At 42.2% G+C, this 576,716-nt stretch overlaps 1 protein-coding gene and 2 long non-coding RNA genes across 8 annotated transcripts in view; 2 read left to right on the top strand and 1 right to left on the bottom strand.

Annotated features, from left to right (window-relative positions):
* The first annotated feature begins 150,153 nt into the window (after window positions 1-150,153).
* Window positions 150,154-518,951, top strand: LOC118970236 (uncharacterized). 2 transcript variants are annotated; one of them, XR_012131924.1, is made up of 6 exons: window positions 150,154-150,293; window positions 154,065-154,226; window positions 252,359-252,449; window positions 431,559-431,635; window positions 503,607-503,861; window positions 518,847-518,951. It is a non-coding gene; the product is annotated as an uncharacterized lncRNA (long non-coding RNA). The 2 variants fall into 2 exon arrangements; XR_012131923.1 differs by lacking the exons at window positions 503,607-503,861; window positions 518,847-518,951 and having other exon boundaries at window positions 431,559-432,147.
* On the bottom strand, window positions 485,053-518,380 carry LOC118970237 (uncharacterized). The gene is made up of 3 exons (XR_012131925.1): window positions 518,268-518,380; window positions 503,234-503,463; window positions 485,053-485,224 (listed from the first exon to the last, which is right to left on the bottom strand). It is a non-coding gene; the product is annotated as an uncharacterized lncRNA (long non-coding RNA).
* Window positions 518,952-558,695: 39,744 nt separating the features above from the next.
* TSHZ2 (teashirt zinc finger homeobox 2) overlaps window positions 558,696-576,716 on the top strand; it is a 414,422-nt gene continuing 396,401 nt past the window's right edge. For all 5 annotated transcript variants that reach the window (XM_073236427.1, XM_073236424.1, XM_073236425.1 and 2 more), the window contains exon 1: window positions 558,696-559,673. In XM_073236427.1, the coding sequence (XP_073092528.1) occupies window positions 559,634-559,673 (40 nt within the window). In that variant the 5' untranslated portion in view covers window positions 558,696-559,633. The remainder of the gene's footprint in view (window positions 559,674-576,716) is intronic.

Genomic DNA, 576,716 nt, shown 5'->3' with positions numbered 1-576,716 from the left:
AAGTGGGCCCTTCAAATTATCTAGCCATAATTGCCTTAGCTTCGCTAACTTTTTCTCCCCCTGTAACAGGTTATGTGAGTAGTTATCAACACATATGCCTCAGAAATATTCAATAAAAGGCTGCATTTCTTTCCCACATGCCATGACAGAAAAAAAAAAGATATGATTTATAGAGGTGACTGTTAAGATCTGCATGTATGGTTGTCCCAGTGGACCAAGAAAGCAGTCCAGGAGTTGAAAAAAAAGAATATTTGCATTAGCGCTGGATAAACTGGGCTTAAAGATGAGCCACAAAGCTAACGTTTATAAAGCACTGGGTTCGTTATATACCAGGCACATGCTAACCGGGCCCAGGATTAGGGTAGGGAGAATGAGGCACTCACCATGGGTACAAAATTTGGGCAGAGGCACATTAAAAAACTCAGTAATGAAGATCAATTACATTTTACTGCAATATTAAAAAAAATCAAAATGAAAGGAAAACTCCATTATGAACAAAATGTCCAAATTTTAAATAAAGACAGAATCAGTACCAGTGCCATGTGGAACCATATTGGAACCTGAGGCAAAAGGGAAAACGCACATTCCCATATGTGAACTCCTACGGGTTTTCTTAATGGTTAGTTTTTCTCCAGAACATTGAAGAAGTTGAAACAAATTACTGAAAAATTGGCAAATAGGTCACCAAAACACATAATATCAAGTTTAAATATTGTTACCCCAAACAAAATTCATTATAATTTCACTCTTCTGGTTTTCATGGAAGCAATATCATCAATAATATTTTCAAAATCTAATTCTGAAAAAAATTAACCATTACAAAATATATAAAAGCATGCATATGGGAATGCACACTTTTTGTTTTGCCTCAGGCTTCAATATGGATTCACGCAGCACTGTTACTGGTCCTATTTTTGTGTAAAATGTTCATATTTTGTTGATCATGGAGTTTTTCCATTAATTTTGATTTCTAAAAAGTTTTGTATCCAAAGATGATTTATTTCGATCACTGAGTTTTTTTGGCATCCCCTTAAATTCTTTGCCCAAGTCAAGCACTTCAGCCACTTTACTTAGTCCCAGCCATAAAGCACTTTCCATATTATTCATTTAATCTTTCAGTGACAGTTATTACGCCTATTTTGCAGGTACGGAAGCTGAGTGGTAGCAGAGCCTCTGGCGTCCCACCCCATTCTCTGGGCATCCACGGTTCCTTGGTAGGACTAAGGTTTGTTGCAGGCCCCTGTGACCCTGTGACTAGCCAGGAGCTGTTCTGGCCCCCAGAGGGGTGAAATGCTGTTGTGTTAAGAACTGAGGTCCCTTGTCTTTAGCAGGAACCTGCTCATGGGCTCCTTCCATATGGGGCCATCCCTCCCCTGTCTTGCTTCCTACATCCCAACCAGTGTTTCTTGGGATCACCTCCCCAGTAAACTACTTGCTCTCAAAGACTATCTCAGGGTCTGTTTTTTGGGGGAGTCTAACCTGAGACACTGCAGCACAGACATGTTGGTTAAGTACCTTGTTGAGTTTACACATTGAAGCTATGTGGGAAAGCAGAAGACCACCCCAAGGGAGTCAGCCTCCAGGGCCCCTATGCTTACCCACACTCTGCAGCACGCTTTAAACTATGGCCTGTAGGCTTACTGCTTGTTTTTGTCTGGCCCTGAGTGACAGATGGTTTTTAACCTCTTCAAATGGCCAAATAACAACAACAACAACAATAATAATAATGATAGTAATAATAATGATATATTTTGACATATTAAAGTGATTTGAAATTGAAATGTCAGCATCTATAAATAAAGTTTTATTGGCACATAGCCATGCCCATTCGTTTGCATATAATTCTCGGTGGCTGATTTCCATCTACAAGGGTGGAACTGAGTAATTGCAGAGACTGAAGGCCTGCAAAGCCAGAAATATTTACAGACCTTTACAGGAAAAGTTTTATGAGCTCTACTCCACTGCTTTTCTAGTCCAGCTCCGTAGCCTGTTGGGTAAGTAGCTTTAAATAAGTTCATTTACTAACGTCTCTGAGTCAGATTTTGGAAATGTAAAATGGGGATAAATAATTGCTTCCTTAGGGTACTTGTGAAGATTTAACATTTGAGGGAATACTTGTAAAGCTCCTACCACACAGTTCACCTCCCGTGATCATTATTTCCATTTCTACAAAAATGAATTTTATGAAAATATTGTTATCTTAGTCATCCCTTTGCCTGTGAAAGCCCTACTTAGTAACCACCAGATTTTTCTGGTGGTTTGGTCTGGGATTGTACATTCTCTAGGTAATGGTGGGCCTAATTGCCTGTTAGCTGCAGATCCCTTTAAAGTTGGGTAGGACGTGGGAAAGCAGAGAAAACAAATGCATGAAAACAGAGCGGCATGGAAAACGTCAGGGATAGCATGTGAGAAGCTGGAATCAATATTCAAAATGCATGCATGTCTCGATTTTTCTTTGTTACTGTGTCACTGTTTCGAAAAGTCTAAATTATGCTTGCAAAAACTTAACATATGCATACATATGTATGAAAGTATACCACACAGCAAGGATGAGACAGACAAGCACAAGGGTAGATTTTGCTTAGAATAAGAGGCAGAAGCAAGCCGTCGATTTCATTTCCTTATACATATTGAGGTCATTCAAGCAGACCCTTCTCAGGGACGAATTAGCAGACCCATGAGAACCTTAAAGGGTGCTTCCGCATTTCTCCCGAATGCCTCTCCTTTTCTCCCCTCCTACAGCCCAGGCTGCCTTTATTGCTCTCCTGGCTTATGGCTTTTCCACCTGGTCTCCTTCCCTCCAGTGGTTTTCAGCTGGGGTGATTTTGCTCCCCAGAGGATGGGTATATTTTTGTGGTTGGTATCATAACCAGGAGGATGCTACTGACATCCAATGGGTACAGGTCAGGGATGGTGATAAACTCCTACAATGTACAAGACAGACTCCCTTCCCAACAAAGAAGGGACATTTTCCAGCCCCAAATGTCGAGAGTGCCAAGGCTGGAAATCTCTGCACTAGTGGTTCCCTCTTCTGGGTTCTAGATTCAGTAAACAGAGAGAATTTTTTGCTTCCATGCTTTTAAGATAGTTTATTGCATCCTCATTGCTTCTAAGGTAGGATCTGAATGCTTGTTCATGGTTATAAACCTCCCTCACCTGTTTCTGTCTATCTTTCTGTTTGTCTCTTTCCTCTTGCCACTCCTACTTTATAAATGGACAGTGTTGTTGTTCACCTATAGGACTTTGCATAAACTGTTTCCAAAAATGGAGCCACTTCTCCGCGATTCTTTTCACCTTTTCCTGGTCAACTTCAATGCATGAGTGATATCAAATACCAGCTTAGAGCTTAGTTTCCCTTGATGCCAGTTACCATCTCTCCAACATGGAATGTTTAATCCCTTTTGTTGTAATTGCTTGATCAGTTATCTGCATTCCTACTGAGACTCGAAGCTCTCTGAGGACAGGGACTGTGCCGCTCTTTTTCAATATTGCATGTGCAGTCTGGCACATGAAAGCTTGCCAGTAAATATTTATTGATGAATGGAGTGTTTATGCTAGTTTATATGGCACAGTCTATTTGGAATGTCCTTAGGACATTTATAAATATAGATAGATGTGGTAGTCAATACTGTTGGGTTGGGATAATATTGATTTGCCATGTAATTATACCAACTGAAAAATGAGGAAAGGAACTAGAAACCCAAAAATGCTGGAATTTGAGCCAGGTAAATTAATGGGCTGCTCTACATCCTTTGGAGAGGATGGAGGAGTGTTGGTTAATTTAATAATAATAATTTTTAAATAAAAGTTAATTAAAAAATTACTAGACAATGGGCAATGTCACTGTCAAGAACTGCCAAAGATTTTATGTCACTCTCAAGGGTCTAAAATGTTACTTTGCTTGCAAACTAACAAGTGAGCCCACCCTATTTCATGGATGCTGGCAGAAGACACAAGATCCCTGGGTCAGAGACAAAAGATGTGATTGCTCACAGCACAGCAGCTGTGTAAACTTCTTATTTGTGTCTGTTCTTCTTGCCACCAAATCCCATGTGGGCCATGTGGAGTGGCCTGGGTAGATTCTGCACGTATAGTTAATTTATGTTACAGCTGAGGACCCTTGAGTTTAAGAAACCTCCAGTATCATAAGGGGGCTACCGGCAAATCTACAACCCTTTGTTTTTGAGGGAGTCATTACCTTTGTTACTCTGATCAGGGGAGAAATCTGCTTTCTGCCCTAGAGGGAGACACTATCTCTATTTTTCAAGGCTATCTATGCAATACAAACTTTCCCGAGTAGATATTCTAGGACAAATGCAGTCACAGGGATGTAGAAATGCTATGGAGAGTCACCAGGATGCATTGAATTGTTAATGCTTTTAGAATGAGTTTAAAACTCAACCTCCTTTCCATCCCTTGAAGTTTGAGGTAACATTTTCTTGTATACTCATTTACATGCAAGATGATGAAGAGAAAATGTTGAATTATGTCTGGGTTTTTCCTCTATTAAATTGTTCTCATGCATGCCTAGAATGCGCTAGCACACACCCAAGCATGCATTTCTCTGGGAATGGCACAAGCCATTCCATCAAGTCCAGGGACTCCATCTTCCAAATATTCTTTGAATTCATCTATTCATCTTCACCTCCATTGCAGCCCCCCTATTTCAGGCTGCCATTTTCTCTCTTGGGGATTATAGCAATGGCTTCCCAAATGATCCACCCTTTCTCCTCCAGTCTCTGCTTATGTTTTGAAGCCCAGTTTCATACTGAAGCCCAGTATGCCTTTGAAATGGACATAGTAACATTCCTGCCCCCACGGCATTTGGGTGGGACCTTCACGCAATGCTGCAAGTCAGCCTGACAAGTAGGAAAGCTCAGCTAAAGTTAGCTCTCGTGATTCATCACGTCAATAGGCACAGGCCCTGGGTTCATATCTGAGTTTGATTTCTTATAACCAACATGCACTTTGAGGCAAAAATCTTCAAAGTGAACTCACTCCTTATGAATGGAATCAAGTGAGGCCAAAGCATTTCCAGCTGAAAGCTGCTCTGCAGAGCAGAAGGGGTTTGAAATCGGGAGAAAGGATAAAATAGATCCACTGATGCTGACCCTTCAAGGAAATATAATTTGAACTATTTTCCTATTGCAAACCGATGCCATTTCACAGGGAATGTACATTTGCTAAGTACACCAGAAATTTAAAAAAAAAAGATTAGGAAGTTCTTTATTCTGTGATTAATTGAACATGTTTGGGCCAGTACAGGAGGAATAAAATTACCATATCATTATATGTATGTGAGATAAAATATATGATTAAAAATATTTATTATACTGATGTAGAAAAGAATAATATGTTAAACAGATAAGCATGTAATAATGCATATTTTCCCCATAAAATTTAATTTATCCCTTGGGTCAGGCATAAACTTTCCTCTTGAACAACTTGCTTTCCAACTATAGATTGCTGAGCTAAACTGCTTAGTTTTACAGCAAATTGATCACTACTGTAATATTTCAGGAGCAAAATGATCCTCACCAGTCAGTTTGATTTCAAAGGCCAAAATTTATAGTTTTGGTCCTGATTTAGTGATAAGATTTTTTAACATATTGAGCATTTTATCACCTTCTATCAGGACATAAGGTTGAACTTACAAATGGAAAAAAAAAAAGCCAACAAAAAAGGAATCATAAATAATATACTACAGAATGACAGAAGAGTTTAATATTCCCTTTGGACCAGTAGGAAATTACTCAGATTTCTGTCCTTGTAAACATATATCCTGGTCTCTATGGAAGATGTGTTTTACAATCTTTATGCTCCTGGTAAAGGAGTCAAAGACAAAGCTGGAACTCCAAACCCCAAGGACTTTGCTAAAGCATAAAGGAAACTTTATTATATGTATGCTCCCCAGTGTGTCAACTCAACTTTATTCAAGGCAGATAAAATGTAGTTATTGGACACTTCTGATATGTTGAAAATAGGTGCAGACATTTAATGATAGGAAAGTTCATGGCTCAGGAAAGATTACTCCCTAGCTGGTAGCTTAGGACAGAAAACTATAAAATCAAATTATGATAATCATAGGAGTCAGGAGGAAAAAGTAGGCCCACTGAGCTCTATTTACTGAATTTTCGAGTTCATTATATACCACCTACTTTGGAAGCACAGGGAATAAATTAAAAAAAAATAATCTCAGTAGATTTGCAGTGTAAAACTATTTTGTGATTACTACAGCGATTTTTGGAGAAAACTTTAAGTTTGCAAGGGAAAGGATGGGGGCTAGATGAGATATAATAACAGAGAATAAAAGCAATCTGCTTGCATCACAATACACTCATATGCATCCAGAATTTACTTTTTGAAGAGTTAGTTTGACATTAAACCAGTGAAAACAGATGTGGTTTTCTTGGTTCTTACCACTCAAAATCTTCTTTTCCCAAACAACATTTCTATCACACAGTGGCATCTACCTGTCCTGACATAAGAGTTAAATCATTGATCTGAGGCTTAAATAGGACTTTGAGCTGCAATGCTCTACTTTATCACATGTAACTTATGTGTTGAGTCAGCAAGGCCAAATTTGCTTCTAGTAGACATCAAATCTAGACAGCTGGGGTCTGCAAGTTCTTTATTTCTTAACCTTCACTCAGATCTGTGTTTTAGGGAGAGGGTGACATTTTCTACCTGTGACATTAAGAATATCTATGCCCAGACAGTGCCCTTGGCTGACAAATCTCGTCGATAATTTTATGTGGAGTTTCAGCACTTGCCCTGTCAAATGGCACAACTGCTAGCGTTTTGTAAGATGCCTTCTTTTTGGTATGCTTGTTAACATTTATGGAGCTCTTATTGTGTGCCTCATGTTTTTGTTTGCTAAACATTTTTTAATAAAACTGTCTTGTAGTGTTAAGTTATTGCTGCATAGCATGCAGCTTCAGAAGCTCAGTGACACTGTACATAAGCAGGTACTGCTCTCACTCGAGGGTGGCCAGCTGGGTGGCCTTTGTCTGGGTTGCTTATGTATCTGGGATCAGCTGGGCCACTGGGGGATGGGTGTATTGTCTTTGCTCCACATGTCTCGCATCCTCTGATAGGCTGGGCTTGTTCTCAGGATGGTGGCAGAAGGCCATGCAGGACACAGAAGCTGAGGCCCAGACTCATTCACTGCCACACCATCATTTCCATTGCATCCTGTCAGTCAACACAAGTCACAGGATCAACCCAGATAAAAAGGACTCTACTGCTTTAGCAAGAAAATCTGTATAGTGGTCTAGCAAACAGTGTTGCCAGGGACAGAAAGAATCAGGGGCCTTAATTCAGTCCACCATATAGCTCATTAATCCTGACCATAATGCTATGAGTTAGGTACTGATAGTATCCCCTCCCATTTTGCAATGGATGAAATTAATGCAGAGGGTGCTTAGTGCAATAACAAAGGTCCCCAGTTAGTAAGTGGCAGAGCTGGGAATTGAGAGTCTGGGCCTTTTATTGATGTACTAAATAATCTGATTATAATGAACATGAAGTCATTAGCTCACTAACACACCATCGTGGTGGAGGGAGAATAAATTTTAGTTCGCAAACTAAGATGCACCATAGAACCTGATTCTCTGTATCTCAACCCAGTTGCTAACTTGGAACTCCCATTTGGCTGGGTTGGCAGAAAGATTAAATTCTGTCTGGAGATTCCTTCCTGTGGTTGGTATTTGTCATTGTTTTTGGATGCTGAGCATTGAATTCCACTCCCAACGCTGAGGGACCCTCGTTTCCAAGGCTGAGCTTGCGTCCCTTTGCTGAAGAGGAAAACAGCACGGAGGTGCTTTCCTAGCCTCCGGAGATGTTCCAGATTCCCATGAGATGCTAGTGACAGGCAAAAGCAGGCATCACCCAGAATGCGTCTGGCAGCAGAGGATGGCAGTAGCAATGGTCATATCGGGTAGACGTAGACATTGCTCTGACTTCAGCGTCCTGTGTCCTGCACTGCCTCGCACCGTCTTGGTCTATCTACTCTTTTGACCTCATCTCCTGACACCCATTCCTCCTGCTCCACAGAACCTATGTTCCAGCTGACCCAAACCAGCGAACATGTCTTGAGTGTCTCCTTGCGTCCCCATCTGTTCGCACAATCATTTTCTCTGTCTAAAATGCCTCTTGTTTCCTACTTTTAGAGACCAGATCTTATCCTTGAAGATGTGATAGAAGGAGGACATCCCCATTGGGAGGCATACATACTGTTTGGGAAACTGTTTCAACAGATAGTTTGGCCATTTGGGGAAACTTACAAAGTCCTTATTTTCTGGAGGCTTGTGTTTTGGTTGTGGCATAGCTAGTTGAAAATCTGAACTAGTTGAAATTCTGGGACTCTGGGTTATTAGCAGGCTTCTCTTCTTCAAGGAGAAGACACATTTCCCAGGCCCTTTCCACCCTGGAATCCTGGGTTCTTGTCAACTCATTTGTTCACTGATTTAATATAAAGAAGTGGGTATGGGGGAGAAATTTTCAAGTGTTCAGGAATAAATGGAATAATAGTTTTAATGTCATGTTAAATTTAAATGGACTAGAAATTACCTGTGGAGGTTTTGTCTTCTTGCTCTGTCTCTTTTTTACCTTGAAAGGGTAATTTTCAAGGATGTCTTCATTCTTTTAAGGACATTTATTGAGAATTTACTATGTGTAAGGCATTATACTAAGCAGTGGCTTTAGGTATGTAATAGAACGTTAAGCAAGTTAGGAATAATGGGGTGTAAACATAAAGTAATTTTATTTTCTCTCTCTCAGTTAAAACTTTATTAAACTAGGAGGCTCTTTCCTCTGCCCACGCATGATTTTTTTGATCATTCAGTTTCATAGAAACTTCTACAGCTATTTTAAGCTACTAAACCCAATCTTAGTTCAGAAATTGGAATGTTTTGTCCCCTATCATAAGCCAACCACTGAATCTGAACTTAAAATGAAATCTATGTCGGCTCTCCAGAAAAGCCTACGTCCAGTAAACAGGGGTGTCCCCACCCTCATTCTTCCCACACTGGGTGAATGTGAGTTCGTTCGAGGGGGTTCCTGGCCTTTTTCCTTCAGAGAATGGAGATGAGGAGAGGACGGAAGAGCGGGGAAATTTCCGCTTTACTGATATTGCTGTGAAATGTCTTTATAGCCTCTGGGCCTGGCAGAGGCTGGTCCCACTAGGCTGACTCTTTTCTTTGTGGGCATTGTTAAGGCCAGATTTAGAGCTTCCTCTCCCATTGTTGGGAAACGTGCATAAGAGCGTTTCTGCTTTTCTTCCATTCTGTCTTGCTCAGGGCCCAAGGGTTTCTCTGGATATCTCTTCCTAATCAAGATGCCCGGGTCCCCACTCCTTGCTCAGAGGGTTTGTAGCTGTCTTGGTCATTGCACGGATCCTGTAGGGGCACATTGACTCTGTGTCTCTTATATTTGCTCTGTGGTCCTACTGGGAATGGATTCTTCTTGCAGTTTTGGGGCTGTAGGTTCCCCTCCTCTCCCCGGGTCTGATCACTTATCTGCCCTCTCCTCTTCCTTTCCTATAGTCCAAGTCTGACTCCCAGGTATTGGGGGCTAAAAACTCCATCTTTAAATATGCATCCGAATCTTTCCTTCTCAGAGTGAGTCTTGCGGTGTCTTCGAGTCTCTGTTCTTGGTTTGGGAGAAAACGTTCCTTGGAATGCCACTGAGAACAGAGGGTGAGGGGGTGGGGCTGAAGTAACACAGGTAATATAAATATTCCCGTCTTGGACCTTGATGAAAGGGTCATCCAAGGTTCTTCTACGAGGGGTTATTTTAGCTAGTCTTGGAGAATAAGTTTGTCTCTGAGGTAAGTAAAGAAAAAGGATGTTCTTCACAGAAGGATTAGGGCACCACAGGGAAGGTGTCTGAAAGTACATAAAATATTTGTGAAAATGGCTGTGGCTCTGGAAAGCATGGTGGGGAAGACCCTTAATGAAGGAGAACTGGGCATGTTGAGGTACAGAGCTTGGCCTTTACCAAGCCGTCCACAGGGACGCTTTGGAATGTTTTAAACAGGGAAAAGATGTGTTCTAGAAAGACAGTGACCCCTAGGGGAAAGACTAACAGGAGACGTGTGATGTATCTATGGAGAAAAAGACAAAGCTTTAGTGAAGGAAATAAAGCAGGCACTTCAAAACTAGAGCGATTTGTCCTCCAAATGCCCTTGGCTGCCCGTTCCAGTATCTGGGCTATTCTTGGTCTGATTTTCTTGTCTGTTTTTTCCCTTGGTTATTTTTCTGCTACATGTGGAAAGGTGAGGAACTTAAATAAATACTTATTTAAATATTTCTTCCCTGTTTCCTTTTGCTGATCTTTGGTGAGTAGCTGGAAAACTTAAAAACAGAACAAGACCAAACCATTTGGACTGATGAAGTAGATGGGCGGGAAAGGAAGTTGCCAAAACGTTTATGTATTTGTATATTTGCTTGTAATGAAGGGATGAATAAATACATAGTACATATGGCAGTGTTAGGGTTTGAACACTTACTATATGCAGGAATATAAAGCAAACTGTAAATATTAGTGTTTTCATGTATTTTCAGGTAGTATCGTATCTGCAGTGTTCCATATTTTTAAAAACAATAAATATTTACTACTTTTGGAACCAGAAAAAACATATATATGTGTATGAAGCTATGGAGATTTCACACTTCAAATAGCATCCGAAGTCCCGAGTGAGGTTCTCATGGCCCCGCCAGATTCAGCCCCTTGCTGTCTCTAAGCCAGGCTCCTTCCTGGCTTCCTCCTGTTCACGTCCCTGTCACTCCAGGGCCTCCTTGCACCTCCCTGCTCATGCCCAGCACATTTCCAAGTCACAGTCTTTGCATCTGCTCCTCTTCATGCCCCGGGTATTTGCAAGGGCCCCTTCTCCACTTGAAATAGGCCTTGCTCAATGTAATGACTTCAGAAAGGCCCTTCTGAAGGTCCCCGTTTCCCGTACCTGCTTTATTATATCACGTCAATTTATTACCTACATACTTATGTATCTATCTCCATCTGTCAATGTAACCTTTGTGAAGACTTGACCTAGAATAGTCTCTGACATGAAGTAAAAACTCATCAAGTATCTGTTAAATATATGAGTAAATACATATAAATATACAGAAATTGTTTGCTTGTAAAGAGGTGGTGATTTTACTTTTGTGTAGTGAGGGTTGAGTTACAGAAAACAGTTGAGATTCTATCGTCCCAACTAATTGCAGCTCAAAAATTTTCAGCCATTCTTCTTTTGAGACGTTTATTCCTATAGGGCAGGGTTTCTCAACTTCAGAACCATTGACATTTTGAGGGTGAACAATTCTTTGCTTTGAAGGGTCATTGAAGGTGTCTAATAACATCCCTGGCCTCCACCAATTAGCTGCCAGGGACATCCTCCCTCCCCAAGCCTCACCAGCTGTGACAACCAAAAATACTTCCAGATGTTGACAAATGTCCCCTGGGGGTCAAAGTCCTTCCCTTTTCCCTCAGTGAGAACCACTTCTATAGGAGAAACCCAGAGCTGAATACCTCTCCATCTTTCTAAAAATACATATGGTGTCATGTTGAAGTAGACAGGGTAAATTTTGATCTACTGCAATGCTACCAGAAGGGAATGAGCTGAAAATTCCATCACGGAGTCTTATACTTTAATGAGAGTTAGTCAGGTCCCAGCACCTCCCTATATTTTGGTTTTCTTGTTTAGTATAAATGCAATCCAATTTAATCTGCATATAAACACATCCATTGCATATGAAAATCAACGTATTATAAATATCAGGCTGAATGCTTTCTTGAAGAAGCAAACTAAAAAAGTTCATGCATATTAATATCACAGATAAGCCAATTATTATATGGAGTAGTAAATAAAAAAACAATATGATTAATCTGAACCTGGGAGCTTCATAAAGCAAAATATATGATACTAAGATTAGACTGCTTTAGAAACAATATCATGAATCCTTGCATTTTACATGTAATTTGTTTAAAATTAATTTCCCAGTGTGCTATCTTATTTTTGTTTCACCTAGACCTACACTAATAAGTTTTATGAAACATTGGTATTACTTAAAATCACAACACAGTGAAGAAACTATTTTTCTGCTCTTAATTGAGGCAAACCACCCTGGTTAGCTTCAGTCCTGAGACCCCCAAGGATTTCCAAGAATGCTGGAATTCTTGACTATATGTTGGAAGATAGCAGTGATGTGGATGACCTAGTTTATTAAACAAGTAACATTTTTGACTACTTAATAACAATAAGGACATTTATAGTAAAAACATTATGTTTTTGAACACTTATTATATGCCCTTAGCATTATGACTGTTTAATTCAATCCTTAAAACTACCTGGAAATTTGGCATGATTATTATGCCCCAGTTTATACAAGGGGGAACTGAGAACTTTGAACTCAGTCCTGTTGGACCCTCAAAACTCAACTTACCCAAAGTACCACGAGCTGTAGAGATCATTAGTGGCCTATTCTGTCATCTGAATTGCTATTGTTTGTATTAAAAAGATCTTCTACATTGATAACTTGTCAGTGTATAATCCTCATTCATAATATATCTATTCACAAGATCAAGTGGACTCGAGCAGAGAAAAATATGCCATGGATAAATTAAAACACATATAGTAAGTGTAGGGAAAGTGGAGAGACCGTGGACAGGGAGAAGGCCGTTGGAATGGTCCAGATACGTGTAGATGGCAGCCTGGACTAAGGGAGTGGTAGAAGGCGAGAAGAGAAGAGGATGGATTTTGGAGACTTTAAAGAAGTAGGATTGATTGGCAGCTCTCGACAACCGGATGTTGGGAGTGAAGAAGAGAAAAATAGGTACCCAATTGCGTGAGTTGTCTCCTCAGGAGGAGGGCCCCTTGCACCGAGCTGGGTGGAGGAGGTATGGCTGAAATGGGGCTTCTTATTGTCCTATGACAGGTGTACTGCTTGCAGGACAATGAGGTGAAGATGCTCCCCAGGCAGTTAGATAAGGGACCACTAGTTAAGGGAATCAAGCAAGCTGGCATTGAGACAATTTTTTTCCTTGAAGTACATGAATGGCTTGGTCTGACTTGAGTTTTCCCACTTTTGCTAGAGATATGGGTACAGGAATATCATGCGGGTTTCTTAAATTCTCTATAAGGAAAACAATAGCATAAATCCTCTGCTGTGCTGCAGTGTGAGGATCAAATAAAACACCTGTAGCACAGCTTGGCACCCCCCCACCCCCTGCCCACCAGGTCACCAGTTTGCAGCCTCTCCTTTATCTTACAACTTCCTCTAGGGCTTGAACTGCGGCCTGCCCATGGTAGGTAGGCAAAAAGATGTGAACTGAATTGAACTTTGGCCAAGGAACTCTGGAGTGCTTTCTGTGCATAAAACTGGGCTTGTGTCTTTGGAAAAAAAATAAATAAAAGAAATCTGGAGGATATTTCTTGTTGCTATATATTGTTTTGTCTTGTGTGCACATTGGTAACATACCCTGACTGCAGAGGAGCCATAAACTAGGTCATTTCCTTGGACAGGGAAATTCTCTGAAACAAAAGCAGCAAAGAATTGATCAAACTCCTGCAGAAGAAGTACATGCTTATCCCCCAAAACATACACACAGTTTGATGGAATAAAACCGAGCCTGACTGCTAAAAAAATGCTAAATTCATGCAATTAAAAAATTTTAATCACATCAATTTAGGCAGAAATCCTAAACCGGTTTTCCTGCAAGAGTCCGATTGTCTGTCTTAGTTTCCCTTAAGACAACATTGGCCTCTCCTAGGGATGCATTATTGTGATTATTTTTTCCTCTTCCTTTCAGACATTTGTATGTGTGTGTGTGGTTTTAATTATTTTTTCCCTTTTATAGAATTTAATAATGGGTGAGGTAACAAACGGGAAGATAAAAATATTCCTGACCAGCCTGGGGCATCCGTGGGTATATAGACGGATATTGTAGCCATCCCTTCAAGCTGCGTCACCATTTGGCTTTATAATTTGAGCTGTTTATCACTAAATTTAACTTGTATGTGCAAGTGTGTGTCTCCCTCTGAATTCTAGCAAATGGCAGGCTCAGAGTATAAAATGCCAAATTATCTTTTTCATGTGCATTTCGGTTAGTTTACGTATCTGTCCATGCACTGATGTATTTTAACATGATCTATCAAGGAAGCATTCCTACGTCTTTGTTTCTTACTCCTTTCTGTTTATGGGGAGCAGGTCCTCCCCTCTATTTCAAATTGCCCTCTCTTCTTATCTGCAAATGTTCATGGTATAGATATTTCCTTTATTATTCCCTCTAAACTTTCTTTGTTCCCATCTCTGTCTTTTATTATTTCTACTGTGTCATCAGAAACTGACGCTGGAGACTGCCAATTAGCCTTTGTCTGTCAGTGCCAGCCTCATCCTCCCAAAGTGTGAGCGTGCACACCGAGGCCGACAGGCCCTATTTCGTATGCAGCGCTGTGTCCCCACATAGAGATATGCCATTACTGACAAAAGAGCAGTAGATGGGCTCAGATTAGCCGCCGACAAACTTCCTGTGTGTGTGTGGTGGCAGCCGAGCGGAGGGTGGGCAGGCCAGGGCAGGAAAGGAAACCAGGTCCTGAACACCGAAAAGCAAATCTAACTCGCAAAATCACTCTTCGACTCTTTACCAAAATATCGATGGTTCTGAAATGGAATCCAGCATGAATGTTGTCCACCTGCATTGGTGAGCAAATGAAGGGGGTCATGGTGACAGAATAACCCACATTTTCTGCCACTTGATTCCATCTGCTCAGCTCTCCACCATCCAGTCCCCCTCCCCGGCAAATGGATATTCCTGAGTACCCTCCAGGGTGGGACAAGGGAGGCAACTGGCTCGGGCACAGCACTCAAGAGGGCTCCCCAAAACTGTAATGGAGATAAATATTTTACTAGGACATTTAAAAAAATCAAAATGACTGCAAAAAAAAAATCCACCATATTCAAAATATCAAAATTTTAAATGAAGACCAGGTTAGTTCAACTGATGTTTCCTTATGCCTCAGGCTCCAGGACTGATATTGTCTTTATTTAAAATTTTGATGTTCTGTTCATTGTGGTTTTTTTTGGCATTTATTTTGATTTTTAACAAAATTTGGCATTACACTGTCATCACTGTGGATTGCGGAGCACCCTGGCTGTCCCTCAAATTCGGCACATGAGGCGAGTGCCCTAGACCAGGGTCTCAGAGTTTTTCACGTGTCATTCTGCTCCTGTCAGTGGCCTCCTTGTGGCTCACACCAGTGACCCCCATGCACTCAGAAAGTGGCATGGAGCCGCTGGGCAGACACTGGGTACACGTCCTTCTCACTGGGCGAGTCCATCTTGTGGAGGGGAAGACTGAGACCCTGGGACCTCATGCTGCCAAGGTGCGCTGTACTATCAGACTCTCTGATAGAGGGGCCCCAGTCTGCTGTAGCCCCCCTCCCCCATCTTACAGACTTCTTGTGGCTACAGCTTTTATGTGCATTTCCCCAATTCTCCATCAGACTTTGGAACAAAAGTCCAGTAGGGTCTTGGCCAAGAGATAAATCCAAGAGCCCCAAATCCTATTATTTCAGAATCAGGCCTTCTTTTAGGTGATGAGGTTTCTGAACTAGGTCAGTGTCAGCACGTTTGGGTGCCCATTCTTTTGGGATAAGTTCTCTTTCAGGATTCACTGCAGAGTTGCAGGAGAACAGGTACCCTGCAGGCTTTGCCCCCTGTGCATGAGGCAGACTCATTACTCATATCATCGTCATCACTATTGGTCCGCATTTATTGGCTGCCATGTGTATCAGGCTCTGTGTAATCCTCACAATAACCCTGTCCAGAGGACCAATGATTATCTGCGTTTTGCCAGTGAGGAAGCTGATAACCAGAGTAGTAAATTACCCAGCACCCTCTTGCTCATAGGCAGTGGGACTTGAATTTGAACCCATCATCTGTCTCATTCTAGATATTGAGCTCTTAACCTTTCCCCAGTCTTGTATTTTTCCTGTAGGCTTCTACGGAGTCTGAAGAGGCAGGAAGCTTTGTAGAGCTTTATTTTCTCTACTTTGCATGATGAAAAAATTATTTTTATTCTATAAATGCAAAGTTATATTATGAAAGTTTGAAGTGAACTTGAAATGTTTGTTTCAGACTCGTTTATCTATCTTCTCCACCTCAACACTTGTATGCACACATATACCACAAACATATTGTCAAAGTTCTTGTTCTCAGCCTCTGGTTAAAGTTCAGTCGTTAGTCATACAGCTGATGAAAGCAGAGAAACTTCAGCCTGGTAAAAGAATGAAACAACTTATCAGTTAGGGTTGTTAGCTATAAGCAATAGAAACTAACTGGTTACTTAGGTAAAACTGGATTTATTTAGAGTATATTGGCTTCTCACAGAATATCAGGAGAGGTAGAGATTCAGGCCCAGGGGCCACATAATGTCTGGTTCCAAAGCCTTTAGCCCTATCTATTTAACTATTGGCCTCTCTGTAGGTGTACATTTGTGGAATATGTGCCCTAAAAGACAAGGGCACTGGGGAAATCCAGTAAGAGGTGCTAAATCCCTCCAATGAGCATCTTGACTTGGAATCTCAGCCCTTCTTCAAATAGCAAAATCTAATGACTCAGAGAGGCTCAGGGAGTTGTCTAAGGTCACAGCTACTCTTTTGGAGAAATAGTCCTATAATAATTCCCATTATACAGATGGAGAAATTGAGACCTAGTGAGGTTAAATAAATTGCTGAAGGTTTCAGAGCCAATAAGTAGTAGAACCAGGATTTGAATCTAGCCTTCTTACTTCCAGAGACCAGGCTATCTGAAAAACAGAAATTTTCAAACAGCATCTCTAAAAATATATTTAAAAACTTTAGAAAATTTAAAAATACGACATTTAAAATTGTGTCAAAATACATACCCTAGATTGACTGAGGGTTAAATTGTTTTGTCCTTGATATTGACCTCTTCGTTGAATTCTTACAGTGTTGCTTAAAAAAATGCTCCCCATGTATAATATCATCCAAGAGCATTTAAAAAAATGTTCATCACTACTTATATTTACAAGCAGTATTACCTTTTGGGACTTGATTTCTAGAAGTTTACCATCTGTTATGGGAAAGGATTGAGAACTTTAAAAACGTTGCCTAGAATATGGCAATTTAAGCGTATCTGTGGGTTTAGGACAATGATCAGCCGTTGGTCTCTCAGCCTCCCTGAAATCCTCGCCGCCCAGGCCTTGGCAGCCAGGGGTGGTGATGGAATGCTGATCTCTCACCCGCATTGTGACTTAGCCCCGCCCTTCCTGCCATCTACCCTCTCCCTCAAGCATTTTTAGGGGTGCCCAGGTGGTGTCTCCTACGTACACACAAGCTGTAAGATCACTGTTTATCCAGCTTCTGTTTGTGGGAACTACTCCCACGAAAGGGTTAAGACAAGCGGATGTGGGGTGAGAAACAGACTGTGCTTTCTCTGCCTCATCTCCTTTTATCTCCCCATCAGGGGCCTGAACAAAACCAGGTCCTTTCAAGTTTCTTCCCCCTCAGCATGTGCATAGGTCCTGTTTTATTTAGGGTTCTCCTAGAAGCAGAACGTGAGGTAAAGGTTTGAGGGCACATCGTTTATTTGGGGGTGGTACCAGGAAATACTGAGAAAGGGGTCAGGGGTGAGACAGGGAAGAAAGGTTGCATCATTAAGACAGCTACCACTATGGCAACTGGAGTTTAATGTTTCCCAGAAAACTCTGGAAGCTAGCGTAGAGAAGTGCCTCTCACTCGTTCCCCCCGAGGAGGGAGAGAGTTGGGCTCTTATACACCAATACTGTCAGATGTTGGTTGAGGGCTTTCTTCTGAAAGAGCATCACTTGCTGGTACTGGTCTACCATGCCGATGGCCAGCTGGTCTCCAGGGGCCAGGGACATCCCTCAGGCAAAGCAATCAAGTTCTGCTGGCCCTGAATGTCCATTCAGTCAGGTAATACAGGCTGGCCACGCCAGTGACAGGTACAGAGGCCACTGGGCTACCCACTCCACTTCCTTTCAGAGAGAGCTTTGCATGTTTCTGTCCAACAAATGCCTCGCCTCCAGAAACCCCATATCACCCATCTTCCTGTTTCAATGTCGAGAAAAAACTGGCAGAAAATATTAATGCAAATCTATGCTTTGCCAAGAGTAGTGTTTGGTTGTTTTCTTGCGCTATCTTGGGACAAATACTCCAAATTAAAGGACATTTTCTCGTCTGTCCCCTCCCCTCCTCTCCCTCCTTCAGTAGCTATTGCTCATTCGTGGTTTCCCTGTTTCCATGGGGTGATAAGAAGATTAAATCACTCAGCTTTGGATTTTTTTATCCAATTTTCTCTCTTGCCTCTGCTATTCCTTGCTTTGCTATTTATTTTAATTAGAATTTGGTCTTTTATTGAGCCTATTTTCTTTCCATAGGATTTTTAATAAGCTGTGTTCAGGAACTCATAGAGTTTCTAATAAACTAGAAATAATTCTTTTTTTTCAGTGGAGATGCTGTGTGCCGTCCAGCCTTGGATCTGGTGGGCGAGCGTTCATTTCAAAGATCAGGTAAATGAACCATCACAGCAAACGGAGCTCAATTTTACTCCTCGGTATAATTCCGGTTCTAGTAGCTGAACACTGAATGTTTAAAAAATTTGTTTACTAGTATATTCATTATATGTAGTATTGGGGTTTCCTTCGTACACACCGGCTGTTGGCACTGCCACACCAGCAGTAGCTGGTATCAGATAGGGCTGCTCTCTTTCCAAGCTTTGGATCCCCTTCTCTGCTTCTTCTAGCTGTGTTTTCTGGGTGTGCTGCTTACCTCCCATCATTTCTTCCTGTGTGAAGTGCATGTGATAGTAAAACCCAGCTCACAGGTCCTTAGAGCTACTAAACAGACAGCATATATCAATGCTTTGTCCAATGCCTGTACCATAGCAAAGCACTTGATCAATGTCAGCTTTTCTTACTAAACTCCAACACACACATTTTATTTAAATAGATACTGTTGACTTGGGAGTCTGTATGTGCAACTAATCTTGAATTGCTGAGTGACTGATTCATGGCTTGTGTGCATATATGTATCACGGGGTCGGTAAACTAATATATACGTACACAGAGGATCTGTGAGCCATGCCCTCCTCCCTATGCCCAGTCTTAGTTTTGAAATGTCAACTGTATCACTATTTAATGGGTGAGCATGGCAGAGTGTCTGAGCATCCTTTGGTCTTCTCAATCGATAATGACCTAATTTTATCTCGAGTAGCTCTGTTTCTCCACTATGGTGTTTGAACTTCTGTGAAGTTATAATGACATCTAGAGAATGCAGTGGGGCAATTACTAGAAGTGAATCTCTTTCACTCTGGGCTCTTTCACCTATGTTAGTGGCTGTGGTTCCCCTCTGGCACGATGGGGAATGGCCCTTCTGTTCAACTCTCCAGTGGTAGGAGGAAAAAAAACAATAGGAATACTAACAGTTACTGAGAATTCCCCATGTGTGGGCCCTTCATTGCAAATCTGAGCCTTTATTCCTGCCCCCAGGTTGATAGAGGAGGAGACGGGTGTGAGTGAATGATGCTGAATAAATACATGGCATGGCCAAGACTGCAGTCCTGATGCCAGCTCTAGAACTTGCCATTAAAAAAAAAAACACTTTCATTTTTGGAATAATGTCAGATTTACAGAGGAGTCACAGAGATGGTATGAGCCTACTGATTAACCATTGCATCTTGCCGCCTTCTAAGGTTGCTAAGATTTTACCAAATCATGTCAATTTTATCACCAGCTCAACTAGCTTCAGTGTAGATCTGACCTCTAGGTAATTAGAGGCTCCAATTATGTACATTTAAGGTCCCATCAGAGAATATAAAGCAAAGTGTATTCTTTCATTCAACAAATAATGGAGTGCTTTCCATGAGCCTTACGTGGAGTTATATACCAGGGTTACTGTGGTGAGTGGTGTAGTCCGGCCTTAGGGGAAATGGACCTTGTACACTCAGAGTCAGCTGAGAATAATTTTACAAGAGACAAATTCTAAGGAGCCTCCAGTAGTGGGGGCTGAACTGGTCTGCAAGGCGGCGGCAGGGAGAGGCAGGCAGGCAAACATCACCTCCTTTCCCTTGGGGTGTTTGAGCTGATATTGGAAGGAAGAGTGGGAACTAAAGGTAAATGGGCAGCAGGGGAAGGCTGGCATGAGAAAAGACAGAACACCTACACAGACTCTGGCATCTGCCAACAGCTTTCCTTTAATGAATTTCTGGCCCAGAAGGCAGAAAAAAAATCTTTACTTCTTAGATACCTATATAGGTCACTTTTAATTCTCCAACCCCCTTTTAGGTTTCACCTGTTCTGTGGTTTCCTCCTCGGCCTGCTTTCTCCTCCCCGGAATTAACCACCCTACACTGTCTCTGGTCTCTGGACACACTTCTTTATCTTCATGCAAACCCGATTTTAATTACTTTCCTGGAAATATCTCTCTTCTCTACTGCATTGGCTGCTCCCTGAGGAATGTATTTAAATTTTGTATCTCCAAATAGTGAGTACACGGCATTTATTAAGCACTTACTTACTATGTGTCAGGCACTTTGCTGAGTCTTTTCATGCAATACTTTATTCATTCCTGTGAAAAATCCCTTCATGAGAATACCGACCTGGGAGAGGACACAAAACAGTTTATTTATCAGCTTGTACTGTGTTTAAATGTATGCAAATTTGAAATTTAGAATCTGAATTAAAAAATTTAAATTTAAATTTACTCAATTTTGATGTATGGTGGTAAGTCTTTTAATTAAAAGGATTGCTTCTAAGAGTGCTTGAAAAACAAATCGGTGTGACAGAAGAAACAGAAGTCTCTCTTCATTCCAGCTCATCTCCCCGTTGCCCAAATAATTAATTCCCCTAGAGCAGGACTTGGCCAACTATGATCCATGGACCAACTCTAGCTGCTCCCCACCCTACCTGTTTTTGTAAATATATTTTATGGGACCCAGCCACAACCTTTCACTTCATACTGTCTATGGCCATTTTTGTGCTGTAAGGGTGGAGTTGAATAGTTGTGCTGGAGACTGTACGGCCCCCACAATTGGAAATATTTACTATCTTCTTTTATATAAAATGTTTGCCAACTCCTGCTCTAGAGCTAATCCATGTTTACATTTTAAGTCTGTTAATTCAGACTCTTTTTCATGTGTTTGAATATGTCTGAGTATGTATGTATGCAATTACATAAACACATCTCTCCACACACATACATATGCATGCACATGTATTTGCACACACGTACATATTTTTAGCTAACTGGAGTCATGCTATGTATTTGGTATACATAATATATCTTGGAGATTTTTCCACGTCAGTGCCCACAAGTCTACTTTGTTATTGTCAGCAAGCATATATTCCCTGGTATGGGTGTACCATAATTTATTTGATCCTTCCCCACTCCATTGATGAACATAAAGCTTGTTTCCCGTTTCTGTCAGCCCTCTTGAATGAGTCGTCAAAACGTCTTTGAAAAACCAATCGTAGCCATCATTTCATTTAATTTGTAAAATACTTAAGTCTTTGCAGCAAGGAGGCTAACATCAGTCCATGCCAGAATTTCTTACACACAGTAAACAGGACCAAAAATATATTCTGCGTTTCATATCTTAATTATGCACTATGCACTTAATTAAAATTCACATTGTCAGTAAAAGGTAAGGACTATATTAGATTATGGTTGGCATCATGATCAATATACATTTAAACTTTAAAATCTGTTGTTACATTATGGTGGATTTTCTAGAAAGAAACATGAAACTTTAAAACGCATTTTTAAAGAGACAGAAGGAGATATGAACTCAGTGGAAGAAATCCAACTTATTCCGGAGCAGATGATAGCTATATATAATGAAAAACGGAGCTGAAAGTCACACCTTAATGTGCATGTTGTTTAAAGCAGGCAGGTTTTTCTTTCTCTTTCTGACAATTAGAACCGTGTAAAACCAGAGGATGAGAAATGCAAAGTATTAAACTCCTGGAAAAAGCTTGCATTGCAATTTTCTATTTTACAAAGACAAATATCCAAGTTTTACTAGTTCGTGGGTCAGTTTTAGGTGGGAGTGCCTGCCTGGTTTCTTCCCAAATCTTACCTTCCTCCATGGGGTCACATTTTCCTATGTGAGAGCCTCATTTTTGCTTTTTGTGACACTAAAAAATTCCCCTTTGTTCTGAGATGTATCTGTGGGCTTGATGTGAATTTTCCACTTTGTTTGGTGCGTTTCCATTTATAAGCTGTGTTTTTCTCACCTTCTCTGCTTCACGCTCAGTTTATTTCCCTTAAAGATCAAGAAGATGACTGTGAAAAGTTTGGTCACGTTTTGAGGTGGCCTCAATTCTTATACTTCTGTTCCCTGGCATCTGCCCACCTCTCCCCAGTTATTGACTCTGCTTTCTCCTTCCTGTTTTAGCATTTGGCCACAGTCAATGTAGAAAGTGTAACTTTCTGATTGCTAATGTTAACTTTGCTCTTAGTTTTCTCCTCTTCTTTTACTCCTTTGGTTCTTTGTTTTCAGTATATCTGACCTATTGCTTCTCTGTGATTGTCTTTATACCTTGAACAGTTTTGGGAATATATAGTAAATACCTGAGGCAGTGCTAGGTTTCTTCCTCCCCTTCTTTCTTAGGAATTGGACCCCCAAAGGTTATCCAAGTGTGTGTCCCTGAGAATAACATGACACATCTGAGCTGCTTTTGCGACCGCTTGACCAATTTCTGGTCCATGGAATGTACATACAAGTGCTCTTTGCCACTACTTGGGAGCATCTTTGCCCAGAGAAGCCGTAGCTGCTTTCTTGCTGGTATGTGGTTGTGGGGCTTGGCATTGGCGTGGCTGTCTTGGATCTGGACGTGGAGGCTGTGTGTTGGCTGTTGGTCTTGGTAGATCTGATAACCAGAGACACAGGGTAACGTGGGGCATCTCAGTACATACTGGGAGATACATGCCAACATCACCAAAGACCAGAATACAGACACTAGCAGACAGCAGAGTACAGACGCAAACCAGACTCTGATTCCTGATGTGGTTATACTCCAAAATGTCCAAGTCCTTGGAGGCTGACAAGGAGGGAAGCAGATGTGTATGGGAAGAAAGGTGTGTGTGTGTGTGTGTGTGTGTATATGTGTGTGTGTGTGCACACATAAAATCCTGAATTGACCATGTTTAACTCAACATGCTGGCATTTACCTGCAAGTGACTAAGTTTTCTTCTTTTAGGTAGACTTGGGACTTGAGAAAAAAAGAAATTGAGTTAGAGAGAAATAAAAAAAAATTATATGTCTTGCACACTCAAGTTTGTGTTCTGTGAAAATCATATCCACTGTGGGAGTTGGGGCTCAAGTAGGCAACTGGGAATCATTGCTGAGCTTGAAGTACAGCAGGAACACTGTCAGATTTGTGTTTTCTTCCAAGTCTCTTTTTCTAAGAGGTTGTGGCCACGTGATGGTCACGGATGGCTTTCATCCTCCCACGGAGACTCTCAGCTGTCCTACATATGTCACTGTATTTCTGCAGAGAAAGATGGTCTTTCCTGAATTATTTTCTATTGTTATCATTTGTGATCTTCACTATAGCCCTGTCTTTATATATTTACTTCAAAACAGGCTTCCAGTCAATTTTTGGAGAGACTACTTAGATTCTCTTGGTCAAATTTAAGCAACTGCCTGTCACTCAATGGACAAGGAAAACTGAAAAAATAGAGCCTGACTTTCATTTGAGAAATGAATTTATAAAATATGTTCTCTTTTCATCCGTCTTCTTCCAACTTTATTTATTGCTGAAATGATAGTACAAAGATATTAAAGGACTCACGATAAGAATAAAACCCATTAACATGACCTCATTCAGGATTTTTGATTGACAGTAACAAAAACTGAATTGAAACGAGCTGAGATGGAGAAAGAACACATGGGTGTAAGTCATGGGAAAATCAAGGAATTGGGCGAAAGTCAGATAAGGTTCGATCCAGGGACTCAAATAATGTCCACTTGGTGTGAGCATTTCTTCATTTCTTAGTTCTGTTTTCCAACGTGTGGGCATCATTTTTGATGATGCAGGACCAATCCTTGTAGTGGCAAGATGGTCACAAGCAATTCCAGCCTCCTAAACTTTGAGTCCAGCAACCTCAGCTGTAGGTGTCTTCTCTTTCTTACTATTAAAAGAGTAAAACATCCAAGGAAGTGATCCTCACTGGTCAGCTTGGGCCATGCTGCTCTCTGAATGTATTACCATGGCCAACACAACGAAATGACCTACGGAGGCCACGTCTGTGACATGGACCTTACTTTGGACTTGGGGGGTGGATTAATCCCTGGGATCACATGGATTCAGGATGATAGGAAGGCAGTTCTTGCTCCCCCTCCCATCTCCAAGTCTGGGTGCTGTTCCCAGAAGAGTAAATAAGAACCAAATAGGCAAAAACAAGAGGGCCACCAAACTTACAAATTCCATTCCCCAAACACAGTGAGAGCTCCCATTCTTCTGAGTTCCCTTTTGTCTATGTTCATAAACATTATACCTTTATTTGATTATAATAATAATGTAGAATAGATCAGGCATCAATAGACTTTAGCTCGAGGGTCAAATATGGCCCATCGCCTGTTGTTATAAATAAAGTTTTATTGGCACGCAGCCATGTCCATTCACTCACATATTGTCTGTGGCTGTTTTCATGCTGCAAAAGACAGTTCAGTAATTGTGACAGAGACCATATGGTCGGTGAAACCTAAAATATTTACTATCTGGCTCTTTTCAGAAAGATTTTGCCATCCCCTGGTATATATTAGAATTGGAATTCTGTTTTATCACTTAGTGGTTTCTTGTGAACAATTTCATGTTTTCAGAGTCTTTGTAATTATTATTCTGTATTTTGGCTATAGAATGCTTTTATTGGGTTGAGTAACTCTCCTCTACTAGTCTGCCCTTAGTAAATAGCAGTACTAAAGGTTTCCTGTAAGAACCCACTCCTTTCATGCACCTGAGCAAAATGTAAAGGCTCCGTCTAGGTGTTTGCCCCGTGGCCACTGTAAGCTCAACTCTTTTGAATCTCTTATCAAACTGTATTTATGAAATATCTCCAGGGAAGGGACAATGATTTGTTAAGCATCTTACTCCTAATATCTTACACAAGGTGTAGGCACTCCATTAGGTATGTTACTCACTGCCTGTGAATTCACAACTTCTGCTGCAGCTTTAGCAGGCAAAGAGGAGGGACACGTATGCTGGGTTGAGGCGGAAGCACCAGGTGAAGTCAGGTCCTCCTTCCCTTCATTTCCTGGAGCCTCATGGACCCATATTGTGGTTTCCTTTGCTCTTCTTATTTTTTTCTGTTTTCACTATAATCTGATTTTTGGGTTATGCAGCAGGATTAGCGTTGGAATTGATGTCAGTATGCTTTTTTCCTATAAACAGTGACTGAGATCAGGGGTGGGCTGACTCTTTCTGTAAAGGACCAGAGAGGAAATAGTTTGAGCTTCGCAGGCCACACAAGTCTCTGTAAGTCACATACTCAACTCTGCCATTAGAAAGCAGCCCTGGAGAGTAAGGAGAGGAGTGGGTGTGGCCGTGCTCCATTAAAACTTTATTTACAAAAAAAAGGTGGGGCTGGATTGGGCCCAAGGACCAGAATTTGCTAACCTCTGATTTAGATGATTAGTGCTGTCTTTCTATAAATCTTGACTTGGCATTTTGGGGAAAAAGTCTTTTATAGCAGGGTTTTTAAAATTGTGCTCTGTAATTCCCAGGGAGTCGCACTAAGAATCTGATGGAAGGATGAGAAGCCAGGAAAAGGGAGGACTAACCCCGGGGCAAAGGGCACGTACGGGACCTGACGTTCTGAGAGACCAGACTTTGGAATCAGACCTTCTTCATATGTGCATATATATGAAAGCCTATGTATGGTAAAGAAATGGTGATTTGTTTTCTCATGTGGTAAAGCGAGTTTTTGTGAACGACCATTTATTATTTCTGTAAGGATAAGTTCCCAAAGGAGTGGTCTCCTCGTCTGAAGAAGCAGGAAGATCAGAATTTAGTTAGTTTGGCTGTGACTTCTTGTTTGTTTCAAGAGAAAATGATGGCTCTCGTAATGATTCGATTTATTTTTCAAATCAAATCAACCCAGGGATAAGGTTTTGGGTGAGGGTCAAATTCTTACTTGCCTTTCCCATGAAAGATATTGTTTGAATGACTTCTTATTGGGACCTTTTTAATGCGTTATCTGAGAGGGCTTCTTCCCCATTTAGGTGAGGCTTAGGGGCAGCCGTTCTTTCTTCACATCTGGCTGTCTCCCGCTCACCCCTGCAGTCTCCGCATCATGAACCTTCCCTGACTTCACATTCTAAATGGGTGGCACTCTCTCATTATCCCCTCACTTTTTCTTCAGAGTTAGTTTTCTTCGCTTGCCACCGCTTGTCATGTTCTGCGTCCATCTCCCCCACCAGAGAGTAAGCCCAACACGGTCAGGGCTCGTGTCTGTTTGGTTCTCCACTGCACTGCTGATGACGGACGCGGAGCCAGCATTCAATAAGAATCTGCAAATGAATCAGCATCTGTGCTGTTTCACTGGCATGGACTTGTAGAGAAATTTGAGGGGTACGAATGACTTCAGAGGAACAGTGCCACAGCGATGTCAGTTAGGAACAACTTCTGCTACCAATAATGGATGATTGACAATTAGTGACTCCAAATATAAGACCTTTATGGTCTACTGCAGATGAAGCTATAAGCTACTGGAATCCTGCCTAATATCATCCCTCCCCTACCAACCTCCCACATACGCAATGTTCTCATGCAGGTCACTGGCTTATTACTCCAACAGGATTCTCTGCCCCAGGGCTTTCTCTCAACTGGGTCCCAGATGTCCACAGGGGTAACCTACTCATTAACACACGCTGCAATGGTTTCTTTCCCTTCCCTGCCGCACTTCCCACTCTCCTACTGGTGCTTCCTGGAATCACCTCCGTGTAAATTACTTGCACCCAAATACTTGTCTCAGGCTCTGCTGAGACAGCAGACATTAGAGGAACTAATATCAAATATTTACTTAACAAGAATCCTGGAGGTGGACAGTGCGGGGGCTGCTTAACTCTGCAGCTCAGCAAGGCCATCAAACACCCAGACCTTTTTATCCTTCCATTCTTCCCTCTTCAGCAGGTGGCTTTTCACCTTTAGGTCCTGCAAGGTGGCTGCTGCTGCTTCCGACTATGCATCCTCACCAGAGCACCCAAAGTTGGAAGGGTGGGGTGGGGGTGAGAGCGGAGGGGCAGCTGGTGGAAAGGGTCTTTCCTCACATGAATCTCTCTTTGAAACAAGGAAAATACCCTTCCCAGAAGGCACCCCTTTTTATTTCATTGGCCAAAATTGGATCACATGGCCAGCATTTGTTGCAAAGGAGGTTGGGCAGCTGAATCACAGGTCTTTTCAGTCTTTGGAGCAGGAGGTATGTCAGGGCATTGGGTACAAGCATGCATAGCTTCCACATTCATGATAGCAGGGTACATTTTCCTCTTTTTGAATCATTTTGCAGCCATGGGAGGTGAGACCACTCATCTCTTTGTCAGTTAAAAGAGGGAATACAAAACCAAATGTACCTCCAGAAAGGAATTTTAATCTGTTCATGGCTGGAAAGTTTAAATTTTACAGCCAAACTTTGAAATCTCTGCAAACGACAGAGATGAAAAGGTCGGCATTTAAATCTGTTTCCTTAACAGATGGCTCCCAGAGTGAGCTGAGATGGGAATTCACTTTCTGGGCTCAGCCACTCTCCATAAAGCTGGTCGTGCGGTTTATGACATCAGCAGAGTCCCAGAGTGAATTACAGCTTATCCTTGTATTCACTGTGGTGCCATCTATTATGCTACTGTGTGTAATGTTGATTAGGAAGGTGTCTTTGATAGCTCAGTGGAGGAAAAAGCGCTCATGTTAGAGGGCTGAATTACAGTAACGGTTAACGCAAAGGTACATGAAGAGAGGTTGGACGTAAGAGGCTTTTGCATTTTTGTGTGTCTGTGTGTGAAAAGCAAGAAAAAGGTTAGATCAAGTCATTAAAAAAGGACACACTCCCCATTTATGAACAAAGGCTTTTGTTCCCAATGCCTTCAACCCACCTTAAACAATTCCCAATTGAGATGCATGTATCTCCTTAAAAAAATCCTGCCAGTTATGTAATGTTAGGTGTTATGTACACATTTAACCAATAATTTTTGAGCCCTGATAAAAAAGCTATTTCTTTGCTCCTGGCTTTTGAAAGTCAAGATAATAGGTCAAAGTTCATCACAACAAAACCAAAGTGATGGCCAAAATCTATTTTTCCCAGTGGAATTTTACTGGGTTAGATATTGCTTGAAACAACCATTGGTTAGAGCTGGGGCATTTTTTTGATAATACAATTCTTTTGGAAATGATGCTTGTGTTAACATTTGACTGGAAGAGTCAGAGATTTAAAAAATTGTTGTAAAGATAAGCTTCTTCCCATAAAGTAGACATAGTGCTTCTCAAAGTTTGGGGTATACCAGATGCCTGGAACTTTGATAAACTTTCATCAGTCATGGAGGGTGGAGCAGGGATATCTGTATTTTTAACAAGCTTCTAAGGAAAATTTGATGCATTCTACCAAAGTGCCACATTACTGCTATGCAGCTTTAAAAAACCCTAATAATATTCTAGATACATCTACCACTTGCTGTGCTGGGCCTCAGGGGTTGACCTGCCCAGTATAATAGCCATCAGACACATGAGGTTATTTCAGCTTTAATTTATATTAAAGTTAAATAAAATAAAAACTTCTCAGTTGCACCACCACCACATTTTAAGAGGTCAACAGCCACATGTGACTGGTAGCTAATATATTGGACGGCAAAGATGTAGAGTATTTTCATCATTGAAGAAAGTTCTATTGGACAGCACTGGATTAGACAATAAACAAAACAGACACCTTTCTGCCCTAATGGAGAAAACAGATCAGCTTCTCTCTGCCCCTCCCAATAAACTGTTTTATGAAGAAAATGAAGGCCCGTGATCAGGATTGGTTACATGATTTGTGGGCCCCAGTGAACAATGAAAACACAGGGCCCTCCCTCGTTCAAAAGCAGAGCTTTAAACCAAATATGGGCCCTTCTCAGAAGTTACGCACTTAGCCTGACTCCAGTAGACTAAACCAAGGAGCGGTTTTAAGGATGTCACAAATGCTTCCACTGGAAAGTGACAATCTGAGGTAGAAACAATGAGAAAGGGCTAGAATGCAAAGCAGGCCGCACCCGAGGGTTTCGGGCAAAAGAGAACAGCCTGTGCAAAGGACCCAACGTAAAAAACAAATTCGAGTGGCTGAAAGCATCTCCGAACAGCTGACGAGGGAAGAACAGCAGGAGTCCGGGCGGGTCATCTTGTGTCGGCGCGGCTGGTGGTCGTAGAGTCAACCCTGAATCCCAGCAGAAGGTCACTTGGACGGATCAGCCCACGGTTCCATTTTTTGGTTTCCTTTGTGAGTTTGCGAGCATCCCTAACTAGTAAGGATTCCTACGAATGAAATTCTACTTTTTATTTTCAAATAGGAGAAGAGAGGCACAGGAAATTATTTTCTTGGATTCACAATCTGGTGCGGTAGCAGGTTATGGAAACTGGTGAGAATGTGCTGGGTTCTGTGCACCAAACGGCGTCTGGGAGCCCCTCCGGGAGGGAGGGCTTGGCGGAAGATGAGTAACTCTCCCATGTGTCAGAGAGAAGCGTTGCCTTGCACATGCTACCTCCCAAAAAGGTGTTTCATCAACTGAAATGCTGATTCTCTGGCTCCCTACTGCTATATTTAGAAATGACATTTCCATTTCCACAGATCAACAGCTCCATTTGGATACAGTTCCAAGAGCTTTACTGCAACAGTGAATATACTGGCTTTTATTTTTCCCTGTTCCCCTTTCTTAGCTTTTGGGAATTAGCAAAACTAGGAGGCATATATAATTTGGTAGATGCAAATAGTTGAATATGAGAAGTTTGTACATTTTTGAAGAGGTCACAATGCAGTATCTTGACTTTCAAAAGGGCTTGATGAAATTTGACCCTGTGCTGTATTTTCTGTCTCATTCATGTAAAAAATACCTTTATAGACTCCAGCCAGAGCCTCCCCCAGACCCCAAATCCTTTCACTTTTTTGTGGGGGAGGGTTAATTTTGAATCTGAGTTTCTGCTACTTCAGGTGGCTTGTTTATTGGTAGTTCAAACTCAGGAACTTCTTTTATTCAGCAGTAAAGCATCTCATCGAGCCTTTATGCATGCCTTTTGATGTGTGTGCATAGCATTTTGTGTCTGATGGCATTCAAATATTCTAAGTATTACTTTTTGACATACTTCCATCTGGCAAGATACTTGTCACAGCTGTTGATAACAAAGGCAAGGATCAAAGATCTTCTTTGTCTGGAGGGTGGAAAAAAATGGAAAAGTAAAGATAACCATTGGCGTCCATTAATCTATAGGATTATTGATCTACCTTTGGTAGTAACTTTCTACAGGCTTCTGGAACCTGATCAAGGGACCCCATAGAATTATGAGCATGTGTTACCATCAGAGGGCAGTGTGCACTCTCTCCAAGAGCCCATAAAAATTGTGTTTTCCTGCCATAGCTAAAAGGATTTGTCTGGCAAAGGGCAAACCCATTAGGTGTAAACATTCAGCCTTTTTTGCTATTGCCTGTCATAATGGAAACAATGATTTGAAAGTTTGGATTAAACCTGCGAGATTTCCTAGTGCCTATCTTCAAGCATATTTTTTGCAAAGTTGTTTCTTCTGATTTCAAACTATACTAGAGAGACATGAGTTAGACCTGGGAAAACCTTTTCAGGACACTGGCAGGGAAAGCTCATTTTAATCTAAGTGTTGAAGCTCTCCTTGGAATATAGATGCTCATTAAGCAATTGCTAAGTATCAAAACAATGTCCAAAGTTAAAAAACAAAATTTTTTAAAGGAAAAAATATATGTTTTGACTGGCTCCAAAACATTCTCTCACCCACCCAAACCTAATGCAAACATGAAGAATTAGTGAATTATTTTTTCAGGCCTGGTTTTCCTGAGACTCATAAAAAAGAAATCCCTGTATACGTGACTGTTGGTAGGCCAGTAAACAAAGGCCGGAGAACACATTTGTACAAAGCTGAGTATTTGCATTTAAAAAAACGGTCTGCTGTTACTTTGCAGAATCTCAGAACTTGATTCACCTGTGGCCGTAAAATCATTGTGTAGGAGAGTGGATCTGGAATTGGCAAAATTATGATTGCATCAACGCACGAGCTAACGTTGGCCCCTGGTTCAGGTGTGAGATGGGAAGGAAGGGTCTGGTAGACTCGTCTTTCAAGAAACTGAGCAAATAAATTGTTTGCTTTACAACTGCCAGGCGCAGTAGTGTCTGGCAGTGTTGTTACACTGCTGACTGCGACAGATTGAGCTCTTCTGCCAGAATTTCTCTAGAGGGCAGTAAGGATTCGAGGCTCTTTCCGTATTTTTCTGAAATGATGGATCATCTTGGTGCAGCTGCGGTGGCTGGGGAGCACAGTCTGTGCCCCGGGGCTTGGGGAGAGCTGCCTGACACCCCAGAAGGGAGCTCTTCCTGCTTCCTGTTAAGCCCTCCAAGAGGATATTCTGTGATAATCGGCCCCTCTTAAAAAAGAAATGCCTGGATTTATTAGTAGACGAGAGGTATACATACACCACATACGTATATTAATGGTTGACAGAGGACTTAAAAATTAAATGGCTCTGAGATGGTGCCTTGATGGCCAGGTAAAGCCAAGAATGGTTAATCCAGACAGATGAGCTAGGAAAGAGAAATCCATGTAACCCAGTGGGCCTCATCCAGGGGAGGTTTTGCTTGCAAGGGACATTTGGACACATTTTTAGTTGTCATAAGTGGGGGTGCTACTGGCTTCTAGTGAGTAGGGCCAGGGGTGCTGCTAAACACCCAGCAGTGTACAGGATGGCCCCTCAGCAGGGACTTATTTGCCCCCAAACGTCAACATTGCAGAGGTTAAGAAGCTCTGATATAAACAATCCAGTAGCCAAAAGGGAGTGTGAAAATGGATTATAAGAAGCTAAAGAAAACCTATTTTTTATTTTCAGTGTGGTAGACTCTGAAGATGAAACACCAGAGAGTCTGTGATGTTCAGGATTGTTTTTCTTGTGTTTCCTAGTAAAAGCATGAAGTTCTAAGACCCAAGCAACTCTGCACACACTTGGCAAGAGGAGATGTCAGGTGGATTTGCCAGGGGTGGAGAGAGCCCGTTTGTGTGCTGTTGTGCGTCTGAGGCTGGTCTCTGCTGCAGCTCCCCAGATGCAGAGCCTGCAGGTGCTAATGCTTTTCTCAAGCTGTGGTTTCCGCACAGAAATGCTGATAATGTCAGTGCAGAAACATACTCTCAAGATGGATCTTTTGCAAATGGCAGACTTCGGATGGGTGTTTCCATGACCGTAGTTCTCAATCAGGGGTGATTTTATCCCCAAGGGGACAAGTGACAATGTCTGGAGACACTTTCATTGTTACAAGTGGGGATTGTGCCCCTGGCATTTCTGGGGTAGAGGCCACGGATGCCGCTAAAGAGCCTGTAATGCCTATGGCAGTCCTGTCTCCGTCCCCCAGTACAGAATTAGGGGGCCTGCATGTCAACAGTGCCTAAGTGGAGAGCGCTTGCTCTGAGGTTTCTAGCTTTGCATAACGTATCATATAATACGGTTCCCTTTCCGACCTACCCAAGACTCAAGCGTCACAGTTGTGAACATTTCCTATCCTCCAACATTTCACAGACAGTTTGTTTATAGGGGCAAAGAGTGGGAATTGCATCCACTGTGTTTATCACATATTGCCAGGCATTTAAAGCTCTGTGCCCAGTAGTAGGCATTTAGAAAGAGAAAGTGGGTCAAGGGCATGCAGTCTGGGAAGCTCAGTTCATGTTTAGAAGATCCAGGCACAGGGCCAGTGTTTGCAAGAACAGGAAGGTGACATGGCTTGACAGAAGTACCCAGCGAAAGAGTGGCCTGGTCACCTGTCAGGAGACCATGTGAGGTAGGGGCAAAGAGTTTGCAGTTAGGGGTTAGATGGAAGGGGCTTGGAATCCCACCTCTGCTATTACTAGCTCTGTGATTTTGTTTTTTGCTTTTTTATTAAGGTATTATTGATACAATCTTCTGAAGGTTTCACATGAGCAATTGTGGTTGCTACATTCACCCATATTATCAAGTCCACCACACACACCCCATTGCAGTCATTGTCCCTCAATGTAGTAAGGTGCTATGGAGTCACTACTTGCCATCTCTGTGCTATACTGCCTTCCCCATGACGCCCCTACAGTATGTGTGCTAATCAAATGCTCCTTCATCCCTCCCTTCCCACTCCCCCATCTCAGCCCCTTCCCTTTGGTAACTGCTAGTCCCTTCTTGGAGTCTGTTAGCTCTGTGATTTTGGGCAAGCCACTTCCATTTTCTCAACTGTAGTTTCTGCATCTGTGAAATGGGACTAATAATACTCTTTCACTTAATTTTAATTAAATTAGGGCTTTACATGTAATAGTATATTAAAGCACTTTGCAGAGTGCGTGGTTTCTAGTGTTGAATAAATGCTAGCTAACTTAATATCATTGTCACTGTCAGCATCATTATTTTCAATGTTTCAGAATCTTCATTGGTGCAGAATTAAGATTCTGTGTGTCCAAAGCATTACTTATTCCCCTTTTTAAAACTCTTGGATGCTAGAATTTTCATTTATGATATTTTGGGTGTCTCATATAGCTTTTCTTTTATTTGAAGTATAACATGTATAATGGAAATATTTTAAACCATTCAGCAAAATATGATTGTTTTGGTTGTTTGCTTATTCAAATAAAAAGAGATATAGTTCTTTTTTTTTCTGTTTGGGCTTAAACAATCAGGAATTAAGAAATAATGTAGCAAGGTGGAAAATTCTCCTGACAGGTAGCATTGGAATTTCTCTAAGATAGGACAATAGTCTTTGTTTGGGTAAATTTTGAGATGTCCTTGGGGTGGAACTTGAGACCCTGAACATCTTAAAATTGTTGAGAAATGAGGTTCAGAGGAAAGGGCAGAAGTTCTCTGCATGAGAAAAAGAGAAGAATGTGCTTGTTTGGCTTGGGGAGGGAGGGTGGCTGGTGAGAGAGAGGGAAGTGGGAGTGAAAGGGGGCCGCACCGGGGATAGACTCATGATCCAGGCCTGGTCGGTCGGGAGAGAGCATCTCTCAGTTCTGGAGAATGGCCCTGGGATGAATGTGCACAGTCAATAGTGTGAATCCTGGGACAGTCACTGGAGCAGAAGGGGGCATGATATTCTCTCTCTCTCTGGGCTTGAGCTTTATGGGTATCAGTGCGGGGCTGCCCCTCAGCAATTTCGTCACCATGAGGCACAAGCTTGAATTAGAATGGAGCGCTCGCAGGGAGAGGTAGAACCCAGAGCAGGGAAAAGGCTGAGTCTTGGTGACACTGGCTGAATTGACAAGTTTTCTTTTGTGCTCAAGCCATTTTGAGCTGATGTTTCTGTCGCTTGAAACCAAACGAGTGTGTGTTAATACAAAGAGGCTTCTAGCTAATGCATAATGTAAGCACGTCTGACTCTGACGTCTGCGTCCGTCTTACCACAAAGCAATTACTCTATTGCACCAGGAGATAAGAACACTGAAGCTCAATTTTCTCATCTGTAAAATGGGAAGGTTGGGAGTAAATTAATCGTTCTCAGTCTGAGGTATTCAGATCCTCAGTCTCCTTGAAGTTAAAAACAAGGAAGCCAAGACAATTAAAATTTTCCAAGTTCCAGAGTTGAAATCCTAGCTTTCTGTAGCTTAGGGACCCATAAATTAAGTGGGATATCACATTTCTTCTCTTTTCACTTTGAATTTACAACTCAGTGAGGCGATCCGCTCAGCTAGTGCTAATCAGAAGATCCAATGTGCGATGCTGTTAATTAATTTTTAAAATGGGAATATAAATAATTATTTTAGAACTGCATCTTAGTAGATACAAACTTTCGAGAACAATGGGATCATTTAAAAAAGGAGCTACAGGGTGAGCATATTGGGAGACAAGGGGTGCCTTCCTGCAGCCATCCTGGACCCGTACCAGCTTGGGCCTGGCTGCCTGTCAGCCTGATTGATTCTGAGCTGCTTTATATTTTTTGTCATGGACCAGTCCTGAGGTGGCAAAGGAGGCCACTTACATTTGAATCCGATAATAGACAGCAAAGTCTCATGTGGGTAAGTCTACATTCCTAGGCTGATACATGTAGCTGGTGTGTAGGACAGAAATTCTACACGCTGTAAAGCAGCTGAGTAGCAAGGCAGAGGGATCTTTCCCACAGGCACACAAGGGGAATTTCTTTGCTAGAAAAGCCACACAAGATTATCGCAAGCTCATGATGTCCAATGGATAGATAGGGTCTAGCCTCCTATTCAGTCATTCAGCCAGTCAACAAACATTTAGTGAGGACCTCTTATGAATAAGGTGAGGATCTTCTGAGGGTTGGAAGTTAATCACACAGGAATTTTGTCTGCAAGAAGAAGGCAGATGTGGTGGGGATGGGGGTGGGGGTGCAGAGGAGTGCCCCAGAATTGTCATGTGACAAGCAGGTCTCCCTGTTTTTACCGATACAACTCCCCACCCCAGCCTTTAAACCACATGCCTTGTCATGTTGTGGTTTTGCACAAAACCGTCCTGGGTCCTTATCTCATTCAGAATAAATGCCATGGTCCATACAATGTCCTACCCAGAGGTTGGCAACCTTTCTCTGTGAGGGGCCAGGGAGTAAGGATTTTCTACTTGGGGGGCCATATGGTCTCTTTTGCTGCTATCCAACTCTGCCGTTTTAGTTTGTAAGCAGCTATGGACAATATGGAAGCAAATAGGTGTGACCGTGTTCCAATTAAATTTTACTTATGGATGGTGAAATTTGAATTTCATGTAATTTTCATATAACAAACAATTACTCTTTAAATTTGTTTTTCAGCCTTTTAAAAACGTAAAAACCATTTTTAAGCTCCTGGGCCATATAAGAACAGGCAGTGGGGTAGACTTGACCTTTTCACTCCTTATGTAGAACATGACAAAATAACCCTCTTCAAAAAAAAAAACTGCGTAAGTTGCCACTTGCCTGTCTTAAAGATGAAAGACAACACCCTGGAGATCTGAGAACTTGGTTTGATTAACCCCACGGGATTTCGTCTGCCGATACTTGACTCCTTGGCCGCACCATCTTTTTGCTACTATTGGCCCTGCCTCTCGAGAGTAGCCATGGGCAGTACCTAAACAGTCATGGCTGTGTTCCAACAACACTTTGTTTATAAAACCAGGCCCAAATGGCATGCTGGTCCTAGTTTGCTGGCCCCTGTCCTACATGATCTAAACACGTCCATCTCCCTCCTTCTGACGTCATCTATCTCTCAGTCCTTCTCTCCATTTGTTCTGCCCCGTAGGACTTTTGTGCCCCCCCAGGGAATGCCAAGCAGGTTCCTACCTCGCGGATTTTGCTCTTACTCCTGCATTGACTTGAAATGCTCTTCCCCTGGCATCCTCATGTTTCACCCCTCCCTGCATTAAAGGTCATCCGTTCCTCCTCAAAGATGTCTTCTCTTACTATTCTATAAGAGAGCAAGACCCTGTGTCCTGCTTTGCACCATTCCCTGACCCTGCTTTATCACCCTTTACAGCACATCTTGTCATATGTATTTACTGTTTATGATGTGACTTGCGTGAGGGAAGGGACTTAATTTTTTTCCATTGCTATCTTATCCTCAGTGCTTAGAAAAGTGTCTGGTATAGACTAGGTGCTCAGCAAATGCTTTTTGAAGGTATAAGTAAAAATATTTAAAGTTTTGCTTTTTGGAATCAGACTGCAATCTCTTGTCTGCACCCACAAAAGAAATTTAAAGGTTTCTTTTATTTAAAAATTTCAGTCATTTATGGAGGCAGTGGGTGTTCTGTAGTAACACAAACAATAGAAATATAATGCAAGTCACAAATGTAATTTAAGATTTCCTAGCAGCCATATTAAAAGAGTAAGAAGAAAAAATATGAATTTAATTTTAGTAATATATTTTATTTAACCTAATATGTCCAAAATATAATACCAATATGTAATCAATATAAAAACTTGTTAATGAGATGTTATGCTTTTTTGGTACTAAACCTTCAAAATCCAGTGTGTATTCTATACTCGTGGTGCTTCTCAATTTGAATTAGTCGCATGTCACTCATACTGATTAGTGGCTACTGTCTTGGACAGCACAGGGCTACAGTGTCTGAGTTCAGGACATGAGATAGAATAGTGCCCTGTGACTCATAAGCAGCTCTTAGAAGCAGCTCAATGCCCGACTTTGGCCAACCTTCACTGCATTTTTGTCTGCCAAAGTTTTGGGATAAACCATCACTGTCAAAATTTACTGTTACTCAGGGGGAAATCAAACTTTCTGTGGAATAATGCAGCCCCGTAAATTAAAACAAATGCTTTTAAAAAATTATGATGTTATATCATGCTTGATGTAATGTGACAGGTTGTAGTTTTTACTTTTGTAAGATTTCCTTAACGTAAAGCAGGAAGCTAATTTGAGAAGGTTTTCACTGCCCAGGACCTCAGAAAAGGGGCCCCATTTCAGTTGGCCTCAGTGGCACCACTGCTCCTATATTGGAACAATGGTTTCCAGCTGAGCCCTTAGTCCTGTCTGGTGTGGCCCTTACATGGTCCATGTGGATTCTCGGTTCATTCTAAGACTCTTTCAGGGATTAAGAGGGAAATGAAGAGACGTGTTTGCAACTTAATCCACACTGTAGGGTTGTATGATTTTAGAACTGGAATCCTCATTGGTTCATGACTGACAAATAAATTTCAGCTCAAATATAAACTGAGATTGTTTATTAATGCTTGTTGGGGGTCCTGTGTTAAGAAAACTTCTGAGCATGACTCTGGATTCTTAGAAAGAGTATGTTATTCAACCAGTAATGTCTGCTATGGGTATGGGAAAAGGTAGTTGCAGTTTCTATGCGATGTATTTGACCTTCCTGACCTAAGGTGTCTATTTCTTGCTTCTGAGGTGGACCCAAAACAGGATTTTCTTTTTTGGGGGCAAAGATAGTGCCAAAATAGGGACAAGAGTCCTACAAGTGGGTTGAACTGAGAGGCCAGCTTACATGAGGCAGCTCAGTGGGCTGAAAAGCTAGAAGTATGGTCAATGCCTTGCTTGCTGTGTGGGAAACAGTGCCCAGTGCCCAGTGTCCATTCCAGAAGCTGAGCCTGGGATGAGCATAAGTCTGGAAGCCAGGAGAATCAAGAGAAGAATGGACTGTGTTACAATAATATAATAATAAAAAATTGGAGTAAGCAAGTCTGACTGGAAAAGGAGAACTGGTAGGGCAAAGGGTTTCATCTTGTGGTAATCCAACTTGATTAGTAGTGTCTGCCTGGAGCTCTGTGTTGGAGGTGTGCTGGGGTTGTGCCAGGGCTTGGGAAAAGGAGGGTCATGATTGATTGGCAATGCCTACTATGACTGTGCAAGTTGTACAAGTCAGCAAACATGCTACATATTTGCAGTAAGATTTAGAGGCATGGTTGTGTTGGGGCTCAGAGAGTCATGATTGATTGTTAATGTCTGTATGGGTGTAGGAGTTATGCAAGACCACACACATGTCAGATATCGGCAATGTCTGATTTGGAAGCATGGTGTAGCAATGGCAGAAATACATTCCCTGGTTGCCTTTGACTGGTACATGCTTTGTTTTCCCTCTTTACATTTACATATATATTATTTTTCCATTTAACAGATGCCCATTAGCTGTCTAGGTCTGTGCTGGGGTTAAGCCATACGCATTCAGTAATAATAAAATGAGTGTCAAAATCCCCCACAAGAGGTAGGCAGTGGTTAAGTGCCATTATATAGATAGAGGACAAGAGTTGTGGGGGTTTAAGAATGGCTTCATGGAGGAGGTGATTGTCAACATGTGGAAATGAGGGAAGGAGCATTTGGTGGAGGGGACAGCATGGGCCTAGAGTGGGTGGCGGGGAAGCACAGTGTGTATGAGAAACGGAGAGGAGGTGAATTTTGCAGGTATAACTGTGTGTAGAAAGGACGCTGAGAGAGGAGACTGATGAGGTTGAGCAGGGTAGATTCCGATGGGCCACAAATGCCCACCTGCAGAGCTGGGACGCACCGAACCGCCCATCGTGAGTGCTGTGGAGCGTTCAGTAGCTTCGGTAGTGTAGCTTGAAGATGCTAGGAAGCATGTTGCTAGCCTGCTAAAGGAGACCCCAGCATGGTTCGCTTCAACCTCCTCCCCTTCTCTGCCCTTCAAAGAGGGTCTTGTGTCACCTGAGTCTTTATGGTGGAGAATAAAGAGGCAAACAAGGGAAGATAAGAATAGGTGTTCAGGAGACCTAAGTTAGATGAGAATTTCAGAGTGGTTGAAGGTGAGAAGCTGGGCTGTGCCAGGCAGTGGTGGAGATGGGAAAAATATTTAAAAGGTTATTTCTTGAAGTCAGGAAATCTCTCGAAGTCAAGGAATATAGATAAAGGACTGGCATCATTCTGAGATCACTTTTGCTAGTGTGTAATGTGTTCCTTGAATGGTGACACAGACTGGGGACTCAGAGGACAGGCCCTGGGTCCTGACGTCACAAGTGTTACCCAAGGAGGTCACCTTAGGTCACACTTTAAGTTCTCATCTACTCCTGGAAGACTCTCATCCTATACTGGAGATGACTTCTAAAGTCATCACTGAAGGGAATATTCTCACAGTCAAAACTACCCCCCCTACCTCCAAATCCTCAAACTCTACTATAAAAACAGCACCTGTCAGTAATCCGAGAGAGCTAGGCTTTCTTCCAGGGCTAAGACAGATCACAGCTTCTTTGATGGGACTCCAGAGGAACTCCTTGCATTTAAGGACCATGTTGTATGAAAAATTTGAACAAAATCTATGCTCAGCAGGTGAGATGCTCACCTGCGGGAGGGGTGCGTAGGGATGGAGATTGACAGAGGGGGGCTCCCATTTACACCTCATTCTCACACCTACTCTGGGCGCAGGCTTCCTGGGAAGCAGGAGCAGGCTCCCCAGCATGCAGGGTTTTCTTCCTCTCTGCCTCTCTCTCTCCTGGCCTGGCACATACTGTTGATTTGGCAGAAGTTTTCCTGCACATGGGATGTGACTCCATGGTGTGACATTATCATGAGCACCCCAGGGTGGCTTCACAGGACTGTGATATGGGGACAGGTCAGGAAATTTTCAGGCTGCCCACAGCCCATCCGGTTAGCACAAGGCCATGCAGGATGACCTTGGTGGATGGGGAGAAAAGTTGACTAGAATTTAAATGTATTCTTTACTTTTGGTGCTTGTACCTAGATTCTAAATAAATGCAGCTCTGGGACACAGACAGCACGACAGATGCAGAAACGTCACGTGTGGTGCCCTCCTTCTGGAAGCCAGCTAATAATTTCTCATTAGCAAGAACAAGTGAAAAAGACTGCTGTTTCACCAGAAGCCTACTGAATATGGTAATGGAGCACCGTCTCCCCCCAGTGAGGCTGAAGGCCAAACCGCCCCAGCCCAGGGAGGTGACATTCTGGAAACTGTGCAAACTCTGTGATCACAGGAAAAGGAGGAACCTGTCTGCCCCTCAGAACGTGGGAAATGAGTGCGTGCAGCGCACCCCTCACAGCACCAGCCTCTGAGGCGATGGCCCCATTGTTTTCCTGCCAAATTTGATGTGACCAGTTGAGAGGTGTCTGGCCAATTTTTCCTACATTCTACCTTTTTCTGTTTTCTCTCCTTCCACTCCAGCCTTGTCTTTCGCTTTTTGAGTTCCCTTCTAACTTTTTCCTCCTTTGCTGCCTTTGTGTGGCTGCCAGAGGAGAGGCCTGCTCTTTTCCTGGCAGAGAGGCTGATGGACCCCCTTGCTGACGTGTGCTCTGTGAGCTCCCTGATGGAGGGGCTGTTAGAGGCCTGCAACAAGCACCTCCCTGCCTCCAGAGGCGGTGCCCACTGTGGCCCTTCGTCAGGCCAAGGCACAAGGCCTGCAGAAGCTGCTCGTGAGGAGCAGTGGGCGTCCTTAGACACTGGCTTCTTTTGGGGGTGTGGAGAGCTGGGAAAAGGGGTCCTTTGGCCACCCCTTAGTCAGAGAGGGCAGAGAATTCTCTGTTTAGATGTCCTGACTTCTTTATGTTTCAGTAGTTTATACACTGTTAGGATGGAACATATCTAGCATTTGCCTGCAATTCTGTCAACGGTTTCATTTTTTGTATCTTTGGATTTTAGGGAATTGTATCTGGTAGTGATATTAAAACTACTGTATCATAGGTTCTAACCAACCAGAAGTCAAACAGAATGAATGCTGGAAATGATCAATTGGCCCTCCCAGGCCAGGGTGTGCCAGTGAAAGCAGCCTCCCGCTTGCTCTGCGTGGCTGGCGCATTTTTTGGTGCCTTTTAATCACATAGCTGTCTTAGATGGGGACCAGTGGAGTGTCATAGATGCTTTTCACAAAGATCATTTAAAACGATACAAATGTGAACAAGAGAAAAACAATCTAAATAAAGCTGGTGCACACACTCACCCATCTTCTTACCACCTGATACTCCAGATGGAGCATGAGGACGGAAATGAGAGCTTGCTGTTCTTTCAGCTGGTCTCAGTACCTGCACTTCCCTCAGAGTGGGCAGTTCACCCTCTTTGCTGTGGTTCTAGCCTTTAACGAGGCATATTGGTCATATAACATGGCTTTTAAATGTAAGTGAGCGATAGAACCAGAAAAGCAACCATCTGTTTCAGTTCTCTAGGAAAAGGTCTGTGGTGGGCTTAGGAGATAGTTGTATAGGTGTAGATGGTGTGTCGGTGTAGACTTGACACCCTCATAAGGATCATTTTTAGGATAATTTGTGCGTAATTGGCACCTTCTGCGCCGCCTTAAGACGGCGCAAGTTGTCACTTTGCTGTGTTTGCGTCTTGTACCTGCTCCTCGGCACAGCTTCCCAATAGTTCGAGCGTATTGCCAAGCTGCCTTCTGAAAGCAAAATGAGAGTCAACCTAGAACCATGTGAAAGGATTCTTTTTTTAAAGTCACTGTTAATTTCTTGGGGTTTCTAGATTAAATAATCCCCACATTTCATCAGTCCACCTCTTCCCACTACAGTAAACCAAGATAATTCCAAATTTTTGGTGGTTTCTAGCATTGTGTCCGTAGAGTAGAAATAATATGCATTGTGTGTTCAACATCTGGATCACCCATTTCATGTCTCCCAGATGAATCTCTCGGTTCCTGAACATCTGGGTCTCCCACTCACAAACAAATCCAACATTACATAGGAGTTTAAATTGGCCTTTCATCCAGATAAGTTGTCTCGTAACCCTGGAAGGAGAAGACTGATCTTAAATTTAGTTGCAGAACAAGGGCTATTACAGAGATATCTAGTCAATTATTTATTTATTTACATGTGGCTTGAATATTTTGGACAGATTTGATTTTAAACCTAGGACCCTACCTAAAGCTTTGGCCCTACGTAGATTCCAAACAGAACATGTTCAGTAACAAAAATCATGTATATGATCTGTTTGCTGAACAACACAGGGCCTTTCAGAATTAAAACTTTCATTTATTATTTACTTACTTTAAATCATAAGCAATTAGGTAGAATCCCTTTTTTGATCCCCAAGTGGATTTCGTAGCTAAAAATGTAGTAGTAAATAGAAAAATACAGGAAGAAATTTCAGTTTTTCAGTATTAAATGCTTTACTAGTAACCAGCGTTCAGTAAGGCTTGTTGATTTGATTTAAATTAAAAAGAGAAATGAATAATTGGCATTTTCTATATTGGTGGCCACTGTGAAGACCAAAAGGAAGTTTCTGATGAAGTTGAATGAAAGTCAAACTTTAAAAGACAATTGTGTGTGTGTTGAAATAAGGAGTCTAGCAATATTCCAAATATGATATAAGGAGCATACATCCTTATACAGAAATTGTCACTGAATCTGTTTAATAATAACAAATACTTAAACATGCACCAGAATTAAATATGATTCCAGCTAGAGTTCAAGTATTTCTTTTCTTGAAGACTGATACCATCTTTACGAACACTTCTGTATTTCTAATGAGGATGGTTTCTATTTGTGAAGTAATTGACACTCTGGGAGGATAACTTTGAAATCCACACCTTTAAACATTGATTTTCCATAAAAATATATTAGTATAAGACCCTTTCTTTAGAAACATCACATGCACATGTGCACACAGAACTTTACTCCACTTCTGATGAATGGGACCCATTAGTTCAGCTGCCTTTTTGCTCGCATGGGTAATCAGAAGCAGTCTTTAGTATTGGATAATTTTGTTCTAAGAGGGACAGCAAGCCGCAGCCTTGATCTTTTCTCTGAAATTCCTCCCTCCCTCTTTCTTTCCTCTAACTTCTGGAAAAAGGAAGCCATGGTGGTATTTGTCTACCATGGATGGATTCAGAGCCCCCTGGGAGTTTCTGCATATTCCCACTCACTTCTCTGGTCACACCCTGAATTCTCACAACTTCCTGCACCTCTCTGACTTTGGACGTATCATTCCCGCTTCTTGGGATACATCTCCGCACTCTTTCGGGCTAAATCCTACCTGAGCTTCAAGACCCAGCTTAAGCAACCGCAATGAGGTGCTCCCAGGCTGATTTAGGTGCACCCCTTAGTGTTTTCATTGCCCCCTGGGAGATAGATATCTTTGTGGCAACATGCTGGTAATTATTATTCTACCAGGGCCTCTCCCCATCTGATCTGTGTTCTTTTGAAGGGCAGGGAATATGTCTTTCATCTCATTATCCCCAGCACCCAGCAGAGTCTAGAACGTGGTGAGGCTCAATTAGGTATTCCAGTCAGTGTAATAAATTATGTTTCAAATGCTTCTATTTTTCGGTGGGGGAAAGAGTCTAGAGGTAGGCACGTCTGTGCTCTGTGGGGGACCTGGCTGTGCCTGCTTTGCTAACAGTGTAGTGCTTTATTTCATTGCCCTTTATTTTCCACAGTGATACTTAATTGCTTTTGAATATCCAATAACATTTTTTAGAGGGCACAGGAAGTTTTTGCTAAAGGGAGGAGCCCCATATTTTAAACATAAGAAAATATTTGGAAATATTCCTTTTAACCATATTAAGAGCGAACATTTGCTGAGCAGTTACTGTCACCCAGACCACTTGGCCCAAACAGATTCCTGCTACTGTGTGCAGGAAGGTCACTACTTGAATCTGGCTTGACTGCTTTCAAGTGGCTTGAGATGGGTCACATGCCTGCACTCTAGCTACAAGGGAGACTGGGAATGTGAACGGATGGATTTTAGACTTCATAGTTGTGGGTGGTCACTACTTATCATCCAGGTCAGTAGGAAGTCACCCAGGTATATGAGAGTTCGTATCCGGGACAGGCAAAGAAACGTGGCAAAGGGTCACCAAGCGTATGAGCTGGTGCCATCAGTGTCCCACCCGGCCCATAGTCCTCATTAGCTCATCGCACACTGGCCTAAATTCCAATAGCCAGGGCCTGCATTTCTTTGCCAAAAGTCTTTCTCTTGCTGCTGGAGCAAACCCTGTATTGGGCACCTCCCCTTTCCTGTCTCATGTCCCCACTCCCCTACTGGTGTTTCCTGGGATAACATACAGAATAAACTACTGTCACATACTCGTCCTTGAACCACTCATGGCCAGGGGACTGCAAAGCTCTGATTGGCTCTGCCAGGGTCTTGTGCCACCTCTGTAACCTGGACTTAGGGGAAATTCTCCTTTAAACACATGGACCATAGGTGGTGGAGGCACTGTTTTCCAAAGGTGGTCTTGTAGGCAATTACCAAAATAAGAGAGACTAGATTCTGAGCAGAACAAAAGTATAATCCACCACACATACATTGTTTAGCAGAATGGATGATGCCATTAGGGGAAAAATATCCCTAAAACTTGAAGATGCAAATGAGAGAAGGACAATAGAGAGTCAGGAACAGGTTTGGTGTAAATTTAGATGTCCCACAAATTCCTCAAAACCAAGTTTGGGGGACAACCAGGAGATAGGTGGAAGGTTCTGGAAAAAAAGGAGGGAAAAGAAATAGCCAGAATGTTAAGAGAACTGGGAGAGTAAGGAGTCACAGAGGCCAGAGCCATGAAGAGTTGCAAGGAAGGACTAGAGAGAACCAGAGGGGCTTAGCAAGGACACTAAGGGGGGATGGGGAGCTGGGGGAGGGACACAGCCTAACAAAAGGGCCACAGTCTGCACCTGACACAATTGTACTTTTCCAATTCAGCGGTTACACATTTCTCACGCTTTGAATAATCTAGACCGAAGTGTAAGTTTTTGCCAGCCACTGTTCTGTAGAACAAGAATTGCTAAGAATAATAAAACTTTTACATGAAGAGCTGTGAACCTGAAGGAAATTATAGAGATGTGCTTAACTCTTGATCCTCACAACCAAGAATTGTTAAAATGCTCAAACCATTTAATCATAATTTTACTTCTCAACAAAGTATTTTGAGCTAATTTTTATGAAGGATGCCATATAAAAATAAATTGGTTTCAAATGGCAGAGGCTTTAAAAGATCACAATAGATTGATAAAGTGGGTCACCTCCTCACGTGTTTGGAATGATGCCCAGAGAGAGAAAGTAAAAAAGGAAGAAAGAGGGAAAAGTTGGGAGAGGGTGGGAAATAGTTTTTCCTAGCACACCAGCTAGCATTCGATGCGAACAGTGACCTTTCAACTTTCAAAAGTGACCTTTTGTCCTTATGCTGAAAACATATTCCGGTGGAAAAGACTCCAAGAACTTTAAGGCTTATGAGAGCTAAAAATAGTGTGCGGGGGCGCATGTGTGAGTGTGTGTGTGTGTACACTGATGTAGAAATAAAGAGCACCTTATGAGTGTAGACCATCTCCACTTAATATTCCAGGAAAGATGAGAAATATAACAAGAATAAGAACCTTTGCCCTTGGGCAGTTGGTACCAGTCTAGCAAACTGCTGGTTGTCAATATATTGATGCTTCCCTTTGCACACCTGGTGAAATCTTTGGACACCTGTAAATGCGCCTTCTCCCAGCATGAACTCTTTTTTAAAAAAAATATTGACTTAAAAATACAATATTAATTTGGGCTCAGTGCACAGATCTGGACAGTAAGGAGCAGCGCACTGCACAAACCTCTTCTGTTTCCTGAGACTGTAGACGGGGGCTTCAGAAGCATGCCCTGGTGTCAGAGGCACCTGAGCTATTTGCTAAAAATGCTGCGTTTTTAGCCTCTTAGACCAAATGTGTAAGGGTCTTGGAGTCTGTCTTTCTCTTCTTCAGATTATTGAGTTTATTTATACATTTAAATTTAAATTTTTTGCATAGATGATACCTGTTCATAAGTGCAAACTCAAAAAAGATTTAAAAGGATATATAGGAAAATATGAGACTTGGTCCCATACCTGATTTTCAGGATTCTTGCTCCCTTCCAATATGCAAACCATATTATCAGACCCTTCTATTAACAGTGTAATGCTTGTGTAAGCATATAGGCTCTCTCTCTCTCTCTCTCTCTCTCTCTCTCTAATACACAATATTATACATGCACACATATAATATATACACATGTATTTATATGTACATATACTTAAAATGGAAAGGGTAACATACCATAAACATGGTTTTGATTTCTAAAACTTAATCCTGGAATAATTCCATAGACATACATGCAGAGCTTTCATGTTAGGTTTTAGCCACTGACTTGAAACTTCATCCCTAGTCGGTCTCCTACTGATAGATATTAGTTGCCTCCAATATTGCCTCTGACAATGTCGAAATGAATATCCTTTTTACTTTTCTATGTAAAAAGATAACCCACATCAGCTGGTCTTTCCAGTTTCAAGCCACAGAAAATGAACTCTGGCTTATTGAAGCAGAAGAGGAATTTATTGGAGGATCTGCAGAGGGCCAGAGAGGCCAGGAAAAGGGCCAACATCAGTCTGTGGGAGGAACTGGTGTCACAAGGACACTGCTGCCCACGTGGCGGGGCCCGGATGCTGCTGCCTGAACCACAGATCGTCTTCTGTCTACAAAGGGGAACTTGAGCTGGAATCGTGGCCACTGGCTCTTATGGAAGATGGATGTAGCTCTGTCACTGTCTGGTACCTAAGTCACAGTGGATGATGCCAAAGCCCTGCCTCTTTGTATCATACATTCCCAATCCTGGATCCTATGGTATGTATCCTAACTACAAAGGAGTCCAGGAGAGTGGGAATAAAGCTTCTCTCTGTCTCTGACCCCTACTAACTTTCATAGGAAGGTCAATCCTTAAATAAAATGGCTGGGTTTCTCTGCAAAGCCGACCCCTTTCCAAGGGCTCGGAGGCAGGCGTTGTATGTGGAAGGTGCTCCCAGAAGCCCACGTGAAGGAGTGGGGAAAGTAAGACAGGGAAGGAGGGAAGTCCATAAAAGTTGCATCAGCTCGTGGCTTCCCACTGTGGGCATCTGGGCCTCGGTCCCACTGGGCACCCTCAGAGGAACTGTGCAGAGCAAACTTCAGAACCGACCTACAAGTGGTGGGAAAACTGAAGTATTTCCCCAACTTCCGTTCTTCATTGGTTGAGCGTTGTCCTTAGACCCCCAGCTGAGTGAACTCTCCTGATACCAGGGAGAAAAAGAGTCAGAAATGCTCAAGGTGGGAAACTGTCGCTGTGTGCAGAAATGTCCGCCTCGGCTCCTGGTAACCGCGGAGGTGGGCCACAGTTATGGGGGCTGGTATCAGTGGTCTGCCACCGTGGGTTCATACGCTCCTACCTGAAACTGGGGGACTGAGAGCTCCAAAGAAGAAAGAAAAGAAAGAACCTTGCAAATGAAAGAGTGAACACAGGTATGAATTGCTGCCTGATTGCTGAACCAATGCCCCCCTGATACACTTGATCGCTGATGAAGAACATAAAAATACTGGAAGTAGCAGATCAATGTGGTTAGAATCTTCTAATTTGTTTACTATTGATAGATATTAGCTCATATGAGGACCTTAGACATAATGTTTATTTTATAATTATTAGCTTATGGGAATGTATTTCTATATGCCAATTTTTTTTTCTCCCCCTGAGCAGTGTTGCTGAGTACCCATGAAATTGTGACGGCACCATTAGGTTTGATGAATCCACATAATTGCTGCACAAATATTTTGAATTTAATTGCATGTAATGTAGTTAACACTCAGTTATCAGAGCCAATAAGGGGAGTAGTGGCGGGGATAATTCAAAACAGTGGAAAACCCGAAGTCATTTATGTGAATTTTGGAGGTCCATATTTGACTTAAGGCTGCAGATTCACCTTTTAATTACATTTTGTTTTAGGCTAGCAGGAAAATTTATTTTCATTTGATAAAACATCTTACTGATGGGAGAGGAAAGTTGTTGAAACGTATTCTGGGTGTTGGTAGAAGCTGGCATTAGATGTTTTCCACCGAGAGCCACAATTCTGTGATTTAGAGTTCACTGGCTCAAATTTCATTAAAGTGAGTCAAATGATTTCTCCTCATTGTTCATGTATGTTAAGCAGGCATGGTATTAAGTCCATTACAAAGATGATCTCATTCCATCCTTAAACTATCTGTAATGAGGGGATGTTGTGTGATGCAGAAAAATGAAACTTTGAGAATGAAACTATAGAAGTTTCACATCTTAGTTTCTGCCAAGTTATTAGTTATGTGAAATTGGGTCAGGTTGCTAAATAAGTTTCCTCATCTGCCAATAATAATAGTGGTTAACCCACAGCATGGTTGATGGCCCACGGTGGCTAAATGAAATAATCTATGTAAAGCACAGCGACTGGCTTACTCACTATTATGTTCAGTACATTTTCTAGAGAGTTATTTTAAAAGTCAGCCTTCAGAGCTTGTTCTGCTTACGCCCCAGGCCGAGCTCTCAATGAAACCTCTAGAACAATGCTCCTCAAATTGTTAAGTGCATGCAGTTCACCTGGGGATCTTGTTGAATTGCAAATTCTAACTCAGTGATCCGGGACAGGCCGTGAGATTACGTATTCCTAATAAGCCCCTGGGTAAAGCTTAGGCTGCTGACTTGTGGACCACACATTGAGTAGCAAGGCACTAGATGGGTTGGGTCAAACATTTTAATTTCAGCCTGATTTTCTCCTTTGCACCCATAAGCAGGTTCAGAGAAGAAGCGTTTCTTTCTGTCCACTCTTCTTTGCCATATACACTTCAACCTATGTCCCAGACTTCCATGAAGTCTTAGTCCTTCAAGTCCCTTCGATATGTCTCTTCCACTTTTCTAGTATAACTACACATGTGGTCACATGCTGGGAAGGAATGACTGTGAATACAGGCTTAGGTTTGAGTTCAAGCTCTGCTATTTACTAATTGAGTAACCCTGGACCTATAATTTCTCTGAACTTCAGTTTCCTCAGCTGATGAAAGGGCATTGATAAAAAAAAAAACCTTACTTAATAGGGTCATTATGAGACTTGGATGAGATGCTTAATGTAAAAAGTCTTAGCTCAATGATTGGCACTGAGCAAGTGGCCCAGGAGAGCACCACAAGGCTGTAAGTGAGGCGAGGTGGGCACTGTGTGCGTGTTTTGTCATTTTCCTAGTGGGTCTAATACAAACATGGTGGACTCTCTCCTTTGCCAGAAACTCACTTTCCCATCTCCCTTTCAGCTAAGGACAGCCATGTAACCTAGTTCTGGACAATGAGAGGTAAGATGTAGTTTTCCAGGGACTTTTGGGAAAAAAAATATGGGATCTGGGAAAGAAAAAAACCACCTGAGGAAGAGGCCTCTGTCCCTTCTGTTTTACATCCCCATTTTCCTGCCTTTGCATGTGGTTGTGATGGCTGGCACTGTGGCAGCCCCCTTGGTACCCCAATGCTATATATCCTGCATCAAGTCTGCATTGCAGCCCAGCCTGTTCCCTTGTCCAATCCTCCTTCCCTTCCCTTGCCTCACAGATTGATCCTAAGCACACATCCTAATGAAAGCCCTGGATGCTAATTTCTGTTTCAGCGTCAGCTTCTCTGGAAGCCCCATCTCTGAAAGATACTTGTAAATATATAAATAAAAGTGATTTGGATTTTGGCTACTCCCAAGAACCTCTATGCCTATACAAAATAGATACCATTTCTCTTTTTGTCTGCCCGTCTGTGTCTGGTATCTGAATTGCCTTCTAATGTTTGGAAGGAATGTTCCCACCGTATAAATCTTGGTTAGAAACAGATTCTTTAATTCAAAACTGAACATGTCAAATGCTCACTTTCCCAGACTCCCTTGCAGCCAGGACATCCAGGACTTCTCTGTGGGAAGACTCCTTCTGAACTTTGCCTCAATGGCCCGTGATGCTCAAGAAACAGTGGCAGAGAAGTGTCTTTCTGGTGGAGCAGCTGCGTTCCGGTTTCTGGGTAGCCGTGCCAGTTCCCTGGGGTGGCCTCTCTCAAAGCTCAGAATCAGCAGGGACTGGGGCGTTGGCTGAGAAGCTGCAGTCTCTGGTATGTGTGTCCACGCGTGTCCTCACCAGACCATGCTGAAAGCTGCAAGGTGCATTTCCTGTAATTCTGAGTGAAATGCCACCTTTTGTATTGCCATCTTTCCAAGTCCTGTCCTCTGGCCTTCGTGGATGTTTCTGTGCACTTCTCAATGTCCTTCTCTGTATAAATAAATCAGAGTCCATTTTTTCTTAATTGCGCCACAGAACCACGGCTGGGGCATATTACTGAATAATATTTAATTTGTACATATTTAATGTCTTAATGCATGTTCAGATCATTACTGGTAACAACAGTAACTATCATTTAAATATGTATAGTTCACAGAGTGCCTACACGTGCATTAGTTCATCTGCTCCTCAAATAACACTGGGGGAGGTTTATATGTTTATTTTAATTCTTGTTTTCTAAGTTACCATTTGAGAGGTATAATGACTTACCTAACTAGAAAATATCAGAACTAGACTAGAACCTAAGAATCCTATTTAATTCTTTTAAAGTTTGAAATCTTTTGGTAGCAAATACTATGCTAACCAAAAATCTCAACCTCTGATCATGTTGGATAATGGAGATATTTAATTAAAACATTGTAAGTCATAAGAGAAAAATATTTTTCTTAATTCAAACAATACAGAAGAATAGAAGATGAAAAGGTAAGCAGAGAAGACAAATGCTAACAATTTTTGTGTTTCTAGTACTTTTCTAAAAGTATGTTTGTGCTCTAGTCCTTAAGCATATTGAGGTATATTATTCTTTTAGTTTGTACAAATCAGAGCAGATTATACATAATGTTCTTCAACTTACTTTTTTCTTGCATTTGACAGAAAAATATCAGACATCTTGTCAATATCACTGTATATGGTTTTGCTTAATTCAAACTGGCATTCACTATTATATGCTTATACCTGAATCTAAATTGTAGTCTTCTATTGATATATGCTGTCTTAGCCGAGGGTTCCTAGAAGCCCTGCCTAAACTAGGCATTTGTATACATATGATTTAACAGTGCAGGAGAACCCAGAAAATCCTCCGGAGAAGACTCGGGTTTGAGCTGTTAGCCGCCAACCTTTACTGCTCTTTGTGGGAAGGGACACCAGTCCATTCAAGGGAACTGGGTGGGATCTCAACAGCATCAGCTATGTGTATTTCTGTGGTTGCCAGTTTTCTTTTTCCTATATTAAGATGGTTGTAATGAACAATCTCATATTTATGTCTTGTGTGCTGTGGAAATTCTTACATGTGAAAATTCTAAACCAAAGAGAGAAATGTGGTAGAGAATGCTAGATACCCACACAATGCCCATCATCTTTTCTCCTTACTGCCAGAACAATTTGTTGGCTGCCTCAACATTCCTAATTTGAAAAAAAGACATACTTCTCAGCTTTCCTTGAAGACAGAGACACAGTTCTGATCAATAAAATGTAAGTGGCAGTCATTGGACGTAGTTATCAGAAGAGCTCCTTGGAGGTGGGAGACGCCGGCAGCCACATTCACCTGGAATGTGTCCTTTGCTCCCCTTCTCCCCTATTCTCCCAGAACAGGGATGTGATGCTGGAAATAGTGCAGCCATCTTGTGACTGTGAGGTGACAGGTCCTCAGTGGTCTGAGCAGGTGACATTATGTAAGATGCTTAGCAGCCCTGGACTCCAGAACACTGGCTTCTATTTATGGGAAGGAAAAAATGCCTTCTTTGTTTAAGCATCTAATGGATATGAAGTAAGTACATTTAAATATTGGTCCATAGAGTGACGTTGGATTTTATAGGTTTCTGAAGCAGGTTTCTTAACTGCAATACTCTGGCATTTGGGGCAGGATAATACTGTTGAGGGGGCCTATCCTGTGCACTAGGATATTTAGAGGCATTCCTGGCCTCAATCCACTAACTGCCTAGCAAAGTCCTCTCTCAGTGTGACAGAAATGTCTCCAAATATTGCCAAATGTCTATTGGTTGAGAACCAGTTCTCACATCAGAGCGAAAGGTGAAAGTCACACAGAGTCAAAAAATACCCTTGAAAAATCCATTCAATCATGGAAAAAATATAGGATTCATTCATTCCTTCAGAAATATTTCCTGAAGGGCTACCACGTGTCATGGGCTATTCTTGGTGGTAGTAATGAGGCAGTTCCCAAAGCACACAAGAACAGGAAAAGGTCCTTGCTCATCCTGGAGCTGACATTCTACCAGAAAAAAACAAACAAGCAACAAACAAGGAAATGTAGTGTGTTTTGTATCCCTGGGCATTTAACATCTTGATGTATCTTCTTTATCATTACGTAATAACAGCTAGCAATGGTTTAGAACAGGATCTGCACACTGCGGCCCACAGGCCAGGTATGGCCAAGGTTTGTTTTCGTAAATAAAGATGTATTGGTACACAGTCACACCCATTACGTGGGATTGTCCATGGCTGCTTTTATACTACAATGACACAATTGTGTCCTTGCAGCAGACCCTGTGTCCCACAAAAATCTCAAGTATTTACTCGCTGGCCCTTTGCAGAAAACATTCGCCAGCTCCTGGCTTAGAGGTTTGTAGTTCACAGAATGTCTACGCATCCATTATCTCGTTTATTCCTCCAAGTAAGCCTGAGATATAGTTGTGTTGTCATTTTGTAGAGAACTTGAGAGATTGGATGACTTGCTCATGTTCACTCAGCAGTCCAAGGGGATGGGCTTGTGGGGGCATCTGCTGCTGGAAGGAGGGACCTCATGGACAAACTCCAGGAGAAGATGAGGGGGACGTGAGGGCAGTGACAAAAGGAGCCATGCAGATGCCTGAGGGACAGGTGTTGTTGGCAGGAGGAAGGTGCCTCGTGTGTTTGGGGAAGGATGCATGGCCAGGAGGGTGAGGTGGGGGAGATTAGCTGGATCTGGTGGCAGAGAAAGGCATAGATGGGGCAGATGATAAGGGTGTGGCTTTTTACTTTGAGGGTGACATGAGTCCTGTGGGAAATATCGAGGAGACGAGGGGCATGATCTGACTTTTGGTTCACAGAAAACACTGGCTTCCTGTTAAGAACAGACTGAGAGGGTCAAGTATGGAAGCAGGGAGGTAGCAGTGGCTGTGTGGGAACAGGTGTAATGCTAGACTGACTTGGGAGGCTGCATTGCAGGTGGATTGGCTGGGGTAGAGTAGGTGGAGAGAGGAAGAAGAGGCCGGGAAGACACCAAGGATTTTGGCTTGAGAGCTGCAAAGACGAAGCAGTTGACTGAGATCGGAGAGCAGGTTTCAGGTGGGCTGGGAACCAGGAGCTCAATTCTGGACATGTTCTATTTCCTGTTCTCACCCAATTTTTAGAATTGCTGTGAACTAAAGACAGAAGCTAAAGGAAACTGCGTAAGCGTGTACTTGGGCCTTCAAATCAAACCATCCTCCTTTAAGAGAACTACGGGTTTCCCTACAGTGAACAGATAGTGGGTGTAGAGTCCTCAAGGGATTTTTGCCTTACTTGGAAGGTTTCCAGAGATCTGCAAACCTTTTCTGCAAAGGGCTGGATTGTAAATATTCTAGGTTTCATGGACTGTATTATCTTGGGCTGCCATGACAAAATACTATAGACCTGGGGGCTTAAGCAATAGAAATTAATTTTCTCACAGTTCTGGAGGCTGGAAGTCTGAGATCAGGGTGCCGGCATGGTCACATTCTGGTGAGGGCCTTCTTTCTGACTCGCAGAGGCTGTCTTCTCACTGTGTCCTCACATGGTGAGCACAGAGGTAGGGAGAGAGGAGGAGAAACAAAGAAAGATCTCTTTCTGTTCTTATAGGGCCACAGTCCTATCAGACTAGCGCCCCACCCTTAGGACCTCAATTAACCTTAATTACCCCCTAGAGACCCTGTCTCCCAGTATAGTCGTACTGGGGGTTAGGGCTTCAACATAAGAATTTTGGAGGGACACAATTCAGGTCATAGCATGGACCACAGAGTCTCTGTTGCAACTACAGCTCTGTTGTTGTGGTGTGAAAAAACAGCCACAGTGTGTAAACAAATAGGTGGGGCTTTATTCCAATATAATTTATTTTTAAAACAGGCAGCAGGCTGAATTTGCCCCCACCCCACTCGCCCACTGTGCCCCCCAGCCCTAGTTTTCTCACCCCTGGTTTATGCCATTCTGCAGAAGTAACATGAGCTAATAGATTGGTTTGCTCTGAGGACTGAGGAAGATAGTAATAAAGGCAAAAGCAACCTGGCATAGAGCCTGGCACGTAGTAGGTACTCAACATATAATTGGTTTGTTTGATGCTGGACTTGACGAACGTTCTTTAACAAAGCATGTGGCTGCTTGCTCCCCTACATTGGCACTACCTGCGCCACTCATCATTCTTCTGCCCCCGATTCACTCTCATGACCCCTCACTTTACAGTGAGATTGCATCTGACATATGCATTAGGGTCTCAAGTCAGTGTTAAATTAGTGCTTGGTGCAAAGTTGCGTCACTAAATCATCTTGGAACATGGCTGTACCCAGTTACATTCCCATCAATAGTGTATGCTGTAGAGACGGTCTAGGTACCAGAATTTTTACCACTTCTTCATATCGTATCCCTGCATTTAGGAGTGGATAGGAGAGAAGTCGATCCATTCATCACTAGAACCTGGGGAAAAAGCTAAGGACTTCTCTGTATTTCTGAAACTTTTTCTGGAACAATAGATGAGGAGTTTTGTGCAGGGCGACAGAACCTGGAGTGTTTGGGTGTGTTGATAAGATGGTGATTTATTTTGATGTGACTGCATGGGCTGCCGAGGGATGTTACTACTATGAGTCTTGTTAATACAAAAATATTAAGCCCATTCCTGCTCCTTGCGTGCCTCCGATGGGAAAGATACACCATATAGGAAAACAAGATTCTTTACTAGAAATATTGCTTTGCATGCTTCTCTTTCATTGTTTTGTGTTGCTGGGAGAAATCGGAATAAATGAAACAAGGCAGTGAATGGCAGGAATCATGGGGAAAGATGGCATATCTGGGGTCTGCAAATGGATATTGAAAATGCAAAACAGCCTATTGATTTGTGGTTGTATTAGGGCAGGTGCCCCAGCTCTGGTGGTGTTAGTAATGGAATTTGGAACTTCTCAGTGGATACCATCCTCTGCATATGAATAAGGCATGTGGTCACCTGAATAGCACCACCCAAAGACCCCATCCCTAAAAAAAAATAATCCATTCCTTCCTTGCATCTTCTACGCTGTGCTGGAGGACTTTAAATGCACTGCAAACACTGTCCTTCCTTTATGGAAGGAGGTTACTTGAAGAAGCAGAGTGCACTTGGACTTTGGCTTCTGCTAAGGTCACTGGGGCATCCTGGAGGCCAGTTACCATAAGGGCCTACTATGCATCAGACATGCCTGTGTGTGCTCTGCTCATTTGATCTTTAGAGGAACAGCAGAACACTGACCGGGTCTGCTACTATGAGAAACTGTAACAAACGAGCTGCATTCATTAGTCTAAGTCTAAGGCCACACAGCTGGAGAGGTGTGACTCTGGGACTGTCATCTATACAGCTGAATTCAGAGCCTGGAGGTGAACACTGCCTCCCTACCTGTCTCAGAGGGACCTGAACTCAAATCCTAGCTCTGCTCATCGCTTGCACTTGTTCTTAGCAATGCAGCCTGAATGGGGCTTGTGCAGGCCAAATGTTGCAAAGCACAAATGCAGAGCTTGAAGTGTGGAGGCATCTGGCAAAAAAATTTCTTGTTTTCTTTTCCTCCTTGAATTTTCTAAACTGGGATATGTATGTAACGGGCAGATGAGAAAGGACTTTTGCATAGTACATGAATAAATATATATATATTTAATTGTAAGAGTTGTTGACCTTAAAAAAAAAACTAACAGTTATTTAGCAGCAAAAATGAGTTTACTCAGAAATAGCAGAGAATTGCAATTCACGATAAAACCATAGGCAACTAGGTATAACAAAGGAGAAGAGCGCTCCGTTATATACACGGCAAAGGGACGTGTGGGGAAGGCTGTTCTAAAGAACAAGTCCATTGGAGAAACTGGAGAGTTCCATGTATCATGACTCCTCATTGGCTGAGTTGTGACACTCTCTCATTGGCTGGGCTGATTGGCTGGGCTATTGCGGAGACAGAAGGCAGAAACCTCCTTGCTTCTTCTAGGCAGTGAGATAGCCAATCCCTAAGGTTAGTAAAGATACCAGTGCAATTCAAATTAGTAAAGATATAGCAAAGACACTAGAACAGTATCAATTTGCACCGTGTCCGTCTCTTCCAGCAGGGTCTGCAATTGACGAGGAAAGGTGGGACGTGGGAGCTTCCCTTGCTGGCCTTCCAAGGCCATGTCAGTGAGGTTTCCCTTTATTCGTTTTTGTAGTTATGTATTTTAATGTATATTTGAAAAAAAATTAATGACAGATTACCTAATTGACTCAGTTTTGATATCTATAAAATGAGCATAAAAAGGCTTACCTCTTAGAGTTGTTATGGATTAAAAAAGATAATGTATATCCAGGGCCTAGCAAGTTGAAGTTCATAACAGGCACTCAATAATATTTACTACTGTTACCCGTGATAAATGTAATGTATTCTGGGAAACATAGAAGTGGTATTCGAGGTTAAGAACTGGAGCCATCATCACTGCCACCTATTTATGTACTTTCTATATTTTAAGGTAGAATCTCTTAGCGATTTGAGTTCCGTTTAAGATTATGACCCAGTGGTAGGAAGCTCAGAAGGAAATGAGATTTTCTTCTTAGTTACGTTAATAGCATCAGTGGAATTAACTTTTTACACTCACAATCTTGATAGAGTAAGTTGTTTAAAAAGCAGATGTTTTTATATTTAAGAAAACTGGTTGGCTTCACTAGGTATATAAACGTGCTTTTGAAAATCTTTTCTTTCCCTGTCTGAGGTTGCCTATTTGCCGCAGATGAGGATGCTCTGGTTGTGTGCTCCTTTGGGAATGGATTCACACCACTCTGGTTTACCTGAACTGGAGGGACTTACTGTACTACGATTTAATTTCCAAGCTCTAATGCAAAGCAGGCTTATTTGCTTTGACAGGCAACTACAGGACAAACAGAAGGGGGCACATTTGTATAGTCAGCTAGCACTCGGCTATCATGAGTAATATGGTTCAACAGGAATGGAAATGAAGAAAAAAAAAAATTCCAGACACCACGAGATTTCTTCTAAAGAACTCATTTCCAATGAACCCTAGAAAATAGAATTGGGAAAGGCTCTTAGATGACCAGGAGAAACAAATATTGATGGATTGATTAATAATTGGTATCCCATCTTTTGCAAATAATGTGATGATATAGGTTGGGGAAGTCATTGAATCTTTTTTCTTATCCTTACCTCCCCCCTTAAGATACTATTGCCAGAGGCATTCAATAACCTTGGAATAGATGGTCAGATTTCAGGATGCCAAGCTTTCTCTGAAGTTGAGACTTTTTTTCTTTTTTTTTACTTAGACTGTAAGCTTAGTGATGAAAACAAATGATGCCGGAAGAGGGTAATGTGGTTTAAAATACAGTATTTTTTGCTTTTATATGATATCAAAGGCACTGTGTTTTTGAAACATTTAAACAATTATAAAGTAAAAATAAAATACAGAACTAAGAAGTTCTCCTTCGTCTCTATTAACATGGTTAATAGTTTTGAGGGTAGATTGGCATTCAGAATTTCTGGTGGCCCCAGGCCACTCCCCTTTTTAAAAACACCACTTTCCTCTTGTGGGTTGTTTTCCACCTAACTTGAGCCCCGTTTGAGGAGCTGGGGTCATCCTAAAGCTCCATGAGCCCCATAGGCAAATGGGGAGGGGACACAGGAGGCCGGCTGACATCACTCAACACACTCCGCAAGGAGGTTGGGCGTTGCCACTAACACTTTCAGGCCCGTCCTTTTACTTGACCTGTTTCTTTGATAGGAGGCTGGAGGTGGATCAGTAAAGGAGTCCCTGCCCTCAGGGCGTGAGGTTGAGCAGACCTCAGTGTTACTCAATAAATATTTGTTCAAGGAATAAATGAACCATTGTCTGCTCCTCACCCTTTCAGTTGACGTGTCATAACTCTCAGTCTGCATGCGCCGCAAAAGACTACGAAAAGCTGCTGGAAAAACAGTTCCAAAGTCAGGTTTATGAAATGATGAGCCGTTTCACCTTTCATTTAGTTTTCCTTGCTTCTCATTTTCCTTTTGATGTCCTCTTGTTTCCTTAGAAATACGGTTCCTCAATTTCTGAACTGAAAGACATTGCTTTCCTTTGCCCTTTACTCTTGGTTTCTTAACTCCTTTGGTGGAAATGACTTGCTAATGTGTTAATGACTGTTCATTAGTTAAGTATTTACTTGGTATTTTGCTTCAGTAAGATTCTTTCTCAGCAACGCTTTAGCTTAAAGATGTGTCAGTGATAGGACCGCTATTTGGGATCAGGTATTTCACCTCAGGTCCGTATTTTCTACTCCCTACTTGCCTTAACTAGCAAATTTCTTCTCCCCAAAGTGAAGATACAAAAGGGTAGGTGTATCAGTCCCAAAAGACTTCAAATCCAGGATCTCATTGGCCTAAACAGAACTGTCTTGCTCACATGAGGTCCGCCATGGTGTGCACAACTTTTCAAGGCAGCATTCAGTGGCTTGGCTCTGCACCTGCAGATCAGTAGAAGTCTCCTCCCTTTGTGCAGGTAGGAGAAGAGGACATGGTAGAATTGAGCATCGATTTTTAAATGCATTTGCTTTTTAAAATCACATTTCATTGGTTAGAGTAGCCACAGGGGCTCATCCAGCTTCCAGGTGGCAGGAAAGGATATAAATTCCAATGCCTGGAGGGAGAATTGGAAATACTGGTGAAAAGCGCCAGTGACTGCCCTTAGTCTCTTGGTTTATAGTGGGTTGAAATGGGATGTGAGCATTAGTGTCTTAGGTACTTTTAAATCCCAGTAGTTGACCTCCACGTAGGATTGACGTGGGGCCCACTCAGAGTCACATTTCTGAAGACTGCCTCCCTTTCCTTTTTAAGCAGCTGCCTGCGAAGTAGGAGTGTTAAACAGGGCATCTGCTTACATTTTCTCAGCAGAAAAGATTTATTCTCCCCAAGTAATTTCAGTTTTAGTCAGCATTCCCCTGCCAGCGTTCTGCTGTAGCAGTTTGGAGGATTTTTAGATCTTTGAGGGAATGAATCATGAAGGGGAAGCTGTTGCATAAGCCCAAATTTTAACTGTTTGATCTTTTGAGAAATGTTGATCGCTGTGTAGGAAAAAGTTGGACTCCTGTGTTCATAAAAGAAAAAAGAAAGGAAGAACAAGAAAAAAGAAACCTTTGTTTTGGTTTAAGGGTCTTATTTAATAAGGAATAATGAACGTCAGCACCAAGTTATTCAGTAAACCAATTAAATTAAATTAGCATAGCCAGGGAAACAGAGGAACAATCCTTCAACTCCTCCATTTATGCTGTAGACTCAGCAGTCACAATATGAGACAGAGTAGTAACAAGGCAGTCTGTAAAGACAATATTAATTTTTCATTTTTTTTATCCAGTTAAAACATTTAAAAGGTCTCCCCCACCCCAATAGACAGTTTCAGTGTATTATTTCTCTTTTGTTTCCAATCATGATCAAATTGAGATAAAATGCGCTTTTTGAGCCGTTCCTATTACTGGTTTATGTTCAAGGCTGGGTCTCTGAAGCAATTTTAGCCAGTCTCCTTTTGAGAGTTTCTCATTGCTCACCCTAGTTAAGCTGCAACAAGGATGGGCCATCCCAGTGCAGTAAAGGATGCTGGCTTTAGAGAATGGTCTTAGGTCAAGAATTATTATTGCTGGAGGCCTCCTAGATCTAGTTATGGGTTTCTGCAAGCCCTGTGGGCTCTTATGATAATGCTTTTCTCCACTATTATTGTTATAAGGCATTAAATCAGTCAGATTCATGAGCAACAAGAGGTCAATGTCTGATTGAAATTCATAAGGTCAAAAAGGAAACTAAAAATCAATTTATAAGATATGAAGATTTAGGTTCAAACTATATCCACGAGCAATAAAATTTCACATCCATAAATGTAAGAAAATCAGTTATTAAACTTGAGGGGGTAAAGAAGACTTATTAAGTTTTACACACACATAAGGCAGCTAACACATAATTTTATCAGACATTACTGAAATCCTGGGTGTAATATAAGCGATGATGGGCTAAAATGCTAAATGGTTTAGCACTAAATTATTAAGTGATGTATCCCTAAGGTATTAAACAGACAGAAAATGCAGAGCAGGTGTCTTTCCTAGCAAGACTTGATCACCAGTTTAAGTGCATATTGATAACAAATGCACTTCAGAGGGAAAATAGTAATATTTTTGCTGCATGAAAGCCTGGCGTCAGGGTGACTAAATGCTTCTACCTGACAAAGAAATGTTCTTTTTTTTTTTTCAAGAAAAAAACAAACAAACTAATCTTGATACATGTTAGGTCCCTATGGAACAAAAGGGGAAGTCTGGAGGGATTTGAGCATTTTGTCTCTTTCCTTCTGTCATTCTGTAAAGAATAGAATGAATGGAAAAGAAGATTTATCTACATTATGCAGTAAAAAAATTGAAATTATGAATGCAGTCAGTGTGGCAAAATAAAAATGTAATCTCTGCCAGTATGAGTGTAAAGAAAACTTTATGAGAGCAAACAGTGGGTACAAAATTTCAATCTTTTGAAACCACAGCACAGTTTATAATCGAATGCTTTGTTTGACTCAGTCTCCATTTTGTCTTACTAATAAAAGGAAAACAGAAACTTCTCCTGTCTTTTTGGTCATCAGAAGTGTGAAATAGTGAAAAATATATTTATGACTGAGTTTTTTTGCTTCTTTAGATACAATATAAGACCCAAATACAGCTTCTCATAGGTTTGTAGAAACAAGATGTCAACTGGGTCTCTCTGGCCCTTAAGAGATAAGATTGCCTCAAATCTCACTCCTACACTGGAAATTTGGGGCTGTCTCCCCAAATTTCACAAAGTCCCAGGAAGCTTACATTTTTATCTATAATCTTTGGATCTGAGTGCTATGTTTGCTGCATGACGTCACCATCCCACCTTACTTTGACTTATGTTGGCCCATGTGTTGAACTGAACCCCTTTTTGAACTTTAATACACACATGTACACCCTCCAGAGAATTCATGTTGAAATATAAATTCAATAAGTATAGGAAAGTGCATTTACTTTTAATTTTATAGCTATGAAACAGAGCTTAGACAGGGTCAATAGACTGCTGAAGGTTATCCAGCCTGTATGTGGTGCTGGGACTCTAACATTGATTCTAAGTCCATGTTCTTATGCACTTTACTCTTCTAGATTTGATATACCCTGTTGATTTACATGTAGGTCACCAAACTATGTCTCACAGGCTAGATCTGGCCCTTCTTCTGTTTTTATAAATAAAGTTTTGTTGGAACACAGCCATGTCCATCTATTTTCATATTGTCTATGGCTGCTTTCATACTACAGTGACCAAGTTGAATAGTTGTGACAGGCACTGGGTGGCCTGCAATGTCTAAACTGTTTATTCCTTGGCCTTAATAGAAAAAGACTGTTGATCTCTATTTCAGATGGTAGACTGATATTTACTCCATATACACCTGGTTTCATGAACATTAACATGTGTGACATGCTTTAAAAAAAAGGGATGTTCTGTGATCAGCAAGTTTTGGAAATGTTAGGTCAAAGTTAAACAAGCTCCTCCTTAGAGCCTTTAATGTACTGATGCATATAAATTCTCAAGAGGGTGGTAGAATATGTGGCATAACTTGAACTCAGAACTCAGTGTGTGTGCAGCATTTCACATGACACATTTGAGAAAGGCTAGATTGGGTAATAATTTGGGGAATATACTTCTGAAAGGCTCCCATTAGAATGCCCAGGGGTTCTTTAGAAGGGTGGCTAGAGAAGAGCAGAATTACCATTTATAATTTTGATTATATATATAATATATATATTTATATATTATATATCATTTATATATATATAATATATATAATTTTGGTTATATATATAATTACTATATATAATTTGATATACCCTGTTGATTACATGTAGGTCACCAAACTATGTCTGACAGGCTAGATCTGGCCCTTCTTCTGTTTTTATAAATAAAGTTTTGTTGGAACACAGCCAAAAAAATGGTTATTTTAATGTCAACTCTAGTATTGCTTTAGAAAAAGGCTTTCAGTCTTTGATCCATAGGATCATTGAAATTTTCAGGGACCTGGGCAGAAAGCTAATCTTTTTTGACTTTGTAGGGAATAACCCACCAGATAGAATTTTGTTCATTTTTATTTTCCTTCCCATAAATCATTCTTCTACCTGTAAGTACCAGCTGTAAGTGACCCAATGGATAAACAAGAATCAAATGATTATTAATAAAATACTAGAAATGGCATACTTTGTTAAGTTTAATAACCTCAAAAAAAGAGAAAAGGTGTATTTACGGTTGTTACATTATAGTTGTATCATGTAGTTGTTGTTTACCTAAGTGTTCTTTCTTTATATGGTAGAATTATATAGAATGTATTTCAAGGCATTCTGTAAAGAGTACCTGGGGTTCTTACAAGGGTTCTAGATGGCTTTGGGAGGTTGGGACATCAGTGTTCAGTGCTGGAAGATGGGGATTCCTTACAACTCATTTTTCTGTGGATGATGAGAACCCAACTCAGATTTGATAAGCAGTTGATTTATACAGCTGAGAGCAGGATTAGATATGGCTTCAGACATGACTGTTTCCAGGAGCTCAAATGATGTCACTGGGGTTTTTTCTCTCTTCATTATTTTGAGAATGGGTTGATTTATTCTCCTGGGGTATCTAAGATTATCGGCACTGCTAGCTCACGTTGTGTCTGTAGCTAAAGATTAGATATTCTTACACAGCTTTGTATCAGTTTCTGAGGATATTTTTGATTGGTGCTGCCTGGCTCATTTGCCCAGCCTTGGACTGATCCCTGTGTTCATGATTAGGTATTCTGATTGGCTAGACTGGAGCTCATGACCAGATAGATGTGTGGCAAGAAAGAGAGCCCCTATGTCTGACAGTCCCCCGGGAGGTGGAAGGGGAAGTCAACCAAAAGAAAGGCAAGAGTTTATTGGTAGAAGGGAAGGGAAGGGATATCAAACGGGGATGCCTATAGAGGTCTGTAATTGGGTAGAGGAGGCAGAGACATTGATTAGGGTCAAAAAGAATATCGGTTTAGGAAATGCGGCCCCACTATAATGCATGCTTACGAGGTCAGAATTTTTCTTCACTTTGTTCACTAAAATAGGGCTTTGCATAAATGGAAAACTTATTGAGTGAATGGAGTGTTTAACGGGCCGTGGGAATTCATGAACTGAAAGCAAAGATCATGGATATACTGGGTGTGATGTAAAAGATTATAAAATACCCGTAATTGTCCACTCATCCCATAGAGGGGTGGAGTCTGTTCCCCACTCCCCACTTGTATCTGGGTTGGGAACATGACCTACTGTGGACAGTGGGACATTGGCAAACACTACCCAAGCCAAAGCATGGAAAGCACCCATATATTGGGCTTTCCCTGCCATTGGGAACAAATGGCAGTTGGAACTCTGCTGCCATTTGAATGAGCCTGAGCTAGCCTCTTGGAGCATGAGAGACCATGTGGACAAGAGCTGAGGTGCTCTAGCCAACAGCCCCCCAGCTGACTCAGAAACCAATCAATGGGCTTACCAGTGAGTCTCAGCCAAGATCAAACAGGCCTGGTGCAGATCAGCAGAGCCTCCCAATTCCAGTTGCCAATTTGTAGACACATGAACTAAGCAAAAGTTCTTGTTTTAAACCACTGAATTTTGAGGGGAGGTTTGTCATGCGACACATGTTCACTGGTACAGTTAGTTAGGTTCTTGCCTGAAGAGAAATATTACCAGGGTCCAACCCTCTGGTGACCAATTTTTCCCCTTTGTATTGGTTTTGCCTTAAAGCCCAGAAGGTTTAAGTTCATGCCTTGGTTTTTCATTCTCCCAGTGTGCAAATATATGTCTAACATTTGCATTTTGATCAGTCTTTCTATAATCCCTGCCAGATTTTCAATGGAGGAGGAGAGGGTGCTTTATAATTATTAGTACTATTTTACTGTCACATATATATCTCAGTTAATGCTGACATGATTGTTCTTGCTGTTGTAATCTGAATTAGAAAATTTCACAGCTGGGTATTGATCATTCGTGTAATTGTCTGAAGAAGGAAAAACAATTCCCTCTCTGCCTTTGAGAAATCAAAACAGCAAGGAAAAAGGGTGAGACAAATAAAAAATCAAAACATATGTGGCATTTTAGGAGGTACTGTCTTTATTATTATTATTTTCTTAAAAAGAAGCGATTATTGTTTAGGGAGTCTCTATTATAATAAATATCAATAAAATTGTTTAGGAGTTAAGAAATACATGCTTATTTGAAATGATTTCCAGGTAAAGTTTTATGAATTATTTTTGCTTTATTATAGTATGTGTATTATTATATTAAAATATAAATTACATAACGTGGCATTGTAAATTGTTATTAAAGTGATCTGTAGCATAAGTAGCATAGAATTTAAATATAACTGTAAAATCTGAAATAAAAATCTATTAATGCAATAAAACTACTTAATAAAAGTTACTTTCTTATTCAAAAACAAAATATTAAGGCATGCTTCAGATCTGAAAGTCAAAAATGAGGGAATAAATTAGTGAAGGTTAAGAACCTTATAGCAGCTGCCTAACAAAGCTCTAGGGGATTATAAAATTTCATGCTCTTGTAATAAAAAGAATAAAGGATTGGCTAGAAGACCACTAAAAGTTAAAATAAATGAACATAAAGGAGATGAAAAAGTCTGACATGACTGAGACCGCTAATGTGTAAAGACTAAAGAGATGGCATTAAAGTGTTAGAGGCTGGAATTAAATGTAAAATGAATTCTGGTAGTAGATTAATAGAAAATTATAAAGGTAAATGAGTTCGGTTTCATGGTTTCAGAAAACTTTATATATCTCATTATTTTTCTTAGCACTTGAGAAGAGGCCGAGTAGGACAAATTAAAATCTGGCATAAACCATATTGCAGTGAGTGGAAGTGCCAGTTATCCCCCAGTGTTCTTCACTCCTTAACCCCTAATAAGTGACCTTTGATTGTTGAAAGGCACATGGAAGCCCGAATAAAGAAGATTCCTTGGAATTCTTTGCTCCTAAGTGGGGTTTGAACCTGAGTTCTTGTCCAGTTAGTTAAGAGGAAATGACAATTTCTGGGAAAGGTATTTAAAAGGAGGTGATGGGTAGTTTCTCCCCCAACCCCCTACCCCATTCCTTCCAGATAGCTGGCATGTGGATGTAACAACTGGTGCTCTAGCAACAATTTTGGACCATGAAGTGATCATGGGAATGGAAACTGTACATAGGGGAAAAACAAGACAGAGGGAGCCTGGAACCCTGCCACTAGGAGGTCTCCATGTCAACCCTGGACTTCCTAGTGCCAGACTTAAGAAAATCCCCTGATGCTATTTTGATTTGTGGATATTGTACTATCCTTGCATCCCTGGAGAAAATACTATTTGGTAGTGACAAATGATTCCTTTGATGTATTTTTGAATTTGGTTTGCTAATATTAGACCCTGATGCTATTTCGGATTTCCTGTTCTTATAGTAAAAAACTCATCATAACTAAGACAGAGCAGGTTTCTAATATCTCAAGGTAGACACGTGAAAATTGATATTATGTGTTCCATTTAGCAGATGCATAAACCCGTGGTTGAGCTCAGCATATAATAATCCCAGATCCCATGTTGGAGTTTCGTGGTGGGCATCCGAGGATGGGACCCCTGTATTTATTGACGCTGAAGCTGGAAATGAATAGTTCGCTATAAGCCAAAGTCTGCTTTAAAATTCAGTCTAAGAAAAACCAGGTAGTAGTGGTGGGACTTGTCCTAAAGCTGGATTTTTGTGGAAAGACCACTGTTATTTGCATGATAGATCAATATAAACAGCTGTTTTGAAAAATAGCTTTTAGTCCTATTTTCTTAAGATTGAGAAAATGTCAATGAAAACAAACATATTTTACGACTTATTTGGGGTGACTTTTGAGGATAATGGAATTCAGTGGTGGGAGGCCGGCTCAAGCCCTCCATGCCCCTCTCCCTGCTCCTGCTTGGCTCCTCCATTACTGTAAGCATATTTTCTCTTATTTCTCTTCGCCTTGACCTTTCCCAACTCAATCTACCGTAACGGTTGAAATGGCACTTGGTTGGTCTTAAGGAAACACCCAATACCTTTGCTCTAGGTAGTATTTGCCCTTGATCCAGAGTAGATTTTCCAAACCATTAGAACAACTGCTGACCTATACAGAAATTCTTTTTAGGGTCTGAAATTAATGATGGTGGAACTTTCCAAGAGCTGTTTGAAAAAAAATATCATAGTGCCTTTGTTTTATGTGTTTTCCAGGAAGACTTCACACCTATGTCTCTCTCTCTTACTGCAGTTTGCGCCCTTCTGTGCACACTCCCAGTGACCCTTGCCACACACTTGCTCCTGTCCTTGCACTTACTGGTCAGTGCAGTTCTGCCGTCCCTTCCTTCCTCTCACAATATTCATTTAGTATCTACTCTGTGCTACACAGTTTCTAGGCACTAGAAAGACTGTAGGCAACAAGACACAGAGAAACAGCACATCTTTTCATGGTTTTGCTAACTTGCTTGTCCCTGGAAAACCTTGAATGGATAGTGGTTCTATAATCTTGGCTGAGGCCCAGTTTCAGTTTATTAAAGTAAAGTTGAGGTACAGAAGGGAGCCCCTTAGTCAATTATAATACAGGTTTCTCATGATTCTCTTGACCTCTGCTCTTCTCACATACCTGGAAACTCTTGGGAAATTAATGACAGCAACAATAACTACAGTTTGGTTTCTGGCAACAAATATGTGAACAAAGAAACCCTATAGGTGATGGAAGTAGAAGGGCAGTTGGAGGTAGAGATGATTCTAGGTGGAAAATGGAATTTTTAAATAGACTGAGTAGTCAAAAAAAAGCATTTGAATGATGACTTGGGTCAATGACTTTGCTTCTATAAATGAACATAAAAAATGATTTGAGAAAACAGGCCAGAAATTATATTTTAAAACAGAGATAGGTAATGAAAAAGATGGAGATTGAGGGGCATTTGAAACACAGAAATCCAGAGAGAATGTATTCTTCATCAGTATTGGGTTGGTGTCATTTACAATGGGCTAGATTCTTCAGTAACTAACGATCCCCAAATATCAGTGGCATCACACAAGAAAAGTTTATTTCTTGTTGATGCTGTAAATCCAGCCAGTCATCTCAGCAGGGTGGGGAGACAGTGCCTAGTAGTCACCCGTGGACCTGAGGTGTATTGGAAGCAACACCTTAACTCTGACTCCTGTCACTGCAGCAGTGGACCAGAACATTGCTCTCGAAATCAGGTCAGACTGCGGTAAAATGGTACCATAGATAGGGTGGTTTATAAATAATAAAAATTTATGTCTCAGGGTCTGGAGGCTGGAAGTCTGCGATCAGGGTGCCAGCATGGGTTGGGTTCTGGCAAGAGCCAGCCTCTGGGTTGCAGCCTGCTGGCTTCTCCTTGCATCCTCATGTGGCAGAGAGGGTGAGCCAGCTCTCTGGCCCCTTCCTATAAAGGCACTAATCCTATTCACAAGGGTGGAGCTCAACCACCTCCCAATGGTCCCACCTCTTAATGTACCTACACTGGAGATTAAATTTCAACATATGAACCTTGGGGGGACACAAATATTGGGTCCATAACAATGGCAAATAACCACCTCTTAAAGCTGCCGTTCGGAAGTGACAAAGTGACTTTAGTTCACATTTCACTGGCCAGAGCAAGCTGCGTGGTGGTGCCTACTTCCAGGTGGGTGGGGGGTTGCCCTCCCCCTGTGCATCTGCAAAGCAGAGCCTCAGAACTCAGGGGTGAGCAGCACCCCGGTCTGCAGCAGTCTGCACCTGGCCCCAAGGATGCCATTTCTCTCACTGCGTTGTAGCACCTTCAAAGTAGAAACTCTGTCATATGGGTCTCTGAGCCACTCATCTCCAGCCAAGTGTCTGGCACATAGTAGTTTTTCAGTAAATGTCTGTTGTGCTGAATTGATCTCCACTCTGTGTGCTTCCCGAAACCTCTCAAGATTTATTGGTAAAAATTTCACCCTTAATTAGTGAAAAAGAAACTCTTTCCAAGAGTTTATAAATTATTTACCTTACAAAGCCCTTCTGAGCTTTTCAAGCACACTGTAAATAATTTACGTTCATACTTGTGTGATTTCAAATTTGTTTATTAATGTTATCTTGGAAATAGAAAACAATCTAAATGAAACCACGCTGTCTTACTTTGCAGATCATTTGGAATAAGGAAAGAAAAATGCTTTTCTTCTCATGTGAAATCTTATTGACCCACCATTAGTAGGGTGTGAAGGCCTAGTTCTTTTCTAACAGTAAGCAGATATTTCTGCTGATGCAAGCCATGGCATTCATGCATTTACCATTTATTGAATTCTTACTGTATGCCAGGTACTGAACTAATAGAGTCTACACTGCCTAATATATCCAGCGTGGACATCTGCATGCTGAACTTCAGCATTGTATCTCCAGCTGCCCTCTTGACAGTTCCATGTGCATGCATTCCATAGACACCTCCAGCTTGGTACAAAACCCCTGATTGCCAGCTGCCCACCTAAAAGCTCCAGAAATCTTTTCTCATCTCAGTAACTGGAAACTTATCTATTCCCCTACTCAACTCATAACTCTGCACCTAGCCTTGACTTTACACTTTCTCTTGTGCCCCCGATCTCACCTGAGATTCTGTTTGTGCTACTTTCAAAATATACCCAGAATCCCACCGCTCCTTACCGTCTCCACTGGTACCGCCAGGACCCGAGCTGCCATTATTGCTCATGGGGTTTATTTGTCTTGATCTAACTAGGCTTCCTGTGCCACCCTTTGGCCCCTATACTCTTTGCAGACCATCCAAAGGAAGCCTTGTACAATGTGCGTCACTCCTCCACTCAAAACCCCCAAGTGGCTCCCATCACAGGCCAAGTGCCGCCTGAGGCCCTGCAGGACCTGCGTCCCATCCCCCGCTGCTTCTGGGATTCCATCTCCTACTGCATTTCCCTGTGCTCCATTCCAAGCAAGCTCCAGCCTCCAGACTTTTGTGTCTGCTCTTTCCTCGGATTTGAATGGCACCCTCCCTCCCCCCACCTCCTGGTGGCCATGTGTCTCTTCTGGTTCCTTCAGGTCTCTGCTGAAATGTCACCTTATCACTGAGGACTTCTCTGACCATCTTACCTGATCGAGTAACTGATAGAGTCCAGATAGGAGGACCTGCCTTTTTAAATAAGCCCACCCGCCACCTCAGAGAGACGTCGTTTTCATCTTATTCAGGCTACAAGCATTCTCCAGAGGACACGTCAGCAAGCCACAAGCTCACCTTTCCCCTCACCCCTCCCCTCAAAAGCCTGCCAGAAACCCTGGCCATAAAAAGCCTCTCAGCCTGTAGAGACGCCATCTTTGTACTGCTCGCCAGAACAGACGGGGGCCTCTCTCAGGTTTAGCAATAAACCTGCTTGCACTGTTGAGTTCACGTCCCCTCTTTTCCTTTTAGTAACCCTTTTCCTCAACTCCCACCAGCATGCCCTATGTCCTTCCCTCAGCTTTCTCTTTCTCCATAGCCTGCGTCATGTTTGGTTTTACCATGTAGACTTGTTATTTATATGTTGTTTCTCTCTACCCTTTCCAGAATGTGAACACTCTGAGGGCAAAGGACTTTTTATTTCAGTGCTATATCCCCAGCCATCAAATAGGGTTAGTGCATCAGTAGCTATTTAAAAAGTGTTTGTTGAACAAAAGAGGGATTTTATGTATACATAATTTTATTGCTCATGAATTATTTCCTGTCTCTAGGTATTAGCTCTCTAAGTAAACCTCAGCTCCATGATGGCAGAGACTGGTATAAATTCTTTGGCACTCAAGTCCAAATGCAAAGATGGCCTGGGAGTAGGTTGCTGATAATAGTGTTGGTTGAGTTCTTCAACTTTGTCCAGGGGATCCCTGCAGCACACGTATCACCCAGATGGTCTTCGAATGCTCGTGTTCCTGACTTGGAGCCTTGTTCCTCCAAAGCAGAAATGCAGAAGCGTGGGCCTTGTCCCGGACCTGCTGGGTGAGAATGTGCATTTTAACGTGACAGATGCCCAGGGCTTCTCTCACCTTGGTGAACCACCGGGGATCTTGCTAACATGCAGGTCCTGAATTTCCAACAAGCTCCCTGTGAGGCTGGCACTGCTGGTCCCTGAGCCACTTTGAGTCCTGTTTGTAAGCCCTTCCGAAGTACGTATTAGGCAGTTATCTGCATTGATCTTTAAAACCAAGGTTGGAAACATGAACCAAATCCACCCTTAAGGAACTCCCACAAAAAGCAATAGTAAAAACAAAGTTTAGATACTGAGCAGGGTTTATTTTTAAAAACAGTTGGTGCGGCCCATCAAAAGTCAATTTCTCAACAGTGTGCAACTTTTAATTTTAGGAAGAATAAAGCAGGGATGGATTGAAAAACCAAACAATTTGAAGGTAGACTATTTCAGGACAGGGGACAGAGAAAACAGGACAGAGACCACAGAGTACAGGGTGCCAAGTACTTACTGAAGTAAGGGGCACAGAGCACCGGGGATGTCATACGGCACAGAGATGTGCCTTCTGGATTTTAGTATTTGAATCAGTATTAGGAAAACATCTGATTTCCTAGTTAAGCTCATACTATCATAAATTTCCTGACTCAGTGCTTTTGCGTAAGAACAAATGTGAGTCAGGTCAAAGGAAAAGTGTAAAGAGAAAACACTATATGTAGTATCTTGATGGCTGGTGTATTAATGGCTGGTGCTGGGAAAGTATTATTTAAAGGGCCTGTGCTGGCCCCTGAGAAGCCTGGATATGCTTGCTCTCTCTGTGGCGCTTGCTAAGGTGACTGCTCAGCTGACAGGGGCCATCCTTCATGTTTGAGCTGTGTGATGTTGTTCCCTCATCACAACCGAGTGGATCCGGGGTGCACCCTTCCCTGACTTAAGCTGGGTCAATGAGATTCTCCTGGGAGGAGTCTAGAATTGGGGCCCAGGGTGACCCAGTCAGGGTCTGAGTGTGGTCTGGACGAGGGACTTGGCTGTTCTGGGGTTTGCATATTTTTTGCTATGTGGATGGAGAAGCTGCGATAGCTGCGAGAGAGGGAGGGAGAGAGAAAAATAAAATTGGTGCACCGAGAAAAATAGGAGAACTACAAGGTCTTGCTTCTGTTTTCCAGGTTCCAGTCTCTTGCTGGCTGGGTTGCACGCTTAAGACTCTCGGGTTGTGTGAGACACTCTGGCATCTTGGTGATCTCCATCTGCCAGCCCGTTTCCCCTCTAGCAGCATTGCATGCTTAGGCTCGAGTTATTACTGTTCCTTGTGGCAGGGATCCTTTGTCAGTGAATATCGAGCAGGTTCTTTACTTCCTCTGGGCCTCAGTCACTTCGTCTGCAAAATCAGAGAAGCTGGTTAGTGTTTTCCAAAATACAGACCCCTGGAGAATGAGGAGGAGATCTTAGGTATTACTTAGGTTCCACATCAAATACTGTTGAACCGCATAGCGCTTCCTTTTCTAATTGTCTTTCAGTCCTTCTGATTATATATCAGAGAGAAAGTTTGCTTCTAGTATGTTTTTAATCCTTTCCCAATGCTTGTTAATCTCTCTTTTTGACAAAGAGAAATGAGACATCAGATTGGGAACTTTCAAAGGCTGTGGTATCTAGCTAGAAATTGGTAACAAATGTTTTTCATTGAATTTATTTTTTACTCTTATTATTATCATCAAAACACTTGTCTTAAGCCTGGTTTTTCATTTATAGGAGTGAGCACAAACTTCGTTTGAAAATAACTAATAAGTAGGAGAAAAGGACAGTTACTTCATACAGCAGCATTCCAATCATAAATACAGAATGATGGAAATAGAAAGCGCCGTTTGGCAAACACCACAGTAATAATTATCGTAGGCCAGAATCATCAATGGGTGCTAAAAGTTAGTGGGCGAAATTAAGGTGAGAAACAGGATATTTACATAGTCTCAGAGAATCTTCCCACATGACACTTATTAAGTACAGGGAAGGAATAGCAACTTGACAGTCAAGAAACTACAGGCGTGGCCTCAACCTAGTTATCAAAGTTAATAGCACATTTTGTACCTCATGTGCTGAGAAGGACACAATGCTATTGTCGTATTCTTGTCAAAAATGCCTAACTTCACTCTAATCACAAGAAAACATCAGAGAAGCCTAAATTAGGAATGTTTTACAAAATAACTAACTGGTCAGCGCTCTTCAAGCATATCAAGGTCATGAAAGAAAGACAGACCGAGGACCTGTCACAGACAGGCGGAGACTAAAGAGAACATGACAATTACATACAATCTGTGACCCTGGATTTGATGTTGGACCAGGAAAAGGACATTGGTGGGACACTGGTAATATTTGAATAAGATCTATAGATAAGTTAAATAAGATATATAAATTACTTAATGGTGTTATGTTAGTGTCAATTACCTGCTTTTGGAAATTGGGCTGTGATTGTATAACATGGAACCATTTGGGATGGCTGGGGAAGAGGGTACAGGTATACTGCTTCTGTGACTTTCTAAGTCTGAAATTATTTCAACATGAACAGCTTAAAACTATTTTCTATTTTTCTAGATCAGTGGTTCTCAAGGAGGGACAGTTTTGCTGCACAGGTGACGTTTGGCAATGCACAGGTGACGTTTGGCAATGTTTTCAGTTGTCACAACTGGTGCAGGGGTGTGACTGGCACTGAGTAGGTAGAGGTCAGGGATGCTGTACACATCCTGCAGTGCACAGAACAGCTGCTTAGAGCAAAAATTGTGGGGGTCACTCATATGGATGCAGAGGTTGATAAATCCTGTTCTTGAGTGACTCAGTTTTAAGAAGCATGTAAAACGAAGGAATGTTAAGAAAAACAGTAGCATAGGAGTTATGTCAATATTAACGCGCAACTGCCATGCAGGTCTCTAAGCCTCATTAGAATCTGATGTCTGCATTTTTACCTGTGTCTAACATTTTGGATCCTGTGAGTTCAAGAGCCGTGCTGCTTAAGGTTAGAGGTGCCAGGTGGGAAGCTTTGTGACCGTACACTGCTTTTGGCCATCATTAGTAAACTATTTACCTTCATTTTCCTGGTATAAAGTGAGCATGTCGATCTGACCATTTCTAATGAGATATAGGATAATGTTGCATGGACGACTCTTGCTGTCAGACACTGCCTGGTGGGCTTAGCAAAAGAAATGATCCTTCATTAATTAACCTTCACTTTCTATGTAGATTCACTCATTGAGATGCAGGTAATTAAACCAAGGTCATTTCAAGGACTGATAGGGTAAAAACAGCAGTTGGAAGGTGGTGGAATTTTTTTGGTAGATGACTTGGAATTCTATTTTTATCCTTATGTAGAATTGTGGAATCATCTTTTCTTGACTTTTAAATAATCTAACCTTTTCTAGTGGAATATCTCTTAAGTTGACCTCAAAACTATATCTCAAGAATTTTTAAAGATTTAGCTTACAGATACTTCTTGCTGGTTTAAAAATAAATGTTAAGACAAAAAATTTAATTTACGGGGGGCTAACCAAGTAAAGAAAAGGAAACAGAATGATGTTGGAGACGGGAAAACAAAGAAGAAAACACACTCTTGATGTGTCGTTATTATCTCTTAGTTTGAGTTACATGTTTCTTGATTTCTATGCTTATAATATTTGGCCTGTACTGTATAGTGGTTACGAACATAAATTTTGAGTTAGGTAGATGGGGTACATGTTCTAGCTCTGCCATTAACTTAGTCTGTGGAAGATTCATTTTACTTATTTGGCTTTGTTTTCCTCATCAGGGAAATAGATTTAATGCTGGTTAGATCCAAACTACCCCTTGTTGACAGGAATCAGTGACCTACAGCCCGTGCGATGCCAGCGTGCATTCTTGGCGGTGTCCATAGGGCTCATAGCTACCTCTTAAGTAGTGCTTGCTGTGTTCTAGACACTGTCCTAAGGGTTTTACTTGGGACAACTCATTGAAGCCTCCCATCAGCCCTCTGACTTAGCTACTGTTATTCTATCTGTTTTCTAGGCGAGGGAGATGAGACACAGAGAGGTCAAGTAATTTGCCCTAAATAATAAGCCATAAGTAGCATAGCTGGAATTTGAACCTAGGCAACCTGGGTCCAGGGTCTGCACTCTTTACCATCATACCATACCATCTTAGGAAATTTTTGACTCTTACTATTAATCTCATCCTATGTGACACCTTAAAAATATATTGGTAAAGTGAACTAACTCAGGAATACTTTTGTTTTGGGAAAAGAGGTGCTTGTGGTGGTTAGAACAAGTGAACTCTTTGAGGCCAACAATAACCAGATCACAAGTGTTAGGAAAAGCCTATTTTACTGTATAAAATATCTAATAGCCGGTGAGAAGCATCGCCACCTAGTGGGAGGCCGGGTCATGACAAGACAGCGTTGGTCGCCTTTCGGAATTTGCTCGCAGATTTCCCTTTTCCATCCTTGCTCCTAAAATTTACTTTTAAAAAGGATGCCTGCCATGCCACACATAGTCTCAAAGCCACTTCATATTCAGACATGAATGCATTTGGAATTGAGGTGTTGCATTTAAAGTTACACTATCATAATAGAAGCCAATGACATTTTGGCTTATTAGAACCCCTCAAAGGAGATCGTGTGAATTTCTCAGCTTGGTTTGCTAAGCACTTTACTTTTAGTCATCAAGACGAAATGCTTAATGGGTTAAACATATACAGGATCAGAAGTAGGGCCATTCAGTATGTCTAATATTTCTTTCAGTTATTAAAGTCAGTTTTTATCTGTTTCAACAGGTCATAAAAAAGGAACATCTGAAATAAAGGACTAACCTCCCACCTTTCTGTAATATTTAATACATGCTCAAAATTCTGATTAGGAATTTTCCAACCGGAAGAGAGAGAATAACTTAAAAAGGCAGAAGTAGTGTTTCAGCCTGACTGGCATTTGTGTTCCGCTCAAGGCTGGTCAGCCTTTAAATGATGCAGTGTTTTTCATGAGCTCACACCAAAACCACAGCAGATCTTCCCCACATGCCCAGAGGCGTGTCCAGGCGTTTTTTAAAGCAACAGGCTCCTTTTTGTCCTGATGACTCCCAACTATACGTAAGCTGAGGAAATGAATCTAATTTATTCAGCTTTTGTTTCTCTTTTTTTTTTTTCTGTTTTTCTTGCTTTTTTCCTCTAATTCTTCCAGTCTGTGATGTCACAGAACACACACAGCCTTGCTCATTAGAAGCTAACCTTTTAACTGTACAAAACCTCTGGCAGTTATATAATGTCCATGTAAACTCCTTGGCTTATGGGAGAAATAGCATGTTATTCTTCTAAAATATTTTACTTTACTTTAAGAATTAATAAGAGTGTGACTGCATGGTTTTGTAATAAATGAATTAATAGAGACAGGTATGAAATCCCCAGTTCTCCTCATTGTCGATGTTCTGAAGACCCTAAGCAATTGATGTACATGGGTCTCTACTGTTGTCTGGGTTCATGCAAAGATATACAGACTTAGCCTCCTTGTATCTTGGTATCATCATCTGTAGAGTGAAGAACAATAATACAGGGCTCCAATCTCCATCCCATAGTTCTAAACCCCCAAAGCCTCTGAAAACCAAAAGTCTTTTTTATAACTTATTTGGAAGTAAAACCTGACCTAAACTGACATAAGACTATTTTTTTTTTTTTTCGAATTTAAAGAATTTGTTTAATGGATTTAAATCACTAAGTTGTAAATGGTAACAGATGTGCCAAAATTAATCCAGAATAGTTCCAAATGATAATTTTGAAAGCATTCAGATCATTACTACTTGAATATACAAAACTGACTGAACTGCACCATGGAAATTTATAATGAGTCTGTCAGTAAGCCATCCAATTTTTAAATGAGAAATTATTTAAATTATTATTATTTTTTTTTTTTGAGAGGGCATCTCTCATATTTATTGATCAAATGGTTGTTAACAACAATAAAATTCAGTATAGGGGGGTCAACGCTCAATGTACAATCATTAATCCATCTCAAGCCTAATTCTCGTCAGTCTCCAATCTTCTGAAGCATAACGAACAAGTTCTTACATGGTGAACGAATTCTTGCACAGTGAATAAATTCTTACATGGTGAACAGTACAAGGGCAGTCATCACAGAAACTTTCGGTTTTGATCATGCAATATGACCTATAAACAATCAGGTCAAATATGAATATTCGTTTGATTTTTGTACTTGATCTATATGTTGATCCCACATTTCTCCTACTATTATTATTATTTTTATTTTTAATAAAATGCTGAAGTGGTAGGTAGATGCAAGATAAAGGTAGAAAACATAGTTTAGTGCTGTAAGAAGGCAAATGTAGATGATCAGATGATAAGGTGTGTGCCTATGGACTAAGTATTAATCCAGGCTAGACAAGGGCATCAAGACATCCACGGATGCAGAAGATTTCTCTCAAAGCAGGGGGGGTGAGGTTCTGAGCCTCACCTCTGTTGATCCCCAAATTCTCACCTGATGGCCCCCCTGCGACTGTGCCTGTCTTAGGTTGTTCCTCCCTTGAGGAATCTTACCCGTCTCTGGCTAACCAGTCATCTTCCGGGGCCATACAGGGAAATGTAAAGTTGGTAAGTGAGAGAGAAGCCATATTGTTTGCAAAGGTTAGCTTTTTACTTCTTTGCAGATTTATGCCCTGTGGCTTCTATGCCCAGCACTTGTCTCGAGGTATCTTTACCACCTGGAGGAATTATGATACTCGGTAAATTCGATATGAGGCACGAATTCTATTTAAGGGTTGTAATTAGGAAGGAAGAAGAAAAGCTATAGATGTAGCATACAAAGGAAACTTGGGAGGATTGATTATTTCTTTGACATATCTTCTTGTATAGTACCTTAAGTATGTATAGGTTTTAAACTACTAACTAATTTGCACACACATATTAACATAATAGGAATACGGTGACATAAACAAAGCAAATCTATAATTACCATCCATCTCCAGTGAAGCCAAGAAAACCATTTAGGCACCCTAGGCATTTGTGAAAATTTGTCTATGATATGATGGATATTGTCCAACTGTAGTTGAACAGTCTGAGAGAAATCAGACAAATTAAAGCAGCCCATTTCTGGGATCTGTTCACTTCCCATATGTTCTTTTAACCATAGATAGTCTATAGTCATGAGATTTTGGAGTGCTACAACTTGCACCCCTCCCAACTCCTTGTTGAGTTCCAACAGTACAGATCCGGTCAAATTCGTTGTCTCACTGTATGCACATGCCAGCCTAGACATCTCCCTCCTCATTCTTATGGCAAGTCCAGGAGATGGTGGGCTGGATGCAGCCACAACCGCAGCATCGTCCGGATCCCTGTGGAGGCTTTTTGATGATCATATCGTATCTTAGTTCATTTTCTGGGTATCCAAGCTAGGCCTTGATCTCCTGCATAGAAACAAACAGACCCTTTGCCCACACTTTGACATGCCCTCTATACCACTGTGCAGAACTCATTGGAGGTCAGCACACAGTAACTGCTTTTTTTTTTTTTTTTTTTAAATTAAGAGAAAGGAATATTATCAGAAAAGAGTACCTCCATAGCTGATCATCTGACACCCTTTAAGTGATCAACATTAAGGATATTTAAAGCATGCGTTGATCTTTGATTTACCAATAGTTTTATCCTGTTAAGGAGTAATCCCCCTTTTTCTTCTTTCTTTCTTTCTTTCTTTTTTTTTTTTTTTTTTTTTAAATTTTTAATCTACACTTACATGAAGAATACTATGTTTACTATGCTCTCCCCTATATCAGGTCCCCCCTAACAACCACATTACGGTTACTGTCCATCAGCTTAGCAAAATGTTGTAGAGTCACTACTTGTCCTCTCTGTGTTGTGCAGCCCACCCTCCCCTTCTTCCCTCCCCCCCATGCATGCTAATCTTAATACCCCCCTTCTTCTTCCCCCCCCTTATCCCTCCCTGCCCACCCATCCTCCCAGTTCCTTTCCCTTTGGTACCTGTTAGTCCATTTTTGGGTTCTGTAATTCCACTGCTGTTTTGTTCCTTCAGTTTTTCCTTTGTTCCTATACTCCTCAGATGAGTGACATCATTTGGTATTTCTCTTTCTCCACTTGGCTTATTTCACTGAGCATAATACTCTCCAGCTCCATCCATGTTGCTGCAAATGGTTGGATTTTTCCACTTCTTATGGCTGAGTAGTATTCCATTGTGTATATGTACCACATCTTCTTTATCCATTCATCTACCGATGGACATTTAGGTTGCTTCCAATTCTTGGCTATTGTAAATAGTGCTGCGATAAACATAGGAGTGCATCTGTCTTTCTCAAACTTGATTGCTGCGTTCTTAGGGTAAATTCCTAGGAGTGGAATTCCTGGGTCAAATGGTAGGTCTGTTTTGAGCATTTTTTTTTTTTTTTTTTTTTTTGAGAGGGCATCTCTCATATTTATTGATCAAATGGTTGTTAACAACAATAAAATTCAGTATAGGGGGGTCAATGCTCAATGTACAATCATTAATCCATCTCAAGCCTAATTCTCGTCAGTCTCCAATCTTCTGAAGCATAACGAACAAGTTCTTACATGGTGAACGAATTCTTACAGAGTGAATAAATTCTTACATGGTGAACAGTACAAGGGCATTCATCACAGAAACTTTCGGTTTTGATCATGCAATATGACCTATAAACCATCAGGTCAAATATGAATATTCATTTGATTTTTGTACTTGATTTATATGTTGATCCCACATTTCTCCTATTATTATTATTATTTTTATTTTTAATAAAATGCTGAAGTGGTAGGTAGATGCAAGATAAAGGTAGAAAACATAGTTTAGTGCTGTAAGAAGGCAAATATAGATGATCAGATGATCAGGTGTGTGCCTATGGACTAAGTATTAATCCAGGCTAGACAAGGGCAGCAAGACATCCACGGATGCAGAAGATTTCTCTCAAAGCAGGGGGGGTGAGGTTCTGAGCCTCACCTCTGTTGATCCCCAAATTCTCACCTGATGGCCCCCCTGCGACTGTGCCTGTCTTAGGTTGTTCCTCCCTTGAGGAATCTTACCCGTCTCTGGCTAACCAGTCATCTTCCGGGGCCATACAGGGAAATGTAAAGTTGGTAAGTGAGAGAGAAGCCATATTGTTTGCAAAGGTTAGCTTTTTACTTCTTTGCAGATTTATGCCCTGTGGCTTCTATGCCCAGCACTTGTCTCGAGGTATCTTTACCACCTGGAGGAATTATGATACTCGGTAAATTCGATATGAGGCACGAATTCTATTTAAGGTTTGTAATTAGGAAGGAAGAAGAAAAGCTATAGATGTAGCATATGAAGGAAACTTGGGAGGATTGATTATTTCTTTGACATATCTTCTTGTATAGTACCTTAATTATGTATAGGTTTTAAACTACTAACTAATTTGCACACACATATTAACATAATAGGAATACGGTGACATAAACAAAGCAAATCTATAATTACCAGCCATCTCCAGTGAAGCCAAGAAAACCATTTAGGCACCCTAGGCATTTGTGAAAATTTATCTATGATATGATGGATATTGTCCAACTGTACTTGAACCATCAGACAAATTAAAGCAGCCCATTTCTGGGATCTGTTCACATCCCATATGTTCTTTTAACCATAGATAGTCTATAGTCATGAGATTTTGGGGTGCTACAACTTGCACCCCTCCCAACTCCTGGTTGAGTTCCAACAGTACAGATCTGGTCAAATTCGTTGTCTCACTGTATGCACATGCCAGCCTAGACATCTCCCTCCTCCTTCTTATGGCAAGTCCAGGAGACGGTGGGCTGGATGCAGCCACAACCGCAGCATCGTCCGGATCCCTGTGGAGGCTTTTTGATGATCATCCCCCGGCACGAGTCCTCCAGAGAGTGCTGATGCCGGAAGCTCCTCCTCATATCGTATCTTAGTTCATTTTCTGGGTATCCAAGCTAGGCCTTGATCTTCTGCGTAGAAACAAACAGACCCTTTGCCCACACTTTGACATGCCCTCTATACCACTGTGCAGAACTCACTGGAGGTCAGCACACAGTAACTGCTTTTTTTTTTTTTTCTTTTTTTTTAATTAAGAGAAAGGAATATTATCAGAAAAGAGTACCTCCATAGCTGATCATCTGACACCCTTTAAGTGATCAACATTAAGGATATTTAAAGCATGCGTTGATCTTTGATTTACCAATAGTTTTATCCTGTTAAGGAGTAATCCCCCTTTTCTTTCTTTCTTTCTTTTTTTTTTAAATTTTTAATCTACACTTACCTGAAGAATACTATGTTTACTATGCTCTCCCCTATATCAGGTCCCCCCTAACAACCACATTACGGTTACTGTCCATCAGCTTAGCAAAATGTGGTAGAGTCACTACTTGTCCTCTCTGTGTTGTGCAGCCCACCCTCCCCTTTCTCCCTCCCCCCCATGCATGCTAATCTTAATACCCCCCTTCTTCCCCCCCCTTATCCCTCCCTGCCCACCCATCCTCCCCAGTTCCTTTCCCTTTGGTACCTGTTAGTCCATTTTTGGGTTCTGTAATTCTGCTGCTGTTTTGTTCCTTCAGTTTTTCCTTTGTTCCTATACTCCTCAGATGAGTGAAATCATTTGGTATTTCTCTTTCTCCGCTTGGCTTATTTCACTGAGCATAATACTCTCCAGCTCCATCCATGTTGCTGCAAATGGTTGGATTTTTCCACTTCTTATGGCTGAGTAGTATTCCATTGTGTATATGTACCACATCTTCTTTATCCATTCATCTACAGATGGACATTTAGGTTGCTTCCAATTCTTGGCTATTGTAAATAGTGCTGCGATAAACATAGGAGTGCATCTGTCTTTCTCAAACTTGATTGCTGCGTTCTTAGGGTAAATTCCTAGGAGTGGAATTCCTGGGTCAAATGGTAGGTCTGTTTTGAGCATTTTGATGCACCTCCATACTGCTTTCCACAATGGTTGAACTAATTTACATTCCCACCAGCAGTGTAGGAGGGTTCCCCTTTCTCCACAGCCTCGCCAACATTTGTTGTTGTTTGTCTTTTGGATGGCAGCTATCCTTACTGGTGTGAGGTGATACCTCATTGTAGTTTTAATTTGCATTTCTCTGATAATTAGCGATGTGGAGCATCTTTTCATGTGTCTCTTGGCCATCTGTATTTCTTTTTTGGAGAACTGTCTGTTCAGTTCCTCTGCCCATTTTTTAATTGGGTTATTTGTTTTTTGTTTGTTGAGGTGTGTGAGCTCTTTATATATTCTGGACGTCAAGCCTTTATCAGATCTGTCATTTTCAAATATATTCTCCCATACTGTAGGGTTCCTTTTTGTTCTATTGATGGTGTCTTTCGCTGTACAGAAGCTTTTCAGCTTAATGTAGTCCCACTTGCTCATTTTTGCTGTTGTTTTCCTTGCCCGGGGAGATATGTTCAAGAAGAGATCACTCATGTTTATATCTAAGAGGTTTTTGCCTATGTTTTTTTCCAAGAGTTTAATGGTTTCGTGACTTACATTCAGGTCTTTGATCCATTTTGAGTTTACCTTTGTATATGGGGTTAGACAATGGTCCAGTTTCATTCTCCTACATGTAGCTGTCCAGTTTTGCCAGCACCATCTGTTGAAGAGACTGTCATTTTGCCATTGTATATCCATGGCTCCTTTATCAAATATTAATTGACCATATATGTTTGGGTTAATTTCTGGGGTCTCTAATCTGTTCCACTGGTCTGTGGCTCTGTTCTTGTGCCAGTACCAAATTGTCTTGATTACTATGGCTTTGTAGTAGAGCTTGAAGTTGGGGAGTGAGATCCCCCCTACTTTATTCTTCTTTTTCAGGATTGCTTTGGCTATTCGGGGTCTTTGGTGTTTCCATATGAATTTTTGAATTATTTGTTCCAATTCATTGAAGAATGTTGCTGGTAATTTGAGAGGGATTGCATCGAATCTGTATATTGCTTTGGGCAGGATGGCCATTTTGACGATATTAATTCTTCCTAGCCATGAGCATGGGATGAGTTTCCATTTATTAGTGTCCCCTTTAATTTCTCTTAAGAGTGACTTGTAGTTTTCAGAGTATAAGTCTTTCACTTCCTTGGTTAGGTTTATTCCTAGGTATTTTATTCTTTTTGATGCAATGGTGAATGGAATTGTTTTCCTGATTTCTCTTTCTGTTGATTCGTTGTTAGTGTATAGGAAAGCTACAGATTTCTGTGTGTTGATTTTGTATCCTGCAACTTTGCTGTATTCCGATATCAGTTCTAGTAGTTTTGGAGTGGAGTCTTTAGGGTTTTTTATGTACAGTATCATATCATCTGCAAATAGTGACAGTTTAACTTCTTCTTTACCAATCTGGATTCCTTGTATTTCTTTGTTTTGTCTGATTGCCGTGGCTAGGACCTCCAGTACTATGTTAAATAACAGTGGGGAGAGTGGGCATCCCTGTCTGGTTCCCGATCTCAGTGGAAATGCTTTCAGCTTCTCGCTGTTCAGTATAATGCTGGCTGTGGGTTTATCATATATGGCCTTTATTATGTTGAGGTACTTGCCCTCTATTCCCATTTTGCTGAGAGTTTTTATCATGAATGGATGTTGAATTTTGTCAAATGCTTTTTCAGCATCTATGGAGATGATCATGTGGTTTTTGTCTTTCTTTTTGTTGATGTGGTGGATGATGTTGATGGATTTTCGAATGTTGTACCATCCTTGCATCCCTGGGATGAACCCCACTTGGTCATGGTGTATGATCCTTTTGATATACTGTTGAATTCTGTTTGCTAATATTTTATTGAGTATTTTTGCATCTACATTCATCAGGGATATTGGTCTGTAATTTTCTTTTTTGGTGGGGTCTTTTCCTGGTTTTGGTATTAGGGTGATGTTGGCTTCATAGAATGAGTTTGGGAGTATTCCCTCTTCTTCTATTTTGTGGAACACTTTAAGGAGAATGGGTATTATGTCTTCTCTGTGTGTCTGATAAAATTCCGAGGTAAATCCGTCCGGCCCCGGGGTTTTGTTCTTGGGTAGTTTTTTGATTACTGTTTCAATTTCTTTGCTTGTAATTGGTTTGTTTAACTTTTGTGTTTCTTCCTTGGTCAGTCTTGGGAGGTTGTATTTTTCTAGGAAGTTGTCCATTTCTTCTAGGTTTTCCAGCTTGTTGGCATATAGGTTTTCATAGTAGTCTTTAATAATTCTTTGTATTTCTGTGGAGTCTGTCGTGATTTTTCCATTCTCATTTCTGATTATGTTGATTTGTGTTGACTCTCTTTTTCTCTTAATAAGTTGGGCTAGAGGCTTATCTATTTTGTTTATTTTCTCAAAGAACCAGCTCTTGGTTTCGTTGATTTTTGCTATTGTTTTATTCTTCTCAATTTTGTTTATTTCTTCTCTGATCTTTATTATGTCCCTCCTTCTGCTGACTTTAGGCCTCATTTGTTCTTCTTTTTCCAGTTTTAATAGTTGTGATGTTAGACTATTCATTTGGGATTGTTCTTCCTTCTTCAAGTGTGCCTGGATTGCTATATACTTTCCTCTTAAGACTGCTTTCGCTGCATCCCACAGAAGTTGGGGCTTAGTGTTGTTGTTGTCATTTGTTTCTATATATTCCTTGATCTCTATTTTGATTTGTTCATTGATCCATTGATTATTTAGTAGCATGTTGTTAAGCCTCCATGTGTTTGTGAGCCTTTTTGTTTTCTTTGTAGAATTTATTTCTACTTTCATACCTTTGTGGTCTGAAAAATTGGTTGGTAGAATTTCAATATTGTGGAATTTACTGAGGCTCTTTTTGTGAGCTAGTATGTGGTCTATTCTGGAGAATGTTCCATGTGCACTTGAGAAGAATGTATATCCTGTTGCTTTTGGATGTAAAGTTCTATAGATGTCTATTAGGTCCATCTGTTCTAGTGTGTTGTTCAGTGCCTGTGTGTCTTTACTTATTTTCTGCCCGGTGGATCTATCCTTTGGGGTGAGTGGTGTGTTGAAGTCTCCTACAATGAATGCATTGCAGTCTATTTCCCTCTTTAGTTCTGTTAGTATTTGCTTCACATATGTTGGTGCTCCTGTATTGGGTGCATATATATTTAGAATGGTTATATCCTCTTGTTGGACTAAGCCCTTTATCATTATGTAGTGGCCTTCTTTATCTCTTGTTACTTTCTTTGTTTTGAAGTCTATTTTGTCTGATATTAGTACTGCAACCCCTGCTTTCTTCTCACTGTTGTTTGCCTGAAATATGTTTTTCCATCCCTTGACTTTTAGTCTATGCTTATCTTTGGGTTTAAGGTGAGTTTCTTGTAAGCAGCATATAGATGGGTCTTGCTTTTTTATCCATTCTATTACTCTATGTCTTTTGATTGGTGCATTAAGTCCATTTACATTTAGGGTGACTATTGAAAGATATGTACTTATTGCCATTGCAGGCTTTAGATTCGTGGTTACCAAAGGTTCAAGGTTAGCTTCTTTAGTATCTTACTGCCTAACTTAGCTCGCTTATTGAGCTGTTATATACACTGTCTGGAGAGTCTTTTCTTCTCTCCCTTCTTATTCCTCCTCCTCCATTCTTCATATGTTGTGTGTTTTGTTCTGTGCTCTTTTTAGGGGTGCTCCCATCTAGAGCAGTCCCTGTAGGATGCCCTGTAGAGGTGGTTTGTGGGAAGCAAATTCCCTCAGCTTTTGCTTGTCTGGGAATTGTTTGATCCCACCATCATATTTAAATGATAGTCGTGCTGGATACAGTATCCTTGGTTCAAGGCCCTTCTGTTTCATTGCATTAAGTATATCATGCCATTCTCTTCTGGCCTGTAGGGTTTCTGTTGAGAAGTCTGATGTTAGCCTGATTGGTTTTCCTTTATAGGTGACCTTTTTCTCTCTAGCTGCCTTTAAAACTCTTTCCTTGTCCTTGATCCTTGCCATTTTAATTATTATGTGTCTTGGTGTTGTCCTCCTTGGATCCTTTCTGTTGGGGGTTCTGTATAATTCCATGGTCTGTTCGATTATTTCCTCCCCCAGTTTGGGGAAGTTTTCAGCAATTATTTCTTCAAAGACACTTTCTATCCCTTTTCCTCTTTCTTCCTCTTCTGGTATCCCTATAATACGAATGTTTTTCCTTTTGTATTGGTCACATATTTCTCTTAGTGTTGTTTCATTCCTGGAGATCCTTTTATCTCTCTCTATGTCAGCTTCTATACGTTCCTGTTCTCTGGCTTCTATTCCTTCAATGGCCTCTTGCATCTTATCCATTCTGCTTATAAATCCTTCCAGGGATTGTTTCACTTCTGTGATCTCTTTCCTGACATCTGTGATCTCCTTCCGGACTTCATCCCACTGCTCTTGCATTTTTCTCTGCATCTCATCCCATTGCTCTTGCATTTTTTTCTGCATCTCTGTCAGCATGTTCATGATTTTTATTTTGAATTCTTTTTCAGGAAGACTAGTTAGGTCTGTCTCCTTCTCAGGTGTTGTCTCTGTGATCTTTGTCTGCCTGTAGTTTTGCCTTTTCATGGTGATAGAGATAGTTTGCAGAGCTGGTACAAGTGACCGCTGGAAGAGCTTCCCTTCTTGTTGGTTTGTAGCCTTTTCCTGGGAGAATAGCGACCTCTAGTGGCTTGTGCTGGGCAGCTGTGCGCAGACAGGGCTTCTGCTTCCTGCCCAGTTGCTTTGGGATTTATCTCCGCTGTTGCTGTGGGCTTGGCCTGGCTGGGGCTGTTCCTCCAAAATGGTGGAGCCCCATTGGAGGGGGAGCAGCCAGGAGACTATTTATCTCCGTAAGGGGCCTCTGTGCTCCCTGCTGCCCAGGGGGTTAGAGTGCCCAGAGATCCCCAGATTCCCTGCTTCTGGTCTAAGTGACCTGTCCTGCCCCTTTAAGATTTCCAAAAAGCACTCTCCAAACCAAAACAACAGCAGCAACAATGAGAGAGGGAACAGAAACAAAGAGGAAAAAAAAAGGAAAAAAAAAGGAAAAAACAAGCGATTTTTTTTTTTTTTTTTTTGTCCTCAGGTGCCGGTCCCAGGCACCCACTCACTGGTCCTGCTGCCCTGTCTCCCTAGCACCAGGGTCCCTGTCCTTTCAAGGCTTCCAAAAAGCACCCACCCACCGGTCCTGCAGGGAAGGAATGCTCAATATTCTTTGTCCTCAGGCACTGGTCCCACGCACCCGCTCACCAGTCCCGCCGCCCTGCCTCCCTAGCACCGGGGTCCCTGTCCCTTCAAGGCTTCCAAAAAGCACTCGGCAAAAAGAGAGAAAAAAAAGGGGAAAAACGCGCAATTTCTTCCGTCCTCAGGTGCTGGTCTCAGGCACCCACCCACCGGTCCCACAGGGAAAAATGTGGGATATTCTTTGTCCTCAGGTGCCGGTCCCAGGCACCCGCTCACCAGTCCCGCCGCCCTGGACTCCCTAGCACCGGGGTCCCTGTCCCTTTTAGGCTTCCAAAAAGCACTCGCAGAAAAGAGAAAAAAAAAGGGGAAAAACGCGCGATTTCCTCTGTCCTCAAGTGCCGGTCTCAGGCACCCGCCCACCGGTCCCGCAGGGAAAAACGGGGGATATTCTTTGTCCTCAGGCGCCGGTCCCAGCCACCCGCTCACCAGTCCCGCCACCGTGCCTCCCTAGCACTGGGGTCCCCGTCCCTTCAAGGCTTCCAAAAAGCGCTAGCCAAAAAGAGAAAAAAAAAAAAAGGGGGAAAAACGCGCGACCTCCTCCGTCCTCAGGCACCGGTCTCAGGCACCCGCCCCCAGGTCTCGCAGGGAGAAATGCGGGATATTCTTTGTCCTCCGGCGCCGTTCCCAGGCACCTCCTCACCGGTCCCGCCACCCTGCCTCCCCAGCAACGGGGGCCCGTCCCTCTAAGGCTTCCAAAAAGCGCTCGCCAAAAAAAAAAAAAAAAAAAACTGCTCCGGTTTCTCTCCACCCGCCGGGAGCCGGGGGGAGGGGCGCTCGGGTCCCGCCGGGCTGGGGCTTGTATCTTACCCCCTTCACAAGGCGCTGGGTTCTTGCAGGTGTGGATGTGGTCTGGATGTTGTCCTGTGTCCTGTGGTCTCTATTTTAGGAAGATTTTTCTTTGTTATATTTTCATAGCTCTATGTGTTTTTGGGAGGAGATTTCCACTGCTCTACTCACGCCGCCATCTTGGCTCTGCCCCCCTTGTTTTGAGCATTTTGATGCACCTCCATACTGCTTTCCACAATGGTTGAACTAATTTACATTCCCACCAGCAGTGTAGGAGGGTTCCCCTTTCTCCACAGCCTCGCCAACATTTGTTGTTGTTTGTCTTTTGGATGGCAGCTATCCTTACTGGTGTGAGGTGATACCTCATTGTAGTTTTAATTTGCATTTCTCTGATAATTAGCGATGTGGAGCATCTTTTCATGTGTCTCTTGGCCATCTGTATTTCTTTTTTGGAGAACTGTCTGTTCAGTTCCTCTGCCCATTTTTTAATTGGGTTATTTGTTTTTTGTTTGTTGAGGCGTGTGAGCTCTTTATATATTCTGGACGTCAAGCCTTTATCGGATCTGTCATTTTCAAATATATTCTCCCATACTGTAGGGTTCCTTTTTGTTCTATTGATGGTGTCTTTCGCTGTACAGAAGCTTTTCAGCTTAATGTAGTCCCACTTGCTCATTTTTGCTGTTGTTTTCCTTGCCCGGGGAGATATGTTCAAGAAGAGATCACTCATGTTTATGTCTAAGAGGTTTTTGCCTATGTTTTTTTCCAAGAGTTTAATGGTTTCATGACTTACATTCAGGTCTTTGATCCATTTTGAGTTTACCTTTGTATATGGGGTTAGACAATGGTCCAGTTTCATTCTCCTACATGTAGCTGTCCAGTTTTGCCAGCACCATCTGTTGAAGAGACTGTCATTTTGCCATTGTATGTCCATGGCTCCTTTATCAAATATTAATTGACCATATATGTTTGGGTTAATTTCTGGGGTCTCTAATCTGTTCCACTGGTCTGTGGCTCTGTTCTTGTGCCAGTACCAAATTGTCTTGATTACTATGGCTTTGTAGTAGAGCTTGAAGTTGGGGAGTGAGATCCCCCCTACTTTATTCTTCTTTTTCAGGATTGCTTTGGCTATTCGGGGTCTTTGGTGTTTCCATATGAATTTTTGAATTATTTGTTCCAATTCATTGAAGAATGTTGCTGGTAATTTGAGAGGGATTGCATCGAATCTGTATATTGCTTTGGGCAGGATGGCCATTTTGACGATATTAATTCTTCCTAGCCATGAGCATGGGATGAGTTTCCATTTATTAGTGTCCCCTTTAATTTCTCTTAAGAGTGACTTGTAGTTTTCAGAGTATAAGTCTTTCACTTCTTTGGGACATAAGACTATTTTTAATCATTATTTCTCCACTTAGCATGAGTACTCAAATGTTTTGATGCGGAAGTGTCAATGTTTTTTATTCAGAGGTGCTATCCCAGACCTAGAGGTGCATTAGGTCATCCGTGGTTCATGCTTCTGGGAGAGGCAGCCTCCAAGGGAGCCCCCCAAAGAGCCCCCTCTCCTCCTGGTATTTCTGCCCTGTGAAAATGGTCCCTTTGAATGTGGGCTGGACTTCTAGACTTGTTTCTAACAAACAGAGTATGGCAGAAGTGATAGGATGCCATGTTTGAGATTAGAGCAGATGGGATGTCACTGAGGTCTTGGGTGCTTTCTCTCCTTCTCTCCTGGATCCCCTACCTGGGAGACATTGGCCACCACGTTGTGAGATAACTTAGTGGAAAAGTCCAAGCGGTGAGGAGCTGCGGCCAGCCAGGACTGTGAGTGGGGCTGGAAACGGATCCCCCTCACCTCCAGGGGAGGGTTCCCACGAGACCACGGCTCGGGCGGCTTCCTGATTGTCACCAGGAGGCAGAGGCGCTCGGCTAAGCCACGAAGCCGTCCTCTGATTCCTGATCCCTACAAACTGCGAGATTCTAAATGTTCTCTGTTTTAAAGCTGCTAAGGTTTAGGCATTTTGCTACATAGCCACAGATGAGTAATACGGTACCATGTTTCTTTCTAAAGTGTAAAGGAATATGACCCCCAAAGATTCAGATAAAAACAAACCCTGAATGAGAAGGAGTGGCCCTGTAGTATGTACTTCATAGAGTTTTTAATGATAATTAAATGAGGTAATACCTGTCAAGTGCTTAGAATCATGCCTGGCTCATTGAAGTGGTCACTAAATATTAGTTACTGTTAATCTTACCAAGATTTTTTTCCTACTGTTAATCTTACCAAGATTTTTTCCTATTTATTTATTATATGAGATTATACCACTACTTCAGCTATTGCTATTATTGCTTTTGCCAGCACATTATTTGCAGTTTGGTACCCCCTTTCCCCCATTTGACAATATTGTATACAGACTTTTCCAGGTCAATATATGTAGATTGAAGTCATTTTTTTATCAGCCAAATTCTACTGATGATTATGTAGCTTCTAGTTACATTTTTCTTTGTTTTGGTCACTATAGACAATGCTTCCAAAGACATTTGGGAATATTTTCAACCTAGCTGAGTAGTGAGAATCCAATTTTTTAAGAAGTCAGGTTTATACAGGTATAATTTACATACAGTAAAATTCAACCCTGAGTGTACAGTTCTTTGTGTTTTGACAAATGTATACAGTCATGTAACAACCACTATAATCAAGCTATGTAACAATCCCATCATTCTCCAAACAAATTCAATTTTATTTAATATCTTTTGTTTTAAAAAGTAGCAGCTAAAAAATAATATCCATGCCACATTTTCTAACCATGTAAATTACCTCCCCCCATTCCAACAGGAAAAGAAAACCCAGCCAGACTGGGATGGCTCTTCAATGACTCTTAAGTTTTTAAGCCTTTGCCAAAAGTGTTTGAGCTTAATTAAGTTAAAATCTTTCAAAGGGAGCCCAGTGGTAATGATTTGTTTATAATACAAGCTCCTCTTTGATCGTGGCTGTTCATTTTTATAGAAACCCTGTTGTCATTCTTGGGATAAGGGCTAAAGTAAATTAACTTTGTGTTGGAAAAAACACAGGAAATTAAAGAAGTACCTGAGGTGAACTGCCTTATTAATACCAGAAAGATGTGACTTTATTGAGCCAGTGGAGTAGAAACATAGAAAGTCTGTGGGGGAATAGTGTGAATTGCTTAGATATTATGGATACAGTTTATTAAGAAGATAGCTTTAAAAAATGCGCTTAATATCCCTCTTTCTGGTTTTGGTGTGAACCCTCCTGGTTTCTGCAAAAGACAAACATTGCCTTGAGAAACTGAATTTAGCAAACAGTGGTGCGGCACTTTTTCTTAATTTGGCTGGAAGTAACTAGGGAAGGATTTTTCGTCTGTGCTGGTGGGCATCTAGCCCCTCTTCTCCGATTCCTCCTTTCAAAAGATTCTTACTTGCTTTGAAGAGTAGGTATATATTTAATCTAATTGTATTTAAAAATCTGAGTTTCAGGTTCCCCCTGTTATCCTACTACTTCCTCCCTTTCCTGGGCTCAACTTTCTTTTCCTTTGATAAATCATCAGCATTAAAAAAAAGGCAACTGTATTAACATTAGCTAAGGAATAGCTGAAATGCTTAAGAGTTTTCTGGGCTGGAGGTGAGCTCGGATTTGCATTAAGAGATCAGCCATGAGGTATTGGAGAGAGAGCAGATGTTTTGTTTTTCTTTTGCTACAGACCTAGGGGTGGATGCCTACCAGTTAAAGCTGTTCACACTTCAGAATCTTATTTACCCTCTCTGAAACTCAATTTTCACATCTGTAAAATGGCGCTCATATTTTCTTCAGAGGATTATTGGAAATATCGAAAGAATTATGGTGTGTGCGAGGACTTCGAAAACCACAGAGAGCAGCATAAGCAATAGAAGAATCATTTGTGGAATTTAAGTCATAGGACTTGGCTTAGATCCCCGATTTGTCCCTCTAGCTACTTAATGTCACCAAATCTCATATTCTTTCCAGATAAAATGGGGATCGAACCTTCTTTTTAGATTTTTGTGGTTTTAATAGAGGGAATGTACATTCAGGTGCTCTGTAAAATCTAAAGCAGGAGTTGGAAAGCTTTCTGAAGAGGGTCAGATTGTAAATGCTTGAGGGTTTGCAAGTGGTACAATCTCTGTTGCAACCACTCAATTCTGTCTTTGCAGTGCAAAAGCAGCCAAAGAAAAAAATGTCAATAAGTGGGTGTGGCTGTGTTGTGGTAAAACTTTATTTCCAAGCAGGTGGCAGGCCAGATCTGGCTCCCTGGCTATAGTTTGCCAGCTCCTGCTGAAAAGTAAACAGCGCAGCTTTACGGAATTCTAACAAAGCTTTAAAAGCGGTTGAGAACTACTGTTCCTTTATTTAGCCCTTCAAGTTGCTATGGGGAAATGAGGACAGTGTTATAGTTAGTAGAATATGATACCAAATGGGAGCATGGTGAGAAATATAAGCTATTCAATAAATGATGTGGGGGCTTTGAATGAAAAATTTAATTGGATCCACAGCTTAAATTTGTGCACCAAGAGAAATTACAAATGATTTTAACATTTAAGTGTTAAGAAATAAATGCATCACAAAGTACTAGAAAAAACCATTAAATAATTGTTTTATAACCTTGGCCTGGGAGCAAAGGTTTTTAATCCAGAAACCATTAAAGAAAAAGATTGGTTAATTTAATCATATTACTAAAATATGCATGATCAAAAATACCAAAAGCAAAGTAAAATATCAAATAACAATCTGGGGGAAATTGCAACTTCCAACACAAACCAAACATTAACCTCCTAATATATAAAGAGTTCCTAGAAATGGATAAGAAAATGACCAACAACCCATGAGGTAAATGGTTGAGATGTGAACAGACCACAGAAAAAAGGGTACCATCAAGAGAAAGTGAGAGAAGAGGGTCTATGAAGCCACTGAATTATTTGACTTTGAAAGTACCTACTATTTGACCTATTGTCATGTGAGATAAAAATGCATGTTACTTGAGCAATTTCGATTCTGCCGTTCTGTCATTTATTGCCCAAAACATCCTATTGAAACAAAAATTAATGCCCAAGAGATCTTTCCCTAATTTTAGATTAGGTAAATTTAGACTTCATCCTACCTCCACAGAAAAAAAAGTAGAGAATCCTGAAGTAGCTGAGCTTAAATCTTGAAATGACAAATTAATCACTGACTTTTTATATATGAATATTTAAGATACATAAATATTTTCATGTTTAATATAAAAATATTTTCTTTAAAGGAATGCATTCTTTCTTCTAAGAATGTTACCTATTCTTGCATAACAAATTATCCCATTAGTGGCTTAAAACAAAGAACACTTATTATGTCTCTCAGTTTCTGAGGGTCAGGAATTGAGGAATAGCTTAGTTGGATGGTTTTGGCTCAGATAACGTCATTAAATTGTAGACTAGATGTTGGCCTGGGCTGCAGTCATCTGACAATATAACTGGAGCTGGTGGAACTCCCTTTATGATAGAGCATTCACATGGCTGTGGGCTGGAGGCCTCAGTTCTTAAGTGTGGAGCACCGTCCCCATCACACACTCTCATAGACTACTTGAGTGTCCTCACAACGTTGTGTCTGGCTTCCCACAGAACAAGTACAGTACAGTAGTCCCCCCTTATTCGAGGTTTTGTTCTCATGGTTTCAACCGTAGTCGACTGTGTTCCAGAAGCAGATGATCCTCCTAACACTAGGATCCTAATTCTATGTTCCCAATGCCTACATCATTCACCTCACTTTATCTCATCACATATTTTATTATCTCCCATCACCACAGAAGGAGAGTGAATACAGCACAGTAAGCTATTATGAGAGACCACATTCACATAACTTTATTATATCATAATTGTTCTATTTTATTATTAGTTATTGTTTTTAATCTCCTACTGTGCCTAATATATCAATTAGACTTTATTGTAGGTATGTATGCATGGGAAAAAATACAGTATATAGAAGCATCGGTACTACTTGCAGTTTTAGGCATCCATGGAGGGGTTTGGAATGTGTCCCCTGGAGAAAAGGGGGACTGCTGTAATCTGAGAGAGCACAGCAGAAGCTGCAATGCATTTTAGGACCTCGTCCCACAGGTCTCATTTCTACAGGGTCTCACAGGTTCCATGGATCAGCCCCACTCTTTGTGAGAGGAGGTGGCCCAGGAAGGCCGGGATCAGAGACCATCTTGGCAGTTGGTTACCGCAAGTGACCAGATTTCATTTTTCTCTAATTGCTCTGGGTTAAGTTCAGTTATAGGAAAATGAAATTGTATCTGTATCTGTGATTGTAACATCTATATGATAAATTTCTCTTAATAGATTTGCGATCGGGACTAGGTCAGATAATTAGAAAGTGAATGTATTTTCTAGTGAGATTCTACTGTGAAGTTTCCATGTTTTTGTTGTGATTGGGTTCGTATGTTTTGTGAGGTAAACAGGGACAAATTTGGCATCATATTTATACATTTCGGGGTTTACTTTGTCAGGCTATCTCACTATCTTAAAAATGTGGACCTTAGAATCTACAAGCGAAGTCAGAGCACTCTCTCTTCCCTTTCTCCTGCGCTCAGTCATAATTTCTGGCACCATCTCTGCAAATAAATGATTGATCAATTAACTTCTGAAATTCCCACTTTATAGAGCAGGGCCCAGGTAATTTTATCTTGCAAAAATTTCACCACAGGTGTTACTGTCACCAAGTACAGTTGTAGAAAATTTCAGTGATGCTCTTGTGAATCATCTAGATTAAAGCAATGAGCATTATGATGAACTCACCGCAAAGAATTAATTGCAAAGGTACCCCCAAGTAGCTAAGAAAATTAACTTGATAAATGGACTATAGGTGTTAAACCAATTAAATTTTAGAGTGCATTGCATCTGTCAAAAATAATGATTTTTGTTTTTAGAGTAGTTAATATTAAGACTTATTTCTAAAAGTAGTTAAACAGCAGGACCAATAGTCAATTTAGATGAATTCCAATTTTGTCAAGAAAATTTTCATCAAAGGGAGGGAAGACTCTTGTTCTCATTTGTGATGTAGCATCCTTTCATCCAACATTTACTGAGGACCCACTATGTGTCAGGCACTGTACACAGGAATATGCAGAAGACAACCCAAAATAACTTTATGTAATTAGAATAATTAGGATAAAATTCATTTTAAAATAAGAGGGGACAGGAGTATGGGAGGGAGTTTTAACAAGGATGCTTTAAAAAAAAACATTATTTGATTCTCCATGAAATCATTACTGATAACTCTTTTTATTAGGAGAATACACACACACACACACACACACACACACGTGCTCATTTGTAGTGTTTTTTCCAGATTATCATGAGCATGCAGTAGTTTTATGAAAAAGTTAGATAAACAAAAAAGAATAGGAAAGAATACAATAATATTTACCTAAAATTTCACTATATAGCCATTGTTAATGTTTTATTTCTATCCAGGTTTTTTCTATCTTCATAGAAATACATAAAGTTTAATGAAATTGGCATCATACTAGGTTTGTTATTTTGTATGCTGTTTTCAGAAATCTAGAAAATCATCCATGATAATTTTCCAATGTCATTAAATAGAATATTTAAAATGTTTTCATTAACTAATATTGTCGATTGTTGTCCTGTTCTTACTATTATAAGTAATATCGCAATAAATGTCTTTGTAAAGAAGTCTTTGTGTGTGTTGGTTTCTAGGAGTGGATATAAATATTTTTGTATGTTTTAAGAACAGTGATACTTAATTATGGTTCCAGTTTATACTTCCATCAGAAGAGCATGAATGCCCGTCTCACAGCGGCGCTCTCAACAGTAAGCAATATCAGCTTGTTTTGTGCACACTTTATTCATATTTTTTTTTTGTAGTTACTGACCACAGATAAAACTGAACTTATTTCATGTTTATGTGCTGTGTGGGTTTTTTCTTTTATGGTTTGTCTGTTCATGTTCTTTGCTCATTTTCCAAAGGGAGGCATTCCTTGTTGATGTTAAGTAAGAGCACGCCTTTTATTAAGACCACAACCTTTATCGCCTCTATGATGGCAGTGCCATTTAACACCTGGCAATTTGCCTTTCTTTTTTACTGATGGGATTTTTGACATGTTTAACTTTAATTAATTAAATCACCCAATCACATATCTAAAAATAAATATAAATTGATTAAATTAACAGTTAAATATGGTCTCTAATTCATTTTAACTTAAATGGATTTAACTTAAAATGGCCTCCTCTCCCCAATGTGCTCAGACACATTTATTGCATAGTTCGTAATTCCACACTGATTTGAAGGCTGCCCAATTGTACACGAAATTTGCATAGAGGCTGCAGTTGTTCACTGGATGCCTAGTCAGATCCAGTAGTAACTGTTACCTCAGCTTAGTCTGTGCTCACTTATTACTCTTTTATTTCAAAATGTCTGGCCTTCCCTCATTGCCTTATCCTTCTAGACTCTTTTTATTGGGCTCAGAGATATATTGAAATTAAGCCAGGAAAGAAGGAATTGATTAGGAGGATGCATGTTGCTTGGACTTGGAACTGAATAGGTCTTCACCACCCTCCTGGTGTGGTGGTCCGTCTCTTGGCAGCTGTGATAGCCCTTCCTCAGTATTTACTTCCTGTCAGCGTTCACGCCCTTCTGTGTGACCTACGAACGCCTCTTCTGACCTGTAGTGGAGGGAAGAACTATTGCAGCTGATGAATCAAGAGTTTATCACAGTTAGCCAGGGAGGAAATGACTGTGCCTGGGACCAGGGTCATAGCCAGCGAGAAAGGCATTGGCCAGATGTGAGATATATTTTGCAGATTTGAGATCTGAGGTATACCCTGGCAAGACTTGCCGAGGGATAGGAAATGAAAATGAAGAATGAGGGAAAGGGATGAATCAAGATTTTTAAAAAATTCCAAAAGTATTGCCTCTTCATGGTAGGAAATCTGGAAATACAATAAAAACACAAAAACCTAAGAATCTCTAATCCCATTATAATGTTTTAGTGTATTTCCTCTTCAGCTTTGATCTATCAATGAAAATAAAATTAACTTTCTAGCTCTTGGTCTGTATTGATTTAAACCAGATTTGGAGGGTGGATTCGGGATGACCTCCCATAAAATAAAGGCTCTGTGCCATTTACAGAATGCGCTGTTGAGGACGACTTGACATAGCAAGCGACCATCATCAGGAGAGTTGAAACCACGCTAGAATGGGGGGTGAGTGAGCGCTTAGACAGACACACATTGATTAAGAAAGTGTGGACAGAGGAACCGAATAGCTTCAACTCTGGGTGTCTGGCTCAAGATCTCAGCTATGTACGCTCCTGGGCCCCATGTTGATTATTTTGATGGCATTTTCTCTCCGGGACTACACTGTAGGATGCCCACAGCTGAACAGCAACAGGGGTTTCTTAATATAATGCTGTTTTGTCAAAACACTGGTGAGGTTCAATTACATATACCTCTAACTCTATAAATCTATTTCCGTTTTTATTTCAGTATTGAGATAGTCATTTGTGTGTGTGCCTGTGTGTGTTAAAACCTGAATTTTTCATTGACCTTATATCACAAATGTTTTTGGATTATTGCTGGCATATTCTCAACATTTATTCTGTAACTAGTCAACTGAACTTTTATTTCTAATTGTGTTTCAGTTGATTCTCTTGAATAATAATTCTCTTGGTCATATAATCAGCCATTAGTTTTGTCTTATCCTTTCCAATAATTGTACTTAAAATTATTTTTTAGTCTAACTTTATTAGGCAGGTTTTAAAAAAAATGTTTAATGATATTGGCAAAAAAGAAAGGCTTATTTTATTTTTCTGTACTGCTTCTGATTTTAATGGGACTGCTGTTTGGGTTTTTAGAGTATGATCTTGTCTGTTGATTTGAGATAGATGTTTTTCATTATGTCCCAGAAGTTTACTTTTTTCTCCAATTTATTAAGAGTTTGTTGTTATTGTTCATTCAGAAATTAGTCTTGAATTGTATCTAATACCTCTGCAGATTAAGATGATTAAATCACGATATTTTCTTGTTTATATTTGCTTTAAACTACTTGTTTTATAGTTGTTAAACTTATTTTGAGCTCCCGTAGCAATACTTTTAGGAAAACAATAATTATTATTTTAAATACATAAGGTTGTTTATGGAATACTGACTATCTTCTATACTTCAGATCCTATGGTGAATGTCTGGGGTACATAATGAACAAAGTAGATATGGTTCTTTCCCTGATATATTTAATACTCTAATAGGAAAAACAGGGGAAAAAGTATGATTTTGAAGTTTGCTGCCTTTCTTGGACATGATTTCAGGTGACCAACATTCTTTTTAGAAGAATAGAACTCTAATTTAAAATAGAAAAAGTGAGATGATAGGATGTAACACAGAGGATCTTGCTTTGAAAGCAGGTGATTTTAGGAATGAACTCGTTTTTTGACGAAAAAGACCTATTTAAATTTAACTTAAATGTTTTCAGAGATATATATGACTCCAGGAAAGAGAATGCAATCCAAAATTCATTACTTTATTGATGTCTGAGGTTCATTGACTTCAACAACATGAGCATTTCTGTTTTGATGTTTTGGCTAACTCTGCTTACGATCCTGTTGAAAGTAGACATGTCTACAGAAGAAGACATTTTTTAATGTAAGTGATTTTTTTAATGTAAGTTTTTTTAATGTAAGTGATTTTCTATTAAGAGATGACTCTTATTCATAGACCCTCATATGACAGGCACTGCTAGTTACCTGCGTATTACCTATATTCCCTTTTTACATACTATTAAAACTTTGATTTTCTTTGAGAAGGAAATAAACCCATTTAAAATACTTACATCCAAGACTTTGCAGCTGGAAAATGGTAAATTGACCCAGTCTTATGTAATGAGATATAAGCCATATAACCCAGATACAAAGGTTTCTGGCAGAGGTCTTTAAAAAGGTTTAGACTTGACTGGCACTTTCTTTTTGGCTTCTTGCTCCTGTTCTCCACCTAGAATACAGACATGATGCTTGGAGATTCAGCAGCCATGTTGTGACAATGAGGATAAAACATACACTCTAAGAATAGAGAAGCAAGTTGTAGAAAAGCCTTAATCCTTGCTGATACACAATGCAGCTGAAGCAGCTCAGATCTACTGAATTTCTTGTCACCTCAAAAATATAGACCTATATATTATTTCAGTTTTTTGTTGCTTGCAGCCAAACTCTTTTCTAACCAATACACAGGCATTATTTTAAAATAAAAAGGAAGAAAATTTTGCCATAGGGTGGAACTAACTCCATCAGAACAAATCTTGTTAGCAAAATTGACCGTATAAGAGCACATATTTTCGAAGCACATATCCGTGAAAATTCTTTGTAAGGTTTTGGGAGAATATTAAAAGAAGATCTTGGGAGAATATCTGCAATAGAAGGAACCTTAGGAATCCAGGCCATTATTCTAAATAAAAAAATTCACCTCTAGCATTTAGTGCCTAGCTGCTTTTCAACTCCTGGCCCAGGATGAAGTGGCAGAGTTAATATAATGCCTTGTACTTGGTATTTTATTAATAGACTTCTACTGCTGATCCCACGAGCAGTTCACCTCTAAGTCCTAATAACCTCAGCTTCAAAGGCTCATCCCACTGAAAAGGAATTTTGTTTTTTGCAATTCAATTGATATAAATACTCAGTGAATGGTAGACACTTCCTGCTGCTTCTGGTTTTTGTCTCAAGAAAAGCAGAAGACTGTGCCATGCAGATTTAAAAACTCATTTGTGCAAGGAGAATCTTCCTTTTAAAAGTTGCCTGCTATTATATAGTTTTATTATTTATCCTTTAAGGAACACAAATGATTTTTCAATGTTCTCCTTCAGTGCATCTCAGTGGGTGAAAGATAAATTGTTTGGGATGCCACAGGTCTTGGCCTTGTAGAAATAAGGGCAAGATGAAACAGCCCGCATGAGGCAAAATTCAACAGTCTATGTTAGAGTGAAAAGAAAGCAAAGCAAAAAATCACGAATGATTAGTGAAGTCACTTTTTAGAAGTCGTAACTGCTGTTGGTTTTCAGGGTGCTGGAAACCAAGTTTCTTAATTCTACTTTCCCATGAAGAGGAAAGACTTAAGTTTTCACAGTCCCTGGCCACATGGCCACTCTGCATGTGAATCAATAACATGCTTCTGGGATAGGGTGTGCACTGGTAAAAAATTCCTTAGTGGAACATCTGTTCCTTCCAAATAAAGAAGTTTCTTATAAACAAGATGTAACCATGGCCCTGAGAATCTCCTTATCAATTCTTTATCTTTCTATGGGCAGACAGGATAATTTTTAAGAGAAAGATGAGAGAGATCCAGATGTCCTCTCCCCAGAATAGTGTCTTATAAAATGTGGTTGTGGGTTGTTTAGATTATTAGAAAATCACAGCTTAACTAAAGGTCTCTCAGCTCATCACAAAGGTCAGAACTTCAAGATGGTACTTGGAATTTCTCAAGGCTGTGGGAAAGAACCATGCAATGAAACTCAAAGTTCGCAAAGCAAGAAGGAGAACTATTTTGGGGGGGCAGCGGTTCTATTGCAGGTACTCTGCAAAATGCTTTCAGATGTTTAGCCACACAACAACACTGTGAGTAGGGTGCTAGCGTCTGCCTTTTACTGATGGAGAAGTGGAGGCTCAAGGTCATGACGGTACACAGCCGAATCTGTAACCATGAGCAGGTGGGTGGATCGCAGAGTTTACTTTCTTACATTGAGCCCAGTTGACTCAGTCTCATTTGTAGATGCTGCTTCCTAGCTGGGATATGCGATATGAACACATGGAATGTTAAAAAGCAATATGAGAACGTAGCACGTGGTTAGTTGGCATGTGAGAGTCAGGAATTGTGAGTTTGTTGTGAATCGGAGTAATCTGGGAAGGCCTGGCTTTTCTGTGGGACTTAGAACGTGATGAATTCCAGGTGGGATGAAAGGTGTGAATCTTGTATGGATTAAGTGCAAGGAGTGCTTGTTACATTATTAGTAGGTCCATTTGACTATGAAAAATTTATGAAGGAAGCTTGAGGGTAGACTTCAGTGGATCTTGAATTTCAGGCTAATTAGACTTTCCTTCAGTAGGTCAGTGGGCTGCCCTTCCACCCTCTACCACGTTGGCGGTCCTAGCACTTATTGCTTGGGGGTGTGCAGTTCTCTATGATTATTTTCTAAATTCTGATAATAATCAGAAAACATTGTGGGCATATTATGGAAAGACCAGCCCTCTAAGTTATGTTTTCTTGTGATGGTCTTGCCAAGTGGAGGCGAAATGGTGTCACAGCACATCAAGATCACACAGTCGTTAGTTGGAACAACTTGTGGAAACTGGATCTGCACCCAGCATCCAGGGGGATGGGCGCCCCAGACTTCCCCTACAGAGTGAGTGGCCTCCCCATGTGAGCAGCTCCCCTTAGGCTCATGTGAGACTCACCTTGAGCCCCTTCAGGACTGGACAGTATGGCAGTTAACAACTTACGAAGAAGTAATCTGCTCCCAAGACAGATGGCATTGGTGCCCTGCCCACAACCTGTTGGCCCTCCTTCTTGAATCTGCCTGACATGCAGCTACCAGCACCTCTGAGTCCTTGCCTAGGGGCTTTCTCTTGGTGGGGGTGTGCTTGGGGCAGATCAGATGCGTTGTGGAGTTAGTTTGGGGAGCAGCCATGCACCAATGATGAAGGGGAATTGGAGGATCAATACCCCAGCTTCTTCACCTCTCAGTGGGCCGGTTCTGAGGTTTCCAGTGGCCGGAGCCCAGTTGCCTGCAGCCGTAACCTGCCTGCGGATGCATGATGCATGCTGTACTGGCCTCCCTTACTTTTCTGTGTCATTTCCCCACATTGTTATCAGTACTTACTAAGATCACTTCCCAAATCAACACATACTCCAAATCTTTGTCTCAGGTTTGCTTTTGAGGGAACCTAGCTTGATCCAGGTTCCAAGACATTTGGAATAAACACTCATTTGATGAAGATTTCCATAACAATGCAGTGCCTTGTCTTTAAGTGAACAAAATAGTTGTGCAGAGTAATCAGTGTATGTCTCAATACAACTGGCGTGTAAGGATTATTCTTAGGCAGAGTTTTGGTTCTGATTATCCTGAATTAGAAATAAAAAATTGTAGTGATTAATATAATTCTAGACAGCATGCTTGTGAGAATGGTTATTCTTTGCATTAGCATTATTGAAGTTGAAATACAGAAACAGATTTAATAAACAAACCTGAGATTACATCTTTCCTCTATTAAACTAAAGACCAGCGATTTTGTTGAGCAAAATAACATCATCTGTCACATTAAATTAATGTTGGGAATTTATATTTTATTGGTTTTGTAGTTATATTTGAATATAATTTAAAAATTGTTTCTGGATGTATAGTTATATCAAAGCTGTCAGTATAAGGAGTTATAACTAGTTGTATGTTTATACATGTTGAAATTAAATTATAATGAATTAAAAATATTACATTTGAGTCCATGAGAATATATGTACATATATTTCCCCTATAAGGGAAACTCCTCAAGCCTAAGGAAAAACCTCTTTAGGTGACTGGGAGCCACTGGAATGTTTTGATCAACAAGGTGACCTTATGAAAATGGTGTTTCAAGACAAATTAATGGAAAACAAATTTAAGTGGAGAAGAGCAGTGCTGCAATATAGCAGAGACATAATGCTATTTGATGAATAAATGAATTAAATAAAGCAAACTAAGTTAGAGTTTTGTTGCAGCACACTGGAAAGTAAAAAAGAAAAAAAGTCTCTAGCCTAAGTTGCTGGAATTAGGAAATGGAGAGTTGAAACGACTTTTTGGCCCTTTGTGTTTGGGGCAGGTATTACTAGTTCCATTATGCCAAAGAACCATGAGACAAGCGTTCGTGTGTGAGTGATTTATTATAACCAGTAAGGGAGTGATGTCAGGCAAAGGCCCCCAGAGGGGAGCAGAAGCCTGAGCCCGCAGGAGAACCCTGAAATGCATTGCCCTTCTAAGTTGAGCCCAGGGAGCTGGACTTTCCTACCCCTACACCAGCCAGGCATTGGCTAAGGGCTGCCATGTGGGATGCAACCTTCTGGTGTGTCCAGCTTAGAGTCAGAGAGCAGTCTTCCCAAGAGGTGACAGCCCAGAAGTAAAGCACTCATAAGCTGGAGGACAAGTGCACGGCAATGATGACAGGGACCCGAGGACATCTGTGCGGAGTGTCCACAGTGTCCACTGTCATAAGGCATCAGAGTACGTGAGTGCCCTGACCTGCAGTGTGACAAATGGACGTCTCATTAACAGAGAAAAGGAACCTGGGAGGGGACCTGGAAGGAGACGAGGAGTCACAACATCGGATTTTTTTGGAAGAATAAAACACTCTGAATCCATCTCCTCAACTGGTTGCTGTGCCCCACGCTGCCCTCATTTCACAGCTGGGTCACAGCCTTATCAGTTACTTTCTTTTGCCCAGATATACCCTGTGCGTGTGCACGCTCTGTGCCACTTTATCGCCTCCCTGACGGATGGCCTTTTAATGCTTTTCCATCCTTTCTATCATTCAACACCCATTTCGCTTAGGGCCTGTTCTGTGAGGCCCATGCCAGTGAGTCAGTACCTCCTTTGTCTCTCCACAGAGCTCGGATCTCACTGTTGGCAGAGTTCTTAGGCTTCCACCCCATTTGTCTGTTCGTGTCTGTCCCTTCTGGAGAGTGGAGACCACGCCTATGCTTCCTGAATCCGACTTGCCTATCGGGACTCTGTTTTCAACTATGATCTGCAAACTTCATTAAGTGCAATCCATGGTAAGAGATACACTTAACACCGTGATTTGCTTCATATGCTCCTAACACACATACACACGTGTGTGCACACAGACACACAATCGAAACAAAAGTTTTGTGAAACAAAATGTACTACAACAGAATATTACTCTGGTATTTTCTGTCTATTCTGTTCATCATCAAACATGTGCTGGCCAAACACCGGCAAATCAATTTACCTGCTAAGCAGTCATGATTCTCAGTTTGTAAAACTCAATTGAGCATAAGCTCAAGAACTTTATTGATCTGAATTGCAAAACATTGGCTTATTTTGAAGCAAACTTCAGACATCATGCAATTTTATTCATAATACTTAGTACGCATTTCTAAAACATGAAAACTCTTATTTTTTCACACCTAGAAAATACAATTTCACACCTAAAATATATGATAATTTCATCGAGTATCCAGCCAGAGTTCAATTCCCTCAATTGTCTCAAATGTTTTTTAAAAAATTGTATCTGATTAATCTTTCTCTTAAACTTCTTTTACTCTATGAGTCATTCCTCCCTCAGTCTCTTGCCTTCATCACAACATTTTAGGTCTTTTATAATGTGGGTTTGCAGTATTATTTGAGTATATTAGAATCTGCTAGGCAAGACAGGAAACCAAACAGAATGGATGAAACTCAAAGGGAATTTTAAGCATTGATGGTAAGTAAGGTAGTGTCTTATGAGGTATATATGATACTCACAGGTCTGTGTTAAGACTAAGTCATGAATGAGGATGACTCTTATAGGGCATGGATGGAATTCATGAGATATGCTAAAATAGAGAGTAAGTTAGTAAACTATGAGAATGATAAAAATAAATAGAAAACAAACAGGAGTCTTATTTATAAATAGAGATGCAAAGACCATGTCAGAATGAATGATCACGACACCTCTGGGCTAAAAGCAATGTCATCCTTAGATCACCCCCCACTGGTTTAGTCCTATATTCCTATTCCGTTCTTTCCTGTGCACCCAAGAAAAGCAGGTAACTCACACCAAGGGTTATTTAATATCTAGGAGAATGCATCTGTGTTCAATTTGCTGTTTGTTTAGAACCAGGTAACTTATTGTATGTTAACTTGTAGATATTTGTCTGGGGGAGCGTTGGAGTGGGGGAATAACCTCAAGCTGTTACTGTTCAGTGACTTTATAGGACATTGCCCACCTTTGTGTCTCCTAGCAAATTCATCACAGCATCCTTTTGGTCATTTTATAATATAAATCGGCATTTCCTGATCTCCTTTGAACCACCTTGCCATTGTACTGGTTGCCTCATTAATTAGTGAGTTGAATAAAAATTTTGATACGTGTTCATTCTGTATTGGTATGTGAGTCATGCCTTCAACTTTTTGAAGATTAAACTTTAATGGATTCTTATCCCTTTTGTTCATTGGTCCCCTCCCAGGGAGGCTTGACATGATTCCTTCCTCATTACCAATAACAGTTGCTGATCTTGATACTGGTAGGAAACAGGTAAGGAAAGGACTCAGTTTTTCCATTTGTGCAAGTGGTTATTTGTATGTTTATGAACTAATCACTATTGAGGCTATTGTTCTCACCTTTGGCCACGATCCTTGGTGATTGAAGTGATGGCTTAGATGCATTCAAGTGCTGGGCCAATTTCCTGTTTTATTGACCACATGATGTTATACATTTACTATATATATATATATATATATACACACATACATATGTATATGTATATATATATATAGAGAGTATATATATATATGTATATACATATGTATATGTATATATAGAGAGTATGTATATATTTACACACACACACACACACACACACACACACACACACATATATATATATACACACACTCTGGAATACATTTAAAGCTTCCAAGGCAGGTGTGACCCAAAGTTTTAATTAGCTACCACTTAAAATCGAATTACCAGCAGTTTGCACAATCATTTGCAATGAGTTTCTTTGGAGGCAGGGGCCATAGGCAAGAGAGGTCACCCAGGCAGACCTGGGTTGGAATCTTAGCCCGGCTACATGGTCATTGCATGACCTTGGACAGGTTCATTGAAGTCACCTTTCTTTCAGCAGTGCTTTATGTGAGAGGGAAGAAGCTAAGTGGAGTAACTTGAGCTCACTTCTGAGATGGAGGGTTCAGGCTGAGTTCAGGCTCTACCACATAGAGGTTTGTGATTTTGAATGGGTTACCTAATGTCTGTGAGCATCACGTTCCTTACCCAAAAGGTAAAGAACACTTCCGATCCTGTAGGATCACAGCAAACTGTGGTGTTCCTCAACACCAGTTGTTTGAATACCACAGTCACATCTTTTGCTGTCTCCGTACCATCTTGCATGCTTACCACAAATTTTTCCATATTTAGGTACCACTTATACTGTCATCTACTAGTGTTTTTATTTAATTATTTTCATCAAACAAATATTTACTGACCATCTATTATCTAGACACAGCAGTGAACAAATAACACAAAACTCTACCTTCATAGAGCTCATGTTGCAAGTACGTTCATTAAAAAAAAAAAGACACTTGATATAACCTCCAACTGAAAACCAGTATCACTTGAAAAAAATGATGATTTTAAAAATGAAAATAGTGAAAGCAAAATACTGTTGGTCTCACAGATTCTAGCTAGCTATGTTTGCCCTTTGTTTAGGAAGGAGATTTTCAAGTGTCAGCAGCTGTTTGAGACCGACCAGTGCCCCAGTGAGGCCGTCTCCTTGATACATTTGGGAAAATCAAAAAAGAACCAGAAAAGGGATCACTTTTCTCAGCATGTCCAAGTTGACTTCATTTAATTCTATTCTATTGTCCAGTCGACTTCATTTATCACCAGACTTACAGGACCCACCTTTGGGGTTGCCACTCAGATGCAACACCATGTGCTTGGCACTGTTGCTGGCGCAGACTGAATGCTCAGGGAAGGTAAGTTTTGGTTAGAGCACTATTCTTCATAAAAGAGAACACGTTCCTCCAGGCACCTCCACAGATAGGAAGGGTCTTAGAATCCTCAGCAGAGCTATTAATTCCTGGTGGACTTTGTATATGTTTTCACGAGGCTGCTGTTTCACTATTCCATTTCCAATACGCCTCCAGAGCTCAGAGAGCTCCTGGGTGTCTCGTCTTTGTATCGTTTGGCTCCTAGTACCGAAAGCCACATCCTGTTATGTTTGGTTGCTAGGTGGAGAAATGTTATCATGGGCTTCAGCAATAATTTATCCACAGAGCTCAAGGAGTTGTCATGTTCTCCTGACAGTGAGCTGCAGCACTTTATCAGCTCGCCTGTAAATCAGGCATGCGTGGGTGCGGATGCCAGCACTGTTTGATCTCTCTCAGACACTGTAATAATCTGCTTTTGTCTGACTGATTCCTTCACATCACCACGCACACTGCAACACAGAGTGGAGTGCCCTCTGTTTATCTCGGCTGGTCATCTGCGGGAGGCCAACAGGGCAGAAAAAGCTCTTCGTGCAGAGATGTAAGAGTTTTTGGAATTAGGGCCTTTCCATCATATCCTGGAGCTGGTTTCATTCAATAAATCAATGATAGCAGAATTGAATGCACCATAAATACCTCAAACCATATCTCTTACAAGAATGTAAGAGTAATTCATAGAAACAGGAAAGGTAACTTTGTGGGAAAGAATTACGACCCCTATAAGCCACAGACATTCAAGGCTTTTTACTGCCTGTGTTCACATCTCACCCTTTGAACTTTGGGGGAAGGAGAATACACTGCTGGCTGGCATTAGCTTCCGGAAAGTGCAGGAGGTAAAACTGAGTAGAACGGATTCTGTCGAGACTGATCGCTGCTTTTCAATCTAAAAATGAGTTTTTCTCAATCTCTGTCAGCTCCAGTTACGTATGGTCCCTCTTACTCAAAGGATGCACCCCATCGTCATAATGGAGCAAATTGGACTCTGCCATTTGATGGCTTCTGAGTCACTCTTCTGCCACCCCCATAGCAGGACCACCCTGTTAGAATCTGCAACCTTTCCGATGCTTAAATGTCCTTCTGTACGCCAGCCTGATCCCTGGGCTCCTAATTTCTGACAGACACTTTGGGGCACATTTCTGCATCCCCAGCCCTCAGGAATTGGGCTGAAATCCATGAGCTGATCACTGCCTTGGGCACGGCAGTGGTTCACTGTGCTGTGACCCAGGAGCAGTTACAGACATCTACGCCTGCCCTAGTTGAAAGCAGGGGTCAAGCTGTATTGTAGATGTGATTGACGAAATCCCATCGGAGAGGAGGATTTATTGTAGCATCCGCCTTTTGGATGACGGTGAGATGAAATTACATACAAAAGTCTTTCAGCTCAGAAACGAACATAGCTCTGGGGAAAAAAAAGACAACTTGGGTCATCTGTTTAGTGCAATCAAATACAGCAATCAAAGTTGTTATTTTCATAATGGTAGTCAATACTATTAATGATTATTTTTTTCCATTCCTATTGTGTGGTCAGACATATTGCAGGCAACCAATATATTAGAAGGAGCAAAACTTAGAGGTTAGAGTAGGTGTAGGCAAACCACAGCAGGTGGGCCAAACCCAGACAGTTGCCTGATTTTTCTCAATAAAGTTTTATTGGAACTTAGCCATGTCCATTTATTTACATATTCTCTGTGACTGCTTTCTCCTACAGCCGTGCAGTTGAATAGTTGTGACAGAGACCTTTTGTCTGAAGAGCTGAAATATTTATTATCTGGTGGTTCTCTACAGAAAACATTTGCCATCCCTGGGGTTAGAGGGTTTTCCTCGGCACCATACTGCCTGTTTAAATCCTAACTTTACCAGCTGTGTGATCTTGGACAAGTTATATAACTTCTCTGACCCTTAGCTTCCTCTTGTGAAAAACGGGACTTGTAATGATATTCATCGTATTGAGTTGGTGGTGGTCTGATGAGCACGTTAGCTATAACAACTGGGTAACTATTCCCTCTGAGTGACTTGGGACCTGTTTTCTTGCTCTCACTCTGAGCAGGTGCACCTGACCTTCCCATGGCATTGAACTGCTGATGTCCTACATGTGCTGTATCTATGCATTCGCTTGCATGAATTTGGGAGTAGATGTATGCAGCCTAGAACTTTTGAATAAGAACAGGCTAGAGGTACAGCTTTCTCAAACACTGATGCCTTTATGAGTACTTCAACTATGTGCCAGTGATAGAAGATTTATTCCAAGGTCTGTATAAAAGTGAGTTAATCTGGCTTTTCAAATTAGAGTGATGGTGGCCTTGGTGGTGTTAACAGGATGATCTACAACACATTTGAGAGTAGATGTTTGCACTTTACAGGTATAAGAGGGCTTAGATGTAGTTTGAACACAATGAAGGTTAAATCAATTATGTGAAACCCTTAACTCCTGAAGCCTGGATCTTGAAAGCCACTGTTCTATGCTCTCCCATAGGGGTGAGCAAGCTTTTCCAGTGAAGGGCCGGCCAGGGAGTGTATGTTCTAACTTTGCTTTATTCAACTGTACCACTCTACTATGAAAATCTGCACAAATGGGCATGGTGGTGTTCCAATAAAACTTTATTTACAAAAGCAGGTGCTGGGCCTGTAGTGTGCTGTCCTTGCTCTATCATGTCTATTTTCATAAAGCTCATATTTAGTCCTTGTTCTTAGTTTCTCATGGGAATTAATTTATTAATCCTAACAAGGATCTTATGTTTAGCGGTGCTGATAGTTTCATCATGCACCTTTATCAATGGGGAAGTTGAGGGACAAGGAATTTAAGCAATAAGTGGTAGAAACAGGGCTTGAACTCAGCCTGTCTGGCTCTGGAGTTAGTATATTTAACCCTTATTCTATACTGCCTCCTTTAGTTTTCATGCAAATAGTTCTATTTTTTTTTTGGTATCATTCATCTACAATTACATGAGGAACATTATGTTTACTAGGCTCCCCCCATCACCAAGTCCCCCCCACATACCCCATTACAGTCACTGTCCATCAGTGTAGTAAGATGTTATAGAATCACTACTTGTCTTCTCTGTGTTGTACAGCCCTTCCTGTGCCCCCCCCAAATTATACATGTTGATCATAATGCCCCCTTTCTCCCCCCCCACCACTTCTCCCTCCCTTCCCACCCACCCTCCCTAGTCCCTTTCCCTTTGGCAACTGTTAGTTCATTCTTGGGTTCTGTGAGTCTGCTGCTGTTTTACTCCTTCAGTTTTTTTCTTTGTTCAAAAAAAAAAAACATTATAGCCTTTTGATTTCTTTTCTGTACCTATAAAGAGCTCTTTATAGAAGATAGTATTTTTGATTTCTCAAAGTGTCCCTTGTTGGGTCAGTAATCAAAGAAGAGAACACGCTGTCTTTATTGATGTTGGTGGTTTGGGGCCACTTCATGGGCATGAAACCAGTGCAGAGCCATCGGGTCATTATACTTGGAAGGCAGACCTGTGACTAGAGTTTAATGCCCTTTGTTGCCAGTTTGAAATCCTTAATTTTGTCTTTAAATTTGCGTTTTGTAAATCCGATGGGGTATCACTTGTGCCAGGGACTTGGAGCCTCAGCGCACACTAGATCGTCCCTTCTCTGCTGCCTGTCCACCTCCCTGGGTGCTCTCTCGGCAGCCCTGTGCCAGGGCTGCCCTCTGCCCTGGTGGGGGCCTCACCCCGGTGGGCTCACCCCATGAGCATCCTCATGCCTAAGGGAGTACGACATGGAACAGCCATGTAGACAGCACCGTGACAGAGGGGAAGGGGGCTGTGGGAGAAAAGAAGCATTTCTCTTCCTTGTGTACAGGGGGCCCCACTTTTGCATTTGCACTGAGCTCCACAAATTAGGTATCTGGTCCTGGCTGACTCTCAACAGTAGCATCACCAGAGAGAATCTCGGCCCCTCTCCAGACCAGCCCGACCAGAATCTGCATTGTTACAAGAGCCCCGGATGATTCCTGCCCATTCGCATCTGAGATGCACAGTCCCGATGATGGCTTCCAAATGTACCTGATTATCTGAATGCTCAAAAGAGCATCCCAGGTGCTTCTGAGGCATCTCCAGCTCTGAGATCCATTGCCCCATGTACATGTTCCCCAGCCTCACCTGATGTTCAGACTCATCTGGTGCAAGTTTTAAAAAGCAGGGGCACCCAGGCTCCATCTTCCATTTTCTGAGGCTCCCCAAAGGAGGGCCTGGGGAATATGTATTTTTAACAAGCCCTCCAGATGACCCTTCTTATCCAGTAAGTTTGGAAAACTCTTTATAAATGATACACTCATAGCCCAAAGCATCCCCAACCACCTAACTTGTATCCATATCTGTCACTTACCTGTGGCCCTGGCTTAACCTTGCTTGTAATTTATAAACATTTTAACTAGAGCTGCTTCATCTCAAGCATCTGCATGTTTGCAGGTAGCAGTTAAGAGCCGTTTTAGTGGATTACAGTGAAAAGGCAAATGCGTGTGTTTGGGAGTTTTGACACCCAGGTCTGGCATCATAAAGATATCAAGATAAAGCAAGACAGCCAGACCCCTTCTTTGGGCAACCTCTGTTGACATTAGAAGATTGAGGGGAAGAGAAAGAGCAGCATTTCTGCCCAACAGTTCTGTGCACACTGGACAGTCTCAAAGCTCTTGGAGCAGTGTGTGGTGCTGGCAATCAGGCGGAACAACAGAGTATTAGGGGACATCAGGGGTGAATCAAGAATGGCAGGGTATTCGGATCTGGGGTACGGGCACAGTGTCTACCACCACGCCCCAAGGCAGACATAAGGGATGCAAAGAAGCTGAGCCCGCAGGAAGGCGGTCCTTTTTGTAGGAGAAGCAGTGGGCCATCGCCACCCAAAGTCAGACTAAGGTAGCGAGAACTTTTCTTTCCAAGCCTAGACTGCAAAAGGGCCATAGCCAAAACATATGCAGAAGTGTTAGAGCAGGAGTTGCAGACTCCAAAACAGCCAGGGGCTATGGCAGGACAGCTGATGACCTATCCTCGCTAGAGGGGATGGGCCCACAGCTCAAACCAGTGGTTGCCATGTGAGGATCTGAGCTTAGCATTCCCTGGGATTCTGGTTTTCTGGGAGAAGCCTGAAACCTGGATGTTCATGCTAAATTTGCTTATTAAAGTAACAGCAATGAATCTTAAATTTAAAGATAATTGAAAGCACTGTTCTGACCAAACAAATATCATTTGTGGGACAGATCTGGCCTGCAGGAACAGTTTTTACTCTTTCAGGTTGGCTAACAAGGAAAACGTCCATAGCAACCTGTCCCGGTGGGGTCCTGCTCTGATCCTGCTGTCAGAGAAGAAAACTTGTGCTCACGGGCCTGGTGTGTGTGTCTAACTCCTTTGCTCTTAGAAATAGTTTTAGCATGCTTGTTTTGGGCTTTTGCACATCCTCTCACACACAAATGCCCATGTGTGTGTTCATCTATGTATATGTTTATGTATGTATATATTTGTACATATACATTACATATATGTAAATGTTAGTATACACCATTATGGCCATGCCATTCACAACTTTCATCTGCTTTGGTCTGTGACCCGGGAATGTCAGTTAAAATTTGTGTGTGTGTGTGTGTGTGTGTGTGTGTGTGTGTGTGTATATCTATATATATAATAATTATGTTCTATTGTGTTAGCATATACTTACAGATGAGTAAATACAAAGACATATAAAAAACACGAAGATAATATGAATTATATGTAATTGTATATTACATGACATTATCTTGTATTGTGTCATATTATACATATATGGATATATCAAGTCCTTCCAAGAGTCAGACCTTGTTTAAGAGGCCTAGCAGCTTAGTTAACTCTGCACTGCTCACTTCTGATTCTTTTGTTAAGGAAGTGATAAATGTCCGTATGGTTCCCCTTCAGTACTCCGGCTACTCAAAGTGTGGTCCTTGGACGAGCTGCATTGGCATTCCCTGGGAGCTTGTTAGGAATGCAGAATCTCTGGCCCCATCCCAGACCTACTGAATCAGTCACCATCTTAACAATCACCCTAGGTGATCATGTGCACATTAACATTTGAGAAGCACTTGTTTAAGTGGACCAAACCTCATTCTCTTCTCTTGGAGACTTTTCCCACGCTGTTCCTTTTTCCTGAAGCCCTTTCCCATCATTCTTTTCATTATGCTAATGCTGATGGTCTACTCCTGCTCACAAAGGATTTGATAACTGGTGGGCCTCTGGACTTGTAAGCCAGTGTTTTTTCTCTTAGGCAAATTGTTTAGCCTCCTCTGTTAGTTATCTACTATTACATAACAGGTTACCCCAAAATTAAGCAGCCTAAAACAACACACATTTGTCATGTCACAGTTTCTATGAGTCAGAATCCAGCCACGACTTCACTGGGTCCTCTGTTGTATGGTCTGTCATGAGGTTGCAATCAAGGTGTCAGCTAGGATGACAGCTCACCCGAAGGCTAATGTGGGCAGGACCCACTTCCAAGCTCCCTTATATGGTTGTAGGGAAGATTCCACTTCTGCAGGGCAGTGGCGCTGAGGTCTAACTTCTTTGCTGGCTTGAGACTGCCCTCCGTGTCTTGCCATGTATCTCTCCAACATGGCAGTTTATTTTATCAAATTCATCAAGGGAAAACGTCTGCTACCAAGATGGAAGTTACAGTCTTTTGTAATTGAATCAGAGAAGTCAGACGCATTCCTTCAATGATCCCATATTCTACTGGTAGAAGCGAGTTACTTGGTGGGAGAGATCACACTGTCCATGAATGCCAGGAACCCATGTTACAGGCTGCCTGCCATAGAATTCTCTCAGTTTCCTTATTCATAAATGGGAGGAACAGCAGGACCCATTTCACAGGGATCAAATTAAATGAGTGGATTAAATGAGATAATAATTTCTCATAAAGTCCTTTGAATGGTGCCTGGCACATAGGAAGTACTCAAAAATGTTAGTTGAGCTGCTCTTATTGTATATTGTCTTTTTAGCAACCTGCTGATGGTTGTTATTGTTATTAATGTCAGTAACTGTACAAATAAAGAACTCAACAAATAAAGATACGTGCCAGGTGCTATGCCAAACATTTTACAGAAAATTTCTAATTTAATCCTAATAACAGCCATGTGAGGTGATGCTAATTAAAAAATTTCACCATGCCTCTAATTGACCAAACCAATATTCAGAAAAAAACAAACTCAGAATATTGCCTAAGATTGGACTGTTTATAAATAGCTAAATTAAGATTCAAATCTATGTTTTTAGGTCTCCAGATACAGGACTTTCTCTACCATTGTGTGTCTGCATATGTTCAGTCTGGATATTTTCCCAGCTGTCTTGCAGTTTTCAGCCTCCACCTAGGAATCCTTAATGCAGGCAATCAGGTCATAGAGGTAGCCACCAGATAATGACTGTCTTATAGAAATGACTATTAGGGAGTGACTGACCTGCTGTTTTTTAAGGACAAAGACATTATGTAGATTTATTTCTTGAACAAATGTATAAATTCATTCATTTCTCCCCCTTTATGTTGTGGGGGGCACCTACTATGTGTGAGTCACCTGTAGTTTAAGGCCCTGAGGCTGCAGAGGTGAATAAAGCATCATCCTACATTTCATTTTCTTATCAGTGATCACATTGCATGAGTAATCAAAACTTTCTGGGACTCCCAATTTTTTGAGGAGTGTGTTACATGAATTTGGAACCACTATGTAGTCTTTACTGGCCAATTTCTCTTTGATTCACACTGCTGGTCTTTGAAGCCTTTAAAATAATGGATCTCCATGCTGCCTCAGGGCCTTTCTACATGCTGTTCTCACTACCATTCATTTCTCTATCCAACACCTGCTCCTCTGATATTTCTTCAAGGGAGTCTTCCTTGATCCCCTGTGTTAGACTGGATCAGGCTCTGCTGTGACACATTCCCGAGGATTTTGTTCTCCTTTGAAGCACTTCTTACACCTGCAAATAACATATTGAGTATTCGATTTAATGCCTATCCCCTCTGATACTTTGTAAGCTTCCAAGAGCAGGCTTCCTGTATGGCTTGTTATCAGTGTCCTCAGCTCTTCGGAAGGTGCTGGCAAATAGCATTCAATAAATATTCATGTATTGAATGAATGGATGGATATTCTGAGGCAAGGCCTGCACCCACTTTCATCATCTGTGCACATATATGCAGATGACATACTGGCCTATCAAATAAGTGTTACAGTCAAGTTGGGAGAGTTTAAAAATTCAGAGGTAGGAGAAGTGGATCCTGGCAGTCTGTGAGGAGAGCTTAAGAGAGCAGATATCTGAGGAAGTTCCCTGGAGATGTTGTGCGTGGGGATCGATGGGAGGAATTGGCCCACCTGTGCTGTGGACCTTAGGTGAGGCTGGATTCATGGGTTAGGGGTGAGATGGAGTTAACGTTTTCTGATATTAAGTGTAGGAAGAGTCTAAAAATCAAGAAAAAAGAGTACATTTGTCCCCGGAAATGTAACTCTATGGCATAAAGCAGAGACAGAAGCCAAGGGCCGGGGCTCCGTGGTCCGGAGGCTGCTTTGGGTCGTGTCGTCACGGGGCCGTCGAAGCTGTTACAAAGCCCTCCTTCCTGAAGAACTGACCTTTTAGTTTATTTCTGAGTGACACTGGCTGCAGCATTTCTCACAGTGAGAAGGGGAATAGAAAAGAATATCCTAAACCCTTCCTATCAGGTTTAATGAGAGATGAGTTTTTCTCTACCATTTCTTAATGAAATGCTTCAAAAATAACTTTTCAATCAGAAAGAGAAAGCTGATGGCTCCTCGTTCTATGATTCCGCATCCTCTGAGCTGGAGTGAACCAAAGGGAGTGTAACATGACAGGAGCAGTTTCTGTGCCCACCCCTGGGCATGTTTGTGCTCACTCTGCTGAAGGATGGCCTCTCCCACCCCTTAGTGTGCGGCATTTGCATTCCTGCCGTGGTCCTCAGAGATGCTCCACACTGGTTACGTCACTCCATGGCTGTCATCATCTGCCCGTCTTAGAGGAAATGACAGTGTTAGGTTAGAAAGAAATATTTCTGAAAGGCTTGCATACCAAATGATCTGAGAAACACAGAAGTATTTTTAGATGACCCAAAATCATGGGCTATTGACCTTCTAAGTAGGTGGTCACCATTTTCCCCTAAAAGGGAACCATCATGAGTATATATTGCTTAAAATATTCCTTTTTTCATGCAAGAGTATCTCAATTATTATTTTGATCAAAACAACTCATTTGTCTTTACATTTTGTTAAAGTAAGAATAAAGGTGTTTATTTTTTATTTCTTTCCTCTTTCCTCTGGGTCTGTTCCCGATCAACCTCATACACACTTCATACATCTTGCATCTGGGTAATATAACACCATACAATGCTCTGTAACCAGACCCTTTTGTTTTCCGACCAATCTCGGAAAGGGGCCGTGCTGTGGAAGGTAGGAAGCTGATGAGCTTTGGCTGGGCCGAAGCTGCCAGGACATGCCGAAGAGTTTCTGAGCATCACCAGGGAGTTCTCTGTCAGGTGGTGGTGCAGAGAGGGGCTTCAGAAGTCACACAGACTTATTTCTGATTCCCACTTCTTGCTTTTTAAATTTTCTCAGTCCTATGCAATAAGAATTTTTTTTGAGACCTGTTTTTCTCTTTCCTCCAAACAGAGATGTCTCTTATTTCCTCCTGTACTCCCCCCCCTGCTTCTTCACATACCAAGAAATCTAACTGAGGATTTGTATTTGTTGGGTAGTAGCTAATCAATGTTTAATTTTACTTGGGAATATGGAGAATCTGTTTATATTATTTATAACCTGCTTTGTCTTATAAAGCATATGAGGTAATACACATACAAAAGAGTAGTAAACAAAATGAAATGATAGAAGTAAGTAAATGTAGAAATTTAGGCTCAGGGAAAATTGAAAACATAATGTAAAGTGAAGGACATATTTTTAAAAGAATTTAATAAGTATATCAGCAAACTCAACTGAAATTGAGCTTCAAATTTGGCTCTGAGCTTCCTCGTAGCCAAAGAAAAAAGGGTATGGGTGACTAAATTAGTTTCATAATTCTTATTATCAAGAAAACCTGAAGTCTTAAATAATCTGCAAGAGATGCAAACCATTTCATAAATCTGAATTTGGAAAGGCATCTCAAATAGGGGCATGGAGAAACAGATGAATTAAGGAACACACAGGATGGTGATTTTCATGGGATACTACCGTGTAACATTATTTAAGAAAAAGCTAAGGACATGATATTAAAGCAATTCAGTGAGGGGTTTCCATAAAAGTACCATAATCTGAGAACAAGGAATGTAGGTACAGGGAATAAAAAGGAGAATCTGCTATGTAACATGGTTACATAGGAAAATGAATGTCATATCACTTTTATAGAGATTGTCCCTTGTGGTAGCCAACAGGAAGCATAATGAAAACCATCTGTTTAGATTGGGGGATATGTGGAGGAACTGCCTGAGCTCTCATCTGGGAACACGGAGCTCACGTGTGATTCATGGGGACACATTTGACCTCTCGCATAGATTCACGGCTTAGTTGACAGGGATTGCTTCATTTCATAGTTATGTTTTGGGGGGTTCTCAGCCAGACTATTGCATGTCTGGCTGTGACTGAGACTATGCCTCTTGGGCAGTGCCCAGAGCTTTTCATATGCCTTGGACAGAATGTGAAACACCATGTCATGCCTTAATCATTACAAATGATGATAATAAAAGTAATAACAAAATTCAAGGCAGAGACCAACAAAGGCAAGGCAAAGGCTTGTAGAACTGAGCAAAAGGTGCCATGGAAAGAAAGCCCAGGCTGGAGATGTGGCATCTATTTCTATCACATTGGCCCAAACGTGGTAAGTAACTCAGGCAATTCTTCTGTGTCTTCAGGTTGGCCTAATTTGCAAGTGCTACTGTTGTAATGATTCTCACAATGTCATCCTCTGACCAGCAGCACAGCCATTACCTTCACCTGGGACCTAATGAAAAATGCAGGTTCTTGGGCTCCACTCCAGACCTGCTGAGTCAGCATCATGGGCTGGTCCCCAGCAGTCCATTTTTTAACAAGAGCTCTAGATGATTCGGCTGCTATAATGTGAGAAGTACTGGACTTTGGAATAGGTCTCCTCCCATGTGTATGATAGATTGGTATAAAAATGATCTTCAGTTCTCCATCCCTACTTGTATCCATATCTTTTGTAAAGTCCTCCTATCAAGTAGAGTCTGTTTCTTCAGACTTTGAAGATGGGCTGCCCTTGTGTCTTGCTCTGGCCAATAGAATGTGGCAGAAGTGATATGGTGCCATTTCCAAGCTATTCAGTTCGCTCCCTCTCTCCCTTTCCATCTCCTCTTTCTCAGAGCCTTGCCTCAGCCATGACACTTGACTAACTTGCTAGAGGAAGCAATTCACATGGATGAGAGCTGAGTCATTTCCTACTGAGGCCATCCTAGACCAGCCCCCAGCAAGCCTGCTGGCTGACCAAGATGCGTAAATGAGCTCAGAAGACATCATCTGGGCCTGGCCGGGTCCAGAGGATACACTAAGCCAATCCACAGACTTCGGAGCTAAAACCACTGGGTTTGTTGGTTTTTTGTTATACCGAAGTATTGTGGTAATAGTGATGCAGGATAGAAATTCTGTAATTCTGCAGTTCCAACTGTCCTGACTTTAATCTCGTGTTAGCAATTTTAGGATCACAGATGTCAAATTCAGGTGTGAGAGCAATGTAACTTTCTTCTTCCCTCACTAAATTTTTTTTTTCTTCTGAGCCCTTATTCTGTCATGGGGGAGGTGACAAATTATTTAATTGCTAGTTAATTCCAGGTAATCTAGGTCAGCATGTTTATGGTAGATATTATTTCTACTGACCAATACTTCCAATTTTCCTGTCCTGAGCGCACAGGATGATGGCACATCTCCAGCCTCCTTGAAGTTGGATGTGACCATAGGTCTGTGTTTGGCAATGAAATGTGAGCAGAAACATATCATTTCTGGGTAGAAACATTTAGGAGTTGCTATCAGTTGTCCATGTTCTCTCTTCCTTCAGGTGTTAGGGGATGTATTGATGCGTAAATGTTGCAAAGTTGAAGTAGCCTTGGGAGGTCTGTTCCTACATGGAGGTTAACTGTCTGGGAGAGTTGCCTGGACCTGTAGTTGGCTTCATGAGCAAGAAATAAACCTTCTTTTACAGCCACCAAGGCTGGGGTTGTTGGTGTTCACAGCATAGCCTAGGTTATCCTGAATGAGGCACCAACTTCTCCTTCAGTGAAGGGTCTTCCCTGCCTCAGGCTTCTCTCAGGGTGTTAGTCAGCTTGGGCCGCCATAACAACATACCACACACTGCGGGCTTAAACAACAGAAATTAACTTTCTCACAGTTCTGGAGGCTGGAAGTCCAAGATTAAGGAATTGCCAGGCTTGGTTTCCTCTGAGGCCCTCCCCTGGGCCTGCAGGCGGCCGCCTTCTCGCTGCATCCTCACATGGGCTTTCCTCTATGCATGTGTGCCCCCCTGTCTCTCTGTGTGCCCCAAATTTCTTTTCTTCATAAAGACATCAACCAGATTGGGTTAGGGCCTCCCCCAAGGGCCTCATTTTTAACACTTTAAAGAACCTATCTCCACATACACTCACATTTTGTGTGGCTGGGGGTTAGGACTTCAACACATTAATTTGAGGAAACACAGTTTAGCCCAAATACCCTGGAAATACATATAAAGGGTCTGAAAGCATCTAAAGGGACTTACGTAGGACTGTGGAGTCAGTGGATGGTTGGGATGGGGATAACACATTGGCTAAACCTCCATCACCTTTCCTAGCTGTCAGGCGATGAAATATCTCATATTGCTACTGGGTTTCTGGTTGCACAGCCCATGCATATTGCTCTTCCATTCTGCTTCTCCTGACCCAGAGGGCCATTCATCCACCGACTGTTGACTACACAGAGAGAAAATAAAACAAAACCATCAAACACATTCTGGGTACACTGGCCTGAACAAGCATACTGGGAGCTTCCCAGGCCCATGGGACTATCAGGGCTTTGCCCACCAATTCTACTCCATTTCTGTCACATCAGCTGAATCCCACCGATATTGCCATCTTCACAGATTTCACCTAGGGAGCAAATCCCAGCACCCTCTCCTTTGGGATCCCTCAGAATTCTCTGGGGTTTCTAATATTTCCCCCCATCTGGGGGTTATTCTGGGATCATATGTGGGCCTAGGACCTGGGGACTCCTTCTAAGGACCTGTGGTTCTACCTGCACCTAAATCTCTTTGCTTTGGCTCTTCCCACAGCCTCTAATTGCAGGAAAAACTTGCTCTAACTAATCATATGTTCTTTTATAACTTGTAAAATATGTATCTTTTTTTCCCTAGACCTTGGTTTTGAAACTCAAAACCTGAGAATCGAAACCACCTTTGTTCTCCAGATCCTCTAAGATCAACCCAGTTGGGGGCAAAGTATGCTAATCTCTAAGCAAATTTCAAGATATGCAAAAAGAAGAAACTTTGAATGGGGAAGAGCCATGAGGTGGGAATAAATTGCCAAGAATCAAACACACCTCACTAACGTCTCTAAATACCTACCTCCTGCATTAGAATGCATAAGTTTACCAAATAGGATTTCTTCTTCTAATACCAACAAAACTATGAACTCCATCTTGAAGGAATTTGGCTTCATAGTGAGAACTCTGCAGTTTTGGTTTATAAAGTAAGTCCGGTGTCCAGAAACAGGGGGAAGGCTACTTGATTTTAACTGACCATTGGGAAAATTAAAGCAGTTAATCTGGATGCAGCATTTGAAATACAGAGCAGAAAATGGACTATTTCAGTATTAGAGCAAGACTGATATTCCACAAACATATGAATGTTCCTAAGCAAAGTAAGAACATTTTAGGAACAGAAATGAATTTGTGATTGATATGAAGAATGATGACTAGGGAATGATCTATAGCATTTGTCTGAAAGTTTATTAAAGTGTATCCAAATACTGGTTTTCCCCAATTTCATTAGTTGTGAATCACTACATGAAGGATGTGTATCCAAGTTAAACATGAGGGCCTAGGAGTTATTTTAAATAATAAAAAAAGCTTAGTTCTCTGGGATGTTTTCCTTCTTATGATCATTTTCATCTTTTATGTTGAGAGTAGGGTACACGGCATCCAGCTTCAAATTTGCTCTTGGGCATCTCCATCTTCCATTGTCATTTAGTTTTCCCTTCTAGCCCTTCATGTCTTCTCGATCTCTCCCAATTTTCTTCTTCTTTTTTTTGTTGTTTTTTCTATCCTGTTCTCATTTTCTTCCTCTGCAAAAGGAACTGAAACCAAAGCAATGCAAAAATATATTTAAATAATAAAGGATGGTGTAGAGGTAAATATTTAGAGATGCAGGCCAAACAGACTAATAATTACCAAAGTCTGTAACAGGTGGCCCATGGCAAGATTCAGCTACAGCAGCGTTCTCAGTGCAGGGTTGGGGGTTGGTGGGGGTGGTTCACTTCTTAAGCAACCCTTGTAAGTGTCTGGAGACATTTTTGGTCATAGCAATTTGAGGGGAGGGTCAGCCCCCTGTCATAAAGAATTATTGAGGCCAAGATGTCAATATTCCTGAGGTTGAAAAACCCTGAGTCCTAAGCATGTTTGCTTCTATCCTCCCAAGTTTTGTTTTTTTAAAAATTTGAATGGATTGCCAGCATTTTACAGATGAAGCAGGAAATTGAGGCTTTTTATTTTTTAAAGCAAAGACCTGCCTGAATCTGTATCCCCTATAGCTGAGTAGAAGTCACCCTCCTTAGAGAAGGCATTGTTAGTCAAATTGGCGCCTGGCTCCCACACTCCTCGACCTAAGACCGTTAAGTTTGAGTTTCCCGAGATTAGGTTCGGCTTCCCACTCATGACACGAAAAACTCTGTGATGCAGACCAATAAAGTCCTGCCAGCTGACCCCAACGAATCCATAACCAATCAGCTCGTGCCAAGTGCCTTAATAGGATATATAAGCCAAAGCTCCCCAGCCCGCGCTGCTGCTCTCTCACTCTCGCGGGCAGCCACCTCGCCACTGCTAAATAAATCTCTTGGTTGGATATTCACTTCTCGGTGTGGTTGTCTCTACCCCTAAGGAATTCGGCCATCTTTTAGGCGTGTGCTCCCCATTTCCACTTGTGTAACACAAAGCTCATTTCACTCATTTATGTTGCTTTCCTGACCCTTGTAGAACATTGATTTTACAGCTCCTTAGCCCTAGGGTTGGCAAACAATGACCCCAGGGCCAAATCTAGCCCACCACCTGTTTTTAATAAATAAAGTTTTAATAAATAAAGTTTATTGGTCATATAGAACACCATACGGCCTAAAAACCAAAAATATTTATACTCTGGCTTATACAGAAGTGTGCTGACCCTTGACCTAGTCTGTTGAATCTTTTTATTTTCAGAGTTAATCTTTGTTTGAACTCAGGCTTCCTGTCTGCATAATTGTCATTAGGCCAGACAGGATATGACAATATGTTTAATTTCATAAACTAATACACAATTTGGGGACTCAGGCTCAGTAAATATTTCTTATATTGGTCATTGTAATAAAACATAGGATCCTCAACTGAAACATGATTAGGCTTCTGAATAGAATTAGTAACATGGGCTAGACTAAAGGTTCTACTAACAATTCTCTCCTCTTGTGGGTGAGTGACAATTCATTCCCATTGTCATTGACTTAACACATGGCCTTGTATTTTATGAACAAGATGTCACCTGCTCTGTGATCATTTTTGCATGATCAGTCTTGGAAGAAATGAGAAATGGGAAATGGATTTCTTGATGTACTCAGTTTATTGCTGAGCCTCCAAATAATAAAAGCATTTAAACTCTGCTTTATTCATTAATTCATTTAGTTAGTGTAGGGGGTCAAGAAACATTTTCTGTAAAAGGCCAGATAGTAAATATTTTTGGCTTTCAGGGCTGGACTGTGTCTGTTTTAACTACTCAACTCTGCCAGCACAGCATGAAAGTAGCTGTAGGTAAGTAAATGAGTGGTCATGGCTGTGTTCCAATAAAACATGATTGACAAAAATAGGCAGTAAGCTGGGTTTGGGCCTCAGGCTGTAGTTGGTGACTCCTGGTCTAGGGACACCTTGATCATCATTGGAGGTGGGGGTAGGAGAGCTATCTAGCAATAAAAAAATGTTATTTTCTGTTGATTTTTCATTTTCCTTTATTTTAAATTTCCACTGCTCAGTCTTCGTTCCTTCCTCCAGTGACTTAGGGACCTATATGCTGAAAGAACAGCTGGAGTCAGCTGAACAGGTGGATTCTGTTTTCCATGATGCTGACGGCTTGGTAGAAAGGGAGTGCCACCTAGATTTGATGTGTGTCTGGGTGTGGTGGGGCAGGGAAGAAAAGCACCCATTTACTCCTGAAACAGAATTGAGATAGAGCAAGGACATGGGGCAATGGTCCTGCCATTATAAAATCTACTTAGCCTGCAAACAAAGGCCTCGTTTTTCTTTTTAACTTCACCTTTCTGCCATTCTCCCTTCTTCTAGCCCCTTAATCAATTAAGTAACTGTAACTCCAGGGGGAAAATATATTCCCAGCCCAGAGCAAATCACCTTTGGAGCTGAAATCAGTCAAAGGGAGAAATAAACTGGGAGAAACCAATTATTGCTTATAAGCAGTCATCTGCTTATGTTCTCCCGTGTCTCTCGGGACCCGGCTGTAAAAAGGACCCCACCACACCTCTCCAGTCCCACTGCACACATGCTCCCCACCCACCTTGTAATCACCTATTGATATGGGGATGAACTACTTCTCTCCTTCCCTTGGGAACACCTACTGGTAAGGAGACACTTAATGCTGTAAAGGAGGGCAGAGAGCATCGAGAGTCAGAAAAAAAAGGACTAATAACACTTAACCTGACTGCTTGGAGCAAGAGCCACCCAGTTTTTGTATAAACTACCTGAGGCTAAGCTTAGAAATGCGCCTGCTTTAAGTTAGATAACTAGAAGTGGGCAACAGCCTGGGGACGTGATCCGTGATAAGTCACATAGACATGCTTGGGTAAGCAAGAGAGAACAATTGAAGTGGTCAGGCAACTGACGTGTTCTACAATGTTTCCCATTGGTTACAATATAGAATGTGCTTTAAAATTATTGGTTGTAGAAATGCGCGGGCTTCGGTGTAACGGCTGTGAAAATCCTATATAAGCAATGCCTAAAGTTGCCTGGGGGTCAGCTGCTCTGACCCGGCCTGTGTGTCAGGGGAAGTGCTGTCGGCCCCAGCTAGCTGGCTGAATAAAGACCCTGCTTGTACTTACATCTCTGTGCCTGTGTGCTTTGTTCTCCCCGGAAATCCCCAGATTTCTAGACCCTAACAAGGCCAGGCAAGAGATTGGAAATATTGCAGTTTTACCCACAGTAACATTGTAACCAACCAGGACAGAAGACAGACCTCTGGAGTGTAAACCAACCTATGTGGATAAAGAATGCAGAGATCAGCATCAACATAGTCTCTGAATAACCCTGTTTTTAAGACAAAACTTCAAAGGAAATATTAATCACCTATATACATCATGCCTCATACCGACCCCCACCCAAAAGGCCCTATAAAACCCTGAACCCTAAACCCTAAATGTGCCTTCTGAGGTCACCTGCACTGCTGAGTGTGTACTGGCCCTTAAAATAAAACCTACTTGCTGCCTATTCTCTGACCTTGCCTGCACTCCCCCTGTTCCTGCTTCGAGTTTGTACTTTGTTTTAAATAAAACTTTCTTGCTAAATAAATAAAACTACTCTTGCTTTAATGAATTCCTTTCTTGTCTGCACTTGTTTGACCTGTTCTCGAATTCGCTCCTGATCAAAGTGCCTTCTCTTCCTAAACCACTTGTGGTTTCACCTAATGCAGGGAGAGACCTCCCCAGATGGGGCTGCCTGACAACAGAAAGAGGTGACATTTCCTTTAAGGAAAGTAAGAGCTGGTGCCTGCTCATAGCTGGGGAGCAGAGCCAGCTCTAGGCTTGCTGTCTTCCTGCTTTCTCTCATCCCCACAACTTTGTCTGCATGGTCTCCAGAAGTTCCTTAAGCAGAGCCCATTTCCTATAGGAAATATATCCTGTGAAAATGCTAAGTGATAGCTAACTCTACCAAAGGGATTTTCTCTTATCAGGGGTATTGTGGGTAAAATTGCAATATTTCCAGAATCTCTCACCTGGCCTTAGTGCATCTCCATATCAAAAGGTGTTTCTAAGGGGTGGAGAGAAGTAACCATCTCCATATCATTAGGTGGTTACATGGGTGGGGGTGGGTGGGGAGTGAAGACATATCTGGATCAGAGAATTTGGGTGGGGTCCCTTTTTGCAGCCGGATCATGAGAGACATGGGTGAGCAGAAGTGGACAACTGCTTGTAAGCAATAAATGGGTTTCTCCTAGTTTATTTCTCCCTTTGACTGATCTTGTTTTCAAAGGTTATTTGCCCTGGGTTGGGAACATATTCTCCCCCCTCTCCCCGGAGTTACAGGTATTTAAAATCTTTTCATGATCTATTTTCTTCTGATTATAATAGTTATATTTGTTTCTTATCAAAATTTGGCAACTACTGAAAGTATAATGTTTGACAACCTACCATTTATTATCTCTTTTACTAAGCACTGTGCAAATCATTATAGATGGGTGTGTGTGCATTTACATATCACACACACACACACACACACACACAATCCTAAAGACTCGTGACAAATCTTTGACCAGGACTCATGAAGTTGCTTTCAGGCAGAAAGAAGTTAAGTTAGCTGCCTAAAGTATATATAGGAGTAAGAAGTCAAACATAGTTGTCTGATTCCAAAATTTATATTTGATTTTTTTAGGTATCACCCTTCCTTTAAGAAGAAATTAAAAACAATCAGCTGTTGTTTCCCTTAGGGAAAACTGCTGTTACTTTTTGCTGTGTTTTCCCCCAGTGTTTTATTTTTTCCTTCTATTTTTTTAAAGCATCATTGAGATCATGATGCAAAGATAATTTTAATTTCTTGTTTTTTTCCCATTTTGTTACTTAAATATCATTTCAAAAACTCTCTGTAAAGTATCCCTTCTATCTGCTCTTGCATAGGTGTAGGGACCAAGGGCAGGCACCTCAAGATGTGTCACTTTGGCATGCAGATTATTTTGAACTGAAAACAATCAAGGCCCAAAAGACTCACCAAGAAACTTCCGATCTCTCCTACCCTCAATGAAATAAAAAGAATTTAGGTAGGGGTACTGCTCTAGGGAGAGAGCTGTCACTATAGATAAGTATATTTTAATGTAAACGAGGTGTGGTGGACTGGGAGGGAGGTGACTAAGTCTGTTAAATTCCTCTTGTACCTCATTGTTTCTGTGTTGCCCAGCAAACATTTATTTACTGAACATTTACTTATTCATATTCCTGTGAATTGCTTTTTTTCCTTTGAAGTCTCAGACACTTAGTTCTTTCTTCTTGGTTCAGGATGACAAAGAGAACTCATTCTCCCTGACTGTTTTTGGAACCCATGTCTGTGGCTTCCCTGTACATATGTAATTAAACTTTGCTTTTCTCTCCTGATCTCTCTGACATCAATTTGATTCTTAAATCAGCTAGAAGACCTCAAGGAGTACAGGAAATTTCTCCCTCCCCAACATAGGTACAAGTGTAACTTATTTAACCAACTGCCCTCTGTTGAACATTTCAGTTATTGCTAGTTTTTCAGTTTTGAATAAAGAGGTAGCAGACACCTTTGAGTATGAAACATTTTCCCCTGTAAAACTTGAAAAAATATTGAAAGTTATGAAGGAATGTGGAAAAGATATCCTGTAAAAGGGGCAGGAGAAGCAAATGAGACTCACTTTAGATGCAAAACTTAAGGGGCACCCCAAATTCTCAGTTATTGAGGAAAAAACAAACATTTTAGAGCAATATTTAGAAAAAATAAAAATTAATGCCCCAAATCCAAACCGATGAGGAACAAAATATCAACATTTTGAAGGCAAGGGTCAGTATTACTACTTTTTTCCTTTTAGCCTTAAGTCCCAATAGGCCTGGCACAGTGCGGTTACTGATCCAGCCCTGTCCTGAGAAGTCCCAATTTGTGTCTGGAAGGAGGTATTTGTGCTTTATGGAAAGTATAGGGGAGTAAGTTTAGCTACCCCAAGATGTTCTTCTTTGACATATTGATTATTTTAAGCTGGTTATTTTTAAGAAAGCGCAGACACAAGAAAAGTTCTGAAAACCAAGTAGAAGTTGCTCTTTTGTAAGAGATACTTACATTTATTAGGGAAATCTTCATTTGTAAGGGGGTCGCTCTCCCAGAAAGAGGGGGGGCTGACTCTAAATCTCTGGAAACTGTCATCAGTGGAGAAGGCACACCTTCAATTTGCATCACAGCCTTCCCCTTGTTTATGGTGCCTTTCTTGGTCACCTCCCAGACCTGACTCCCTACCCTGGATATGTGTGCCTTTAGCTGAAGACACTATTTAAGGTGATAACTTCGGCCATTTCAGGGCATCACTGTGTGTCTCCTGTGTGTTTTCCTGTGTGGGTATATAGGAGGATACAATGTTAAGAGACTGGTTTCAACTCCAGTTATGCCACTTACTGCATGAGATTTGCCCAAATACACTCTGAACCTCACTTTCCTGACGTCCTCCATGGAGATAATAATTGTTCACGCTTCCCAGGTGAGATTTCCCCTCCCAGTTGAGGGCTCCTTCTAACAATCTTGCGATAAAGATTCAATAAACACACTGTGGGGTAAAATTGCAGTATTTCCAGAATCTCTTGCCTTAGTGCATTTGCTTAGTGAGTGTTTCTTCCCTCAGCCTTTGGTACAAGCGGTGGAGAGAGGATGTTCTCTTCTTCCCTCTGTTGCATAAGTGGTCTGGCTCCTGTCAGTCACCTGGGATCCCCCCGGAAGGAGTTTCTCTTGGAAAGGGTGGGTGGTGGGGAGAGGTGAGCACACGTGGTGAGGGAGAGATGAGGAGACAGAGCAGTGGCCATAGGGGAAGAACAGAGCCAGGCCTCATCGTGAGCAATAACCGGGTTTCTCCCAATCTAGCCTTTCCTTGGGCTGATTTCGGTGACACAGGTTTATTCACCCTGCTCTCAGAATATGCTTTGCCTGGAGTTACATGCATGTTCTACACCCCCAAGCTGAAGGCAGCCTGCAGATCTCCTTGCTTCCTTTTACGGGACATTGTTAGATTTCTTTTTAAATGAGTTACCAACATTGTAAAATCACTAGATTTCATATAAAAAATTATTCCTAATTATTCTGGTGACCCTGCCTTCCCTAGTGGTAACATTTGGCAAAATCTGCAAACCAGTGACTCTCTTCAGATGGAAAGAATTCTCTCCAGTTTACCCCAGACCACAGTTGTCAGATTTTGCAAATAAAAATACAGGGTTCCCAGTTACATTTGAATTTCAGATAATGGAACAAATTTTCTTTTAGTATAAGTATATCCCATGAAATATTTGGGATATACTTACACTAAAAAAACTTATTTTTTAAAATTTTCCTGAAATTATGGGGCATACTTACACTGACAATTATTTGTTATTTACCTGAAATTCAAATTTAGCCTGGCATCCTTAATTTTATCTGGTAACCCTCCCCAACCCCCTATACCTTTCAGCTTGGTCTATGATCCCCACTTGACCTCTGCTGGCATCTGCGTGGATGACCCCAGGATTAGAGGTTAAAGTCCAAGCAGAGGTCATATTTGACAAGCAGCACTTGTGTGTAGTCACTGAAAGGCAGTTTTCAGCTGTTTAATGAACTTTCCTCAAGTTTGGGGGCCTTTACACTCCTGCCTGTGATAAAACCTGTGAAGGAATAAAATCACCTAACCGCAGCTCAGCACCACTGGGCGAGTTCTCTGAGCAGCTGCTTGCATGTGTGGAGTCAAGCTAGATGAGCACGCTGCAGCCCCAGCTGTCTCTCCAGGAGTGCTTTCAGATAGAGGATCGGGTCTGATAACACTCATGTGGGACGCGAAGGATGTTGACGCTCTCCTTACATCAGGCTGGGAGACCCAACCAAGGAGGGCGGGAGCTTTTCAGTGGAGAACCCTTAGGCCTCTGTTTGATGGAAGAGAAGGGGGCTCCTCTAACAAGACTGCCTGGTGCACAGACAGAAGTCTCTCTGGTTGCTATCAGATGGAAACATGAAACAGAGCAGGAGAGGATGAGAGATGAGTAGGGTCTCTCAACCTTGGCACTATTTACGCGTGCAGCCTTCCTTGTGGCGGAGGATGCCCTGGGCATTGTAGGCTGTTTGGCATCCCTGACCTCCCTCTTCTAGATGCCAGCAGCATGTCCCTCCCGCTCCACCCCAGCAGTGACTACCAAACACGTGTCCACACGTTGCTGATTGTCTCTTGAGTGGCAGATTCACCCCCAGTTGAGAACCTCTCTACTAGACATATCACCGGGAGGATGAAAGGGCACGGATGCCTCAGGGGCTGGGCAGTAATTTCACTGTGAGGGTCAGGTTTAAGGTCATGGGGAGAGGGCATCTGGAGCTGCAGAGTTTAGGTCCCACCTAAAGTGCTCAAGTTCAGTTGCCTAAGTGGCTGGCCAAATTAAACTCTTCTGTGGGCAGAATCTGGATTAAGAGGATCCAGTCTGGAATTCCTGAAATGGAAAAATTAGATTGGTCAGTATTTGGTTTATGGTGCTGATGATGTGTTTCTGTTTGTGCCCAGCTGAACTGAAAGAATTAGGGCACCCCCCGCTTTTTGCACACCTCTTACTTCCTCTCCCTGACGTGCACAAGTGTCCTGTAGACCACTACCTCTCAACTGGGCTGCTTTTCCCCCTCCTCTTTAGGGGACATTTAGCAATCTCTGGGGACATTTCTGGTTGTTACAACTGAGGAGGGGGTGCTATAGGCACCTGGAAGCCTGGGATTCTGGTAAACACCCCCCCACCCCCCCATGTGCAGCCAGCCCCCGTGACAAGGAGTTTTCTGGCTGCCAGTGTTCACGGTCCTGAAGCTGAAAGCCTGCTCACGTAAGTATGAAAATATGTTCTCGCCTAAACAGTCCCGGAGAAGAGCTTTTCCTGCCCACCCCAGGCCCCTGGGAGTTAATGAGGCTCCTCTTGAATCTGCATCTGGGGAAGTGACTGCACAGGGACTCCACAAAGGGACATTTTCTTTTCTGTCCATTTTGCGGTTGTGCCCAGAAAGGGCAAAGACCAGCAATTCTGTAACCATACAGCTTCTTATGTAACCTTTCCCTTCTTTCTTTGGGGGTTTGAATATTTTACTGGCCTTCATCTGGGTCTCAGATTCGAACCTGATACTAATCTCTGATGAGCACCATCGGATAAAGAGACTCTCCTAACATATTGAGGACATGGAATAAAGAATCTCACCAAGTCTGGTAAGAACGAGGATACCTGGGTAGGGCGGGGAAAAAACTCAATTTCAATACACAACCCCGCCTCATCTCAGCATCATTATCAAAACACTATTTCCGTGGTGCGGACATGTGGTTGCAAATGTGAATCTGCCGTTATAGCCTGGGTGTGAGTCGAGGGTTGGTGCTCCCCTCCCCCATCACCCCCCACCCCCACCTTTTGCTTTCTGTTTCCTTTGAAATATTATTTGGCTCCCTTTTTTCTCCCGCTTCTCTCTGTCTCTCTTGTGTGTGTGCGTGTGAGCACAATTGTGGTTTCAGTAAATAACACGGCTGCTTGATAACGTGGAACGGCCCAGCGCTTAACTTTGCCCTTAGAGATTCTTTACGCCAAAGCAGCGATCAAAAAGTGGTGCAGATAAAATTTGTCATCAGGGATTTCCTACAAAAGAATTACAGTGGAGAAATGGCCTGATCGATACTATGGATTTTCACTGCAGGGGCTGGTGGTCCAATTGCCGTGAGACACTCACACAGATAAAAGGCCACGGCTGTCACTCCGTCACAGACTGCTGACTCAGCAAAAGCTTGTCAGGTATTTATAGGCCGGAGTGATGCAGAATTATCACCTTGCAGTGCCCGGCTCGTGTTCCTTCTGAGATTGCCTTCCTTTATGGGATTGCTAAATGCAGGTGAATGGAAAAATGATGGCTAACAGCTGTCAAAATGCAACAGAATGAAGTACTTAAATCTTTTTTTATCCATTAAAAGGGTAACAACCATACATATATCATGGCACAGACATTGTAATGATATTTGGGGGCTGGTAAACGAGGGGGTAATAAACAATGTATGTCCTGATCAAAACGGCTGAGGAAATACACTTGGGGGAAGGCAGGTCTTCCCTGAAGCCTTATAATTGCTTTAATGGTCAAACACGATCTAACAGAAGGAAAACAAAATACAAAATTTCATTTGCGTCCCAATCTTTGGGAGACCTGTTCTCCTGCGTTGGCATTTGGAAGGTATTGAATTATTACCTTAAATGCTTAACCAGGCTCACTGCATCCTGAAATTATTGAAGTTTATCTATGCCAGGTTAATTAAAGTGTGTGAAGTAACGATAATTTATTTGTAAGGTTCTCTAGCTATAAGGTCTGGGTCCAGGGAGAACTTCTTTTTCTGTTGTTTCCAACCTCTGCACTCCAGCCAGCATGGCTGGCCTCCCCAGGTGTTTGGACAAAACCTCGAAGGTGGAGAAGCACGCACATACCTTCTCTCCCACGGAATGAGGTTATTCCCACAGAACGAGATTATTCGGCCAGGCATTCCAGCTCTGAATGTCATCAGCCATTACTCACATAAAGTTAGGAATCGTCCTGATTCCCCATTCCTGTTTCCTTAAGGAACCCCTCTGAAAAAACCTTACCAATCTCTCTACACCGTCCATGCAGTAATTGTCCTAGTTTTTATTTAGTGAGCTCAGCTTCCACAGAGCTTTGCAATAACCAGTTATGCCTGCTTCCATACATTCCTGGCTTCTTCGCTTCATCATTTTTTGTGCTTTCCTTTGTGACTTCCATGTTCAGTGAACCATTTTTGGTAAGCTTGAACATTAAAAAAGGAACATTTCCTTATTGTCTTCAACATTTAAAAAGTATTGTAAAGCAATAGAGACATGTTGAACAAACTAGAGAGTGTATCATCAATGACAAGGCCTCTTGACATTAATGAATTCTCCATTTCTTGAACACCTGGGGTGAGACGGGCCTTGTGTGGGATGTTGAAGAAACAGTGGATGGAACAGACTTTCAGCAAAGGACGTTATGGAAAGGAGGGCAAGGAAAATATTTATTGAACCAATACATTGTGCCAGGTATGTGGCCTTTGTAATAATGAAACAGCAAACAGCTACAAAATGCCAGGCATCTGCTGAAGTGTTACACTGACTTGTCTGCACCTCCTAACAGCTCTCTGAGGCGGTATGACCATCCCCACTTTACAGATGAGGATACTGAGGCAACAGAGAGGCTGAGTCATTTGCGCAAGGGCACTTAGCCAGAAAGTAGAGGAGCCAGAACATAACACAGGCTGGCAGCCAAAATCCAGGCTCCTGACTGAAGTGCCACATGGCCTGTCATAGTGTTTAGGAAATTGGGAAACTTCTCCTTTCATCCTTACAATCAGTCCATGAAGTAGGCATCCGAGCAAATAAGAAAAGGGAAGCTCACAAAAAAAAGAACATTTTGCTCAGCCAGTCCTTTGAAGAGCTGGGATCTGAACCCAGGCATGTCCATCTTCAAATTCCCTGCTTGTTCACACTATCATTTACAGTGAACCTTCTGCACAAACAAGGTTCTGCAGCTTCTAACTGCACAGAACAAAGTTCTGGAAATGCAAGCTATAATGTGCAGTCGAGGGAAAAGAATTTAATTTCAGGAAGCATGCCACTGCCTGGAAGGACCATTAACAAGACTTTTGTACCCAGATTGTCCCTGGCCAGCATCGGATAGGACTCAAAAATGTAACCGGCACCTTCCGGAACTGTCCATGGGGAAATCATCTTTGAGCCTGTGTGAACTGCCTTGTGCTGGTAGAAATCATTGCTACTATCATCACAGGATTGTTGTATGGAAGTTTACTGTCACCGGCAATAAACATAGATGAAAGGAGGGGGGAATAAGAAAGCAAAAGGGAAAAATAGAAGCAAAAAATGCACCAGAGTGAAAAAAAATATCCATAAACGAGTTGTTTTTTTGTCTCTCTAGTTGCTCTGATGTGCACAAAGGAAATAGATGGAATAAAATCACATCTCAGGAACACCAACATAAATTCCCCCTTGCTTTGACAAGTACGTAATTTTCTTCAGAGATGCTCTTCACGTCTGGAGAGTTATGAGGCAATTTCATTCCCATCTGACAAATTTACAAAGAAACATTAGAGAAAAGGGATTAGGAAAGCGAGAAATCTTTATAGACTTTTTCCTCGGGCTGTATTTTCCTTCCATCTTCGGCTCTTCCTTGAGGACCACGCATGAGTGACTCAGTATGGACCCCCAAACTGAGATGCTTAGGAGAGAAGCAAAACATGAAATGTGCTTTCAATTAACTAATTGTATTTACATGATTGGGGGTGGGAGGTGGGACTGGGGGACAAGGAGAGAAGAGTGTTACTGACAAATTTTTTGCCGAAGTCTCTAAGGTATGGATTCTAAGTGGTCTTTGTAAAAATTACACTTTTTGAAAGAAATGCAGAGAGCAAGAGAGAGAAAGAGAAGGGGAAAGGGTGAAAGGGAGAGGAAAAGAGAGAGAGAGAGAGGGAAAGAGAGAGAACTGAGTGGTCTGAGAGGGTTTATAAGATAAAAATAAAGAATTAATAATAGCAAAGTGTACATTTTTTTTTCCTTGTATTATCTCAGAACTTTTACGAAACTCTCCATTGCTAATTTCCTTGTGCAACTTTTAGAATGATCCACTGTCCGGTTTGCCTGGGACCGTCCTGGTTTTGGGGCTGTGAAGCTCACACCATGGGAATCCCCCCTTCTGGGCAAATTGGTGTGGTTGGTCACCCTCCAGCTAATCACTGTGATTCCCACAAAAGGTACTTGAGTTTTTGGCAGTTGTTAATTCTCTTAAGCATCTGCAACCTTGAACTTCTCTCTTTTTGGCTCTGTTAACTAGCCAAGTTGGTACACACACACACACACACACACACACACACACACATATGCATTTTGATCATGTTGAGATTCTAGTAAGAAATCTTCGATTAAGGTCACCATAAGGGCTTAGAATTTAGATGGAAAAATCATAGTAGTGCTCAGAAGTTCAGGAAACATTCCTTTCCTGGAGTTGAGATTAAGTATAATACAATACAGATGCTGTCGGATACAGAGCCCAGATGACAAATGTTTTATAACTGGGACTTGGGGAATGGAGAGAAGTGAAGAGATACATAGCTTCCAAGGCCTTTGTTGAGAGCCACAAGCACTCATAATCCTCCATGTATAATTTGGCAGGAGGAAGGTGAGATATTTGTGTGAGTGTGAATATTGTGCATTTCTCAGGGCCCAACTGGATTTCTGGGGCCTTGCTTCTGATTCACTGTCCTTATCAACAGAGTGAGACGGAATTTCATTTGTGTAATTAATTTCACCTTTCTGTTCTTAAAGTTTTCCCACTGTAGTCACTATTCAAGCCATTTACATTTAAAAAATCTCTCTTTTGGGCAGCCCTTTTTAATTTTTCTTTTTAAAAGTCACAAGAAAATCTTTATTGGTTGCCTTCATAAGAATAGGTCATTCAAATTGCAATGGGATGTTCACCACCTTGGGAGAGGAGTAGAGACCAAACATTTCTTTTGCCTGAAAAATCCAGAGGTTTTGCATTTGGAGGTTTAACATCCCAAATATGAAGTTTAATTTGGATTTATTTTCTCTTGAAACTCTTACAATCAAACTCTCCCTTTGGTCTGCCTGCTGAATGTAAAAATGGGGTTCTTTGAGCTGCAAATGAGTCTTTTTGCCCAGACTTAGAGATAATGATAAAGAATGTTCATATATATATATATATATATATATATATATATATATATATATATATATATATATAAAGTCTTGGTCCAGAAAAATATGAAAGCTGTGAGGTATCCGAACTGCCTGAGCCCTATAAAACCTGCCCCAGACTAGATCATAGCATAACTGATAGAACATGCAGATGGCTTTTTGCTAACAAGCCAGCTTAAGTACAGTGCTGCCAAGAAATGAGACTGATCACGATGAGAGATATAAAAATTTAAAATATCCCCTGGTGGGGAAAATTTTTTCTTTTTATTTCTGCATTTGAGTCTTTGAAATCCTGTAACTTTTGGGGGAAAGTTATTGAGACATAAAAGGAGTATTTGAACTGCTCTGGAGTTTATGATAACCACTATATAATACATTATCTTGAAAGCCTTTATAGTATGCAGTTATAAACTTCCAGGAAATCTATTAAAATTCAGCATTAATTAACATAAACTTTTTATAGTGTTACTAATATTCTGCAAACAACTAAGAGTTTAAAAGCCCTTTTTTTTACAGGCTTTTTCTTGCTGCTTATATGCTGTGAGCAGCATGAACCATAGGAAACACTAAGGGAAAAGAAAGAAATGATCACAGATTGTCCTGGTTGGGAAATTCCCCTCAATACCTGCCTTTAATTCGAACAAGTATAAAGATGAGATACTTGCCAGTTTGCTTAACATCCTCTTTGTAAGGTCATGCAGCTGGCCAAAAGAAATGTGGCAATATGCATTCTCCCAAATGATGATAAATAACAGCTTTGAAATAAATTTAGAAACCAAAGCAGTTCTGACTTCCTTGACTCGTGAGAGGTGGAGTTCAGCCGTGTCCTCTCACGTAACATTTACCATTTCACCCGTGGTCTGGTTCATGCTACAGACTCCATTTAGACACTTACAAATTTGTCAAGCAGTTACAGAAGTTGAAGCAATATTTTTATTTTTTGATGTCTGGTTCTGGGTTGCACTGGCAAATCTCCCAAACCTGAGTCGTGACCTTTTTTAGAGGGATGTTTTTCATCTCTGTTTTGAATCCCAAAGGGGAGGAGGCATTTCAGTCTGTGCCCAAAGGGCAGAACTGTCTCCATTCAGGAGTGGGTTGAAGATGAGCTGACCTGAATTATACAGCCATAATTACTGCCCAGCTACCTGTGTTTCAATGTGTCTGTTCAAACACGAATTAGGTAGGGGCTCCGTGCTTTGCTGGTCTCTGTTTGTAAATACTAGAGTTACGATTGGGGCCAAAGGTTCTCTCCTATCCTGGGTCTTTAGTGTCTATTGGGTACGACTGATGATTTTTCTATTTTAGTGTTAAACTTCGAACTACACTCTCAATTTATGCCGTCTTTTCTTTTCCCCCCAGGTCTCTTCCCCTTGGATGCAGAATCCTTCAAAAGTTTCTCACCATTCTGCTTTTCTCCTTTCCCACGTCATCACCTGATTCTCAATCCATACGGGAGAGAGATTCTAGCATGGTAATCATTGAAACACGTTATTATGCTTATACATTATTTTCCACATATGCTTCCTTCATGAAGTCTTTTGCTTACCTATTCAACAGATATTTAAGAGGCGTGTATTATGTGCCAGGTATTGCAGAAGTGCTGGTGAACAGGACAGATGAGTTTTTCCTCCTGGAGTTTATCTTCCAGTGGGGGCAGCCCTGCAAAGGGCAAGCAGACAAATGAACAGTGAGAAGTGATAAGGCTAAGGAGGAAATACACTGGTGATGTGGTCAAGGGTGACTGGTGGGATATGGGGGTAGGGTGGCTGGGGATGTCTTCTACAAGGAGGTCCCATCAGAGCTGCAGCCTGAGTGATGGAAACCTGTGACCCAGAGCTGGGGACCAGGGTACCAGGCAAATGGGGTGGCAAGGGCAAAGGTCATGTGGGGACTCTCTTGGTACATTTTAGCAAGAGTGCTCAGGCCAATGTGGCTGGAGCAGGATGAACAAGATGTCAGAGAGGTGGGAGATAAGCAGCATCTAGGATAATAGCAGCTACCATCTATTCATGTGAGCACTTAAAATGGATTACTTCCAGGCATAGCAAAAACTTCAAAAGGAGGAGATAATTAGTTCTTTTAGCAGGTGATGAAATAGAAGTTGAAAGAGGTAATGCGACCTGCCCAGGGTCTCACTGCTAGTCAGTGTCAGAGCTGGAATTCAAATGCAGATCTGTTTGATTCCAATATTTATTTGTTCAAGAAATATACATCTAGTAGTTACTATGTGCCTGGCACTTTGTAGAAGCTGAGGATAAAGTAGTGGATAAAATAAAATTCCTGTCCTCCTGGGTCTTATGTCCAGTAGAGAGAATCAGAAAATAACTGACAGTATAGTTTGTGAGATCATGGAATTCCCATGGAGAAAGATGGACCCGGGTAAAGGAGATAGGAGGGGAGGCGGCAAGGACGTGAGAGCAAGCCTGTGGGCTCTCCGTGAGGAGCAGCCCAGACAGAATCAGCAGCAAATGGGACCCCCCTGGACTGGGCATGTGTGTGGCTTGCTGGAGGAACAGCAGGGCTATCGGTGTGCTGGGTCCAGGTGCAAGGGAGAGAACAGGAGACCTTGTGGCTTCTGTAAGAACACTGGCTTTTACTCCGAGTGAGATGGGAGTCATTGAAAAATGGTAAAGAAAAAGAGGACACGGTATGAATTTGGTCTTCATACGATTAATCTGAAAACTCGGTAAAACATAGACTGTTGGAGATGGGGCGGAAGTAGGAAATCAGAAGGTCACTGCAATAATTCAGGTCTGATAGTATGGTGGCTGTGATCAGGGTTGTGGCAGTGGATCATGAGAAGGGGCCTGATTTGTGACATATCTCTGCAGTAGAGCCAATTGAATTTGCTGTTGATTTGATCGTGAGGTGTGAGAGAAAGAGAAGTCAAGGATGACCACAATATTCTGAGCCATAGAAGGTTGGAGTTACCATTTACTAAAGCAGGCATAATCAGTGGCATGGGTGTACCTTTTTTTGGAAAATAAGGAGCTTGGTATTCATCTTCCCATTTTATTCCATTTCTCTATGAATATTGCCATAGATACCTCTTACTTCTGCTAAGTGGGTCAGCTGATGTGTGGACATTAGGTGAGCAGAGCAGTGTTAATATTTCTCCTTATTTTAAAAAAAGTTGTTAATAAAGTGTGCCAGTGCATTAGTTAGCTTTGCTGCATAACAAACAACCCCCCTGCAAATTTCAGTAGCTTACAATAATAGACATTAATTTTTGTTAAACCAAAAACATGGGTTGCTTGTGGCTCCAATCAGCTGTGTTCCAGGTGCCTATTCTTTTTTGAACTTCTGCCTGGACATATCTGCTCAAGTTCCATTAGCCAAAGCACATGGCCAAGCTCAACCATGATGAGGGAGGAATCATACACCTCTCACAAATACCACGGCCTTCACTAATTAAAATCTGATTTTCATCCTGACCGGCCAAAAAAATAAAAAATAAACTAGTCTCACAATGACCATGCAACAGCCTTCAAGGAGGATGGGAGGTCAGAGCCCCTGAAATCCAACAGGAAATAGTTTTTGCCTGTGTCCCTGACACCCAACCCATCTACACTAGAGCAGTGTATTCTTGGCAGTGAACTCATCTCTTTAGAGACTGTTTCTAATCTATTTCTCCCAATATGATCTTGAACTCTTTGAGGGCTGGCCCCATGTTTTTGCTCACTATTTTGCCACTGGTACCTGGGACAACCCTTTATACACTAGTCTATTTTTGTGAGATTGGTTCTGTGTATTGCATATGACTTTAGAATTCATTCTGAGGTTGGTTCCTTTTTAGAAGAGTACATAGAAGAATGGAGAAAGGAAAAGAATAAAGTCCAGAGGTAGCCAATTCAAGCATCACAGAGGCCAGGTGATTACCATATATGTGTGCCTTACCTGGGTTTAAGATAAATAGGAGCGGCGGGGCATTTATCTAAACTGGAGAGTATATACCTCCAAGTGGTAAAATTAAAAATGGTAAAAACAAAACAAAACAAACTTGTGCCAGTCAAAGCCATTCAAGGGCAGATTCTCTCTGAGTCCTGCTAACTTGGGAATCTGGTGATAGATTATGGAGGATTTGGGTGTATCAAAGGAAAGTTGTTCTTTTAAAAATAACATGTCTGTAGTTAGTGTGTGAGCTCTCTCTCCCACCCTCCTTTACTAGGTGATTCTTTGGTGAAAAAAAAAAAAGTCCATTTGAAGCTGGGCAAGAACTAGCTAGAAGGAATACCTTTCTTTTGCCAAAGATAAACCTCATGATTTTGCTTTTAATTCTCTTCTGTCTTCACGGACCCCAAACTTCATACAGAAAACCACTTGTAACTTCCAGAAAGCAGACTGGGCACGGTCTTCATACTGTTTGGGTTATGGCAGGGGGTAGAAAGAAAGGAGGAAATGGAGAGACATTTATGCAAAACCTAGAGCATGTTCTGCCTGGCATGTTTGAGGTTGGACCGTGTCTGAGGTTGGACCATCTCTGAGCCAAATCTCCAAGCCCACACTTCCCTGTGGAGGGTTGTTCTTTGACTCACCCACGCCATCCATGGTCAAGGCTATGACCCCCTCTGCCTAGCAGAGCATTCCTGAAAGCTTTGCCCTGGTGAGCCAGCCTCTCCCTAGTGCTCACGTCTATTTCTGCTTTCTGAGAGGGACCCATCCCTGCAGGCTTTGGTGGGGCTGAGCAGCCTCAGTGTTCTGTCACTGTGGTGTCTGGGAACTACCAGGATGTAGGTCAAACTTCGTGGTCCCCAGTACATTCAGCTTGCAGATCTATTTTATTTGGCATGCCAAGCAGTTATAAAATTATGTATATTTAACACATTAACTACATATGTGCCAATATTTAAGAAGCAGGAGGTTTTACGTGAACATGAGAATTGATGCCTTCTTAAATTTGGAAGCTCTGTTCATATGAGGCCACATCTGTCTGGCCACAGTCGGCTGAGAAACATCTGCCCATTTTATTAGAAGCATGCTCTTTCTAGTTCACCTCTGTTCCTTCTCAGCCCACTCCACTCAATTATTTCACCCGTCTGGCTCTTCTAGACACGGGAGAGGATGCCTGACCTATATATTTATGTATAATATCAGTGGCTATAACATATATTGCTGCAAATGCCTCAGATACCATCTTTAATTTAAAGAGCAGCCTGCCCTTTAGATAATCAACTTCAGCTTTTTAAAAGCAGAATTGTTAATTATCCTGGCAGTATTTTCTTTGCTTCAGACCTGATAAAGTCACTGTTAAGGGATGTGATTATTTGGAGGGTTAATCTAAAAGGCATCCTTTCTCTTTTTTTCCCCCCTTTCTACTGTTTTCCCTTTATTCACACCCTCCCTGCTAACCAAGCCAACGTGCAAGAAACCCTTCAGGTGTTTAAAGGAGCTGGAAAATATTCCAGGAAATGCTGAAAGTTTGCCATGTTGTCAGAGGATAAAAGCACACTGTTCGATCCAAAGGTTTTTGTGTAGTCTTTTCTTTTTCTTTTTCTATGGAAGTTTCAAGTTAAATTTTTGGGTGCTTCTTGTCTCTACATTTTCATGAGGAGGTTTTGCTGAGGACTTTTTTTTAACAAAGGCACGGAAGTTTAAACCCTTTGCACAGTAGCAGTGAGTATGGAAGTGACATGCTGTTTTTATATTTTGAAAAACACCAATGTTCAAACAATCAGCAGGAGCAGGAATATTGGACAAGTAAATATGGAATTTTATGCTCACGAGCAATAACTGTGTCTATTAAATATGCAAACCATGCAGCATCATATGGATTTTTTTTCATTGCATCATTTTATAGGCATACATGTGTACAACTGGGTACATAGTAAACTTTTATGAGTTAAATCATTTTTTCCATTAGTTTTTGCTGTAATTACCAAAACGCTTATTGTAATTTCTGATTGATCTTCAATTGCACTGCCTCATAACACTTTATCTTGAAAATCTCTGCCTTTAGGCCTCTTAGTTATGCAGTGAATGATTTATCTATAAACCTTCAACATACTCGAGAGTTCAATATTTAAAGGGGTCTGTTTATGAAGTGAAGAATGCTTTTATAAAGCAAATAATATCATGGATGTCTGTGTGTTTAGGAAAATAGTCACATTGACCCTGATGAATGGGACCTGTTCTCCTTTATAGCAATCCCACTATGCATAGTTATGTATTAATTTCTTAGCTTATTTGATGTCTGTCTTCTCACTAGACTGTCATTTCTATCAGAGCAGGAATCATATCATTGTGGGCTTTTTTCCCTTCCTTTTAAAAGATTTTAAAAACTGTGGCAGAATAGCCATAACATAGACTTTACCATTTTAACCACTTTTAAGTGTGCGGTTTAAAGGCATGAAGTACATGTGTGTTGTTGTACAGCCATTGACATTATCTGTCTCCAGTATGGGCTCATCTTCTCCTACTGAAACCCCATCCCATTAAACAGCCTCTCTCCATTCGCCTCCTTCCCCCAGCTCCTGGCAACCACCCTTCTATTCTCCGTCTCTATGAATTTGACGACTCCAGGTACCTCATGTAAAAGAGGGATCATACAGAATGTGTCCTTTTGTGACTGGATTATTTCACTGAGCATGATGTCCTCTTGCGTGTGTCAGAATGTACCTTTGTTTTTTATGACCACATACCTAGAATCTAGCTTAGTGCGTGATTGTAGCAGGCGACTGTGGATGACAACACCATGTTTGTTGAGTGAATCCACGAAAGAACAGATGACTCAATCAGCTGCATTACAGGACCAGGCATGCAGTAGGTCCTCAGTTACTCTTTGAGGTGTAAGAAGACTACTGGCTTTCCTGACTGATGAAGCTGATCCACAAAAATAATTGAGTTGCTTTTTGGAATATGCTAAACTCACCATTTCCTCTGGCATGTGTTGCTTAAATCCAATGTACGGAGAGCAACTCTGTGGCATATTTTCTGGGGCTTGTAATTTGGGATGCTGGTGCTCGCTGCTAATTAACTAGTGGGTGATGTGCTGTTTGTCTTTTCGTCTGCCTCTGAGCTCGTCAGGAGTCACTGACAAGCCCAGCGAAACTGGGGGGCACTCTGATAATTAAGGTTTGGAGGGTTTCTTACCGACCCCATCATGTACCAATCGCTTTCTCTGCCTCGACTGATGGGTAGCTGACATATGACAAAACAGTGGCCTTCTCTCATATACACAGCAGCAGGTCACTTTCCCACCTTTTAATGGCTGAGTGAATTTCATCCCAACCAACTCTGACAAAATGAAAGGGTATTGTCAAAGTTGTTTGTGAAGATGACTGTATTTAGAAAGGAAGAAAAGTCTTGATACATTCAGAATTGCCAGACACACACACATGCACACACACACACACACACACACACACACACACACACACACACAGAGTTTATTCTTAGCGTTTTTTACTGGAATATTTGAATGGTATAAGGAGCAATGGTTTGGTGTCTAATGTTCTTTTCCTTTACAACATTCACCCTTAGAAGTCATTTGAGCCAGTGTCTTGCTCATTAAGGAGCAAGGGTGATAGAGAGGTGTTCAGTAGGTCCTCTAAAACTGGTATGTAGTCCTGGTGTACATCACCTAGCCTTCTGATTCTCTGCCCTCACTCTATTCTTATTTAACTCAATACTGGTGGGGCCTGGGCATGGTTAAAGCAAACAAAAACACAAAAAAATTCCTTGGTAATTTTCATGAGCTATCAATATTGATAACCATATATTTCTCATTCATTCAATAGACATCTCTGTTGATAAAGCTGGTGACATAGGTGGCAGACGCAGGCACTGAGATAGAGTTTGGGGTTTATTTGGAATCAACATCTGCTAAGGGAAGAGGAAACAAGATTGGACAGAGGCAGGGGCGGAGTCATGGTGCAGGCCTACAAGGTCTTGGCCAACCTGCTGCTCTGTAACGTGCACCAACCGCAGAATGTCCTGTGTTGGGCCCAAATGGCGGGACTTTACACCCACACCTGGCTTGGTCACTGCCTGCAGGCTGCCCTGGGCAGGGTGTGACCTTGACAAGGAGGCTTCCTGCATGCAGACCCTGAGAGAGCAGATATCTGGCCTCCTGCTGACTACATTCTTGAAGATTGGCAGCAAATTCTTCCTTGGAGGGGGGTCTGGGCATCACATCTCTGCAGCCCTCAGAGGTGGTTAAGAGGCAAGGAGCGTGATGTTTAAAGATGTAGGCTCTAGAGATGCGTTCCTAGCTTTGATTTCTGGACCAGTCACACCCTGGGTGATGGACCCTTGCCAGTCATTTGTTATTTTTTATGGGTATATTTTATTTTTTATTCTTACCATATGTTGGTGTTAATTATACTTACCTGACAAGGTAGTTGGAGAATATGGCACATAAAAATGGATAGAAGGCACATAGTGGGCACTTGATAAAGGTTAGCTATTACCATTCATATTATAATAATATTTCACATAATTAGAAGTTATAGTATTAAATAATCTTATTATAAAAATAAGCAGAGTGTTCATTTGCTTTTATGGAGGAAGACAATAGGATGATAAAATGGAAGAGAAGGCGAAGTTTTTCTGTACTAAAGATCATACAGATTAAAGTTTTATTCCTCTGAGTTTGAAGACTATCTTTGCCTCCTCATGCACCAGGCAAAATGCATTTGTTTGTGGCCTGTGTGCATTTTTCTTTCTTTCCAGAGCAGCAAGAACCTTGACTCTTGCATTTCAATAAAATACCTAGGGATAAGTATGATGGCCAGATCTGTAATTTTACCCCCTCTGTTTTTGCAAAATCTTGGGCTCCCCTCCAGCTACAGGGGCTCTGTCTAGCTCAATGATTTGGCATCTTCTTTCAGATCGCAGAAGGAACATCGCTGACACGTTCAGCAGTGAAGACGTAATGCCAAGATTAAGCAAGGTTGGTTACATTCCTGAGTGAAAGAGGCTCAAAGCTTTGTTTGAACAAATTGAAGTAATAGATCTTAGGTGGGATAGAATTCTAGTAGAACTGCAAAATTTCTGTGAAAAAAACCCTTACATCAGGGATGGATAAAGTTCCAGAATGAGCAACCCTATGGTAGGCTGATTTTGAAGATCACTGGTGTGTTTCTTTCCATTCTCCATCCCCCTTGTGATAATGAAAGTGAAACTCAGAGTAAGGTAGGATTCTGATCTACTTTGCACAGGCTCTCTCTTCCCCAAATGGTGACTTCTAACAACAGAATTTTATTTCAGTCTAAACTGATAGGGTGATTCTGCCCTGGAAATTTGTTATGGGCCCCGGGTCCTTTTTTCCCATTGCTTTCTATTATTCTGTAATATACAATTCTATTATTGTTATCATACTATATAAGTCTGTTATTATTATTATTATCATCATATGTTTCCATTGTCCTCGTAAGCCAGGAATTGCTACCACTGGGGTTGTATTCCTGCTAGGGGAGAGAGAGAAGCCCCTTTCATTTTAAGCGCAAAATATACACATTGTACATTATCATTTCTGATCTAACCAAGGGGCCCTATCCAACTGCAAGCAAGGCTGGGGAATGTGGATTTTATGTGGCCAAGTGTTCGGCTGGAAATTCCATTACTATGTGAAGGAGGATGGAGGGTGTCCTTTATGACTGCTACCAGATTCCCCTTGAGGGACTTTCCTCCCGTCCCCTCTCAGAGTACGTGACTGCTGTGGCCTCCAGGGGTGGGCAGGCGTGCCAGCCTGGCTCATAGGGCGTTCAATCACCATGACTGCAGAGATCGGTTTACAGCTGTCCAGGCAACCCAAACAGAGCCAAAGCGCCTTGGTCCCGGGTCCTTCTCCAAGCAGTGGTAAGGAGACTGCTTGCTTCTCTGGGGCTGCATTGCTGGTTGAACAAAATCCTGGAGCTGCTTTTGGTAGTTGTATCTCCTCTTACGACTGTGAAGGAAAGCAGAGGAAAGCAGGGGGAACACACTGAGAAATACAGACTCCTGATGGCATCACGGGGGCACCTGGATTCTTTTGCACCTCAGTCCAAGCCACTGTCCTCTCTGCACCCCTCCAGGCTCGCAGTGGTCTCCTCACTGGTGTTCTGCTCGGGCCTCCGTATCACTGTATCTCCACATCTGTCTATCTGTCTACTATGAGATAGCCCTGAATGACAGCCCAAGAAACCCTCTTGAACTTATGTCACATTTTGTACTCAAAACCTCCAATGGCCTTGCATGTGTCCCCTGGCTACGGTTGCAATGGCCCATGGGGCCTCCACCTGCCTTCCCATGTGGCTACCACCTCATTTCATAACACCTTCCCTCCCTCTTCTGCTTCAGACACACTGACCTCTTTGTTGTGCTGCCCACATGCTGGGCACGTTCCCACTTCGGGGTATTTGCTCTTGCTGTACGCTTTGCCTGGGAGCTTCTCCCCCCAAATTCAGGCAGGGCCTGCCCCCTCTTTTCCTCTGGTCTTTGTTCAGCAGACACTTTTTCTCCAGGAGCTCTTCTCTGCCTTCCCTGTTGCCCCATATTCCTTATGCCCCTGGGCACTGCTTCCTGCTGCAAGAACCTGCGTGTCTTGACCTGAGGGCTCCCTCTTCCTCTTTGTGAGCAAGAGGGCAGACTTTCTGGGGGAGTCAACACCTCTGGGATTAACCAATGGCTGATGAGTTGGTGGATAAATACTGTAGCTTTGTCACTCCCTGGATGGGATAACTGGCACATATTCCATTCAGTCTCCGGAGGTCCCAGGGGGCCATAAGCCCCACTTGCTCACAACAATAACCTGCTTATGAAATATGCCCATATTGGCTGCCTTCCCTTGCTTGTCTCACCTACTCACTCCATTGCTTGTGCTTCCAGGGCTCACCTCCCAGACAAATCACTTACACTTAAAATTCTTACTTTCAGGTCTGCTTCTGTGGGAACGTGGCTTAAGACACCCGACCTGTCCTGCTTTATTTACCTCCTAGTACTTATTATTGAGTTGTTAACTCTGTATCAGTCATTCTAAATATGTGATCTCCACATCAGCATTATCAGCATCCTGGGGAAGCTTGTTAGAAATGCAAATTCTCAGTGATTCTCAACTTTGACTTGTGTCAAAATCACCTGGAAAGTTCCTGAGACCACAGATTTCTGGGCCCACTCTCTGGTTTTTTTTATTCATCAGGACTGGAGTGGAGTCCACGATTAGGCAGTTCTAAAAAGATCCCAGGTATTGCTAATGTTGCTCATCCAGGGACCATATTTTGAGAACCACTGCTTATACTATATTATTTATTTTTATTTATTGTCTGTCTCTCCCCTCTGGAACATAAGCTGCATGCCAGCAAGGATTTTAGTCTCTTGAGATTGCTGTATTCTCAGCACTGAGATCAGTGCCTGGGACATATGAGGTGTTTAATTTACATTTTGTGAATGACTTTACTTCAGGCACATAGAAAGTTTTTACCTAAACCAAATAAATGTGTAGAATTGACTACAGGCTTTTGGTTTATTAACCCATTCTCTGGTCTTCACAGCTATTTTTTAGATTGGGTCTATCTCTGGCATATGTTTATGACAATCTTATTCATATTATAATTGCTGTTGCTGTTTCCCAACATGTCTTGCAGACTTAATAGATGCCGGTCACTGTGTTAGTCACTTCAATGCACTGTCTCATCTAATCTTTCTATCAAGTCCAGGATGTAGGTACTATTTAAATGTCCATTTTACAGAGGAGGAAACTGAAGCTCAGAAAACTTAACTGACTTGCCCACTATCACTTGATGAAGTGGTGTGAGATGCCAGGATTCAAGTCCAGGTCTGACTCCAAAGTCTTGCGTTCTTCCCTACTGGGGTCCCCTTCAAACTGTTGAAGTTCCTCTTCTTTCTTGCTATGTGACCCACACTGCTGAATTCCCATTTGTAGTCTGGTCATTGAGTTGACTGGCACTAGTTGAGTCATATTTCCAAATTCCAAATGATGCTAATGGCCCTAACTGGAACAGAATTCTGCTACGTCATAGGTACTTTTAATAATATCTCCAGGCATACAGTTTCCAGACAAGATTTCCTTAATGCCAACATATTTTGCTCTTCACTCCCACATTTGTAGTGGACTGCAGTTTTGGGCAGTGATGTAGTGCATTGGTCGGTCGTGTGTGTCACTTCAAGGGCATTAAAATTCATTGCTGTCCTCAGGCCCACCACCCCACCCATTGCCATTGACTGTCAGCACATCCCACTTTCAGAGAATGTTGGCAAGAGTTGAGTCCTTACTTCCGTCACCTCCAGTCTATGGACTCCGCCTTTACTTCCTCTCTCACATCCATCCTTTTCTCTTCGGACTCTTTAACCTTGTGCTGAAACTTTTGCATTCACTTTCCCTTTTTGTCTTCAGCAAAAAGTGTCCATATTATGAAGACAGAGAAGCTGAGAAACTGGGATTGTTTATATAATCATACCAATTGTACATGAAAGAAGTCAGTTCTTTTGAACTGTAATCACTTGATTATCTTATCTTCTATGAAATCTGCACCCCACAGGCGTGGATATTTTTATATTTTAACTTACATTTCCACTTAAAATGTAGAAAAAGTCTTTTTTATTTCTTTCGTGTTGGTCAAATGGCCTTCTGCTAATGATGCGATTAGTGAAACTGTACAAGACAAAGGGGGAGATTTTCAGTTTCACAAAGTCAATGAAGTGGCAAAATTTGCCACATTTGCTGTATGTGCAAAATATTTTGCAGAGCTCTAGTGTAGTAATGTGTTTTTTGAGCAGCTACTGTAGTTGCTGAAGCTAAATTATAATAATTTGATGACTGTGTGCAAGACGAACTTGCTAAAATACTGCCTCTTCAATGGCTGTCAGGCTGTCACGTTTGCTTTGGATTGGGGAGAGGCTCTCTGTCACCCTTGATCACACCCCGAATGTGTTCTGTGCAGGAGATCTCTTTAGCCAGCCTCTCTCTGCTAAACATATCTCCTGAATGTTCCCATATTTTTTTCTTTCAGAATTATGTTTCCTGGTAAACAAACTCTGCTAAATCTTCATCAGCTTGAAAGAAATGCTTTCTTCTTTTCCCATCTCAGTTGAACCCCCGAGGTCACCACTTAGTCAAGGGAAGGTGGTGTATCTCTCTGCCTCCTCTGTATCCTTCTGGGTTGGGAAGTTGAGTTGGTGATGTCTCATTCCTTGATGTATCTTTCAGATAATTGCTCTTATTCCCTCATGAAAACATTTCTGTTTATTTGAGGTCTATGCCCTTTGCCTGTATCAACTTCTACCCATCCCATGATAGCTAGAGCTGGCCCGTGCTGGCTCTGGAGAGCTGGTCGAGCCCATCTTTTTCAATCTTCTGCATTCAATGATGTCCCATTGGTAGCTTGAAACCAGCCACGGTGGGAGCATTTACACCATGGAAATTGGCAAATACTACAAATGAGAGTCATTAAACATTGACCAGCACATCATCGACAACATGTAAACAAATGAATGTGGCTATGTTCTAATAAAACTTTATTTACAGGCACTGAAATTTGAATTTCATATAATTTTCATATGTTAGGGAATATTATTATTTAAATTTAAAAAAATGTAAAAACTATCATTAGCTTATGGGCCATACAAAGCCGGCATAGGGCAAAATTTGGTCTGCAGGCTATAGTTTGCCAACTCCTATACTAAGTGATTAAAAATCATTTGTTTCATCAATGAAAGAATGACTATGTAAGGATGATATGTATATTAATAAATATTTCAGGCACATATTAAGACCCGCATTTAAGCTTATATATTTGATCAGATATAGACTAGGATCCAATGTGCCTTTTGAACACATATATATCTCTTACTCATTTTAACATTTTAACCACCCCTCAATAGATGAAGGGATTAATATTGTGAAGTTCAGAAACAGGATCTGGTTTAGCAAATGTCCAAAAACTGTAATGTAGCCTACAGACCACAGCACAAATCATCTCCAGTTTATTATATATTTTCTTAATAAATAGGAGAAGGGCAGAAAGGCTCTGTGTATTTTCAACTTGAATGGACATCCACAGCTCTTTCCTTTGACTTTTAGAGTTTATCTTAATTGAACTTTCAGCACTGCCATCGTCTTTCTCTGCAAACTCTGTTTGGAAAAATAGACCTTAAGACCCCAGTAAGAGCACTCAAATTCCTCAGAGCAAATAACTTAAACATAACAAATTGAAGCTTACAAAAGTCGGAATTGTAAAACTAATAGGGCTGGTAAAACCAGCTTTCCTGAAAATTATGAATTGGTTGGTCTGTTTCTTATAATGGCAAATAGTGAATCTTGATCATTCATCAGTGCACATGTCATAAATTAGGTACTGAGAGAGGCTGCAAAATTCTTTATAGCATCACCAAAAACTACTGTGGCTGCCTTGATATTACCCTGTTAGATTCCAGTAGTGCCAGCACAGATCTGGCAATGAAAGTTTTAAAATTGTAACAAGTTGTCAAATGTTTATCAACGAGATTTTACGAAGGACTAAAAAGTTATGTACGATACTGCACAGACCATTAGGGGAATAATAATAGTAATAAAGAGACTTTATTCTCATCAAGACTTATGTGGCAGCTAGCTTTTCTCCCCAAACTTGGTTAATGGAGGTTGGGAGAGGCAAATAATTCAATGCTTGAAGTAGAACAGCTTGAAGCATTAGATGGAATATCTGTATTATGTGTTGAATAGAATATAATGGATATGTGGGGCTATATCTCTATAGATATGTAGATCTCTCTCTCTCTGTATTTATGGAGAAAGATATTCAGGAATGAAACATAGCCTTAACAAATGTCATGTCAATTGTGTTTTATGGATTCTGGTGAGTAGAAAGAGGATGGGCTCTGTGATCAGATGGAACTGGGTTCAGTTCCTGACTCTTCTTAACATCTGTGTCCTGTCCTTTTTACACTGAAGTTTCTTCTTACATAAAAGGAATAGCAATAAAACCTACCTTATTAGGATTGTTAGGTTTTAAAAAATAAAGCATTTGTTACAATTCTTTGCACATATACAGTCCAGACCAAAAATAAACATCATTACATCCTTGATTAGCTTTGTGACTTTGGGCTGGCCATTTACCTTTCCCAGCTTCAGTTTCTCCATTTACTTTGTGGAGATAATAATTTCTGCTCACTCATTTTGTGACATTGCATGCATATTAAATATGATATTCTATATAAAGAGCCTAGTACAAAGCCAGCCATATTGTATGTGTTCATAAGTCTCCTTTTATTAGGGGGTATATTCTTTAAGACAAACTATATCTTCAGAGATGCAGTATTACAACAACTGTGGTTCACAAATCAACACTAACATTTCTTCAAAAGAGTCTAGAAACTTAACATCACCAGTTATGTGTGTCCTGCCCTAGGCTGGAGCAAGTAAATACTATTACTATTATTCCTCTCTTTTACTAGAGGGGAAGCTCTGTTAGAGCAGGGAATCGGTGTCTTTGGTCTACTTCTGTATCCCTAGCACATTTACCTGGCAGATTGATGTTCCATTTGCAGATGCTTAATTAATATTTTTAAACAAATACATCTCCAGCAGGGAAAAGCAATAAATAATCTTCCAATTCATGTTCTATTTGTTTCTCTGCACCAGGGGTGGATGTACTCTTCATCAGGATCCCAGCAGGAGACAGATGGTGCACTCCACAATTTGGGTAATTTGAAGTGAATGTATGGAATTGGGTATTGACTGCATGCAGTATGGGAGGTGCGTGTGGAAACCCCAGGGGACAGTGCAGCTCAGTGCCTCTAACCTCTGACTTTAGGGGGAAAGGGGCAAAAAGTTTTCGAGGAGGAGGGAAAACGTACAAGAGAACGAGACAGCTGTGAGAAGGGATCTCGAGGGAGGTTTGGGCTTTGCCTGTGAGCACGTGGCCAGGCTGGACTACGACTCCCAGAATCCCCGCCAGGAACGTGCGGTCAAGGCGGCCCTGAAACTCTCGCGGGAAGAGAGATTTGGAGCGTGAAGCGAAGCCGCAGGTGTCTGTTGCTCACGTGGTGCTCGCGTAGCCGCTGGCTCACTTCCTTGGCCTGAAGCAGCGGCCAGGCTATTGATGCGCCTTCGCCAGGTTCGTCGTTCAGTTTCTCTGACTCCAGGCTAGGTACGTGCTCAGCCCCGTGATGATGGCCCGGCCTCGTCACTGGGGTCAGAGGCACCAGGAACAGACTTGGATCCGCGGTTTTCAGGACGTCGTCGTGCCCCCGCCCCACCCTGTACAGCCAGCCTCCTCTCTGCGCCACGCTGGGCCTCAGGCTGCAGCCTTGGGGACAGCAGTGCGGAGACTGCTTGATGTCCTGCCGCCTCAAGTGCCTAGGGCCGCATACACGTACGTGGCCGTGTGTGTACCTCCCCGCGGTTCTGCAGCTCTCCGAGCAGCTTGGGCGCTATAACAGAATACCGTACGCTGGGTGGTTTTTTAAGTAACAGGCGTATTTCTCACAGTTATGGAGTCTGGAAATATGACAGCAGGGTGTCCGCACGGTGGCATTCTGGTGAGAGCCCTCTTGGGTTGCACAAGCCCCGCTTAGTCTTGAATCCTCCTCATGCGGAAAGATAGCTGTGGCTGTTTGCTTCTAGGGGCATTAACCCCATTCTGGGGGGCTCCACCGTCAGGACCTAATTATCTCCCCCAGACCATCACATTGGGATTAGGATTTCAACATGTGAATTCTGGGGGGACACAAACAGTAAGACAATGACAGACACTGACTGAAATAAAGAACACAGTCAGCTCTTGGTGACGCCACTGAAATAGAGCAGGGGTGGGGAGCATTAGTACCTGGATCTCATTTTTCTCCTTCTCTGAGAAAATGCATCCCATTAAGCAATCCCAGACAGAAGACAGAAGGTCGGTCTCCTGGAGCTCAGAGAAGAGCAGAGAGGACCTAAAGGGACAAACCATCTCTAGGGAGATGTCCACCGTAGGGGCCCTTCAAGGGCCATTTGTTTAGGTAACATTACTTTAGATAAATTCAGTTTATTCATTCAATCATGAATTCCACAAACGTTTATCCACACCTATGTGCCAGGCACTGTGCTAAATGCTGGAACACACACAAAGATTAATTCTAATGTGGCGGGTAATTTATTGGGTATCACTGTGTATTTTGTTCTCTGATGTATTTCCCCTGCCATATGAAGAAGGGAACTGAGACTTTGAATTTTCTGGTTGAATTTCAACAAGTCTGTTTAAATGCCTCATTTAGCATTTTATAGCAGCTTGTATGTAGTAGGGCCAAAGGCAAAAATTTACAAGCTTAAAATTTGGAAAATCTACTGTTGTTTGAAGGGCATTGTACTAGAAGGGGTAGAAAGGAGCACTTTCGGGAGGTGGAGGTGGGTGCAGATGGCAGGGGTGGGGAGCCACCTCAGAGTTGGTGAAGGGGATTTGCTTTGGCAAGTTCGTTGGCAGAACGGGTCAGACCCCTCTTGCAGTGTCTCAGGAGGTGGCTGAACCTCAGACCGGATGTATTTGACAGTGAGCAAAATTGACAAAACCACTCATCGTGCCTAAGTAATTGTGGGAAACAGTGCTATCTGAATGAAGTGCAGGAGGGAACCATGTGAAAATCAGAGGGAAGAACATTCCAGGCTAGGGAAACAGTAGGGGCCAAGCTCTGAGCAAGAGTGTGGCTGGGAGGCCAGGATGGCTGCAAAGAGTGAATGAGGTGGAGTCAGGCAGAGACAGGGTTAACAAGATGGGGTAGGGCGATGACGATATGCAGGTCATGTACTAAAGACTTTATTTTATTGGTATTGGGTCTATGAATAAATAACACTTGATTTTTATTTTGAAGTCACTTTGAGTGTACTGAGGAATGCAAACCCATAATCTGTAATTTTAACCGCTGTGCCAAGTGGTAAAGCTCTGTTCAAGCTCTGGTTAGGAAGAGCAGAGTTTGAGTGAAAGAAACCTCATGGAGGGGAATCTGGAAGATGTGAAGGGGTTTGTCAAGAACTGTGAAGGATCTGAGGTTTTTATCCTGTTTGTAAGCTAACAAGTGAGCCTGTCACCATTCTTGATTCTGGCAGAAGACAGGAGTACCCTGGGTCAGAGAATATTAACTTCATTACCCATAGCACAGCAGGCAGTATAAGCTTTGACTCAATGCCCATGGCAGGGCAAGTGGAATGGCCCAGGTACATGCTATGTACAGTGAGTGGGTTTGCAACACAGCTGAGGAACCCCGAGTTCAGGAAACCCAATATTTTATAAGGGGGCTGCTAGCAAACCTGCTCTACCTTTGCCCTGGAGGGAGAAATTATCTTTATTATACTGATCAGGAAATAAACCTGCCTTCGGCCTGGAGGGTGCTACTGTCTCTGTCTCCCAAGGCTGTTTCCTATATCCTGGAAAACATAGTCTGGAACAAAAGCTGTTAGGACCTCTCCTCACAGGACATGCAGAAACATGAGAAACCCATGGAGAACCGTCTCCCCAAAGACTACAAGTGTTAGGGGTAGAGTTAGTGAACCCTCAATTTTAACATTTTTATGAGTTGACATTTGTTCTGGACTATGTTAGATAATGGAGTTCCAGATTTCCCAACTGTTTGGATTTCTTGAGAGCAAGGCTGCTATAGATTATCAAAGGTAAGTGAGAGTAACCAGGGGATAGGAAATAAGCTAAACGAGGCACTTTAGTAAGTTTCAAGATTCACTTATCATTTTTTCAGCTAGTGTTTCTGCAGTGTCAGGCACCAGTCTGGAGGTGCATTCATGATGAGAAAAGGGATGAGCTGAGGAAGGTCCACTGGGCAGGTTTCAGAGGGGTCAGGGCTGACTGAGACCAAGTGTGTGGTCAGGTGGGTTTTCAGCCTGGGTGCACCTCAGGAGCTCCTGGGTAACCTTGCCAAGTTTGCTATCTATGCCTGTGCAGACCTCAGAGTAATGAAATCAAAGTCTCTGCAGCTATCGCCCAGGCATCTGTATTAGTTTGAAAACAATGTCGCAGGTGATTCTTAGAGGGAGTTGGGGTTGAAGACACTGCCATGGATGAATGAATGTGGCAGGTGTTCCTCCTGCCCAGGCTGTTAGGACTTAGTGCTTACTTCCATTCTAACTTGAGCTGTAGCTCTCTTTGAGTCTCTTTTCTGAGGGCCCATTGTCCTCTGAGATGGGACTCAGTTCTGTAACTCTTGGGGTAAGTTCTGATGCCAATACAGGATTGATTACTCTTGATAGAAGAAAAAGGAAGTAATTTATCTCCAGCTCCAAGGTTAAGGTTGGACATTTTACATGCCTTTAACATGCCTCTTGCACTAGTGCATTGTGGATCTTTTACCACATCCTGGCACTTGTGTATCACCAGTAATTCATATGTGTGCAGAGATTAGGATGGGAATGAAAGCATAGACTTTCGAATCAGCTGAATGTGGCTTCGAAGTCCAGCTCCACTCTTATGGGCTGTGTGAACTTTTCCAAACTTTCTAACTTCTTTGAGGCTCAGTCTCCTCCTTAACAAGAAGGGATGATCCCACCTTTTCTATGTGATTGTTTTGAAGATTAAATGAAATAAAACATCTGAGGCTTAGAGCTGTGTCGTAGGACATACTTAAGATTCAATATATTTAATTTCAATTATTTCATTTAGTTCTCAAAACTAAGTTCCTGAACTTTGCTGATGATGAATCTGTATCTCAGAATAAAAAAAGAATATGGAAGTATAAAAGAAGTTTCTTGCTTTTGAGCTGCTTATAATCTAGTTTGGATGATAAAACTTCCTTGGAAAGATTTATATGAAAAAACACCCAGGTTTATTGGGTTTATTGACTCGAAACTCCATTATAATGGTATAGCTGTGAGTATGTGGGGACTGTGTCTCCCTACTATAATGTGTAGAAGACTCACTTAAAGAGCATATCATTTGCAGATTCCCAAGCCCAGACCCAGTAATTCTGGTCCTGGAGTCAAATCTACAATTCAGCAGACAGATGGCTCCAGATGACTCTTCAACACAGTCGATGTGGGAACCATAGATGAAGGCACAGTTTGAAAACTCTCCATCTAAAGCAAGCAGCTTCCCGAAAAAGAGGTAGGCTTTGAAATTGGGTCTTAAACTGTAGGTAAACTGTAGGTGGGAAAATGGGACGGAAGGGTATTTTTCAAGAGGGGGCAAGTTATGAGCAAAGCTGAGAAGACAAGAGTGGATCATATTTGCAGAACTAACCATGTTAATATACATAGTAATTCAAGTTTATTGGTTTTGCTGGACTTTAATAAGGTGAGTATTTTCTCATTTTCATGACCTTTTTCTTGCAAAGAAACTTAATTAACAAACCTTTTCGTTTCTTGAAGGTCTTCTTTCCAATAGCCCCACATCTCTTGCTGAGCACCACACTATGGTGTATTTGAATATTGATATTCTCTCTCAGTTATGCAGAGAGTAAAGCTCTGAATGTCAGACAGGGATGAGTGTTTTGATCAATGGTGAGGCCACAGGTAAAGTTCCAGGAACTTAGAATCTCCCCAAGATATACAATTTGGGGTGGATTCCTCTGAGAACTGGGAATAAAGGTGGCAAGTCAAGCTCCCAAGTTGAAAACAAATGCCCCACCCCCACCCTACTGAAGTTTGTTCTGTTTGTAGTATTTTAATCAGAGGGGGCTCTCCTGTGCAGTATTAAAATTCAGTGGATACAATTTAAAAACTAGAGTTACAAAGAATAGACTTCCCTGTTTCTCTTGAAAAGTTGGAAGATTGGTATATCACGTGGGGGTACTTTTGTCTGCAAGTAACAAAACCTTAGACTGCCTTAAACCATATGAAAATATGTTATCTCATATAAAACAAACTCCAGAGGTGAGTTCCAGGTGTTGTGTTTCAGGGATCTACCTGGATACCCTGGACCCTCTAGCAAGAGGCAGCAGCAGTTTGTGGCATTTTATCAAGACAACTCTGTCCAGAAGAAGAAAGACTGTCTCTTTCTTTGGAAGTCCAGGCATTGAAGTGACCTCTCCTCATGTCTCATTGGCTAAAATTGGGTTATACACTTATTCTTATACTAATCACTGACAAGGGGGATGGAATTCTCCTATTTGGTTTGGACCAATATGTTTGTAGCCCTGGAGAATACAATGCGAATAGATCCATTAGGGGGAGGAGGTTTGGACATGGACAAAGAAGGGGTGAATGGGTATTGGGAGGCAATCAAAAAGCATCCATCACAGTTTGACATTACAGATTCCATATTCCCTCTTGGAAGATATTGGCTGGAGCTGGTTATATGTTGCCCCCATTGAAGGGGTACATGGAGTCTTCAGTTTACCACAGTACTCCCCTCCCCGCTCTATTATTTTACACCCTTTAGTTTATGCACTTTGCCTCGATACTTACTTCATTCACTTGGCTCCCACAGGCATTTGAGTTTGGGGCCCCAAGTTTATATACTTTAGGTGTGCCATACTTTTGTCAAGCGGCGTTTCCCATTGACCTCATCCAGCATGCTTGGGTAATCAATTAGAGTGATTGTTTAATTGCTTCTCTTTCCCTTTGCCCATTGGATGCTGCTTGTCAACGTGCCAGAGTGTCACCATCTCCTTTCCTTAGGTGACCAACTTCCTCCCTCATATCTTTTGGTGATGTACTGATCCTGTGGGTTACCGGAAAACCCCAGCAAAAGGCCTTGGTCCCTTTCACACTGCTGTGAAAAGGTCCTCAAGAATTTGAGTCTTCAAAAAGCTGCCTCCATAATGAACAAGTATTAGTGAAGAGAGAAAATATACAGTGTCAGTCTTGGTTCGTGACAGGGTGCAATTAACCCAGGATCAAATTGCAGCAAGATGGATGGGGCCAGATGGTCCTGTCCTCCTAACAAAGGGATTACACAGTGAGTGCCCTTCAGAAGGGAGATGGGTTTCCACGGAGAACTCTAGAACGAAAAGAGACAAGCGTGAACTCTTCACAATTTCCAAACAGATATTACAGAGTAGGGAAACTAGTAAATGATGTTTTAAATCATCATTCCATTTCTTAATTGGTGACTGGTAAGGCAAATGTATACTGTCAATTTTGATAGTTCTTGAAGCTGTAGCTACTAGAAAATTTGAGGTTGAAAATATCTTAACCATGAAAGACTTCCATTAGGAAATTCAAAAACTTAAATACAGTGGGGCAAATAATATAAAGAAAGTGCATTGAGTTAATTCATCCTTCCAATAAAAAAATTTAACGCATGTATAAACACATGCTTCTAAGTGTTAGGGATATGGCAGTGAACAATTTGGTTAACAAGTTGACTTTCTTTAGATTATAGCTGTAAGAGAGAGTTAATAAAAAAATAAACAAGCACATGGGAAAGATGATTTCAGAGTGATGGGTGCTATAAAGAAAATGAGAAAAGCCCCATGTTGGACAGTAACAGGTGGGGACTAGAAATGGGTGGTGGTGTGCTGGTAAATGCTCAACAACTGGTCTTCTGGCCAGAGGAAAAGCCCTGATTTGTAGTGTTTGCCAGCTTCTTGGTGTAAGTACTCACACCATGGCTGATTGCAAGCTGTCAGCATGACTAGGAGTTGGGAAGTAATGGGAAATTTTATGAAGTTTAAGTAGGTAATCAACCATATATACAATCATATATATTAAGCAAGAGGCTATATATTTAAGTTTTCATGGAAGGAATTCAGTATATGGTTGTCCCATAGCAGGAGGAGAAAGAAATAGTAGACTTGGTTGATTTTATAGTTTTACTCTTGTTCTGTCAAAGAAGAAGCTGTATGTGAACCAATTAGCACAATGTCTGGCACAGTGTAAGAGCTGGGTGGATGTCAATTGTTGTTGGAACTGTGCTCGATGTTTGGGGGTGGGTCTCAGGGAAGGTCCCTGATGTACTTACTGATGGCATCAGGAGGATCACAGAGCTAGGGCATCACAGAGCAGGGGGTGCGGTCAGCTCAAACATGTAGCTGAAGATGTGGTTAAAACCAGTCACTGTTTCCAACTTCGGAAGCTTAGTTCTGGCTAGATAGATACCAAGTTGCCACTTATCCCTCAGGGATGATAATTGGCCAGGTTATAAACCCATGTTTATATCTTAAACTGTAAAGCATTTATTCATTTATTCATTTCCTCTGATCAGGGGCTCTTCAGCCACCAAAGTGGATACCATCTGGCACCTTCACATGGGACATTTTTAAGTACAAGGGCATGAAAGAAAGCTTCCTCGTGGGTTTTTCCTTTTTGCTCATACAGATTTCTTTCCCTCCTTCATTAACTAGCAAGCAGAGATCCTTTAAAAGAGGAGTGAAGGACTATTATTGTTATTTGTATTGACAGAAACAGAAACACTGATGATATTAGCAGGTAGGATTTATTTCGTGCTTGCTCCCTGTTTGTGCGGTGTGCCAAATGGTGTACATACTCAGACCGCATGAACAGTCCTGAGAGGCGGGGACTTCATTACCTTTAGTTGGCAGATGAAGAAACTGATGCTCAGGAAGGCTCTGAGTAGGCGCCCACCCAAGGCCTCATGGCTAGGTGGCGATGTAGCCGGGATTCGTGCTGGTTTCTGCAGATTTTCCAGAGCCTCTGGTCCCAACCCTAAAATCCTTTGGAGAAAACCATAGCTTTTTAAGTTTTCGCCCCGTCTTCTGAACATTGTTCTTTACACTGCCCCTTCTCTCTGCTTGCCGCCACTCCTTAGGTTCAAGATCCTCAGGTTCTTCCTGATCCCTTCCAGCGGGACCTCTGTGCTTTCGTCTCCTATTCAGTGTCATCTTATGAACAGCTCTAAGTGGAATTCGTTAAAGGGCAGTTCTGGCTGTGTCATGCCTTGACTTAGAAACCTCAGTGGCTCCTTATCCAATGAGGAGCGGATCTCTGACCTGGCACTCTGAGCTCTGGAAAAGAGCTTGTACTGTGGCTGAGCAGAGGACCGAGCTCTGGCGTTTTGTTCTGTGGCGGAGCGGTGCAGCTTTCTGTGCCCTCGTCTTGTGCTTGCTCTGCCTGGCTCCTTCCTCCCAACACCCGTGCTAGAGTTCGTCTTCCTGGAAGGAGGGACTTCAGTAGCTATCTCTGATGAATCTGCATCATCGTTATATACAATGTCACATGCCTTTATTCTTCGAAATCAAATCCAGTTTGTTCTAAGGCCAGGGTTGGCAGGAAACGTAACTCTATTGTACATTTTCCATAAGAATCCTAGCTATCTGTAGGACAGAAAAAAGCACAGGGTTTTATGAGTACCAAGCAAAGTAGTCTTTCAGGCTGTAGTCGCTGTCGTGGGCCGGCCGCCCCTGCCTGCCTGTGTGGCCATTGGAAGGGTGCAGTACTTTTACCTCAGTACTGTGATTGGGCACAGGGCTTAGTTCAGACTTAGCTGACTTGTAAACAGTCAGGATAGGGTGGCTAAGAACGTGAGCTCTAGGTTTGAGCAGAGCCACACCACTTACAGTCATGTGTTCTTTATGCCTCAGTCTTCCCCATCTGTAAATGCTGTCTCATGCACTTATTAGAAAAGCTAAAGAGCATAATAGTAATAAAGGATTTAGAACAATATCTGGCAGGTAGTAAGTGGGTAATAAATGTTAAGAGAGGATTTTTTCCCAGTTCAGGGGTCTTACCCTCACTAGAGATGTTATAGAGTATGTGAGAACCGTACCTGTGCCAGAGGCTTCGATGTTTCCCGAGAGCAGGGCCGTCTCATCTCTGCCACCTTGTGAGTCCGTCTCCTTGTGGACTGTCTAGCGAGGTAATTCTTGGTTGCCCAACTTCTCACAGCGTCATTTTCCTCATCTGTAAAATGGGAGTGCAGGGTAACGTGCAAGGGGTTGGAAAGGTCCTTCATACACTTAACACAGATCTTAGCACATAATGAATGTTAGGATCATGTTAAGCAAGAAATATAAGGTGCTTCGCACAGTGTCTAGTGTATAGAAAGGGTTCGCTAATGTCAGCTGTCAGCACTGTCATCATCATGAGCTGCTGAAACATCCCGATGGCTGATGCATATTGGTTACTAACGCAATTAATTTGAAAAACACCAAAAAAAGGGGCGGGGGAGGGAGGAACTTAATTCAAAGACAGTACTTTGCCTGAAGTTTTATGTGTATTCTTTTCTCAAAACTGCTCCTCAATAGTTGATTCCCATGGTTTTACAGTTAATGATATCTAAATGTATTAAAAATAGGCCTCATAGGGCTGTCTGAGTGATATAGGATTGACCAACCTTCCTTGTGCTGAAAATGAATTGATTCAGTTTAAATACTTTTTCTAAAAGTTATTTGGCCTGGGAAATACCAATCTAATTCCCTTACAAGTAGGAAAATTATAAAGAGAGAGATCTAATCAGTGAGTAGAATATAGCCTAAGAAAATGTGTATCAGCATACCTTAACACAAGTAGAATAAATCTTGGAACTTTAATATCCCCCTTTCTTGGACCTAAATAGGCCCCTTTGGAAAACTATTTTATTGTTTCTCATTAAATTAGAATTGTGCTGAGATGCCACTATCTTCCATTTCCTATTATTATTAATGTAAAAAAAAAATGAGTGCATATTCAGCATTTCCCCAGTTAGAGCCAACCGAAAATCCTGCCCATGCTTAGGCTTAACTCTAGCTCATTTTTAACCAAAGTTCCTATTTTTTTTGTTTACATCTGCATTTACAGATAGCACTCCTTTCTAGTGACAATTAAGGAAATATAATACATAGGTCTACTCCTGCTCCATTAGATAGCAGCATCTTCTTGTAGAAGAAGCGAGGAAAGAGTTACAGAGACAAGGAGGGTCCTGTTCGCCTTGGGAGGGTGCCGCGATCGCTGGGAAGCAGAATGTAGGAAGCATCGTTTTTCAAAACATGGGTAGTTTGATAGTACATTAGGGAGGGTACATTCAAACTTTTGATCCATCCGTGAAATGGAAGGTGTTTTAGTCAGCTTGGCAGCTATAACAGAATGCCACGACTGGGTGGCTGATAAACAACACGAATTTATTTTCCACACTTCTCGGGGCTGGACACCCAACATAAAGGTGCTGGCAGATTTGGTTCTGGTGAGAACCCACTTCCTGATTTGCAGATGAAGGTTTCCATCTTTTTATTATCCTCACATGGCGGAGAACGGAGGGAGCGAGCTCTTTGGCCTTTTCTCATCAGGGCATTTGTCCTATTTCTGGGGGTACCACCCTCCCTGTTACTGCCCAAAGGCCCCACCTCCAAATACCAGTAAACTGGGGAGTAGATTTCAACGTAGGAGTCTGGAGAGGACACAGTCAGTCCATAACAGATGGCTTAATGAGCTCTAGCGTACGCTCGGTGTTCACAACATTTCCCACAAATGCGACACTGCAGTGTCTTATTCCTGATATGTTTGTGAAACAGATGCTGACTGGCAACATTGGTGGCGAAGCAGCTGCAGCTGGCCCAGGACGTGTAATGCTCAGGCCTAGGCACCGTATTCTGTATGGAAGCAGTATTGGAGCCATCCCTCTCTAATCCCCTCTCATCTTTACAGTAACTTTTTGGTCTATTAATTAGAGTTTTCAACCCCTGCATGAAAAGCATTGGGCATGTTTGATAGCAAAGGCACAGAAAACGGACACTCTTTTTGCCACTCAAAGTGAGCATCAGAACCCGCAGAAAGGCAGCCAGCCCCTATGTCAACCCCTCTCTCTCAGCCCTCACCCTTTTGTCTGCTGCTTTCCGTTTTCATCACTCCGTGCTGGGCACATGAGTTACCGCGCTCCTGGCGTCTGTGCCACGCCTTCATCTCTTTCTGGTTTTTGCTCCCATGCCACCTCGCCAGGGTGACCTTCCATGCCCCTCCCCTTTTAAACTTAAAAAAGCTTTCTCCCTTTCAGCACTCACTGGTCCCTTTCCCAGGCTTATTCTTCTTCCAAAGCATTATCACTATCCAGCACATCCAACGGTAAATACTTTATTCATTCAGTCATTGTCTGTTTCTTCCAAATTAGTCTGTAAGCTTCATGAAGGCAATGACTTTGTGTTACTCATCACCCTTTCCAGCACCTACAGCAGGGCAGGTACCTGGGAAACAGGTTGAGTGCCTACGTGAGGGTGGCACGTGCTCAAAGAGGCCCCGGATTCTCTGGGAACTGCAAGTGGTGAGGCTGGAGATGCAGTTTGAGGTCAGGATAGCGAGAGACGAGGGGGGAGGAGTAAGGGGTGTGGGCACCGGGACAAGAGGGCACCGTGGGAAGGTGAGTGGCCAGAAAGCGGAAGAGGGACGGGATTCCCAGGGATGTTTTGTACTTGGCTCTTTTGCAGGCCAAACTAGTATATATGGCTACTAATTTCCATGAATCTGAGAATAAGACCTTTCTAAAAATTAAAGAAAAATGCTAAAGGGTCTGTTAGAATTTTACCAAGCTCCTAAGCATGCAGTTTATCTTGGATTTTCCCAAAGATACTGGATTGATTTCAAGCAAGTTCAGGCCTTAGAGAGCTGATTAGAGAAGAGGGCAAGGGAATAAGGTGGACCCAGTTTAAACGATAGGGTTATCCAGATTGGATTGAAATTCTAGTTCTGCTCCTTGCTGGTCATGTGACCTTGGGAATATTATATTACCTATCAGAACCTTTATTCTCATCTGAGAAATGGGATTAAATATGCCTACTTTGCCAAGTCATTGTGAACATTAAATTAAAAAAATAAACATGTCACATGCCTCCTATGGTAGTAGGTACTGAGTGTACAGAAGCCGTATTTACAAAAGCAATCATGCATTTTATCAATGATCATGCAAATTAATGCACCTTATTTTTTAAGTGTTCAAGGTTGACTTAATTTTTACAAGGAAAGTATAACTGAAAATGCAATAGTGTGGCTTTTCCTGTTTTTGCTTCATATGCATGCTGCTGAATGAAACATAAAATACAGATGATTTATGCAATAATATACAAGTACTTGTTATTTTTTCTTACTGGCACCTCATAGGACTCTCTTTTATTGCATTAGATGTCAATATGACAATGGATGATTTAGAACACAGAACCATTTCTAGTTGCCGCATCTTGTGTACCTCTCTGATACTGGCATTAAGTTGCTGCTTTAGCAGATGTGTATTCTGGAGTTGCAAACCAGGGCTAAAAATAACTCCCCTCTTTTTTTGGGGAGTCACATAGACTGCTTTGAAACCATGGGAAGAGTACCTCATCATATTTTTGAGTCCTGTGAGTACTATGGATTACACTTTATTTAATATATACAGCATGTAAATAAGTTTCAGAGGCATAAAAACTTCAAAACTAAACGAAAAGGAAAATTTAATAACCAGCCGATTTTTGGGTTGTGCACTAAATAATCTGCTTTTCATCCTAAGAAAGGGGAGGAGGAAGGCAGAGTTTAATAGACATACATAACAAATTAAAATCCGGTATCTAGGGGGTGTAAATCACATTCCATGAGCCAAACAATGTGGCTTTCATCAGACCTCCTCCAGCCGCTCTGCCTGCGAGCCTGAGCATAATTCAGCCAACTGTAAAACAGGAAGACACCGCCCGACAAAGGGCAGAAGACAGTCCAGAGGCCGCGGCTCTTCACCAAGTTCTGCCCAGTCGAGCTATGTGTACAATAACGTGTCTGTCAAATGATGTGTTTAAAACTAGGCCTCGGGTTGAAAGAAGAGAAGAATGTAAGATAAATAAGACATTTGCACAACTGTGGCTCTTATCCGGTGCAGGGATAGGGTTGGTGCCAGGGTGTATAGAGTGGAGGAGCAACTGGGAGCAGTTACAGCCACTGGGACCACATGACAATGGAGACCCTTTGGACTCTCACAGGGGGCAAGTGCTCTTGGCCTCTAATGGGTGGAGGCTGCCCAACACCCTACAGTACACAGAGCCGTGCCCCCACCTCAGTCGGGAATTATATGGCCCCGGTGTCACTAGTGCTGAGGCTGAGAGACCCTTGCATGGAGGCTTCGACTCTAAGGATTACTAAGTTTGAGAGTTTGTTCACAGAATTCACTCAAGTCCTTGGGATTAAATACAGGTGTTTCCGTTAGGAGGCCCAGAGCTCTGCTATCACTGGGAAGATTCACCTCCAGCATTATCTTCCAGGCAACAATGCAGCTGATGTGAGTGCGTAGCAACCTCATCTGTCCTGGGTGCTTTCTCCGTGTGTGGCTAGAGGCCACCGAATTGGTACATCAGTGGGAGAAAGCCATGTTCCTTCCTGCACGCGGATAAGAACTTACATCGTTGCGCAGCCAGCCTGTTGAATGGCTGCGATTAAACATAGGATGAACCACAGCACCACATTCCCCCCTAAAAAGCATCTCCTCTTTAAGTTTGAGGAGCAGGGGTGGGAAGGCAGGGGAGATCCTCATTGCCTCTGTCTGTGCTTCACCCGGGTTGTGGTTAAATGGAAGACTTCAGGCTCCAGGGCTGTCAATCCATCCCTCTTTAATAGCATCAGATTTGTTTTTAAAAATTAATGCTGTGGGTTTTGAGGTAGTAATTGTAGCTCCAGAAAAGTTTGTTAAAGATTGTCTTAGGTAGATGATTTTTAATGGGCAGCCTCTGTACTTGAGCATTTGTACTTCACAATAATATATTTGGGGAAGAAATAAAAATATGGGACCTAGAGGTTTTTTAGCAAATTTCACTATTACTGTCTTTGTCCAAATGTATCTGAAAATTTTATGGGAGGAAGAATTTTGTCTACTATGCTTGACTTGGTTACATTATGTTTTAAATCAGCATTTCCTCAAATTGAAGAACAACTAATGCTAAAGTATATCATGGATTATTATACATGCAATTTGAATAAAAGTTAAAAAAAAGTCAGTATTTAAGTAGTATCAGGGTGCTGCCTAGAAAAATTGCACAGAACCAATGTCTGAGATGAATATTGTCAGTGCTCAGACCTTCTGTTATCTAATTATAGAGAAGCATAGCACAGGCACCCATTTGAGTGTGCTCATAATCAAATCATAACCATTTGGAATAAAATGGCAACTTACCGTGAAACTGCTGATACAGCAATTTTCATTGAAGCTCCTTTGTATTTTGAGAGTAAAGTTCTAAATTTTATTATTTCAATGAATTCCAAACCATTCTGCAGATGTAAGTGGTAGGTGTGGGGTGTTTGGGGTCTCAGGATCGCAGAGACTGCTGAGTGGCTGGGTGTCCAGGGGAGCTGTGCTCACCAGGCCTCAACCCCAGCCTTCATCTAAAACAGCTGTGGCTAATCTGGGGTGTTTACTGGACTTCTCTAGTTTTTGTGTGAGAGGACAGGAATCTATGGCTAAAAAAAGTTAGAGTGGTTGTTAAAGATTCTCAGGTAGAAGAGCTGTTTTTTTTATGTACATAAAATAATGCAAATACGTCATACTCAAGAGCAAAAGGAAAGGTTTTAAACTCTTAGGCGAAAGAAGGGTATGTACTGTAACTCCTGTTTTACCTAGTAGTCCATTAAATTTAATTAGCTAGTAACTGGAACCTACACACAATTTATAATTCCTTCCCTATCTCTCCATCCTCCCTCCCTCCCTTCCTTCTTTTCATTCTTCCTTCTTCTCCGCCTTCCAACACATATTTACTGAGTAGCAAGTAAGAAAAAGAAACAAATACATGAACAAGATAATTTCAGACAGGGGTAAATGCTGTGAAGGCAGTTAAACAGAATGATCTGATAGGAAGGGCCTGGGCAGAAAAGGGCAGAGCTTATTTTGGACAGTTTAATTTGAACAAGGAAGTGGTGTAAGTCACTGAAAGTGTGCCCTGTAATATTAGAGACTCTCCCCTATTACATTCCCCACGCCAAGGTATATTTTGAGATAAAAAAAGAGTTGCATATTTGTTAGTTATGTTATGTACCATTACATTTTATAAGGAAGACCTGGCATTTTCTGATATCTGGCAGGAAGTCTGAGAATCATATCCAGATAGATCATGTTAAGTAGTTACATTTTGGGAGATTAAACTTGCATTCAGGTTAGTTGAAGAGCTACTGAACCACCATTCTTGATTTAACTAGAGGAAATGAATGTGATTTGTTGTAGACTGTATCTTTTCAAGGGCGAAAAAAACCCCCAACAAAACAAAAACAAAACAAAGCTGAAATGAATGGGCTCTTGAAGAGGGATTTTGGAAACAGACTTTCTCAGACCTTCTTAGCATAAGATCATTATCACATTTTCTTTGTTAAAGCTTTTTATTTAGAAATAATCTGACTTAAAATATTACAAAAGTAGCACACAGATTTCCCATGGTATACTTTACTCAGATTCTCCAAATATTAACTTCTTACATAAACATAGCATAATACTCTAAACCAAAAATTTGAATTGATTCAGTGCTAACCTACAGATCTTATTTGAAACTTCCAACTGCAACACTGAAGCCCTTTTTCTGTGTTCTGGTTCAAGATTCTATCCAAGATCCCACATTGCATTTAGTTGTCTTGTCTCCTTAGACTCCTCCAGGCTGGGTGAGTTTTTAGTCTTCGTCTCTCATGGTCTTAACAGTTTTGAAGAGTACTGGACAGTTATTTTGTAGAATGTCCCTCAATTTGGATTGTCTTAGGATTTCTCTTTATTAGATCAGTATTGTGCATTACTGGGGAGGATTCCCCAGAAGTGATAGGGGATCATTTGAGGAGGTCCATGATGTTAATATGCATTACCATTGGTAATGGTAACCCTGATCATTCCATTAAAGTGTCTAAGAAATTTCTCCACCATACTGTTACTATCTTTTGTTGTGTAATTAACAATTATCTTAGAGGAGGTACTTGGAAACTAGGAAAATATTCTGTATTAGTTTCCTTTGCCTACCGTAACCAATTGCCATACATTCAGTGGCTTCAAACATGAATTATTATTTTTCTGTACTTCAGGTCATAGTCTGGTCTCTCTGGGCTAAAATCAAGGTGTTCGCAGGGAAGTGTTCCTCTCTGGATGTTCTAGGGAAGAATCTGTTTTTCTTGCCTTTTTTAGTTTCTAGAGACCGCTCACATCTCTTGGCTCATGATCCCTTCCATTTTGAAAGTCAGCAATGGCCGGTCAAGTCTTTCTCGTATGGTGTCACTCTGATACTGAATATTCTGCCTCCTCTTCCACCTTTAAGAAATCTGTGATTGCACTGGGTCAGGATAATATCCTATTTTAAGGCCCAGGGTATCCAGGATAATATCCCTATTTTAAGGTCAGCATCCTTAATTCCATCTTAAATTTCATTCTTAACTGCAACTTCAATTCCCCCTTGCTAAATGACACAACGTATTCACAGGTTCCAGGGATTAGGGCATGGGTATCTTTGGGGCTGTTATTCTGCTTAGCACAATTCCATTCTTCATCAAATTTCAACTGATGCATTTCTTTTTTATCATTATGGACTCATAGTTTTCTACTTTATTTAATAGATTTTAGTCTGTTAACATTATTATTTATTTTGAAGTTCAAATTGTTTTAGATTAGACACATGCGAGTCCTTTAAAGATGGCTCTTGTCCTTTAGACAGGTCTCCATCATTATTTTGGTACCATCATATGTTCCAGGATCATCTTTTACTTTGCTTGTCACAGTTCTGGAATCAGCCATTTCTCCAGAAGTTCCTGGTCTCTTTTATTGGAAAATGGAATTTAGAAACCAAGAACTGGGCAGTAAGTGTGCTCATTGCTATGGAGGCATCTTTGCTTCTTAGTCTTTTCAGTGGGCAGAGTTAGAAAATGTATGCATAGCACTTTTTTCTTCATAGCCTTAAAAATTTGTGAATAGATTTACCTGTTTATTTTTTAAATTATTGCATCCCTTTAGTTCTGAATTTTATGAGGCAGAGGACTTGCCACTGTACAGTAAAATCACCTCTTAGTTGTATGTAAGGTGAAAGTAGCTTATAGTAAAACTTAGATTACTTCTAGTGACACCTGAGAATTCCTCAAATCTCCCATAGATTTCAGTCCTTAGATTTCCCTCAATAAATCCAACCTAGCCAGTTTTACCTTTGGCATTGAAACTGATTCAATTTCATTATTTGAGCCATAGTTATGCATCTTTATTCAATGAAATGCAGGATTACTCACACCAAGAGAAACATGGAGACCCTTTCCCCCCAAATATACAGCATATTCATAGCTTCCATGTCACACTTTTGGGCATATGCTCCTTTGGTAACTTATTGGTAGAATATTATACACTATTTAAATTGTACTCTTTTGCACTCTGTCTTTTGTTCTAAGCCCCTTTAGATGAATTTAAGGAAGTAAGAAGCATTCGAGAAGATATTTCAGTATGTATCCAGGGTCACAGGCCTGGCTGTTTGTATAGTAGAACCAAGCTAATATATGCTTGATGAACAGATGAGTGTTTGTGTCCTTTGGAACCTTGGAGCCTTGTCTGTCCTTTCCTTTCCTTAATGATAAATTTTACTGCTCTTTTACATTACTTCTTTTTATTTGATCTCTGTTTTTTCCTTTTCTAAATAAAAATGGTATTGATTGGGGCCAGAGGAAAGTAAATACTTCACACATATCCCTATGTTTGGTACATGATTGCGAAGAGGGTATTACGGACTTGGGAGTTTCATTGGAACATGGAGAGTTGAACTTGGACTGTTATTGAAACACCAAAACCGTGAGGCAGCCATTTGGGAAGACACCATCCAAACTTTGTTTGAGGAGCTCAGCTTATTTACCACCAAACCTGTAACTTTTTGCTTCCAATACTGTCCTGTTCATTAATGCAGTGGAGTATCTTTCTGCAGGCAGCTTTTCTATTTGCCCAATTGTGGAAACACGGTTTCAGCAAATAATTCCTCGAGTTTTATGATACTAGGACCTCAGTAAAGTTCTACTTCTGACATGCAGTGTGGCCTGGGCATGTTTGCTCTTTTAAAGGAATATTACAATTCTAGGCAGACTATCCTGTTACGTTGACTCGGTTTTATTGTCCCCATTTTTCACCTAGTTCACATGACAATTTTCTGTTCTGCTACAACAGAAAGACAAGTAGATGGCAACCCAGAAATTGGAAAAGCAAGGGAGATGCTTCTGGGCAGAAGTTGAAGATGGTTTAGGAGAGCTATTCAACTACTGTTTAATCAGTTCTGCTTTGCTACTGATTAGAGGTTCAGAACTCCTTAGAAGGATTGCTTCATCGCTACACATCTCTCTGCCAACAGTGTAGGAAAGTAAATTGAGATGCATCACCCATGAAATGCCACTATTCCTGTTTAGTTCGTCTGATTCTGTCCCTACCCTCACCCCATCCTATTGTTTGCTAATTGAAAACAATAAATACGGTGTTAAAGTCCTATTTTATTTCTCCCTCTGTCTTCCTCTGTACTTTATAAGCATGAACTGCTCTTAGAGGACAGAATAATATAGTAGTTGACAGCATAGGTTTGTTCTCAAACAGGCCTAGGACTATCTCATAATTTGTCCATATTTGTATCTAAATATTCACATGAGATATTTAGCTTTTTAAACCCTACTTTCCTTGTCTATACAATAGGTGTAATAAAATAGTGAAGTCACAACTTACTCGGAGTTCAGATTCTAAACTAACATAATGTGCAAATTGGATATAGTTAATGTCACTGGAGAACCCTTACATCACCCATAGAATTGAGTAGTTATATAGTACAGGTGTTTGTAAATGTATTATAATCCATATAATAAATGGCACTCCATAAAATAGAAAGCACATGTGCAAAGTATACTATCATAGCATATTAGATGTGCCATTTGATTACTATTTTTATTTCTTTCTCTTTTTTCCTTCTTTTTTCTTTGCCCATTTCACATTGTTGAAGTCACATAGGATGCAACTCTCGTTTATCTATCTCATGGAATTGTGAGAAATAAAGGAAATTTTGTATGATTGTCAAATTCTGTATAAATGATAGAGGCGATGATGCTGTATAGGTTATGGCTGTTGGAGATGATAGAGAAGATGATGATGGTAAGGATGAAGAAAATGATGATGATGGTAATTTGAAGATTTTAACCATATTTAATTTCCTTAGGCTAATGTTTATTTTTGTAGGATTTACCACACTGACAAAGAAGTTGAAATTTCAAACATAAGATGATATTCCTTTCCTTAATCAACAAAATTAATGCAATGTAAGTATACATATTCTAGTACTTAATATATGGCAACCTACAACTCCCATCTTTAATTTCATTCTGCCTGGTGGCCTCATAAGCCCAATGCGCTCTCACGTCAACGGCCTGACTTGGATAGGATTCCACTGTAACTGTATGTACCAAAGTACTTGGGTCTCTACTGATGAGAAAGATCAGTTAGAACAACAGAATTTTGTGGTTATAAGATACCAAACCACAGTGAACTTTACTTCCCTAAATGACTCTTTAAATATTTAATATCATGTTAAAAAATGTACAAATATAAGAGCAGGGAGCAGGTTGGAGGGTGGGAGGAGGGGACATTGCAGACCAAGGATAAAGAGTGTGTTCTTTGTAGAACATCGTAGAAAGGTCTCTGTTTCCTGAGAAAGCAAATCACGTGGTTGATAATTTGGGTCATCTCTTAAGATAATAAATATTATTCTGGAGTAATAAAAATATGCATTGTTACTATCAGATGAGATTAAAGAAAAAGTCTAGCCTTTTGAAGTTCCCCGTTCAAATACGACTTTTTATTATGGAAACTATCAAACACATACCAAGTAAGGAGAACAGTGTAATGATCCCCATTATGTCTCATCACTCAACTCAACTGTTATTGACATTTTGCCACTTCTATTTCATCTTTGCCTCACTAATCCCCACCCACATCTGCCTTTTTCCCCAGTGTATTTTAAAGTGAATCCCAGGCATTGTATATTTGCATTGTAAATTGGTCAATATTTATCTTTATATTGTAAGCCTTTTAAAAATATGTAACCACAAATCAAGAATAATTTCTTAATACCTCAAAACCCCAGTTATAAGACCCTTTTAAATAGCAGAGGCATTTAAAACAATCAGAAAACCTTGCCTTCAGTAACTAACCTGTTTTGTTGAATCGTTGCACTGACAATTCATATTAAATACCCCATTCCACCCTGAGTTTGGCAACGTAAGTGTTCTGGAGTTGTCCTATTACAAATTGTATAGGTCAGGATTGGAAAGCTTTTTCTGTAAAGGATTGATGATAAATATTTTTGGTTTTGTTCTCTGCTATGACTACTCAGTTCTGCCATTGTAAGCACGAGCCGCCACAGATAATACATAATGAATGCGCATGGCTGTGTGTCAAGAACTGTATGTACAACAAGAGGCAGAGGGCTAGGTTTGGCCTTTGGGTCATAGTTTGCTGACCCTGGCTCTAGATGAAGTGATCCAGCTCTACCCAAAGATGGCAGTGAACCCTGGGGTCAGTGGTGCTTGGAGTGTGTTGTGGAAGTAGAGCAGCGCATCAGGAACCACACTAGCCCAATTCCAGGCCTGTCTCCAGCATTTGGAAGATCTTGAATAGGCAATTCTCTGATTTGTGATTTCTCATTTAGATGTGTATAGATGCGGATAGAGGCATCTGCCCTTCTTGCTTAAAGAGGTGATGGCAGGACTGAATGAGATCATGGACATGGACATGCTTCCCGAGCCCTTAGGTGCTGCTCAAATACATGGTACAAGTGTCCACCTTACACTGAGACTCTGGGTGGTTCCCTGTTGATGATCCTTAATCACACGTTTTTCCTAACCTTCCATTTTTCTGGATGCCAGAACACATAACAATAGAAAGCAAACTTACTTTCACTGAGCAGTTTTCACACATGCGGCAGGGACAGTTCTAGGGGTGTTTAAGTGCATAATCCTGTTTGATTAATCAGGTATTATCTCAGTTTCAATGGCATAGAAACTGAGACTGAGAGAAGTTAAGTAATGGCCTAACCCCATGGGGAGTGAGTGTCAGAGTCAGTATTTGAACTGTCCGATTGCACAGCCATTGATCTATATCTCTAGTGACATTTAAGGTATACTGTCACTTTTCTCCTTTCTGCTGTATCACCAGCGAACCTTTTTGTAGTATTCATGGTACTTTTCTACCTACATGATCTCATTTGATCTTCCCAGCAGAGACACTAAATAACTCACTCAAGTCACCAACCTAAATAACTCCTACTTATTCTCAAAGACCCAGCTTCAGTGTCATTTACCAAGACAGAACTTCTCTTCTTCCCCAGACTCGGCCGGATCCTGTGTTAACTGCATTAACTGTTACACCCTGTATCTGCTTTGCTGTGCACATTTCACTTCTGTAACTAAAGACTCATCATGGAGAAAGCTCCATGAAACAGAAATTATGTCATTCTTGTTAACCAGTCTATCACCAACCCTGGCCTGTAGGTGCTCAGTAAAGTATCTGCTGAATACATGTGTTTTTCAAAATGGTGATGATGGATGTTACAGGCTTTGAGTGAAGTTTGCATCATAATAATATTTATTGCACAATGAGTTGAGTTGGATATGCAAACCTTCTAGCAGGGAGCCTGTTAGAAATTCCAGTGCAGTGTCTCTGCCTGGGAATGTGGTCTCATAGATTTTGGGTCTCCCATCAACTCACTGATAGGAACTGGGGGGCAAAAGGGGGAGTGAGGGGAGAGGTCATGCTACATTGTTCCTACCTGGGGGTGGGGGGCAAGGTTTTCCTTCTCCTATTTGGGAATTGGAGGAGTGTTTGTGTGTGTGTGTATGTGTGTGTGTGTGTGTGTGTGTGTGTGTGGTAGAGAAAGCTTACCTCTTACATATGTGTGCATATGAAAGGACTGTGGAAAAATAATCTGAAAGGAGAGAAAGAGGTTGCAAACTGAATTGTCTTCAGTGGACAGATGGGTAACATTATGTCTGACTGGCCTCTTGTAAGAGAGGGAATGATGGGTCATTAGGGATCTAGAGTCTGTATTTAGCCTAAAGATCAGATTCAACATGTAAAAAAGACCCACTTTGTGGACAAAAACAAGGCTTAGGGAAGCACAGTGGTGCTCGTGGAATTCAGTTCTGCAATTCCCCAGAAGATGGAGATAGGGAGGGAGCAAAGGCGGAGCGGGGAGAGGATGCAGCACAAGAGAAATGATGCCCCTGCAGATGGTGACTCTTGGGTGACCCCTCTCAGCCCCTTCCTTCCTGAAACTAGGATGAGTAGCCTTTAGATTTCCCTGGCGGACTGACTCCCACCAACGATACGGTGTTACTTGTTCGTAGTTGCATCAAGAAACTTCTGGTCTGCTGCACTAGGAATGATAGATTGGGATTGACCCAGTGTAACAAGAGCATTTCCTCCTTCATTTCTCAGCCTCCTGTGGCATTTCTAAACTAAGGTAGCTGGCTTTGGGTTTAGCAAATTTTGAACAGATAATAGAGCAATTCCAATGTTCCTGGCTGTTTCTATTCACAGGTTTTTCTTCTCCATATTAATTTCTGATTTGGCTTCCAGGGTATGTATAGGCCATTCTGCTCCTATTATCTTTAATTAAGGTCTATGCCATTTTTCATCAGCAGGGTCTGGGCAGGTGATGCCAAGGTGCCTGAGGGCTCTGTGTGGGCACCTAGGTTAATGTTAGGCTGTGCTAGAGTCATAAAGTGGGCAAGAGTCACTTATTGGACTGGACCTCTGCTTTATGTTTAATTACGTTAAATGTTGCAGGCTCAGCTCTTCGGTTTGCCACAGTCTGTCAGGTGGAGAGAATGTTGATGGAGTTTCCTTTAAGTCTCACCAAAGGGCTCAAGGTTAGACCCTTGTGAGGCTATGGAGATCAAAGGGTCTTGTAGTGGGACTTAGATTACAGAACTGGACAAATTACCATCTAATCCAGCACTTGCTTTTGTGAATACATCTGGAGACAGAACATTAATTAAACCAGCTGCTCAGAAACATGGATATTTAGCAGACGTGATACCAAATGACACTTACAGATGAAGCCTTGGAATTGCTTTCTCGCCTGTGTGTGTGCAGGGATGGGTAAGGGAAGGAACAAAGCAGTGCAGAAGCCCTCTCTTCCTTGGGTAGGATCAGTATGGCTTCAAATAATAAAAGATGCCTGGAGCAAACCATTCTGTGTCCTCTAGACACATGTCCCCAGCAGTTAAAAGCAATGAAGAGGTGGGAAGTCTTTGACCAGGAAGAATGGAATTGGGGGTGGAGGCGCTGGGGCTTCACTTGGCAGTGCCTCTGATTACTGACACCCACACACTCATAGCAGCCCACAGAGCTACAGCCACCAACTCCAGTATTTGTCACTGTCACTTCCCAAGTACTTGGCATTGTTCAGGAAATTGTATGTGTGAAGCAGAGCTGCCTGCGTCCAACTTCGACAGGGGAACAGCCATGCAAGGGTGCTGGAAACTGAAACAGGCTTATGTGGCCTATGATGTACCTCAGCAAGAGTCATAAATAATTGTGACAAGTTTTTTTTTTCCCCATCCCGTGTGACAGTCCTTGACTCTGCCTCCTGTCTCCTCACCCCTCTGCCTCATAGACTAGACCTGCCAGGCTGTGTGATGATAGATGTTACCAGGCAGCAAATGACAGCTGGATAGATTTTTTAGTTGGTGCTTTAGAGAGAATCAGATATGCTGTATAAAGCAATAAAAAAAAAGCACACTCACAAGGTGGATTAAAAATAGCTAGCGCAGCAGTAACCCACTTTGTTGTTTATCAAAAGTTAAATCTTACATGGTAAGTCCTAGTGATGTGTTAATTTTTCAGACTCCTGTCACAGTGATGCTGACGAAAGCCACTAAAAAAGGGAAGAAAAAGAAAAGAGAAGGGATAAAAGCAATTGACCATTTCCTTATTATATTTTTATTTGTCTAATGGTACAAAATATTTTCTTTTCTTTAAATGGTATCTAAGAAGAGTAATGGGCTCCTGGTGTTATGCCGTATTGCTGCACTTTTTTTTTATTCTTCTCTATCTTGAATTTTAAATGTAAAAACTGGTGATGTTGTAAGGTATGGAATTATTCAACCCCTGTTCAATTAAATTTTTTTTAAACATTGTTCATCTTCCTCCACATACTCTATCGATCTAGATTCTGTGTAACAAATCGTCTGGTTTCCCAGCCACCTTGGAAATGTCATGTAGGCGTCAACAAAACTACTTAGTGTATGTTTTATAAAGAAATACAGCCTCCTCTGAATTACTCAGACTTTCATCTAGGGCAAGCTGGCTTGGCTACCTTGTGTCTCGATGGATATGTGGAGGTGCTAGAACATGATTCAGTGGCCTGGCCCCCTCCCCAGTTCACGTTCGTGACAGGCTGCAACATACTTAGTCACTGCATTTCTGTCTGGCCCTGCACTGTATGAGAAGTGGCTGCTGTGTAATTTAAGAGTGTTCAGTATATCAGATCATGACTATTTTCCCCCTTGATTTTTCTGATGACTCACGTTGGGAAGGCTGTAGCTCTCTCACACGGCAGCATGTGGCATGAGGCAGCAAAGTAGCACAAAATGTTTATTAAAAATAAGTCTTTCAGGCTGGGTACTAGGCAAAAGGGATAATTTGAGCTGTGCCTCTATAATTCACTTTTGGGGATAGTTCAATACTAGTACAGTTGCATTTCTAGCAATACAAGCTGTACAGGTGGTGTTGGTGGTTATTATTTTGGTTCTTGTAGCATTGTCACCATTGAACAATTTCCACATGAAATATATAGCCGTGGGGCTGTCAAGTGATTCAGTTTTTTTCAGGGAACATGAACTGATGAGACGAATGAGTGGCAAGCTAATTGAAATGGTCAAGAGGGCGAGTTTAGGGATCCTTTTCTTTGGATTCAAATCCCATGTCATTTTCTTACCCCCTGGCTGACCTCAGGCAAATTCTTCAACCTCTCTGCGCCTCGGGAACTTTCTCTGGAGAATGGAGGTAATATTTAACCCCAGATAACATTGTTGTTTGGAGTGAAATGAAAGGGCTTAGTATAATTCCTAATAATAGGTGTTGAATAAATATTGTCATTATAGTTATTATAATTGTTGCTGGAATAGTTTTATTCAGGCCACCTGCATCTCTTTACTCCCAATCTTTCCAGATTCATTGATTGTTGAATAGGCGGGTGGAAAGTCATTTTAGGAATGGAGCCCTCTTTGCAGTTTATATTGATTCAGTGTAAGTAGTCTGATAAACCCGAGTATAGGGGAACCTAGTCTGCACATTCTGATACGGCTCTTTTGATTCATTTCACTTCTTTCTCATTGGAAAAGACTCTTGCAGATGTCTTATTTGGACATAGCTGGTGGCATACCTGAATTCCTTAATCCCTTTTTGGTCCTTCTGCAATTTCTTGCTCACCGTCTAGCTGTCTTATATAATGGTACCACAGAGCCCCTTGAGTGGTAAGCATAGCACATAGACAGTATTCTAATCTGCTTCTAGAATCATTGAAAAAAATTTTTTTGGACTGTGATTCACAGAAAGGAATACAGTCATTGTGACCCAGCGTGTGCACACATACACGCTATGCATCCATTTTATTGAAGCCAATGTTCCATGAAACATTATCCTCCCCACATGTGATCCCTCTCGTATTTTCTGTTCTTTTTTATTTCATTTTTAAAAAGTGCCGCTCTAGACCAGGGGTCAGCAGACCTTTTCTGTAAAAGGCCAGCTGGTAGATATTTTTGGCTTTGAGGATCAACTCAAAGTTACTCAACTCTGCCACTGGAGTGTGCAGGCCACATGGGCAACACAAACGAACGAGCATGGCTGTGTTCTGGAAACACTTTGTTTAGGGACATTGAAATTTGAATTTTGTGTAATTTTCATATGTTAAAAGGTATAGTTCTTTTGATTTTTTTCAATCATTTGAAAATACAACAACCATTCTTAACTTGTAAGCCACAGAAAAGCAGGCAGCGGGCTGGATTTGGCTTGTGAGCTGTGGTTTGCTGATCCCTGCTCTAGTCTGCTGAATTGATTTTATGACCTGTAGTTTGTAAAATACTCTTCCTGAGCATTTCCCAAGTGAATTAGAAGGGATACTTGTTTGGGAAGGGTGCAAATAGTTGCTAGTGGGATGAAAGCTTGCTCTTCAAATGGGTTTGTGAGACCCAAGAGTGTACAAAGATGTCCACCTTTCAGCGGAAATTCTAATAAGCAGACTCATTAGCATACTGTCATACTTCATGATTTTGTAAGAAGGGGTACAATCAGGCTCCCACCTCTAATTGTGTGACTACAGACTCTTATTTTACAGATCATCTCTGGGACCTGGGTTACGAAGAATGTACTTGTGGGCACCTGTGTCAAAGCATGAATCTGGGGACACCGCCCTTTTTCAGTGGAAGCAAGCATTTTGTGTAGGGACTCACAGCATTTGTGAGTGAGAAAGTTCTATGGCAATTGTTAGTCTTCCAGATAAGAAAGACATTTTGGAGCCTCCTGTGTGCACAATACTACACTAAGCACATAGGAGAAATGAACCTAATTTTCTGCATTCTTGGGGAATTTATAGTCAAATTTGAACTTGGCAACAGGCTACATGTCAACATCACCAAAATAATGTGGTCTCATTCAGACTGAAACTCTATGTGTTGATGATAATACAATAAGGGATAATAATGATAATACTTAGATTGCATAATGTTATAGCTTCTCATTGTTTTACATAAGTCATTTCATTTGATTCTAACAACAGCTGAGTGAGTGGGAGAGACGGGGCTCACAAATTCACTTTACAGGCAGGGAAATGGAGCAACTCGTCCATGGTGACACCTTCAGCGAGGTGCCAAGGTGCAGATGCAGGTCTTCCTTAGAATTCTTACAGCTTCTATTAAAAGTAGTGGAAATACTTTGAAAAGGAGGAATATTTGGAGCAGGGTCTTGAAAGGACTCATGGCCATAAATTGTCAGGAAAATCTGGAGGGATACACAGGTGTGTGTGTGTGTGTGTGTGTGTGTTTGTGCTCACATAGGTAAGGCTGATTTTGGAAAAGTCATAGAAGTAGAAGTTTTGTGTGAGACACAGGAAAGTTCTTTAAAAGAACCACCAATAGTTGCACAATTAAAACCAACCACCCAATCAGCCAAGCCCTGACACTATGACCAACTATTCCAGATTAGAAATCTTGAGTTAAAATTCGCCTTCCACTAACCACCTTGGCACCAGCTTCCTGTTTGAAAACTGTTGGAAGGTCCACTATAAAACCATTTGAGAAAAACAAAAAGTGCCACCCAGTCCTTTGGCATGGGGTTTAAAAGCAGCCAGCAAATTATAAAAAGAATAGAACTATCGTTCACTTTTGGCCTGTCCCCAAAAGACAAATTAAAGAACGAGTACCTTTATGATTCTCTATTTTCCTCAAGAGAATGTTCATGAAGATAATGTTTTCTCTTTAAAAAATATTTTAGTAGCCATGAAAAATAAAGTTAATGTAGCTCAATAGGATGTGAATAAGAGGCCCTGTTGACTCATGTTTTTAATTTGAGAGGGAACCATTATTCAGACTCAGTATTGGAAGGAGAAGAGACTTGACCTAAGGTCATGGCACTATTTCCAGTTTTTAATCTTGCTTTGAAAAACTGTGCTGCACATTTAAAACTCCTGTCTCCTACTGACTGGGGATTAGGTGTTCCATGCAGCACCTGGAAATCTGTAATATTAATAGGTATGAATATTCCTATTAGTATATCCTTATCTTCTACAATTTTGATAACATAGGTTATCAAATGCATGGGTTGTCAAATAGGAGAGTCAATTACTTTGTTTTCTTGTGTTTTACAGTGTAAATCTAGGAGTTAATAGTTATGCATTAAGTGCAGCTGGTTTATAGAGTTGGTAGTATCCTGAGAGATGCATAGGTGAACAATGGACTTTGTCATTCAGGACTCAGAGAGGCCGTGCCTGACAGCTCTGTGTAAAATACACACCACTTCTCGGTCACTCTCCATCTCATTGTCCTATTTGATGTCCTTCATATCACTTAGAGTAACCAGATGTCACCTTGGTTATACATTCTTTTACATCTTTACTGTCTGTGTCCCTTCCACACTGTTGGTCCCATGAGGGCACAACCCCTGCCTCTATCCCCGGAGTCAGCAAATCATGTCCTGCAGGCCATCTCTAGCCTACTGCCTATTTTTGTGTGACTCACAAGCCAAGAATGCTTTGTATATTTTTAAATGGTTGAAAAAGATCAAAAGAATAATATTTCATGGTATGAAAATTATGTAAAATTCAAGTTTCAGTGTCCATATGGAAAGCTTTATTAAGCCCACCATCATACCCATTCACTTACAGATTGTCTGCGGCTGCTGCAACACACAGCAGCAGGGTTAACTTGGCAACAGTGCCTGTATGGCCTGCCCACAGAGCCTGAAATATTTACTATCTGGAGCCTTACAGACCACGTTTGCAGAGCCCTGCTGTCTGCCCAGCACAGTGCCTGGGAATCCGTAACCAGTAAATGTTGTGGATGAATAAGTTAAGAACAGAGCTTTGGGAAAGTTATTTCCAAATGCCCCTTCCCTGCCACCAATAAACAGCAAAAAGGAACAGATGAATCAGAATTGAAGGGGAGACCTTAAAGGCAGGATGGAGTCAGCTCAGAAGCTTCGCTGAACATTTCCTTAAAGGAGATGACAAAGTACTGTTTCAGGAATGTCATGGTCGCTCAGGTTCCAATTTCTAGCACCTGGATACTTTCAGCTTTCTCTTGGTCTAACGTACTTCTCTAACCCAAGCCTCTCCCTCCTGCTTTTATCTGCAATCTGACTAAAGATAGAACTCTGGCTGTGACTGCCCCAAACCTCCCTTCCAAAAAATGTCAGCTTCTTAATCCTCATAACAAAAAGGCCCGTGTAGCTGAGGGAATACATTCGAAATAGTCCACAGTACAGTAAGAAGCTCTGAAAATAACAAGGGGAAGAAATGTACGAGACGCATCTGCACACACACAAAGTTGCTAGGGAAACATGGCAGTTCCTTGCGGCTGCCAGCACCATCACATTTATAAAGCATTGTCAACAGCTGACCTTTGTCTCCTTTTCCTGCCTGCCTTTTACCCAACAGAGAAGAGCCTTGTGGCTTGAATGATGCTTTTGATAGGCAGATTTTTAGATTCTGTGTTGTCTGCTAGATGAGGGGGTCCCAGTTTATGGCTCTGCTAAGACCTTGAAAATCTTTTATGAGTGTCACCTCCATTATGACCCAGTCTCTGCGATTGAAAGGTGCATTTTCACATTGGGATTTGGCTTCTGTAGTCCTGAGGCGAGAAATGACATATTTTGTTGCATTATTTAAATATTCCTGCTGAACACCAAATTAAAAATATCCATTAAAGGTTTATTTGATATCTTCCTAATTATTGCCCATTGCGCATTTGACAAATTCTTTACACATTTTAATAATTGCGACTTTCTTTGGAAGTGACACAAAAACAATTACTTTTTCAAAATTCCACTGTGTATATGCTTTTGAAACTACACAGCCATTAAAAACAGACTGTCGAATTAAAGGTTGGGCAATTAATTAAGTGCAAATTCTGTAAAACTGGACCAAGGAGAAAATTCATCAAACCTATGAAATATGACCTATCTTGTCCAAAAGACAAATATGTTTAAACAAAAGATGAAAATTGATGACAAAATTATGGGTAGCAAAATGCACACAGAGCAAATATAAGACAGCTGTACTTGGTTTCAGCGTGTTGGGTCTACCCTTACAGGATTCATGATTCATTACCTTCACCGGCGTGTAAAACTTTTTGTAGTTAATCTCCAAAGTACTGTATCTGGAATAATAAAAGTTCTCAATAAGCACTTGGAAGGCCATTATATTAATGGTTAACTGGCCTTCAGAGGAGCCCAATTAAATGCAACCCGAATTGGGGATGGCAGCCTGAGGGTAGGTCTCCCTAGGACCATCGGTACCTGGTTTGCACACACGGCCACTTCCTTTTGTTTCTCTCCTTTTGGCTTTTCTGTGCCTGCACCCTCACTCACACTAGTTTTCACGATCAAAAGCCCCGCTGCACTTTCATCTAGAAAGAACTCAGGCAGTGATAAAACTTCAGCCCTTTCCACGGGCAGCTGCTGCTGTGTGTGTTCGGAGTCTACGTTGGGGGCCACCAGCAGGCAGAGCAGGGGTTTCCGTGGGCCGTTTCTGTGATGGGCCCTGTACATGTATATTACAAGTTCTGGATGTTACACTCTGGTGTTCAGGTTCACAAATCAACATCAACCCTGGTGTGAAGTGGGCGGAAGAGGGAGGTAGATTTGCAGACTGTAGGGATTGTTAAGGATACAAGGCTGTTATTTCCATATTAAAATGTAATGGTCTCATTAAAGTTAAAACCACTGTTAAACTTGATTGAGTAAATGAGTTAATTAACCATAGCATCCAGTGCATTCCTCCGGGGCATACCTTTATTCCTCAAGATGCAGAACAAATGCAGGCTCAGCTTAGAGGATTTTATCCAGGCTAGTATGATAACCCTCATCTTAGACTGACATATTGCAGAATCTGTTAAAAAAAAATCAACAGCTAGAAGGTGAGGATGTTACTTGGTGTTAAAGAAAGATGAAAATATCCTCTGATGAAAGAAGCTGGATTTTATTTTTATGCTAAAATCTCTGAAGATTTCTGGATTTTAAAAACCTGATTAGCAGTTTGTGGAGTGACTGTTTTAGTCAGCAGCATAAAGGGTTTTCTTTTTCTTGCATATTCCGCCTTTCCTTCTCTTTGCTCTAATATCCAGAGATATTTCCATGGGGTTGGATGGAACTTTTCAAACTTCTGGGGGTTGTGGTAGGGTAAGTGGCTTTAAATCAGGGTTTCATCGAGTTTTTGTGGTGAGTGGGTGGATTGAGGCAAATTTCGGAAACAACTTGTCCTAGGACAATCTTGCAATGTTGGTTTTCATCAGATTGGCTACCCATGACAGAATTGGCCAGTGGAACCATGAAAGAACTATTTCGGTTTGTATCAAATTGGAAATTTGATAGAAGTCAGTCTAATTCCTGTTACAACTTAGTTTCCACGAAGAGAAAATAAGGATGATAGTAAACGACTACCTCCTAGGATTGTCGTAAGGGTTAAATGTGTGTATATATGTGAAATGCTCAGTACAGTGTCAGGCATGTGTAAGTTCCCAGTAAGAATTGACTGATTATTATATTTTAAAGAAAGGAGGGTGGGCCAGGGATGGGGAATGGCCCAGAGGTAATGCAGCCAGAACATCTGGTCAGCATATCACCTCCCAGACAAGCTTTTTCTTGGGTGCTGTCCACTGAAAGGGGCCAGGGAATCTCCAGACACTGAGTAGACAGGAACCCTGGGTTTTGTTTGACTTGTCTTTTTATCTTCCTTTCTCTCCCGGAGTGTATTGCCTAATCAAAGCCTGGAGTGGGGAACTGTGCTAGGGTCGAGTTCTGCTGATGCTTGTATAAAATCTGACACTCAGAAAGACAAGTCTTGTAAATCCCTTCTGTAGAGGGATCAGAAATAAATAGTGAACCAGAAGCTGGACAGGACTGGACTGATTTTCTCATTATATATACATATATATAGTATGTCATTATATATTTAAAAATATTTTTATATTTTATAGTTGTTTAGGTTACCCTCAAAAGGGGAAATTGAAGGATTTGAAAAAAGTCATTTATTTGGGTAACTAGGGCAGGAACATAGTGAAATATTGAGAAAGTAATACAGAAAAGGGAAGAAAACCAATATATATATTTTAAAAATACACATAACCATTTAAAATGGTTTCCACTAGGTAAACCAGGTCAGGCAAATCATTTTCTAAATTATAGGTTTGGAATGAAATTGGATATAAAGATACCTCCTGAGTAGATACTCAGCCAAAACTGTAAAAAAACTGACAGCATTTATCAGGTACTATATGAACTCATTTTAACAACAGTGTGACAAAGGTGCCATCATAATCTGTATTGTGTAGGCGGTGAGACCAAGGCACAGAGAGGTGAGCGGTCACCCACGGTGACCAGGCTAGTCAGTGGCCGTGTTAGATTTGGAATGACACAGTCTGACTCCAGAGCACATAATATCACCACTATGCCACACTGCCTGTTTCAATTCCCCTCTCTGATCCAAGCCCTCTTGGATCAGTGTGCCAGTGGCTCAGGAATCAGGACCTTGGGTTTTAGTTCCAGCTCATTATTACATATGTGATCTTGGGAAACATGATTTGCCCAACCTGAGCTTTCATATCCCTCTCTGTAAAGTGGGGATAATAGTAGTTCCTGTCTGCAGGGAGGTAGTGGCTGTCTTGGCCATGTCTCTGTGGCTCACCTGGGAAGTACTCTGCTCTTCAGAGGATGGTTCCTGTGCATGCTTAGGATAGCTTCTTACTTCAGCATCTTTATGCTTGAAGGCTTTCCCTGCAAAGGTGGGAGTGCTGGAAATGATACCTCAGGTGTGACCTCCAGATGATGAGGATGCAAAGTGGTGGGTAAATATCCCAGTGTCCTCACTCCGCACCCCTCCAGGGGACAGCACTGAGTATGTCCCACATATCTCTCAGAGGGTCCTGAGTTGGATTGATTTCCAGATTACCCCCCAGTGCAACCACCTCATTATAGCATCCTTTATTGGCTTTTCTCCCCCGTCAAGGCCCTTCCCCAATCCTTTGTTGTGGTCCTGCTCTAACTTCTTAAATAAATGATTTCTTTTCAAATTCTTCAAGTTCTTTGGAGGGAACACAAACAATAGCACTAACTTTTAGAGTGGTTGTGAGAATTCAGTGAAATGATGTGTATAAGTAGTGCATATCTGGCAGGTACTAAATATCCAAATAGCTGTAACTTTTATTATCTATCATAGCATTATGTGAAAATCTGACTTAATTGGAAAGCTGTAATAAAGAGTCTGACTCCGTATTTTGGATGTTTGACTACTGACAACTTGTAAGGCCCACTCATTCTTCTCCTCCTGCCTTGTTTCTGGGCAAGTTGAAAAGCAAGCCTGGGTAATCCATACTTTGTTGCCAGCAGGAAGTTTAAGCCACACATAGAAATCGCTCAGCGGGCCAACCCCTTAACCACCATAAAAAACCCAAGTCAGTCTTTTTTCCCTGCTCTCACAAGGTATTTTGGATCTGTTTGGTAGCAGTCTCTGCTCTCCCTAGAAAGCCTCATTATGCAAGTAGTGAACCAGGTCAGACCCTCCTGGTATGTGTGTAATATCATCAGCCTTGACATTTGCACCAGCTTTTGGGTGAGAGTCCATCCTTTTTCTTTGAAGTGGTCACAATAGAAGCAAATCTAGTCTTTACCACAAAATGCACCACAGCATTCCCTAAGATCACATAAGCACCTGAGAGTTTTAAAAATTGTGGTTCTAGTTTAAGGAGGGGTCCATGCGACAGTGGGCTCAGGGCAGGGATCTGAATCTTAAAGGCAGAGATTGAGGGAATGAATCATGGAAGGCTGAATGAAGCATGAATCAAGACACCAATCTGGAGAGAGTGAACTCACCATTCTTTTAACACCAACAAGAATAAAAAGATCTGGGATTTATACTTAACTTCTGCTTAAAGGAAAATATACCTTTTTTTAACTTTTCAACATAATGGACACTGACATGGACTGAGATTTTAATGAGGAGAGTTAGCATCCCAGTGCATAATCTGCTTCAAAACTTGCAGGGAAGAAATTTATTTGGGATTTAGGTCAGTGAACAGGCTAGAAATACTGATGCTCAAAATGTAACAAAGCCATGCATGTTCTAAGTTCATATTCCATTAAAAAAGAATCTCCATTTTGGGGTTTTCACAATTCCAGAATAGGCTGCACCAATGCAGGGCACTGAATCAGAATTATATAACTTATCCCCTAGCCTCTGCAGTCCTCTGTTTGCAACAGTCAAGTGTCGGCATGTATGTGAAAACTTAAGGGAGACTCTGCTTCCTCGTGATCTTGTGAACTTTAATTTTTGCCTTTAATGAACATTACCTCATGATAACTTCTTAATGGAGAGTGAAGGAGAATTTTTTTTTAAGACTGAAATCTTTATTTTACTCTATAGATGTATTTTAACAAAGAAAAAATTCTGCTTAATATCAACATTTAAATGTGAACGATTCCAGCAATCAAGAATACTGTGCAACTAGTTGCTGGAAACAACATAATAGAGATTTACGGATTTTGTATATATGCATTTAAAATATGATTGAAGTTAGAATATTGCAAATAGATTTTTTATTTCAAAAATTAAAACACTCATTCAGATTACAAAGATATTGCTCATGAGAGAGACACAGGTGACATAGTTTAGGCTCATTATTAAATTGCAATCATAAGAAAGGAGTATTTTGCAATGGAAAAAAAAATCAGAATTCCAAGGTGTTCAAGTTCTGACATCCATGCTGTAGTTGACAAAGCTCTCTGGTGAGACAAAATTAGAATAAAATTCTTTTTGTTAGAAAGAAAATGGGCATAGGTTGAAATAAAAGCAGAACACCATTTATTTCTGTGACAAGGGGTGCCTCTGTCTCACCCATGTTCCCTAAGTATTCACCCCTCTCGTACATGCTATTGGCTTCCTACCACAAAGCCTACAGACCTCAGCCTGAGGTTATTTCTCTCACCACAGGAATGTTGGCCTGTTCTTGTGGGAGGATTTGGTGCATAAATATCCCAGTCTCCTTGTCCCTCATATAGAAGACTTTTGCACTGTGCTCTGTACTGTCTTCCAGAAACTTTCAGTAGAACTAAGTCCCAGTTGCACATAGCAGTCGCCTGCTCATTCTTTCACCCTTTACAGATGGGCTTCCCTCTTTATTCCCTGCCTTACAGTCCCTTTAATGCTCCTGGGATCACCTTCCATTCAAATCCTAGTTTTGGGTTCTCCTCCTGGGACACCTTCCAGGTATGAATTTGTTTGCTGTCCATGTTTTGCATCTGTCCCTTCCTTCCTCTGTCTCCCTCTCTTCCTCCCTCCCTCATATTTTTCATAACAGCTCTGTGCACACTCTGGTAGATGCTAGGAAGCTTCCAGTCAAGTGGACTCTAGTGACAGGGATGTTATAATAGATACTGAATTTAACCTTTGTGAATTCAACTGCATGCTGGAATGAAAAGTAGGAGAGAGAAATAATTATTGAAATGGCCCAGGCAGTCATTCCACTTAATAAATGGAAACCCTCCTAGAATGTGAGGTAGGATAGAAAGCTGGAGTGTTCTTGGTAAGCCTCAAGTTATATGTACCTCTTGTAGAAGAACTTCTTATGTTGAGTGTGAGTCTAGAATTTCAAGATTCAACCTGATTCTGTTTTTCATGCAGTGTGGTCTTAGAATGCAAGCCAACTACTTTATGAGGCGCTTAACCAAAGGCGCAGTGGCTTTTCCAGTACTGAAAGAAAAACTAGCTGTGGTGGACTGGGTGACAACAGTCTGTTCATCGGCATCAGGAGACCCTTTAAAGGGATTTTGAAGGGCCATTGTTCCTTACATACTCTTTGCTCCAGGCTCTGACTTTCCAGCCTGATGTGCCTCCACAACTCCACAGACCAATTACCATGGAATATGGTAAGGGCTTTCAGGGAAGGGTGTGCCAGTGGAAGGGTGTGAGGATGCAGAGACAGGCAGGACCAATGCTAGCCGGTCAGAAAGGGGAGGATCTCTCAGAGCAAGTAATGTTGGAGCTGGCTCTTAAAAGCTAAGCAGACGTTTGCCTAATGTTTGGTGGAAGAATATAAATGTAGCTTTTAAGCTTCTGTACGAAAATCAGCTTTGCTTTCCTTAATGCCTACACAGAGCCAGAGGCTTTCCCTGTAGTCCACAATGTACTGTCTGTACTGTGTCTGCTGTTCGGAAGGTTAGACTGAGATTCACCCTCTCTGAAATTTATGTGAGACATCTGATGTTTGGACACAACAGTTCAGTGGGACATTTTCCTGCCTCTTCATTCTGTCTTCAAAACATGCATTTTATGCCAGTGCGTAAGTCTAGGTTCTCTGTGAAGCAGATATGAGGCAGGGTCAGGCACACACGAGCTTATTTGGGGACTCACCTGCAAAGGAGAATGGGAAGGGTCCTGGAAAGGTGCTGGGAGAGCCAGCGGACTGTGATGTGGGTCTGATCCTTGCGAGAGAGGTTGGGGGGATGTCTGTCAGGGGGCCGTGCAGTTCTAGGAAGTCTGACAAGGCCAGTGAGCCAAGAGGCAGCCTGTGAGAGGGGTGCGGGCTCTGCAGGAGGACTGTGTCTCCCCGCCTTACCACCCCGCCGCCTCAGTCCCTGGCCGGGAGCACCTGTGGGAAGCGTGGCCTCCGCGAGAGCATGGCAGTGGGCTTCAGGGTGCAGCGTCTGTGCTTGTTGGTCGGTTGTGCTCCCCATTGGCAGAAGTCTGAGAAGCCCATTTTCAAGGTCACCACAATCGGTGCTTCCCCAAATGTGGGGCACATACCACAGAGAGTACTTGCGATGATTTTAGGCAGTATGTTGAATTGTTTAGTATTAAAATTATTCTCTTTATAGTTCTGCTTAATTCTGGTTAGTGAAGGAGAAAGACTATGTTGATGTTATCATTTTGTAGTGTCCCTTTTAATAATAGGCAAGCCTCAGACTTAAAAACTTCAGTAATTACAATATCCAGATAAAATCAAATAATATTATTCATTGTTTTGTTTCCATGTGTATTTATTATTATGGGGATTTCAGATTTATTTCTATTTATGGCTAATGATACTGCTTTTCAATTTACACCAAATAATTTTTTTCTTTTAAAATAAATCTAATTAAATAAATGGGAGTCAATTTAAAGGTAATATTAAATAAAGTACAGAGAGCCTGTGGCCATGGAAAAAATGTGTGAAAATGTTTTTGAAGTGGCTGGAGTTTGGGTAACCCTGACTTAGGGCATCTGAAAGTAACTTGCTTGGTCGGTGTTGTTTCAACTTTTCATAGAAAATGGCTTCACTATCTCACTGTTTTAAGTTTTGCTTTTTACAGGGTCACTGAAAGGACTGTCCAGTTTTACAATGTTTTGTGATTTTGTGGCCGGAGATGTCGCTCACTCTGCTACTCATCCTTTAAACAGATCCCCAGACGACAAATCCAGCTTGGATTTAGTTCTAGGGGGATAAAAAGTATTGTCTCTGAATGAAGGTGTATAGTTTTTCCTGTCAGAAAAAGACAAGTATACCTGTCATGATGCTTGCCTTACCTTCTAGAATCCTTAGGGCTGAATTTACTGCCTTTATGTTCTCATCTGTTCCAAACTGGCATCTGAACGCATACTCTCTTCGTAGTTCCTTCAAAAGACTGTTACTTAAAAAGATCTTTAAAAATCTCTGATATCTCTGGGTCCTACAGATTTGCTGCATTATCCATATAGACTGGCTCAATCTGCCTATATCAACCAGGATATGCTAGGTTTGCTGCAGTAATAAACAACCCCCAAATTTTGGTGGCTTATAAACAACAAAAGTTGATTTCTTGCTCATGCTCTATGTCTACTTCAGGTTAGCTGGGGGGCTCCTTATTAAATCTTCCTTAAATCTCGTGACTGGGAGAAGCTGGCTGACAGAGCCTCCAGCACCTGCGAGGCTGTTGTTGCTGTGGCAGGGGAACAAGAGAACATGGCCATTTATTAATTTTTTTCAAAAGGTTTGAAAGTGACATATTCTTCTTCTGCTCATACTCCATTGGCTAATGCAAGTCTTAAGACCATGTTAAACCTGAAGAAGGCAATTCTACCAATTTCTTGAAAGACAGGGCACTGAAACCTTGGTGAATAGTCCTAAAGGTCACCACAGTGCCCTACTTCATAGTGTAGATCTGCTGGTACCTCCCTGATAGCTCTATGGCTCCTGAGCCAGCCTTTGCTCCAGTCTGTCCGACATGACCTGTTCCAAGCTTTTACTCCTCCTTCCTGTAGAGCAAGAGTAAAAGTCACCTAATGTTGCTTTAATTCGCACTGGACAACATCTGTTGTCCTTTATTCCCCCAGTGCACCATTAAAACAATGTTTTTGTTTGCAAAAAATTTTGTTGCTGGTTGGGGTGCAGTGAAGGGAAATACTCCCCATGCAGAGAGCAATCTCAAATTGTTGAGAGTATCCTCTGGGTGATTTGTGACTTTATTGACTGACTGTTGGATCCTTGGTGCCTGGAACACAGCATGGCACAGAGTAGGGGCTCAATCAGTTTTAGTTAGTGAAAGCATTTGAATGTGAGTCACCCTGGATCATGGACAGTTTCAGATCCTTTCCAGCCATATGGAATTTCCTGCAGCCTGACCCCCTGGAACGCCTGCCGTGTTTCTTAGGATCTTCCTTCCCTTTATACCATACCTTTTCTTTTCTCTTCCAGACTCCTCACCTCCCAGCCTCTAGAACTGTCAGCAAAGGGCCATTACTTTCCTTCTTTTTCTTATATGAAAGTATTTAGCCCTTTCTATGTTTTACTCATAAACAACATCCCATTTTGATGGGATGAGAATTGGCTAGCAGAAGAATTCTGTTAGCACTCAATCTCTAATGGTAGTTAAGGTATAAAGAAAGATAATATTGATTGAGCACCTACCATCTGTAAGGGATCATGGTGGATACTTTATGTACTTTGTTTCTTATTTAATCCTTATAACAGTCCTTCAAGGTAAATATTAATATCCTTATACTACCCTAGATATTATTCTCAGAAAAGTTAAATACGTATTTTTCTCTTTTTTCTATGTAACTGATTCTAACATCCTAGCTAAGTTGGAATTTGGCAATGCAGAGGTTATCTTATGACATGAACTTACATGTCGATTATTCCTCTGACTGAAGTTTTGTTTCTTAGTAGCTACATGACCCAGTCTGATCACATGAGAGGCAGACCTGGCACTTTTGTTCCAAATGTTGGAGGAAGAGAAATTTTATTTTCCTGATGGAACATGTAGCCATGTGGCTGCTGGTGGCCATTTTGCCAGCACACAAAACCTAAGGAAGAAAACCTGTCTCGGAGCACAGAGACGTGGAAGGAGTCAGGTTTGGGTGAAATTGTTTAACTCTTGGATTAATCCATACCTGAAGCCGGGTGTATCTCTACATTTTAGTGTTTTGAAACAACAAATCCTTCTTTTCCTTAAATCAGCATGAGTAGAGTTCTCTGCCTTTTGCAAATACGACAGCCCAGACTGATAAGACCTTCTTGTCTTTCCTCCATTGAGCAAATCTCCACAAAGCCTTCTTTGGAAAAGGAATTAGAATGAGATAAAAGCAATATTGTTTCACTACTTGATCTTGTAGTTTGAGGACTAAGTGTTGTTGGACCAGTCCTGTCCTTTATCTGGGCTTTGATTTTTTTTTTCTCATTTAAGGAATAAATTTGTTTCTCTCTAAGTAGATTAAAATATATGTATTTTTAATGGCCCTTCTTAGGCTAAAATCCTCAGATTGTAGGAAGTCCTTATTTCAAACTAAAATGTTAGTGACTTTGAGATTTAATTGAGATTAAGAGCTTGAGTTTTGAAGTCAGATGCACGTACCTTTGAAACCTGACTATGCCACTTACTATCTATATAACCAAAAGTACATTTCTTAATCTGTTTATATTCAATATTCCCAATTGTAAGGGGGGATATTATTCATAGGGTGGTTGCAAGGATTAAATGAAATAGGGTATATGTGATCATATATGGTAAGGATTCAATAAATGATAACTATCACTATTTATTACTTCTTCCCAACAGCATTCTTATCTTAAAATAGCAGTTCCCAAGATGTGTTTCATGGAAACAATCCTGCAAATGCCCTCACAAAGGGATTTGTAGTAAAATACATTTAGGAAATGCTTCTGCTCTGCCTTCCCCTGTTTTCAAATCACATTAGCATATTCAAAGCTCTAAAAAGTTCTTCAATAAATAAATCTGCTTTAATTTGTTGATCCAGCATCTCAAACATATTTGACTACACAACACATTTTTCCTTCACAGGTGCATACCTATTAACATATTAAGAAGAAAAGAACTGAAATCTTTAAGGTATGATTTTAGGCATCCATCAATGGGTAGAAGCAGTGGAAAGGATTTTGGGGGGATTCCAGGCTTTCCCAGATGTGAGTTCTTATTAATTCCTCATTAGAAAATCTGACTTTATCCAGAAATTTATCCTGTATCAAAGGTTGGCAAACTATGGCCCATAGACCAGCCACCTATTTTTATAAATAAATCTTTATTTGAACACAGTCATGTCTCTTTGTTTATGCATTGTCTATAGCAATTTCAGTGTTACAAGGGCAGAGTTGAGTGGTCATAACAGAGATTGAATGGCCTATAAAGCCTAAAATATTTACTATTTGGCCCTTTAAAAATAATTTGTGTTTGGCCCCTGGCCTGATGACAAGATTAGATCTTTAAGAAATACATGAACTCACAGATTTTTTTTTAACTCCATTGTAGTAAGTTTTTGTTTTTTCCAGTTTATAAGGTGAGATGCTATCTCTTTATATTAATAATTCTAACTTCAGAAAGATAACCAAAAGAACCCAACAGCTGTTATACTTGGAGCAGGAAAGAGAGGGAAACCCCCTGAAAAGACAGGAATTTGTAGCTCACAAGAACTCAGTTGCCCTCTGCTCTCCTGGTCCTTAGATCCAAACACAGAGTAGTTCTCATAAGAATTGCAGAGTTGCTTCATTTTCTTATGAAGTTTTCTCATGTTCTTTTCATGTAGTGCCAAGCTGTGCTAAGAATAAATGCTAATTATGAGATACTACTATATCTTTTATCATGTCTAGTAACTTGCTCTATTGAATTACTTTTGGGGTTGCAGTTCCACTATAGGGAAAACAGAGTTTCTTTACCAAAGAGGTGAAAAACAGCTTACTATAGACTCCATGTGTTTGGATTCATGGCTGATACTGTATCAGGAGGTATCAGGAAAATGAATGGGACTTCTGAGAAGAGGTGTCAAATTTCCTAGTTTGTATCATATCATAAGTACTTTTAAGTGGCTTATATAAATATCTGGCTAGAATTTCTCTTTTCCAGCTTTTAGAAGATAGAAAGAAATTATGCCTTATCATACACACTAGGAATTCTTGGTCTCACAGGAGATTGACTTTGTGGTTGCATTAATTAATTTTGAGCTCTGAGTTTTAAGAACCTCTGTCCATCCAACTCATTGAGAACCTACTCCATACCACACACCAAGCATGTAGAAAGGTGAGCAAATGAGTCAATGTCCTCACCCTCATGGAGATCAAAAGTCCAACGCGAAAGTATATAATAAAAAAAGCACTCGAATGACTATATAATTGTCACCTGTGTGCGGTGGAAGGCAACAGGAGAGATCAGTTAGCTGGATAGGGTGGTCCAGCGTGTCATGTCCAGAATTCACCTGAGCCTTGAAGGATGTCATAAAACCAAGTCTACCTGGAAGAAGACGGGGGCATTCCAGGTAGGGGCAGCAGCATGAGGGAAAGCTTTTGATCTAGTGGTTTTGAAAATGATCTCAGAGTTTGGATTCTGACCTTGATGTATTTTTGAATTAGTCTAATTTCAAGTAACTCCAATGTTCTTGGCCTCCACCATCCTGTCTCTTAAATTGCAACAGCAACTTCAACATGAGTATTTTATAGAAAACCATGGGAAAACTTACTAATTTTTTAAATCAGAATTAGTGGGAGAAAAGTAACTTTTATTTTAATACCATCTTATTTGTTAAATCTTGGATAACAGTGCCAGACTGAATCTTAGTGGTCACTTAAGTATCCTCATATTTGTAAAGGGGTAGGGTGGGACAGAATCTGAAAAGAATTAGAATTCCATTCCACAGTTTTGTAATTCTAGTCAGATGTGCCAAATCCAAGATGATATTACTTCCTTCTAAACTACTGACTGAAAGAAAAATTTCCAGTGAAAGAAAATTTACAAAGAAAAATATGTAGTTTATTATGTGCTAAAAAAAAGTAAAGTGAAATACAATTATTTATTAAGCAGTTTGTCCTAAATTCACCTGTACTAATGAAGTCTCCATGGATAAATATACTCATAAATAGTCATATTTTATCCAAGTCAAATACAGTGCAAATACTTGTGTTCATGCACTAATAAGCCTGAGTTATTAAATAAAACCTGTGCTGTATTCTTTAAGAGTCCATCCATTAACAAATGTTTAATACAGATGTAAAGGTGGAATATTGTTTGGAGAAGAAATACATCCCCAGTACTTCCAGTTGAATCCAGCTCAGTGAAATGCAAATTTTATAAATCCCAATCCATCAAACAGAAATTTTACTATAAAAGGTTTTCAGGGAAATAATAGCTGTCAACTATCAATTAATGCACACAGTCCCATTTTCCTTAAGTACGGTATTGAACTTTAATGAAAGGTTACTTATTCTATCAAATTGCTTTATACTTCCTAAGATTAAACTTAACCAAAAATTAACATCAGCATTCCATGAAGAGAGCATGCAAACAAAATTCACCTAAATGACAGGGGGGCCTAAATGTTTTTGTTGCACAATGAGAAATACGCTTCCAACACACATTTTAAAAATGCAAAGAATTCATTTTTCAAACCAAATTTAACCCATTCTTGACCGTGTGTCTCTCCAGTATTTGTTTGCTTCCTTACCCTAAGCCACAAGTGACATATGAGCATCATTTTTGTGTATGCTGATAGGGCAAAAGCTTAACTCAGCAGAACCCTGCCAGTGTGGGATATGGTAACAAGATGAGGGACTTGAACTCAACACATTCATGTTCAAATCCCACCTCTGTCATTCACAAGCTGTGTGATTCTGATTTAGCTGCTTAGTCTTCCCAAGCCTAATATTCTTCAGCTGTAAAGTGGGAACAATAAACTTATCTTTGGGGATTGCTCTGAATGTTAAGGAGAAACATGTACAGACACAGTTTGGAACACAGGATGTGTCTAATAAATGGTAGCTGTACTTCTATACAGTTGGCACAAGGTTAGGTAAGTGTGTCAACATCTTGATGCACAGTCATTGCCCACCCAAATTGGATGTTCATAATGATGGCAAGGTCTTAATAGGTTTTTGCAGTTTTGTGAATGAAATTTATTCAGATCTCCTAGAAGTGATAATACATATGCTATAATGAAGACTGATTGATAATAATGCTAATGATCAGGGCATGCTCTGTGGCTTTTGAAAACTCCCTAACCACCAGCTTAATTTTTTCTTCCAAAAACTATGAGCATAGCAGTGTGGAATGGCACTGAGTGATGACAACTAAATAAACAATAAAGTAGAAACCGGGAGATTTGGGTTCTTGTTCCAGCTCTGACACTAACTGAATGCATGTCCTCGGACGGTCCTTCTCCCTCTCTAGACATGCTTCTTCACCTGTCAGGTGAGCAGGGGACAGTCATCAGGCGGAGAGTGTAAACACTGGGGGAGATGGGCTCTGGCCCAAAGGCGAGCACGTGGAAAATCTCTACTCAGCTCCAGCTGACTGTTGCCTTGCGGGAACCTGGACTGAGTATTGCTAGAGCTGCAAGAAAAGTCAGAAATTCAGACTTGGCAAATAATTAAAAATGATTATTTTAAAACACAGTGCTAATCAAAGAAAACACATCTACAGGAGGATTTCATGCTTGTGGGCTGCCCATTCATAACTCTGGGCTGGATGTTTTCTGAAAACTGTGTCCAGATCTGTAGATTTCTAATTTTAGGAAAGTCTCCTTTTTGTCTGATTTTCTACTCTATGATCCTAAAAAATGATTTACAAAACACAAATAGATTTTGGCATGAACTAAGCTTAAATTGACTGCTTTCTATCATAAATTAATAATATTAACCAGAGCTTGTCAGATACTAAATATTTGTTTTAGGAATATACACAGCCCTGGCTTTCATCTGGGTTAAGCTCTAATCTTTGGCCTGTCAGTCCCAGGATACAGCACCGGGTAAATCATGCTCTCATGAACAGATAGATGCCAGGGCGGTTGTATACAAATGGAACTATGTGTCAATGAACACCGAGTTTGGGTTACATCTACTATAAACATCGACATTCCTTTGCAGTGAGCCCATTTGCTGGTTAAGCAGTTACAGCTTTGGAAGATTTGATGCTTCTGTGCTCAGTCAGGTTCTAATGATTTCAGATATGTGCAGTTAATGAGCCATTAGATTAATTGGTAGAGAACCAGAAGAAGGGTTTAAGAATTGGGTCAGAACCACAGACAAGCTATTACCTGCAGGGATGGCAATCACCAGAGGCAAAATGGTGAGAAATTGCATTAATGATTTTATTCACCACTCCCCATCCCTCCCTCCACATGCACTTTTTTCCTTGGTGAAAAATTAGCACTGACCAGCATCTAAGTTCTACCACAGAAAGGGAGGAGAAGGCCAAAAAGAAAAAGAAAGAAAAATGATTGTTTCATGACTTGATGATCTTCCAAAGACTGAGATTTTCCTTGGTACCCAGAAGTGACACCATTTCTCAGTGTTCGCCTGAATCTCTCTGGGTTTTCTTCCTGAGATCCAATGTTTTATTAATTATGTAACACATCAGCCATCTTAGAAAAATGATTAATGATACTTCAGAAACATGGAAATAAATAAGCTAAGCTTCAGTATATGATTATGTAGGCTTGATATAAACCCCAGGGTAGCCATCTTGTAAGTCGTGTAAGGAGTTGAACACCAGCCTGTTGCTATGACACTTAAGACCTGGTAGCACGGTGAGGTGCCACATGGCAGTGGATGGTGCTTTAGATGACTTTGTCATTTGAAAAGTTGAATTAACTCTGAAATACATTACTTGTTGTGTGTTTCTCACCGTGGAAAGAGATCCTTATGTAAATAGACTCTTAACTGGCTGGTGCAAAGAGTCATTTTGAGGTGAGTTTTGCCTGAGCGTTTCAGCCCCAGACAAGCTCACTATGGGTTCAGTGAGACCGAGAAATGACAATGGAATGTTCTTGGGGTAAAAGGGTTTATTACCTGGCTTTGTTCTCCCAGTGATAAGTCGAGCACTAGAATCATGTCTGCATCCAGCCGTCTGCAGGTCCGTAATCCTCCTTTGTCTCTGCCTCCACCCAGAGCCCTCGGCTGAGCTCTTTACATAGTGACTCAGTCAATACTAGCTCATGGCCTACCAGTGTGGAAGCAGTGGCCTAGCAGTGGGCCAATTACATCATCAAATAGTTTAGGGTCAGGTGAGGATCCTGGCCACAGGAATTTTCATTTTCCCCACACTCCAGCCCTCCAGGATTCTTGCCTCACAATCTGTATGCTCTCAATCTTCCACATGATCCCTGTGTGAGAAAGCTGGAGCATCGTAACCAGATTCCCTAACAGCAACAGAGGGTAACAACAATATAGAGATAATAACAAAAATTATGATACAGAAAAATTTTGATACAGGTAACAAAAATTGTAATAATCCTTAAGCCTGAGGAGGTTATTCCAGCTGTATTCAGAACCAGTTCTACTCAGATGAGTTCATAACTTGCCCTTTCCGGGGGAGGCCAGTAGTGATACTGATAGGGAGCTCCAGGCAAACCCAGCAAGTAGCAGTTTTTTTGGATGTGTGCCCAATCCACAAAGACCTTAAGGGCGATAAGACACATGTTTTAATGAAACCAACATAAGCAAATCTTGTCCATCAGATAGGCTGCATACAAGAGAGTAGTCCTGTGATGGGGCTGTGGCAGGAAGGGGGCCCTGTCCAGGTCTAGTATCCCATACTTTTACCCCTTTCTCTGTGGGGGTTACTGAGGGGTCTATATATAGTGCTGCTTGAGGTGCATGCACTGGCCATAATGATAAAACAGAACTCCCTGGCAAGATGCTCCTACCTTATGGCCATTCAGGTTTGGGGACCACTCTGCTGTTAGTCCAGGAATACACAGGAGGCCAGCTTCCAGGCCTTGTCCCTAAGGTGCCAGAAGGGCCAGCCATCACTGATCCATGTGTCAGAATGTCGAGGGCCATGTCTACTCAACAGAATGTCCAGGGTTCAGTGCAGTTGGTGCTGGCAGCAAGATAGTATTCTGGTGGCCAAACCTCGGCTTCAATGATTCCTCCTTGGTTTGTACTTGCAGTTGTGTAGGGGAGGCAGCCATATGTGTTAGCATGTCTGTGGGGCTCAGGGCTCCCTTCTGGGGCTTCCCATTCAAACACCGCAGCACCATCCATAAGCAGAGTGACCATCACCATAAACTATTGGTGTCTGAGTTCAGGTCAGATTTTAACAAACCATTGTACCTCTCTACCCTGCCTGCTGCGATAGGATTTATAAAGTACATGAAACTTCCATTTGACTCTTAATTGTTGCACCAGTTCTTGTAGTGCATGTCCAGTAAAGTGGGTGCCTTGATCACTCTCAATTGCATGTCATCGGCTAGGCTGCAAAGAGATTCTCCACACTCTTTTGGTTGTTTGCTGATCTACCCAAAGTGCAGGAAAAGCAACCAACAGTCCAGTAGCCATGTCCACACAAGTCATGGCATACCGATATCCTTCTAATACTGGCAGAGGCAATACCCAACAAGCTGTTGTCCCATGTTGCTGTGGAACTTGGTATAAGTCCATCTTAGAGCATACAGTGTACTCCTGCTGGGCTCTGCTGACTTCTTCAAAGGTCAAAGTCAGGCCCAACTGACAGGCTACAGCCCACATTGTCTTTTGCACCATGTGTAACAAATGATGATGTAACCATTGGGCCACATCAGAGGCAGGCTTTCCTTTTATCCAACATACCTGGGCAAGTTCACCTGCTTGATCATTTCTTTTGGATGCTAGTGGCAAATGGCTAGTCACATGATATGCAGTAACTGTTTTAGTCTGACCAGAGGCCCGTAAGTCTTGCCACAACTCTTTCCCTCAAAGGGGTTGCTGACCAACCAGCCAGTTGGCATGGTACCGATTTCAGTAGCCACAGAATCAAGACTCATTAGACAGCCCAGCTGTCAGTTTAGACAACTTTGGGAGGCAGGTGGCTCCTGGCTGATTAGAAGCCACATTGCCTGCAACTCTGCCCATTGATTGCTTTTCCTCTCACCGTCTTCGATCCATATTGTCTCAGTCTTAGGATGGAAAGCTACGGCCCTCCATTTTTGGGGGCTGCCCATGGCTGGAGCCATCTGTGTACCATGCAGCTTTGGGTATAGGGGCTCTTTCCTCTTGATAAGGACTTTCTGCTACTAATGGCTCTAAAGTAAATTCTTTCTGCTTTTCACTAGTATATGTCACCAGCCCCAATAAGCATTGTGGTTCTTCACTCAAGGGGCTAGTAGACAGGGCCTGTGCTGCTGTAAGTGTGCACCCCATATGGCCAGTATAGGCATCTGTGCCATGCCACTCCATGGCTTTTGGGTCCAGTCTTGTACCCACCCCACAATGGGATAGGTGGTTATTACCTTTTTTGGGGCCATTCCTGTGGTGGGTTCTGTAGCCAGCAAGGTGTAGTGCATGGCAGCCAATTGTTTATCTCTTAAGGTGTACTGTACCTCTGCCCCTTTCCAGAATCCAATAGGTTGGCGAGTTCATTGAAGCTGCAGCCAGAGACCCCAGCCATAGGTGTCTTTGGTTACATGAACATCCAGCTCACAGGGCCTTGATGGGTCGGTCCATCACACTCAAGGCCTGCATGGCCTTGATTGCCCATTTTGCTGTAGTAAAACCAGATACACATGTCTCACCAGTCCCATCTGATACCCTATCATACCAAATGGTATAAGGGCTTCAGAATTTGTGCAGGATAAACACTCCCCAGTCTAGAAGACCCCAAAACTCCTGTAATATGCCATAGTTGTAGGGATAGGAAAGGCCTGGACTTTATCTATGACTGCTTATGGTATAACTTTAGTCTTACCCAACCAGACGACCCCCAAGAATACCCGACCAGGGTCTCCCAAGGTCCCTGATCCTTGGTGCTGTTCACAACCCATCTTTTCTCCTATAGATGTTATAGCAGTCTAGGTCTGCAAGAGAATCAAAAGTAAGCATGACATCATCAATATAATGTTACAGCCACACCATTGGCAGTTTCTCCCATGTAGCCAAGTCCTGGGCTACAAGTCCGTGATGGATGGTGGGGCTGTGGAGGTGTCCCTGTGGAAGGACGGTGAAAGTCCATTACTGTTCTTCCCATGTGAAAGCAAATTGTTCCTGACTTTCCTGCTCTACATCAATGGAAAAGAAGGCATTAGTAAGATCTAAAACATAATGATATCTTCCTAGTTCATGACTGAGGGTGCCCATAAGGCCTAAAATAAATGGCAGCATGCAGAGGGGGTATGACTTTATTCAGTTCTCTGTAATCCATGGTCATATGGCAGGAACTGTCAGCTTTTTAACTGGTCACACTAGAGAACTGAAAGAACCATAAGTGGGATTTATAATGCCCACCTTTTCCAGTTCCTGGATGGTTTCTCCAATTTCTTTATGCCCTCCAGGCAATTTGTATTGTTTGGTATTAGTCATCTGCCAAAGCACAGGGAAGCTACAGGTGGGTGCCTAGCATGTTCCCTCAGAACTGCCTTTACCATATGTATATCCTCAGTCTGAACTCACCTGCAATGATCTGCAAGCGTAGGCCCTGCAAGATATCTACCTCCAAAATATATTCAGGGATGGGAGAGATATACACAGTATACTCCTTTGGGGGTAGACGTCCTGTTCCAAAAGGGATTTGGGCTTGTTTCACTCTGATAACCTTACCCCCATATCCATCTATAACAGCTGGGGTCCTGGGAAATCAGTCAGGGTTGCCATAAATCAGTGAACATTCAATTTCTGTGTCTACCAGAGCCAGGACGTTTGTATGTTCACTGGGGACCAATGGATTGATGTTTCAACATGTGGCCTCCTGTCCCTCCGTGGTCCCTCAGGGAAGGTACCTCGACCCTCCCCTCAGTCAGACCATGTCCCCCAATCATATTCTTCTGTGGTGGTCAGGTGACGTTGGCTCACCCTCCAGCAGGAAGTCTTGCAAAAACACACAGGCTGCACTTGTGACTCTGTCTCTGGCCTCTGCTTCTTCATCCTCAGTGGCTGGAGCTGCTGCTCTGGTTTCAACTGCCACAGCTCCAGTAAGATTCCATGTGACTTTCCACCTAATGCCCCTCTTTCTGCTCCTGCCCCTATTAAATCAACCCACATCTGGGTCTTGTGACCTTTACAGCATCCTTTAAATTCTTCCTCTGAGTATCAGACCTTATTTCCTTCCATGCCTTCATTGCTTCAGCCTCTCCCAAGTCTGCTACAATACACATAATCTCACTTAATGGGATGCCCTAAGTGAGGGACAGGAATGGCCACTAGAGGCCCAAAGAGGGATGTGGGAGCTTTTTGAAACACAACATTTCTCATCCCTGCATTGAAAGGCTCCTCATCTGGGCCATAATTCTCTGGACTATAGATGGAATTTTTCATGCCAAATCCCATAACACCTGTTGGAGCTCAGCATACATCTTCTATCTGGTGGGGGAAGATGGTAAATCACCCTGATATGACCATAAACCAATCAAGGAGGGAGTGATTTTCTGGCATCTGGTGTGCATTTTGTAATTGCTGCCTCAAGGCAGGATGAACTATCAGAGAAGCCAGCTTTCCCATCTCTGATCCAGACAGAACAACTCCATTGCCCTCTACATTCCAAAGACCCAGGAGACAAGCTGACATTGACTCCAAGGGCTTTTGCTGAAACTGGGAAATACACCAGCTCAGCCTGAGTATAGGGGTGGAGCATAGAGTGCTCCACAACCTGGAGAGATGGCTGCACCTCTCCCAGAGGAACCTGTGATTGTTGTGTTTTTTATTTTCTTTACAACTATTGGGTGGGCTTTCAATAAAGGAGGGATTGGTGCCTCCAACATGATCCCTTCATCCTTACCCAGCTCCTCCTCCATTTCCAGGGCTGGTGGCACCTTTCTCTCCACTCCCCCAAGGGCCTCCTCTCCTACACCCTTTACCTTTTCTACAGTGCCTCGTGGCACCGCTATTTCATTTTTCAAGAAGTCTTTTATTTCCTCCGCAGTACCTTATAGCTTGAGTTCTTGTGCTGCCTTCTTTCATGTCAATGCCATTTCATTCTTTAACAATTCCATAGCACTTTGCAGTTTGCATTCTTATGCTGCCATATCTCATGTCTCTCGGAGCACGTTCTTCTCATCTGTAGACTTCTTTTAATACTGTGAGAAACAGCCAACCCATGGCTCCCACCACCTCATGGGTACTGTGTTTCTTGAAAGACCTCCTTATTCTGCTGAGGGCCCCCTCTACTGCCTCAGGTGTCACCTCCACCTGCCCCCAGTCCTGGGGTGTGGCTTAGCCCTCTAGGAGGTAAGCCACCTCAGACCACATGCCCACTGGGGGACACTGGAATGTCTCCCCATTCATAGGGGCAGCCTGCTTAAGTACCCATCCCATGAGGGTATCCTGTTCTGTTCTTTGGTCTACCATGAATCCTGCCAGCAATGCCAGTTGTCTGGCCTGAGGGTTTCAGTCCTGGACAAGTTCACTATGGATTCAGTGACACTGAGGAATGACAATGGAATGTTCTTGGGGTAAAAGAGTTTATACCTGGCTTTATTCTCTTGGCAACAGATCAAGCACTAGAATCACGTCTGCGTCCAACAGTTTGCAGGTCTTTAATCCTTCTCTGCCTGCTTCTGCCACTGGGCAGAGCTCTTTATATAGTGACTCAGTCAATAATAGCTTATTGCCTGTGATCGGGAAGCAGTGGCCTAGCAGCAGGCCAGTTACATCACCAAGTAGTTTAGGGTCAGGTGAGGATCCCGGCCGTAGGAACTTCCATCTTCCCCAGAGTGAGCTAAGCTCAGAGACTTGCTAGATTTATGGTGACTGTTATTTTTCATAGCACAGAAAGGACACCACTGCCAAAAGAACATTTTCAAAGACTATTCTGGTGATTTCATTGTGCTGTTATTTGATATTTATTATGCATTTATTTGCTTATTTATTCATTTGTGGGCTCCCCACTAGAATGTAAGCTCCATGAGGCCAGGGTTTCAGTCATTTGGTTCATGGCTGTCTCCACTGGCTACAAGAATCCGGGCACACAGCAGGTACTCATAAATATTTGTTTAGTGAATGCAGAAATGAGTGTTTGTTGTCAAAAGAAAATGATTTTGGAGTTCTTGTGGTCCTAGAGGAATTCTGATTAGCCCAAGCAGTGGCCTTAGTGACCTTAGTGGTCTTTGGCTCATTTATTTATTTATTAGACCAATTTTTACTGAGGACTTATGTGCCAGACCCTATTGTAAGCACTGCAGATACAGAAGCTCACAATATACAATTCCTGAACCTTATGGACTTACCTTCTTAAGGGGGAGGCAGAAATCAAACACATAATTACACAGGGGATGAATTTAATTAAAAGATAGACAATGATTTTGAAGGCAAAAAATAAAGAGGTCATGAGAACATGTAATATGGGAGCCTAGTTTAGCTTGGAGAGACAAGGAGGGCTTCCCTGGGGAAGTAACACCTAACCTGAGGCCTCAAGGATAAATAGGAGTTGGAGGGCATTTGGAGCAGAGGGAAAGCACAAGCAAAAGTCCTGAGGTGGGAGCAGCTTCATGTTTGAAATAGAGTTTGAAATAGTCTCGCTGTAGCAGAGAGAGAAAAGAGAGTGAGGAGCCTGAGATCGGAAAGAAAGCAAGCCTGGGGTGAAATTACAGGGTCTGTGAAAGCCATACTTGGAGGTGTCTGCTTCTGTCTCGGGAGAAATGCAGTGTCACTGAAGTGTTCCAAGTGTGGTAAACAAATTTTAATTTTTAAAATTTTATTAAAATTAATTAGAAATAAAATTATTTTGAAATGGTGAGAGAAGTATATTTTTAGTTTTCTTTGTGTTTCCTTAAAAGAAGGAAAGTAACAGATACTCTTAAAAGTCAAACAAAAAGTAGAGTAAAATAATAAAGAGGTAATGGTTGGGGCAAAAGGCCCTACCTCTAATTGTCCATGCATTGATGCGGTCCTACTCTAGAGGCATTTTTGACTGAGCCTATTTCTAAAAGTGACACAGACTCCAGAGAGTTAAAGAGATTGGTTAGTTTTGTTCTGAATTACATAAGAAATCACTAAAGTGCTAGGCATTCATAATGTGTTTTCCCCCTTTGCTAGACTTGTGTAGTTACTGTCAATGCATGAAATTATTTGATGGATCAATTCTTCCTTCATTTGTACAATGAACATATTGTTTTTATCTCACATATGTCATGCCTTAGTTGCCAGGGCTAGAAATGAGCACAAAAAGATTTTCTGTGAGCTATGTAAGTGATGCTCAACAAATGTTTGATGAATGGTTAAATGATAAATAGGGTGTTGCCATTCAGGAGTGGATATATAAAAAACACAACGTGGCCCTTATAAGAGATGTAAGAAAGACAGCACTCTGGGAGAAACCGATTCCACATGAGTATAAAAAGAGTAGGAGGAGATTAGGGAAGACGCCAGTAGGAGATAACATTTGATTTGGGCTTTGAAGGATCAATAGTAACTCTAAAGCAAGGAGTGTAACATAAACAATGGCCAACATGCAGAATCACCTAAATCTTAGTCATTTTATGATTTAACCTTTTGTGTACTACATTCCTAAACTTTGCCAAGACCTTTTCCTTACTATACTCGCATTAATATTTTTATTTTAAATAGACTTAATTTGTTCTAATTCTGAGTAATAAGAGCTATAAAAGCATGGTTCAGCATACTAATTTTAGTTTTTTCTAGTATGTATTTGCAGAAATAAACATACTATTTCTTATGTATGCTTATCCAACATCCATTTCTCCCTTCATTTTTTCTAACAGAACTCCAATGTGTTGGGTCATCCAGTCACCCTTCCACCATGCAATAATATGCATCAAAGAAAGCTGACCACATTCCCACGTACCTTCAAGAAAGTAGAGCATAATTAGTCTAAGTCAGTCTAAGCTAAGATCTCAAAATCTTATTCTCCTCTCCAGTGATTGGTTCAGGGCAGTCATATGATCCCATTCTGGTCAATGATAGGTAAGGAGAGGTCTGCTGGGAGATTTCTGGGAAAGGATTTTTTATTTTAAAGGAGACATCAATAGAGGATATTTTGACCATATTTTGAGCCAGCCTGCAAGTAAGGCTCACACATTAAGGATGACAGGATGGACACATGGAAAGAATCTTTTTGTTGATGGATCATAGAAACATTCTTTTAACCAGCAGAGAGTTGCTTTACTTCTGGACTTCTTATTGTATGGGAGAGTAGTGAAGAGCCAGATAGGAAGTAGTTTAGGCTTTACAGGCCAAAAGGCAAAATTGAAGGATATTAAATAGATAGTTCTATAACAAGAGGTGAAACAAATTTCCAACAATTATTTAATGAAATTCAAAATAGAGTGGTTCAGATTTGATTTGTGGACTGTAGTTTGTCAACCCCTCTTTTAAGGCAATTTTTACTTAAAAATTTTGACTGGTTGAAAATTACTATTCACAAATGATCTGCACTATTCAAGATCAAGGGCATCCTAACTGATACACATTAAACATTAAAATAAAAGTTTCTCACCCTAACCGTCTGAGGTTCACCAAAGGGATGATTGACAGTCTTTAGAAGATAATAGTTTACATTAAGTAAGCACTGCTAGTATTGGTTTTAAATATTTTACATATATATGAATTTAATTCTTACAAAAACCCATCAGGTAGGCATTATTTTCATTGCCATTTTGTGGAAGAGGAAATTATGTCACAGAGCATTTAAATAGTTCTCTGCTAAGTGAGGTGGTCAGTAAGTCCCAACCACTCTGATCCCCACTATGTCTTTCATCCCTATTCATGTGCAAATGGACCATATACATAAACTTGCTTCTGCTTTGAGCTTCTCAAACTAACTGGTACATCTCAGGGAAATCAGATATGGAGACAGATGATGCGGCTTTAAAAAAATTATCATTACATTTCTTTATGGTTAAAGAGCATCTGGAACAATTTAAGATGTTAGAAGGGGAATAAGATGTTTTACAACATAATATGCCCCAGGATTGCCATACAAGTGGGAAACGTGTTAGTTGAATAATGGCACCATGCCTTCCTTTTTTGGTATGCTTTATCCAGATTTTGAGAACATTACTGTAGTGAGGTTAGCTATTTATTTATTTAGTTTTGAAAATTTTTATTTAATTCTAGCATTCCAGGGAACAGTGTAGCACTGCAAATAATAATTCACAATAAAAATGGAGAAATCATATCCTTCATGGGGGAGAGAACAAAGAATAAAAATGTGAATTATTAAAAAGCAAAAAAAAGAAGACTGTAAATAAACCCCCAAAATTATGCATCACAAAAGGGAAGTCAACTCCAAATGGTTCAGTAACCTCATCACCAGCCTAATACTCACTGCAATATTCTCAGTCTCTCCCTTAAGATAATGAACAGCACACTATGAAAAAAAAGGTGTAAACATGAGCAACAATTTCTCATCTAAATACAAAACAAAATGCAATGACTCACCTTAAGGTTTGCTCTTGAGCCCTAGTGCAGAGAATTTTAATTTACAATCTGTCCCTTCTTTTAGAGGGTCAACCCAGGGGGAAATACAACAAAATTCTGGAAGTTGGCTTTCCAACTAGATGATACATTTCACCCTAACCTCCCCCAGTGGTAGTCCCATCTGAAATTGAACCCAGAAAATTAATGCTTCTAATAATCACCCAAATTTAAAGACAATAATTAGTAAACAATGTTGTCATCCTTAAAGCTGTACCACTCCATTAACATTTCTGTGGTTCTCCAATTGCATTATAAATCAAAAGTAATACAAAAAGACAGTGTAATAATGAGAATGCAAAGCCTGCATCAGAAATTCAGATATCAACTCCTCCCTCCCTTTGCCATCCTTCTGTTAATTTACTTTATTATTTCAAGCAGTGTAAGCTGCAAATACATCATCATAGTAAATGCCCCTTTTACCTCAGAAAATGATTCTTACTAGTTGAGCCAAGAAACCATATAGAGCCTAGAGTTTTTCCCCTCTGTCTCCACATTTGCCCTTTCTTCTTTAGAATTTATTTTGAAATACCAAAAACAAAAAAGAATCTTCCTGGACAGGGAAGAAAGGACTTGAAAGAGCATTATACTTTATTGAGCACATTCTATTTTCCTGCTCCTTCAAGAAATTATTTGCGGCTCTGCTTTTTGGGTGATGTAGCCACTTCATGGAAAAAAGAGAAGCGCTCAGCTTCGTTGCATGTACATGGGTTTCTGGAGCGCTTCCATGTTTGCATAGCACACACTCAGCTCAGGGGTTCCCTTTGAGTTCCCGCACTGGGCAGACCAAACTCATTCAAATGTCCTATTCCCAGCTACCTAAATGCTTATGCAAGGATGCCATTTAGGCATAGGTGCTATCAGTTATGTAGATTTTAAAGCCAGTTTAAAATTTTCAAGAATCTTTTGCATCCTAGTCACACATACCCCACTATGAGAAGTCAAGGCCATTCGTATCCCGTCATCTAGTAGATTTTCAAAAATGAAGTCACTTTTTCTTTGCTCAAGGACTTTTTGAAGTCCTTTGAAGCTTGAGGACTATTTTCATTAGTTCCCTTGGTTCATTAGTTCATTCAATAAACAGATATCCCGTATTTGCAATATCCTAGAGAGTCTTCTAAGAATTGGGTACACAGTGATGACAACACAGAACTGGCATTTTAGAACAGAAACTCTCCAAAGCCTATCTGAATGAAAGTGTTTTATTGAAAGCTTAAGGAACTCAAGATTGGAAATGGCAATTCATCATTGTATTTGGGGCTAGAGACTGCTATTCTGTTAGATATAAAACCACTATTTTACTCTCTCTGAGGCCACATTGTGTCTAAACTTCTCTTCTCTGGCATGTCAGCTCCAGTAGACGCATGGTCCCTTCCTGGTACGATGCGCCGCAGCTGGGCAGGAGGGTGACATGGCACAGACACGAGGCCAGTGCCCCTCTTCTGCACCCTTGGCTGAGCCTGAGGGCTGGAAGATGTTTGCAGGGAAGGGGGCCTGGGAAGCACCCCACACTGTGTCTCCAGCTAGAGTGGCTGCTCATCTGCAACCTTAAATGAATCGCACAGGCTCGTGTTCACTCTTTTTGTAGAGTCATTAATATAGATTATTAATGTTGTTGTAAACAAACCTTCTAAGCCTCTGGCTTCCTGGTTTTCTAGACGCAAAGGACAGGAGAGCTGGCCTTTCTTCGCTCCCTCCCTCCTTTCTTCTCTTCTTTCTTTCCTTTTTTAAGGGTTTGAAAAGCATTTCTAAAAAAACCTTTCCTTATTAAAAAATTCATATGTGTTCTCTGTAGGAAATTTGGAAAATAGAAAAAAATCGTGAAGAGGAAAATAGAAATTCTTAATATTCTCACTCCTTAGCCACAACTGCCATTAATGGTCTATGTTCATGTTTGTGTGCACAATTAAAATGAGACCTTACTCAACATGTTCCCCAAAATAATAGTATTACTTAAAAACTGCAATACCCATATGACATATGCTCATTATGTGATTTCATCCCAACAAAGATGTGTAGGAAGTAGAAAATGAAAATTCCTTCACAAGTGCCCATTTTGGAGATAACCATTAGTAACAGCTCAATGTATATACTACCATATTTTTAAGGTAAGTATGTGTGGGTATATATTTTTCCATCTAAATACCAATGCATTCATTCTTTCATATTCTTTAAACTTCAGTGTAGTAGTCTATCAAATGGATGTACCATAATTAAATTAAAAGTCTCTCTCAATGGACATTTAGGATGTTTCTTTTTTTAGGTAATTACAAATGAATTTTCTACATTTGTCCAAATATTTCGTTAAGATATACTTCTGTATCTGGACCAAGAGTAGTCATTTTTAATCAAATAGAAGGGAGACTATATTGGGTAATTAAGTATCAGATATAAATCAAATAAACAAACAAAAAACAAGACCCACAATATTGGGAAGTTCTTACGTGAGAATTAGAATAAAAAATGTAAGAGGCAGTACCTGAAGATGATAAAAGCAAAGGAAAGAAAATTCACAACTTCTCTTCTAAGGGGCATCAGAAAATAGAGAGTTGAAAAGCTGATGGCAGAGCAGCCTCTGTTTTCTCAAGGTTCCTGAAACATCTGTGAGGGGGGCGCAGAACTCACTGCCCCGTTGCCTAGCCTTCCCAGTACTGATTGTTGTCTGGTGCACCAGTCTGCACACTGGCAGAAGTGTGGTTTCTCCTGGGAGAAACCTGGCATTTGAGCATGGGACAGGTCATGCTCTGGAGGATCAGGGCACTTTGAAAGCAGATGGGCTTTGCTTCGAGAATACTCACATTCTAAGCTGAAAAAGCTACACCTTGGGAAGGGGAATGCTAATGTTATAAAAGGATTGTTCACTTTTAGGGTGTTTAAACCAAAGCATTCTTTTAGCTCGGCAAATCCTTAAAACATCTGAAAAATGATTTGACTTTAAATTCACTTGAACAGGATCTACTACGTATATGTTCAAATATACCACTTGGGGTAGCAGTGGTATTTGGTCACGAATGTATTTTCTCTGTGACAAAAATGGAAGGTAAAATTTTATATGTTTTCCCATCTAGTTTTTATTCATTACCTGAATTGTCTTAAGACAGTGAGTAAAATTATAGTCAGAAATTGGTTGAAATCAATTGTCATGATTTGACTTTGTAACTTTGTTTAAATGTTGAACAAAGTCTATTAAACAAGGATTGCAAACATTGTTACTTGATCTTTCCATGCCTGTCTCTGGTTCATTCGTACATACCTGAGGAGAACTATTCTAAGCACATTGAATCTATATATTCCCTGAGTCTCTATGCATTATAGTAAGCCTCAAGAAAAGAAATATTAAAAAAAGCAAAGGGGAAAGGATAAAGTTCTACTTATTAAGAAATTCCTTTTAGCCAGTAGGGCTCCAGAAGAATCTGGGGACATCGGTAGTTCCTCAACTGCAAAAACATTTCCTAGTCCTGTGAATTCTAAAAATCTCTGGAGTCCAATATGGATCCCAAACACAGTGATAGGATTAGAAATAGCATTTTCAATAAAAAATGCATAACAGAGTAGGGCATGAAATAACATCTTTCTCTTTGAAACCATGAAAGTGTACCGTATTGGTCTGGAAGTGTGTATGTGAAATTTAAAGAACCTCTGAAGACATCCGTCTAATTTTTTTTTTGAGTTTGTTCTCAATTGAAATTCTCCTCTCTCAAAGTTCGTGCTGCCAGCTCCAAACCCCACACTCTCCCTCGCTCCTGTTTCCCTCAATTTCCTTCCCTTTATGAACCTTTTTGGTTGCTCCCCCTGATTTATGGCCATTTGTGTGATTGCTCTGCTTTGCTTTATGGCAGTTTATGTCATACTGGTCTTGTCATAAATGACTACCATAAAGTGAGGTAAAATATCATAAAACATTAGTGAGTTCCTGATACTCAAGGTTCTTCAGAATAAGCCCTGACAGGTTCCAACCACAGAAAAACAGATCTGGCCATTGGAAAGATGCAGCACTTGTAAAAATAATAAAAAGTAATAATAATAGTCACTAAGGTTTACTGAACTTGAGGTGTGTGCTAATCACCGGGTTAAGTGGATTTCATACACTATCACATATAATCTTCCTTACTTCTCTGCATGGCAGATAATAGTTTTACTCCGACACAAGTCCTGCTGCTCTGCATGCCTCTCCGGACCGTGCACATGCTGTTCCCAGATACTTGCAACACCTCTTCCTTTCCAGTGTGAACTCCTGCCCTTGTCCCTCAGGGTCTCAGCTTTGCCAGCACTTCCCCCAGCCAGAAACCCCAGCGTCCCCTTTGATTCCTCCTCCTCCCAACTTGCAAGTCCTGTCTCTGCTCCCGGGAAGATGCTTCTCCCCCGCCTCCACACTTCTTGGTTTCACCTGCCAGAACTTGGGTAGTGCAAGATGCTCTCATCTCTGTCCTGAAGTACTGGAGAAGCAGATTCTGCACACTCCCAACCCCCTCTCCTGTGGTCTCCGTGGGACCAGGAGCATTCAGAGAGCATTCGCTGTGCAAGTAGGCCTGTTTGTCCCACTCGTCACTGTCATTGGCTTCCTTTTGTACTCTGACTCCTGCCTCCCCCATAACCTTGTCTCCTGCCCTTGGCCCGCCTCACTGGCCTCCCTCTGAAGCAGGAGAATTCTTTTCTAACTTCATGCGAGCTTTCTCCTCTGCCTAAAATTCTCAGCCCCTATCTCTTCCCCGCCTTTGTCTTTATATAAATCTACTCTCCACAGGCACGTTCACCTACCACCTTCCTTTCTCTACCACTGCAATCGTTTCCTTCCTGTCGCAGGTCATGTTGTTAACCTCAGTGACCTGCTTCCCCGTCTAGATTGTATGCTCCACGAGGATAAGATAACGTGTCTCTCAGGTCCGCAGCAGTGTTCTTAGCATTGGGCACAGGCCACAGTGCAGCAGCACGATAGGTAGTTGTTGAGTAGTTGTATGTGGCCTTACAGGTATGTCTTCATTCCTAAGTCGGATTGCAAGGGCTGGAACAACAGGCGTGAGTCTTGTTTCTGTTAACTATGTCATAACACGAGCATTCATGTTGTTGTCATAACATAGATGTTAATTTAATATATATTGGTTAGATGAATGATAGCAACTTCCACAAAACCAGGGAGTTTAGGATTCAGATAGTGCATTGCAGTGGATTGGTGTGGAGGAAGTGGAGGGAAAAAAAAGGCGATGAATTAAAACAACTTCTTCTTAAGATCCATTCACCACTTCTTAAGAAATAGTTGAGCATTTTGATTAAAGAAGCAAAAGAAAAGAAAAAATAGGAACCAAGAAGAAAAATAGAATCAGTGTATTTTCTCCCTTTTTGTGTCCCTCATCTGCTGTCATTCCCAAAAATCTTTTTAGGTTTCTCTCGTCACACGCACAGTGAAGTGTAAATTATGGTTTCCAATATAGATAGCCTTTTCCAGTGAATTTTAGTAAGGAAAAAAATTTCATTGGAGACTGAAATTTGGCATCCCTTTGCCACTTCGTGCTGGGAACTATTTTTTGTCTTTGCAAAATGTGATGAGACATAAATCTTGTTGCTTTTATTTCTAAATGGTGCTACACAAAACTGAAAATGGAGTGGGAAATAGGAGTACCTCCAAACTAGGGCCAGTCTTTGCAATCCTCATTTATAGTACTACAAGGGGGGATTCAAATCAGGGTCCTATATAAAAGGGAGGCTATTTTTAATTGTACTCATTTCCAATCTTCTTCCTCTCCTTGCAGATTTCACCCTGGCACTCTTAGCTCGTTAGATTGCCACCAACAGAAAAGCCTGCTACACCCAACAGCTAACATTTTATGTGACGCCATTTGGAAGCCTGGCAATGCACAGAGTGTACGGGGAGTCTTAGATGGGTTTTGAGGGACATTTGGCTCAGGGTTCCTCATGGGGAGCACTTTTGGCACATGGAGCAGGCCAGTTCTTTATGGGGGGACTGCCTGGCCTGTGCATGGCAAGATGCTTGGCATCCCTGGACACCCCCAGTGTTACATGCTAATAAATGCCTCCAGGTCACTGAGAGATATAAGTATCCCCCACCTTTTGTTCTAAATATCATCCTTGGGGGGGCCCTATCTACTTTGGCCAAGAATCACCAAAAGATTCTTAAACGTTTCCTCAGTCATCTTAAGGTGAAGTTTCCATATTTGTGATTATGAAAATAATGTTAAGAACAAGTCTTCTGATGTTCTTAGGTGGCAGTAAGAATAATAGCAGTAGTTACCATCTTCTGAGAATTTATCATGTGCTGGGTGCCTTCCTAGCCCTTTGTGTGCATTTCCTCATTGGTCTTCCATGAAGTAAGTACATGTTACGGTCAGGTCTATTTAACAGTGAGACCCAGTTGTGTGGGACCCATTCCGGGTTGCCCCTGAGGCCCGGACGCCGGGCACTGATGAGATCATTGCTGGGCGATTCTGTGTTGCCCCTGCATACCTGCTTCTTCTGCTGCATTTCCTTTTTTTCTTTTCTCTTCTTTATCCTTCTTTTCCTGCATTCTTTTTTTAATTATTATTTTTCAATGGCTTCTTTCCCCTCTTTCAAAATCATTTACGAAATTTTCTGTATGCGGTTATAGCATTGAATGATCATAGATCGTCACCAGGTTTAGAGAATATGTTTTGGGATACTCAGACTTACAGTTTCTGCAGAGTCGGTGAAATTCACTTTGTGGTGGTGAATGGATAGGGGCCTCAGATAGATGCCTGGTGATACTCCAGGGTGGCCAAAACGGTCAGCGAGAGGCTCATGCGACTTAACTAGAGGAGGGATGGGTCGTATCAAGATGCCATGGTCAGACTGACAGACAGTGCTTCCAGCGTGAGCTCCAACCGATGGTCACTGAGCAGGTGGAATCCAGGAGTTGACCTGCAGTGAGGCTGCTGCTTCGTGGGCAGCTCCATGTGGCATCCTTGGGTGAGGGCAGAAGTTTATTTACTAACATTCAACGTTTTTCCTATGCAGCTGTGTGCTGAGGCCTGCTCTGCGCCGAGGGGCAGAGTGCAAGGGTTAGTCAGATAGGACCCAGCTCCCCAGGGGCTTTACAGCCAGGTGGAGCAAAGCTGGGACATGAGTAGTGTTGTGCCCTGTAAAGAGCAAGGTGTCTCAGGCTCAGCACTACGAACATGTGGGGTTGGATAGCGTTCTGTTCAGTGGGGAATGCCCTGTGCATTGTAGGGCATCCTGTTCCTTCTAAGGCATGAAGTTCGGTTCTATCTTTTGTTGATCCACTATGGCTACCCACACCCTTGAGTGAAAATGGTTTCTTAAACAAAAGTAGTTACCTCCCTAAAGATATTCCTGTTTTTGGCTAGAATGATATTAGAGTTTCAAGACCTTTATATTTTGTGCATATCCACATTTAAAAAAAATAAAAGTACCTTAAACATCAATTTAGAAAGATTGTATTGTGTTAGCATGTTCTTCTAGTCAAGCTCTTTCAGCTTTAGCGTTCTCTGAGCTTGAATCAGACTAGTAAATGGGTGCAGAGAGAAGGGAGTGAGAAGGGCTATGAGGCTGGGGAGGGGACTGGAAGGGTAGAAGGGGAGGAGCCAGCCGGTCAGCAGAGGCTGAGAGTAGCAGAGGCAACACGGGGCCAACAGGTAGGGTGGAGCACCGAGGATGCCAGCTTGAGAGGGCGCAGTTCCTGGAGCCCCCACGGCGTCCCTGGGGCTCCTCCTCGGTGTTGTAGGGCGTGTCCTTAGGGCGTGGTGCGAGGCAAATCTTGTTTCTCCTACTTCTCTTCTTAAAACAAAGCCTAGCACCTGAGGTAACATGAGCACAAGCCTGTACCTCCTGCGTGGGAAAGGTATTATCTAACTGGGGGGGAAGGGAGAGAGGAAAGAGGAGAGAAGCTAGCTCCCCTCTGGGGCCAATTCTTGCTTTGTTGAGGTTGGTGAAACATTTGAAAAGTAATCTGTTGAAGGAAACTGGAATTCTCTGGGCCCAGGCCAACCCACAGCCCAGAGGTGGTCTAGAATTGTTGAGAAAGTAAAATGGTTCACAGGAAAAGATTTGCCTTTAAGTCAGTAAGTGGATGATTCATGGGCAAATAATAAAGATTTAGCCAAGACAATGAGAAAACTTTTTAAGCACTGAAAAAGACTCCTTTCAGCCTCCTCTCTTCAGGGAAGGCTGCTCTGACACCTTCCTCCCCATCCAAGACGGATGTTCTCCCGGTTGTGCCAGGACCTTCTACCATCTACACAGCTCTACCCTCTTCCACACTGCATTGGGTCATAGTGAGCTGTGTACCTGCCTGCCTCTTTGCTGGTGGCTTCCATGTAACAGGTGCTCAATGAATTGTTGAATGAGTTAGTGGAGGAATTCACTCCCAAAGTTTACCCCATGTACTTTTTAAGGTGGGGAAGAGAATTCATTTTAACCTGAATATAGGTTTTCTTCCCCAAAGAGCATATTGATAAAGGACACCTACTGATTTCTTCTGAGAGAGAAAAATGATAGAATAGCCCTCCACACTATATTTCAAACTTATGTCAACTTTTCTTTTTTAAAAAAATGTCTATCCACCCGCATTCATATCATTTTTCAAATTTCACGTCGTCCTTTTTCAGATGCGACTCATCCATCATTTCAGGCAGGGAGTATCCGTCATGATAGAAGCTAAATAATTTTCAGAGCTGTCAGGGAGTGGACACCAAAAAGTCCCCATATCATCTGAACAGAGTTGTCCAGGGCTGGCGGTGCCTGTCCTGCTGGGAGAGGGGGGACGGCGTCCTGGCACCTTTCACGTGACTTCCAAATAGAACAAAGGGAAAAATTCATTCTGAAAGTTAGACCTCAGTTCTCCACATAAAATGTCACACACACACCCCCATCAATATCATAGTGAGGTAAGAATTTATTTACAAAGCAAGGTTTTAGGTAAAAATAAAGTCCGTTTTTTCTAATGACTATGCTCTCTTTAAAAATATTTATAGTTTCCCCTAATTTTAAAAGTAAGTTATGTTTATTTGCAAAATATAGAGAAGTGTAAGCAAGAAAATAAAATGTATGAATTACCCCACAGAGATAACCACTGTTTGGTTATTTTTCTTTCAGTCACATACACGCACGCACATACACATAATGTGAATAACGCACATTTATTTGTATATATATGTGTATATATATGCTATACTTATTTTTGACAGGTTTGATGTTATATTCTCTGTGGAGTTTTATATCCTCCTTTTCCTCCTAAATTGTATCTTAAACAATTTCCTATGTCATTAAGTATTCTTTGAAACATGATTTTTCAAGGCTACATTATATTTGATTTTATGGATATACCGTAATTTATTTATTTCTTGTTAGACATGCTGACTGTTCTGGCTTTTCGCAATGTGGCATTTTATTTATTGCATTTTCCCTGTCTTTCAGCTTTTCTGTGTTTATCATCTATATAATTCTCAAGAATCATAATCTTATCTTTTTATTAGAATGTCAAAGATAGGTAAATGGATTTTGCTCTTATAACTCACAAAGATTCAACCCACAGCAAGCATTTTGGTTGTCTCTTAAATCAGTAAGAGCTATTATATATGTTCACTTTTATAATATAGATTAAATTCTGTCAATTAAATGAGTGTGCTTGTATTTCTTTCCTGTTTACCGATTTGTTGTGCGTTGATGTACAAGTCCTTGTTTTAGATCACAGGAGGCTACAAATATGTCCAGAATGGGTACCCAGAAGGTTCTTTTAAGGGAGAGAATGAAATGATGGCACAGTTCTTGCCAGGTTAGAAGCTTAGCTGTGCCACATGCTTGCTGACTAGCCTGATGCATCTTTTCTGGCCTGTAAGAGCCTAGCTTTCTCATTCATAAATTTCTAGGGGACAATAGCATCTAAGACTTAGCAGTTAGGCATGCGGATTACACAGGACAAAGCATACAAATAAAGTACTTAGTGTGTGGTGCTGTGCACACGGAGTCCCTGCCCATCCCAGAGAATGTTGTTTTTTATTTAATCCTGGTTTCTGTATTAAAGCCAGGTGAGTATTAGATGTTTCTTCTTGGGGTAAGGATGGAGAAGTGGCAGAGAGGCCTTGCCTTGTTTGACCAGGTGGTCAGAAATGTAATCCTTTTTGAGTAACCTGGTGTCTGGCTTTTTGTTTTAATTCTTTCACAGGTTTACTGAATGTAATTTACATGCCATAAAATTCCCTTATTTAAGTGTAAAATTCATTGACTTTTTAAGAAGTTTACAGAATTATTCAATTATCACCATAATGCAAATGTTGAGTAGACTCTGACATAAAAGATAAAGGGAGCCTTTTCCAACAAAAATGTAAGCAGTTCTCTTTGTTTAGTTAGAGGAACGTAAATGGTCATGAGTTAAACCTTAGAAGGGTCACCCAGAATCTACGACCAGTCATATATGATGCATATATGTGCTACTAGTTAAAAAGGGAATTAAGTAAGGCTGAGTGTCTTTTTAAAGAAATTATTTTGACTTAATTTCTGACTTAAAAGAAGCAAGAATGCTGCAAAGTATTCCCAGGTAAACACTTGTGGGATTCCCCAAATATTAATAATATACATTTCCTTTTTTCTTCTCATTCTCTCTTTAATGTATCTATGTATTTATCTATAACTAAATCTATATTTATATGTCATGCACATATAGCCTATGTAAAAGTCTTTGTTTAGGTAAATGTGTAGCTAGATAGGTACCTATGCATATATATATTATATATAAATGACATATTTATAATTTTCTCCAGAAATGTTTATTAGTAAATTATAGACAGGATGTTCCTTTACCTCTAAATACTTCAGTGTATATTTACTAAAAACATATTCTTTTATAATTATCATAATTAGACACTAAAATTGATATACTACTAATATATAGACTTCTCTCAGTTTTGTTGGGCCAGGCAAAAGATGAATTTCTTTTCGGTATTCTCAGAAGCTGGCACTATGCCTGGCCTATGTGCAGTGCTTGAAAGACATTTGTTAAGCAACTAAACCTAGAAAGAAATCAGATTTAAAAGTAATTTCTGCATCACCTACGAACAAATATATTCTAAGCCTAATTCATCTGAGGATTTTATTTTCTAACTGAAAACCAGGGACTTAGGAAGATGTGTAAAAATGTCTTTCTGTTAGCTGGGTATCATTGGGTGAATTGTGATGTATCAGAGTAATCATTATAATAACCACCCCCAATCTCAGTAGTTCCAACACTGAGGACAATGAAATGGTTTTGATCAGAACCAGTCTTTCTGCCAGAATCTGAAAATGGCCTTCAGATTCAAACTGAGGACACATTTGAGAACTGCGGCTGTCAAGACAGGGGTTTGAGTGCAGGTGGTTTGTGTGGAAGGCGGCCCCAAGGAGCACCAGTAGGAGAGGCGAGAATGGGACAGGCATGGTGGACACCAAATTATGGGTGGGTTGTCTAACAAGTCCTGTAATGGTGCTCACCCCTACTGTACAACATAGAGGCAGCACAGAACAGACTTCCACCAAGTTTTTCCAACAGAGGGGCATTGGAACTAAGCATCTATCCACACATCCCATCAGTCATTGGTTGAGAGCTGCTCCTGAGAGGTATTAACTCCCCAGCATGTCCAGGCCACCCCATGAAAAGGGCTAATAGGCTCTGGCAGCCTTCGAACACCCTCTCGTAAGGAGTTCCAGGTGCTCGTGGTTGGGGTCTGTTGCATGAGCGCACACGGGCTTGGTGCCTACCGAGGGGTGTAATTGGAACGCTTATTGCTTCTGCTCTACTCTCCTTCTTATGATTTGAAACCTGGTTTAAGGTAGTGATGGAAACATTCTTCAAATTAGTATTTGTTGTATAAGAAAATAGATCAGTTAAGAGTCAAGTTTTCCTTCTCTTCCTTTCCCTTTCCTTTCTTAAAATGAAATGAAAAGGTGAAGATCCTTCTCTGGCTAAGGTCCCAGATTCCAGCAGAAGGGGTGTGAAGATAATTTCATTGCGGCTAACTAGTAGTGGAAAGAGTGAAGCTAACTCCAGTTGCTTGAGGGAAGGAGTAAATTAAATGCTGATGACATTGACCAGGCAGCAAACTGCACTCATTGATTATTTTAATTTTCTCTCTTCTGCACTCAGTTAAACACCCACAGCAGTGGATTTCAAGGTAACTAAAAGATTGTTTAGCACATTTTTAAAAAGACTCACACATAAGCAGAACAAAAAGATCCTTATCAAACCAAAGAAAGCTATCTGAGCCGATGCATGCATTGTGCATGTGGGTGTTTTGGAGTAAGTATTGCTGTATAGTTGTGTATGCTCCTCAGAAGTGGTGCATGTGTGTTCCAACAGAAAGGAGAAAATAAGTAGAACATCTACGTAAGAAGGGAGAAGTGGCTTATCCTCACTGATTCTAGCCTTCTCTGCAATTTTTAAACTGACATTATGGGGTAGGAGAAAATGAAAACTTGAGGAGACAATGATAAAATGAAAGGGAAATTTTTATTTCTATAGTTCTAGCCTCTTCAATGCCCACTGGCTTTCTCTGAAAAAAGAGCTCAGTCTGCTTGGTAATTTAGAATTCATAAGCAAAACAAAATGGTTGAAAGATATTTTCAAACTGACTAGCAGGTTGTTGAGTTTTCATGGGGATTATATTAAATAAGAAATAATAAGCAGAGTCGAAAAATTAATAAGGGTACAGTTTGGGTTGTGGTGAAGAATCTTTTTAAGAGAAAATAAATCTAACCAGATGCCACTTAAATATACTTTCCTGTTTTCACTAGTAAATTTAGGGATTAATTTATTGAAGGGTTAAGTCTGTAGTGTGAAAAGTAGTTATGGTAACACAAAAATTTATGCTTCTTGAAGTATAGTGAAGAATTGTTTGGACCATCATGCTGGTCCCTGAACTCTAAGAAGTAGAGGAATTGTCTGAATACACCTCTGGCATTAAAGGATTCCAATTAGAAAAATGTTAATGCCAAGAGTTTCAGTGAAAAATGATAATGTTCTTGTTCCAGCATTAAGCACTTTCATCCCCCTATGAGACATGTAAACAGATTCCAAGAGGTCATCCCACTCCTCTATCAGCATCCATTTCTTAAGTCTTCTGAACATTTTGTCAAGGTGGAGACAGCACATTTTAAAATAGGGGGCTCTCTCCATTCCCACAAGAAAGATAAGCCTTGATTGACCTTCCCTTAAGTTTACCAGACTTGGGGCTGCTAAATCTCAAGATTCCATATTGCCTCCTACTCAAGCAGGCACCCTGTACAGGAGAAAGTGACTGGAATGAGGAATCGAGTTACAGCACGTGCTGATGAGCTCTGACTGTAATGGGAAGGGGCTGAAGGATGTGTGGGTTCCTGTCTGTCCCAAAGCTCATGAAGACTGGCAAAGAAAATGCAGACCGCTTGACTCTAACATGCCTGGATGGTGATAGACCTAGAGTCACCATTTATTGGCTACTGGGTGTCAGGCTTGGACTTGCATCTTCTACCTTAGTCACTGATTGCCTGATTTTTGAAGTATTATTTTTTTCATGTACTATTAGATTTAAAAGAACCATGTACTAACTTGAATTGTCATGTAAGAGCCTTAAACACACACACACACAAATACATACACATACTTACACACCCCAATCATCCAGCATCACTATGATTTCACTTAAAAGTCTTTTTACCCTTGCAAAAGAGTAGGAAAAATGTCTCATTTAAAAAGCCATTCTGAAACAACCAAAATTCTGGCAATGATACAGGAAAAAAAAGTCTGCAGATGTAACACTAATACACGATGTACACAGCAGGAAACTGTGTGCATGGGAAGAGAGGAATCTGAAATTCTCTTTACTTTCTGATCAATCTTTCTGTAAACCCCAAACCCACCTAAAAAATAAAGCCTATTAATTTAAAAAATTCTGTAAAATGGTGCAGCTGCTTCATAACAATTTTGCTAGTCCTCAGAAGGTTGACAAGAGAATTACCATATGACCTAGCAATTCCACTTCTATGTGTATACTCAAAAAAATTGAAAATAGGTATTCAAACAAATACTTGCATGCAAGTGTTCATAGCAGCATGATTCACCATAACCCAGATACAGAAAACACCCAAATGTCTATTGACAGATGAATAGATAAACAAAATGTGTGACATCCATACAATGGGATATTATTCAGCCATAAAAAGGAATAAAGTTCTGATACATGTTATGTATCAAATCCATAAAGATAGAAAGTAGATCAGTGGTTGCCAGGGGCTGGGGGAGTTGGGAATGGGGAGTGACTTGCTAACGGGTATGGAATTTCCTTTGAGGATGATGAAAATGTTTTGGAATAGATAAAGATGATAGAGATGATGGTCACACAATTTTGTGAATGTAATAAATGTCATGAAATCATACATTTTAAAATAGTTAATTATATATTATGTGAATTTTACGTAAGGAAAAAAATAGAAAGGAATCCTATAAAAATATCTGACTTGTAAGCCCTTAATATTGGCAAGTTCATTAAAAACAAGGAAAGTCTGAGAAATTGTCACAGCTGAGAAGATCCTAAGGAGACATTAAAACTGTCCTGTGGCATCCTAGACCCTGAAACACAAAGAGGAAATTAAGTAAAAAATAAGGAAATCTGAATTAAGTATAGACTTTAGTTGATAGTGGTGTATTAATATTGGTTCATAAAGTATCACAAATGTGACATAAGGTAAGATATTTAACAAGGAGGAAAACTGGATGCAGGGCATATGGGAATTTTCTGTAAGACTTTAAACAGTTTTATGTACATCTAAACTGTTCTAAAATATAAGAAGCAGCTGCACGAGCTCTGCCCCTCCAACCTCTCCAGCCTGTCTTGTAGCCCGGGGCCCGCCGGAGAAGCGGCCAGCTCGGACATCAGGACGGTGAGCCGGGGGCAGAGGGAGCGGCCTGTCTCTGCACTACGTACTGGCATGGGAATAAGAAAAGAAAACTTTGGAAATACCTTTCTTTTAAATTGAATAAGTTTTGTTTGATTAGACACTCACTGTTATTGTATGTGTTAGTTGCCTAGGGCTGCCATGACAAGTACCACAAACTAGGCGGCTTATAACAACAGAGATTATTGTCTTCACAATTCTGGAGGCCAGACGTCTGCAGTAGGGGCGGCAGGGCCGTGCGCCCTCGGGAGCTCTGGACTGGATCTTCCCTTGCTGCCTCCTCACTTCCAGTGGCGGCCATTGATCCTCGGCGGGCGGCTGTGTCCCTCTAGCCTCTGCCTCCGTCCTCACGTGGTGCCCTCCTCATGTCTGTGTGCACATGCTATGACACCGTCCTGTTGGATGAGGACCCACCTAATGACCTCATCTTAACTTGATTACATCTACAAATACCTCATTTCTGAATCAGGTCACATTCATAAATACTTGTGGCTAGGACTGCAATACAGTCTTTTAGGGAGGCAGTGGGGATGCAATTCAACCCAAAGCACTATTTATTTTTCGTTCTGTGTTGTGCCCATTAAGATATTTTCAGAGACCATCATGGGCCTATTGACTGGCATTTGGGATGAATAATGTGATTTTTTTTTCTCAATTTTCACAATTTAATGAGGTAAGACCCTGTTTATGCTCCCTGACCTTCTCTCCCATTTTGCAGGTGATGAAATTGAGGCATAGGAAATTTTAGTCAGTTTTTCCCAGGTTGCAGAGTTAGGAAAAGATGTATCCAGAATTTAAACCTCAGCTATCTTAAAAAGTTTTTGCTCTTTCTACTAAATAACCTTGTGCTTCATCTCATTGTTTCAGGCTAGAAGAGTTTCTAATAAATCAAATTAGGGAATTGCAAGGTAACCAATTACTGACTGGAGGGGACTTCCTGGAACATTCTTATGTTCCTCTGTACTGGTTTAGTCTTTCCTGCCACTGTCCTTCTTGAACTGAAGGCGTGCCTCAAACCCGGGTTTGCAATCCTCTCTCCTCCTCCACCATTCTGGCTTTCAAGTTTGATTTACTGATAACCTACTTGTCTAAATGATAAAATCAAGAAAGCTTTTATCAAGTAAGTTTATCATAGAAATGTAACTATTACGTGTATTGTGCAAAATGGTTCTTTTTTTTTAAATCCAGGCAAATACATTGGAGTTGTTCATTTGAATACTAAGTACATGGTCTGTTTAAAAATCCACAAGATGAATAGCGAATCATAATTCTGGCAAGGCAAAGGCATTCTTGAAAGCCATCGTTTTTATAATCCATTGAAGATGCTATGATAGTAGCTCATTGATGGCTGATTTAGAGTGTAGCACATGTGCCATTACCTTTCTGGGGGATATATTTCATGCATCCTCACATTACAAGCCATTGCTGACTCCAAAATGGATTGGGTTACATGGCTATCAGGAGAGCTTCCTTGGGATAGATGCTGCCCCTTCACCCTTCACCCCACCATTTACACATGTGCCTCTTCCCCCAGCTGCTCCAAGGACCTGTAACGTGATTACAGCCACACGGATCAACCTACAGAAGCCTGAGAGAATATACCTTGTTGCATGAAACTGAGTTTTGAGGTTGCACAACATGTAATGGCAATAGTTAAATGATAGAGGTAGGGGGAACTCCTGTACTACACCAATAGTCTCTCAAATATCTCATTAATTATAATGGCCTGGTGTGGGACAACTACATGTTTTGATGAGTGCCTTTCTCATTACCCATCAGCAGTCAGCAGCATTCCAGTATATGCCGCAGAGTCCTACATGCCTTGCAACTCTCCTTCCTAGGGCCTGCTCATGCGAGGGACCAGCTGGAGTGGTGGGGCATTAATGCTCCTAAAACAGTTGCTCAGCCAGTGATGGATACGAGTTGCTGGATAAACACTCCAGCTCCCTTGCTCCTGTAGCATTAAAGGAGAATCCCTCTGAGCCATGTGTTCTACTCTGCCTCTTAGTTGCCCAACAGTACTGAGCCCCACTTGTCCTCAGTGTCAGCAGGCTCGATAAGACACTGTTACAGCAGCCTTCCCCTCCCTGTCTTAATTCCTTGTCCCACTACCAGCTCTTCCTGGGAGCATGTCCTGAGTTAAGTTACTTGCACTTACATCTTTGTCTTAGGGCTTGCTTTTGGGAGAATACAACCCAAGCACATTAGATAGTTGTTGTATATTTCCATTGCAAGTGACAGAAACCCCAGCTTAAACTGGCTCAAGCAGAAAAAAAATTTATTGGCTCATGTAATTGAACAGTCCAGGCTAATAGCTCTAGCTTCAGGCACTATTGGATCTATTTCTTTGAACGATGTTACCAGCACTTGATTTCTCTCTTGCCATCTCTCTGCTCTGCCTTCTTCTGCGTTGCCCTCTTTCTCAGGCAGGCGAACTTTCCAATAGTTCACATCTTCCCAGATTAGGCCAGTGAAAAAGAAAGCATCTCCCTCCAGATAACTCCAGCTGATGGCCTGAAACTAGGTCTGATTGGCGTTCGCTGGGTCATGTGCCCATCTTTGAACCAATCGTGTCCTGAATGCTGTATACGGCTTGACTTGGGCCCCAAAGCCAGCAGGGAAGCTGGTGGTCTAGTCTGCTTAATTCCTGTCACAGGGAGTTAAAGGAGGTGCTCATGGTTCTCCAAGAAAAACTCCTATTCTTCTACCAGAAGAAGGGGGGTCAGTACTATACAGATTCACAGCCATGTCTTCTTCTGAATCTTAATGCTTTCCTCTGAGAAAAAGTGCTATCTTTCAAGGAAAAAACATCTCCTAGTTCTAGTTAATTTCAAGAAAAATTTAAGTCATGAATGTTTCACAGTTATTGGGGATGTTGAAATTTAGAGAAGGAGTGAAGTACCTATGAACAATAAAATAATTGGTTTATGATGCATTAATTATGCTGTTTAAGGTTTTGGTTCTGTTTTCCAATAGGATTATGTGAGATGACAGGGAGCACATGATCAAAGTATGAAAGGATAGAAAATATCATCCATACTTGTTGAGGGATGAGGGGAGCAGAGAGGGGCTGGAGTGGAGGTCCTTTCAGCCAACTGACTTTGTTCTGGTTGAGTTTTCATATAACAGCAAACTTTAGAAGCTAAAATGGTCATTTTTCACTTCTGCCCTTAAAACAAGAGTGTATCTTAAGTCACATGACTTTTGAACACATTGCAGAAAACAGAAATGTAAAAGCTTAACAGGGGAGCCAACACCCTGTTTCTCTAAAGGGACGAGGAATAACTATTTTAGGCTTGGTAGGCCAAGAGGCAAAACAGAAGATATGTGGGTGCGTATGTAACAAGAGAGAAAACAAATTTCCACAGTGTTTTTATTGATGAAGTTGAAAATATAGCAATCATAATAGTATCCAAGCTTTTTTAATATGGGTCTGCTAATGAGAAAAATAGAATTCTTATGTTGAGGGAGATCATGTTTTCCTTAATTATGACTCAAAATTAGTGTTCACTATCATTAAATCAATTGCAAATGTTCATTTATAAAAACCAAGCTTGCAGTCTGTGCAAAAACATGTAGTGGGCCGGATTTGACTCACAGGCTGGAGTTTGCTGACCTCTGGCTTAAACAAAAAGGGCTTAGTTGATTCACATAGTTCAAAAATACAGAGGTAGTGCAGGCTTCAAACTGAGCAAATTCAGAGCTCCAGTTTGAGATTATCTCCTTGCTTTGAGATTATCTGTGCTGCTCTTCTGCCTGGGTTGCCTTTATCCAGAGCCTGGATTCCTCTGAGGCTGCCCTCTTATTTATATCTAGTGAGGGAGAATCATTTCTCAGAGCCACTGAGCAAACGTCTTGAGCTTCAGTCTGATTTGGAGCAAACCTGAGCGAGTCATGTGGCAAGGGGGTGGGACCAGAGACCTGCCCGAATCCAAACTTCACAGCTCTTCTGCAGGGAGAGCGAGGTGACTGGGCGGGCAGTGGGGAAGGGGCTCAACAGCAACATCCGCTACAGATAGACTAATTATCAGAGAGAAAACAGGGAGCAGGCGGGCAGTTTTTACAGGGTGACAGCAATCTTAGGTCTTGCTATTCTGGGATATCTGTAGTATTAAGTTGTATTTTCTCAGAATGAACAATAGGAACTCCTGAAGTTCAGTTATGGCAGTATTGTACAGAGGCCCCGTCCTCAGCATCGTAGTCTTGCCACTTGAGTTGATTTCTCATTAACACACCTGAACATTTTCCTGCGTGATTCTGCTAGTCCTGCGTCGTAGCTCTTCACCAATATCGTACATTACTTCCTCCTCAAAAAGGATCCCTGGGAAGATGCGTTGAACATCTTTGTCAGAATGGTTGAGTCATGGGTCATTTTTATTATTTTAGGGCGTAAGCATTATTTCCTTTTGTTGATGCCCATACTAGTGCTTTTGATAAAATGGAAGGCTCGCAGAAGATTTTGTGGTCTATGGATCCCCTTGTGCAGTTACTAAATTCATAGACCACAGGTCCATGTATGGACCAAAATTATCTTGGGCTAAATAGGTGATATGTTTATACATTATATATGGCTGTTTTAAAATGTAGGTAGGGGGCTTTGGGAGTCATAAAATACAAATTCATTTCACAAAAGTATCCTTAGTTTTAGAGTAGCTTGTTGTTATTATATATTTTCTCACTCAGTAGATATTTAAAAGTAAAACCACTGTTGTGTGAAGTTCTGTTAATATTTTTTATATTAGAAAGGAGTTCTTATATAGTAAAAATGTTGGGAACACTGTGCTATGTCCTGGGGACTATGTAAATCACAAGATGAATATGTCAGAGCCTTAGTTCTTAGGAAACTCCTAACATAGGAATACAGGAATGCTTTAGAAAGGGCTCACTTGGTTGCAAGTACCAGAAATTCAGTTCAAACTGACCTGGGGAAAACAAGGAATGTACTAGTTTATTTGACCAAAAATTTCAGCAGTAAGTATTTACTTAGCTCATCCATGTGTGCCTAGAACCAGAGTCTGCGCTGTGTCATCAAGATTTAGTATCTCTCAGTTTCCTGGTTTTGCTTTACTTTGTGTGGGATCCACTCTGGTATTTTTCCCCTGAGGACATACAAACTGTCCAGGATTAAACTGTGGATGCTCCAAACACCTACTAATTCTAATGGGAAGAGATATTCACCTTCCCGTAGTCCCTTTGAATTAACTCTCATTGGTTCAGGTTTTCACGTGGACCAATTAATATAGCAGGAGGTGTCTCTTTGCATCTGGGAAGATGTTAGCACCGATCGAACAAATGGACTGATGATGGGGTCTGTGAGATTTTCAACGGGAAAGTGGGGATACCATTATGAAAAGTAGGGGGAATAGGTGCTAGAAAGACAAAAAGACCTGATACTCACTAGAAACAAATCAACACCCCGGAAGAAAAAAAATAATGAATGACATAAAACAGACTCATTTGTTCATTCATTGTTTTCTTTAATAGTCTTTATTGAAATTTTTTTATTTTAGCAGAGACCGTTGATTGCCAGTATCTACTCTTTACCATCCATTCCTTCTTCCTAATGGAGTCATTTACTTTGTTCAACTACACACCCCTTTTAAGTGGCCGTGTGCTTGAGAGGAGGCTGCCTCACCTCTGCTCCTGGGGGCAGGTCTGGACCATCTGAAGTCATCAGGGGCCCATTCCTTTTGCTGTGCATTTGTTTGAGGCATGAGCATAGGCAGCCTTCTGGGCAGTGAAATATGCAGTGGCATCTCTAGGGAGCTTCCGGGAAAGCTGGTCTTGCTCTTAAAAAGACATATAATTAGGAGATATCTTAAAATCTCAAAGGAAGCTACCTAAAAACCTCGCTCACAAGAATGGAATGTTGAAATAGCATCAGTTCTTGGATGATGATGTTGAGGAAATGAATGATGCCAGAGTGTCCCCACCTCTAGATTTCTAGTTGTATGAGAAAAGTGCTTTCCTTATTTCAAGTTACAGTGGGTTTTATGTTATGTGCAATGAATACAACTCCTATATCCTGTGGGCTCTGGGCCAGGCATTCAGGATAAAAATGAGTAGGATATATGCCCTCTGCTCATTTGATGCTTGAAGTTTACTGGGGCAGAAGTTGTTATTTCTCCCAGTTTTTTCAACCTCACCCTCTGTATGAAGTTAGTCAAAGTTCCTACTGGGACTGGGTCAAGAAAAGAAAGAGGGCAAACTCAACAGGTTGCACCCAAAGGGGCCCCTCCCCAATCCAGTGCTATGGCGTTGCCAAGAGAATCAGGGGCCCTTGGAGAAAATACCTCTTTTTTTCTGGACACAAAATGTGAAGTGCATGGCCCTCCACTGGTGGGTCAGGACTGCCATGTTCACAGACAAAGAAAAACATGTACTTCTCTATTCCCACTTTTAAAACCCCAATTACAGGCACAATGAGGATCTGTGGAACCCCACCAGCACTAACAAAATAAAGCACTTAGCTCATGCAATCTTGTCTTTTTATTTTCAATATCACTTACAATATAAGCTTTTTACAAAATCAAATCCTTTCTCACCAATGATATGATTTTCCCTGAAAAGGCTTTGAAGTATCCTGCCGTTATCACTTCTGTACACAAACATTAGCAGAAGCCTTGCCAGGCAGGAGGACAAAAATAATTGCTCAGGCTTCATTGTAATTTAACCTTTTGCAAATTCCTACTTTAAAAAAGTTCCCCTTGACTTACTGGCATCATATTGAGATAATATATGAGTCAGTCCATTCTTGTTAAGACAGTGAATCTCCATGAATCTTTTCCTCCATGAAAGACTGTCCCAGACCCTTCACCCCTTTTAATTTAGGCTTCTTGCTCTCTTTCTGCACCGTTTGCCTGGGTCCCTTTGTCGCCTTAGCGCTCTTGTCTAATGGTTTCTGTACAATTAAGGCATTATGGAGGTGAAAGTTAATACGTCTGTGAAAATTTATAGAGGCTATAGATCTTGATGTTGCAAAAGTATGTGCCAGAAACTGGCTAGGTGCACTGCTCTTCTAGCTGATAGGGGAAACGGAGTTCATTATCTGTCGTGTTGGTAGTGGGACTAAGCAGAGACCTGTTAGGAAGGTGTGAGAAGAGAAAGAGAAACCAGCCTGGTGTAAATCAGGGGGAATATAAAGGTTTAAGCTATTTTAGTCTCAGGTTCGGTAGAAGAGTGGTTTCAAATATGGGCTCTGTATTCAAAATTCCTGTGTTTAGATTGTCGCTCAAATAATTGCCATTTGCTGTTGTGCTATAATCTCCCTAATATTCAGTTTCTTCATGTGTGAAATAGGTACACTGAGAACACAACCTTAACTCCTTCCTCTGGCTTATCAGGTTCTGCTTGGTCTGGTTTCCGCCTGGATCTCAGCCTTAACTGCTGCTGTTCAGCGTAATTCCTCACTGTCGTCTTCTTCCAGACACGCCAGTGTGACAGCCGCTTCCGAGCTCCGGGCCTTTGGCCATGGTGTTGCTCCCTCTTCCATGAAATACTTTTCTCCCCGAGGTCGTAGGGACGACCGCTTCTCTTCCTTCCTAGACCAGGTTAAATTTTATCTTCTCACCGTAGGTCCTGATCATAGCATAGGTTCTCCAAAGACATACCAGAGTGATTTATTTGGGGGATGATCCCAGGAATCAATCCCAGGAAAGGAGCAGGGAAAGGAGAGAGTCGATTAGAGGCGAAATTAATGAGGAATTTACCACTGTAGACACCTTGGACACAATCCTGCTGGGGCATTTCTGGGAGTGTTGTGTAGGACCTCCTCAGAGTTGTCCCAGTAATGGGACAGGAAGCTGGGATGGTCATCCACCATCTCCTTACTCATTCACTGAGGGTCACCCCTGGAGGGAGTTATCTGGTACTTCTGGTCTCTGCTTCCACCGGCTGAGAATGTCTTTGCATCAAAGAAAGCCTTGCAACAGAGAGAGGCTGATGCCAGAGTTGGGAAACCCTTGGTGTGCGATGAACCTGCCCACCAGGCTGCAGATGGCATCCTGGTTTGGCCAAGAGTATGTGGGTGGGGTCCTGCCTAGTCCCTGTAGTCCTCCATTTTTCTCTATTCCTCTATCCTGTCTGCTTTGGTTATATGTTGTTGTGGTCTATGGTTTGTGTCTCCTTAAAAGTCATATGTTGAAGCCTTTATCCCCGAAGTGATGATCTTTGGAGATAGGGCCTTTGGAAGGTGATTAGGTTTAGTTGAGATCATGAAGGTGTAGCCTTTATGGTAGGATTAGTGTCTTTATAAGAAGAAGAAGAGACCAGGGCTCGCTCCCTCTAACATGTGAGGGCACAGCGAGGCAGGAGTCTCTGCCATCCAGGAAGAGGGCTCTCACCAGCGCCTGACCAGGCTGGTGTCCTCAGCTTGGACTTCCAGCCTCCAAGAAGTAAGTGTCTGTTGTTTAAGCCCCCAGTCTGTGGTTTGTTACAGCAGCTTGAACTAAGACACTGTCCACTGCTTTGAATACACTTATCATAATTTGTAATCATATCCTTATTTGTATGTTTATTATATCGGTATGTTGTGGGGTCCAAGAGCAAGTTTATTTGTTCTTGAATTGTCTATTTACTGGTCAATGAAAAGGGTAATATTCAAAGTATATAAGCCAAATATGGCAGGGGTGTTCATCGTTCAAAAGTTTGCCCACCCTGTGTTAGAGTAAACTTCTAGCAGTCGAATGGCTATGTCTAAGACATGAGGTGTTCAAAGTAGGTCAGACCTTTGTTAGTAAAATTTTGAGATTCCTAATAAGTGCAGACAGTACAGGTTGAAAGTATAGCAATGGAGGTAAATTAAATCCTGAGTATCTCAGCAATGAATGCCTTGGTAATGAACATCAAGGATCTTTTTTTAAAAAGTTGTATAAGCAAGATGATTTTGAATATTTAAAAATGAATGTGTGTGTGCATGTACGTGTGTGTGTGTTTGGGTTCCACTAAAAGCCCATTTAAAACCTACTTGAGTACTGTTTCTTTTGGTTTATAAGTATTCAGAACAGCAGGATAAAACTTCAATTTTTAGCAAGCCTCTGCCCTCCAAGCCAGAATGTATAACTAAAAAAAATGAAAAAAAGAAAACTCTACTTTGACAATGAAACACCTACATTGGGAATATGCAGGCGAGTTTCTCCTTAAAAGGTTAACTAGACACAATAATCACTTTCCCCAGAGATCACCCAGTGACACACTGCTGTCTTGATTTCATTGCTGTTTGATGATGTGCATTTCTTGCCACTTATAAATGAAACAAATGAGGTTAGATGGCAAAGATTATGAAAGGAATTAGCAATAATGAGCCTGGTAACAAAAAACATTATTATAGAAAATTGAGTTGACCTTACTTTCATAATTATTCACCTTAATTGTTTTTTGTAGTGTAATTTGAATGAAATTAAATAATACTAATATTACCCCTGCCACTGACTAGGAATTTCATGTAAAGATTAATAATTTTCAAAACTAAAGATTTGGCTGCCATCTTTTAGAGGTCACTGTTGCTATTCCAGGAAGCTCCATGTCCTCAACATGATCACTGGCCACCTATGTCAAGACCATAATTTACTTGTCAAATACCTTGGGTCATATGGCTCTTTGGTGTAGGAATCAGGGCATCTGCTTCCAAACTTCATGGGATGCACTGCTCTCCTGATCCTCATTAACTCTCAGTTTTCCCACCAGAATGTGGGTCTCTGTGAATCAGCCATTGGCAACACTTACGTGTAAGGGAACTGGACTTTCTCAGTTAACTGGGTGAGCATAATATGAATTTGAAATTTTAATTTTCTCAGAGAACACCTTTAGGGCATCCCACACATAAAATGGGGTTTTAAAAGTGGGCAAATAGAGCACTTTCTACCTTTTCAGTACTTTGGACCTTAGTAGCACTAAGAGGTCTTGAACATTTGCCATGTACCAAGGCACTGAGTTGGGTCATTTACACAGTTATATTACTTAGTTCTTACACAGTTGTCATTTTTGTTTTGCAGATAAGGAAACTGAGATTTAAAAGATTATATGAGTTGCCAAGGTCCAAGCCAGGCTGATTCAGGATTTGAACCCTTGTATCTGATCCTTGAGCTCTTAGCCAGTAGGATAGAATCAGAGAGCCAACAGGCCAAAATGCCGGTGTGGGCACCTGGCAGCTTGTGGTCTGTCTCAGCTGTCTAGCTTAATCTCTATGCATGTAAGTAACTTCTCTCGGTCCATGAGTTTACACTTGCATAATTGGAAAAACACCTAACTTACTGGGTTGCAGTGAATATTAAATGGAGAACGTTGTGAATTGCCTTGAACGTTGATGAACTATAGGAGGACTGAAAAAATGGTCACTTTTCCCCATGACTTATTGGCACCTTCTGGCTAAGGCCTGGGAGGCATTTAGCACAATGCCTGGCCCATTGAAACCTATCACTAATGTCATTAGCTAACATTTACTGAACATCTGCCATATGCTGGGCTCCACACCCTACACTTTGCAAACGACAGCTCTCTGTTCTTCACATTGTCTCATGCCATAGGCACTATTTTTGTCTCCATTGTAGTGACAGTGGCTGTGTGATTTCCATCTGGTAAGCAGTGGAGCAAAGTCCAAGCTCTGAGGCAGCCTCATATGTGTCAGCTACCATAGTTCATTGTAATGTTGTTTCTACACTCTGTGAGCCTGTGATTGGCTGGTAATGTCTTCTTTTCATCACACCTGAAGTGGCAGTACTCTTCTGAACTCCAGTGGCCTTTACTGTCTGTCCAAATCAGCAGGCAAGAAATCATGCCTTCAAGTCCATTATAGCCTCCCATGCTTTCCTGAAGTGTGTAAATCACTTGTGCCTTTGTTCATTTGTTGAGTCAGTCACTTGGTCACTCAGCAAACACCATTGTGTGTCTGTTATGTTCTAGGCACTGTAGGAGGTGCTGAGGATACCGAAGAGAACAGAAGGGACATAGTACTCATTAAGGGCAAAGCCCCATTTCATGGGGACTGAAATCCCCATTTGGAGGGCCTTCCTTTGGAAAAAACATTGGATTGCCTACACAAAATTAAATTAAGGCCCTCAGAGGGGGTCCGTACGAGGGATGGATCCTGAAACTTAAACTCATTAGCTTAGTAGTAAATGCACTACTGGTACCTATTATGGATTTTAGAATTCTAGAATCTAGTGAAACCCAGATATAACAGGGAGGCCTTAAGGCCCCGGTCATCATCAATGGAGAAAGTAAAAACAAAACAGAACATAAATATGACTGGATAACTAAAGCCCTTTTCCCTCAAAATGTGCCAGTCAGTGAACATGGCATCACCTCTCGCTCTGAAGTTCCCACAGCCCTCTCCCCTCCTTGCCTAACATTCTCCAGGCCCCAGAAACCCTCCCTGGCCACCATACGTAGACCCTGCACAGGTATAGGCTGTTTTCTACTCTCAGGGGTTCCATGGAGAGACGAGAATCATTGCACAAGCATACAGGCCTCTGGTGAATTCAACTCTCTGCTTTGCTGTCCTTACTTACAAGTTCACACTTTTGTGTATCATTTCCCAAACTAGAGCATAAGCTTTTTGATGGCAGGGACTAATTTATACTTCTGCAATTTATGGCACAATTAATGTCCCTCTCCCAACTCTACATAATATTTAGAAATTGAGGTAGTAATTTAAAAATAACAATTATAATGAAGAACAAGTGGTAATTCTATTTTTAAAAAAATTATTAGCAAGGTGTAAAATTGCATACTTGATTTAGTTACTAAATTCAGGTGAAGACTCCAGAAATAATCAGGGTAGGGATTGTGGGGAAATGAGATTTTAAAGTAAATATCTTTGGGATGGGAGGAAATTATATTAATGTTAGTGTAAATATTTGGAAGTTTGGACTGCAGTGGGTATTCTTAACCCAGGAGACACGTGATGATGTCTGGGGACATTTTTGGTTGTCATAACAAGGTGTGGGGGCTGCTGCCAGCATCAAGTGGGTTGAGGAAACTGCTGAATGTTCTGCACCAGACAGACCTACAAAAGAGTTATCCAGCACATAATGTCCATAGGTGCTGTCCAGATCAGCAGGCAAGAACCGGAGGACTTGGAGAAACAAGTTTTTACTTAGTAACTAACTAGCCAATTACCTAAATAACTAATCAGTTAACTAACTAACTAGTGCTGTGGACCTGCTTTGACTGAATTGACTCAGACTTTTTTCCCCAATTAATAATTGGTTAATTTGTTGGTGGGAAAAGCCTATTAATTTGGTTCTTTTATGGAACTGGCCTCTCTGTTCAGTTAAACGGCAACAACAGTGCACATCACATCTGTCTTTGTGTGTGTGCGCGTGTGTATGTGCAGTGAAATTACATGGCCACCTGTGTGTGGTTATATATCAGGCACAGTGTTGGATGCTATACATGGGTTATCTGGTTTAATCCTCAGTCCAACACTATGAATGAATCAACCCCATTCAGAGGTGGGAACCTGTGATCTGTCAAAGATTCCAGAAGCCCTGGTAGGTGAGAGGAGCAGATCTCAGTCTAGGCTGTCTCAGCCCCAGAGCCTTGGCTCGTAGCCAGGATCTCTGAAAGGTCACTCACTCCAAGGCCTCTTCAATGATTTTTGCTCTACCCAGGAGACACCTGCATTATTATTTTCCTGATTTTTTTAAAGTGTAAGTACTTTTAACCTCCCCTCTAGCAGTGATATCCTGAAATCAGGGTTCAATGCATTAGCATGTTATTTTTCTAATAAATTCTGAGAAACACTGCTTTAAAATCATGTTAAGCTACTTACTGCCAATATCAAAATGAAGTTTTAATGATCGAGCACTGTGTAAGTGGGAATTATTGTAGTAATTGATGAATCCATGTGAGGGCCACAGAGCATCCTCTAGAAGAGGTCTGAATGGCCACATTGAGGTAATATCAGCAAAACAGAGTGATGATAAAGAAGGATTAAAGGTGCAGGCTTTTGAGGGGCTCCTGATTAAATGCAATCAAAGGAGAGCTAATAGGTTAACTCACGTCTGGCGAGCACAGTTCCACAGTGTGCAGTTTGATACAGGACCATGCAGTGACTTTCAAATAGAGAAATGGGAATTAGTGACATTCTCTCCCCAGTTATTAATTTTACAGAAATGCAAACAGCTCAGCAAAGGGATATACTGTCTGTTTGAAGGCTTTCCGTGAACAAATGCATTTGATAGTTGAGATGACACCATGAGTGAAATAGGCCCTGATTTTCAATATGCCCTTGAGTTCTGTTATTTTGTTGTCAGTAGGTTTAATAATTGATTGGGTGGTGGGGGGAAACATGATAGGGTAAGAACAATAACAGCATTATCTCAAGAGTTCTAAAGGATGATTTGTGTCAAATCAGGTGTTTTTTTTTTTTCACATTTATATATAGTGCTGTTCACAAGCTAAATTCTCATTGATTCAGCCTCTCTCTTACCCCCATTTAGCTGGGATAAACCCTTATGGCAAATCTTCTATGAATAAAATTGTCAACCTGTCCTAGGAATGACCCAATCTTGTATTTGTAGACTTCAGATGTGAGTGCAGCTGGCATTAGTGTAAGGGACATAACCGCCACAATGAAAGGAAAAGAGATGGATTCCTTCGCCTCTGAGCTCTTTCTCGAGAGTAGTGGTTTTCAGTGTGGGGCAGTGTTGCTCCTCAGGGGACATCTGGCAATGTCTGGAGACATTTTGGGTCCCCACTGGGGTCGGTGTGGGGTGCCACTGGCATGTAGTGGTTGGAGGCCATGGATGATGCTGTTAAACATCCTACAGAGCACAGGACAGTCCCCACAGCAAAGAAGTATCCGGTCCCAAATGTCCCCAGTGCCGAAGTAGAAAAGCCCTGCTCAAGAGCCATCTCACTCAGACCTGGAGTGGGAGATGAATTCTGTGTGAAGCTGATAAAACTAACGCCTCTCCTTCACTGGCACCAGCCCTTCCACCCGGGCAGATGCCACAACAATGATTTCATATAACCGTGTGTTCTTTCCAACTTGCCAATGCGGATGGCTACTGGCAGTTTTTGGGTATGGCTAGGGAAAGACCTGGGAATTCATTTAATTTGGCTTTAGTGGAATACACACATGTGGTTCTCGGTCATCATGTGTGTAGTTACGTTACTGCTCATTGTGCTGGTGTATAAATGGTTTCCAGAATATTCCTGATGCCCACTTTGCCATCTCCCCCAGCATGATGATGCGAGCTATAGGCTGGAAGCTCTACATGAATCTGAGTATTCCCTAGGCACCCAGTCTTTGATGCGAATGGGTTGTGAAAGAGATACAAGGTTTCAAATATATGGAGCCAGAAGCTAGTCTGTGGGAAATTTTTCCAATAATCTAATGTGTAAATTGAAGCAGAGGATTAATTTCTCATTGAGGACGTGACAAAACAGAATTTCTTCCCTGCCTGGAATGCATTTGATAGTATAGTACATACAATTATAAAAGCACCATACATTTTTATCATCTTTAAAAAGTGATGTCAAGTAAAATTTATCAGAATTCTTGAATTGTAGGGCATGAGTCTGTAGCAATAGTAGGAAGGCAAATATATCTGTATAGGGAGTCACATTATTTATGTATCCCAATTATCAATAATATGAAAACAATTTCAATGAACTGTGTTAGAGAAAGGTATGAATTACATTACCTTTTAAATGGAAAATATAAAAAAAGTTATGGTTACAAGAAAAGGCATCAAATTGCATACACCCTAAAATGTGGAAAAGAGATTTATTGTAGAGTTCACCAGGCAGTTAATTAATAAGAACTGTTATGTTATTTTTCTGGATTTTGTGATACTCATGGTATTTTTAGCTTTTTAAAATTTGTAATTTGTTGAGGTTTCTTATTTCATATTCGCTTCTGTACCGAATTTTACATTCTTGTATTATTATTCTTAGGGTCCTGAAATTTTACAAACTCCAGGCCCTACATAACCAGCATCCTCCCTTGCCTCCAGCTTCATTGCTGCCTGGATACAGATGGCTCCTCTGTGTATCTCTAGACCTTTCTGTGAGCTCTTGTGAGTGCTAGACTCATATTAAATCACCTCGATGTCAACTTTGAGACACCTGGGATTTCAGAGACATCTCCAAACTCAGTATTTCCAGAGTCAGTTTCATAACACAGATCGCCTACCCCATGCGTTCGACCTGTGTCCTTTTAGTGTTTTCCATCAGTGAATGTCAAAACACCTATTAAGAATCCTGGAAGAGTAGGGCTCATCCTTGATTACCTATCTGCTCTGCACCCCTCAACCCAGTTCATGGTGTTCTACCAATTTTATGTTTTAAATATCTCCTAAATCCATTTAGTTTTTCCATCTCTATAACCTCCACCACTTCTCTAGTCTAAGCCACCATTATTGCCCTCTTGGACTCTGAGAATCTCCAGCTGTCCATTGGTTTCACTCTTGGCCTCTCTTTCAAACCACTGTCCAAAAAGAGTCCAGAGTAATCTTTATGAAACACAAATATAATCAGACCAACTCCCTTATGCAAAACCTTCTCGGTGCCAAAGACTTTTAAAATGGCCCCAAAAGACCTACCTCTCCAGCTTCATTTTTCATCTCCCACTGCTCTGTACTCTCCCTCCCTCTCTGTGCTCTCTCCTGGTATCAGATCTTGGCACAGGCACTGTCTCTAATGCCGCCTCTATCTGGGGCACTCCTGTTCATTTCAGGTTTCTGCATAAGCATCATTTCCTGTGGGAATCCTTTCTTGACTTCCTGAGTGGTTCAACCCTCACCCCTCCCCTTACAGGCTTTGAGTACAGAGGACACATTCAGAGCAGTTGTCAGTGTTACAATCTTACATTGGCATTTGCTTCTCTTTAAGGAGGGTCTCTTCCCCACCAGCTGGTGAGTCCATGAGGGTAGGGATTTGGCATTCACAAAATATGTGCACATACTTGGTGGTTTATAAATATCTGAATGAGTGAATTAATAAATGGTTTCGGGGATTGAGGTAGTCACAGGCAGGTAAGGTAAAGACCTTCATCACATGTGCCAATTTTGATGGGCTGGTAGCTCTGAAAGCAGTGTTGAGTAGGAACCTGAGGCTGCACTCAGGCTGTGCTGAATATACCAGGCTTGATGAGAAGGTTTGCAGTAGTTGCTGGTGGGTGCCAGGGCGGCCTCCCCTTCAGATCAATGCTGAAGGGGAGCTTCTCTCATATCTCACACCTTTCACACCAGACAAGGCCACACTGTGGCCAAGACACTGGAATTTTTGTGGGAAGAGCAAGTGATTGGAAAAAGGCATTTTTTTTATATTGTTTGTCTTTTCAGGGCCTATTGTTTTAGGATCATTTTATTTTTTTTTACTTCCCTCCATTGCTTCTCTTGGCCGGCATGCCACATGGCCATCGTGTGCGGAAGGACTTGGGAATACCTTCCGTTATAAAGGGGCTTCCTTCTAGTGGGAAGCCTCAAAGACCATAACAGGATTCATGGGAGAGGTGACACAGCATGTATGCCTGGAGTCAGAAGGTGTAGTGTGCTGCATGGTGGCCCCATGCTATAAGGTTCAAATTCCTTGCACCTGCAAAGGTTGCCTTTATTTGGAAAAAAAGATCTTTGCAGATGTGACCAAGTTAAGGACTTTGAGATGAGGGGATAATCTTGGATTATCCACTCGTAGTCTATCACAGGTGGCCTTGTGTGAGAGAGAGGGAGAGGGCATTGACACATATGCGTGTGTGCGGACACACACACACACACACACACATGCACAGGCGTGTGAATATGGAGGCAGAGATTGAAGTTACGTGACCACAAGCCGTGGGATTGCCAGCAGCCGCCAGAAGAGCCCCTGGAAGAGGTAAGGGAACAGACTGACCTGGGCACTCTGGCGGTGTCCCTGCTGACGCCTTGATTCCAGGCATTTGGTTTCTAGACCTGTGGGAGCAAACATTTCTATTGTCTTAAGCTATCAAGGTTCTGGTAATTTGTTACAATTGCCACAGGAAAGTAATACAGAAAAAAATTATGATTTATTCATTGCATTCATTTTTCTGGAACTTTTCATGCACAGGGTGATAGGAGCTTAACAGACAAGATCAGGTTGGCTTTTTGAGGAGAGAGGCCGAGGGAGAACCTGTGCTTTTTCCTTCTGTGGGGTTTTCGGTCTAAAGTTTTGGCTGGTTGTGAAAGTGCATTTGCTTAGGGGATTCCGAGGTTAGTAGACACTTCTTAGGAATCTAATGCAACTTACAGCAGGTGGATTAAGGCTCTGCATATCCTTAATTTTTCCCACAGCAGTGAGACCTCACAAATATAGGGGAAAAGTTATTGAACAACTCAAAATCTTAGGATTATAGATGACAAATCAGGTATAATGGTCAGTCCTCACTAGGTAGGTGATATTTGGGCAGAGGTCAGAATAAGGTAGGGATGCAAGCCCCAGGGGAAGTGAGTGCCAGGCAGGGGGAACTGTAGTTACGAAGGCTCTGAGTCAGGAAGTACTCTGGCTCATACAGGAATAGCAAAAAGGGCCAAGAAGCTGGGACTCAGCAATTAGGCATTATTTTGGGAAAAAGTATCTTCGATCATTACACTCTATTTCTCTTTATCCTGTTACTACTTTAACCTTAAATTCCACCTTGTCTGGTGTTAGCACTGACTTTCCTGTCAGTATATCTTTGCCCATCCCTTTATTTTCAATTAAAAAAATCAGTTTGCCTAAATTGTGTTTCTTGTACATAATAGATATCTAGGATAAGTGATATCCCATTGCTCCTATTTGAGAAGGGAAGAAAATGTGACTTCCAGTTTGAAAGATTTCCATCACAATTCCCAATACAAAAATGTCTTGGTACTAAGGAGACACTTCCATTATCTAAACATAATTTACATATACAAAATAATTCATTTCCTTGTAAGTTTAAGTAATTGAGGTATTACTGCACATGTCATTCAACATCTCAAAAATTTAGCATCTCCCTTAATATACCATGAGTTTTAAAAAATAAAGTCACAGCTCCATAGATTCATTAAGACTGCAGTTCAGTTTTATCGAATGTAGGCAAAAATTATTAATTTACTCAAGTAATAACAGTTGTTAGTCTTTATTCATGTGAATAGTCACACTGTCAGCACAGCGTGTGTTCTGAGCTGATCCAGTAGTGCGGAGGGGGTTACCTTGAGTCTGTGAGACTTTCTCAACTGCACTTAGGACCAATATGATGCTCTTGGGAGGGGGCCAGCTGTGGTGCAGACCACAGCCTGTGGCTCTGGGTTGGAAGCATCGAGTTTCAGCCCATGAGGGAATTGAACTCTTGACCTTGGCTTCCTTAGCACCATGTTCTAGCCAATTGTGCTGATTGGTCACTAATGGCAAAGAGTTTGGAGACATGGGAAAGATGTCAGAGCATAGGGTTCTTGATTTTAATGTGTTTGTTTTGATCTGATGGAAAACACCTTAGACTTTGGCGTCAGACAGAGCTTGGTTTGCGTCTTAGCTCCCTCTTTCCATGGCTTAGGTCACCTTGATTTGCTCTCTGAACAATGGGGATCATGATGCCAACTTGGAAAGTTTTTGAAGTGTCTGTGTAAGTAGAATAATTTACATGGGGATTGCTAGCCTAGAGTGCAGCATATCACCAATGTTTGTTGTTCTGTGCATTGGTTGCCGTCATTATAAGGTGAACTCGTGATGCAGGTAACCACAGCACTTTTCCCCCCAGCTGGATTTTCCCCCTCTTTCTCTACCCCCATCGCCTTCCCTGAACAACTAACATGTTCAGGGAGCCATTCAGTTGCAAAGTGAAATACTAATGCTATAAAAATAAATGCTGCACAGAGTAGAGCCGCATAATTCAAGTGTTCTCAGCCTGTTCAGCCCGTTGGGTCAAGGTGAGTTCAGCACCCCACCTCTCGTGATGCGGACTCAAAGGAGTACAGTACAAGGGCCAAGAGAACAAGTGTTAGAGACTGACTGCTGGGCATTAAGGCCTTGCTTACTAGCTGTGCAGCCTTGGAGCATTTAACTTCTCCAAACCTCGATTTCTTCGTCTGTAAATGAGGGATTTTAACTGTTGTTACTTCAAAAGGTTATTGTGGCAATTAAAAGGGAAAAGATGAGTTAAAAATCTAGCCTGGCATATGGAAAGTGCTCAGAGGTGCTCAATAGGTTTACATTACCAACGTCAGCATTTAACTGGCAACCAAGTTTCTGCTGCCCGTACCCAGGGGAGAGGGCACACATCTCTTTCACAGCCTGCACACCTTATGATCAGGGCTGCTTTTGAACTTGTCTGAGCTGCTCTGTTTTCAGAGAGACTTTGAGCCCCCATAAACTTATTTACTAAGTTTACAGAATGTAAAACAACTTTATGACAGTGTGTGGACTCCATATACACAAGATAGTAATTTTGTTTCAAAAGTGAGTATATTGTTAGTCTCTTAAAAGGCTGATTCTTGGGGTCTCAGCCCAACATCAGCCTTACTGCTTTTCCAAGGATTTCTTAACCCCAGGCTCTGCCCTTTAATTCTGTATCAAATTATCCTGTCTCACCCTGGGTCGGTGGTGCTAACCTCTCATGGAATCCACAGAACCATTTTCCTCATTTCCTCTCTCTGTTTTTCAAATTCAGTCAGTGTTGGCTCCCTCCAGGTGTTATGCATGTTGTGTATTCTCTAGGCTAAGCTATTTTTTTCCCCAAAGAGTTTCCAATTTATTCATTCATTCCACTGCTGAAATTTGTTTTTCCTCTGTATCTTTCACAACTCCTACGTTTCACATTAATCACCTTCACCTGTTTATGTGCGTTGAGCCTTATGATCCCCCATCCTCATTCACACCATCACTTCCTCTTCCTCACACTGAGCCCTTTCTTTTCATTTTGAGTACAGATTTCTTGGCTTCATTGTCTTTTCCCCAGCAATGGTAACACTTTAAACATTGTGATTACTTTCGCCTCTGCCATTAAACAGTCTCAAACTATATAATCAGTATGGAGCAGTGATTCTCAATCAGGCATGATTTTGCCCCCCAAGGGACATACATAGATCTGGAAACAGTTTTGGTTGTCACAACTGTGGGGGTGCCTCTGGCATATAGTGGGTGGAAGCCAGAGATGCTGCTAAACATGGCTCAATGCACAGGACCGTTCCCACGAGAAAGAATGATCTGGCCCCAAATAGCAATAGTGTCGAGGTTGAAAAACTCTGGCATAGATTATAAAGAGTATTGATCTTAAAAAGCTGAAACAAAATAAAACAAGAATCATAGGACAGTTAATAATAAGATGATAATAACTAACTTTTATTGGTCAATTTTTATGTGGCAGGCACTGTGCCAATAGCTTTCCTGCCTTCTGTTATTTAAGTCTCATAATTACTCAGTAAGGTAGGAACTATAACAACACTGGTAGTGACACTGAGGCCTAGAGAGGTTAACTAATGTAGTCAAGATCACACAGCCAATTAAGGATGAAGCTAGGGCATAAGCCCGGAGAGCTGACGGGAATGGCTTGTTTAGTCTGAACCGCCGTCATGAGCACCGATGCTCCATACACTGCAGAGCAAGATGCTTAATCTGGCGTCTCTTGGGTAGGCGCAGGAGGTCTTTGAAACCACTGGAAACATATATAATATTTTCATGAATGAAGTTTTTCCTGGGATGAGAAGATAAGGCTCAAAAGTTCAAATCCTTCCAAAGGAATTTGCAGCAAGCAACACATGGGAAATCCATGAATATCTTATTCTTGACTTTCAGTGAAAGGAGAGGATTTGGGGTCCTGGATAAGGCTACCTTCCTAGAAAGCGATGATTCTTTGCTAATGAGCTCAAAAACTCTGACTCAGCTATGGACTCCCACTGGTTGAACTTGATAAATTATTAAGCAGTGTTGGACTGTCAAGGACTGTTTAACAAAGAACGCAATGCAAATTTGTTGAATTGTCATGGAATGAGGGTGATCTCAGGTGATTTAGTTATACATTTGGGAGATGTAATGGCTTTAGGTACTAACTGGTTTCACAGTATTGGCATATTTGACAGTTATATCAGGTATCTGTGTCATAAGACAGGGTTTGCCTGGGCTTCACTGATACTGTCCTCTCTGATTCTCATGTCCCTGAGTTCCTGGCTTACCCAATACCCAGTACCCAATATCCACATGGCTTACCCAAAACCCAATATCCATGTTAATATCTTCAATCTGGTTACCTTCAGATAAGGAATCGTATCAGTGATTCCTTTAATTTTCTAATCAATTATTTCTAGTGTTTAGGGGATTTTAAATGTTCATCTGATGTCCATCAATTTTGATACACTTTTTATAAGCTGTAATCATATGTTGAATAGCTATTTTCTTTATTGATGATCATTTGGGCTGTGAAGGATGATGGGAACTGCTTTTCCAACCCCCATTCCTCTTATTTACTTTTCTTTTCTTAATGCATTGGCCAGGACTTTCAGAACAGTGTTAAATAACAGTGATGGGCAGGCTTGTTATATTGCTAGGTTTAATAGCAATTCTTCTAAATTTTCAACATTAAGAATGGTGTTCACTGTAAGTATTTGCCCCATTAAAGAATTTGCTATTCTATTTTTCTAAGTTTCTCTTATTAAAAAAACCATGAAGGATTATGGAATTTTATCCATTTTACATCTATTAGGGACATCAAATGGCTTTTAAAATTGTATTTCTAAGTTGATTGCATTTTTCTGCTTTGATCCATGATGCTCTAGTTTCTCAGTTTAGCTCTCAGAATAATCGTATTTACAGCATTTTGAGGTGGGAGATATTATCATTGCCCAAGTACATCCTACAGCTACAATCAACATGCTTTTGGAAATACATTGGCTGAGATGTAATAATTACTCAAATTATTATGAACATGACCTATTTAGACATAAGGTATGGAAAAAAAATATTTGTCATTTTCCGTAAATATATCTGTCTCCAGATGTACATATTCACAGGGAGTCTGAACAAAAAAGCATTACAGAATGCTCCCTGAGGTCTTCAGGGCCATCAGTCAACTGGACCCAAGCAGCAGTGGGCCTTCTTCAGTAGTCTATCTTTAGTCCTTGAGTCTGCCCCTGACCAAAAAAGGAGCAAGGGAGTGATTTTCTTTTATAATAAAGTAAATTTTTCCAGTATTGGAGTGCAGGAGTCCTGTTTTTGCATGGCTCTGCTATGCACAAATTTCTGCCATGTTTTAGTTACTTAACACCAGTCCCAAGCTCGATGATTCAGTTTTGAGTTAGCATGGTGTAGTAACTGGGGGTACTTGCGTCAAGCACAAACTTCATTGCTCGCTCTTCAGCCCGCAGATCATTGCATAGATGGCAGGTGGGCATGTCCTTCCTCAGTCTGTTAGGGCCTGGTCCCTTCTCACCTGTGTTCAGTCCACACACGGACAGGAAAGCACGGGGTTGTGTTGGCTCCTTGTCTCCCAGTGACAAATCCATGTGATATTTATAAAAGTGAGCAATCAAAAGAGGAAACAGTCTAACAAAGATAAAAGCACTGCAAAGAAATGAAAAGTGACACTGAAAGTGAAATTCGCGTTGAATTTAGTAGAGTTATTGGAGAAATAGTTGACTATGGGAATGTTGACAAACTCTAGATGTGCAGTTGGAGCTACTTGGTGGGGCAAACTTATCAATGAGTGAAGAAAGTGGTCACAACAACAAGGTGTTGCAGAGGACGTGATGCTGGCAGCATACTTCACGATTAGGAGCTCTTGGAGATATTTCATGACACCGAAAGCCCTAAGATCAAAGCGTTGGGAGCTGGTCCAAACTTAGAATTAAGTATGACAGTTCTCCAAGTCATGGAAAAGATGCTCTTTTTGTATCATAAGTTACACAATGAGAAGACCAGCAGTATTTTAAACTACTTGATAAGTTTTTGCAAAGTAATACACAGCTTAATTTTCATTGTTTCTAATAATTAAAGTAGAGCATACTAAATAAATTCTAGTTTTATTGTATTTTTTATTTCCCTTTGCATGTAGAAGCAGCAGTAAGACAGTTTTAATGTTTCGACAAATATTTTTAAAGGTCATGGAATGACTTGAACTTTTTCCAATGATTATTAATATGATTTTGCACTGTTTTAGTTTAAACAGTCATTTTTATAGTCCCATATTACTCTGCAAAGAGAGGGTTGCCTATACAATTTGCTCATTGAAGAAGGTTTGGAAACTAGACCAAGTGAAAACATTTACACATAACCCCACCCCTCAAAGATACTAACACGCCTAGAATATATTTCTTTCCAATAGACTTTGATGAATATATACCTATAGTTCCACACAGTTGTGATATGCTTCTTAAAAAATTTGCTTTTTGAAATAGACTTTATTTTTAGAGCAGTTTTAGGTTCAGCACAAAATTGAGCAGAAGGTACAGAAATTTCCCACATACCCCTGACCCCACACAACCACAGCCTTCCCCATTATCAGCATCCCACACCAGAGCGGTGTAATTGCTACAGTTGATGACACATCATTATCCCTCAAAGCCCACAGTTTGCATCAGGGTTCACTCTTGGTGTTGTACATTCTGTATGTTTGGACAAATATATGATGACATGTATCATACAGATAGTTTCCCTGCCCTAAAAATCCTGTGTGCTCTGCCCGTTCGTCCCTCCCTTCCCCCAAGCCCATGGCAAGCGCTGATCTTTTTATTGTCTCCATAGTTTTGCTCTTTCCTGTTTTTTAATCTTAGAGTTGATTTCAGAAGTACAACTGTTAGGTCGTAAGTCTCAAACTGGGGGCCAGTGTATTGGATCCATTCCACCGACCAATTTTGTTTTTCCAGCACACTTAATAAGTCTACTTTATTTTTAGTGGAGCTAAAATAGGATAGTTCACATACAAGTATGAATTTCCTATTTTTCTTGAAAAATCAGGAGATCTATCAACACTGGGTTCACATTCCCCCATGTTGTCAGGAAGCTGGACATGAGTGGCCACTGTCCCTTTAGAGGGATAGTGTTCAGGTGTCCCTGTGAACATTTCCGTTTGGTTTACTCTTGGGTATGTGGTTATCAAATGACTTTTAAAAAGGGATGAACCACAGTTTTACATATAATACCAAAGAAAACTTTAAAGCCTGTAAGCCACTCAGTTGAATAAATTTAAGAAGTTAAATAAGCTTTAATGTATCTACTTGATGAATTATTTTGTAAGACTAAACAATTGTTAATCAAGCCTTTATCTTAAAATGGAAAAAAAATCCATATTTAAACCAATCAGTTTATTTCATAATTTTGGTCAGTAGTATCTGAAATGGCACCCATGGTACCACCTCCTGAGATTCACTCCTTTGTGTAATTCTCTCCCCTTCAGTGTGGGCCGGCTTATGACTTAGTACTAATGAATACACTGGGCAAAAGTGATGGGATGTCACTTCCAAGATTAGGATCACAGACAGTGAATTTGCTCTTTTTGCTCTTTCTGATAAAGCCAGCTGCCTTGTGAACTGCCCCCTGTGGCAAAGAGCATAAGAGGCCTCTGCCCATCAGCCAGTGAAGAGTTGAGGCCCTCAGTGCAAGGACCCAAGAGGCACTGAATCCTGCCCGTGCCACTGAGTGAAGCTGGAAGCGGTTCTTGCTCCAATTAAGCCTTGAGGTGACTACAGCCTTGCCAATACCTTGGTTGTAGCCTGAGTTGGATGACATGGTTAAGCCATGCTCAGATCCTTGACCCCCTGAAACTTTGAGGTAATAATTGCATGATGTTTAAGCTGCTCTATTTTGGGACATAATTTGTTATATAGCAGTAGAAAGCTAACACATCCTTGGTAATGAGTTGGTTTAGGAATCTGCATGTGGGCAGTTTGAGACAATGGTAGGCAGACCCTTGACTTTTCTTCCATGGTTAGGGGTGGGTAGGAGGGGACAGAGAGAGAGAGAGAGAGCGAGAGAGAGAGAGAGAGAGAGAGAGAGAGAGAGAGAGAGAGAGAGAGAGAGAGAGAGGAGAAAAAGAGAGAGAGGAGAAAGAGAGAGAGAGAAATGCCCTGACCGATAGGAAACATACTGTGTTCTGGAGCTGTCTTCATCATCTTGTGGTTTTTGTGGAGAGACCCTCCTTTTAAAAGAAAGCTAATGCAAATCAGAAAGCAAAGCTGAGTGGTGAAGGGATACCAGGGTGACATCACTGGAGCACCTTCATTCCACTGTCTGGACCAGACGTCTCCACTTAACTTAATGTGAGCCCATGGATTCCCCTTTTCTTAAGCCAGTTAGTATTTCTTTGCAACCCAAAGAGTTTGACCTGATGCAAACTGTGATTAGCTGATGACCAGCATCCAAAGGAGGACTTACTTGTCGCTCTGAAACGCTGCGCTTCAACAGACACAACTTGAAGTATCTGTTTGCAGCTTTACAGGAATGAGGAAAAGGTATTTGTAAGTTTGTGAGCACAGGTTAAAAAAGTAATTGGAAACTAAGTAAGTACAAAACCATCTTCAATCAAAGAAACATTTTGTAAGCTGAAATATTGTTCATTTTTATGGTGGTGAGTGTATATCTTCATATAGAAAACTTCACTATCATTAGGAAGTGTCACACAAAATAACAAACACACCTTTTTCAATCTGGTTATAAATATGCGGAATGGAGTTTATTTCACCAAAGCATTTACATGCTTCCAACTGATAATATATCAATAAAAGCTCTCACTCCAAGATGTCATTAAAGCCACCTCTGTTCATTTCTATTTATTATGAGCAAAAACCAAAATGAAAAAAGTGGATTTGAGTCATATTTCCTATGAGTTCATCATATGCTGGCATATAACACTTGTGAATTTTATTCAATTCATTTAAAATGATTTCTCACATGCAGCCAGAAAGTTAAGGGCAGGAGAGAATTCAAAATGATTAGCAGGTATCCAGGATTTCTCAGGAGACATATTTAAAATCACAACAAAGTGTATTTTCCTTAAGGAACTGTATCTTAGAAAATTATCTCTAATGAACCAGACTTTTCCCTAATAAATTCAGTTCCTTTGTATTTTGAAATCGGTAGACTAAAGTGACCTTCTTAAGATAAGGTGTTTTGTTTTTTTCTTTCTTAAGAATAGGTCAGATACAGGCCAAGATCTATGGTGCTCATTTCAGATGCCCTCAGAATTCATTCTTTTTCTTATTTATTTTTTAACTGTGCGCGATTACAAAAAGTCAGGTGGTCTAAAGTGAGAACAGATGTAAATCTTCACCCAGAATTTGAACAAAATTTTCAGATGAAGAGGTATCAAAAAAAAAAAAAAAGAAACAGAAGATCCAATAATATCTAAAACAAAACAGGGTAAAGAAAGGCTTGTGCCTTTTTAAAAATTTCCTGATTGTCCTTGGGAGTTGAAATACTACAAATGCCATTTTCTTTGTAATGATTCTGCCCTTTGAGGGTGACCTTCTAGGAATCAGGTATCTTAGAAGCTAACCTGTTCACCTATAATTTTAGCTAAATCCGAGAAGAGGGTTACAGACCTGGGGACTGCTAGCAGATTATATCTGTGACTCAGTCTGAATGAATCTGACCACCACCACCAGTAACAATCCCCTGCCAGCCAGACATTCATGTAAGTCTGTGGGATAGATACTTGGACCCAGCCACTCACACTCCGTTCCCCCTCGTCTTCCAGGAGGTTGGAAAGCTCTGTAGCATAATTCCCCGATTCCTCTGCAGTCAGAGTTCTGGGTTACCATTAGGCTGTATTCATCAGTTTCCCTCATAGGAGATCTGTAGGGTGGGAGCCAGGTAGAGATTCCTCTTGTGAGCATGGTGGCTGACAAGCAAGTGCTCACACGGTGACTCCGTGTCAGCCCGGTACTAGGTTCCAGAGTTGGCCGCCATTTGGCAGGGATGACAGCAGAAGTGATAACAGTGACATGACCGTCAAAACAGTGTCGTGACCTTCAGGCTAATAGTTCCTCTTCCAATCCTTCCAACGATTTGATAGGCCACTTCTAAGTCCCTTACATAAGGCTACAATTCTTAACCCTCCTTGCGTCCATGTTCTTGCCTCATGACATGCCAACAGAGTAATCAACACACCCCAGTTTGTCCAGGACAGTCCTAATTTTAACACTGAAAATCCGCACCCTGGTAAACCCCTCAGGCTCTCGAGAACTAGAATGGCCGGTCACCCTAAGACCCAGCTGCTCTGGGTAGGGCATTCCATGTACCCCAGCCTTTCCCTGTGGGCTCACTATGTACCTTGCTTTGGTCAGTGGGATGCTAGCAAACACTCCCCAGGAAGAAGCCCTTTTGCTCATCAGCCTCTGCTGGGAAGATGTCCAGGCTGTCCCGCTGGAGAACCAGGGGCACCAGCCAATAGCAAGACATGGAATGAGCTTAGCATGATCAGAAGAGCTGTCCAACCAAGCCAAGCCTTTGTCTCTGACCTACAGACCCATGATTTAAATAGACACTCATTGTTTTAAGTGTGTGTGTGTGTGTATTTCAACATCATCATAATACTAGATAATTGGTGTATACCTAATACCCAGTTAACTCATTTTATGCTTGAAATATCTAAAGTGAGTTCTATTGCCAGTACAGAATTTTGACTGATACGGAATTTGGCACACATTTGCTCCTTTAAGTGTCCCAATCACCTGATGAGTAGGTACGATTGTTGCTCCCATCTTACCAGTGAGGTTCGTGGATGGTAAGTAAATCATCTAAGTCCACACAACTGGGAAATGTCAGCTGGGAAGCAAACCAGCTCTGCCGGACTGCAAAACCTACATTCTTATCTATCTATCATACCGCAGTGATAGACACGTGAAGTCACATTTAGGGGAAAAGAAATGTTAGCATGTTTCCACTGGAAAGAATCTAGAAGAAGACAGGTTTATAAGCTCTACACTGGATGGGAGCTATCAGGAGGTGCAGGTTTCATGCAGAACATCTGAAGCTGTAAGGATGCTTGCATATGCCAGAGCTGATTTGCTTGAGGGTTGTGTAACCTCTTCCTCCACTAAGATTGGGTTTGGCCTTATCTTCAGATTTACCCATTTCTTCCATGACAGCATATTAAATGACAATCTCAAACAAAGACCCACTCATCCTAACAAAGGGAACACACCTCATTCAGGCCTTTATTTGATTTATAACCAGATATCTTTTAACATGTGGACCCAACAAACGGGAGATCACTGAGTAGCTTGAACAATGAACTTGTTAGTTAACAGAATTAACAGTGTGTTGTTTCACTGCAATGACAGTAATAAAACAGGAGACGTGAAGCCGATATAGTCACAACTGAATGGTAATGGATGAGATATTTACAGCAAAGCTGTTAAAACATTGAATAAAATATGGGAAGAGCAAAAGCAAATGTGTTTTTATTCTTCTGAGTTGAAGCTTGTAAGGTAGAGAGTTTGAGTAATAATCACAGGTTCTGATTCACAATGCATTAATAAATATTCATGTGGTACCAGCCGCTGAAACTTTCCAGATACAGAAATAAAGTGAGAAAGCCTGCTCTTGCCTTACACTTTGCTAAGTTTAGATTCCCAGACACACATGTCAATATCTCCATTAGGTTCTTGTGAAAGTTCTCTTTTATTTTCTCCGGTGTTCCAGGTCTTGCTGGTGAAATACTCATCTTTCGTTTCCCCTCGACCCCCACCATCACAGCATTTCCTCTGATCAAACCAGAAGAAAGTAGAAAGAAATAATGGTCTATTAATAAAGAAGAGACCTATAATTTAAGTGGAAGATAGCGGTGGAAGGAAATGAGCACTTCTCTTTTGAATTAGACACAGGTAAATGAGCTTTAGAGCCCACTGGAAATCCGCAGTTCCAAATGAATTTGAATGGTGGGATGCTTGATTTTGCAAGATCAAGCAAAGCGCATTTATGTACTTTCCCTTTGCTTCTTCTGTTATTATCTTGTCTTTGTTTTCAAAGGGGCAGAATAGATTTTGAGAGCGCAGGAGGCGGCCATGTTACCCAGATCGGAAACAACTTGGGAAATGTGTCTGGGGTGCCATGTCCAGGTTGTTTCGTGGCATTTCAGAAAAAACAGTGTTGAGAAACCAGGGAGATACTTGGCACAGACCTAGCTTGGATTTTATTGGGGGGCGGGGGGTAAGAAGGAGGAAAGGGAGACAAGTGCATTTCGGGGTCCTGGGCACCTCTGCCTGGGGCTCCCTCTTCCCCCATGTGAACGCCGCGGTTCGGGCCGGAGGCCCCTTGATGGATGACCAGGAGCACCGCAGTCAGCACAACACGGCTCCTTGACGTCGCTATGACATCCTTTGTTCCCCGGCTCCCTGCTCTTAGTGGCGTGTGCATGTACCTGGGCTTGCATGTGGAAGCGCAGAGCTTTGTGCTACGTTCTCATTGTCCCCGTTTTATTAATGCCCATGTCTTTTTGTCTCTTCCCACATCACTGCATCTTCTCCTATTTTCACAGAATCTTACATTTGGACCCCATTCTTTGCTTTCCCTCAGATTATCTCTTGCAAGCTCTAAGGAAGGTTTTGTTGCTGTTCCCTGCCTCCCCTCCTCCACCCTGCCCTTATTATTACTTTTCTTTTCTTTTCAACTCATGCTTTCCCCACAGGCTTATACTGCATTTTTTATTTTCTTGCTCTGCTGTGTCTTCTCTGAAAATCTAAATGTGATGTCCTGGGCCCTTGTGTGTGGCACAGAACTTTAAGAAGCGAGAGGTCAGAGAGGGTGGCTTCCACACTGGGAGGTGGGTAAAGTGGGGCTTAGTGGAGAATCCCCTTCTTACCAAAGACAAGAGGACCTTCCTCGTCAAGAGGACCATTCCCTGAAGAACTTTCCCTGTGCGCAAATCGTGGAGCAAACAGGCCTCTCAGGAGTTGAGGGGCCCGGACCTCTCAATTTTGGGGGTTCCCAGTGTGTTAGGCAATGAGAACATACCTAAGGAGAATGGAAGATCAAGCAAAACCGTGTTATATTTTAAATATGTATGTTTACCGAATTAACACTCCTTGCACAAATCTAAGGCTCAAAACTGTGTTAATGTGTAGGAAAATTGGTGTATTTATAAACAATATTTATGCTGATGGGCTTGCAGATGAGACTCTAACAAAAGTCAAACCATACAAGGTGATACTCCAGAGAGCATGTGGTATTTGAAAGCTATTATCAGTTGGTTCACTGGTTAAATCCTGAAGGAGTCAGTAGGTCCCCTGATCAGACCCTAATTCTCTTGTCGCTCTGTGTGTGACTAACAGGGAATTTATTCTTCATGGATATGAGTTTTGGAAGGCACTTTCCCCCCAGTAACTTCAGTGGAGGAATTAATTATTACTTTGCAATCATCTTTTCTGGAAGGCTTTTTGGAATGTGCTTCTTGTCTCTTTTCCCTTCAGATTTCCCCCCCTTGAAGTTGGACAGCCTAAATGTTAAACTTTACTGGAGCTGAGCACACGGTTAACACTTAACCCGGATGAAAAATGAGTGCTTGCCAGTGACTTTTACGTCTATATTAAGACCCTGCTGGTTATGTAGCACAGTTAAATATAATATGTTCAAATGCAGAGTGTGGTAGATTCAGGCGTCAATGATATGCTTCCTTTGAAAATGCAAGGATTGCAAAAAGTGAACCAGGTATACATAGAAATCTGTGCGAATAAGAAAAATACAGTTGTTACCTTTTAAGGCATCACCCTGTACTGTGCTGTACTCTGTGTTGGGATTCTTTATTCATTGGCTGATAAGGATTTTCACCTGTAAGAAGGAGTTTGTTTTTTTCCTAGGCAAAATTGGTAAATGAAAGAGCCAGACTCTCATAGTTTTATTAAACAACACATCTGGTGAATTGAATAAATAAATGATTCAATATTGTTGGCATAAACCAGGCTATAATTTTGTTTGAATCTTCAGCACACTATGCTCCTAGGATGTCATTCTTAAAAGAAGGCTCTTTCTTTATGAATGAAATTTATTTTCAGGAAATGAAGTCTTTGCTAAGTTTGTGGCTTATTCTAGATTGCACAGCAAGCCTGAATTAAGGCTGTGTAATAAATTCTAATCCCATGGTCTAACAATTGAACTATTTTCCCTTAGCTTCCTCAAGGATTAATTTCTCATTATAAATAAATGCATTCTACACCCTGGGCTGAACACACCAATGCTGAACACATTTCCCAGTAGATACAGAGGAACTTCTGCATCTCCCCAAAAGCAATGCAAAGGACATTTGCAGTAGGTGGAGGAAGGGTCCAGAGAGGAAATGCAGATGGTCTGCTAGATCGGGGTCTCCTGGCCAAGCTTGTCTGTATAGCTCTGGTTAACTCGCACACAGCTACCACTCAAAACAGGGCCCATGGCTCTAACAGTGAACCTGGCAACCTGGCCAGTCAGATCCAAGTCTACTGTGTTGCCAGGGTAACTAATACAAAGAATTAATACACAGTCACAAAACCAGAATGATCACAGTGGGGAAATACATACAAAATGCAGTATTTTCATGTTTAGAGAGGGGGGGAAGGGGAAACCCCTAGGTTGACCATAGGTAGCAGGAACTGGTATCTGTTTCTCCCTTGTATGTCCCACCCACTGATCACGACAGACTGCAGAATGCATATGTGTACGTGTACCTGTTTGTCCACACTCAAAGAATATATATGCATCCCTTCTAGGACTTATTAGTGAACCTAGTGTGGAAGAATGATGGCAGATAATGGGTTCAGTAGAAAGATCTGAAGGCGCATGGGGAAATTTAGCATTTGACATGCTTTCTGACTGCTGGTTCCACAGGTGGCTTCTGGGCTCACTTAACTCAACTGATGGTCCCTCCTTTCAGCACGTTGTTGAAATAACGCTGCCCACCAAGGTGTTAAAAGCCACCCCAGGGATAACCACCTCTGGGTGCGCTGCTCTGCCTGTTTGTCATGTGCCCCTGTAGCATGGTGCCTGAGGGATTTCGAAATATGTGAGTCAGATCAAGTCCCTCCCTGGCTTTCAGTTTTGGGCTGAGTAGCAGTGTTCCCACTGGGGGACAAGGCCCTGCCTGAGCCCGCCCCTCCTCCCTCCGACCCCTTTTCTCGGCCGCTCCCTGCTCTTCTGCTTCCTTGCCCTTTCTTTTTGGCCCCTGAACTTGCCAAGCTCATTCCACCAAATGCTGTGACAAGTACTGCAAACGGTGTTTAAAACCAGGAATCTGTTTTCTCATAGCTCCGGAGGCGAGGAGTCTGAGATGAGGGTGTAGCAGGCCGTGCTGCCTTTGAAGGCCTTCAGGCGAGAATCATCTCCGTGCCTCTCTCCACGGCCTCTGCTGTGCAGGCAGGCCTTGGCGATACTTGGCTTAAGACACATCACTCCAGTCTCTGCCTGTTTGCCTTCTCCCTATGTCTCTGTGTCCCTTCTTGTAAGAACACCAGTTGTAGGATTAAGGCCCGCCTAATTGAGTATGACCTCATGTTAACTTGATTGCATCTTCAAAGACCCTATTTCCAAATAAGGTCATATCCCAGGTACAAGGCATTAGGACTTCAGCATCTCTTTTGCAGGGAGGCTAGTCAACCCATAAGACCCCTTCATAACTTCTATATTAGCTCTCTCTGTGGCTGACCCCTTCCCATCTTCCAGGGGTCAGCTCAAAAGCTACCTACTCAGGAGCCTTCCTAACAGCCCCCTCTGAGCTGCCCACTCCACCACTCCTTGACCTCACTGGACTTTGTTTCATAGACATCACCACATGACGTGGAGTCACCCTCCTTCTCTCTGGAATATAAACCCCCACCAGAGGTTGCTATGCATGTCTTGTTCACTACTCTGTTCCCAGAGCATAGGCCAATATCTGAAATGAAATAGGTGCTCAGTAACAATCCATTTAATAAAAATCCCAGTCAGAAATGTGGCAGACAGGGGAAGCTGCGGGTGAAATGGCTGAGGGCCACATAGCATACTTCCTATCAATGACAAGTATTCATCTGGTCACTTAACAAATACTCATTGAACATCTATTATGTGCTCTGTTCTCAGTTACAACAGCAACCAAGTTAGAGGAAAATCCTTATCCTCACAGGACCCGGTGCTGAGCGAGAGCAGACCCCCCATAAGACCAGCCGCTGCCGTAAGTCGAGTGCCTGCTGCTGTCAGGACCAGTGCTGAGCCATGTCAGTCCACCCAAAACCGTAGGGGGCGGCTCCTGTTGTTAATTTTCCTTTTTCCTGGTGAGGAAACCATTTCAAAGCAGTTAAATGAATCCCCTAAGTTCCCCCAGCCGGTGAGGAGGAGAGAGAGCAAAGACTCCTCCGTAGCTGTCGGCCTCAGCCCCTACCCTCTGCCCCGCTTCGTCATGTGGCTCTGGGGGAAAGCGTGACCCGGTGAAGGATGTGTGACGCCGGCCACGTGCGTGTTGCTGTGACCGGCTCCACCTGCCCCGTGAGGAAGCGCCGCACCCCGGGTGGTGGGGTGGGAGGGAGACGGCTGCGAGCTGCTCCAGGTGTTCAGGAGCCCTACCTCTGAGGCACTCCTCTCAAGCTGGGGCGTTTGGGGGAGACGGGGCAGGGGTGTCCTTTTCAACCGAGGTCAGATCCCTGGGCTCTCCGACTCTCAGGTGTGCAAGCATCACCCGCGTCTGAGGGGTTCCGAACGTTCTGAATCAGCAGGTCAGACGTTCGCGCTGCCCTTGGAAGACCCAGTGGCCTCCTGCGGCTCCTTGTTTTCTCACTCGTTTCTGTATTCGCCACACAGCGGGATGTGCCCGAGAGTGTGGGGGCTCCGTGGCCTCAGTCACCCCCTGTCTGTGTCCCCTGAAAGGGACATCTGTTGCTGTCGTTGCTCCTTCTTAACGAGAGGATGCAACCTTGACATGACTCACAAGCTCTGTGTTTTCTCCTTAAGCACCAAAGTCAAATAGTTTTTAAGGGAAAAACTCATGAAATCGATCATCCTTGTCCCAAAGTAAAATCTTTCTCTTAGGAGTTCTAATCCTCTACCACTGTGGTATTTTATCTTCCAAAATACAACACTACTGTGTCTGTCCAAGAGATGGCTGCAGGTGGCCAGGTGGGCCGAGGTTTGAGGGCGAGCAGGGGACGATGACGGTACAGCGGCCGTGATGTGTCCTGGCTCCTGGTGGCAGGTGTGATTCCTGGCCGGGCAGAGGCTAGGGGACGGTTTTCTCATCCTCTAGAAATAAAATGTGGGCATCATTTTGAATGTGTGCAAACTCAGGAGAACACCTCTGCTACTTTCCCTCTGTCCTCAGCCACCTGGTTCCTTCAGTGCCGGGCACGGAATCCTGTGACAGTGAATATATTCAGAAACCTCTTGGTGAGAAATTCTTGTTTTCTCTCTACAGCGCTGAGCATCTTCCCCATTTGAGTCTTTTGAAACACCACTAATAGTCTGATATATGGTCCCATTTCATATGCTTTTCCTGCCTGTTATGTGTTTTTTAGGAGGTGTCCCTGGTAATGAGGGTGACAGTGACAGCTGATACTGACTGAGTGTTGGGTGCTCATGGTGTCTCTGTCACCCACATGCGATGCTAAGTAGGTTCTTTACAGAAATGATTTTCTTTATTTTCACAGTAGTCCTATGAGGTAGCCTGTCTTACCATCCCCTCTTTTACAGAGCATGAAATTGAGGCTCAGAGAGAGGTTGGAGTACTTGGCCTAAACACACAGAGCTAGTGAGAATCAGAACAGGGTTGAACACAAAAGTCTAGCAACTCTAACATACCTCAGCTCAAGTACTACACGCATTGTTTGATAAAGTACTCAAGGTGGGATTTCCTAAAGTGAGGTTCAGGCCTGGGTGACAGAAGTTCAAGAACCCTCTGAAATTTTATGCAGGAAGTTGGATGGTGTCTGATTTACTTTGTTAATTTCTTAGTGGCGAGCAATTTAATCATGTACCCCAACTTTAAAATAATTTGAGCATGCACTCACAATACTTGTCTGATTTATTTTCTAATTACATCTTTGCACTAAAGTACTGGTAACTTAGTGTCCACTGTAAAGCATAAATAAAAATTAGGATTTTATATGGACAAGATAAAACTGAAATAAATGACTTGTAATCTAATTATTTTGTTCATTAATAGTACAGAAATCCTCTTTGCTCTCACTAAAGAAAATTAGTATTGAACATGAGCTGCATGCTTAGCTTTACATGGTTCATGACTTGCACTGGCTTCATATTCTTATTTAAAAATATATCAAGCACCTCCTTGGGATTGATCCAGTTACCTTATGCTGTGTTCCCAAGTATCTCCAGAGTTATGGTTTAAGCCAGCAGTTTTATTTTGCTCATGGTTTCTGGGTCAGGAATTAGGAAAGGGCTAAGCTGTGTGGCTCTCCTTTGGAGCCCCTTAATGTGGTACTGTTAAATGAAGACTCAGAGGGGTGGGTGTCCCATGAGTCCCCTTCCCTGGCTGACACTCAGCTGGGGCTGCTGAGCTGAACACATTCACGTGGCCTCTGTGTGGCGGTTGCAGTGTAGCTGAGCTTCTTACCTGGCTGCTTGCTTCCCCCAGAACAAGCATCCCAAGGGAATCCAACAGGGAGGCCACATGGCCTTTCCTAACTCAGTGTCAGGAGTCCCAGTGTTCCTTCCTTTCTCCATGAACTATCTGTCAAAGCAGCTCTAAACCTGCCCAGATTCCAGAAGTAGGGATTAGACTATACCTCTTAACGAGCGAATAACAAGGTTGCATCGTAAACCAGCATGTGGGATGGATGATATTGATGGGGCTATCCTGGGAAAATGCAGTCTGTCTCATTCATCATCACGGGCTTGGTCACTTATTAATAGATATTTGTGGAACCCCTTCTGTGTGTCAGGCCCAGAATATGGGCAAAGCAGTGCTGGAAGAAATAATGTCCCTGTCCTTCTGGAGCCTATATTCTGTACAGAAAATATACCAATGTATATTCCAATCTATATTTTAAATAATCTCGGTAACTTTATGAGGTTTTGGTTTGATTTCTTGACAGATCTGAGTTATCATCCATTTTTTTTTTACATGGCAATGTAACTGACAGTAAGCTCATACTGGGAGCTGGAGTAGGGGTGGCTCTACCATTTTCTTGTTGTCTTCACACATTTGCAATGTTGGAATTTCCCTCAACTCAGACTTGTTTGCAGGAATTTGTAAGCCACCCGTCCGTTTTGTGAGAGCTGCCATAGCCAAGTGTAGAACAAGCAGTCTGTGAACCCACATTACCTGGCACATACAAATTGCTAGAAACCTCTAGAAGCTGTGGGCTAGAGGGGCTAAGAATGCTGCTGCCCCCACCTCCCCCTGGGTTATAGATTTCCCCTTTTCTCTCAGGATTCCTGCAAGGCCACATGTAATCAGCACAAGCAGAGTAAGACAAGTGTCAAATTGCTTACTCAAATATAACAAAGTTAATTTCTTTCTTATTTTTAGTATGAAAATAAGTATAAACAGAAGGTATGGTATCTTTTTTTCTTCCTGTTTTCCACTTTGGAGGCCACCCGCTGCTCTGGACAAAATCAGAAAACACTTTCTTGTCCCTCACTAGTTAAAGAGGTGCTGCTTCTAGAAAGGACACAGTCCCCAGCAGCGAGACGGCCCCCCGCCTCCTCTCTTTCCCTTGAGTGAAGAAGCAAAAGGAGCTGGAATCAGTTGTATCTGGTAGGAAGCAGCCTGACAAACAACGTTGTTTAAATTAAAGCCAGTGCCGAAGAGAAGCTTGTGATAATTTAAATAGAGGAGGGGGATTTTTTCAATTCCAGTTGCTTGTCTGCTTTGGGTGGAGACTGTTTGCTTTCAAGGCTCTTACAAATGCTTTTGTCCTTACATTAGGCTATCTCAGGCTTTCCTCTCTGGAAGCCCTGTACTCTTGCTGTCTGAGGAATCTATAAAGAGTGATTAGCCGTCTTGTAAATGGAGCTGGAATGTGAGATAGTCTTGTTCTTTCCTTGCCAGGGGCCACTTGCTTTTATTTGTGAGTTGATGCATCAGTGACCAGGCTTATGGCTCCCAGAATCCATGTTAAGACACACACACGACAGAGATTTTTCAGCTGTGCTATGAACTTGGACCAGGCTTATCTCAATTTTTTTTTTTTTTTTTTTTTTTTTTTTTTTTTTCCTGTATGTTTGTGAACAATATTTATTATAACACCTTGCAGTCCCCAAATTGGAAATTTCCACTATAACATTAGCTTTCTTTTAGAAGTCATCTTTTCTATTTTTCACTTTTTTTTTTTTTTTTTTTTTTTTTTTTTTTTTTTTTTTGAGAGGGCATCTCTCATATTTATTGATCAAATGGTTGTTAACAACAATAAAATTCAGTATAGGGGGGTCAATGCTCAATGTACAATCATTAATCCATCTCAAGCCTAATTCTCGTCAGTCTCCAATCTTCTGAAGCATAACGAACAAGTTCTTACATGGTGAACGAATTCTTACAGAGTGAATAAATTCTTACATGGTGAACAGTACAAGGGCAGTCATCACAGAAACTTTCGGTTTTGATCATGCAATATGACCTATAAACCATCAGGTCAAATATGAATATTCATTTGATTTTTGTACTTGATTTATATGTTGATCCCACATTTCTCCTATTATTATTATTATTTTTATTTTTAATAAAATGCTGAAGTGGTAGGTAGATGCAAGATAAAGGTAGAAAACATAGTTTAGTGCTGTAAGAAGGCAAATGTAGATGATCAGATGATCAGGTGTGTGCCTATGGACTAAGTATTAATCCAGGCTAGACAAGGGCAGCAAGACATCCACGGATGCAGAAGATTTCTCTCAAAGCAGGGGGGATGAGGTTCTGAGCCTCACCTCTGTTGATCCCCAAATTCTCACCTGATGGCCCCCCTGCGACTGTGCCTGTCTTAGGTTGTTCCTCCCTTGAGGAATCTTACCCGTCTCTGGCTAACCAGTCATCTTCCGGGGCCATACAGGGAAATGTAAAGTTGGTAAGTGAGAGAGAAGCCATATTGTTTGCAAAGGTTAGCTTTTTACTTCTTTGCAGATTTATGCCCTGTGGCTTCTATGCCCAGCACTTGTCTCGAGGTATCTTTACCACCTGGAGGAATTATGATACTCGGTAAATTCGATATGAGGCACGAATTCTATTTAAAGTTTGTAATTAGGAAGGAAGAAGAAAAGCTATAGATGTAGCATATGAAGGAAACTTGGGAGGATTGATTATTTCTTTGACATATCTTCTTGTATAGTACCTTAAGTATGTATAGGTTTTAAACTACTAACTAATTTGCACACACATATTGAAATAATAGGAATACGGTGACATAAACAAAGCAAATCTATAATTACCAGCCATCTCCAGTGAAGCCAAGAAAACCATTTAGGCACCCTAGGCATTTGTGAAAATTTATCTATGATATGATGGATATTTTCCAACTGTACTTGAACCATCAGACAAATTAAAGCAGCCCATTTCTGGGATCTGTTCACATCCCATATGTTCTTTTAACCATAGATAGTCTATAGTCATGAGATTTTGGGGTGCTACAACTTGCACCCCTCCCAACTCCTGGTTGAGTTCCAACAGTACAGATCCAGTCAAATTCGTTGTCTCACTGTATGCACATGCCAGCCTAGACATCTCCCTCCTCCTTCTTATGGCAAGTCCAGGAGATGGTGGGCTGGATGCAGCCACAACCGCAGCATCGTCCGGATCCCTGTGGAGGCTTTTTGATGATCATCCCCCGGCACGAGTCCTCCAGAGAGTGCTGATGCCGGAAGCTCCTCCTCATATCGTATCTTAGTTCATTTTCTGGGTATCCAAGCTAGGCCTTGATCTTCTGCGTAGAAACAAACAGACCCTTTGCCCACACTTTGACATGCCCTCTATACCACTGTGCGGAACTCATTGGAGGTCAGCACACAGTAACTGCTTTTTTTTTTTTTTTTTTAATTAAGAGAAAGGAATATTATCAGAAAAGAGTACCTCCATAGCTGATCATCTGACACCCTTTAAGTGATCAACATTAAGGATATTTAAAGCATGCGTTGATCTTTGATTTACCAATAGTTTTATCCTATCAAGGAGTAATCCCCCTTTTCTTTCTTTCTTTCTTTTTTTTTTTTTTAATTTTTAATCTACACTTACCTGAAGAATACTATGTTTACTATGCTCTCCCCTATATCAGGTCCCCCCTAACAACCACATTACGGTTACTGTCCATCAGCTTAGCAAAATGTTGTAGAGTCACTACTTGTCCTCTCTGTGTTGTGCAGCCCACCCTCCCCTTTCTCCCTCCCCCCCCATGCATGCTAATCTTAATACCCCCCTTCTTCTTCCCCCCCTTATCCCTCCCTGCCCACCCATCCTCCCCAGTTCCTTTCCCTTTGGTACCTGTTAGTCCATTTTTGGGTTCTGTAGTTCTGCTGCTGTTTTGTTCCTTCAGTTTTTCCTTTGTTCCTATACTCCTCAGATGAGTGAAATCATTTGGTATTTCTCTTTCTCCGCTTGGCTTATTTCACTGAGCATAATACTCTCCAGCTCCATCCATGTTGCTGCAAATGGTTGGATTTTTCCACTTCTTATGGCTGAGTAGTATTCCATTGTGTATATGTACCACATCTTCTTTATCCATTCATCTACAGATGGACATTTAGGTTGCTTCCAATTCTTGGCTATTGTAAATAGTGCTGCGATAAACATAGGAGTGCATCTGTCTTTCTCAAACTTGATTGCTGCGTTCTTAGGGTAAATTCCTAGGAGTGGAATTCCTGGGTCAAATGGTAGGTCTGTTTTGAGCATTTTGATGCACCTCCATACTGCTTTCCACAATGGTTGAACTAATTTACATTCCCACCAGCAGTGTAGGAGGGTTCCCCTTTCTCCACAGCCTCGCCAACATTTGTTGTTGTTTGTCTTTTGGATGGCAGCTATCCTTACTGGTGTGAGGTGATACCTCATTGTAGTTTTAATTTGCATTTCTCTGATAATTAGCGATGTGGAGCATCTTTTCATGTGTCTCTTGGCCATCTGTATTTCTTTTTTGGAGAACTGTCTGTTCAGTTCCTCTGCCCATTTTTTAATTGGGTTATTTGTTTTTTGTTTGTTGAGGCGTGTGAGCTCTTTATATATTCTGGACGTCAAGCCTTTATCAGATCTGTCATTTTCAAATATATTCTCCCATACTGTAGGGTTCCTTTTTGTTCTATTGATGGTGTCTTTCGCTGTACAGAAGCTTTTCAGCTTAATGTAGTCCCACTTGCTCATTTTTGCTGTTGTTTTCCTTGCCCGGGGAGATATGTTCAAGAAGAGATCACTCATGTTTATGTCTAAGAGGTTTTTGCCTATGTTTTTTTCCAAGAGTTTAATGGTTTCGTGACTTACATTCAGGTCTTTGATCCATTTTGAGTTTACCTTTGTATATGGGGTTAGACAATGGTCCAGTTTCATTCTCCTACATGTAGCTGTCCAGTTTTGCCAGCACCATCTGTTGAAGAGACTGTCATTTTGCCATTGTATGTCCATGGCTCCTTTATCAAATATTAATTGACCATATATGTTTGGGTTAATTTCTGGGGTCTCTAATCTGTTCCACTGGTCTGTGGCTCTGTTCTTGTGCCAGTACCAAATTGTCTTGATTACTATGGCTTTGTAGTAGAGCTTGAAGTTGGGGAGTGAGATCCCCCCTACTTTATTCTTCTTTTTCAGGATTGCTTTGGCTATTCGGGGTCTTTGGTGTTTCCATATGAATTTTTGAATTATTTGTTCCAATTCATTGAAGAATGTTGCTGGTAATTTGAGAGGGATTGCATCAAATTTGTATATTGCTTTCGGCAGGATGGCCATTTTGACGATATTAATTCTTCCTAGCCATGAGCATGGGATGAGTTTCCATTTATTAGTGTCCCCTTTAATTTCTCTTAAGAGTGACTTGTAGTTTTCAGAGTATAAGTCTTTCACTTCCTTGGTTAGGTTTATTCCTAGGTATTTTATTCTTTTTGATGCAATGGTGAATGGAATTGTTTTCCTGATTTCTCTTTCTATTGATTCGTTGTTAGTGTATAGGAAAGCTACAGATTTCTGTGTGTTGATTTTGTATCCTGCAACTTTGCTGTATTCCGATATCAGTTCTAGTAGTTTTGGAGTGGAGTCTTTAGGGTTTTTTATGTACAGTATCATATCATCTGCAAATAGTGACAGTTTAACTTCTTCTTTACCAATCTGGATTCCTTGTATTTCTTTGTTTTGTCTGATTGCCGTGGCTAGGACCTCCAGTACTATGTTAAATAACAGTGGGGAGAGTGGGCATCCCTGTCTGGTTCCCGATCTCAGTGGAAATGCTTTCAGCTTCTCGCTGTTCAGTATAATGCTGGCTGTGGGTTTATCATATATGGCCTTTATTATGTTGAGGTACTTGCCCTCTATTCCCATTTTGCTGAGAGTTTTTATCATGAATGGATGTTGAATTTTGTCAAATGCTTTTTCAGCATCTATGGAGATGATCATGTGGTTTTTGTCTTTCTTTTTGTTGATGTGGTGGATGATGTTGATGGATTTTCGAATGTTGTACCATCCTTGCATCCCTGGGATGAACCCCACTTGGTCATGGTGTATGATCCTTTTGATATACTGTTGAATTCTGTTTGCTAATATTTTATTGAGTATTTTTGCATCTACGTTCATCAGGGATATTGGTCTGTAATTTTCTTTTTTGGTGGGGTCTTTGCCTGGTTTTGGTATTAGGGTGATGTTGGCTTCATAGAATGAGTTTGGGAGTATTCCCTCTTCTTCTATTTTGTGGAACACTTTAAGGAGAATGGGTATTATGTCTTCTCTGTGTGTCTGATAAAATTCCGAGGTAAATCCGTCCGGCCCCGGGGTTTTGTTCTTGGGTAGTTTTTTGATTACTGTTTCAATTTCTTTGCTTGTAATTGGTTTGTTTAACTTTTGTGTTTCTTCCTTGGTCAGTCTTGGGAGGTTGTATTTTTCTAGGAAGTTGTCCATTTCTTCTAGGTTTTCCAGCTTGTTGGCATATAGGTTTTCATAGTAGTCTTTAATAATTCTTTGTATTTCTGTGGAGTCTGTCGTGATTTTTCCATTCTCATTTCTGATTATGTTGATTTGTGTTGACTCTCTTTTTCTCTTAATAAGTTGGGCTAGAGGCTTATCTATTTTGTTTATTTTCTCAAAGAACCAGCTCTTGGTTTCGTTGATTTTTGCTATTGTTTTATTCTTCTCAATTTTGTTTATTTCTTCTCTGATCTTTATTATGTCCCTCCTTCTGCTGACTTTAGGCCTCATTTGTTCTTCTTTTTCCAGTTTTAATAATTGTGATGTTAGACTATTCATTTGGGATTGTTCTTCCTTCTTCAAGTGTGCCTGGATTGCTATATACTTTCCTCTTAAGACTGCTTTCGCTGCATCCCACAGAAGTTGGGGCTTAGTGTTGTTGTTGTCATTTGTTTCTATATATTCCTTGATCTCTATTTTGATTTGTTCATTGATCCATTGATTATTTAGTAGCATGTTGTTAAGCCTCCATGTGTTTGTGAGCCTTTTTGTTTTCTTTGTAGAATTTATTTCTACTTTCATACCTTTGTGGTCTGAAAAATTGGTTGGTAGAATTTCAATATTGTGGAATTTACTGAGGCTCTTTTTGTGAGCTAGTATGTGGTCTATTCTGGAGAATGTTCCATGTGCACTTGAGAAGAATGTATATCCTGTTGCTTTTGGATGTAAAGTTCTATAGATGTCTATTAGGTCCATCTGTTCTAGTGTGTTGTTCAGTGCCTGTGTGTCTTTACTTATTTTCTGCCCGGTGGATCTATCCTTTGGGGTGAGTGGTGTGTTGAAGTCTCCTACAATGAATGCATTGCAGTCTATTTCCCTCTTTAGTTCTGTTAGTATTTGCTTCACATATGCTGGTGCTCCTGTATTGGGTGCATATATATTTAGAATGGTTATATCCTCTTGTTGGACTAAGCCCTTTATCATTATGTAGTGGCCTTCTTTATCTCTTGTTACTTTCTTTGTTTTGAAGTCTATTTTGTCTGATATTAGTACTGCAACCCCTGCTTTCTTCTCACTGTTGTTTGCCTGAAATATGTTTTTCCATCCCTTGACTTTTAGTCTATGCTTATCTTTGGGTTTAAGGTGAGTTTCTTGTAAGCAGCATATAGATGGGTCTTGCTTTTTTATCCATTCTATTACTCTATGTCTTTTGATTGGTGCATTAAGTCCATTTACATTTAGGGTGACTATTGAAAGATATGTACTTATTGCCATTGCAGGCTTTAGATTCGTGGTTACCAAAGGTTCAAGGTTAGCTTCTTTAGTATCTTACTGCCTAACTTAGCTCGCTTATTGAGCTGTTATATACACTGTCTGGAGAGTCTTTTCTTCTCTCCCTTCTTATTCCTCCTCCTCCCTTCTTCATATGTTGTGTGTTTTGTTCTGTGCTCTTTTTAGGGGTGCTCCCATCTAGAGCAGTCCCTGTAGGATGCCCTGTAGAGGTGGTTTGTGGGAAGCAAATTCCCTCAGCTTTTGCTTGTCTGGGAATTGTTTGATCCCACCATCATATTTAAATGATAGTCGTGCTGGATACAGTATCCTTGGTTCAAGGCCCTTCTGTTTCATTGCATTAAGTATATCATGCCATTCTCTTCTGGCCTGTAGGGTTTCTGTTGAGAAGTCTGATGTTAGCCTGATTGGTTTTCCTTTATAGGTGACCTTTTTCTCTCTAGCTGCCTTTAAAACTCTTTCCTTGTCCTTGATCCTTGCCATTTTAATTATTATGTGTCTTGGTGTTGTCCTCCTTGGATCCTTTCTGTTGGGGGTTCTGTATAATTCCATGGTCTGTTCGATTATTTCCTCCCCCAGTTTGGGGAAGTTTTCAGCAATTATTTCTTCAAAGACACTTTCTATCCCTTTTCCTCTTTCTTCCTCTTCTGGTATCCCTATAATACGAATGTTTTTCCTTTTGTATTGGTCACATATTTCTCTTAGTGTTGTTTCATTCCTGGAGATCCTTTTATCTCTCTCTATGTCAGCTTCTATACGTTCCTGTTCTCTGGCTTCTATTCCTTCAATGGCCTCTTGCATCTTATCCATTCTGCTTATAAATCCTTCCAGGGATTGTTTCACTTCTGTGATCTCTTTCCTGACATCTGTGATCTCCTTCCGGACTTCATCCCACTGCTCTTGCATTTTTCTCTGCATCTCATCCCACTGCTCTTGCATTTTTCTCTGCATCTCATCCCATTGCTCTTGCATTTTTTTCTGCATCTCTGTCAGCATGTTCATGATTTTTATTTTGAATTCTTTTTCAGGAGGACTAGTTAGGTCTGTCTCCTTCTCAGGTGTTGTCTCTGTGATCTTTGTCTGCCTGTAGTTTTGCCTTTTCATGGTGATAGAGATAGTCTGCAGAGCTGGTACAAGTGACCGCTGGAAGAGCTTCCCTTCTTGTTGGTTTGTAGCCTTTTCCTGGGAGAATAGCGACCTCTAGTGGCTTGTGCTGGGCAGCTGTGCGCAGACAGGGCTTCTGCTTCCTGCCCAGTTGCTTTGGGGTTTATCTCCACTGTTGCTGTGGGCTTGGCCTGGCTGGGGCTGTTCCTCCAAAATGGTGGAGCCCCGTTAGAGGGGGAGCAGCCAGGAGACTATTTATCTCCGTAAGGGGCCTCTGTGCTCCCTGCTGCCCAGGGGGTTAGAGTGCCCAGAGATCCCCAGATTCCCTGCTTCTGGTCTAAGTGACCTGTCCTGCCCCTTTAAGATTTCCAAAAAGCACTCTCCAAACCAAAACAACAACAGCAACAATGAGAGAGGGAACAGAAAGGAAAAAAAAAAGAAAAAACACGCGATTTTTTTTTTTTTTCCTCAGGTGCCAGTCCCAGGCACCCGCGCACTGGTCCTGCTGCCCTGTCTCCCTAGCACCAGGGTCCCTGTCCTTTCAAGGCTTCCAAAAAGCACCCACCCACTGGTCCCGCAGGGAAGGAACGCTCAATATTCTTGGTCCTCAGGCACTGGTCCCACGCACCCGCTCACCAGTCCCGCCGCCCTGCCTCCCTAGCACCGGGGTCCCTGTCCCTTCAAGGCTTCCAAAAAGCACTTGGCAAAAAGAGAGAAAAAAAAGGGGAAAAACGCGCGATTTCTTCCGTCCTCAGGTGCTGGTCTCAGGCACCCACCCACCGGTCCCACAGGGAAAAATGCGGGATATTCTTTGTCCTCAGGTGCCGGTCCCAGGCACCCGCTCACCAGTCCCGCCGCCCTGCCTCCCTAGCACCGGGGTCCCTGTCCCTTTTAGGCTTCCAAAAAGCACTCGCAGAAAAGAGAAAAAAAAAAGGGGAAAAACGCGCGATTTCCTCTGTCCTCAAGTGCCGGTCTCAGGCACCCGCCCACCGGTCCCGCAGGGAAAAACGGGGGATATTCTTTGTCCTCAGGCGCCGGTCCCAGCCACCCGCTCACCAGTCCCGCCACCGTGCCTCCCTAGCACTGGGGTCCCCGTCCCTTCAAGGCTTCCAAAAAGCGCTTGCCAAAAAGAGAAAAAAAAAAAAGGGGAAAAACGCGCGACCTCCTCCGTCCTCAGGCACCGGTCTCAGGCACCCGCCCCCAGGTCTCGCAGGGAGAAACGCGGGATATTCTTTGTCCTCCGGCGCCGTTCCCAGGCACCTCCTCACCGGTCCCGCCACCCTGCCTCCCCAGCAACGGGGGCCCGTCCCTCTAAGGCTTCCAAAAAGCGCTCGCCAAAAAAAAAAACTGCTCCAGTTTCTCTCCACCCGCCGGGAGCCGGGGGGAGGGGCGCTCGGGTCCCGCCGGGCTGGGGCTTGTATCTTACCCCCTTCACAAGGCGCTGGGTTCTTGCAGGTGTGGATGTGGTCTGGATGTTGTCCTGTGTCCTGTGGTCTCTATTTTAGGAAGATTTTTCTTTGTTATATTTTCATAGCTCTATGTGTTTTTGGGAGGAGATTTCCACTGCTCTACTCACGCCGCCATCTTGGCTCCCTCTTATCTCAATTTTGTTAAATAATTCAAATATGAATAGCAATAAAGATATTAACAGCAATGCTAATATTAATTCTAATAGCTAAGAGCTACTCAGTGTCTCCTTCTTGCCAGATACTTTGCTAGGTGGTCACATGGACTTAAATCCTTACTCCCTATGAGGCATATACTCTTATTTTTTTGACATCAGTGAAAGAAACTTCTCTGAGGCTCAGAGAAATTAAACAACTTGAACAACGGAGGCTGAGCACAGGAGGGGCCCGTAGAGTCTGAGTCCAGGGTTGCAAGGTTAATGATGTCTATGTATATATTATTAGACGTTGTGTGGGCCTGCTCCAGCTTTGTAATCATCCTATGTTAATGCCAGGGGTTGAAGGCAGAATTCCAACATGAACCTCAGTGGCTCTTGCCCTGGGTAATCCCTTCCCCTTGAATGTGGGAAGAAGTATCACTACTATAGAAGAGGATTTTGCCAAAGTAAATTTAAGATGAATAATCAATTGACTTAAGATAGGGAAATTGCCCTGGGTGGGCCTGACCTAAGTAGGTGAGCCCTTGAGCAACAGTGGGCTCTTTCTGAAAAAAGAGATTTAAAGAATAGGTGGAATTTGACATGAGGGAGCATCTCCATTGCTGGCTGTGACAATGGGAGGGGCCAGGTGGCATCAACTGTAGGCAGCCTCGGTGAGCTGTGAGTGGCCCCCTGCCAATAAATAGCCAGCAAGAAAACAGGGACTTTAGTTTCTACAGTCTTAAGGAACTAAATGTTGTCAATGATGTAAATAAGCCAGGAAATGGCTCCTTCCTCAGAGCCTCCATACATAAATGCTGGTTGGCCAGTACTGGTTTTAGCCTCATATGATCCTGAGCAGAAAACCTAGCCATGCCGTGCCTGGACTTCTGGCCTACAGAACTGAGAGCTTGTTAATGAGTGGGGTTGTAAGCTGCTAACTGAATGGTAGTGTGTCACACAACAGTATAAAACTAATATACCAGTATTAGTGCCTTTTCTATACTGTAGATTCACTGAAGTGCCACCAGAGTGTTTCTTTTAGTTTTTAAAAGCCCTTCCTTCCCTTCATGTGTTACCTAGTACATGTGGTAAGTGTGGTAGGGAAGCTGTGAATCTGGTTAGGGCTGCAGGTGCTGGAGCCTGAGTGCCTGGGCTTAAACCTAGCACCATATCTTACTGGCCATACAACCCTGGGCAAATTATGTACCTGTCCTTTGTGAAATGGAAATGAAAGAATCCTGCTAGCTCATGAGGCTGGGGTGAGGATGAAATGGCATTTGCCTGTGAGAAAAGAGGGATGTGCTTGAAGGTCATGGCACTTAGATCAAAAGAAGGGAAGAGATGCCCACACCTGGCCATAAAAATACCAGCAAAAACAAAATCCCAGTTCAATTTGAGAAACAGTTGTTGATCACCTACTATGTGCTAGGTGCTCTGTCCAGTACTGCTTCTCACAGAATTAAAGAAGATGGGTACCATGTTTTATAGTAACCTGCTTAGCATCTCCCAGGAAAGAAGGAACAGAAAATTATCTGTAGAAGAAATCTGCTGTCTTCTCTTTCTCAGCAACCACTCCTTTTTCTGATCTCAGGCTGTGAGATGTGGAGAGGCTGACTGCACTTCCACTCCTAATTCCAGGGGTGGGCATGTGACCAGGCTGAGTAGTTTCAGGTCATCTGATCCAGAGTATTACATTAATATTCAATCTTACACTTCGGAGAAACCAGAGGAAGACTAGTTCTTATCTGCTGTACTTGTACCTAACAGGATTTCTAGGTGATGTAATTCTGCAATTTCTAGGGGCTAACACATAGAGAAAGCTTGCCTGAAAATGAAGCCAAGCATAGTGGACATCAGAGTTTAGAGACTGACAGAGATCAAGCCGGTAGGGTGACATCTGTGTCCCTGGATCCAGCTGTGCTAAAGACTACCATCAGCTAGAGGCTGAAAAAGACATGGGATGGGTTCTCTTTGAGGGTCTTACAAAGGAAGGCTATCTCACTGCACCTTGATTTCAGCTCCAAAAGGCTCATTTTGGACTCTGACCTCCAGAACTGTATGATAATAAATTTGTGTTGTCTCAAGCCACTAAGTATATGATAATTTGTTACAGCATTGCTATAAAACTAATACAAAGTGGTCTTGAGATGGGACCCAGTGCTCGGATGAGGGAACAGAGACAGGAGCATCGTTTTCCCCTGATGACACCATGGAACTCTCACACTGGCTCTGAAGTTGCTACTTCTGGACTTAGTTTATGCAAGAGAGAAATAATCTTCCATCTTACTTAAAACATTCCTGTTTTTAGCTTTGGAGGTCTGCGCCACTGTTTTATGTTTTCCTAGTTTCTGTATTTGTCTGGCTTCCATTTATTATAGAGCCAAACTAACGGCCAGAGTTGCTGCTGTTTCCCCTGTGATCTGGAGTCCATACTTTGAAACACTTCCTTATCTAACTCTCACACACCAAGCCAATTAGTTCTCCTGCACCAAGTCAACTTAGGGCCAGGTACCAGACAACTAGGGACAGCCTCTTTGCCCCAGTGCCCACCAGAATTATTCAAATCAACCGATCCTAAACTGTTTACCTTGTCCTGTCCCACCTTTCCTGCAGAAATCCCAGTAAAGGACATGGCCTAGGCCTTCCCTCACTTCTTTCTGCTTCCTGACTGGCACTGGCGCTTCCCACTGTGGCCCCACATGGTGGACTGCGCCTCTCACTTCTCGGGGAACTGTGAGTAACATTAAACTTTTCTTTCAGTGGCATTGACCTCTCCAGGTCATCACTCAGTCACCTTTATAAATTAAGATCTGGGCATAGATCAGCCACCAGACCAAATTCTAAGTGATACAAGCACAGTGCACACACACACAACCCCCACCCCCATAACTTCAGAGCGTGATGATTTGAAAGAACTAAGTAGGATGAAGTGATAAGCATAATCAGATAGGGGTGGGGTCAAGGGTCCTTTTGTGTCAGTGACCTTTGACCTGAAATCTGGATGATGAAGTGGCGCCATTTGTTTGAAGAGTGGGGCTTGTTTGGGTACTTCAGGCAGGAGGAAGAGCCAGGCCAAGGTGTGGAGCGGGTGGGAGCTTTGTGACTTGGAAGGCCAGTATGGGTACAGCATCAAAAGAAATGGAGACAGATGAGGTCAGACAGTGCTGGGCCAAGGTAAGGAAGTTGGCCTGTATTCTAGGAGCTGTGGGAAGCCATTGGGGTGTTGTAAGTGGAAGTTGTTGGCTCAAACGTGCATTTTAAAGAGATCTCTGGATGTTGCTATCTTGAGCGTGTGAAAAGCTGACCTACCATATTACGTCGTCCAATTCAGTCCTGCCAGCTTTCGTTGGTCCCTCTTGGGGCCTTAAAAATTGTATTCTAGCTGATTACTTAAGTTCATGAGACTGTGATCTGTGGCTCCAGATCTTGGCTGCCTTTTTTTTTTGTGGTTTCCGCATGAGATACAGCTTTCTTTGAGGCTGATAAATATAAGTACTTGTAAGTATTTTATGGATCAATGAAATATTAATGGACCTGGAGATACTTTAAGTTTATTTATAAAGCGAGGTTATCCATAGGTCAAATACCATTATAGCAAATGCAATTATAATGAATATCTTTGATATATTTGGTTTTTTAGGCCCAACCCATGACCTACTTACTTCAAGCAATTTGTGCTCTAGGCCATAATTCCTTCAGTGAAATTCTGAAGTCCAGAAAAAGCCACTTGAAAAGTAAAGTTGGTTTATTTAAAATTTTTTATTAAGTCATTTAATGACCAAAATTAAAACTGACATGGATATACATATATAATTTATATATTATACATATATACATACACACACATATATATTTGTTGTTGATACTGTTGAATGGGAATACTCATATTTCCCTGCAGGAATATTGGGTTTGATTATAGGGATCTCCCCTAGCCCCTTGTAGAGTGTTGCTTAGTACATCTGTACCGGATCGCGTAAGATCTACGTAATACCTGAATTCAAAATATATTGGATCTAAAGTGTTCCAGATGGAGGATTATGGACCTGCTCAACCCCACAGGACCATTTCTTCAGAATGCTTAACAAAAGTTTGAATTAGAGCTGATAATATCAGAAAGTCTATGGAACTCTATGAGACTATTGATAGAGAAGTTGCACAAATGTTACAGAATTGCCTGTCTCACTAATTTTACAAAACATTTATATCTCAAGCATCTATTTTGCTTGTGGATGAGGTGGGGAATTTTATCCCCCTCTTAGCATTTTTCCTCTGTCCTTCTGTGAGGTCAGGGATAAGGATGATTGCTTTCACCACTGTATCCCCAGTATATATAACCCTGCCTGATAAATAGTCAATGCTCAATAAATATTTGCAGAATGCAATTATTAAGTCATGTGAGGAGCCTGGGATCAGATTTTAGGTGACCTACCCAAATTCTGGAGTTAGTGGGCTGGAATTCAGGTCTCCCAACACCTATTCCAATATTTTTTTCTCTGTATGCTGTCATTGCCTTGCTAAAATGAAAAAAAATTGAAGCCCTTTCTGAGGTTATCAAAGGGACTAGAACTTAAGGAAGGAGAATGCAAGGGGTCTTCGTTTCAGTCGGGCAAAGCTAACCAGTCTATGTCAATAGCCACGGGCCTTGTTTGTAGATGAAAGAAGACTCTGATCAGTTCTAATCTAAGAGCATCACTGGCAGAGAGAGATGGTAAAAGCAAAACATTCACTTTGAAAAGTGAAACCTATTAAATTCAAAGCATTATAATTTCCCATTGTGAGACTGGGGTACCAGCGATTAAATTCTATTGTGTGTCTACAGGCCTTGTTACCGATGATGTTTCATATTATTAACTGAGATTCTAAGAATATCAGCTCTCCGTAGCTGAAGTGCTGCTCTGCTCTCATGTGGAACGATTTGCATACATCTAAGGATTCGTCCTTGGTTTGTCTCTTTCTCTTCTTCCCTGCATTTAGTATCCTATTTAGGAGCCAGTCCTGTAGACTACTCTCCACACAGATTCTGTGTATGTTCACTTCTCTGCCCGTGTGGTCTCTGCGGGTCAATGCAGCATCTGAGCTAGTCTGGGTGCTGTCCATTCTTTACCTGGGAGAAGTGCTGCACTCTAGAAGGTGGAAGGTGTCTTAGGTTGTGTTCTGCAGCAGCAGACCCAGAGACAAGGATTTCTGTGAAAGTAGTTCATTCAAAAGTGCTCCCAGGGAAGCCCAGAGGGGAGTGGGAAATGAAGCCAGGAAGGGAAGGAGGAGCAAGCATGCAGTCTCAGTGAGTCCTGAGAAAGGCGACTGGGGCTTGACTCGCAGGAGAGTGCTGGAGTGTAGACCAGCCTCGGACAGCCCCAGGCAGGGGCCAGGGAGTTGGGGTGTTGATACTCCTGGTCCTCATCAGTCGTAAGTAAGTGCTGCCAGCAGAGGTCACACATTCTCGGACAGCTCAGGCTGTGAGGAGGCTGGAAAAGGAGTGTCTCACAACTGCCCCAGGAAGAAAGCATGATGGTTACTTTCATTCTACTAGATGGAAACTGAGGCATAGGGAGGTTATGTGAATTTCCCATGACCATACAGTGAGGAGTGGTAGAGACAAGATGTGACCGTGGAGGTCTGTCTCGGAGTCTGTCTTCTTATTCACCGCTTCAGATGATGCTATAGGATCTCACACTCAAAGGGCTGGGCTGCAGCAGAGTGCCACAGGAAGTCTACAAAATTACTGGCTTGTAATTTTGCAGAGTGTCAAGGTTGAAAGTCAAGGAAAGACCAAGGGACTGTTCCAGACTGAAGAAGACAGAGGCATAAGAACTAAATGCAAAGGGTGATTCTGAACACGATCCTTTTATTACAAAAGGTATTGTTAGGACAGTTGGAGAGACGTGAATGGGTTCTGAGCATTTGGCGGCAGGAATATATCATGTTAGTTTCCTGATTTTGATGGCAGGTCTGCTTCTCTAAGAGAATGTCCTCGTTTGTAGGAAATACACACTCAAGTTTTTGGGACATCAGGTCAGCAGCTTACTCTTACAGGGCAGGGGGAAAATGGTTCTTTTTTCCATACTTGCAACTTCACTGCATTTTTGAGAAGGCCTAAAAAAATTGTTTTAAATCCTCAAGCAACACTTAGTGAATGATTATCTTAATTACAATTCTTAGCTTTGAATTTCAAAATAGGTATTTAGTAAGAACATAGTCTTAAAAGCCAGGCTTTTACAGGAAAGCACCATTATTCTGGGTATTTCTCAAACTGGGCTTTTATATCTTGGGAACCAAGGCTTGGTGGGCAGACCACAAAGTGAAACTTAGAGTGGGAAAGGAGAGAATATGAATTCAGAGAAATTTCTAATCTTACAGGATGGGAAAAAACCCTCTGGGGCCAGAAGGAGAACCCCAGAAGTGTCACCAGGATAGGGGATGGCAAGAATTCTGACAGGAGCATCCTGGTTCCAGGTTTGAGGTCACCTAGAACTTTGGGTCTAGAACACAAGTCATTAGTTTGAAGTTTGGGAAGATTGCAAGCCCTTTAGGAAATAACTGGGGTACACAGGTGCCTCTGACATGGCTTGGGCAGGAGAATACCATTCGTCAGCCTGGGCAGTCTCACAGGGCCCCCATACCCCAGCATGGTGGGGAAACAGTCAACCACTGTACCACGGGGATGTGGAAGTATATGAACCATTTTCCTGGAATAAGACTGGGTTCAGGAAAAGAAAGTTTAGGTGATTGGGACTTCATGCCCAGAGGCAATGGTGAGATCCATGGTCATCCACACGTGGTGCCAATACAGAGCCCAAAAGAAAGGTTCACCTCCCTATTGGTGGACACCAGCCCAGAATGCCCGTTGAGCAGGGAAGCCATACTACACGACAATAGTGTGAGGATAGAGGGTGATGCCCGAAGACCAAGAGCAGAGGGAATCAATGTAGAAGGGGAGCTTGCGGAATGGCCCACCTTTGCAGAACGCCGAGACATAACCTTTGCATGATACCCCAGTACATCTTTGGAAGCAGGCGACAAATGAAGATGTAGCCAAAAGGGGAGCGATGCCTTTAATTGCTAATTGAGGGTATTTCTGTTATTAGTTAGTAATGAAACTTGAGGTCAAAAGGATTATATGTTAGAGACAATGACATTCTGCCTCCACCTGCCCCCTTTTTACACCCTGGAGTCAGTTATAAATGTCAACTCCTTTGCAGAAATGGTGAAGATGGTGGAAGTAATTAGAAGGCTTGAGGGGGAGGCTTAGGGCCTCCTTTGGTAACATGCTAGGAGGAGACTTTTCTAGGAGAACTGACACCTGGCTAAAGAGAAGAAACCAGGGATGGAACAGCATGAGAGAAAAGTGTGGCGGAGAGCAGAAGTAGCCCAGACAGAGCCCTTGAAATGTTGTTAAGTTTGGCATGTTTTAGGTCACAAAAGGTGGCCGGTGGGGCTGGAGCTTAGAAAGCCAGGGGTAGAGAGACCAAGGGTAAGACGAGGAAGCAGGGGTGCAGGGGCCAGACTGGGAAGGGCCTGGCAGGCCGTAGTATGGAGGTGGACTTTGTGTAAGTGCAATGGGCATCCACGAAAGAGCTTTAAGGATGAGCACAGTGTGATTTAATTTGTGTCTTAAAGTGATTGTTATGGCTTGTTGGGTAGAAAATGGAAACCAGGAGAACAGGAACAAGGCTACTGCAGTGCATAACCAGGGGTGGAGAGAAGTGAGTGGATTCAGGATATAAATTGGAGGTAAAATTACCAGAACTTGCTAATGGATTGGCTGTGGGAAAGAGGCAAGGAGAGAAATTAGTGCTTATTCCCAAGGTTTTGGCTTGAATAAGCCATAGGTGTGGTGGTGTCACTGACTAAAGTGGGAAGGCTGGGCAGGGGAGGTTTTGGTCAGTTGGGTTTGCCGTCCACGGCCAGTGCTCAGCTTGCCACTGACATCTCCTCAATCAGTCCTAAAGACATGGCTCTGTTAAACGACAGTCACCCTTTTCAGCATCAAGGACGGTGGCAATGCACACAATATGTCTCACATAAAAACCATTTCCAAGGCCATGTGTTTCCAGTATAAGGTTTTTATTTAGTTGGTAATTTATTATTAGCACTGTTTATATTTGCACTTGGACGCCTTGCTATAATTAAAATAACTCCTGAATTTATCACCTGAGCCCTAAATTAAAGACCCACTAAAGGCTTTACATGATGAAATAATTCTCTCCCATATTCTGTTCTCTTCCATATGAACAACCATATAAATTTTTTCAATACATGTAGTATTTGACATTAGTAAAAAAAAGTGTAACAGAAATATTCCATGTTTAAAGCAGAGCTGAAAAGAAAAGACTAAGAAAATTCCATACTGCATAAAAAGAAAGATTGCCACCAAAGTGAAAAGAAATCAATGGGACAACTTCAGAGACCCATTTCAGTCTGTTGTTGACATTGTTTTCTGGTGGTAATTTTCTCAAAATGTTAATAGTATTGAGCTTACCTATTGATTCTATTATTTTGACCTTGCATTAGTGTGGGCTAATCTTACATACAATAAAATTTCATTTCACAGCTAAAATTATTGTATGACTCTGGGGAAACCACCAACCAGGTCAGGAGCATTTCCCCCCACCCCCCCACCTCAGGATTTTGATGAGCATGTAAGCAGCAATAATGAGTTATGTTGACTTCCAATATGCTTTCATGGTGTTTACAGTTTATTAAATGGCTTAAGCAGGGTCATCATATAACTGATCAACATATTGACTGCAGTACTCAAGCCTGGATGAATTGAAGGCCACAGACAGCCAACGTGATTGGTCAGCTTGAATTTGAGTCAATAGCATAAATACATATTTGGCTACAGAATTGAAGCCAACTTCTTATGCATTACTCTGAAAATCCCGCTAAATAAATAGCTACAAAGTATACCACTGGATTTTACGGTAATTTATACCATGGTAATTACTTTAATTACCCAGTAACCCTCCTAGCTGTGCAACCCCCACCCCCAGATCTGCAAAAGAAAGAATCTAAATGGAATGAATAAAGTAGAATTAGGGAGAGTGGATGAGAAAAGAGTGAATGGAAAACCAAAAGCTCTTAAATGGTTTTCCTGGGAAAAGAATAGATTTATTGTTGACTCGAGGTAGGGCAAATTTGGCAGCTGTATTTTCAAAAGGTTTATGAAATGTAGTCACAACACACCATTAGTGTCCACCCGTCCCCACCCTCCCCTCCCACAAATCTCCATAGGAGGTCAAGCCACCTGTGGGAGGCAGTCCTGACTCCACCCCTTGCCTTTGATGCTGTACTCAGTCTTCTTGCAAAGAAATTTCAGGATTTACTGGCACAATGCTAATGGGTTTGCCCACAAATACTTAGAGGAGTATTGCTAGAGGAGTTAATTTGCCTCTTAATGATTTAATTATATGCTCCAGCTCTGCTGTACAAGAATAACAATATTCCCTTCCTGCTGCTGCTGGGAGTGCTGATTTTGGAGACTTTTGGGAAAGAATGACATTTGCTCTCCTTAGAGGGGTGTTGAGTCATTGGCGTAGAACGGCGCATTTTCCCATGCCACAAAATAGCCTTTCCCATTCATCTGAGGGGGTCTGGTAGGATGTTAGCCATGATGATTGTAAGATGTGTTGTGATGTTTATTTGCAGTAGCTTGGTTGGGCCTGTTGGTGGTATTAGCCTTTATTGTCCTCTGAGCGCAGTGGGGTCACCTGTGTAGCCTGATATGGAGAGGAAGTAGAGAGCTGGCGGTCCAGCTGAGGTCTTCTCTAAAGCCCAGTGTGTTTTCTTTACTGTCTGAGCTCACCTTCCTGTGGCCTTAAAGGCCTTGCTGTGTAGTGCGGCCTGGGTTCTTCGGAAGCAGAGTTAGAGGCTCGAGATGTTTACTGGGATGAACACCTATGAAAAGAAGGAGAGGAAGCAGAATTGGGCAGAGGCAGAATTTGAGCTGACACGTAGGCCCAGTGGAGCTTTGGCCTGTCCTCTGGCTAGCTCGGCTGCTGTTGCCCATCCCAGTGCCCCGCACTGGGCAGGAATGGTGAGTCTTTCAGGCTCCCACGTCACTACACCAGTCGCTCCGAGGGGGTGATCTAGGGGGAGCTGGCGTTTCCCAGCTGTGACAGCTCCTGAATTCAGGAAGAGATGGCTGGGCAGCAGGGTTTCCCAGGAAGGAACCTGTGGGTGGTGCACATCTGTGTCTACAACACACTGCTTTCAGGTGTATGGACAGAAACGCCAGTCACTCAAGAGAGACACGGAGGAGGAAGTAGTGAGATCGCAGCAGCATGATGTCTGAGCTCATATCCCAAATTCACCTCTTCCCAGCTCGAGCCCTGTGGTTAGTGGAACCTTGAGATCAATCAAATCTGTAAATTGGGCAGAGGCAGAATTGTATTGACTTATGATGAAGACTAGGAATAATTTCTATGAAGTATCTTTGCTCAATGCGAGATACTGTTATGACCTCTGGAATAAAAAACCTGTATTCTCCCCAATAGCTGGATATGCCTCCCCCTGGTTGCTAGCATTCTCTTTCTGCTCCTGGCTCTCCGGAGCACTGCGAGTACCCTTGTAGCCATAGCTGGATTGTCCTCTAGGACCTTCACTGGAAGTCCCATGCTGGAAAGGCTGGCAATGAAAGAGGGGACCCTGACCCTGGGGTCTGGAATGGTTGTGCCATTAATGCAATAGTCCCTCCCTGAAACACTGCAGAGCCCAGCTCCCAGCATGAAGATTTCTCTCCTTAGCTCTGGGCTGCTAGGGAAGCCAGGTGCCAAGGCAGCTGGGGAGAGCTTGAGGCCAGAGGGGACTGTGCCCCTGCCTCTCAACGCTCAGGATCCAGGTGGGGGCAGAAGTATACTTGCGAATGTCTACCCAGTGCTGATTGCACGCCACCCTTCCAGGCAGGCTGCTTGCATGGATTTCTCACTCAGTTTTCGCAACAGTGATTTGAGGAAGGTATTATCCCTGGTCATATTTTAGTGAGAAAACAGACTTTCAAAAGATGAGGGAACTTCTCCAGTACCCCAGCTAGTGAGTGTTGGAGCTCAGAGTTGAGCCGGGGCAGTCTGACAGCTCAGAGTGAGAGCAGATGGGGACTGTGGGGAGAGTTTAGCACATGCACTTCTGCGGAATCTGTGAGGTCTTAAAATCCCTGTGTGGGTCTCACTGCGGCGGGACACGGCTCCTTTACTTCACTGAGAGAAAGTCTCATTTCCCTACTCATTCAGCTGCTGCTGGCTCTAAGTTCATCTTTCTACAGATCAGATTCCTCCAAGATTCTGTCGTAGGTGCACGCCTGTTTGACCTACATTTGAGAAATAAAGTTTGTGATTGCAGAATCTCAGATGGAAAACTTCACTGGCAGTCTGCAATGTGAACTACCGTCCCCTCTGATGACTGCCAGTTTTTACATTTCTCTGTTTCCAAATGCGGTAATTATTAGCTTTACTCATGTGATGTTTATCAGTTGAATTGCACTCAAGTTTCAAGTAAGGTCATCACTGGGTGTAAACTCTAAAGTCAGATTTTCCTTGGTTTATAAATCCCAGTTCTACTATTTGTGAGCTATATGACCTGACTTTGGTCAATATTTTAAAGCTTTTTTAAAGAATTGGTCAGTGAGGTAATGCATTTAAATGACTGGAACAAAGCAAGTGCTCAACAAATTCTTATTACTATTATTCAATAGTTTTCTATGAAGGATGAGAGAACAGATTTGTATTTTAATTAATTAGCAGGATGGTTTTTGTTATTATTTGTTTGGCTTTTTCTTTCCTGCAGGTCATGAGCAAAGGGCATAAGGAACAGGAATGATTACTACTATCTTTTTCAACTCCTGAAAGGTTATTTTCAAAAGGAAATGCTCTGAGGTCTTTGAGGCACAGGGGTAGGAGAGAGCTGAAGAATGTTTGGACCTTAAAAGAGGCTCAGGTGGACTCGATTTCTCAGTGGACACAAAGGGACTTCCTTTCTCAGTGGGGAAGAGACACCGAGTGATAAGCCAAGCATCTTCTTTGAAAATTTCCCCATGTATTTGTCCCTAGAGGAGTGTGCCTTGGGGAGATTTATTATTCAAAGCTTTTAGCCTTGAGCTTAATTTTAAAAATATGTATTTCTCTAGAAACAGAGTAGCTCCATTTTTAAAGTCACAGGTGCTCCCAAGCTCTGCTCAGAAGATTACCTCAGGTTTCATTTAATACCAGTCTCAGGCTAGGAGGCAAATTATTTATTTTGTCATTCTGAGAGCAGATTGTCCTTCTTATATGTTGCATTTCTGCTCACCATTCCATCTTGCAGGTGGGTTGCACACCTAAGAGGTGAAATGTTTAAGTCAGAGACAGCACCTTCCTGGCAACTTGATCTATCCTATGCTTGGGTGTGTTGTTGGGAGCTCCCTTGGGGCTACTCTGGGTTCTGGACTGGAGTTTCATAGTATATGTAGTGGCGAAGTTAACATGTACCGATAAGGGAGTGGGAAAGTGAGACGAGGAAGGGAGATATGTTATCAAGGAAGTCAACTACCCTAGACAACTGGAGCTTTCTCCTGCTGGGGAACCTAGGGCCACAGAGCAGAAGATGCAGCTGAGTCATGTAGGCCACAGCCCCAGGAGCTGGAGTGCTCATATACCAGGTCCCGTCAGTCATGGGTTGAGGGCCACTCCCAGAGGCCATTGGTTCTCTGGCACTTCAGGCCTGCCATGTGGTGGACACGGTGGGCTTGGCAGTCAGAGAAGGCCCTCAGGCACAAAGGACATCAGGCCAGCATGCCTTGAAGTGGCAAGGGCTGAAAAGATACGGGTGGGTTCCAGGGGTAATGGCCACAAGGGCTATCACTGGGTTTGAGTCTTTGACTTCTAGTTTGTTTTAAGCCTATGAAGGCCCCGTGCTTGGTGCTCAGGAGATGCAGATGATAAAGATAAGTTCTGCCTTTAGGATGGTCACAATTTAGTGAGGGAGTTTAGGGAGACAAGCAAGTAACAAATAATTTTGAGCCAGTGAGATTAGTATTATGTTATGATATATTTAACTATATGTGTATCATTTATGCAAGGCTATACTCTAAGTAGTTACCTAGATTAATTTATTAGATCTCTACAGAAGTCCCACAGGGTGGGTGCTTTTATTATCTCTTTTAGAGATGAGGAACCAAATTTCAAAGTTTTCAGCCAGTCTGTGGGAGTCAGATTTTGCACACAGGCTGTCTGGCTCCAGAACCCTGTCCTTATCTGCTACTCTGTATATATCAGGGCTTCTCAGCTTTGTCAATAGTAACATACTGAGCTGGATAACTCTTTGACATGGGGGATGTCCTAGAGATTGTTTAGCAACATTCCTGGCTTCTACCTGCTGGAAACCAGTAGCACCTCCCACTAGTCTGTCTGCACCTTCTAGGCTGTGACAACCGAAAGTGTCTCCAGACTTTGCCTCATGGCCACTGGGGTGCAAATGGCCCAGTTGAGAACCACTGCTGTCTATTATAGAGCAATCAGTATTTCCTGGGAAGTGTTCATAGAATACGTATGAAAATTCTTTCCTTCTCTATCTCTTACTCTTCCTACCTACAAAGTTAGCAGAGAAGTAGCATTTTGGAGCTGTTCACACCTGTAAATCGACAGGCAAATGTCTTTCAGTGCAGACAAAATGGAAATAGGAATCAAGCTATTGAAAAGTAAAGTTTTTTGGTGCATCTGAGTTGTGAACTAGACACTGTTGCTCATTGCACTCTGTCCCATGCCCTTTGATCAGGCTGTTTTCATGGTCATTTAGTTTAAATGTTGTCTTGCAGCTTGATTAAGTGAGAAATGAGTGAAAAGACCATGAGATGAGAGTGACAGGGACTTCATATGGGACTGTTTGTCCTATTATTTTCCATTTTCCTTGGGCTGTTTCATTTGTGATTTCTTAGAGTTTGGAACCTCCCTCACCCCAAGAAACAAATTCTTCTTCTTTCTGTCACAAGCCTGGAGATTCCAAACCTTATTTTTCAAATCCTTCAAGCCCCATGTTAAGTCCCTGGCTTCTTAGAGCCAGTCAGTTTTGAAAGCTGATCCTTGAGATTTTGGGGTTTTTCATGTGACGACAATAGCCATAACTTTGACATTAACGTGTCCTTGTCTCCTTTCTTCTGACAAAAACACTCTTGAATTCAGTCTCTTCCAAATATAGCTTTATAGTTAATCTATATGATCAGAGAAGCATCATTTTGGTGTTGAAAGCCTGAAGAATTAACTTTTTCAATTGGTCAATAAGTATAACCCCGTGATGTGGAAGCATTCTTTACAACAAAGCATTTTCATGTGCCTTTGGATAATTTGTTGAATAGTACTTTGTTAATCTGTTTATAATTCCCTATGGCTAATGCTTTTGATGGTCCCTGTCCCTCTTCATAAAATAAATGATCACCCTGATGACATAAATTCTGTTAGTGTGCTCTCCGTGGGAGCTAAAATGGCTCCATGGTCCACAGTGTCGGTTCTGGGTCAGACAGAGCTGAATTTGAATCCAGGCTCCAACACTGCTAGATTGGGAGATTGAGCAAGTGTGGTGAGCAGGGTACTGGCTTCCCCAAAGATGCTGGTGTCCCAATTCCTGAAACCTGTTGAATGTGTTACCTTGCCTGGCAAAAGGGACTTCAAGATATGATTAAGTTAAAGATCTTGAGGTGTAACATTAGCCTGGATTATCTGGGTGGGCCCAATACCATCCAAGAGGGAATCAGAGTCAGAGAGAGAGACTGGAAGATGCTGTCCTATTGGCTTTGAAGATGGAGGGAGAGGCCACAGGCCAAGGAATGCAAGCAGACCCTAGAAGCTGGACAAGGAAAGGAACAGGATTCTCCTCTAGAGCCCCGCAAAGGAATGCAGCTCTACTGGCAACTGGATTCTAGCCCAGGATGACCTCCAGAATTGTAAAATAATGAACTTGTGTTGTTTTAAGCCATTAAGTTTTTATTAATTTGTTACAGCAATAATAGGAAACTAGTACAGCAAGAAATGTAGTCTCTCTAAACCGCTGGTCATGAACGAAGTAGAATTATCATAATATTCTTCCAATGGGCTGTTGTGAAGTATAAAGGAGAGTCGTGCTTGGCACTGAGCCTGGAGTAGAGTACATGCTTAAAGGTACTGAGTTAGTCACAGGCTTTTGACTTTGTCCTGTTGTTGCATCGCCACCATTCTGCCCACTGTTAAGCTTCCAGAATACCCGTCTGTGATGGTTAATTTTATATGTGAACGGGCGAGGCTATGGTGCTCAGTTGTTCAGTCAAATACTAGTCTAGATGTTGCTGTGAATTGCTAACATCTGTAATCATGCAAAAGATTAGCATTTACAGTAAGTTGACTCTAAGTAAAGCAGATTATTCTCCATAATGAGCGTGGTTCTCATCCAGTCAGTTGAAGGCCCTAAGAGCAAAGACTGAGGTTTCCAGGGGTAGAAGCCACTTCGTGTCAAGTCTACAGCATAGAAACTCTGCCTGAGTTTTCCGCCTGCTGGCATGCCCTGTGGATTCAGACTCCAGACTGCAACATCAGCTCTTAATGAATTTCCTGAATTTCCTGCCAGCCTGGCCTACAGATTTTGCAATTGCCAGCCCCTACAGTTAGGTGAGAAAAAGTCTTAAAATAAATCTCTCTTTCTCTTTATATCCCATTGGTTCTGTTTCTGAAGAACCGGATCTAATACACCACCCAAGCCAAATGAGACACACCAAAAGATTTAAGAGCTTGGAAAAGGAAGGGGTAGTACGACAAGCACATCATGTTGAACTTCCTTTCTCGTTTGCTAACAACTTTGCATTTCCTCATTGACATTTAAAGGGAGGGACTGCACCTCAATTGTTTCTGTTCTGTCACCTTTAAACCAAAAGTGTGTCATTAGGATTAGAGTGATAATAGAATCACTTAAGACAAAGTATCACAGCAAAAGAATTGGTTTGGTTCTGTGACATCCTTTATAATGGAGTTTGACTTTGAACTTAAAGTAGAGTTGCCCTTCAACAAGGATGATTGTTGTTGCCATACCAGTTTGTAGGTAGCTCTTTAGAGCTCTGAATGCCCCGTACCCTGCCCTGGCCACCTGAGCCCCTGCTGTAGAACTCCCTGGTGTCTGAGCAGCTAAAGTGTTATCGGCTGCACAGGGCAGTCCCTGTTCTGATTGGCTGGGACTGGTGCTATATAGGATGTTTATCTTGGTATTGCTGCTGCCTAAAAGTAATAGTTAAAGAACAAAATACAATGAAGAATTGTACAATTGTTCAAATTGTAAACATCTATAAACGTGCAATTTCCACATATGTTATCAGTTTAACAAATGGGTGAAAATCTTTGTATTTCATTCCTTTTCTTGGGGAAAATTTTAAATATTCATTTTCAAGCCAGTCTTCTTAGGATTAATGTACTGTGTCTCTTGTTTACTTTTTTCTCTAACAGACAGGAGACAAGTGTGACTATTTTCAGCAGGACAAATATTTAGATTTTTCTCCCTTGAAGATAAGTTTCAGTGTCTCACTTGCTGATTCACATTTAATTCTTCTGTATAATTGTTTTTTGTTAGTGGCTTTGAAAGAAAAGACTAACTCATTCAGACTGTTGGACTTTCTTCCCCCAGTTTCATAGAGAAAGTCATTTGCCAAACACAAGGATTTGATCTCTAAACAACTTGCAATCCCTAGGAGGCCTTTAAAGGGATTTGGCCTGTCAAACACTGACTCAGGATTTGTTCTGGTAGTTGTTAAAAATTACGTAAATGTAAGTTTGTTTTCTTTTTTTAAACTTCAATCAGCCAAAGACTCTGTAGTAGGAGAACAGAAGATTTGGCCCTACTATTGATTAGTTGTCATAGGTGCTGTTCCAAAGAAAGTTAATCAACGAGGTGCTGACAGTATCGGCAGGTTTCACATCTTTCTCGGGAACTGTGGCTTACGACTGTACAGTTGTTCCTTCCTGCCAGGAAGCAACAGAGGTGAGCTTTTTTGTTTCACACCAAGTTTTCTAGAAACCTGTGGACCATTCCTGTCCCTAAATGAAGTGCCACAGTGCAGTTAGGCCAGAAGAGGGAATGTATTTCCTAAAACGCATTCCAGACTAAGCCTCCTGATGGTAAAGGCCATGTCCGTCTTGTTAGCCCAAATTCCCAACACCTAACACAGTGCCCTATAAATATAGAAGGTTTCAATATATGCCAAGGTTATGTTCTAGGAAAATATGCACAGAATGATTTGGTCTCTCCTATATGTTAAAGTTACATTACAGGAAAATGCAATTTATAGTAAAGAAAAAAATGATCAGTGAGAATTATTTAGTCCTTGATAGATGCTGAGGGTACATAAGAAGAAAATTTTAAAAGAAAGAATTTATACACAAGAATTACTTTCAGGAGAATGTAAGGGAAAATGAAAGAACGTGAGCCACATTCCTAGGTCTTGAACTTGTGACATAACAATCTATGCATACTGCGCTATATGTGCTGAATAATACTTAAGATAAGTTATACAAATAGTTTTTAAAAAGATGTTATATAATCATTCCTTCTTCAAAAGGTGAACTCTGTACTCCTGCTTGGGGGGATCATAGGAGCCAGTAAGCTGCCACATCAAAGGCAGAAACCATGGGGAGAGACCAAGGAGAGTCGCAGAAGAACGCTTTGCAAGCAGAGCGGGCAGGTGGAAGGGAAGCCCACAGCCGTCTCTCTCTTGCCGGTGTTGACATTGGGGGGACTGGATGCAGAAGGACAGAGAGCAGTCGCAGTCCACTGGGGGTCCGAGTTGCGCTGCCTCATTGGTATTCTTCGGGGCAGTAAGGAAGGGGTAAAGTTTGGGCTATACTCCACTATGAATCTCGACTTCCGGGATTTTCAAGAGAGTATGCCTTCATTCTCTTGCAACCCAAAATATCACTTACCAAAAATGTGAAATATTGGATTGACATGAAACATATATATCCTTAAAAAGTTAGTTCTATAAGTACAAGATGATAAGCAAGAGATATTTAGGATGATCCCCAGCATCTATTGCGTTAATTAACAAGGAAATGAGAGTTTTCCAATTCATCCTCACAACTCCACCTTCTTAAAGATTCCTCCTCATTTTATATCTGATATGGTTTTTGAAAGTTAGTTCAATCTCCTGTTCCCCTCTTTATTTCTCGAAAATTCTCTCCTGTTCTTCAGGTTTTCAGTGTTAATTTTACATTTTCCAACATGCTTATTAGTTAATTGCTTAATCTTTACCCCCTTCAGTGTCCTGAGAATGAGGCCCTCCTCAGCTCTGTGCCCCAGGTGCCCGGGCCCCTCACCCCAGCTCAGTTCTGGTCTATCTTTTGCAGGCTCAGGAAGGAGGTAGGGGCACCACTTCACAGAATAACTAAAGATGATATGAATACATAAATGATGACTTTTTACAATGAAATGGAAAGATAAGTATTTTAACATGAAGAGTCCCTATTTCCAGAGATAAAATATTATCATTTTATATTAAAAAATTAAAAGCAATTTTAATTTGCTTTCTGCCTGGGCAAGGGCTATCTAAACTGAAAAAAAAACAAAAAACAAAACCAACCAATGATTGAAATTGCAAAGGACTCATTAACAATTTAAGTAAGATTTTTGTACTTTAAAAAGTAACATAAACCTGAGTAAAAGGTACACTCTAAACGTGGATATATATGTACAACATATAGAACACACAGATGTAAAGATATTTACTACTGAAGTGTTCATGAAATCCAATTTTAAAACCTAAGACCTATGGAGAAGAATGGGCACAAGACCAAATACCCATTTATATAAAGTGAAATACAAATGACAATAAACATTTGACAGTGTTCAGCTCTATTAAGAAATAGATTCATATCAAATCAAGATCTACCTATATATAAACAAACAAAATTAAAAAATATACTCAGTGTTGCAGAAGGTGTGGTGAATCTGCCCCAGGTGGGCAAGATATGGGCAATTTCCATTTCTCACCATCTCCCCAAGATGAAATACTATTTTCTTTTATCTCTTTTCTGATTCAGCCCTTGTGGGGACTAGTTTACCATAAGTTATATGACTTTCATTTTTTGTCCCTTTTTGTCACTGTGCCTTGGTTGAAGCCAGTATATCTTGCCCTGACATTTTTCTCTAAACTTGACTCTTATGAAGAGGAGATTCTGGTTCTTTATGCAAACTGGTCTGCTTCCTACCCATAGTTCTGCCTGCTGAGGGAGGAGGCTGCCTTAGAGGGTGACTGATTTGTCCCAGTTTCCTTGGATTTTCCCAATTTTAGCACTGAAAGTCTCTGTGAAAAACCTTCAGTCCCAGGCAAACTGGGACAACTGGTCACCCTACTGCCATGTGAAATTAAACAAAATTCTGTTGCACCATTTCCCCAGTGTGTTAGTTTCCTAAGGCTGCCATAATGAAGTATCATAAACAGGGTGGCTTAAAACAACAGAAATAACTTTTATCACAGCTCTGGAGGCTACAAGTGTGAAATCAAGGTGTTAGGAGGGCCGTGCTCTCTCTGATGGCTGTAGGGGATGATCTTTCCTTTTCTCTTCTAGCTTCTGGTGATGGCCAGCAATCCTTGGTGTTCCTTGGCTCGGTAGATACCTTAGTCCATCTTTCCCTATGTGGTCCCTATCTTCTCCCTGTGTGTCTTCACATAGTCTTCCCTCTGTGCTATGTCTGTACCCAAATTTCCCTTTTTTATAAGGACACCAGTCATATTGAATTAGAGCTCATCTTAACTTGGTTAAATGTGCAAAGATCCTACTTCCAAGTAAGATCATGTTCTGAGGTACTGAAGGTCAGGACTTCAACATACATTTCTGGAGGGCACGCTGTGACTCACGACACTCAGTCTCGCATTCTTGGGTTCTGGTACCATAAACTCTTTAGTGTGAGTTATGGAAGACTGTTAAGCTCAGGGGTGAGACATTTTTACTTCCTCCAGCGGGCGTCAATGAGTCATTGCTGACTTCTGGACAAAGGAGTGACATGCTGTAAGTGCCATTTTAATAACATTAACGTGGAAATAGTACACATGATGGATCGGCTCACGATGGGAGCTGGTCATTAGCACCGTGAACAGTCCCCTGGGCCAGGCGCCCATCACATCACTGCCTCCTGCTGGGATGAGCCGTTGCTCAGGAGCCATCACGCACCTTCTCACACGAGCAAAGGCATGTGAGACCAAGAGTGCGCGGATCTCTCTCCAGTGATCACAGCTAGGTCCTTGTTGAGCTCTTGCTAAGGAACCCCATTCTGCCTACCCTCTTGTGAAAGACTCCTTATCAAATAATACGTAAGAATTCCATTTCTTACTGTTTCCTCATGCTCAACCCTTCTGCTTAAGTCTTTCTGACTGTCTTGGATATCTGAGTGTCAGTGTTCCCGTCTTACTCCACAGCCCATTCCCTTGTGTGCACCCAACCACCTTTCAGCCTTGACCATCTCTGACTTCAAGTTTGGACATACTTCCTACTTGCTTTTTTGGTCTTTGGGATGCACTGACATTTGTTTCCATGATCGGACTCCTTTGACTTTGATCTTGGCATCTGTCTTTGATCTCAAGATTAAAACTCCTAGTATTGACCCAATGGTGGTGGTGATGACGTAGGGTTTTTAGCATTCACTTGTCACAGCTTTTAGTCTATGTATTAACTTAGCCATTCTGCCTTGGCAACGTGATTCTGAGTATTAGGCTCTGTAAAGGAGCTTAATCCTCTGGGTCCCCAAGAAAGATCAGTCAGGAAGCTCTTAGAGTAATGACAGCGAGGTGGTTGAGTTCCCCAGTACTTACAATTCTACCACCTTACTTAGATGATCTGCCCTGTTCATAGCATAGAAGATTTAGCCCTGGAAGCCTGCTCTCACACCCCAGCTGGTTGGACAAAGAGTGGGCACCAAACAAGATGGTCAGATAAGATAGTTTCTCTCCCCACATTTAGAATGATACAGAGAACGGACTAGTTAAACTGGTGCGGTACCCAAACTGGAGATTCTCATAAACTCAGTCTCAAGCTGATATTTTAGAATATCTTATATTAACTGTAAGCATGTTGAAAGTAGGAGTCTGTTTTCAGAGAATGAAGAATGAGATATCTATTCATTCATTTGACAAATACTGATTAAGGAATAGCAGCCTCTGAGGTTCTAGACTTTGGGGATATGAGAGTGAATGGTCTCACCTCCTGGGATTTGTTTTATAGAGGTGGGAGAGAGACAATAACCACTAACACTCTTGAAATTATGTTATTGAGTTAAGGGCTATGAAGAAACGATAATAGAATAAGACACAGAAAATAATGGAGGGGTTTTTATTTTAGGTAAGATAGTCAAAGAAGGCCTCTACAGAAAGGTCCTATTTGAGCAGAGACTTAAATGAAGAAGCCAGCCCCACAGATACCGTGTAAGAATGCTGCAGGCAGAGGAACAAGGGCAAGGGCCAGGAGTTGTAAGTGTCCTCAGAACAGCAAGAAGACTTGTGTGGCCAGAGAAAAGCAAGACAGGGAGAAAGGGGGTGATAAAGTCAGAGACCAGGTCAGGTGGATCCTGAGCCTGGTAAGGACTTGAGATTTTATTCTAACATGATAGGGAGACCATGGACTGACATGGCCAGACTTACGTTTGAAAGGAATCACTCTTGCTGCCATGTGGTGGTAGGGGGAGGGAGGGATGGAAGAGAAAGAGGAGGAGAAGACAGAGATTGACTCACTTCTGTATCCTACCTGCAAGTTCCACTTTTGTTTCCTTTGGTCTGAGAAATTCTGGTCTGAATACTTAAAACATTTACTTCTTTACTTGGTCCAACTGAGTTGATTTCTATTCCTTGAAATCCAGCTTTCTCCATGATTAAGACAGAGTTCCTGAAAGCCTGAAATATGGTAGAAGTAACACATACAGGGAGGAAGGGATGGCTAAAGACTTACCATGGGGATACATTTATGGGACTTAATCATGGATTATTTTAACTGGAGGTGGTGAAAATATAATTCAGTGTATGACAAGACCCATTCTACAATGGTAGTTCTCAAACGAGAATGATTCTGCGCCCCCGGGGACATTTGGCAGGGTCTGGAGATATTTTTGGTTTGCGAGGAGGTATTGCTATGCTCATGGTCATGGATGCTGCTGCACATCCCCCAGTGGCAACAGAGAATTTTCCAGCCCCAAATGTCAACAGTGCTGAGGCTGAGAAACACGGCTGCAGAGTACTGTGGAAGTAAACATAATGCGCTCAGTCGCAAGCATGGTTATTTATCAGGAAGTATGTTCCTGAACTTTGAGGATACTTCCTCTAAGTTGAAGGAAGGAGAAAGGATAAGGAAAATCACACTTACCAGTTTAGATATATGGTGCCTTACGGCGAATCAGCTGCCATGGGCCCTCCTCTCTGGCCCACATGCCTGTCTTGAAGCAGCGATCGACCCTGTAAGAGGATCGGTTTCCCAGATGGAGGAGGGCTCGCCCAGGTACATGATACATTTTGAGAATGGGCATCTTGCAAATGCATTGTTTTCTAGTTCTCAACCCTTGTTCTTGCTGTAATTTCGCAGATAAGCACCACACATTGCCAAATTACCATCCAAGGTTGTTGCAGAAGATGTGTGCAAATAGAACGTAGTCAGACTGATGCTCAATATTTATCATTAATCTCCAGAAATGACTGAAGAAAAACTCCTTCCAAGACTGACTGACTTAACAATTATTTTCACTTTCTGCCACATTGAAGTCTTAACATCCTTGCAAATTCAATTCAGTAAATAAATGTTTGTTAAATTGAATTACAAATCAATCTATTTTGATTCTTGATGAAAAAGGAGGAGGAGAGGGCCTGGCTGGTTCTTTCTGGTTGGGGTGTTGGTGACCAGGAGGCCAGCATTCCAGGCACAGTCCTTTGCTGTCGTGGTCCCGGAACTCCATTTCACCTGTGCCCTTGGGAGGAGTTGACAATGTGTTACCACCTTTATAAATCCTCTTGGCAGGGGAGGAGGCTGTCACCCGGCTGTTATTTTGGGGTGGTAGATGTAACAAATCCTTTTTACATGTTATTACCGTCACTCTTTCCCTGCCTCTCTCTGAATTATAGTCACATATTCAGCAAATATGTATTGAGTACTCTCCTGATACTTGGGAGACAGCAGAGAACACCACAGGCAGAACTTCCTGATCTCCTGGAGTCTGCAGGCTAACCAGCGAGGCAGAGAACAAACCAGATGCTCGACTGAAATCTTTATTAAAGAGTGACATGCTAAGAAGTGCAGGAGGCAGGTGCGGGAAGTGTGTATGGGAAGAAGACTGTACTTTCAGACAGGGTGGCCAGGAGGAGCTGTGCTAAGAAGTGGCCTTTAAAGAAAGGCTGGAAGGAAGTGAGGAGCAAGACCTGAGCTTGCCGGAGAGAAGCAAATGCCAGGACAGGACAGCACGCGTCAGGGCTCTCAGAAGAACCTTGGTGGGTGTCCCCCCCACCTGGTTGAAACTCTGTGTCTGATTGATGTGCTTGGAGTAAGTGAAGGGGGGACCAGTCGTCCCAGCTTCATAGGGCATGTGGGGGATTGGCTTTTATGAACAAGTGACATGAAGGCCAGAAGAAGCTTCTAATGAGAAAGGGGCCTTGATGCGCCTCGATGTGAACTGTGCTCCAACAGGATTATTCTGACTGCTGCGAGGGTAACACACTGTGGGGAGCAGGCAAAGGAGTGCATTGTCATAATTCAGGAGGGAGATTGGGGGCTTGGACTAGGGGGGTAGGAATGGACGCGGTTGTTTCTGGACAATACTTTTTCCTTTGCTCCCTCTTGTTTCTTCATTTCCAGCAATGCTACTAATTTCCGATTACCACCGACATTTCCTGTGCCTTCATGAGGTTCTTCCTTGTCTGTTCCTCCAGTTTCATTATCACTGAACAGCATGGCTGCGACAGGCTGCTGATCTTCGTCTTCATATTGATTCATGTCCTTTTCACACCTCACCCGCGTCTCCTGCATCTTCAGCGGAGTTTTCGTGTGATGAGTCCCTCTCAGATGACGGCTTTCCATGACAGGAGTCACCTTCGGGGTAGCAAGTGTCGGGACCGGACTCCGGTAGAACGTTAGCTCGGTGCTGTCCGTGCTCTCCGTCATGGAACAGGGTTTGATGGAGGTTTTCAAGTCTGACCACTGTCGAAATAATTACAAAGCCATGTTCTCTTATTTATTTGCTAATCAACTGGGAATTGTGTTACTGTTTTACATGGGAAATGTAACTCCAGCAGTCACTTCCTTTGACATGAAATGATAATGTGCTATTTTGTGATTATACCTGAGGACCTGGTTCCTTGAGCCTGGGTTCCAGACTGACGCAGAGGGGAACCTCACTCTAGTTAGCCCCAAACTGGCCACCGGACATCTCTTATTTATGGCAGGGGTTGCAAATTCGGTTACCTCCCTGGCCTGGACAGCTGATATAAGTGGGTGAATAGGCAGGTAAGAAACAGTAGGAGGGACAATGCCAAGTTGGAGTCTACGGTGGTGGCCCAAAGCCAGCATGATTGCTTGTCCCATCACGCCATGGTCCTGGTATTGACCAGCTTCCTTAAGAAAAGCAGGTCATCTGGGTTATTATGGATATTCTGATTTTTAATTTCTTTTCACTTTCTGAGCAACAAAATAGGTCTTCGCACCAGATCAAAGCCAGGGTCTCTTGTTTGTAACTCGGAGTTTACAGGACTCTTTCACATTTCTGATAATTACTATGCTGCCTTTACTTGCTGTCAGTGATGAGGACCACGAAGGATTCTGTAGAGGTGAGGCTTGTCATACCTAACGGGAGGGAATCTTAGGTTTACTAACCTACCCATTTTTGAACACCTAGTCTCTGAGTGGACGTGGCCTGAAGGGGCTTCTAAGTTCTGGTTCTGTGCTACAGTTCCCACCAGCTGGTAGATGGTGTTGGTAGAATTTGAACTCAGGCCTTAAGCACCAAATCCTGTGCTCTTTCTTTTTCACTCCCAGGTGTTGCAAAAATATCTGAGTCTAGACTTGGACCCTAGATGGACCAGCATAGACTTACTGACTGTCAGTTTAGGCAGGTTAGATAGCCTGCACAAGCCCTTGTCCCCCACCTATATATGGGTTAATAATAAGATGATGACTACTACTTTTACTATTTCAAAACATCTACTTTTCTCATAAATGTATTTACTGATTCATATTTGCTAACTGAATTTTTATAGGGCATTATATGCTCTCCTTGCTCTGTGTTTATTCCTTTTTACCTTTGACTTTGATTAGTGGATTGGATTACTTGGTTTCTATTTCCCTTCATATTTTCAGTTACCTATCTTACATTTTCCTGATGTTTGTCTTTCAATTTGAACTCATACATATGAAGATGTATTTTTTCCAGCTGCACCTTGACTTAACTATTATTTGAAGAGAGAAACTTCAGCATGTGTGCTCTGTGCCCCAGCACTACCTCTTGCCCTGCCATGTAATGGTCTTTTGGGATTTCTGTTCCATATTCTTACTAAAAATATTAAGGAAATCATTAATTGCTTAAATTTGACCTTATGCTTTGCTGTTTCTTGCTTTCTAGTCTTTCTTGTATTCACCTCCCTCTAGTGCAGATTCTTGGGTAGCTTTTCCCATGGTGCATCTTCAAGGCAGTCAAGGAGGATCTGGATGGTAAAGTTTCTGATTTCTTGCGTGTTAGAAAAAAACCGAGCTCTAGTTTAATTAGGCTCAAGGTTCTAAGTTTGTAGTAATTTCCCTTCTAGGTCCATTGTCTTCTAGTCTACAGTGCTATCCGTGAGATCTATTAGGAATCAGAATTTTAATCTTTTTAGATAAACTGTTTCAGCTCTATATTTTCAGATTATTATATTTTTGTCTTTTGTTCTGAAGTATCATCAAAATGTATACAAAGGTGGGTCTTTTAGTAGTAGTAGTTTTTATCTTGCTCTATGTTTAAAGAGCCATTCTATTTAAACATATTTTTCTTTCTTCAGTTCTAGGAGATGTTGTTATATAATTATTATTAGTTTTAGTTTTTTTCCCCCTGTAATTCCTTCTTGAGGAATAATGGAGCTTCTGGATCTCCATTCTTCAGGCTCTACCTTGTGGTCACCTTGTCTCCTCTTCTGTCTGCGTCGAGTCTCCCTCCGCCTCTTTCTTGCAAGGACACGTGTGATGGCATCTCAGACCCACTGGGATGGTCCCAGATAGACTCCCCATTTCAGGTTCCTTAATTGAACCGTATCTGCAAAGACAGTTGTTCCCATGGAAGGCAGCACACAGGTTCCAGGGATGGGGCCTAATGTCTCTGGCAGCCGGTACCAGCCTCTTGCAGGATCTCCTGCTCCTCCTAATTGTGGGCATGGGGGCTGGAGCTGTGTGTTGTCTTCTCCTGGTTAGCCTTCCTCTGTCTTCTCACTGTCCCCCCGCTTTTCCCACCTTCCCAGACCTTCCTAGTCCTTCCCAACCCTCCGCCTCTCCCAACAGCTTACCTTTTCCCTTCTCCTTTTTTTTCTCCTTTCTCCCGTCCCCGTACATTTCCTCCTCCTCACAGGCTTCCTCCCATCTGGTATCTCTGCAGCTCTCAATCAACTCCATCCTGTCAGGAATTCTGCAACATTTCTGGTTTGCTGGTACTATTTTTTATACTTGCTTTCTAGTATCATGATTCATTGAATTGCAAAAAATCAATTTCTGGAATTGTGTTGTTTTCGGAGGGAGGAAGAATATGCTTTACCATTTTAGCCCCTGAAAATACCTCTTTATTTGCTGTATTTCTCTGGGCTATGCACTTCCCATGGAAAAGATTCTGCTGTATTTATTCTTATTTACTTAGTGCCCAGCACGTGATGTTGCTCTTACATGTTCATTAAATGAATGTCATCCTAGATTTTGTGAAATGAATTGTGTTAGGTTGTTTTAACTGATTACCTAAATTGATTAGACTGTGATTTCCCAGGCAGGAAAAGAGTTCTCAGAAATCCAGTGATTGTTTGGGTAGTAATTTGAGAACAATACTCAAGTTTCTATTAGTCCCAGTGGGTTGAATATGAGTGTCCTTAACCCTTTCTCAGAAGAGCAGACTCGAGGTGGGTAGCAGCATTGTGACTTTTGGTATGCAGCTGTTCACTTTCAAAACTTAATTTAAAACAGTGAAAAAAATGTACCTTGAAATCATTTTGTCTTCCTATTTATTTAATGTGATTTATTCTAAATGCATTTCATATCATCATAGTGTATCAGCGCTCATCCGCCACCTGTTATTTTGTAGGGGAAATAAACACGACCTCTCCCATCAGACGAGCTAATTACACTGACACACTCACTCCTCCCCAGAGACTCTGTAACTAAAATGCTGCAAAGCTCTGATTCAAACAAGCAGGCTGCAGACAAGAGCTATGCAGTGGTACATTTTCTTTGGAAGAATCAAAAACTCAACACAGACTTGATCCTGGAGGCCAGGATAGCTTGATTTTATCAAATGGAGGCCCATCTGGGGTCACATAACAAGTCTCTGTGAGAACTGAGCTTGAGCCCATCTCAAGACACTGGCATCATTTTCTAACCTTCGTGCTTCTGAGCATCATGTGGTCATGTTCTTTATCTGCTTCCTTCCGTAACTTCCCCCTCTTCTCAGGTCTCTGCCGGGAGTAGGCTGCACACACAGGCCCTCGGCTCTGGGCAGAGCAGCGCGGGGCATCGCGTAGTCTGCAGCCACGGGGTGGGCAACAGCCACTGGCAGTTGTGGCCCCTCCCTTAGGGAATTGAGGTGGACGTGTGTTGGGGGGCCATTCTGGGTGTCTTAGGTCAGATTCCCTAGAAGCAGAACCTGAGGTGAGGATTCATGTGCGAGGGCCGTATTGAGAATGTGCTCCCAGAAGAATCATATGAAGAGATGGGAGAAGCAGAGGAGGGAAGGGGACCTCAGGCGCAGCCCAGCCTCTGCCTGATCCCAGGAGGTGGGGGGGCTCTGCGGTATAAAGCACTCACAGCTTTTCCCAGCTGGTGGCAGAAGGATGGGGCTTTCATATTCCTGCACTAGCTGGTTACTGGCTGAGAGTCTGCTGGGTGAGGCATAAACTCCCAGAAATTTCTGGTTCTCTTCCACATGGCAGAGCAGCCCCCACAGCCTGCAGCAGCTCCCTCAAAAAAGCATCGCAGGTATGGGCAAAGGTCACAGAAACTCGAGGGGGCCACGGGGCAGGGCCCACAGAGGTACGAGAGGTGCACGGTGTCTGCTGTCTGGGGTTAGGAGCACCAGGGTTTCTGTGTCTGCAAAGTGGGAGCTGGGAGAGGTGGGCACCCCTCTCACTCACACAGCCAGGCTATGGAATGCATTAGGCACTTTACACACAGTGCCAACAGCCTATGTATACACTTTTTACAGAAGTCCGTATTTGAAACCTGAAATAAAAATCAGTTTTAACGGTTATTAATTCAACAAATATTTACTAGGTTCTCTTCTGGATGCTGGGATTGTTAACAGTGAACAAACACAAAAATACCTGCCCTTGTCATAAAAGTAGGAAGACAGTAAGCAATAAATAAGATATAGAGTATCTTATGTTCACAAGTCCCAGAGAGACAGTAAGGTGGGGGAGGAGCAGTAGGGCACATGGTGGCTGGTGTGGGGGTGGGGTGGGGGCAGTCACTGTTCATTTAAGTAGGGTGGTTAGGGGCGGCTTCACTGAGGGGTGACATTTGGACAAAGCCCTGAAGGAGGTGAGGGAATTTGCCGTGGAGCTTCGTGGGTTTGCAGGGAAGGGCTGACCGGGGCAAAGATCCTAAGGCAGCGGGGTGCCTAATGTGAGAAACAAGCAGCAAGCAGAGCAGTGTGGCCCAGAGTGTGTGACAGGGGAAGTAACAGGAAACGGGTCAGAGAGGAGCATGGGGTGGGTGACGTGGAGCTGGTAGGTAGCTGAAAGGATGCTGGCTTTGTTTAACAATCATAAAATCTTCATTATATTTTTTTAGATGTATAATTTGATTCTTTCACTTCACTACAACCCCTGCTATTAGTTTGGGAAGAGGGCAAGCCTGTGAAACAGAGGCCCCAAAATAAAGCTTCAACAGCAGCATGGAGGTGGGTGGGTGGTCCAGAGGGCGGGCCAGCTCTGCTCCGCGGTGTCATCGGGGCCCAGGTTCCTTCCATCTCCTTGCTCCCCGAGCCTCTGCAGCATTGCCCTCATCTGCTCATTGGCCTTGGCTAACCAGCCCCAGCTCACAGCAATAAAGAATGAGGGAAAACAAAGTCACTCACATGATCTGGAAGTCACGCATACCATGCTGCTCATATCCAGTTGACCAAACTTAAAAACATGGTCACATTTGGAGGTGCAGAAAAGCCTCTCAAGCCCAGGGCCGGGGTGGTTTATTACTGACGTGAAGTGGAGAATGGGTCCTAGGGCAATTAGCGTTCTTTGCCATACCTGATTGCTGGAAGCTTACTGCCCAAAGTAAATCAGATAAGTGACTTAGAACTAAATAGGCAAGCTTATAAAAATTCTTTCATTTATTTTTAACAAAATAAAGTATATTTAATATGGAGTAGAAGTAGGGCCACTTACTGCACAGTTAGTTATAGGGAGCTCCATTCGTAACTGGTGGTGTGCAGTGGGGCAGCCCTGGGAGTATTCAAACGTACTTGATTAAACACACGGTGATGACCCCTGCGATAGGAGCCCAGGGTTAAGGAAGTCTTAAAACTGTCCTCGCTTTGGTCATGTAGCATTGCAGGCCCACAAGTCAAATGTCAGCACCCTTGGAAAAGTGGTATTTGCAGACTGATCTCTTGGGAGGTGGATGGATAAACCCACAAACCAATTTATTCATTTACAGCAGGCAACATAGTCAGCACAATAACTCAGCCAGTCTCTTTCCTGGTATTGACTTACCTGAGAAACCAAATTAATTATCAGAAGGTTGCTCTGCTAAGTATGGAATTAGAAAGAAAGGAAATTGGATGGTCTTAAGGGATTGCTCTTACAGGCTTGGATAAGTCCTGATAAATTGCCCTTAAAGAAAAAGGAATATTCTGCTTGCTGAGAACCTGGCTCAGCCCTAAGCACCTTCTCCTTGAACTCTGTCGCTGACCCAAGTTGATCATCCCAGGCTTTCAGTGTTCATCTGTCATTATATTACCTGATATTTAAAAAATCTAAATTGTATTTTACATCAGTGCAGTTTTAAGTGTGCTGTGTTCTGGCTGTGTCAGGGAGGGTATCTCAATCTCAGGGATACATGGTAATCTTTCATCAGAGATAACTTCCTCCTTTTAATCTTTCTCTTTATTCTTTGCTCTGTCTCACTTTAGGTGCCCCCCCCCTTTTTTCTCATCACCACAGCATATGTCTTACAAATCTGGAAATAATATGCAGATAAAACCACACCGTTCCTTCATCACAGTGGTTAGGAGCTAAATTTGGCTCCTTCCTCTTTGTGGCTGTATAGGATCTTAAGCACACTCACCTTGCCTCAGTTTCCTTATTCGTAAAATGGGAATAATAATAATGCCCATGACCACAGAGTTCTTGTGATGATTAATTGAGTGGTAAGAATAGCTTAGAATAGAAGTTCTCAAGGTGTGGTCTGAGAATCCCTAAGGATCCTAGGTCTCTACAAAGCCAGAAGTATTTTCATAATAATACTAAGAGGGTATCTGCCCTTTTCACTGAGTTGATGTTGCACTGATGGTACCAGAGCCATGGTGGGTTGGCCTGCTGAAGCCTCAGTATGCATCAAGGTGGTGACATTAGCTATGCCAGCTGCCCCGGTCTTTAATACAACGTGCTCGCAGGGGAAAAAATAAGCCAGATACCAGTTTCACTTAACGGTGTCCTTGATGAAGTAGTAATATGTCTTAATTTGATTAAATCTTCACATTTTTAATATTCTGTGTGATGAAATAGGAAGTATATATATAAAGCATTCTACTACTTAAGGAGTTGGGATGGTTGTCCCTAAGGAAAAACATTTGTTTTTGATTAAGTTGGTTGTGGAGTAGCCATTGTTCTCATCAAACACCCTTTTTACTTGGAATAGTGACTGACAAGTCAAGGTTTTTTCAAACCTCAGCATCTGGCAGGCTTTTTCTTTTAAGTGAACAAAATCGGCTGTTACTGCAAGCCAACAACTAATGGTATTTGTTGCCAATGATGAAATTCTTATTTTCATGTAAAAATTTGACGTTTGGAAACCTTGAATCCACCTCTCTGAGCTTGACAGCTTTCCCATACTTACCTACTTTTCTGATGGGAATACTGGGGTATGAAGTGCACCAACCCCGGGAATATGTCGGTAGGTCTGCTTTCCTAGTGACTGATGTATGATGTTCAAAGTCATGCATGTGTAAAAGAGCCATTCAAATGGCAAGATAGACCAAACGCATTTTAAGGTAGCAGAGAATGAAAAGTTTATTGATACGGTTTTAGATTCCGCATTGTAATCAACCTTTAAGAAACTGTTACTTGCTGAGTTTGGGTGTACTGTCAACAGGAGAATATCCATATTTATCTGAAAACCATCTTAAAATACTCTTTTCTTTTCCAACTACATACATGTATGATACTGGGATTTCCTCATATATTTACACTAACCAAGACAACACATCACAAAAAACTGAGTGCAGGGTTAGATGTGAGAATGTAACTGTCTTCTACAGACAGACATTAAAGATGCACGTCTCACTATGAAATTCTTTTTGAAACTATAGTTACAGTTTTATGATCATATGGGATTTATATTAACATGTAATGAGTATTATTTATTACTATTATTTACTGTTATTTTAACATGAGTTTATAAAAGATATTTTTAAAGTTTCTTAGTTTTGATTTCTCTTGTGGTAAATATTGATCACTATAAGCCATATAAACAAAACTTCTTTGGGAAGCCATATCATTTTTAAGAATGTAAAGGCTTCCTGAGACCTAAAGTTTGAGAATCACTGGTTTAGAACATTGCTTGGCACAAGTAAAAGAAAGATAATCTTTAACTCTTTTATTATCTAGTAAATTCACTGAGCTGTACTGCTTATCCCCCAAATTATGCATAGTAATCATCATTATAACTTTCACTGAAGATTTATTTTGTGCCAGACATTGTGCTACTTGCTTTTTCTGTGTTACCTGATATGACTTTTAACAAAATGTGATGAGATATGTATAATTGTTAACTTTTTTTTAATGGTGAGGAAAATGAGATACAGAGAGGTTAGGTAATATGACCAAGGTCACACAGCTTTGAAGTTGAAGAAATGAGATGCTAGGCAGTCTGATTCCAGAGATTCTACCCCTAATTATTTTTTTCCTAAAAAGTTACATTTATATTACTCCTTTCATTTAAAAAGCTCTGAGTCCCCCACCCACTTGATTGTATGAACAGCGTTCATTCCCCCAACCCAAGAAATATACCCAGTGCTTTCTAGGGACCCCCCGAAAGTGCCCTTCTTGAGACCACAACCGATTCCATCAGCAGCCGTCCTCGATGCTCCTCTCCTGTTTGCTGCTCATTAGTGTCTGCTGGCTACCCCACCAGCTGAAGGAGTTGTCACTCCGCCAATATGCCCGTTGTGTGTAAGCCACTACCTCATTACCTTGGGGATGCCAGCAAATGCTGGGTGCTATCAGGACCAGCTACATAATTTGTGGGGCCCAGTGTGAAATGAAAATGTGGGCTCTCCTATTCAAACATAGGTAAAATGTTATGAGGCCATAGCAGAGCTCTGGCCAAGCGGTGAGGCCCATGTTACTGCACAGGTCACATGCCTACGGAGTCAGCCCCGGGTTCTGTGTGGAGGAGGGAAATACCCTACTTCTCAGAATCTGTCTTACTCCATGCTCCTTGGGCATGAAGCCAGGGGCCAGCAGCCCATGGCTTCACACATTTCCTCATGCACGTAGGTCCTGCAGCTTCTGTTCTTCGTCTTAGCCAGAGATGGTCAGCTCTAGTCCACAGGGTCAGGAGGTGCTGACGGCATCCATCTGCTCCAGCATCCTCTCCTTCCTCTGCTTCCGGCAGCAAAAATAAAGCCCTCGTGCTCATCTGTGATCGTGAACATTAGAGAGGGGCCTGGGGGGGTGCTGGGCGAGGTGCTGTCCACTCTCCATGGTGGTACATGGACCGTGACATTCCTTTGGCATGCCAGGAGTGAAGAAATTTACTATGTCAAGAAAATTAAGAATTGTATTTTCTAAAAAGCATGAAGAACATGATATATTCATTAGGATTCCTTCACTTATAGATTATGGAAATATCAAACTGTCTTAAGCCAAAGACAGACATTTATTAACCAAACTATGGGAAGGATGGAGCAGAATGGTTTCAGGCATAAACAGATTCAGGGCCATGACTCAGTCTGAACTCTTACTGTTAGAGACTTGGCCCTGCCTTTCTGATTGGCCTAGGTTTGGGACCCATAGCCATCCCTGGACCATCTGCTGTGGCCAGGGAAGATGATGTGGTCATTGACCCTGACTGTGTCCACTGGAGTGCTGTCACTGACACCTGTCACCACAAGATGGGAGAGTTTGGGGAGGAGCCATTTGCCCCAAGAACGGGTAGCTGTTCTGGGTAGAAGCTTATGGCTAAGCCATGGTTCCCCCAAAATAGGCCTTTGCAGAAATGTGAACCTGAATGTTGGCAAATATTTAGCATAATGAGGGCAAGGGGGTGGGATGTCATTTGAGAATATCTGTTGTTTATTTAGAAATGGCGTCAGGTAAGTGCTGATGTTCTGTGTTGGCGAGATTTGGGAATTCAGACAAAGACGGGTAAAAGCAGTGGTGCCCTCCTATCCCTTGAAAGACATATAGACTAATCCAGTGGATCACGTTCATGTTTTGTTTTAGGATTTGGAGGTTCCTTCCAGTGAGTATTAGTGCCAGGGTGATAAGACAGTTCATATTTCCAAACTAACAGTTGCAGAATAAATTTTTCCAAGGTAAAGATAAAAACAAACCATGACCTGGGAATTTTATCAGTCAGATTGCTGCTATATTGCATGATTCATTTATTGCATAAATACATCTCATGATGAAAAAGCAAATATGCAAAGGTCACTCATATAAATTATGAAAATTGGCTCTCCTCCATGAACTGGTTGCCAGCAAATGATGTCCCCGGAGGAGAAGTAACATCTATTTATATATGTCCATTGTTTTGCACCAAAGGTAGTGTTTAGCAGGAAGTCTGTATGTGTTTTCCCAACCTCCAAAATGGAAGGAGCAGGTGATATTGAGGCTCCTGGGATATGGGGAGGGTCAGTTTCTTGAGGGTGGGTAGAACCAGTGAGAAGCCTGATTTGCTGTGGTTCAGTGATGCCTTAAAATTCTTTGTAAGGCTGACCTATTTCTTATTCCTTGAGCCTGTAGTCTGAAAGGTCATTAATCTGGGCTCAGCTCATGATGCTGAGACTTAAGACTTCTATTTCTTAAATGCCAAAGGTGTGTCAGATCGCCTTTAGAAATGTTGGCATCTCTGTTCAGGCGTGCAGTGGCTGGTACAGAAGTGCATCAGCAATTTCCTTTCTCAGGGAAACGTTCACCTACCCAGAAGAGCCACCTGTGTTTTTTTGGTTTTGTTTCTGGTCCTTTGGATCTCTGCCATGGATTAAAAAGACAAACCAATCTCCCACGCACACTTTCTTTTTGTCAAATACAGGGACAAACAGGTATGTGTTTGCTGAAAGGTTGACAGCATCAAATGCACTTCCTGGGAATAAAGTTCGAGGAAAACATGAAAGTGCCAATTGACTCTTGTCACTCTCTTCAGTGTCTCCCCATTTGCTTTTGGATGAAGTCTGAGCTCTTTGTTGTCACCTGCAAGGCCCTTTTTGGTCCTCTCTTAATTCTTTGTACCTCACTACTCTTAATTCTTGCTTCTCCCCAGACTTACCTTTGACCTTTAAGAACCTTGATTCACTCTGGGGCCTTTGTAAATGCCGTTCTCCACCCTCTTACCAGCTTTTCAGGTAGCAGTTCAGAGACTCCTTCCCTTGGAGGTCTTACCTGGCTCCCCAGGCCTGAGGTAGCGTCTCCTCTTGATGTTCCTATAGCAACTGGCGCTTGCTGCAAGAACACACTCCCGCTGAATTTAATTGCCTGTTTACTTGTCTTTCTCCACCTGTCATTGCCTTTTCTTCTTCCTTTTCCTCTTTCTCCCTCATCTCCTCTTCCTTCTTCATCATTTGAATGCAAAATGTACAAAATTAACATACCACAGATAAAGAAGGCAGCGCCAGATCTCTTTCACTTGTTTCTCTAGATCCACGTCGCAGCCACCTGCTCAGTGCCCTGGGAGGCTCACCACGGGGTCTGCACCTCTGGGCCCTTTGTCCCCCCAGTGTCCTGTTGGGCTGGGCATTAAGGGCACCAGTGAAGATCCAAGGGTGGGAGAGAAGGAGCAGGGCATCGTTCCCTGCCTGCCCTCCTGCCACGCGTCTACGGGCTGGTTGTCACTCTAGCAAAGGCTGCAGGTCCTCCCCTTGTTCTCCATGCTGTCACCTCCCTGGGATCTGGTGGCACCTTTCCTTCTCCTCCCTTTAGCCTGGGGTTAGTAATGGTTCCCCCTGTCACTGTTGTTGACGTCCAGCTCTCTACCCTTTTGCTTTTCTAAAATGCTGCCCACCTGTGTAAGCAGTCCCTTTCTTCACTGCTCCTTGCACTGCACTCGGCATGTGCGCCTCTTGCTGCTGAGACCCTGAGCGACCAGGATCAGCGCTTCCAGTCCTGGTCCCTGCTGCTTTCCCCGGAGGTCACCCTGGTTATAACTATGTCATGTTCCCCTGCACCTCTAGGTTCTAGCACAGCACATCACACACACAGAAGGGGGTCAATAAATACTGGCTAAATGCTTTCTTGGGTCTTGAGCTCCCAGGAGAAGATGGGTCAAAAGTTGCTGATTGCAGGCAAGCACGCTTTCTCTCTGCACATGAAAAAGATGAGATCGGATCCCAGTTATTAGACTGGAAAATTTCTTCAGTGCCGTGGCAGCAGATAGCCACTGTGTTCCACCAAAAGACTCGGGATGGGTGTGAGAGTTGCCCACTGTACGCCATCAGAAGCTGAAAGAACATTCTTCCCCTTTGAAACAAGATCAGCTTTTGGAAGCTTCCACTCCAACACCCATCCATCTGTAACTGCTCTCCAAGGATATGAGTAAGATGCAGTTCATGACTTAATAAGCCTCAGGAGTTTACTCTACAGACGTGATTGCCCAGAAGGCAATGAGAGCTGTCTGCAGTTTCTTGTTTCAAGAATATTCCTATCCTAAAGAAAGGCAGGAGATAAGTTCCAACATCTCACTGGAAATTCTGGCTTGTGAGTTATACAGAAAATAGAAATTTTGTATATCTGTAATTTATCCTGGCTGGGACTTCATTTTCCCAATTAGAGTGCTCAAATATAGAGCACCAAGCCCCACGGGAAGCCGGCTTACCTGTCAGGCCAGTGGTAACACGGTAAGCTGACAGCCTTTGTCCTACCGCATGGTTTCAGTCATGTGCCTATTTCAAAACCAGGCTGGGACTTTGTACAACAGGCCATTATCATGGCTGCCATGAGTGGCATCCTTACCATGTACTTTGCCCCCCCATTTCACCCTGTCCTTGAGGGGAAATCCCCTTAGCATCTCCTTCCACCATGCAGACCCTGAGCCTCAGCAAGAGGAAGGAACTTCTCCGGCTGAGTGACAGAAGCAGTGCCTCCTTGCGGCCCAGGGTCTCTGCTGCTGAGCCTGCAGCCTTCCGAGCCCTCTCCATCCGTGGGGGGAGGCAACCAAGACCAGCGCTGGGCTGCGCCTCCGCCTCGGCACCCCCTGCTCCTCTGGACTCAGCTTGTTGTGTTGTATTGATTTGCACTCAAAGGTCATACAGTTCGGCGTGAGCCATATTTGGCTGACACATTTACCTCCCCTCCAAGGTCCTTAAATTTGTGAAATTTTATTGAGTCACACTTCAGGGTTACTCATTTACATCTTTAATTACATGTAATCCTCTCTAAAATAGGTCCCTGTGTAGGACAACACTGAAGGGAGCCACTCACTGCCAAGCCGTGTACTGCCAGGACCCTTCTGCCGACTGCTCTTTCGATCCGTGGAGTACACATTCCAGATGGCAGGGCTCCCCCATCCAGGCTTGGCTTAGTCACTCTCACCAGACTTTCCCATGTCTGATTCTTCTTTCCCATTGAAGTGTCCTTGTTCTCCCCATTGCATCAGCTGGTTCCATTAGGGCTCAGGTGTTCTGACTTAGAAACCTTCCTTCCACTGGTTTGGTGCAGTTCACCACATTCTACAACATGAACAGAACGTTCTGACCCTGATCTCTGGTGGAGGACGTCTGTGTGCTGTGTGTCCCTATGCTCTGCCTGCTACATGCCCGTGGCATCCCCGCCCAGTCGTGACCAACAAAAGCCTCTCCAGATATTGTGAGATGTCCCTGTTTGAGAACCACTGGTGTAGTGAATGCCAGGTGGACCCGCCTCGGTACAAGAAGCATGGGCGTGGCAGACCCCAAGGTAAGGTTTTTCCTCCCACATTCTATGCCCGTAGGAGCTTAGAGTCTTGGCACATTCATTTCTACATGGGTAGTGTTTCAGGCTGCAATAAAATCTTGTAGAGACATTGTCCCTGGCTGTCATGTGATCATAGTTCAGTGTATTGTTTTACTTGATCTTTATAGTAACTTCACCAGACAGTTACTAGTGTGATCCTATTTTACAGATAAAGAAACTTAGGAAAATCACACGTCAAGGTCACAGAGAAATAGTGGGTGGCACTGCCAAGTCATGAAGCTGCGACTTTTTGATTTCAGACACTGGGTGGTTGATCGCTAGTGCTTTTCCGGCAATGGGAGAGGGTTCTGTGACTCTCCTACTGGATGAGGAAGCACAGTAAATACAATGAGAGGTGAAACTGAGATCCTGGACAACAGCTTCGGGAAGCTGGCTCCCCTCCAGTCAGTAAGCCAAGGACAGTTACCCGGGCTGTTGTCACTCCCAGAAAACTGTCTGGAAGAGGCCAGCTAACAATCCTTCCTTCCGCACGTCTACACCAGCCTAACTTCTCAGCCCCATGTTCCGTTTAGGAGCAGGAGGGCTTTGTACACTGTTCCCTTGCTGTGAGACAAGCGCTGCCGTGTAGTTCAGCTGTTGTTGCACCATCGTCTTGTTTGATAAGTTGTATGAAGACAGGACAGTGTCTGAACTGCTTGCCACTTTATTCTCAGCCCTTAGGGTTCTTAGTGAGCGTTCACTGAATGAATGAATCAGTAAGTTTATGGATGAATTCATATCGAAAAAGAGTAGATTAATTTTGATACTTTTCTCTGAAGTTTTGTCGTGAACAGGAATTGGCAGTGGGCTTCAAGATGAACAAGCTTAACGTCGTTTGTAGGTAATTGATGCAAAATGTAAAAATGTCCAGGAGGTAAGTCTTGGTTCCCGGCATATGCGTCTTGGATGAGAGCACAGAATAATGTGGTGTCTCTTTAAGAAGAAAATACTATACTCAGTATGGTTTGGGAGTACGTTCACTCATCGTGAAATAACACTGATACTTCTAGTGGAAAAGATTTGCCCACTGAATTCTCTTGAGGGCTTCTGCTTGGGTTGAGCAGGAAGTTCGCTTGGTGCTAGTATGTCTCTAACATCCCTTTATCACCTGTTAACCTGCCTTTTTAACAAAGGAAGAGCACATTTCAGGTTCAGACCCTTTAGCTGCCAAGTTAAGATAGATTTAATAGCATTTTTGTGTTTATATTGTGATATATTTAAGGTGGTTGTCTATTTAAGGCAAATGATACTTGGTGTTTAACATTTATGGTTTTCATGTAACATTTCCATTAAAATAAATTTAAGCAAAAATAAAAGGAAAGCTGAGTGAAAGAAAAGTATTTCATGTCTTTATAACAGTTGTTACACAGATATGGCAAAACTGTATGAGACACGCGAGTGGATGGATTTTGAGAAAGACTGTCATAATTAAGAAGAAAGATAGAACTGGTTTTGAATCTTGAATTTATGCCTTGCTGGTAGGATGGGCTTCAGGAAGTTGTTGAGCTTTTCCACACCTGGGTTCTCGCCAGATAGGAATGGGGATGGAACTTACATCATAGTTTTGTTATGAGATTGTAATGAGGTAATATGTGTAGAACACTTGGCTTGTTACCTGGCCTGTAGGAAGCACACAAACATGGTGGCCACTTGTTATGATTACATCTTATTTCTGCATGAGCTGATACCATTACTAGATGAGTTACAGGCAAACCCCGGGTCTATAGGGAACTGAAAAATAAGCCATCTCTTATTCCTAAAATGGTCTGACTTCATTATGCCAGCCCTGGAAAGGCCTGAATAGACAACAGCTTCTGTTAGTTAATTATTGTCAGAGGGATCGGCAGTTGACTAGCTCCTCTAAAATTATTGTTTTTGGCCAATGTTTTTCAACACTTTCCTGGTACATAAATACCGATCCCATACAAGAAGTCACTTCCTTTAGTTCCTTTGGTGTTTATTTAACAAATGGTTTGTTTTGGCCCATTCTCTGGGAAGTTGCATTACAATAGCTACAGGTGGCTTATGAAGGTTTTGTTTCTGTTAAGGAGGGCCCCTGGTTATGCTGCATCTGCCTTAAACATTTTCAGCCTGCAAAGATTTGGGAAATGCTAGATTCTCTTGGGTCTTCACTGTCTATTCTATGTCTTGGGGCAGCAGATCCAAAACTAACTGCTAGGTAAAATCTGTGAATTCTCGCTTCAGAACTGGATTGTCCTTGCTTCTTCCTGTCGCCTCCTCCCTCTCACTGTCTCCTTCTCGGCTCCTCTGATACTCCAAGAATAAAGTCTGATCACCAGCATTGTGAAGGACCCAACTGGGGAAAGAGAGAATTTTAAAGTGCTATCAACGAGGAAGGTGTCACAGGGTGCGGAAGTTTGGAGAGAGGGAGGGAGGTGGTGCTTGGGAGAGACACCTGGATCCCGGGGGCACATTCATCACCTTTATGGGGCCAACAGAAGGAGGGTGGAGGCAGAGGATTGTTCAGTGGTTGGATACATCTCCTTGGGGGGAAGAAGTCCGCCCCTGCGGTGTCCTCCTGGTGGAGCATATCCGTTGTTAGCACAGACATTTGACTGTTGTTGCAGGGACCCAGTATGACTTTGGCTTAAACAAGAAGGCCGTTCATTTTCTCTCTAAACCTGGGGCTGGTGTGGCCCTCCCACAATATCTGTCATCCGTACTCCTCCTTTCCTGTGGTTCCTTCTTTGCTAGGGCAACTTCCTTATCTGTCTGGCTCAAAATGGCTCACCACTGTGTCGGCATTTCTGCTGGGGGGAGGGGCAAACGAGGAGCAAGATCATGAGCTAGAATTTGCACACATCACTTCTGTTGTGGCTCTCGACAGGTGTTCCCCAAGTACCTCCACCCACCGCAGGTGCCAGGAAACAAGGCAGGTGGGTTTTCTACCTCCAGCAGAGAAGGCCAGGTAGCATTTTTCAGGGAGTGTGATCTTAATTCCTCGCCAAAGAAAAACAATATGTATTCATTGTTATGCGTGAAGGACTATGCTGAGTGCTGAGGTGACAGTCATGCCCAGGCAGGCCAGGTCTTCCCCCCATGGAACATCCAATCTACTGAAAAGCAGCAATGAGCCAGAAAATAAGCAAATTTAACGAGTGGTTACAAATTATGGCAAGTATTTGGAAGGGAAAAATCTGAATGCTTGTATGGAAAATAACTGGAAAGCATATCCTTTTGACAGATGGCTACTGAGGCTGTCAGCGGATGTGTCATTATAAAGCTATCCCTGAGAAGGAGCGCACCAATTGAAATGGGGTGGGTAGGAACAACCTGAAATAAGAAAGAAATAAATCCCAGTGTGCTGGAATATTACACAGCAGTGAAAAAAGTGAGTTACAGCTACACACAACAATGTGGATCGATCTGTGAAGCATACAGCTGAGTGATAAAAACAAAGTGCCCAAGACTGCATACACTAGGGGCTCATTTTTATAAAACTCAAACACAAGCAAGACTAAGCAACATACTTAGAAATGCATACATATGTGATAACACCAAATACAAAGAAGTCAGGAGAATAATAAACACAAAATGCAGAAAAATGTATACCTGAGAGGAAGAGGGATTGAGGGAAAGAATAATGAATAAATTAAGGTAACGTTCTAGTTGTAAATTTAGGTGGCAGATTCACCGATGCTAGTTTTGTTATGCTTTCTAAATTATGTATGTGTTAAATGTCTTTTTAATGTATCAAATATTGCCTAATTCAACACATTTTTAAACGGCAGAGAAGGGAACAGAACCTCAGTAGGCCATGTAAGTTGGTAAGTGGGCTGAGAGGGTCTGCAGTGGGCAGCAAAATCCTTTCCCCGCAGGCAGGGGGCGCCACCACTCAGCCCCCAGCTCACCGATACTTCACAGACTTGCTGGCCTAATGCATTCAGAGCTGGAGATTTTTCTTGAGAAGCCTGACAACTGTATTTTTATAAGCAATATGCCAATTTTGAAATGTTCACAATCATTCCAAATTTTTTAAAACTCTATGAGACAAACAATAGCTTTTGGGGAACATACTGATTCCCTGAAATAGAGTATGTGGAGGTGAGCACAGATTGTGTCCTCTTGCAAAGAAAAACACCTCAATTTCTTTCTACCCTCTTCTCCCGGCCTGAAGGCAGGCAGGAAGGAAACCCGTCCTCGTCCTCCCCGCACCCCGAGAGCTATTTCCAACCTGTCGCTCTGTGGCTCTGCGGTTCCTCCGCATCTCTCCCCTGTGTGCTTTCACCTCTAAGTTTGGAATGTGTGAAGGTGGTGTGAGTGCTGCTGAGATGGGGGAGCTTTAGCTCTGCCTGGCATCTGCCCTGCTGTCTCCCAGGCCCAGCTTCACAGAGGATTTGCAACCCCCGCCCTTGTCCCCCTAAGACCCCTGTGAGGAAAGGGCTGCGTTGAGCTAAGACCACTGTGGCGGGAGATCTCTTTTACGTTGCACTCTGTTGAGACTGAATGCTTCCCAGAGAGGAATTTATTGTTTTTTTCTTTAGGAAAGAGAAGTTTCAACCATAAGGCATTTCTATTAACACCCGCCCATGATGTGGTTGGCTATTTGTTTTCTCATTTATGGAGTGGTTCTCAACTGGAGGCCAGCTTACCTCCCAGGGGACACTTGGCAATGTCTGGAGACATTTTTGGTCGTTACAACTGGAGTGGGGGCGCTTCTAGTGGGAGGAGGCAGGGATGCAGGTAAACATTCCACAGTGAACAGGGCAGGGCGGGGCAGCCCCCCCGCCCAACTCCTCAGCAAAGGTTGATCCAGCTCAGATCTGAAGGGTCTGTAGTGCTAAGGTTGAGAAACCCTGCTCCCTCTCCCCCCAGACCCCCAAAACTCCAAGGTAATCCCCCGCAGCCTGCCATTCCCTATGAATTATGACAGGTTGTGTTTTGGGGAGGGGGTTTGGTATAACCAGCGTGAATTTGTAAGGCATGCCCTTTAGCTAGAGCGGGGATTTGTGGCCACTATTTTGGTTTTTATTAAAGTGTAATGTTCAGGAGCAGAAGAGGAGATTTGTTATTCTAAAGACAGCTGCACACCAAAGCATGCTATTGTATAATCTGGCATTTTCCCCACCAGGGAGCTATGGTGCATTACTCACAAGTGACAGAACCGTCGAGCTTCTTCTCCCAAGGGGCTAGTGCATCCATTTAAAGGGAGCAAGCGCTATGCAGATTCGCCCCCGCCCCACCTCCACACAGAAAGCTGGGTGAAGGTGAGGATCCTTCCTGTCGTGAGGATGAATCTGACCATGAAATCCATGCCCACCCTCCAGCTCCTCAAAAAGGGTCAAGTCTAATTGTGTTCTAGTAGCAGGACTACAGACAGGAGGCAGGGGCTTGGATTTTATTCTAGGCTTCCAACTGGATGCATGTCATTCGGGAAGTCCTGGCTCTCTGTGCCTCTGTTTCCTCGAAGATCCAGGCATTGTAGGGCTAGGAGCTTGGACTTGGGGTTTGGTCAAGCACTGGTTCAATGCCTTGTGGCATGTCTCCTTGGGTCAGAGCCTCTCCCAGAGCCTCAGTTGCTCATCTGAGAAGTGGGGAGAAGCATGCTGCCTCATAGGGTCTCTGTGAGGATAAAAGAGACAAGGATTATCCAGCACTCAGCACTTGCCAGGCCTGTAGCAAGGATCCAATAAATGTTTGCTGCCGTGCAGCATTCTAGTGTTCAGATGTCAAATGAAGTCAGCACGTGCCTTCCTCTTATACCTCTCTGAACAGTGGTGAACTGAAGTGAGATTGTAGATGGAAAAGCATGTGGAAAAATTTTAATGCTATGTCAATGTAAATTGATACCAGTGCAAATGTAATGAAATCAATGTAAATATCAATGTAAATGGTTACAGTGTTTATTGTGCTGATCCTAAGAAAATAGAGCAATTATTATCCACCATAATTATAACTGGTTATGTGTGAAGGAAATTAGAATTGCTTCAGTTTAAACCTTCCATTTTCCAAATAAAAGAAGAAGCTGTTGTTAATCGGTGGAAGTTCCATTCATCCCAGCCTGGTGCTCTGTTCACTCCCCATGAGGTTAACATTGGAATTTGGCAACCCAGTTGGAGCATGTCTGCCTTAGATGGAGCGTCTCTAGTGTACAATCACAAACCTCAGTCTCTTCATCTCTAAAATGGGTCTGATTGCAAAACCTAACTTTGAGGGCAGGGGTAAAGAATGAGATCATGCAAGTAAAATGTCTGGCTCATGAAAAGTCCTCTGGAAATGGTAACAGCTGTTGTTCTTACTAATGATAACAAATGAGATGATGCATGTACAAGCACCTCTCCCAGAATCTGACTTAAGTGGGGGGCCAGTACATGCTCACTTATCTGTTGCTAATTAGAGTACCTTAGGTTTCTGAGGAGCATTGGTGGGGACAGTCAGTTTCCCTGAAGAATTAACCATCACACTCTCTGGTTCCTGCTCATCAGAGGGAAGGTCTTGGGCAGACTAGCATCCTTTTGTATCTTCAGAAACAAGGAAAGGTGTCCAGCTGATCGAGAATTCTGATGGGGTGGAGTCCCACAAGCCAGAGGCCTTGATGCTCCTTCTGTTTCGGACTTTGAGGACTTGTGAGCATTTAGGGTGAGTTGGATCTCAGCCCACATATTCAGATAGCCCTAGTACAGTGGTTGTCAAACTCAGAGTCACCTGTCACTGGAGGGCTTGTGAAAGCACAGGTTGCTGGCCCCACCCCCTCAGTGGGTCTGGGTGGAGCCCTGTATCCCTGTGGTTTGAGCTTCTAACAAGATTTCAGGGGATGCTGAAGCTGCCAGTCCAGGGCCGCACTTGAGAGCCTCCATCCTGCAGTAGGTATCAGTGTCTGGGGCTCGATGGTTCTCTGCTGCACAGTAGGGTGGTTAGCGGCATCTCTGAGCTTTCTGCTTGCCACATGCTGGGACCACCAAAAATGTCTCCGGACATTGCCTAATGTCCTCTGTGGGGCGAAACCGCTACTCTAGAGTAGATAGCCTAGAATTCAATCACATAGAGGTAATGGTGTAATAGTGGTCTGACCACAGGCATGTTGCTGTGCCTGTCTAAACCTTAGCTTCCTCAGCCGAGCCCTGGGTATGAGAATGCTGCCCTCTGAAGGTCCAGGTGAGGCCTAAGAATAGAGTAGAGCATTTAGCACAGTGCCTGGGACATAGTAGCTGTTAGTACGTATTATCACTTTTGGAAGTTTTCCTACTTCTTATCTTATCACATCTTATCTACTAAGTGAATTGTTTTTGTCCATCAAAAAATTCTCACCTAGAAAATATCAACTTGGCTAATGGTTGAAGTGGAGAGTTTGAAACTCTCATCTCAGGCCAAGCAACTTCTAGAAACCATCTAAGAAAACATGAGACAAAGAACTCCAGAACACTCGGTTCCCTCCAGAGCCCTGAACTCATGTCCAGCTGTTAGCTGAGTGAGTAGCTCTGAATCTTTAGACAGGGAGTGACTGCTTACAATAGCCTATTCGAGCTTTGTGAACCCATCTCCTATTTGTTTATCCAACACTGGTACAAGAAGAATCTTTACATTTTTTATCATTTAAAATGATGATCTCATCATTCACATTTTCTTTTCCAACTTCGCTCTAGAAGTGAACTTTAGAATCTGGAATACTGCTGCATTTTGAGTTCCCGAACAACTGCTGTTAAAGAATGATATATTCTGGCACACACAAGGGATCACAGATTTTTCTTTGGCTGTCAGCTCTTGAAATTACCCAGCAATCCCAAAATGAATCTCCACTAATCTGACAGTGTTACCTCTCCTGACATGATGTACTGTATATTCAGTGGTCACCAGGGACTATTTGATTGCAGTTAAGCCTGTGCTGTTCATTGTGGCATTTAAAACAGAGCAGTGTGCAATGTGGTTAAACTTTCAGACTGTCCAGGGCCAGATGGGTGGGTGGGACTAAATGTTATTTGGAAACTTTCTACCTGGGAACACTTACACTGAATTAAGTTTTATTGGCTAGCAGCTTTAATTCATTCAACTTTCAAGAGTTATAAATATTAGAATCAAAATTAAAACCAAATCCCCTTATGGGGTAGAAGGGACTGGAATATCAGACAAAACTCATGTGGAGTTAAATATGGATCAAAAACTCAACAAAGGAGAAATCCATTGATACAATACATATCACTTTTTGAGCACTTACCATGTGCTTGGCATTTTTTAGGTGGTATCTCATTTTGCTCTTAAAGCATTGTGAAAGGCAGTTTTTGCCCCCATTTTACAGATGTGGTACTGAGACGTAGAGAAGGTAAGTAGCTTCTCAGGGTCTGTGGGTGTTGGGCAGAGACAGTATTTTAACCCAGGTCTGTCCAGTAACAGTTTATATTCTTACAGTACTACACTAAACTTTCCTGCAGATGTTAGGCATTAAGTTTAAACTATTTGCTTTACAGATGTGTAAACTGAGGTCCAGATACTTTGAAGTGATTTGCTCAGAATTAAGTTACCTCAGACTCAGGAAATTGGTCTGGGGTTATTCACAAGTATTATTAATAGTAATGTAACATTTTGCAACTTACTAAGTGCTGTAACATGCATTATTTCATATTTAACTTTGATTTTGAAACAGTTTATTTCTATGAACTAATAATTCAAAGAGAAAAAAAATTTTGGCCAGTCCTTTTTTTTTCAATAGTTGAATCTAATGATACATATCTGCAATGTAGACAGAAAAATGCTATTGTAAGATGCCTGTGAACACATGAGAAATAAAAACATAAATGGATCAATACTCAGCAAATACTATTAAGCTTCTAATATGTGCCAGACATCATTCCTAGTTCAGAAAATATAACAGTAAATAAAAACAGTAAATAATTCCCCATTCCAAGAGAGCTTATATTCTACAAGGCAAAGGCAATTCATTAACTAGATGCATAAACAAAATACGTAGAATGTCAGATGTTAAGTGAGAAGCAGTGGAATAAAACGGGGGAGGAGGAAAAGGGAACCTTGGGGGAAGGGTTTAAACCTATGAAGTAGAGGTGATATTTGAACAAAGACAGAAAAGATATCAGGAGCAAGGTGTTTGAATAACTGGGGAAGAGCATTCCAGGCAGAGGGAACAGCAAATGCAAAGGCTCCAAGAAGCAGATCTGCAATGTGTTGTGTTTAAGGAATAACGAGGAGGCCAAATGGATGAGAAGTTTGAGTATTTTCGTTATTGTTCTCACAGTACATTTAAAAAACCTGAGGTCTAATTGTGTACATATTAAAGGACACAATTTGGTAAGTTTTAACATAGGTGTATGCTCATGAAACCATCATTATACTCAGGGTAACTCCATCATCCCCAGAAATGTCTGCGTTTCCCTTTGTGCTCTGTCTTGGTTTCCCTTTGTCCCCTTGCCCTCAACCCCATGCACCCTATCTGCTTCTTGTCATGACAGCTTAGTTCACATTTTATAGAATTTTATATGTATAGAGCCATGCAGCATGAACTCTTTTTTTTTTTTTTTGGTTTGGCTTCTCTAACTTATATTAACTTTGGGATTCGTTCATATTGTGTTGTGTATCAATAATTCATTTCTTTTCATTGCCAAGCAGTCTTTGAATGTATGGATATTCCATAATTTATTTGTCCAATCATTTGTTTGGGCCATTTGCAGTTTGGGGGGCCAGTGACAAAGCTCTGTGGGCATTCATGCACAAGTCTTTGTGTGGACGTGTGCTTTCACTTCTCTTGAGTAGACACCTAAGATTGGGATGGATGGAGCATTTAGGAAATAGATATTTAGCTTTTTCAGAAACTGCCAAACTGTTCTCCAAAGTGTCTGCACAATTTTCCATTCCCGCCCTCGTGTTTGGGGTTCCTGGCGGGTCTACATCACGTCATTGGCACTTGGTCTGGTCAGCTTTATAATTTTAGATATGTAAATAGTCACATAGTAGCACCTCACTAAAGTTTTAATTTGTATTTTCCAAATGACTAGCAGTGTTGATGATTTTTTATGTGCATATTTACCAATCCTTCCATATGTCTTCTTTGGTGAAGTATCTGTTCAAATCTTTTGCCCAGTTTTTTGTTTGTTTTGGTCTGTTTATTTTCTGATTATTGAGTTTTGAGCATTTTTTATGTAATCTGGGTACAAGTTTTTTATCAGATATATGATTTGCAAATAGTTTCCATCAAAGGCTTGTCTTTTCATTGTCTGAGCATCACCTTTTGCTTAATTTTGATCGAGGCCCACTTACCTTTTTTTCCCTTTATGGATTGAGCTTTGGTGTTGTATCTAAGAAATCTTTGCCTTTGATTATTTTAAAAGTTGATTTTCTTATCAAGTAAAATAAAATGTCCCTTCAAGTTCCTTTAAGTATATCCTTATATTGCTTGGGCAACCAAGCTATTTATCAGTAAGTGGCCTTTTGTAATGATTTGTTGATTAAGGAATAAAAATATCACTCTCACAACCCTTAACCTACTTGCAAGACCTTGTCCCTTTTCTACGGCATATCCAGGACCTGTGGCCAAAGTGGAAGAGTGGGGAGCCGTGGCAGGGGGAGAGCACTTTGGTGGGTCTGCCAGCAGGAGACCCGGATGTTCTCTGCATCGCCGCTGGTCAGAAGCACAGCTCTGGGCAAGCTGGGTTTCCATTTTCCGGCTTAGGTTTCCAATTGCAAAAATATAGAGTAGAACTAGCTCTTCCTGTGCTCTCCTCTAGTCCTAACGCTCTAAACAGGATTAGCAGTGAAGTGTACATCTCAACAGGGCCTGGACTAGAGGAAGGCAACAGATGTTTGTAAGGTACCCACACATTCCCCTACTTTTAGTCTGTAGGATTCAAAAGAGGCTCACCCATCGTCCTGCACCCATGGCTCCAGTAGGGACTATGACCAAGGCCTGGCCAATTGGGGGGCTCTGTCCTGCAGCTCCAGGGGCCCAGGGAGGAGCACTGGACCCAGGAAGGCTGAATTTGCCTTCCTGCCTGGAGGAGTTATTGAGGAAGGAGGAGCTCTTTCCTATGGTGTTCATGAACTGGCAGTAATCATAGCTCACTTTTATTGAGTGCTTAGTATCTGCCAGGCACTGCTTGAAGAACATGCTTTTACACCATTATCTTTTACTTTGCCCAACACTGTCTCATATGTACTTTTATTTGTCCCCAGTTCACAGATGGGAAGACAGGCATGTGAAGTAAAGGAATATGCCTGAGGCCACACCAACTGCAGGTGGTAGAGCTGGGGTTTGAACTTGTCAGTCTGCAGAGCTCAGCTCTGGGAGACCCTACACTGCCTGGTAGCATGTGAACTTGGAGCTGCCGCGGTCATGCATGTGAATGTACAGACTGGACCTCAGTGAGAATGAGGCCAGCAGGGAAGAAACAGAGCCAAGAGATGGGCAGGGAGTCAGTGTCCCAGGAGAGGGTTAGAAGCCCTGGACCTGTCTTTATCTAATGCCCACGTTTAGCCATTGGACATGCCAATGATAGGAACCAAATTTACCCTTTTTGGTGTAAATAGGTTTGATTTAAATATTTTTACTTTTTTGGGGGGATCAGAAAGATTCCTGGTTAATAGACATGACCTCAGGGAAGACACTTCTTTTCTCTGGGACTCAACTTTCTTATCTATAAAATAAGGGGTTCATCAGTACTGATTGGCTTAATGTTATATATAACATTTTCCAGCCTTTATCAACCTCATCTAGGCTTTTGTTTTTATACAGCAAAACCAGTTGAGGAAAGAAGACAAAACGCAGTGGACTCTTTCTATCCCAAGTTCAGATCCTACTTATCTTGTTCATTTTCTGTCGCTCACCACTCAAATATTCACTCCATGAAGGCAGGCAGTTTTGTTTGATTTTCTCACTGCTGTCACCTCAGTATCTTAAACTGTGTCTGAGCCAGAGTGTGATCTCAAAATATGTATTCATTTATAAAGAAGTAAATGTATATGTACATATGTATAAAATGAATAAATAAAAATTCATGTATTTTTATGGATAACAAGCTGGTTTGGACACAGTTTTCAGTTGCTAGTTCTTACTCTAGTGGGAAAGTGGTTAGGGATGCCCTCTGTCTCTGCTTCGTAATTCTCTCCTCGGTTTTTGGCTTCATGGACATAAACAGATGGAATACGCTGAGTAGTCTCAGCATAAAACACAGGCTTCTAATGCTTCTTAAACCCTGTGACATATTATCACTTCTAAACTCACAGTAAGCAGTGAAGTTTTTGTGATGGATGGATTTCCAGTTTGAAATGATGTAGAGTGCTGTATCTTGACTTCCTTCCTATTTTACTTATATTTCAGTATCTTAGTAGAGCTATTACATGGAATTGATCCCCCAGCTTTAGGGAACATGGTGTTGCTGACACTTCTATGCTGCTATATAACATGCCATTATTTATCATTTTGTCATGACATCTATCCCAAGCTTCTCTCTTGTTAATAAACCTTAGTTTTGTTTTGGGTGGCAGTCAGACCCAGGCAATAATAATTATAGCAGCTGTAACTTAATTTTCCTTGTTATGTTCCAGACACTGTTCTAAGCCAGCAACATGGACTTAACTTATTTAGTATATGAAGGCAGCAGCTTGGGATTCGGTTCAGCCAGCTGTGCTGTGACTGCTCTCTGTCCCCGTGCAGCTAAGGATGCCCAAGGTGTCCCCTCCACCCAAGGGCGCTGTGGAGTGGAGTGGACTGGATAAGAAAGTGGGCCCTGTGCCAACTTTGTGACCTTGGGCAGTTTGCTTAATGTCTGAGTGGGTATGGTTTTTTTGTTTTTTAGTCTCTGGAATGGGGGTACTAACGCTACCTCCCCCTCAGGGGCTGTGTTGTTACGATTAGATGATCTGATGCATGTGGTACACTCGGATGCCTAGAGCAGCAGATCTCAAATGAGGTGACACCGATCCCCAGGGCTGGTGGCACTGGCTGGAGACATTTCTGGTTTTCATGCCTGGGGTGGGGCTGGAGGGTGGGTGCTACCCGCAGCTACTGGGTGGAGACCAGGACACTTGCTGAACATTTTGTGGTGTGCAGGACAGATGCCACAGCAAAGGAATAACGTGGCCCAGGGCGCCAACAGCACAGAACAGGAATCCTGGCCTTGGCCATAGACAACACTCAGAAAATCTGAGCTGTTTGAGATCCCCTGGCACATAAGCTCCATGAGGGCAGGGAGACTTTTCTGCTCTGGTCACTGTACCATCCCCAGTGCTTAGATCGGCTGCTCAGTAAATATGTGTCACGTGAGTTGAGTGGTACATAGAATGATTCTGGGAAAATTTTGGATGCATGACTATTCCGTCTGCCCTCTCTGGTTCCTTCCTGCCTCGGTCTCTGCCATGCATTGTGCACTGACAGTGGCAGCCGTCTTGTGTCACCGCGGCAACCGTTGTGCTGGTGGAAGAGGGAAAGGGCAGAAGGACTCTGGTCTCTGATGGCACTGTCGGCCATGACATCGGCCTGGACTACCTGAGGCCAAATTTTTGTAAAAAAAGTCATCCTTATGTATTAATCCACTGCTAGGTAGGTTTCTCTAACTTAGGTATGCAGGAAAAAACATTCCTAACTGATAACCAGGAACACAGCATCCTCTGTTAGGCTCATGACATGGTTTTAGTGTCTCAAACCCATTAAAGGAAATAAATTCATTGATTAATTCACTTCAAAGGTCTCTGATTATTATCAAATATAATGAAATCAAATTTTATATATGGCAAGTATGTTCCAGTATGTAAGTGCTGATACGAAGTGATCTAACTAAAGTGAAAATACCGTATTTTTTTTTTTAAATGCTTGGCAACTAACTTATCCTGGCATGAATTCAGGAGGTTATCCTAATAAAAAATGATTCATTTATTTTGTTGAATGCCAAAAATAGGCCCAACTGGAGCAGGGCTATGGTTAACAGGGAAGAAAGCGACTGAATCTTCAGCCTACAGACTGGAAGGAAATATTGAATGCTAATTTCTAGGATAGTGAATGTCAGGACGAAGCACAGAGGTCTGACATGATAATCAACAGGAGTCTCTGAGCTGCTCAGGGGACCAGGAGGGACTTCCTCAGGGGAAGGGAGGTCCATGTAGAGGTAGGAAGAGGCAGGGTAGCGCAGTGGCTGTATACAGGCTCTGGAGTCAGCCTGCAAAGGCTTGCGTCCCCCTGTCACTTGCTCCTAGCTGCGTGAACTTGAGCAATTAATTGCCAAAGGGCTCAGTACCCTCATTTATTGGAAAGGAGGCAAAAATAATACTGACCTCCTAGGTTATTGTGAGAATCAAAGTGTTAATACATGTAAAATCATGATCAGCCTCTAATATGGTAAGCCTTCAATAAGTGTTAGCTCTTGTCATTATTAAATATTAGTTGAGGGAAAGGGGAAAAAGAGGGGCAGGCAGAAAGTTACGATTCGGTAGAACTCGTTCTTCTCTCGGATGTCACAGGACTCTGCAAACCGGGGCCTTTGGATGCTCCTGGGGTTGTCCGAATGCTTGAATAAACCCAGCGTACTTGTGAGCAAAATATGGGCCCCGACTCTATGATCTGTGACTCTCTCTTTCAGATGGGTGAGCCTCTTCACGGCTAAAAGTAGAAACCACCCAAATATCTATCAACTGGTGAGTGGATGGGTAAAATGTAGTGTATCCACACCATGAAATATTATTTGGTAACAAAAAGGAAGTAAGTCCTGATACATGCTCCAACTTGGGGGAATCACAAGAGCGTCATGCTGAGTAAAGGAAGCCAGACACAAGAGACTCCATGTTGTGTGATTCAGTTCATATGAAACATCCAGAAAATGCAATCCGACAAGGCAGAAAGTGGGTTTCTGTTACCTCGGGTTGGGGGAAAAAAGATGAACTGTAAGAGTTCACGAGGGACTTTTGGGGTGATGAAACCTTCTATCACTGGATTATGGTGATAGTTGCACAACTTAGTAAATTTACTCAAAATCATTAAAATGGGTAAATTTTATGTTATATAAATTATAACTCAGTAAGCTTATTCTTTAAAAGATGCTTTGTGGCTGAGTTAAATATAATTTTCAAGCTCTTAAATTTTCATAGCAGGAAGTTAATCCTTACTTTGAAACATTTGGTTCTAAAGGCACTGAAACTTTGGAGAAGCCAAATGCAACATTAGCAGTTTAAACTGAGAAGTAGCCTTGATGAGTTTACTAGGAACACTTAATATTTGAAAGGAATGTTTGACATTTTGCACCACGTCTATGCTAAGATCTCTGGCATCTCCCCATGTTACATACTATGGACACCATTATCTCATCTACCAGCAGAAATCCCCTCTCTGAGGTATTTTTATAAAGCTTGTTCAAAAGAAATCCACGTTGCTGGGTTTTGTCATTAGCCATATTTGAAGACATTAGCTGTTAGGTTGCTTGTTAGGCTGTTAGGTCCCTGAAATACAGATCCATGCGAAAATTTCTTCTAGCCTGTGAAAAACTTGTACTTCTAGTGCATTTTCTCCTATGTACTTCTATACACTTTCTCCTGTGATGAAGGGTGAAATATATAGTCAATGTGTCTTCCTTTTTTTGCCTTTGCCATGAGGAAGTTAAATTCAGTGGTCATCATAGCTATAGTTCTGTTGTATGGTGATGACTGTGTTACAGCTACTTTAACTGTTCCCGCCCCCTCCCCATGATTCTATATGTAATTGTCCCACTGTTATGCTTAAGTTTAGTGAGCTTCCTGATATTTTAGGCAGTGGGTGGATTACAAATAAAAATAATGAATACATAATTTTGTACTTTATATCCTTCTGTGCTTTTGAAATTAATCAACATGGGCAACACCAGTTGTTGCTGTCACATACACATACATATGAACATGCATATATTTGTTTTGATGTATAGATACACAGATACAAATATAAACATGAATTCTCAGCTGAAAAATGTGAGTGTATAGTGAAAATTTGTGGCTAGATTTAAATCTCTAGACACTGGTCTTTAGAAAGTAAACATTAATGCAGGTAAATTTTACCAGGAGGAACTAGGCAGTATTTCTTCTGTTGTGAACCAGATGGCATTAGAAGGGAGTTAAGTTTAGATTCCTTAAAGATACTAGTAGGTGGGGTTCTGTGGTTCAGAAACAATTGTTTCATTTAAAATTATTTCTCATGATCTCAATAAAACTTCAAGGATATCTAATGCCTAAGGAATCAGACTAAAGATGCCACATGAAATTTCAAAATACAATACTAAGATATTCCACTGTAGCCTTCTGGCAGCAGATACACGAGCTGCAGTTCTGTCTTTGAAAATCGTTCTTGCCATCTCATGAAGCACACTGTGAAATTGAACTTGCAATTAGAAAATAAGCTTCAGTTGTTCCCATCCTCCCCATAAACTGCTCCACACCCACCGAATTGAGGGTCATGAAGAAACAGAAGGAAGAGAATGCTGCACGATTTCAAAGATGCCTGGTAGGAATATTTCTTAATTGAGCCATGCTTCCGAGCTGTGTGGAAGTGTTCTTATTAAAAATTAAATAAGAACAGCAGAGAAGAACATGGAAGGCTCTGCGAGATTAGAGCTTCATGAGATTTACTTAAAAGGCTCTCATTAGGCGCTGGGGTTGTGTAGCATATGAAAACCTCACCTATACAAAATATATGGTGCTCTGGCATTTAGCCCCTTTTCTTAAGAAACACAAAACATTGGTGCTTAAGCAAGAATAGGAAAAGGATGTTTTCACAGTGTTGTTTGGAATAAGGTCTGTTCTTCAGATTGCTCGATGATTTGTCCCTGTCATTCTTTCTTTCCCTCCCTCCCTCCCTCCTTCCTCCTTCACTGCTTCTCTCAATGCAGGTTAGTATGCATCCTAGCTGGTTTTGTTCTTTACTCTTTTTATTATTTTTTTCAAAATCAGTTTTCTGTCTTGGATGAATGGAAAGGTTTTCAGCAGTGCTTCTGGAACCTTAATGTTTCCAGGAATCACCTGGGAGCTTTTTAAAATGCAAATTTGATTCAGCAAGGATCACTGGAGGGTGGGGCGTGAGATGCTGCATTTCTAATCAGCTCCCAGGAAATGCCAGTGCTGCTCGTCCATGGACCTCTGTAGAGGAGCAAAGAGCTATAGTAGTCCCTAAACTAAATCAGATTGATCAGATTCCTTTAGGGATGGACCAGCTCGGGGGAAAACAGGGCTAAAAAAGAGGGTTAACAAAAAGAATTTCATCAAACACAAATATAAATCTCCTACTTACCCACATTGACTTAGTTTGATCATTTATCATTCTTGAATGAGTGATGCTTATGATGTAACAACCTCTGTCACGTCATTGTAATGCAACTTGTTTTTAGCAAATAATTGGAGTTCAAAGAAATGTGTCTTTGAGACACTGAATATAGCACACAAACATGCACACCCAAGAATGCTGCCAGTCAGAGCCACCTGCTCTTCTATGCATTTCCCCCAAAGATACAAAGAACTTTGCCATTAAGCATAACAGTTTTGGTATAGTCAGAGCAGGGAGTAGAGAACTGATACATAAGAGAAACGTCAATCTTATGAAGCTCCACCTATGCCATCGGCAGCTACCTTATTTTGGGACCTCAGGTTCAGGAGAAATTTCCTCGTCAATAAGGTCAAATGAGAGATTCATTTGGAAGTATTTTGCAAACTGTAGAGTGTTAGATAAATGCTTATTTGCTTTTGTTTTTCCTGTTTGGATTTTATTTTCTTGTATTTTATTTCACTTAAAGTATTGTTTTGAGTTGTCACTTTTTCATGAAATTGTGCTAGTTGTATTGCAAATCGGTGATATGCACCAAAACTAAAAATTGGAAGCGATATATGCCAATCTAACAAATCCGCTGCTTGAAACGAGCTGCAGAAATACTGAGGCAAATGTGGGAAGAGATTTGCATAAGGATGTTCATTGCATTATTGATTGGATAGAAAAAAATCTGCAAACACCTAAATGCCTTTCGATGGGACCGACTCAGTGTGCGATCATTCATCCACGGAACGAGATATTCTGTAGCTGAGACCCCACAATGAGATACATCTGAGGTGGGGGAATAGCAGGATATCCTGAATATAAATCCAGTTATGTTTAAATAGAAAAAGGAGAGAAAAAAAACCATTCTAAATTTGAGTTGTCTATCTATCAAGCTTTCTTTTATTAACCTGATAAAAAGTCTTCACAAAAATCCTCTAAAAGGTTAACAGCAGTGATCACTGGAGGAAGAACTGTAAGGAATAGTCCATTTCTATTTTCAATATTATTGTCCTTTTTCTTGGTGCAATTCCGAAAACAGAACATTGGTAAAAAAAAGGACAGAATAGGTAATCAGAGGATTTAGATTTGCATCCCTTTTTGGCTTGGCCGAGTGACTTCGGGCGTTATTTAATGACTGAGCATTTATGTCCTCAAATATACAGTGAGGGTTGTGGATAATCACTTTGTCAGTTTATTGTTTTGGAAGACTGAGTGAAATGTGTAAAGCGATGTTCTCTCCATAAAGGACCAAGAATGTTCCAGTTTCCGTTGTTCTGAACATCACTGAATAATCGCAGAGCCCCCTGCACACCCTGCTCAACATACCTCAAACGGGGGAGGGGCAGCCCAAAGAAGCTTACAGGCGCCTGGCCCGCTGCTTCTCCTCGCCCCTGACCTCCTCCTAGACACCTCTCAGGTCTCCAGTGGCATCCCCTAAAAATGTCAGAAAGCCTTCTGTCATCCAGTTTTATGCTTTCATATAAGCGTAAGCCAATGTGTTCTTTCTCCCAGGGATATTTGCTCGTATATCTTACTTTGCCGCGTATCTGCCAGAGGATATTGTGATTTTGTCCCACATGAAAGGAATCCCAGCCCTGAGGTGACAAACCAGGAGGGATTCAGGCACGAGGATTCTTCCTGGGGTCTCCAGAGCTGCATAGAGCGGTGTTTCCCACTTGTGAGTCACTTACAGTCAGTGTTGCTCATCCGTGTGCCATGTCTATTATTTTTAACTTGACTTATTGTCTAACTCTATCTTAACTAACTTAAAAGTCTACTGTAAAAGGAAATTGAAATGGAAAACCCATATAAAAGATATGCATTAGTAAAGAAATGAATGTGTAACTAATCAAATCTTGAAGTGTTCTTCTGTGTCTCTCATTAAACAGTGTGTGTAGGAGGGGATCACTTACCGTCCTTTGGGCAACAAAGGCAAAAAACATCTCCGTCTCGCGCTAATGAACTCCGCATAGTATTTCTCTGCGGACATGGAGCATGGCAACAGAGCCCTCCCGATGGTTCAGAGGGGCACAGTCTTCCAGAAGGGTGGATAGCATGCCCCACATCCTCCTGCGTCCCCAGTGCTTAGTACCTGGTACAAAATAAGTACTTAATTAATACTGAGTGACTCAATGAATGAATGAATGCAGTGCTCCGCATTCAATACTGGTGGCTTTAAAAACAGATTTCCTTTTAAGACAAATATTTTTCAGCTGTCATATGTCAAAGCCTTTTGTCCATTTTGGAATATCACATTTTTTAAAGAGCTGAGTCCAGTTCCCCCATTATCACAAATCCCGAGTTTGCACAAAGGACAAGAGAATTGAGGCTACCTTTAGGCTGCTGGTAGAATTTGTAAATGGGAAGAATTAACCATACATCCTATATATATTTGCAATGATGTCAGCTCTAGATGCCTTTTGTTCTTATTTAATTGTTGTAGAGTTTGCCCACCCAAAGTGCCATGGAGAAGTTGTCAGTTATATCAAATCAAAGGACTTGAAACCTGGAATCTTAAGAGCTGTCTAATTTAAGACCATTGAAACTCAGATGATATTGCTAATTCCTATCATATCTCCCTCAGTGGGTTTTTGCTAGGTCTAAGTGATCACAGGCTAAGACCAGGGAGAAATGAAAAAGAAATATGTATGTGTATGCATAAATGTACACACACACATGCACACACACACTTCTATATATCATTCCGGATAATTCCAGTTTGCAATGAATGTGCAGAATACTAAGCTGTGAGTTACCAAGTATTCCAAATTCTGGGTATTATAATTCTTTTCTTAGTATAACTGACATAATTATTGTTTTCAATGAAATCAGAGATTTTCTTTATGCAATCTATTTTTAAGAAAGAGATAGATATGTGCAAGCTTACAGCACACATGCACACCTATCATATAATTATATTCTTTCTGAATCTTTACACTCTTGGCTGTGATTTCCTTTATGTCTTATTGGGGGTTTCATCCAGCAATTGAATGACTGGAGGAAAAAAAATAGAATTTTTTTGTCATAAACATCAGTGTGGTTGGATTACATCGACCTTCTATACCAGTACGATTTTTTTTCATGCTTTATGTTCCATATTTTCAGATTCCTGCTGTCTCCTCATATGTATAGGTTGCAGATATTCAGCTTGCAGTTTCTCTTAAACAATGAAATGTTTGGAGCGAACATTTAGGAGTGAGTGTTTTCTGCCTATTTTCAGTAAGACAGACTCAGAATTTGATTTGAGGAATCCCAGCTCCCCCCCATACTCTCAGCTCAAGTGTGTAGGTGTGATATACCCCAACTGGGATTATCCTAAAATATAGGACTCCCAATGAAATTTGAATTTCAGCTAAGCAATGCATCCTTCTTTAGTACAACCGTCTCCCAAATATTGCATGGGATATAATATAGCTGAACTTCAAATTTCGCTGGGCACCCTATGTTTTCATTTGCTGAGCTCTGTTCCTCGGCATCAGGCCCAGGCTAGCACTGGTCTAAGTCAGATCGGCATGTCCCGTGGCTGTTGAGAGCCCAAACTAGAGCTTCTGTTGAATGCCTGAGGGAGAGGCGGACGCACTTCCCTTCCTCTGGATTTCAGGCCGAGGATATGAGTATCCGAAGCTGTGGCTGCAGACACATGGAGCCATGGTGGGGCATCCAACATGGAGGGGCGGTGCACAGTGGTAATGATGACAATGTCTATGTTCTAGGCACTATTCCAAGTACAACATATTAGCTCATTATTCTATCTGTTGTTTTGTGCTTGACTGTAAAGGTGAAGGTCAGGGTAGGATTTATTAGGTTGAATCATAGTGGTTTTCTGGCTCAACCTCGCAGTTTTCCCTCACGACCAGGTGCGATGGCTAAGTGATGACATCAGGGGCCTGGGCCCTGTTGCTTTTGTTCATGTACAGTCCTCAGCTCGTGGTTTCCATGCTCATGGTCACAAGGAGGCTGTGACTCCCCCAGGCATCCTTGTACCTTGTCAGGATAGGAAGGAAAATGTCAAATGAACTCCCAGGGAGATTTGTCTTCTGTTCAGGAAGCCCTTCCCACTACATTGGGCAAGAAACTACCTTTTAAATTTTGTGTTTGCTACAGTTTTTGTCCCACTTTATCGATGAAGCACCCGGAGCACAGAGAAGGTAGGTAACTTGCTCAAGGTCACACAGTATGTTAGTCAAAAATTTCCAGAGAAACAGAATTAATAGGATGACTATTTTAAGGAATTGGTCCATGTGATTGTGGGGCTCAGTCTGAAGCATGCAGAGCCAGGCCAGGCCAGTGGGCTGGAGACCTAGGGAAGAGTTGTTGCAGCTGCAGTCTGATGGCCGTCCGGAGGCCAAGGGGGTTAATGGTGAGCGAATGGTGGACTAGTGAAAGTATCTGGGCCACAGCAACATTGCCAGGAACTGGAATGGTTAGTTTTCAGTGTCAGCTTGGCTAGGCCACAGTACCCAGATGTTGGGTCAAATACCAGTCTAAGTGTCGCTGTGAAGGTGTTTGTTAGATGTGCTTAACATTTAAGTAAGTAAGTAGACTTTGGGTGAAACTGGTTACCCTCCATAATATGAGTGGGCCTCACCCAATCAACTGAAGGCCTTCAGAGAGAGAAGACTGCGTGCGGTTGCCCATGGAAGAGGGAATTCTGCCTCCAGCTTTTTTTGATGAAAAAGTATTACACAAAGGAAAGGCATTTGTCATCTTTAATAAACAAACTGAATAGTAGCTCTTGAGTCACAGTCTACATGAGTCACTTTATTTTTATTTTTTATTTTAAAATAACACATAGGTACTGTAAACCACACATAAGAATTGTATAGCTTAATGCAATAATATAATCTGAAGCCCCTTCAACTACTCTGTTCAAGAACTATAACTTTACTGGTCACCCCAGAAATCCCTTCATGTATTGTATTCCAATCCCAATTCACTCTCTCATCCCCAAAGTAACCATGATCTCGACTAGGGATTGGCCTATTACCCATTTTTTGTAAATAAAGCTTTATTGGCACACAGCCATACTCATTCATTTGTTCACTGTCTGTGGCTGCTTTTGTACTACAAAGGAACTGTTGAGTAGTGACAGAGACTTCAAAGCCTAAAGTAATATTTACTGCAGGAAAATTTGCCAACTTCTCATTTTGGCTTTTCCAGTGGGAATTTCCTTGAGTTTTCAAAATACTTTTATCACTCAGGTGTTCATTCCTAGCCTTTGCCTTTTTTTGTTTGTTTGTTTGGTGTGTCTTTAATCTGCCAGAACCCCCTCTATCTCTTTATGTTCATTGCAGTTTATTTGTGGAAGACCCAGGCCATCTAACCTGTAATTTCCTCCAGTCAGGATTGTGGAATTGCATCATCTTGGTGCAGCTTGGCATGTTCCTCTGTCTTCTGTATTTCCAGCAAATGGACAGCTCAAGGCAGAGACTTGATCAGACTTGGGTTTGATCTCTCTTGCAAGACGCTTGGCAGCAGTGTGTTCATTCATCAGGTTGTCTCTTTTTCTATGATGGCACATAGACTGCTGACTGATGTCACATAGAGTGTTGACACAGCCTAATGCATGATGCCTGGTCTTGTAAAATGTTCATATGCTGATTGAATCAATTCCTTTTTATGTGTGGAATACTTTGAGAAGGAGGTGCTTCACCTCATCTTTCATTTGAGTTCCTGGAGGCTTCTGGAAGATCATAGAGGAAAGGCAGGATGAATGCTTCATTCCTTTTTTATTTTGAATGAATTTTTGGGATACTAAATTGGTTCTCTCTTATCTTTCAAAGGAGTCCATTTAGTTTTTTTATTATTATTACTGCTACTATTATTATTAATGTTATTATAACATAATGAGATATATGATAGGTTTCAATCCATGCCAATTACTATCTTACTGAAGCTCAAATTATTCCATTTTTACCAACCTTTTCAGATTGGCTCCTGAGTCCTCCTGATATGATCCAGCAGGTCCTTCACTTTTTGGTATAAGATGTTCTAAACTCATTTTCTACATTTTTCTGCCCCAGGTCTGGAAGAAGCCTTCCTTCCTTATCCCTTACCCCTACCTTTTAAAATGGTTCTTCAAGGCTACAACCTGTGTCCTAGGGATGCTACTTTTACTTGGTTGGTCATTGGTTTTAGGTTTTTACAGTATATGGAACCAAGAAGAAGATACCTTATCAAATACTATGGACATTGCTAACGCAAATTCAGGACTATGGGATTTTTGCTGAACCTCTTCTATATTATATTTATATTTCCTTCTCTCTCTTGCTGAGAATTTTGGTTCTTAAGGACATAGGGGATGAAAATTAGAATGTCTCATAATTACTGATTTGCTTTAAATCAGATTATTTAAGTCATGTTATAATGACATTAATGATAATAATAATAGTAATAATAATAAAACCAAAAATGGTCTCCTTTGGAGTATAGTAGAGAACCAATTTAGTGTCCCAGAAAACTGACTTAAGAAAGGAATATTCATCCTGCCTTTCCCATAGAACCATCTTGGAATAACCGTACTAATGCTGTTATCACCAATATGTTTATTTAAAACTGCCGAAATGATTTTTCACATGTTTTCCCCACTCAGCATCCTCTCCTATGTTTTCTGATTGTTGTACTGTATCAGCCCACACCATGTGGTCATGCATACTGTATTATCTCCTTTAACCTCCTTTTAGTCTTAAACCTATAAGTAATTGTTTATTCACTGTCCATCACCGGTCCTCTTGTAGATGACTCTGGTCATTTTGATCGTCTGAAGCTCATTTTCTGGTAGATTCTTCAAGAGACACTCTGTCTTTCTTCTGGTTCGCCCATTTCTTTCCTCTGCTTTGTCTACACACACTCTGATTCATTCAGAACTTGTGCCTCTTGTCCCCGTAAGTGGAAGCACTTGAACTTTGTGGCTTGTGGAAGTTCTGATTTTTGCCAAGTTATTGCATGTTAACAATAGTTTGTGCTCTTTATACATGGAAGTCAGTTTTGCTGGATATAAAATCCTTGACTCCCACTTTCTTTCTCTGAATATCTTGAGTATGGTGCTTCATTTTCTTCTGGCATAAAAAATCCAATGGCAATAATTTTCTTTCTTTTATAAATAATTTTTTTCTTTTTGCCTAAATGTTGAAATGATATTCCTTTTTGCTTTAAAGTCCAACAGGTTCTGTTTGAATATATGTTATCATTCCAGGTTGAATTCTCAGGTACATGGCGTACCCTTTTAATATTTGATTTCAAATAGGTGTTTCTTTAAATTTCAGGAAGGTTTTCTTAAATTATATATTTTGTCATTTGTTCTGTTCCCTGGTGCTGGTCTTCTTCTTTAGGGACTCCTCTCTTCAATCTATTTTGGGTCATCTCTGCCTATCTTTAATATTTGCCCTCTATTTTGAATTTTTGTCTTCATTTGCTTCTTTTTAATTTAAAAACATTTCATTTTAAGCATTGTGTTTATTTTAAGGCATTATATATTATGCTGATTCTTGTATTTATTGCTTTAATCTTATATTTTTGCTAGCTTTGATTTCATTTTTTATATGTATGTTTTTTTAATTGGTAAATATTTGTGTTCTTTTACCTCATTTCTGAGTTACCTATTTCTGATTTGTGTGTGCCTTTGTTTTCATATCATGCATAATTTTGTGTCATATAGTAGGCTACACTTTTGACCTGTTTTGTGGGCATGTCTTTCTGGCATGCTTTCATCTCTGTAAGAATATTGTTAGTTCTTCATTCTCTTTTTATTCTCATGATGTTGCAAGGAATTTGACCTCAATACTTTCATGTTGCCATTTTTATATGCAACTTATTTTCCTTGAACTTTTCAAAGGAAATGTGGTTCAGGATAATTTTTCTCATCTCCCAGAGCTTCCTCATCTGTTGTTTTCATGTACATCACAAGTGTAGTGGCTTACTTTTTGAGATTCTGCTGGCTCTTGTTTCAGCCCCCTCCCGACACACACACACGTTTTTCTAAATCTTCAGTTTTGATTCTCTTCCCAGGAGTTTCTCCTCAGTGTGGGGCCCAGTCCTGGGAGGGAATTTTGGCTGGTTGCCGTTAAGGGTTCATGTGGCTCAGATGGCTCAGGGCACGCCAGCCTCTTGCACTCGCTGGTGCTTAGTGGTCATGGCATTGCCAGATTTGTCTGCTGCTCAACCTGATCTCCTGTGCTTTCCAGTGAGTTCCTGATGACTGTTTAGAGTTCCTCTTATCCTCAGGTCAATAGACACTCCATTTCTCTCCTTTGCTGCTTCTGTGCAGAGTCTGATCCACTGAGGACTCAGGGCTCTTGTCCCTGACCTCCCACTTAAAATGTGGGGTTTCTAGAGATGTCTTGTTACCTGCTTTTGTTATGTATGTTTTTCATGGTTTTGCTATTTAGCTGCTCTATTTTTATGTAAGGATTTTAAGATATTAGAATATTATACTGTCACTGTTTCCAGTCTCTTGCCCAAATCTCCTTTGAATTAGTTATCTATGATGTATAAAAATTGCCACCAGTTTAATGGCTTAAAAAATCTGTGCATTATCTCACATTTCTGTAGGTCAGAAATCTGGATGGGCTCAAACGGGTTCTTTGATTAAGGTCTCGCAAAACTGAAATCAAGATGCTACCTGGGCTGGGGTCTGACCTGAAATGCTGGAGGAAGAATCCTCTATAAGTTCATTCAGGGTGGTGGCAAAACTCAGTTCCCTGTGGTTGTAGGAAGAGTTGCAGCTGCTTTCTTGCTGGCTGTTAGGCAGCGGTCACTGTGAGTCTCAGGGGCCACTCTCTGGTCTTCTTGTTGCTCCCACCATCAGTATACATATACAACGGAATATTCAGCTTTAAAAAGAAGGAAATCTTGCTCTTTGCAACAAAACGGATGAACTTGGAGGATATTATGCTAAATTAAATAAGCCAGTCATGGAAAGACAAATACTGCACGATCTCACTGATATGAGGCTTCTAAAATAGTCAGACTCATAGATGCAGGGATTACAGTAGTGGCTGTTAGAAGCTGGGAGGTGGGAGAAATGAAGAGCTGTTAGTCAATGGGTATGAAGTTTCTGTCATGCTAGATGAAAAAGTCTAGAGGTCTGCTGTGCAGCATAGTGCCTAGCTAGCAATACAGTATTGTGCGCTTCCAGGTTTGTAAAGAGGGTGTATCTCATGTTAAATGTTCTTAAAAAAAAAAAAAACAAGGAGCACAAGAGACTCTGGGGGTTTCCTATTACAGATTATTGATTGTGGTAATGGTATCATGGGTGTTGGCATCTGTCCAAATTCATTAAATTATACACATCAAATTTATGTAGTTTTGTGTCTATCAATTATACCTTAATCAAGTTGTTTTAAAAAGTTAGTAAGGGTGTTTTGAATCCCCTTGTACTTTGAAACACTTTGACTTCCCATCCCATTCTCAGCCATGGAAAACTCTCTTCTTTTAAAGAAGATGTGATTGGATTAGGTGATTAGGTCCCCTTTCCATCTTAAGGTTGATTGATCATTAGCCTTAATTATATCTGCAAAATCCCTTTGCCATGTAAGATGACATTACCACAAGAGTAACACAGATGAAGGTCATGGGGGCTTACAATTCTACCTACCACATCCTCTGTCATTCATTTATTTTTAATTCCAACAGTTTAATGAACTCCTGCTATGTTCTAGGTCTTTGGGATACAGCAGTGAGCAAGACATATATGATCCTGGCCCTAAAAGTAGAAAATTAATGTTGAGTGTTTAATGAATGGATGGATGGATGGATGGATAGTAGATGTAGAAAGGTCTAAATGCGCATTCAGAGCGAAGCAACAGGAGACTAAGACTCAGTATTATTGAGTATATTTTAAAGGTTCATGTATCATCCTGAGGGGAAATGTTGCTCAACTTCTGATGAGAAGCCTAATACATCAATATCTCTGTTATCATTGACTGATGACCTCGCATAATAAAAGATCTTGACTTGTGTGTATGTTAACAATTAATGGAATGTGTAATGCATCACACAGAGTATGTGGACGGTAATAAAGAGGTGTAAATGAGAATTACACAGGTTAGTTAGTGTCATTAATGGTTCTTTTGTTCTGCTTGAGCAGCAGTATCTTATTCAGGAGACAGGGTTGCAGTTCTGGTTGCCAAAATGACTTTTACATGTCAGTTCATGTATGAGTGGTTCTTTAAGGGTATTCACCACTGCAAAAGCTTCTTGTTCAAGTGTATTGACCACACCGTCTAATTCTGACACCTCTTTCAGGGGTGTTAGCTTTGAGGAGACCGGTGTACTGTGTCAGAGTATGGTTTCACTCCCATAATTATTTGTACACTCTTGTCATGGTTCTTTATTTCCCAGAAGGTTTCTAATCCTGTATCCAGCCCCTAATGAAACAGAATCATAGAGATCAGTTTTACAATAGATGTTACTACACAGAGGACCCTATTTATTTATTCAGAAATATATGTCATAAAGATTGAATGAGAGGCTAATATTCAGAGCTGGGAAAAGCAATATTGTATATTAAGAAGAATCAGCATTTGTTAGCATAAGTAAGACTCTGAGTCTTGATTATAAGTGTCAGTGTGTTAAAAAACATTAACTAAACTCAGTGTGAAATTACGTCTTTAATGCAAATATATTTGGGGAAATGCAAACACATTTATCCATGCACTAATTCATTCACTCAACAGCAATTTATTGAGTGCCTAGCATGTGTCAAGTGCTTTTCTAGGTGAAGGGGATGCAGTGGGAAACACACAGAAAATCACATTGCCCTTTGAGAGCTTATATTCTACCAGAGAAAATTAGAAAATACACCAAATAAATAAAGACATACCGTTGTCACTTATTGATAGACAGAAATGACTTTAATGTCAGCAGAGAAGTTTGGCTGAAACAAACCTGGAGGGTATACAATAGAAATATTAAGAGATTTGCCCTGTTTGTATATGTATTTGTTCTTCTGTGGACATTGGTAAAAACGGTTTCATTTTGGTTGGCTGGCACACTTTTCGTCTTTACTTCAAGGTGTAAAGCCATCATTTGGCCGAATCTGTTTACATTTGTACTCAGTAAATGTTTCTTGAATCCATGAATATGACTGAGTTTAATTTTAACTCAAAATAATCATTACAGTTGAGTTTTATGAATATTTTTGAATTATGTACTGTACCTGTAATTCTCTGCTAAATTCCGTGAATGATAATAATTTCAGCACTTCTACTAATAACTGCTGCCATTTAATCTTTAGGTTTTGGCTTCATTGTCACCCACAGTATTTAGAGAAGTTTCCTTGACCGCTCCATCTGCCAGGTACATAAACTGTTATCTAATGCTGTATCCCTTTAGTTTCCTTGATATTTATTTTCTCAATGCATGTACACGCTTTTATTTTTACGTATAATTGCTTGTAATTCGAAGACACATGCTAATTTTGTGTATGATTGTTTCCTTACTAGACTTTAAACTCCAGAAAGGGAGGGGCACAGTGTGTTTAACCAGCGCATACCCTTCACTGTGACTGCAATGGAATAGTTCTCCCTCTTTTCTTTCTTCCCTTCCTTCCATTTTCTTCTATCCATTCACTCATTATTTTACCTATTCTGCAAACAAATATAGAACTAACAATAATGAAACTAGTTTATTTATTGAGAGTTTATGATGCCCAAAGATACCGTGGGTACAGAATAATGGTGATGCTAAAAAATAAAGGAAAACTAATTTGTATCGAGTGCCTACTCTGTAGTGGGCACTGTGTGAGGCTCCTTGCATACGCTTTTCTCCAGTCCTACAACAACCTTGCACAATTCAGCAGGGATGTGTCTGAGATTCTGAGAGGCAGGTAGGGTGCCAAAGATCACACAGACAGGAACAGGTAAAGGTGCCGGTATGAAAAATTTCTCCAAGTCCCAGCCTGTGATCCTCAGCCACTCTTTGCTGTCTCAAAGTAAACTAGCAGTGGAAAATAATTTGGGTTATGAGCATTAAGTGTGGAGCTGGATAGGTAGAGTATTGAGGTATAAATCGACATTGCTCTTGTGAGTATCAATACAACCTTTGATCTTACATTCTTTTATATAGATAATATATATATATTTGGGTGTACAGCCTTATAATTCAACATCTGTATACATTACAAAATAATCACCACCGCAAGTCTGATTACCATCCATCACCACATAGTTGACCCCGCCTTAACCCATTTTGCCCATCCCTGAACTCCTTCCCCTCTGGTAACCACTAATCTCTCCTATATATATTTATGAGTTTGATTTTATTTGTTTTGTTTGTTTAGATTCCATATGTGAGTGAAATTATATAGTATTTGTTTTTCTCAATCTGACTAATTTTACTTAGCCTGACACCCTCAGTGTCCATCCATGTTGCCACAAATGGCAAGATTTCATTCTTTCTTCTGTCTGAGTAGTATTCCAATGTATAAATATACCACATCTTCTTTATCCATTCATTTATCAGTGGACACTTATGTTGTTTCCATATCTTGGCTATTGGACATAATGCTCCAATGAACATAGGGGTGCATATACTTTTTGAATTAGTGTTTTTGTACTCTTTGGATACATACCCAGAAGTGGAATATCTGGGTCATATGATAGTTGTATTCCTATGAGGGTTCCCTTTTCTCCATACACTCTCTCAACACTTGTTATTTCTTATCTTTTTGATAACAGCCGTTCTAACAGGTGTGAGGTGATATCTCATGATCATACCTTCTTGTAGCCTTAAAAACAGGACCATCATCCAATCACTGGGTTTTCCCAGTCATCAAATTTAGAGGGCTAACTATTCCAAGAAGAGTTAGAGAATAACACTTTGGGGCCCCGCTGAATACAAGAGTTGTGCTTGCCTCCCTCGTTAAGTCACTAGAGACCACTTCCTCACCTCCAGCTCACCTTCTCTTTCTTGCAGCAATAGGCAGGTTTCTGTTTGGAGAAACTCCTCTCCTGGTTTCAGTGCATGTGTCCTGGACCAGGCTAATCCCTCAGCTCCAGGTGCAGAGCATTTCTCAGGCCTAAGCTGACCATGACATTGCATTTCATCAGTGCAAGGATGAGTTCAAATCCAGGGTGAGCTGAGCTGACCCAGTCATAGTAAATCCCGAGGCCTTTAGCACCAGGACAGAGACTTTTTAGTGCTCTGGAATTTTCCATGGGAAGGTAGCATCTGGAAGAACTGCAGGTATTTGTCTCTGGGAAGAGGCGAGGGCTTTGAAGGTCCCCAGGGTGCCCTGAAGGGAGAACCGTATTCTAAAGCCATATCCTAGGAGGAGTTGCAGGCCCCCCTCTCTGCCCCCATGCGCTGCCCACAGTCACCCTCCTGAAGTCCCTCCCTCTGACTCCCATTTGAGCTGGGTGACAGCCACAACCCTGTAATTCTTCTTGCCTCCTCTCTGCATTCTGCTTAGAGATGCCAACAGCAACTGACTGATTTTTCATTAGTTCTTTGGGTACATTTCCCGTTTCTCAAGGATCTCTCATCACAGGTTATTTGCCAGTAATTACCACAGCACTGAAGACTTGAAGGAGCTTCCTCTCAGCATTGAGTGATGGGATTTCTTAATACGACTGCTTTTTACTTTTGGAGGGGGAAAATTAAATTAAATGTGCTGTTCCATACTAGGCTTGTTTAGTCTGCAAAGACACTGGAATAATTTTGTTAAAATGAGCAGCCTTCTTGACCATTCTGTCCAGCCATGTGAAAATGAAAAGGCCTCTGTGTATTTATCATTTTCCTAAGAGTAATTGCACAAAGAGGGTTATAAGTGCACTGAAAGGACAGATATAAAAATAAAGACCAGTGGTATTGAGGATAAGCCACACACTAAATTTCACCTTGATCAGGGGTCAGCAGACTAAGGCCTTTGGGTCAGATGCAGCCTGATGCCTCTTTTTGTAAATAAAGCTTTATTGGAACACAGCCACACTCATTTGTTTACATATTTTTTTACAGCTGTTTTTGTGCTACAACAGCAGAATTGAGTAGTTGAATCAGAGACTATACAGCCTGCAATGTCTGAAATATTTACTCTCTGGCCCTTTACAGAAGGAGTTTGACCATCTTGGTGAATAACCTTGATGAACAGATGAGGGTAAGCATTTTTTGGTAAGCATCTGGTAGGATTTCCATATATCCAGTTTTTTGCACACGGAAACACTGTTTACCTGCACAGTTTTGCCATTTGTTTACAGACATATCGGTAAAATCCACATAAAGGAAAAAAAGGTTAGTTTACAATTTAGGGATCCATTCATACTCTCATTCATACCTCTTCTCAGTTTAAAAACAAACCAAGATCAATCACAAAAGAACTAAAAAACAAATGGTTCTTTTCTGTACTCCATCTCGTTCTCCATTTCCGATGCTTCACAAGACCACTAATTCTAACAACACAAGTTGGAGATAACCAAGGGCCATCATTGAAGACACAGTTTATTTTAATTTCCTCAAAGTGATTTTCCCTCAACTGAAAGATGCTAAAGTAGTTTTTCAGGCTAAAACTTCTTTAGCCCCTGGTATCTGGCACTTAGCAATCAGCCTAACAATCATGCTGAAAACTTACCACTTCATGACTATTTGTGTCAAAAACATGGATGGTTCAAGTGAAGATCAATTTCACAATTAGACAACTGGTATGTTTGACATTCGTCTACTGTTACATTTGGAAATTGACTTGAAGATGCCAAAAATGAGTATTTTCTTTTTTTTTTTTTTTTTTTTCAAGTTCTTGTGGCTACAGTTTTTTTTTTTTTTTTTTTTTTTTTTTTTTGAGAGGGCATCTCTCATATTTATTGATCAAATGGTTGTTAACAACAATAAAATTCAGTATAGGGGGGTCAATGCTCAATGTACAATCATTAATCCATCTCAAGCCTAATTCTCGTCAGTCTCCAATCTTCTGAAGCATAACGAACAAGTTCTTACATGGTGAACGAATTCTTACAGAGTGAATAAATTCTTACATGGTGAACAGTACAAGGGCATTCATCACAGAAACTTTCGGTTTTGATCATGCAATATGACCTATAAACCATCAGGTCAAATATGAATATTCATTTGATTTTTGTACTTGATTTATATGTTGATCCCACATTTCTCCTATTATTATTATTATTTTTATTTTTAATAAAATGCTGAAGTGGTAGGTAGATGCAAGATAAAGGTAGAAAACATAGTTTAGTGCTGTAAGAAGGCAAATGTAGATGATCAGATGATCAGGTGTGTGCCTATGGACTAAGTATTAATCCAGGCTAGACAAGGGCAGCAAGACATCCACGGATGCAGAAGATTTCTCTCAAAGCAGGGGGGGTGAGGTTCTGAGCCTCACCTCTGTTGATCCCCAAATTCTCACCTGATGGCCCCCCTGCGACTGTGCCTGTCTTAGGTTGTTCCTCCCTTGAGGAATCTTACCCGTCTCTGGCTAACCAGTCATCTTCCGGGGCCATACAGGGAAATGTAAAGTTGGTAAGTGAGAGAGAAGCCATATTGTTTGCAAAGGTTAGCTTTTTACTTCTTTGCAGATTTATGCCCTGTGGCTTCTATGCCCAGCACTTGTCTCGAGGTATCTTTACCACCTGGAGGAATTATGATACTCGGTAAATTCGATATGAGGCACGAATTCTATTTAAGGTTTGTAATTAGGAAGGAAGAAGAAAAGCTATAGATGTAGCATATGAAGGAAACTTGGGAGGATTGATTATTTCTTTGACATATCTTCTTGTATAGTACCTTAAGTATGTATAGGTTTTAAACTACTAACTAATTTGCACACACATATTAACATAATAGGAATACGGTGACATAAACAAAGCAAATCTATAATTACCAGCCATCTCCAGTGAAGCCAAGAAAACCATTTAGGCACCCTAGGCATTTGTGAAAATTTATCTATAATATGATGGATATTTTCCAACTGTACTTGAACCATCAGACAAATTAAAGCAGCCCATTTCTGGGATCTGTTCACATCCCATATGTTCTTTTAACCATAGATAGTCTATAGCCATAAGATTTTGGAGTGCTACAACTTGCACCCCTCCCAACTCCTGGTTGAGTTCCAACAGTACAGATCCAGTCAAATTCGTTGTCTCACTGTATGCACATGCCAGCCTAGACATCTCCCTCCTCCTTCTTATGGCAAGTCCAGGAGACGGTGGGCTGGATGCAGCCACAACCGCAGCATCGTCCGGATCCCTGGGGAGGCTTTTTGATGATCATCCCCCGGCACGAGTCCTCCAGAGAGTGCTGATGCCGGAAGCTCCTCCTCATATCGTATCTTATTTCATTTTCTGGGTATCCAAGCTAGGCCTTGATCTTCTGCGTAGAAACAAACAGACCCTTTGCCCACACTTTGACATGCCCTCTATACCACTGTGCAGAACTCATTGGAGGTCAGCACACAGTAACTGCTTTTTTTTTTTTTTTTTTTTTTAATTAAGAGAAAGGAATATTATCAGAAAAGAGTACCTCCATAGCTGATCATCTGACACCCTTTAAGTGATCAACATTAAGGATATTTAAAGCATGCGTTGATCTTTGATTTACCAATAGTTTTATCCTGTTAACGAGTAATCCCCTTTTCTTTCTTTCTTTCTTTCTTTTTTTTTTTTTTTTTTTAATTTTTAATCTACCCTTACATGAAGAATACTATGTTTACTATGCTCTCCCCTATATCAGGTCCCCCCTAACAACCCCATTACGGTTACTGTCCATCAGCTTAGCAAAATGTGGTAGAGTCACTACTTGTCCTCTCTGTGTTGTGCAGCCCCTCCTCCTCTTTCTCCCCCCCCCCCATGCCTGCTAATCTTAATACCCCCCTTCTTCTTCTCCCCCCTTATCCCTCCCTGCCCACCCATCCTCCCCAGTTCCTTTCCCTTTGGTACCTGTTAGTCCATTTTTGGGTTCTGTAATTCTGCTGCTGTTTTGTTCCTTCAGTTTTTCCTTTGTTCCTATACTCCTCAGATGAGTGAAATCATTTGGTATTTCTCTTTCTCCGCTTGGCTTATTTCACTGAGCATAATACTCTCCAGCTCCATCCATGTTGCTGCAAATGGTTGGATTTTTCCACTTCTTATGGCTGAGTAATATTCCATTGTGTATATGTACCACATCTTCTTTATCCATTCATCTACAGATGGACATTTAGGTTGCTTCCAATTCTTGGCTATTGTAAATAGTGCTGCAATAAACATAGGAGTGCATCTGTCTTTCTCAAACTTGATTGCTGCGTTCTTAGGGTAAATTCCTAGGAGTGGAATTCCTGGGTCAAATGGTAGGTCTGTTTTGAGCATTTTGATGCACCTCCATACTGCTTTCCACAATGGTTGTACTAATTTACATTCCCACCAGCAGTGTAGGAGGGTTCCCCTTTCTCCACAGCCTCGCCAACATTTGTTGTTGTTTGTCTTTTGGATGGCAGCTATCCTTACTGGTGTGAGGTGATACCTCATTGTAGTTTTAATTTGCATTTCTCTGATAATTAGCGATGTGGAGCATCTTTTCATGTGTCTCTTGGCCATCTGTATTTCTTTTTTGGAGAACTGTCTGTTCAGTTCCTCTGCCCATTTTTTAATTGGGTTATTTGTTTTTTGTTTGTTGAGGCGTGTGAGCTCTTTATATATTCTGGACGTCAAGCCTTTATCAGATCTGTCATTTTCAAATATATTCTCCCATACTGTAGGGTTCCTTTTTGTTCTATTGATGGTGTCTTTCGCTGTACAGAAGCTTTTCAGCTTAATGTAGTCCCACTTGCTCATTTTTGCTGTTGTTTTCCTTGCCCGGGGAGATATGTTCAAGAAGAGATCACTCATGTTTATGTCTAAGAGGTTTTTGCCTATGTTTTTTTCCAAGAGTTTAATGGTTTCGTGACTTACATTCAGGTCTTTGATCCATTTTGAGTTTACCTTTGTATATGGGGTTAGACAATGGTCCAGTTTCATTCTCCTACATGTAGCTGTCCAGTTTTGCCAGCACCATCTGTTGAAGAGACTGTCATTTTGCCATTGTATGTCCATGGCTCCTTTATCAAATATTAATTGACCATATATGTTTGGGTTAATTTCTGGGGTCTCTAATCTGTTCCACTGGTCTGTGGCTCTGTTCTTATGCCAGTACCAAATTGTCTTGATTACTATGGCTTTGTAGTAGAGCTTGAAGTTGGGGAGTGAGATCCCCCCTACTTTATTCTTCTTTTTCAGGATTGCTTTGGCTATTCGGGGTCTTTGGTGTTTCCATATGAATTTTTGAATTATTTGTTCCAATTCATTGAAGAATGTTGCTGGTAATTTGAGAGGGATTGCATCAAATTTGTATATTGCTTTCGGCAGGATGGCCATTTTGACGATATTAATTCTTCCTAGCCATGAGCATGGGATGAGTTTCCATTTATTAGTGTCCCCTTTAATTTCTCTTAAGAGTGACTTGTAGTTTTCAGAGTATAAGTCTTTCACTTCCTTGGTTAGGTTTATTCCTAGGTATTTTATTCTTTTTGATGCAATGGTGAATGGAATTGTTTTCCTGATTTCTCTTTCTATTGATTCGTTGTTAGTGTATAGGAAAGCTACAGATTTCTGTGTGTTGATTTTGTATCCTGCAACTTTGCTGTATTCCGATATCAGTTCTAGTAGTTTTGGAGTGGAGTCTTTAGGGTTTTTTATGTACAGTATCATATCATCTGCAAATAGTGACAGTTTAACTTCTTCTTTACCAATCTGGATTCCTTGTATTTCTTTGTTTTGTCTGATTGCCGTGGCTAGGACCTCCAGTACTATGTTGAATAACAGTGGGGAGAGTGGGCATCCCTGTCTGGTTCCCGATCTCAGTGGAAATGCTTTCAGCTTCTCGCTGTTCAGTATAATGCTGGCTGTGGGTTTATCATATATGGCCTTTATTATGTTGAGGTACTTGCCCTCTATTCCCATTTTGCTGAGAGTTTTTATCATGAATGGATGTTGAATTTTGTCAAATGCTTTTTCAGCATCTATGGAGATGATCATGTGGTTTTTGTCTTTCTTTTTGTTGATGTGGTGGATGATGTTGATGGATTTTCGAATGTTGTACCATCCTTGCATCCCTGGGATGAACCCCACTTGGTCATGGTGTATGATCCTTTTTATATACTGTTGAATTCTGTTTGCTAATATTTTATTGAGTATTTTTGCATCTACATTCATCAGGGATATTGGTCTGTAATTTTCTTTTTTGGTGGGGTCTTTTCCTGGTTTTGGTATTAGGGTGATGTTGGCTTCATAGAATGAGTTTGGGAGTATTCCCTCTTCTTCTATTTTGTGGAACACTTTAAGGAGAATGGGTATTATGTCTTCTCTGTGTGTCTGATAAAATTCCGAGGTAAATCCGTCCGGCCCCGGGGTTTTGTTCTTGGGTAGTTTTTTGATTACTGTTTCAATTTCTTTGCTTGTAATTGGTTTGTTTAACTTTTGTGTTTCTTCCTTGGTCAGTCTTGGGAGGTTGTATTTTTCTAGGAAGTTGTCCATTTCTTCTAGGTTTTCCAGCTTGTTGGCATATAGGTTTTCATAGTAGTCTTTAATAATTCTTTGTATTTCTGTGGAGTCTGTCGTGATTTTTCCATTCTCATTTCTGATTATGTTGATTTGTGTTGACTCTCTTTTTCTCTTAATAAGTTGGGCTAGAGGCTTATCTATTTTGTTTATTTTCTCAAAGAACCAGCTCTTGGTTTCGTTGATTTTTGCTATTGTTTTATTCTTCTCAATTTTGTTTATTTCTTCTCTGATCTTTATTATGTCCCTCCTTCTGCTGACTTTAGGCCTCATTTGTTCTTCTTTTTCCAGTTTTAATAATTGTGATGTTAGACTATTCATTTGGGATTGTTCTTCCTTCTTCAAGTGTGCCTGGATTGCTATATACTTTCCTCTTAAGACTGCTTTCGCTGCATCCCACAGAAGTTGGGGCTTAGTGTTGTTGTTGTCATTTGTTTCTATATATTCCTTGATCTCTATTTTGATTTGTTCATTGATCCATTGATTATTTAGTAGCATGTTGTTAAGCCTCCATGTGTTTGTGAGCCTTTTTGTTTTCTTTGTAGAATTTATTTCTACTTTCATACCTTTGTGGTCTGAAAAATTGGTTGGTAGAATTTCAATATTGTGGAATTTACTGAGGCTCTTTTTGTGAGCTAGTATGTGGTCTATTCTGGAGAATGTTCCATGTGCACTTGAGAAGAATGTATATCCTGTTGCTTTTGGATGTAAAGTTCTATAGATGTCTATTAGGTCCATCTGTTCTAGTGTGTTGTTCAGTGCCTGTGTGTCTTTACTTATTTTCTGCCCGGTGGATCTATCCTTTGGGGTGAGTGGTGTGTTGAAGTCTCCTACAATGAATGCATTGCAGTCTATTTCCCTCTTTAGTTCTGTTAGTATTTGCTTCACATATGCTGGTGCTCCTGTATTGGGTGCATATATATTTAGAATGGTTATATCCTCTTGTTGGACTGAGCCCTTTATCATTATGTAGTGGCCTTCTTTATCTCTTGTTACTTTCTTTGTTTTGAAGTCTATTTTGTCTGATATTAGTACTGCAACCCCTGCTTTCTTCTCACTGTTGTTTGCCTGAAATATGTTTTTCCATCCCTTGACTTTTAGTCTATGCTTATCTTTGGGTTTAAGGTGAGTTTCTTGTAAGCAGCATATAGATGGGTCTTGCTTTTTTATCCATTCTATTACTCTATGTCTTTTGATTGGTGCATTAAGTCCATTTACATTTAGGGTGACTATTGAAAGATATGTACTTATTGCCATTGCAGGCTTTAGATTCGTGGTTACCAAAGGTTCAAGGTTAGCTTCTTTAGTATCTTACTGCCTAACTTAGCTCGCTTATTGAGCTGTTATATACACTGTCTGGAGAGTCTTTTCTTCTCTCCCTTCTTATTCCTCCTCCTCCATTCTTCATATGTTGTGTGTTTTGTTCTGTGCTCTTTTTAGGGGTGCTCCCATCTAGAGCAGTCCTTGTAGGATGCCCTGTAGAGGTGGTTTGTGGGAAGCAAATTCCCTCAGCTTTTGCTTGTCTGGGAATTGTTTAATCCCGCCATCATATTTAAATGATAGTCGTGCTGGATACAGTATCCTTGGTTCAAGGCCCTTCTGTTTCATTGCATTAAGTATATCATGCCATTCTCTTCTGGCCTGTAGGGTTTCTGTCGAGAAGTCTGATGTTAGCCTGATGGGTTTTCCTTTATAGGTGACCTTTTTCTCTCTAGCTGCCTTTAAAACTCTTTCCTTGTCCTTGATCCTTGCCATTTTAATAATTATGTGTCTTGGTGTTGTCCTCCTTGGATCCTTTCTGTTGGGGGTTCTGTATAATTCCATGGTCTGTTCGATTATTTCCTCCCCCAGTTTGGGGAAGTTTTCAGCAATTATTTCTTCAAAGACACTTTCTATCCCTTTTCCTCTTTCTTCCTCTTCTGGTATCCCTATAATACGAATGTTTTTCCTTTTGTATTGGTCACATATTTCTCTTAGTGTTGTTTCATTCCTGGAGATCCTTTTATCTCTCTCTCTGTCAGCTTCTATACGTTCCTGTTCTCTGGCTTCTATTCCTTCAATGGCCTCTTGCATCTTATCCATTCTGCTTATAAATCCTTCCAGGGATTGTTTCACTTCTGTGATCTCTTTCCTGACATCTGTGATCTCCTTCCGGACTTCATCCCACTGCTCTTGCATTTTTCTCTGCATCTCATCCCACTGCTCTTGCATTTTTCTCTGCATCTCATCCCATTGCTCTTGCATTTTTTTCTGCATCTCTGTCAGCATGTTCATGATTTTTATTTTGAATTCTTTTTCAGGAGGACTAGTTAGGTCTGTCTCCTTCTCAGGTGTTGTCTCTGTGATCTTTGTCTGCCTGTAGTTTTGCCTTTTCATGGTGATAGAGATAGTTTGCAGAGCTGGTACAAGTGACCGCTGGAAGAGCTTCCCTTCTTGTTGGTTTGTAGCCTTTTCCTGGGAGAATAGCGACCTCTAGTGGCTTGTGCTGGGCCGCTGTGCGCAGACAGGGCTTCTGCTTCCTGCCCAGTTGCTTTGGGGTTTATCTCCGCTGTTGCTGTGGGCTTGGCCTGGCTGGGGCTGTTCCTCCAAAATGGTGGAGCCCCGTTGGAGGGGGAGCAGCCAGGAGACTATTTATCTCCGTAAGGGGCCTCTGTGCTCCCTGCTGCCCAGGGGGTTAGAGTGCCCAGAGATCCCCAGATTCCCTGCTTCTGGTCTAAGTGACCTGTCCTGCCCCTTTAAGATTTCCAAAAAGCACTCTCCAAACCAAAACAACAACAGCAACAATGAGAGAGGGAACAGAAAGAAAGAGAAAAAAAAAAAGGAAAAAAAAAAGGAAAAAACAAGCGATTTTTTTTGTTTTTTTTTTTTTGTCCTCAGGTGCCGGTCCCAGGCACCCGCTCACTGGTCCTGCTGCCCTGTCTCCCTAGCACCAGGGTCCCTGTCCTTTCAAGGCTTCCAAAAAGCACCCACCCACCGGTCCCGCAGGGAAGGAACGCTCAATATTCTTTGTCCTCAGGCACTGGTCCCACGCACCCGCTCACCAGTCCCGCCGCCCTGCCTCCCTAGCACCGGGGTCCCTGTCCCTTCAAGGCTTCCAAAAAGCACTCGGCAAAAAGAGAGAAAAAAAAGGGGAAAAACGCGCGATTTCTTCCGTCCTCAGGTGCTGGTCTCAGGCACCCACCCACCGGTCCCACAGGGAAAAATGCGGGATATTCTTTGTCCTCAGGTGCCGGTCCCAGGCACCCGCTCACCAGTCCCGCCGCCCTGCCTCCCTAGCACCGGGGTCCCTGTCCCTTTTAGGCTTCCAAAAAGCACTCGCAGAAAAGAGAAAAAAAAAAGGGGAAAAACGCGCGATTTCCTCTGTCCTCAAGTGCCGGTCTCAGGCACCCGCCCACCGGTCCCGCAGGGAAAAACGGGGGATATTCTTTGTCCTCAGGCGCCGGTCCCAGCCACCCGCTCACCAGTCCCGCCACCGTGCCTCCCTAGCACTGGGGTCCCCGTCCCTTCAAGGCTTCCAAAAAGCGCTCGCCCAAAAGAGAAAAAAAAAAAAGGGGAAAAACGCGCGACCTCCTCCGTCCTCAGGCACCGGTCTCAGGCACCCACCCCCAGGTCTCGCAGGGAGAAACGCGGGATATTCTTTGTCCTCCGGCGCCGTTCCCAGGCACCTCCTCACCGGTCCCGCCACCCTGCCTCCCCAGCAACGGGGGCCCGTCCCTCTAAGGCTTCCAAAAAGCGCTCGCCAAAAAAAAAACCGCTCCGGTTTCTCTCCACCCGCCGGGAGCCGGGGGGAGGGGCGCTCGGGTCCCGCCGGGCTGGGGCTTGTATCTTACCCCCTTCACAAGGCGCTGGGTTCTTGCAGGTGTGGATGTGGTCTGGATGTTGTCCTGTGTCCTGTGGTCTCTATTTTAGGAAGATTTTTCTTTATTATATTTTCATAGCTCTATGTGTTTTTGGGAGGAGATTTCCACTGCTCTACTCACGCCGCCATCTTGGCTCCGCCCCCTGAGTATTTTCTTTTTTTTAAAGATGGCAAATATTGGAAGATTGCCTTAACACTCAGGTTATTTGTAGTGTGACAGTAAGAGGATTCAGGAGCCTTGAGCTCAGCTGTGAGAAAGACACAGTATTCCTCATCAGCAGTGATGAAAAATACTACCACATGGAGAAAATTGTCTTTTTTTACATTGTTCAAAGAGTTAAGACTGATAGTTGGAGTGTGGAATTATCTTCCTGGGGCAGGTCAATAAATGACAGCAATTTTAGTGATGGCTAATACTTGTTGAGCTTTTACTATGTGCCAGAACTGTGCCCATGGTTTGCATAGCTTTCCATTAAATATTCCCCCAAACTCTTTAAGTTGGCTGATATTTATGCCCATTTTACAGATGAGGGAGTGGTGAATCTGAAATTTAGCCCAAGTCTGTCTGTAGCCAGAGGTTTTGAACTGCAGGTGGTTTTGTGCTCCCCTCCCTTCCAGGGGATACTGAGCAGTGTCTGGAGACATTTGTGATGGCAGCTGGGTCGGGGAGGTGCTGCACGCAGGTAGCAGTAAAGGCAAGAGGCACTGCTGACCATCTTGCAATGCAGAGGGCAGCTCCCCGCGAGTTACAGTCACCCAGCCCCAAACGTCAGTAGTGCCAAGGTTGAGGGAAACTGCTGTAGAATTTGCACAGTTAATAAAATCTTCTAAGTCTCTAGATTTAGAAGGTATCACCCGAGTTCTAGCTTCTTCTTAATCCCAAGGAAGCAGTTTATAACTCCATCCATCCATCTTCATTGAATTGACTCTTTTCCTCTCTTAGAAAAAGTCTTTAATAACAAGCAGTGTCTTCCCCATAGCCACTGGTTCCATGTTCTGCATACAGTTGTTGTGCCATCTCTTATCCTTCCTCCATGTGAAAGTCCCTTTCACAGACTTTTGGTATGAATAACACAGGGAACTACCTTTTGAGAACAGAAATATCATCGCTGTGATTCAGTCGGCTGTGCTCCTTTATGCTTCTGTCATCCCATGTTGAAGGTCTTAACCTGTCAATAGGATCTCCTGCTAGCAAAAAATGAAGACGCATGGCAAGAAATGAGAACTCAGAGGCCAGTTCTCCCCAAAGTCAGCTCATGGTTCTGACAGGGTAGATGGTCTCCCATACAGTGCAACAGGCTATGTTGGTGTCTTTCCCCTTTCACCCGAGCTTATCTTTCTCTGGCCTCAATCTTATTATCCACAGTCTTCCCACAAGCCTCACATCATAGGCCATGCCAAGCATCAGCCTTTTCCTTAGTGGGCTTCTTTGAGCTGCTCCTTCGGTGGGGCTTCATTCTAAACCTCTGATCTCAAGCCAGATTAGAATGTCAGAGCTGATGATGGACAGCACATCCAGCTCATTTCCCATTCCATATCCAAGTCTATTCAAAGCATGGCAGTTTTTACAGCATAGAGGCTTCCAGGAAAGAAGCTATTACAAAACAGAGTTGTTTTTCTTTTAAATCTTTCCAACTTTAACCCCCTTACTTACTAGTCATGAGGCAACTTGATGTTTCTCTCAGTTCTGACAAGAGCACTTAGCGCAGCCTCTGCAGCAGATCAACATAAAGAGCGCCATGCTGTGGCTGTGGCACAGGGCCAGGCCCTGCGGGGGGGAATCTGCAGAAACATAAGGGAAGTCTTTGCCCTCTGGGGTTTTGTGCTGTGGTTGGGGAAATGGGACATATGCACACACATGGAAAATGAAAAAGCCATAACAAGAGGTAAACAATAATACAAAGCAGTAATCCAAGAGGTGGCGAGAGGTATGTCGCCCTTTTTCCTTTTTTAAACGTATGGGCTCATTTTTTAGGAGGGAGAAAGTTTGCTAGGCCCTGGAGTGTTCTGAAGTGTTTGTGTAGAAGATGGGATCTGAGGAAGATAACATATGCTCAGGGAAATTAGCAAGGGTGGGAACTGTATATGTTAAGGCTGGAGAGAAAACATGTAGGATGGGTTCAAGGTGCCATGTGCTGACTGGCTGTGGTATAGGGACCATCAAGGAGTGTGTGGAGGTAAGCATAATGGGGTAGCCTCAAATGTCACGTGGTAGCATTTGAACTTTATTCCATAGGCAATGGGGAGCCATGGAAGCTTGTATCCAAATTAAAACAGCTTCCTAACTACCTCAGCTTTCACTCATGGCCCCATCCAAGCCACTTCCCAAAAGGCAGACAGACTTTTTCTTCTAAAACAAAAACTGATCATGTTATTACCTCACATCATGTGATTTCCTATTGCACTTAAATGAAACCCACATTCCATACTGCAGCTTCTGTGGTCTTGTGTGGTCTGCCCCCCACCTCATTTTAGGCATTTATGCCCCCAAATCACAATGCCTTAGCCACACTGTCTTTCTAGAATCTTATTTCTACCACAGGAACCCTCTACTTGCTAGATCTCTGGCGTGGCCGTCTCCTCTGGCTTTTTCAGTGGTCAGTTCCTACTCCATGTTGACCTCTTAGCTCAGATTCCACCTCCTTGAAGTATTCTGGTATGATTCTGGTGTTTTTTCTTCTTAACTCTTATCAATATCTAAAACTATGTTTTTTTTTGCTTCCCTACTAGGAACTCTGTCTTGTTTACTCCTAGATTATCATGAGTTCATCCTAATGCTTAGTATGGTGCATGGCATAAGTAATTTTCAATAAATATTTGTTGAAGAGATGGAAATGTTATAATATTAAGTCATTGATCAAATATTTATTGAGATCCTTTTTACCAGCGGCTGAGGATACAGTGCTGAATGAAACAGAGATACTCCCTACCACTGTGGTGCCTACAGAGAAGGGGGCCAGCACTTAGCAAATGATATCAAGTATGGTGACTACTGCATGGGGGGGGGGATGCAGGTTGCTTAGAGAGTGTATGATGAGGGAAGGTCTCCTAGGTGGGGGAATGATGGAGGATTTCTCCGACACCCACAGTATGAGGAGCTAGTGAAGGCAAGGATGTAGGCTTAGAGAAGACTGCTCCAGGCCAAGGGAATTCATGTATGGGGGCAGTGTAGTAAGAGAACATGGACATACCCCAAAAACCAGAAGATGGCAGGGATGGCTGGCATGACTCAGGGGTGGAGATGGCAAAATCACAGAGGCCATCAGGGACCACATTTTGAAAGAAGCCATAAAAAGGATTTTTAAATTTTATGCTGAGTATGAAAAAAAATACATTGAAGAGGCTTGCAATTAGATTGGGGTTGTTTGAAGATCTCTTTGACTCTTGAGTGGCTTGTGGATAGAAAGGGAGGGATATATGGGGTGACCTATTTGGAAGGCAGTTGCAATAGTCCCCGTGAAAAATTACTAAGGTGGTGGTGATGGAAGAAAACATTCATATTTGGGAGAAATGTGGAGGTAGAATTTTTCGTGGAGACTACTTGGATGTGGGTGATGAGAGAGTGGGAGAAAAGGTGTTTTGCCTTTCTGCCTGGGCTACAGTTCCTAGGAAACAGCTGGGCAGGTAGTGTCGTTGACTCAGATCAGCACTTTGCCAGAGGGAAGGTGGTTTCAGTCTTGGATATGCTGAATCAAGATAATTTGAGATACTTGATAGTTACCATTTACAGAGATGTCAAACCGGAACATAATAATCAAGGATGGGGTGGTGGTGGTCAGCTCTATGAGGTGACAGTAGGAATGGTGAACAAAAGATACAAGATATGTTTTCATTTCTAAGTGCTTTTAAATAACCCTCTGTATATACAGTCCTCTCCCCCACAAAAGCATAGCTGCCACCATAGATGTTAAAAATGTGGATAAAATCCTGATCTTGAGTAGGCTCCTGGCAGAAAGAAGAAAATTCTGAAGAGAGCCTAATTCAATGTTCATGTTTGCACCAAATTACTGTATTTAAAGGAAGAAAATATGATTTTACAAATTATGAAAAACATCTCAAGTGTCCTTTTTAAACTGTAATAGATTCTGCACTCCAAAGAACATTTTTACACTGCAGAAATTAGTATAAATGTTGCTCTATTTTACAGCATAGGGAGATGTGGAAATGTGGCTACCAGAACTTTATTAAAACTCTGAACAAATTGGGAGGATGTTTCTGGCTATCTGAAAGAAGTGACTGATCTTTTTTTTGATTTGGAAATGTTGAGGCAGGAAGGAAAGCTGTAGAAATGGCTTAAACAACTCTGTGGTGCATTTGGCAGGAAGTTCAGTATGGGTTTTTTTTCATGGGGAAATTAGGGAGAAAAGTGACTTTTATTGCTGAAATTAATTTTATTGCCATGCTAACTAACCATCTTCCTCCTCACTCTTTGGTATCACACAGAGATAAAAAGGTAACAAGAAATGCCTTTTCAGACACCGTGGCTTCTCTAGTGAATAGGGATGGTGGCAGCTGAATGTTAGGTCTGTAAATAGATTCCAGAAAACTACAAACCTGCAAACAGATACATAAAGAATGAGGAATCTGATTAAGAAACGAGCATTTATATTTTTACTGGGTTTTACTTTTAACATAAAACATCTTGAAAAAAGTTTTATGATTTAGCATTTATGAATGACTAGATTTTAAGAGAATTGTAATATTTTTTTAGGGTATTTCAGCTCTATGAGTTATTTCTTGTAGATTCAGATAATGACATTATAAATCTTTCTGTGGAGGCAATTACTAAGGCAGAAATAGCCTATTCCCCATTGGCTTTTAGGTTCAGCTTACTGACATATTACAAGCAGGCTTACTGTGGTCATTAAAAACTGATCTGGGATTTATTGTACCTCTTTAAACTCTCAGTACTTTGAAAAGTATTGAGCAGAAAGGAATACAAAGTGAAGTTACAAAGAGGGCCAGCAAGGCAATCAGGAGAAAAGCAGATTTAATTTATCCATCCAAAGCCACCACAAGTATCCTGAAAATATCTGAAACTAGAGCATGAGGTTTTTAACAGAGGCAAGGACACTCTTGCTAAGTGTGGATTTCCATCTTGAATAGTTTCAGAGATGGTGTTAGAAATTGAGAGTTAAAGGAACATTGGTGGAAGATACTGAAGAAAAGGTGCAGTGGGTTTTTCGACCTTTCCTGAGAAGCAGCCCACCTGGAGGAAGAGCGCTAGAGAAGAGCAGCTCTGGGAGGCCCAGCCCTTCAGCAACCAAGGCCGCTGGCGGTGTGGGTGGGAACGAGCAAGTGCCTCCCCGGGAGTCGCTGGTCCTGATCCAACTGCTTCTCCCCAGATGACACTGATACTTTTCTGGGAAAGGATTTCCCCAGCAGTGTTCTAATCAGATGTGTTAGAGCAGCACAAAGGCATGAAGGTGAGAGAAATCATAATTGGAGATGAGGGAAAGCGAGGAGAAGGACTTCCCATCTAAAGACTTCCCCACTAAGCCACGAAGACCTAGGCAGGCCTCCGGGAGCGCCCCGGGGCGTTCCTTCCCTGCAGAGGGGCGCATCGAACTGTGTGGGACTCGCGCCATCCTTTCAGTGAGAATACAGAGGCTTGAAAATGTTTACATCACCTTGCCCAAAAAACAAGCTCCTTTGGAGTTTATTTTACCTTGAGGCTTTCTTAGTGGTCAGAGCCTGGTAAATTGTTCATCACCTTTAAGGCAATACTTTACTGAAAACAAAAAACAAACAAAACAACCCCCACCCCCCCACCCCCACCACATCTCCGTACTGTTCTGTCTGCCTGAAATACTTCGGTTCCTGTGGCTTGCTCTATTACTCAGCCTTAGCTCAGATGCCACTGCCTCAGTGAGTCTTCCTGAGGCCTCGTACTCACATTCCCATCCTGGTCCCTTCAGTACATTACCCTCTTTGTTTCTTTGCAGAGGCAGCGAACTTCTTCTGCAAAGGGCAGGACAGCAAATATGTTAGGCTTTGTGGAGTTCACTATTGTGTATCCCAACTACTTAGCCCTCTACTGTGGCACAAAAGCAGCCATATATGTTGTATAAACAGTGTTCTAATAAAACTTTATTTATAGTAACAGCCTGTGGGCCACAGTTTGCCAATCCCTGCTTTAAGGGAACCTAATGTCTGAAATTTGTGTGTGCGTCTATTTATGTTCCCGATTTTTGTGTGTCTCTGTCCATTAGAATTTGAGATTCCTGAGGTCAACAGTATAACCCCCTGAGTTCACACTATGTCCTGAGCACAGAAAAGCTAGTACATATTAGGTGTTCAATAAATATATGCTGAGTAAACGAACCAAAAAAATCTCTCTTAAGTGGCAGTTGTGTTTTTTTACTCTACTGTTTTGAATTACAAAGCAAATCCATACTCTCTTTGGGAAATAGTATAAGGTAATTTTAAAAAAATGGAGACCTTTGATTTATTTGTAAAACAAAATGTTGGAGTTAAAGTACTGTGAATTAACTTAGGGTTTGCCTTATGGTTTGGTTCAAACCTTCAGTTCAGATCTCATCCAGACTAGATTGAATCTGATTTAAAATCTTCACTTCACCATACATTGTTGTTTGACAGATTTCATGCAAATGTTATAGCTCATGGAACTGGGTTCACTGTCACTTGACTCCATAATCCATGGTGCAGTCAAGGGCACTCAGCACCATAGAATGATCTGATTTCTGGTGGACCTGGTCACTTCCTAAAGAGTTCTTTTTCCTCGTTGTCTGCATCATCTGCCAGCCAGTGCAGAGGTTTGACCGTGGGGCCTAACATGACCAATCAGATGGGGTGGTTCTGTTTCCTGACACTTTGGGATATTAAAATTCTTCCCAGAGTTTCACATATATTATTTATTCCTGATCCTGGTACATTTGGAGCTCTTATTGTATGCTTTTCCAGTCAGGCTTCCAGTGTATGTGTACTGGTTATGGAGGGTGGGTGGAGTTGTTTGAAGGGGGTATCATGCCAACAGAATTAATTTGCACAGCTCCTTGGCTGAAAGTCTTCATGTAAATGCAGCTATTTGTACTACTGTGTGATTTCCATTTGTGAACTGGTTTGGAAACCAACATTTGGCATTTTTTTTCACAGCAGGTTTACCAGACTCCCAATTTAGGTGTCACTGAAGAGTCTTGGGTTAGGTTTTAGCAGAAATCACATAAAATACAGTCAGATACTTCCCTTTTCTTGGATTCAGTTAAGAAGACAAAATTTATTCGAGTGGCAGGGAGAATTTTTACAAAGCCTCAGTGATACGAAATGCTCAGATTTTGGTGCCCTCTAAGAGTCCACTTCTAATGGCGGAAGGCTTTTATGGGTCTGAGCTCTCCTGAACAGCTCTTCCGGCTCGCACCATACTCACTGATTGGCACTTAAGCAGTAATAAGATTTTGCTATTGTTGGTACACATTGCATTCATTTTTTAAAAAACTGAGTTCAGACATTTAGGAAGTCATTGACAGGTCACAGTGAATGAGGAATGAAAGAAGGTCTTCAGTGTGAGCTCAGTTTGGGCATGACTGTGCTAGTCATATGTTGGTTTTATCTTGCTATCCTCCATTGCAGGGTTAGGGGGAAGTGAGGCAGACCCCTCTTTCCTCATGCCAGGTATTCTGGTAAGACTTTTAATTACTGATCATTTACTCTACAAAATGTGACCCAGGATGGACCCCTCACAATAGGAACCACTATTTGTCACCCTGCTGTGTCCTGGCATGAACTCCTAACTAGCTCAACTGCTTAGAATCTTCCCTGGAACTGCCAAGTAGACACTGAGGACCAGAACCCCTTGTTCTGCTGGGTCAGATGAGCCTCAGTAGCGGTGCCTATGGAGGGAGTATGGGGTCATCTCCTTTCCCATGTTGGAGAATGTATCCAAGCAAAGGTAAGCAGGCCTAAAATGGAGGAGAAGAAAGACTCAGATGCTATTGTTTGAACTTCTGGACCAGCCTTACCTGAAGGTAACCCTGTCCCTGGACTTCTTAACTACATGAGCCAATCAGTCACCCCCTTTTTTAACTTAACCTTCTGATTAGGGTTTTCTGTCACTTGCAGTCAAAAGTAACTGGCTAATATGGCTATTTCCTGTCATTCTTAACTTTAATCTGCCCCCCTACCCTACAATTCTATGACGTACATTATAACGCTAAGAAACATCTCTAAGCAATTCAGCCGTTGAATGAATATTCTGTAATTTTATTCTTACATACTTATTTTGGGGATCTGTATAAAATATTAAAGCATCGTTTAATTGCCAACAAAAATCTAGTGTTGCTATAAAACAGCTCCTTAATTAGAGTGATATGCCAGCATCTTCTTGAGATACTGATTCATTTGATTTATCTGGAGAAGACCAGGTCTGTGCTTAAAACAAAATCAAAACCTGCCAGGTATGCTTGGTTGAGAACTGCAGCTTTATAGGTTCAATTATTTATTTATTAAAAATGTATTTATTGACTCCTGGGCTTGAACCTTACAAATTATTTTTACTGAAGTCTCTTTTGATGGACAAAAGTCTCTGAAAGAACTGTTTGGGTCTTGTGCCCACTGTAAAATACTCACTGTGGCCAGAGGGGAAGAAAACTCTATCTGGTGTGAACTAGGTCACCCATCTTTGGAACAAAGAGAAGATGTGGCCCACTCATCCCCAGTGTGAATTGTGTAGGATCTAGCTGTTAGGTGGAGGAGAGCTGTTTCCAAAGAATGGGATATTGGGGAAACAAAGTAATACAACTCAAGAATAGCCAGATGGAAGAGGGGCAAAGGGAAAGATATGCAGGAAGGGAGACAGAGCTTCCACGCCTTTTCCAGGCATGCCACCCTCCCAGTATCTCCATGTGCTCACCAACCTGAAAGTGCTCTGAACCCCTTTAGTCAGGGTTTTATAGAGACTCCCACAGGTGGGCATTGGTACTTGAACTCAGCCTCCAGTCCCTCTCCCCAGTCCTGGAAGCTGGAACACTCTGATCACATGACTTGTTTCCTTGGCAACCAGTACCTCCATCCTTAAGGACTTTCTGAAAGTCCCCTTATTAACACAAACAGGTGTGGTTGAAAGGGGTTTGTTAGGAGTAACAAAATAAATTCTTTTTATCTTTATTGCTGCGGTTACTAATGAAATTCCAAGGGTTTTGGGAGCTGTGTGCTAGGAACAGAAACAATGAGCAAATATATATTTCTTATTTTTTATAAACCCCAATATCACAGCTTGTAGTGTCAGCTCAAAACCTAGGTTTGGCCTATCATAGTCATCTCAGACTTCTGAGGCTGCAATGCTGCAGAAGTGAACAGTGTAAACCCCTGACTGCATTAGCCAGTGAGGCACAGAGTCTTATGTGAGATCATTTTGGGATTCTCAGGAATGGTAAAGCTGTCTTCTACTCCTTGAAACAATTTTGGTTTTGTCATTAGTATAATGACTGACAAATCGTCAGGAGTCCAGTGGCTCAGGGCCTCTTGCTTTCAGGAATTATCCTTTTAGATGTAGGAAGGTAGGATACTCAGCTTCTCCATGGAGTTGGTTGCTTAACCTCACCTGCTGGTATGTCATTGCTCTGAAATTCTCAGATATTTTCATGCTAGCTTTTGTTTAGTTTTTTTAAAATTTGGTTTTTGTTTGTTTGGAACATATATTATTTCATATACATTCATACTGAGTCATTTTATTTAACCAGATACTTCAGTATTTTGGATGGAATTTCCATTAACATTGCCTAAAATACATTTTCCTGCAAAATGTGTCTAGTTTTTTATTCATGTCCATTATAAATTAGGAAAGATATTCCAGTATGGGGTGGAGAAATATCCCCCTGCTCCCAACCAATAGATTTCACAGACAACTTCTATAAGGAGATCGAAAAACAAGCAATCCCATGGGATGCCAAAGAACTGTGCTAGCGGATGGGGGAAGGATGCTGTGCATTTGCAGAACCTCCTCTGTTCTCTGTCTCACTTATGCCACCTTCTCTCTTCCTCTAGATATGGTAGTGATTTCTTTCTGGACTCACCCTCTTAGCATTTTGAAGTTAAATGTCCTGAGGTCTTCCTTTTCAAGTTAGTGGGAAAATACCTCCTAGGTATTCTGCTCCGTTCAATTTGCCCCATATTCCTTGAACGCCAACTTTACATTTTTCTCTTGTACCCTTTTCAATTGTCAGTATGTAACTAGGCTTTCTTTAGATGTGGGAAAGTTCTGCTCTGAAGCAGACAGTGCAAGGGGAGTAAATGGTGTGGTGACCCAGGTCATTTTTAAAATTTTAATATGACTCTTTTATGTTGATTATTTAAGAGAAAAGAGAATTGAGAGAAACTCTAACTAAGCCACTAGGCCAGCACACAGTATCTCAGCGTCCTAAATCACGTTTTCAGAATTATCATGTTATTCACTTTATTCTACAAATATTCATTTGCTGCCATTTGCCCAGCACGTTTCGTTTGCGCCAGTTTGTGCAAGGGTAGCGGCATCCTGGCCCTCACGGCCCTGGTCATCCTGCTGGGGAGACAGAGCAAAACCCAGTGGACACACATCAAGGAAATGGTGTGTGCTGTGCTTACTGCTGGGAAGGCAGCAGACAGCAGCTGAGGGAGAAGGCTGGCAGAAGGTGAGGGGGTGGTCAAAGAGAGCCAGGGGGGCGCGACCTTGACACCGAGACCCCTCCGTGGCGTAGGGAAGAGCAAAGGACTGCAGACGATGGAAGAACATGTCAAAAGGCAACCATCCGAATGACAGCGGGAATAAAGTGGAAATGCCGCAAGCATTTTATTCAACAGCAGTTGCTATCATGCGACTCTGAGTGGTTCAGAAAGTGGCAAGAGGTCTGGAAACTGGTCCTGACGGCGCCCTCCCGGTGCCAGGATGTGTGCATGTGTGTGCGCTCAGGCAGTTTTGTTTTCCCAATTACTCCTTTTCCTACTGCTGCCAGGCAGCTGCCTCACCTGAATGCCAGTCGCCAAATGAGGCAGCCGCTCCGGATTCGGGAAACAAAGGGGACGGTCGCCATAGTAACAGAGGCCTGGGAGAACAGCTCCTCCAGCTCCCCGGAGTCCCTCGCCAGGAGAGCCCGTGGAGGACCCTCACCCACGGAGGGTCCTCCCAGCCGTGGGGCCGGCAGGGCCTTTCCCAGGTGCTCATCCAGTTTGCCAGCCCTACTCCTTTTAGCTGTTTAGGAAAATAGGCCCTTAGTTACCATGCATGGAGAGAGAGATGAAACACTTCAGATGTTTGTGGACTAGATATATCTCTTTGAAATTCTTTTGCATTTCTTCACCCCTACTGCCCTTTCTCCCTCCATCAATTTCCATGCACAGAAAATAGCATCTACTTGTATTTGAGACATGGTACCCGGACTCCACTTACCAGGCCAAGTTGTAGTTCTCTGTGCATTACTGTATTATAAGTAGTTGCCCAAAGTTCTATGACATATTGCTGTTTCCACCATAGCGGAGAGTGAATTTTTGAAATATTCATTATGTTCTGATCAATTTTAACAGATCATGATATCTGTAAGACGATGATACTTGACAGCAAATGAATTGAAGCTGTTTTAATTGGACTGAAGTTCTCTGGTGAGAATTTAATGTTTGGTTTTTTTTTTTATTGACACTTCCAGGAATCTGTCCCAAGAGAACTTATGAACTGCCATCTTCACCTATCTTTGCATACTTAGAAATTACTCCTATTTCCAAATGAAACTAAAGTCTTACTTTATATAGTCTCTCTATTCTAGTCCTTGGTCACCTTGGGTGCTTTTCTGGAATTCTAGGGACTACTTCTTGGTCCATTATCACCTATGTTTTCGGTTGTATTTGGAGGCACAGTAAAGAGATGAGTTAAGATCATAGCACTGGTAAGTTGGGTGGGACTGCTAGCTAATGCTGCCTCCAACATGTGCTCTTTGGGGTCCGATTGCGGCCAAGTTACACGCCTTCTGAGTAGCTTCAGTTGTTGCATCTATAGAATGGGTATAAAAGTAGTTATCTATTTCCCGGGTTATGTGAGGATGAAATGAGTCAGGGTGTCTGAAGTGTGCAGTGCAAGCATAATAATACCTGTTGCCAAGATGGTGACGATGGTGGTGAGAATACTTATCTGCTAGCAGGATTTGGGCTCCCCACAGTTTGTGCTCAGCACCTCTTTCTTCTTTCCCTTTTTCCAAATAGCCTGTGGCAACAATAGACATATAGAGATAAATGATGAAAAAAATTGTTCAATATAATCAATTCCATTAATTAAGCAGTTTATTTCTCCTTCATCCCAATTATCTTTCATATATATACATGTATACACACACATACAGGTCATATATATGACATTATGTATCGTACATATCAGAAAGCGACCAAAAGAAGGAAGGGTAATTTAATTATAAGAAGCAGGCTCAGCAAGGGACAGTAGACGCACCACAGTCTCAACTTTGGTTTTGATGGAAAGTTAAGAAGTGCAATAATTTGTAGCCACATTCCAGTGTTTTATGCTTCAATTATCAAAGTGTTTGTTTATTTCTTATCACTACCAATCTTCGGGCCTCTGTTGTTGGAAACAGATCACTCCATGTGGAACTCCTCAAGATACTTTCTAATACTGCTTTGCTTAGCACTTTTGAATGATTGGTTCTATAGAGAGTATTCTTCAGCATGATGCCTGTATGTGCACAAGTAAATACGACTGTACAGAAAATATTCTCAATATAGTGTCTTACGCTTTGGAAGTGTGTCATTATCTGGTAGATCTTAAGTACAAGGATTCTCTTTCAAAAGCCTTCTCTTCTCAGTGCTGACATTGATAAAAACTCTAATTGGGAAAGAAGACAGTGTAGTATAATAATCAAGGGCAAGATGGACTTGCGGAAGGAAGGCTAGTTTTATCCTAGACACCAGGTGAGACACACATTTCTGGTGTCTGTTTCTCTAACTAGGGTTCAAGGACGTGAGAGGCCTGAGAATATATCCTCTGGAGTGGAGCATCCCTGGGTTCAAGGGCAGCAGTAATAAATCAGTTCTCTTTGTAGGAAGGGGATAGAAATGTGTGTGTAGGCAGTGGTATAGAATTGAGGGAATCGTACTGGAGGTCTTAAATATGTTGCCTGAATTTATTTTACAATGTGGAAGAGTGATCTTTTCTTTATTATAATTAACAATAAGTAAGTATATCATTTATGTGAAGCTAAATTAATATTAGCTAATGTTTGAGTATTAACTTGCAGGCAATGTACTATATTTTATTGAAGAATACATACAGTAAAATGCATAGGTCTTAAATGTCTTGTTCAGTGAGTTCTGACAAGTGTATACATCCATGCAACTGGTGCCCTGTGTAAGGCAGAGTTCAGCAAAATGCGGCTCCAGGGCCAAATCCAGCCTATGGAAGGCTTTTGTGTGGCCTATGAACGAAGAATGGTTTCACATTCCAAAGGGTTATTAAAAAAAAAAAAAAGAGTAGACAGTAAAGACTGTGTGAGGACCTCAAAGGCTAAAATATTTACTATTTGATCCTAACATGTTAATATGAATAATAAATAAAAATAATATAAATAAAATAAACTTATTTTAAGAGAACTTCCCACCATTCCAAGCACCACCGCCATCCTAGAAAGCTCCCTTGTGCTCCGCCCTGCAGAAGCAGAGACCACTCTGATTTCTATCCCCATAGATTAGTTTGCCAGTGTTTGAAGTTCATAAAACTGGAATCACGTAGCACGTCCTCTTCACGGACTGGATTCTTTCCCTGGGCATGTTTTTGAAATGCACCTGTGTTGCTTTGTCTCTCAGTGTTCATTCCTTTTTCTTGCTAAGTATTATTCTGTTATATGAACACACAATCTGTTTATCTAGTCTGCTGCTGACGGACACTTGAGTTGTTTCCATTTATTTTTTTCTAGTATGAATTAGCTGCCGTGAACCTTCTTGTACAAACAAGTCTTTTTGTAAACATGAATTTTCATTTATTTTGGGTAAAGACCTAGGAGTGGAATTGCTGAATCATCAAGTGGTGGATTTACTTTCCAAGAACCACTAACTGGTTTTCCACAGTGGTGATAGCACGCGTTGACACTCACATCAGAAATGTGTGAAAGACCCAGTTGTTCTGCAGCCTCATCAGGATTTAGTATTGGCAGACTTTTATTTTAGCCCTTCTGGTGGGTGCCATACATACAGCGTTCTTAATGCTTTAAACCTATTTAGCCTTCCGTCTCACCCCCAACAGCTCTGGGAGATAGATGTTATTATTATCCCTGTTTTACAGATAAGAAAATTAGATCACAGGGGTTAAGGAATTGCCTCAGGTCACACAGCAGAAAAGGGACCCAAAGAATCTGGCTTTTAAGCATGCGTATTGAATTGCTATATTGTGCTGCGTATAAGTCCCTTAAGATCCATTACTGTGCCCAAGATTACTTAAGACTCACGGTCTTTGGTACAAACAGTATGTAGCATACTATAGGCACGGGGTGCAGCCTCGGAGAGTGAAGGCCCCCACTGCATGTAGGTCCCTGGCTCAGGTGGTAAGTGGGGCTTAGCTCATCAAGGAGCCCCAGATGGGAAAGTATTTCAAATTTGCACAAAGGTTCTGCACAACTACCTGAGAGCCTTTTGTAGGGGCTCAATTCATATTAGTTGAGTTAATATCTTCTTTGGCAATGTCTTTCTGTTAATAAGCTTTATGGAAAATGAGGTCTTTTTGTAGCTAGTAATAAATTCATAATGAGTCCAAGGGCAGAATAGTAAACCCCATTTTCTCATTAAGATCAGTGATTTTTTTGTTTGATTATTTATTTGTTTATTTTTATTGAGGTGACACTCATGCAACATATAATTAACCATTTGGAAGAGAACAATTTAGCGGCAGTTAAGACACTGACAGCACTCTGCAGCCACCAGCTCTGCTTATGTTCACCATGTCACCGCCCCAGCAGGAAGCCTGTGCCCACTGGCAGTCACTCCCCTGTCCTCCTGCTGCCTGGCTCTGGGCAACAATTCATCTGCTATGTTCATACAGATTTACCTATCCTGGACATTTCATATAAATGGAATCATACACTATGTGACCTTTTGCATCTGGCGTCTTTCACTTAGTAATGTTTTCAGGGTCCATCCATGTTATAAAACAGGCTGAATAATATTCAGTTGTTAAGTGTAAACCACAATTTGATTATCCTTTCATCAGCTGATGACCGTTTGGGTTGTTCCTACTTTTTGGGTATTGCGAATAGTGCTGCTGTGGACATGTGTATACCCGTGTTTATGCAGGTATTTGAATACCTGTTTTAAGTTCTTTTGGATATATACGAGATCAATGTTTTTGAAACTGCAGCCTATAGAGGGAGATACATGAACATACTTGGTTGGTGGTGGTGTTGGTGGTGGGAAGGTCCCACGAATTCCTAGTTTTAAGAACCACTGTGTATTTTCTTTATGCCAGACATAACAGTAGAAAAGTCTCTTTGAGGTTAATATGAAGGAAACATTTAAAACTTGCTTATCCATGTGTGGACAAAATGACCAATAGTTCATTTCAAAGCTCACTGAAGCCTGTAGTGACCTGCTGAATAAAAATGTGCCACTGAGAAGCATAAACACCAGAACGCTCCAATATACGGTTAGTTTACCAAGCTTTGTAGAGTGTTTTCTCCTGACATTTCATATAACCCCCTCATCGGGGTAAGTATACCTCCTGTCCACCTTCCTTTGTAGATTTCCAGGTAAAATGTAGGATGCACAGTTCAGTTTGAATAATGAATAACTTCTAATATAAAGTATGTCTGAAATACTGCATTATTTGCTGTTTGTCTGTTATTCAAACTGAACGGGGCATTCTGTACTTTTATTTGCTACATCTAGCAATCCTATTTTTGTTGCACTGAGAGAGGATATCTGAATTGCAGTGAGTTGCAGGAGATACTCTATCAGCAGAGATACTTTGCTCACTCATTTTCCTCCAAGAGAACCATTTTCCTTTTTATATAAATAATGTAAAAATTTGGAGATAAAGTATGTGGGGCACGAGGAAGGTGAAATGGAGCCTTTACAATGTAAAGTGCTCTCTCCCTGGCCCTAGTTCATTAGCGAAATCTAGTGATTTAAATTACCCAGCTAACCTCTTCCGCCACTGTAGGGTTATAAATCAAGTAGGTGGCTACTACCTGAAGGAGTTGTAGGGTCTTTGCAGGAGGTTCTCATCAAACTAAGAGGGGCAGAAAATTTCCTATTACTGTGTCATGCATAAATGGCGATGCTTGCTCCTCCACCTCCTGCATATTACCTCCATGCAATTCACTTGCTAAAATAAAAGGAGCAAAATAGGAACATATTCACTACCTTGCTTTACAGAGGCATAAATAAGATGGCAGTGATCTCTGCACAAATAGGCTGATATTATATGATACTCCTAATGCTGCCAGATAGAGGCAGACTCATTTGGGTACAGAAAAATATATTAAAGGTATTTATCTGTCTGTCTTTCTTCCTTTATTTTTGTCTGTCTCCGTGCCTTTATTTTGTGTGAAATTTTGAGCGGTGAATTCTATTTTCTATTAATTTAATGGCTGTCATATTGCATTACTTCATGTGGCTCAGATCACAACAATGAGATATTAAGGTTTAAATAATATTGCAACACATCACTTGATAAAGCAGTGTGCTTAATCCTATCTAGCCTGCTCAGGTAGCCTGACTTCTGGCCGTGCCTTGAGCCTGCAGATCTCAGTGCATTTACCCAAGTTCCAGTGCAAACAACCTGTACTGGTGAGCAGAGTACTTGAGCTTCATGGTAGAAAACATTAATTTAATAATTAATTTAATATGCTGGGAGATTTAACAAGCTTTCACTCACACACACACACTCACTTACACATAGGCGTGTAAGTAAAATAGTGGGGGGCAGGAATTTTGAGGTTTCTGGGTAGCGTTTTCAGACCTAGAAATACACCAACAAATACCATTTCTATGTGGGTTTGCCTTACGAACTGTGTCAGCTAAAGCCACTGGGAAAATGGAAGCTGGCAGGCTGCAGGTAAGAGACGATTCTTTAAGGAAACTGTAGGTCTGGTGAGCCGTTCAGAATGCATTTTCGTGGACGTCAGCCTTCCAGCCTTCCAGCCTTCCCAGAACACCGGCTGCGTGAAGACAGCCTGCACGGTCACAGGCTTGGGAGGGAGGCAGATGGATGCTGGGAGAGGAAAGCGGGTCTAAAGCACCTCCAACACTATTCCTTACCCAAAGCCGATTGTTCCCACAGGGCTTTTCTCATACGCAGATGTTTTCACTGTGGAAACAAAACAGAAAATAACCATTCATTTTAGGAATTAGAAGAGGCATTTTGGAAACCCCAGTCAGTGGGCACTAATAGGGAGCTGCTGCAAGAGCGGGTTCTCTGAGCTGCCGCCTTCCCCTCTCCCTCCTGGAGGCCCCCCGCGCTCTCTGGAGCCCCTGCCAGCCTCCTCAGGCCGTCTGCATTTCCAAACATCCCCAGCACTGGGTAAACAAACAGACAGCGGACTCGTAGTACGTGGCCTTCATTAAGGTGGGATGCCAATTGTCAAATTAGTTTCTGCCCGACCTGCCGAGTGCGAATGCAAATCCGCCACCCCTGGCGCTGCCTCATTTGCAGCTATTGATTCATGTTTGACTGTGAGTTCAAAAAAAGTTGTCTTTGAAGCTTCCCCATCTATGCCTGGCTTCCTCGGTCCAGGCGTCTCCGGGATCCCTGGCAGGCATTTTGATCTTTGTTTTCCAAATGCCAAGGAGGGTCATTCCAGGTAACTTAAAAGCAAGATAAAATCAGAAAGGATTTGGAAATGAAGTCTTTGCCTTGTCACATTAATGCGGTCCTATCAAGTGGCAGTTTATCAAGAGCCACCTCACAAGGTTTTAATGAGCATGCTGCCTGTTCTTATACAATACTAATTAATCCCATTTTTTCGCACTGCCGTGATTGCTTCATGAAACCCACATTGTTTTATACTCAGAAGCAAAGCAGCTCTTACTGATTAAATCTCCTTGCCTGCGATGGAGCCTGACAACTGAATTATACCTTGCTCAAAATAATAATGGGTATCAGCTAATAAATACGGTTTAACACACACAAAACTATGCAGCCAAAATCACACCACAAAATAGGAGTTTGACTTATAGACTCAGCGGTGTTTCATTAAACATCTGTATTATAATTCACTGGTTTTCCAACTGATGTAATAACTTAATTGATGAGAACAAAGACAAGCTTATTTATTCACCCAATTGCTTGCTTCTTGACTCACGTTTTTCCTGGGTATTATTGTGGAAATAAATATGCAGTATTCTTTTTATAGAAGTCTAATTTAGGTCCCCCTTTTCCCCTATTGAGAAGTCAGCATCACCATCTATCTACATCTGACAATTTCTTGCTGCTTTGCAACAGAAACATTTTGATAATGTGGGTTCTGGCGTTTGCTCTGATGTCCAGGCCGGTGAGCAGGGTCGAGAGGCCATGCGCTTTCCAGCTCTTGAGCAGTGTGCGATAGCTGTCCATGGTTTCCTTCCTAGGGGTGCAGATCGTCTCTCAGTGAGCACGCGCATGCACACAATCACACATGCGCGAGCACACACACGCACCAAACAGTCTCATCCAGTGCCTTAAATTAATTCCACCAAGGCAGGGATGATTCTGTACAGTGCGTCAGTGACGTGGACACTCTCATCTCTTGCTTGTTCCTCCCACCCCCATTCAAGTGGTACCAGGGACAAATAAATAGCGTGCCAAAATCATGTGTGGCATTTGTTTCTTTGCATAAGGTATATGTTAGCTGGAGGCAGAAGTAAACAGTGACGAGATTCTGTCATCCCTTCAGCTTTCGGTTATGTCTTTCAGTATCATCTGTTTAATAAATATGCAAAGAGAGTAAACTCCCTTGTTTCTGTCTTAGGGAGGGAGAGATTTTATAACAGCTTTGTTTTCCTTTGGCTCCACAGGGCCTCTCTGCCCTGCGCTCTTACCTCTTGGGCTTCTCACCCTGGCCACATTGCACTGCAATCGCCTGCTCAGTTTTCTCTTTGCCTTAGGCTGTGAGCTCTGTGATGATGGACACTTTCAAGTAACATTTATTGGGAACTTAGTGTGTGTTGGTAACTGTCCTAAGCCTTGAGGATACCCTGGTAGGCAAAAGAGATGAAGTCCCTGCTCTCACGGAGCTTGCATTCTACTCTGGGAGATAGGCAGAAATCGAGCAAGCATGCACACATACAAAATATAATACGACATCTGACATTGCCAAGTATTATGAGGATGAGCAAAGCAATGGAGAGAGACATCGTGTTTTCCCTTAGTAGGCCCTCATCAAATATTGGTTGAATCAGTGGAAACTTAATCATATTGATTCTCCATTCTTGTGTTGTATCTATTCTTCCTTTGTGATTTGGTTCAAGAAGTGATAATTCCAAGACATTTTCCCTTCTGCAGATCAAACAAAATGTTTGGCGGGACAAGTGGCTGGGAATCTTTGCTCTAGATTGTTGGTTGTTGTCTTCTTCTGTCGTAGACCCGCTGTTCTCACAGCTGTCTGAACTCGGCCCCCTCTCCAGCTGTCATCTTGATTCGTCCAGGTAACCTTTCCCATTCCCACCCATCTCCCTGTAGCCATTTGACTTAAGATCAGGTATCTGTAATGCTTCTTATGAAAAGGAGTTATTTTATTCTTATTTTGAGCTACCCACCCCACCAGACCATTAGGTGTCAGGTGAGAAGGGCTAAGAACTTGGGTTTTGAAGTATGGAAGATCTGGGATGGCCTGGGCTCTGCCATTTATGATGTGATCATGAATAAGGTTCCTTTACTCCCTAAGCTTCAGTTTTTATGTTGATAGTTGCATCACCATAGTGTCTTATAACACGGGCTTCACCTCATAAAATTCTACAAGAATTAAGAGGGATAACTCCATGTAAATTAACATTCAGAGTGGCAAGGAAGTATGCATTCATGAATTATTGGCTGTTGTTAATGTATTTATTGGTGTTACATTTGCTACTGAATACATAACAATAACTTTGTTCTTCAGCTGATATATTCACTATTGAAAGTATATGTTATGATCAAAGTACTCATAAGCAAGAAAATCCAATCCAGTAAACAACAATAGGACACTTAAGCTGGACAAAGAAATACATTTGGTCTCTTGGATAGCAAAGACATGATCAGAGTTTGCAATCTAGGGAAAACAGAGGCAACATAAAAGCTTGTTTTGACTTGTGGGGACTTACTAATCTAAGTTTATTTTTATGATTAAGAATTGCAGGCACACTTAAAGTATAGCAGAACTACCTACAAACCTCCATACACCTATCACTCAGCCTCAGCAGTCCTCAACTCTACTCCTTGTTTTATCCAAATTTTCACCAACCCAGGATTATTATGAAGAAAATCCCGGATCTGCTACTTTTCTATCTGTAACTATTTCAGTATATATCTATACTAGGTAAGGCCTTTTTAAAAAATAACTGTTATCCTACCTAAGGTAATTAATGATACTTCCTTTTTGTAGTCAAATATCCAGTCAATATTCAATTTCTTCGAGTCAGGATTCAAGGAGAGTCCACATATCACAGCTGACTAAGTTCTGTCTCAAGTCTCAGAATCTGTGGCTTTTCCCCTCTTCTCCCCCTCACCGCCTCTCCTGAAATTTACTTGGTCATTTATCTTTCAGAGTTGCCCTCTAGAGTTTCTCAGGGTCTGGATTTTACTAGTTGTATCATCACAGTGCCATATAACATGTGCCTCTGTCCACTGTATTTCCTGTTATTGACTGATAGATAAAGGGGCTTGATGTAAGCCAGGCTTGCCTTTTTGGTGAACAGCAGGACTGTGGTAGAAATAGTGGTGTGTCCAACAGAAGGCACATAATATACAGTTGTATCTGTTTTTTATGTGATCATGATGGTCTGAGAGCTACTGTCAATTTTTCCTTGATAACCACAAGCCATATGCAATGACATCAATGATAACCATGAAATAAAAAGTGAGATTGACAAGGAGATCACTATAATCAGTGAATGAGACATTGCTGCCCCAAATCACACACTGGAAAAGAATTAGACTCACATGCAGGGCAGTATTTCCATGATCATGTGAATTACAATTCATTGATTTTCCAACTGATATAATAACTTAATTGATAAGACTGAAGGTGAGCTTCATTAACATTCAACCATTTGACTAATTCCTAATTTAAGTTTTCTCCGTAGTTATGGGAGAAATTTATTTGCACTATTGTTGAGGATTTGAATCATGCAAATGAGGATTTTAAATTACTGTATGCCATAAATATATGTAAGAAGGAGTATGGAGTGAGAGCTTAACAAGTTAGCAGACTCAGTCATGAAATAATGGAAATGCGAGGTCATTTTGTCCAGTCCTCTGCCTCCAAAAAGCACTATTTGCCTAAGATCCCTCAGACTGTAGAGCTGCACTGATTAATCAGAAAATACATATTATATTTCTGTTGCCATGAACTCTGGGAAACAGAGTGTGTTCACCTAAATTTGCACTTAACCAAGTCAAAAATGTTAGAGAAATATGTGACAACATTTGATGAACTTCAGGGAGGCAGCAATAAGCTCCTTTTTCCCTACGGATATTCTTCTCATTTTTCAATTTAGGTATTAAAGTTATCTGTGCACTTAAAAAATCAGACTTAGAAGCCTTAAAGGCAAAAAGAGCTTTTTTTTTTCTCCTTAGGTATTTGGACCTGTTAAGAGTAGCTGCAAAATGTAAAAGAACTACGTGGAAATCATCCAAAGCATCCATCTATATTATTACAAGCTTTAATCACACGAAGTTGCAGGGATGTTAAGAAAAAAAGCGTCATTTCATTGTTAAGATCTCTTTTCTTTGGTTTTGTTCGTTGATTATAATTATGATGTATACAGTAATGAGCCATACATGATGGACAAGACGGAAAAATGATTTATTGTTTGGGGGAGTTTTATGCAGGAAAATATGCAGACAACAGGGAATTAAGTCTCAGGGGGGTAATTTATTAGACAAGATGGGGATCTAGATCTTTAGCCTTGACAAGGTGCATTCGCCTCCTGAATGATATGGGTTGATTTAGGAATTTTGAGACTAAGAGGCATATGTAAAAGGAGGATATTCTTGCCACTCACATAAGTGCCACGTACAACTTCAGACTTTTGTGAATTAGAAACACTGAGTGAAGGTTTGGGGAGCTGTCAGGATTAGGCAGCGTGTTAGGGAGAAGCTACTGTGTCTCAGTTTTATTGAGAAATGGTACTGTGGCCGTGATGAATGCAGTGTATTTGGATGGCTCCTCCAGTAAGTGTCCGTATAGACAGTGGCCTGCAGTCCATCTGGTGGTCATCCCTTCTTTGCTCTCTAGATCTGACTGCCTTTTAGCTCACAGGTGAATGCTTGTGTCCCAGTCAGACAGCATGATCGGGAATAGTGATTACAAGCACCCTGAGCAACCAGGAAGTGTGCATTCCCAACTCCCTTTTTCTTCCTTTTGGGCATCATTAAAGCATTTGTCCTTTTTCCCTATACCTGTATGAAATTGAAAATAATTGAAAAGACTCCTATTCATGCTTTTTGAAAACAGGGTAAAACAAAGACTTTCACTTTCATAATGAGGTAGACACATCCTTTGTTAATCGCCCTGTGGCCCTGGTGAGTGGCATGTGCTGATATACTCAAGTCTGTTTGTAGTACTGTATCTTTACTAACCTCCATCCACAAGAAATCCATCACGAAGTCCTACAGACTCCATAGCAAAGCGTGTCCCGGGAGCTCCTCTTCTCAGTTGGCACTAAATGTTCTGGCTGAGCTTCCTTCCCTGCTGTTCCAGAATCTCCCCACCACACAGCAGCCAGAACTGCTTACCAGGTGTTACCCAGATCGGGTGTAAAAAGCTAGATCGCATCAAACTAGATGGGCCTGCTGAGGAGGCTCCAACTGCTTCCTGTTTTCATTCAGATAAAACCCAAGCACCCTTCTGTGGCCCCAAGATCCCGTAAGCCCTAGTTTCTCTCTACCTCCCGCCCATCTTCCCTGGCATCTCCCTCTTGCTCTTCCAGCTCTAGCCACGTGGTTTTATTACTCTTTCCAATGCTAAGCCTCTTTTTGCCCTGGGGATTTTACATCTCCTGGGCATTTTATGTAAAATAATTTTCCCACGGCTGCTTTCATGTCTCTATTCTAGTGCCAGGCCTTCCAAGAGAGGCCTTTCCCGAGCAGTCACTCCAGAGCTGCCCCCTCCTAGGGTTACCCTCATCCGTTAGCGTGGCATTATCACCTTTTACTTATTGCTTATGACGTTACTGCTCCGCTTTCTGAAGGCAGAGTTTTTGTTTTCCTTGTACACGGCTCTATCCCACAGCTAGAAAGGATATCTGCTGTGTGGTAGGGACTCTTAACACATGTTATAAGAAGGCGAGTATAAATCTAAGTGATTATAGAAAAATCATCATTCTTGGGCCATTCTGAGATACTGTGGCATACCAGGAGTGGAGGGACATTGAGACCTGATTTTGATTCTAAATTCTGCCACTTGGTTGCCGCCTGCTGCCTTGTTTAAACTCTGCGACAGATTCATCACGGCCACAGATCCTTTGCCACACCTTTCCTTAAGAGACAGAATCTAAGTCTCTGCCCGGATTGACGCTGGCCTTGGTCATGTGACTCGCTTTGGCCAGTGGAACATCATTGTCCCTTGTGAGGGGCTGTGCAAGCCGAGGCTTGATAAGCACCAGCCCACTGGGGCCCTCCCCTGAGACCACCCAGCTGCAAGGAAGCCAGTTTGGTTTGCATAAGTGAACACGTGGAGGGGAACCAAGGTGCTCTAGCTAGCATCCAGCTCAGCCAGCCGGCAGCCAGCCTCTCCTGCTGGACCCATGAGTGAGGCCATTCTGAACAGTGCAGCAACCCTGCCCATCCAGTTGTGGGAATGCCAGATAAAGCCACCAGAGAAAATGTAGCTACCCTACCAAGTTGTGTGAAAATATTTCATTATTGTGTAATAAGCCACTACCTGCTGGGGTGGTTTGTCATCTAAGCTATTGGGAGACCAAGTGAAATAATAAAATTAATGTCCAATGCATTTTCAATTTATAAGAGGAACTCAGTCCTTAGTACCCTATCGTTATCCTTACTATGAACTTGATCGCTGAAATTCCTTAGTCAAGTGTCTGAATGTGCCTTCTGCTCTGATGTGACCATGTAGACCACAGTATTTGTAAAATATGTCTGGGGATTGACTCAGTCATGCATAGGAAAGGTGGGAGTTTAGATCAGTTAAACTCATTGCATGACTGTTTCTTAGGATGATTAGGGTGGGAAATTACAGCACTGAAGCAGGTTAGAAATACACGTGATATAAAATAATGGCTGTCATTTATTAAGTACCCACTATATGTCTGGATCCATACTAAAGTACTGTGCATATATTGTCTTGTTCATATTTGACATCAATTCTGTCTTGTAGAGGAGAAAGCACAAGCTAATATAAATTAAATAATTTGTCCATGATCTCACAGCTAGCAAATGGTAAAACTGGGACTGAGACCCTAGTCTGTCTGACTCCAGATTTGCTGTGAAGGTCAGCCTTACATAGGGGGTCAAAATCCTAGTGTGAGAATGGGGGTGTCCTTTGGCATGGGGGCTGGGCTTTTGGGAAGACAAGATAACCAATGGTATATGCATTGGTATATGCACCAGAGCCAGTAAACACTATGTCAATTGTCAGGATTATGGAAGCTCAGGTAAAGCCAGTTTGGGCTAGATTGTCCAGAGAAATGAAGGCTCTCTGGGGGAGGAGGCCTCTATTGTGGGTTTAGACCCTGTACCCACAGTGTTATAGGCTTCCTTTATTTAATCCTCACAGTAACTCTCTGAGGAGGAATGACTGTGATTCTGTTTTCAGATGAGTATTATCAAGGTTTTACAAAGACTGAGTCACTTGTTCAAGATCGTACGACTAATTTTTAGCAGACGTGGACTAGAGACACTGGTGATCTAAATCAAGCTTCAAGTGCAGTATCATCCCTGGAGAATGCTGGCTGCCTCCAGAAAATAAGTCACACTTGGGGAAATTAGAGCACCCCTGGGCAGAGGGGTGAGTGATGTGTGTGTAGGGGTGAGTGATGTGTGTGTACTGTATGTGCACACATTTGTGAGTAGGTATGTAGGACCCGACTCAGTGAAGGGGACCGTGGAGCTATAACGAAGGGTGTAGATTCTTATGAAAGGGGCAACTTTTAGTATAAAAGAGATTTGCAGTGAGCATTTGTTTCTGTTGCCTGTGTGGTATGCATTTCCTGTTGTTTTGGGACAGAGCTCTAGTTGGTCTCTAGAAAACCGTATTTCTGCTGCTCTTAGAGTCTGTGGCCTGTACGGAGTGTGGGGTGGGATCTGTGCCTGGCCAATCAGAACATATCTTGTTCGAGGACATAGTTATTAGCTGACAGGCCCATAAACCAATCAGACCACACTGTGTAGGACTCCTTTTTGGTGGAGTTAAACAGGATGAGATACATGGGGAGACAGCGTATGGAGCCCGGGAGGAAAGCCATCTTGGAGAAGACCTGCGCTGAGAGATGGCAAGAGTCATGTTTTGAGGACATTGCTCCAGTCCCATGATTAAGACAGAGCTAAACTGGTTGTGGCGATGGACTGTCTATTACATAAGCCGGTAGGGCCCCATTGATAATTAAGCCAGTCTGAGTCACAGGTATCTGTTACTGGCCACAGAAAAAAATCTTGATTTAAGTTCTTTTTTTAATTAAAAAATTTTAAACTGATTTTGTTTTACAAATTCACTGAAACCTTTACTCACAAATGCAATTCAAAGAAGTCTAATTTAAGACGTAGTTGGGTAGAAAAGAGAATTTAAAATCCCTGGCTTTAAAGTCAGCAGCCCTGTGTTTTAGACTTGGTTTTACTGATTCATTTCAATGATGCAATCATTGATTCGGTCATTAAAAAAACCTTTGTTGAATGCCTTTCTGTATACTAAGAACTCATTACACTTGAGCATATGATGTGAAAAAACAAAAATTATTTGCTCTGCTATTTGGGACATGTTACTTCACCTCTCTAAGCTACAGTTTCTTCATTTCTAAAATGTTAGTAGTAATTTTGGTCATCTCATCATGAATGAATAATACTTTGATCATATTTTCCCTTTCAGAGAGATAAGATCATTTGGAGAAAGGTATCTGATTTGCAGGGGATAATTGGAAACAAAGAATGTATCCAGGGATGTGAACACTTTCCTGCCTGCAAAGGCCTAACACTGATGAACTCTGAAGATCATTTCCAAGTGTGCAGTACTGGTTAGGACACAGAAAAGGCTGTTATAACAGATTAAAATGGCTTAATCAAAGCAGAAACTGTCCTCTTTCTCATGGAACATTCCAGAAAGTCATCCATGGTTGGTCCACAGTCAGTATGAGAACTCAAATGTATCAGAGACGTGGCTCTTTTTATCTTATTGTTCTGCCACATCTAGGGTGCAGCCCTCACCCACATGACATAGATCTCATCCATGGGCAAAGATGGTTTGTGACCATGCCTACACTCCTGCGCTCAGGAAGGCGGGGAGGGACTGGAAGGAGGGAGCCCGCCTTTCCTGTTAAGGACTTGAGGGAGCCTGGGGAATGGAGTCTAACTGCATGGCCTTGTGCTGAACAAACACCATGGTCCCTGTAGGAGAAGGGGATAGTAAGTACTGGGGACGCCCGGCATGCTCTGCCACATGTATTATCCCATATCCAGAGGAAGCAACCACCATTCATTAGCTCCAGATTTTTTCCTGGTTCTGGGTTTCAGTCATTCTTGGGCAGCCAGGTGGGCCCTCTTCCATCTGGCCTGAGCTGTGAATCCTCTTCCCTCAGCAAAGCGCCTTTCATGCATGTGGGGCACCGAAGACCAGGGCCACTGGCCCGTCCTGAGTTGCCGTGTGTGTACGTCCCAAGTCATTCTTGGGCAGACGACTCCCTCATTTTGAATAACAGGCCCACTTATACTTTATATTAGCTTGTGCCTTATTTCATAATTTTTTTTAAAGGAAACTCTCCTCTCCTGCAGGAAAATCTAATTATGCAGTGACAGCAGTTGGCTGACTCGGGCACAACACAACATGTCAATTTTCAGTTGCTTACACGGTCTCACAGAAACTGTTAGAAATTGTTTTGAAATCTGGCATACATTTCAGTCATGTTAATTCCTACAACTGTGCCAAACTTGATGAAATTTGGCTGCTCCTTACTCCAGGGAAGGTGGGGGATTGGGCAAGTTGAGTTTTTGTTGTTTTTTTTCCTGGCAATGACATCATCTCCTCATCCTCCCCTTATGATGAACAGTGTCCTCGAACAAGCCAAGAAGTAATATAACTTTATATTTACAAGACTGTGTGACAAAATGACTGTAAGAGACTGGAGCTGTATGAAACGACTGAAGAAATACAGATGGCATAATGTTTTTTTTTTTGTCTTCTAACAGATTTGTGCCAGATGTGTGAATATTGATAATTTCTCTGGGGCTCAACTCCAGGCACAATATAGATTTCTGTTTGATGGGGGAATGAGAGAGTGAGAATCCATCCCAGTGACGGTATTTACAGGAAATGTTTTGCCTTTTCTTCCAAATCTGTCAAAGCAGAACCAGAAATCCCAAATTTCCAAATGAGCCTCTGAGTCACCCTTTGTTCTGGACCCAATTTTTATCTCCCCAGTAATTGACAGACTGGAAATTTCATTTGTGAAAACATGTGGTACAGTTCTAAAAGTAGAGTTTCTCAATTAGCTGGACCTGTCTTTGAGCATCAGTTTGGAGGAGGAATGGTAGCAGAATCTTAGAAAAGCATCTCAGGAAAGTATCTGTTTTATCATAACATCTTCCCCTTATAAACTTAGTAATAAAAATATTTTAGTGGAATCATAATTTACTGCATTTGCAATGGGAAAATGTGAAAAAGCATATTTCCAAAGCTTGCCTACTTTTTTTCTCCTATTATTTGACTATGCCTGAACATATTTTAACTTATGATTCTGGGAGTCAGATTTTTCAATGAAGTTCCATTTCTAATATGAGAGAGAATTATTGAAAAGATTTAACCAGAAAACAGGCATATCTATCACCCCTAGGAAGATTCAGCTTTGATCAAGTTGATTTCAAAATCAGTATAAAAATGTTTCTTTATTTATACCTTAGATATTCTGTGAAGTCTTTCAAATAACTTCAAGTAGAGAAAGACATACTATAATGGAAAAAAATATGTAGAGAATTACAGAAGGGAGGGGAAAAAAGCAGAGTAGATCACAAATTAGGTAATGATAAGTGAAAATTGCTCAGAAGTTGGGGAATACCCGTTTTGCTATAGTTGAAACTTAAATTTGAATTTGAGCTTCTTGGCAGCCACAGCAACAATGGAGACCTGATCACCTGCATAATTTCCTTTATCAGAAAGAAGGGGCTGCATCAGTTCCTTAAGGGATGAAAATCTATTTCTAACATTAGGTTATGATATTGGGTCTCAGCTGAGGCTGATACTGTCCCCCAGGGACCTTCGGCAATGTCTGGGGACATTCTTGGTTGGATGCCACTGGCATCTACTGGACAAAGTCCAGGGATGTTGCTAAACATTCTGCCATGCACAGGATGACCACCTAGCACAAAGAATTATTTGGTCCCAGAGTTCAGTGAACCGAGGTTGAGAAACCCTGGGTTATAAAATCAGTTTTTCATGTGGATGTTCATAATATTCTCGATGAGATTCCTACAGCACGTGGATGTGGAACAAGGCACATCTGAATTTAAATCAATATTCCACCGCTTACCAGCTCTGTGACTTGGCAAGTAAGTTAACCTCTGTAAGTCTCAGTGTCCTGCAGATAATCATATAAATCCTGCAGGGTTGCTGTAAGGATTAGCAGAAATAGTGTTTATAGAACATCTAGCACAGCACTTTGGCACGTTGTAAAAGCTCAGTGAATGTTAACATTGAAACAGTCCTACAGGCAGAAAAGATAGCGCTCAAGTGTTTTATTCCCTAAAATAGTGATGGTTTAGGAGGGGCTGGGGGATGAGGCTCTGTTGTGAGCTGTTTAATCTATGGATAGATTTAAGAAAGCCTAGAAATGTGGAAGAAATGCATACAGTGACCTACCGTAAATGCCACCAGCAGTGTCTCTACAAGGCTGACCTCTCTGATAAGAGTTCAGAGTGTGATTATTGGGAGTCATTGATTGAGAGCTGCACTGAATTCTCTAGAAATCAGACAAAGAGGTGGTAGAACGACATATTAAATCCCTGTCTGGTGGGTGCCTTTGCCAGGCTCCAAAGTGTTCACACAGGCACTTTAGATCGACTCACAATCTGATACGAACAATACAGAGCCAAACCTTTAGAAACATGTTCAGGGGTCACTACTTCAGAATTTAAGAGATCTCTTTTGAAAACAACGACAAAGAAATCTGGAATTCCAAAGCATGAAACAAAAAAATCAATAGTTTTGCTAGTATTTTAACTTAACAATAGTTCCCTGTATTAGTTCATTACTTATTGCCAGCTGCTAAAACTGACTTCAAAATTTCCATGGTTTTATGCAGTGGAAGTGAATTTTCACACATGCAGAAGACCAAGGTTAGTATTTAAGGTTACCACGCAGATTACTTGATTCCAGGAAGTGGTTGGGGATCCAAGGTTCTCTCTAGCTTTTGTCTCCATCACTCACAGCCTCAGAGTCCTCAGCTTCTAGCAAGAAAAAAGACACAACAGAGAAGACACGGGCTTTGGAAAGCCCTCTCTTGATGTGACTCATGTCACACCTACTCACATTTCACTGGCCAGAACTTACTATCTGGTCTTTCCTGGATGCATGGCTAGAAAACAGAGCCCTGGCTGGCCAGGTGCCACTGCATGAAGGGGAGTGTGGATTTTAGTGGGCAGTGCACCCAGGCCACTGCCACCACCACCACCACCACTGCCACCAGATGCTGCTGTGGCTTTGCTCGTTGACTTTCGTGTGGCAAAGCATTTCCATTTTGAAAGCAAGGATAAATACCTGGGTCTAGAAACCATCCGTAAGATTTAGTTCAGCCCTTCTCTTTTCAGCAGTAGGAAAAATGTAAAAAAGTGGACACATGACAAGTTTGATAGACTGGTAAAACTCTAAAAAGGCCATTATTCAAATATTTATGGATCCTTTTAGCTAATGGATTCAAATTTATAATGCTGCACTTGTCAACAAGATAATTTTGCAAAAACATTAAAGGCTGAGCAGTTTGGTCCCTTCTAACCCTGAGGCCTCTCTTCTCCACAGCAAATGAGCAGCTGTTCTCAATGAAAATGGAGCACTCCACTCATTGAGGACTTCTGCACCATGAGATGTCCAGGACAAGGCTAAGGCATCCATTTTATCCAAATAAGAAAGAAAGGCATATGCGATTGTCACAAATACCTTGGACAATAGGTAGATTATTATAATTGAAATTGAATAGTAGACCACTGTTCGTGATTCAGGCAGTGCCTCCCACCCCCCAGGGCATCTAGGGCAACAGTAAAGAGTATGTGACACAGTTTTTGGTATTAATATGTTAATGAAACATATTATATTATAGGTAGTAATGGTCATGAAGTGACAAATAAGAGAGTTAAATGGTACTGTGGAAAAATAGATCTGCTAGAGAGGCTCTCTAAGTAAGCACATATGTTTGGGAATATTTTATATTAAGCTTAAATAAAATGTTTTGAAGCAATGGAGTTAAATCAGATTGTCTCAGTGAGAATGATATTTTGAGATGTAAGACTTTTAAATGGGAAGGGTCTCGATAGTTGTGGTCATTTGATAGTAATCATAGAGAAGGAGAAACTAAGGTGGTTTGAGAAGAGTTTGTTTGGAGAACAGAATAAAATTGTATGTGTTTGTGCATTGGGAGGAGGGGAATGCCTCACAGGGATCTAGGGAAGACCGTGATGCTGGGATTTTAATGTCTGTGGGGATGGAAGATGAACCTCTTGTTGTATGGCGAGCAGGAGCTAGACATAAACTACCTGCATAAAGTCAGAAGCCCCCAGTCAGTGAAAGGGGAACTCAACAAACTCCTCCATCTTTCAAGGACATTTTAGAGAATGTATTATTTACCCAGTGTCATGGGTGGATAGAGTCAACCATGAGAAATCTGAATCCCCTGCCTGCATTGTGCATGGATGTGGAGTCCATCACCGCACTGTCCAGTGGATATGTGACGTGGAAACCAGACATCAACAGGAGCTCATCTGAACTGGTAAAAGCTGTGAGGTCCCAAGACAGGCACATGTGAACCCCTCACAGGGAGATGTCTGTGACCCATGGAACCTCCCACACTCACTTCCAAGCAAGTTTCAGAGTCAGAACTTATAGACCAAAAGAGGAATGAACCACTATGAGAGATCAACACACGCAGAATGATGGAATTTTTTTCTCTTACAACTCTTAGATAATAGAACAATCTGAGAGATTTTTAAATAATATGCTTAAATATTCAAAGTGATGAAGTCACATATGAAATTTATGATGAAAGTTTATAAAAAAGGAATGAGCCTGGCTGAGAAGAAAAAAACCCTCTGAAAACTCTAGGAATTACACACCACTATATATAGTCATTGTATAAGTTATCTAATGCCTTGTAATAAATTACTCCAAAACTCAGTGGCTTAAAAAATAAACATTTACTATTTCGTGGTTTTATGGGTCAGGAACTTGCAGTAGCTTGGCTGAGAAACCCTGACCCGGGCGTCGCGTGAAGTTATGGTCCAGGTCCAGGTGGGGCTCCGTCTGAGAGGCGCTCCCACGCGGCTCGCTCACACGGCGGGCAGGTCGGCCCTGGCTGTGGGTGGCTGGCCTGTTCCTCCGCACACGGGCCTCTCCGCAGGCGGCTGGTGCGTCCTCCCAGAAGGGCGACCTGCTTCTCCGAGAACGGCGATCCAAACGAGTCATGCGGGGGAGGCAGGGCCTCTTATGACCTGGCCTTCCTTGCAAGTCGCACCCCGCCCTCCGGGCAGACGGGAACTAAGTCGGGCCCTCCTTCAGGCTGAGATAATCAGGCTCCCTCTTTTGAAGCAAGAAGTGGTAAAGGATTTGTGAAAATTTTAGATCCAGCACTTTCACTGAAATAAAAAGATACTTGTTTGTAATTGCAGGGGTTGGGGAAGGCCTAAATACAATTTTTTTTTTTTTTTACCCTTTTCTGTTTCTTTCCAAAATCTCTATAATAAAAATATTTTAACTTTTATAACGAGAGATAATAAACTACACACAAAGAAGGAAAGTGTTAGGGGGCAGGGTTGTTAATATTTTGGGGGCACTTACTTTGTGCCAGGCAATGTTCTTAGAGCTTTAAGCTGTTAATTCATTTACTTTTCACTGTAATAACTGTGAGGTAAATACTCTTTTTATCCCTATTTTTAAAGGGGGAAAGAAAGCACAATTGATAAATTTATCTGGGAAAGAGCCATGATTCTTTCTATATTTAGAGTCCTGTGCATAAAACTTTTGTCATGTGCTGAGGTTTATAAAGCATCTCACAGAGTTCAGTGAAAAAAAGTGTCCAACACCTAATGATGCCGCCTAATTCTGCTTTCTGGTTTTTATAAGGCTGCTTTCCATCTTCACTGTGGAATGATGAAGTGCTGAGGCACAGTACTGGGATGGCATCAATTACCATGAACCCAAGGTGAGGAAGTCTCAGACAACTGAGAAAGCTCACCATGTTTCCAATAAGGGCTCCCTGACTGGGCCCAGTATTTTAGATATTAAACATACTGAAATTCCCAAAAGGATTTGTCATTGTTTATTTCTCTAAACAGGCAGAATAATTATAAAACAACAGCGCTGCGTCAGTTAGGAATCCGTTGTTCCTCTTGCTGATCACAAAATGCAGCGCCCTTGCTCCCTCTTCTCTAATACCAGTGCCACTTGGTTGGCATTTAAATTCTCACTTGAGAACTAAACAGTGAAAGGGGACAAATCGTTTATTCATTCAGCACACACTTCACAAGCTCTACCATGTGCCTGGCATTGTGCTAGGCATTGGACATAAAAGGGAATAGGATAAATGTGGTCCCTCCCCTCATGGAACTGCCCTCAGGTAAAATGTTGATAAAGATTATTTATCAGATAGAATAAGAGTGAATAACTGAATCCACCCGCAGCTATGCACTCAATCCCGAATATACTACATATACTGTATTTGAGACCAGGAAGAATGTTATGGCCCTGTAATCAAGATGGAATACAGAAGTTTAAGTTTGGGAGTAGAATTGTACCCTCTCTTTATGTGACTGTGTTTGTGTTTTTTTTTTGAGAGGGCGTCTCTCATATTTATTGATCAAATGGTTGTTAACAACAATAAAATTCTGTATAGGGACTCAATGCACAGTCATTAATCCACCCCAAGCCTATATCTCAATAGTCTCCAATCTTCTGAAGCATAACGAACAAGTTCTTACATGGTGAACAAGGTCTTACATAGTGAATAAGTTCTTACATGGTGAACAGTGCAAGGGCAGTCATCACAGAAACTTTCGGTTTTGATCACGCATCATGAACTATAAACAATCAAGTCAGATATGATTATTCGTTTGATTTTTATACATGATTTATATGTGAATCCCACATTTCTCCCTTATTATTATTATTATTATTTTTTAATAAAATGCTGAAGTGGTAGGTAGATGCAAGATAAAGGTAGAAAACATAATTTAGTGCTGTAAGAGGGCAAATGTAGATGATCAGGTGTGTGCCTGTAGACTAAGTATTAATCCAAGCTAGACAAGGGCAACAAGACATCCACGGATGCAGAAGATTTCTCTCAAAACAGGGGGGCTCTGTTTGTGTTTTAATAAGTACATGCTCTTTGTACTCCTTTCATGATGAGGAAACATTTTTAGTGGTATGTAAAAATCTTACATTTTACTGTTAAGGGAATTCACAGTATTACATATGGTAGTATAATCTGAAGTGCAAAAAAATTCATTGACAAAGGCCGCTTAGGAACACATCAAAATATTTTAAATTGTTATTTTGGAGTGAGAGTATTTTTTGCGATTGTGTGTTTACTTCCTCATAGTTTTGTATTTAAAAAATTATTTTAAACAAGCCCTTTGTACTTGACTTAACGTTTTTAGTGAACTGCGTTTTTACCTAGATGCCAGGTAACACACTTGTGGGTCTGTCTTTTTGGGTAAAAGGATTTTGGTTGGAGAACATGTACATGTTCTAAGGATGAATTCCTATGATTATCCATGACTCCAGGGCAGACGATACAGAAGGATCGGTGACAAATTGACCACTGCATTGCGGTACAATATGAAACCGGAAGTTGGGTCGATGCAAAGGGGATGCAAAGGGGCGAGAGGATGATGGGATCTGACAGAGGATGTTCAGTGTTTGACAGACTGAAAGACCGTTCTGTGAGTTCAGAGAGTGGTCATGATGTGGAGAGAATTTTGGCTAGGGAGCTTAATAAATAAGTAATGGCCACCGAGGGTCTAGACAGTTTCATATTTAAACAGATATTTATGAATCATCTCAGGACTTGGAGCGGCTCTCTGCTTTTCTCTTCTTTCATTACAGCCAAGGGAGAAGTGAGGGCTAAGGAAAACGCATTCACCCTTCAAACCACATACTACCCATGCATTAAAAGTGAATGTAAGAGTTGGCACAACTTTATATGGAAAAGTTCATTTTTATTTCTACCCCCAATAGCTACTTCAGAAGGGTAACCTGAACAGGGTGCAGCCAAGTGTGGTGCATCCTGTCAGGGAATGTTTTTGGTCTGGAAGTTGTGTTAGGCATTTAGATGAGGACTGCACACACCCGAGCACCAAACCTGTCTGTTTCAAGATTCCTAGTTGTTTATGAAAGAGACAAAGAGTAAATGCAGAATTCTGCTATCACTGTATTTGGATGTTTTATTTCTCTTTATTTCTAAATTAAGGTTTGTTGACAGCCACCCTGAGGATCTGCACAGTGCACACTTAATCCCACAATTTCTGCATCCATGCACGATCTGAGGCCTCCCATAGTGCCACCTATAGGCATACATGAGCATTTGAGTATGAATATAGACATCTATGTATATGTACATTTGTGTGCATGAATGAGATCAGCTAGCATACATTTCTCTCTTAAACTCAGAACTGTTTCCCTCTCTATAGAATGCAAATAATGATTCCTTCACATTTTTGTCAGGATTGAGTAAGATAGGATATGTAAATAGCTTAGACTGTTCCCTGGCACATAGTGAGCATTCAAGACTATGTAATATCTGTTATTACTGTTGACTGTATATACATCAATATGAACAATTGTGAATGACTGTGACAAGAGTAGGAATATCTGCATTTCAAGTTTATTCTATTATATTTGCACTCTAATTTTAAAACAAGTGGATCACTTATCAATATTTATGTTGATTTCTCTCCCCACATTTCCTTGAACCCATTTTATGGAATGAGAATGATCTTTCCCACTTCTCTGACATACGATTCGGATTCCATGTTGGAGAAGGCAAGGAGAGTCCAGAAAGCAAGACGAGTCTCTCTCTTAGATCAGACAACCTTTCTTTTTCCTTTAAGGAGGAGAATTTGCTTAACACAGGTATGCAAGCATCCATCTCTGCTCCGGCCTATTGCAGCAGATGCATCCCAATCCCTCTTCCTGGGCGTTTGAGACACTTGTATTTCATGATCAGTTATCTGCAGACAGGTGTCTTAGAAAAGTGCCTGGGCTTCAAATTGTCTGTTCCATCATCCTGTCCATAGAACAGTACACAAAAAGATTGTTGAAGGGGCACACACACTTTTTAAGTAAATTAGGTTTTCTTTGAAAGGTGTTTTTACTCTTCCCCATGACAAGTGTGACTCCCAAAAGACACAAAGTGCTCAGAGGTAAGTGAGTTCATTCGGCGACAAGTGTGGGTCACCCTCTGAGTATCTGGTGGGTCACCAGTGCATGAGGTTTCCCTGAGTTCAAGTGTGGCAGAATGAGAAGGTCAGTGCCCTCATGCCCATCTCACTATGTGGGTAGCCCAGGCCTGCTAAGGATGAGGTGGTACCACAGTAGGAAAATCAGGATATCTTTCTTCCAATGATAGTTTTAAAAGCAGATGGTTTTATGTACAGCATCTAATAATGGTAACAAAGTCCCTGAGCCCCTGGAGAAACTTCCCGGCCAAGTCAGCTTTCCATTGGTATAAACTGTAAGCTTTCGATCTATTTACAAAATCTGTTCAATATATGCAATTACACAGAATGGTTCACTTCTAATAGGAGGAGGTCTTATTAGGGGCAAAGAAGTGGTTATGGGTCCCAGACATCCAACTTAGACAGGAACCCCAATGTTTATGTTAGGATTGTATGAAAAATTACATTTGCTGTCTGCATGTGAGTGGTCAGAGAACATGAGCTCAGGCAATGACAGGAATGGTTTTTTAAACAAAAGGCAGTAAAAAGAAGTTCTTGCGAGGAAAGCTTTGGCCAAAGACAGAGAACTGCAGAATGAGGCCCAGGGGAAATAAGGGAACAGAGATTTCACTGTAAGTTGAGAGAATGGGGTAAGGAAGAGCTGATGCTTAGGAGTTGTGTGTGAATGTGTGTAAAGAATATGAGGCAGTGTCTGTCGGTCACTTCTGATATGCAGCGGATTCAGGCCAAGCGTGTACGTGCCCATCTCCTTTGATGGTCACAGGACCCCAGGGCAGAAGCAGAGCAGAGCAGTGATTGGAGCACGAGATCGCAGATAGCCTGAGCTCATACCTCCATGTCCAGCTTACTGGCTGCATCAGCCTAAACAATGTATTCACTGTTACACCTCACTGTCTGTTCATGAGAATAGTGCCTGCACCCCATAGATATTATGTGATGTCATGAAATGATGCTTGGAAAGCATGTATCTTGCTTTATAAGCAGTTCTCAATAAAAGCTCCCTGGGATGAAGAGCTAACTGAAGCTTGGGAGGTTGAGTAACTTCTTCAGGATGGCACAGGCTAATATGGGGCAGAGCTGGGACTTGAACTCAGATCTGTGTCTTGTCAAAGTCTACATATGCAGCTCACATCGCTGGGTCATGGTAGAAAAGGGAGGTGCGATCAGTTCTTTGCTTCTTTGACTTAGGACCAGTCAGCCTGAACGCACATATGCCCCGTGGATCTGCGGGGTAATGCATAGAGAAAAGACCAACAGTTAGGGCAGTAAGTTGTCACAAGTCCGATGCTAAAGATTCTTATTGGTGGTCTTGCAACTGATTCCTTTGTCTTTCAAATCAGAGAAGATTAATTTGCAGACCTTAAAAGGCACAAATGGTATATGAGATTCTAAAACCTGAGGAGTAAAAGCAGCCACACACACCCCTTCTATTAGTTCTAGTGAGTTCCTTGAGGCCCCCTAAACGTACACTCAGAAGTAGAAATTTTAGGATATCCCTCAGGCATTCTTCCCTGACCTCATACCCTGGAGCCACACCCACAGAAATTGTTGAGTCCCAGGAGCTGCATTCATTCCACAGAGTCACCTTTGCTTCAGAAAGAGCCACGGTGGGTTGGGAAGTCTGGAAGCCCGCCACAGGGCCCCGGGGCTGTGGTTTCTGATGCTTCCCCATGGTGTCACTGTTAAGAACTGGTCCCATGCAGCCTACGTGGCTTTGCTCACAGCTGCAAGGCCTTTTAGCAGCTTGAGATCTTATCTTTGGCCAGAGTTTTATCCTATCTTAGAATCCTCCAGTAACTCTTCCCAGAATAAAGGAAATCTCCAGGTTTCTTTTTGTATCTTCATAGAGTCACAGCCAATAGCTTCTCAGGTGGGAAAAAATGGAGGCATTACCAGTGTCCTTCCTCCACATGATTGCTCATCTTTTCCAAACCGAAAGCCAACTTGCAGAATGTAACAAATGGGACTTAATCTATGGCACCTTGGCACTGAAAGACCTGCACATTCACAAGGAAGGTGCTCGCTAGGCAAGTCTGCGTGACCCATCACTGACGGCCTAACCAGGAAGGAATAGTCGTGTTGTGCCTTTTCCCCAGAGCCGCCAGGAAACTGGATTGACAACTCATTGCCGATGAGATTAGAATGATTGTGAAATGCTGAATCAGTTATCCAAATAATAATGATAATAGTCTTTGTTTTCATGCTGTTTTTAATCTAGACAGTGAACAGAGAAAAGAAAAACAGAAGCCTGTAGCATACAGCATGTGAGATGCCTTCTCCCTAGCAGAGAATAAGGGAGAACGAGTTAGAGTGAGCAGGGGGGCTGCTCTGACAATGGCGCATTGATGCTGCAGACAGAGGAAGGACCAGGGAGGTCAGTGGTTCTCAGCCGAGGGTGACTTTGTCCCCTGTGGGACTCTTGGCAATGGCTGCAGACACTGAGGGAGTTACTACTGGCATTTCAGGGATGTTGCTAAACATCTTTTGATACATAGGACAGTATATTCCACAGTAGAGAATTATCCTACTCCAAATGTGCATAGGGCTGCCACTGAGATGTAGGCTGAGGGATGGGAGGTGTATTCCAGCCATGAGACAAGATATTTTTGCCAAGGAAAAACTAGAGGAAAATATCCTTAGAAACAGCCTAGTTTGTTCAAACTGATAATCCTGGGGTTTAGCACATCTGGGAAGGTCTGTTTGTGTTTGGGGAGAGGCTGGAATCAAGCGGGTAAAGTGAGAGCCAGTCACACATGCCTGGAGTGTCAGGTGTTAAAGGAAAGGAATGGCGCTGAGCAGGGATAAGCCGGGGTGATGGCGCCTGACTGAAGGGGGCCACTCGTCCTGGAGTTGTGCAGGTCACGGCCATGAGGTGAAGGAGACGGGGCTGCTAAATAGTCTTAGTTTGAAAGGGGAATCCTGCATACTGACATTTTATATCTTGGCAAATATTTTATTTTGATCATTTTCAACCCTGTGCATGTAGGTGACATCCTGGCCTGCATTGCTTATGTTTGTAACATCTGGGTCAAAGATGCACGGGGTGGGCTGCTTTCTTTTATGGGAACAAAGTTGTTTGGCCAGTGTGCTGCTCCCGTGATTTTTTCAAGTCTAGCGCTACTTTCTGTGCTTGTAATGTGCAGAGCCCCTGGGTCACCATTGATTACAGGTCATTGATCTGCCGTGTTTTTTAAGTTGGGGACATTGTGCCTTTCACCCCTGTCTCTCTTCCAAACCCTGTAGTCAGTCCCAGTGCCCCATTGCCAAGACTCACTTACACAAGATGGGAGGAAAAGACAAAAATCCTCCTTAATCTCAGTCGATATGTGACTTTGCTTAGCACTTTGAATATTATTAAGTGTTTGAATTTCTTCCTGTGTCTTTTTCACCGAGATGACTGTCTTTCTGTTTCGCTGACAGCCTCTGCAGGACCAAATTGACAGCTCTTTAAAGGCGGCTGACGAAAAGCAGCATTAATTAAGTCATTGCCGGACTGTAATTGTGTTAAGAAGTAAAAATCTAATATGAGAAAAGGTTAGTGAGTCCTCTCTTGTGTCAGATTTTTACTCCCTATGAATATTAATGTCCTTAATGAAGACAATCTTTGCCTCATCAAGCCGTTGCTCTGCATTCAGGTGCCAAATCCCTGTGCCATTGATTTGTTTTTAAAGAACAAATATGTCAGGAGAGAGTGACTGTCCTGTTTCTTATCAACATCATAGAGGATGCTTTTGTATTCCTGGAAAGAGTTTATAGATTTTGTGTGCATGTACAAGCTCTTGTGAAGGGGGGGAGGGGTACATAATAATGTGCACCCCAGGTAAATGAATTATAGTAATTTAATATCAGTGTTGCGTTTGATCGCATTAGCTCCTTTTCTGTGTGTGTGAGCGATATTCATGTATTAGCAGGGTTACAATCAGCAGTTTTAATGATAAAAGAGGAATTCTTTCTAGAAAAAGAGGCCTGTGGTTGGAAGCATTGAAGTGAGCTCCTTGGGAGAATCTGACCCTCCTTTGCTGATGACCCTCCTCCTCCTGATACAGCGGATAATGATGGTGCTGATGAAGGACAGGTCTTCAAGAGGCCGTAGGAATCCAGTTATACAAAGGAAGTCGTGTGCCTTTCCCTCTCTCCCTCTCATTATTTACCCCTACCTCCTCCAATGAGAGATGGGATCTCAACTCTCTTCTCCAGAATTCTTGGCCAAAAAGTAGAATATAATCCTTTTTTTTGGTATCACTCAGATGACTGTGCTGTAGAAAGTCCAGGGTGTTCTGTTCCTGCAAAAAAAGTCAGCACTGCCAGTACTTAACGCTGGGGAGAGCCGGATTGTGAGTTCATAAACTGGGTAATCTATCTCATGGATTAACAGAACTGGGTTGGGCTGGGAGTAATCAGAAAACTCCAAAAAAGCGACTCAGTCATGGGCTGTGCTGCTTGTATACACAGGTCCAGAGGATGTGATTTTTCTGTGATGGAGGACGTCTCCAGGTTCCCTTCAACTTTTCACTCACCACCTCTAGTGTGGCTCTCGTCCTCATAGGCCAGGATGGCTGCTGGAATTCCAGCCACCACATTTGCTTTTAGAGCAGTTAAGAGGGCAGCTTCACATCTCCCAAAAAGGAAGGGGTCCAAAACTTACTGTGATCACACATGTGCTAGGCAATTCACCAATGTTATTTAATAATACTTATGTTTAATAGGTGTGTTTATTGAAATAATGTTCATTAATAATAATTTTAATAATTAATTTATGTCACTATTTAATGTATCACTGTCTGAATTAGTTTTCTATTGCTATGTAAAAAATCACAAACTTTGTAGTTTAAAACATCATGCATTTATTATTTGACGGTTCCATGTGTCAGGAGATTAGCTGGGTCTTCTGCTTAGGGTCTCAGCAGGCTGAGCCCAGGTGCTGGTGGAGGCTGTGATGCTGCTCTGAGTCTCTGGGGCCTCTTCCAGGTTCCTGGTTATTGGTATGGTTCTTTTCCTGTGGCTGTATGAGTGACACCCTACTGTCTTGCTAGCTGTCATCCAGTCTGCTCTCACCTCCTAGAGGTCACCCACAGTTCCTTACCACATAGCTTCTGGAGGCAGTTCGCTTACTTCCAGGCCAGTGGAAGCTTCTCCAAATCTCTCTGAAGCTTCAACTTCTTCTACAGGCTCTTCTGATTAGGTCAGGCCCACCCAACCTAATCTCCACTTGATTAACTCCAAATCAACAGATTAGTAACCCAGTTATAAGGGAGAGATCCCATCACATTCACAGGGTCCATCCATACTTAAGGAGAGGGGACCATACAGGCTATTAAACACCAGTGGACAGGAATTTGGGGGTCATCTTAGAATCTTGCTGGTACACTTTACCTCTTTTACAAATATGGAAATTACAGCTTGAAAAGGCTAAGAAACTTAACCAAGTTTGTAAGTGAAGAACCAAGGATTGTATCTCTGTCTCTATGAATCCAAATCCCATGGTTATTTTCCAGATAAGGTTACACGATTCATTGTCAATATACCTTGAGTGGTTAACCAGACCCTTGGTTTTGTACAGTGTCCTTTAATCCAGTGTCTGTCAGATGTAAACTATTCATTAATTCATTTAAGAAGGGTTTATTGAAAATCTTCTTTTTGCCAAGTGTTAAGTAGGAGAGACTGACATGAGGTGGTATGGAAATGTGGTTAAAAGGTATTGGGGTCTTGCTGGAGCTAGAAGGCTGGGGTTTGAATTGCAGCTGTGTCACATTTAGGTATATAATCCTCTGTAATTCACTTAATCTCAGTTTACTCACCTGTAAAATGGGTATTGTCACAGTAGGGCTTAGTTCATAGAGTTGTTGAGATGTATAGCACTCAATCAATATTTGTCATTATTGTGAAATGTTTGTGTCCATATTGTCTGTCTTTTGATTACAAACTTCTGGAATTAAGGGGTGGAGTCTGGACGCTATTTTGTTGTACTATCATGCCTTCCATCAAACACCAAGACACATCAAAAAATTAATTCTCCTTATGGAGGATGCTGATAGCACATTTCTGCCAGGAGGCAGATTTTCCCCATCTTAACACAGACACTTGGGCATTTGGAATAGGGAAAAAAATTGCACATTTTACTAGTTCTCTAAACACAGAGCAGACTACTAAGCTGTTTCTTCATAGGGGGAGAATCGGATTGGCTCCAGATTCCTTTTCAGCTGCCAGACCGTGGGAAGTGAGAGAGAATGTCAAAGCTGGCAGTTGACAAACAATAAGATTGTTCCAAAATGAGGAGGATTGGCCTAAGCAATATCCTTCCCAAATGTTTTTCTCAGCTTTTAATGAACAAGGAGAAGGCGAAAAAAAACTTCCACAAATCCTACCAAGATATTCTGGGGCACTGGGGTCATGATGAGCAAATGTGTCAAGTCTAGGAACATAACAACTTTCAGTGTATAGTGGAAAGAAATATTTGTATATGTAAGTGATATATGTAATTCAAGAACTGTTCTAAACTGAAATGAACAGCAACGACAGTCCTAAGTCCCCTGTGACTCTCATTTAGTTCTCCTCCTTCCTAAAGAAGCTACTTCGGTGAGTTGGAAATACAACCTTCTGACCACTTTTTAGAGAAGTCAGATACCTCTATGCTATATTCCCTGAGAAAATACATGTAATTGTTTTGTTATTTTTACGCAAAACACATAGAATTGCTTGGCATTTATTTTTATAGGAAAGTATCGTAATGCACATACCATTCTGCAACCTGCTTGTTTCTTTCAACTGTCTTTCTGAGGTTCCCCCCATGGCGGGTGTTGGGGGGAGATCTTGCTTATTCCTTTCAAACTGCTAAATATCCTGGATTAAGTTTATCCCCATGTTGGTGGAGCAGGTTGTTTCCAACTTTTCGATACCACAACCAGTGCTTCAGTAAATATCCATCCGGAAAATCCTGGCGACCTGGGCTTGCCTGCCCTCTTCACTGTGGTCATGGGGTGTCAGGGGATAGTCTTTTAAAGGTTTTCTGTTTTCTTTTGTTTTGCTTTTTCTTTTCCAAATGGACCAGCTGACAGAAGAGTCATTTATCCCTTCGAACATTGCACAGGAACAATATGTCAGGCATTGTGCTAGGTATCAGGGTGTCACGTCAGGTTCGACAGCATCCCTGGCCCTCCAGCAGCTCAGGTAGTTAATGAAATCCTATGAGAGATTCATGTATGCATGAGATTCTATGGCACAAGGTAGGACGTGGAGCTCAGATAACGGGGATGGAGAGTCAGAGAGAGTTCCCCGGAAAGGGGCTGTCAGTTCGATTCAACTCAGGAATCATCCTTCAACAAGAACAGGTGCCCTTTTGTGCCTTGGTTAGGAACAAGGTGAAGTGGTCCTGTAAGGTGACTTCTCCTCACCTGCAGCTGCCACTCAGGGTATCAGTGGGTTATTATTTAAGGCTGTTAATGGAGAGACAAGAAGAGGAATAATTGGGAGAAGACTGGGCTCAGTTATGTTGACCTCAGGTGTGTCTTGAGAACGTGAAGCAGTTTCATGATGTGAACGTGTGTATATGGGCATGCACGCATTGAAGAGGGAGACGTACGCTGCTCCTCGTCCACCTAGTGACCCTACGAGCTAGAGTTCTGGTAACTGAGGATCCAGATTGTAATTTTTATGATGAAACTCATTTCCAGTTTTCAGCCCCCAGTTTTCTATCATAGCCCTAGGGCCTCACTTTTTATCCTCCATGTTCTAAGACTGTCTTAGAAATGTCTCTTCATTGATTAACTCTAATTCTTCGACTGTGGGCTGGGTGATTTTCCTCTAAGCCTGTCAGTAGGCCCTCCCGGGTGACAGCAGAAGGAATGGTCCAGGCCCTGGCCTGGAAGTGGGGAAGATCAAAAATGCCTTTGGCCTGATGCTCCCTTCCAGGCATTGTTTTCCCTGCACTTACTCCAAAGTCTGGCAAATCAAAACATTAATGTGCTAAAAGCCCCATGTGCTAAAATAAAGTTATTTCCTAAATGAGAGAACATTGAATATGGATCTGTTTTGAAAATCCCTTCAGGATTTTGAAAGGGCTTCAGTAATTTCTCACATTTGTGAACTTTCTTTAAAAAAAAAGTAGAAGCATGTTTTCACAGGCGAAATTAGAGAAAATACATTCTGGGTGTTTTTGTTCTGTTAACCGTAGTTAAGTAGGGTGGAAATAGATTAAGACAAATATCTCTACCTATAGATTTTTGACATTTTTTTTCTGTTCTGGGGAGTTACTTCAAAGTAAACTATTTTTATTTAAGAAGGGGTACTAGATATCAGAAAGGTAATACATCTAAATGTAAGTAAGAAAGTCAGAATGAATGAGAATTTGTTTTTGAAATAGAATTTCTATTACATATTAAAGAGACTCACCAGTCAACTTACCCAAAGTTCTCATGACCTACCAGTTAGATTTTGATTGGTACCTCTTGTAGATGGATAAATGCTATAATAATATTTAAATAAGGGCCCATTTAGATAAACACACACACAACCTTTAAGAAGAATATAGAAATATATTATAAGTTAGGATTTTAAAAAATTTCCCCTCTTTAAATGTAAAATGAGCACGTCCATTTCTGGAAAGATAGAGTAAATGTGACTTTCCCTATTCCTTCCACTAAAGACCCTGGACATCATATATATGATGAACATAAGAAGACCAAAAAATGGAGAGGATGAGGAGAAGGCAGGTCAGCGAGGGCCTCAAGGGAGAAGGTGGCCATGAGTTCCCGGGGTTTTCTTATTGCAGACGAGGAGCTGAAGAAGCCGGCCCAGAAACGACAACAGGTGCGGAAAGAGAGCCCAGACCGAAGCCTGCCTCCCTAGTGAAAGGGTCCAGAAAGGGGCGGCCTAGCAAGATGAGCAACTTTTCAGTAATACTCCAGGCCTTTCCTAGCCGGTGTAACTCGAGGAGTTTGTTCCGGTGAGAAGCAGGAACCCACCAGGCATGGGGCAAAACCTCTCCACACAGAGGATAATTGGAATCTATCCTTAAAATTGCCGCAAGCATCATCATTTTTGCTCATACTGAAATGGTTTACATAACGTATCTTCAAAGCTCCAGACTACATGGGCTCATCTTGCCAAGTCCCACTTCTGCTTTCCTTTGTTGTGACCCAGACTGTTAAGGTCCTCGGCTCTGCCCCCTGGTCATCGCCCTTTTGCCATCGAGGCTTGGCCCCGAAGGGCAGCGCCTGCCACGGAGGCCGCATGGGACCCTCCCCGGCATGAATCCCTAGTAGGTCAGCCTAGAGAAGGGAGCCGGCATAGGTCACTCGGCCGGGAAAGTTCACTTTCATCTCTCCCTTGTCCTCTTCCCCAGAAAAACCCTGCCGTCGGAACTAACTCCCTGTCTCCTCTCACGTGCGACCTGTTTTTACAGCGGTTTTTGAGTTTGCGTTGTTGCCAGATGTAATGCAATGTGGACCAGCGTTTCCCCAATTCAGTTTTGCACCTTGGTGACAGACTGTGACGAAGTTTTTACAGATCCTCTGTGAAATGAAGGAAGTAAGGAAAGCGCAGCATACATTTTACAAGCTGAATGTATCCAGTTTAAAGGGTGGTTCTTAATAGAGATGCTGTTTTTCTTATGTTTGAGGGTGTTTAAAATGACTTCTCTTTTACATAGAGGTGTTTACGTTGATGGTGGTCACATTTTGCTTTTTTAGTGACCCTACTTTGCAGAATAGAAACTTAGCCCCCATCGTGGTCTGTACTTTCCTTCTCTGTAACTTATCTGTGGTTGAAAACAGTAAGAGTATTGGAGACTATGAATGCACATTTTTTTAAAGGCAAGAAAATGGGATCATAGATTTTTCTGATGTCCTGTGGAAAACTAGGAAATGCTCATATACTCTGCCTTCCTCTTAGAAACTCACAAACACATTTGCATTTTAGAGGCTCTGAAAAGTCCTGCTGCAAAGGCCCTCTTAAGTTTGTGTACTATTAAATTTTCTTAATTAATTCAACCATACTATCTTCACATTTTCTCTACAGAATATATATTTCTTCCACAGTGTATGATTTGGGAAATGCTGCCATAAATGAAATATGATGGATTTGAGTGGGGAAATAGTGGGGGTAAGAAATGTGGATATAAGATTAGTCAGGCAGACTTTTATGGAAGCAGTGCATTTGGGGTAAGCTTATTTGAAAGGGAAAAGGGACTTCCCTTGGCTGCAGAAGAGGACAAAGGTAAAGATAAAATTAATCTATACACACAGCTGCAAGCCAAAGACCCAGCAGGTCCCAGGGAACTCACCTGAATGTGTGAAATAGGCAAGGAGCAAGTATTGGAGTGGCGGGAGTGTGGCATGCTGGGAAGTACATGGTTGTCTCTGCTCTGCCCCTCCAGCGGGCTGCCACTGTTCAAGAAGGTGCATGTGGCAGTGTTGGCAGATATTTCATATTTCCAAGAGAAGTTGGAGATCCAAATTTTTCTCATGAAAAGTTTCTCTATTTTTAAAAGTCGACAATTCAAAGCTACAACCAAAATGTGGGCCCAATATATACACGCATATAGGTATGTATGTGTGTATATATACATTGTATAGCCTTATAGGCTGCTGGTTTGCAAGCTAAGATCCATTCTTTGTCAAGGAAATTATTGCTGAAGTTATTTGATATGTAATAATAAATACAGCAAAACATATCACATTAGAAAGGACCACCCATGTTGGAAGTATAAAGCAGCCTAGGTCCCCATGAATGTGTAGGTTTAATATCCAAGTAGGCCAAGATGTCACTGTTCTGAATTTCCCTTTCCAAGGAGGTCAGATGAATGTTGCTTCCTTTTTTTGTTGAAAAAAGTGATCCTCCTGAATGCCTGCCACCCTTTCTACTGCTGGTTCTCTCCTTTGTTCTGGGCTCACTGCTGGCCCTTCCCTGTAAACAATGTTGTCCCTGTGTGCGTCGGCTGTCCACGCTGTAGCTTGTGGAGCATCATCTATGGGCGGGCAGGTGAATTTAGTTCAGGTTTTGGGACCAGAGGGACAGAATTCAGAGATTTCTTACTGCGCTGATCTATGAGCCATGTAGGCGTCATAATGCTCGGATTACATTTGTGCATGAGGGTTTCACAACACCCGGATCTAAAGAGGACACACAACTCTCAATCTCAAGTTAAATTAAACCATTTTTAAACAGTGTGCCCCTAGAAGGAAAGATTAATTTCTGTAATGCTGTGGGAAATTATCAACATTTTCATTTTGAACTGGCACCCATACCCCACCTAGGTGGATGTGAAAGTAGGTACAAGGTGATTCGAACTGAAAGCTTGGGTATTAAATATTACAGTTCTTTAATCATTCATTTTGGAGAACATTTGCTCCCAACATCTAAATGTTCCCACAGGAAAAGGAGGATGTTTTCAGTGTGTGCCAGTACTTCTCAGCTGAGGGTGACTGCTCGCTCCCTCCATCCCCCATATCCTCTGCTGCTTTTGGCCATGTCTGGAGACACTGTCAACTGGCTACTATTTCAGAGTGGGTAGAGAACAGAGATGCTGCTAGACATCGTGCCATGGACAGGACGCCCCACACCAAGGCTTCTCTGGTCCAAAACATTGACAGCGCGGTGACTGCCAAACCCAGCACATGCGGAGCTGAAGGGACGCTGCTTTGAATTAACCTCACACATATGGTGAGTTACCTTCAAAGCTGGCGAAGGGGCGATTTCCTTGTACTGCCATCCTTGCCAGATCAGCTAGTGTCCTGCAGAACTGCTGCCGCATTTCAGCCCGGAGCCAATCTTATCTAAGCCCTACCGGAAAGCCACAGGGCGAGAGAAAATGTGTGGCAATTATCGTGGCCACCGCTTCGAGTACCTGCTTCTCTGCACATGTGGGAACCAGCGCTGTTCTCTTAAAGGAAAACTGTGCTCTCTCAAACAATTATTTCAAGAGATTTCAGTCAAAAAACAGTTCTAAAAAAATTCACACAGACACAAAATATCCTGCATTTATTTTTCTCTCCAGCTATTTATACCGGGATCTGCCAGGTTAGCCACAATTAGGATTGAGGGAATCTAAAGAGCTGGGCCCAGACAAGCGAATGTGGCGCCTGCCCTCCTGGGTCTTTCGATCTAGAGCAGGGTTCAGAGAGTAAAGGGCCAGATAGTAAGTAGTTTAGACTTGTGGGCCACACGGTCTCTGACACAACCATTCTACTCAGCTGCTGCAGCATGAATGCAGCTGTATACAGCACATAAACAAATGGGTGTGTCGGTGCCCCAGTAAACCTTTACTTACAGAAACAGGCTGTTGACTAGGTTTATCTCACAAACTGCAGTTTTCCCATCTCCTGTCTACACTAGTGAGACAGACATTACTTAGATAAATACTTGATTACTCATATTTTTTCCATCTGTCTGGTATCTTATTACCCTGGCTTTGTGCCTGATAATTCCTTTGTTACGTTCTCGGTCTAAGTGTCAGCTTCTCAGGGAACCCTCCCCTCACCACTTATCCAAAGCTGCCCCTTCATTTGTTTTCCATCACTCCATCCTGCGTTATGAGCTTCATGGTGCATATAGACCAAATGAGCTTGTTTTTATTTGCTGTCTTTTTTTCTCTTGCATAAAAACAGGGACTTGGTCTGTCTGTACATCTGTATCCTTGGGGGACAGTGCTTGGCACATTAGCAGGTGACACACACACACACACAGCCTATAAAGGGAACAACAAGGGCATACTTTATGGTGATATTTAAGTTAGTTTGCTGGGGCCAGGGCTGGGACAGCAAGTTTTATATTTGGTTACTACAGACTAATATTTGAAGTAGCTACTATTACTAGTAGCTAACATTATGATGAGAATTATGTGCCAGGCAATATTCTAACCATTTATTTGTAGTAACAATTTTGTGCAGTAAGAATTAATATTATCACCCACTTTATAGGTGACAAATGAACAGAGAGATTAGTAACTCACCTGAGGTTATTAGTAAGTTCTGGGATTGCTACCCAGTAAGTTTAATTCTTGCTCTTAAATGTAATAATATGCTACTCCCACTATATCCTTCACCCACCAACTATATATTTAAAGAAAAAGGCCAAAAGCAAAAAGCAAAAACTGACTCTACCAAAAAGGCTTATTTATTTGCTCACAGTATTCTAGTATGGCAGAGAGAAGAATCTAGTAAAACTAGAAAAATTTCTAACTGAATCTTCCCCCTTTGGTTTGACTTTAGAAATTCGAATCCTGAATCTCCAGATGTTCAGAGAGAAACTAGGTGTGGTGGGAACTTCAAGCTGTGGAGGAGGTTTGACATTCTTGTGTCTGCGGCTGGTTTTGCAGCAGGGAGGACGGCTCAGCTCTGCAGGGGAGCAGGGGCGTCCTCCATCCCGGGGGCGGGGGAGGGGGGAGGAGGCCTTTGGGCAGCTAACAGATGCATCCAGTATTTATCGCCAGTTACATGTTTGTGAAACAACTTCGTTCCCGACCCAAAGTCAGGGAAAGAGTGAAAACAGACTGCGTTAATGGGCAGCAAGGGGAACTCAAGAGAGAAGAGGGGATTCAGAGGGAACGGCGGTGGTGCATCTGTCCGAAATGTTGCAGAGGGTTGAGACTGAGGCTTTATGAGAGGCTCATGGCATTAGGAGAAGGCGATTCTGCAGGACCTGAATGTCACTCCTGAGGGGTCATCTAAGCAAGCCCTAGTGTGGCCATAGCTAGTCTTGTCGCTCAGAACCTGTAATCGCCAGGTGCTCAATGGGCACGAGGTACTGCTTATGTGTTCATAGGTCTTGTCTCACTGTGTTCTCACAACTAGTCTACTATTACAGGAAACTAAGGTTTATAGAGTTAAGTGATTTTTCCAAAAATCACGTGGAAGAGCCATGCTGGAGCTCAGGCAGAGCTGGCTCCGGGTCCCAGGCTCACACTCCTGCTGCTGGTGTAGCCCCAACCGGGCTTTGTGCCCATTTTGTAGATGGAGAAAAGGAGGCGTGATGAAGGGCAGCAACTTCTCTGCAATTAGAACCTGGATTTGAGCCCAGATCTTTCCAGCAAAGAAGCCCGTCCTCCTTTTGTTACCCTCAGAGTAGCTGTGGCCCCAAACCACCCCAGACCGCACAGTGTCTCTCTTTGGGACATGTAAAAAGTTACCTCTCTGACAAGCAGTGGTGGAAACTGGTCTGGGTTTGTGGGGCTTGAGACAGGGAGGGGAGCAGGTGGATCTTGGAGAGACCCAAGAAGCCTTAGAGACTGCCTGGATGTGGGCAATGAGGTGTAGGGAGGGCAGGGTTTTGCTGGTAGTGCCTAGTGTCTTGGAAAAGACATTTTGCAGAGAGAAAGGAGACAAGTGGACCAGTTTGGAGAATTAAGGCCATTTTATTAGTATTATTATTCATTATAAATAATTCCAAGCAGGCATTTTCCTCCCCAGAACTAGCTACTAACTTCTGCAAGGCTGTCCTTTTCCAGTCACCAGTCATATACAGTATTTCCAGTCCGAGGGCATAATATTTGATCACAAACCCTGACCTCTCTTCTTGAAGACTTACGCTCTGAATTTTAAAAAGCCTTCTTCCGGAAATACCGAAAGCTAATCATTTCATTAAATAAGTGCCAGATATCCAGACAGTGACTGGGATAACATGGAATTATTTATAAAGAAGACTTGTTCTGAGGAGATTATTGTACTAAGGAGATGGAAATCCCGCCCCTCTCTTCATTCCTTCACTGTGATTAGAACCCATATATTTCCTGTGCATCACAGAGGGGTAGGTGGTGATGTGGGTTTGGGGTCCGAGCGGCCTTGCGGGCCACACCGACTGGGCAGTGGGTCTTGGTTCCTCTTACGAGGGACACAGCCTCTCGCGAGGCAGCGGAACATTCTTGTCTTGTGACTGCTGAATTCTTGACTGAAAGCTCGTTTGGTTCATCTCATGTAACTGAAACCTCTTTTACTTTGTGCTACTTAATTCTTATCATTTATTTGGCATTTGAGCATTTAATAATGCTTACGTGGACCAGGACAGAATATGCATTTTGTTTTCCAAACCAAAAACTCTTTTTTATTTTACCTTGAAACTGAAAGGTTTGATCAGCCATGCTGTGCATGGATATTGGAATGAAAATATATTTACTTACTGGATTTCCAGACCTGAGGAGATGTGTCCCCTGTCTACCTCTCCAGCTTTGTCCCACTCGTCCTGTGCTCTTCAGGTTCTGGCCACATGAACTTCTTCCATTTCTTTGAACCAGAGAAATTTCTTCCTGCATATTCCATTTAAGGGCCGGACTACTCTTGTTTCCTGCCTCAACCTGATCTGTCCCTTTCATCATCCTTTCATGTCACTTCCTCCAGAAAGCCCTCCCTGACATCTTCCTCCTCTCCAAAGCTGGGCCATTTTCTCTTGTTATTATCACTGTGCTCATTTCTTCTCTATGGCACTTACGTCAATTAAGGTTAAATATGTATTTGTGTTGTCATTTGTGAATGTTTCTTTTCCTAATACGTGACAAACACCCTATGGGCAGGTTATCTATGATACCTCAGTGCCTACAACAGTGCTTGGCACATAATGGTTGCCCAATAAATAACAGAATAATTAACTGAACAATGACTGGGCAAATGAATGCTAAGTTTGTCAGTCACCTAATCCCAATAATTATGATTTGGGGATGTTGCAGAAAGGCAACTCAAGGTTATCAGAACACAAACTCAGAATTCTGATACTTAATTCTGAGGCTTACATAAAATTTCTACATTATTTTATGCAAGCACAACCTCTATCGCTTTCCTCAATCTTAAAAAAATGAGTTTAATCAAATGATCTGAAACCTATTGAGGTACTCCTCTACTGCATAAAATCTACTCATTAAGAGCATAATATGCCATTAAAAAAATCAGAAAAAATTAATCATGGCAATGTTACTCAAAGTGTGCTTTATGGAGCACTAGTTTTGCTGAATGTTAGAGGGAGGAGAGTCACATGATCAAGTACAATTGGGAAATTACTCAAAAAGTTAAATTTTGTTTGCTGTAGTGCAGGACTTCTGGAGCCTTCAGTGTGCTAATGTGCATTAAGAAAACCGAAAAGGAGGATTTAAAATGAGTGTTTTCTAAATAGGGTTGACCGTGGAGAATCACCTGGCCATAGACCATCTTTTGTAAATGCTGATGTGTATAAGCAAAAAGCAGGTGAATGTTTCATGTTTATACCTACTTTGGGAGAAAGAACTGTACTGATTTTTTTAGAGAGACTCTACCCCTCCCACAAACCAAATTTTAGGAACTAAGCTTCCTTCCTCACACTGGCAAGTGACTCCTGATTAAACGCCGTCTCTGTTTTATGGTCTGGACATCAGGAATAACCACCTTAGCATGGAAGCCTGGCGTTCTTATTGGCACATTCCACGCCGGGCCCCTCCTGGGAGTCGGGAGGAGTAGTGAGCTTAGGGATGCCTAAGGGGTGAAATTAGTGTTTTAAGTGACACTAATGGGGGAGTAGAAGCAAGGAAAAGTAATACTCGTCTCTGGGAAAATAATCAGACTCTGAAATACAGCCTCAAAAATGGACAATCGAGAAAAACTTGCAGGGGTTTGCCTCTAGCAGGAGACAGATAATTCATGTCTAATTGAGAGCTTATGTTAGCATGGGTTCTGATAAAAAACCAAAGTAACTTCAAAACAGTTCATGTTTGAATCAGAAGAATGTGGGCTCTGCCCATGTGTACTTGTCAATCCCCCTGTGGATAATATTTTTGTTAGATTTAATGACTATAGGGTGTGACTCATGAATTGGATGGTAAACAGGGCAGTCTTCTAGCTTCAGGTATTTTTACCCATCTAAGCAGAAAGGGGGAATATTTAGGGTATAAAGAGGACATGAATTTTATAATAAAAATAGCATGAGAGCTTGGTGGATGAGGTTTAGGTATCCCTGTGGAATACAGAGTTAAACAGATTACCATATGTTCCCTTCAGGAGCATTTGAAAAATGAAGACCAAATGTGTTTTATAGAATGATGTTCTTCATAATGCAGATAGCCACTGATTTGAAGCTGCAGCTAAAATAAATATGATACCTTTTGAGTGCTATTCACAGACACTAGTGACCTATCAATTTCCCTATCTCGGGAAAAGCGAACTGGAGGATGACAACTCACTCCCAGAAGAGTGGTTGATATACGTTAAGTGGCTGTGTCTCTGCCTCTGATTATTAATTGTGGCTAATATAGAGCAAGCAGATGTCCCCAGACTGTGCAAACACATCTTGGAATGGGGAGGTCTTCAGGCATCGTGGAAAGAGCCTCTGTTGAGAATTAGAAGCCTCAGTTCTGGGTTCCTGGCTTCACGCTGAAGCCTCAGAGACTCACATTTCGGGCCCCGGAAGGGGTCCTGCCAGTAGGTTGCCATGGTGATATGTATCTATAACATCTGTGAGAGTAAAACGTTTTAAGCACAATTGGTTGAGATGCTGTCTTTTTCCACTCCAGCTTCCCCTCTATACTTACCTATGAGTTAAGTAGCATTACAATGGCCATTGACATTTTAAGGTCTGGTTATAGGAAATGGGAGTGGAGAATAGATTCATTTGGGGGGGGGCGGTTATGTGACGTGTTCATGTGCTCCTCTCTCACTTGCTTTTATGGTTAAGGTCCTGCCAGCGTCCTGATTTAGGAATGACTTCCGGAAACACAAGTGCACCTGCCGTGTTGGTGAACCCAAGGCTGTGGGGTGGAAGTGCAAGGCCAGTGGCAGTGCTGGGAAGGGTACATATCCTGAGGCTTCTGCACCAGCAGCAGTAGGAGGAGAGCTTAGGAATGTTCGGAGTCGGAAGCTAGTCTGCAGAAAATTCTTCTGAGCATCAGATATGTACACTAGTAAGTGGAGGTTTTGATTCTCATCAACACAGAGCCCACTTGGAAGTTCTGTTCTCTCGGGCACACCCACTAATGAAGCACACACATAATTATATGTGCAACATGTGTTATTTTTCTTTTTTGATGGTAATTTAAAAAAATCATCATAATCCCATGGTTTAAATTTCCTGCTAGTTTGATAACAGAATACTAGCTAGATGAGATAACATCAAACTCAGAATAGACCATTAAATAAGAGCATCAGTGACAAAGTGTGATGGGGGGTCCTTAATACAAAGAGCGTTTAAGATTAGAATCACTATGTGAAAAACTGGAAATTTCTCTGAAATTATGCAGCTCCCATAGGAAGAAACTTGATAGAGCCTTTCCCAGATTTGACAACTATCCTAAAAACATATATGACATTATCAATAATGAAGTATAAAGCTCACATAAATATTTTGTAAACTGCAAATAAAAGATTTTGATCAACCACTCTAGGGAAAGGACTAACTTATTTTTCTGTTTTCTCTATAGAAAAATATTTTATAAAATATACAATATTTTATAAACGAATCAAAAAAAATGTCAGAGAAATATTTTAGACATGTGAGTCAGTTAATAAAATATTGAGTTATTTTTCTTGATTTTGGGATACATGTTTGTGGTTTGTTAGCTTTGTAACATTTACAGTTGGCCTTGATTTGTTTTCCCATCCCAAATAAATACTTTTTTACCAAATTTCATACTGGTGATTTGGATGCCTTCTTTAAAGGGAAGGCCAAATAGAGTAAGTTTTAGAATCAACAAAACCCGAGTCTGTGCCTGCAGCTGTGTGACGCCGCGCGCTTCATCTGCGCCCACCTCAGTTTCCTGCCCTGTAAGATGGGGAGGTAACAGCCCCCGCGGAGTGGCTGTGAAGAGAACCCTGAGAGGATAAGGCATCAGAAAGGGCTTACATAACAAACTTTGTGAACCCAGAGTTTGCGCAGAGTCTACAAAGGCTGCGGACAAGACCTAATGTGCCAGGTGCCCCACGTCCTGATCAAGCTGCCCACCACCAGCGTGGAACTCCAGGGCTTCAGGAAGCTGGGCTGGAAGACATTGGTGGGGGTGGAGGGGGGTTTCCTTGGTGATTGTCGGTCAGCCCTTCCTTCCTTCCTCTTCCCCTCCAAGAAGAAGGTGGGAGGAAGAGAGATGGTACCTTCCCGGGGTTTCTGTGGTTTCTCCGGGAAGCGTGGTCCTGGGAGACTGGGCGTCTCCGGCAGTGGTACCAGCCGCCATCTGGATGCTGGTTTTGTCGGTGTCATGAGCCGGAGTGCGGAGCAGCGATGTTACTACCACGCCCACGTGGCAGGCCTGGCTCTGGAACCAGCCGCTGTGGAGGCTGCTGCTTAATCCTGAATCAGGAAGGGGTTCCAGAGCCAAGAGGTCCAGTGGCAGCTTCCTGGTCCTCCGCACTCCTAGTGTTTGCCAGTTGTGCAGTGCAATTCCAGAAGTCATTCCTAGAGGGTGACCCTCCAGGCCTTCCAACTGTTCAGTGGCTTGATATACTGATATTGCCTGCAGCCAATTCCGGACTGATACAGGATGAGAGGCAGATGGTTCTAACGCAGCACACAGAGCTCTGAGAACTGGAAGGTTGCTTCCATCCACATATGGCCTGGAAGTGCAGGGACTGCTGAGGGCGGTGAGGAGAGGCAGTTTTAATTCTCATGATCGAGATGAAATAAGGACGAATCATTGCATACCTGTATAGGTAAGTAACAATGAGCAGCCTCCAGAAACCCTACTTCTGGAATTTAAGATTTGAGAACCTTAAGGAAAGGGAGGAGGAGGTCAGACCTTGAATCAATTAAGTTTCTAGCACTGGGTGGACAAAGGCTTGACAGTGAAATTAAATCTACAGATGAAAAGATAACTGCATCTTTTGCATTCCTGCATATATGGACTGAGATCAACCCACTATAGGATAAAAGTTACCATGCTTCACGTGCTTAAATTTGATCATTCCACTTACTTCTCCCAACAGCCCGTGAGGTGGAGGCTATAATTCTCTCCATTTGACGCCCAAAGGAAAGGAGACACAGTGCAGTTAAGTGACCTGATAACCCGCAGCTAAGAAGGGGCCGAGGAAGAGTTGAGATTTAGGATTTGCATAAAGAGCAATAGGGTGGAGGAAGAAGTGTGAGAAAAAGACGGGTTTGGAAAGGGAAGGAGAGGTGGTTGATTCTTTAATGTTCACGGACCCCATAACCCCACTGCATGGGGAAGGATGCAGAGCTCTCTACCAGAGGAACGGCTCGTGTGTATTTTCTGAGTGTACGTGGGGTGGCCCTCCTCCCCCATTCCCCTGGCTCACCATGGCTGCTGTGCACTCCCCTTTGTTTGCCCGCATGGGTTCTCTGAACAGTCTGGAGCGAGCAGGGCTGCCCAGGAGCATATGGACCCCTTGCAGTCATTCTGCTGGTCATCAGAGCTCAGAAGGGTACTCTCTGAATGGCACCGAGTAATTGGGGCATCCTCCCCTTTAAAAGCCACAAGTAAATGCAGCAGGAAGACTTTCCCTGCACGACTCAGGCTAAAGAAACATGGGAAAGCAGAAAAAAGGTGGGGTTCACCCCAGGATACTTCCTCGTTCTGAGCCGTGCCCGGAAGGGCGCGTGCCCCAGCAGCCACTTGGTGCTTTCCCTGCGCTCCGGGGGCCCTCCTCACGCCCTCACACATCTGCCCGTGTGCTCCTTTCTGCACTGTTTGCCGAGTCTGAGTGTATCTGTGCTTCAGACCACGCTCCACCTGGTTTTGAACCCTGGTTCAAACAAGAGTTAAACAAGCTTGGGCCAAGGCTTTTTCTCTCCGTATCTCAGTTTGTCTATCCTCACCTGTAAAATGGGATGGATTTTACTCATAAGGCCATTATGAATATTCCCCAAGTTAATATGGGTCAAGCACTAAGACACAGAATAGAACAGAGTAAAAACTCATGAAATGCTAGGGGTTTTTCCCCATTTATTTTTGAACCATGTGTTCCCAAGCCTCACTCTATTTATTTGTTTATTAAAGTATCATTGATATACAACTTTATGAACATTTCACATGAACAACATCGTGGTTTCAACGTTTATCCATATTATCAAGTCCTCACCCCCCATTGTAGTCACTGTCTGTCAGTGTAGTATGATGCTGTAGAGTTATTACTTGTCTTCTCCATGCTGTACTGCCTTCCTGTGACCTACCTATATTGTAATTGTGAATTATAGTGCCCCTTAATCCCCTTCTCCCTCCTCAACCATCCTCCCCAAACCCTTCCCTTTGGTAACCACAAGTACCTTTCATGGAGTCTGTGAGTCTGTTGCTGTTCTGTTCCTTTAGTTTTACTTTGTTGTTGTATTCCGCAAACAAGTGAAATCATTTGGCACTTGTCTTTCTCTGTGTGGTTCATTTCACTGAGCTTAATGTCCTCCAGCTCCATCCATGTTGTTGCAAATGGTAAGATTTGTTTTCTTCTTATGGCTGAATAATATTCCATTGTGCATATGCACCACCTCTTCTTTATCCATTCATCTGCTGATGGACACTTAGGTTGCTTCCATACTGCTATTGCGAATAGTGCAGCAGTAAACATAGGGATGCCTATGTCTTTTTGGGTCAGGGATCTTGTTTTCTTGTAAATTCTTAGGAGTAAAATGACTGGGTCAAATGGTATTTCTATCTTTAGTTTTTTGAGGAACCCCCATATTGCTTTCCCCAATGGTTGAACTAATTTATATTCCCACCAACAGTGAAGGAGTGTTCCCCCTTTCTCTGCATCTTCACCAGCATTTGTTGTTTCTTGTCTGTTGGATGTTGGCCATCCTAACTGGTGTGAGGTGATACCTCATTGTGGTTTTAATTTGCATTTCTCTGATGATTAGTGATGTGGAGCATCTTTTCATGTGCCCGTCGGCCATTCAGATTTCTTCTTTGGAGAAGTGTCTGTTCAGATCCTCTGCCCATTTTTTAATTGGGTTATTTGTGTTTTGGGTGTTGAGGTGTGTGAGTTCTTTATATATATTTTGGATGTTAACCCCTTGCCAGATAATGTCATTTATCAATACATTCTCCCATACTGTAGGATGCCTTTTTCTTCTACTGATGATGTCCTTTGCTGTACAGAAACTTTTTAGTTTGACGTTGTCCCATTTGCTCATTTTTGCTCTTGTTTTCCTTGCCCGAGCAGATGTGTTCAGGAAAAAGTTGCTCATGTTTATGTTCAAGAGATTTTTGCCTATGTTTTCTTCTAAGAGTTTTATGGTTCATGACTTACCTTCAGGTCTTTGATCGATTTCTAGTTTACTTTTGTGTATGGAGTTAGACAATAATCCAGGTTCATTCTCTTGCATGTAGCTGTCCAGTTTTGCCAGCGTCATTTGTTGAAGAGGCTGTTATTTCCCCCATTGTATGTCCATGGCTTCCTTATCGTATATTAATTGGCCATATATGCTTGGGTTTATATCTGGGCTCTCTATTCTGTTCCATTGATTTATGGGTCTGTTCTTGTGCCAGTACCAAATTGTTTTGATTACTGTGGCTTTGTAGTAGAGCTTGAAGTTCGGGAGCATAATTTGCCCAGCTTTGTTTTTTCTTCTCAGTATTACTTGGGCTATTTGGGGTCTTTTGTGGTTCCATATGAATTTTAGAACTTTTTTTTCTAGTTCTTTGAAGAATGCTGTTGGTATTTTGATAGGAATTGCATTGAATCTGTAGATTGTTTTAAGCAGGATGTCCATTTTGGCAATATTAATTCTTCCTATCCATGAGTATGGGATGTATTTCCATTTATTGGTGTCTTCTTTAATTTCTCTCATGAGTGTCTTGTAGTTTTCATTGCATAGGTCTTTCACCTCCTTGGTTAGGTTTATTCCTAAGTATTTTATCCTTTTTGATGCAATTGTAAATGGAGTTGTTTTCCTGATTTCTCTTTCTGCTAGTTCATTGTTAATATATAGGAATGCCACAGATTTCTGTATATTAATTTTGTGTCCTGCAACTTTACAGAATTCAGTTACTAGTTCTAGTAGTTTTGGAGTGGATTCTTTAGGGTTTTCTATGTACAATATCATGTCATCTGCAAACAGTTAAATTGCAAACAGTTTAACTTCTTCCTTACCAATCTGGATGCCTTTTATTTCTTTGTGTTACCTGATTGCTGTGGCTAGGATCTCCAGTATTGTGTTGAATAAATGTGGTGAGAGTGGGCATCCTTGTCTTGTTCCTGATCTTAGAGGAAAAGCTTTTAGCTTTTCACTGTTAAGTATAATGTTGGCTGTGGGTTTGTCATATATGGCCTTTATTATGTTGAGGTACTTGCCCTCTATACCCATTTTGTTGAGAATTTTTATCATGAACGAATGTTGAATTTTTGTCAAATACTTCTTCCATATCTGTTGAGATGATCATGTGATTTTTATCCATTTTGTTGATGTGGTGGATGATGTTGCTGGATTTTTAAATATTGTACCATCCTAGCATCCCTGGAATAAATTCCACTTGGTCATCATGGATGATCTTTTTGATGTATTTTTGAATTCAGTCTGCTAATATTTTGCTGAGGATTTTTGCATCTATGTTCATCCAGTATATTGGCCCGTAATTTTCTTTTGCTGTGGTGTCTTTGTCTGGTTTTGGTATTAGAGTGATGCTGGCCTCATACAATAAGTTTGGAAGTATTCCATCCTCTTCTACTTTTTGGAAAACTTTAAGGAGGATGGGTATTAGCTATTCTTTAAATGTTTGCTAAGATTCAGCCATGATGCCATCTGGGTCAGGAATCTTGTTCTTAGGCAGTTTTTGATTACCAGTTTGATTTCATTTCTGGTAATTGGTCTGTTCAGATTTTCTGTTTCTTCATGGGTCAGTCTTGAAGGTTGTATTTTTCTAGAAAGTTGTCCATTTTTCTAGGTTGTCCAGTTTGTTGGCATATGATTTTTTATAGTATTCTCTAATAATTCTTTGTGTTTCTATGGTGTCTTTAGTGATTTTTCCTTTTTCATTTCTGAGTTTATTTATGTGTGTACACTCCTTTTTTTTTTCTTGATAAGTCTGGCTAGGGGTTTGTCTATTTTGTTTATTTTCTCAAAGAATCAACTCCTGGTTTCATTGATTTTTTTCTATTGTTTATTCTTCTAAATTTTATTTATTTCTGCTCTGCTCTTTATTATGTCCCTCCTTCTACTGACTTTGGGCCTCATTTGTTCTTCTTTTTCTAGTTTCATTAATTGTGAAACTAGACTGTTCATTTGGGATTGTTGTTCTTTCTTGAGGTAAGTCTGTATTGCTATATAGTTTCCTCTTAGAGCTACCTTTACTGTATCCCACAGGTTTTGGGCTGTTGAGTTGTTGTTTTCATTTGTGTCCATATATTGCTTGATCTCTCTTTTAATTTGGTTATTGATCCATTGGTTAGTTATGAGCATTTTGTTAAGCCTCCATGTGTTTGTGAGCTTTTTTGTTTTCTTTGCATAATTTGTTTCTAGTTTTATACTTTTCCAAGCCTCACTCATTTAAATACCAATTTCATGATTTTGAGATCTCCAAGTATTTTCTGTAATGTACTGTATTTGCATAATAGTTTTATTTTAGATTATCCTAAATAATAATATCAGTGATAGAAAGGATTTAATGTGGTAGTTAATTTTTTCTAACATTTATTCCTTTGTTCTTGAGCAACTAACACTAAAAAATTAGTTTATGTATTCCTAAAAATTATCTTGTGTCCCACCAATGGGATGGGCTCACACTTTAGGAAACACATTTGAGTGAATAATTGTTTCCACTTTCACTTATTTTTTGTTAACCCACTGATTTACTAATTCCTCTAGTTATTCAATTACTCATTGAGTCATTCATTTATGAAATCATTTTTCAGCAGCTGTTCACTGAATATCTCATGTGCTCAGGCCTTGTGCTGGGTGCTGAAGGGATGTGAGTGCCTCTGGGTGTGCTTTGCTCTGGGGAGCTTGCAGTCTGGTGAGGGAGGCAGGGAGGGAGGCAGCCACACAAACAAGCAATTACAGCACTGTGTCACAACCACCTAAGAGAGGTGTGCACAGGGGGCGGGGGTGATGGGAGCCTGGGGGAGTGGGACAGATCCCTTTGCCTGGGGAATCCGTGCTTCTGCAGCCAACTGATTCTCCAAGGATGCAAACTCAGCCTCCCGCCTCCTGACAAAACAACAATGCTCATGATGCAATCGTTCCTGGTTGCTGTCAAGTGGTGTTAAAGTCATCAAGGAAAGGATACTGTCTGGAGTCAGACAATGGGAAAAGCGTCGGTCTGGATAGAAAGGGGTCTGGCTGAAACTGCAGATGCTTCATCCAGTCTTTCCTTCACTTCTTCATTCTTTCAACACATTTGTTGAGCACCTACTATGGGCATGACCCTGAGAGCATAGTCTCTGCCATCATGGAGTTTAAAATCTCTTATGGGGCCTGAATGTTATGATACCAACAATCATAAAGAGAAGAGTTTTCTTACAGTTGTGACGATTAGCAGGGTGACCATGGATAGGGCTGTGAGAACATCTAGAAAATTCAAAGTAGACAGAGAAGCAAGGGTGTTAACTCTGAGAAAGTGAAATTTAAGGGAAGGAAGATCCAAAGAATGAGAAAGAACTAGTCAAGGTATGGAATGAAGGTGGTGGAGGGAAGACCAACAATATAGACCAAAGCACCCCAGCCCTCAGGAGCTCTCGGGAGGTCAGGAGCAACTCAGCCTTGAGGGACACATTGACCTTCTCTTTGCTGATGTTAGTTAAAAAATCTAGAAGGAGGGATATAGGAGATGAACCAGAATGGGGGCGGTGGGGTGGGGAGGCGGTGTACGAGAATATTCAAGATCACATGGGATGCGATTGGCAAAGCATTGTCCATCTTTACCCTAAATGTAATGAAGAAAAACCTGAAGATATCAGGCAGAGGCTCTCTCCAACCCGGTTTACACTGGGAAATGCTCACGCTCCTTGCAGTGTGGAGAATGAATTGGCAAGGGCATGAACTTGAGCTGAATGCTCAAATCAGGGGTGGGACAAGTGAAGAAGAAGTGTTTGAAGGTAATGAGGTAGGGTAGGAAGAATTCTGAATGGATTTTCCAAATGAATTAAATGCCAGGGTGATCCCGTGGAGACCAAGCAGGGCACGGCAACCGTGGGAACCGATTTAGAGTTTCCTGCGAGCTCCATGCTGTGGGAAGAGGGTGCAGGCTGAGGTCTGTGTCCTGCCTCTGTGTCTCTGGCAGTCTGACCTTAACCTCTCAGGCCCCTATTTTCTTCATTTACAAAGTGGAAATAATGATAGCACTGCTATCACTGTATCATTGTAAGGCTTAAACAAAGAATACAGGAACATTCTGGCACATAGTAGGTGCTCAGTAAGTGTAGTTTAGAAGATTTCATTTTGTTCTGTTTTCCACAGATGCTGATGGGAACCAAGGTTTCAATCATTTTGCCATGTATTCTAGAGGAGAAACCCTACTATAATAATATTCTTTCTGATATGCTGCACATTATAGTAAATGACATTATTCATGGATGTGCCAAAGCCATAAAATAGGAGATTTTGAGATGATCACAGCTGTGAGTGATTAATATTTTCATCCCAAGATGCCACAGAAGTAGCAAGGCTATGTTAATTATTACATGCCTGAGCCTCGTACTGTGGGCTTCCTCCCCAAGTGCCTGTTAATTTGTTCATATGCTGTGCAATTGATGGGACCAGAAACTCCACTCGGAAAACACAGAGGATCTCTGGCAGTTCTGCAGATCCCTAATAACTGCTTTGTACTTCTGCAGGAAGGAAAAAAATTAACATCCCCAAATCCAACAACAGTGGTGGGATTTAAGCAGAAATGTTAGAGAAATGCTGTATCACAGATGGCTTTGAGCTTTTCTTTTTGTTTGCAAGTTATCTTTTTCTTGATTTTCTCTGAATTTCAGATATGCACTGAAATTGTGAATACCTCATATGCAGATACTATCATCTTATAAATAGTTTTCCTTTGGTATTAAAATTTAAATTTCTCTGAATCATCTTCCTACTGTTATTTCAAATGCATTTTTACGTATATCATTGTTTTCTTTTAAAAGCGGCTGCACTGTAGATGCAAGGAAAGCAACCCTATAAATATTTGTTTATTCTTCGGTGTTGAATCTCTTTATTTTTAAGATGTTGATTTTATATCTTTACCTGTAAAACCCCTTTAAAGAAATACAGGTAGATTGAAAAAAAAAATAAGGGCCAAGAAATGTATGCTCATCCTCGAGGTGAATCAGTGAATTTCTCTAAAGCCTAGTGTGCCCGTGTGCACAGATCCAGTTCCTCCTGCAGTTTCCGTAAATCTCTCTATTCATATGATTTCACTAGGATCAGTCTCTGTTGAAAAATCTAGTTTAAGCTGCCTGGCAGTCTGAAAAGAGGAAGATCTATTAATTTAATCATTTGTATGAATCATGTCTAAATGATCTCAGCAGAGAAAATGTGTTAGCCATTTAAATCCCATCATTACATATTATATAATAATTACTGCTAATTCTAGTTTGGATGGGCCACGGTTTGGCTTTGCACCCCCTTTTTAAAAGTGGAGGGTAGGATGACCTCACCGAATTCAGCCTCTGCCGCCTTTAGGTCTTCTTTAGCGTTCTTCATTATGAACTTAATAGCCACATTCAGCATCAAGCCTCTAGCCAACTTGAAGCCTGTTTTATGCTCATAATCAGTATTCATTTTGTGAACGTGGAGTTCACCCTCAGCACAGAACGGAGCCTGATGTTAATCACTGCCGTGTCTCCCTCCCTTTGACTCTGATCTGTCAGCACCGTGCGGCTTGTCCCAAACCTATTTTTTTGCCCTTACCAGCCAACCAAGCACCTCCGCATCGAGCAGTGTCAGAATTAGAAACTTTTGACAGATCTGTAATCATGCAGTTCCCATCAACTCTGTGCATGTTAGTCATTTCATTTCCACATTCTAACAGTTAATATGCCTTAATTTCTCTCACTTTGTGAATATTTAATTCCTCCCTTTTCAACATCATTTTTAGGTTGTGTGAATCATTTTCAAAGCCTTTGCTCTTCTCCCTCACTATCATCTGCATATTTTATGAAATGGCACGGTTCAGTCTCGGAGGGCTCTTGATAAAAATGGAACTGGCAGCCTGCTCATTAGCTGTTTACCTGGAGCTGTGTGAGTCCCCGATAATGGCGAGCTCCCATTTGGGTTCGAATTAGGATTCTCTGACAAATAACATCCAGAAGCCTTCTCCGGATGCCTGCTGGCCTCCCTACACAGTGTTTGGGAAACTTGCTTTTGGGGGCTGTCCTAGGGAATGGTGCGCCCTGACATCAGAGGCAGTTTAATTTTTGAACTGGAGACACAAAAGCTTTAGCAAATTAGCACCTCCAAGGAGAGTGAAATTCCCCTGAAAGGACACTTTCTAAAGGTCAGGTTATTTGACCTTCTGGAGTTTTGCACATTCCAGAAGCTAATTCTATGCTTTAACTAGGTGACCAACCATCCCACTTTGTCTGGAGCTGGGTTTTCCCAGGGTGTGGGATTTATCAGGAAAATCCCAGGCAGACCCTCACTATGAGTAACTGGGACTTGTGTATGTCCCAGGCCAAAAGTAGCTGAGACATTCGGAGGATTGTAGAGATGAGCCTTCTCTGTGTTTCCCACGAAGCTGAAAGGCACAGACCACAGACCTTAGTGGTCCATGAGCTTAGCTTGAGCGCCTAGATGACTTTTATTGGCTGATAACCTGTGTTTTAGAATCAGGAGAATCATATATAAAAATCCAGGACTTCCGCTTCTCTTGGAAAACCAATGACGTGGCCACACTGTGTCCCCATTCTTGACGGAAACGATGGATCAGCTGGCACTGAACAGTGGCTGTCCCTTTAGGTGGGGCATATGCCTTCCAGTTGTATAATCCTCTCTTTATGAAGCCCCTGCTGATTCCGTTAATTCTGCATCCCTATCTTGTCTCCGTTTGCATACCTCTGGATAAAACTTAAGAGTGTAGACTTTGTGGCATGTTCAAATCTGTTCTGTTCTTCCTAGCTGCCTGACCTTGGGCAAGCCAAGTAAACATACTAGGTCTCAGTTTTCTCATCTGTAACTTGAAGATAATAAATGTATACCAGAATAATGTGTTGTCATTGCAAATACTAAATTAAATAAAATATGTACATTGAGAAAATGCATACAAACAGTTTAGCAAGGGCCTGGTACAAGTAAGTGTTCACTTAAAGTGCTTGCTCTTTTACTCCTTCTTCTTACATTTTCATTAGTTTTACAGAAAAATAAACTGGAAAACATGATAGCCTGGTGAGCTATTTAGTATATAAATAGAAACTATGTGGATAAAAACAATTAAAGGGAATACTATTGGTATTAAGAAAAGTTATTTTTTAATATCTGTTGGAACCAAATACTGAGGTGTGCCCAAAGCAGTTTCAGGTGACCACCTGTGCAATTAATGACTCCATTGACTCTGCAGGAAATGGAACATTCCATTCTCCAGGTACAGATAATCTTGTGTCCCTCCTTGCGTTAGGAGATCCTCTGACACCTTTTTGAATCCAACAAACCTATACTTTTTATACAAGGGGAATTTCTTTGTAGTGGAATCTGTTTCCTAAAGATTTTCTCCTGCTGAAATGGCTTTGTGCTATAGTAGCCTTGTGTCACCGCGGTTTTTATCATTGGGAAGAAATGATATACTATTAATACCTTGGATTTATATAGCATTTCCTTTCTGACATACTAGTTCCAACATACTAGGTGGTTCTCAAAGAAGTGGTATTTGATAATAATGGAGATGTCATGCCACAGGAAACAACTGTCTGTTTTCAATGTGTTCTCCCCTTTTAGAACAGACCGTGGTCATGCAGCATGCTGAGTTTTTCTGAGACATTTGGGAAGCTCTGTAGTTTGATGAAAAATATTTTTGATTCTGAGTTGTTGGGACTAAGGTTTGAATCTCTCATTGGTTTCTGAGGCTGTTTGGGCTTGGAACCCTCAATATGCATATTTTTTAAAGAAGAGATTAAAGTAAAGGGACTATTTACAAAGCTGGGGCAGGGTGTAGGGAAACTGCCAGGAATAGTGGGGTACCTGAGGGCTACTCCCCACAGGGCTCTTTTCCTACCCCTGTGCCTGAAGAGATGAGAGGAAGAGGAGGTGGCTAGACTCAGGAGACGGGGCCACCTTATCGCAAGTGGGTCTCATCACCTTGTGGTGACAACTGCCTGTGACTGAAGGGAAAGCATACTGAGATTGCTCTTCCCTCTGACTGCCTGGTGGAGTTCCCCGTTGGCCAAACCCGACCGGAACCTTCAGGAAGAACCTTCGGAGTAGTGTGTACTGCTTAGCCTCCCAGGACACAGAGAGTAGGGTTCCCGTGGGGAGGGAGCCAGGAAGGGACCAACATAATTAGTTGTGACTCTGAGCAAGTCTTTTAACTTCTTTTGAGGCTCAGTTTCCTTCTTAATAAGCTACAGCTGCATAATACCCTCCTCAGCATGTCACGTGAGGATGGAATGACATAACATGTACTCTTACCTGGCCCCTAGTAGGTCCTCACTTGAAGGACAAAAATGGATCAGCGCTTTGCACAGGCCCATTTCATCTATGAGGTGGCATAAGCTGAGGGACTGGGTGCTGGGAGCTTTGTGAAGCTCTACGAAAATGTTTGAGCCCTGAAATTACAAATCTCAAAATACAAAACTCAGCTCAATCACAATAGAAAAGTCCTAAACCAATTTTATGTGCACCATAGTAGAATGTCAGTGAATCAAGCTGTGAGCAACTCTTTAGGTCTGTATGATTATTTAAATTGGGATGTGTTTGGTATGTCTGTCTAGGACTTACAAAGTTCTCAGTCTTTTTCACATACTGGTTTTCCTAGGGAGTATTATATTTTTTAAAGTTTCTGTTCATTATCATCTCAATGTTGTTGACTGAGTAATGAAATATCAGGGCAAGAGGGAACATTGGAGGACATATGGATGAGATAGAAGTGAAAAGAACCGGTGGTCCACAGGTCACAGTCTCAGGGTCCTTTTGCAAATAAACTAAAATTTTATCAAGTGTAATTTTAATGAGAAAAGTATAAAACAAAATATTTTTAAAAGAAAAAAAACCCAACTAGACTGATTCCAGAAAGTACTTTTCCTTACATTTTAATTTCTCAGAAATCAAGATGCCTCTTAAGTAACAGCATCTTTGACTTGGTGAATACAGGGGTGACCAACATTGAGACATCGTGAGATTTCACATAGAAACTGGGATTTCCAGTTCTTTTCATCCAGTTGAAAGATCTTTCAATTCTAGGCCTGGGCACCCTGTCCCCCCATGACAACTGTGGGGGACCTAGTACCTCTCATCCTAAAGGACCAAGGTGCTTTTACTCCAGGGCCCACCTGCTTTTACTTACCCTTCTTCATTCATTGAAGTTAGAGCCACCTAGGTCAGTGGCTCCAGACTTAAGGCTTCCGGACCTGTAAAGGTCCTTATAAGGAGGAATGGAGATACATGGACTGATTTTGATGTTCTAGAATGCTAGGGGGAAATTTACCCCGAGTAAGGCAACAAATCAACTTGTTGGTTCACTTGAGTATAATAATAATGGTTATTACAATAAAGAAGTTCTGACTGGCAGGTGATGAACAAATAGCAATAATGAAAAAACACAAGGCGAGGGGGGGCAATAGGTCCATTATGTTGTAAATGCAGTATGACAGATCTGCACAGATTTCTTGGGATGGCAGAGGAAGGGGGACAGGAGAAACTTGTCTTTGGCAGTGGAAATGTTAAGAAAATGTCACTCCAGACACACTGAGTGGCCTGTCCAAAAAATTACATGCCTCGCTAGGGGGTGGCAGGCCCCTTGGTTCTCAGTGCAGTACCCCTTGCTTTTAAACTGTGTTCTAACTTTGCACTCAGACTTACAGAAAATGCATATTCAGTCTGCATAAGCAAATACTTTCTAACAAAATGACTTTCAGAGAAAAGATTCTTCCTTTCTTCTCCAGGTACATGCCAGCAAAGATTTGAATAAACATAGCTATGCCATATTGTTTATGTAGAATATTCCTAATATATATTGGGGAGCACTAATGTTTTGTACCAGGATTATTTCTCATATAGGATCCTTACTAGATTATATTTTGTCTTACATATGGTAATATATCTGGCATATAGGAGACAATACATCACTTTTGTCTTAATTTCCACATCTCCTAACTTGGGATTGTAATGAACTATTTTGTGATGGCAACCAGCGATGTGGACATAATATATGTGAAAATTCTTTAAGCTCCTTGAGTGAAAAAAACCTTATGAATGTGAGCAATTACTCAATATTATTTTTGAAAAAAAAATTGACCATCCAATCTTGCCAGTAAAAGATAATTCCACAGAGAATGTTCTGTATGTCACCTTTCCAGTTTTAAATACTTAAAGCGAAGACGCTTTTGGGTCTCTGCTTGTATGACTCTTCACGATCTAATTGCTCTAACTGTCTGAATTGTCCTTTCTTAATTTCCCTGCATTACTCATTTACTGTGCTTGCTGTTCAGATCTGTGAGAGGTAGCAGGCCTCCCCCCAAACCTTAGTCAATTAGACAAGCTATTGTTTCTGATTAAGATATCACATCCCAGAGAATAATAGCAATTAGAGTTGGAACAGAGACCCTGTGGGTCGCACAGTCCACTTCCCTGCCAGCACAGGAGAATGTTCTACATTACACTGTAGTTTTGTGTGGTTTTCCTGATGTTGGTTTTAAAAAATCCAAGCACCCATCAGTGTTAATTATATCCCTGTCTTAAATCCCTACCATGACTTAATTTAACTACTTTGCATTGCTGATTCTCATAAATTGACATTGAATGATGGTTTCTTGGTGATATCATCTCATGAGAAGACAGGAACATGGGGCATTTTCTTTTGAGCAGTGAAAGCAATTGTTGTTTGGTTTGGTTTGGTTTCTGTTGGGAGCTGGAAATGCCTTTTATCCAAGTATATTCATTTGCCAGGGTTCCTGAGCTTCAAAATGCCTGGAACATAGTAGGTCAATTTTGTATTGACTAATCTTTCTTAAATCAGGTATCTCCACTGCCCACTACCCAGGAGGGCTAATCTATAGATGTAGAGGATGGTGTTTCTAAGAAAGATCTTGAATTTCTCAGATGTTTGTCTTTGAATCAGCTCTTCCTTCGCGTGGTATTCAGGAGACTGGCCTCAGTAGGGGAAAGTGACCCTCAGGTCATATCCACCCTGTGGAAATTAAAAGAAGAGGATGATGAGAACAGTATTATTGTTACTATGCACTCTTGAGCCCTTATTATGCTAGACATTATATTATACAAAGTACTTTACATGTATTATCTCATTTAATCCTCACTGCTACCCAGAGGAAAGGACTAGTACTATACTAAGGTGAAGAAAAAGAGTCCAAAGAAGTTATAAAATCTGCCAAGGTCACTATGCTAATAAGTTATGGAGTAAGAAAATAGTAATAATAATAGAATATTTAATAATAATTCTTAATATTGGCAATAGTATTTCATTATAATTAATGGTATTTAAGGACAACATTAATAAAAATGGGAAGACTTTTCCCACCTTCAGAGTGCCAATCTGAATGAGCCTGTGGGCATTTTCTTTGAGTCAGACTATTTTGGAGCCTGTTTCAGCATCATAATGACCTGCACATTTCTTGTGTGCTAGTTTTCTGTCAATTATTTCGTTTGTTGAAATCATCTTGTGTAGATCGACCTCAGGTAATCTATGTTTTGTAAATACATATTTTGAGCATTATCATTACATTTTTGTTGTTTTGGGGGCATTTTACAAATAATGCAACCACATTATTTGTCTTAATTAAAAACAGTGTAGAAGGGAATAAAATGATACAATGACCTGTTACCTGCCAGTCTTTAGCCTTTATTCCAACTCCTACCTGCCAACAGTTCCATGTGTCTTTTTTCAGAAAGGTTTTATAAATATTTAAGTCACTCCAATATCATGTCAGTTTTTTAACCCAAATGGGATGACACTGTGTAAATTGTGCTGTAAGTTATTTTTCTATTTTAATACATAATGACAATAATGCATAAATATTGTCTAACATGTGTTAGACATTGAGGTAAGCTCTTTATATGTATTACCTCATTTCGTTCTCATGACAACTCTATGAGATGCTCATACTCCTCTCTGTTTTACACATATGGAAGCAGAGGCACAGAGAGGTTAAATAAATTGTTCAAGGACGTAAGTTATTAAAGGAGAGAAACTGGAATTTAATTATATCTTGGAGATCTCCCAATCTTGGGGAATAGTGATGAATTTTACTCCTTTTAACTTTTGTATATCTCGTCATCTACTATATCAGTTCCCTAAAATAAACATTTAGACTCTTAACTTTTTTTTCCTATTTTAAACACTGTTGCAGTAATAAGCTTTAGGTACACCCAGCTTTGTGTATACGGGCAGACAAACCTTTCTGATTCAGATTCCTAGAGACAGAATTCCTTAGTCAAGGTCATGTGCATTTAAAGCTTTGAGAGATAAAACCAAACTATCTTAAAAGAAGTTGCTTGGGTTTCCCTTCCATTGTAGAAGACTCTGACAACGTCATTCTTTATCTTTCAAACCCACTTCCAGAGGGTGCAGGGTGGCATCTATTTTCCTTAGCTTAGCCTCACCCTCATCTTCTAGCCTCACTCCTTTGGAAAGCCTTCTGTTCCAACTACTCTGATCTCCTTTCTTTTTGCTGATAGGTCCATGCCTTTCTGCTCCTCTTTTCCTCAACACCTGCTGTTCCCTACCTGGAATTCACTGTCCCACCACCTTCACACACTCTTTCTTGTTTCATGACCCAACTCAAATTTTGTCTTTCTGTTCACCCATAGACAGATCTAGTAATTCCTTTCTTTAGCTCTCACTGCAACTTGCACTGCAATAGGTTGAAATGCTGAAAGTTTGGGCTGCAGAAATGTAGGTTTGTTTTCTATAACTAAAATAAAATTTTAACTCGAGGACCCTTATTTCCACTAATGGCTGAAAACTTTAATCTCAGCACCTCTGTCACTACCAAATTAAATCTCAATAACAGCCAAGATTCTGTACCTCACCTCTTTGCCCCTCTTTGCCCTTGATTTTCTCATTTTTGGAGCATTACAAGATGATGAGAAAGTCATCTGCATTAGGGGAGAAACTTCTAGGGCTACTCTGATCACCATCTTCTGGCCCCACTGGCCTCTATACAAATAGGTTATTCTCTGTGGTGGTTGGGAATCATGTTCTGGAATTTCCTTCTCATGTCTAGCATGCCTGCATTCTTCATTCATCATCTGTATTTTAGCACATAAGCTCTGCTCCTTGGGAGCTCAGAATGTGTGGCTGGTTTCTTCACCATCCTGACACAGTCAGTGCTCCGTGACATGTCCTGAGAATTCCACGTGCAGAAACGTCCTCAGCCCTTGCTAATAGACTGCTTGGAGACTGTGTTTTTCTGGTGCCATGTTGCTGAAGAACTGTGCTGACGTCGGGGGAGCTTCTAAGAGGCTGATGGGTTGACTGGGCTATGCCAGAAGAAACGAGTGACAAGTCCTCTTGACCTAGGAGTTCCCCAAACCTACCTGGGTGTTTGTCTCACACCAGTTTCTCCCACCAAAGGTGGTTCTTCATGAGACAAGAAAGGCAGGAGCTTCTTGGATACCCACCAATGGCTTCCGTGTTGTCCCAAACTCTTCTCCCACCCAGTGGAATAAAATAAAAGTATTCTTACCAGGTGGGAGTAAGACTACTGCACCATCATATGGCTGCCCCTATTTTTTGGTTTATTTTTGAAACATGATGTTTACCTAGTCTTTTAAGCAATAACATTGATATTTGGAATTCTGATGAAACCTTATTGTTTTTTTCCCTGTGAACACAGCCAGGTTCTTAAAAATCAAAATCACTTTGGCTTTCATAATGTTATTTGGTTTACAAGTTCAATAGATTATAAATTGGCTTAAAAAAAATCTAGTCTGTATCTGCCTTCCCCTTGAAGGTGTTGGTGGGGGTTACAGAAATGTGGTAAGAGGTACTGAAAACCCCATATTTTAATATCAACATAATACCCATCACAGGCCCTGCAATATATCATAATGCTTTCCACGACGCAGTACCACCCTTTGCTCATCCTTCACCCCTCACCCGGGAGCTCCTTTGGGACTACTACTTTCATTAGCTCAGGAGCAACTGCTTGGCGACACATATAAATGTTCAATTTATCAATAAATGAATACGTACTGAACACCACTTTGTCTAAGACTCTGGACTCGGTAGGCATTGAGGATCAGGATTAGTCGAAATAGTCCCGACTTTCATGGGGCTTACATGCTATTAGGGAAGGTAGGCATTTACAAGTGGTCACACAGTTAATTTTTAACTATAATTGTGTTCGCTGCCCTTTATTATTTGCTTCTCCTTCCAGTTGTTAAGACTTACTGTGGGGCTTACTCAAGGAAGGGACGCTTGAGTAGACATGTGAAAGATGAGTAAAACGTTAAGTAGGCAAGTGATGGTCAAATAGAGTGGAGAAGAACATTAAATTAGGAAGCATGGCAGAAGTCTCTGAGGGAGAAAGGACCTGAGCTTTTCAAAGCACTAAGAGAAGGCCCATTTGGCTGCAAGAGACAGAGAAGGATCCTGCATGACAGTTGATGAGGCCAGAGCAGTGATTTTAATGTTTATTGAATAAATGAATGAATGAGCTCAGAGGAGGCTGTGACTTTGACTTCTGCCCCAGATTGAAAAGTATGGCTGCCTGGAGTCTGCGGTTACGTGATACTGACTCGTACAGTCATGCGTGATGTCGTCATCAAAGAAACCAGAGACCAGGCTGAAGGCAGAGCTGTTAGACATCTCCAGCACCTTTAATGCAAATCTCAACTGGTTGCATCTCGTTTACAGCAACATCTGCTGAGAGCCAAGCTGACACAGAGTGTGGCTCCCTCACCCCTTCCACTTGGTGGTTTCCAGTTCAGTGAGAATATGCTTAGGAAGTAAACCAACCAGTGCTCCATATCCATTGTCAAATGGTGGCAAGGCTTCTGTTGAGAGAATGGGATACTGACTGCAGCGCCAGATGGGGAGAGGTTGATAAGCACTCTCATCTGTCCTGGTAGGTGAGAATCAGAACAGAAGAAGTCCAGGAGGTGGAGGCATCTTATCTGATGGAGGATCAGGATAAATGTGAACAGAATTGATTCTGGGCTAGTAGGTGCCAGGCTGAAAGGCAAAACACTGGGAGGATCTGCCCAGTAACCCTGCTTTGAGTTACTAACCTGGACATATCAAGGGAAATATGGCAGATACCCTGTGGGGCTTTGGTTTGTGGCAGCCGGCCAATTGGAACAAGGATCTTGCCCTCACTATATTATCCAATAGCCCTAATAAAAGTCAGATGGAAGAGCTAATCAGATCGTTCTCTTGGCCTGGACCCTTTTAAATCAAAGAGGGGTCTATTTTGGCTCTCCATGTTAAGTAGACCCAGAGACCTGACATTTTGTGTTTATTTGAAATGATAAACTTAATCACGATCAAAATGTTAAGAGATGACAGTACTGGCCACAGTAAGGTCACATCGTGTTCCTGCCAAACATAATACAAGCTCTCGCCTTCACCGGGTTGCCAATCCCTGCCACAGGGGGCCTGAGGCACTTGCAAATGGGGAGCGGAGTCTGTCTATGTGATAATTAATCCATGGCACTCAGCAAAGGCTGCCAAATCTGCCATATGGTAGTTTTACGACCTGGACTGCTGGTATCTCTGGAGAAAGCTAACATCATAATCTCATTTACTTATTATTTCTGATCTGAACTTGCAGTACTACAGGGTAAAATGCAAGTGTGGTGAGGAGGCCCAGAATTCCAGAGCCCTGAGATGTACCGACCAAACTTCTATCTAAAAAGTGTGCAGGAAAAGCCACAAAACTCTGACCTGGGCACCTGCATGTGTCCTGACCTCACAATGCTTGAGCCCCATGAAAAAATCTGGTGTATGTTTTATAAGGATTCTACTGCAGATGACTTGAGAAGGCAAAGGGGACTGCCTTCCAGAAACATTGCAGGGTTGAATGACATTTCTCCCTCTTACATTTCTTTGAATCATATAGGCCAGGTGTTCTTGATCAATTTTTTTCCATGGTGACATCCAGTTTGGGTAATGGAGTCACCTATAGAACCTCCAGAGGTGCGTTTAGACTTTGATGAAATCTAAGAAGAATTTGCTGAGAAACTAAGCTTGAATATAATTCATAACTGCTACTACGACAAATGGTTCATTTTAATGGTTGCTCACTTGGTCTCCACCTGGAGATGAGAGTCTTGTTAGCTATTTCCAAATCCATGAGCTCTGTCTTTGAGTGCATCCTTCTCTCTCCTACTCAAGGAAACATTATACAAGATGGAGTTGGTGCAGGTCACAAACTCAAATTCGTATGAGGAAACAGAACATCTTTGATGTTCTCTAAGTCAACTTAATTTCTTTTTTGAGACTTGTGGTGGAGACTGCTGGTTACTTTCCTAATATCTATTCTCCCCTTTCTTCTTCTGTGACAAATATCCAGTTTTACTCAGGATAATGTGAGCCCAGCTAAAAGGCAACATTTCACAGCCACCCCTGAAGGCAGCAGTGGCTATGTAACACATCCTGGGCAATGAGATGAAAGTGCCCGTCAGTATGGGGAGTTAAAAATGGGACATCTAGCTGTTCTTAGCCTGCCTCTTGCTTCCTCCCCTTCTTTTTTCCTGGAATGTTGATGCAATTGCAGGAGCTCTAGCAGCCATGTGGTACTCCCAGAGAGAGCTTGAAGTTGGAAGCCTCATGCTAAAGATGGAAGAACAGAAATAAAGGAGCTGAGCTTTTGGTGATACGTTGGAGCCACCATACCAGCCGTGGAATGCCTACCAATGGGTCTTGCTTAAATGATAGAGAACTACTTCTCTGTCTCATTAAGGCACTTTTACTGGATTTTCTATTATATACTTTTGGACCTAATTCACAACTGAGGCAAGTCCCACGTATGTCACATGATAGAAATAAAATGTTTTAATTGAGGATCCTTCTCTCTTCCTCAGAGTTGTTTTTAAGTTCAAGGAGGTTGCACAGGATGCAGAAGTGCATGTAGCATAGGGTCTGGGATCTGGTTTTTAGTCTCATCTTCTTTTCATGTGGCATGCATGGACTCTTCCTTGCTGTCATTTAGTCTTAGGCTGTCAGTCATGCAGATTATAGCTGCCTGCTCTTTCTGCTCTGACCACAGGATGGCTTTTATTCTCCCACTTGGTACCAAATCTACCCTGGGTTGCATATGGAACATTCCACTGCTTCTAAACCTTTCTTGTTTGAAGGAAAACCCATACAATTGCCTCAGGCCCATCTACCTGGATCCTACCCAAAGACACACTTTTCCTTCAACATAAGTTTAGGCAATAAAGACAAAGAACCCCATAATCCCACCAATGAATGTGGCGGTCCAGGTCATATGTGGGCAGACATTTGCATATTCTAATTATGTATATAGAATACTAACATCTATTCTAATTCATTATTATTATATTTTAGATCATTAACAATTTCAGTACCTTATTATTAGCAATGATTAGCTTACACCCCACTTGGTGACAGCCCATCACGTGCCAATGTGTAGCAATAGCATGGTTGGTAACTGCTGGAGTAAGACGTTCTTACAGAAGCCTACTGATCTCTCCCCTTGAAGCTGCCTCCTCGTCATTCAGTGTAGAAGAGAATCCCTATCCTAGGGCATCAAAGTCAGGGGCGATAGAGATCTGCCAGCCCTGTGGAGCTCTGCCACCTTGCATAGCTCTCATGCATAGACTCATTCAAGCCTTGAGAGATCCTAAGAGCTGGAAGCTCTTGCTCCTCGTTTTAGCAAGTTTACATCCATGTGTACTTCAGAGCCATCTTGAGAACAAGCAGCAGGAGCGTATGGCTGCTCAGAGGCATCATGTGTGTGTGTATATGTATATATGTGCATGTACACACATGCATACATAAATATATATACCTGTGTATACACATACACATATATGTGTTTTAGATAGACATATATTTTACTAATATTTCATTATAGACATATATGCATTGCTGTTTTAATTCTCTTATCTCCTATAAGATCCTTTTTCAAAATACATTGAGGTCAAATTGATACACAGTGAAGTGCACAGATTTTAAGGGTACAATCCTATGAACTTTACCTAACATATAGCCTTATGTAACTCCAGTCAAGATAGAGAATATCTTCATGGCTCTAGGCAGTTTTTAAGGTGACTTATTAAAGGGGTGGTTCAGAAACTTTAAAAATGCTTGCATACCTGCAGACTTCAGAACGGTCACGGCCCACTGCTGATAGGGACTGGGGCTGGCCATGACTGAGGTGAGGGGGTTGTGGCTTGCAAGAGGGTCTCAGACCCCTGACCTTTCTCCTGTTGATCTTTTGTGTGGTCACTTTGATCAAGAAATTATGTCAGTCTCTTTTGCACGGAAATATTCTGATTAAGTGAACTGGATCATATGGCCTGTGATAAATCACCCTCATTGTCCCCTGGTATTTTGAAAACTGATGAAACCACTGATTCTCGGCTCCTTACTTTGTATGCAAATGATGAATTATAGATGGGAAATAGAAAAAATGAAAGTTTCCTCTGGTTTGCTGGTTTGAGTGAAGTGGTTTAGAGCAAGAACCCTGCTCCTCTTGACTATTTATTGTGACACTGCTTAGAAAAATTCAAACTCCAAAGAATCTAAATCCCCAGGGACATTGTTAGCCTCTGCAGGAATTATTAAAATGTACAGAAATGTAGGCGCTGCACTTTATAATAATTAATCAGGGTCTGTTGATTAATAAAGCTCATTTTTTAGTCTCGATGATTCCAAGTATCATACAAAGGACAGTGTCCTTGTCATTTTGATTAAGAAACCAGACTTTGCAGTGGAAAGAAGTACAGGAACAGTCATGCTTCCGCCATCTCCCCATAAAATAAATATTGAATGAGAATATTAACTCGTTAACCTTGACAACAATTTGTAATTTTCATAAGGGGGAAAAAACTCGCATATTCAGCAAATAAATCGCTGCGGGGATTTCAGGAAAACAAATTGGAGGGAATGAAGAATGCTACCATATGAATTCTGTAATTTTTATGGGCCAGGGTGATTAATTTGTTTGTTTAGGTCCCTCAATTAAGGCCACAAATAGTGTAAGGTGTCTAGAGCAAGTTAACTGTTACATCTGGTATAGAACTGTCAGCCATGAGTGAGAGAGAAAGGTCATTTGGGGAAAGCGAGCAACTTGGCCCCCAACCCCAAGTCTTACTGCCCGACCAGAACCACTTTACCTGGGGTTAGCTGCTGAAGCTGTAATTTCACTCTATTAACAGTTTAAAGCTTGTTGTAACAGATAACCCCTTTCACTGGGCAACTACATGGGAAAATCATTAGGTGGAATTAGCAGTATCAGTCACAGCTTTTCTAGGGTTATCTAATTATTCTGAACTCAATTTAACCAGGAATAGAGATAAAATAAATAACCCATGAGCTATTTACCTTGCTGGTTAGAAGGCTTCTATTGTCCATTAAAAAAAGAAAGAAAGAAAAGAAATCAAAAGCACTTGAGGCCAGAGTCAAAGCCCTTTTACTTAATTTTGCATTCATACTGGGGACCCAGGATTACATTTCTTCCCTCCTATGACCTTCTTCACCCCCGAGGATATCATTTGTTGAGATATTTGCCATTATGCGTTGTGTTACGTGTATGTTTTCTCCCAGCTCGCTTGGCTTAAATTTTACTGCCCAGTGACTTTGGATAATCCACTATTTGTTTGTAAGGTTTGTTTTTTGTTTTTGATGGCCCCATGACCATCCCCTCTGGAGGGGATTGAAGATTTAATACGGTTATTTTTAATTTTACGTCAACATCGACTTTCAAAGGAGAGGCATGAATCAGTATGTTTGTGGCATGTGTGGTGGAGGGGGAAATGAAATGAAGTGTGTTTCATATTTTGCTCAGAACAAGGTGAACAGGAAGCAGAGAAAACAGTCTTCAAGTCAGTGGGGAGATCAGAGGTTTTCTGCAGAACCTGGCTACAACATCCATCCTGACTTTGCCGCTTTATAGCAGCAAGATCTTGGTCAATTTCCCTGATTTCATAGAGCCCATTTCCTGTTGGGTAAAAATGGGGCTAATGATAGTAGCTACATTATACAGTTGAAGTTAGCATTAAATGAAACACCTATGAAATAAATGCTCATTACAGTATCTGACACATAGTCAAGTATTCAAAAACTGCTAGTATGGATAACAATGATGAAGGTCAATGCGTTTATAGGTTGAGAATGGCAGCAGACTAAAAAGACAAGAAGAGAAATGGGGCAATCAGTGGACTTAGTCTCTGGGGCAATAGGAAGAATGAAGGCACAGAAACTGGCTTTGGATGACAGGAGCAGAATTAAAGAGTGTAGTGGCAGAAACAGTCATCTAAGTTTGGAAATGAGGGAGAAGAAATGTGAATGAGTCCATGCATTAGAATCTTCTTTCTAGTATGTGTCATTCACATGAACAAAGTCCACGCTGACAGGGAAGACACTTAAGGAGTATGTGAAAGATAAGTGGACGTGGTAAGGACTGAGAAAGGCAGCTGCAGGACTCGGACAGCAGACTAGGAGAACTTGTGATCTTATTAACAAATAAGTGAATGGATGTGTGTCTTTCCAGGAAGGATCGTGGAATCCAACCATTGTGCAGGCTGGCTCTATGATGATATCAAAGACTTGAACTTGGACAAAGAATAAGAAACCCAAAGGGTTGGTGGCCAATTGCATTTTTATCTGCTAAAGAAAGCCACCTTGATGTGGTGCACTGTATGTGCCAATAAATATTTGCTGGGCATTGACTCTTAACTCTCTTCAGGTCACTCAGTTGGACAATTGTTTTATTCACTTCCGCTATTGGTGTTCAAAAGCCAACAATATGAGTGAAACAAATACACAAAGTAGTATTGGCCGAAAGTATAAAATAAATATCCGTGAGTCCCTACTACTGTAAATGATTGAGTAAACAAATGCATTGGGGAGAAGAAGCAAATCTCCATGTGGAAGAATTCCAAATAATTTACATAGATGTTGTGCTTTTCAGGTCCCGACTCCTTAGGCATAGCTTCTGCACCAAGTACAGCATGGAAGAGGGGGAAAAAGAGTACCTTTATCATGGAAATGCCTGACCAACACTGCCCGAGCCAGTGATTTAGGTTAATAATAACAGTGATAAGTTGTGTTGATATTATGGACCACTGATATGGTGGGATGAAAATGGCACTTTACCTCCATGATCTTCCTCTCCAAAATTCATAATCCTGGTCTGATCATGAGGAGACCATCAGACAAAGCCCATTTGGGGGACATTCTACAAAATACCTGACCAGTATTCCTCAAAGTTGTCAAGATCATGAAAAGCAAGGGAGGTCTGGGTAATTGTCACAGCCAAAAGGGGCCTGAGGAGGCACGAGGACTGAATGTCATGTGGAATCTTGGATGGGAACAAGACATTGGATCAAAAACTAGGGGAATGGAATAAAGTATGGACTCCAGTTAATAATAATGTATTACTATTCATTCATTAATTATGGCAAATGCACCATCAAATGTAAGATGTTAAACTGGGTGCAGAGAACGTGGAAACTCTCTACCCTGTCTTTGCCATATATATTTCTGCAAATCTAAAACTCTTCTAAAATTAAAGTTTGCTTCTTCAAAAAAGCAAACAATAGTGAATCTTTTTAGAGGGTGTGGAATGTGGAGTAGGGCTTAAGATTAAAATAAACATTATGTGTTTAGCATATGAGAAATAAGAGCGTCCAGCTCCGGGAGGGAGATGGGAGGTGTCGGGGCTGCTCTGCCACAGGTGCTCCCATCCTCCTTTCGGCTGCGGGAAACAAAGATGTACTTCGCGCAGATTCTCAGACACAGGAGAGAGGTACCCGCCACCTTGAAAGAGTCTAGGCTGTCAGACTCCTCTAGAACTCCTCTTCTTTCTCCTCTTTCTCTTTCCTTGAGGCAATTTACTTACACTTCCTTTGAAAATAGCACTTGACTTCTGTGGCTCATAGAATTGTCGTTCAGTGCGACAGTTCATGTAAAGCTCTTAAAACAGCATCTAGCTCACAATCACATTATAAGTGTGAGTTTTCACAGTTCCCACTTTTTTCCTTAACAATGTAAGTCAAATAATGCTTGAAATAATAGACCTAACATTGCTGAAATCATCCTTTTATTGTTAACAAAGTTAGAGTATTGTCAGCTCTTTTGGATCAATATATAAAGTTTTGGTCAATATACTTGTACGTAAGTATTTGCTTCTCTGATAACTAACTTTGGATGATTTACCAGAAGTGGGATTATTATAAAGTCAAAAGATGTGAATGATCTTAAGCCTCTTGCAGCATATTGTGAAACTGCATTCAGATAAAGAATAAACCACTTATTTTCTCACAGGTAGTGTAAGCGGATAGATTACCTGTGGTGCTGTGGTGCATACATGCTTTGGTCTTCTTTTTTCTATACACCCTAAACCCTTTTCTGTGTTTAAGGAAGTCCTCTTAGTGTTGATGCAGGCTGCCTCCCCCAGGAACTACTGAAACAGTCATATGCTCTCTTCTCCATGTTGCCCCGAAGGCCAGATTCATCGAGGCTCTTCCACCGAGATGCCCGGGCCTGCCTGATATTTGAATGGGAGCTGGTGGAGCAAAGAAATAAGAGGCTGCACGGACATCTCTCTGGCGACTGTGGGGTTCTAGCTGCAGATCAAGTTCCTGGGGGAGCACTGGCAGGGGGCAGAGGCAGCAGCCAAGGTCACTGGGTATTGGCAGGCCGTTGGGCAGCATCGCCTGCTAGACCAGTTTTGAATGTCACCTGAGGCCATGTGTATGGCTGCTAGCCCTGGATTTAATCCTCCAGCTTTCCCAGAAATGCTGTGTGACCCAATAACATTATAACAAATCAGTTTCTCAGTAAATCCGCCTAAACAGGCTGCTGGTTCTTGCAAGGAAGACCCCTAATCTGTACGCAGGCTGTTTTACCATCCCCTGGTCACTCAGGCTGTGAAGGTGGTTTTCAGCTCTGTTCATATGCTTGGTGGAAATCTGGTATCCTTTGTTTTAATTATCACTATTGAGTTTGAGTTTGAGCACCTTTTTATATTTACTTGTCAACTGAATTTTGGACTCTACTTTTATCCCACAGAATATGCTCCACCTTCCTCACAGTGTATGAAGCTAGAGAATCTCAACGAAGGAAGAGCACACAAAATGGTAGATTGTGGCTCTTCGACGGGGAGGGCTATTTGTTTCTTTCTTCTATTTTTCTGTATTTTCTTTTTTTCCTGAGTAGTAGCAACAGGTACTATTTATTATGTAATTTCTATGTGCTAACATTTTCTAAGGACTTTCCATGCATTATTTCATTTAATCCTTCAAAAATCCTATGACATATGTTGCATCACTATCCCCATTTCATGGATGGGGAAACTGAGCCATAAAGAGGTTATGAACTCATTCAAAGTTGCTGGTGTAGCAAGAAGATTGTAACCCAGGCAGCCGAATTACAGAGATGGAAATCTTTCCCATTTCACCAGGCTACATATTATTTCCAAGTTGATTAAAATTTACCAACTAGTATCCAACCCTAAGAGGAATGAGCACATAAATAGATCATCAAAATTACTAACAAATTATTTCCAGACCTGTCTATTGCAGGGGTTGTTGTTTTAACGTATCTCTTGGCAGAGGATTTCAGGTTCTGCATTTGAGTTGAAATTCAAGGTTTTCTGGGGATCCGTGGACTCTGCAACTTTTTCTGTGTATCCTTGCAATAGCTTATTAAAATAAGGCAGTGGGGAAAATGCTGGGGGAAGTAGTCATTCATTTACAGCAGGTTTCATTGACTAATACCAGCGACAGTTTCTGTTCTGCTTTTGTTTCTCAAGGTGCTAATAGCAAGATTCTGTCCCTGCAATCCTGTTATGGGTGGCAACGGAATATAATCAGGCAGTACCTGCAGGATAAGTCAAAAGATTAAATTAAGTTGGGATTTGAATCCCCACTAAACACAGAATCAAACAAAGATTAGATTTCTGGACCCCAGTCTCAGAATGGCTTTCAAGGGCTTCTCTTAAACAACAACACAAATATATCATTATTCACTTTGACCACTGGCATGTTACAAGGAAACGCAGACAAAGAGGGATGAGGGCAAGAAGGGGCTGCAACAATATGGGGACTGGTTCTGTATTCCCTGCGCACATCCGGCTTTGCAGAGCTTGTTCATTCCCTGACCGGATCTGGGGAAGTCCTGTGTGGAATTCACATTTGGTGCCACAAAAGGATTCCAAGCGGAAGAACATATATTTCCAGCCTTAGAAGCCTGACAATCATCTTGAGCCACTGTTCCGCTTCCGAGTATGAAGTCACATTAGCACAAGACTTGCTTTGGTTTGGAAAGGCTGCTAAGAAGAAATTCTGAAAAGCTGCAGTGTAGGTAAGCATTGCTACTAAAGATGTGGAAACTCAAGAAACTGGACGGGAGGGGAGGTTTTTTGCTCCCTTAGCTTTCCCTTCTTCCACTTTCTATTTCTGGTGTTAGGACATGCCATTCCTAAGTGTACCATAGCATCATCTTTTTAAAGCAGAGTCCTGACAGTGATTCTTGAAATTGGAAGTGTTTGTTCCTGCTCCTGGCTTTCTCTTTGATGTATTTCCAGCAAGAGCAATGTGCTTCCTGAAGACATCCTGACTCCAGACTACTTCTCATAGGTCTTCTAGGGATTTCACTCTTCTTACAGTCTTTTTTTTTTTTTTGATACAGAAACAAAAATGCAATCACCTCGTAAGATCAGAGAGCAGGGAAACCACACAAAAGCAAAGGCACAAAGTGGTGCCTCAAAAATCTGCAAATCTATGAATATCAGTAGCCTTCAGAACCACATCTGAATCTGACAACGCCAGCAGTCTTATCTGTTACATACTGTGTAGAAATGAGTACGGTCAATTATTGTAAGAATAACAAAAATTCATTGATCGCTTAATACATGTTGGGCACTATTTTCAGAACTCCACGTGCATTCACTCATTTAATTCTACTAACAGCTTTGTAAACAGGTTCAGTTTCCTGGATGAGGACCTGGGGATGGACGCGGAGCGATGACACGGACAGACTCACACAGACCAAGCAGAGGAGCTGGGGTTCCGACTCGATGGCTGGAAACCTCAGCCCGTGCTCCCCTGCTCATGCATAGAGGGGGCTGATGGCCAGTTTATACTCTATTTTCCCATTTTTCTGTCCCTGGACCATATTTACAATTTGAAACAGTTTCCTTCCTTGGCCCTAGAAGTTTTCATCCCCTTATTTGGGCATCAAATCTGCCCATTATAATTATGCCTTTCTGCCTGCTCAGAATTTTAACTGCTTCTGCTCTGCGTTTGGGATGTCAGTCAAACTTCCCCACCACCCGTTGGCCAACAGATATGCACACGATCCGAGCTTAAGGGAATGGTTACATTTTCTTGCAATTTGAATCTCGGAAAGAATGACTCCAGAAGGGGTTTACCCTGGTCCTGCCCACCCGGTTCTTCTCCGCCGGTCAACAGGGTGGCTGTGGGTTCTCTGCTTTTTGAGAGCTGATTCCGCAGTTTTTCCTTTGGTGTTTACATTTTACATATGATTACATATTCTTCCATTAAATTCTGTCTCCTGATCTCTCTTTTGCCTTTACATAGCCAGAATGAATTTCTGTTGTGGGCAGCCAAAGAATCATAAGGGAACACCTATCGAAGATGTGGATAGGTGTTAAAGAAAAAAGAACATTTCCCCGCAGGAGTCCTCATGCGTTCCCCAAACTCAGTATAATGGTGAAGAATTATTCATTGAGTTCTCATTGTATGCAGGCCCCATGTGAGGTGCTTCACACGCCTTCTTTACAGATGAGGAAACTGGCCTGCAGAAGTAAAATGCCACAAGAAGGGGATGGGGGTGTAGGAAGGCTTCATTCCAGGAGCCACCCCAGCTGGAGAGTGGTGGGTCCCTGGCATCATGTAACATTTACAACTTGCCAACTGCTTTCCCACACAGGCCCTCATTTGATCCTCAGGGTCCCTGTGCAGGAGGCATCATGCCCGCCTGCCTGGGACCCTTCCCACTACCCTTACCTTGTTCTTGTTCCTTTCCTCACTCAGGTCTCCACACAGAGGTCACCTCCTGGGAGAGGCTGTCCCCCCAAGCTCATGTAAAATGGTCTCCCCTTCCCCATCGCTCACTGTTCCCTTCCCTGCGGGCTCCCAGAGCGGCCAGCAGTGATATTCCTGTGGTTTCTTGTGCATCATGTCACCCCATCAGGATGCAAATCCCTGCGACTATCTTGATCACCTTGGTATTTCCGGCACGTCATCACTGTTTCCGATACAGAGCAGACATACTGGCCTTGGCCTAACACATTCATAAAAGAATACATTTGCATTATTATTTTATAATTCCTCTCTATGGACAGCTCTGAAGCTGCTGTCTGTGATGGTGATCGGGTTGCTTCAGCTTAGAAAGGCTCTGTTGTTGCATCTGTTGAGTGTGGACGGTGAGCACCTCCCCTTAGGGTTGTTGGTAGACTTGAGTGAAATGGTAGATAGAAGTATGGGGTCTAGTTACAGGAAGTGTTTGCTGGGAACAGGACCAGATTAGACAGTTGCGGGAGGTGAACTACTCTTTCCCCATCCACTGTTTGGATAGACTACATCCCTCTCTTAAGTATAAAATGCAAAATTATATACTCATGGGTAGAAAAAGGAGATTTTTAACATTAGAGATTTAAGGCAGATTCAGAAACTGAGAAGTGAAATATGTAAAATCTGATTTTTAACATCCTGTATTGATGTGAATTTACTCTGGTAGGACTCTTTGGTTCCAAGTTGGGTTCAATGTTAAATGACCTAAAGCACAAAAGGATATTTATTTTACTAAGATATCTAGGGCCAGTCTGGCAGGGCTGAGTCTGGAGGCTCAAAGGCATTGGCAGGGCGTGTCTCCATCTCTCCGCTTGGCTTCCCTGGGTTGGCCTGACCCTGAAGCAGGCCCCCTCCCAACACCACTGTCTCCTACATCAGACTCATAGTCTATCAGCCTAAAGCCCTGGTGACATAAGAACACATCTTCCTCTGTATTTCCAGCAAAGGTCTGAGAACTGTGTCTCCTTGGCCAGGCTTGGGCCACATGACCATCTCCAGACTAATTATGGTGGCCAAGGGGATGGATCCCTCTGATCGGCCAGGCCTTGGTCATGGGTCCATGTGGAGTTAAGGTGGAGTCGACCGCTTGGACTGAGACTGGACGGAATGATCCCCTAAAGGAGAACTGGGGAGCAGCTACCAGAAGGGGGAACGGAAGCCTGGGCAGTCAACAGACAGCTTCTGCGTTTGTGTAGGTGGCACCAAATGACAGCTCTGCAGGTGAGGATTCTGATCCTGATTCTCATGATAAAAGAGAAGAAAGTGTGACTTGGAGTGATTAGACAACTTATGCAAGATTCCTCATCTAGAAATAGGGTGACTAACCATCCCCGTTTACTGGGACTGTCATTGCTAAAACTGAGGCCATCCCAGGCAAACCGAGATGAGTTGGCCACCCTTTCCAGACAGTACTAGTAGAAGCGTGCCTCAAGCTCTGCTCTGCATTGTCTTTTCTTCTTTCTCTGACCTTCATGCCACGATCACTCACCACTGTTTTACTTCAGTACTTTCCACAGCCCTGAGCTAAGCTGGACACCGGGGATTCACAGATAAAAGAGTCTCTTCTGCCAAAGAGGGACAAACAGACAACACAGAGACAGTAAGAGCTTTAATGCAGTACGTCCATCTCAATATGTGATCATACTGGAAGGTGACATCCTTCTGTTGGTGGTTGGGTGTGAGGTCAGGTGTAAGAGTGTTCCCAGAGGAGGTAACCTCTGAGGTCAGTTTGGAAGGAGAAATAGGATCAAGTTCATGATTCCTGATTCCAAGTCAATGGTCTTTCTATTAAGCTATACTGTAAACTGTGGGCTACATCATCAGAAACAAGAAAAGATACTTGGTTCTTCCCAGGAGAGATTACCTCTTGACTGACAGCTTAACATATACAATAGACAGGGGTGGGTGTACACAGCTGTGGACAGAACCCCAAAGAAATGTGTGTGTCCATCAGAATCGTAGAACACTCGTATCTGCCTATGTCTGGTCTGCTCCAAGAAAGATAACAAATGTCTTTGAAAATCTGGGTCCTGTCTGCCTCCTGTTGAGCCCCACGTCTCCTCAGCCACACAGCACTGTGGGCACCCACACCATAAGGGCCCAGAAGTCCTCTTGCTGTCGGGATCCCCCGTGGTCTCGGCTCCTGTTTGAGAGCAGATGAAGGATGGTTCTCAAGACAAGTCGCAGATATCGACTTAGCCCTGAAATAAACACATAAAGTGCTTGTGTGTGCACACACATACACATGCACACCCACACACACCATGTAAAAATCATTCTAAACATCCTGCTATTTCAAAGAGATTGTACATAAAGGAGGATTGGAGTCAGGGAAAAACCAAAGCATTTTGTTTCATAAATAGAATTGGTGTGGGAGTTCATTGTTTTGTCTCCTGAGGGATAAACATTTTAATTTAATAACAGTCAGAAAGTGCCTAAATGTTCTTGAGGAAAAGATATGGTGTTCCTAGGAGGGGAGAATCTATATTCACTTGCTGAATATGTGGAATGAGGCATTTCATTGCAGTGTTACTCAAAAGTACCAGCCAAAATTTTCTTCAGTATTGAATTCTATTAATAAGGATAACTGTTACTAACCCTTCCTGGGAAACTGTACATGTGCAAGGTGCTAGCCATACGTTATGTGACTTATTCCCCATGTCAAGTCTGCGAAGGCAGGATTATCATCATTCCCATCTTACTGGCATTTAAACTGAGATTAAGAGAAGTTAGTCGACTTGCACATCAGGGACAGAGCGAGGTTTCAGGTCCGCCCCTCCTCCTTCCAGGTTGTGTTTGTAACTAACCATCATCGTTTATACCACAACTCTGTTTGCAGTACCTTCGAAGAGAACCATCAAAGCTGGGACATGGGTTCTTACGAGGAGAAAAAGGACTGAGAAGGAACCAAAAAAGGAAAAAGAGTGTGCAGTGTTTATTAAGAGAACACCATCATGGCTGGGACAGCAGACAGGGAGGTGGCCTGGCCAGGGCAATAACAGTATATGTGTGAGAAAAAATAAAGGGTGTTTTTGCATATACAGAATTCGGTCATAGTTGCGGTAGATTGCTTTCTTGTTGCCAGGCCCTTGTGAAGAGTCTGGTTGCTTTTCTGTGCATGCATAGGAAATAGTAAAGATGTAGAAGAGCTCAATCAGAGATGTTTTAAGTTGTAATGCTGCCACGTTATGCAAAGCAGAGCTGCTCTGCCTTCATCCTCCCAGCTTCAGTGCATATCCAGAGATACACCCTCCAAGCCTGTTTTCATAAGCCGTTCAAATTCAGTCAGCAAATATGGATCTACTCTTTATTAATGATCATATTATTTATGGAGCGTCCATTCTATGACAGGACTAGAGGGCTAAAATCATCGAAGGACTTTATATGGGTTAAGTAATGAAAATCCTTGTAATTCCATGAGGAAGGTGCCTTAATTACCCCAGTTTTTCAGAAGAAGAAATTGAGGCACAAAGAAGTTAAGTCACTTACCCAAGGTCGCACAGCGAGCGCCAAAGCTGGGATTCAAACCCAGGAAGTCTGGCTCCAGAGCCCATGCCCCTGACCATCACACCATCCTATCTGTAGATGAGGGATTGGCACACTTTTTCTATGAAGGGCCGGACAGCAATCATCTCAGGCTTTGCCTCTGGTCTCTGTCCCAGCTCCTCTTGTCTGTTGTACAACTGCAGTTGCCGTTGCCGTGCAAATGCAGCCGTGAGCCCCAGGTAAATGAATGGGCGAGGCTGTGTGACAATTAAACTTTATTTACAAAAAGGGGCAGTGGGCCAGATTTAGACCAGTGGTCTAGACTGTGTGACAACCATACACAATCACTGGGATTCTTGTTCTCTTATGTTGGTTATTCCAGGCGTAGTTACCGTAAATTTTCTCACATGCCTTTTGGCTTTTCCAGAGCTTGTTCTTCTGCTTGTAACATTTCCCTTTCCTTTTTTTAGGTTGATGATGATGTTGACGATGATGGTGATACCTGCTGATGTCGGCCGAGTGTTGGTCTATGGCTGAGGCAGCTGAGGTAAGAGGGGGAAAGACACCCACCGCAGAGCCAGAGTGCGTGAGCAGGGCTGAGACTCAAACCCGGAAGCGGCGCTGAACTCCAAAGAACCTTAGCTCACTAAGAACAGTTTCCTGAAGTGTAGTTTATAGATTATTTGTATCAGGGTCCCGGGGAGGGGTCTGGAAACCTGCATTTTAACCAGCTTCCTAGGGATGATTTGTAAGTGCATTAAAATACGAAGAGCACAACATTGACCCCGTGTGGCCGGCTGCCTCCTCTTGGGGTGCTCCTTTAGACCCTCAAATCTGGAGTAAGGCTTCTTGTGAGTCTCTCCAGCCTCTGTGATTGTCCGTCCTGGTACTGTTTACCCTATATTGTAATTACACGAAGACTTGTCTCTCTCCTTCACTATTCACTCGTCCTCCAAGCCCATGAACTGTGTCTCTAGTTCACTGTTCCACAGCTAGAGCCCATCATGTAGTCGGACCTCTTATGTATATTTTCTGAATGAGTGAATGAGTTAATTAATAAAGTGCTAATAACTTCATGGTTTTTTCCATGATCTTCATAACCACATTGTATATGTTTAGTGCATTATTTGTATAGTTTTCTCCTGGATTCCCTTGTTTTTCTTTCTTTTACTATAAATCTTTTTGTTCAGTTTTCAGCATATTTGAAAGTATGCATCACCTTTCCTATAAAAAAAGTTTTATTTTTCTTTTCATTTTGCCTTACATTGAATATAATCATGAGAGCTAATATAACTCCTTGAGGAAGAATATCCTAAAAGATGGCATTATTTACATGTCAGTTTATTAATGGGCATTTATTGGTATGTATAATAATCCTAGTGAGGAATTACCAGAGTCCTTACCTTCAGAGAGTTTTCATTGTGTTGAGGAAGCCCCAAAACTCTATGAAATGGCAAAGAACAAATGTAATTCTGTATCATACAGACAGTCCATTTGTTCAACAAATAAGTATATATTGAGCACTGTACCTTTTAGTCGCTGGTCTAAGTGTCAGAGACACAGGAGTGAGCAAGACCGGGTCCGTGGAGCTGACATTTTAGCTCAGAGAGAAAGAAACTGTCAACTAGAAAGACAATGCAGGATCATGACGATCCCAGATAGCGGTGCTTACTGGGAGGAATGGAAACGGTACAGTGGCAGTGACTGGGATGAAATACTCTGGAAGGGTCATCAGGAATTTCTGAAGTGAAACCTGAGGGATAAAATGGAGCGGGAAATGTGAGGACTGAGGGCAGAGCATTCTAGGTGGAGAAATAATAAATGCAGGAGGCCTTAAGAGGAGCAAGCGGAGCATGTTCTGGGCCATCTCTGGAGCCCTGGGAGGGGAAGAGGGAGGGGGAATAGGAGGAGATGGAAACGGAGAGGTAGGCGTGGCCCAGTCCTGCAGGGAGATGTGGTGAGCAGTGGAGATTTTCTTGTACATATGTTGTGAAGCCATTGGTAGGGACTTTGTAGGAGATTAACATGATCTGCCGGAATTTTTAAAATTAACTTTCACTGCTACAAAGAGTGGATTTTTAAAGGAGAGGAGTGGAATAGACCAGTCAGGAGGGCCATTGCAACAATCCAAGTAAGAAATTTTGGTTGGTGGTAGTGGAGATGGAGAGAAGCAGACAGATGAGGGATCATTTTGTGGTGGAATATTTGCTGTTGGATGGCACGAGGGGAATGAGGCCAAGAGGAGACTTGAGGCTGACCTCCAGGCCTCCAGCTTCACCAGCTGGGTAGACGATCCTGCCATTTTCCAAGACATGGGACACTATAAGAGCAACACCTCTTCAGAACATTTAGAAAGTTCTTTAAATACATGTTAAATTTGAAATGCATGCCATCTAAGTAGAGAACTCATACAGGTTAGCTGGACCTAGGAATAGAATGTGGTGAAAAAACCAGTGCTTGAGATAAAATTTGGAAGTCACTGATCATAGGTATCTACAACCATCATATTACATGAAATTACCTAAAGAAAGAGTGCAGACAGAGCAGAGTAGAGAACTTGGGAACCTCACCCTGAAAAAGTCAACATACGGAGGTAGAGCAGATAGTGGAGAATGACCCAAGGACTGAGACCCGGAAGCGCACAGCCCAGGGTCAGCGAAGAAGTGGAGAAACCCACTTACTGTCACTCACAAGTACCATAGGAAGAGAGATTTAAGAGAGTGGATGGGGGAGTAGTCAGCTATATAAAATGCTACTGATGGGGCAAGGGAGATGAGGCCAGATACAGGAGTTGTGGATCTGGAAACATGGGGGGAATTACTGAGCAAAGAAAACCAGCTTTAATAGGATGATGGGATGATAGGATGATGTGAGAGCCGTGCTAGAATCAGAGCTTTCAAACAAGAACATAGAGGGTGGGTGGGGAGGTTGCCTACAACATTCACAGGAGGCGAAGCAGTGGGGGTGATTATCTGCCTCTACTGACGTGTTTTGCTTCAAAGGGGAGCAGAGAAAAGGGACTCATTTTGGAGGATCCTGTCGGGGGGAGGGGAGCATTTTGGTTGTTTTTAATCCTCAGGAAGTGGTTAGATCTTTGCAAAACTTCCCTTGTTTGAATGCCAAAAGTCATGCTATGAAGAGAGATGGGGCAGCCTCACAAGCCGCGATGCTAAGGATACTTGGTGTGGGTGTATCTAAGGCGTTTGAACTCTTCAGCTGCCAGCAATTAAATAATTTCTTAACTAATATTCAATCTCCTTAAATTTATATTTTTGTCGTGAGGTAGCACATCCTGTATTCTCAGCTAAGTACATAAGAAGGGATTGTATTGCCAGTGTTCTCCACGTATGCTTTTACGGTACACATTCCTGATAGCCACAGACACACATCCATCAATTAATTCATATATTAAAAAAAAAATAGTTTGAAACAAAGGGCCACCCAATTTTATACATAAATCAGCCCAAAGAGTACTCACTTGATGTGCTAAGAGACCCTAATGAGGACAGCAGCCATCTGGCAAACAACCCATTAGATTGAAACAAAACTGTTAACACAAGCAAAAATACAATGAAATTGTTGACCACTGTCAGCCTGTTGATGGGCATCTGTTTAGCTTTCAAAGCAGTCTGGCAGATAGATTAAAAAAATCCATCAGATCTGAAAAGTCTTAACAGGTCACATTTCCCCGGGAGGCCTTTCTATATGGTACTGATCATTTTCAGAGCAGCGATAGTTCTAATTGTCTCAGGCATCATTAGCCTAAATAGAGTAATGATGCCAATGTGGGAGTCATCTTAAACACATAATCCAGGGTGTGTGTGTGTGCCTGTGTATGCACATGGCATGGTTTTGGCCTTGCAATTTGTAGGGTTGTGCTAATTTCCATGGCTTCATTAGAGCTTTGCGCTTGGTAATTGTCTCTCTGCCATCACCAAGTCCCTTCAGGTATCACACACAGGGAATGGGTGACCTCGGTGTCGTTTGCAAGGCACGAGTCTCTTGTCTAGGAACTCGCGCCAGCCTCCATCGCTGGCCACCTTCTGCTAAGAAAGTGATCCTTGCACAGTTTCTCTGCCTGATGAAACTGTTTCCAGATTCACTTGGCTTCCTAATTAGGTCTTGTACCTTTTGGAGGAAAAAGAAAAATCTTGAGTTGCCTCCAGCTTGGCAGAAGCAAAAGTGAGAAGCCATACAGATGTGGTTTCCAAAGGCGCAATTGATTTGCTTCACACACCACCTACCTTCCTTGAAAATTAAAAAAGCTCACTGACAAAGTGGCAATTGGTCAGGACCTCAGGGGGGCAAAAATACAGAAAAAAAAATTAATTTCAAACTGTGAAACTCAGCCAGCAAGAGCTAATATCCCCACTCCTGACACACAGCTTTCACCTTCTGGTAAATGCAACAGAGCCTCTGTGTGTGTGTGTGTGTGTGTGTGTTCTGGTAAATGCAACAGAGCCTCTGTGTGTGTGTGTGTGTGTGTGTGTGTTGCTGTTTTTTTTTTTTTGATGGGGGAAATCTGTGAAGGCATATATATGTCTTTTACCCTGATTTCATCTCTCTCACTACATGTACTAAATGTCACCACCATCTTACTGAAGGAGAGTTTGCAAACCCAGTTCCTCATTATTTCCCGCACCACCAGTTCCACCATGGAGCAGGCAATAGTCGCTCCCACAGTTCTCTCTAATGGTGGAAACATAGTAATTAACCACATCCCCCCAAATGTTGGCTGGATGGCTGGCCCCTAATTTGTATACTTTCAGCAGAGGTTTCAGTGTCTTGTGAAATTTATTGCCATACTAAAGTCACCTTTTAAATTATGGATCACGATATTGGTATGCTGCTAAAAATGTTCACAGCATTGTAATTTTATGCACTGGCAATAAACATGAAAAATGCATTTTGGGGTTGTTTAACATTAAAAATAATGTTTTGGAAAATAAATTTTAGGAGAAATTTAGTGCTGGGGAAAAGGACCATATTCACAGCCCTGGAGACAGAGACCCATAATCCATAGAGCACATTGGATGGAGAACAAATCTGCAGCCGAGGTAGGTCAGCAGCAAGATGCCACCAGACGATTAACTTCACCTAAGGTGGATTTGGATGGTGGTGGGATCCACGTCTTCCTGCCAACTCTCAGCCACCAAGGGCTCCCCTTTTGCTTTCTAAGCAGTAGCAGGGTTTATTTCCAGAGCTGACAGTTGATTGCTAGGCAATTGGAAGCATTACAACAAATCACCTCATTCAGGAACAAAAATGACACGGCACCAGCCAGCTTTCTGAAGAGCACTTTAGGTTGGTCACCACGGGCCGCAGCTGTACTTAACTTCACCTGAACACTCATTCAGTGACTGGTGTCGTGGCCTCAGGGCTTTGGTCTCCTAACAGATGTCTCACTAATGGGGCCGGTGGCCAATGGATAGCAAGTCATCTTAGAAACACCTGGGTCCAGTACCAAGGCCTGAATCCCATCCCATCTAGAAAGTAGGAGCAATGGTAGAAAATAATCCCCGGTGGTTTTGAGGATTAAATTAGAAAATATATGTAAAAGTACACAGGCAGGGCACGCAGTCAAGAACTAATAATGTTGATGATGGTGAGGGTGATGGGATGAGCCCACCCCGCACTGCACTGCATAACCGCCACGCGGAGCAGATGATGTGAGAAGCAGCAGGTCGGAGCCTAGAAGTCATGGGTTTGCTTTTATATCATCCCCCTTTCTTTCCTCAGTGGTGAAATTCCACATCTTCATAAAGGCTCAGCCGAGCATGAGGAGCTCTGCCCCCTTCACCCCTCCCACTACCTTGCAAGGAGGCAGGAGTCGCTCTCCCACTGGGTATTTCCATAGATTTTAACCGAATTCAAATTTTTCATTTTACGCATGAAAACAGATTTCATTTTTATATCACACCTCAGACTGCACCACACAGGAACATATCTTCCTTATCTCTGTGCTTATAGCATACAGTGGGGTCACCACATGAAGCATTTGCTTACTGTGCACATGCTCTTTAAACTGGGAGGGTGTGAAGAAAACGGAAGTTCCTGTGGCCAGCATGCTCACCTGACCCTGGTCGGCTTGCTCACTACTCATGTGCGGGCAATATGCTGTTATTGACTCTTCATAAAGAGCTCTGCCCAGTGCTCTGGGCTGCATGGCTGCAGGAGAGCAGAGGCTGGAGTGGTGGCAGCGCCGGGGACAGAGGCTGAGACAGGGGGCTGCGGGGGTGGAGAGGCCCAGAACGTTCCAGGCATTTTTTGGTCTCACCGAATCAAGAGTGAACTTGCCCAGGGCTGAAAGCCATTGGCAAGACAGAGGGAAACAAACAGGAAAATCAGGGGTGCCCTGAGGGGTGTCTCACCTTGCTCAAAATTGTTTCTTGGGCCTCCCAAGAATCAGGAATGGGGTTGGAGTTCCTTTAAATTTAAGACACCTGTAGCGTACACACCTGGTCCGTCCTGCACTGGAGAGGAATGTTAAGAAATGACACCTGTGTGACTCCTGCTGGTTTCTGAGCCCCTTTTGGCCTTACCTTCCAGTCATGGAGGCTGAGAGGAGAGCTCCCAGGCCCCGCTGTCAGCTGCTTCTACTGAAGGAAGGTACGTGGAAATACTCTTGTTTTCTTTGTTTGTGATGCATCCTAAACAATCTGAAACATATTCCAAAATTCTAGTAGCAGTATTTTTAGTAGCTGATTTAATATGAAGATGTACAGATGATGTAAGTGACATGAAATGATTTGCAAATCTTGATGGTTGCTGGGCCAAGTGAAAAACAATGGATATGGGAATTTAAGTCTTGGAGAGCAAATAAACGTCATCTAATATCACACTCCAAACAAAGTAGGCGAAAGGTGGTCCAACATAGCAGTTCTCAAATTTCAGCAGGCAGCAGAATGGCCTGTGAAAATTGTTTGGAATGCGCATTTCTGAGGCCCACCCCCAGAAATGGTCTCAGTGGGTCAGGGTGGAGCCCAGGCATCTGAATGGTTAATTAGATCCCTCCAGATGATCCCAATGAAGGACGCTGGCCTGCAGACCGCACTCTGAGGAAGGCTAGTGCTAGGCAAATGTTTTGATTTATGATAGAAAATTCTGAGCATGCACCGCCAACATGTGTTATTTGTAAGTTTTATTCCTGTACTGCTATGCAATATTATATACATTATTAAAATTACAAAATAGAAATTATACAAGTATTTAAAGATAAGTAAGTTGTTATTATTATTTACATTCCCCAATAGATGTCCTTGGACACCCTTTAGGATAAATGCTCCAAGCTAGTGCTTTTCAACTTCTAAAGTATATCTGAATAGCCTGGCAATTTGTTTAAATGTGCTTTCTGACTCACTAGGTCTGGGGTGAGGTTTGAGATTCTGTTTTTCTAATAAGTTCTCAGGTGAAGCTGATACTATGCCTTTGGGAACCACTGTTCAAGTTGAGAGGATCGATGCAGTAGCTTCTCTGTTTCTGGCCTAATTCCAGTGCACACTGGAGTTTTAGCTGTTCAGAACAATGTAGATGGTGCAGAGAGGTTGAAGATCATCCATCAGCCAGTTCCCCCCCAGAAACTTCAGTCTAGAAGACATTTTGTAGTTGTTACTTTAAGACTCACTGATGTGGAACAAGTGAAAAGCACCCTAAATAAGCTCCCTCCATCCCTAGTCCTTTGTGTTCCTTTCTAGAAGGGTTCTCTTTCAGCTTTTCTCTTGAATTAACCACAGTCCTCCCTGAAGTCACAAACAATGAGTTTCCCAGATGCAACGGTGGGCAAGATTATTCTCCTTGATTAAGCCTTTGACAGGCACCGCCTTTGCAGCAAGCATCATGCCAGGTTTTATTAGTAAATTGGCCCTACAAAGTTTTTTCTTACCTACAGATACTCTAGCTCAGCAATCCTTTCCATAGATGGGAATGAACACATTTAAGAATGTCATGCTTGGCGGCACCAAGAACAATAATTAGACAAACTTGCAAATCGTAAAGGGATAAGTGTAATGCAGTAAGCTGTAGAGATTATGAAGTGGAAATACGAAACTTAAATAATTAATTGTTAAACTCATCCCAAGAAGGCTACATTCTTCATGACGCACAGACAATGCAATTAGGTTTCTGTGACAAGCCCATTTCAGATGAAACGGGAATTCTTCTGTGGGCTTATTTAATAGACCTGGAACATGTTACAAGGAATGATTTTATTACCAGATCCTTCCTGTCTGAATGAAATCAGAACTCCAGAATACACCGTCTTGAGTCATTCTGCGGCATACCATGGCCCAAAGACTTAGGCGGTAGTAGTCCAGAAAAGCTGATGTTCATACGGAGGCAACAACAGAAATCCCCTTAATGTGATTGAGTAAAACAGGGAAACACTATAGTTTTGCATTAATCACCTGCATGTGCATTTACAAATCAGCCCTCAGAAGCAGCAACATATTTTGAGAACACTGGCAATCATGGAGCAATATAGTGATTATGTAGTTGATGTTTAGATATTTATGTATTTTTTTTAATTAACATGTATTAATTGCCCCACCCAGTTGGAAAGGCTCCTTTCTACCAGGCACACAATCTGTTGGAACTTCCCGGAGAAGCATACAGGAGCGTCTACAGGGCGGCAGCTATTCTCGGTGCTCCATGACCTAAGTCTAGTACAGCTTGATCACATTGGCGAGTCTTGTAGATTTCTTGTCGACTCACTTCCTTCTTACAATGGGGAAAATAATAATTTTTGTCCTCAAAAATGAGATTCAAATCCGATTTATTTTAAAGAGTCTAGCACAGGGTGCTCAATAACATAGTAATTGATTAGTTTATTTCTGGATCCTGTTATTAATATATAGAAATATTTCTATTCTCTCAGCTAGGTTGTATTGGGAGTGCAGTATTGATCAAAAGGGAAATCACTTTTGTTAGACAAAATTTCCAGTGTTCATTAGGAAACATAAGTTAATAAATGTAGGTAAATGGAATGCTTGAGAAGACAGTGACTGGGGGTGGGGAGGAGGGAGAAGCAGGCCAATCAGGGAGAACGTGACACCACAGAACGTCAGCTGTGTTACGTCCACGGACCTGAGACTCACAAGAACAGCTGGCCTCTGACTAAGCTCAGAGAGCCGAGGCCTCAGTCACAGTGGGATGGCATCTGCTTACCACTCCTGGTTTTATTGGCAGTGGGGCCCCTCTCTCTCTAAGTGTTGGACATAAATATTAGAATATCCACTTTCAAATGACGTAAGCAGTAAGTAACACATCAGAGAAGGCTAGCGGCATGTCGGACAAGCAAAGTCCAAGGAAACATTAGGGAAAACAACCCCATGGATGCTCTGTGTGTAACAAGGGAGAGGGAGATACTTCTGAGTATTAGCTGTACCTCTATCTCTTGCTGACTTTGATGAAGGAAATAAACTCAGGAATTTGCCCATTGGCTTCACCTGCCCTGATCCTTAGAATGTCCACTTTTATAGGAAAAACTTCAGCAAAGCAGGCGAGTCCACATCTGTAGCCCCTTAGGTTTAAGCTGTGCTGCTGTCTTCCACGTAACTTGTGTTCAGGTATTTGATGATGGTTCTGTGATCAGGCCGCAGGGTCATCTATGCCTCTAAGGCAGTGCTTCTGAAATCCTCTTTTGTTAAATCTCATGATGCTATCGTGTCACCTCCACCCATCATCACCAAAAAGTCCATAATCAGGTAAGTCTAGGACTTGCTGCTACATCTCCATATTAGATATTCCTTGTAGTAGCATATCAAAAGATCTGAGAAGTTCTGCCCTAAAGAAACATGTTTAGGTTTTATTTTTTGTTCAGAATTTCTAAAATATAAATGAGCACGGAACACAATTATAGAAAACTACTAACTTTGCCTTCTGGGAAACTAGATTCTCCCCTTTTCGTCCCCTTCCCCTCCCCCTTCCTCTTCTCTTCTTCCCTCCCTGCCTCCTCTCCCTTCCTCTGCACCCACCTTCTCTCCCCCAACAGTTGTCTGTGCTTTGAGGGCTGGGAGAGTCAGCCCTGTAATATACTCACCCATACAGCTTCTGCCGGGAGGCCCTGCCTTTGGGAGCGTTGATGAACTTGGAGCCTTAATGTGTCGGATACTCTGGGCCTCGTTGCGCCAGAAGTCATTTTCAGTATCTTCTTTCATGTGGGATTCTGAAGGAGAGGTGGGAGGAGACATCAGATCACATACCCACAAATACGTATGAAGTAGACCTCATATCTTGTCCTAGGTACTTATTTCCTTATATAAAACAGAAGACAGACCTGGGGTCAGCAGCTGGGGTCTTCAGGAAGAATTGGAAAATGGGGAATGGGGTTGGATTCATGATGAAGAGCCCAGTTGTGCAGAGGTGCCGGACACGCACTTTCATTACATTCCGGCTGCCGATTCTAGGGTGAGCTGAGTGTTGTTTCTTAATACTCATTATTTTAGAAAAAGTACATTTACAGAAAAGTTGTGGAGATAGTGCAGTGTTCCCATAGACCCATGCTCAGTTGCCTCAATCATCATCATCATATATTAGTATATGTGTCACGATTAATAAATCATTATTGATACATTATTGTTAACTATAGTAATAGTTAGCTCAGAATTCCTTAGTTTCTACCTGATGACCTCCTTCAGCCCCGTGACCTCATCTAGGCCATCACAGTAGGCGTGGTCCTCATGTCCCCTTAGGTGCCTCTGGGCTGGGACGGTTTTGCAGACTTTCCTTGCTTTTGATAACCATGAGAGTTTTGAGGAATACTGGCCAGGTATTTTGCAGAATATTCTCCAAACTGGGATTTTTTCATGTTTTTTTTCATGATGACACTGGGATTATGGGTGTTGGGGAGGAAGAGACCACAGAGTCGAATTGCCATTTTCATCCCATCAAATCAAGAGCACAAGCTGTCAACCTAACTTACCACTGTTGATATTAATCTTGAGCACTAGGTTGGGATAGTGTTTGCTGGGTTCCTCGACTGTGAAGTTACTCGGTCCCCCCACTTTCCATACTACAGTCTTTGAAAGAAGTCATTCTGTACAGAGTGTGCCAGTGGAGCGGGGAGCTCTGCACTACCCCCCGAGGGTGGAAAATGACTTCGGGTTCTTCTGCAGGGGAGACTGTCAATTCTTCCACATTTGTGTGTGTACATGTGTATGCATGCAGCTTTTCATCCAATCGTTTATTGATACCAGTATGTCTGTTTATAGTTTGGATGGTAGGCCAGTATCACCTTACTCATTTTGTTGCTCAGCTCATTTCAGCTTTGGCCGTGGGGCTGGAGTGGGCTCAGGTGGGAGGAACCCCCTACTCCTAGCGGCGTGGGGCTCTGGCACCATCTTTTCTCTTGGTGACTGAGCGGTTGTTGTGAAGAACATGTGCTGGGTTATTTCACAATGATTGCTCTTCTTTCCCTGCCAGAGCAAGGAGAGGGTCTTTCTCGGGTCTTCACCGTAAGAACTAGAGGTTCTAGGTGTTGGAAGTAAAGCCCATGAAGGGTGGGCTCCCAGCTGAGACAGGGACCCCCTTAGGGTTTCTCACCCTCGTGCTTTCTATACTGAGCCTCTAGCAGAGCATCATTTAACTGTTGTCACTTAAGTGTTTCTACCAGTTTTTGGCTCCTTGGAGCTTTTGCTTGGCGGGTAAGCAGATCTCATCTTTGACTCGATTTGCCTGTTGTTCCATATTGCATGGTGGTGGTTTGCCCTGTGAGGTCAGTTTTCTGACTGGTTCCAAAAAAAATCAGTTGGTTTCCAGTTTGTCCAGGTTTTTCTTGCTGTAACGATGGAGATGATTATTTCCAAGATTTTTTACATACAAAGATGAAGCTGGAAGTGAAACTAAGTGTTTTAAAAAATTATTTGGCTTTGCTAACCATGAAAATGATTGTGTAAGAGGGTATAGGTTTTTCAGAATGAACTTACACTCATTAGCACAGGATAAAGTACCTTCCACACGCCACTAAAGATGGTGGATCAGTAGGACTGCTTTAATACACTCTGAAAAAAATCACAGTAATGGCCATAATCTCTATGGTCAAAGCCCTTTCAGAGCAAAATAGTGATCATGTCTTCTGGCTGGGCTTTAAATACACAAGGCAAGTGATGCAACTCTGAGGACCTTCTGCAGACCCAGTGATTTATACCTAAGCCTGGCATTTTGGGAAAAGATACTGTCCTTGGACCAGTTAAGAGGTTGCAGAAAAAGAAATGCCTTGTGTACAGAGGCAGATGCTGTTCCTCTGAATTTGCTTTGCCTGTTGAATGAGACAGAGTCATATACCTGGGATAAAACAAGGACTCTAGAAATTTCCCAGAAAAAAATATTACTCTGTAGTTGGAAGTGTATGGTATTTAGCTGGGAGCTTTTCTTACGGCAGCATGATTAGTGAGGTCTAGGCTCCAATCCTTTGAAAATTGTTTTCCAGTTTTTTCTATATCCACATGCCTCTTATACTAGCAGTCCCTAAATATTTTTCTGTAAGTTTCTTCTAAAATTGTTTAAACTCAAATGCGTTTACTTAATATGAAACACATATCTCAAGGCTTTGATGCTCTAGTTATGTGACTGATTATGATTTTCTCACTGTATAAACATAATATAATTTTAAGGTGAATTATATCCACAGATTTGCTACCTATTATCACCCAGTGCAGCAACAGTGATACAAAACTTAGGAAGGCACAAAATTACTATTGGAATATTATTTAGCTGAGAACAGAGGCTCAGAAGAATGCATACAAGACAGGCAAGTTTTGATGGATGTGGAGATCAGGAAAAAAAACAGTACTTTCAATATTAACATGCTTGCTAATATCTTGGTTAAATGTAATATATGTAAACATACATTATAGCTTCAGTGTATGTCTTGGGGAGAGTTGAGTTGGGGTGTCCCTGATAGAAATGGGACCTACATAAGGGTGTCCATGGTACTACAATATATATGGGAAAATTCATGTAAGGAAGAAATAACTATACCTTTACTTTCCTCATAATTTTGCCTAAAGCTCATCATTTGATTGCTCACTGGTACTAGAACACTTGTTAAAAACCAGAGGACCTCTTCCTGTTACAGCGTAGACAGATACAAATGGGAATTAAAAGCATAAAGAGATTTTGGTTAATAATCTGTGCTGTTTTTTTGGTCTTTCAAAACTGGGCTCTAGGCTCAATGGTGTTCTGGGCTCTTGGTTGTCCTGATAGCATACAGGAGTTACCAATAATCTGCCACTCTCCATTTATTTCATTCAATAAATATTTTTGGAGCACCTGCCATCTTTTAGATCTTGTGCTAGGTGCCAGTTATAGAATGGTGCACAAGGCAGACATGGTGACCCACACCATCAGGAAGTTACAGGCTAGCAGGAAGGACATAGTAGGCAGTATCTTCCCTTGCAAGTTGACTGCTGAGTAGATGCTACAGGCCCAGTTCTTCTGCATTAAATCCCTAGAAATGGCAGAAAAAAAAATTTAAAGAAAGGTAATAGTCTCTGTAAAGATAAGAAATATTCTGTCCTTGAAAATCAGATTTCCAGTCTGGATGCTCCCTGGCTCAGAGATGGAAAAGGCCGAAGCGGAAGAGAGCCCAGTGTCAAATGGCGATGTGATTCACTGGAGTGCCAGGCATCGGAGTGCCAGGCCCAGATGGTCGACCTCTGCAACCCTCCTGTTTAGGCCAGGCAACGGCAGGGAGGATCTGCCTATAGGTTGGAGCAGAAACGGGGGGAAATCGACTCACAGTGGCGGGGGGAAATCGACTCACATTGGCAGGGGGAAATACGGAGTCATCGTGCTTGGAAGGACACATACAAAAATGCCTCCCCTCCTCTGCTGTCACCAAAATTAAAGCCACAGCTCCTGGTCCTATCCCAGCAGGTGTCACAAACAAATGAAGAATTTCAAGTAAAGAGGGAATAATCAATCATAATCATGGCCAAGGAATGCGCAACCCATCAACGACAAGCAGAACTCACACCTGAAGAAGCAGAGCGAGGGGAGCAATTGGAAAGCTTGTCAGCAATGAAAAAACAAGTGGGGGAGAACGGGAAGAATATTCCAGTAGGAGGTAGAATGGCACCTGCAAAGGCAAGAAGAGCGAATGTGACTCCTCGGAGGGGCTATTTGTCGTGTCCTAGAAAGTGTGAGGAGGAGAAACAGAAAGATGAAGAGGCGTGGCGGAAGACGGCGCTTGGTAGATCTTCTAAACCATGTTTAAAACTACTTATTCTGGGGGCAGCAGCATTTCCTTTAAGGGCTTTAAGCAAAGAAGTGAAAATGGCTTTGACTGACCCATGACAACACATCAGGGGTCAACAAACTTTTCTGTGAAGGATGAAATGGAAAACATTTTAGGCTTTGTGGGTCGTAAGTTCTCTGTACAACTATGCAGCTTAGTCATCAGAGCCTGGAAGCAGCTGCGAACAATACATAAATGCCTGAGCATGGATATGTCCCCAAAACTATTTGTGAAAACAGATAATGAGCTGGATTTGACCCATGGGCTATCAGTTGCTAACCCCTGATATAGAAGTAATAAGATCGGAAGGAAAGAAAGAAAAGGATAACCTTCTTAACTCGGTTGCTTTTATTAGTTAACTGATGAGACAGGGTTTTGTTTAATTCTTTTCTTTTAACTGAATCTTAAAAGACTAGCATTAAAAAAAAAAACAAGGTTGGTACTATGTAATTTTTCTTTATGCTGACAGGTTTAAAACTGGGGAAATCTTGCATCCTACCTTTTAGCCTCATTGTCTCCTGTCACCTGAATAACACCTCTCTCACTGCTGCCAAATGGCTACTTCTGCTACTGGGTTAGACCAATTATTTCCTAAATGGTTTGTATTCACCTGCACTTCAGATGTGTGGCTTTGGGGGTGGGGGGCGGGGGTAATAGCAGCGCCTGGCACTCACTGTATTCCCATACCCATTATGCAGGCAGCAGGTCACTCTGCTCAATTAAAGAGCCCGTGACAGTAAAGCAACTGTGTATCATGCGTGTTACTGTTCTGCCAGACACTATTCAAATATCTGACTTTGAGAGTCCTTTTCTGCTTAGCTAGGTGCTTTATCCTAGTTTAAAAATAAATTACAAAAAGCATCGACAATATTCATAAACCGAATCTTCCCTTGCCCACTCATATCACTACATTATAGAAAATGTTTTGAAAAAACTTTTCTCTCTCTCAAGTTTCATTTTTAAATTATCATGGAGACCTTTGAGCATTAGGATGACAGGTCTGCAGAAAACTGACACAGTTAGTTTTTGAGATGGTTTCTTGAAAGTCTCCTGGTCTCTCCCAATGCTCTTAGGAAGTATGAGAATGATTGTAAAAATGCTGATAACAATGATAGTTAACATTTACTGAATGCTTACTCAGAGCTCTTCTTGAAGTATCTCATTTCATTCTTACAATAAGCCTACCAGGGAGTTACTATTCACACCCCTGTTTTATACCTAAAGACAGCGAGGAATTGGCAGCACCAGGCCTTGGTCCTGGGCCTCTGACACCAAACTCACGTATGCTCCGTTGGCAGCATCACCCCACCTCACACCTCACACTCTCCTAACTGCCTGGCTCGCCCCCCAGGTAGTCTTTATTGCTGATGGGATCAGTAGGAAGTAATTATAAAAAGGGTAGTTTGTTTCTGTATAAGACCTTTCAGGATCATGAACATTTCACATTCAACCAGATGAGGCAGGTTAAAATAGAAATAAAAAGAAACTGAAAAGAAAATTATAACATTTAAAGATGAGAAAAAAAGTGTTCATAGCTTCGCAGGTGAAACTGGGAGAGGTGGGACCTCCATGCAGGTTTCCTAACGTCGGGCAGGAGCTCCTTCCAGGTACCACCGTGCCTGACACCGTTTCCCTTAGGAGTTCTCTTTCTCCAGGTCATTCGCTGCCTTCCTGTGATAAAGCACACAAATGATTTCAGTGAGTCTTGAAAGAGTCTATCTACAGGTGGATGTGCCTGGAGTAGGTATTTTGGGCTGTGGAAACCGGCTCTCAGACTACAAGGCCTCTTTATGGGGGAGCTAATCCTAGATTTAATGTACTATCTGAATCTAAATGTAATATCTGGAAATACTTTTATATATTGATTTTATTAACTATGTATCTATATATGTCAAATCTGTCCAAAATTCTTTCTGGAACCCTGCCAAAGTTGTGCTGTGGCACAAAGAAGGATAGATTAGTTGAAACCATCTGTGTATACACGCCTGCCCTTTGGACTGGCACTCTATGCCACCGGCCTGTTGCGGCCATCCCCCAGAACGGATGACACTGCCACCCAGATTAGATTCAGAAACTTAGGTGATCATGCCATATGCATGCCACACATGGGAGGGTCTGAAAAGGTTTGTTACTCACACAGGGAGGCCCTGCGGGAGAGCAGCAGCCTTTGCAAGCAGCCCCGAAATGGCTGGAGAGGGCGGAGGGGCAGCCGGTTCGTGTGTGGTGGTCGGGGTCTGGGATCGCATGAAGGTGCCCTCTCTCAGACCAGCCTGGCACGGTTTGAACTTCCCGCCAGCGTCAAATGAGAGAGCAGCTGCATTTCTTATTAGCTTGCGTAGATGCGGGGCAAGAGGGGAAGGAAGAATGGCGGGTCTTGAAAACGGTCAGCGGTCAACCTCGACGTGGAGTCAAACAGGATATGGCAGGGGGTTTATAGTAGAGTCTGTTTCCTTTAGAGCACTAGTCAGAGTTTGTCATTATATGTTGTCTCATGGCTTGTTACTTCTCTCCACTAAATTGTAAGCTCCATGAAACCATTTATCAATTTCATTCTTTAGTAGATACTGAGAACTGATCAGAGGACCTGGCACATAGTAGGTGATCAGAAATAATCTTTGGAGGCCAACAGGTACATGAAAAGGTGCTCAGCATCACGAATCATCAGGGAAATACCAATCAAAACCACAATAAGATATGACCTCATACCTGCTGAAATGGTGAGCATCAAAAAAACAGGAAGTGACAAGTGATGGTGAGGCTGTGGAGAGAGGGAGCCCCCTGCACTGTTGGTAGGAATGAAAATGGGTGCAAGCCACCATGGAAAACAATATGGAGGTTCTTCAAAAAAACTAAAAATACAAGTAGCTTGTGATCCAGCACTCCCACTTCTGGTACACATCCAAAGAAAATGAAAACAATGTATCGAAGAGCCATCTGCACCTCCAGGTTCATCATGGCATTAGTCACAAGAGCCAGGGTAGGGAAACAACCTAAATGTCCATCAGCGGGTGAGTGGATAAAGAAGATATAGCGCATATATACAGTGGAATATTATTCCATCACGAGAAAGAAGGAAAGCCTGTCATCTTGACAGCGTGGACAGACCTTGAATGCCTTATGCTAAGTGAGATAAGCCAGACAGAAAGACAAATACTGCATGATCTCACTTATGTGTGAAATCAGATATGTGATTCCTGTGGATGCAGGCCCCAGCGAGTGAGTTGCAGAACTGAGTTTAAACCTCTGTTTGGTCTCTATGTTTGGAAAACAGACAGGAGACCTCGGGCTCCATCGGGGCCTCCCAGGAATTTCTGAAACTTTGCAACCCTTTTTCCCTCCATCGCTTCACACAACCTCTTATCAGACACCTACTGCAAATAGTGGGTGTGAAACAGTACAGCAAACCAGGAAAAAAATAAAAGAGGAAAATGCTGACAAAATCAGATTCTTATGCCAAATTCTGTTTTTTCAAAGTGACTCGCATCCGTTTTCACTTCCTGTTTCAAATCTTCGCATAAAATTGCCCCTCACATCAGCTTCTCTTAAACTGGTGTTTCTGGACAGCAGGTCCCACAAAGTTCTGTGAGGACTTGGACTCGCTGGCCGGGTAGACTTGAGGAGCTGCTGCATGTTGCAGCTCTCTCTCTTGGCAAGTCAGGACATCCGCAGCATAGTCTGAGCTCTGGGGTTCCTTGCACAGCCACTGAACACATTCTCAGAGCACTGAGTACATTTTTGGGGAACCAAGAGGGCAGAACATGCTCTGGGAAATACTAGAATGAAGAATAAAATCTAGGCCACTGAGGATAGGCCTTGGGTGACTGACTGATCTAGAATCTTCCATTCTCTCCAACCTTATCACTCGACTTACTTTCCCTTTCTTCCACATTTGATGCCCTTTGGTAGCAAGCTGTTTGTAGATACCAAGTACAAAACATTCTATCTTATGCCTCTAGTGCTTGCTCATGGCTGATTCATCTGCCTTCTAGTCATAGAAGCTTGGCTAAATCATACATGGTTAACTTCATGGGGGGCCTTTATTGGCTCATATGGAAAGTAGAGGGTTTTACATGAAAAAACAAAGTCATACTACATTGTCTCCCGTGCTGGGCTCTCCTTCTCCCAAAGGTCCTGGAGTGTGTTACTTCCTTTCTGTAGGCCTTTCTTTTTCTTCAAAATGGGGGAAAAACAGAGCAAACCTCATAGGATTCTGTGAGAATTAGGTGGAATGAGGGAAGTGAAGACTTACTATTATGGTGTCATCAATATGACTCAATTAAAATTAATAATAAGCCCTACCCACCACTTCTGAGAAATTTATTCCAGTATTACCTAGGGTTGATCTTGTTTGAGAATGATACATGCTGTGTGCTCTCTGGCTTTGAAGGTCTTTTATTGATATAAAAATAACCCTTAACATGTTCTTAACAGGGTAGTTCAAAGGATGTTAATGTGCTCTAAGGCCAAATAAAGGGAAGCTTAACTGCTATAAATTTAATTTTTAAACGCCCTAAATAAATACCGCATTTTCCTTGATGGCAGAAAGCCAACCCTCATCAGAATCCTGAAGGGCAGAATGTGACAGGACGTACATTATGGTTTCCCAGGAAGTTGGATAGAGAGGCCCAAAGGCCTATTAAGTGATACGACTTGAAAATAACTTTTGTATGTAAAAGACTTGAACTTTCCACCGTGCTGTTCCTCCATAATTTCAGTTGATCCTCAGAGACAGGTGAGGGGCATGGAATAGCTATTATCATGACTTTTGGATGTGCCCAGCTTAGTGTGCCCAAAGCCGTTGCAGACTGGAGCCTCTTCCTGCCGCGGGGCATGACTCCACTGTGCAGCCGGTTGCCCAGGCCACATATCCAGAGTCGTCTGCTGCTTTCCGCTCTACTTCTCACTTTCAACCAGTCTTCAAGCCCTCTAGATTCTCTCCCATCCAGACTGCTGACCTTCTTACCCAAACCTGCTGTTGAACTCGCCCCATCCTAGCCGATGGCACTTCCATCCTGCAAGCTGCTTAGGCCCCACGCGCTGACGTCAACCCCGATCCCTCCTTCCCTAATGCTCCCTGTCCACTCCATCATCCGATCCTGCTGACGCTCCATGCTCAGAATCCATGCGGCCTCTCCTGATCCGCACCTCCGCCACTCCCTCCTGCGGCCAAAGCACCACTTTTCAAGCCTAGGTGTTTCTTTTCGGCAACTTCTTTGCTGGTCTTTCAGTTGCCATTCTTGTCTTTCTGTAGAGCAAGATTTCTGAATCTCAGCTCTGTTGACATTTTTATAGGTAATTGTTTGCTGTTAGGGGCCGTTCTGGACATTGTAATTGTCAGCATCTCCACTACCTCTACCCACTAGATGCCAGTCCTTCCCCTGCGGCCCCCACCCCTTGTGACACTAAAAACCCTACAGTGGTCCCCTCACCTCTCAGGCCCCACCATCACTACATTATCTCACCTCCTATCACTTCTCTGACCTCGTCTGTCCTTTTCTGCCCTACTTACCCTTCCTCAGCCATCCTGGCACGCGGGGTATGTTCCTGCCTCTGAGTCTTTGCGCTTGCTCTTCCCTCCGCCGGGAAGAATCCCCCCTAGGTAACCACTTGTTCTGCTCCTTCGGCTCCTCAAGGCGGTGCTGCCATGTAGCTTTATGATGCTGAAAATAACGTTTGATGACTTGGGTGTATGTTCCCAAAATATTGTCAAATAACACAGACTGATTTGAAATTAACATTATGACCCCATTTGCTAAAGGAGAGCTGAATGTAGATTTATACTCATGTTACTACTAATAAATAAACACCCCAGAATGATAGATACACAAATGTTAATTGTGTTTATCTCTGTGGAGGAGCTACATAAGCAGTTTGTTTACTTAATATTTTTCTGTATTGTCCAAATGTTCTATTATGAAGATATTTTATAATCGAAGGAAAACAACGGACACTATTTAAAAATGGAACAGTGACATAATCCTAAATGTCTCTAAGATCCCAAGACCAACTGGGAAAATGTGGAGAAGTGAAACACAGTAACTGTGGGTGTACCCGGGCCTTAACATGCTGTTAATGAAAATCAGCCATTGTGTTTAGATGCTTTAAGTGAGAGAAAAGGAGGAACTGATTTGAGTGACCTGGGACGTTCCTATTTATGGGGACCTTGGCACTCATGCAGTAAGACATCCTCTGCTTTAATAAGACAGGAGCTCCAGAGAAATCAACTAACCCAAAGTCGCACTGTTAAATAGTGGCAGAGATGGGGTTGTTTAATTATTTTTTCATCACACATTTATTAAGTTTGCCTGTGTGCTGCATGCTAGGGTATAGTGGTGAAAGACGAATGAAAACCCCACTCTGGAATGCAACGAGGCAGAAGCACAAATGCACATCTGAATACTATTGAAATGGGCCATCCAGTCTAGAGGTCACTAACCACATGTGGCTAGACAGCACTAAAAACGTGGCTGGTCTGAACTGAGAAGTGCTGTAATCTGAAACACACACTGGATCTACATAAAGGATGTATAATATCCCGTTAGTATTTTTATATTGATTTCATATAAAAATGCTATTAGAGTAGTCCTGCCTCATCCACGGTTTCACTTTCTGTGATTTCAGTTCCCCGTGGTCCGTGGTCCGTGGTCTGGAAACAGATTATCCTTCTGACCTCGTCAGAACCTCAGTGCCTAACACTATGTCACAGTACCTACATCATTCACCTCACTTCTCATCCCCTAGGCATTTAATCATGTCACATCATTACAAGAAGAAAACGCATATATACAGTACAATAATATTTCGAGAGAGAGAGACCATATGCGTGTAAGTTATATTATAATTGTTCTGTTCTGTTAGTAGTTATTGTTGCTAACTTCATACTATACCTAATTCATCAACCTTATCACAGGTATATCATAGAAAAAAAAACAGTATATATAGGGTTTGGAACTATCTGCAGTTTTAGGCATCCATGAGGTATTGGAACATATTCCCAGCAGATAAGGGGGAGCTACTGTATTTTGGACATACTCAGTTAAATAATATACATTATCAATGTTAGTTTTGCCTTTTTCTTTTCACCTTTTTTTGCACAGTTACTAAAAAATTCCAAATTACTTACGTGGCTTGCATTCTACTGCTTTTAGATGGCATTGCATATGCATTATGAGGCATACTCGATAGGGTGCTGCAAATGAGAGTAGAAGGCTAAGGGGTTCAAAGTTCCTTTCTCAGCTTTGGGGACAGAGAAATCCTATGAAAAGCCTATGAAAAAAAGTGACATATAAACTGTGACCTGGATTATAAGTGCGATTTAGGCCAGGGATAGGTGAGGGTGGGGTGGGGGATAAAATCCAAGACAAAACAAATTATTTAGAGAAGGCCACCATTTTCAGAGTCAGACTGTCAAGACTTTTAAAAAATAAGCAGCAAATCGCTATCCTTTAAAAGGTGTATTTCCCCTTCTAATGGCAGATATGGACAGCCCCTTAGTTCCAGGCCTGGGAGTGGATGTGTGGGCTTCAGGGACTCTAGCCCCACCAGCACTGTCCTTCCTCCTCCAATGTCTTATGATGAGATAAACTCATTTCAGGGAAGGGTAAATTCTGCCTAGACCAGAGAAAAATAATGACATTGAATTAGCTAGATAGATGGCGATGAGTAATCCGCATGAAATTCTTAAATTTGGATTGGGAAGGGAGATTCAGCATTGGTTAGAGCGCCTCTGATTATGCAATTTATTCTCAGCCAAGAAAATGAATGTGCTCTATAAAATATTTCTGGAATAACCTTTTACTGAAAAACAATAGAAATTGTAAGACAGATTAAGGTTTAGTGTCACAAGAGATTACAGTGTGAACAGACTGTCCTCCTAGGGTCTGTTTAACTGGCGACAAGCTGGAGGAGGGGAGCGCTGTAAGGATATTTGACATGAAAAATGTGAATTCGCTCTCTGAGTGTTTACTAGCGTTCACAAGGAGCAGGAAATGAGCTGTGAAATGTATTGTCAAACATTCAGTGTTCAAAATATAATGCATTGCATTAACTTGGGCTTTTTGCTCTCTGGGATCCTCATTCTCAATTTGCCCACCTCTAGGATAGATGAATTGGCCTTCTGCTGTGTCCTTCTCCAACCGTAATGGTAACCTGTGGCACAAATTGGGAATTAAGTCTCCAAAAGCCACGTGCAGCGCCCTCTCCCTCTGCCTGCCGTGATTACAGAGGCTTGGGAAACTCCTACGCTTGTCCCTTGCAGTAAGTGGTGGTCGTGTGGCTGGCTTTCGCTCAACAAGATCTGGGTATTCCTCATCTCTAGGGAGAGTGTTCTTTCCCAAATAAGAAAGCACAAAGCCCTGTTCAAAGAGGACCCCATGCCCTTCTCCTTTTCTCCTCTTCCTGCCTGATTTCTTGGGGCAGGACTGACCGGTGGTGCTACCTCAGATGTGGCAGTTGTGAAGGTGCCAAAATACTTCTGTATTGATGGATAAATGACAGCAAGTGCCCCTCTCACCCTGGGCCCCTGCCCAAGGCCACTGCCCTTGATTCCTTAGGACTCTGAAAGAAAAAGGCCTGGACCAGCAGAGGTCTCCACATCTGCACCATTTGTTAAATACTTTGGATGTCACCTCTACCGGGCAGTGGAAGGTCTCCTTGGAACCGTGATGGCGTTTCAAGCTACACACAAGGATGGGCAGAGAATGTTAGAAGCTGGTTCAGCATGACTGGGTAAGGCTGCAGGACCAGCCCAAGATATTATTTTTTTCTGTTTTTTTTTATTATGACAAAATACATATAACATAAAATTTATCATCTTAACCATTTTTAATTGTACAGTTCAACACTAGTAAATCCATTCATAATGTTCTCAGCCACCACCACTGCCCATCTCCATCACTCTTTGCATCTTATGAAACTGAAGTTCTCTATCCATTAAATATCTCCCCATCTGCCAGCCCCTCAACCACCATTTGACTTTCTGTCTCTGTGAATCTGGTTGCTCTCAAGTGCCTCATGCAAGTGGAATCATATAGCATTTGTCTTTTTCTGACTGACTGACTTCATTTGGCAGGATGTGCACAAGTTTCATCCATGTTGTAGCTTGTGTCAGAATTTCCTTCCTATTTAAGGCTGCATAACACCCCTTTGTGGGCGTATGCTGCGTTTTGCTTACCCGTTCATCCGTTATTGGGCTCTCGGATTGCTATCACATTTTACTATTGTGAATAATACTGCTGTGCACATGGGTGTGCAAATATCTCTTTGAGACCCTGCTCTCAATTGTTTTGGGCATAGTATCCAGCGGAATCATATGTTAATTCAATTTTAATTTTTTGAGGGAACCCCATACTGTTTTCCCCATACCATGCCAGGATGTATTACTGCATGACAGAAGCCACAGTGCTAGGGTTTCCCCCCTACTCTTTCTCACATCTGAAAAATATGCTGCTAGTTTTGATACATAAGCCAAAATAGTCCTCACCCCAGTGTCATGATGTGTGAGAGTCTCTTTATGTTTCCTATTCTGTATTTCTTCCTTTGATCTAACGAGCCTTGTTTTGGAGTCTTCCCCTTTAAGATCTAGCCTTTTTTGGTCACTGCAGAATGTGATCTGTTGTTCAGACAATAAATATTTATTTGAGGAATAAATGAATGAAGCAGATCAAAGAGATCAACTCTAAGTCTAAAACCCACAGATGGGTTTTTTTCTGATTTACATATTTGGCTTTTATAATCCATTTTTGCTCCTTTAGTTAGAGGCAGTATTTCATCCCCCCCTTCCTCCGCTCTTCTCTCTGTTACTCTTTTCTGCATTCATTCGTTCACATGTTGATATAATTAATATTTATGGAGCGCCTACTCTTACTGAGGGGCATTCTAGACTCTGAGAACGCAGTGCTGTGTGAATTGAGTGGAGTCCTTACTTTTGGTTAGTTTATGTTCTAGTGCAGGTGTAGGAGGACAGAAAAATCAATCAATGTCAGGTGATGATAATTGCTATGGAGAAGAATAAATAAAGCAGTGCGAGGGGACAGAAAGTGGTAAAGCTGCCATTCTGGATGGGATGGTCAGGAAGGGCCCTTGGGAGAGGTGGTATTTGAACAGAAATTTGAATAAATGAGGATCAAGTCATGCCAGGGCTGGAGGGAGGAGGAGTTCAGGCCCAGGGAGCAAATGACACAAGGGACCCCAGGCGTGGACTTGTCTGGCAACACAAAGGTCAGTGGGTCTGGAGCAGAGCACAGGAGGGAGCAGAGAGATGAGTCCAGAGAAGTAGTCAAGGGCTTCTCTCTCTTATTTCTTCCTTCTCTTCCCACCTGTTACCATTCTTGTTATACAATGGAATTTCTGGCAAAGAATATGCCAGCAGGTAATCTCAGAGAAAGGCGCACTGCTCACATTTCATGTTCTCTAGGTCCAGACATCATATTGTGGGCAATGGTACCTGCTTTTCTAGTATCTATACTCACCTTGTCATCAGCCCTCAAGCCCCCTTATTACTTGACCCTGTCTGGCTTTGGGGTCCATTTTTGGTTCTATTAGTTAGGATGCCAGTTGCAAGCAAGAGAAATTCCCCAAGCTATTGTCGGAAAGAAATAGAAGGGGATTTGTACTGAGACTAGAAGCTAGTCTGTTTGGAACCTGGTTCCTGGCTAAAAACCTATGTGTGATCTTTCAGACCTGACCGTAGGCAATTACAAAGGCTTTTCCTGGCATGCCTCGGGGGGGAAGCTGCCCTCCCCACGCCAGGCTTGGGGCGCAGCCAATGTACTGCAGCCTCCGGAAGGAGTTGAAGTAAAGGACTCAGGCCCCCACTCCCCAGCCCTCTGCTCGCCATGCTCTCAGGCACAGCTGCATTCCTAGCCCACGCACCTCCATTTGGAGGTCCCTTGACTGACCACAGGTTTTCTTCTGGCATCTCTGCCAAGACCACCTTTTCGAAGGCAAGGAGCAGGGGCGCTCGCAGAAACTTTTCTCCATTCTGACCTAGCATGCCGTACACCTCCACTCCCCCCGCCCCCGGTCCATGAGGGTCTGTAGAGAGCCAAGCCACAGGGAATGGAACCATTGGTTCTTGGATGGGGAGAAGCCACGTTTGTGGAGGGCAGGTGTCCATGGAACCACCAGCTGTGCCAGTGTTTGCACAGCAGCTGACAGTTAAGTGGATTCCAGGGAGATGCATATATGTGCTTTGAGAAATTTAGAAACAAAAGGTTCATCTTTCCACTGTTTCCCTCTCCTATCAACCTGGAGACATGTACCTGCTAAATAGGATTGATACGTAGTTTGCACACAAAGTTGAAAGAAGTAAGAATTCCACGGTTAGTACTTGGTTTCACTTATTTAAGCAGAAACTTCCTTCAGTGTTACCTCCTTCTAGCTCCCCCCCTTCCTCATTAAAAAAAAAAATCAGTTATTTAGGTAGAAATGCCAATGTTTTAATAGCCATCACTTTTTTGGGGGTCCAAACTAAAAATTGTTTGTTAAGTGAGTTTGGCAAAATCCATAGTTAGATTGGAGTCGATTAGATTAGATTGGTAGGTTAGTTAGGGGGGAGTCAGACCAGATAAACTGAAATAGCAGGTTTTGACGATCAACTATAATTTCTTCATTGAAATACGAAAATCATTCTACTGAATTGCCCTCTACAGAAGCTGAATGCATTACTAATTTCTACCTGCTCTTCACTTAGTATCTGGTAAATGTTATAGACATATGTATGTAACATATTCAATATAATGTATGTATGTGTATACGTATCTGTTTGGATATAAATGGATACATACATGCACATGCATACATATGTGTATACACATTGGTATATGTATTTCATGTATACCATTTGCACACACATTATACTATATATACACACAATCACCACAACCATTCATAATTCTATATTTCACATTTTCAACCTCACAAAGGATTTGTCTTTTGTGAATGGGAATTGTTAAGAGTCCCATCTACATTTCACTGGCAATCTCTGGTCATTACTGACAGTTCCACATCATAAACGCCTCATGTGCCCAAATGCTTTATGCTTGATGTTAAGGATGCCTCCAGCCACCAGCCCCTTCAGGGTGACGGCCTCTCTCTCTGCTCAGCAGCTTCCGTGCCTGGCTCCTAAAGCTGATCTCTTTCCGGTGTCATTGCCATGCTGCTGTGCCGGGTATCTTCGGCTGGAGGCAGTGGAGCAGAGAGCGTTGGCAGATGCACAGTGCTCCATCTTCCCTCTGGGAGGGCAAGACACACACTTGTCCCATTGCTCTCTTCCTCTCAGGAATTAAGAAATTCTGAATGGAAGACAAATGAGTTATAACCAGTGATAATGATGTCTCGTGTTGGTGTAACACTCTTGACTCACAAGGCATTTTCCTATGCATGAATTCATTTGATCCTCATAAAAACTCTGTGACGTAGGCAGAATGACAATCAGAATTGTTCTGTTACAGATACATAAAGGAGATTCTGAGAAGCCAGGCAACTTGCTTAAGGTCACACAGCTAGTAAATTGCAAAGCCAGGAAGAGAAAGGCAACACTTTAGAAGCTCCTGATCCAACAAGCTTTTTGCTATGCCCTTCACAAGTGGTTTCTGTTTAAGCAAAAGGCATAATATTTTTCTAATCGTTACCCTAATGGCTAATTTGCTGATTACCAAATTTCCTAGCCTAGTAGCACATTCCGGACCCCCATCAAGTACCTTTTCATAGAGTGCCTCTCATAATGGGGTATAGAATTTTAGCTTCTAGGAGCCAGGTAGCCTGCTTTGTTTAGGTTTCAAAGGGCTGGGCTGGACTAGGAGATACAGTCCCTTCGCGGTCCTCCCTCTAACGGGGATGTCAGTCCCCAGATGAAGCTACAGAAGAAAATGAAGACACTGGCTTCCGTCTCATCCTGAGTCTATGCAGAACCCTGTGTGGCCCAGCTGACCACACTACTCAGCCCCGTCCCCCCTGTCCACCATCCATCAGCAAGGACACTCCCCTCTCTTTAGCAGGACCTTGTTTGCTTTATTGCAGTGCATGTCCCCCTTTCCCCGGAGGCCCCTGGGCAGGAGGGCGTCAGTATGTAGCCTGCACTGGAACGCTACAGGTGCCCCTGGATTCCAGATGTTTCATACATTTCCTTCCTGCTCAGGCTTAGAGACGGATGTCCAACTTGGGAACGAGAACCCGATATGGAGTTAGGGAAACATGAGGAGAAGGGCGAGAACGGGAGCCGGTGAGAGCAGAATTCTTTGAGGACTGCAGAGTGACCAGTACAATTTTAAACACTTAAAAAATCCATGTCAACTGGATATCAGAAATGAATTTTAAAAACCTCACCCTGCCCAGGGCTGCCAGTAGCAAAGAGTCCCTCAGGGCCAAAGCAGTTTAGCCTACAGTGCTCCCTAAGCTAAGAAAATCGAGTGTCTACATCCATATCTTCACCTTCCCTAAAAATGGAAAGATATGTAAGCCAATTTCTATTTTTGGTCATTCCACCAAAATTGGCCAAATCTGAGCCCCAGTTTTAATGTAAGATTCCTCCCAATAAAAATGTGCTTCTATTGTTATCAGACGTATATGAGCTTAATAATATTAATGATATTGAGGATTACTTATTTGAGGCCTATCCCTTCCAAAATAAATTTTGGAGAGTCAGGCTCTAGTATTTTTGGAGAGAATTCATTAAAATTACTTTCAGAAGTGAAAGTTATTTTACTTTCTTCTCCTTTAGAGTGAAAATTGAATGTGCGAGGTAATTCAGGTTGACTTCAGGTCTTGGTGAATGTTTTAAGTGCCTACGTCCTGGCTGTTTTCATTATGACGGAGGGATTGCTCCGTCGCTCTTCGATGTGGGAAAACTGGTGGGAATGGGTAGGTCTGTGTTGGTTCCCCTGACAGCTTTGTCCTGGGCAGCAGTCCAGATGTGCATGGTTGAGGTCACATTAGGGTTCCGAGTTGTTTCTTCATCTGGAAGGGGGAAAAATAAAGGATTTCCTTTTCGGTGTGTGAGGTAGCCTCAAACACCATACAGACCACCGGCCCCTGGTCTTTGGTGGTTTAAATATTTCCTGACCTTCTTGTCTCGTATCCCTACCATCCCGTCCTTCCGTACCTATCTTTTGTCCTATTTCTCGAGCCCCTGCTCTCTGACGCAGTTCATCTGGTTAACTGGCCACAAAGGTGTATGACTATTAGCTTCATTTGCTGCCCCACATGCCCCCTCCAGGTCCACAGCAGGTCTGTGCCAAATGACTGGAATTTGCTGGTTCTACCATCATCCATTTAGCAGCAGAGTCTCCCCTGGTTTCATCTGTGCTCCCCAACTGACTAGTCGAGGATGTAGCCCATCATCGCAGTCACATATCTGTAAAGTTTGGAGCTGTTTGCCACTGCCATATTCATTTTATTGTTTCTATTGTAAGTTGCTTGATTTCACAGCATCTGCCTCATGGTAATCATAAAAGTTTGGCAAAATCAGAAGAATTACCCCATCAGGAAAAGGAAGGGAATAGCTGCTTTGATCCAATGAATGACTAATGGTGGAAATTTCAAACCAACTCCAGATTATTTTTCTCTGGCAAGTGTCTAGATAGCTCTAGTTGCAGAATCACTGTCCCCTCCCTCCCTCCTCTCTCTCTCCCTCTGGCCCCACCTCTCTCCCTTCCTCCCTCCCTCCCTCCCTCTTTCCTCAAGATTCGCATCATTTGCGAATCTGCAGCAAGGTTTGGTTGTGGCCAGGAAAAAGAGCACCAAACTTAAAGAGTCAGTAGATGTGCACTTGAACTTCAAAGCCCCTCACATATGAAAGGCCTTGAACAAGTCATTTAAACTCCCTCTGAGTATCCTTGGTGACTCTCTCCATCTCACAGATGTGGAACCGATATTCAGAGATGTTAAGTAGATTGCTGAATGTGTGCACAGCTGGAAAGTGGTAGAGCTAGAATTTGAAGACAGGCCTTCTGGCACCAACTTCCACCTCTTAAGCACTCTTCTCTAATAAGAATAAGTAGGGGTGATGAATACTAAGGCCCTGGACCCTCAATCTCTCCTCAGCTACAGGGAGACCCAAGTGCCTTTTGTATCTTTGTCATGTTTCTAGATGTGTTTCCATGCCACCCGTCTTGTCCTTTCCCACACTCAGTGTTGCCCGGGTGTTTTTATTCCTTTCTTTTAAAGCTCTCCTGATCAGGTGAGCATCTGCCCACATGCACTGTCCCGAGGGGCTGCATGCAGAGCGGGGGGACCCCTCCGTTTCCGCTGTGATGTTCCCGCTTGCATCTCTTTGATCTATGGGTTTCTCTACCACAGTGCACCTGATGAAAGCCATCTGCTGTCTTACAATCCCTCACCTACACACATACATGTTGGAAAATCACCGTCTTTGGCCAACCCTTCCATAATACTCAGCAAGGATTTGAAGTCTTGGGAAAAAACCAGGAGTTAGGAAATAGAAGGCAAATGTCCCTGACGTAGCCGAGGCGCTTGAACCAGGACAAGAACTGAGGCCACTTGGGGGCAGACAGGCAGAGGCCTGAATGAGGGCTACGTTGTCCTTTGAGTCCAGACCAAGATTCCGGCTGACTCTTGAACATCACATACGTCACTTGTGCCAGGTAGAAGTTGTCATTATGCTGTTTGAGAAGGGTCTTCTCTCTCTGCTAATATGGCTATCTCAGCAGCCTACACCTTTTCTTCTTTTACGTTTTTTAGATTGCTGAAAGATTGTATTCTTGAGAAAAATTAGTATCTCAATGCCATGCTAAAATAGTAATATTACAACTTCATCATCAGCCCAGTGCCGCCAGTTCTCACTGTAGTCGTCAGTCTAGTCTCCAGGCCAGTGGCTGGGTCACTGCTTGAGTAGCTGCCCAGCGGAGTCTCTGATAAGTGCATGAGACAAAGTCCTGACATTTTCAGTCAATACTCGCTTGCTCTTTGGCAAACTGGGCCCTGTTCTCCACTCTTACTTACCGTGTTATTTTTAACTAAGTACGATTTTCCCCCTCACCCAACAAATCTGCAGTTGGTGGTCACTGACCCTGGCTCAACTATTCTGGGTATCTGGGGCTGGGGTCAGAATTTCTGAGATGATCTTCCCTTTACGGGTCTTGATGTTACAGTGGCGGCCGCAGCCGCAGGCAGCAAACCCTCAGCAAGTGAGGGAGGGGGAGGCCTCGCGCTTTCTGTCAGCCTAAGGTGTACCCCGCTCCGTGCCACCACAGGCTTCCCTCGCTTCTCTTGTTGCAGCTGACGGGCATTGCCATAAGTACACGTGTCCCTCTGTTATAGGAAAGGTAGATTTTACACATCAGTTAACATGTAGCAACCTGTTTCTGCCCCAGACCATTGTGGTAGTGTTTCCTACTGTCCTGGAAGAGGGATGTATGTGACTCACTCTGAAAGCAAACATATAAGGGACAGGGACAGCCAGGCAGGTCTGGGCTTGTATCCTGAGACAGGCATGAGGGAGTCCCTGGCGACCGCCGCTCTCCATTCTCACCCTCCCTCTGGTTCCACACCCTCTTGCCGCATGGGACTGCTTCCTGCCCGAGTTCCTCCCCAGTGAACAGTCTTCCTGCCTGCTGTCCCCCCTGTCTGAAAGATGCTTCCCGAGATGCTGACATGACTGGCTCTCCGGCGTCCATTCTCAGCTCCAGTGTCACCTCCCCTTGGGAGGCCTTCTGTGCCACCGCCACCCACGTCTGCCTGTCCTGACTCCCTCTTGACCACCGTCCTACAGGATCACCTCTTCATGGCGCTTTTCACTGCCTGAAGTTGCCTTGCTTGTCCGTGGCCTTCCCTGCCTGGATGCGCGCACAGTGACCACAGGGACGCTGTCCTCTTCACTGTTGGCGGGGAGCACTCAGATGAACAATGGGACAGGTGTGGGTGCATGAGCAATGAGCAAACGAACAGAATATCATCACCAGGGGAAAACCCAGGGCTTATTGAAGAGCAGAATTTCTTCATGAAAATACATGTAATATTTACAGGTCACAACAGTGTGACAAAGATCTCAGGTTAACCCATTGTTCGCATATGCTTATCAGAACATGCACAATATGATCTCTTTTGCAAATACAGGTGGCGGCGGCCTGTTATTTCAGGGTCCTTGGTGTAGCCAGCTGAGCTGTCCTTGAGAGCTCTTTCATGCATTCCTGCTTTAGGACAGAATGACAAGGCCATCTGTATATGAAGGAAAAAATCCTCCTGTTCTCTTTGGTGGATTGTCTTCCAAGAGAACCCTTTGTTCTCACTACCTGCCAAACGAACGCAGGTGCCAAATAGGTGTAGAAGTTAAAGTCTCAAGAGAAGTAACAGGGTAGGGGTAAGAGTCAAATGGGGTAGCATTTCCTAACTGCAGCAATGCTGTCACAAGCTTTTGGTGGCGTTGCACGTTCTGGTGGAGATACTGCAGGGACTAAACAACGATGCTATGAGTCCCTGAAAATCCAAATAGAATGGCAGGTCATCTCATCCACAGAGGGGACAGTCTGACAGTGATATCTTTGCAATCACAAAACTTTTAAGCACTTCCCACAAGCCAAATGAGCTCCTGACAGTTTTGTTACCTAAGCTGTGTCCGGCTAGGAATGCCTTTCCGTGAAGAACGTGTTCTCTGTACCTCTGCCAACACGCCGGAAGCAAGGCAGCGTGCCCCCTGCATTGGAGCAAATGCAAAGATTATTGGCCCTTTTGGCAGGCACGGGGTTATTATCTATAAATCTCAGTACTTCTTAGACGCAGAAGACACAGTTTGGTGACTTCCTGTTTTAAAACGGTCAAGCCACAGGTGAGCGGCCTCACAAGTGTCCACATGTAATAAGAAAGCAGAACGAAACAGCACTGTCTACGTCCATTTTATTTCCTACTCCCGACTCAGTCAACTTTCACCCAAGAGCACTTTACAAAAGCGGAGGTTCTAAACCAGAGTGATAATAGCATATAGTACAGATGGGGCTAAGAGTATAAGACAGTAGCTCATATTGAAGGATGATAATGAAAAGGAATGTAAAACAAAAGCCAAATCAAGTCAGGGCAGAGAATTCCTAAGGCAAGAGCATTTCTTAAGTAGAAGACCTAGTAGAAGTGACCAGGGTAAGACATACGACATTTCTTTTGTCCCCGCAAAGAAAAGGGAAAAAAATATTGCTCAGGGGAGAGAAAAACAATAAAGAAACAAAGGAATGTTGCTCAAATGTGGTTGGAAGAAGTTTCATATTGGAATCAGGTGGTGAAAATGTTGCTAGGATGGGAGTCCAGGAATGGCAGGAAGAAATGTCAGGCGAGAACACGTTTCTTCACAAATCCTCACACACTTGAGGTCAGACAAATTTGAATTTTAAAAGCTTAAAAAACAATAGTTCCAAAAATATAATTTTTAACCCTCTTTCAAAGATCTCCAGGTGAGATTTTATAGCGTAGGAGGGGGAATTGTTATTTTACCAACCGCAGTCTTCCAGTAATTTGGTAACATCAGTGAAGTGCTTTCTGTAGGCTCTTTTCCCCTTAAAAGAAAAAAAAGAATAAAATTCAATCTCCGCATAAGTGCTAGTGGAAAAAGTGGTGAAGGAGGAGGCCGAAGGCATGCAGGCCATTTTATGTTCTCAGCCATCTGTGCTCAGTTCCCATTTTTCTTCTCCATAAAAACTCCAGTCAGGTTATATTTTGATACCTGTCACTCCACATTCATCAGGTGACAAGACCGTTCTAAACTAATATGTTTAGCTCTGGACATGTAGCCTGGAGAGCGTGCCAGGACTGGAGAAGTCCTCCTGCCGATGGTGGAACTGGGGCTTGGAATTTCCCCTAAGAGCCCTGTTTCCGTATGCACTAGTGTGCTTGCATTATTTCATCTGGCAAAGTCAATATAAGAATTAATAATAGCTTTCCAGTCTACATATAAAAGTATGCCACTTTAAATTTTTGGCAGTGAGCTGGCATTTTGTCATTTAATCATTTCACATCATTACACTGCAATATGGGATGTAATGACATGACACTTGTAAATGACAAACACTTGGTCTCTCCTGTACGGGAAGAAATAATGTAATAGGAAGCAAATTACATCCTTAAAGGTTGCCAGAGTCTCACTCCCACAATTTGGGATTAAGATACTGAGCAGATGCAAGGTGAAGAAAAGGAGACTCTCTCCTACAGATGTCCTGGGTACGACACACAGCCCGATAGGTGGACTGTTCCTGATATGGAACATTCCTGATATGGTCAGTGGCCTTTCCTTACCAGGTACCTTGCAGGAAGCTGTGCACAGGACTCTGTCTTTCATTGAAGGCCGAGCTGAAATGTGGGTAAGGAGGGAAATGGAGGTTGACAAAGATAATTTAAAAAACGTTTACAATTCTGTTGTGATTTGCTTAAAAATAATCAGCCCCTGCTTCACAACTGTTCGGATTTCACATTAGGTACTATATAGCAAACGGATGTTTTGCAAAGCATCGCTCCTCATTTTAATTCTTCCTTTCCTTGGGAAAGCTCCTCCCTTGCTGAGCAGCAAACCAGATTTCCTTTTTCTGTCATATCTTAAAGGCCCCTCAATTCATTATGTCTAATACAAAGTTTGTGATTTTTTGGCACAAAGTTGTTTCTCCCTTAACATTCCTTCTCTGCACAAATGACATCAGCCTTCCAGTTGTATAGGCCAAAACCTAAGAGGTGTCCTGTGCAGTGTCTCCCCTCTGACCACCCTGTCCTCTGATCCTTCCAGAGCAGATGATATGCAGCATGTTGAACAGTGACTCACAAGGACTTCAGCCATCAGAAGGGACACGGGCTCTAACTCACGCGTCCCAACCCGGGACCATCTAGTCAGTGCCCTCACCTCTCCCTGCTGGCCCACCATCCAAGGCACACTCGTTCTTCTCTGTCGCCTTCCACATCGGACCCTTCTAGCCTAAACACCCTCCACTCTCACCTGTGCAGCCACCTGAGTTCACTCTCTGCCATTCCATTCTGTACTACCTGCCAGTTCATTCTACATAGCACAGCCAGAGATCCCTGCAAAATTCTGATCTTTTGCTTGACTGTTTAGAGTCCATCGAGGAGTGTCCGCTGATGGGGTAAGAGTCCGTGGATGGGGTAAGGAATCTGTGCACAGCCTGTGAGCTTGAGCAACTAGACCTCCTTGTGCACAGTCTCACCCCATGTTTTTGGTACTCCACGCCCACTGCCTTTGTGGGTTTTCTCCGTTTCTTTTACTCATCTAACCCCTATCTCCAGTAGGCTTTTGTACCTGCCGGTCCATTTGTCTTGAATACTCCCCTCTCCCTGCCCAACTTCACCTAGTTGACTTGTAATTATGTTTCAGTTTTCAGTACAGGTATCAGACCCCAGGGGGATGTGATGTGGTTCATGCTCCCCTGTTATTGCTCCCCCAGAACCTTGAAAGTGAATAATCTCAGTTGGTAGCTACATGTTCATTGATAAAACTTCCAGTTAGTGTCATCTTACCTCTAGACTCTACAGTCCAAGAGAGTGGCGACCATGTTTATTTTTGTTCACTATTGTATTCCAAGCTTTAGCTGAGAACCTGGCACATAGCAGCTACTTATTCATCCAGTCAACAAAAACGAACTAACAAGTTGTTAAAGGAGTAACTCAGGTTAGGGTCCAAGGCTTAACCTAGTCTATCTGGGCACCACCCTTGCTGTGGAGCTTCATGGCCTCATTCTTCTGGTGGCAAATGTGATTTGCAGAATCAATCTAAACTGAAAATGGTTTCTTCCATCATAAGGATTTAGTGTTGGGGTCACAACACTAAATCCATCACCCTGTTAAAGAAAGTTGGTCGTCATCTCAACTCCAATCTTCATTATTAAGAACTTCACACCAGGGTCTATTGACCCTTAGTGTAGATAGGTGAGCAGGGAAAGCCAATCAGTATTTCTGAGCCCTGAAAATATCAGGCAATTCTGAAAGCAAGTTGCTTAGCGGAAAACCTTGACTGCACCCCTACCGTGTGCCCCACAGTGATCATTCAGGGCCAGGGGTGGTGGTCATCAGTGAACTGGCAGCTACCAACAGAGATTACGTGCTTTGAAGGTCCGCAGAAAATGTCAACGGTAGAACATGCCCTGTGTTGTGGTCTGCTCGGGGTGACGTGTAAGCTGAGTACCCAAACATAAATATGAGGCACCTATGAAGTGGGGGGAGAGATTCCCCCAGGAGACATTTAGCAACACCTGAGGACATTTTTGCTTGTCATGACTGGCTGGAGGGGTGCTACTGGCATCTCCTGGGTCACAACCAGAGATGCTGCTGAATAAATCACAGGACAGTCCCCATAACAGATTGATGGCGCCCAAAATGCCAATACTGCCGAGGTTGAGAAACCCAGGTGTAGACATTTAGAAACCTCCCAACTCGCTACTTAGGACCCACAGAGCCTATTTTGGAGGAGACCCTCTGAAGGAGACCACAGAAGGCATTTCCTGTCTAACCTTCAGAATTAGCAGGCCTACAAGAAGGTAGGAACCACAGGGGAGAGACATGTAAGAAAAAGTCTGTGGGCAAAAGAATGCTTTGTAAATATTAACCCAGCTGTGGATGCCACATGTATCTTTGAGTTATGACCTGATAAGCGTTTTGAGAGCTTGCCAATGACATGCTCAGGAAAAACAGAGAAAAAATGGAGTTGATGATATCCTTGATGCAATTTCCCTTTAAGCACAACCCCATAAATACTAACTATAGAGTCCAACTGAACTTACTGGAAATTTCCCAAAAATCTTGGAATATAGACAAGTGCAGGTAGTAAGATATTTACTGAAATGAACTGTCTGTGAATGAAAAATATGTAAGCAAAATAGATATTTTATCTGTCATTTTATTCACAGAAAGACATCCATTAAGTTTCTCTATTTCATTTTGCTCCTGTTTAGTGTGAAAGCACTTTAAACCAGATCTTCACTTTCCTTTTAAAAATTCAGTTTGGAAAATACTCTCCCCCAATCCCAAGAAAAAAACAGTACTTCTTTTTTTTAAACCTTGGAAACAATTTCCAAAAATACCAAAACAGGTTTCAGTACAGATGCTCAATCTTGTAGGTAGAATGAAAACATGAGGCACGTCTCCAGTCAGACAGAGCTTTAAAGTCCTCTGACCCTCTCTAGTCAAGTAGACTTGCTCATGGCAAATCGACATTTTTAATACACCAGGAGGTCCTTCAGTGGATTAGTATCAAATAATAATCCATAAATATAAATATTCATTGAGAAACCTTTTTCTGTACAGGGCTCAGCCTAAGCTAAAGGAGATGAGTAAGTGATGGTCTCTGACTTCAGAGAACTTCCCTTTAATTTTTGAGGAAGGAACCTTCACACATAGAAAGTTGAATTAGAACACAATCAATTCAATTTTCCATCTCAGTGCAATTTTAATTACAATTAAAAATATTTCTCAGTCACACTGGCCACATTTCAAGTGCTCAGGGTCCACGTGTGGCTCATGACGATGTCTTGGATCACACATAGTGACATTCCCGTCTTTGCACAAAGTTCTAGTGGCTAGTACTGCTCAAGAGTGGACTTTTATTTTCCCTTTAAAAACCTCGGGACGCCTAACCAACCTTAAGCTTTGATGTTAGTCAGATCTGAGTTCAAGCTGTGGCTCTGCCGTCTGTCACCCACTTGGCCTTAGCCGTGTCTCTTAACCCCTCTAAGTTCCACTGTGATCGTCTTTCAGAGAGAGAGCTCATGATGGCTCGTAACTCACAAAGCTGTGCGGGACTAAATGAGATGTTAGACACACAGCATCCAGGCGCAGGCAGGTGCCCAGTAATGAACTGCTGCTTTTGTTAATATCAATCATCTTCACTTGCCCGTGTGGCAAAGACGAGAATGCTCACCCCTAGACGTGCCCTCAGTGACCTCTCCTAGTTCCTCTTCAGTGAGGCAGGTGATTGGCCAGTGCTGCTGTGGGGGATTAGAGTTGTGCAAGGAGACCCTGTAGGCTGAGGAACAAATGCCCCTGGGGGGTCCTCCACGCTCTCTAGTCCCCCCTGGGAGCGAGAGTAAAGGCCAGGCGCTCAGTGGCCAGAGCCACCGGGAGGAAACAGCTTGGGCCACGGAGCCCAGCGTGGGGTTGCTCTGGAGGGTGGCTCGGCCTTCAGAAGACTTTGAGTGAGAAATGGACTCCACGGGCTAAGCCCCTGAGAGCCAGAGACTGTCATTCATCTACGCTGGGAGGGCTCAACTCACCTGAGGCAGGTAGGCTGACTCCGACCAGGCCTTCATCTGTACAGACCTGCTCAGTTAGACCCATTGAGGCTGAATAATACTCTGTTACATTAATTGATGTGCTTTTTATTCAGGAAGTTTCTTTTTTCTCTTCATTCAGGCTAGACCGAGAGGTCTTCACTCCTCAGAGATGTGTTGTGATAGTAGAATTGCAGAGGATAAGCCTTTTGAGTTTCAAAATTCTGGACATTTGTATCCAAAATCCTCAATAGAAGAGGGCGTGATGTCTATGCTACAGCTAGCTGATTGGCAATGATGGATGAAGAGCCGGGTCACCTCATTCTCTGGCTAGTTGTAGATTCCCAGACTTGTGATGGAAGAGAAGGAAGTGGCAGAAGAAACAGGTGCCCCAGGAGGATGTCCGAGTCTAGTTCCGGTATCTAGAGCCTGAGTGGCCCTAGGCAAGGTACATCAGTCTCTGAATCTCAGTTTCCTTGGCTGAAAACAGGGACAGAGGGCATGTCAGAAAATTCCTAAGACGCTAAGTGATGACAGTGTGGGCCAGCTGTGGTCCGTGGACATTTCCGTGATGGTGGAAATGTTCTATATTGGTGTGGTCTGGTATGATAGCCACTAGCTAAATGTGCCCCCTGAGCACTTGCAATGTGCCTAGCGCAACCAAGGCACTGAAACTTGAATTTTAGCTCATTTTAACTCATTTTAGTGGTCACATGGCTAGTTGCTACCATCTTGGACTGTGCCAGCCTAGACCAAATTCCCGCATTCCGAAGTCTTTGCTCTCTGTATGTCCCCGAACTTAGACATACAACTGTATGATGACTGAGGTTGTTTCTTCCAGCCAGCAGCAAAAAAACTTGATATGAAAATTAATTTGTTATTGAAACATAACATTTCTTTTGCACTTGGCTTGTGAGTCTTCTGTAGCGCCTTCAGAAAGGGACCGCTTTCCTTCCAAGAGGGGTCTGGAGCCCAAGTAAATTAAACTGCTGGCCTTATTCCCTGGTGTTGAGCTTCCCACTGGCATCTTTCACCCGAGCCAGGAAATCTGATCATAAGGCTGCCTGATTGGTGGTCGAGCAGGGGTCACTCCTGTGATAACATGTGGCTTCATCTGTCCCCAGTGCTGGCAGGGAGCCCTTTGCTCACACCCACCACCAGATGCCTGGTGGGACTCTGGCTCTTTGAATTGTTGTCCTTCTCTCTGCATTTTAATCTGCCTTCCATTGGCTCGCTCTGCTCTCTTAGACAGATCCGAGGTAGAGAGCGATTGTCTGTGGAGAGTTCCTCTTGCAGGAAAGAGAAAGAAGAAGTGGCGAGGTGGGAGAGATGCACATGTGTTTAGATTCTGAGTTCTCCACAGTGTGATTAACATGGTTCAAAGAATGGAGAGAAAATGTTGCCTCTACTGGCCCACTATGTCATCACTAAGTGGGTCCCTCTGTAACAAGGCACTTTAGGACCAGCAGGGTGATGGCCTCATCCCTCCCAGGCCTGGAGTTCCCTCGGACCCGGGACTTGGCTCTCTCTTCCCCTCTCATCAGTCACACTGTTCCTGAGGCCCCCGCCTCTTCCAGGAAGTCTTCCCTCAGCCCTGGAGAAGAGCAAAGCAGCCCCCCTCCATCCTACCCCTTGTTTGTGTTTGTGGGCGATAACAGCAATTAATTCTCTTATCTACCAAATAAATTAGGCCCTTGTGTTTGTCTCCATCCACGCTCTCTGAAAGCTCCCAGGGCGGAGTATATTTGCAAACTCTCTCTGTATAGCATCCATTAGGTAAGTGGATTGTGTCATCATTTTTCTTACCCTAACACTCCTGATGGCTTATGTACATTTGCAAAGATACACTGATTTCTGATGCCCATCCCTCCCCCCAACCCTCACAAAAATGATAATCTGCAGCTGAATGCAAAAGGCTCTTTTTAGCATGGTATCCATAAAAGTGCATTATAGCCAGGAAGGGTACAGCATGGGTGTGGGAGGCTTCGGGTCCTGTGTCACATCCCTGTGCTAACCCTGTGCCACCAGAGAAAGTGTATCAAGCTGATTGTGTGGTGTGCAGACTTTACCTCAATAAAGCTGTCAGAAAGAAGGGAGGGAAGAAGAGAGAGAGAATGGAGGAAGAAGCAGAGAGAAAAATAGGGGGAGAAGGATGGAGGGAGCGAGGGGAAGGGAGGGAAGGAGGGAGGCATGGAGGGGGAGGTGGGGAGGGAAGGACAAAAGAGATGCCCAGCTGTTAGACCCCTCCAATTTATGAAATCAAAAACCATGTACAAACATCAGTATTTTAGTAGCAGCGACACAGATTTGCCACAGGACTTATGACTAATTTGTCTCAGGAAACAACTATAAATAAAATAACTGCTTCTAGATTGTAAGATCTTGAGTCCTGAGGTGAATTTTTATTACTCTTCATCTCCCTGAGCCTAGTAGAGTCCATGGTACAAAATAACTACTTAATAAATGCTTATTGAACTGATAGGAATTCACCGAAGCTGTTGACACTATCCAAGGACTAACGTGTGAGTCGCGGTACAGTCATCTGTAATTTCGAGAGAGAAGCGTACTGTTCCCATTTTAAAGATAAGGAAACTGAGGTGTAGAGAGATGAAGGCACTTGCCCTGTTCGAAAACTTGGAACTGAGATCGATTCCAGTACTGACAACCCCCTAACCCATTTCTGCGCTGCCTCGGGAGCTCAGTGATAGCTTTGCCCAGATACTCATACAAGCCATTCTGAGGCTTCCTCGTCCCCAGTGCCCAGGCAGGATTTTGGGTGTTGAGAGGTGTACAGATTGCAAGAACAGTCATGAAGCCCCATACATCTCCTTCTGGAAGAGGGTCTCTGTTGACCCTGTTTTCATCAAAATGGGTCACGCATGTACCCAAGGGCTGCTGCTGTTATGGACATTAGCCTGCGAAAATGAGTGCAGTGATCTCACAAAGAGCTTGATTTTACCCGAGTTACTTGCTCTTTTATATCCAAAATTCCTTTTATGTTTGTAATCACCGTTTTGATGTGTGAAGTGCCCTGACTGAGAATAGTTAACCAGGTAAATGAAGAAAGTAAACTTCTTTCATCCCTGCTGTTGGTAATTAAATGGCCAATAGATGCATCGCTGCACGGCTTCTTGTTGTCATGGGCCTTTCCTCCTCGTGACCCCAAGGGTGAATAGCTTGATCCAGGGGAAGTTGGTTATACAACCAATACACTCTTACTCTGCTTTTAAAAATACAAAAGTATATTCAGTAGAAAGATAACATCTTTGCCCATAAATTTTGTCCCCTCTCCCATCTAGCAAAAATAACTGAGCAATTATACATATATCCTTTGTGGCTTTTTACTATTATGTACTGCAAAGAGGTGGTGCTAACATTTTAATATACTTATTCTTCTTATTTAAAATGTATCTTGAATACCTAACACATATATATACACACATTTGTACACATGTTTGTGTATATATGCACATGTGTATATATGCACACATATGTATAAACATGTTTATATACACATGTGCCCATGACACACATAAACCCACCTACACACATGTGCATATGTACATCCCAAATTGATGGGGATATAAATTATTTTTAAATTTTTCTATGTTACAGATTTTCTTGCAATACTCTTCGTATACATAATATTTTTATACAGTTGGTTGATGACTCTCTTAGGGAAACTTCCTGAGAGTAGAATTACAAGGTTGCATTTTATTAATTTTAATATTTAAAAATTAAACACCTACTTTTCTGTAGCATGATAGAGATAAACCGTGAACCCTTACTTCAGTCATTGAATTTGTAATGCTCGTACTTTGTGAGGAAGCCAGTTTCCATTCCAGAGAGGAGATACACAAAAGGCACAGCATAGTGCCTGGCATATAGGAGGCCCTCAAAAATGTTAGCTGTAAATGCAAACGAGGATGGCCAGAATGTGATGGAACTTTTTGTTCTCTCTCTTTGCTGCAAATTAACCCTGGGGGAGGACTAGCCAGGCAGCCTGGCTCAGTGGAAGCCATGAGATAAAGGATCCCATCCATCACAGCCCCACCCCTGCCCACGAGCTGTTGGTGTCTCTGGATCCCCACCCACCCCCAAACAGATGCGTTCACCTAGAGCCTTGCAGAGTTTATCAGTCGTGCCAGGACAGCAGCCACAGGGGGGGCAGAATCTCTGGACGAGAGGCCTTGAGGTTACATCTGTGTATGCACGAGTGGCCTGGAAGCCTGGGCTGTGTGGGTCTTGATTTTCCCAGGCCAGAGCAGCAGTTGTGGCACTTAAGAAGTAAGGACATCTTGCACGTGTCATCTGAGGCTGCTCTCAAAGTGCTTTCTACCCCATTAGTTCAAATCCAGGGAGAATAGTCAACTCCTGCCCCAGGTGAAGCACGAAGACGTTTATCTCCATGAATGCTAAGCCCCCTGCTTCGCTTTCCAGCTTTGCTTTCAGTGACACCATAACCCCAGCAGCCCAGACCCCAGGTCTTCCTCCTCTGCGGCCCCAAATGCAACAGTCCTGCGTCCCTTTAGAAGGGACTCCGTGGCCACCATGCTGCTCTGACACGTCAGCCCCAGATCAGGTCCCGCATGCAGACAACAGCTTGATGGGTTTGCCCTGCCCGAAAGGTACTTGCTCTCAATCCCTTCGAAATGCCAGGCACACAGGTGGGGCGGGCAGAGGCAGGATTCAAAAACAAGTACATTTCTGGTATCCTTAAAGTCCTATAATCTGTATAACATCATAGTCTGTCCCTGAGCCAGACGGCCTTGGAATGAGGGTGTTCTACTTCCTCTAGGGGATTGAAATGTACATAGAAAGACTCAGATTTGAAGGTGCTTGGAAATATTCTGGTCCTGCTGTAATTTCAGGCACAGTGTACCCCCAAACCCTTCCTGGAGTCATGTGTGAAAATGATTTTAGTGACAAACTGGGATGGAATCTCCGAGGCAGGAAGTGGGTGTCGATTTTTGAAATCACCCCTGAGCGTTCCTGAGCCTCGCTACTGTGGGACTCCTCCGGCCGCACTGCACAGTGGCCCGAGTGCCCAGCGGCAAGTCCGAGGACCAGGCTGCAGGCGCAGCTCTGTCCCGTGTTCACTGGGGCCACCGGAAAGTCATTCAAATTTATATGAAACTGTTTCTGCTCCCCTGCTCTTGTTACGTCAAGGTGGTGGGCAGGAGGTGGCTCAAATGATAGAATGTTTTTGAAGTAGCATGCCTAATATAAAATGATTGAGAAGTGTTCATTTTCTCATTATCAGTGCTAACATTATTGTTATATTATTAGTTAAAAAAAACCAGTAACCTGTGCTGGCAAGATTGTTTGACCTATTTCAAGAAAATATTGGTAGGTCAACATTTAGAACATAATTCTGTGAAGAACCAGTGAGATGCATGGTGTGGCATTGAGGGAGAAGGATTCAAAGATCGTGAGTAGATGTTCAGGCAGGTTATGTCTTTCCTGGGTCTTTAAAGCAACATTTAATGAAATCTTTGTTATGAACCAGGTGCTATCGTGAGTTATTTGCATGCATTTACCCCTGAGCCCTCTCTTCAGCCTTATTAGTAGGTAAGCACATCATCCCCATTTTCTAGATGAGGATGGAGAGGCCAAGGGGGGTGAAATATCTGACCGCAGGTTCTCCAACCTGAGAAGGTTCTATGGAGATGATGTGTGGCTCTGGAAACAGCACAGAGTTGACGTGTTACCACTGCTGTTGTTCATGCATTCATCTCATACGTGTCTCGGGGAGGTCTTTGTGCCGGGCACCCGTGTGGAGACCATAATTGTTTGTGACCCTCCCAGGAAGTTCCCATTTCCAGGATGAGTGACACCTGTCCCCCCTCAGGTGCAGAGTGGGGAGGAATCCTCACCCTGAGCGCGAGAACGAATGGGCTTATCTTACAGGGCTCTGATTTCCTTCCCAGCTATGTCCCAGAGAGAGTTCACGCAGTTCCCTCCCATCAGTCTTGTAGAATTGCAACTTTAAGCAGAGCTGACACTCTAGAAACAATAATTGGCATAATATTCTCAAGGAGCAAAAGACGGTCATTTCCTCAGGCACCAAAAAACGCCTAGGTTCCAGAAAATGATGGCTGGATTGGCCCTGAAGGGTGCACCCCCATAACACAAATGCAGCCCCATTGCTCTCCTTTGATAGCTGTAATTCTCCACATGAAAGCAGGCATAACTCATAACTATTATTTTAGATGACATCCCCTTTTTAACTTTAAGCAGTGTTCTTTAAACATTTCTAAACTTTCCCAATTCCTCCCCAATACCATGCTATGAATTTGCTTGTCACTGTAAGCTGTACACAAAGAGAGACTCAATACAGCAAGCACAAAGATATCAGGAAGTGGTTTTCCTAGCAACAGTAATCATCTGAAAGATCCCAGAACATCCTTTCTATTCATACAGCATTTTGTGTTTTGAATAGTGCTGACAGGTGAAGTGGATTCATAGTATTTAATACAAAAAAATATTGCTAGGGATTGGTACTGCACAAAAGCTCAAATATCCATACTATTCACAAGCAGCTGAATTCACTGTTTTTATATCTCTCTAGATTATTTAGTGAGACACAATTGCAAAAGCACATATTTATCTGCTCGCCAAATGACTAAGCCGGGGTGTATTATGGAAAGTCTGATTCCCTAGACCTTCATTCAGGCAACTGGGACACAGCCCTAAATCACGCCCGGCTCTCTCTATGCAGGCCCGTCTGGTGGATAGCCTTGAATGACAAAAAGACATCCTCCTTCCCCATCCCGCCATGTCCCTCAGCAGATGTGTCCAGTTTGAAATAAAAATGAGTCAATACTGTTGACAAAGTCATTCACCCCCAAAGATCTCTCTGTCTGGTTATTGCCTTAACTCCATCAGAAACCCTCTCAAATCACAGCACCAGTACTCTTGCAAGTAATAGCCAAGGCAAATTTATCCCTGAAGGTCAAACAAACAAGCAAACAACATTCTAAAATCCTCAGATTCCATCAGAAACAGAGAGGGAGATTGAAGAGGGGAGAAGAAAAAGTGGGGGGAGGAGAGAGAGAAAATCCCAGCTTGCAAGGGGGACCCTAGGAGACTGGGCTGATGGCGTTCACAAGATTCTAATGTATGTAACGTGACCTGTATGCAGCTGATCTCCATGAAGAGGGGAAGCTGTTAAGCCACACAACCTTACAGCCTATGTGAAATTCAGTGGAGTTTCATTACCACCATTATTGTCTTTGTTATAAAAACCACGTACTGTGAACCTTCTGTGTGTGCAGACCTGAGCCAGGTTCTGGTGATATGAGGAGTCTTGCTCTTGGGTTTACATGTGAACTAAAGGGATGGGACAGGGAGTGAAATTGCTAAGCACCACACAATGGCTGCAAATACCGAATTTCAGTCTTTAGCCCTCAGTGACTGCCTGCATGTTGATATTAGAGAGAGGGGGTGGCTATAATACAGTGTAGTTAAGTGGGTTTTTCAAAATAGCCTGCATTTGAATTCTAGCTGTGGGACTGAAAGCAAATTTGTAAAATACAGCAGAGTCCTACTTATCTTACACAGGCTGTTGGACAGTGTATGACCATGTCCTTAGCTCATCAAAGCCCTTATGCTCAGCTGTCCTCAGAAGGTACCAGTTGGAGACGTGCAAGTGAAAACCCCAGTGGTCAATCAGTAATCACCCTGAAAATTGACAAAATTAAAGTCTGACAATATCAAATATTGTCAAAGATATGGAACAGCTACTCTCCCATATTGCTAATGGGAATATAACTGGTACAGGCATTTGGGGGAGAATTTGACCATATCTGATGCAGTTTAAGATGCACAGTATGACCTTGAAATTCCATGCCAGGGTATGTTCATTAGAGAAGTTCTCATAAATGTACCCAAGGAGACTCATGCGAAAATTAAGGTGTTCTGCCGGTAATACTAAGAAACTAGAAAAACCTAAATGCCTATCCACAGGGAAATGGACAGGCAAGAAGCGGCATATTCATACAGCAGTTAAAGTGAGTGAACAAGGTTTGCATTTATTTAGGTTGGGAAATACTTGGTCTATAAGCAACCCTTCATCCAAAGCAGCAGCTTTAATTTCATACGTGTGCCGAAGTTCTTTCCTCTTCCGCCATTCCTTCCGCCAACAAAGGTAATCGTCAAACGAATCTACAGACAAAATGAATAAACGTTAAGTCCCCATCAGCTAGCGTCCATCCCTCGGCAAACTCAATGGAGGCGCGAGAGGCAGGAGGTCAGAAGCTCTGCTCATGTTTCTGATTCAGACACTCGAGCAGGGAGCTTCGGGGGCCGCTGGGTATTGGCTTTCCTCTGCTAGATGCGCTGAATGCAAGTCAATAGCTGCCTTTTGGATTCTTTTAAAAATTATTCACATTCCAAAGAACATACGTGTTCCTAGTTTCTCAGTGACTGATGAGAAGAAGGTGAATTTTATGATCTGTGAAATATACATCATTGTTCTTGCTTACAGGGTATGTTTCAGAGCCACTCCCTGAATGTGCAGCTGATTGTATGAACCCTGACCTGTGGACCCACTGAGTGGGAATTGCCAGAGGGGTGGAAGGCAAAGGGGACAGGTCACAGAGCAGCCCGGGGTCTCACATGACACAAGGGTAAGAGCAGAGATGGCCTGAAGGTGGGAAAGGAGAGAATGGAATTCAGTTCCATATAAAAAATCCATTGAGTATAAAATGGTACCCTGGTCCTTGCATTGGTAAACATGGTGATACAGAGAGTTAAAGCAGGCATAACTCTTGCCCTTAAAAAGCTAAAAAATGTATGTGTGAGAAGACAGATAATTATGCAGACAATCTCAGGAAGAGTGAGGGCAGTAGGGAGTACCTCATGGTAGGAGAGTTCAGAGAGGGACATCTGACCCAGTGGGTTTACGGAGAGTGAGTGTGGATGATTATCCGATGGAGATCAAATGAACCTGAGTTTTAATGTTGTGAAGCCCTGGGGAAAAGGATGCTTAGCCAAGCAAACAACCCCTCCCTTCCTTTCATTTTGTTCTTCACCAGCTTTTTATTGAGAGTTTACCATGTCCTAAGTACTGAGGATACAAATAATAAGCAAAATCAGACATGGCTGTCCTTTCAGAGTTCATAACCAAGTGGAGAATTCAGATATAAATCCAGACTCCCTAATCTAGAGAATATAAGTGGAATTCAGCAGTGGGGTGGGGATGTGAACTTGGATGGGAAAAAAAGACATCTTTACTTTCTGAACCCCTTACTGATGTTTAGCATTCCCTTCCATTGTGAATTTAAGCAACAAATTCAGTAGAATTAGCAATATCTGTGAACTCTCTTCACCAATATAAATTCCATATTTTTATATCCCATTACAGTTGTTGCAGATGCTGTAAAATATCACTTGTACTTATCACCAGTTCAAAATTATTGTAGTTATAAGACCCTTCACTAGGTCTTGTTACTTAATGTCTTAATAAAGGAGCACATTTATTACTATGTTACATTTAAGAAAATATTTTGATAACCAATTGTACTGAAATATAAGTTTCTTTGTAATCCTATGTATTTTATATCATGTGTGTGATGGCATTCTAACCTTCCCAAACTGCCAGGGGGAATCCATGGAACAAAATTATTAAGAAAATTGAAGGAGAGCTATTGAGAGAGGTGATAGCAAGCTTCCTGGAGGAGGTGATGTGCAAGCTGGTTTGGAGGAGAAGTAAATTTTAACCTGCAAAGAGGCGGTGTGAGAACATTCTGGGGGAAGGAAACAGCATGGACAAACATGCCTTAAGATGGGCTGGGCTGCAGGAACCCCGAGACGCTGGTGCAGAGCTGTTGGCTGAGGGATGCAAGTGCAAAGATATGAGTGCAGGGCAAGTGAGGGGCAGACGGCTGTGAAACGTGGCTGAAGCACTGCACAGAGGTGCAACAGTGCAGAATCAGAAAGCAGGTGACTAAGACCTGGAAGAGGACAGTGAGATGGTACATATACAGGGAGTGCACGTGGTTGAGTTTGGTTGAAGGCCAGATCCCATGTCAGAGGGAGGAACGAGGCTGTGCAGGTCTGTAGGCTCTGATTGCTGCTGATCTTGAGTGGACTGTGATAGCACGTGTAGGCTTTGTCCTGAGGGGACTAGGAGCCATCGAACAGTCCTTCTGATCGACTTACCCTTAGGGAGCCCACACTTGGTGAGCTGGTGCATTCATCAGGGTTCTCCAGAGAAATAGAGCCTGTGTAGATGGATATGTGTATGTATATATATAATGCACGCACACGTACACACATGCATACACATTCCCATATACATACATATACTTAACACTGTATAAATGTTGCTGGGCCACGGGTGAGCACAGGTAACTGAAACTGCAGAAAGCAAAACCATGGATATGGGGCAACTACTCTGTACATATTTGATTCTCACATTCTCATTATTTGTGGTAGTTATATTCTCCAAATTTGCTGCTAACACTGAATTAGTGACATTGTTCCTAGGTGAAATATAGGGTTAGGTTCCTGTGAGCCTCTGGCTCAACAACTGATCAATACATAATCTTGTCTTATGTATGTTTCTTTAAAAACACCTTATTTAAAATATATTATTGATTCATTAACATAGAACTCATAGCCAGTTGTGCTATAACTCATGCTCAAACAAGCTTGCCTAGCATACCTATTTTCTTTACAAGTCACATCACAGCCTTCTTGCACTGGCAACACAAGACAGCACTTTGGTACTATGCTTGGGGGCCATTTTAAACAGTGAAATTATGGGCAAAATGCACAAAAAAATGTTGAAAACGTGGCATGGAACAGATTGCAGAAGGGCACTTATTTCCTTTACGATTGCTGAAACAAGAGGACAGACCATTGCCTTGCCGGACCTCAGCTGGGAACACGTGCGACAAATCTTTTGCTATCTGTCCATGTCTATGATTGACTGAAAGCATCACAAGAATTGATTTTGGGGTTACAAATAAATTTTAGAGAATAGGTGAACTCATAAATATGGGATCCGCAAATGACGAGTCTCAACTGTGTGTGTGTGTGTGTGTGTGTGTGTGTGTGTGTGTGTGCGCGTGCGCACACACGCGTATCCTTTTTCAAGGAATTGGATCACACAGTTGTAGAAACTAGCAAGCCCCAAATTGAGAAGGCAGGTCAGCAGGCTGGAAATGCAGGCAGGGGCTGCAGCTCCATCTTCAGCTGTTCTCCTTCCTCAGGGAAACCTCAGTTTTGCTCTGAGATTGTCCACTGAGTAGAGCAGGCCCACCCATATTATAATCTCCTTTATTTAAAGCCAAATGGTGGCAGATGTTCCCCACATACACAGACTACTCCACGGCAGCACCTCACGGAGTTTTCGAGTAACTGGGTATTACTGCCTAGGCAAGGCCTTGATTCATAAAACGAACCATTCCTGCTGGTGTAAGAGAAATGAGATATGAGCTGCAAACCCTTTGCTTTGTTCAAGGGGGACAGTCCTGTTACTTGGGCCCTGCCCTTAAGAGTTTTTAGAATCCTTTTTTCCTTCTTAGCATTTCAAAGAGCTCCATACCCCTTGGTCTCTGCTCTCCACACCACCTGTCCTTCTGTCCACACCTGTCCCTCCGAGGCAGCAGCAGGCTCTACATGTTGAGAAGAAAGTCCTAATACGCATGTGGCGTATTTCCCTCTGGCCTCTCCTGTACTCCTGTCACTGTGATTCCTTTTTCCTTAAGACATGGAGTAAGTCTGAGAAAGGAGATGCACTGCAGTATCATCGTAGTATTTTTTAGTTGCAAATAACAGAATATGTAACTTAGAGTAGCTTTAAAAGCTTTGTTTTTAAAATTGTATTCCTTAATAAGAACTTTGGAGGTAGGTGGTTGCTGGGTTGGCTTAGAGGAAAGGTCAGCACACTATGGCCTGTGCGTCAAGTCCACCCTACATTCTGGTTTTGTACAGACTGAGAACTAAGAAAGTTAGAAGAAGTAGGAGGTTAAGGGGGAGGTTGATAGGCAATAAAGGTCATGTGTGGTCCACGAAGCCTGAAATATTGACTATCTGGCCCTTTACAGCACAAGTTTCCTGACCCCTGGTTTGGGGATTTGACCAACTCGTCAAGGACTCACTTTGCCGCTCTCCGTGGACATTGGTGTCATCTGCCCTCTTGGACCGCTGCCCCAGCTCTAAGCACCTTGTCCACCGATCGCTGGCTAAAGAGGGGACAGAACTTTCCTTCAAATGTTTTTCCTTTATCAGAAGGGAGATCTTTTCCAGAAGGCTCCAGCAGACATCCCCTCAGTTCCCATTGGCTGGCTCACAGTCACAGGGACTAGCTGCCTGGGAGGCAGGGAAAGGGTCAGTTGGCGACTCCCTTGTGAGAAGACCCCCTTGCCATCAAGAAGCAGGCGGCTGTGCTGGCCTGTTGGGGTGACAGCTGCCAGCATCCACTCGCTGGGAATCTTCCACCTCTCTAGAGCTGTTTGCAGAAACACCCCCGCTTCAGGGGTAAGGACAGGGACACTCCCCCCTGGTTAGATGCTGGTCCCTTCTCCTGTGGGGTGCAGAGAGGGGATTGCTTTGAGCCGGCCCACTTGGATTTACATCTCAGCTCCTGGAAGATTTTTATGTCTTAATCTGCATGATGGTTAGCCAGGCACAAACATGTAAAAATTCATTACGTTGTACACCTAAGGTTTTGTTCATGCTACTATATGTATGTGATGCTTTAATAAAAGACAAAAAGGTATTGAACTGCTCCCCGCAAAAGTACAGGGGTTTTTATATCCTCACTTAGATATCTAAATACACACATACACAGAAACATATGTACATACATTTGTATACCCATTCATATATATGTATATGCCCTAATCCTATATCCTATACATATATGTGTCTGCACACACAGCAATGATAACTGTCATGTAGTGAGTCCTGTTAAGAGCAGCTGGTACATTGTGAGGGTCAGCAAAGCATATTAGGGACCTCCAATCTCTTTCTCAGGCACCATGTCCTGAAAGAAGCTTTCTTTCATCCCACATCCACCCCTTGTCAGCGCCCTTCCTGCATCTCCTGGATTCGCAGTGTCCCGGATAAGACACAGAATCGCTCTCCACCACAGGTTGGGTGGGGAACCCACAGAAAGGGAAACGTCCGCTTCTTTGTGACATCTTCTTTTAATAATCAGTAGAGCTAAAACACTGAAAATCCTTGTGATAGTGACTTTAAAATAAGAGGCTTTTTAATAACTTCCACCCTTGCTTTTCTTCACAGAACACAAGGGGCTAATTAAAAGTGAAAAAGTTCTTGTTTGATCAGAAATTCTTGTGTTTTAAAAAAAAGCAGAGAAAACTAATCTAATATTCAGAAAGGGCTTAATTGGCTTTTAAGTCACCCTTCCCTTCCCCTTCCTGGGGCTGCACGGAGGAGCCTTTTTTTCTGAACCCAGAAGGAAAGGCGAGGTGATGGGACCGTAGGAAGTAGGGCTCCCTGTTGAAAGGTGGTCTTTTGATTTGAATCAATGGAATTCTCTTTCAACCTAAGTCGGTGTGATTCCTCTCTGAGAGCCTCTCATAAGTCCTGGTCTTTTGGTTGACTTCTCTCCATAAATGGCTTTATTACTTGAGTGGTAAGCTTGTCTATTGAGGAAGATGTGTGTGGTGGTCCCTAATGGAGCATGTCAGCATGAAAGCCCCATTACACTGAGGCAGGCCTGGGTCCATCCATTCGGTGCCGCACTCTCTCCTGGATTTATTAGAATTAGTGCAGGAAAAGCAAGCGCTCTATGTAGCACAGCCTTCCTGAAACAGATGCGTTTCCACCACTAGAGTAGGTTAGGAAAAAGAATTCCCTGGGCTCATAGGTGCTCCTACCAGGAGGAACCATGGAGTTCATCAAAGGACGAACATCACTGGAGGCAGATGCCAAACAGCAAAATGATGTACCTATGGAAAATTCACGAATGTTTTTTTTCATGGCAGTGGCCCTGGAAATCAACATGTCCATTGGGGAGCAGACTATTTTCAATTCTTACTTGTTGATAAGTGGGACGATAAAAATGATCAAGTTAGGAAAAAGTTACACCCTATTCAATTTAGTATGGGAAATTCCTTTTGCCTTATAGAGTGCCTATCTCTTGACTCTTGCCAGTTCTTGTTTAATAAATTAAAGCAGGGACTCATTTATCTACGAACTGGGACAGGCTTGCATGAAGGTGTTTATTGATCTGGTGTGTCATTACTGATAGCACACTCCTGCTGTCTTCTCTGCACATCTTTCAGACAGTTGCTAATATTGTCACCTAGAAGTGAGACTGGTGGGAATGCCAGCGAGGGTGACTGCAGAGTTGGGGGGGAGGTGGTAGTGACGGTGGGGTGTGAGGCTGAGGAAGGCAAAGGGGACACAGAGAAAGTGAAACACTGGCTCCTTGTACGGCTTTTGTGCTGGGCCTGGTTCTGTCTTTGGAAGATCTGTTTGCACACCTGCTGAATATTTGGAATCATGTGAATAAAGATGAGGCACCTGGGTTATCTTAGATGTGCAAACCGCCTCTCTTAAAAAGCACTAGGGTGCATATTACGTATGACCCATCAACACACTGCGTACTCCCTAGTCTTACCTAAAGTGTATCAGGGTTTTCATTGTGCTGTTGCCCAGTGCAAAGATTATAAAGCATCACCTTAATAACTAAGATTTCTGGGTTAAGTGTGAGAAGTACCTGGTCGTAAGTGCTGGTGGACGGCTGACTAAATAATTCAAGAAGATCTTATGGCTCCATAAAATGAACGGCTGCAACTCTGATGTCTTTATCCCCTTCTGTTGACCATCAGGACTGTATAAATAAGGATTCCATTTGGGTAGAAGTGCTAAAAATCTGCTAGACATGGCTCAAGCAAAAGAAAAAAAAAAGGTGGGGGGTTTCATTTTAATGATATGCAATGTTTCATGAGGTACAAGGACAGTAAAGCAACTGGGTCGCAGGAAAGGTCTGGAATACTAAAATGCTAACAAGTATTTTGTTCCAGCTCTCAAGTCTGCCCCTCGAGGGCCTCTGCTGCAAAATGATCTAAGCAAATTGGGCTTTACACAGTTAAGTTCATTTTGCTCAGTATCATTAACTCCCAACAGTTAGAGGAAGGGGTCAGCTCTGAGTCTGCTCCTGCAATTCACAGCCAGTTTCCAATGGAAGCAAATCTCAGGCCAAATTGTGCTATTGCTTTCCAAGTGGCCACAAAAAAGGCATAGCCTCTTCTTTAAGTTTGATGGAGATCAAACTTCTTTTTAGGTACCAGCAACATCTTGCTTGAAAAGTCTCCCAGAAGCAGAAGTAATGGACCTTTAGCACAGAGATGAGTGCACTTTTTTCTGAAAAGAGCCAAATAGTAAATTCTTCAGGTTTTGCAGGCCATATAGACTCTGTCACAACTGAAGTCTGCCTTGGCTTGAATGCAGCCACAGAAAATATGTAAATGAATTAGTAGTGGTGTATTCTAGTAAACTTTACCTATGAAATCAGAATTTCACGTAATGTTCACATGTCAAGAAACATCCTTCTTCTGATTATTTTCAACTATTTAAAAAATGCAAACACTATTCTTAGCACTTGGGCTGCCCACTCAAATCAGGTGATGGGCTGGAATTGGCCCATAGGCCATAGTGTGCCAACCCCTGTTCTGACAGCGTATGCTAATGATGGGGAGGTGCCCAAGAGGCCACCAAAGCAGTATATAATCCCAGAACCATTTACAAATCGAGTTTAGGACAATTGTTGTGACAAGATTATTCCGTGGTTGTTTTTCGCATGGTTTTAAAAAGAACTGCTACGTTACGTCTTCTACAGACCACCACGTAGGCACCAGGCCCTCTCTGATCATAAGAGGGCTTCCTGACAGAGCCTCCCAATGTCCAGCAGTGTCAGTACCTCTTTCAGTTGTCAGCCAATATCCATTCATTGTCACAGGTTATAATCTCCTCCAGAAATGGGTCTCTACTCTCTGGAATCTTAAGCAATGGGCAGCCCTCCCACGGTCTCAGCACCTGCCCTCCCGCCCAGCGGTGTGGTACCTACTGTCCATTTTCTCACCTTTCCTCTCACACCCAACTTCTGAGAATCTGTCTTGGCACAGCTGCAAGTCTGCAGCAGAGCCTCACTGTGGTTTAAAAGTTAGCTTTTAGCACGGTTTCCACTTGATGGTCACCAAAAATGGGTTCAGGTGTCTCTTTAGGCCCACACAGAAGGTTCAGAGATCCGCCCCCTCAACAGAAATGTTAAAGCACCACAGAACAGTCCTTTGGCTAAGAAAGCCTCCCCCAAGGCTGAACTGATGTTTCCACCTGTCTCAGGTATGCCGTGTCCCTGCCGACATTTGTATCAAAGGAAAAGAGTTCACAGTCTGTGTGAAGGTACCGTAGTGCTTACTTCTGCAGGAAAAATAAACAGTAGCAAAAACAAATCAGTTATCAGGAAATTGAAAAGGACAATACCATTGTAAATTCAAACAGTGGAGCTAGAAATACATCGTGTCAATTTTATTAATTGTGGTCAGTTTTCAGATGACCAGATATTGGCAGCTTCATCTGGTTCAACACAATTTGAAGCAAATAATAAATAACGTAATGGCGTTGGATGAATGGTTTTCTTTTACTGCAGGTCGCCTTGTTCAGTTTCCCAGTTCATAGACTGTGTGACTCGGCTGCTGGCGACCCCCAAGTGTTTGTACTGTAAGGAGAGAGGAAGAGAGAAAAAGAGTAAGACTTAATGATAGACAGGGAGACTGAATTTCCCCAGGGCCTGAACCCCGTTCCTGGAGGTGGGACTTTGAGCGGCTCCCACTCCTGGACTGATCCATGTGGTTAAAGCCACTGCTTAACGGAGTTTCTGGGAGTCCACCCTGTGAGTCAGAGGAGAGTGGTCGCCGGGACAGGGACCACCGAAAGGGTGACCACCAGATAACCCAGTAACTGTCCTGCGAGGATGTGAGTATTAGAACTGCTATTCCATTGCTATGTGAAGCTCTGTAAGAGCCCTGGGATAAAGAAATAATACTGAAAACATTTACCATGAGGTGCCTTTCAATCAGACACAGCCAGGTGGTCAGCAGGTGGCTGCGCCATCCCAGGATGATCCCCTGGGATAGTCTGAGTCCCTCTGATGAAGGGGAATCTCACTGCTCCTCCCAGAGCTAGTTCTTTTGTGGACCTGGGCAACGAGCAAGGACGCTTACAATGCGCAGGTCTGTACAAGTCTGCATAAATCTGGGGGAGACTTGAACAGATAGGCAGCTGGTCCACCTCCAAGTTTGCAGTTTGCTGCTCTGGCCTTTTGGTGTCCACTGCCTGCTGGGCCACCAGGCCTCTGTGTTCCTCAGGAGTTCCTGTCAGTCTCCGGAGAGGGGAAAGCGTCAATGAGCACACAGGCTGAACGTTGTCTTCTGTGTCTGCTTTGAGCAAGGGTTTCCAAAAATACCTTCCAGCTAAATTACAGTGTCAAGGCTTAAAACCTTTCACTGCATGAATGACATTCCTTGGTCGATTCTCTTCTCAGCCCAGGGAATTTGAAGTCTGCCTGCAGAGACCCTGCCACACCCATGCCTCAGCAGTCCCCACCCCCAGCAACCAACATGGGGGCGTCACTGCCTGAGCCCCCTCGTTCCTGCCAATCAGAACAAGGAGACCTCACCCCAACAGGGGCAGTGTTCATTCTGTTCCACTGTTGACATTGTGTTATGCGTCCTCCATGGAGAATGGGTCGGGATGGGATGTCAGCCTCATGGGACAGAAAGAAAGGTTGAGAACCACTGAACTAGCTAATCTAACAGACAATTGGGGGCAATCATGTTAAAACGTATTGAGGCATTCTACTTTTAGGCTTCCTGCTAGGCTGCAGTATTTGTTAAGCCGAAGTACATGCAAGGAGCTAGCAATGTTCAGGAATGAGAAGACAAGGGAGATGAGGGGGAGTCCTGGAGCGGGGGGCAGCATTCATGGGCTGCTTGCAGATACCCACAGGGCTGTGCTGCCAAGGAGCAGAGAGAGCTTCCAGGTGAGCTGAGATACCCGGTGGCTTCCATTGCCCAAAGAAGAAATTCCAAACTGCTTAGTGGATCTACAAAGCTCTATATATGTGGTTCTCAAACTCATTTGGGGGACTTCTAAAAATATATCAGTGCCTGGACCCCCATGCACCAGCCCCTGGGATGGGGCCCAGCCGTCTGCCTATTTTGCATACAGTAGGCTGGGCGCCTCTGCTACCATTCTAGCTCCAGCCTGCTTCTTGGCTCGTTTCCTACCACTCCCCTCCTTGCTCAGAGCTCCCGTACCGCAGGCCTCCTTTCTATTCCCAGTGCATTCCAAGCTCATTCCATCTTCAGGGCTTTTGCTCTTCCTGGTTCCTGTGCTCCCAAGAGACTTCTTCCTGGTTAAAGCTGGTTCATCCGCTCAGAGTTGCCCGTTGGTGAGGCCTTCCCTGACCCTCTGTGTCACTTCCTCGGGCTGCCATTACAGTAGCACAGACTGGGTGGCTTAAATCCACAGAATTTTATTCTTTTATAATTCTGGAAGATAGAAGTCCAAACTCAAGGCACTGGCCATGTGACCCGTGGTGTCCTTGGCTTGTAGACGCACGGCTTCCATCTCTGCCTCTGCCCTCACTTGGAGTTTTTGCCGTGTGTCTTCGCTGTCTCCTCTCTGTGCATGTCTCTCCTCTTCTTCTTAGAAGACCACCAGACACTGGCCCACCCTCATGACCTCATGTTAACTTGGCCGCATCCACCAAGACCCTAATCCCAAAGAAGACCCCGTTCACAGGACCAGGGGTCAGGGCTTCAGCATATTTTTAGGGACAACACAATTCAACCCGTAACACCCTCCATTTACGTATCCCCCACACTCTCTCTGCTCTTTATCGTCTCGACGGCGACTGAAACAGTCTTGCCTGTTGTCAGTTTATTTGTGTGCCGGTGGTCTTCCTCACGGAGGTAAGCCCCCCGACTGCAGGTCCCTTGACTATCTGCAGTGCCTGAGAGGGGCTATAGGAAATGCTTGCTTGAATGAATGAAACAGAACTAATGATCAAAGAACAAAAATTACAGGGAGGCAGATTTTAGTTCATCACAAGGAAGCCTTTTATGTAATTATAGCCCACTCAAAATGAAATAGTTGCTTTTTTTGGAGGTAATAAGTTCCCCGTCATAGGAGGAATTACCAAGGGTAGGCAGCATCTTAGGATACTGGAGGGGATTCACATGTCAGTTCAGGAATGACTGTATGACCTCTATGGACCCTTGAAATCCAGATGTTCAATAATTCTGCATTTAAGCAGAGCTTTTGAAAAGACACTGTATCTTGAGGAAATGACTGTAATGGTACAAACTTCAGGCAGGTGTTAGTTTTTTGTTACAGCCTCTGACAGGTGAAGTTTGTGACAGCTCTCATATCACATTATGTCTATAGCCTCCCTTATGTTTCATGAGCTTCTTAAGCATAGTTTGAATTTTTTCTTTTATTCTTGATGACTCTTTCGGTAGGCCCATTCCATCTAAGAAAAAAAAAAAAAGGAAGGGGATTTAAAATTTCCTTTTGGGATTGCTTTAATGTCTTCACTAAGCCTGTTACAATGAGCTGCTGTATTAAGTTGGGCCTGTCCTGAGAAAGGGGCACCTTCTCTGTTGAAAGCACTTCCTGCCAGGGACTCTGGCTTCCCAGCGCAGTCAGCTTTGATTTGTGTATCAGTAATGTGGTAGCACCAGTAGCCAGAGGGTATGGCATCGGGGCGTGTCAGGTGCTTTTACTGGCACTTTTGCTGGAGGATTATTTCAAATTAACTTCAGTCTCTCAGAAGACGCTGAACAGGAGAATGCTATTTCCCATTTGTAAACAAAATGGTGAATAATTATGGGAGAAACCAAGACAGGCTGCTTTCTAGGAAACGTCACATCTGCAGATCTTAATTTTCTCCCAGCACTGTTGCCCTGCTCCTCGTTTCCCTGTTGCTGAGACCCTCCCAGGTGTAATACTGAATAGAACCTGGGTGCAGGGCAATTGGTGGCTTCTCAACAGCCACTCAACAGAATAGCTAGAGAATCTTGTGCTCTCATGTAACTAGGAGAAGAGATTGGGAGACCGAGGGAAAAGAGTGGGTTTTTTAAATGGTATGATCTTTTTTTAAAAAATGTTTTGTATGTGATGGCAAAACTAATAGATACTGTATAAATTTTAGAAAAGACTGAAAAGCAAAGGGATGAAAATAAAGATTACCTGTTACTCAATCACTTAGAATAACTATTGTTTACAATTTCAATATATTTACTTTGATTATTCTCTCTCTCTCTCTCTGAAGGAATACCACTTTCTTAATGATAAAGAAAAGAGGCTGGCGAGCCTCTTCTGTAAAGGGCCAGATAGTACTGTTAGCCTTGCTGGCCGCAAGGTCTCTATCGCAACTACTCAGTTCTGTGGCTATAGGACAAAATCAGCCACAGACAATCAGAAAACGAATGGATGTGGCAGCGTTCCCGCCAAACAAAAACAAGTGATGGGCAAGATTTATCCTATGGCGATAGTTTGCTGACTCTTGACATAGGATTGGTATTTTTTACAATGCACTAATATTTTTCAACACCATTTTTACAGATAACAGTGCACCATTGTGTTGATGTATGGTAATTTTTTTCAGGCAATTCATTATTGTGGAATGCTATCAGCTGCCCCAGTTTTTCACTGATAGAAGCAATGCAATAATGAGCATTCTTGTGGCTAAGTCTTTCAATACATTCTTGATTGTTTCCTGAGTATCTATCAACTAAAATATCATTGATAAAACTAAGGCATGTATGGAGTTCTCACCAATTTCAGTTCCACTAACGGTATGTGGTTGGAGTCTTCTCCTCAGATACAGGTAATAATTGCCTGGTGTTTTCCTAGTGTTGAATATAAGTTCCACTTTTAGTGTTATTAGGGGTCCGTAATATTAGTCTCTGTGATGATTGTTCCAGGGGGACAGGAGAGCTCCATCTAAAGCAGTCTGCCTTGTTTCTTTTTGGGTCATGACTGTCTCGAAGATCCATGAAAAAACAATGGCTATTCTGTAAAGCAAAATGCACAGTCTACAAAATTCTACCTATAATTTTGGGGGGTTCAAAGAACAATGAAGCTATAGGAAAAATCAGTCACTTCCTGGAAACACAAACCCAGTTTGATGAGGCTTTCTTTGTGCCTATTTATCTACCTTTTCCTTTCTAACATAGTCTGTTGGCTGTTTAGTTTTCCTGGCCTAAGTTCTTCAAATCTAATTTTTGTTCAAACATATTCTTATTGTTTCCTAAGTGCTTTAATATCAGTTAATCTATGAAGTGGGAAAAGAAAGGGAGTGGGGAGGTAAGGGAAGGAAGGGAGAGTAAAACCAATTAGGAAAAAATTGTGAAAGACAAGAAAAATGGCACCAAGAGAAGGGAAAAATGAAGACTAATGCCACCCATGTGGCCACCATTCCGGAAGATTTGAGGAATGTGTAACCAAAGGCTCCGGATCTCTGAGCAAACCTGGGGCCTCTCTGCTGGCACTGTGTTAGTTCTTGTAGCGTTTTGGTTGAGTTCTCAGGGCTTTCTGTTTGCAATCACATCATCTGCAAGCACAATTTGAAATTTTTTCTTTCTTGGACAGGCTTTCCTTACTTTGCAGGATTATTGCACTGTGTAGGACCCCTGGACAATTCGAGCAGAAGTGGTAAGAAGAGACCTCAGTGCTTGTTCCTTGATCTTGTGGGGAGGTAGCGAGCCCTTCTTCATTCAGCATGAAAGGCAAAAACTCAAAGTTGTTCTTTGGTGCCCCATTGCAGGCTTGGAAAGTTCTTTCTGCTCCTGTTCTGCTGAGAATCTTTATCATGAATGGGTATTGATTTTAGTTAAATACTTTTTCTGCATCTGTTTGGTTGATGTCATTTTTCCTCTTTACTCTGTTAATGTGGTGAGTTATATTGATTAATTTTCAGATGGTAAACCAACCTTGCATTTCTGGGATTAAATCCTCCTTGGTCATGATGTTTTACTTCTTCTGTACATGATAATGGATTCATTGAAAAATAGTCCTTAAGAGTGTTTCTATTTATGCTCATGAGGGATTAATCTTTAGGGTTATTCTCTCTTGTTACCTCTGTCTCCTCTTGGTGTCACAGTGTCCCTGTCCTCAGAAAATGAATTGGCAAGTGTTCTCTGCTCTACTTTGAGTGTGTTAATGTGAGTACTATGTATCCCCTAAATGTTTTATAGAGTTTATTAATGAAACCATCTGGGCCTGGAATTGATTTTATGAGAAGGTTTTTAATTACAAAATTGAGTTCTTTTACAGAGTTAGGGTTATTGTGATTTTCTGTTTCTTCTTGTGCCACTTTAGGTCGTTTATGTCTTTCAAGCACCCAGATCTTGATTTCTCATACCATTGTCCCATATGCAGAATTAAATCTCTGAATGGCCTTAGTTCTAGGACCAGCCAATTCTAGGTCTGGTGCAGGAAATAAGTAAGATGATCCTGGAGCATCTTGTAATGTCAGAAAGGAAGGAAATACTTAGTAATGCCCACAGTGGGAGGGAAATGGAGTAGAGGGCGGCAGGGGCACCGCACGCCATTGGATGCAGGGGGTGAGTATGGGGTGAGGGAAGCCTTCCTTAAGAGAGGGGCATTCACGGAGTGATGAGAAGGATAGGAGGGAGCACACGGCCCTTATCTGGGAGAAAGAATGTTCTAGACGTTGGGAGAGGGAGATGAAAAGACCCTGGGATGGGGCATACTCTTGAGGAACAGCAACAAGGCCCACGTGGCTGGAGAAGAGTGAAACAAGGGGATAATGGTAAGAGACAGACAAGAGGGGAAAGAAGAGCCAGGGAATGCGGGACCCCTTCACCCTTGCGGTAGTTGGGCTTTTGCTCTGAGCAGGGAGCCCGCTGAGGGCACTGCGAGGGGCAGGCCGAGATCTGGCTCATCGATGAGACTGGTTAGGCAGTGGCCGCGAGCCGGGGCAGAGGCGGCCCAGGCTGCACCCAAACGGCTGTGGTGACGCCGAGGCCTGGTCGGGTCTGTAGCCGACAGGGTTCCCCGATGCTCTGGAGGTGAGGAGCCGCGGGAAGGGAGGCCCCAGGACGCCGCAGGGATGCCGGCCTGAGCAGCGGGGAGGATGGAGGCGCCGCTTACCGAGATGGGGAGACGCATCTCAGCAGGCGAAGCGCAAATATTCTGAAGAATAAGCTTGGTTTTAGACGTGTAGTTTCGAGGCCTCAGCTTCAGGTGTTTTCATCTGGGTGATGAGATCAAGCGGAATTCAAGGGAAAGTTCCATCCTGGGAGTGACATTTGGACATCAGGAGAATAGAGCTGGTGTTCAAAGTCGCAAACCTGGATGAGGTCACCACCGCAGGCGTGGGTGTAACGAGAGAAGGACCCTAAGTCCTGCCACGTGCCGGGCGTGATTCTAGGTTCTGCAGACCCAACAGGAGCAAATGAATGTACCCTCTCTCGCAGATCGCATCCTCTGGCTTTGGGGCGTCATCGCAGCTGGGTGGACGTGGGGTTGATGAAGTGAAGGGCGCAGAATATGCCACCCCAAACAGGCCATTTTGGCATATTGATTATTTGAAATTAAAGTTACTTAAGAAATAGCCAGTGAAAGGATGACATCCTGACCCTTCTTTGCTCCCTGGAGGCAGAAAATAACTCTCCCTGTAAAGTTACCTTCCCTGCACCAGGAGGGTAGAAAGCATCCTTATCACCAGAGGCGGGAGTTCAAGGCCAAGAAAGCTGTATAAACAGTTACCTCTTCGTTAATTTGCCACCTCAAGCCCAAACCCCTTTGTTGTGTCAAATCTTCACAAACAAGTGTTTTTTGTCTAAAAGGATATAAAAGCTGCCTGCCTTGGCCACCTCTTTGCGTCTCCTATCTTTGGGCCTCCCATGCATATGAAATTAAATTTTTCTTATGTTAATCTGTCTTTATGTCAATTTAATTATTACACCAACCAAAGAACCTACAAGGGACAAAGGGCAAAGTTCCCCCCTCCCCGCCCCCCCCTCTCAATCACCTTCTTTCCCAGAAATTTCAAAATGAAGCACAAGAAATATGTAACTCTGGGAATGGATCAGCCATGTACTGAGGAGAAGAGAAAACCATTCTAAAGAGTGAAATATACATCAAAGTAAACCAGAGAATAATATAATTTGATTCAAGACACCTTTTCTGGCCCCTTCTGAGGTCTGATTATACGTGTTATCTGTGGGTTCCAAAAGATTCTCTTCTGTCTTTATAATAATTGCCACATTGGTAAGCTAGCTTGAAGGTTGTTCTTGTCCTTACAAGCTAAGAAAACACCCATAATCAAAAGTTACTGAGCTGGGTGAAAAATAGAAAGATCCAATTGAAATCTCTGCAGATATTTACCTGCTTCTAAATACTCCTTTTCATTTTACCCATTCTAGAATTCAGTTGTTACCAAGAGACACGTTAAAAATAATATCTGTTGAAGGGGGCAACAGGAACCTAATCAATTAAGAGAATTAAGTACTACTTTGATGGGCCCAACTGTTTTGAAAGGCAGCACCCCTGGGGGATATGTACGTGAGCACTGGAAGCACTTGCCGGCATCCCAGACAGCTGGGACCACATCCTGGGGACGCTTCCGGGCCAGAGCTTGCACACAGGCAGCCAGGAGGCCGAATATGGTCCACAGATGTCTTTCATTTGGCCTACATCAAGTCATAAAGTATTGGGGCCAGTATTTAAAAATTGGAAAAAAAAAAGGCATAAAATCAGACTAGAAAATTCTAAAACTGGAAAATTTGGAAGATCTGACAGTAATGGGTCCACATTCCCCCTTAGTGACAACCAGCAGGAGCTGAGGAGTAGCCCACCCCCTTTGGACAGAGCAGTGCCTCTGTAGGAAATAGGCACCGTGGCAAGCACCATCTAAGTCTGGGCTTCATTCACTTACCCCAGTGCTTTCCAACTAGGGGCGATTTTACCCTTCAGGGGACATTTGGCAATGTCTGGAGGTATCTTTGATTGTTACACAGAGGGGTGCTACTGGCTGGCATCTAGGGGGTAGAGGCCAGGGATACTACTAAACATTTCACAGAGAACATAGCCCCCCACAACAAGAATTACTTATCTCAAAATGTCAATAATGCCAAAGTTCAGCAACCCTGATTTATACTAATTTTCTGGCCACTGTTAAGAATGTGAGTTTCCAATTTCAGTAATTTCTCTGGACCCAGGCAAAGCTAATATAAGTAGTTCCCTAAAGGCTACTCTTTACTCCTCTCTGCTTCTCTGAGTAGGATGGACAATAAGAGTCACTGATTCAACAGTGACAACAGCATCTAACATTTGAACACTGTGCGCCAGGCCCTACTCCATGTGAACTGACATGTAAGCTCATTGAAGGTTCTCACCAACTACAAGGGAGGTATTATGATGATGGAATTAAGATCGCATTATTGCAGTTGGCAGAAACCCTTCTCCAACAGCCTTTGAGCAGAAAGCTCTTTTATTAGTACACATATTTAGATGCTGGAGCAAGGCTGACTGGCTTTAAATCATGGCTCTGCCACTTACTAGCCCTGTGATATCGAGAAGTTACTAAAATTCTATGGGCCTCTGTTTTGTCATGTAAAAATGGAACAGTAATAACATCCCCTTACTGGATTACTCTGAAGACTAAAAACGTTAATGCCTGAAAAGTGCTTAGAACAGTGTGTGGTCCATAGTAAGTGCTCAGTAAGTGTTAGTCACCGTTGCTGCTGTTATTGGCGTTGTTGTCCTTTGACTAAATACTCAGCTGGAAAATAGGAGGGCTGGTTCCCAGGGCTCAAAACATCTCATTAAAGCTCTCATTCTCTTTCTCTCTCTCTGTTTTGTTCTCAGCTTTTATTTCATGTTTTCATAATCTTAGGCAGGCCCATCCCCAGCTTTTGACAATATAGCCACGAACCATTCACGTTCATCTCTGAGGAGCACAGCGAAGGCAGGAAGGCCCAGAAAAGGTCCAGAGCCAGTCTTCATTGGTGCAGTTTGTGTCATCCTGAAACAAATCAGTCACTGGGGTGGGGGCAGTGTCTGCATGAAGTGTCCTGCCCTGGATGTGGGGAAGGCGTCAACTCCCCTCACACCGTGTGCACCGAGAGTGGAGAGGGCTCATTGCCCAGAGGGACGTGGGGGACGTTGCCTCACAGGGAGGGAGAATGAATCTGCGTGGGCAAAAATGATAGCGCTACAATGATCCCCATTGTACAGAAAATAGTTTCAATGAGCTGAAGTAATCTTCACAAGGAGATAAAGCTAGTAAGTACAGGAATGAGAATTTAATTCCTGACTTCTTAACATTCAGGAACAATTCAGTATTAGGAGAACCTATATTAATAGATCAAAAGGAAAATGATAGTGTCATCATAGATGCTGCAAGGCTTTTGATAGGAGTCAATATCCTTCCTTGATGGATAATCCCTTCTAGCACTAAACCTAAAGAGGCAGTGGGACAGACTTGAGATGGCTTTAAATCTCTGCTAAGAGACTTACGAGAAGACTTTCAAAAAATGGATATTGGCATGATTTTCATTTTCACAAGTAAAAGTATTTCATGAGTAGAAATATTATCACTACCTTTGAACTAGAAGATCAAATTCTGAACTTCAATAAAAAATACATAAATACACAGCATCAGGAAAATTCTGCAACATATTCTCATAGTAGAATGATGAAAACGTGATGGTTCTGGGGCAGAATAAACAGAACAGTGAAACAATAGATTTAGAAATAGGCAGACATAAATATGTAAATTTACTATGTGTAAGAGTGGCCTTAAAAATTGGTTTGGAAAAGATTAATTATTCAATATATGATGTTAAGGCATCTGAAGAACTATGCAGAAAAAAAAGTGGAATCCTACCTTATCCGCTAGGCTAAACTTATTCCAGATGTTCAAGCATTTAAATATAGCCTATTAAAATGAACCTATTATTTCCTAGACAATAGGGAAGAATTTTTTCGTAGTCATGGGATGAAAAACTCTTTTAAAAAAAGATTGACACAAAAGTGGAAAAGCCATAGATTAATAATAAATTCAACTATATAAATATTGTAGTGGATGGAATTATGTCCCCCAAAAAGATGTGCAAAAGTTTTAACCCCCAGTATCAATGAATGTGACCTTACTTGGAAAGAGGGTCTTGGCAGATGTTATCAACTTCAGATGAGGTTATACTCAAGGAAGGTGGTTCCTAACTCCTTGACCAGTGACCTTATAAGAGGAGAGAAATTCAGACACAGACACCCAAGGAAGGCCACCTGAAGACAAAGGCAGACATTGTGGTCACACTGCCACAGCTAGTGGACAGTGAGGAGCGCTGGAACTGCTGGAAGCTGGAAGAAACAAGGAAGGATTTTCCCTGAAACCCATGGAGGGAGTAATGGCCCTGCTGACCCTGTGATTTTGAACTTCTGCCCTCCAGAACTGAAAGAGAATACATTTTGTTGTTCTAAGCCACCCAGTTGGGGGTAATGTGTTACAGGAGACCTAGAAAACTAATACAAATATTAAAAAAAAGAGAATTGGCATGGGGAAAAGTATGCCAAAAATGAAACTAAGTGACAAATGGGAAAGTTATCTGCAACTCATATGACAAATGACTAGTTTCCTTAATAAGTAAAGAACATCTGTAAATCAGTATTTTTCAAAAAGCCAACCACTTAATAGATAGACAGATACATGAAGAAGTTCTCTGATGACGTCTTTATAGCTTTTTTTTTGGAGAACGTAAAGACATAATTTATGTGTAATCCAAACTTGGTGATTATCTAACAGGTAGCCTCAGATATTCCCTTTCACCCACTTTGAGACGACCATTCGCAGCATCTTATCACATTCTTCATTGCTTTAGTGAAAAGTTGATTTTACTGAAGACTTTTTAGGGGGAGAGGGAAGAGGACTTATATCAAATAACCTTTAACAAAACATCATTAAAAAAATTGCTACTCATATATGCTATATACATATCTGTTCTTTCCTCAAAGGTCTACTCTGGGCCCAATGTTTTCTAGTTCTCCTGTTTTTACTTCTAGCCTATAATTCCCACCCTGGCTCCCAGATATTTTCTATTTCCCCTCATAATGTAGCTCCCAGTTTGCATAACAGGCAGCAAAACAGAAAACAAGTGGCTCCTCTTTAGAAAGTGCTCAGGGGCCTACCATTGTAAATCCCATGGAGGTCCATCAACCTGGTCGCTTTGTCTTTTCTGGAAGTAGGAAGCAGGGGAGAACTCTGCCGCTTGGAAAGTGAGATCTTCCCCAGATGGCCACATGTCAGGGCTGGCTTCATGGGTGTACAACCTGGGCAGCTGTACAGAGCCCTCACTACGAAAGACCCCATGCTTGGTTTAATGCTGTGCTGTCACTGTCTTGGAATTCCTATGACTTCTGAACAAGGGGCTCCATATTTTCATTTGTCCTGGACCCCACAAAGTATATAACCAATCCTGACCAAGAAGATATTTAATAAATGGATATCATTATCATTACTCAAAGCACAAATGCTTTAGCCTCTGAATGGCCCAAGAGATAGAGTATCTCAGAGCTTGATATTCCAAAAAAAAAAAAAAAGCAAATGGGAAAGAGAGAAATAAAATTAGCTGCATGAACTCCAAAGCTAGGAAAGCTGGCACCACTGCCTTTAGCAAGATGCTTTGTGACATCTTTTGGCTGAATGCGTCCTTTCATGGGGTGATTAAACAGCGAATATCTCTGAGCAGCATAATGTTTATTAGACATTACTCTGTTAGGGCAGCTTGTGTTTTTCTTGTGTTCTGTTTCCGTGTTCAAGTGTGTACAATTTGTTGATTTAAATAAAATTTAAAATAAGCTGTGCTGCTTGAAGAGCTGCTGACAGGGCCTCGTGGAAAACTTTAAGAGATTTTTTTTTATTAGGGAACAATTCTGTTTCTGTGCCATGTTTTTCTGCACCATGTCTCCTCCCCAGCGCCCTCCTGTTCTCAGCACTATAGTACAGCAGCCTAGAAACACTACTTTTGGGAATGTTCGTCCTACTCTCTGAAATACTTTTAACTGTGAGGTAAGGATTCTATTTGTCCACCCTTGTCTCCCCAGTTATTTGAGAAAAGGGATGAGCCTCCCCAGGACAAGGGTCATCTACATTTAAATGCCAGGAGTCACACATATTGTATGTTTCAGATTTTCCAGGTGCTAATCATTCATTATTTTGATTCAAAAAGTTAATTGATGGCACAGTGTGGAGAAATGAATTATCCCACAGTTACTAGACAGAAAGCCAATGTCTCTTTAAAATGAAAAAAGCTATGATCTAGACTAAGCTGTTTGCTTCTTTACTTGTACCCTAGACAAACCTTCACATGAGGGCACAGAGGATGTGTGTAAGAATGTATATGACATTCTTGTGGGGAGGTGCCTTAACTAGAAGCAACCTATGTGTCCATCAGCAAGGGGATGGCTTAATAAAGTGGAAACAGCGATATGTGATGCAGTGGTTTAAAACAAGTGAAAAGGATCTCTATGCGCCCACATGAACAAATGCTGAAGATATATAATTTTTTTTTGAGAGGGCATCTCTCATATTTATTGATCAAATCGTTGTTAACAACAATAAAATTCTGTATAGGGGGGGTCAATGCTCAATGCACAATCATTAATCCATCTCAACCCTAATTCTCATCAGTCTCCAATCTTCTGAAGCATAATGAACAAGTTCTTACATGGTGAACGAATTCTTACATAGTGAATAAGTTCTTACATGGTGAACAGTGCAAGGGCAGTCATCACAGAAACTTTCGGTTTTGATCACGCATTATGAACTATAAACAATCAGGTCAAATATGAATATTCATTTGATTTTTATACTTGATTTATATGTGGATCCCACATTTCTCCCTTTATTATTATTATTATTTTTATTTTTAATAAAATGCTGAAGTGGTAGGTAGATGCAAGATAAAGGTAGAAAACATAGTTTAGTGTTGTAAGAGAGCAAATGTAGATGATCAGGTGTGTGCCTGTAGACTAAGTATTAATCCAAGCTAGACAAGGGCAACACAACATCCACGGATGCAGAAGATTTCTCTCAGAACGGGGGGTGAAGTTCTAAGCCTCACCCCTGTTGATCCCCAATTTCTCATCTGATGCCCCCCCTGCGACTGTGCCTGTCTTAGGTTGTTCCTCCCTTGAGGAATTGAAGATACATTTTTGAGAGGGAAAAGGAGCAAGTTGCAGAAGCATGTTTCACCATTTGAAGCCTTAATTTTAACAACTGAAAGGTTCTAAGAACACAAAACAGTATTTTGTATATTCCATAGGCACAGGCATGGGCATGAAAATCCATAGAAAATAGTTCAGAAGAACAAGGAGCCAATTGATATAGAAGTTACCAGACTAGGAGAGGGCGATGGCCATGGGGATGCCAAACGGAACTTCAGTGTTTGTGACAGCATACATTGTATGAAATGTTATGCATTTATTACTTTAGTGACAAATTAGTATTTTTGACTGATACAAAAAAATATGCTTTCATAATTTAAGGCATTCATATTACCTAGGTAGTTCTTTAGATTAAATATTTCATACATCAAAGATGTTAAAGGCACATAGAGTTTATGTGAGATACAGTAGCCCTGTATTTCTTCACCTGGAATTCCCAAAGATGCTTGGAGAGTAGTCTGTAAATCTGAAACTGTTGAAACAAAGGCCTGCTTTAGGACAAACCTGCCCTGGGCCTCAGAGGATAGCCAAGAACAAGCAGGAGGGTCCCTAGCCTCAAAGGCCTTCTGGTCCTGTGCAATTCTTGACAAAACGTGGCCCAAAGACCGCTGTATTAGGCCCAGGGAAACAGAATTTGCAAATATGGAACATGGACACCATGGTTTATTAAGCTTCTCAGGAAATAGCTGCATGCACCAAGAGTTCTCAAGCCATCCCGAGTGGGTCGAATTCTTGGCCTACATGTCGTTTCCCCACTCCTTACCACAGTATCTCATTTTGTTTCTTCACAGCCTTCTGTTTTCTTACTAATTTAGTTGCTTGTTTAGCCTTCTGCCCCACTGGACTCTTCACACGGAGAGCCCACGTCCATGCTGTTGTTGGCACACCCCTAGCATCCAGCAACACGCCTGGCACATTGCCAGCCAGTAAACGTCTGAAGGTCCAGTTGGTATCTAGTAAATACCACTCACATGCATGGATGAGTGACTGAAAGCTGAACAGATTCATTCCCTTCCACCTCCCATTGATATTTCACTATCCCTGTCATCCTTGAAGTCTAATTCAGAGAAGAAAATCATGTAAATAATTAGAATTGCCACTTATTAAAGGTCCTACTACATGCCACCTGTCTTAAAAGATGTTGTTTTCCACGAATGCTTTTCCTGTTACTGCTATGTAAGAAATCACCCCAAAATTTAGTGGCATAAATCCTTTTCATATGCTTCTAGATAGTGTGGGTGAGGGCACAGGGATGACCAGTCTCTGTCCTACAATGTCTGGGGGTTCAGCTGAGAAGGCGGAAACACTAGGGGTGACTTGGTGGGGAGCTGGAATTATCTGGAGTGTCTTTTCTCACATGGCTGATGTTTGGTACTGGTTTTTGGCTGGGACCTGTCTGGGTCTGCTGACAGTAACCCTCCCATGGGGCTTCTCTGCAGGGATGGTTGGGCTCCCTCCTGGTGTGGCAGCCTCAGGGATTTGGACTTGTGACTTAGGGTTCAGGTGTGATGCCTCACCTGACCAGGCAGAAGCTGTGCCATCTTTTATGTTCTTTACTCAAAAGGCGCACAGAATCACTCCCACCACATTCTTTTGGTTACATGGAAGTCACAAGTCTGCTCAGGTTCAAGGGAAGGGAAATTAGCCTCTACATTCTAGCCTCTAGATATGTTCTAGAAATCATAGAAGAGGAGATATTTTTACCATTATCCTTGGAAAATACAATCTGCCACATCTTTATAACAATCCTGCAAATAGTTGTGAATGATCCATTTCCTGGGTGAAGGAGCAGGTGCAGAAAATGCATAACTTGCTCAAACAGTTAGCTAGCAAGTGGCTAAACAAGGATTCAAACTCAGGTCTGCTTGTCCCCAGAGCTTCCTTTCCCCACACCTCCCTGCTGCCACATCGGGTGGAGATTGTATTTATGTGTTTCATCCTCCCTTCATTGTTTATCAGGGAGACATATCCAGATCCCCAAAGTTGCCTTATGTAGAAGTTGTGTCTTGCATTTTAGAAAGGGCATTACTGGTGCAATAACCTGCCCTTCAGTAGTTAATAGTCAGGCATTGAAATGAGTCCCTTCTGAAGGTCCAGAGAAATTGCTATTAAGAGACCAGAGTTTGAGCAGAGTTTGCAACTTCAGGATGGCAGCTCATCCACAGCGATCGTTGACTCCAGTGAAAAATGATCCTCTGTCTTTGTGACACAATTATTTGGGTATTTACCACAACGGCCTGTAAATGGGCTCTTTTCGATCAGAAAAGAAGAAATAAGCTGAGGGGGGGAAATAGCTAAATTTAAATGTAACTGCTCACATTGTTTTGTCCTTAGATGGATGGTAGGTCTTTCTCATTATTCACCAAGCACAGACATGCTACCAAGAGTGATTTGGCAACTTGTGAAGATAAATCACAACCAGGATGGCTGCTGTCACTGTCACAGGGAGAGCACGGCTCTGGGGACTGACAGAGTGTGGGAGCATGTACGTGCACTGGCCCCACTTGTGCAAAGGCAGAGAGAAAAAGGAGGACCTGGAGAAAGGAAAACAGAAGAGAAGCAATAAAAATTCCGTGTCTCCCCCCACTTTGTTCCCAAGTGCCATGCTTTTGAGAGAGCTAATGTTTCTGTGAGTCCCCAACAGGTCAGAAAGAAGACAGATGGCAGGTTAGCAAAGCATGAGGGGAGGGAGGTTATGAATTTAACCATCCAAGAAGAAGAAAACACAGACTCAACATGTAGCTCAGGAGAAGATGGCAGGAAGCACCCGGACACTAAGAATCTGAAGGGAGTTGTATTTGCAAGGTATTTTTAGATGAAATCTTTCACACATGGCATAATGCAGAGATCCTCCCAAATGACCTTTGTTTATTCTGTTTTTATAACCTATATTTTTGTGCTGATAAAAGCAACATCTTCTAATAATATAAATTTTAACAAATATAGAAAAATGTATAAAACTTCATAATCTTTTCATCTGGGAACAATCAATATAAATATATTGTTATGTGACCCTCCACTCTTCCCTTGCATGTATAATATACACGTTACTGTGTATTGCAAAAGTGGACTCGCATGAAACCTAACATTTTGTGACCTCCAGTTTTCCCTTCATATATCATCAGTATCTTTTATGTGTCAGTAAGTAGGCATTCACGTAATCATTTTTAATGGATGCATTATTTTCCACTTGCAGCATTATTTAATCAGCCTATTCCCCGGATGTTTAGAGTTGTGGATTTCTTCTTACTATAAATAATAGTATAAGAACATTCCTGCACATATACTTTGCATATTTTTTGCTTTTTGCTTGGATACATTTCTGAAAGTGTATCTCATAAGAAAAGTAAGGCACATTATGAGAAATAGTTTTATACATATTGCTAAATTGTCATCTTAGCTAATTGCTAAGTTGTATGGAGCCATCTAAAGACAAAGATAAAGGTTAATACAGTCTGCTTGTATTGGTCTTTCTCCCCCCCCCTTCCTGTCTCTTCTTCCCATTCCCCCCCACCAGCCACCTTCTCCCTTCAGGAGCGGGTCAGCAACTTCTGTGTTGAAGCAGCTTCTTTGGTTTGTGGTGCCTTCAGACCAGGGCAGAGGTCAGCCAACCATGGCCTCTGAGCCAGTCTGGCCCACAGTCTGCTTCTGTTTGGCCCATGAGCAAAAAATAATGTTTATATTTTTAAATGACTGTTAAAAAATAAGAGTAATAATATATTGCGCTAGATGAAATTACCTGATACTTAAATGTCAGGGTCTTTAAATAAAGTTTTATTGAAACACAGCCATTCTCATTTTGTTTACAATTGTGTATGGCTGCCTTTGCCCTGAAACAGCAAGAGCTGAGAAGCTGGGACAGAGACTGCGGGACCCACAAAGGAGAAAATATTTACAATCTGGTAACTCTCCAGAGAAAGTTTGTGGACCCACAGACTAGTGGAAATAATGTTTCTAACTCTCAGGGGCAGTGGGCACCCCTGTAGAAGGACATCATAGCAATGGTTAGGAGAGGGGCTGTCTGACTAGCTCAGCAGCTTACCGCCTGTGGGGCCTTATCCTTTGCCAAAACTCCCAGTGCCACAACTTGCTCATCTGCAGAATGGAAGTGCTAACACACCGTCAACAACCAGTGTTACTAGGATCAAATAAAATAAGAGGCGAATGCGTTTAGCATGAATGCCTAGTACATAGTAAAAAATTGTTGTTATTGTTACTATTACTTGCTTCTGGATATTTAACCTACAATTTGTCCCACTGTCTTAAATCCTGAAGTTTTAATTTCTTGTGTTTTTCTTTCTCATGTTTGAGTGATTCTGGTTCTCCACTCATGTGGTACCGACAGCAATAAAATAAGGTTTGTACTCTGAGAAGACTTCCTCAACATATTCCATTTTTATTCTTTTCTGTGTTTCGAATATTTCGTTCCCTTTTTCACATATCAGGCGCATTGGAATAAATAACCTACCTTCAGTCCTCAAAGGAATGAGGAGCCCACTGGCAGGTACCTGGCGGCAGGTGGCCCCGTTGAGGTGCGCGCTGTCCTCGGGAGTCGGTGGGGGGCCCTCGAGTCGAGGAGGCTGGACCTGGGCCCAGGGCCATGCCTGCAGGAGTCAGCTGCGGTGCTGAGCCGGACTTCATGGCTTCTTTTCATTTCTGCTGCTCTTCCTCATTTGCTGCTCTGAGTACAGCCCTGAGCTGAAAAAGAAAACAGAGGAGGTGATCTCTCCAGGAATCTGCACGAATCTCTTAAAGTTGTTTTTCACAGACTTGAGACAGGGCTTTCTTGTGTCTAATGAGCTCTCTGAGCATAAGTGAACCTCATGCCTTCTTGTTTACAGAAAACCATGCCAGTGAGCGTCCCCCAGGTGGGTGCCGGGCCCCGGCATGTCCTGGGCGCCATGAGCAGCGCAGCCCTCCTGGATCCACGGCTCCGCCGTCCCCAGGTCCGGCTACCCACAGTCCTGAAGCGCTGACCCCTTTCTGGCCAATCCTGAGAAGGCCAATGACGGCCTAACTATGTCGCAATGCTGCATCATCCGCCTGACTTCATCTCACCGCATGGAGCTTTATCATATCACATCTTCACAAGAAGGGTGAGTGCAGGACAGTAAGGCCTTTGGGGGAGAGGGCACACTCACACAACTGCTGTTACAGTGTCGTTATAGTTGTTCTATTTTGTTACTCGTTATTGTTGTTCATCTACTGTGCCTAGTTTACGAATGAAACTTCCTTGTCGGGATATACCTACTTATAGGAAAAAACAGGACATACAGGGTTCAGAACTATCCCCTGGGGGGTCGTGGATGCATCCCGGAGCAAGGGGACAACCGTGCAGAGGTGGAAATGAGCTCAGCTCTGCTGGCGGCCTCAGCTCTCCTCGTCCGGTCTGTCCTAGCTTGAGCATCGCCTCAGGAGGCCCCCGCGGAACACCCCACTCCAGGGAGACTCTCCTATTATATCCTAAAACAACCCCGTATATGTCTATTGTAACACTAACAATAGGGATTATTCCTGTTTACCTGTTCATTCGTTGATTATCTCTATGCCTCTGCACTGCCCGCCGTTGAAATCAACCTCCACTACGGAATGGACTTGGCCGTCTCGTGTGCCAGCTCTTGGGCAGCACCAGTGTGAATACATATTGGTCTGGACCCTCCAAGAACTGGCATTTTCTCCCCATGAAGGCTAACGCTGCTCCCTCGCACCCTTCATCTCTGCATCCCTCCTACTGAATTCTTACTGTTCCTTGACACAAACACGCATTTTTTTTCTTTCACACAAGCCATTTCTTGGCCTAAAGTACCCTCATTCTTCCTGCTCCCACCCTTACTTCCTGCCTGACCACCTCCTACCTGTCCTTCTGGTTTCAGGTCCTAGATTTCATCCATCAGGAACCTTCTGTGACACGTGCCCACCCCCACAGTGGGCAGTGGCCCTTCTCAGTGTGCCCAGCAGAGTCCTTAGCCATTGGGCTCACCCCAAAGGGCTCACCTTGCCCCTAAGTGCTAGTCTCCCCATTACAACTGGCAGCAGAGCACCCAGCCCAGTGGCTGGTGCACAGCAGGTGCTCAGTTGGTGTGTTTTTAATCAACAAAAGAATAAGTATCAAATAATTCTTTTCCCTACATCCTAAAGAATAACCCACGTCATTTACCACTGAGAACAGTATCTGAGTTACTCATTAAACAGACTATGAGCAATTTCTCCCAATATGTAAAATCTTCCCATTGGACAGACAAATAGAAATAGAGGCATGGCTAAGCATAGACAGTTTACAAAGAATAAATATGTTTTATAAGTAAATACAAGATACTGAATACCTGACTCAATAGGAATGTGAATTCAAATTTTACTGGGAGACTATTTTTCCTTTTCCAATTTGCAAAACTCACAAAGTTTGATAATACCCTCTATGAGGAGGGTATGAGAGGTGGGCCTCTTGTTTAGGAATGAAGGCAGTGTAAATTCTGCAGCCTCTATGTAGGACAATTTGGCAATATTTATCAAAATTACAAATGCACTTACCCTTTGCCCCAGCTGGTCCACTGGTAGGTGTTTACTCTACAGACAGTCTCCCACGTGTGTGGAATGACATGCATTCAAGGTTATTTACTGCAGGGTCGGTGGTAAGAACGAAAGTTTGAAAATTCCCTAAATGCCTCTAGATTCAGAAAACTTAATGAATAATTTATGCTATAGCCATCTATTGGCGTGTATGGCATTTGTTTTTTAAAAGACACAGTTCTTTATGAACTGATGTAGAATGATCTCCAAGATAAAGGACTTGAGATTTAAAAAAAAAAAAGGGCAAGGTGAAAAATGATGTGTATGCTACCATTTATTGAGAAACAGAGAAATAAGAATGTGTGTGTGTGTGTGTGTGTGTGTGCAGATGCGTGTGCTTAGATGTCTGTGTATTTATTTGTGAAGGCAAAAAATATCTGATGAGTAAGAGACATGAGAGGAGAGTTGTAGGATAGCTAAGATGTAAGGTGGAGGAAGGCTCTTTGCTCTGAAAAACTTATCATTTTGAGTTTAGAACAACCACGTGACTATATTATCGAATCAAGCATTGAAGAAAAAAAAAACAAAACAGTCAGGAGAGAAGGAAAGGGAGGGAGCAGAGAAGTCTGTCCCGGACCAGGTAGAGTCAGCTGAACTGCTATGATAACAAGGTTAAGTATCTTCAACCTCACATGCCCTTTCTTCCCTGGCGGTTGTAACAAAATAAGAAAATTAGAGAGACAAGACCCTCGTTGCTTCCATGAGGCACCCGGTTTCTTTGCGGATGCTGCCGTCATTAGAGAGAGCTGATCCGACCTCTAAACCTCATCTGTCTGGAGACCCGAGAGGTGAATTCCATCCACTGCACAGCCATCCAGAAAGAACCCAGCAGGTGTTCCTTCCCGGCATATGGGGAGACACAGCCTCTGTTGGTGGGGAGGGTGCTGGGATGTTGACTGCTGCAGCTGCTACTGTCATAGCTCACTTCAGCAGGAAGGATTAGACTGTCCTGAATATGTCAATCAGATATCAAAGATAAATGAAGTTTGAAAAAATAAAATGTGCGATTTATTTTTTAAAAAATAGTCTTTGGGAGACACCCAGAATGCACTTTGAAAAATCTAAGGGAAATATGTCAGGAAAACAAATCCGCACTCTGCTGTCCAACTTTAATTTTTCACTGATAACACTCAAACGGGCTGCAGCCCAGCCAATAAGTAAAGATTCTCCATCCTTAATGGCCTCCGATTTCCATTTGCTGTCACGGAGGGCCAGCTCCTGAAGATGCGCTTGCCCCTCATTTCAGCTCTGTCCACCCCCCCTCTCCAGGCGTCCTGGGTGACAATGAGCCGGCACAGCCCTCAGTGCCTTTCCCAAGGACATCCTATCCCTGCAGCTCCCCAAAGGCATCGCCATGGTGGCCGCTAAGCTGCCTCGGCATTGCTCACCAGTTGGGCTTGGGGATGTTTGGGGTTTTAATTCACTTTACTAAAATTGCCTTTCATTCACTTGGTGACAGGTGGTTATTTGTTTTCCGGGTTCCATTTGACATTTATTGTTAGCACAAAACACTAATAATAATAATTAGCGCCTTTTTAGAGTTGTCTGGGGTTTTCGCACTGCCGCATTGTTACTATAACATCCTGATGCTTTGCTGTATATAGGATAGCGTGATGGTATTTAAGTGTAACAAAGGGGTTTATTATACTCAGGCCAGATTGCAGTGTCTCTGAGCCCCCTCCTCTGTAAGCAAGCTAAGACTTAATATCCTCTAAACTTGTCTGTAATGCTAATCCCTATCTTCTTTTTAAAAAAAAAAAAACAGGAGCAAAACCTCAGCCAGCCATGCATGGTTTAGCTTTTTCTTAGAAGCAAGTAAGCAAATCTAGGATTTATCCTCTAGAACTGTGCTGTCCAATAAGGTAGCTACTAGCCACATGTGACGATTTATATTTAAAATAATTGAAATTAAATAAATTAACTATTCAACTCAGTTGCACAGTCACTTTCCAAATGTTCGGTAGGTGCAAACAGCTGGTGGCCGCCATATCTGAACAGTGCCGTTGGAGAACATGTCCATCATTACAGAAAGTTCTTTTGGACTCTCTCAGGTCATACCAAGGTTCTGGAGGGTGGGGGGCATCATGTGAATTTATTTATAACTCTATTCTCCTGGCCGCCATCCCCAGAGCTCATAACAAGATCCTTGAGTAATTCTTTTGTACATTAAAGTTTGAAGAACACTGTGAATCTGAAACAGGAGTCAGGAAACTTTCTGCCAAGGAAATGTTTCTGCCAGATAGTAAATATTTTGATACTGTCCCAACTACTCAGCCCCAGCATCACTAGTGACAGAGCAGCCACAGACAATATGTAATGAATGGGTGGGGCTGTGTTCCAGTCAAACTTCATTTTTAAAAACAGGTGGCAGGCTGTATTTGGCCCTTAGTTCATCATTTGCCAACTCCTCTTCTAGAATGGTCTTTGGATGTCCCCATGAATGCTCTTTGTTTTATTTATTTCCCACTTCTGGATCTCAGAGGCTAAGCATCTCCAACCACACATCTAGGTGTCTGATCCCAGGAGAGATGCTTTGCTGGAATGTCTCTATTAGTCTCTTTCCCTCATTTCCACAGAAAGCTGACTGATCTCAGCCAATGGAAATTAGCGATAAAAAATACAAGCATGCCGGACAAAGCGGCCAGATCGATAAGGAGCGGAGGGCAGCTGGACGGCTTTTTCTTTCTGCCAAATCTTCCCCAGTTAAATAATATGTGGAGAGGCTCCTGGGCTTTGAAATGAGATTTTCAGGGTCAGGTCCCAGTTCCGACATGCACCTTGCCCATCTGGGAGAGTCCAAGACTCAAGTGAAGAGATGGTCTGGCCTGGGCCCAGCCCAGGTTGGCCTTTCCTTGGAAGATGTGTCCACAAGAAGCAGGACATTCCTGCTGAGGCCCAAGTGTGACCTCTGCATGCCAGTACTTCTCCTCATTACACCACTCCCATAAGAGGCTTCCCCTTAGATGGGGTGGAAAAAGGGTACAAACTTTTCTCAACTTTACTGAAAGGCCTGAAATCCCTTTTCTGTAAGTCAAGGTGGGGAGGCAGGAGAAGAGGAGACATTTCTGAATCACTGACAGATGGATTATCTCAAGTTTCCCACCAGATACAGAAATCCTGCCATGGGTGTATGATAAATTCTAATGGATCATTTTAAACTCTAAATCAATGAGCAGATGGGTGAAATCAAGGAAAAAGACAGTTTTCTCTTTTAGCCAGGAAGCACCTTTCATCGAAAACCTTCCCAGTGGAATTGCTATTGGAAAGTGTCTTTTTTCCCCCCATTCAGTCAGTTTTGGACCCCACCTCTAAAGGTATTGTGATTCAAAGTCTAGAAAAAGACAATAAAGTTAAGTTTACAAGAGTCAGATGTATGACTTCGTGTGGTGGAGTTCACCAGAAGAACTGGGAAGGAAAATCTCTCTTTGCCTTGCCAGGGTTTGGTATATATTATCTTTTAAAATTTTTATTTAAAAATCTTGATCTTAAAGAAATCCCTTAGGCTCCTTCTCTCTTATTGGGTTATCATCTTAAGTCCATTGTTGAAGTTTAAATCTCTGTTTACTTCCAAAATAATATTGACTGCAAGACCAAGAATGATTATGGAATCTGCACATATTTCTGGGTATGTAAATCCTTGCAGAAAGGAGATAGTTGATAAATGTCCTTTATTAGACTGTTAATAGTGCTTAGCTGGACATGAATGAGATTCTTAGTAGAATTCCAAAGCCCAAGAGAAAAAAAATGATAATGACTTTGACCAAGTGAGAGAAATTCCCAGGAAAGCCTAGAGCAATTCTTAACTAAATCTGCCCTAAGTCAGAATCTGTGACACCAAAGTTCTACATTTTACCCACATGACCACATATTTTTTTTTTCAAAAGCATCCAAATTTACGAGCATTAGTGGCAAACGCTGCATCTGCTTACTTTCAGAGCAAGATGTCAATTTAAGGAAATGTTTTAAATCAGGTCTGGTGAATATCACTCTCATGCAAGATTATAATTCTGTGGAACCATTTCATGTGGAAAATGGACAATTTTCTGTAGGCATCTGAAATCATCTACATCTTCTTGATAATTTTTCAGCAGGAAATATGTATAATATTCTAATTGACATGTCAGTGGAAGCATTGCAGACTTCGTGGGTCACTTGAAAAATGTATTTTTAAACATATCTTGGAAATCTTAGTAGCATTAAAGTTAAGGAATGAATTCAAACGCTCCAAAAATATTCATTTGTTTTCTTCCCAAGTTTCCTGAAACAGAGTGCTCAGATGAAATATTTGACTACATGAAACCATTTGTTTTGGTAGCATTTCCACCATTAACCTTAGATCATCTCCTAAAGACAGCCAGGAAAGAAACAAATAAACAGAGATCATTCATCATGAAGCATGATAATAGGACATTTTATAAACAGAGTGTTTTCTACCCAGAAAGAAACCATGGAATCTTAACAAGGTACACAGTGGGCATTGCCCAGCCAGGTATAGAACATCCACTTCAAATTATTTATTGATATTACTGATACTATAATTATCAAAAAAAAAGGTGGGGGGTGGCGCTGAGGCTCTTATAATTGACCCAGAACAGAGAGATTCTTGCCTGACCTTTATATAATTCTTTGGTCCTGAAATTTACCAAAATATAAGTGGGAATATTAGAATTAGGCAATCCATAAAACTTCATTGAATACCTACTGTGTCCAGTTCTAGGCACCTCCCTTGATTTAAGTATGAGACATTGTTTCGGCCGTATGACAGAGAACTTAAAAAAACCTTTTTCCTCTCTTACTGTCATCATGAGGCGTTTCTGTCCCCTGGAAGAAACAGTATATTAAAATCATGCTTCTAGAATCTTTTTCAATTCCTTCCATTGTACCAACATCTAAACCGATGAAAAGTAGGTTAAGGGACTTCATAAACACGGTGTAGATGCCGCCCCTCTCTGTTCCACGCCATTCATCCCCCAGTGTGAATGTTCTCTCTTCTTCCCCCTCGTTCCAGGTAGTTTTTGTCCCTGGGTAAGAAGCTGGGTCTGCCTTGCAGAGTGAGATCTAGAAGCTCATCTTTCTTTCCTCAGTATTGTTGCTCAGTAGGTGTGAGGCAGCCCCTCCCTCGCTCCCTCCTTCCTTCCTTCCTTCCTTCCTGACAGCTGAGTGAGTTCCTCTAAAACTTATTTTCTACTCTAGGTGGTTTCTAAGCTACAGATAAAGGAGGTGCTGAGAGTCCAGATTATATTAGTATGTAAACTCCATAAAGGCAGGGACTTTGTCTCCATTTTTACCCCTATCTTCTCAGGATCTAGAACAAGACCTGCTTAGTAATTATCACTTGAACAAATTTCCTGTTGTTGAAGGTATAAGCCAAATTCTTCAGTATATTCTGTCACACTTCTATCTTCCTGTTTCTGGATTTAGTGTCAACTTCTTAACTGGTTGTGAGTTTGGTGGAGATAGATGTGATTTCTCGGCTCCTTAAATGCCGCCATTCTCAACGGGCCAGGAACTGACTAGAACACAGACCTTAATTTCAAACAGTCAGGAGACCAGAGAGTACCATTTCATATGGTATTTGACCATTAGTACAATAAGGATTGAATTGGAAAAGTGAGAAATCAGTAAAAACTGTAGTGGTCCAGAACTTGAGCTAAAGTTTGAGATGACAGATTTAGGTATTCAGATAAGCAACCATACCTGAAATCCAATGTCACTGGCTAAGGGAACCGTCCCTTCATATCTCACTTCTTGCTGTAAACTAATAGACATTCACTAAATAGTAGTTGAATGAGTGAACGAATGGTGTTGGATTATAAAATCAAGCTAGCCAACTGAATGGGAAGTGTAGAATGTTACGGAGATAGCAGACCTGCATCTGAACCTTAGCTTCACTATTTATAAGCTTTACAATTTAGGGCAAAGTATATTTAACACTTTTAGTCTCTGTTTTCTAATCTGGAAAAATGGGCATAATGAGAGTATCTTCCTCATAGGAAGGCTGCAAGGATTTCAGTGGATGCCCCCTGGACTTCTGCTGGGGGCAGTATCAGCTTCCAGTTTCAGCTCTCAGCCCTACCTGGGAACTGACCTCACCAATAGCGCATGCTACAGACTGGCTCACATTGGCTTATGAAGTCTAAGTGTGGGCACCACTTTTCAACTCTGAGTTCAGTTGATAGCTTGAAATAAGACACGGTAGGAGTATTTCTAATGGGTTCAGCAAATTTTTTCTTAAAAAGCCAGCTAGTAAACATTTCTGGCTTTGTAAGAGTCTCTGTTACGATAACTCAGCTCTGCCACTGTAGCAAAAAAGCAACCATAGACAATATATAAACAAATGGATGTGTCTGTCTGCCAAAAAAACAGTATTTATAAAATCAGGTGGTGGGCCAGAAGACTGAAGTCTTCCAATCCCTTATCTATGTCATGAAAATTGGCAAACATTATAAATCAAGCTTTTGTTTTTCCCAGATTGTCAATGGTTAAACATTTACCAACACACCACTTAGAAGCCAAGGTCACACTGCCTTTCTGAGGGTAACTTGAAACCCATGTCTGTTCAATGTAGAATATAAAGCAACTACCTGGCCCTTCTTAGACAACTCTGAAGGGTTATCCTAGGTTAAGAGCCCTACTGCAGAGCAATACCCACCAGAGAGCATCCATTATGGAAGAGACAGTCAACGACTAAGTAGACGGAATGCCCCAGTTGTTTGATGTTAGCCAGCCTGTTCCTGGCTGTTACCCACTACTGACAGGGGCTCGTGCAGTCCACCTGTGGGACTCCCCTGCACCAAAGCGGATATACCTGTTACCACTGCTGAATGCCAGCTTGTCAAGAATAGAGGCCAGGCCTGACCCCCAATATGGCACCATCTCTTGTAGAGGCCAATCAGTCATTCTGTGGCATGTTGGCTATATGAGAGCCTTTCTGCCTTTTGGAACATTTCACTTTCACTGGAATAGACAGATATTCCAGTCATGAGCTTGCCTTTCTCACCCGCAGGTCTTTAGCCAAGACACTGAATGATGACGTGTGTGGTGTCTGGTTCAGTGATGCCCTCCTACCAGAAGATGCAGCAGGAGTCTCTTGAACTCTAAGCGTTGGCTCCCCTTGGGCACTTAACTGCTGGTGTCAGGGGTCCGACCTGCAAAAGAGGAGCCACTCTCCTGGCTGAGAAGGTCATGGTGGCCTCGGGTTTGTACCGTTCAACGTGAGAGTCTGGGTCATGCCACTAGATAAGCCACCTAGACAGGCAGAGATGCTAGCTGAGATAAGGGACTCTACGACTGGATGGGAGACAATGTGAATCAATTATTCCAATTAAACGCAGCTATAGTGGCAGGGGATCATCCCACTAATCTTCCTCTTACAAGTTTTTCCAAGGCAAAGAGGCCCACGAGAACTCTAGAGCTGCTACTCCCAGAACTTGTATAAAGATGTGAACTGGAACTCAAGGGGTGGACTGTAGTGGACCCCAAACAAGGTGCTGCACCACCCAGAACCCCCAATTAGGATTGAAGGCCCAATCTCACCAGCTTCAAAGAGTTTCGACACCTGACAGCTCTGAGCTCTCCCTCAGAATTGGCCTCTGGTGAAGAGAGAAACTCCCAAGGCCACAGCAACCTGAGTCCAATAACTGTTTGATGAGAACGTAGAAAAGCTTGCCTCCCCTGCCCAGTGCCTGACAATCCTGAAAGGTCATCTCAGTTCAGAGCATTCCGAGGTTAGCTGAGGCCACTGTTGTGCCTGAATTGTCTAGCCCATCTGACTTCCTTCCCTTCTCCCACAACTAATCTAGGGTGCACTCTGCTTCTTGGGCTACCTGACCTAAAACAGGATTAAATGAAATGCTGTCCCTAAAAGTGTCTGCCATTAAAAAGGAGCTCATCATTGGTGGTTTGATCTTCTAATATATTGGAGAAAACATGAGTTTCAATCAACAGTATTAAAAATGGCAATAATAACAATATCGATTTTAACTAAGTAAAAAGTAAACTAAGTGCTTTATATACACGAACTGCTTTTTGTCCTTTCAACCAGTCCATTATAATCCACATTTTACAGAAAAGTAAAGGAGGCACATGGGATTTAATTAACTGCTTGAAGTTCACACACTTCTCCATTATGCTTTACCAGTGTTGGTTTGGATACTGCTGTAAAAGAGACATTTATAACAGAAGCTTAAGAATAATCCCTTTGCTTTCTAAGTACTGTCTGCCTAAAATTCGAACCTTTTCACATGGCAAAGATCTTCTGCTTTTGTACCTGAACTCCGTCATGTTCATTGGAAATTTTCACCTGAAGATATTCTGAGAGCAGAAGAGAAACCAGTCATTTAAAGACGCATATTACAAACAATAACCAATATCTATAAAATTCCTCATCCTTGGAAAACACATATATCATAGTCATAAAGTGCCTCTGAGAAACAGAGCTGTCTGGTGACTTGGCATTGAACTGAGACCCCAACTTTCATTGCACTTTGTCCAAGGAACAGCTGGTAGACGTCTGGCCATCATGACTGTGCTTGACTGAATTTCAGTAATGATGAGAGAATCGATATTTTCTTATTTCACGTAACTCAGTGTACTAAATTCAGTTGAGACCTATCGGCCCTGTAGTGTATGTAGCCAAATCAATACAAAACAATTCAGCAAGTGTTTAGTGAGTGTCTGATATGTGCTGGAAACTATGTCAGGCACAACCACTAAGAACAGAGCAGATGCAATATAGTTAGTCCTCAAAAATCTCACAGACTAAGTACATGGGTTTCAAACTTCTATCATTTCTATACTACTTTCAACATTTCATATATATTTATATGCCATGTGTACTATGATATCATACCATATTTTTAATCAGCTTTTACTTAAATACATTTACCTAAGAAGATAAAATATATAGCACCTCTGAAATTAAAAAAAAATAGGTATATCTTGCCATAAAGAAAAGATGCCCATTAAAACAAATATATAATATACAACTGCTAATAGATTTTTAAAATTAAATATTTAAAACCTAAAGTCATTGTGAATTCCACCAGCAATACATGTTCTATGTTTGGAGAACACTAGTCTCATAGAAGGAGACAGATAGGAGGAGAAATAGGGAAAATGAACTATTTAATATGGTATGATGAGCTGGTAAAGAGCATGCACTCTGGGGCTAAATTGATTCTATTCAAATTTTAGTTCTGGCATTTAGCACCTATTAGCTAAGAAAATTAGCTTCAGGAAAGTTACTTAACCTCTCTGATCCTCAATTTCCTCACCTGTAAATGGGGATCACAGAATATTTACCTCATTAAGTTATTAACAGTAGTAAATGAGTTAAATGGCTCAGAACTGTGGCAAACACATCGTAAGCACTGTAAAAAGGTTAATTACTATTGTTTCTGATGCAGCATGCCACGTTATGGGAGGGGGCATGCGGGGCAAATGTCATTTCTATCAGAGGGACTCAGGAAAGGCTTCACAGGAAAGATGCCTGTACAAGTGATGGATGAGTGGGTGCTTATCGGGAGCAAACGATGTTGATTATTTAGGCAAAGAGCAGTCAGTTAAAATAACCTTTTTTCTCTTCTCTGATAAACTAATCTAGCGGACATTTTTTTTTTTTTTGCCTGCTTCCCTTCTTCTGGTGGAGTACTTTGATCTTTCTTTGGAAAACTACCCTTTGCCCACTCTCGGTGCACATACAAAGAGTAGGACTGAATCCATCCCCAGTTCCAGAAGTGCGCATCTAAGTCAGACTGCCCCACCATTCGCCCAAACACATAAATTGATATGGTCCAAAGTTAACCAGTCAGAGTGAATCTCAGGACACTGAAAACATTGGAGAGGAGAGTGTATGAGTTTCCTAGGGCTACTGTAAGAAAGTACTAGAAATTTGTTCTTTCTCAGTCTGGAGACTAGACATTAAAAATCGAGGTGTTGGCAGGACCATTGTCTCTTGGAAAGTGCTAGGGAAAGATGGATTCCAGGCCTCTCTCATAGCTTCTGGTAGTTTTTGGCTTGTGACAGCATAACTCAAACTTTACATGGTATTCTACCTATGTGCATGTCTTTGTCTAAATTTTTCCATTTTTATAAAGATAACTGCCATATTGGGTTAGTGACCCTGCCTAGGTCATACTCCAGTATGACCTCATCTTAATTACTCACATTTGCAATGACTCTATATACAAATAAAGTCACATTCTGAAGTACTGAAGGTTAGGACTTCAACCTATGAATTTTGGGGGGTTGTAATTCATCTCAGGGAGATTCTCATTCTACTGGATTTGAGTTGATAGTAGGTAAATGTGATGCTTTTGGGGATAACATAAGGGTAGGAAATACCCTTCCTGGAAATGGAGCCAATTCAGAGGACAGAGGAACTGAGAGACAGAGATGCAGGTACCCAGTGTCATCGTTTGAGCACCTGGATCCAGCTCTACCTGAAGCTTATGCCCTGAACTTTTCAGGTCCATGAGGTAGTAACATGCCCATTAAAAAAAAAGAAAAAACTAAGGCTAGTGTGAGCTGGGTTTCTATCATACTGAAACAAAATAGTCATGATTAAAATAAAACCTTAAGCCATTTAGATTTTTAAAAAGTTTGTCAATTCTGCGTACTGAAAGGAAAGAGGATGGGCTTATTAAGGAAATAAGAACTTTAGCACAGGCTTAAGCTAGTGTTGAAGCCACCCCTTCTTAGACAGGTGCTTTTATATCTTGTGTAGTAACGGTTAGTAGGTTGTGACGTTTCTGGTCTGTCCTGGGTGTTACTAGTACCTGACAGGTCAGGCCTGTCACCTCCATAACACCAATGAGCATCCATTCCAGCACAGGCTCTGGTGTGGAAGCCCCTGTGAGAATTGCTGATGTCACACTACATCTCATCAGCTGTATTTACTCTCTCTCTTCATCTCTGACATTTGAGGCTCTTTAAAAAACGTCTGATTATTTTTACATGAAGATAGCTACTCCTTGTTCCTGTGATTTGAAAACTGTAAACCAAAGCTTAATGCTGGGGGAGTTAATTTGTCCTTATGGCAAGTATAACTAAGATGTGAATCTCTAAGGGGACTACCTGGAAACTAAGGTTATTGTTGACATTATTATTAATTAATAACTATCAAATACTCGCTTTAAAAAATGATTAGCCTTTGATTTTGATGGTCTCCATTATCCTCATTAGATAATGGTGAACTAAAGATGAATGAATCCTCAAGCCGATGAATTAATGATTAAGGCAGTCCAGAAGAATTCAACCTAGAGTGTATAGCCCGTGGGTTCCCTCATCAGCCTGTATATAGCACTCTCTTCAGCTGGCTAGATTTTGACTAATTGTTCAAATGAGATTAACTTTTAGAGCAGTGATTTCATCAGGAGATAAAGTTTGATAAAGATAGAAAAAGACAAACGTGAATTAAATCCTTCCAGCAATGTCCCACTGAGGGTCTCTAGAAGGTGATATCAGAACGCTATTCCAATAAAGTTTCAGAAACAGTCTTTCATAATTTTATCACACACAAAAGCTGTTTCTAAGGAAGCGTCTAATGATACTGATAAAACCATGTACACGATCCATGCAGAACCTAGACCTCTCAGTTTAGATTTGGTATGACAGTATTGTGTGTTAAATAAATACCAATAAATTATTAAAACATATTGGTTGTATCGTAACACGGAGCCTTAACAATGTATTATGTCAGCATGTACAGCTCTCGCTCAGGGAAATTCTCCATCTCTTTAATTCAAGCATTGACATCCTGTGCCAGCACAAAGCCTTTTTTATTTGAGATTGACACGTGTCTAAAATTGCTTAGATTTTGTGTTGTGCTCTTAATAGTTGAAACCCGGCAAATGAAATTCTATGCCACTGTGCATGAACAATGCCTCACAAAAAAATCTTAGCCTGGGGGTTCGGCTGTAGGATTGGAGAAACAAAAAGTGCTTTCACAATTTTTGCTTCAAGTTGGAGGAATAATTACTTTGGTTGCGGAAAAGGTGGGGGCATCCCTATCCCCTTGGAAAAACAGTATGTTTGTCAGCCCTTAAATTGGATCATTAAATTCAAGCAGGGTGTCATGTACGGATCCTGGGTCATGTCAGCTGAATGGCTGCCTATGTCACAGTGAGGATGTGTTAGTCATCATTTGCTACCCATTCAGGGGAAAGAAATCTTTTGCTCTATTTTCTTCTGACATGGCTGGATAATTGAGGCAACCCTGATGAACTCTCCTTTCTATACCTGAGGATAAATTTCTTCCAGTTTACTTTCCCCAAAACATTATTGTGCCTTCTGCTTTGGCTAAATAAAACACAGTTTTATTTTCTTGGAATTTTCTCAAAATAGCATTTCAGTCATCCAACATTGCTTAATGCACTTGTATGTCACCATGTTACTGATGGGGATGAGGATTCTGGCCAAAGCTGGGACTCCCAGGATCGATATGGAAATCATATCTCGTGTGCAGCTTTGACATTTAACATCTGATATCTACAAGGACACCCATATATTCAGCTTTTGACACAACAGTTTTGTTTCAGCCTCAATGGTTGAGAAGAAAAAAAAGTTTGCTCAAGATGAAAAGTCTTTTTTGGACATGAACTGGATGCTACTGCAGGATAATGTGGGGGTCGTAAGCATAATGAGGCCACATTCTTCAGGAAGGGCTTCTACCCTTTTCTGCCTTACTTCTCAATACCCATCATCCAGTCCTCCAAACACACAAAACAGCTGCTTCTGGTTACTTAGCGTTTCCCCACTAAGCCAGCTTGTTTCAAGCTTCCACGCTTTTGCACAGGCTGTTTTTGCTATCTGGAGTGCCTTCCCCCATCTATCCAGAAAATTCCCATCTGTTTCTGCAGAAACAGCTCCAAAATCTCTGTGATATCTTTCCTGGGGAGAATGGAGGCAGGAATTAGTACCCCCACTACACTTACCTGATAAGGAATATCTTCAAATTCTTTATGTTTTTTTCACCTCTTCAAATGACTGCTTTTTGAAGACCGAGGCCGATCAGAATTGGCGATCTGGAGCTGGGACTACACGGCAGGTTCCGGAGTCCGTGTCTCCAGGCACCGTGCCATTTAACACACGTCAAAGCGGTGCCCTAGAGCTGTTCTTACCCCCATTGTTCAGATGTGAGTCCTGAGACCCCGCGAGGTTACAGAACATGCAGATAGAACAATTAATTTGGCACAGATCCAGGACTCAGTCCTTGGACTTTGACAAATCAGCAAATGACCCAATTGACCAGTCATCTCTTTGAAATATTTTGTCTCCCCCAAACCTAGTACCACTCTTGATATATATATAGCCTGTGCTGTGATAAATGAGCGGGTGTTGGGATCATAAAGCCATTTGTTACACTATAGCCCCTTCTACACTGGTAGATGAAATGTAAAATAATATCTTTTATAATGGAGACTATTAATAGAGAGGCAGAGGGGATATTGACAAAATAATAATGATAATAATAGTGATGAAAGTCAACATTTTGCATGCTTTCTTGCTGCCAGGTACTGATTAAACGCTGCCTGACGACCCGTGTAATGCTCATAGCAACCTGATGAAGTTGTACAGATGCAGCTCTGGAAAGATGAGGGACCCACTGAGGCTCAAAGGTAAGAGACAAAGTAGGTCTCGATCGCCACTTTGCACCAAAGTTAGCGCGCTGGAAAAGATGCGCAGACACAACTGGAAACAAGCCTCTAATGTGTACTATTCGTGTTCACCAGGCTCCCCTTGGGGGATCTGCTGCAAGCAAGTTTTCCCTTTTGTCCTTGGTTTTCTTACAAATTCCATTCTGGTTTTGAGAGTCAATAAGTTTATAGTAAGTTATGTAACAGCCTGCATTAGCCCCCGGACTCCTTCCTGTTTCTCCCCCACAAGCATTTGGCAGCTCAGGGATTTGGCAAACTCACCACCCTCTGCGTAGAGGACTCCCCCCCTGCTCTTCCCGTGCTGGCTCACCCTGCAAGTCTCAGCTCAGATGTCACCTCCTGCAGAGATTTTCCCTGACCTCAGATTAACCTCTATAGGGCCACACCCTTCTCTCCCAATTATTTCTGTTGTAGGATTTCCAGAAGTTGAAATTATGGTAATTATTCATTCATTGGTTTTATTCCTACTCTGACCACTGGAACCTAGGACCATATGGCTGGGGCCTCGGCTATCTTGTTTACCATTGTAAAACTCCACCTCTGACAGTATTTGGCACATAGTAGGCACTTAGTTAATGTTTTTATTGTTAGTGTCAGCTATTCTAAACAAAGTAAATGTTTTTGTTATTGTTTTCAGTGATTCCAAAGAAAATCTTCCAAATTTTAGTGCTTCAACCCTCTTATCAATTTTCACTTTTCACTTATACATTTATTTCCAAATGCCTCTAATTACCTTCCCATCTGACCCCATTTCCAACCCTGAAAATATAGTCCTGTAATTCCTTCTAAGGGAAAAAAGGGTAGATGGCTGACTGATTAAGCAATTAGCCAGGAGAGCAATTCTTCCGTGAGGAGTGAGTCATTGCAGATTCAGAACCTGTGCATTCAGACTGGAAACCACCCAGGCAACTTTGTTCTTGAATATCCTTGCCTAATGCGGTTTAGCGCAAACCTTTGCATCGCTTTCAATTCCGTTTTAAAGGAATGCATACCATTTAATCAGGGTTCCCTCCCTTCCTATTGTGGGAGCTGTGGACTGTTTCATAAAACATGAAGACAAGAAATAGCAGTTGACTCAGGACCTACAGAAGGCTTCTGCTTACCCAGCCAGGTCTCCTTTGTTTGTGGAATGGCATTGTTTTGTTTCTGTGCTTATATTTAGAGCAGCACACAAACAAGGAAAAGGGGAAAAAAACATGAATGACTTTACAGAAACACTGGAGAGATAATTAAAAGAACAGAAAGATGCCCTGCACCTAAATAGCGAGGGAGGATCGGGAAATAACTCACCTGAGAAATGATGGAGGGAACACAGGAAGTGGAGGGCTTCCCTAAGAGCCCAAGCTGGGTGCCGGGCATCACTCTGTCACCACAAGTGGCAGGCGGTCCAAGGTGCGTGTCCTGGACTGTAGGCAATCACCAGAAGAAGACCCACCTGCAATCTTCTTTCATAACTAGAAGAGTTTTTCAAGGATACTCTAGACAAATCCTTTTCTTTTTTAAAAAAAGGTTTTTTAAAAAATTTGAAAGGCAATGGGATGCTTTGAAAAATAGCTACCATTTATGGAAGGCTTGATTTGGCACAATTTTAAGTAATTACATGTGAGTCGTTTCATTCAAAGAGCAGCACTCTGATTATTATCCCCATTTTTCAAATGAGGACACTGAGGCACAGAGATGTGATACGACTGCCCCAGGTCGCACAGATGGCACGAAGAGACACACAGAACTGGCCCTGGTGACCATTCTACCTGGCTCCAGGGCCCATTATTTAGCAACCTCCCTAACCCACATCTCCACAACTTCAACCTTTTTAGAAATAACCATGATATTGTCAGTCTTGAGTCATTTTCTACCTACAAACCTGACAGTTTTGCATGATTCCTTCTAAAATAGACCTAACGTAAAGTAAAATATGGAATTCCTCCTCCCCGATTCCACTTGTCTAGAAATGTGTATTTCTAGAACCTTCCTAGGCGCACACCCATATTTACACACACGGACAGTTATATAATTTTATAGTGTGTTGTATGCAGGATTGGGAAAAATGCACTCAGAAATGTTTCTTGGGCATTGTTGCTCAAGTATCGTGTGCATTTGTGTGACTATTTCTGTAGGCTGGACGTCCAGAAGTGGAATGCTAAGTCATAGACTTCCCCTTAGAGTGCGATTCTTAAACGTCTGCTCTCCTTGCGACATTCATTCACATTTCCATGGGCTAGGTTCACGGTGTGGCTGCCAAGTTGGTCGGGCCAGTGAAGCACAGATGCCATGTTGTAGGCAGTGTTGGGGATGACCTGGCCAGACTTTTGAAGATGTGACCCCAGCACTGACCTTCAGTCTGGCCAGAAAACATAGCTATCTCAGATTCATGAATATTATTTCCTGCCTCAAAGAGGCCAGAGACCACTGTGAAGCCCTGGTTTGTTTCTTTAAGCCCGGAGAGATCTGTTGAAGGGGTGGGGCCGACCTCAAGGGTTTTTGCCTCCCGGAGATGAAAGGTCTGTGAAGGTCAGGGACCTCCGTTAAGTCAACATCCCACTTTGGTACTTTGACCCTTAATGATTCAGTTGCCTGGAGGGTCCCCTCCTCTTCAGACTGGCCTTGGCTCTTGGCTGTTTGATGTCGCTTTTGTCTGGATCCTCTGGTTCTTCTTACTTGGCCAGTTTTAATCTGTCAGGGGTTGCTGCTGAGTGACCCTCTGTGTCCACTGGATGTTGATTTTTGAGACTGAGAGCTGGTTTGTGGAGCTACTCTCGATGGAGATGCTCTTATCTAGACCCCAGCAACGCCCTCTCTCTGGCCTCCCATTGCACTCCCGGCAGTGTCAACCCAGCAACATAGTGATGGTTTGTAAACCATGCATTAAATGTTGTCGGTCCTCTGCTTGCATCCTTTCAGTGGCTTCCCACAACATGGGGATGAAATACTGACTGCTTCCCGTACCCTCTGAGGCCCTCCGTGAGCCAGGCCTCGCCCCTTCTCCATTCCCATCTCCTGCCACTTTGCTCTGAGCTCAGGAAGCGCCAGCCCCAGTCCTTCAGTGGGCCACGTCTGTTTCCCCCCGAAGACTTTACCCTGCTCTTCTTTAGGACAACTCTTCATCTTAATCTCCCGTGGATGACTTCATCTGCCATTGTTAAAATTCTCTACTTTTTATTTGCTTTTCCTGCTTCCCCCAATAAAACATTCATTCATAAGCGCAGAGACCTCTGCTGTGTATTTCACCCAGTGCTTAGAATACGTGGCACTTCTTAGAAGCAAACTAAATGTCTGATGAAAATGCAAATAAACAAATGAACGGTTCTTGGGTTTTCATGTCTGAAGCACCAGCAATAACGATTAGGAAAAGGGATCCCTTTGGCTGTGACTCAACTGGTCTGCAGCAGGAACATTCCTTTATAGATGGGTGGACAGGTTTGTCGAGGGAACAAAGCTGTATGTTTGAAGACTTTCATCATTACTGCACAGTGAAGTGAGGCATCCGCAAACGTCGTCACTGCCGTTGCTAGGAAAAGCGGCTACTCGTGTCTGGCCCACCGGGGAGTGGAATACCTGATCTCTGTTAAATCAAAATAAGGTTCCCTAGAAGAATAGACATGAAATGGTGAATAAGTGTGAAGATAAAAGAGTTAATTTCAGAACAATGTGTTTGGAATTACTCTGTTATAAAATAATAATGATATTAGATTTGTCTTTGCATTTACATTATGGAAGGAGATGGGGGGGAAAAAGCAGTATCCCTGAAAGGTGAACCACAGAAATACTTTCTTTTCTACTTCATATATTTATAGTTACTTGAAACAAACACGTGTTATTTCCATTAAGTAGATAAAACACTAAAGGGGTATGTAAGAAGCCAGCACAAGTTCAATCTGGAAAAAGAAAAGTACAGAATAGCTATTTATAAAGCAAGTAGAAATAATGATTGATACACTGGGCAGTGATTAAAAAAAAAAGACTGGGCTTAACAGCGGCAGGCTGTGATCAGACAACCCAAATCCCTCAACTCCTGGCCTTACACAGCAGCCTTTGTGGCTTAAGTGTGCTGAAGAAACGCTTCCTCGAGCTACTGTTAAGGTTTCCCTTCAAAAAGAAACTGAGCAAACCAATATTTTAATGATAAAAAAAGCCCCACTCCCTGACTCTGAGATCTTCGTCTGTGTCTTATGGATACTCTGGGGTCTGCCTTCTTCCCTTTGTATTGCAGATGTCCAGTAGGATCCAACCCCAGTTGCCTCTTTCAGAACTATTTGTATCACCATTACCACCTGCTGCGTTGCCCCATGGGAAGCTGACTCTTGTCCAGATTTTCATTCTCAGCCAGTGAAGTTGGGGCAGAAGAGATAAAGGCATCAGAGAAACCTAAGATAGGAGAAGGCCCTTGGGATGATGAAAGCACACTCTGTAATTGAAACTGGACTGAGGAATGGAGAGAGACAGTGTGCCTCTGCTCGGTTGCTTTACTCAGTAACCACAAAGGTGGTTCGACGGGGAAAGGGGCCCACAGCCACCTCTCATTTATTCATACAGCGAGTATTTATTCAACACTGGATATGAACCAAGGCCATGGGCTGTGAGTCGGGGATACAGTCACGAGTGAAACAAATGAGGTCCTAGTCCCCAGAAAACTCAGAGTCAAACTGGGGAGGTGGACACTGATCACAAGAGGGTAAAGCATAATCACAAACTGAAGGGCTCTGAAGGAGTGTGCCCTGCATGAATGTGCGGCTGGCTTGTCTCACTTAGTTCAGGAAGCAAAGGAAGGCTTCCTGGAGGAAGGGCCCCTTGAGTTGAGGTGTGAGGGTGAAATGGGGGTAAACAGGGCAAAAGCAAAGAAACCTAAAAAGTGTGTTGTTCCCATGAAAGTCGGGCACCTGTCGGCCTAGGATTCGGGGTAGCTGCCACTCAGAGGTGGAGCGGGTGTGCAATGAAGGCAAGGCCTCTGAACCCCGAGTACTGCTGAGTGCTGAGTACTTGTGAATGCCACTTCCCAAAGAGTAGAAAGAGCAGATCAAGTTGTGCACAATGTCCACTTTTTTCCATATATGCTATCTCATAGCTGTAATTCATATGCATCAATAGTTCTTGAATGTTTTCAAGTGTCTGGAATCAAGCTAGATGCTGGGAATACAAGTTCTGTGTGATGCCTGCCCTCATGGCACTGACTGTCTACTTCAGTGATTTTCAGATTGTGGTCTCTGCGCCCAGTGGCATCAACATGATGTGGGAATAATTAAAATAAATTCCAGAGGCCCACCCCGATGTCCTGATGGAGCAGTTCCGGGGTGGCACTCAGCAGTCTGTGTTCACAAGGCCTCCAGGTAATTCAGACACTGCTAGAGTTGGAGATCCAGTGGTCTGGTGCATTTTAGGTGGACAGACACCCGTTTCTTTAATTTTTTGATTTAACTATTTGAATCTTTATGAAATATTTCAAATGTTCAGACAATAAGGTACAAATGTGGCCCACCTCCCAAATATAATGAGTGTCATTATGTTGTCCTTATTTCCTTCAGATGTCATTTTAATTTTTGAAAGATGTGAACTTTTACAGATTCAAATGAAATTCTACTTCCCATTCCTTTTTGACTCCACCACTCTCCTGAAATCTCTTTGTTCCATAGCATAGGTTTCATTTTTGCAGGTCTCACAAGAATCAGATATACTCATACATCAAAGTTGTGTTTCCAACTCCCTTGCCCAACCCCCAATCCTAGGGCTCTTTGACAGCCAAGTTCAAAATACTCTGTGAAGCCGGGCTGAGGAAAGGGTAGGCCATAGACTGAGAAAGCAGCAAGGCTGGAGAAAATGGGGGAGAACTGAGAGACAGAGAGAGAGAGACACACACACACACAGAGAAGCTATGCTGATTACACATTAGAGACCTAGGAATAAATGAAATCCAGAGAGAAATGGAGGAAAGACATACAGCTAGTGGTGATTGGAGTCTGGGAATTGTCGGGCAGTTCCGAAGCACAAGAGAATTGGAGTGTGAAGAAATAAGATCTGAGAAATGTTGTTCTCTCTTATATCTTGAATGCCCTTTAATGTCTTTTTGAGAGACCTCAGAAAACGGTGGAACTTCTAAAATCGCTAATGGGTGGGTGGATTGTTCTTCTGGAATAAGCCTCTATGAAGGGACTAGGCTACCTGGGACCTGAGATTTATTAGGGTTATATCAAACTATATCATTGCCATTAGAGGATGCAGGGGATCTCTTCCAGTGTTAGGGCCTGCTTTGTTTAAGCCAAGATTGGCAAACCATGGCCTGCAGACCAAATCTGGACACCCTGAAAAATAAAAGCAAAAATCTAAGAAGAAAAGAGACTAACGGAGAAAAGCAATGAGATTATTCATCCAGGGGACATTTTGAGACACTCACTCTTTAGAGATAAGCACTGTGATAGAGGGTATCAACAACACAGATACCGAATGATTACAAATAATCATTGGATACATAGTCCTCATATACATAAATGTGCAAGGACTATAAAGATTATTGGAATATATGTCCCTGGAGAGTATCAGCTGTGTGGTCACTAGTCATCAGAGAACAAACATCAGAATGACCCAATTTCTCTTCTTGGCTATGCTGATAACCTGTCTTGTGAGCAGTGTTTCCATCTGTCAATACCATTCATCACTTAATTATTACATACTGAGTATCGCTATAAAAACTGTGTCCCCCAGAATTCATGTGTTGAATCCCTCAGCCCTCCTGTGACTCTATCCTGAGAGAGTCTTTAAGAGACAATTCAGATGAAATAAGATCATAAGGGTGGGGCCCCAACCCGATAGGACTGTGGCCTTGTAAGAAGAGGCTGATGTCTCTTTCTCTCCCTCCTTCTCTCTTTCTTTCTCTCTCTCTCCCTCCTTAATTCTGTCCCCCTACCCCACCTTCAGCCCACCATGTAAGGACACAGCAAGAACATGGCTTTCCAGAGAAAGGGCTTTCACCAGAAAGCTGGCACCCTGATCTTGGTCTTCCAGCTTCCAAAACTGTGAAAAAGTAAATTCCTCTTAAGGCCCCCAGTCTGTGGTATTTTGTTATGGCAGCTCAAGTCAACTAAGATAAAAGCTACACATGATAAGTACTCTTCTAAGCACTGGCTTCAATTTCTCCATCTGTAAAATTGGAGGGTTGGTTCCTACAGAGCCTTGTACCTCTTACTTTTTCAAGAGGCTACGTCCCTTATGCTTAGGTTCAAATCCTGACCCTCCCACTTACTAGCTGTGGGATTTGAGAAAGTCATTTACTCTGCATCTTTTTCTGCATAATGGAAATAATGATAGGATCTCCCTCATTGGGCTGCTGTAGCATTTAAATGAATTGATGCATGTAACTTACAGCAGGTCCCAGCACATAGGAGGTGTTGTGTAAGTGTTAGTGGCCATTATTATGGTCATTATCAGTAGTTAACAATTATTAGTTAATAATGATTTCAGTAAAGAGTTGGTTTTGGAAATGGGATTCAGTCTGTATGTTACAATCAACCCACATTTCTCCACTTGGGTTAATGCTCTTCTCACTCTGCTGAGCACTCTCCTTGGAGCTGTAACCAGGAGCATTTTTGAAAAATAACCCACCAGTGTCAAATTGTTCCCACGGTTTCCGGTTGCCTTCATAGACACTCTTGCTGTTCGCCACGGACACGGCTCTTGTGAGTTTGTCTCCCCATAAAAATAATAGCACCAGCTGCCATTTATCTGGATGCTAACTGCATGCCGGGATTGAGCTGACCACATAGACAGCGTGTGACTCTTCATTGCAGTCCTGGGGGACAGAACAAATGACTTGGCTCATGTTACAGAGGAGACCGAGAGTCAGGCGGGACCAGTTACACAGCGGAGAGGGGGTCGAGCAGAGCTGGGTCCAGGTGTAACTCACGGGCTTACACCATCAACCTGACTCCATACCACCCTTCGTTCAAACTACCAAGATATTCATTCAAGGGAAATTTAAAACATCCTATAATTTTGGCTCCATTAACCAAATAAATTGCATATGAAGAGACAATCTTACTAGACACATTTACTTCGCCTTATTAAAACAATACATATAGATAGATGATAGATAGATAGATAGATAGATAGATAGATAGATAGATATTCCTGTACAAATAAGTGCCTTTAACTTTCTTAACTGTTCAAGAAAATTTTATTTATATCCAAGTGCCTCTCCTTCAATTATAGTGTCAGTGTATAAATCATTAACTATTTAACAGAAAGGTTGGAGTTGGAAGCCACTGCTAATTGATGGTCAATCAGAAAGAGATAAAACAACATCAGTAATATAATGGAAGTCATGGGAAGATAGTTAAATTTGCTAAAATTTGATTGACTTGGAGCCTTTCAGTATATATATATTGCATAGAGTAAGGTTCACCTAGAATAGATCGAGCTTATAACCCAAGGTTGCTCCCATTCAATTTGATGGAGTGAAACAAGACTTTGCAATAGCTTTCCTTGTTCTACTCACTCAGTAAATCTTGCCTTCCATATTGGGGAAAGATTTTTCCAGGAGTATCTGCATTAGTTAAAGAATGCACCTTCTTGGAAGCCTGTCTACCTTCATTAAATGGCTTTCAGAGCACATAATGCAGCTGAATAACGTGCATTATTCAAACGGTTTTCAATGCACATGAGAAATAGGAGGTGTACTCAGATGGGAGTGATTTTAAGTAGCTCATCTGCACCACGGGAAATTCATTTCTCCTTTGATTCTTATGCCATTTCCCAGGATGGGTATGAATTCTAGCCCCTATGTAGTTTTGTGGGGGGGTTTTCAGCCACCTAAGCCAGAGACTGGTGAATAGTCATCACACTTTTGAAAACATACACCAAATGCCTTGTAATTTTCCCAGGAACAATCCTTTTTATGCTTCTCCATTTTGATTCAAAGGTACAGAGAGATGTTTTTACTAAGTGGGATTATTTTCTCCCACGTGGAGTTTTCGACCCTGTGACACATGTACTGAAATCTGCCAGTCCTTCCAGCTAGACTCAGAAAACCCGGTGCAGTGTGCCTCTGCCTAATTTGCCAATATTAGGTAAAAAGGGTGGGGGTGGAGGTGCTTTCAAAATGGATTGAAGGCATATGCAGTCTCCAAAGAGATGGAGAGAGTACAGCAGGAGAGAGGAAGGCTTTGCAAAAGGAGCCCCCAGAATCCTCTTGACAAGCGTTTTGCATGCAGTTCAATAGACAAATGTATTCTGCTGCCAGGATTTTACAGGAATTGTACTTGATGTCTGTCACCAAAAAGATTCTCGGGCACTGGTGGAGTGACAAACCATTATGCCTTAAGCAGTGGTTCTCCACTTGAGTGTACATCAGCATCAGCTGGAGTGCTTGTGGAGACATGGGCTCCTGGGCCCCACCCGCAGAGTAGGTCCAGGTGGGGACCAGGCGGTGCCGATGCTGCTGGTCTGGGGACCGCTCCCTCAGAAGCACTGCCTTAGAGACATCCAACGTGGGCAAGCCGTGGATTAGCTGAGGATGAGGGTCACGTTTCCCAGCAGGAAGCTCTACCCAAGGACTGTGTGCTCTGTGATTACAATTTGTGCTACTGATGCCACAAGCCATGAAGCGACACAGCAGCCCCAAAAGCAGTGCTCTCAGGGAGGAATAAGGTTAAAAAAAACTGCCTCTCATTGCTCCACAGCTGCCAGCTTTCTGGACATGCCTAATCAGCATTGCTCTTTCCAGTGCTTAGTTGTGAAACTACACTCTGTGCGCCTCCCATCTTGCTTTCCATCTGATGGAAAAGCCAGAAGCTCACAGAATGCATTAAGAAGCTAATGCTTTAAACTACAGGTACCAGAGGTGATTCAAGTCGATGAGCAGAGCCTCCATTTATGATACCTATGTACATTCTCAACCGATGCTTTCTTGGTGTTGGCAACTATTAACATTTCCTCAGCATTTCAGGGATTTACATTTGACCCCCAAAGTGAGGCAGCTCTGAGCTCCATGGATCCATAACATGCGTCGTGTACCGTCGCTAATAAACATTTACAACGTGGCATGCACAGACCTTGCTCCGTAAGGCCCATTTGCAAGAGCACAGCGACGGAAACTGTATTTAGGCCAGCATCTCACCACATTAAATAGATTGGTTTGTTCTTATTACATTGCTCTGTCACTTGCATTTGCGTCCCTAACAGTTCCCACGCCCCAGCACAATAGTTAGGGATGCTGAGGTGACCACACTTTTCCCAGTCCTCAGGAGCAATATTTGGAGAGTACAGCGGCCTGCTTTCCCAACAAAGTTAGGGCAGCGAGAGTTGGTTCTTTCTCTCTATCCAGCCTTCCTGTTTCTGCACCTAGGAACAGCCACTTAGAAGATTCAGGTTCAGTCCTGTCCAAGTCTGAGTGGGCAGAGAACAACTATCCTTTGAAATCTTGGCCCTTTCCTATCTGCTCTGCGAATTGGCCTTGTTCGGTTTCAATTTTGGCTGTTACACTTCATGGTACAGAAACCTCTCTACCTATGTAGAAAGGGTGTGTTTATGAGTCTCCATCCGCTGTGCATTTGTCTATTTTTATATATGCATATTGCATAGTAATAGGGATTTTATGCATCAGATAAAACTATTTCCCCAATTTCACTCGGTTTATCGTTCTGCTGAATAATTCAGCTACTATATGGACTTCATGGATTTTTGCTTGACAAATCCACTACTCTGAGTTTTCCCTTTCATCGGAATTTTTAATCAGATTGAAACCCATCATGTTGAGCTCAAAGCTGGGAATAGTGATATTGCCAATCCATGTTTTAGCCAAGGGATGTTCCTTAGAGCTCACGTCCTCAAATTGCTTAGCCGCTTGCTAAAGTGTAAGAGAATTTATGATGCTAAATAAAACCAGAAAAAAAAAAGATGTTTTAATAAGATGAAAATCCAAATGTTAAAATAATGAGCCATCTGCATGGGTGGCCCTCTCTTGAGAGAGATGCCAAGAGCTTTGCCATCTGTGAAACATTTACCAGCTGTTTCCTTCCCTTTTTTGTGAGAACGTAAGAAATCCTTGCAGTTGGTGTTTCTAAGTGATACATCATAGGGAAGAAAACAGGTTCGCCCAACTTCAGGAAGGCTGGGCCAAGCTGAATTAAGCAAAAAATCCTTTTGGCAACTGCAGAGGTGGACCTCAGTGTGCCACCCTTCCTCTCACATGGCCCCCTCCTCGCTGCACCTCAATAGAGGACCCAGGATGATGAGAAGGAGACAAGAAATGAATACCACCATCATCCCATGAGGTCATTTAAGACCGAATGCTTTCAGAGAGTCTGCCTACAAGCCGGTTTTACCCTCTGAGTATTCAAGTAAGGTTTGGGCTAAATTGCAATCCAACTGAAATGTGGAAAGGTGTCTAAAGCAGTACAAATATTTTTGAACATGACTTTCCTTTTTCTTTCTCTTCTCTGATCACTGTTTCACATAGCTGCCAGTCAGCCCTGTACCCCCGCTGCTTTTGCCCTGACAGGCACCTTATCTAGGTTCCCTGACTTATGTATGGTCTTAGGATCTGAACAGAGTACCAGGCATGAATTTAACTCTGCAGCCGGCTCTGATCCGAGGCAATGTACCCAGCAATAAAATACTCACAGTGTGGGGTGCTGAGCTATCAATGCCTCCCCAGGTTCCTGCTTTTTACCTCCCTGTTCTATCGCCAGAATCTGACAGAATTTTATTTTTTCTCCAACTGCCATCTTTTCTACTTCATTAACTGTCAAACGCATTTCAGGGAACATAACCTAACAAGAAGGTTTAGTTAATGAACGTGAAGTCTTTCAGATGCTCCCCTCAGGTGTCATTCCTGAGGATTTTAGGAAAGCTTTAGGTCATTTTTCAAAAAATAATTTTTCTAAGGCCATATGCAATGAAACGGGGGGAAATGAATCTATGGGCTATGGCCGCTCTCGCTCCAGCGTCTTGGTGTTAAGCCAGACCTTAGGGGAAAAAAAATCAACACTCATGGCTTCTTTCTGGAAAGCCCAAGAGTCACAACAGCAGTACTGACTGCACTCCCTAGTGGGCGATTTCACGTATTAGACTGCAGGGATGTGCACTGCGAGAATCACATTTCACATAAAGCAATGGAAAAGGAACTTTTCCAGCTCACTCAGTGAAGCAAAATTATACTTGCTTTCCAAGCCAGAAATAGTTGCCAAGTGCTTCATCCCCAGTCACCCAATCACATATTGAGGGCCTGCTGGACCCTAGGTATTTTATGCCCCCTTCCCAGACAGAGCTCTGAGCTTGCTACAGGCCCCCTGTGTGCACGGTGCTCCCAGGGCCAGTGAAACAAGACTTCCAATAAAGGTTAATGCTCCTTGCCAGTAGTTTTCAGCCAGGGTCATTTTGTCCCCCAGGGGACATCTGGCAATGTCTAGAGACAGTCTTTGTTGTCATCCCTGGGGAGGAGAAGTGCCACCAGCATCTAGTGGGTGCAGGCTGGGAATGCTGCTAAGCATTCTCTGATGTGCAGGACAGTGCCCCCCGCCCCCCAACAGTTACTCAGCTCTGCAGGACAGCAGTGCTGCGCCTGAGAAAACCTGGGAAGGTAACGCCTGGAGGAGGAACAGGCATGGGCCAAGTGAAAGGGATGGGCAGAGGCCAGACAGATGCAGAGGACAGCAGACATGGAGGCCAGGAAGAGAGTGACGGCGCAGTCAAGGACCTCTGAGTTTCCAGGACAACTGTTCAACTTCTAGTTTGGAGGGCGGGGTGGTTGGACGAGAATCACCCAGAGAAGGTAACCACCTTGGGCCACCGCCACCCTGTGCAGGTCATGCCTGCCTCTGAAGATGGGTTCTGCATTTGGTCTGTCCGAGCAACCTCGTCACGGTCATCAGTCATATGTCTGATCTGCGTGTCCCATCTGTGTTCTAGGCTCCATCATGCCCGTTTTTCAGTGGAGGAGGTAACAGACAGATACGATCTTATCTATAAAACTGCTGCAATCCCCTGAATAGAAGGTACCGCGGGATTTACCTGGTGATCTCCATTTCCAGGCAGGTTTTCTAGATGCATATTTACCTAAGTTCAAGCAGGTGATCTATTTACATATAATTATACTCTTTACATAGTAGATACAGTTGGGTGTGCTGTTCTTTTCTATTATGTTTACCGAGATCGGAATGAACAGTAGCACAAAGCTTCTAAAGTTATCTTTAAATCCAAACTTGTTTATCTTAGGCTTGGGAGTACTTTCTTGGTGTTACCACCCATCTCTCCCAGGAAATGTACCTTTCTAATTATGGTAGGCTTACCTCGTATTTGTAATCAGTGCTTACTTGGGACGGGAGTAATCCACGGATTAAATAAGAGTAACACTCAGATGTTCAGAGTCTCTTTTGCATTTTTCTGCCTTCTCCCCACACTGGGAGCCAGCAGGTATTGCCTCCAGAATATAGAAGGGAAAGGGAGGAAACTTTAGGGACGAGCAGGCAGGGTCTCACACTGCGGCCAGCTAGCTGGGTGGTATTTGTCAAGTTGTTTAACCTCTCTGAGCTACAGCTTCAACATCTATAAAGTTGGGGCAGTAATGTATTTCTCATAGGATTTTTTAATAAAGAGTCAATGTGAGAAGGAATTCAAAGTATGAACCCAGTGCCTGGTATACATAGAATAACTCTTTAAAAATATCGACTATTTTCATGCATTATCAAGCCTCTAGAAAATAATTTCAGGAGCGCAATGCAGAACAGTAACACTATCCTGGGTTAGCCTCTTTGAGGTAGACAATCTTTATTCTTGGAATAACATATATAAATATTTTAATTCAATCTTTCATAGCTACCTGAGATAACAGGTAGTTTTAAAAAGATGCTAGGGTGAGAATTAGAATAAAATTGGATTTCAAATCTTGGGTCACCATCTTGTATTTGTGTCAGATGGGGCAACTGATGTTTGGGTGCCAGTTTCCATCCCTAGGCAATGACTTCTGTGGTATTTGTGGGGAGGATGCAGTAGAGAAAAGTGTGTGCCGCCCTTTGCTGGGAGATGGTAGGCGCCAGTCAGGGTCAGTCACGTGACTTGCTGTGTCCAGTCTGATGTGAGCACCAATGACGGCTCCCCCAGCCTGGGTCCCTGCTGAAGGGCCCCTCATGCCCTGGGAGGGATCTAGAGCATGCGCAAGAACTTCAACATTTGTAGTGGGCGCTGGGCTACAGCGTCAGGTGTCACTGCCTCCGGGACCAGCTTTTTGCAGACGGGGAGAGTAACTGAGCACAACCGGCCTGGAAGATGGCGAATCCCTTTTCCTTCACTGCCTCACAGAAGGACAAACAGAAAACCATTCCACAGTCTTTTGCTTTCCGACCTCGTGCTTTCTTTATTTGAATAATATTTACAGTCTTTTGCCTCTCGCTTACCCCATTCTAGGTCCTCTCAGATTCACAGTCCAGGTGCTCAAGCAATGGGAAGTGGGTTTCCCCCACACCCTCTCTCCCTGCCCCCACAGGCCCCATTCTGCGTCTGTGTCTCTTCAGACACTTCAATCTGTGCTGATTTGGGAAAGCAGTTTGAAGTCATGAACCCCCTAGTGCTGGCAAACTTCTGCAGAATCTGAACCTATCATAATTTTCCTCTAAATGGGAACAAGTTTTTTATGCACAGATGCAAGAAGCAAAGATCAGGGCAGCTTCGTAAAACCCGCTGGGCTTTTCCATCTGAAATCCCAGAGTCAGGCCTGGGAGAGGGAGAAGCTGCTTCCATTTGGTGTTGCATCCGGCCTCCGTTCTGCTCCTTTCTTCATTCTCAGGAGGTCACACATAACAAATGCCACTCAGAGATATTTTATCAAGGGAAAATAGTGAAGTAAGAACAGCAAACTTCATATGAAAATGTTGATAGATTGTCACATTTAAGCAACTAATACAGTAAGCACTGTTGAAATGTGCATCACACCCAAATGGGAAAATGGCTTTCTGGAAGAGATGCTGCTTCCCTGGATTTCTCACTAAAACATCAGATACCTGGGCATAATCCTCTACTGCAAGGGTCAGCAAATTTTTCTGGGGAGGGTTAGATAATAAATACTTCAGACTCTGGGCCATACAGCCTCTGTCACAACTACTCAGATTCCGCCCTTGTAGCAGAAAACAGCCATGGACAATATGTAATAACAAGTGGACATGACTGTGTTTCAATAAAACTTTATTTATAAAAACAGATAGTGGTCCAGATTTGTTTGCTGACGCTTGGTCTTTTAGACCCATGTTTGCAGGGGTGGTTTGCTGAGCCCTCGTCTGTTAGATCTACCCAGGGCAAAGATAAATCAATGAATATTTCTGAATGATTCTTTAACTCCAGTCTTCATAAAACCAACATAAAGAATTAATTGAGAATAAAATCCGAATTGTATAGCGATGACTAAATTCCTAAATGTTACTACATTCACTGTGTATATGTACACTTATATCAAAGTGTAGAAAATATTAAATTAGCTTAGGTAGGACCCTGTAGTTCCTCATAAGGAAAGGGTAAAATCCTTGTGGAGGTATCCTACCATGTGTTAGTTAGGATATTGCCTAAGTTGCTGTAAAAAAGAAGCCCCAGATCATAGTGCTTTTACAAGATAGAAGTATATTTCTCTCTCTCACAATATTTAACGCATGGCATCCATCTCTGGCTTGTTCCTCCTTTCCATCTGCAGCCTTTAGGAAAGGAGAAAGAGGCAAGGGGAAACCATATCCAGTTCTTTTGTGGGGCATAAGCCAAAAGTAATACATGTCACTTCAGCTCACATCCCATTGACCAGGATTCATTTACATGGCTACAGCCAAGCCACAAGGCAAGCTGGGAAATGTAGTCTCAAGCAGGGCAATTGTGCTCTGCTGAGACCTGGTATCCCACTGTCATTAAGAAAAAAGGGGAGGGTAAAAGAGGGGTGTGTACTAGTAAACAACCAGTAGTCTTTTTTGTGCACCATAGCAGAAAAGACCTCAGGCTGTGGAGTCAAACTGATCCGCTTTCATATCCTGGCTCTACCACTTACTAGCTACATATTAATGGGGATGATTTAATCTTTTTGAGCCTTGGTTTCCTCAACTGCAAAATGAGATCAATAATAATATCCCCTCTTGACTCCTCTATTTAAAAGTTATGCTTATATCCCCCCTCATCCTCATTAGGGAGAGAAATCTAAACAATTTGCTACACACATTGTTCCAAACCTAACCTGTGGAAGAACACCTAAGGAGTGAGTGCAGTGTTATGGTTCCTGGGCCCTAATCAGTGATGAGGGAGAACAGGCCACACAGCATGATTTTATGACCAACACTGGCTTGAGCTAGAGTCAGGGGGGAAAACAACAGTTGTGTTATGGAGACACTTGCTTGCGCGCACAGGCTCCACGTTTTTAGAAGTAAAATTATTTTCTTTGTGATGTCATCCCATTTTCTCTTGCACAGAACATTGCCAAACACCTGTGGACCTTTGCCCAATGAGGAAATAACTAGATCATGGGTGGCTCTGTCTGTTATTACTGATTTCTTCATTTGTGTGTGTTGCTATTTTCTTCTTCAATGTCATTAGCATGGGGAAGGAGGCCTGTGGTAATAATGTGGGAAGTGGGGCAGGCCAGCGTAGCCTTAGGTGGAGTCTGGCTCTATTCTCTCATACTTTTTCCTTGGCTCAAACCATTTTCCAGTCACCAGAATGTAAATCTTGTGGAGTTTCTCCCCCTTGTTTTGTCTTTCTCTTCATAAGGTTTTAGTAACTCCAGACATTTCAGTTTCACTAATAAGACCTAATACTTTCTCCAAAATAATAGATTTCCTCCCATTCAACACCTGCCTTTGCAAGTTGTTGCAAGGATTTAATTGAGGTGATGCATGTAACGTTTTTAGAACAAAGCCTAATGCATGGTAAATGATGCAGAAAAGTTGGCTGCACTACAAACAACAAAAAGTGTGTTCTGATACTAACTTTCAATCCTTCTCCACTGGGAAATGAGTCAAACTACTATCCAAATGTATCTACTGGAGTGATCACTGGTTTTGGCTTAAATTCTCCATTATCCAGTCACCCTGCTCCCATGCCAGAGTAGTCTGTGCTGAAATATCAGAAGACCAATTATTAATATCACAGAGTTCCCTGCCTGCAATTGCTCAAAGGACACACCTTAAATGATGAAGTCCGGAAGAGCTGTGCAAAATGCAGCTAAGGTGTCCTATGACATGCTCTGCACGATGCCTACCACCAGTTCCTTTATACACACGAATGGCTTCTCTCTCTGTTCGCTACCCAGGGTATCTTCTTTCTCTCTCTTCTTGAGCATTTTCTCTCCTGTGCTCAGTTGCCTCTCCTAAGGTCATCAAAGGGAACTTTATAGCCAGTTCTTTTTAGTATAAAGAAATTTCCAGATTGGGACCGTCTATCATCGGGTAAGATGAGAAGCATGATGATTCATGTGCTGATATACCCGGTGTGTTCCTTGTCTCTGCAGAGCTCTGGAGGGCTGTGATTTCACATTTTATACAACACAGTGTTTATGGCTACATTGTAATATGCTGAAAACTGGACATAAAAATTAGAAAGAGTTGCTGTTAATTTTTAGGTCCTTTACACTAGTTCCCCAAGCTAAGGTTAGAGCCTCACCTCTTACCGACCTACCACGAGTTTGTAGTTCAGCCAACTTCCCTGAGGCATTCTTTCCTTCCACTGTCATTTATTTATTCATTCATTCAGCACTGTTAATAAATGCTCTTGTTTGCCAGTCACTGTTAACCTCTTCAAGACAACATGATGAGGAAGATAAAGCATTTTATTTTATCAATTTAAAAATTGTTTTCAGCCTACTAGACGTTTTTGGCTTCTCTGTGCCAGTGGCTCCACGTGGCACAGCTCCTGCCTGCTCTCACCTGGGCAAGAGTGTTTCTAGCGTTACTCCCCATAGGGCCTTCCCAAATTACTGCCCCCTCAAGTGAGCAGGGAACCCTTTTAATCGCATGCCTAAACCAATTACAGATTTCAGGTTACAGATGACACGTAACAGCAACTAGCCCTGAATGTCTTAAATTCAAAACATTAACTTATTTGACGTCTATCAGGGAGACCCAAAATCACAAAGTGCTTGCAGGACCTGGTGAGAACTGTGGCGACTCAGGAATAAGCAAGAATCATGACGCTGTTCTTTGATCTGGAGCCATCGTCCCAAGGTAACGTCCCCAGCGCCTTTTGCTGCCGATACCCATGGGTGCCAGAGCAACTGCAAGTCTCACAGCTGTAGAATGAAAAACACAGGGTGGGCGTGTCCAGCTGGCCAAAGCCTGATCTTGTGGCTGCTGGCGGGTTGGTGGAATGAGGGTCCAACCTTGCAGCTTCTCTAGGGCAGGGGCAGCCCACTCCTTCCCACACCCTCTGTACCATACGGATTCCTTCAAAACTAGGAAGGGAAATTAGAAGCCGGGCCACGAAGAAATGACAAGGGCCCCTATGCCAGGCATAACTATATTTTGATACCATTTCAAAATTATTATTATTACCTCTGTTCTCTCATATTTGCATTCTTTATTCTCTTTAAATTTAGAATTTGTGGCCCACTCCCTCTTCCAGCTAAGCTGCTTGAGGATGAGAATGCATGTTATATTCTGTACTTAATCTCACAGTGATCCTCACACAGCAAGTATTTGTGAGGTAATTTACAACCTAATAAACACGGAGTGTTTATCTGACTGGCCTTTTTTCCCAATAGTTAGTGCTACCGATAATGGGGAATTGGAGACTTCAAAACAAAATTCCAAGATATGTTATAATTATTTAAATGTAGGTCTGTTTGACAACACATCCTGTGTTTATTTTCAAACAGTAGGAGAGTGCTTATAATTAGAAACAATAGAACAATTAAATAAATCTTGCATCTGCTGGTTAGCCACTTGAGGGGAAACAATTTTCTAACAATGGCAATGGTCAGGAAAGCTATGAAATTTAGGCCCGTTCTCTAAGAAAATCATTTATTAGTTGCTAAGCTACCAGCCTTAAAAGGAACTCAATTAGGGGAGACAAACAAGCTGATCTAGACCCATTCATTTGAGAGCAGGAAGTTGGAGCTGTCAGGTGATTCGGGTGGATGGGTGGGTGGCAGGCAAAATGATTGACAAACTGGTCTTCACTTGACATGAAATTTGGCTTTGATGCAGCGAGTGACTGACAGGCTGGCATCATCAGAAAGTGTGGATTGCATGTTGCAGGGGCTATTTTGCAGCAAAGTGATTGACACATTTCAGAAATTGTCCCATAGATGGAGCAAACCAAAGAGAGATTTGTTTTGACAAGCATTTCCTTTTTACCTGTTGATTTTGTATATGGAGAAGAGAGAGGGGGAAGCCCTCAGAGGTGCTAATTATTTATCTAGTGGATGTCAGAATAATGATGGCCTCGTGGACCCAGGGCTGGATGGTGGGGAGGTGGGAGGTAGCTGTTCTAGTCCAGATTCGCCCCAGCTGTGCTGACTGGAGATGTAAAAGGAGCCCTTCAAGGCTCCACTTTGCATGGGTTAAATGAGCAGCTTGCACTGAGATTATTCCTGTGCTCCATTCCAATCATTTTTTCAGTCTGTGTGATTTTTTTTCCATGGACAGATATTATTTTGCCACATCTGCTCCGTCAGATGATTCCGTGACGTGAGCCACAGTGACTGGTTCACGGATGTGCACATGACCCAGATTGTTCCAATGGGACCCAACCCTGGGATTTATGTATGTTAGGATTTTAGAAAACAAACTCCCTTCTCTCTGAGGCTCCCACATTAATAGGCTGTAAGTGCTAGAAGTGCTGGCAGCCACTTTTTAACACCTCCCGTCAATAGGGTTGCCAAATGAAATACAGGATGCCCCATCTAACTCTGCTTGGGAAGGAAGGCAGCACAGGCGAACGTGGGACCGAGAGACGCAAAGGGTTCCTGGTGGAAGCACCGAGCGCCTGGAGCCCAACGCTTTCTCTAGCTGTGCTCTTCTCAAATCCGAGCCAGAAAAACCTCTTTCTGACTCTTTCTTAAGCTCACTTGAGTTTGGTTTCTCTCTGAAAACCAGAGATCCGTCTCTCTCTCTTTCTCGCTCTGTGTAATTCTTCCCCTCACTTTGGCTATTGGGTTAGGACTCCATCAAAGGCAGCATTATTATATCCTGCACAAGGTGAGGCATTTCCCTGGGAATGTGTCTTATTCCCATCAAAATGGCCATTTGTGTTCTTGAATTACGGTTATTCTTTCCTGGTGATTTCTAACTTTCTTCTTCCTCTAACTTCCTTGACCGCTACCATTATTTTTTCTAAAATCGGCAATGATTGAATTGTAAGGCCATCAGAATCTGAGAGACAGTTTAGAAATGTTTACTATTGCTGAAACATTGAATAAACAGCTCTGCCCACTTTTTGGCTTTTTTCAAGGATTTTGGCCAAACATTTTTCTGACCCATAAAATGATTTTTGTGTTATTTGTAAGCTACATTATCTCAAAAAGGATTGAATCTGCTCTGTGCAGTAAAAAGATTCGATTGTCTTATTAATCTGTCCTTTTAGTGTGTAAATAACAAAAACCAACTTAGTTAGCTGATGCAAAACGTTAAATTATTTTTTCTAAGTATAAGGGTAGCCCAGGAAATATCACAGATGGGAATCCAGCCAGCCCTTAGAAAGATACTGGATTCAGGAACTAGAGAGCCATCTATGTATTCTCTCTCTCTCTCTCTCTCTGCTTTCCTTTCATTTCTACTTCACTTTCTTTCCTCTAGACATGATGGGTGGAGACAGGTTTCCCTCTTTGGTGGAATATAGCCCCTCCAGGTGTTTCATGATTCAGGTTCAGTGACAGAAACTAACTTACTGGCTCTTGGTGCCAGTTCCTGGAAGACAGAACGTGATTGACTCATTTGAGTCATGTGTTCTTGCTCGGTCCAACTGAGGTCAAATACACATAATGCAAACATGGCTGCGGAAGACCCACCCCTGTGGATCGCAGCCCATTCCCAGAATGAAGAGAAAGAATCTCTGTGAGTCACCAATATGCTAGTTATTAGGCAATTGTTTCTCCAAACCTCTCCTCGAAACTCTACTCTGTGAAGATGGGGGCTGGGGCCCTGCGAACTGTGGAGCTCCTTGGCCAACTTGAGATGCAAGAGTTTCTGAAGCAGTATGCCAACTAAAGCCAGCCTGGCCAAACAAGGCTGTGAGAACCGACTGGGAGGTCAGTCACCTCTCACCAAGAATGCCATAGGGCCTCTTGGAGTCCAAGTACAAGCAGGAGTCCAAATACCTATCCACTGGCTTTTAAGGATCCATGAAATAAGAAATGGAAATATTTAAAAACTCTTTTTCAAAGAAATCTATAAATATTAGCTCTTAAAATCATCTCAGAGTGCCTCTAGTATGTCCATATTTGAAGAATTTTGTTTCAAGAAACTCATTGTGCAGAGTTCATTTTTGAAGACTCTAAAGGAAGCAGACAGCTGTGTTGGTAGTTTCAAGTACTGTGGGAGTTCTCCCAGGATAGCGCATCATGACAGCTAAAGGCCTCTGAGCAGAGGTTCCAGATATGGACTGCCCGGGTCAGAGTCCTCTCAGTGCCACTCCTTAGCCCCATGCCATTGAACACATACCACAACCTTGACGTACCTCTATTTCTTCATCAGCAAAGTTGAGCTAATGAGTGTAGCTGCCATATATAGTTGTGAAGGTTGGCCGCAGTGGTCATTCAAGATGGTCAGCTATCTTGGCCTGGCAAAGTCTGCAGACCTGGGCTAAAGTAAGTACTCATTACGTGTCCACATTATATTACTTATTCTTACTGGCCTTTTGGGTCTTGAGGTCCTTCGAATTTTTTCTCAGAGGCTGTGGAGAACTGTTAGAAGGAATTAAGCCATCTGCTAAATTCCATTTGTGCCCCAAGTGACTAGGACCCAGAGAAAAGAGAGAAAACGATGTGGACACCCTACGCACAGAGCTTACCAAAGCATGATGACTTCGGTCATAAGTGCTGTTTTATGGCGTCTGTAAAGCTGCCCATCAGAAAGCTCCTGGCAGATGACCTGCAGTAATGAGAGTGTGAGGGGAGCAGCACTGCAGAACATTCCACCTGACAGGCACACAGATCATGGGAAGGCCATGCCCATAAAACAGAGCGTCTTTCTATTCTTTCCTCCTCCTGCTTATGCCCTGGCCCAGCCCCTTTGCTTGTGGTCTTGCCTCTCAGTTTCCAACTTCCATTCATTCATTCATATTTTAACTTTCTCATGTATTCATTCAACTGTCTATTCATCAGTGTTTTAATTATAGGCAAATATTTATTGGGTTCATAATTGCAGACTAGATCTAATGGGCTCTTTCAATGCGGTTGATTCCTTGGTAAGTATGTCAGCAGTAACAATGACAACAACGACACTTACTGAGCATTTATTCTTTGTCAAGTACAATGACAAGTGTCATATATGAATCATCTCATTTTTTCTTCATAAAAGTTGTCTAAGACAAGATTACTAGCAGACTTCTAAAGGTTGGGAGAAGTATCTTAAGAGAATTTAGGCGAACTGTCCAAAGTCACATGGCTAGTAAATTCTAGAGCCAGGGTTCAAAATCATGTCTGTGTAACATAACACATGTTCTTACCCACTACTTGGTTAACAGATCTAAAACTCCAGTGTTTGTGATTCCTGCTAAGTAATGAGTTCATAGGAAAGGTGGTACTTCATCTGTATTGTTAGGTGTGGACAAGGAGACTAGTAAGAAAATGACTTCAGAAGGTATTCATCCCAATCGGAAACAACACACCAAACAAAACAGGGAAGCAGAAACCCACAGCATGGCGCCATTTTCCAGGCATAACTCATTGAAAGGGTATTAATATGTCATTGCCAATTAGACAAAACCAAATGCTGAGCTAAAAATTTTCCCATTGAAAGGAAATCCAGCTCAAACTGGTTTGAAGAATAACAGAATGGATAAACTTGCATCACTGAAAAGGCAGAGGCAGGACTAACTTCAGGTATAGTTTGATCCAGTGTCATCACGGGCTAGCTTCGTTGCTTTTCATATTCCCTTTCTGCCTTCAGTAGCATCACTAGTTCTTTAGGCCTTAGATGGGTTCCCACTGGCAGTTCCATGGTGTTTCATTTCACTGTAAAGAGGCTGGTCAAATCTTCATATCTCCACACCACAGGAGAGGCTCTCAAGGAGAGAGAACTTTTTTTTTCCCAGAAGTCCTAGAAAGTACTGGTTCTGACTACGTTTCTGCCATTATGGAACAAATCATGGTAGTCAATGGGATGGGATGGAATAGGATTATTGGCTTTAGCCAGTCACAGTCTACACCCTAAAGCTGGGGCAATGGTCAAAACCACAAAAAAGGTATGGCTAATCACGGGAGGAAATTAAACTCCAAGTGGTGTTATCTTAAAGAGGAAAATTAAGAAGTTAAGGCAGCAAAAACAACTGGGGCCCACTATACCAAACAACTCATTTTCTTTGTTTAACTATGTAGTGCTCAAAAGTATCTTCCTTGAAGAATGTAACAGCTCGATTTAGGACCACCCCAAATTGGAAATCTTGCCTTATTCATTATCATCTTGGAGGCATTTCTACACTAAATGCAGTAATAACATTTCTTTAACATGAGTAAATGTATTTTTTTCTTCCTAAAGTGCCTAAAAAGTCCCAACTTTCAAAATGTCAAGAGTAGGATTATGGTCACTACCCTCTATATCAGCTTTGCCTCCTGCCTAAACAAAAGGTACCAACATGTAACATTTCATTAAAATCATATTTCTTTATGATTTTAATACTGTGTTTCTTTACAGGAGTGGCATTTCTATTGCCCTTCTTTCTGTGTTGTTTAATCCACCAGTGTATTTGGCATGTGTAAACTGTTGCGATCACTTTTCTTTTTGTGACATTTTGGGAAGAGAAAAAAACTGCAGAGCTCAGTGGATGACACAGTTTGCTACAAGTGACAAAATAAAAATGTGAAATTCTTAAATGGTTTAGCATTTCCCCTTCCAGCCACATTATCTATCACAGAGAAGTGATATTCTAGGGGACTCTAGCCAATCAGAGGATAGGAGTGTAAGTTTTTACAAAACAAATGTATGTATAAATTATCACCCTCTTTCCTCCTCTCCATAAATAGCAACACTAATAGATCCATAGCGTGAGATATGGGAATGGATGCCACGTTGTACAACAATTCATCTTGTTTGGAAAGGCAGTGTTCAGATGACTGACCAGTTAAGATGCACCACTATATTTCAGTGTTGTCCGGCATCTCCTGACTACGGTGGTTGAAAGAGTGTGATTTTCCTTGTCTGGAAGAAGGAGCACATGTGTACTTGTAAGACAGAGAGAGACTTAAAATCAAAGGCATAACTGAGCCATGAATGTTTTACTTGGTTTGCACAGAACTTATAAAATAGGGAATTTTTTACATTAAAGTTCACATGACCATCTTCTGAAGATCTAGACATCTTTCCTAAGAAGGAAAATAATAGGCTGGAGTCGTATAGCAGCTTTATGGAGAGGTCACCTCCTGAAGACAGGGCATAAGGTGTACAGTCTGCCGCAGTCTCCACCATTTCCCGTTGCCTCAGATCCAATGCATTCTGTTTTGTTTCCTTCCTGGACACAATAGGCAGTTGAGTGTGTGGTGGGCCTTAATGTAATATAATGACAGCCCCATGGACTAAGAAGCCAGTGATTTTTTAGTCCTATGTCCTTTAGAAATTTGTCCAAGATATAGTTAGCAAGGGTGGAGAGACTCTGATTTTCTTTTAAGACATTTTTTTCAGAATCGGAACTACTTACAGTTGACTTGCATTGGTTGAAATAGAGTCAATATTGTTTAAAAAGTAAGACAAGATATTTCCAAGTTTTCTGCAGTTTTAGTTTTCTTTGGCGTTCTTTTGCGACTTTCTGAATCAAGCAACTTCTTAGGAGGTATATTAAAAGGTTTAATATTCACAATATAAATCACAGCCCTTGTAAATCACAGCACACCACACATGATGTAGTTCTGGAATTCCTGCTAACCGCAGCTGCCATCTTTGAGCCAACTATAAATGCAGTGTATGTTAGTTACAAAATTCCTCAGCAAAAACACTCCAGGGCTAATAAATGTTATGTTTTTGTATTTTTGTCTTTTTCACTTTACAGTAGTATATTTTTTCATCAGAGAAAGGTAAATGTATATTTTCCCCATCTTCTTCCATTGTAGTGTATCCAAGTGCATGATAGATGGGCAGCCTGGGCAGCTACCTAGCTCAACTACCCCTCAATGCACTTTCCTGTGGGAAGGGGAAGGCAAGCGAGAAGAATCACTGAGTCACAGAATGTGTGAGCTTACTCACCTGCCGTTGGGAAATATGTAAAGCAGAATTTTGAGAGATTTTCCATATTTAACAAGTGTATTGCAAGCTGTTTTTGACTGCCTGTTTTTACTGCATACTCAGTAGGTATATATCTCATTCAGGAGTCAGAAGTGAAGTATGGCCCTTGGGCCAGTCTAGCCAGCTGTCTGATTTTGTAAATAAAGTTTTGTTGGAGCACAGCCACCCCCACTGATGTATGTATTGTCTGTGGCTTCTTTGGCATTATAAGAGCAGGGGCTGAGTGACTTTAACAGAGGCCTGCATGGCTGGCAGAGCTGACATAAGAAAAATTCTGCCGATCTCTGATCTAATTCTCTGACATGGTAGAAAAATGTTATTACTTGTTAAATGCAGTTTCTTTAAATGATTAGTTCCCTCTGATATAAACCCCTGTGCTTCTCTAGGACATTGTGGCACATGTAATTATTCATTCATTAGCTATCTCATAGTATAATCTGCTTGGGGAACTCTGCTGGATCTAACTGTGTCAATTAGGAATGCTTTTAACTGCAAGTAACAGAATACTTTCAACTGTGGCTTCAACAGTGAAAAATTGAATTATCTTACCTAAGAAGAAGCCTGGATGCACATAAGGCTAGGCCTGATAGAGAGGATTCAGGATTGTGCAAGCCATCATGGCCCCAGGCTGTGACTATCCTTTCTACCCCACCATGCTCAGCTTGCTGACTCTTTACGTGCATCAGCCCATGGTTGCAAACTTTTGCACCAGCACCAGGCATCGCATCGTTATTCCGGTGTTACAAGCATAGTAGAAGGAACATGAGCATTAAGTGTTCTACTAAGATTCTGGCTTTTTAACCTAGAAAGAACACCACCAGCAGAATCCTCCCCCATTATATTTTATGGAACAAAATAGATCATACACCTTCCAATCATTTTCACTGCTCTAATCCTATGCTAGAACAAGACGGCAAACTAGTGGGCATTCAGTGAAAGTGTGTCCAAACGGTGGTGGATATGTTTATGAATGAATGGATGAATTACAGACAAAATCTTTTATGTTTAATTTTTCCCCATGGTGGGCAGCAGTAAGTTAGGGAGTCCTTGGTAGTAAAAAATGTTATGGGCTATTGCTTTCTCACTATCTCAACCTCTTCATTTTACAGGTGGAGAAAGTTAGATATTAGAGTGAATTTTTATGGTTCCTGATTGTCTGTTATCCATGCCTCACCTTTCTTATACTAACTACGTAATTGTTCTTTGAAGAACCAGCTCTCCCAAACAATGTGACTGTAGTGAGGCAGGTGGCAGCTGGTCCCCAGAGAGAACATCTTTCCCAAGAGCAGCAATACTCTATCTCCCAACTTCACTGGTGGGTCTGGGAAAGGGCACAATCCCAAGGTAATACAACTGGAATAAGTACTCAGCTCCCCAGGCGCTGCCAGGAAAAAAAACAGGAGCCTGCGGTGGCTGGAGGTCAGTGTGGGAAGCGCCAGGCTGAGAGGGAGGCCCGCACAGAAGCAAACCTGGAGATGCAAAGAGGATCATTGATAAACACCTGAACTAGAAATTTTATCTTCAGGACTCCTTCTGTTTAAAATAACAGAAAGTGGCTCGCAGCCTTTTAAAAGGGATTGTATTTTATTCTTTTAACTAACTGCAAGTCTAGAAGTAGGGAAAATTCACTCAAGAGTGTGTTTATCCAGTTGATGGTGGTGTCATCAAGAACCTAGGTTTTTTGTTTGCTTTTTTCCATCGCTTTTCTCTACTTCATTCTAAGGCGGGCATCCTGGTGGCTACTGCAAGGCTGCCAGTGCCAGTTCTCCCTTCCTTGTGCAGTAAACAACCGACCCCAAGCAGGATTCCGAGATTCTGATGCGCTGGACTCCTTTCCCACCCAGGAACCAATCACCATGATTGGGGGAGAATCGAACATGCTGATTGGTTGATGTCCTGGCTGGGTAGGCGGAGGCCATTTACAGGGAAGTATACAAGTCATATAGAGGAAGGATAGATCCTCGAGTGGAGTTCCGGGTTATGTCAGAAAGGACGAATGGAGTGAATGCTGGAAGGGAAAAAAACAGTGTCCGTTACCACTGTTCATTCATTCCAGGACTTCCGAGTCATGTGCAGCAAAGATTTTCCTTTTGTCCTTAGGCCAGTTTGACCTAACTTTCTGTCTTTTGCAACAAAAGGGTACTTACTGATGGTGATATATGTCACTGTTGGCGGAACAGGCCATTTTTCAACCAGGACACCTGGCAACACATTATCTACTTCCTTCATTTTCCTCCATGCCATTTCTCGCCTCCTAATATACTAGATAATTTACTACTTGTATTTTTTGTCTTGCTCTTCTCATTAGAGAATAAGCTCCATGAGCACAGGGCTTTGGGTCTGTGCTTTTTTCCCTCAGAGTTTCCAGCAACACCTGGCCCATAATATGTGTTCAGCAAATATTTGTGGAATGAATGAATGAGTGATTATATGAATACATAGCATTTTCCTATGTCAGAGAGGAAGGGCCGTCAAACTCTGCAGAGAGCACTAAAAGCCCAGGCTCCTGCTGGCAGGCCCACTGTGTTCCTCGTTCTCCGGCTGCCATCATGGACATAGGAGTTCCCAGTCTTCCACCTTCCAGCTTCCGCCTCTGTTGTGGCACAGCTTGTTTTCCTCAGTTCATTTCTTTAAGTCCTTGAGTGTTTACGTTTCTTGATGTGTATCTTGCTTGTGTATTTGAGTCCCAGTTCTTTTTCATTTGAAACTGACCGGGGAAGATATCAGTGACCCTTTGCTGGATTACCTTACCTACAAAGGGACTTTGGGCTTTCTCCCAGCTCCGTTCCTGCATTCTCTGCTCCATCACATTCTCAACTCCGGGCACTTCTGGAGGTCTCTCTCCTACATTCCCACACCCTACAGTCTGGAATAGAACACACACTTTTCTCATTCCACACTAGAGTTTGCACCAGTGTGCTCCAGGGCTGACTGGTTGCAAGAGGATTACCTGGGCAGCAGAGAAGTCTGATCTTAGATACTCAAGGGGCACAGTTCCAGGGCCCCCAGATGTCCAAGTGGGCTGTGGTCTGGGTCTTCCCAGCTTGCAGGCAGAGGAGACTGTGCCTCTCAGGCACAGATGGCATCCAGGTGTGGCTGTGCCGCTGGACTTCATCTTGAAACTCCTAATGAGTTCTCCAGCCAGGGTGGGTCACAGCCCTTGCACCCTCCCACAGCCCAGCCAGACCCCTAAGGCTCTCAGTGGGTAAATGGGCATGACATTAGTATCTGATGCTCCTTCCAAAATGTTCCTAATATCCTCCCCATCTAGGGAATCATGAACTCTTTTGTGCCAAGAAGAATATCATGGGACAAGATAATTTAATTCAAACAAGTCACAATCCTAGCCATAGTGCTCTGTGAATTCAACCATCAACCATTAATTCAAAAATTTGATGATAGGAAACTTGAAGAAATATAGGTGTTTGTTAAGAGTACATGTTTTTACATGTATTCAAATTTTTAAATTTGAAAACTCACTCTGCCACTTACTGTGAAACCTTGAACATGTTACTGAAACTAGTGGTTCTCAAATGTGGTCCCCAGATCAGTGATAATCACCTAGGAATTTGTTAAAATGAAAATCTTGGGATCCCTGCCCCAGATCTACTGAAATGGCGATTCCAGGGAAGGGACAGCAATCTGTGTTTTAACAAGCCCTCTAGGTAATTCCAGTGCACACCACAATTTTGAGAGCCATTGGCTTAAATGATCTAATCTGAGTTTCCTTATATGTAAAATGGGAGTAATAATACTTGACCTCAAAAAGTTGAGAGGATTGAACTGAATAGACTTTACATGTAAAGCATTTAGCACGATGCCTGCCACTTGGTATGCACTCAATACATGACAGTTACAATTAATATTATTATTATCGGATTTCTTTTGTGGGTGGCCAGTGAATCATTCTGTGTGTCTGTGTGTCTATCTATAAAGTAGTAAAGAGGGGAGATATTTTAACATCGATCATTATAAAAGTAGCTAATTTATTGAGCTCCTACCCTGCGCCAGGCACTTGACTAATACTTGATGGGCATTATATTCAATCCTCATTTTAAAAATTGCTTAAAGAATCTGATATTATTGTCAACCTCTTATAGGTGAGAAACAGCTTAAATAACTCACCCAGAAAAATGCAGGTGGTGAGTGAAAAAGCCAGTCAGTTTCTTTGGGTTAGTTAAGCATATCACCATATGACCACTCCAAAGTAGTTTGCGAAAGGAACTACAGGGTGGCTGTTTTCATACCTACAGTGCTATTTTGAAAATAAGACATTTGCGGCAGCATATACATTAACATCATAGCTATTGATTAATGATAGAAGAAGGCTCTTGACAAGGTTTTTGCATGGAATTAGTTTTTCGTGTTTTTAAGAAGCCAGGGGCAAAGGAGAACCTGTGGCCGGCCTCCATGAGGGGACTAAAGCCAGCCCAGCGTCTGTCACCAGAATTGCTCCTTATGGGTCACAGTTTGGGGCACTGACTACCTGAGCCCAAAGAAGACATTCAAGTATCCATTAATAAGACAATCAACTAGAAAAAAAAAAGGTGCCTCCTTTACCTACAGAAGGTAAATCTTCAGGCAAGGATTAGAAAGAGGAAATGTGAAAATGTGACCTGTAATTACCATTAAATATGTATTATCAGTTGTACTTAATCTGGGTTTTGGGGCCCAATGATGAATGCCAAATTTATAACATTTTTCAATACAACAACAAAAAAACTCTGGCACATAAATTATCAATGACATCCTATGAAACAATTTAAAAATAGATAAAATTGTATGTACATCAAAGAAACTTCGTAACAGCTGTTGAATTTGCAAAATAAATATATTTAAGCACCCATCAAAAGATGTCTGAGGGTAAAATACATGTTTATTCAGTGTAGTGTTCACTTTATCCTAGAGAACTTTTCAGGGTCCCAAGAGGCCAGGAAAAAACCCTGCAGGTTTTCTTCTTTGAGTGAATCTAATAAGTTTGTCCTTCATGTGAGAGTTTCTGCCTAAATCTTTGAGGCTGTACCTCAGAGATCTCGCGAACCGCTTGGATTAATGGAAAGTTCCCTGTGTCCCAAAAATGACAGGGTCAACAATAGCACCACTGAGCAAACACTAGTTTTGGCTTCTGCCTTTTATTTTATTTTTTTTCCCCCTCTTCCTAGCTCCACCCCAGCTAGCTCTTGAAAGGCCTTCTGTTCTGTCAGCCATAATGACATCTGCTGGCGGAGACAGGAAGTCATAAATCTGTAGGTCCCCTCTCAACCAAACCTTGTTAATGCTGCCATTCATCACAGGGGCTGGGGTGCCATCTCTGGAGGGCTGGACGCACAGAGTCCATTTTCTCCTATACCCCTTTCCCAAGAGAGCAACCATTTTAAAAACAGCCACTTTTTCATCTCACGTTTGCAGACCTGAAATTCAGGCAGATGCAAACCCCACCGTCCCTGTGCAGCTCTTGGAAAGAAGCCACGATTCCAGCAACAATAGAGTCGCCTCGATGTTGCAGGACCGAAGCGAGGCAGTTCCGCCCCGGCTCTGTCCTTCCCCGTGCGCGGTCAGCCCCAGCGGAGATCTCCTTTCTCGGAGCCCCTCTGCCCCAGTGTACTTCCTTAAGGACAAAACTTGCCTGGCGGGGGAAGGAGAGTTGAAAGAAGATTATATTTAAACCCTGAGTTACCTTTGTTCTGAACTAATTCAGGATGATGTTTGGGTTGTATTTCTTGGGAGTTCATTGTGTCCTAAACCTGGATTCAAGACCTGTGCCCAGGCAAGATGTAATCTGGCTCTTGCTTCTCAAAGAGTAGTCCCTGGATTGATAGCACCAGCATCGTCTGCTGGAGCTCTTAGAAATGCAGCATCTCAGGCACCGCTCCAGACACACTTGATGAGAATTCGCACTTTAAATAAGGTACTCAGCAGATTCCACTATGCACTGAAGTTTGGGAGGCCACGCTGTAAGTGGGGTTCTCAACCTTGACCCGTTGACATTTTGGGCTGCATCAGTCTTTGTTTGCAAGGACTTTTCCTGGGCCCTGTAGGATGTTGGGCAGCATTCCTTGACTCTACCCACTAGATGCCAGTAGCATACCCCTGATTCATGACAATCAAAAACATCTCCAGACATTGACAGGTGTCTCCAGGGAGGAAAAATCACCTCTGTTGGAACTGGAGCAACTCAGGGTCCGGTCTATGGGCTCCCGGCATCAGTGTCTTCTCGGACCTTGTTATAAATACATGTTCACAGACCCCTCCCCAAGCTTAACCAAATCAGGACCTCATGAGAGGTGGCCCAGGAATCTGTTTAAATTCTGCAGGAGATAATACACAGGCTAAAGTTTAAGAATCCTGAAGCTGCAGAGTCTGAACAGGGAAAAGCAATTGGATAACTAGATAATTTGTGGTATGAAAGTCCCCGTGGCCACCACATGGCCAAGAGGGAGTAATGCGTGGTGCTTGGGCGAACAAGCTAAAGCCATACCAGGAGGATCTGAATCTGGATTTTGCCATTTGCTGGCTCCGGAACTTTGGGTAAATTACCTACCCTCTCTGTGCCTCAGTTTCTTCTTATGTAAAACAGGGACAACAGAGGCACTCTACCTCATTGGATTGTTTTAAGGATTACCAAGTTCATATTTTAAAGTTCTTAGAACAGTGCTTGGCACCAAGTCCTTCAAAAAGGTTAGCTACTTTCATTATCATTCCTATCATTTGCTTGTCTTTCACTAGATGTTTAAGTTTCCTAAGAGCCACACAGGTGCTCTACTCTGTGCTGCATCCTCAGCACCCAGCGCAGTGCCTGGCACAGAGCAGGTGCATACTGAACCTCAGCGGGAAAGGAGGATATGCCTGTGGAGAGAAGAGGGTACCGCAGGAGCGCTCTGCTGCCAGTGGCTTGGATTTATGCTCTGCTGCCTTCATACATTCTGCATGAGTATCTGAGTGTCCCTGAATGACTTCTGTAAATTGGCACCCTTGCAAATGCAGAGGATGGAGCTGATGTTTGTTTTATCCCTCTGTACAGATTAGACTGGACTTCCGTATAACTGGAAGTGCTGTATAAACAACAGTCGATCAACAAACTTGTATGAAATAATGAAAAAGGTAAAAACGTGGAAGCGCTTTCTATGTGTTGGTGGTGTGCTTCATATTTCACATTAGTTCATACAATCCTCAATGCATCCCTAATGGAATGGGTGGTATGATTTTCCCCATTTCACAGATGGGAAATCTGAGGTGCAGAGAGGCTAAATAATTTGCCCAGGGTCTTGGTCTTAGTAAGTAGTGAAAGTATTTTTTTAAATGCAGGTCTATCTGATTCTAAATCCACACTTACCTTTCTTCCCTGGAGCCTACCAGGTCTGGGGCCCTGCCCCATTCTTACCCCAGTCACCTGCCAACATCCATGACTATACCTGTAGGAAAGGTAGGAAGGAGCAGCTCTGGTCCAATGACTGGTGGGAGTTGATGGATAAATACCCCAACTCTTTGACCCTGCGGGAATATTCTGCAAGTGCATAATCTGCACTGACTCCCAGCATTCCCCAGCAGGATTGAGCTCTGGTTATCCACACTGACCACCTGCTTGGTAACACACCTCTTATTGGCTGCTTCCCTTCCCTTATTCCCTCCTGGAGGTTTTTTGGATCATCTCCCCGATAAACTACTTGCTCTCAAATCTTTATCTCAGAGTCTGCTTCTTAACCAAAAGCAAGACACACGAACCTTCTAGAAAGAGGGTTTGCAACCGTCTTGGACTATTCGACCATTTTCAGCCTGTGGGTTCCTTAACCCTGTTGGCCTTCCCAGCAATAGTTAAGGAGAAAAGACAAGCTGTATTGATGCACGAAAACAGCATCCAAGACAAGTCACTTTGACATAATCCTAGCAAGCAGGGGAAGAATCTCATAAAATTTTCAGGACAATAGGATGCTTAATGCCTAATCATAACAGATAAGACATGCTCTGGATAAGACAGGAAGGTGTTCTCAGAGCGAATTACATCATTCTCTATTTGCTTCTGAAAGTTGAGAAGCATCTTTGGGCTCACGGGTCTAATGAGTCCAGGAAGGACTGCTTGGTGCACAGTTGAGGCGGCATAAAATATACCGGAGCCCAGAACTTAAAGGCTGCTTGTCACATGGTTTCCAGGCTGTTCTGGTCCTTACACTCACTTAATGTCTTCCTGTGGTTAATGAAGGTGAGCAATGGATTACTGGGCCAGCGACTTGGTCTGGATTCTTCAGCAGCAGCAAAATGCTGTCACCAACTGAAAGTGACCACTTCAACAGAGAGTGATACGTATTTTTAAATCGAACAGCTCCCATATCCCAGCCTGCCCGCTCAGCAATCATCTTGTTTAAAATACACAGAATGTGTAATTGCTGTTGCAAAATTCTACACCTAGACAAATCAAAAGAGTTTTTGAAAAGAGAGTTCTACAACTTTTGGAGGATTTATTTTCAGAAGCAAGCTTGCCAATGCCTGAGCACCCCCAAACTTTGTCCTCTGATACCTTAACAGTTTTCAGAGAGCAAATTCTCACCAAGTAGAATAAGACATTCTCTTCTGTCTCAGTTGAGCGAACTCACATGAATGGACTAGGTATTTCAGAATGTAAATAAACAAATTAGCATTTATCAATGACTGAAAAAATAAAATTCTATCACGATATTATGACTGATAATGTCCCCTGTGATCCGGCCCTGGTCCCCCGCCCCCCGCCCCCTGCCGCATCACTTCTGCTCGCTTCCCCCAGGCTGGCCAGGGACCCCGACAACTGCATCTCTTGTGTTCCAGAAGCATGGACGTCTCTTGCAGTTGCAGGCCGTGGCTCCTGGTTGTTTGATTTGTGACTTCCCAGTCTTGGTTCAAATGCTAACTTCTCAGAAAGGCTTTCCACGACCCCCAGCCCAGAGTGGATGCTGTCTGTCCATCCCTTACTCTCCATCCCAACATCCTGCCTTATTTTCTTGGCATCACTCTCCATGATCAATCTGGGGTTTCCTCTTATCTGGTTCTCCCCACCTCCAACAGGATGCTGCACAGTCATGCTGGGAGGGAGGAAATAACCAGAGATTGCCACCACCTTCAAGTGTTCACAAAATAGTCATTGGAAAGAGGGATGTCCCGAATGAGTTAAATGACATACGAGGAAGGCAATGAATTATATCCTCAAGGGCAAAATTGTACGGTACACTGGCTCTCAAACTTGGCTGCATATTGGAATCATCTGGGGGCTTTAAAAAATACTGATGGCTGGGTCCCACCCCCACACACTGATGTCATGAGTCTGGGGTAAAACGTGGGCATTGGGATTTTCAAATCGCCCAGCTGACTGTAATATGCAGCGAAGTTTGAGAACACTGCTTTTTTAAGTGGAAGCATTATTTATATAAAGAAGTAAGTACACAAATCATAGGCATGCAGCTGAACTAATTTTCACAGATGGAACACACTGGAGTAAACAGCACCTCGGTTAAGAAAACACCAGCCCCCTTTGAGCCTTCTTATGCCCACTTTCAAAGGTAGTAACTACTGTGATATCCAAGCGTAGATTCGTTCTGCCTGCTTGTATACTCACATATTTGGACTACCTGTAGAGTTTCTTTGCTTTGAGAAGTTATGGACTAGAGAAGTTTGAATCACACAGGCTCCACCTAGGAAGGCTTCCTGAAGGAGGCAGTATTTAAGGGACGATCTGAAGGAGGCGATAGACAAGAGAGAGTAAAGGGGGAAAAGGGAAGGAATTTGGGAAAGGGAGGATAGCATCGATTGGGAAAGAGGCACAGAGGATAGCATGCTATGTGCCCATGCTCAGCTTGATATTCAGTCATTCCACAGATTTTCACTCCCTGGACTTGGGGGTGTAGAAGTTAGAGAACTTACATTTTAATTGGGACAAAAATAAGAAACAGGCAAATCCATGAAGAAGATACTTACAGATGGTCACAACTGCCATGAAGGATGAGAGAAAGAATGGGACAGAAGGAGTGAGGGAAAGGAGATGACATTCGAGTTCGGAGTGAGGAGGAAAACAGATCTGGGGAGGAATCTTGCTGGAGGGAAAAGAAAAGACAAAAGCCCTGAAACGAGTAGAGAAGGCATTAGCCTTGCTCAGGAATCTGCCAGGACAGCCCAGTGACCATCCAGTAATGCAGGCAGCACCCAGCATGAAGTAGGCACATGGCAAGTATTGGCTTTAATTTCCCTGGTTTGGAGTCCAGTGGTAAGACAGCAAACTATACACAACAACAGCAGTTCAGTGTGATAGGTATGTGCTTCCTTGGACCACTCACAGGCTTGTGGGTGCAGTGAAAGGCCCCTCAACCCCTCTTCCTAGTGCATCCAAGAAAAGGTGCCCTGGCTGATCACTGCATGCACCAACTTCCGCAAGTTCATTCATTTGTTATAAAATGCAGCTTCTGCACAGAGAAGGTTCCCATGTCTGGCACTTTATCAGAATCACCTGGGAACTTCTAAAATTTTAGATTTTTCTGGCCCCACCCTGGGATTTAATTATTATATATTACTAATTTGGTAATTCTGGGGTGGGGCCTCTTTATCTTAAAAAAAAAAATCTCCTGGTGATTCTGATGTTTAGCCAGTGTGGGAGTATATGTTCTGGAAGGTACAGTTGACTCATTCCAATCAGTTCATGTCTTTACACATCCCAAGGTTTGAGTGTTGAATTCCAGGATGCCAAGTTCCCTGGAGACCCAGACACAGCATTATTCCAAGCCATCAACTCTTGGAAAACGTTCCCCAACGTGCCAGAGTCTGTGGTTTCACAAAGGATTCTGGAAATGCTGGTCATGCCCGTACCACCTTTCTCACATTTTGTCATCTCTACATCCCAGCCAAACTACTATTTATTCTCCATCATTCTTTAGCTGTATTTATTTTTAAAATCCATAAACTGTATCAAATGTTAGATTACTTACCATAAATGGAGAGCAGCATCTTTTGCTAAGATAGAGGGAATCTTAAAATGAAATCAGTAAAAATAAACAATTTTTTAAAGTCTAGCTAGGTGTTCCTGCCTCTCCCAATCGTCTAAGCCTGAGATCTGTGCTTTCTCGGTTGAAAACTAAAAGTTAGCAACTATCAGGAGGAAAAGACCCACCAGCACCGAACTGAGACTTTCTCAGATTGGAAGAGAATCGAAAGGGAATAGTATTTTCATTAGGCAGTGTTTTTCAACATCATGTCTACACCACTGAAAAACATCTGGGTACCATTGCGTTATGCATCCCACTAGGGTAGCCAGATTCTTCTTTGTTCATAACCAAGCTAAATACAATAGTAGCAGTAAAAAGAAAAGTTAATGTAAGAACACTTTAGAAGTATGGGTCCAAGAATATGTTGGTAGCCAGCTAAGAAGTAGGCTTTGCAGGAGGTATTGCAAGAACCCCCATCCCGTTGTAGAACCAGCTACTGAGAAAGAGGACAGAGTAGAGGTAAAATTCAGAGAAAAATTCTGGAGAGAGGCTGTGAGATTGTGTAGCCCAGAGTCAAGTACCCCTGCCTCTTACCGATTTTCTCCAAGGCTGGGTCCAGCTCCTGAAATCCCTCTTTCCTAGTTCCCAGCCTATTGGCAGCCATTTTTAACAGAAGTTTTTGAAGGCAGAGATCCTGTCTTATGCATTCCAGCATCTCCTGTGCTTGGGGAAATACCTGTCACCTAATGAACACAGTAGATGGTCGTTAAATGATTGTAATACAACCCCTCAACTAGCAGGTGTGGGGGTTTCTACAGAACAGAGCAGATTCATTGTGAGTTTACTGCAGTCTTGGTCTCCTTTCTGTTCAGGCCTTGAGTCTATAACTCCTGATGCTATAACTGTGGTTCCTGGATGTCAAGACTGTGGGGTTTTACTCAGTAAGCTGTGGTCCCTAGCACAGCACTCTGTAAGGGTGTATTGAGTGATTAGAATTAGAATTAATACCTTTTGCTGGCATCACCGACTATGAAGTAGAGTTTTCTCTGCCTCGGTTACCTACGGACCAGGCTGGGATTGGGTGGGGTTGGCCATGGGTGGACACTGCTTGGGTAACTTGGGGTGGGTGTGTTAATGACTTGTACCACACGTATGAGAAGGACAAATGAGCACTTGCCTCCCATGTGGAATGTTAAACATGATTAAACAATAATAACAACATATGATCAAAGAGCACTTCGCAAACAGTCACGATAACATGTTGTGGCTGACGGGTAGGATGGGGCAGTCACATTTCCTGTAGCCCAAATGAACTGTTCAGAAACATACCCGTGGGGCAGGTAGGTCATCCTTGGTGATTCTCCATGAGTGAGGGTGAAGGTAGCAAGGGGGTGGGTTATAGGTGGAAGGCATTCAAGATCATATTGGTTAGGCCTCAGTTGGGCACATAGTTTGGGTGAGGGGGTAAGCACTGAGTGGGCACAGGTGAAACTCCATCACAGTGACACAGCAACAATGCCATCCCTTGACCTTATATGTTATTTAGTATCTAAGCCTGAGTTGGCTTTATAGTTAGTCCTATTGGGGATGTCCAGCTAGAAGAATAAAGGCTTTTTTAGCAAAAGTTCTCAAACTACAATGAGCAGGAGATTCACTTGGGGCGGGGGTGGGGGTGGGGTGGGGATTGCCTGTTCAAAATGTAGATTGCTAAGCCCTGATCCAAAAGCTTCTGATTTAGAAGATTTAGGGCAGTGGTCCTCAAGCAGGGGCAATATTTTCCCCCAGGAGACACTGGGCAATGTCTGGTGACAACTTTGGCTGACACACTGGGATGGAAGGGTCTGGCATCTCTTGGGCAGAGGCCAGAGGGCACTGCTAAATGTCCTCCATTGCAGAGAACAGCCACCACCACACAGAAATATGGCCCCAAATGTCAGTAGGCCCCAGGCTAGAACATATTCTAGGTAAGGCCTAGGAATATGCATCTTAACAGGGCCCAGGGTATTTTAACAGCTCCAAACCCTTATTGGAAAGTTCTAGACAATGCCTGTCTTTTTATTGTAGGGCCAGTGCTATCAGAGTACCCTTTGTGCCTAACTCTTCCACAGTTAGAACTTGACTTTGATCTGTCCTTCGAAGCCCTGCCTAGTAACCATCCTCCCTGCCTCCAGGTCCAGGTTAATTGCCCCTCCTGACTACACCTGTCCCAGCAGGCATCACTTGCCGTGTTAATTGTTTGTTTCTCCCACTGGAATCAAGCTCCTGAAGGGCAGGGTCTAGGTTCAGACCTGTCCCCCGCACCTCAAGAGGTGCCTGATGCATAGCAGGGCTCAGGGATCACACATTGGCTGGCATCTGTCTCAGCTCCGGCCACATCTGCTGCACTGAGTCTAGAGCCACCCCCTCTCTCAGGCACTGCCACAGAACCCAGTCTTAACATCTTCATAGAGCTTATCACTTGTTGATTTGCTTATTTTTCATTCATCAACAAATATTATATTGGGCACCAAACTATACGTCTTTGTCCTTTGCCATCACTGGGTTATAACAATAAATAAAGAAGGCAAAAACCTATCCTACCAACAAAGCTTATATTCTAGCAGGGAATTACGACCATACACAAAGTAGAAAACTATATGTAGTATGTGTGGCATTGATAGGCCCAGTGGAAAAAAATAAAATGGAGAAATGGGATGGAGAGTTGGGGTGTGGGTGTATGTGTGTTTGTGAAATTCTAAGGAAGGTAGACCTCTGGGAAAAGGTGATATTTAAGCATTTAAGCAATGACTGGATATCGGAGGGTGACTTCTCCGCTCTCTGAGTAGAATAAATGGTAAGAGGGTCAGAATCTTCCCTTTCTCTATGGCTGTTGGGTGTCCAGAACAGACACATAGTAGGTGCTCAATTAATACTATTAAAACAAAGGGGAAAATGTGTGATTTAACTATCATTGAGGCAGATGGGAAATTTTTGTTTTCATGACCACCCACGGATTAGAAAGAAGTGGGGGGACCTGGCCTTAAATTTAAGTGATGGGGAGGACATCTTTGTGGTCAGATTAGGAGGCGTGGAGGACGGAGGTCGCCACTGGCCGAGGTGCCCTGCCCAGCCCCAATGAAGCACCCCTAAGTGGGGGTTGCCCACGGTCCCCCCGCTCGGCAGCTCCCCGACCCCCGACCCCCTGCGGCTCCCTTTCCGGTGGCCCAGTTGCGCCACCAGGCTGCCTCCTTTTGGTCCACGACCCAGAGCGGCTCAGCCCCGCCTGCGGGGTGTCGCCCGGTGCACAGGGCGCACCTGGAGCCTCGACACGCCGGTGCCCGCCCCCAGCCCTTTCCCGGCGGGACGCTGTCCCTTTAATACACTCCCTCTGCCTGGCGCTCTGCGGCTGGGGAGTAAATTTCTCCCTGTCATCAGGTCGCGGGGAGAGGAGGAGGGGGAGGAGGAGTTTGTTAATGTTCAGTTTGTTCAGCGGGATCGATGTTTGCTGGCATCGCCTCGCCCTGTCTTGTGTGTGTGTGAGTGTGTGTGTGTGTGTGTGTGAGTGTGTGTGTGCGCGCATATGGGGGGGGCGAGTGTGTGTGAGAGGAAGGAGTGCGTGCGTGTGTGAGTGTCTGTGTGTGTCTGTGTGTGTGTGAGCGTGTGAGTGAGTGAATTCCAGATTTTCTGTCTTGCCCAAACCCGCGCCTGTCCGCTCGCACATCCCTCCCGGACGGGGAGCTGACGGCAGCCGCACACCGACAGCGAGCGACCCCCTCCGCGGCGCGGGGCCGCCATCGACCTCGGCGAGGAGGAGGGACAGGAGGGACAGGAGACGGCAGACGGGGAAGAAGAAGAAGAAACCGCCGCCTTCCCGCGATTGCCTTTTTTCCCCCTTATCTTTACGCGCGCGTGTGCGTGCGGCGCGTGTGCGCCCCTCGCCCCTTCCATCCGAACGCGGTCTTGGATGTTTAATAAAGAAATCAAGTGTCTCCACAGTCACCAAAAAAAAAAAAACAAAAAACAAAACCAAAAAAACCAAAAATTTCCAAAAAGCAAAAACAAAAAGAGAGGAAAAAAAAATCCAAAACAAACAAACAAACAAGGCAGAAAACCAACCTCTACTTGAGACCTGCCGGCACGAACCCCCCCCGGGCCTGCCACCCAGAGAGGGGGTCTCCGGCCCGTGGCGGAGGAGTGGCAGGGGGGCTCGTCGGGGGGACCGAGGCCGAGCGACGCCCCAGGAGCCACCGGGCAGGAGGCGGAGGCGCCCCGGAGCGGCGAGAGAGACAGCGGGCCCCGCGCGCGGCCCGGGGCCGGGGCGCCAGGAGCGGGACTGGAGCGGAGCAGAGCGATGCCCAGGAGGAAGCAGCAGGCACCCCGGCGGGCGGCAGGTAAGAGACCCGGCTCCGCCTCGGGGCCGCCGGCCGGGCCGCCCTGCGCGCCGCGGGCGCCCCAGGACGCCACCCCCTGAGCTGTCGGGGGCGCTCGCTCCGGGGTCCCCGCTCGGCCCGGCTGATGCCCCCTTCCCCTCTTTCGCCTTCTGCCCTGTCCCAATCCTCCCCTTCCCGGGCTCCAGCTGGGTAGGGGGGAAGCTACCCCACCAGCCTTTCCTCCTTAAACTTTCTTTCCTCCACCCTCTACCCCACCCCTAACTTTCTCCCACTCTGTTGCTTGCCTCCCGGGCCAAGGCTGGGTTGAGAATTTGGGGTGCGGAGCAGGGCGACCGCCCTTCCACCCCCGCATGCCTCCGCGTGGTCAGTGCCAGTGGCTTCTGGCCTCGAGGGACAGCATTTCCTCTCGCTGGGGTTTGGGGCGCTCAAGTGTGAGATGCCCAAGCCCCGTGCCGCCGGCTGGCTTTGGGGCGAGCAATGGGAGTTCAGCTTTGATCGCCAAGGTGGAAAAAACCACCCGGGAAAGGAATGAGCCTTTGAATATGTTTTCTGAAAGGATCCGCGTTTGGAAATCTAATCAACATTCTCCCTTCTCTTAAAAAGAGAAAAAAGAAAAAAAATTCCCGTAGAACACTGAAACAGCTCTGGATTTTCTTTGCCCAGAGAGAGTCACAAACTTTGTAAATTGATTTACTTGGAAGGAACTATCCCATCCGAATCCCTACTTCCCTGCCCCACCCCCCCAAAATACGAACAGATTAATGGATCAGTACAATAGACCTTCTAAAGGATTTTTTTTTCTTTTGGGTTGCTTAATTGCTTTTTTAATAGTATGCTGGGGTTTTGTTTCTCGGAAGTGTAATATGAAAGTTCATTTTTCTCCTGCCAGACCCACCCACTGAAAAATCAGCTTTCCACTTGATTGCTAGTTTTGATTTGACATTTGATTGATCACCTGTCATCTCACTGCCTTTGATCTATTCATTCTTGATATATATCAATAAATCACTCACCATGGTAACTCAGAGTGCCAGTGACGCAAGCCTTGCCCTCTAGATTCAGAGCCAGACATGCACAATTATTATCTTGTTTGGCTTTTAAGGTGGGCGTTTTTATTTCTTTGTGTCCTTTAGTTGAATCAGGGCTTTAGCGAGAAGCTTAAGTTTGTTTTGTTTTGTTTTGTTTTTTCCACCTCTGTCTTTACCCTCCAGCTTTCGGCAGCACTGTTAAGGCTGGTCTTCTGCAGACCTCTCACAGCATCTCCTCTTCTAACAGAGAGACACTTTAGAGAGAAGTTCAGTGGAACACGTTCATAGTTCATAGACTTTGCAAAGACAGTCTTAGAACAAATCCAAAGTTAGTTGCAAATCCAGGCAAAGTGGGTGTTTGTGTCTGAACAGCTGGACCACTGAGCTTATCCCCCACTGCGGCCTGACTCCAGTTGGAATGGCAGTACATGTGCTTGTAAATATCCAGTTATCTTCCCTTGTCAGTGCAGAAGTGCTTCCGTAACCCTGTAGAGACTGGTTCAGATTGCATGGGGAAATATCATTTATAAAGCTTTGATACATGTATCTTCCAATTGTTTCCCTAAGAGCAAAATTAGTAAAATATTTTTGGTGCTGTATTTATTTATTTAGAACTTGCCTAGTGAGGTGTTCTTTTTCCAACTCTAGCTACCTCTTTTGGAGACAGTTTCTCTCTCCTATCCCATCCCTTTCTACATTTAACTCAGATTTTTTAAAACTCAGATTGCTTTGCAATCTGACAGCACTGGGGTATGTGCATTGGCTGTCTAGACCCTGGAAGAGAAAGCCTGCTTCTTCTAGTTCTGGCAACATAAGTTTAAGTGTAGCTAGATCATTAGAGATAACGTCCTTATTGTTGTCCCAAAAGAGAACCCTGGGCAACAGTCCAGCAAGAAGTGATACTGCCCTGAAAATTACTCTTTTTTTTTTCCCCCTTGTTGTTCCGGTAAAGGCCATCAACAACTAGGCAGTAATTTAAATTACCAGAATGACTGGACATGTCTTCTTTGGTAAGCTCATTACAAAAAGTGCATTGCTCAGAATTGCACTACTTTGATTATAATTATCCTCTGATCAATGAGGATCCAGGTGTACGTAACACAATGCTCTATCACGTTATTTAAATTAGCTCCTTTTCATTACGCTGATATCTAGCCGAGTTGGCTGTCTATTTACTGTAGTGTGTGTGCACGTGTGTTTGTGTGTGTGCGTTAGAAAGTTGTGGCTGGAGTTTCAGTTTTCTGGCCTATTGTATTCCTAGTGTCTTTTTATACGTTTGTTTTCATGGCTTTTATTTTTTTCACTGAAAGAAGTGGAAAGCCTTGTCAAGGGAGTAATTCATTTCATACAGAGAGGCCCCTCTTATGGTATTTATTTGCTCACATATTAATAAAGTGGATATTTTTTCATACAGTGTTTCTTTCCTCGGAAGGCGGCCATGCTGTACCCTGTTTTAGCTGAGGTGGCGGCTCCCAAGTGAAGTTAGCCACTTTGGGGTTCTTGAGTCAGTTACCATCCAAGGCAAAGGGGAAGGTGGGCTCTAGCATTGCAGCCGTACTAACTTTTGTCACTGCTCAAAAATTAGACACAATGCACAACTGTAAGTAATTATTCCCACGGACTGATGTTGAAAGCTTGATTTCTAGCTTGATTAATGAATAATGTAAGATAGAAAAAGCCTGAGAGTGAATCAGAGCTGAGCCTCTCTTTCCCAAGAACTGTTCGAGGCAATTTGATTCCTTTGCATTATTAGTTTTAAGTTCCGTGTTTCATGGAATCCATTACAGAACTTTCTAATAAAGCAGGTATGCGGATAGAATGAATGAGATGATATTATAAGTGATGGGGAATTTTCATCTTTATTTGTTATATTCCTCCCCCCTTTAAGGGAAGAGATGTAAGGTAGGCAGTTCTGTTTAAGGAAACAGCTAAGTCAGAACATTTCCCTCCGAAATGTCATTCTTCCTGGCTTTATCTAAAGCCATGCTATTCTACCATATTATTACTTCAGGCAAGAAAAAAAAGTTCATAAAGCAGCCTATAGCACCCCAGGGGCTTGTGTATGTGTGAGTGTGCGTGTGTGTGCTGGCACTTCCTTGTATGTATATTTCACTCACCCTAAAATGTATCCACTTTTACCTAAGAATATTGCTTGATTCTGTACTAGCATTTTTTCCCTCTATCCATTTTAGCCGAGCTAAAGAAGATGGCAGAAAGGTAAAATAAAGCAGAACAATGTTTCATTTGTATTTTGCAGGATGCAGAGTAGTTAAAATTTTTAAATTGAAGACTCACACTGCTACCTCTCCTATTTTCTGCCATATATTGCAGCCTCTGTATACAGACATGTGTAATACGCATTTTATTTCACCATTCCGAACTATAGTTTTTATATAATGCCAGCCAATTGCAATAGAAGGCAAAATCTTTGGGGATCCTATACAGGTGAATATCTAATGTATATATAAATTATAGGATTCTGCTCCTGCGCCCCACAAAGAGAGTACATGTTTCCTTCTTGCTGACTCTCAGAAGCGTTCTGATAATCCAGATCTAAGGAAAGTCTTGCAGGAAAAGAACAGCTCTCTCAATTTATTTTGTTTATTTAATATGGAGATGAATAATGCAGATTTTGTTTTCATGAATGTCCTTGTGTGGCAGTAAACATTAGACTATTAGCAATCATTACTTAAAAGTTGCAATTTGCACCTTAATAGCACAGGTTATTTACATGGGAAACATATTCAGCAGGGACAATTCTGAGTACTGTGATAGGAGTAGAAATGACCTGAGCGATCTCCTTTCCAAGCTCCTGCTAGCAAGGACTGGATTAACTGGTGAGGGCTCGGCAAACTCAACCAGCAGGGCAGGGAGAGGGCAGGCAGCTGGCGGTGAAGTTTACGTTTAATTTACTGGCAGGTGGGATAGGGTTCAAGAGAATAAGAATCCGGGTGGAGTCCCCGACCCTGACACTCTCACTTTGTTTAAACATACTTCAGAAAGACAAGTTCACATCTTGAAGATTTAAATACCGCATGCCATAGACCCCATTCACTTACCCAAACAGTAAGGTTTTAACAGATGAATGGAAAAAATACACACACACACACACACACACACACACACACAAGGGTCTTAGTAGCCTGAACTGTTTTGGCTATTCTTGTTTTTTTTAAAGCAGTTCCCTGGAAAAGGAAGGAGAGATACCTTGAAAACTGCATCCTCCACCCAGTGTTTTGGACGGAAATTGATTACTTAAGTGGTCCTTCCCACTCCCCTCCTGATTTCCTTCTCCCACCTCTCACCTCACTCTTAAAGACCCAGATTGAATGGGACATCTCAAAAGCCCATTTGTTTTAGGCATTTATTGATTTCATTTTTAATCCACCATATCAGGACACAATACATTAACCCTAATCAGCAGATTGCAAGTGACAGGGCGTTCTAGTGGAAGCTCGGTAAGGGAGAGGGGGCTCTGAGAAACTTTTCCACAATGAAAATCTTGAGGCTTGGGGGTTGGAGAGTGGGTGCTACTTTTGAAAAGGGAAAAAGCAGTCATCAGAAATACTATGCATTTGTTTTTCCACCACCTTGCATTTATTTTTCTCCAAGTCACCTAGCTTCTACTGCTCCCATTTGGAAAACCTTCACAGCCAACAAATACCTCGTAGGCATCTTTAGCAAATCTGTCCCTGGAAGCATCTCGCCTTTTGTCACATTCTTCAACACAGACTTATGCTTTCATTTCAGCCCATCTGAGTTCTCACTCATTTGACCGAATTTCTCCAACTGGATAACACCTGGGTTGATCTATTTATCTCTCCAGTGGCTTGGGAATTGTACTCTCAACAGAGCAGGGTTTAAAGGGGCACCAAGCCTGGCAGTATTTAAGGCCATAAAAATGATGCACTTCTGCTCATCTCTATAGCTGGGCTTAGGAAAATCAGCCGAAAGAAAACCTAGGCCTTATTGGTGTTTGTGGTTGGACTGTACTTAGCTGACACAAGTTAAATGTCCAGAGTAGAGCTTCCCATCCGTCACTGTATTGTACCATCAATTTTATTTAGGTATGTCACGGTCTGGGAAGACTCAGCCACTATTTCAAAGGCAATGCCTGTGTCCACCCAAGTTCCCTTTAAAAAGCACAGAATTGCCTAACAAATTCTATATTAAGACCAGGCATACACAGAGTATCATTTCCGTTTGATGCAACATCAGTTGGAAATACATTAAACTAACAGACAGTGTCTTGCATCGCTTCCCTGAAGCAGTGCTTTTTCATTACATATTTAATTACAATCAAATTGAGTGATTTTTATAAAAAAAAAAGTCAGTGATATTAAAAGAAGCTTGGCACACGAATCGTTTTATTGCTTTGCAGTTGAGAATGCTGTTATGTTTTTATTTATTTGGGAGAAATTTATTTTCATTTTCTAATGTTGTAATAAATGCAGAATGTCTTTTCCTGTAGTCTGGATCAGGGACATCTCATCCTTCCGCCTTCATTGAGCCTGCTCACCCTGGAGGAGGTTTTTATATCCATCTTTCAGTAATTTGTAATACTTTGTATTTTTAAAACTTATTTTAAGTTTTATAAGGTCCATTTAAAGTTAGAAATTCTCCTGCTCCTCCGGGTGACCTTTGGCGAGCCGCTCTTTGATTATGAATGAGCTTAGTCATGCCAGCCACGTAAGAAATAATCTGATCAAGAGTGTTTGCTTGATTGCCTAGATATTGCAGTAAAAAAGGCCACTATATATTTAAAGGCCTCTATCATATAACATTGTTTACACTGGATGTGCAATTTCTGTTTTTTTTCCCCCTACTACTGACCTTGAGTCACTTGTGTAGGAACTTTTTTCAGAGGAAAGGATAGGGTTTTTAAGTGGGTTTCAAGATACACTGGGTCTTTAAGAAATTATAGTAAAAATTTAGAGACTTTAGAGCCCACATATCCACTTCTGGTGAATGTCTGCAAATACATAGGAGAGCAACTCTGCCAGCACATGGTTTTACATGTAACCAGCACGTTAATCTGCAGTGTCTCCAGCACTGTGGCTGTATTTGTGTTGCTCGTTTTGTCAGAGAAACCATCACAAGGGTATCGGGCTCAGGTCCTTTGCAAAGACATATAAAGGCACAGACACAGAAAAGAAATCTGAGATGCAAGAGGGAATTGCTGATAGATTTGTTTCCAAAGCAAAACTCCGTGGGTGACGTGATTAAGTAGTTCGGTAGGGTTTGAAAATCATCAAAATAGCCAGGTGGAATTTTCAATTGTAGCCTCTCTCAATCTTTAGCATTCCCTCTCCAGAAAAAGATGTCCTCTCGGCATCCACAAACATTTTGTGATGTCAAAGCAAGGCTTAAAATTGTTTAAGATTTCAGAAATTACATTTTAGGAGGCACTACTAGATAATCCTATTATTAATATATCAATATTATTTAGAATTGCTTAACAACAGGGAAATGCACAATGCGAAAGTTTGGGAGATAATGAGTTTAGAGAAATTACATGGAAAAATAATACCTGGATCACATTTGAAAGCATTTGTCTTGAATTTTGCTCATCTAAATGACAGATCTCTTTCCATCTGTGTTACTTAAAAAAAATTTTCAGAATCGCCGTTCCTACTACCCAACCTCCAGCAGGGCCTGATAAAGTTCTCTCTGGATGTATAAAGATATAGGGCATGATTGTTCGCATTCCTTTTAAAAAAAAATAGTATAAGAAAACCAAATGTGGACATGCAAACTAAAGTAAAATCCCAACAAGCTCGATCACATAGCTAGCTCAGGGTTCAAGATTGAAACTTTGTTTGGCAGGGTAAGAAGAAAATAGCATTGCATTTTAACTACACATCTCCCCTTGGCAAATGAGAAGCAGTGAAGCACGGAAGATTTTTAAGGAGCTTTTTAGCTCTTTTGCATCTCTCTCCAAAGACTAATTTAATTGAAAGCTGTAGTGTCCATTTATGCTAAAGGGAAAGCCTCATGTTTTTATAAAGCTTCTAGATACGAAGGTGAGGTTAAAAAAAAAAAAAGAGTGTTCTGCAGTTTCTGTTAGTACAAAAATTAAGATCATTGGTCTTAATTAGTTGAGTGTGTTCAGAACTGAATGGTCTGAAATCACCCCTGAGCTTTCTTCTTAAAGCTACATCTAAGTCACATGGACATCATATAGTTCTGATATTAAGGTGGGCAGAACACAGTTACTGTTTTTAATGAAAATAGTTACAAAGGGCAGAATGAGATAAGAACAGAGTTGTCAGCAGCCATGCTGTTTGTAGTGAATTTGGAAGAAACTTCCCCAATGTTTTACTATATCATGAAAAATCCATGAAATCTGGTGACCTGGGAGATACAAAAAGGAGACAGAAGGTCAAGGTCCTCTAGAGGGGAGAAATAGCATGTGTAAGCGAGAGCAACAGTGTATAAATATTTCTATAAACTGCAAGGAGCTTACTTTAAATCACTTCAGTTTATCGGATTCTTAGTATTTTCTATGTATTCAGAAGCCTCTGTCCTCTACCTGAGGGAGATATGAACAGCTTCTGGCCAAGATGATGCTCTAGAACAGAGTTAAATCTACTCTATGCGTTCAGTACCATCCGGTACAGAAGAAATGCCAAAATGAAAAGCTATAAGCATGTTTTATATCAGCATTGCCAGTGGCTATTTCCCTTTATTAGAAAGTTGGGTACATGGCATCATGCTGCTGCTTGTTTTCCCTCCTGAGATTAGGTTTGAGATTGTGGATGGAGCTGTGGAACAGGAGCGGGTGACTTGGGTTCTGGTCCTGGCTCTGCCCTGGCTGCTTATGTGGCCCTGGGCAAGCTCAAGAGAGATACCTTACTCAAAGGACAAGAATGTGTTTGGGAGTCAGACTGACCCACGTTCAAATCCTGCGTCTATTTCCTTTTGGCCATGTAAACTTGGCCAAGGTGCTCAAATCGCTGCCCCCCACTTCCTGTTCTACATGGTGGGGGTACTCAGTTCTTCTTCAGTAAGGCACAGGTTTTTTGAAAAGATTAGATGTAACTAGGGCTGTGAAAGTGCACTAAACCTATGAGGGGTCACACCTAACAGTGTCCGTGTGTCTTTCCCCTGATAGCCAGACCTTGAAAAATTTGTATCAGAAGGGAAACGAGCCACCTACTGATTATCATAGGACTAGGGCGTCAGAGCTGGGAAAAAATCAGACGTGGGTGCCTTTTGGTTTATAGAACTGGAAATACAGTCACCAGCTAGTGCTTTAGCCTCTTCTGAGAATGACTCATGCTGGGCTGGTTGGAGTCCTGCACCAGCTCAAAAAAATGTTTCTTTCCCTGAGAAATAGTAATTACGGTACAAGCAACAGCAACTGTAACAGCACGGATAATCTTGTGTTGTAAGCGCTTATTGTGTAACAGGCACTTCACCAAGACCCTATATATTTGGCATTCATTCATTTAAATAGCAGTTCTTTTGGAGTCCCTACTATGTGCCAGGTCCTGCTCTGATCACTTGCATCCCCAGGGTTAATGCATGGGTGTGATCCCATGGGATTTTACCCTTCATTTGGGAGAATCTAGCAAAGATACAAGTAAATTAACAAAGAAAAAAAGGATACTTTTCCTAGAGAGAAAAGCTCCATGGTGACCATAGTTGTATAAAAGCAAAAGTGTGGGATTAGCATCTAGGGTAACATTAGCGTTGGTGGTCAGGTGAGACTGGCAGGGGAATCTGAGCTAAGTCTTACCCTTGAGACATTCCTATGTGTGGATCCTACTGTCATCCCTATGTTACTAATGGGGATCTGAGTAACCTGCAGAGAAGCACATTCAAGGTCATGCAGTGGCCTGCTGAGTTTTGAACTCCCTGCTTCCAGGACCCAGGCACTTACTCCACTGGGATACTCCATCTAGAAGAGCCATAGCAACTTGCCAAGGAGGGGCCCTCAGTTCCCGTTATCCTTTCAGTGCATCTGCCGGGGTGTCTAGGCCTGTACGGAGGGTGCTAAGGACATTGGTGCAGGATGCTCCCCTTGGTGGAGTCTCCAGATAGGAACTTTGGGCCATCTTTCATAGAGAAAGGCGATTCCTCCCTGAGTGTCCATGCATATGTGTGTGCATTCATGTGTTCATTCATCCAGCCAATGCTGACTGTCCACCTACTGGATCCTGGGATATCGCAGTAGGAAAAGCCCCTGTCCTCACACAGCTAATATTCTTGTGGGTGAGACCAAAAAGCAAAGGAATAAATAAATAATAATATTAAATTAGTCCTAAGTACATTTCACAAAAATAAATCAGGGTGAATGGGTGCCAAGTGACGTGAGGGTTGTCAGGGGTGGGATTTCTCAGGTGGTAACATTTGATCAGAACAAAAAGTAAGAGACTAGCCAAGCGCCGATCTGGGAGGGGCATTCCTGATGGTTGGAGCAGTGAACACCTAAGGTCAGAACTGGCCTGCATCTTTGAGTCTTGAGGAAGAGGCTGCTTGGCTGGAGCAGATGGACACAGGGGAGAGTGCTTTGAAGTGAGGCAGTAGATGCAGGCAGGGGCAGGTTGTGGGTGGCCTTCTAGACTTGATTCTAAGTGTGATGGGTCCATTGGAGGGGGTCAAGCAGGGAAGTGATGCGATCTGCTTGGCTCTTAGTAGAACATTGGCACTTGCTTGATTTTGCAGGTGGTGGCGGACTGGGGTGTGTTTATCCACCCCGTCTACTTACCCTGCCCCTCAGTAGTGGTGAGTAGGATGCTGAGGATGATAGAAAGAAAGTCTCATTCCTAGCCTTTTTGGAGGGATTGATGGGTGCTGGGATGGATACCATCTGTGAGGCTGTGGAGCAGCAAATGGTAAGAGCCAAGCAAATCTGGGCTCCATTTGTAGTTCCTGCCTACTTAACCAGCCAGAAGTGTGCTTTGAGGGCTGTTCCTTACCCGTGCTGCGTCTCAGTTTCCTCATCTGCCAAATGGGGCCATGATTTCTCCTCTCATATTCTGCTTGTGCCAATTAGGTTGGGTGGTGTAGATAAAATGCTTGGTGCAGTCCTGCTGACACTGGATCTTCTTCATAAATGGACGGTTTCATTCTCTTCCCACTGTTATTTTTTCTGTAGGAATTCCAGGAGAAATCTAAGCACTTGAATTAGTCCTTGGTACCAATTAGGCACTTTAAATATTTCCCGATGAATGAATAAATGAAGCTGTATTACTTTGTATACTAATTAATTACTTTCGAGTATAAGGATCTCTTTTACACATCTAAAATTTTTTTGGCATCCCTGCATACCAATCCTGATCATAGCTGGACTTTGGATATTTATCATTTTAGGAGATATTAGTGACAAAATGACGGTAGTGAACTTGTATTTTGTTCATGACATCATCTGCCATCAGTTGAAGAGCAGCGATTCACCTTTTTGCAGCATTATTTATTAACCTGATAGGCAGTGCGGGCTGGTGATACGCATCTGTAGACGTCTTCCTTCATTAAGCTGAGACCCGCAGATGAGGCATGGCTGATGGAGGGGAAGGGGTTGAGGACCCTCGTTCCTGAGCCCCGCAGTTGGCCTCTCCCTCTGCTCCCCAGGGGCCCGAAGCCTCCCAGGGTTTGGCACCTCTCACCCTCCCCCACTGGCAAACCTGTGTTCATCCCCTCAGGCCCAAGGCCGCATAGCTTAGGCGTCGTTAAGCTAATAGGAGGAGGCTATGGGCTGTTTCCTGGTAACGCCTTCTTCATTTTTTAATTGTCACCTTCAGATAAGTGTCTGAGAAAGGGAAGAAGGGAGGCTGGCTGGTGCCTGTTAAGGTACATCTTAGGATAAAGGGATTTGGGATGGCGAGAGCCTCTGAATGTTTGCAGCGGCCTTTATAGAACCAATGTTAGGGAAGGTCCACTGGACACCAGGTACCATGGGAGCTGGTGAACTACAGCCTCCAGTACAGTCGGCAAAGGCCTGTTTTCTGGAAGCTTACATTTAGGGAGGCAGGCAGGTCACAAATAAGCCAGCAGACACATGTGTCACATCATGTCAGGGTGTGGTATGTGCAACAGAGAAACTTAAAGGAGGGCGAGGGGTGGAGCTTGCAGGGGAGTGCTGTGTCAGAGAAGATAGAGGGCCTGGAGGGGCTTCTGCAGAAGTGACGCTGCAACTGGGTTCTGAGTGAGGCGGCAGGGAGAGACGTGCCACCCTCGGGGGACGGCAGTTCCGGGCATGCCTAGAAGTGTGGCTGGAGTGGCAGTGTGTTGGGGGGAGCAGCAGGGAGGCTGGGGGCTTGGAGAGTGAGGGGTCCTGGAAGAGGGGTAGGTAGGCTCCAAACCTCTAGGACCGGGAACACTGGAAGGAGGGGGTTCTAACCAAAATGGGGAGCCTTAGCATGTGAGCAGAGGCGACACAGGATCTGACTTTGGTTTTCACGGGATCATTCTGGCTGCAGTCTTACTCACCAGGGACCAAGACTGCAAGCAGGCCGACCACTTCGGAAGTATCTAGTCAGAAGTGGTGATAACTTGGACCAGACTGATGGTGGGAGAGGTGGGAAATTTGGTCCAAAGGGAGACACCAAGATGCGCAGGAAATGGCAGGTGGCCCTGTGAGCGGAAACGAGGACTACCCTGAAAGCTGTACATGCACGCCTGGCTGTGTTTATCCTGCGAGTATATTCTCTAATCCTTCTTTTATTTCTCCTCCTCATCATGAAAGGGTTCTTACTGAAAATTGTCAGTCTATCCTTCTCTGAGCCCAAGTGGAAACAAAGGGGAGTGTCTGGAGCCGCATTTATTCTAGAACTGACCGCAGAGAGAACGAGGCCTCTCTCTGCAGAGCACATTTCCTGAAGCCCTATGATCACCTCTTCATCCATTTCCCCACCCCCGTCATACAGGGCAGTGTCAGGGTGGACCCCGGAGTCAGACGCGCACCGGTCAGTTTTTCCCCAGTGGGTCATTGCCTCACTGTATGACCTTAGGCACTTCTACCTGCCGGAATTTCAATTTCCTCTAATAAAAGGACTCATCTCATTGGGTTTCTACAAGGATTAATTGAGGTAAATCAGATTACGTGCTTAGCACAGTGCCTGGTATGTGGTAAGCAGTCAGTAAATCTGGTCATTACATTAACAAGCTACTAATCCTCTCCATGCCTCGATTTCCTTATCAGTAAGGTACGCGCAATAAAAACTCCTTCTTGGGTTGTTGGCAGAAGCAGGGTATGAACACCGGCAAAGCACTTAGAACAGTGCCTTGTACATAGTAAGCACTCAATAAAGGTTAAATTTAAAAGTCATCACCATGACGCTGAGCCTGTAACCATGAAGGGAACTTGTGTCTTATTTGCTCTATGTCCACAGAGTCTAGCGCACAGCTGGCGCTCAGCACACATTGTCTGAAAGAATGAATGAACGAACGATGGTTTTTAGGAGTGAAAGTGACCAACCCAAGGACACTAAGGGGCGTCTCGGCGGGGACTGCTTACTCTCCCCATCACCTCCTCCAGCGTAGACTCCTGTCTTCTCTACCCAAGCCTGTCCTGGTTTCATTTCATTTAATGAGGAAAGCGATCCCATCCCTGAACGTTTGTCTAAAGTCACAGTTGCCCCATTCTGGGCTGGCATGCCGCTGGCGGTAGTTATAAGTGGCACCGAGTCACACACAAAGTGGAAACAAGGTCTTTTTTGCAGCATTTCAACCCCTCTGGTTTAATGAAGAAGGAAATCTCATTCGGTGTTAGCCTGTCTTAAACACCTCTCTCCTGCTTGTTTATCAGAAAGAGCAGACCTCAAATTTAGAGACTTTTGAAAGCAACAGTATCCAGTGAAATGTGAAATAGCAGTACTTGGATTTTCATTGTCTGATTATCATCACTTACGGGAAATGACACTGGTTTTCCATTGACTGTAGCGATACAGCTTTTCATTTTAAGATAAAATTATGTAAGTAAAGAAAAGAGGGAACCCTTGTAAGGAAATATATAAAGAAAGCAATAGTCCGAGGGGAGGATGTTGTACAAACTGTGCAGATGGGACAGTGTGACTGCATATGAGGGCGCCGGGGACGCCCGGGCCTGGGGAGGGCAAGGGGTTCAGGGCCAGCTGTGAGCAAGGGCTGCCGAGTCACACTCAGGTCAGAAAAACGCCCGGAAGACAGAGTCTTTCCTTAAAACTTCAAAAACTTTGAAAACCAGAAGGAACTTCCCCTCCCAGGATATCAGAGAGAAACTCCAGAACGTCTTTTATTCACCCAGGAACTGTTGCAAATGCGGAGGGACTGGGGACAAAGTTCTGGTTTTGCATCTGGAAGGGAGCAGTGGTTCTCAACCTTTATTTGGTTGAAAGAACTTGTTACAATGCAAATTTGCAGATTCCCAGGCCACAGGCTAGTGGTTCTGACTCCAAAGGAAGGGGGTTGAGGCCTGTGAATTTGCATTTTATTTACCCAGTATGGCTTTGACTTAGAGCACATGGGAGAAAATCACGTCTCCTTCCTCCTCCAGCTCCTCCTCTCTGTCTCTCTCTGTCTCTCTGTCTCTGTCTCTGTCCCTCCCTCTCTCTCTCTCTCTCTGTCTCTCTCTCTCTCTTTCTCTTTCTCTCTCAATTCCAAATGCCAACGCATTTAAACATTTTAAAAGTGGTTTGGGGGGTCCGTTTTGGCTTTTAGTCAACAGAAAAAAGTACAAGTATTCTCTTCTCTCTCATTCTTTCATGGAAATTGCCTGTGTTTTTAGAAATGGGGGGACCATTTTCCCTCATGTATTTCAACAGGAGATGCATCCATTTATGCATTTGTCTACCTGGTCACAGCACGAACCATCAGAACCCAGAGAATCCCATGGCTAAAAGGGCGAGAGACAAGCCATCTGGCAAATATATGGGCGCCCCATCCGCTTAGGAGCAGGCTGGGAACCTGGGCACCAGACGCAAGAGCCAAGAAAGAAATGCGCAATCGCCCAGAGCCAGCTCTCTATTTTGTACACTCACTACAGATCTGGACCCTCTGTATAGGATGAGACGGCAGAAAACCTGCCTGCCTTCTTTGGAGCCTCTCCACCTTTCATATTTTCTCCCACTGTCGTCCATGAGTCCTTTTCCTTTTTTCTTTGTTCATTCCCTCCCTTTTGTTTGCGTACTCCTTCCAGTAATTGGACTTCTAAGCCTTTTCTGTATAGCACCTGTGCCTCCATGGATAAGTGTGATAAAAACAATGACGGTGACCATGAGGGAGAGGGTGGTAATCCTAGTTCTCATTGTCATCAGGGCTGCCATGCGTATGTCACTGTCAGTGCCATGCGCTGACCTTCATGACACTAAACCCAAAGTCTACACTTAGTAGTGAACCTTTACCAAATATTGACTACATACAGGTGGTGTCCATAAAGTCTCTCCCCACCGCGTCCCGAAAGCCAGATAGTATTATTATTAACGGCCCATTGAAGAGATAAGGAAATTAAGTCTGGGAAATTTAAAATAGCTTGAAGATAACACAAGCTTTTAGAAAAGATATTGAAACCCAGGACGGCTTATCAGAGTCCAAGTACTCAGACACTGTTTTGTTGTTTCTCACAGGATTTAATGCTTAATAGCAAAGAGTCACATAAATAAACCTTCACAGTTTGATATAGGTACGAGCAGGCTCAGGGCATGAACTGAAATTTAATGTTTCCTCTAGGTCGAAGTAAGTCAATTGTGGGCAGAGAGAAAAAAATAGGATCGTCTTGCCTATCTAAATCCCTAAGCAGCATCTTCAAACGTTGAGCCTATGAAGATTTAAAAAAAAAAAAAAATAACACGTATTTTTAAAACCTCTTGAGCCTTCCACAATGGCATTTTTCTAAGTCCCTTTCTGTTTCATGAAATGAAAGTAGGAAAAAACATGAAAACCCCCAAGACCGTCCATCTGGGGTGTCTCAGTAAGTGTCCGTGCTCACCGGCTTCCTACAGCATCTTTGAGGACGTGTCCCCAAGTCAGACGCTGCTCATCTGTTCCCCATAAATCTCTCAGAGGCTCCATGACTCTTACTGGCCATCAGAAATACGGAACACATGCAGTGACACTAAACCATTATTTATTTTAGCAAATGAAAATCTACCCTCACAGATTTCCCCTTTCGAATCCCTCACAATATTTATGGTCAAGGTCTCTAAAGGTGTTTCTTACTTGTAAGTATTTAATTATAGGTGACATTTAAATGAGTACTCTGAATGATATGGGGGAAGAAAAGATGATTGGGAAATTCAAGGGGTCAGATCTCCAGGGAAAAACGTTGCTTACAACAGAAACCACGATAGGATCTTTCTGGAAAAAGAAACCAACCATTGTTTTTAGTTGTTGCTGTTATTTTTAAATATGGGTGGCCGTTTGAAACAAACCTTTGTAATAATACCAGGTTTGGCAAACTGCCTAGCCATCTGATTTGCGGTTATTTTTTAATGAGAAATGGAATGAAATTATCATCCCATTTTATTGTCTTTAACCCAAATATTTTCTTTATTGCTATTCAATGGGAATAATGGATCAGATGGAACAGAAGAACTGCCCATAGTAAGATGAGCTTATTTCATTTGATCTGTGAATTTTACACAGAAAGGGAATTCAACTTTATAAAGTCACATCATCTTTGAACACCAAACTTAAAAACTGTGTTCCTCAGCCCTGTAAAATAGGCATAAAGGACAATGCTTACTTCCAAACGTGATTACAAGGATTTAAAAGGTGATGTTTGTTCAGTACTTAAAAGAGTGCTTGGTACATAACCAGTGTCCAGCAAATATTGTTACTTCTCCTTCACTCTCTCCCCAGGGACAGGTACTATGAAGAATTTGGGGTGTATATCTTCCATATTTATAGTTTTACCTGCATAAATATGTAGCCACAAGCATTAGTATTGTTTTGTATGTGTTTAAATTTTTTGTGTAAATAGTTTCACACTGTCTTTTGCAACTTGGTTTTTAAATTCTATGTTTAGGTTCTATCCACGTATAGATATCTAAGTATGTAGGTAAGCAGGTAGAGAAAATATTTTTAAAAACAGGTATTGCTAATTCCTTTTATCATGCTGTATAATATTCCACCATAAGAATTTATATATTTACTCATTTATCAACTCCTCTGTTAATAGATGTTTAGCTGATTTTAAAGTTTTCACTCTTACATGCAATCCTATACTAAGTATTCTTGGGAATTTTTATTATTGTCACATATGAAATTTACATACAGAAAAACAGTTGTGTGAATTTTACTACCTTTAGCAAGAGAATCAGTGGAGAAAAAAAATAAACATTGTTGAAATAGCTAATATTTCATACTTTGAACATTCTTAGTATCTTTTATTTAAATGAACACTTTCTTAACCAAAAGTTAACTGGATAATTTGTACCTAGTAGGTACTTGTGAAAACATCTGTTTGAAGTAAGTAAACTGAACATAAATAAAGTATGTCCGTAAGCACAATAATGAGTGAAATTCAGCCATCAACATGGCTTGAATCCCAAGTACATCAAGAAAACTGTCTTCAGCTGCCTTGCAGTGGGGAACAGACAAAAGTAAAAAGAAAAGCATGACTAGCATAAAGAAACTGCATTTGTCTTCAGAGTGCATAATGGATGGAGCTTCAGAGCTGGACAACTTACTGCTGCTGGAGCTCCATGGCAGGGGAAGGGTGTTAAATCTGAGAGCACAGGGTTAGGAAAGGAAAGACCCTTGGATTTCATTTGTCAGTATTGCAAGTTGAATCGTTAACAATTGTCAGTCCTCAGTTTAAAATGTTAAGCAGGTAAACTGCAGTTTGTATTGAGGCATCAAACATGTATTGAGCAAACTGCTAGGTCTTAGGGGTAGAAATATCAATAGGCTAGAACCCCAGCGTTAGAGGGTCCATGTGGTAGCAGATGCTTTTCACAGCCAAGGCCAGCATCATCCTTAGAATGTGTGTGTGTATTCGGATCCGTTATTTGTGTGTGTGTAAGTTGAGTGTCTGAATGTATAGCTTGGGTGTGTGTGCATGTGTGTTTATTTGTGCCCTGGGTCTGTTTTA

Source organism: Manis javanica, chromosome 5 (genome assembly GCF_040802235.1).
Source record: "Manis javanica isolate MJ-LG chromosome 5, MJ_LKY, whole genome shotgun sequence".
Lineage (NCBI taxonomy): Eukaryota > Metazoa > Chordata > Mammalia > Pholidota > Manidae > Manis > Manis javanica.
This window is presented reverse-complemented; position numbering and strand designations above follow the sequence as displayed.